A 576,716-nucleotide genomic window follows, 5' to 3' on the forward strand; every position below is an offset into this window, starting at 1 on the left:
GGTGGGATGAGATTAGTAAGTAGGAAATGGAGGTGCGGCTTGGGGTGGGAGGAAAGGATGGGTGAGACGAAGAACAGGTTAGGGAAGCAGAGACAGGCTGGGCTGGTTTTGGGTTGCAGTAGGGGGAGGGAAAGAGCTGGGCTGGTTTTGTGATGCAGTGGGGGGAGGGGAAGAACTGGGCTGGTTTTGGGATGCTGTGGGGGAAGGGGAGATTTTGAAGCTGGTGAAGTCCACATTGATACCATTGGGCTGCAGGGTTCCCAAGCAGAATATGAGTTGCTGTTCCTGCAACCTTCGGGTGGCATCATTGTGGCACTGCAGGAGGCCCATGATGGACATGTCATCTGAGGAATGGGAGAGGGAGTTGAAATGGTTCACGACTGGGAGGTGCAGTTGTTTGTTGCGAACCAAGCGGAGGCATTCCGCAAAGCGGTCCCCAAGCCTCCGCCTGGTTTCCGCAAGAGGAAGCCACAACAGGTACAGTGGATGCAGTATACCAAATTAGCAGATGTGCAGGTGAACATCCTGGGACCTGGGATCGGGGTGAGGGGGGAGGTGTAGGGGCAAGTGTGGCACTTCCTGCGGTTGCAGGGAAAAGTGCCGAGTGAGGTGGGGCTGGAGGGGAGTGTGGAGCGAACAAGGGAGTCCTGGAGAGAATGGTCCCTCCGGTAGGCAGATAAGGGTGGGGAGGGAAAAATGTCTTTGGTGGTGGGGTCGGATTGTAGATGGCGGAAGTGTCAGAGGATGATGCGTGGACCTGGAGGTTGGTGGGGTGGTACATGAGGACAAGGGGGATTCTTTTTTGGTTGTTATTGCGGGGACGGGGTGTGAGGGATGAGATGCGGGAGACATGGTCAAGGGCATTCTTGATCAGTGAGAGGGGGGAGTTGCGGTCCTTGACAAATGAGGACATCTGAGATGAACGGGAGTGGAATGCCTCATCCTGGGAGCAGACGTGGCAGAGGTGAAGGAATTGGGAACAGGGGCTGGCATTTTTGCGGGAGGAGGTGTATTCTCGGTAGCTGTGGGAGTCGGTGGGCTTGAAATGGATTTCAGTTTCTAGGTGGTTAAGGTTTGCACTTAGCTTGAAGTGTTGAAGAACTCAATCTAGTTCAGCCTGAATGGCCCTACTAAGAGGAAGATGTAGTTAGTAACAAGGATGCAGATTTTATGACAAATAATAAAACAATAGCTTCAGTGTTCCTCTGATAATCTTAGAAAATTTTGTCTTATCACTTGCGGTATAATACCAGACAAGTGGTTGACCAGACTAGAGATGGACCCATGTCATGTGAAGCAGAGTTAACGATGTTTTTGTCAGCATAATAGCAACTTGCACTCATATAGTTTTTAATAAAAAGAAATTCTAATGAAATTCAAAAAAACTAAAAATTGAAATGGAAGAGATTGAGTAGATTGGCGTTGGCATGGTTTTTAAAAGTTGAGAGAGAGAGACTCAAAAGAAAAACAGGGTAATGATGGGTTAAAGACCTGAAAGCTGAAGTTTGCATGAATTTATAGGAACAATGTCTTAGAATTTAAAACATTATGACAAGAGCTAGAGTAGGTCAGTTCAAACAAGTGTAATGGGCCATAAGACCATAAGGTATAACAGCAGTAGTTGGCCATTCAGCCCATTGAAATCATAGTTGATCTGATTATCCTGAACTCCAATTTCCAGCCTTTTCCCATAACACTTGAATTCCTTATTGAATAACTATCTGTCTGTCTCAGCCTTGAATAAAATGACTCAGCGGTGACAGCCCTTTGTGGTAAGGATTGCCACAGATTCATTACCTTCTGAGAGAAGAAATTCTTCTGCTTTTCTGTCTTAAAGTATGATCTTTTATTCTGAAATATGCCCTCAGGCCCTAGATTTTCCCACAAATCATTAAGATGTCAAGCCTCCTAATTATACTGTAGATTTCAATAAGTTCACCCCTCATTCTTCTAAATTCGAAAAATACAAGCCCAAACTACTCAACCCCTGACCTATTTTTGCTGCTGAATTCCTTTCAGCTTGTTTTGCCTTCATTCCTTTGTAATTATTCTTATTTAAGCTTAACACAATGGTTTGTGACCCATGTTTCTCCCAGTCAATGTGAAAGCAAAATTCTGCCATGTTATGGTCACTGTTTCTAAGGAGTCCTTTTACTTTGACATCATATAATCTCACCTGTTGTTCGATTCACACATATTTTTCCAGGTAACTTTTCTAAATTTTTCCTCATGCCTCCAATGCCAATCTGACTATTCCAATGTACATCAAGATTAAAGTCACCCATTGTTAATGTACTGTCTTTGTTACATGCCCTTACTATTTGCAGATTTATTCCCTGTCCCAACTATAAAGCTACTGTTAGGGGGCTTATACACTCCTCTTACCAATGTCTTTCCTTTTTTTAATTTCTTGCCACCACCATTTCTTGATATCATACTTATTCTACCCTATACCAACAATACTACCCTAGCACCCTTTGCTACCTGCCTGCCCTTTGAAAAGTCACATTTTCCTAAATGTTTAGCTCCCAGCTTAGATCTCATTGTAACCATGTCTCTGTTGTGGAGATAAGATCACGCCCATTAACCTGTATTTGTACCATTAATTCATTTATTTTGTTTTAAATACTACCCGTATTCTCATAATGAGCCATTCATTTTCTGTTTTACTATTATCCCAACTTCTGACAGTATTTACTGCTGTGTTTCTATGTTTGTACACAGTCCTTTACTGTCCCATTTCTATACTATTGGGGCCATCAGGAATTAGCATGAGATACGATACCTGCAGCAGAAATTGAATAAGTTTCTATTTTATGCACAGTGAAGGATTAAATGTGAATAAGGCAGGATTAAAAGTGTGCAATTTTGTGAAGGTGGAAGTGAAAGGTATTATCACTGAATAGGATAGGATATAGGGTTTAAAGCCCATCCCAGGGTCACAACAGACCTCAAGATTACAATGATTTTCTTTAGTTTTAGAGAGGGCTAATGTTAATGGTAAAGAAATGCAGTTTATAGCATATGCAAAAATCAATGATCTTCCACATTTTGAGCTGGAAGAAGTTTTCCCCCTGACCAATAATGCATAAGCAATTTAAGTTAAAGGAGTTTATCTTTGAATGGTAACCCCGATATGATCTGCCTATGATTGTTTAGGTAAGAGTGAAACCAAACAAAGGGAGGAAGTAGATGTCATCAACAAGATGCACTTACACAAAGCACAAGGTGCAATAAGAGAGAAACCAGAGAAGACGCTGGTTTCACAGCTACGATAATTAATGACTACATATAGTTTACAGCACACAGTTTGACAGCCTTTGCAGATGATTGTGAGAATTTTACCATTGTACAAGCTTATATCAAAACAAATGCAGAGGTGGACCCAAGTCACGCAAAACTTTTTATACATTCCTTTATATGCATGATACTTAAAATTATTGCAATATTAGGGTAAAGTGTTTAAAAATAACAATTCAAGAAAAAAATCATGTGGGTTGGAGAATATGTCATTTAGAGGAAATATATGCAATTCATGAAATGGATAAAATGAGTGTTGCCAAAATGATGTTTGGTTCTCGATGTTATATAAACATTAAGGCCCATTCCTGAATACTAATGTCTGCCCAATCCCTGGGGATCAATTGGAATAAATTGATCAATAAAATTACTTAGAATAAATGCCCAAAAGTGGTATAATATATTCATAATTCTGCAGGAAGAATACTGGCCGGGAAGTGTGACAAAGTATGCAAAAATATGTGGAAAGCGTCATGAAATTCAAACAATACTCATTTGTTGCAAACGAAAGTCTAACATAGAAACCAAAGTTCATTCCACTGCCCAGATCTAAACCTAACCTAAAATTAATTCATAACAAAGTGCTCAAGCAAGAAGAGCAACTCCAGTATTGGCTGAAAAGCAGGACGCATAAAATCTAGGATTGATCCCAACAATATTATATTTCATGAAATAATACATATTCCAAATAAATTAAAGTAAAAATTGGTCATACTTTAATGAGACGTTATGTTATTAGCAACAGTGACAATGGTTGCAGAATAAATATACATGTAGAAAAAATTTGATAAAGATCAAGTTTCATTTTTGATTCTTTTGTAGGCTATATAATTTAATAAAAAAATTTCCCTCTCTTCTTTCAGTTTTAATTTCTTACCTCTGTGATGTGAGTTGTCGTGTGTTGTGAATAGATTCTGGGAAAGAGACTGTTTGGTTCTGGAAACTCATCACCGATGTTTAATTTTTTAAAAAAAACAAGCAGTGGATATGCTCCAAATGCCTGTACCTTCCTGCTGATGGGTGAATAGCAGAGAGAAAAAAATGGATCCATCACAGCAAGTCTATCATAAAGTTATTGTGCATGTACTGTTGGATAAGCTTTGTAAGTATTACCAATTCTCTTATCGAATTAGGTTATTAAGCATCTACTGGAAAGAGATAATTCACATGTCTGTGAAAAATAGGAAACACTTGAACACATTGTTAAAATTCTTTTATATCTAAATTCTCATAAAATATATCAGTAATAATTACAAGTTATTTTTGATGCCATTATATAATGATTAATGGTGAATGGATAAAGTTATCATTTTGAGTCTTATAAACTGACAATGGTTTATGTTGCAATATTTTTTCATAAAGGTATTAATAATTTTTTCCTTTAATACAGTTGATATTCAATTTCTTGGTTAAAGAAATGATGATTAAATACACAAAAGTAAACTCATGTGCTTTCAGTTAAGTTCATAACAGCAAAGACATTTAGGTCGAATTTTACCACAGATGGTGTAACAGTGCAGGGCAAATCCTGAGGCCACACTTGTCAACAATGGGATGTCTCAACAACTTTGCTGCGGACAAGTTTCTAATTGTCTGCCTGCAAACCCCCTGTCCAATTATGGTTGGCAGGTAGGGTCCTAATGCTGCAAGCCCAAACAAAAGAATGGCAGCCTGGAAACTTCAGCATTGATACTGGGAGAGTGGTCACTGCTGAGCCAGGCAGGAGACTTTAGGAAAACACTGGGACAGGCTACATTAAGAGTCGGAGTCCCCTTCACTGAGATCAATGCAACTTCTGGGACTGTTTTCCCTGTCCACAGCTCTGCTTTTTGGCCAGGACCATGGACTATCATAACGTGGCTATCTTCATGTAGCTGATAGATTTCCCTCTAGTGGAGAAAGATGAGGAATTCACCCTGCTACAGCCACTGGCCTCTGTTAAATAGCTCCAAATTGGATCTTTAGCTTTGTAATTGGTTGCCTACTGCACAGGGGCAAGCAGGTTCTCCTCAGCTCATCCCACTGCTATATAATCCCCGGGGGAGGTCCATGTTGAAGATGGCTCCGCACTATTTTACTGACCTGCCCCTAAAACCTCTTGAAATTTCAAGAATAATCAGACAATGTGACCTACTCCTACATCCCCGTTCCAACTAGCATCAGCCTCAGTTTTCTGCTCCATTGCTAACAGGGCTCCATAATCTAAACATAAGTGACAACAGAAAGGGATGGCTCATATTCTTGCCTGACTTTCTTGTCTTGTAAAGATTATATCTTTTTACTTTTTGATTATGGACTAAAATGGGAAAAGGACCATTTTAAAAGCCAAGGACTGTGGAAGGGATTGCTGCAATTTTTTAAAAACAAACTGCCAGGACTTATTGTAATTGCTGTTAACAATGTTCTATGTTCCCAGATGCAGATGTGGAGCAATGACAAGTTGCTGATGACAAGGCCTTCTGCCTGTCAACAATTATGTGTTCGGCTCCAAGGTAACTGAGCAGTTTGTGGGTGTGAGCAAGATAGTCAAATACCTTTGGACCTTTAGAACTGAAATTGCTGCCTTTCGCTCTGCAGTAAATAAACCCAAAGCCTGAAGAAAGGCCATTAATTTTCCTCACTAATTGCATTAATTTGTTGTTTTAATCAATAAGTTGGAGACTATACATGAACTAGTCACGCTGCATCTCCTGCAGGAAAGGGAAAGTACCTGAAGAAAAGAGAGATCATTGAACTTTAGGTTCTGGAAAACCAAAACAATCATTTTAGTTAACCATGTGGACAGGGACCATTGAATTGTCTTCTCAGTTTTACCTTACACCCATAACCTCAATGTTTTTTTGTCTGTCTGCATGTGTGTGTGTGTTTGGGAAGTTCATAAGGTGATTGGGGGGGTGGGGGTTAGAGTTTTAACTGGTAGAATTATATTTGATTGATTTGATTTATTGTTGTCACATGTACCAAGATACAGTGATAATGGTTGTTTGGTATGCTCTACAAGCAGATTGTACCATACAGAATGCATCAGGTATACAAAACAGAGTGCAGAATACAGTGTTAGAGCCATAGAGAAGGAGCAGAGAGAGATCAGTATGAAAATTTGAAAGGTGCATTCAAAAGTCTGATAACAGCAGGGAAGAAGCTGATCTTGAATCTGTATCTATGTGTATTCAAACTTTTATATCTTCTGCCTGATGGAAGAGAGTGGAAGAGAGTATAATCAGGTGGGATGGGTCGTTGATTATGTTGCTTTTATTATGTTATTATGATTTCCTGCAGCAGTGGAAAGTATAGATGGATGCCTGACCAAAGAGCTATATATCGACAGTTCACCTGAAAAGCTAGAATCTATTTAATTATAATAAACAGTACTTATGGTTAAGTACAGAAACCTTGTCCATGTGTTGTTATTAACTTGGTTCTATTGACAGAGTAAATTAATGAATTTTGTATAGTTTTGTATGGACAAACACTTTAAAAGTTTTTTGATGACTCCAGAAATAACAAGACTCAATTTCCATGCAGTACCCAGTTAGTCATGACATCTTCCATTGCGATTGCTACTCCCCACTCCAGAATGACTGAAAAGTACAGTGTAGACAAGTGGAGCTAAGTAATGTTAGTCTTATTTGTTTCTGTCTGAAATGAATTTTGTTATATGTACCAATATCAAGCTAATGTGCAGATGTACCTCACTATCTACACATAATTTGAATAAACACTTTGAAATATTTTCTCTGCCACAGTCATGGGAAAATCAAGTGTTTAAAAATTCGACATAATTTAACAAGGTTCAATGGATGATAATGTTAGATGAAATCAAATAAAAAGAACATTAACAATGCATTTTTTCAGAAACCTTTTATAATCTTACAGTCATAATCTTCATGCTTTCTTCATGCTTAAAATTAAAGATTACATCCCTTGACCACTAATCACTGTCACTGGAATGAATCCCAAGCTAGTAGTGTGAAACATTAATTACAGTGGGTATAAATATGTACAGTTATAAATAACTGCAGAACAAGTAAATCATAACCTGGGAAAGAACTGCTGTATTTTCTTGTAACATTGCAAGTCAGGATTCCTTTCTCCCATCCATATTATGATGTCACACCTCTCTAAAACATGCTATAACATAAATGTAATGTAATTTCTGTCTAGATTTGCTGACACTATTGTCATTGGTGAAACAGAAATTAAATTAATTGAAAAACAAGCCTCCATTTTACTAAATAATTACATTGAAAAATCATGTTTTACATCAGTTCTAACTGCATCAGTACAGCTCAACATTTTTTAAAAGCTAAAAATATTCCTGCACATTCAGTTGTAAAAGTAATTCCAAATTAAAATGAGCTATTCTGCATTTACGAAATATCATAGCTTTCTCCAGCTTATGTACAGTTTATTTGTTAAGGCACTATTACATGCTCGGTTATTGCAAGACATTAATGATTCCCTCATTTTCAAATTAGAGGTGCTATTTCCACTGAAGTGTACAGTCCACTTTCTCCTGCTGCCGAGTGTTTCTTCTCTGTTCCAAAAATAGCAGTGAGCTAGTTAATGGTGGGAGACTTTGTCTTGGGCCTGGTATTGTCCAAAGGCTTGATACTATTTTGATGTCAGCAGGGTCTATTGACCCCATACAGTTCATCCAGCAGCTGATCCCAGAGGAGCTGTGGTAGTAAAAGCTCACTGAAACTCTCTGATGACCCCTGTGGTCTTTCTGTCTCTGTGGCTCATTCACAGTTTCTCTCACCACCATTGGTCTGCTCCTCAGGCTAATGCACCATCCTGGAACCAATGGATCACTTATAAACTCTGCAGTCCTGCCACATCTAGTGATAAATGGTGGGAGACCAAATTTTAATTATATTGGTTGGGTGTTAACAAGGCATGAATCCTTGTCAATTGGCATTTTGCCACTGTGTAGAATCTTGACGTGTCATTTGTGAAAAACATTTAGGACACAGTGAGATGAGCTTGATGTGGAGTTAGGCCTCTCTGCACTTGACACCTGATCTGCTATATATTTAGCCATAGCCCACTTCACTCAAACACCTGTAAGATTCTGCTCAATGTTTTGGACTTGATGAAGGGTCATTGAGCAGAAAAACATAAGCTATAGGAGCAGAGTTAGGACATTCAGCCACTGTCTTCATCTTTCTTTTGTTCTTATTCCAGATTTCCAGTGGCTTTAGTGTTTACCTCTCATTATACATTATATGTGCTCTCAGACTCTCTTCAACTGACAAATCCCTCAGTTCAATAATAGCTATCATTACAAACATAATTCTCTTTCTGCAGATCTTTATTTCTCAATTGAGAGCTCTGAGAAGCATCTTAAGGGGAACATAAAGCAGGACATCAGTGGCCCCTGTCCCTGATATTTCATTCTTCAAAATAAATAGATAGAATGTCTTTGGTCTCCAGTTTCCTGGCCTGAATTCTCTGTGAGGATTATGCTTTCCTGGCTGTACCTGGTAACTGAATGAACCTTTACATTCATTAACAGTTCCTAATTCGCAGATAGCCCCTTTGCTACATATGAGGAGTTTTTACGACCAACGTGGGGAGTTGGTATTTGGGGCACATTTTTCACCTGTTGCACTCTGGAGCAATAGAGGGTGTCTTGAGAGTTCCAAAATTATGCTGGAAAAGAGTTCTAAAAGGGCTTTGGCAGAATTTACAACAACTGAGAGCTGATGTGAATATCCGTGAAAGTAGTGCTGAAGGAAGCCATTTGGGCCATTCTGTCTGCACCAGCTTTCTGACCATTTTGACTTTGTACCAATATCCTTATATTGCTCATTTTGATTAGAAAATTTTAAACTGGTGTGTAGATTCCAAAGAAACGTAAACCTTTGTCGTTTCTTTAACATTCAATTCAGGTTGACCCTTGGAGTTCCACTTTCAATCTGGCAGACACTGGGACAGGCAGCATTGAAGTCCCATTTCAGATGTGTGCAATGCACCTTCCTAACCTTGTTCGTGGCCTGTATTCTGAGACAGGATTTAGAACGGATGTGGATTTTATGCACTTGCATCAGCCAAGTGTGCCTGAGAGTTTTTGGAATCATAGACTCCCTACAGTGCTGAAAGAGGCCATTCAGCCCATTGAGCCTGCACTGACCCTCCCATCCAGACAAAGCCCCCTACCTTATCTCTGTAATCCTGCATTTCCCATTGCTAATCCACCTGGTCTGCACATCCCTGGACACTATGGGCAATTTAGCATGGCCAATCCACCCGACCTCTGCATCTTTGGATTGTGGGAGGAAACTGGAGCAGCCAGAGGAAACCCACAAAGACATGGGGATAATGATCAAACTCCATACAGAGTCATGGTTGAATTCAAACCTGCTTCCCCAGCGCTGAGGGTAGCGGTGCTAACTACTGAGCCACCATGCAGAGTTTGGTGTACCAAAAGAGGAACGTGGTTACTTAAGTAAGGAAATGTGATCATAGTCAATGAAGAATTTGTTCAACAAAACGGAATAGATCGTGTTTTCATGTGTGGTTTTGATCATAAAATGAGATTGGAATATGTTACAATTTACAACAATGGATGAAAATCACATGTCTGATCTGTTTCTGATGTGTGCACTGATGGAAGGGGACAACATTTCTGTTTGGAAAAAAGTCCACACCTGCATATGCACAGAGTTATTTTTGAACAAAATCTTGCATATGGAAAAAGCAAATAACTGCAGATGCTGGAATTTGTATGGAAAACAACAAATGCTGGAAATCACAGGGGTCAGGCAGCTCTGAAGAAGAATCATCTGGACTTGAAATGTTACCTTGCTCTCTCTCTCTCTCCATAGATGCTGCCTGACCCACTGAACTTTCCAGCATTTTTTTGTTTTCTTGTATTTGGAAGCTAGTTTCCAAAATACCTAACTGTTTCAGCATACTTCAATGAAATTTTCCATGTCCCAACAATATGATGTACCTACACTGCCAGCTTCTTTGTGCACATAAACAGAAAAAAAACACTCAAAATATTTTGATAAACATTAGTGTGAGAGTTTATTCTTGTCATTTTAGATGTGATCTACGTCATATGTTAAGAGCACAGTTTTACAGACTACATCCTGGAAGCCACTGTTCAATATACCAAGGTGCAGCTTATAAATTGACCACTACTGGTAATCACACTGCAAACTACACTTGAAATTGTACTGGTTTTCCACAGACAAATTATGGCTCAAGTTGCCATTCAAATTCATTTGCTTAATCACAAGCATAAATCATTTAATGAAACTGCTTGATCAGACATTTCAGAATAACCATATTAACAGCCAAATCAGGGAATTCATATTCCATGAGGTGCACCTGGCTGACGTCATTACAATCACTACACTGGGGAGTAGATGGGATTTTGTTTTAGCACATGTTTTGAAATCTTTCTTACTGTACGGTTATCTTTCGATAGCTTGGTTTATTTTATCTTTATCCCTTTGTGCAGCAACACTCTGTTTTAATGTTAAAATCAAACCTGCAACCTGTGTGATTATTTTCAGTGAAAGATTGTCACGTTAAATTAGAAACAAAGTACATTTTATCAACCAAGATTTCCTTCTATTATATGACTTACCAATGGTAATATCATCTTGGATCAAAACAACAGGACAATAATCTCATCCACAAATCAATGTGAACCATCCCTGCACCATCTCCCAAGGCTAGTATACCAGTTTTTGGATAATGAGACCAAAACTGTAGCAATCTAACTATGATCACACCAAAGTCCTGTTTAATTGTAGCAAGATTTCCTTTATTGTCTAAATTATTTTCAATAAATGTTTACATGCTATTTGCTTACATAATTATTTGCCGTATCTCATGCTAACTTCATTTTTCTTTTCATTTTGGAATATAAATTTCTTTGAACATCAGCATTTAAAAAATTCACAATTCGTGTTCCCAACACAGGAAATGGGTACTGCTGTTAAAATAGACACTTTGACACATCTGCAGATGTGCAGTTGCACCTGTGACTTCAAGTCCTTTGCAAAAGAAAACCAAAGAACTGTGTTCGAGAATTATTTGTGAGTTGGAAGTCTTCAGGAACACCTTCCAACATTTAATTCACACATAGTATTGCTCTGCATAGCATATATTTAATAAAGCTTTCAATTCAGAACTATTTCTCTCATTTGTTTTTTTAAGTAAGGAGAGGAATGGAGGTGGTTAGAAGATTTAAGTGTCACCATTAAGCCGTGGAAGTAATATGAAAGTGTTATTAATGTCTTAGGCAGTTTTTTTTCCAATTTTGTGACTGAAGTGGGGTTTATGCATCATTCCATCTAGTAGTAGCATTGGCTACAAACAACAGCCTTGAAAATACCTCACCAGTTTTTAAAAATGTAAGGTGCTTTATGGTAGAGGTACAGATGGGGCAAATGCTGTACTTATCAGAAGAAAACCATGATCAACAAACAAAGTAAGGGACAACTTGAAGAAAATGCATACAGAAATACGAAATACTGTATGGCACAAATTTTGGAGACTGAGAGGGACATGACAACAAAAGTTGATAGAACAAATATTAACAGCTACGAAAAGGGAATATGAAAAGAAATTTGCAAAGGCTATCAAAATCAACGCGTAAATGAAACCAAAGTACTTTGGAACCTGGAGATTTTCTCCAACAAAGCCCATGTAATTGTTTTTCAAGATAATCAGAGAGAAGCAATTTAGATTTGCAAAGGTAGGTCATGCTGAATAAATCTGATTGTTTTTATGAAGGTGTGACTAAAATATTGAGAAGAGAATATCAATAGATATTATATGGTCCTGGATTGTGCGTTCAACAGTGAAGTAATAGCATTTGCCACGACATTCATGTAATGATCTTTGTGGTGTGGATTACCATTTTCCAATGTCAGTTCGGATCTGGTGCCAAGTCAAGGGAACCTCCAGGCATCCAGCAATAGTGATGTAAACAAGCAGGCTCTGATGGCAATCACATACATGGGGTAAGGAAATGTCTGTGGGTATTTCAAATTGGCCTTCAATTGAAACAAAAGGAGCATAAAGGAGGCCATTTCCTGCAGAGGCAGTGTTAATTGCTGGGTTCCAGCCTGTCACAATCTCACCAATACAGGGAGCGGTGGGAACCTCCCCTTACATGGCTCTGGGATCTTTTTCTGCCTGAGTAAGAAGATTTATTATTCACCCAAAAGACAGAACATTCAACAATATAGCACAAACTCCCCGCATGCCTCCCACCACTCCAGCAAGCAAAGAACATTAAAAATTGTTTGTAATTTATGCATCAAATATCACCACCAATATTGTCAATTTGTGCTCCTGAGATGCTGCTGGGCCTGCTGTGTTCATCCAGCCTCACATTTCATTATCTTACATTCTAATGTTTTTGTGATGGCACCAGTAAAATATTTCTTCAAGAACATATTTGTACAAAGAAAATTAATTGCTGAAATTTGCAGAGTGAATTGGACATTTGCAATAAGTTGCCTGTGCACCAAAAGTACATAAAACACACATTTTGCACAAACTAAGTTTAGTTTTGGTGCAATAGAACCAATACTGACAGCCTCATACATATGACATAAATATATCCCTATTCATCTAATTGAATCATGCATCCATCTTATCACTAAATTTAAATCATTGTAAGGTCATAAATAACATTTATATTACATCTTTCACAATCTGAACATCTCAGAGAACATTACCATCAATTTGAAACTCCCAGGAAAGAGGGCTAATACTTACGCTGACAATGAATTCCTAAGCTCACACGTGCATTGATCTCCGCAGCTACTGTTTTGATGGAGTGTGCACCTTTGTATTCATTGTATCTGTTCTCTGAAGTGCAGCTTGTACAATACCTGAAAGGATCATCTTCCCCTTCTTAACAGGTTGTGAATGGCTTATCCTGTTCTCTAAATGAGAAAAGGGGCCAAAAGAGAGGGATTTCATATCTACAAAATATGTGTCATGTGCTGTTGCATTATAGGGCCCACATTTTTGCTAATGTTTTTGAAATTACCGTCTGAGCCAGCTCACTAACAAATAACATATACAGCACAATGTGTTTGCTTCTTAGAGAGATAAAATAATTACTCGGTGAATTACCCTTGGTCACTCTGGTACAGCTCCTGTGGTTTTATAAAATGTGCCAGTGGTGGATAAGGCACTGAACAGGGATACTTAATGAAGGAAGAGCATTTAACCTTAGAACTGGGAAAAGAACTATAAGAACATTTGTAACATTTGGTGTATAACAGGATCTAGACAAAAACAAGATTATTATGTATCTGAGATACTTAACTATATGCTGTTTGACTGCAATTTTAACATTAGCATTTTCTTAAATTTTCTCCAGCATTTCCCATTATCGTGCACCTAATCTCCAGGCAAGTGTAGTTAAGAAGACTTGTATTAATCTTCATTGAAGTTAATACTGAAGCAGGAGTAGATAGACTAACAGAAGTGGACAGGCTACTTCCTCAGTAGTCACTTAATGCTGCATGGGGCTCTGTTTTGTTTAACGACAAGAAAAAGACTTACTAAATGATCTATAATCAACCAAACAATGCTTTCCACAGGAAAAACAAAACAGAACTACAAAACACTAAAAACTGGTAAAAATAAAATTTAATTTCTTCAGTATCTAAACATAAGAGCCTGATTATAATTTTAATAATCCCAAGAATCTGAGCTCAAAATGGTTTGTAGTTGAATGTTACTATCAATGTTACTAGCCTTCCTCTATCAATAAGAAACTGAATACCGTATCTAACCTGGAGAGGTGATTGTCTGTCTGGAGTTTGCATGTGCTCTCTGGGTCTGAGTGGGTTTCTGCCAGGTGTTCTGGTTTCCAAACATATCCCAAAGATGTGTAAGTTAGGTGAATTGGCCATGTCAAATTAACCATAGTGTTTAGGCTTGTGTAGGTTGGTTGAATTAGCCATGGGGAAAGGCAGGGTTAGTGTTAGGGTAGGGGAATGGATCTGGTTGGGATGTTCTTCAGAGGCTTGATGTGGATTCATTAGGCTAAATGACCTGTTTCTACAGTGTAGGTATTCTATAAATAAACCAACAGCATGGGTATTCCAGTAGGCTATAAAATGTTAGCAAGACAATATTTTCATATTACTGTATATTGAAGGCTTTAAGTTGTGAGACAACACTTTTAATTATTTATTAATAATCAAACAGGATGATTAGGCAAAACCATTACTTTATTGTCAATGCTTATCCCACTTAAGCAATATGTACTTATAGGGTATTTGCAACATTTAGTTCTACCAGATAATGGTATAAAAACAAGGCATTAGTTTATTTTCAATTATTGCAATTTTGGATTCACTGCTGACAATGCAAACAGTAAATTGTCAACATCTCAATTAGAAAGCTGTTTTCCTTGGTTATTCACAGGTGGCTTTCTTGCTCTTTGTGAGTCAGAATCCTTTGACATCCCAGAGTTATATGATAATTATTAAAAAGGAAAACAAAATTATAATGTAGTTCCTTTTTTTTAGTCATTGATGGGTTATGCTTACCTTTACTGAAGGCATATATTATTCCTGCTCTTGTGCTATAACTTATGGTAAGTATGTCAGTACACCTTTAAGAAACATGTTCATCACTATAATACCATGATGATGGGACAGTGTAGGGGGAGGGGCTTAGATTAGTTTACAGGTCGGCGCAACATCGAGGACCAAAGGGTCTGTTCTATGTTCTATACTGTATGTAAGCTTACCTCAGATCACTTGAAGCGTGACGCTCTGCTGGGAGCAAGATGTTCTTATGTATATTAGCCCAGATACAAGTATTTGTACAAAACAGTCAGAGATAAAGAGTTTCTGTTGGATTCTTCAATACCACAATATCCATACTCAATTTTTTATGTTATACAATATAATATGAACATTAACCGCAGGAAAGCAGCCTGCTGGAGATGGAACTCACCAGTTCTCACTTACTTGCAAACGTCCAGGTTGCCAGCATTGGCTGCAGACACAATTAGATTTGCATCAAAACTTTAAAGTTTCCAGTGCACATAATTGCAAAAGTTGGTAACATTATTTGAGCATTAGCCTCAATCATACATGTCGGACAGAATTTAATGCCCAACATCATGGTCAGCAAATAATCAGAAAGGAGAGTGGCAGCAGGGGTCCCTGCCATATTCTGGTCTTCACACTGCTTATATTGGAACTCCCAGTATACACCCTTTACTCTGCTGTCAATTGAGGACCTAGAGTGGGCAATTCTGCTGTCACTTTAAGTTCATATCTTCTATTCTCTTTTAAGTAAGGAATTTGGTTTTCTGAGAGAATTTATAACCATAATTCAGCACTACTTTCTCTCCCAAATACCATTTATATTCCATTCAGTCATTTGTCTCTTCATCATCAAGTACGAGGATACCCTTCCATGAAATTTGAAAACTAAACAGTTTGTGCAGATTTTTAATGGTTTTTTCCTGCTATATAGAGATGAATTTTAGCTTTGAAAATATTGTTGATCACATTTGCAGATGAACATTTAATGCATTTATTTGTCTCATTTTAACAGAGACAAGAATACTTGTGACTGGGAGAAACATGGATTTCTGGGGCATGAGCACACGATGCTTGAAAAGCAGTAATAATCAACAACCAGTTTTATTTTACTTATGATTTAATTAATAGTACCTTTTAAATTGGCAATGAAGCATATTTAATTGTTTACTGAAAAATTTACATTTAATACTAAAACAATTAAATATTCATAATAAATGGAATAATCCAACTTCTATTTTCTTATGTAACAAGCAAATAAACTAAGCATGATGGCTTTCCTCAAGTTAATATCAAACTATATTAAATGGATTATCTCAAATAATGACTGAGTTATGAAGGACGAGGCTAGCACACTGACATGTGTTTCATATATTTAACAATTTCTTCTTGTCAATAATAGGAATACAGTGAGATACTGTAGGTGCTTCTGTTCCTTTAAAATAAATATTATTTGGATATATTACAAAAAAGCTTGAAGTCTTCTTTACAGTCTGTCATAGAATGTAGGAATTGTCAGTCCAGCATTTGTTGCCCACCCCTAACTGGCCTTGTGAAGGTGGTGGGAAACAGCCTTCCTGAATTTTTGTAGTCCATGGAATATCGATCCATCCACAGTGCTCTTCAGGAGTGGGCTCTGGAAATTTTACTCAGCGACAGTAAAAGAATGGTGATTTAGTTCTAAGTCAGGATGGGGAATGGCTCAGAGAGGAACCTGAAGTTGGGGGAGTTAAGACTTTGACCTGATGGCATGGGACTTCAAGGGCTCCAGAGACAAGGTTGAGAACTCTCGGGGCAACAGTATAGCACAAATGCTGCCACCTTTGGTGGGTCAGTTTTGTTAGTGGAATAAGACATGCTTCAGGATTGTGATGGTGGTCTCCTTAAGGTACAATTCAGTAAGTAACGACTAGGTCAGAAAATTGCTTGATTATATGGTGCATGTATGCCAGATCAGGTAGGGACGGAGCATTTCAACTCCTGAAGGACATTAGTAAACCACTGTCCAAAAAAGAGAAGTACATCAAAGTGATTTATGTCAACATTGGATAAATAATTAGTTAATTACAAAGTGGCACAAAACTACCTCAATAAAACATATAATTCCTAAGTGTCTTCAAACATTCAAGTGATATTTGATTCTACATATAGATTGTTTGAAATTTTTTACAACTGACAAAGGACAGCTCTGAAATCACATCTTCAGTGTGGTGTAACAAGGTAAGGAAATAAATTCTCTTTTCCCAGGACACACATGTAGATATCCTACACAAAATTGGTATCATTTTTTCAGTAAGTTTTTAAAGCATGACATATTTAATGTTATGCATTACATAATGATGCACTAACTCAAAAGTTTCTGTGCATTCAAACATGAGAAGATTTAGGAAGTAGCCATTCAGCTTTTTTAAATTATGTAGTTCTAATGCACTCAACTCCCATCAATGGTAAGAATATAAAAATAAATCTAGGTAAATTATATTGTCAATTTATAACCAGAAAACAACTACACATGGGAAAACAGTTGCACAGAACGCAAACTCAGAGACTAGTCTACATATCTTAGTGGTACTCCATCTCTCTAATTAGTCACAAATGTCATTGATGTTCAAATATTTAAAATGCAGGTAGTATCTTTAATACTGAATGTAAACCATATTTTAAAGTGGGAGTCTCAGCAGGTGGAGATTAGCAATGAATACTTAGGTATTTGACCTTGTCGGAAAATAGAATTGCAAATAATCTATTCTTACAATCAAATACCACTTGGACATTTGAGGACACTCAGAAATTATATGTTTTATCAAGGTAGTTTTGTGCCACTTTGTAATTACCTAATTATTTATTTAATGTAGGCATAAATCCCTTTAATGATATATCTCTTTCTTCTGATTTTGTCAATAAAGAATTCCCATTATGTAGCATTAACAGCAACATAATCATTGGCTGGTACCTGAGGTTTGAATATTTATTCTCTCAAATAATAAATAACTTAAGCTCAGTACATTTTTATTGAATTGCATTCCATCAACAAATTGCTGATGTGCTGCATAGAGGATATTCTCAAGATCTGTATTGTATAGAAGATAAAGCCAAGGCTGCAATTATTCTGAAGAATCTGGGAGACATCCTATGTTAAAGGAGTAACGTTGAAGGGGTGAATTATTATTAGATCTTCAGACAGTGATTGAGATGAGTGGAACACCTTGGAATAATCCAGAAAGGCACTCTAGGCCTTAAACAATGAGTTCTGATTTGTGAAAGATTCACTGGGTGACTCCTGAACCCTACCACTTGTGCGTTCAAAATACAAGGGGAAACTTATCAGAATATAAAATAATATCATTTCAACACAGGGATATTTTGACATTGTTGATTGAAAAAGAAGTTTAAACGAAGGAACCTTCAATTCGTTTTTTCAATATATTAGTGAATTTTCTATCCATTATACAATATCCATCTCTTGTAGAGGAGGATCACTGAACAATCATGGATGAAGAATGATATTCAGTTTATGTTAGTCCCTTGGAGGAGTATGTAATTCCAAAGTGATATTAATTTTTATATTAAAAATGTAAATTTATGAAGAACCACATTTGACATTTCTAAAAGCAAGATTGCTGCAGTTCCGAGATATAAACTGAAAAAAAACTGTGGATGGTGTAAATCAGGAACAAAAACGAAATTATAGGAAAAGCTCAGCAGGTCTGGCAGCATCTGTGAAGGAAACAGAGTTAATGTTACAGGTCAGTGACACTTCTTCTGAACTGATGGTAGCTGGGAAAACGTCAGTTTATACACAGAGAAAAGGGAGAGGGGAGATGGGGTAGGGAATAAACGATAGGATAACAGCTTAAAGAGAGAGAAAAGCAGTTGGACAGACGAAGTATTGATAATGGTCAGGTAAAGAGAATGAATAGTTGTTAATGGGGACTGTTAATGATTAACAACAGGTGGTGTGTAATGACAGGCCATGTGGTGACAAGGCCTGGTGTATGGTGTAGGGGACTGGGACACGAGAAAGTTTAGGCCCTAAAATTATTGAACTCAGCATTGAGTCTGGAGGGCTGCAGGTTCTCCAAGTGGAAAATGAAGTGTTGTTCTTCTAGCTTGTGTTGACCTTTGCTAGAACACTGCAGCAAGCCAGAGACAGACATGTTGGTCAGGGAGCAGGGTGGTGCTTCAAAGTGGCAGGCAACAAAAAACTCGGTCTTTTTTTGTGAGCAGAACGTAGATGCTCTGCAAAACGGTCACCCAGTCTATGCTTCATTTCCCCAATGTCGAGGAGACCACATTGTGAGCAGTGAATGTAGTAGACTAGATTCTCTGAAGTGCATGCAGAATTGAGGTGCTGTCACCCAAATGTTGGAGGAACAGCATCTCATATTCCAGTTGGGAACCCTGCAGCCCAATGGTCTCAATGTGGACTGCACCAGCTTCAAAATCTCCCTACCCCGACCTTATCCCAAGACCAGCCCAACTCATCCCCACCTGCTTGACCTGTCCGCCTTTGCTCCCACTTATCTGCTCCCCCCACCTCACTGACCAACCCCCACCCCCCTGGCTACTAGCCTCATCCCTGCCTCCTTGACCTGTCTGTCTTCCCTCCCATCTATGTGCCCCTTCCTCCTTATTGACCAATCACCATCCCAACTCCTTACCTACACTACACTTTACTGGCTTCATCCCCGCCACCTTAACCTATTGGTCTTCTCTCCACCTACCTGCTCTTCTATCCATCTTCCATCATTGCCTCAACCTCTCTCTATTTCTTTCATAGTCCCCTTGCCCTACTCATTTCAGAAGAAGGGTTCAGACCTGAAACATCTGCTTTCCTGCTCCTCTGATGCTGCCTGACCTACTGTGTTCATCCAAGTCTACATCCTTTTCCAATTGCCTTTCTTTCTTGTTATTAAATATCCTTCAATATTTAGGTCACAATCTCGGTTTATAAAATGGCAATAAAATCATATGTATTGCCCACTATTTCTGTTTTTCTATCATCTATCTTGTGAGTATTGCATGCATGCAGTTAGTTCCTTTAGCTGTGTCGTTTTAATATTATTAGCGGGTTTCTTATAGAAACCCATAAGATTCTAATCGGATTACACAGGGTAAATGCAGGGAAGCTGCTCCCAATGACAAGGAACGTAGAACCTGGGGGTCAAAGCCTAAGGATACATGGTAGGCAATTTAGGACTGAGATGGGGAGAAACATCTTCACCCAGACAGTAGTGAGCTTGTGAAATTTTTTGCCACAGAAAGCAGTTCAGGCCAAACATGGAATGTTTTCAAGAAGTTGGGCTAGAGATAGTTCTTAGGGATAAAGGAATCTGAAGGTATGGGGAGAAAGCAGAAACAGGGTCACTTGTGTTCATACTGAAGGGGGAAGCAAGCTCAAAGGCCAAATGTCACCATCCTGCTGTTATTTTCTATTTTTCTTTATTCTCATGTTCTAACTTAGTTGATGCTTGTCTTACTTCACATCCACTTTTTTTCAGTTGACTATCACCTTGATTTCCTTCCAATTTGAGAATGCCTCCGATTCCCACTCACCGACAAGCTAGTTTAAAACATCTCCAACAGTTCAAGCAAATCTCCCTGTGAAGGTTTCTATCCCAGTCCTGTTTACGTGTAAACTGTTCCATTTGTATAGGTCCCAACTGCCCCAGAATTTGTCCCAATGCCTCAGAAGTCTATGTCCTCCCTCGCACACCAATTCTCCAGCCACAAGTTCAATCGATCAGGCCTCCTAGTCCTGTGCTCATTGCGATGAGGTAGTGGGGGTAATCCAGAGATCACAGTTCTTGAAGTCCTGGTTTATTTAAAAAAAAATTTCCTTCCTAAATCCCCAAAATCTGCTTTTTGGACCTCATCCCTTCTTCTATCTAAACCTTTACTTTCGCCCTCCCCAAAAGGATGTTCTGCAACATCCTTGACCCTGGCATCAAAGAGACAGCTCACCAACCTGAAATCACATTTATTGCTGCAGAAACACTGATCCTCTGACTATGGATATCCCATCACTAATTCTCTTCCACTCTAGCCGAGTCACAGGTAGTACCACAACCTTTGCCGTCTGCATTCTGCCAAGAAATTATCACTCTCATCAGTTTCCAAACTTGAAACCTGATTAGCAAGCAAGGTAGACTCAGTGAAATCATGCCTGGTTCTTTTCAACTAGTCGGTGGTACCAAGGTCATAACTACTTCTGGTAAAACTCACTGGCCCTGCAGAACTAGCCCTATACTTGTGCAGTATCAAATTTCTCATTTATAGGGTTATAGGGTCATTTATGGCACCAAAGGCATTAATTTGACTCATTCAGACCAAGCTGTCTCCCCATAAAACAATACAACCAGTCACATTGTCCCTCTTAGCTCCCACAGTCCTGTCAGTTTAAGTCCCTCAAGTATCCATCCAATTTCCTTTTGAAATGAAGGAGATTTTGAAAGTGAGTTCATCTTCATGAGCAGCAATATCCTGATCAATACAACTCAATGCATAAAGTTGTTCTCCTTAACATTTTCTTCCCCATGTCCTTTAGATAAAATCTTAAATTTGTGCCCCATAGACCTATCATTGATAGAAGTAAAAATACTTCCTCCTAGCTATGTCTATGACTGTCAAATTCTCTATATTTTTATCAAATCCTCTCTCAATTCCCCTTGCTAAAAACTTGCCTTCTGTGGGAACTTGAGATTTGTTTTTTTTTTCCCCCCCTATGGGAGGAGCAGGGGGATGAAGGAAGCCCTTCATCGAAAAGCTTTCTCATCCCAACAAAGGTTTCAAGGAACAGGATTTGTTTGTCTACAGCAGCCATTACTAAGGTTACTGCTTGTTCTAAGGAAGAGAATTAGTCCCAGAATTGCTCACTACAGCATACGGACCGAAGATAATAGAGGAGTCAAAGACTTAGCATCATTGAGGGATCGAGGTCTTTGCTCTGAGGGGTAACAAGAGGAAGCTTGTAGAAGGGCCATCTCTCTTTACATCATCGTCTCTCACTCTTGAAAAGGTATTGCAGAGGGACCCCCTGGCTGCACCAGGCTCTGACCCTAATGTCCTCAGTCTGCAAAATGCAGTAGGAGTGGTGATTCTGATTATTAGTCACCATTAGTCAAGAGAGCACGGGTCTCTTGAAAAATACACTGGTTTGCACCCATCTAGATGCAGCCCTCTGCAGCATCTTAATGCAGGAATAACTATGTTTGTGGCGATCCCGTGCAAAAGCCACATTTCCTTGCCACTGGTTCTGAATCATTCATGGTCACCGCACTTCCGCTATAGATTGTTTCCTTGGTGGCCCACATACCTCTTGTCTAGTGTCTTGGTGCCTACATTCAGTCTTGTGTATGCTACTGCTAATTTACCCCAAATTCTGTTAGCGCGTTAAACGTTTCCATTGGGAGTCTTCCTAATGTTCAGAATCAAATTGGCATTGCTTATTGCTCCAACACCCAGGTGAGGTCAGGAGGGGGTTAGGCTCCTTAACTCTGGCTCTCCCTCATCTGAAATTGACCATCCCAAGCTTACATTCTTAAAAAAAGCCAAAAAAGACAACTTTCTGCCTCCATAGTTACTGAGATGACAAAATATAAAGAAAAGGTACGCTTATGACAGGTGTAAGGCAGGAGCAAAACAAAAAAAAAACAGGAATACCAACAATCAAGGGAAAGATGATAAAACAAATAAAAAAGCAGAGGGGAAATGCAGAAAACATTAGCAGGTAAGAACATGGAAAATCCAGAGTCTTCTACAGGCATTAAAAAAAACCAAGTGCTTAAGAGTATAGCAGACATGACATGCACACGACATAGCCAAGGTGTTAAGTGAAAAGGAGAGAGAACCCAAAGGAGACATGAGGACAGGTCTTAAAAAAACAAAAAGCAAGCAATCTGGAACACACTGCCAGGGTGGTGGAGGCGGAGGCAGAGGCAGAGACATCAGGGTATTTAAGGGACTTTTAGATAAGCACATGAATACATAAGGAGTGGAAGGATATGGACCAAGGGCAGTTTAATTTGGTGTCATGGTTGGCTCAATATTGTGGGCCAAACAGTGCATTCCTGTGCTATACCACCTTACGTTCTATCTTTACAAAAAGAGAGGAGGATGCTACAGTGACCAGGAAGCTATTGTGAGAAGGGTTCAAAAACTGCTAAGCAATTCGGAGTACTGGCATGACCTTGACAAGAAACTAACACTGGATGGAGGTTTACCTATGGATTTTGAAGGAAGTGAGGATAGAGATAGATTATATCCAGTGCTCCAGCACTTTCAATCAAAAGGCAGATTGGAGTATTACTCTTACAAACTGTAGTGATTGGAAGAAGGTTGGCTGGGTGAATCTTGGAGTACAAGTTCCTTGATTGGGGGTTGTTAAACTGGCCCAACTAGGGAGTCCTGGTAAACATTAACAGGAGATTCTGCAGGTTACCTCACTCTAGGAACTGGCTCAGAACTAGCTGGACAGAGACCATGTACTGTGTGTAAATAAAGGACAACAGGGTAACAGCATGGAGGTATTTTATGAACATCATTTCTTGAAAAAGGGAAGGTTGCAAGGATAATACCAGCCAATATAGGCAAGTTACTTTAACTTCAATGGTGGGAAACTTCTAGAAACAATTGCTTGCAATAGAAGTAGTAACCATATGGAATTTGATGTGATAAGGAAGAGTCACAGATTTCTAATGGGGAGATTTTGTTCAACTGTGAACTTTTTTCTCCTTTTGAAAGGCAACAGAAAGATTGAAGGCAATTTTGGAAAGGCACATATGGTCTTCCTAAACACATTTGACAGCCACACAACAGACAAGAGGAAAGTGATGGAATTTTAAAAAGGAATAGTAACAAAGTAGTACAAAACTGCTTGAGTAATAGGGAACTGTAATGATCAATGGTTTTTTTCAACCCAGGAGGTTTGGAGTTCTAAGGATCAGTATCAAGACCTCTACTTTTCTAAATATCTATTAGTGAGCCAGGTCCTTGTGTGCAGGGGATAGTACTGAACTCCCAAAAGTTCATTGACAAGTTGGTGGAATGAGTTGATACGTGGCAGATGAGGTTCAATGAAAAGACATTGAGACAATTAAAAAAGAGACAATATAAAATGGTGAGTGCAATCCTAAAAAGGGGCTGCAGGAAAAGAGGCTCCCTAGATGTACATACACAGATCACTGAAGATAACAGGACAAGTTCAGCAGTAAAAAGCAGTGTTCTGATTTATTAGACGTGGCCTAGAGTAAGAGGTAGAGTAGTGCTGTACTTAACTTGTACTAGTTCTTGACCTCAGCAAAAACATTACAGGAAAGTGCCAAAAACAAACTTACAAGAATGATGCTGGGACAAATTTCAGTTTTGAGGATAGATTGAAGTAGTTCACCCTGGAAAAGCAAGATCTGAGGAGAGGTAGATCTCTCAAAATCATGATTAGGTTGAAAATAGTAAGTAGGAAACTGACCCCACTTGTTTCAGGATGACTGCATTGATTTAAAGTGATGTGCAAATTAAAAATAAAGTGTGGTAATATGGGGAGGTGCACAGAAACTAGCAATTTAGCAAAAGTATTGAATACAGAAGACATGTCCATTCTGGAGGGTCCAAGATAATAAAATGTGAGGCTGGATGAACACAGCAGGCCAAGCAGCATCTCAGGAGCACAAAAGCTGACGTTTCGGGCCTAGACCCTTCATCAGAGAGGGGGATGGGGAGAGGGAACTGGAATAAATAGGGAGAGAGGGGGAGGCGGACCGAAGATGGAGAGTAAAGAAGATAGGTGGAGAGAGTGTAGGTGGGGAGATAGGGAGGGGATAGGTCAGTCCAGGGAAGACGGACAGGTCAAGGAGGTGGGATGAGGTTAGTAGGTAGCGGGGGGTGCGGCTTGGGGTGGGAGGAAGGGATGGGTGAGAGGAAGAACCGGTTAGGGAGGCAGAGACAGGTTGGACTGGTTTTGGGATGCAGTGGGTGGGTGGGGGGGGGGGGGGGGGGGGTGGGTGGGGAAGAAGAGCTGGGCTGGTTGTGTGGTGCAGTGGGGGGAGGGGATGAACTGGGCTGGTTTAGGGATGCAGTAGGGGAAGGGGAGATTTTGAAACTGGTGAAGTCCACATTGATACCATATGGCTGCAGGGTTCCCAGGCGGAATATGAGTTGCTGTTCCTGCAACCTTCCGGTGGCATCATTGTGGCAGTGCAGGAGGCCCATGATGGACATGTCATCAAGAGAATGGGAGGGGGAGTGGAAATGGTTTGCGACTGGGAGGTGCAGTTGTTTGTTGCGAACTGAGCGGAGGTGTTCTGCAAAGCGGTCCCCAAGCCTGCGCTTGGTTTCCCCAATGTAGAGGAAGCCGCACCGGGTACAGTGGATGCAGTATACCACATTGGCAGATGTGCAGGTGAACCTCTGCTTAATGTGGAATGTCATCTTGGGGCCTGGGATGGGGGTGAGGGAGGAGGTGTGGGGACAAGTGTGGCATTTCCTGCGGTTGCAGGGGAAGGTGCCGGGTGTGGTGGGGTTGGAGGGCAGTGTGGAGCGAACAAGGGAGTCACGGAGAGAGTGGTCTCTCCGGAAAGCACACAGGGGAGGGGATGGAAAAATGTCTTGGGTGGTGGGGTCGGATTGTAAATGGCGGAAGTGTCGGAGGATAATGCGTTGTATCCGGAGGTTGGTAGGGATCCTCTTGGGGCAGTTGTGGCGGGGGCAGGGTGTGAGGGATGTGTCACGGGAAATGCGGGAGACGCGGTCAAGGGCGTTCTCGATCACCGTGGGGGGAAAGTTGCGGTCCTTAAAGAACTTGGACATCTGGGATGTGCGGGAGTGGAATGTCTTATCGTGGGAGCAGATGCGGCGGAGGAATTGGGAATAGGGGATGGAATTTTTGCAGGAGGGTGGGAGGGAGGAGGTGTATTCTAGGTAGCTGTGGGAGTCGGTGGGCTTGAAATGGACATCAGTTACAAGCTGGTTGCCTGAGATGGAGACTGAGAGGTCCAGGAAGGTGAGGGATGTGCTGGAGATGGCCCAGGTGAACTGAAGGTTGGGGTGGAAGGTGTTGGTGAACTGGATGAACTGTTCGAGCTCCTCTGGGGAGCAAGAGGCGGCGCCGATACAGTCATCAATGTACCGGAGGAAGAGGTGGGGTTTGGGGCCTGTGTAGGTGCGGAAGAGGGACTGTTCCACGTAACCTACAAAGAGGCAGGCATAGCTGGGGCCCATGCGGGTGCCCATGGCCACCCCCTTAGTCTGTAGGAAGTGGGAGGAGTCAAAAGAGAAGTTGTTGAGTGTGAGGACGAGTTCAGCTAGGCGGATGAAAGTGTCGGTGGAGGGGGCCTGCGGGACAGGAAGAAGCGGAGGGCCTTGAGGCCATCTCCATGCGGAATGCAGGTGTACAGGGACTGGACGTCCACGGTGACTATGAGGTGTTGGGGGCCAGGGAATTGGAAGTCCTGGAGGAGGTGGAGGGCGTGGGTGGTGTCACGGATGTAGGTGGGGAGTTCCTGGACCAAAGGGGAGAAAATGGAGTCCAGATAGGTGGAGATGAGTTCGGTGGGGCAGGAGCAGGCTGAGACGATGGGTCGACCAGGGCAGGCAGGTTTGTGGATTTTGGGAAGGAGATAGAAACGGGCCGTGCGGGGTTGGGGAACAATGAGGTTGGAGGCTGTGGGTGGGAGGTCCCCTGAGGTGATGAGGTCGTGAATGGTGTTGGATCCTCTTGGGGCGGTTGTGGCAGGGGCGGGGTGTGAGGGATGTGTCGCGGGAAATGCGGGAGACGCGGTCTACCAACCTCCGGATACAACGCATTATCCTCCGACACTTGCGCCATTTACAATCCGACCCCACCACCCAAGACATTTTTCCATCCCCTCCCTTGTCTGCTTTCCGGAGAGACCACTCTCTCCGTGACTCCCTTGTTCGCTCCACACTGCCCTCCAACCCCACCACACCCGGCACCTTCCCCTGCAACCGCAGGAAATGCTACACTTGTCCCCACACCTCCTCCCTCACCCCCAAGATGACATTCCACATTAAGCAGAGGTTCACCTGCACATCTGCCAACGTGGTATACTGCATCCACTGTACCCGGTGCGGCTTCCTCTACATTGGGGAAACCAAGCGCAGTCTTGGGGACCGCTTTGGAGAACACCTCCGCTCAGTTCGCAACAAACAACTGCACCTCCCAGTCGCAAACCATTTCCACTCCCCCTCCCATTCTCTTGATGACATGTCCATCATGTGCCTCCTGCATTGCCACAATGTTGCCACCCAAAGGTTGCAGGGACAGCAACTCATATTCCGTCTGGGAACCCTGCAGCCATATGGTATCAATGCGGACTTCACCAGTTTCAAAATCTCCCCTTCCCCTACTGCATCCCTAAACCAGCCCAGTTCATCCCCTCCCCCCACTGCACCACACAACCAGCCCAGCTCTTCTTCCCCCACCCCCCCCCCCCCCACCCACTGCATCCCAAAACCAGTCCAACCTGTCTCTGCCTCCCTAACCGGTTCTTCCTCTCACCCATCCCTTCCTCCCACCCCAAGCCGCACCCCCAGCTACCTACTAACCTCATCCCACCTCCTTGACCTGTCCGTCTTCCCTGGACTGACCTATCCCCTCCCTATCTCCCCACCTACACTTTCTCCACCTATCTTTACTCTCCATCTTCGTTCCGCCTCCCCCTCTCTCCCTATTTATTCCAGTTCCCTCTCCCCATCCCCCTCTCTGATGAAGGGTCTAGGCCCGAAACGTCAGCTTTTGTGCTCCTGAGATGCTGCTTGGTCTGCTGTGTTCATCCAGCCTCACATTTTATTATCTTGGAATCTCCAGCATCTGCAGAAACATTATCTCCATTCTGGAGGGAACTGGATATTTTGGATACAAGTGGTGCTCAAGAGTATAGAAAGGAGGCAGGAGATTGTATCTGTACTAATTCTTAGTGAATGACTTCACTATCAGCTTGCTGGCAATCACAATTGCAGGTCCAAGGTAAGCATTGCCTCATCAACCCTGCAAATTCTTTCACATCACTATTTGGTAGCTGTCTCACTTAAGGGAGCAGCCTGATAATCATTGCCAGTCTTCAGGTTTTTTCTCAAACACTGATCAACATCCCTGGCCATGTCCTATGCCACTCCAGAGATGACATCACAGAAGGGAAGCAAAAGACCTTATGTCAACAACCCTATGAAGTTGCATGACATCAGGTCAAACATGGGTGAAGAAATCACCATTACCCATTCTGCCTCAAGTGATGTAAGAATCCTTCTCCACTTGAGCACCACTTAGAAGCACTAACAGAGGTACCATACACTCTGCATTTAGTAGGGAAACCATTATCTGCTCTGTTGGCTTTGTCCTGAAGGAGACATCCTCCACAGGGCCTACCACTGGTGCTGAGAACCAGGGAAACTGAAAACCTGTTTGATCAATTTTAAAAAGGGAACCACATCTACTTTACTCATTTGCAGGACACCAGGAAACTTGGCTCTCAAATTTAAAAACAGATTATTTCCCCTTCTTGATGCTACTGCTGGAAATCTGGAGATCCTTTTACTTCAGGGCAAGTGACTTTAGGTTAGACCTCTGGAATGAGTTCTCTTGGTGCAATGGCAAGCACTAAGAGGAACCAAAAAACCTGAATGGAATAGTTTTGTAGCTGCTTCCTCCATTGAAGATGACCCTCTGAAAGTGAATTTTTAAACTTCTTGGCCAAACAAAGCCTGCAAGGAATCATTAATTCTATAGGCTAGATGTTTTGCAGCATTGGTCACAGGTATGATTCTTTGATAGGACATTGACAAGGTGGAAATTGACTGATTTAAGTATTTGTAACTACAATTAACATTAGAAAATGACAACTGGCAAATTTGGGATCAAATATTTAATGTCCAATCACATGAACAAGATTGAAATGGAGACAAATAATCTGCTAAATCCACTGCTTTACAGTTATGAAACATGGAATAACCACATTGCAAGTGCAAATAGAGACCAATGAACTATAGCCAAAGCATGAGCTCAGTCAGGCAAAGTTATAAACTCGAGTCCACCAAATCCCACTGTTAGCTGACACAAATGTTTGGCTCTAAGATACCAGGGAATGCAAGTTTGGAAGGGGAGGAAAATTTGGCTGAATCAATTGCTCCAGGACAGCTAGTGTATGAAGACAGCCACTTGATCAACCTAGTTCATGAGTTATCACAGCTCCATTAACAAGCTGCTGTATACACCATTTCTGGTAATTCTTACATCCTGAAATTTATTTGATTGAAATAAAATGTCAGCAAGTCACTAGGGTAGTTTAACTTGTTTAAAATCAATTAAATTTAAGTACCTATGAAATTTACTGTTGCCAATTAGTAAATTCAGATAGTTTACTTTCTAAATCCCTTAGATTAGAATATTTCAACTACTATAGTTATCATTGGCTACCTGTTCTTTGACCTTACCTCAAAATTGTGTAATTAGAACTTCTATTTCACTTCCTATAATCCAAATCAGTGAAGATAGCAAAAAAGGTACTAAAAAAGACCATTATAACACCAAAAGGCAAGTCTTACATAACTACACAGAAGAACAGCCCCCATTACAATATAATTGTCAACAGAAGCAATGAGTTCACAAGCAATGAGAAAGTGCACACTTTATTGCCCTTGGGGACTTTAATCAGTTGTTCAATTATCTAAGTGGGGCAATTAGAAAACTGATATCTGGACTCAAGAAGCCAGCCTACTTTGGGTTATGTGTTTAATGGTTAAGTGACATCACCAAATAGTCTAAAACAAACTGCAACTGGCAAATTAGATGAACTGTTCTGACTGACTGGCCTATTTAAAAAAGGTGAACTTAAGTGAGGTATTATACTTGAGTGACAAAAGTCAAAAGCAGTGAATAACCGTTGCATTATTCAGAATGAGAAGTCAATATCACTATACATTCCTATTAAAAATTTTAAAAGTTGTGGAATAAAGTGGACTAGTAGTTGGTTGTACCTGAGGTGATAGCATACTGCAGTACCAATACCAAAGGGTCACTTAAGAAGCCTAGTAGGAAGTGCATCAAGGGTCAATTACAAAAACAGTAATATAGATGAGAGAAACTAAGTTTGCTGCCATCTATATCTGCAAATAAGGATAACCTAAATGTTTGATACAAGCTTCCTATGAAGTTAGAAAATGTGACCGAATATTCATTATGAACAAACCTGAAATGGATTAGTGATAATGTTTGGCTGTGACCAAAAAAATAGACAAGTGTTGGGATTCTGTTGGGTTCACTGGCCCATCCCTGGTCAGTGATCAAACAATACTTATTTTAGGAAAAAAATCATTTGAATACCTGCAAAAGGAAAAAAACAAAGAACACACTAATTTGGCATCTTGAATATAATGCACAAATAGCTTCTGAAACAGAAACTTAGCATTTGCCATAAATTAGTGTCAATTTTTCCAGTGATTGTAACTAAACTGCAGTTTACTGTTTGTGATGTTACCAGGCAAGCAAGTGCTCAGAATTAACCCTCAATTTTGTGTTGCAACATGCATCTTTTAGGGCACCAAACAATATTCTGGGAACCATTAACATTATCAATCCGACATGATATATTTCTAAACCTGGTTTCGTTGACTGAAGTGTTCAACCATCTTTCTTCTCCTGCTTTGGAGGTCAAAATTACCCATAAAGTTATATTACATTTGTTCCAAGCACAGACAATACCGAGTGGTTAATTCAGCAGAACCAGTTAATTTATAGCACTAACTGGCCTTGACTCAAATAGGCTAAGTTGAATTCAGTAGGAAGAGGGAATCTGTGAAAACCCAATAAAGTTAGCATGGTTGCAATTTTTCCCATGGCAATGACAGTATAGTGACAATGCGATGAAAAGAAGGTGGTTTGACAGTCCCTTTTATTCTCACTAGTTGAATGGATCAATGATTTCAAAATTGAAAAATTGAACAGTGCAGTGTTACAGGATGGTAGAGAATGCCAAAATTTGGATACATGGTTAAAACCTTTAGGTTGTTAAAAATTCAATGCAACATTAATGATACCAGAGGTTGCTCAATCAGGAGTCAAATCTAAGTTGATCAATAAATAAGGCATCAGGTTCTGATAGTTGTTATTTGGCTGTTGCAGATTTCAGATAAGCTATCAAGTCTTCACGCTCACTCTTCTTCTTGAGACCTGCGAAGATCATTTTTGTTCCTGGAATATATTTCTTTGGATTTTCCAAGTAGACCATCAGTGTCTCCTCATTCCAGATAATACCTGGGAAAAAAAAGCACCATCTTCAAGTGGAAGACAAAGTATCTTCTTCCTGAAAAGAGCCGACTAAGCCAAGCTGTCTTTGTTGCTCAAATCTAAGCAAACGAGCCTTATAGATCCAAGTCTTAGGAGGGAATGGGTGTATGGTTTTGAAAGTGTGTTCCTAGCCTGGGTGGCTATGGTCAAAAGTAGCTATACTTGATTACCATTCAGAAACTGCTGCATGTGCTCTAATGAAACATGGGCAAAGTTACTTAAATTCACAATCAACGTTCAAACATAGCTACATCCTGCAAATGGAATCAAAGTGAATCAAGGAAAAAAAAGGTGTTCAAAAAGATGAATCCAGTTTCATGCAATTAGCACACATGGAAGCTAACCCTGTCTGCAGATGACATTAAGTTTTTGGAGGAGATTTGTAACTCAGGTTGTAGACTTACTTGCCCAGCTGGTGTTTAATTGCAGACATTTTGTTAACCTGCTAGGTCACATCAATGCAACTCCAGTGAAGACAGAGACAAGACTATTCAGACCCCTAGGTATCACAGTAGCCTACAGACCACCTTGTGCCAACTGACAAATGTAAAGGATCCTATACCCACAACCAATAAGCCAATGTGATATAAAAATACCATGCAAGGATTGAGGAACATCACATTGGCCAAACTGGAAGAAAGCTGCCAATATGGATATATGAACACCAACTAGCCACCGAAAAGGGACACCAGTTCTCACTGGTCACAATACACACAAGGACATGAATTTGACTGGGACAACACAGCCGTAATAGCACAAGCCAAAGAGACATGCCAGGGAATTCTGACATTCCAACCAGAACCCCAATACTGAACTGGGCCTGATATACAAAAATCACCTAACAGAACTAGAATGATGCCAGCCACCCTAGCAAAACAGAAGCTTTAAAACAACAAGTGGGACAGAACATCTTTTCACCAGAAACTGACTATTACCTAGCAGGGCGATGAAACATCTGCAATCAAATGCACTGACTCAGCAAACAGGTTTACAACAACATGATGACATTCTACCACACAAAGTTAAGGACAGTACCACAAATCTTGGAAGAACTGTAGTTAGACAAAATAAAACAACAACAGCAGAATATCTAATAGCAAGGACAGAACCAATGAGTTGGTCTACAGACTTCAGGTTGAAGAAACAACAGGTGCTATATTTTGTTCTTGAGAACTCCAGCCCATTGTTGAGGTCTTTCATGCTTAGCTCAACCATCTTTTATACAATTGTTATAAAGACATCAATGCTACTTTAGCAAAAAAGATTAGATTTTTGCAATTAAAGTTCACTGGTCTACAGTTACTGGTCCCTCCTGCCCACCACTTATTCCTTTAACATCATGGCCTATGTAGAACTAATTTCTTCACCATTCAAGCCCTTTCCACCTGTGAGAGATTAATAAGTTTAACTGGGTCAGACCCAAGTGCTTCATTAATTCACTGTCTTAGAGTGAAAGAAAAAACATACATACTTGGAGGAGTTGAGATTCTTGCACTATTGGGCTGTATTGCAACCTTTGAGACAGCAGAAACCAATTCAAGTTTCAGCTGCCTCAGTTACAATACATCTAAAACAATGATTGAAAACATCCAAAAAACTGAACGCCACAAATTGATCCCCCATGTGATAGTAATTAGTACAACAATGCTGGCCAAGGTATTTTTAAAAAAAATCAGTTCACAATTTTAGAGGGAACTACACAATCTTGAAATTTGTTTTTGATATATTACTTGCCTGGACTTGGAGGCACAGGGTACAATTTCAAAGTTAATGTATGAATTTTAAAGCGTGCACAGGGGGTTGGGGAGGAGTGTTTAGGAGGATTGCTGATGAGCTGAATGCCCCTATAATCTTATTCTGCTCACTTTAAAGTGTGATGCATAGCAGCATTTTGACATTAATTGCTCCAGTTTAACTCACATCTTCCAGAAGTAAGTTCTTCACCACCTAGACAATCTTTTATCTTCAAGGACTTCTAAAAAAGGGATCTAGTTGTCTAACTCAACTTCTCACCCCACTTACACAAGTGGACCTGGATGCAGTCACTTCAAGGCTGATACTTGCTTCTTGGCCTATTCTGTTTAGGATAGAATGCTCGTGATCTAACTAAATAACTGTATAACTAAAACCTTGCACCAAGACAAACAGTACTCTATTCACTTACTAGGTTTTTGTAACTGTCCAGTAGCTTAGTGACTTTTATATGGAAATGAACCCTGTTGTCCTTTAGTAAAAATCGTAGTGCAAAGATAGGTCAGAACTTCCCTCAGCATTTTAGGATGCTAAATGTAGGATTGCAATACAAGTCACCAACTTAAATTTCATTGTGCAAAGCAAGTTATTTCTCTAGAGCTAATTTGTCAGTACTTAAAATTTGTGCAATTTCAATAAACACAAGCAGTTATACAACCAGGCTTTAACTTCACACAATTTTATGCAACTTCCGCTGTCTTAAACTAGACCCAAATTCTACGTCTTAATGCTTCAAGAATCAAATAAAAATCAAACTACTGCAGCAACATATCTAATCTTAAAAGTCAGATCATCTTCCTCTTTAGGTTGAGAAAAAAAAGTGGATTGCCTTGGGCAATCCAGTCTCAGATTGACAGCTGTTTCATCCATACAACCTGCTCATTTGTTACAATGGCACTTTGAATCTTGCCAAACTTCAGACAGGGACAGGATTGAAAATGATTCTGACCACCAAGGTGGACTAGGCTACTCAACAGTTGCAGCTATTAAGTAACTGACAACATTTTACTAACAGTTATCAATGAAAGGCAAGCAATGATTGCGACAAAGTAATCTAGTTATCTAGATGAATAAGCATCTGCCTTTCAAGTTGCAGCCAAATGAAAAATATGCTACATTTAGAGTTTGGAATCACATGAGAAAGCAAGTTGGCCAAATCTAGACACAGTTAGGCATAGAAAGTGTATGATTAATTGGAGCAAGCCAACAGGTCTGCCTAGAGATCAGAGCGGAAACAACCATCAGGTTGAAATTTCAGGTGGGCAAAGTTAGCTTGTATGTTTTGTACGCTACATTCTTTAAACATTTGCTCAAACCAAGCTTAAATGCCTTTTTGAAGGACACTAAGCTTAGTTTCTCAAATTTATTCACTCAATTAACATTGTTGAAAAATACTTCAACTAGCTACTCATCATGTAGTTTGTCTGAATTTACTGAACTGTTTTGCAAATTAAACCATACAAAATTAATGCAATAATCCAATGAAGTATTCAACTTAACAGTTCCAAATCCAATTGGGATGTGAAACTCACTTGGAAGCTATTAAAACACTGCCAAACCATGTTAGCTTTTTATACAACTACAGATTCAATTTTCACAATTTGAAATTAGCTATCCCAGGTATCACACAAAGAGTTACATACCTTTGTTTTTATTTGCATCAGTGTAAGAAAATCCTTCAGCTTGTCCAGTTTTGCGTCCAAATAAGCCACACAGGTTTGGCCCAGTCTTATGCTTGCCTCCACACTCAACTGTGTGACACTGCGCACACTTCTGGATAAAGACTTTCTTGCCTTTCTCTACATCACCCATTTTGCTCTATAAATTGCTTGGAGGGAAGAGAAAAAAGGTAAAGGAAGCATTAGTCATAATCACTACTACTAATTTAAAAAAGTTTCACAAAAATCCAGGAGCCATGCCTTCAATTACAAACATTTAGTTACTAAAGCACAGCATATAAACATGTTGCTATCTAAATTCAGTCTTGATATCCTCAGCACATGAAACTATCCACAACAATTATGGACCTAAATGTTCTGAAGTAGTCCGTTTACAGCTTAAAAGTGTAGTAATGACAAAACATGAACTGTTGACACAAGCCTCAACGTAGACTGAAAGCATAAACAAAATTAAAGCAAAGCAGAATGAGAGATCATAGAAGAGCTGGTAGAACTTTAAAAAAAGTAGAGGGCTTCACCATATTAGACCAAGAGTTAGTGCACACCAACATCTGTAAGAAAAGATAAGGGAAAAGGATTTAATGTACATTTGGCCCACAGCAGCCACATTTTAGAGATATTCCTCATGGAGGATGGGAAATAGGAGGCTGTCCACATGAGTTTTGAAACAACTAAATCCTGGTAATCAACAATGCCTCAGCAAGCAGGCTGAGCAAGGTCAGAAACTCAAACAGACAAGAAATGTAAAAGTGATGTGAATTAAACTGGACTTTATCCCAAGGTCAAACAGAATGGCAAGTCTGAAATTCAACTTTAACTGCCAGAGTATGAGTTGTGGCATGGTCAGTGGCAATATCTATTAATCTACTAGTGAGGGTAAAATCAGATCCTGATTAATTCCACAAGTAATAGCAGAAGCAGGAAGTAAAGCATATGGTCAAAGTATAGTTCAGAGGTGTCATGTGACTGAGGCCCATTCAGCATTATCAGCATTTCCAAAAGACATTTCCTTCTTTCCCAACTTGAAATTTCTCCCATTAGCTTAGTCATTCAAGCAACATTTACAGCTCATTCTTAGTCATAATTTCATCATGTGTGCTTGCTTCACAGTTCAGAATAGGTGGAGCAAAGTGAGTCAAGGACAAACCAAAGATCATGCTAAACCTTGAGACAAAACTAGTGAGTTTATTTCAAGTGTCTTTAAACACTTGAAAAGAAATCCCTCAAAACAGGAGAATGAAGGAAGGTACAGAAACAAGATATTGCTTGCCTTCTGTGCAAGGTGTTCAATGACAGGCAGACCTACCATTTCTAGGAACTCCAGTGAGGCAACAAGACTGCAAGACCCATTTCTGAAGGAGGGTCTAGGCCTAAAACGTCAGCCTTCCTGCTCCTCTGATACTGCTTGGCCTGTGTTCATCCAGCTCTACACCTTGTTGTCTCAGGTTCTCCAGCATCTGCAGTTCCCACTATCTCTGAAACAATTTTAATCCCACTGCAAAGACTCTAAGATTGCCTACTCTGAAGAAGTTACCCTCCTCCTTACGGAGGAAAAAAACCTGAGGATCTTTCTCCCACTGCAACTCTCTCGCATTTCCGAAACGTCAGCCTTCTTGCTCCTCTGATGCTGCTTGGCCTGCCGTGTTCATCCGGCTCTACACCTTATTACCCAAGACTGCAATCGATACCAGAGGCAGAGAGGGGATGACACACGCCACGGTCAAACAGTTGTATTAAAAGAAACTACGCGAGTTAAAGGTGAATTAAAGTTTGAAAGTCTTGCAGGTACAACCCTGCGATCAGAACTAAGTTGTTAAACTCCTTGCAGAAGATGTTCAATGACATTGGGCCCGCTTCCGCCCTCCCCAAGGCTCAGGGACAGAGAGCAGCCACGTTGCCGGACTGGAGCTAAAGACCAGGCCACTGTGTATCCTCTCGGGGAGAGGGGGGGGGTTCCAGTTCCTTCTGAGGACATTCGCGGGCAGCAGCAGCAAAACGCCAAGGAACTAGAAACCTGACGCCGACCCAGCGGGAGAGAGACAGCGTGAATGTGCGTGAGTGCCCGGGGACGGCCGCCGGGAGAAGGGAAGGTCAAACCCCGTGAACAGCCGACGGGAGAGCTCACCGGCAACCACCCGCCAGGGGGAAAGCAGGAGAGCTGACACACGGCAGCTCCCGATAAACACCCCTCAAGCCGGGCCCTCACCTTCCTCCGAACCGCCACTTCCCGCACTCAAGGTCGTCTCCTCCACCCCCAACGCCAGCCACGCTCCTGATTATATCAGCGGTAGCAGCGAGTGTATGTGAGAGCGCACAGGACGTCCCACCTCCTCTGCATGCTCATTGCGTGTAGTTCCCCACCTTGGCCATGGCAGAGCCGCTGATTGGGTCGCAGCGCCGTCAGTCAGTATGACGCGCTCCGCCCCTTGCCTATCAGGCTTGCATAACTCGCCCGGACCATAATGCATCGCATGTACTGACGTTCCCGTGCGTAAGCACGACGTTGGAGAGAAATGTGAGAGTTGACTTTGGATTTTTATTGAGCGCGCGATATGCATGTACTATGTTCTCTGCACTATTCAAGGGCAGTTTCCATCGATGTGCACTATGCACTGTTCAAGGGCAATCTCCATCGGTGTGTACTATACACTGTTAAAGGACAATCTGCACATAAATATACACTATATACTGATATAGAGGAAGCTGTGTCTACATACATTTTGCACTGATACAGGACTACCTCCATCGATGTACACTGTAAAACAATTCAGAGGAATTACCACCTCTATCCAATGCACACTGATGCAGGGTGCAGGGTAACTACTATATATATGCTGCTGCATTACTAAAATAACTATTCAGTACACACACTTCTGTCTAGCTATTCAGACATATCGTAACTAAGTTCAGCCATACAATGCTATTCGTGGCCTATGGGCAGCAGCTCCATGGCAATTCATGAGGTTGTTCCAGAATTGTAATGCTCTTACAAAACAGGATTTTAGCTACACAAGAACAGTGCAGTGTTCCCTTCGATCAGCACCTTCAAGGACATTTATGCCAATAGATTAATAAAGGTGTGATTGAGTAGGCTCTATCTTTATACTGGCTCTTATATCTAAGGCAGCCTCAATGTGACACATTTGGTGGCGTCACTGCGTGATTCTTAGTAATGGACATTGAGGATGCCTCCCACCCTCCACCACCCAAAGTATATTCTGATTTCTTGCTCGCTACTTCTTCCAAATGTTGTTCAACATTGAGTGTTATTAATTCATCAGCTGAGGGAGTGTGGGAGGGGTAATCAAGAGGAGGTTTGACTTTATTACACAATAGGTCAGGGGTTTGGACGTAATGTTGTGGCCTCACAGACCCAGTCCCTCATAATAGTATGCCTCAAGTGATTTGTCCTGCTAGTAGGACATATGGCAAATTTACCTTCCTAAAAGACTTTAGTGAAGCAAGTGAGTTCTGTGATGACCATTGCCACAACCATTTTTTAGTTCCAGAATTATTTAATTGTATTTAACTTACCCACCTGTTGCGATGAGATTTGAGCTCCTATCACCACAGCATTAGTTTCAACTTCTGGATTACTTGTCTTGTGATGTAACTGTTATGCTTCGGTTACCAACTCTCCAAGACAGCCAACATATTGAGCAATTGAGTTTCTACAGCAATTTCTGTTTTTATTTCAAATATTTAGCAGCTGCAGTATTTTGATTTTATATTCACAGCTATTTGTTGCTTCTAACAAATGACATCAATTGCAAATTTTGTATAACTTTACTTCATGATGCTGAATTTTGTTTTGAAATGTATCTTATCATTCATGGGAAAATTTCTCTTTCCAACACCAGCATTTGGTTATTTTGTATGTACAGTCTCACGACCAGCTTACTGGAGCTGAAATGACTCAACAGAGATTGGTATCACAACACAAAGTCATCCTTTATTTACACATAGAGAGTCCTTGACCCTGATATGCTTCCTGAGAGCTAGCTGTCAGAGCGAACAGAACCTCTGATATTCCTGTTTACATCTGTTAGCCAGGACTTCCTGATTGGACCAGGTTAACAACCCCAATCAGGGAACTCATATTCTATGAGGTCAACTTCGCTGACCTTGTTACAATCACTACACTTCTTCCCTCTGAGTCTGAGGATATGCACTTTTTTTTCTATTTGTAGATGCATCTCCCTCAAGCAGTAAGAACAAACAGATTAAATCTAAACACACAACAAACCTCAAGCTAGCCTGCTGGAATGTACGCACAATGCAAGACTCGCCAGCAAACGAACGCCCACAAAGACGATTGGCCCTCGTCGCACGTGAACTGTCCCGGCTGAACATCGACATCGCTGCTCTAAGTGAAGTCTGTTTCACAGACCAAGGTTCGTTGGTAGAACATGATGCAGGCTACACTCTGTACTCGTCCGGCAGAAGCAACACTGACAACAGACTCTCAGGAGTAGGTTTCATGATCAAGAAGACAATCGCCGACAAGCTCCAAAGCCGACCAATTGGCCAGTCGGAAACTCTCATGACCCTGCGCCTCCCACTACAAGCCAACCAGTTTGCCATTCTTGTGGACATCTACGCCCCCACACTGCAAACTGAGCCCGCAGTCAGAGAAGCCTTCTACGACCAGCTCAAGTCTCTCCTCCTCAAAGTCAGTACGAAAGACAAACCCATTGTCCTAGGCGACTTCAATGCGAAGGTGGGCAACGACTCAGAGGCATGGCCCGGAGTCCTGGGTCGGCATGGCATTGGAAGCTGCAAGAACAACGGGAGGCTGCTTCTGGAGCTCTGCACAGAACTCGGACTGGTGGTAACAAACACATTGTTCCAACAGAAAGCAAGATTCAAGATGACTTGGAAGCATCCCCGATCCAAACATTGGCACCTCCTGGACTACGTCCTAGTGCACCAAAGGGATAGATCGGACATCCTACAGACCAGGGCGATGCCGAGTGCGGACTGCTACACGGACCATAGGCTGGTACGGACAAAAGTAAGACTAGTAGTCAAGCCAGTGACAAAGAAGAGGGGACCATGTTCCAAGAAAATCCACATAAGCAAGCTCCGCTGTCATTGTGATGAATTCCAGTCCAAGCTAGAGGAGAGACTGAAACCCAAGGACTCATTGGACACAGATGGCAACACAGGAAAGACATGGGATCACCTGAAGTCTGCAATGCGAGATACGGCTGTTCAGGTGGCTGGATACACCTCTAGGAGGAACAGAGACTGGTTTGACGAAAATGACACTGAGATACAGACTCTCCGCCAGAAGAAACACTCTGCACATCAGACCATGCTCTCCAGATCTGATGACAAAACAGCCAAAGCAGAATACAGAGCTGCATGCAGTACCCTGCAAGCCAACCTCAGAATGATGCAAAATGACTGGTGGTCAAAACTGGCAGAACAAACACAGCAGTATGCAGTATACTGCATCCATTGTACCCGGTGTGGCTACCTCTACGTTGGGGAAACCAAGCGGAGGCTTGGGGACCACTTTGCAGAACACCTCCGCTCGGTTCGCAATAAACAACTGCACCTCCCAGTCGCAAACCATTTCCACTCCCCCTCCCATTCTTTAGATGGCATGTCCATCATGGGCCTCCTGCAGTGCCACAATGATGCCACCCAAGGTTGCAGGAAGAGCAACTCATATTCCACTTGGGAACCCTGCAGCCCAATGGTATCAATGTGACTTCACCAGCTTCAAAATCTCCCCTTCCCCCACTGCATCCCAAAACCAGCCCAGTTCGTCCCCTCCCCCCACTGCACCACACAACCAGCCCAGCTCCTCCCCTCCACCCACTGCATCCCAAAACCAGTCCAACCTGTCTCTGCTTCCCTAAACTGTTCTTCCTCCCACCCCAAGCCGCACCTCCATCTCCTACCTACTAACCTCATCCCACCTCCTTGACCTGTCCGTCTTCCCTGGACTGACCTATCCCCTCCCTACCTCCCCACCTATACTCTCCTCTCCACCTATCTTCTTTTCTTTCCATCTTTGGTCCACCTCCCCCTCTCTCCCTATTTATTCCAGAACCCTCACCCCATCCCCCTCTCTGATAAAGGGTCTAGGCCCGAAACGTCAGCTTTTGTGCTCCTGAGGTGCTGCTTGGCCTGCTGTGTTCATCCAGCCTCACATTTTGTTATCTTGGATTCTCCAGCATCTGCAGTTCCCATTATCACAGCAGTATGCAGACACTGGCAACACCAGAGCTTTTTATGAGTCTCTGCGCACGATGTATGGACCGACACGCCAACATCAGTCCCCTTTGCACTCTGCTGATGGTGCCAGTTTGATTACTGACAAAGAAGCCATTATGGAGCGATGGACAGAACACTACGAGAACCTCTTTGCAGACAATCGCCAAGTACAAACAGCGTCCATCGAGAGAATCCCGCAGCAGGACATCAGATCCGAACTCGACCGTCCACCGACGCTGGATGAGGTGCAATCCGCCATCTCTAAGCTGAAACTCCACAATGCCCCCAAAATTGACGGAATCCCTGCAGAAGTATACAAATTAAGAGGAGCTTCACTCCTGAACGAACTCACCAACCTATTTGCACTCTGTTGGGAACAAGGTGAGGTGCCAGCTGATCTATGTGACACTGTGATAGTCTCCCTGTATAAGAACAAGGGTGAGAAATTGGTCTGTTCGAACTACAGAGGTGTCACTCTGCTGTCTATGGCCGGGAAGATTCTCTCCAGAATCCTCTTGGACAGACTGAATTCCACCATTGCGGAGGACAACCTGACAGAAAGTCAATGTGGTTTTAGAGCGAACAGAGGCACATCCGACATGATCTTCGCACTACGCCAACTTCAGGAGAAATGCCGTGAGCAGAACGTTGGACTGTACGTGGCATTCATTGACCTCACCAAAGCCTTTGATACTGTCAGCCGCAACGGTCTATGGAAAATCCTGGGGAAGCTCGGATGCCCTCCTAAGTTCTTAACCATCCTACAGCAACTTCATGAAGGTCAGAGCAGCAAGGTGAAATATAACGGTGACCTATCACACCCGTTCCCCATCAGCAACGGCGTGAAGCAGGGCTGCGTCTTGGCACCAACACTCTTCGCCATCTTCTTCACCATGATGCTGCAGGAAGTGAAGGAGGGCATCACGAACAGCATCTACATTCGCTTCCGCCCGGACGGCAATATCTTCAATCTGCGCCGCTTCCTCGCTCGCACAAAGACAACACGGGAGCCCATCATGGAGCTGCTGTATGCGGCAACTGCGTCATACTCACACACACAGAAGATGCGCTACAGACTGCAGTGACACACTTCTCCGAAGCTGCAAAGGCTTTCGGGCTAACGATCAGTCTGAAGAAGACGGAGATCCTGTACCAGAAGCCACCATGCAGTGCATACAACCCACCTCGAATCTCAATCGACGGCCACCCCCTCAACACGTTCGAGCGCTTCACGTACTTAGGAAGCATAATCTCCAATGATGCTACAGTTACAGGAAACATCGACAATCGCCTTGCGAAAGCAAGTAGCGCCTCCGGGTGACTGCGGAAGCGTGTATGGGGAAACCACTTGATAAGTATGTCGACTAAAATCCAGGTTTACAAGGCCGCGGTCATCACCTCACTGCTCTACGGCTCCGAGGCCTGGGTTCTGTATCGGAAACATGCGGCTGCTGGAACGATTTCACCAACGTTGCCTGCGCTCTGTATTGGGCATCACCTAGCAGGACCGCGTCTCTAACAACGAAGTGCTGGAAAAAGCCCGGCTCCCCAGCATTGAAGCGACCCTTCTCCTGAAGCAACTTCGATGTCGGGTCACGTATCGTGGATGGACAACACCAGAATACCCAAGACAGTGTTCTTCGGGGAACTCTGCGATGGCAAAAGAAACCCCGGTGCCCCGCGCAAGCGCTACAAGGACCAACTGAAGCAACAGCTGTCTCAGGCTGGCATCGCCTCAATGGAATGGCAAAAGTTGGCCTCTGACAGGGACGCGTGGCGGAAGAAAACTACGACGGCGATGGAGCAGTTCGAATGTTCGAGGAGAGCAGCTGCAGAGGACAGACGGAAACGCAGGAAGAAGCCCTCATCTCAAGCCCTGCTGTCCGGAGCATTCCCCTGCCCACACTGCCCCAGGATCTGCAGGTCCAGGATAGGATTCTACAGCCACAACTGTCGTGCCAATGAAATCGCTGACGAATCTCTTCCCAACTGATCTTCGCAAGCGAAGAATCTGCCATCATAGTGATCTGATCTCTCTGGGTCGAAAAAGGTTTCAGTTCTAGTTAGGACGGCTCTTTGGTCTCCCCCATCACCACCAGCTCTGTCAGTTTTGCCAAGACCAGATGTTTCTGTGTCTGAACTCTAGTTTTGTTAGCTGTGACTGGAAATGTGTTCAGAAAATTTAAAACCATTACAGAATGATTCAGTGGCAGTATCACCGGTGGTGTGTCTGCCAGTGGGAGGCAGCTCAGTGCATCCACATTCGCTACCTGGCTTCCCGGACAGTGTTCCAACTTGTAATTATATGCACCTAGTATGAGAGACCACCACTGAATTCGACCTGAAGCTATGGGTGGAACTGCCTAGTCCTCTTTAAGTCGACTTGTCAGGGGTTTGTGGTCCATTATTATGGCAACTTTACATCTGTAAAGGTTTTGGTGGAATTTCCTGATTCCAAATATGACTGCCAACCTTTCATTCTTTACCTGGTCGTAAATTACGCTCTGTGTTAGCCAAAGCCCTGGATGCATATGTTTTTGGGCGGCCCTCTCCTTTGGGCCACCCATGAACTGATGCTACCTCAATGCAATACGGAGTGGCATTGCATGTCAGTGCTAGGTCATGTGTGGGATCCTAGTGTGCCAACATCTTAGAGGATGATAGCTGTTTCGTCACTTCCCTGAAAGCTATGCTTGACCATTTCAAAGGCTGACCTTTTCTAAGAGATTCTTGCAAAGATGCCAGGATGGAGGCCAGGTTATGTATGAACTTTCTGTAATAATTCACCAGCCCAAAGTAAGACCTACTCTCCAGTATAGACATGGTAGCTGGGGCACCCTTGATCACCCTCACTTTATCTTGCAACAGAAATAAATTGATCTTGTTGATTCTGTAACCCAAGTAGATCAATTGGGGGTGCTTGGAACATATATTTTCCCCCTCTAAGGCTTATGCCCATTTGGGAGAAATGTATAAGCACCATGTCCAAGTTCTCTAAGTGCTTCTTATTGATTTTCACAGTTATTAGCATATCATCTAGATCAATGGTGACCTGGGGTAGACCTTGTAAAATGTTCTCCATCGTCCGCTGAGAAATTGTGCAGGCTGATGATACCCCAAATTTCAGAATTGTAAGTTGGCACAAACTCTGAAGGGTATCAATTATAACAAACTTCTGGAAATCCTCATCTAATCACAACTGCAAGTACTCATGGCTCATGTCCAGCTTAGTGAAAGACAGCCTCCCTGACAGCTTTGCATATAAATCCTCTATATGACAGTTTAGACATTTATCCAGCTGCAAAAATCAGTTTGCCATTTGTTTAAAATTCCCACAAATGCAAACCGACCCATCAGGCTTTGTAGTTGGTATGACCAATGCTGCCCACTCTCCGTGAACTGGACTGGTTTAATGATTCCTTCGCTTTCCAGCCTCCTGATTTTATAGAATCATGGAATCCCTACAGTGTGGAAACAAGTCCACATGGACCCTCAGAGCATCTCACTCAGACAGATCCCCCTATAACCCAACCAATCTATATATCCCTGAACACTACAGGCAATTTAGCATATCCAATCCACCTAGCCTGCACATCTTTGGATTGTGGGAGGAAACTGGAGCCCCCGAAGGAAACCTGCACATGTACAGGGAGAACATGCAAACTCCACAGATGCAGTTGCCTGAGGGTGAAAGTGAACCCGGGTTTCTGGGACTGTGAGTGCAAACCACTGAGCCACTGTGCTACCCCTTGAAAGGTTTTAGTTTTTGATGCCTCATGGAAAGTTAGGCTCTTAATAATTAAAAATGCTGTGGGATCAGAAGCTGTCAGAAAAATTAACCATTGCTTTTCATCTGTCTCAATGCCATTTTCCCAGAAAAAAAAGCAATTTTTCCACATACTGGGCCCAGTCTTCGATGATAGCATTGAATAAGTCAAACTTCCCAAATAACGGCATGATGCTAAAAATGTTTACCACTACTCAAAGACGACTGTTGCAAGTGAATTTTTTTCAGCAGTGTGCTTTTCTCTCTTTGCCACTAACATAACTCCACAGAAACCGGTATCCAGTCACCAAGTCACCCTTTATATACACCAGGAGAGGCCTTGACACTGATCTAGCTCTTTCAGAGCCAGCTATCAGAGTCAGCAGGATGTCTGACACTTCTGTTTACATCTGTCAGACCGGAATCCATGATTGGGCCAGATTAACATCCCCAATCAGGGAACTCATAATCTATGAGGTTCACCTGGCTGATTTTGATACAATCACTGTATTCAGGAGCAACTGGAGAGAACTCTTGTGACTACCTGTCATTAAAATGCCTGGATTCAAGACCCACTTGCTCCAGAGGTACATCTCTGAACAGATTGCTTAGAAAATAACTACAGTGATAATGCGGTGAATAAAAAATAGCCAGGTTGTAGAAATCTCAGAAGCCACTGGAGAAGATGGGGAGTAAGAAGAGGAGCCTGATGAAGGAGATCAAGGGGACCATGTGACATTTCCAATTAGATGGCTGCACTTGGAAGAGACATTTGACACAATCTAATTGAAGAACACTTTAGAGGATGTTCTTCTTTAGGGGACTCCATAGCACTGTTAACACATGCTAAACCTTGTGTGACTAAGAATCTGTTGCAAAAATCTATAATCTGTGATGATACTGTGACTTTAAGAGAAGTAATGCCACTCTCTCAACACTTTAACAAGAAAAGCTCAATGTAAACAAGCACAATTCCACTAATATCCAGTTAGCATAATCTTTTGACAGCTTGAAGAGAAACAAGAAAATGCAATTAACACTACAAAAAAATTAATATCCTGGTCTTAGCCTATCAGTGTTGTTGCCATTTTTGTACTTCTGAGCAGTGATAGCAGACAGTGAGGTGAATGGCTGTGGAGAATCTGAAGAGAGTAATGAAAAAATGTTTCTGCAATTTCCTTCAGCCTATGGACTGTGATGGCTCCACATCAGACTATAATAGTTTTCATTCTTTCATGGAGTGTGACATCACTGTCAAAGTCAGCATTTTTTGTCCAAGCCTAGTTGCCTTTGAAAAGGTGGTTGTGAGAATTCTGGGGCCACATTTAAAATACAGTAGTGCAAGTATCGACCTGGAATGGGAAGATAAGAAGAGCTTCCTTGCTTCTTCGGACCTGCACTGAAAGAAGTGAGTTACTCTGTAGCATGTTGCTTCTTGCTCCTCCGCATTTCTCCCTTAATACTTCCTCTTTCTTCTTTTGCCGAAAGGCAGGTCTGACCCACAATGCAATGATCTCCAGCATTGCTATGGCAATGGAGGATAGTCAGAAATCCACTCCAGGTGGAATGACAATGGTAAGGATAAAATCACCAGAGTCCTACTGGATCAGAGGAGAAAAACGACAGGTGGAAGTTTAACCTGAGGGTCTTCTTGCCTCATTGCAAGGGGAAGAGGCTGAGAAAGAGAGTCCTTCATGGTAACATCAGTCAATGTGGGATCTCCACCCATGCTGTTAGCGTTATTTTGCATTGCAAACCAGCTGTCCACTTAACTGAGCTACCAGCTCCCAACTAGACTGAGTTGCTGTTGTTTCTATGCATGTTTTAGCCTGAGGCAATGGATAATGATGGTGGAGATTCTATTTTCTTTCCATCACACAGCAGACCAGGAATCTCCCACTTCTACTGATTGCCATTGGTGTATATAGGAAGGATTAACAAATTGGTACTCAGTCTAGTCTGTGTTATGAGTTCATTTCCTTGGCCATTTAAGGTTTGGAATTGAACTTGAACCCAGAGAATCTGGCTCAGAGACAGTAATACTACTCATTGTACTGTAGGACCTCCTCAAAGCCCCACTAACTCATTCTTTTTAAATTGTCCATGGATTATGTGCATCTTTCTCAACCTTGATCTACATTTTATAGGACACTAATCATTGGTGTTGCTGTCTCAGCTGGGTAGAATGCTTGACGGTACGATAGTGTCAGTTATAGCGATTGCTACGTCCTAATTATCTTTGGAAGAAATTATAGGAAGGAGTCAGGACGGCTGCCAATGGTCAAGGCAAGGAAAGTCAAGATCCTAAAACATACCACACATTTTCTGAGCAAAGTTAGTCCATGCCGTAAGGATTAGCAAATAAGCCAGTCTAGGAAGGACACTATTAAATCAAGGAGATCTCTCGAGTGACTGCCAATGATGATGATGATGATGTGGATCAGCAGCATGTGACTCTGCTTAACCTTATATGACAATGAAATGCATCATGGGATTTCACGGAGCTACATTGCAGGATCTTTCAACTTTCATCCTCCAATGTTGAACATGCTCATATCTCAGTTTGTTGAATTCTTATCAAAATATCTGGTGTCATCAATAAAAAAATCTTAAAAGAGATTTATTGTGGGAGGAGAGGAAGGAAAAAATTAAACAGTTGTGTTTAACATTAACTTTGTTTTAATTTGTAATATTTTAGAACATGAACAATTTCATTTGGCTAAATGTAATTTAGTATTTTTGTATCTTTTTATTAGTTAACCTGAAACAACATGTGTTTGGGTTTGTAACTCTATGGTACTTTAGACTTCTATCACACAAGATTATTTAGTAACTAAATAAACAAGGATATTTCACTACCACACCTTTTCTGCACTGTTTACTATGAACTTTTATTATATATACACTCTGTATAACAGAAAGACAACCCCCTTTGTAATGTTTTGTGTTAGCATTCTGTGATCTTCCATATTAGCTCCATATAGTTTTAAGTTTATAAGCAATGTTTCCACTATGTCCTATTTTATAAGTGAAGAAACTGGTTCCAGGCATCCACAACCATCTCACCTCACAGAAATGCAGGAATAAGGGAGTGGGTCTGGGTGTGATGTTCTTTGCTGGGGCAATGTGGACTTGATGAGGCAAAAGGCTTGCTTCCACACTTTGGGGATTCTATCAACAAATAGGCAAGGAAAATATTATAATTACCCTCTTAGAAAAATAAAGAAGTGATAATTAATACCTTATCGAAAAAGTCAGGAGATAGTGGGAGGTGAGACCCATCAATATCCATCACCTTCAAAAGTCAACCACAGATTGATCATGCCTCTTTTAAATAGATTAGAAATGAGCATTGCCTCAATGAGGCCCAGCAGAATTAAAGATGTTGTACATTTTGCTATGGCTAAGAAAGAATTAATAAGCAGATTTCATGGGTCATGGCTCACATATCAAGCTTGAAATGGAAATAAGAGAGTCTTCTCTCCAGCTGGAAGCAGAACATACCAGAGCTGTTGGAGAGAGACCAGAGATTGAGTGTTGACTGCATGTTCTAAACCAAACCAGAAAGCAGCAACCATAATTAAATCTGCAAAGTCATCATCCTGTTTGATATGTCTGTACTTATGTAATGTTATCTGAGTCATCTCACTACACCTCCCAGAGATAATGGGAACTGCAGATGCTGGAGATTCCAAGATAATAAAATGTGAGGCTGGATGAACACAGCAGGCCAAGCAGCATCTCAGGAGCACAAAAGCTGACGTTTCGGGCCTAGACCCTTCATCAGAGAGGGGGATGGGGGGAGGGAACTGGAATAAATAGGGAGAGAGGGGGAGGCGGACCGAAGATGGAGAGTAAAGAAGACAGGTGGAGAGAGTGTAGGTGGGGAGGTAGGGAGGGGATAGGTCAGTCCAGGGAAGACGGACAGGTCAAGGAGGTGGGATGAGGTTAGTAGGTAGCGGGGGGTGCGGCTTGGGGTGGGAGGAAGGGATGGGTGAGAGGAAGAACCGGTTAGGGAGGCAGAGACAGGTTGGACTGGTTTTGGGATGCAGTGGGTGGGGGGGAAGAGCTGGGCTGGTTGTGTGGTGCAGTGGGGGGAGGGGACGAACTAGGCTGGTTGAGGGATCCCTCAACCAGCCCAGTTCGTCCCCTCCCCCCACTGCACCACACAACCAGCCCAGCTCTGCCCCCCCACCCACTGCATCCCAAAACCAGTCCAACCTGTCTCTGCCTCCCTAACCGGTTCTTCCTCTCACCCATCCCTTCCTCCCACCCCAAGCCGCACCCCCCGCTACCTACTAACCTCATCCCACCTCCTTGACCTGTCCGTCTTCCCTGGACTGACCTATCCCCTCCCTACCTCCCCACCTACACACTCTCCACCTATCTTCTTGACTCTCCATCTTCGGTCCGCCTCCCCCTCTCTCCCTATTTATTCCAGTTCCCTCCCCCCATCCCCCTCTCTGATGAAGGGTCTAGGCCCGAAACGTCAGCTTTTGTGCTCCTGAGATGCTGCTTGGCCTGCTGTGTTCATCCAGCCTCACATTTTATTATCACTACACCTCCCATTGCCTTAATGGATAAATTTCCAAAGAAACAATCAGATGTTTCGTTTTGAGATTAAATTGTGATTTAAATCTTATAACTGTGACAAAGTCTCAGATTATGTCAGAAGGATAGCCAATGGAAAAAAACTGAATGTCTGGTGGCAAGGGGTGAAGTGATGATTGTGTATAACAATTTATTCCTTTACCCATATAAATACAACAATTTGAATGAATTCTTATTCCTCTTTAATCACTATTTTTCTATAACCAATACACACAAAATATAAGTGATATTCACCTATTTTCATACATGAAATCAAGACAATGTATACAATATTACACAAATGTAGTAATTTGCATTGAAGGAAAAAGTCCACATGGCAGTTATGTTATTCTGAGGCTGTAGAGTTAGTGACAGTACATCAGGAGAAATTATTTTCATTGTAACATAACAAAACATTGCTTTTCTATGATGCCAGAAGGCTTCATTTCTTGACAGAGACAGAATTTGATTGAAAATGGACATAGATGGAACAGGACATTTGAGAGAGAATGGTGAAATGAGTGAGTTTTTCAGGAGGATCTCAAGGAAGGAAATGGGAGAAGGTTACTTGGAACGGTCTAGTTGGAGAGGGTGGCACCGCGATGGCTAAAACATAAGCTAAAGCAATGGTGGGTTGAAGCGAACGAGCGATACACAAATGGCCAAATAAATGGAGAGTTTGGTGTTGGTTGGCTCCAGCAGGATAAAGGCAGATACAAGACTATGAAGCGGTTTAAACATGAGGATGAGACATTGATCTGAAACAACTAACTATGCGAGGTGGCTCTATGGACATTCTCTTCTTCATTGATCAGCCTGAGAGCAAAAGATAAAGCTGAAGCATTTGTGCGTATCTTCAGCCAGAAGTGTTGAATTAATACCCCGTCTCGGGCTCCTCCTGAGGATCCCAACATCACATATGCCATTATTCAGCCTGACTTACTACATGTGATACCAAGAAAAGGCTAAATGCACTGGATACAAAAAAAAAGCTACAGGCTGTGACAATACCCATATGTAACACTGAGGACTTGGGTGCCAGAGCTAGGGTTGTCTCTAGCCAACTTCTAGATCAGTTAATTTTAAATCTGAGATCAATAAATTTTTGTTCAGCAAAGTATTGGGGGATAATGTGCCAAAGACAGGTATGTGGAGTTATGCCACAGATCAGCCATGATCTTATTGAATGGTGAAACAGGATCGAGGGACTAATGGCCTACTCCTGTTCCCAGGTTCCTAGATGTTCCAGTACAGCTACAACACTGACATCTACCCAACAAGGTGGAAAATTTCCTTTCATTGTATTTTCTGTCTTCAAAAATGGGTCAAAACCAATCCAACCAATTAGCATGTAATAGTCTACTCTCAATCAGGATGAAAGTGGTGGAAAGTATTTTCATCAGCACCATTAAGCAACATTTATACGCCAATAGCCTGTTCATTAATGCTCAGTTTGGTTCCACCATAGCCACTCAGATTTAGAACTCAGTATTGCCCTTGGCCAAATATGTGTAATCAAGCTGAATTCCAAAGATGCGATGAGAGTGACTGCCCTTGACATTAAGACAGCATTTGACTCAGGATGGGATCACGGAACCCCACAAAATTAAAATAAATATGAACGATGGGAAACGCTCCACTGACTGGAGACATTCCTGGCACAAAGGAAAATGATTCTCATTATGAGAACCAGTTACTTGAGTCACAAGATACTGCTTTCATTAGTTTCTCCAGACGACGTCCTCTGTCCCACCAACTGGTTCATCAGTGACCTTCCCTCCGTTATAACTAACGATTGCATGGTATTTGGTTCAATTTGACAGTACAGTAGGAGGTGTGCCATACGGTCAAGATTAGTACAAAGAAACTATCAGGAAGGGGAAGATGTTGAGAAATGTGGATTTAGAATGGGAGCAGGAGGGTGGCTGATAGGGAGCAATTATCTTCGGGGGAAGGCAGAACAGTAAAACAGCAGAGACAGCCGAATAGATGGCCTCACTCTTTGATAAAGTAGTTCACACCCTCCTCCTGGTTATTGTTGGCTGTGGCAGAGCAGGGGACAGGAGATATCAAGATAAACAGTCAGGCATTAGCGAAGAAAGAATTATCTTTGCAGGACATGATGATTCTGGAATACCGAATGGCCTTACCAAAGGAAAAAGGCTAAAATGTGCAAAAACAAAATCATATGTTTTCTCCACTCAAATCTCTACCTCTCGAAGCTCATGGAATGAACATGAAAGACAGTAAAATTAATAGGGACAACATTATCCAAGGTGGGATGGACAGGGAGATAACCAATCCCAGGAAGAATAATGGCATATGCAGTGCTAAACTGCAAGTTGTTTTTTAGAAAATTCAGTTGCAAGTTATTTCAGGATAGGCACAGAAGGAAATGGTATTGTGAAGATGTGGATCTACAGGGATACAAGGAAATTCATTGTAAGTGGTCTTGATTTTGACAAAGACCAAGGCAGCAGAAAGGCCACTGGAAAGTGCAAGGTTTTGGCTATATGGAGATAATCAGGGGAGAATAAATAGAGGTGGTAGGAACTGCAGATGCTGGAGAAGGGTCTAGGCCTGAAACGTCAGCTCTCCTGCTCCTCTGATGCTGCTTGGCCTGCTGTGTTTATCCAGCTGTACACCTTGTTATCTCAGAATAAATAGAGAAACTGGTTTCAGGATTAAAGGAGGCCAGTGAATTCAAGGGAGGGAAAGTAAAGTGTGATTGAAAGTAGATTGAAACCACTGAGAATGAAGAGTTAGTGTGGAATCATTAAGTGAAGATTAATTTTCTGTTATGATCTGATGCAATTTGAGTACCAAAATTCTAGTACAGTTCAGACATTAAAGTACAATAACTTAAAAGGCAAATCATTATTACCTTTAATGTTATTAGAGATTCAGAAAAGCCATGGGTAATTAAAAAGTTCCATTATGGAAATAAGAAGAATTTAACCCAAAGAAAATGTGCCTCTTCCCTGAATAGATGTTATCTCGATAATCCATTGTTTTTTCAGGAGCTTCTTCAAGTAATCGCTTATGTCGTTCTGTCTTATTGAATGCATAGGGAAATTTTAGTTTTGAGACCTGAAGCCTAGGATCATCACAGATCAACATATTGCTCCTTTCCACCTGTGGTTGTTGGATTGGATCAAACATTTCCTTATTCTCTGAAGCATATGATGTAGGTATGGGTTGTGTATCGCCAGACGCAAAATTGAATTCTTTACCACATTCTGGATCTTTAGTCTCAACCCTATTTGGTGAAGGTGGTTTGCTCAGAGATATCTGGTCCTGTTTTGTTGTAAAACCAGCTAACTTACTCTGTGGCAAATCTACATAGCTGATGTCATGTTGCACTGACTTTCGTCTCTTCCAAAGGGGCTGAACATTCTCAGAATCTGTTAATTTGCAAGCTTGGTCCACATTGATAACTGGAGTTGCCCAACAATCCATTATCCTTTCTTTCTGGTGTTGGTTAAATGCAGAGGGTTTTTCAGAATTCTTCATTTGCTGAACTTTGTACCTTAACAAACGGACGTCATACTCAGGGCAGAAAGCACTCGAATAAGCTGTTTGGCATCGCCTATTTTGCCAAGAAATCAGTTTATCTTCTCTACATATTTCTACCTCATCATTTGGTTTTGATTCAGATTCACAAACGGGCAATGGTGACTTGGCTTCGTGCACTTGTACACTTGGAGTCTGAATACCAATGGCATCATCGGTGGAAACCTTACTGATTTCTTTTTTCTTCAAAGGCCGCAATGGTGGATTCGGCAAAAAAGCCGGATGAGACTGTTCTTTCTGTTGGAAAATTTGAAATAAAGTAAGTCCGCAAAATAAAATACCCAACACATAGGCTGCTAGAAGCTAGTTCTTAATATCCGTATCTATGATTTAAATTACATCTCCTGCTCATTTTAAACAGTCTGAAAGTTAGGCTTGACATACCTGGATATCAAAAATTAGTGGCTGGTTAAAGTAAAGTAATACATGCTAAATCAATCATGTATTCAGCTCTATGTGTGTGATGAACTCTAAAACTGATTAATTTACTCAATGGATATCAATAAGGGACAAGTAAACCGCAGAAAACAATGCAATTAAACATCAATTCGTTTGTTTATGTTGGGAAACCATTAATTTCAAACCAGTAATCTGCAGGAAATCCCAAATTGGGAACTGTGGAGGTGAATATGTAGGTGAATCTCTGAGATATCCTTTGGTGTCACTGTGACTTCTGCGGTCCTGTGATAGGAGTCTGTCAGAAGGTTCAGACTAGAATAGCATGGACATCTGCAACTTTGCTTTCATGTGCATATTGTCAGCATTATTATCTAAAAGATTCTTGTCAGAAGTCTGCACCAGGCTTGAATGAAAACCCCAAAAAACCCACATTAAAACTGTAATCAACCTGAAATTTACTGAAAAAAAAAAATTGCAACGTTTTAGGGAGAGTGAGATTGTTTAGAGATAATTTATTAAGTCAAAGAGTTGGTCATAGGCTTGGCAGACTAGATTGGCCTTTTACTATCAGAGATAATGGGAACTGCAGATGCTGCAGAATCCAAGCTAATTTTTTTTCTGATGAAGGGTCTAGGCCCGAAACGTCAGCTTTTGTGCTCCTGAGATGCTGCTTGGCTTGCTGTGTTCATCCAGCCCCACACTTTGTTAGCTTGGCCTTTTACTATGCTTTTTTCATCTTCTAGCTCCTGAGTGAATAAACGTACATCAATAACTACTGCTTACTAAATCCCCTGCCTCTTTACTAACTCTACTACATTCCTTCATAATTTTAAAAGTTTAGTTGCAGTTTCCTTTGACTTCCTCTATTCCAAGTACAACATACCAACTTTCTTTAGCCTCTTGAATTAACTGAAGTCCCTTTTTCCTGGTATTAATAAATCTTCTCTGCATTGTCCCCAAAGCCTCAATTGTTTGCCCAGTATTGAATCCAATATTCCAGATGGGGCCTACCAGTGTTTTACAAAGGCTTATCATTATCTCCTTGCTTTTGCACTGCCTCTGTTTATAAATCCCAGGAAACCATATGACTTTATAACAACCTTCTCAACATTGATTTGTTTTTTTATTCATGCAAGGACGGGGGCTTTGCTGGAATAAGCCAGCTTTTATAGTCTATTTCTACTTGAGAGAAAGTGGTGGTGAGCTGTCTACTTGAACTGCTGTGGTCCAACAGATATAGGTGACAAACAGTGATGTTTGGAATTCCAGGACTTTGACCCAATGTCAGATAAGGAATGGTGATATAGTTCCAAGTTAGAACAGTATGTGACATGAAAGGAACTTGCTTCTATGTATCTGCTGCCTTTGCCCTTCTAGTTGGTAGTTGTTGGGGTTTGGAAGACACTATCAAAGAAAGCCTCGGTGAGTTGTTACAGTGTATGTTGTGGATTGTATGTACTACTGCCACTCTGTGTCATTGCTGAAAGGACTGAATGTTGAAGGTGGTGGACAGATGCCAGTCAAGTAGATGCTTTGTACTGGATGGAGTCAAGCTTCTTGAGTGTTGTTGGAGCTGCACCCATTCATGGAATTGGAGAGTATTTTATCACATTCTTAAATTGTGCCTTGTGGATAGTGGATAGGCTTTGGCAAAACAAGAGATGAATCACTTGTTGTCGAGTTCACAGTCTCTGGACCTCATCCAAGTCATTTGTGTAAACCATGAACAATAGTTTATATGCCCAAGCACTCATCTTTGCAGTACCCCACTGCCTGCAACTCAGAGAAAGACCCATTTATTCCCATATTATTTCCTGTCTGTTAGCAGATTATCAATCTAAGCTAATATATAACCCCATCCCATGTGCTTTAACATTGCCCACAAACCTTTGACGTGAGACCTTATGAAAAGCTTCTCCTAAAGCTCTGAATACATCACATCCACTGGTTCTCCTTTATCAAGTCTACTAGATTCAACCTTAAAAATTTTCAGTAGATTTATTAAACCTTCGACAAAACCATGCTGACTCTGTTCAATCCAGTTAATTCTTTCCAAATGTTCTGCTTTTTAACTTTTTGTCAGCCCACTCATCCCGGATGTCAATCTAGTCAGCATCCGAATTGTCTTCAATGCATCGCCATCCCTCCTGGAATATATAAAAAAAACCTGAAACTGCACACAGGAAAGGTGGAGGATGCCTCTTCATCTAATGGCTAATGTGCTGCATTGGTGCCAATTAAGGGCCTTGTCTCATTGTCAGTGCCATTCTAACCAGCAGCAGACAGCGCATCAACTTAATAGATGGCCAAATGATGAACCACAACGGCCTCCCTGCAGTCGGCTGCGGGGTTGGGGTGGGGAGAGGCGCCATGGAGAAGATGAGGGCTTTTTAATTCAGGCTTCCTACGGCCGATGAAGGGGGTCTGTCAGCAGCGACGTCAGTCCAGCAATATCCTTACTGCCTTGACTCATTGCACCTACTCCTCACTGGGTTTGGCAAATGCAGACTCCACACACCAGGGGTTTCTTCCCCCACTACCCCCAAGCCACTGCTCAGAACATGTAGCTAATGGTTCCACACCGCTGAGATGTACTCTCCCTAGTATTTCAAGCAACTGCACGATCCCCAGTGCTAGTGTAAAGTTCAACCAGGTGAAAGGAGGCAATGTTCTCGAGTGGCAGCCAAGATCATGTAGGTGAAGAGAAGTAGGTCTGCTTCGATTTAGGGAAAATAAACCTTGGAGACTGCATGAACAGAGATGCGACAAGGCCTGGTGTTCTAAAGAAACTACAAGCTGTTTTGTCTTAAATTGGCTACAAGGGATTTCACATGATGGAACACCACTTAAAGAAATCTAAAAAAAATGACAACTTCCTTGGCAGGTTCAAACCTTGCAATTTAAACAAATAGCTCAGCGTATGATTCAGCATTGTACTTTTAAGAGAAACTTCAGGTCAATACAGTAATCCAGGGTTGGTCCCTTGAAAAGGTTACTAAAGAGACAGTACACTGCATTTAGGAGTGGAGATCCCAACTGATCTTCTGAAGGAGAATCTCTGGCTGCTTCAGATGATTGTACGACTAAACTCACTGAAACATACTTAAACATTCTATGATGTCAGATATCACTGAAGTATGTATTTGTTGCAAGGAAAATACTAAAGCAGTTTCATATTTTAACGTTTTGTTTTTGGTTTTCTTCCTCTGGTAAATCTGCAATAATTTTGAGTAATATTTTAAAGCCATTTTCATTTTTAACTTTACAAAAATGAGGAAAATAAACTAAGGCATTAAAATATAAGAGCATTTTGAATGAGCCACTAATTTATTCTCTTGTAATTCAACATCAAAATTATAAACCAGAGCGCGTGTTGCAAAATGTAAAGGCTTAAACCTTATGAAAATTTAAATCTCCTTCCACCACTTTTCAGGAGCGTATTTCAAATTCACTAGATATAAAACTTTCATGTGACCCCAGATGTTTTACCATTATCTTAAATCTGTGTCCTTTGGGTATTGACCACCTGGCAATGAAAACAGTGCCAACCTATTTACTTTATTAAACTGCTCAGAAGTTTGAATATTTCTACAAATCACCCTTTATCATTCTAGGAGAACAATACCAACCTCTCTGGTCTCTCCACATCCTGGGTATCAAAATCATTAATCTGCTATGCACCATCCTCAATGCTTTGATATTCTTCCTAAAGTATGCTACTCATATTCCAGAGTTTAACATTTGGTTTTAAGGAGATTTGTTGCCATTGTGAAGGCCCATAGTTTAAAATTTGTGGCACGTCTCACGTACCAGTTCAAAAGCCAGAGTCAATGCCAAAATATGTTGGAGTTCTTCAGAGGGTTATAGCATTGGAGACGATATGGTGACTTATAAGAGACTTTGTTGGGAATGTGGAGAGATGAAGTCCAGGTATCAGAGGAAGCACACAAATCTCCAAATAACTCAGCTATTCAACCTTTGAACATCTTTCCCATACGTGCATTACCCTTGTTACATTAGACTGGCTCTAATGTAACAAGGGATATGCCAAGTTCCAGGGGGATTCTGTAGTCAAAGGCACAGACAGATGTTTCTATGGCCGATGATACGATATCAAAATAGTGTGGTGCCTCCCTGGTGCCACAAACAAGGATGTCTCGGAGAGAGTGCAGAATATTCTTAAAGGGGAGGGGGACCAGCAGGAGGTCATTGTACACATTGGAACTAATGACATTGGAACAGAAATGGACAGGAATCTGAGGAGAGAATATCGGACATTAGACAGGAATTTAAAAAGAAGGTCTTTGAGGGTTGCAATATCCAGATTACTCCTGGTACCACGAGCTAGTGAGAGTAGGAGTAGTAGGATAAGGCAGATGAATGCCTGGCTGAGGAGCTGGTGCAGGGGATAAGGATTCACATTTTTGGACCATTAGAAACTTTTCTTGAGTAGAAGTGACCAATATAAGGAGGATGGATTGCACCTGAACTGTAAGGAGACTAATGTACTGGGGGGGGGAGATTTGCTAGAGCTGCTTGGGAGAGCCTAAACTAGTTGTGAGTGTGGGGTTGGACCCAGGGAGATAATGAGAAAAGAGATCAGTCTGAGAGTGGTGTAGTTGGAAAAACGTTCAAGTCAAACAGTCAGAGCAGGCAGGAACAAAGCAGAGAACGAGGTAGAGAGATAACAAGACGTGAAGCTGGATGAACACAACAGGACAAGCAGCATCAGAGGAGCTGGAAGGCTGCCGTTTCAGGCCTAGACCTTTCTTCAGAAATGGGGGAGGGACAGAGTGCTCTGAAATAAATAGGGAGGGAGGGAGAGGTGGATTGAAGATGGATAGAGGAGAAGATCTGTGGAGAGGAGACAGACACGTTAAAGAGGTGGGGATGGAGCCAGTAAAGGTGAGTGTAGGTGGGGAGGTAGGGAGCAGATAGGTCAGTCCAGGGAGGATGGACGGGTCAAGGGGGTGGGATGAAGTTAGTAGGTGAGAAATGTGGGTGTGGCTTGAGGTCAGAGGAGGGGATAGGTGAGAGAAAGAACAGGTTAGGGAGGCGGGAACGAGGTGGGCTGGTTTTGGGATGCGGTAGGGGGAGGGGAGATTTTGAAGCTTGTAAAATCCACATCGATACCATTGGGCTGCAGGGTTCCCAAGCGGAATATGAGTTGCTGTTCTTGCAACATTCGGGTGGTATCGTTGTGGCACTGCAGGAGGCCTAGAATGGACATGTTGTCTGTGGAATGGGAGGGGGAGTTGAAATGGTTCGCGAATGGGAGATACAGCTGTTTATTGCAAACCAAGCGTAGGTGTTCTGCAAAGCGGACTGATAAATTAAACTGCATTTATTTTGAAACAAGAGGCCTAACAGGTAAGGCAGAAGAAATCGGGGCATGGTGGGGAACATGGGACTGTGATGTCGTAGCATTACAGAGACATGGCTCAAGGATGGACAGCTCTGGCAGCTTAATGTTCCAGGGTATAGATGGATTGAAAGGGGGTCAAGAGAGGATGGGGAATGGCATTTTCGATTAGGGATAACATTACAGTTGTACTTCGGGAGGATATTCCTGGGAATGCATCCAGGGAAGTTATTTCGATGGAACTGAGAAAGAAAGCAGTGATCACCTTATTGTGATTGTACTACAGACACCACCCCCTCACTGCGCCCCCCCCCATACAAGGGCTTGAATGGAGAGAAAATTGTTAAGTGTCTGTATAAGAAAACTTCCTGACTCAATATGTGGATGTATCTACTAGAGAAGGTGCAAAACGTGACCTACTCTTGGAAAATAAGGCAGGGCAGGTGACTGAGGTGTCAATGGGGAAGTACTTTAGAGCCAGTGATCATAATTCTATTAGTTTTAAAATAGTGATGGAAAAGGATAGACAGGGTCTAAAGGTTAAAGTCCTAAATTGGAGAAAGGCCAATTTTTATGCTATAAGGCAAGAACTTTAAAAAGTTGATTGGGGCAGATGTTTGCAGATAAAGGGACAGCTGGAAAGCAGGAAAGCATTCAAATATGAGATAATGAGAGGCCAAAGACAATATGTTACTGTTAGGGTGCAGGGCAGGGCTGCTATGTATTGGGAATGCTGAATGACGAGAGAAATTGAGGTTTGGTCAAGAAAAAAAAGAAAACATATGTCACGTATAGACGTAGTGATCGAGTGAATCCCTAGAAGAGTATAAGGGCAGTAGGAGAATACTTGAGAGGGAAATCAGAAGGGCAAAAAGGGGACATAAGACAGCTTTGGCAAACAGGGTTACGGAGAATCTAGAGAGATCCTACAAATAAATTAGGGACAGAAGGATAACAAGGGAGAGAATCAGATCTCGCAAAGATCAGTAAGGTTACCTATGTGTGGAACTGCAATGAACTGGGGGAGATATTAAACTGGTATTTTGCATCAGAGTTTCCTGAGAAGGATATGGAAGATAGAGACATTAGGGGAAAATAAATAGTTATATCTTGAAAAACGTCCATATTACAGAGGAGGTGGTGCTGGATGCCTTGAAATGTATAAAGGTGAATAAATCTCTGGGGCCTAATCAAATGTACCCTGCAACTCTGTGGGAAGCTGGGGAAGTGATTGCTAGGCCCCTTGCTGAGATATTTATATCATTGATAGATATAGGTGAGGTGCCAGAAGACTCGAGGTTGGTGAACGTGATGCCACTATTTAAGAAAGGTGGTAAGGAAAGCCAGGCAACTTCACGTGCAAGTTGTTGGAGGGAATCGTGAGGGACAGGATTTACATGAATTTGGAAAGGCAAGGATTGACTAGGGATAATCAACGTGTGTGGGAAATCGTGTCTTACCAACTTAAGTGAGTTTTTTTGAAGAAGTCATCAAGAGGATTGATGAGGGTAGAGTGGTTAATGTGATCTGTATGGACTTCTGTATGGTGTTCAATAAGGCTCCACATGGTAGACTGATTAGCAACGTTAGACCACATGGAATACAGGGAAAACTAGCCATTTGGATACAGAACAGGCTCGAAGGTAGAAGATAAAGGGTGATGGTGGACGGTTGCTTTTCAGACTGGAAGCCTGTGATCAGCGGTGCCACAAGGATCGGTGCTGGGTCCACCACTTTTTGTCATTTATGTGAATGATTTGGCACCAAAATTGGAGGTGTAGTGGGAAGTGAAGAAGGTTACCTCAGAGTAAGTGGGATCTTGATCAGATAGGCCAATGGGCCAAGGAGTGGCAGATGGATTTTAATTTAGATAAATGTGAGGTGCTGCATGTTTGAAAGGCAAATCAGGGCAGGACTTACACACTTAATGGTAAGGTCCTGGGGAGTGATACTGAACAAAGAGACCTTGGCGTGCAGGTTCATAGTTCCATGAAAGTAGTGTCACAGGTAGACAGGATAGTGAAGAAGGCATTTGATATGTTTACTTTTATTGCTCAGTGCATCGAATAGTGGTTCGGTCACTTTTGGAATATTGTGTGCGATTCTGGTCTCCTTGTTATAGGAAGGATATTGCAAAACTTGAAAGGGTTCCAAAAGATTTACAAAGATATTGCCAGTGCTGGAGGTTTGAGCTATAGGGAGAGGCTGAATAGGCTGGGGCTATTTTCCCTGGAGCATCAGAGGGAGAGGGATGACCTTACAGAGGTTTATAAAATCATGAGGGGCATGGATAGGGTAAATAGATAAGGTCTTTTTCTCAAGGTGGGAGAGACCAAAACTAGAGACCTTAGGTTTAAGGTGAGAGGAGAAAAATTTAAGAGGGACCCAAGGGGCAATATTTTCATGCAGAGAGTGGTGATGTATGGAATGAGCTGCTAGAGGAAGTGGTGGAGGCTGGTACAATTACAACATTTAAAAGGCACTGGGATGGTACATGAATAAAAAGAGTTTAGAGGGATATGGGCCAAATGCTGGCAAATGGGACTAGATTAATTTAGGATATCTGGTCAGCATAGATAAGTTGGACCAAAGGGTCTGATCCCATGCTGTTCATCTCTATGACTCTATGACAATGTAGACATCTGCAGTTTGCACATTAAATAGACTATCAACCATCTCAGTGTCCACCATATCAAAGTGGAACAAGTTATTGTCAATCCCAGGGGACTGCCTAAGAAGAACGGCATTCTTGTTTTAGGAGCATCAGCTATTTGTCCGTGGTGATAAAATGTTAAGGGAATTAGGTTTATTACATTGGGCTTCTCAAAGGGTCGAATACACCGTGGATAAAACAAATTGGCAGTGTCATCTATATTCTCCAACCATGCTTCTGGAAATCAGTAATGACGATGTGGTGCTCTTAGGAGGGCAGTTGGAAGTTGTGGGGCTATTCAAGGAACAAGCTCCTTTCTGACATCTCTGAAACAAATTCATTTTTCTCCTGAAGGCCTAACTTCCCTTCAAATTTAGCAAAAACTCAGATGCTGGAATCAGAGATAACAAAGTGTGGAGTTGGAGGAAGCAGGAAAGTTGATGTTTTGGGAAGGAAGAGTCCTGAGCCGAAACGTCAACTTCCCTGCTCCTATGATGCTGCCTGGCCTGCTGTGTTCCTCCAGCTCCACACTGTGCTATCTCTTCAGTTCGAATTTGTTCACTTTTTAAATTTCTTTATCTCCACGCACCAATCTAAATTAATGCAGCTCTTTGTATTCAAATTAATAACCAAAGTCGATTTATTTTATGGCTCTGGACTTGAAGGAAACAAATTTGCAGAATATTCGTTTTTTAAAAGCTAAGCATTACACATCATCTAGGGAGATAGAAAAAAGCAAAACTGAGAAGTGAGGATTACATTCCCCATTATGGAATATTCAAGGTCTTCCACATTGCATTCCATGCAGGTAATGGACAATAATGTCCAAGTATGAAAGATGAAAATTTATTATTATCAAAGAGAAACAAACCTGAATGCGAATTTTCCTGAGATTGTGGATAAGGCTGACATCTAATGGCCATAATGAAACATTGCAGCTCTTTGCATATTTATTGGGTGTTGCTCTCTCAGCACAAGTAGATTATTTAGGCACGCATTAAATGTCCAATTCTGATTCATTTTCTATGTCTGTACTGTTTACATTATGCAGTATACAGTGAGATGTTGTCTCTAGCATACTGTTCATTTCAAGAGCTAAATTGCAAGTCAGTTGAAGCAGGGTTACTTGTAAATATGACTTATCTAAGATTAGAAAAATAAAGCTTTCATTAAAAACTGTCCAGTAGCGCATAAAACCAAACTTGGGTCTCAGATATTTTTGTCATTCATAGAATGAAATCTTAACATTCAGTCAGTAGCATTCGTCACAGTGTTTAATAGAGCAGGTACCTAACCTTAAAGTGGTTAGTTTTAATATTCTGATTTGGGTAAAATAGAAGATAGCAAGGTCCTGGCTTGCCCTGAGTTTAGTAACAAACTTTATACACAATTACAGGAGAACTAATACTGTAACAATACCATTGCATCCAAAGGCACTTTAGAGATGCTTTTTTTCCGACAAATTTGATGTTTGGCTACATAAAGAGATAGTAGGACAGGTAATTAAAAACACAGTCAAAGAAACGGGCTTTACGAAATGATTTAAAGAAGGACACTCCTCAGATACCGAAGTGGGTTTACATCTAAATGCAGCAAGACCAGGACAATATCCAAATCTGGTCTGACAAATGGCAAGCAACATATGCACCACACATGTAGCAGGAAATGGCCATCTGCAAAAAGAGAAACTTCAAACATTGTTCTTTAATATTCAATGGCATTACCATCACTGAAACCCAATTATCAACATTCTGGGGGCTACCTTTGACCAGAAACTGAACAGGCCCAACCATTTGACTTACAAAAGAAATTAGGGATAGCTATAAATCCAAACAGGAGACATATAAAATTGCGAGAAAATAACGGCAAGGCTTGAGGATTGGGAGCATTTTAAATTCAGCATACAAGGCCAAAAGGTTTGATCAAGAAGTAGAAATTGCAGTACGAAAGTAAAATTGACAAGAACATAAAAAACTGATCGTAAAAACTACCAAAAATATGTGAAGAGTGAAAGATTAGTAAAAACAAATGTAAGTCCCTTACAGTCAGAACCTGGGAAAATTACAATGGTGAACAAAGATATGGCAGAAGAATTAAACACATACTTTGGCTCTGCTTTCATAGGATAGGTCACAAATAACCTCAGAAATGTTAGGGAACCTAGAGTGTAGAAGTGCGTAGAAGTTTACGAGAGATTTCACAGATGAAAGCTTTAAGACACAAAATATTATAGCAATTAAAAGGAGGAAACTAGAATTGGAGACTGCAGCTATGTCTGAGGTTTTTAAGAACAGAGATAATTGCAAAGATAATGAAAGTTATTGCAAGACATGAATCCAATGTAGGTCAATGAGAAGGTGGACAATGGATGAATGGGGACTTGGTCCGTGTCAGGGTACAGGCAGTACCGTTTAGATTTACCGAGTTTGGAAGATGGGGCGCACTCTCATCTCTGAGTCAGAACATTCTGACTTCCAATCACAATCGAGAATTTTAAACACAAAAATGTAGTTTGATGGCTGGATGTGGTACTGAAGGAACACTGCAATCTCATAGGGGCAATATTTCAGATGAAATGTCCACTTTCACTTCCAAAATATTACCCATCTCCATTCCAATCTGACTCCCAATGCTTCAAACTCTTACTGGCCTCTTTAAACATGACGTTCTGCTGTTCTCACCTACTTTTTGAACCTGGAGCTGTGATGCACGTTGAGAGGTATATTATATTGCAGGCACTACATAAATGTTCATTATGTTAATTCTGCAAACAATTATTCTCACATAAAGGCAAAACAAAGAAACAATGCACTAAGCAGAATGTCACCATATGCCCCACACCTCAGGAAGGACATACTAGCCCTGGAGCGTGTCCAGCGGAGATTCACATGGATGATCCCTGGAATGGTAGGTTTAACATATGATGAACGGCTAAGGATCCTGGGATTGTACTCATTAGAGTTTAGAAGGTTGAGGGGAGATCTAATAGAAACTTTCAAGATAATGTATGGCTTAGAAGGGATGCTCACTAAGAAGTTGTTTCCGTTAGGCAGGGAGACTAGAGCCCATGGGCACAGCCTTAGAATTAGAGGGGGTAAATTTAAAACTGAAACGAGACGACATTTCTTCAGCCAGAGAGTGGTGGGCTTGTGGAATTCATTGGCAGGGAGCGCAGTGGAGGCCGGGACGTTGGATGCCTTCGAGGCAGAGATCGACAAATTCTTGATCTCACAAGGAATCAAGGGCTACGGGGAGGGGGCAGGGAAGTGGAGTTGAAATGCCCATCAGCCATGATTTAAATGGTGGAGTGGACTTGATGGGCCGAATGGCCTTACTTCCACTCCTACGTCTTATGGTCTTAACTGTTCAGGTAAATTGATCGTGGGTAGATTTTTTTTTGGGTCAGGACCCTAATACTGAGACCATTACTGTGTTCTACACTGGTGCTGTGTTGGGAGCTGAAGTAAATCTGTCACCTGGATCTGTACTTGCCATTGGAGTAAGAATGGAGGTAGGTTCTGGATGCTGACAGGACCTCCAGGGTGCCCTCTAACCCTGAGAGATCGGGAGACGCATCAGCAGATGTGGGAGCTGCCACCGTAAGTGGGAAAGAGAAGACTCCTCACTCGGCAGACGTTTCTTGAGACTTGGTAATAAAGATTAAATTCTGCTGAACAAAAAGGTCAGACTTTTCTTTGAAGGAAAAATTCCCACACACGGCTGCCTCAGTCACAGCTGTGGTCACTTGAAGGATGTGCCTACAGTATGGGACGAGAGATAATCTGGAGGCGCTGGTGAGATGAGTTAGCAATATTATATAGACCACTGGCTATACCACTGACACCTCTATGCATTGGCTGGGGTTTGACAGACATAAGTCCCAACTGGAGACTGGAGATTTCCAGTTGGTGCCTCCACAAAGTATTTAGTAAGCCACTTAAGCACCTCTGTTTATCTATGGGAGTGTAATCATCACTCAATACCACCGCCCTTCCCTTGACCCATCCCCAATCATTCAGTTTAAAAACTGTCCAGAGGAGGGATTGTGTCAGAAATTGGCTATGCCACTCTCTGGGACAAACTTCCCTGCCTTCAATACCTCTGTCTGCTCCCAGCTCGGATACAAATCAAATGTTTCTCTCGACATGCCTGCACAGGACTCGGACATTAGGCTGCGATGTCTGTTTTTTTTTGACTGATGTTAGTCCAAGGCTTGCATAGTTTTGGCCAGTGACAGCAAGAACTTGAAGTAGGATGGGCTCTGCTCAATCCTCACCAACAGCTGGGTGCTGCTATTTCCTGTGAATGGTTAGGAAAAGACATTGCACTGATGGAATGATGTTTGATGGTCTAAATCCTTTCCAACTTTCCAATGTAAATTTCAATGCAGCAGAGTAAGGGGTATGTCAGGTTTAAATCCTGGCAGAAGTGGGGCACAGCAGCACTTTGAGAGCTGATTCCTCTTGAACTGCTGTAAAGAAAACGGAAAATCCAAATATTGTTCTTGAAGTCTCTCATTTTTTCATTGTGGCCAGTTTAATTACCTTTACGTTAGTGGAGCAAATGATTTCAATTATATTTGTTCTACACTCCCAAAATGCTGGAAAAGATGGTACATCTGCTTGAATTGTCTAAATTTACTGCTTTTGGATTTGTGGCTCTGTCAGTACTAAGCCTGGTTGCCTGGTGAATCCTGCCCTGATGTGCTTTAGTAACTCATCGTTCTTACAATTTTTTTTTCCTCAGCATATTCTTCAATCATTTTCTTAGCAGAAATGCATCTTTTTTTTCTACCCCCACTTAAAGTCCTTTTTATTGGTCTTTTCCAATTTTTGATGTGGATGGTTTAGTTAATAGACATTTTTGTGAAAAACATGTAACTGGTTTAGTTAGTTGACATTTTTAATAATAATTTGTATTTGTGTACATGGTGTGACATTTGATGATATTACTCAGGCACTCATGCATGTGCATAACTGTGTGTTTCTGTTTCTGACTCAGTTCATCTGCTGTTGAAACTCTCATCATTTTTTTGCTAACATCTGTCCTGATTGTGACAATGTCCTCAGTGCCAATATCCTATCTTCCACCTTCAAAAAACTTGAACTCATCCAACACTCTGTTGCAATGTCCTAAGATACACCAAATCTGTCTCATCCAATCTCCGTGCGTGTACTGACCTCAGTTACCTCCTGGTCTCCAAATATCTCAATTTGACATTCTCATTCTCCTGTGGAAATCACCCCTCATCTCTATCACTTCCTCCAGTCCACAAATACTTTGTGAACTCTTGGCTCCAGCAAACTTGGTCTCTTGTCCATCTTCATTTTCTTCACTCCACTACTGGTAGTCACGCTTTCAGCTGCCTATACCATAACATCAGGAATTCCTTCCCTCAATGTTCTCCACCTCTTCAATTCTCTCACATCATTTAAAAACCTAGCTCCATGACTGATCTTTTGACTACCTTTTTTTCTTTTCCTGTTGTGAATTTTTGTCAGATAATGTGCTTTGGTATTTTGTGATGTTGTACAATGTTAAAGGTATTTAAAAGCTAGCTGTTGTTGTGTACATCTTCATTAAATTTCATCTGATCATCTCAATGGCTATTGCCCGAAATTAACAGGTTACTTACCAGCTCTGAGAAATAGGTGTACTTTCCTGTCATTTTTGCTATTGTTTTCTCATGGTAATCATCTAACTGAAGAGGATTCATCGGTCCACTTCCTAATGATAAAATACACGATACAGTGAAGGCCCAGTTTTTAGATGTCTTGTAGTTTGTAGTTAATAAATCATTTGTTGAGTGGAATAAAGACAAAAGACTGTTGGTACTGGAAATAAGATATGGCTCAGCTAACAGCTGTAAAAATGAAATGAATCATTATCATGTTCCAGATGACATTTCCTCAAAATCAATAGTTGATATTTGTTTATGGTCCATGAGGTGGGTCACCAAATATAGTAATAATTAAAATTTATTTGTTGCAGTACAGAACGCAATGAAATGATCTTTCAGTTTGTGTTATTTCCTACCTGTGAAGTCCCTCTTGTAGGAGGATAGCCAGTGTGATTTCTCAATATTTTTCAAGATATTAGCAGTTCTCTCTGAAACAGCATGCTCTAAGATAGACTCTGTCTTGTTGGGGGCAATAAGCTTCGGTGGTGTTGGATAGATTGCTTGTTTACGATCTTTTTCTGATTTAGGATACTACAATGAAAGAGAAAGGCTACCAAGTTGTATTTAAAATAAACAATGAAATGAAGCATCCTGATTTTGAAGTTCCCCTACTAGGGCTTATTAGCTTTTACAGGTTTCAGATACAACAAGATACTACACTAATTCGCTTCAAAATACCCACTGAGTTCATTTGTATCCATTACAGTAAATGACACAATTCTCACAAATAAAAGTTTACATTAATTTTGTTAACATTTATTGTTGAAAATACAGACATGTAGCTGAAGATTGCACTCAGCAGTCCGAATGCAAGAAAGCCAAACTTCAAACGATCACAATAATTCATATGAAAATGAGAAATGGGTGCTGAATGATTGGCAAGTCAACTCTGACTGGCTGAGGGGTTGCCAGTGGAGAACACAATGGGCAAATATAGGGTTCCCAAGCTCCCAGGTAGATGAAAAAAGTGCAATGCCTTTTTTCTGTCACAGGGAAGGTGACAGAATTGATCATGGACAAGGTTATAGCTGCACACTTAGGAAAATTCAGAATATTTGAAAAGATTCAGCATGGGTTTGTAGAAGGGAAATATGTTCAACAAACTTATTAGAGTTCTTTAAAGAAGTACCATCTTCTGAGGATAAAGGAAGCCTATAGATGTTTTGTACTTGGATTTTCAGAATGCAATTGACAGGGGGCCAGATAAAAGATTACTGCACAAAATAGGGATAATAAGGAGGGGATAATACATAAAGATAGATAGAAGATCGGCTGGTGTGTAGAAAACAAAGTAGGCCAATTGACAGTAAGTGACAAGTGGAGTTCTGCAGATGTTTTACAATTTGCAGTAAACTTTTTATTAACCGGCACCCACGGGACCAGGAGTGTACCAGCTGATTAAATATCCAGGACAATCAAGAGGTCCACACACTTGATACAAAAACACACACTAAGTAAAAGAAATGCACGGGGTATACACATTATTGTCACACTTTACTTACAGCATAAATCACTTAAATAATAATAGAACTTTGCTTTAAATAAAACTTACCGAGAGAGATCCTTCTCACTCACACCCTCAACTGACTACTCAAGAGATCACAGTTGATCCTGGTATTTGAGGATAAATTGACTCAAAATTGAAATGTTGATATTTCATGTGGCCGTTCAATTAAACAACAGGTATATTTACATTGAGGTAAATAAATTAAAAACAAAATAATTTGGATAAAACAATACAGTAAACTTCACGGTGTTTGAGGTATATCATTTTTGCTGGAGCTAAAACAAAGTTTGCTGTACATCAATTACTTGAATGAGAGGAGTAAAGGCATAGTATCTAATTCTGTAGATGATGCAAAGTTAACTGAGAATATATGTTATGAAGTGGACCTCAGAGAATGCAAATGATATAAATAGGTTGAATGAGAAAAAAAATCTGGCATTGCTCATTGCTCAGTCCTTTGAGTACAGAATTTGGGAATTCATATTCAGGTTATACGGGACATTGGTGAGGCCTCTTCTGGAATACTACATCATGTTTTCGTCACCCCGTTGTAGGAAGGGTATTATTAAGCTGGAGAAGGTTCAGAAGAGATTTACCAGCATGTTGCTGTGTGTGGAAGGTTTGAGTTATAAAGAAAAGCTGGATAGGCTGGGACATTTTCACTGGAGCATAGGAGGTTAAGAGACAACCTGAAAGAAGTTTACAAAATAATGAGAGGTATACATAATGGTAGTTTTCTTTTCCCTAGGATGGGTGAATTTCAAGATTAGGGGCACATTTTTAAGGTGAGAGGAGAGAGATTTTTAAAAAAACACGAGACAAATTTTGTTACACAGAGGATGGTTCGTGTGTGGAATGAACTTCCTGAGGAAGTGGTGGATGTGGGTACAGTTACAAAGTTTAAACGACATTTGGATAAGTACATAAATAGGAAATGTTTGGAGGGATATGGGCTGGGAGCAGGCAGGTGGGAATGCTTTAGTTTGGGATCATATTCAGCATGGACTAGTTGGACCGAAGAGTCTGTTTCTGTGCTGTATGACTCTGTGACTGTGACTGTTACTTCAACAGAGAATAATGGCAGAATTCAGAGATGCAGTGGGATGAATTGGTTTCAATGTATAAGTCAGAAAAATGCTTTCTTTTGAATAGCAATATATTTGGACATATGTTGTCATACCTTCGGGCCAGGATGGATTTCAACCCAAACTTTCTGGCCCAAAATTAGAGACAATATTACTGTGTCAAAAGTGTCCCTGAGTCACAACAGAAAAAAAAAATCAGTATCGTGGTACAGCAAGTCATAAAGAAAGCTAATGGGATGTTATCCTGTAATATAGGAGGAATTGAGTATAAGCATACAGACTCCATTTAATCAGACAATGACAGAATGCAGGCTTCATGGGAAACGTCAATAGACTCACATTTTTATTCATTCATGAGACATGGGCTTTGCTGGTTGGCCAGCATTTATTATCATCCCAAGTTGTCCTTGAGAAGGTGGTGGTGAGCTTCTTTCTTGAACTGCTGCAGTTCACGTAATGTAGATAGACCCACAATGCACTTAAGGAGGGGATTTTAACCTAGCAATAGTGAAGTAATGATGAAATATTTCCAAGTCAGGATGGTGAGTAGCTTGGAAGGGAAACTTACAGGTGGTGGTCTTCCCATTTAGCTGCTGCCCTTGTCATTCTGGATGTGAGTGGTCATGTGTTTGGAAGATACTCTCAAAGGATCCTTGGAGAATTTCTGCAGTGCACTGTACAGATATACACACTGTTGCTACTAAGCATTGGTGGTGGAGTGAGTGTATGCGTGTGGACATGGTGCCAGTTAAGTGGGCTGCTTTGTCCTGGATAGTGTCAAGCTTCATGTGTTGCTGCAGCTGCACTAATCCAGGCAAGTGGGGAGTATTCCATCACACTCCTGACTTGTGCCTTGCAGCTGGTGGCCAGGCTTTGGGAACTCAGCAGATGAGTTACTCGCTGCAGCATTGCTAGCTTCTGACCTGCTCTTTTAGCCAACTCTTGTAACTGGTGAGCCCAACTGAGTTTCTAGTCAACAGTAACCCAAAGATTTGAAAGTGGGGCATTAATGAATCTAACAGAAATCCTCCCACTGTTGGCTAGGAATCCTGCAGCAGCCCTGTTTGCCCGTTCTCTGACTTAATTCGGGAGCTTGGGGGGGGAGGAGGTGGAGGGGGTGGGGAGTGGTTTGCTGTTGGTGGGAGTCCGACACACAGCCTTTCCCCGAATAAGTTTCCCATAATGCCAAGTTGCATTAAATCTAGCCCAAGTTGTAACCTTGAGAGAAGGCCTGCTTAAAAATTCTTATAGTTGTGGTTAGCTAATTTATGTATTCACTAAATATCATATTTCAATCTGGCACAACACTCAAATTGAAAACAGTAACAAGATATTTAAAGGTAAATGCAAATTATTACATATTGGAAGAGAAAGTGCATTGAATAGCTAAATGTGAAGTTGAAAAAAGAACTGGGGTGTTATTAGACTCAGGGCTTACATGCGCAGATAATGAAGGGCATTAATTAAGAAAGTAAAACAGAATGCCAAAGTAACCATGAGAAAAAGAGTGCCATCATATCATTAAACAGATCAGACAGTGGATGGGGGGCAAGTTAGGGAGACAAAGCCTAGGTTAGGCCTTAAGTCAGGAATTTCCTCTTCAAAGTTATTGATTCATTGACTGGACGTTAAGCTGGAGTAATGGAGGAAAACATTTATGTTTATTAAAGTAAAGGATAGGATAACTATATGTTTATCTGAATAGATGATCTAAATGCTCTTATGATTCATTTCAATCCCATTATATTATTGAAACATGAGCAAAATTGACAATTTCCTTTGGGTGCTCCTTGAATACTGGTTAGATTAATACATTTAAAGCTGGATAATATTATAGTATTGGCCAATTATTTGGAATACCTTGTTGCAAATAAGATTTTTACATAAAAAAGCAAGAGATACTAGTTCAAATATATTGCAATTTAACTGGTATATAATCTAAACCTACTAAATGTGAGCAACTGAAAGGCAGAAAATATCATCTTTGAGCAGAGGTGCTTACATGAGTAAAACCTTCTTGTCCTGGCCAAGCCAAACCTTTTGGTACAATGGGTACTTCCTGGCTTTCAATTCTGTACGGAGATCCTGTGATTTAGTAGTAAAGCGTTTGGAATTAATATCCACAGTTAAAGCCAAACTTTTTATTAAGGCAGCCCTGCATTCAGGACTTTTGACAATCATTTGTTAAAAGTTCTTTTCTTGTGTAGCTAACAGGAATGATTGACACAAGTAAATGAAAATACACAAATTTATGCAGCTGCTGTTCATTCTAGTATCAACTGATATTAACTCAATTTTGTTAACAGGGTTCAGTAATTTATCCAAAATCAATGACATTTTTGTTACTCAACATTAAAAACAATACTCTACAATATTTACATGCTCGTCATGAGAAATGTGCAAGTTTTAGGAATGAAATATTTATCTATTTTGTAGCGTAGCATGGCCAGGTAATGTGCATTCTGGTTGACAATTTGACTTTTAACAACTGCCATTTTAAAGCATCTTATGCTGCAACAATTTCCTCTCCATCCTTGTGGCTTCTCTGGGGTGAGACTGCTACAAATCAAGATGTTCCCTTTCGCCAAAAGGCTATGCACCAGCCTTGTTATGCTCTGGGGACCCCAGTGAAGGTCTTGGTACCAGTTTAATTAGAACATATATGGTAGATCCCCAGTGAGGTTCATTGTCTGTACTTTATAGAATTCTAGGCAGGTGGTGGGGTTAAGTAGAAAATCGCTGCTGTCTCTATTTCAGATTGCTACAGAGGATGTTTACTGAATTGATACCTGGAATGAGCAGGTTGTTATATGAAGACAGATTGGAGACACTGGGCTTGTTTCCACTGGAGTTTAGAAGAATGAGGGTAATTTAGTAGCAATGCATAAGATTCTAAATGATCTCAATAAGGTGAACATGGAAAGGATGTTTCCTCTTGTGGATCAGTTCAGAATTAGTTTTAAAACTTTTTACCTCAAAAAGTGACTTTGGAACGCTCTGCCTCAGAAAGCAAAGCAGGCAGAATCATTGAATATTTTTAAGATAGCGGTAGATAGACTCTTGTTAGACAAGGGAATCAAAGATTCACAGGCTAGAATGGGAATGCAGAACTCAAAACACAAACATGTTGTATTGAATGGTGAAGCAGACTAGAGGGGTCCAGTGGCCTCCATCTGCTCCTATTTCATTAGTTGGTATGTTGTAGGTACATGGGGTCTTGTAGCTGGAGACTGGCAGGCTCTTGGAAGAACAAAGATTGTGTTCACTGAGCATGAACAAAATCTGTCAGTTGTAGGATTAGTGTATCAATCATTTTACTGCTAATAATACCCATTGTGCAGCGCTACTTACATTTTAAATAATCTTTATTGCTCAGAGTAACGATACCATTCACAAAATGTTAGTGTCAAAGTTACTAAGTCAATGATATGAGAAACCACGATGCCTTAAATCACTTATCATTGTTGTTTGATTGGATATATATTTCTGGGCACTAATACAGAGTAACCTTCAGCAGCATCTCCAATCAAACACATGGATAGTTTTGCCTGCAGTACTAAATTAGGGACAATCTTGTGTTGTTGACCCAGGAATGGGAACTGATTTAAGATGATATAACATTCAGTTCAAAAATGTACTTTTACAGCAAGTTGACTTTCATCCTTACAACGCAAATGGGATTGGGAATCCAGAGTTAGAATGACCGGACTGAACCAATACACAACCTGCTCTAACTTTTTATTCTTAGGCATTACATTTAATTTAAATATAACAGAAGAATTTAACTTGTTGTTGGAATTAATACTTGATTTGTCACCACCTCCCCCTTTGTTCTGAGTCACTCAACTTTTTCATTCTAGGCTGGGTGAAGACTGTATTTTATTGGAAGGGAGGGATAGTTGACATAGGATCCACAGCTGGTCAGTGGAAGCACAAGAGGCTGGTGGGAGAGAAAATGGGCATTGGCAACAGTGTCCTGCAGGTGTATGAAACCTCACCAATAAGGGCAGGTGACAGTGGTATGTGGGTCAAAGGCTTCACAGATTAAGGTAACTTTATGGAGAGAAATGCTTTTCCCACCTGTCCATATATAGAAGTAAAGCACCAACCTAAAATCCTGGGATGGGCAGCTGGCTGGGAATGGTGCAGGATCGTCCTCTTTAAAGTCTTGATATGTCAAAACAATTTTTTTTTCATTTGCGTAACAAGATGGAATACAGTACAAGGAAACCAGCCTGAATTAGAAGAGACCCACAAACTTTTTTTATCAAAGAGGCCATTCTTGCCCTCAGGAGCATTATGGGGTCAGTGACAAAATGTGGCAGAATAGTAGCACCAATGTACTCTTTCTATATATCATCCTCCTTCTCCTTTTTCAAATATAGAGCTGTATTTTATGGTCCAAACTACCCCCGCCAACACACCCACATCCCCACTGACAGTCCCCCATCCTCCTCACCAATATACACATTTAAAGATGGTGGTGGTGGTGAGTGGATTGTAAAGTGCAGTGTGTAGCTTTCATATTGTCTTACTATCCACTGCTGACCTGTCTCTCATTTTATGGTTGGCAGGAGAGGCTTCAGGCAGTCTGTCCATCACCCTTGGACCTACTGAGGTCTTCAAGTAGCAAATAAATGGTCATTTAAAGGCTTCAAGCCCACTCTGCTGCTCTTTCTCCCATGGAAAGGATGCCCATGCCATCCAAGTAGCCTGGCAGCTTTCACTGTGGGGGCTGATGTTGGATAAGAGCTGAGGGATGGTGTGTTCCTTTGGGAATCCCCTGAAGGTACACTCCCACAAGGTTGCACTCCCTTCCTTTAACCATCCCCACCAGACTCACAAACCTGGTCCCTCACTCCTGTCGCTGGGGCACAGTCAGCCATTCTCAAACTGATACCTCGGTCTTAGCTGGAAATCCAGTTTCCACAATCTCTTCTTCTTCTTCTGCCTGTAGTCCCAAAAGCGGCTGCTACTCTAACCTTGTGCAGCAGGGATGACAGAGCTGCAGCTAATCAGATCTGCAGATCTTTAAAGTAGTGCTTTCACACTAAATTGGGTCAGAAGTCTCACCACTTAAAGCAAGAAACAGCCTACTGAGTGGCTATAGCTAGCTGGATTTTTGGTGGACAGCTCTACGGCCAACTTTTCAGTCAAGGGGGGAATCCACAAAATACACCCCATAAAATTCAGCCATTAATGTGAAAAATAACACCTCTTGACATTTTTCTGCACCTTTGATTGTGGACTGAACTGTTTTGAAACTAAGGAAGGATTGTTGAAGGATTATTCAATGTTTACACATCTGCCTGTAAAAGGTTTACAAATGAGCTGATAACGAAAGTGTGTACAATTGAAGTTATGGCTGACAACAGTAGCTGATTGCTCAGTGAACTACTAACCGGCTATTGATTGCAAAGGTCTTCTCCCTGCCAACAACTGTTTGTGATTGGCTTTGGGGTAGCTGAACAGTTTGGAGGGTATTAACTTCTAACCCAAATGTTATAGGACATCTGGAGGAGAAGGAGCTGCATTTGTTCTGCAGTAAAAAAAAACTCAAGCCTGAAGAAAGCCAGTTTATTTCCTCTTCCCTCTTAGACAACTTGGCACTCACTACGCTGGACTGAAGACTTGAATTCCAGCAGCCATTTTGAAGATTCCCTACATTTGAAGGATCTCCTTCTCTGCTGAACTTTTGTAAATAACTTATTTACAGTCATCCTTCTGGTGATCTTACAGACAGTAGTTTAGCTTTTTAACATCATAAAGTGGCCAGTAGTCTCCTGAGGTTTGAACAACTGCTTTTTGTGAATTCTTACTTTGACTCGAGTTCCTTTAGGATGTGAACCCTTCTCTATCATTGCTCCCCCTACCAGCTTGCTGTCCATCTGCCACATCCCATCACAGCTTTCTCTTAACCAAAATCCTGTAATAAAAGCTACATTAACAAAAAAATCTTCATGACACCTACAAACATGAAAAGAAAAACACTTCTGCACTTCAAGCCTGTCATATGTTTGCCTTTGCCTGGCCTAGTACTCTAATGTAGTGCCACCCACATGCCTGATGAAAGACTGCTGACTCTCATCGGGGGGAATTCAAATGGCCTTGGAGGATACCTTTAAGACACTCTGGACTTTCAGGAGCTTGCTTTGGATTGGACCATTTCAGTGTGGGTTTTTTGGACTGGCTGCTGCATAATAGCAACATGGGAAGTGGTGCTGTGACAATGGTTGAAATGTAAATGCTGTCACCCTGAAACAAGACAGCAGGCTCATGATCCTAGGTGCTACTCCAGCAGCATAGGCATGGCACATCAGAAATCCCGTAATCTATTGGAGAACAATTGCTGGACAGCTGTAAAGGGAGCAGTTTGAAACTGTTTAGGAACGAGAAATGACCTCAATCGGAGCTTCCACTGCAGCAGTGAGGCATTGAGAGCTTTCCATCTGAATTGTAATGGAAACTGAAACACTGCATAATGGGCTGTGTGTGCTGTTGTTACCTTGGAGTTGGCCACCATTTCTACGGTGGAAAGGACAGGCTCCAAGCCCTCAGCAGTGCATGCACCATGCTCCCTAACACTACCAGGAAATTTGGTAGCTGTCCTGCCAATGCACCAAGTCAGTATACTGCTGGCTTCCCCAGTGACATTCTCATTTGAGTTCCGTGCAGGTCACGTGTACAACCAGTCCACCAGAGAAGTGAAACACAAATTATTCCTTCTCTGTTGTCCGAGTGCAGCTGACTTGTATCCAGTTACTCACCGTATACAGATTCCAACTTGCATCGGAATTTTGCACAATGCCAGAGCCTAAGGTGATGAAAGTTAGTGCCGGAACAAGTGATAGTTCTACTTCTCCAATGGTGTGGCATTGTTTTCACCCTTCCTCCAGAAACTTTTCTGGTTAGGCAGGCAGCAGTTCTATGGTATCTGAAAGCATGAAATCAGAAGGGGAATGTTGGATTGAGGCAAGGGGCGTTGTGATGGAAAGCAGTAAGTTCATTTCCATGCCATTTACAGCTTGCTCTTCAAACCTGAAAGAAGGATGAAGGTGAGGTAGGGTTTGAGAGTGACCATGTGGGAAGAACATAGCATTGACCTCAAATGTTCTTGATACAACTGGTTCCATTGTAACCAGCCCCATGATGCAGAGAACGATTTCCCCCATGGGCTCAGTGATACAGGCATACTTGGCCTGTCAGTTTTGCTGTGTTCCTATGATAATATGTGACATTAACCTGCAGAGAGGGAGAGAAGAATGTCAGTGATTACCTTGCACAATGGTTGGTGATGGGCCTGCCATTGCTGAACCAATCCTCTTTCCAATCTCTGCCAAGGCTTTCAGCATTGCATCCACAAATCACAGAGCACTCTGCTTTCCACAGTGACCCATTTCCTTACATTTCTCTTATAAGCACATGCCCAAGAAGCAGCTTGTAGCAGCTCAGTCTAATGAGTGTAGCTCCCTTTTAAGAGGTCTGCTTTTAAGAGGAATAGGCTGGGTGAAACACATGCACACTCTGAGGTCTCTGTTAAGCCTTCGACCATCTGGTAGTGAGAGTGTCATTCCATTTAATCCCACATTCATTGGAACGAGGAGCCAGCACAATGTTTGCTTGTTTCCTGCCTCAATAGGATGAGGAGGAGATTACACTGAAACCACAATTCCTGTTTCTGAAAATAGGCTTTCAAATTTCTACTCAGAAGCATCTTAACGCAAGCAACTATTGAGGCAGAATCAGCAATATAATTTGAGAGGAAATCCAGCCAATACTAAAATGGCAATACAAAAGAACATGGGAATAGCTAGGCCTTGGGAAATCCAAACATCGACACTGACATTCTGCGCCAAATAGCCTCAGTTCATTCTATATAATCATGGGATAATACACCATAAAGGAGACAATTTGGCACATTCTCCTGGTGCTGTCTCTTTAAAACAGGTACCTAATTATATTCCACATCATGTATGTTTTCAATAGCTCTGCAGATCTTTCCTTTTCCAATAGCTTGTTGGCCCTTGAAAGTTGACCCATGAAGAAACCTTCAGTAAACTTACAAACTGTTGCACAATCCATGGCTGAGGTTCTGCTAACTGAGGAATCTGTTAACACAAGACATATCTGATCCCAAGGCATCCATGAACATCGTTAAAGTTTGCCATCCTGAAACACCCCAGAAAGCTTGTACATTGCAAATCTATCACTATAATTCAGATCATTAAGCACAATTTGAGGCTCTGCTACCATTTCAGTGGCACACTGGCTCAATGTTTAGCTTGGGTGACAGTCTGTGTGGAATTGTCACATTCTCCTGTGTCTGTGTGGGTGTGGTCCAGGTGCTCCGGTTTCCTCTCACAGTACAAAGATGTGCAGGTTAGGTGGATTGGTCATGCTGAATTGCCCATTGTGTCCAGGGATGTGCAGACTATGTGGATTAGCCATGGGAAGTGTAGGGTTACAGGGATAAGGTCAGGGCTGGGGGGAGGTGCTCTTTGGAGAGGCAATGGGTACTCGATGGGCCAAACAACCTACTTCGACTCTGTAGGGATTAATTGATAAATTGATTTCAGCCATGGAAGAACAGCACAAGCATTGGGCCAGACAAATTCACTTGTAAAACACCAAGATGTGAAATCAGCTTCTGAATAACTCTAATTAAATCAGGTATTTCTCATAAGTCATCTAAATGTTTACAGAAAACATTCTAGCCCATTATGTGCAAAAGAAAAAGAGCTCTTCTGCTCTCATTTGAGATTAAAGTTGTATTTCATTCTTCCAAGGTCAATATTATCCCCATTCTTCTCACCCCGACACCCAAAGCAGTAAGTCCAAAAACCCTGCATCTTCAAGCTAACGAATTAGGTCGTAAATGCTTTCACGTTTGCTGTTGTGCAGAGGTTTACCCATGAAATCAACATTATACTATGTGATAGGGCTAATTGGCAAAAACCTGTTGGTTTTATCTTAGTCCACTAGAAAGAGGGCACTTGCACCCTAAGTTGGCACATCGTACCAAAATACTCCGTAGGCTTCTGTGCAGTTAGATTTACCACAGCTTTCAGTCAGCAGCTTGGTGTGTTCATGCGTTCCCACTGGATGTTCACCCTCTGGACAAAATTTCTCCCTGGTCTTCCTCTTCTAAGATTATCAGCATTCCTGCACTCCTTTTTCCTCATGTAATGATCTTATATTCCCTGTCATGTGTGTATATTATTTACTTCGACTCCTTTTAGTAGAAAAGCAATATTCTAGAAAAATCTTTGGAAGAAGAAGCTTCTCCTGAGTTCTTGGATTAGTAGGGGCTACCTTATATCTAAGAACTCCAGTTTCAAACTTGTCCACAGGTGGAAATATCTGGCCTCATTTTATTGACGATTGTTAGGTGCTACCTCCAGGGCTGAAAGTGATACACTAACCTGCATTGAAAGGCAGTGTCGCCCAGTGTCCCAGTTGTGGGGGTGGTGGGGGGCGGGGGGGAAGGGCAGGAGAGAAGGAGGGCGGTGGTGGTGGTGGTGGCTGGCCTGGCACCACAAACCATTTCTGTCCCTTCAACAGTGTAAGTGGCAGTGACCACAAAAGCACCTCCTGCAGAACTCACTGGGAGGTTGCAGGGGGTTAATCGTGCTCTTTCCAGTTTGTAATGGGCCGTGCTAATGTGAGCAATTTAGGAGTGGCCCTTAATTAGCACCTAAGTTACTCAATTGGTCATGCAGCTTTTAGCCAAGCTGCCATCTTTCCCGCCATTAGCACTATGGCTTAGCATCAGTAAGCTACTGGGTCGCACTCCTGTTACCTTCTCACACTTTACTGAAGGCAATTCACCTCCCAGCCTATCAGCAAAGGGCTGAGAAAATTCTTCATACATTAAACCTGGCCCAGGCAATTCTTCAGCCTTGACTTTCCCACAGAAAACCTCCAGACTGTTCAGTCTTCCCTGATTAATTACAATCACTCAAGATGGTCCTATGACTCTCTTTTTTGCATATTCTGTGATTGCTCTGCAAGTCTTTTAGAAATACGGTGAATAGAACCATGCAGAGTACTCCAAGCACATTTCATACAGATAGTCACTAAAAAAAAGGAAACAAGCAGAATAAAACCAAATGTGTATCAAGAAATGTGCTGTAGACAGATGGTGCAATATTACCAATTGACCTGTTTTTCCTATTTTTTGGAAGGGAGCAGCTTCCATGTAACAGTTGGGTAAGCTGAAGTAACCAACAAAGAAAACTTTTGTCATGTGTGAACTGCAGTGAAAAGTGTGATAAATTTTGATGATCTACAACATTTTAAGTTTCCTCCCCTTAAATGAACCATGTCAGGAATGCCTTTGAAATTTTATTGATGTTTAGAAGCCTGCAGCATTTACTTCCTGGCTTCCTGAAACAAATTTAAAGGAATTTCAATTGTTTCGACTTATATGTTTCTAGGATGACCAAGTATTTATAGTCAGGTATCACACAGAAGAATGCTATCGGCAGCTCTGAGGACTAGATCTTCAATTGAGGGCCAACGTTGAATACCAGTATGTAAAAATGTCCTCATGTTTAATGTGGATTTTCCAACAGTCAGAATTATTTAGAAAATTGCCCAGGTTGCAATTTAAAAGGTTTCATGTAATCAAAAAACTGAAAACCAAACATGAAAAATAAAATTAATTTGTCCTTACCTGAAATGACTTCTACTTATAGGAAGTCTCAAATTTAAATCCTTAAGTACAACACTGCCTCAAACAGTAATTTCTGCTTGAGTAACACTATGTTTAGGACATTGTTTGGCTGGTGGTGAGAGGGGCTGTGCCAGTAAGATCATTTATGTACGCTTGGGATCTCTGTGCCACTGCATGCTGCCCTCGAGGTGGCTACGGGGGGACGAGACTGTCAATCACCTCCTTCCGGAGTGTGCCTATGTGCAGGAGGTCTGGAGGGGGATGCAGTGGTATTTGTCAAGGTTTGTCCCAAGCAGCTCCACGACACGGGACTCCGTGCTCTACGGGCTGTTTCCCGGGACGCACACCGAGACCAACATCAATTGCGCCTGGAGGACCATCAATGCAGTGAAAAACGCTCTTTGGTCTGCCCACAATTTGCTGGTCTTCCAGCTGAAAGAACTGACCCCGACCGAGTGTTGCAGACTGGCGCACTCCAAGGTCCAGGACTATATGCTGAGGGATGTGCTAAAGCTTGGGGCAGTCACCGCCAAGGCGCGGTGGGAAAAGACCACCGTATGAAACCCCTTGTCCAGAATAGAAAAAAGGGGCCCTATCTGGTAACTGGGCCCAGCTGGTGCCTTCCCCAACTGGTCACAGGGCCAAAGGGGACTGTGCGGGGAGACAACCGCAGGGGTTTTTCTTTGTTTTGTTTTTGCTTTTTCCTTTAGTTGGTGTACGTACCGCCAGGGTAACCCGGAGTGGTTAGCGTGACGGAGTAGGTGTATAAATATGTTTATTTTTTGTATATTCTACAAATAAAGTTTTTTTTTAAATTAAAAAAATTGCTTGGCTGGTGGTAAGAGGGGCTCTACCAGCGAGATCATTTATGTACGCCCAGGAACTCTGTGCCACGGCACGCTGCCCTCGAGATGGCTACGGAGGTGGGGGGAACGAGACTGTCTATCACCTCCTTCTGGACTGTGCCTATGCGCAGGAGGTCTGGAAGGGAATGCAGTGGTATTTGTCGAGGTTCGTCCCGAGCAGCTCCGTGACACGGGACTCCGTGCTCTATGGGCTGTTTCCCGGGATGCACACCAAGACCAACATCAACTGCGCCTGGAAGACCAGCAATGCGGTGAAAGACGCTCTTTGGTCTGCCCACAACTTGCTGGTCTTCGAGCTGAAAGAACTGACTCCAACTGAGTGTTGCAGACTGGCGCACTCCAAGGTCCAGGACTACGTGCTGAGGGACGCGCTAAAGCTTGGGGCAGCCACCGCCAAGGCACGGTGGGGAAAGACCACCGTATGAGACCCCTCGGCCAGAATGTAACAGGAGCCCCACTCGATAACTGGGCCCAGCTGGCGCCTTCCCCAACTGGTCAGGGGGCCAACAGGGACTGTGTGGGGAGACGACCGCCGGGGTTTTATTTTGTTTTTTGCTTTTTCCTTTACTTGGTGTACGTACCCCCAGGGTAACCCGGAACAGCCAGGATGACTGGGTTGGTGTGTAAATATGTTTATTTTTTGTATGTTCTACGAATAGAGAACACTTTTTTAAATTAAAAAAACACTATCTTTAGGAACAATTTCTTGCAGTAGAGTTTGACCTTTCAGACTTCCACAAGAGGTTACACCAGGAATTAACGAAAATGCTTGCTGATATTGTCATCAGCTTCCTTGGAAAAATAGTCTTGAACACTACCAGAATTGATAAGTTTGATAATTTCTTAACAATACAGTCAAGACGAGAAGCACTGTTTGACGATAGGGACAATAACAGACAGTCTTACACGGTAGAGAAGGAGAACCTTGCGTGTAATTGCCTTAAAGAAATCTCAACAAAGTTATTCAACAGTCCTTACAATTAGTGATCTGAAGCTATTCCAATGGCTGCTAAAAGTGGAGTTGCGCTAGAATGATTTCTGTGGCTGTTATAACTATATTTATTTAAGATAACTAAAATATAATTGATATTAGTATATTCTCTGAACTACTGTCATGAATATATATATTACCTTTAATTTTCTTAGCCACAGTAACATCATAACTTTTTGCAGGCATATCAGGATTAATGGGCAGCAGCTGTCCAGCTCGTGTCCCAGTATGTGGATCGCTCGCTGAGATGAAATCTGGGAATACTGCAAACTTGGAAATGTGGGAAAAGTATGGGTGTTCAGCTGGAAATGGCAGCCGTATCTGCTTCTGACTAAAAGCAAAAAGATATAACACATCCTATGAAGTAATTAAAATAAAATACAGGAAAGTCTAAGCAATTGTAGAAATGTTGCAAATGCTGAAGGTTGGGATAATTTCTGCAGGAGTAAGAGCATCCTGTAGAGTTTGTTGAAGTTCCCATCTGAAGATTTAACATCTCTTTCTCTTCCAGATTCTGACCAATGTGTTGTGTACTTTTAATATTTTCTGCAGTTATTTTATTTACATTCATAAACTTGGTATTTTCTCTAGGATTGGCACTGTATTCCACAGCTGAAAAAGGTCAGTTCATTCTTTAGCTACCAAAAGGTTTCATTCTGTTTCTGAACTGTGACTAATCGTTCCAAAAGAATGGATTTCTATTGCTTTCAAAGGCATTTATTATTGTCAAAGCTTGCTCACAAACACTACAGAAGCACTTCAAAACAACTCCATTATTTAATGTTTTACGCAATAGACATGAACTACTACATGGTTGATGTAACTCACAGAATGCACAGGACTGTATTTCGGGAGTTCACAGCAATGATTCCGCAGATAAATTACTGAACAGAACAGTTGCAGAACATTAAAAGAGCAGAAAATATCTTGATTTGTATCATAATGAAGTAATGGAGAAGAACTGAAAGCAAATTAATTAACAAACTCTGGGGTGTGATTTGTTACTGACAAGGGAGTAAGAAAGAAGTCCACAAATTGCTTCAGAATGTGACGTTTGGAAGGTTCGGGGTTCAATCTTGGGTGCTTTCTGTGTGAGTCGATCTGAACCAAGAGTTCCAAGAATGAGGAAGCTGACTCAATGCCTTTGTAGTACAATGGGATAAACTGCAACAGGCTTGTGACTCTGGCTAAAAGTTGGCTTGTGTGGCTATCAGAATCAGCTGTGGTTGCATTGGGTGGGTGACTGGAGACTTACTGTTGCCAATGAAAGTGTTTCCCTGCAACCTGTCAGTGTGTTTGGGTCAAATTCCTCTGCCATTGAAATTGTCATCAGTAATGCCCCGAAAAAAGTGATAATGTATTTGCCACTAGTCCAACAAAGAAGTAAATTGATTCCTAGGTGGGAATTTAATTCTCCATCAGAAAAATTTAAAACAATGTAGGGACCATCGCAATCATCTACTTAGCGTCTTAACAAGTTTTATAATTGTTATAAGATTGGCAATGGCTGCTAATTCACTTGGTTTTGGAAAATCCGTACATTATCTACTTATCTGAGTGACAGCCTTTCTCAACTTATTATGGTATGGCTTGTCAGGCTGCTCAAAATGGCAGACTTATGAAAACTGGATAATAAATAAAGCATGCTGGGAAATTGAGCCAAACATTGGCCAAAAATATCTGTGTTAAAAAGAAACAAGCTGCAGACCCAGACACGCTGCTGCTGCAGACAGCACAATATACAACTGACCCAGTCCATCTCCAGGACACTAGGGAAACATTGAGTTGTTTTCCAGAACAAAGAGGCAACTCATACACTTATTTGGGAAAGGCTACCTGACCTACATGCCCCTAACACCTTCAGGAGTGGAGGTCCAAGGACTACCCCACCATCAACATATCAATGTCTGATCAGTTCCAATCAATCAGGGAGATCAAGTCATGACTGATCCATTAGTATAAATCGAAGATCCTCCCAAGTGGGCACGAAAGCTTCCAGGTATAAGAATCGTCCTTGGGAGTGATAACTTGAGATCAACAAACATGAAGAAGAGACAACCCTGGGACACCAGGGGAAGAAGACCAGGTGATCTTCGCCACATGGATCAAGGCCAAGATCTGGTATGGTGGTGTTTGATCATTCAAAGTTAAGTTAAGGTATAAGATAGTTAATTGGATTCATAGCATTAATTGTTAGTTTGGAGAGTATTTTGTTACTATCGTATTAATTGTGTTGAAGTAGATAAAAGTAATTTCTTATTACTATTAAGAGTCCACTCGCAGTTTCTGTTAAAACACACTGTATAGCAGGTGCAACAGTGGCACATCTCAACTTAAGGGAGAGCAAATGAATATGCTATTGAATCTATTCACCATGGGAAAATCTTCTTGCTTGCATATTTGCTTGTATGGAACAGTTGTGGTGTCAGTTTTCTTTAATTTATTAGTATCATTTATTTTAGAGTTTAGATTTGAGCAAATGGCATATAGGTTTAGGACTGTGTATCTGAATAATTAACTTAAGTATTCTGCAGCCATGACAATTTCTTTCAAAAAAAAAGTATGCAAGAGATTGGAGCCTAATAGGAATTTGTTTTCATTGGAAGTCTTTCTTGTTTAGAAGATTTGGGAAATGGTTTATTTTAGAAAGCTTGAAAAAGCTTTTGGGTTTTACTTTGGCAGTTTTACGTAGATTTTTGTTGCAATTAGGTGTGTAAAACAGTTGTTCCTAAAGAAGAGAAAAGGTTTTGCACTGTTAATAAGTCACAGACCTCAATGTAAGGCGTTTAGTTTTAAAGTTCCAGCCAGAAATGTTTGGTTGAAAACAATAAGAGGTTATCTGAAGCTGAGAAAGTCTATGCTCAGTTTTATGAATGCTCAAGGAAGAGGATATCGGATTCTCAGACCAGTTAAATTTTGGCACATGTACCATACATGTCAAATACAGGAAGAATTTCAACCCTCAATTAGACCTGCACATTTAATTCTGATACCAGTCTTTGAAGATGCATTAAGCAGAGCCTTCACAGGTTGTGTAGGATCAGGATTGGGGTCCAAGATTTTTTGTCAATTATGAATATTTCCAAGGGTTTTCTGTAGCAGTGTCTTTAGGGAAAATTGCTACAAAATGGTAGTTGAAAAACTAGATTTTTTTTGAAGATATAGATTACTCAAATAAATACACAATCTAACAAGGTTCAAATTTTAGTAGCAAATATGTAAAAAAAATGATAATTTGGAAGTAAAACAATTTTTATCTTCTGTTTATCACCTGGAATCTCAAGGTGCATCGGAAAGATGCCATCAAAATTTGAAGACCACATTTAGAGATTATTAGGAAGCATGCTGTAATGATTGGGATAAGGGTATTCATTTTTTACTATGTGCTATTAGGTAAGCTCATAATGAGTCCACAGGTTTTAGTCCTTTAAAACTAATAGGTTGGCATGGTGGCTCAGTGATTAGCACTGCTGCCTCACAGTGCCAGGAACCCGGGTTTGATTCCAGCCTCAGGTGACTGTGTGTGTGGAGTTTGCACATTCTCCCCGTGTCTGCGTGGGTTTCCTCCATGTGTTTCAAGTCCAAAGGTGTGCAGGCTAGGTTGATTGGCAATGCTAAATTGCACAGAGTGCCCAGGGGTGTTTGGGTAAGGTGGGTTAGATGGAGGATATTAGGGGAATGGGTGTGGGTGGAATGCTTTACAGAGAGGCAGTGCAGACTTGTTGGGGTGAATGGCCAGCTTCCACATTGTAGGGATTCTATGATTAATTTACAGACATGAGATGAGAGGACCATTCAGAACAATTAAAGAAAATTAATAATAAGCTCAAGCTCAGAAACAATGCTTCCAATTTATGGTTGCATTTTCAGAAAGAAACTGATCAGGATATACGAGTTGGCTAAACGTATGGAAAGATGCTCAAAAAACAATGAAAACCAAAGCAGATGAAACGGCCAAAGTTCAAGATTCTTTTTGCTGATATCAAGGTTATTAGCTGTCTCTGGGAAACCACTGAACGCAAGGACCACTGGAATATTATCAAAATCAAAAAAATATTCAATTATGTGAATAAATAATGAGTACAGACAGGAGAAAGATTCAACAAGTATGTTAATCTAACACATTGAAAAGATATTATAACAGGGATGATAGGAGAAAATTATACTTTCAATGTTGGACGAAGTTGGGAGTGAAATAGAAGGATAAGAACAATTGGAGAAAGTGAATTGAAACTGGAAGCTGACCCTCTGACAATCGATTGGAAACTTGGGAGTACCTAAAAAGATTAGAAAGTATCACGTTTTATTTAACAGAACACTACTGCATTGACTTATGAAAGCTGTTACAGAAACATAAATCAATTTACACAATCAATTGGCTGTTGATGATATTAATGTGTGGAAAATTAGCTCAAGTCAGAGAAGAGATTCAGTTCATGATTGACAATGACACTATTTAATTGGACCACGGTAGCTGGAGCTCACCTATCATCATTGGTGCCAAAACTGGATGGCTCACGAAGATTCTATATCCATTACTGCAAAGTCAACATGGTCATGAAAATGAACTCAGATCCTATTCCAAGATTAGAAAACTAATTACTGCTTGATCCTGGGGCCGCTCTCATTACTGGGGGTGATAAAGTTCAGTATCTGATACATTTTTATTCAGTATTAATGAACACAGCACAAAAATGGTTGAATAGATTTGAGGTAATTTATATATGGGTCGAAAAGGATTAGTACAGAGGAATGTAATAACAACCACTCACTATGGTAATGGCATATGGACTTGTGGATTCTTAGGACTTGAGCTTTTGAAGGAGTCAGATATAATGTATAATCCTTCTCAAAGTTTGTGACAATGTCCATCATATAAAAGTAACCTGTAACATCACTAACATGCTGCAATAACTATTAGCTACAAGAGACTCTTCTAGTTAGACCAAGAAGTGGTTTCTCTCCATCACACTAGGCCTTGAAGTTTTCTACACTTAATAAAGTGAGAGTAACCTTCATTGTAAGCAGCAGCTCATGTTGTATAGTGAGCTGGCACACTCATTTAACCAGGCACAGATCAGCTTGTGTATCAGAACACTAAATGGATTCCCACAAAGGAGAAACAGAAGAGCATACAAAGCCAGTTCTCCCTGAATGATGAAAGATTAACAGATTAAAATGAAACAGTGAAAAGACACCAATGTTAGATGTTCAGAATTCAACTGAAAACATAAATCTGCGTACAAAACTGATAGAAGAAAATTAATAAAGGAATCTGAGAATCAATCATGGTCACAGTAAAGGGAACATAATACTCCTTCAGAAACATGTAAAGTAAGAGCAGGACATAATCGGAATCACAAAGGAGATCTTTTGGAGCTAGAGAGCCTAGTTATTATGCTAAATTAAAATTTTGTACCTATCTTTGAACTGAAGAAAAGAATGCTGTCAATATCACAGTAAAGGTGGAGGCAGCAGAGAAATTGGATGAAATTGAACTGGTGCATAAAAAGATGATCACAATCAAAATAGAAAAGCCACCTGATCTGGGGTTGATACATCCTAGTTTCTTAATAGAAGTAAGGATGGACAAGATTATTTGCAAATGAAAAAATGTTCACATATAAAGTAACTCCAACAAAGACCTCCTTAGGCAAATTGTATAATAAATTAAAACAAAACAAATAACTGTGGGTGCTGTAGATCTGAAACAGAAACAGAAACTGCTAGACAAACTCAGCATCTGTGGGGAGAACACAGAGATAATATTCCGAATCTGGAGACTCTTCGTCAATACATGCAAAAAGGCAAACTGTGTTTGAGTATCTGGATTGAGGTTTTCTTAATGTAATGGATATAGTTGATGCTGGCACTACATATGATATTGAACATATAGACTTTTGAAAGGAATCTGAGTATGACTTCTTAGAAAGATCAAAACTCTGGGGATCAAAAGCTGGTAGCTGTACAGATACAAAATTAGCTAATAGACAGGAAGTGAGAATATTTGTGTATGGATGTTTCCTGTTGGTCAACATAAGGGGAGCACTGCTCTTTTTGATGTGTATTGATGATATAGAATTGAGTGTATAGGATGTTCAGATCACAGAAAATCTGTAAATGTTGTAAACTGTTCATGAGGATATGGACACACTGGTGAAATAAGCAGAAACACAATGGATATAGTTCAATTTAATTCAAAAATGGGTGTAGGTGCAGAGTCTTTTGTGAAATTGATATAGAAGTCTTTGTAGGTGGCAGGACAATTTCAGAAGACTTTAAAACATAAATCAGGAGACTTTGCTTTATTTATGAAGGAACAGGAAATAGAGGCAAGGAGTTTCTGTCAAAATTTTCTTCAATACTTTGAGCACAGTTGGCTCTAGTCTGATCCTTACTGGCCAACCAAGTCAACCAGTCCTCCGAGGAGACCAAATTGTGTGATAACTTACGCTTGTCCTTGCATGTTATAGCCTGGTGCAATAGAGGCTAGGCTCATAACATGGTAAACCAGATTGAATAGCAACATTTAATCCTTCCAGCACAGGACAGTGGCATATGATCTAAGTAGGAGAGATTCCTGGTCAGCCACAGAATGGAAATAAGATTGCAGCCTCTATTGTCACTTTCTATTGCACCAGGTTATAACATGCAAGCACAAATGCAAGCTATCACAGCAGTGTGGGCTCCTTGGGGACTGGTTGACTTGATTGGCCAGTAGGGATCAGACTGGTGCCAACTGCACTGTTCTAGTTTGGGTAGTATCAAGACCTGCTTCCCTTGCCCTAGCAGGATGACTCATTGCAAGTCAGATCTGACTTTTTGGGCAGAGAACACGAAGAAGGAAACAGAAGCTTTATTTGAATGGTGTAGAGGTAAGGAGATTAAAGATTTTATTTACATCAAGTAATTAAGAAAACTGAGGCTGTCTGAGAACATAAATGATCAAAGGGAGATTTGATAAAGATGTATAAATTACAAACAGTGGTAACATGTGGAAAATGAATTTTACACAATGAATTGATATGATATGGAATATGCCATCTTAAAAAATTTAAATACTAACTTTTAAAAAGAAATTAATTAAATACTTGAAGATTTAAAAGTTACTGAGTTGTATGGAAAGAACAGAGAAGTTTAGCCCTTTTGAAGCATTGATGCATGCACGATAAGGTGAATGGTCGACTTCTGTCTTTTCATCATTCTATGATTCTGCTAAAGCACATGATCGGTATGTTTTTCCACTCGTCATGTTTAATCTGCTTGACTCAAATTATGTGATCTATTTCCTCTCATTGTAAAAAATACCACAGTGTGGAAATTCATTGTATAAATGATTGGACAGTTCAAACAGTTCTCATACATAAAAATTATTCAGTACATAATGAAATATTAAGTGCACAAATTGGCAATTCCTAAAATTAAATTTAAACAATACATGGAAACAGCCATTGGCTAGATTGAACTTGGACCAGTTCAGTTTACTTACGCTAGTGCTAGCTCTGCAGAAGATGGAATTCTGAAATAGAAACATATGGAAACATAAATTTAGATCTCAGATCTGCAAGAAAAGCATGCATGTTTAGTGTAAATGCAACCATTGCCATGCTGGGATCTTAAGAGCTTGTATTTCCACGTAAAGTGTAGAGATCAGCAATGTTTTAATGGATGCAAAAAAACAGTAGTGCCAGCCGATTTCTACGCCATGATTCCTGACATGTCTAAATTTACCTAGAATAAGATTAAAACTTTCAACTTGACTGACATCTTGTGCCAAGACAAAACAAAACAAAATTTGCATTAAGTTGACACTGGGCTGAACATGAAAACAGGCAATCAACTCATGACCAGGTTAATGTTACTTGCTTTGTGGGTTCTTTAAAATTACATTTTAAAAGTTAAAGACATTTTAATCATTATTTTTAATTGTACAGAAATGGCTGCATTTCTAACAGTGTTGAATGCGGCCATTTGATGTTTGAATAAGGAGTACATTTCCGTCATAGTGTAGAATACTGCAAATTGTTTATGTTTAAAAGAAACACGCCCATGCTCCACTTTTTGTACATTAATACTACTAATGACTGAACAAACTGTTTGTTCCACAGGTCAGAGTGTTGGAGGGGGTAATGGAGAATGACCATAAAGTAAGTGATCCCACCAATTGACGCAGGAAACATGTTGATCTCAATATGTCAACATGTTGTGTATTCCATGCTCCTAAAGGGCAGCATGGTGGCTCTGTGGTTAACACTTCTGCATCATAGCACCAGGGACCTGAGGTCCATTCCAGCGTCAGGCTACTTGTGTGGAGTTTCCACGCTCTCAGCGTGTCTGTATGGATTTCTTCGGGTGTTCCGGTTTCCTTCCACAGTCCAAAGATGTGCAGGTTAGGCAGATAGGCCATGATTGTTTGCCCATAATTTCCAGGGATGTGCAGTCTAGGTGGTTCATGCATGGAAAATGCAGAGTTACAGGGATAGGGTAGGGAAGTGGGTCTGGGTGGGATGCTCTTCAGAGGTTCAGTGTGGACTCCATGGGCCAAATGGCCTGCTTCCACACTGTAGAGATTCTACTAAAGTCATGAAAGAACTCTATGGTCATTTAGGAAAGCATCATTGCTGAATCTTTATTTATTATTTTAAGAGTATACAGAAAGATGTTTAAAAGAGCACAGGATCATTTGAAAAAGCAATGATTCTACTGAACCATGGAGTTTTTCTCTTCATCTGCAAGATGTAGATGTCACTATTGGGTCAGAATTTATTAACAATCATCAGCTGCCCTTGAGAAGGTGGTGGTGAGCTGCATTTCTTGAACTGCTGCAGTCCATTCCTTATAGGTACGCCAACAATGTTGTTAGTATGAGAATTCTGGGGCTTTGAACCAGCTGTATAATTTTTGCATTTTGGTTTATAAATGTAAGGGACTTATGGTCAGATGGCTAGCTGGACTGTAGTGTATCACCTAGTCTTCCACTATAATGTGGAATAAATTTGCCCTTTATCTGATTTCTCTCAAGGTTTCTCCAGTCTTCTAGCCCCTACAATTTGAGGCTGGGAGTACAAAAGCCTCAGGATTTGGTATCATTTTTATCTTCACTACTTTAAATAAAAACTATGTTTAAAGTACCAGTGAAGATACACATGAACATCTGTTTTTTTTTATGCTGCCCAAGTCACAGCAGTATACATGGTAATAAAATGTGAGGCTGGATGAACACAGCAGGCCAAGCAGCATCTCAGAAGCACAAAAGCTGACGTTTCGGGCCTAGACCCTTCATCAGAGAGGGGGATGGGGGGAGGGAACTGGAATAAATAGGGAGAGAGGGGGAGGCGGACCGAAGATGGAGAGTAAAGAAGATAGAGAGTAAAGAAGATAGGTGGAGAGAGTGTAGGTGGGGAGGTAGGGAGGGGATAGGTCAGTCCAGGGAAGACGGACAGGTCAAGGAGGTGGGATGAGGTTAGTAGGGAGCGGGGGGTGCGGCTTGGGGTGGGAGGAAGGGATGGGTGAGAGGAAGAACCCGTTAGGGAGGCAGAGACAGGTTGGACTGGTTTTGGGATGCAGTGGGTGGGGGGGGAAGAGCTGGGCTGGTTGTGTGGTGCAGTGGGGGGAGGGGATGAACTGGGCTGGTTTGGGGATGCAGTAGGGGAAGGGGAGATTTTGAAACTGGTGAAGTCCACATTGATACCATATGGCTGCAGGGTTCCCAGGCGGAATATGAGTTGCTGTTCCTGCAACCTTCGGGTGGCATCATTGTGGCAGTGCAGGAGGCCCATGATGGACATGTCATCAAGAGAATGGGAGGGGGAGTGGAAATGGTTTGCGACTGGGAGGTGCAGTTGTTTGTTGCGAACTGAGCGGAGGTGTTCTGCAAAGCGGTCCCCAAGCCTGCGCTTGGTTTCCCCAATGTAGACGAAGCCGCACCGGGTACAGTGGATGCAGTATACCACATTGGCAGATGTGCAGGTGAACCTCTGCTTGATGTGGAATGTCATCTTGGGGCCTGGGATGGGGGTGAGGGAGGAGGTGTGGGGACAAGTGTAGCATTTCCTGCGGTTGCAGGGGAAGGTGCCGGGTGTGGTGGGGTTGGAGGGCAGTGTGGAGCGAACAAGGGAGTCACGGAGAGAGTGGTCTCTCCGGAAAGCAGACAGGGGAGGGGATGGAAAAATGTCTTGGGTGGTGGGGTCGGATTGTAAATGGCGGAAGTGTCAGAGGATGATGCGTTGTATCCAGAGGTTGGTAGGGTGGTGTGTGAGAACGAGGGGGATCCTCTTGGGGCGGTTGTGGCGGGGGCGGGGTGTGAGGGATGTGTCGCGGGAAATGCGGGAGACGCGGTCAAGGGCGTTCTCGATCACCGTGGGGGGAAAGTTGCGGTCCTTAAAGAACTTGGACATCTGGGATGTGCGGGAGTGGAATGTCTTATCGTGGGAGCAGATGCGGCGGAGGCGGAGGAATTGGGAATAGGGGGTGGAATTTTTGCAGGAGGGTGGGTGGGAGGAGGTGTATTCTAGGTAGCTGTGGGAGTCGGTGGGCTTGAAATGGACATCAGTTACAAGCTGGTTGCCTGAGATGGAGACTGAGAGGTCCAGGAAGGTGAGGGATGTGCTGGAGATGGCCCAGGTGAACTGAAGGTTGGGGTGGAAGGTGTTGGTGAAGTGGATGAACTGTTCGAGCTCCTCTGGGGAGCAAGAGGCGGCGCCGATACAGTCATCAATGTACCGGAGGAAGAGGTGGGGTTTGGGGCCTGTGTAGGTGCGGAAGAGGGACTGTTCCACCCTGTGTAGGTGCGGAAGAGGGACAGCAGTATACATATAGGTTTTGTTTATATGAAACATACAAACAAGGAGTAGAAGTAGGTCATTTGGCCCCTCAGGCCTGCTCTGCCATTTAATACGATCATGGATGATTAAATTCCTGCATATACCTGATAGCCTTTTGCCACCTTTTCAAGAGAATATTTCAAAGGCTCACAATCCTCAAAGAAAACTTGTTTCATTCCTGTTTTAAAATCGGTAACAACTTATTTTTAAACAGTGGTCCCTACTTCTAGATTATTCCATAAAAAGAAACACCCCCTCCACATCCACCCTGTCAAGATACCCCAAGGCCTTATTTGTTACCATCAAGTTGCCTGTTTCTCTTCTAAACTCTAGCGTACCCAAGCCTAGCTGCCCAAGCTTTCCTCAGAAGGCAGCCTGCCTATTTCACATATTACACTTCATGTATTAGCCTTTGAACTGCCTTAACACCTTTACACCCCCTCTTAAACAAGGTGACCAGTACTGTACCCAGTCCTCCAGATGTGGTCTCACCACTGCCCTGTATAACTGAAGCATAAGCTCCTCCTTAAGAATTCAATTGCTTTCATATTCAACAACCTAGCTACATGTTGATGTATTTCCTTATATCTCTTCACAACATACTTGCTTACCTATCTTTGTGTCATAGCATATTTGGCATACAGACTCTTGCTCCTTCATCCAAGTCATTTATATAAATTGGAAGTAGTTGAGGTCTCAGCTCTGATCCCTGCGGCATACCACTCATCATATCTTACCAACCAGAGTCTCATTTATGCCGACTCTCTGCTTGCTGCTAGCCAACTACATGCTTTTTCCTACACCATGAGCTTTCATTTTCTACGATAACATTAGCTGCCCACTCTTGCTCTATCAGGAATTGAAATCCATAATCCAGCACAGGCATCCAATTATTATGACTTGAAAATTGAGAGGTACAGATCAAAATTCTTGAAATGCAGTTCCAATGGGCAAAATGGAATCAAAAATTTGCCCATCATTAATAATGTAGTGTAAAGATGGTACAACACTGACTTTTCTGAAACAAGGAATGGACAAACTATATAGTAGATGATACTATTGTAATCTTGTATTACAGTAGAGGAAACAGTCTTTTCAATGAACTTCAATGTAAGTTACCTAGAAATGCTTCATGCTGACCTAAACACTGAAAGCTGTTTAATTACTCAGTGTAAGAGCCCCTCCACTTGTTACAAAGAAAAATATTTTATATTCAGTGTAACAGCATTTCACACAAAATCAGTGAAACTTACAGCTGATCAGTGGCACGAAGCTGACTCTTCTTCAGTTGGGTGAGATCATAATATTGATCAATTAGAACATCACTACACAGAAAACACAGTTAAACACATAATTAGCAGAGGCTTCCAACAGGTCCCCATGAATTTGATTGCGATCTACTGGTCACTACCATGGTACATTCTTCAGTTCTGGCAAACATGGGAAAACAACACTACTAAGTTGTCAGTAATTTTCTTCTAATAGTAACCAAATACACATGTTTATATATAAAATATATATTAAGAATGTATTCAAGTGTATGAAATAGAAATTTGTCCAATGCTACACCAGTAAACAATATTTTTAGAAGGAATAAATAAGGCTGCCACCAAGCTAACAGGCAACAGGTTTATTACCTTTCAAAATGGAATTTTAAAACTCCTCAAATCTGATCTCATACTTTCATAAAAATGCCAGACTGTTGTTAGAAGGTAGCAGCTATCAACTGAACATTATATTTATATTTAAATATATGATCTACAGAGGAACTGGGGAGGCAGACATGTAGATTCAGACATGATAAGCTAATATGTGGGTCAGAGTTGGAGAAGCTGACAGAGGTCATACCAGCAAACTGCACAGTGTGGTAAATCAGTTTGGTTGAGCTGCAGGCACGGATTACCATGACGGAATATGCTGTTATGCAATAATGGAGACAATGGGGTCAAGGACATAATACTGGGGTCAAGGACATGATCTATTTGATTAGCGCTTAGAAATAATAGATATTATTACACTACTCAGTGCATTCTACAGACGATCAACAAATGGCAAAGAAACAAAGTAATGGGCATTATGAGGAACTATAATTATCCTAAAATACAATGGGATAATAATAATAATGTACAGGCCAGTGAGGGGAAGAATTCTTATCCACTAAGAATGGAGACATTGTTGAATTTGGTGAGTCAAGTGCATTGTTTCAGGAGGAGCCAGTAAGGTGTATTAAAAGGTTTAGCTAAACTATAGAGCAGGACAAGGAGTATTCTAGCATAAAAATAATTAATTGAGAAGGGCCAATTTCAATAGGTCAGAGTGTGTAAGTTGGAATCCAGGATTGGACAGAAAATCTGTTGAGAGACAATGGGTTGACTTTAAAGGTGGAAGCTTGAAGAGCCATTGGGTTATTTGCTTCTAGGTTCTGTGTTCATATGTTCTGATACAATTCAGGTACATTCTCAAGAAGGGGAACGATTGGACAAGCAAAGATGGAGCTCCCCAGATTATGAAAGAAGTAGAGATTAATCTGATACAGAAAAATGTGCAAATAATAGATGTAAATTGGTCAAGTTAGGAAACTGAGAATCAGACTAAATAACAAAAGTTCAGAAGAGAATGGATGAGGGAAGAACCACAAATAGAGAGTATCAGAAAAGACTGGCAGGCAACATAATGGGATAACAAGCAAGATTATCATTTATTGTGAAGTGAATTGAACACAAAAGTAGGAAGCAATGCACAAGTTATACCACATCTGGAGCACTGCACATAGTATTGGTCTCTGTTTGAGGAAGGATGTAAATACATATGATATAATTCATTGAAAGTTTATTCCACTAATATCGGATTTGGGCAAATTATCTCATATGGAAATGTTGGACAAGTGAAGCTTGTAACTGTTGAAGTTTAGAAAAGTAAGAGGTGACTTGATTAAAACATCGTGAAGAGTCTTGACAGGTTGGATGTGGAAAAGATTTTTCTTCTTGTGGGAGAATCAAGAACTGGTGGTTATTATTTAAAAATATGGGGTTATCCATTTAGAACAGATGTAGGAAGAAACATTTTTTTCTTACAGTGCGTTGAGTGTCTTTGGAATTGTCTTCCTCAAAAGATGGTGGAAACAAAGTCTTTGATTATTTTTAAGGCACACATGGATCATCTTTTATTAAGCAAGTGGGTGAAAGCTTATCCAGTGCAGGCAAAAATGTGGAGTTGTCTTTATAATCAGATCAGTCATGATTTTTTTCAATGGCGAGGCAGCTTGAGGGGCTAAATGACCTATTCCTGCTCCTAACTTAAATGTTTGCTTCCAAGAAATTCAAATGTCTTTAGTAGGCATAAAAATAGTAAAACAGAAGTAACAGTAGGAGTAGGCTAATTAGACACCAAAAGAAGAGATTCTTATGCAAAGGCACAGGGCATGGCTGTAAGTGTGAAACAGTATTTTACATTCCACCCACAAAGAATGAACGTAGTGTCAAAATCACCATAAAAGCACAGGTAATTGAAACAGCTCCCAGTACGTCAGTAAGTAAAAGATCCCCCTTAAGGCAAGCAAAGAGTCATTATAAACCCATGAAAAAGCAATTTATTATGTGCCAAGGTAAAAGAGTCAGAACTGAATTAAATTTGGAAAATTAGCTGGGCACATTTTGGCTTTACAGATCAAATTGGTGCTCATTGTTCTTGAAATGTACATTGTAGAAAAATAAAACATAAAATAGAGCAGAATAAAACAACAACATTGCTGGGTTTTAACTATAAGACAAAGAATCACAGTAGGAAATGTCTTGTGATAATTATGTTGTGTCAATTTTTTTAGGCATAACCAGCATTCAGCACTAAGACAGTCAGTGCCAAATCTATGTTGGGAATGTTTTAAACTAATTCTGCTTAAATCAAGAGTTAAACATTCTTTCAACTACTACCTCCACCTCTATATTCTTTGTGAATTTTAGTTATTTTGTAGTTTTCACCAGATTAGAGTTGTAACTAGTTTACAAAAGAATAATTAAACATTTCTTTTAACTATAACAAGTTAAATAAGCAACAAACCCAGGAAGAAGGTATCCACCAAAGCCAAAATGTCTGTGTCCCTTTCTCATTAAAAGGGGAGGCTCAGTCTTTGTTTTGAGATTATCAGGTAGATCCATGACGCCGGTACCTCCATATTCTCTCTCAATGCCCCAAGGAGTGCGAGGAGCCTTTGGAGCAGTTTCCAAATATTGATCATATCTGTGACAGAGAGAAGGTATATTCTGTTAAGTGCATTAGAATGATAAAACATCTCATTTACTTAACCTAAAAGGATCAACTGTAAACTGAAGTTTCCACAAGAAGGTGCAATTTACTAATGTATTTACTGGTAGGTAGAAAATGCATGTATGTGTACACATGTAAAGGGATGTTACATGGCCATATACACGATTGAGATTAAGCAGGTATCTTATTAATAAAGAAGCCACAATTCTGATGAATGGCAGAGCAGATTCAATGAGCTGAATGACCTACTCTGCTCCTATGTCTTTGGTCTAAGCATCAACAAAAACTGTTAACTTGTCTTACATGTAGTAATCCTCTTAAGTATGATTATATTTTCTCACAGTATTGACGGTTTTGCCTAATGAAACTAAGACTATTTTTGCATTTTGCCATTTTCTGTATTCTTGTAAATGACTACAGTAGTCTGCCTTTTGGCTAGTAATTTAAACTTTGCTTGCTCGATTCAAAATGAAAGAAAACATTCACTCAGTGATTGAGAGTTCCATCAAAAGTTTGACACTGCAGCCCCCGATATGTCAGCACCACCACCTAGTGGGCACTATAGGTTACACATTATCTATTTTATACTGATGATGTGTTTTACCTTGCTCATTACCCACTGAACAGATTCCAAACATTGGTGGGTGCTCATGAGAATAATTCTTAACATTTATTTCATTTTCTATTTGTATAATGAAGCAGGAATGCTTATTTGCTTTGTAGTTTTGAACACTGCAGATTTTGCAAGAAATTGTTGTCAAAAAACATGAAAACTGAAGTATTGCCGAACGAAAACCTACTTTAAAACTCGTTTTAAAAAAAGATAACAAGTACTCTATTTATTTCAAATAAAGTTCACATGGCACACAACTCCAATGCAGAACAAGATTTATTTTCAAAATTGCAAAAGGGCCATTATTTTCCACTGTTCCAAAACATGGTGAACGAGCAGCTCTTCCGATAAATGAAATAAGCCCTGCAACATAATTGGAACAATATTCTACTGGATACCTTGTCACGTACTTACTAAAATGCAAAGACAGTATAATCTTAAAACTACTGACCAAATTATTCTGGGGTGCTAATTTGCCTTAAATTTTTGTCTTCGCACCAACGACAAGGAACTCAAGATGTTTACACTGTAGGAACATGCCATTCGGCTCACTGTGTCTGTGTTGGTTAACCAAGATCTGACTACATTATAACCCCATTTTGTCAGCTCTTAGCCCTTAGACCCGGACGCTACTGCAATGCAAGTTCTAAATTTAGCTTAATTATTGCAAGGGTTTCTGACTCAACTACAGGGAGTTCTAGACTCTTGCCACTCTCTGGGCGAAAGAGGTTCCTCATCTTTCCTCTTAGCCTTCTACCTTCTACCTTAAGTCTATGTGCCCAGATTGTTGACTACTCCACTAATGGGAAAAAAAAGGTTACCTATCCACTCTAACTATGCCCCTCATTATCTTGAATACCTCTGTCAGGCCCTCTCTCAACTTTTGTTGTTCCAAAGAAAACAATACCAGTCCACCAATCTTTCTTCTTAGATCAGACCCTCCAGCCCAGGAAGCCTCCTGATAATTCTCTCCACACCCTTTGTAATTCAATCACATCCTTCCAGTTATGTGATGATCAGAACATGCAGCAGTACTCTACTTGCGACCTAACCTGCATATTGTACAGTTCCAACATAACCTCCCTGCTTTTGTATTCTGTGCCTCAGTTAATAAAGGCAAGTATCACATATGATTTCTTAATTATCTTACCTAGCTGCCCTCCCACATTCAGAGATCCGTGGATACGCACTGCCCACCTCTTTTCTGGATTGAATTCCATTTGCATTGCTCAGCCCATCCAACCAGTTTGTTGATATTCTCCTACAGTTTACAGCAGTTCTCCTCACTATTTACCACCTGAATAATTTTGGTGGCCTCCACAAATGTTTTGATCACACCGCTACATTTAAATCAAAATCATTAAAGAAGACCACAACCAGAAAGGGTCCCAGCACTGAGCCTTATGGTACTCCCCTGGAAACAGACTTCTAGCGATAGTAAGAACTGCTGATGGAGTGTGGAGCTGGAGGAACACAGTAGGCCAGGCCTAAAGAACGGTCCTGACCCAAAACATCAGCTTTCCTGCTGTACTGATGCTGCCTGGCCTGCTGTGTTCCTCCAGCTCCACACTGTGTTATTCCTAATTTATGACTGAGTTTATGATTGGGAGAGAGTGGGTTTTGCTTGGAGATTGTTTGGTTTTTAATTCAGGCAAAGCCTGTTGACAAAAACACCGCTAGGGCAAGTATTTGCTAGTGTAGTTGGGGTGGATTTAAACCGGAATAGCAGAAGTGTGGGAAGCTGTGCTGAATGACAAGGGATGGACAAAGCAAGTCAGCAATACAAAAAGGAGCAGTGAAGTGCAAAAACAATAGGATAAATAAGGCAAATGGGGCCACAGTCCAAAAAAATGTTAGAATGATTAAAACTGGCAAAAAGGCAAGCCTAAAGGCTTTGAATCTTAATGCACAATGTATTTGAAATAAGGCAAAAAAAGTGACAGCAGAAATCAAGGTAAATGAATACGATCTCATTGCACTTATGGAGACATGGTTACAAGGATATCAGATCTTAGAACTTAACATTCATGGATATTTTTTCTTTCATGAAAACAGGATAGTTGGAAAGGATGGTGGGGTAGCACTGCTAACAAGAGATGAAATGAGGACAGTTGAAAGAGATGATCTAAGCTCAGATGATATGAAAGTCCATTTGGATGTAGGTAAATAAAAGCAAGGGAAAGAATTAATTGGTAAAAATATTATACTGATTCCCAAACAGTAGTCATTCTGTAGGAAAAGGTATAAATAATCAAATAAAGGAGCATATAAAAAGAATCGAGTAATAATTAAGGTTGACTATAATCTTCGCGTTGACTAGGTCAATCAAGTTGGAAAAAGGTAACTATGACAATTAACACATAGAATGCATTAGAGATAATTTTATTGAGCAGTATGCCAGGGAACCAACCATTTGGTAATGAACAATGAGGCAGGCTTAATAATTGATTAATAGTAAAAGATTTGCTAAAAAGTGATAATAGAACGTAATATTCAGTTTGAGTATGAGAAATTTGGGTCAGAAACAACTGTGTTTAATTTAAATAAAGGGAATTACAATGAAGTGAGGATAGAGTTAGCTAAATTGGACTGATCAGATACATTAGCAGAAAGGCTGTAAGCAGTGGCAGGCATTCAAGGAAGTAATGCATAATTCTCAGCAAAAATATATCCCAGTGAAGAAGAAAGATGCTAAGAGAAGGATAAACCAACCATGGTTAACTAAGGAAGTTGAAAAATATACGTTGAAAGAAAAAGCACATAAGGAGGCAAAAGTCAATGATATCCTGAAGACTGGGATAAATTCAGAATCCAGCAAAGGACAATGAAAAAGGTAACAAAAGAGAGAAAATAAACTATGAGGCTAACTGGTGAGGAGTGTAAAAACAGGCAATAAGAGCTTCTTTAAAAATATAAAGAGGAATAGAGAGGTCAAAGTGAACATAGGCCCGTTAAGAAATTAATGCAGGAGTCGGTCGTAGGGAACAAGGAAATGGCAGAGGAGTTAAACAGATATTTTGAATCAGCCTTTACAGTGGAAGATACTTTAAACATTCCAGTAACATTAAAGAATAGAGGGGAGGAATTAAGTACCATCACTAGAGAAGTTATATTAGGCAAACTAATGGAGCAAAAGGCAGATAAATCCCCTGGCCTGAATTGTTTGCATCATAGGAACATAAAAGAAGTAGCTACCGAGATGGTGGATGCATTGGTTATAATTTTATAAAAGCCTTAGATTCTCAAGAAGTACTGGGGAATGAAAAAACTGTCAGTGACGCCCCCACTCAAAAAGGGAGGAAGGCAAAAAGCAGATAACTATATGCCAATTTGCCCAAGATCAGTTGTTGGATAAATGCTGGAGTCAATTATGAAGGGAGTAATAGCAGCACATTTGGAAAATCATAGTCTATTCCAGCAGACTCAGCATGGCTTCATGAAAAGGAAATCAGATCAGACTATATGAGTTTTTCAAGGAAGTCTCAGCCCAAATGGATAGAGGAGAACCAGGAAACGTGTTACATTTAGCACAGTGGCTCAGTGGCTAGCACTGCTGCCTCACAGTGCCAGGGACGCAGGTTCAATTCCACCCTCGGGTGACTATCTGTGTGTAGTTTGCATATTCTCCCAGTGTCTGTGTGGGTTTCCTCTGGTTTCCTCCCACAATCCAAAGATATGCAGGCTAGGTGGATTGGCCATGCTAAGTTGCCTGTAGTGTTTAGGGATATGTAGATTGGGTGGGTTATGGGGGATGGGTCTGAGTGGGATGCTGTAAGGGTTGATGTGGACTTGTTGGGCCGAAGGGCCTGTTTCCACACTGTAGGGATTCTTTGATTCTTTGATATATTCACAGAAATATCCCTCCACCATCAGTCTCCGCTTCCTGCCTCTCAGCTAACTTTGAATCCAATGTACCCATTAGCCTTGAATCCCATGGGCTCTTACTTTCTTGACCATTCTGCCATCTTATCTCAGGTCTGTGTAGACCACATTGAATGCTTTACTCTTTTACCAACTCTCCTGGTTATCTCCTCAAAATGTTCGACAAAATTTGTCAAACACAATATTCCGTGAACAAATCTATCCTGAATGTCCCTCTTAATCCATGACTCTCCAAATAAGGATACGTTCTGTCCCTCAGAAATCTTTCTAACACCTTCTCCAGCACTGAAGTTAGACTGGCAGGTCTGTAATTTTCTGGTCTATCCCTTCCTCCTTCTTTCAATAAATGGGACAATATTACCAGTCATCTAGAACAGAAGATCCTGGAGCAGGAGTTCTTTTTTAATTCATTCATGCAATGACAGCATTGCTGGTTAGGCAGCATTCATTGCCCATCCCTAATTGGCCAGAGGGCAGTTCAGAGTCAACCATATTGCTGTGGATCTGGAGTCACATGTAGGCCAGACCAGGTAAGGATGGCAGTTTCTTTCCCTAAAGGACATTAGTGAACCAGATGGGTTTTTCTTGACAATTGACAATGGCTTCATGGTCATCACTAGATTCTTAATTCCAGATATTTTATTGAATTCAAATTCCACCATCTCCTGTGGTGGGATTTGAAACTGGGTGACCAGAACATATCTGGGTCTCTGGATTAACAGTCTAGCGACAATATCACTAGGCCATTGCCTTCCTGGAGGAGTAGGTCATCCAGCCCTTTCAGCCTGCTCTGCCATTCAATAAGGCCATGGTTGATCTTTTCATGGCCTCAGTTCAACTTACCCACCCTCTCTCCATAACCCTTAATTCTTTTACTATTCTAAAAAATGTCTATCTTAGCTATAAAAACGTTCAATGAGGAAGCCCCAACTACTTCACTGGACAGGGAATTCCACAGATTCACAACCTTTTGGTGAAGAAGGCCCTCCTTAATTCAGTCTTAAATCTGCTCCCCCTAATCTTGAGGCTATGCTCTCTTTTTCCAGTTTCACCTGCCAGTGGAAACAAGTCCCTGCTTCCATCTTATCTATTCCCTTCATAATTTTATATGTTTCTATACAATCCCTCCCTTATTCTTCTAAATTCAAGAGGTGAAGTGAGAGTGACAGTCCTTAATATCAAGGCTACAATTGATCAAGTGTAGCATCAAGGAGCCCTTGCAAAACTGAAATCAATGGGTATCTGGGGAAAACTCTCAGGTGGTTGGAGTCACACCTGACACATAGGAAGATGGTAGTGGTTGTGGGAGGTCAATCATCTCAGCTCCAGGACATCTCTGCAGGGGTTCCTCAGGGTAGTGTCTTCAGCCCAACTATCTTCAGCTGCTTCATCAATGACCTTCCATCTATCATAAGGTCAGAATTGGGGATGTTCACCAATAATTGCACAATGTTCAGCATCATTTGTGACTCCTCAGATACTGAAGCAGACCATGTTCAAATACAACATGGTATGGATAATATCTAGGCTTGGGCTGACAAGTGGCAAGTGAAATTTGCGCAACACAAATGCAAGGCTTTGACCATCACCAGTAAGAAACAATCTAACCACAGCCCCATGACATTCAATGGTGTTACCATCACTGAATTCCCCACTATCAACATCCTGGGTGTTATCATTGACCAGAAATTCAGCACGACTCACCACATTAACACAGCGGCTACAGAAGCTAGGAATACTGCGGCGAGTAATTCACCGCGTAACTCCTCAAACACTGTCCGCCATCTACAAGGTACAAGTCAGGATTGTGATGGAATAGTCCCCACTTGCCTGGATGAGTCCAGCGCCAACAGCGCTCAAGAAGCTTGTCAACATCCAGGATAAAGCAGCCCACTCAATTGACACTACATCCACAAGCATTCACTCCCTCCACCACTGATGCTCAGTAGCAGAAATATGTACTATCTACAAGATACACTGCAAAAATCCTCAGACAGCACCTTCCAAACCCACAACCATTTCCATCTAGAAGGAGAAGGGCTTCAGATATCTGGAAACACCACCACCTTCAAGTTCCCCTCCAAGTCACCCACTATCCTGACTTGGATATATATCTCCGTTCCTTCTCTGTCGCTGAGTCAAAATCCTGGAAGTGTCTCCCTAATAGCATTGTGGGTCAACCTAGAACAGGAGGACTGAAGCCGTTCAAGAAGGCAGCTCACCATCACCTTCTCAAGGGCAACTAGGGTTTGGCAAGAAATGCTGGCCAGCCAGCGACAAGCACATCCCACAAATGAATAGAAAAAAAAAGCAGGACTAGGGTACTGAGTGGAATATCAGCCATGAACATATTGAAATGGTGAAGCAGGCTCAAAGGGTTGAATGGCCTACTTGTGTTCCTATATTTTAATGTTTCTATGTAACAAGAGACAGCCCAGCCAATGCTGCACATGTCCCACCAGTGAACAAAAAAAATTCTCACTGCCAACAGGTTGACACTGTTCATAGAAAAAGGCCAAATTCTGGAACACTTTAATGACAACTTCAAATCTATCTTCATCCATCAATGAAGAAGAAATATCCAGGTTGCCCAACCCCATTTTGCCAACAATTGTTCTCTCAATGTCATTCCCACACTGTTAGAAACAATGAAAGCAATCAAAGCATCTTCTCCACATCCACTCAACCCAGGCCTCTCATTATTCTGTAAGTTTCAATGAGGTCCCCTCTAATCCCTCTCAACTCCATCAAGCACATACCTGGGAACCTTCTGAACCACTCAGAGTAGGATCTTGATTAGCATCTGCTGCCAAAGATTCAAAACTGTTTCTGAAAAGACTGAGGAGCCACTGAGGTGAGGTTTACGGTCAGACAGCTCGAGGAGAATGCCAGGAACAGAACATGGATTTGTACACCACACTGAATGACCTGGCAAAGGCATTGGCACAGTCAGCGTGAAGGCCTTTAGAGGGCGATGAAGAAATTTTGCTGTCATGAGAAATTCCACACAACGCCAGCATGATAACACATGCCCTTGCTGATGGTGAGACTGCTGAAACAGAGCCTATCATCAATGCATTGCTCTGTGACAGTACTGAACCCCTTCAGCACTTTTTCTCCACCGTGCTCATCAAATATATTCCACAATGGTGATCCTGGGTTCACTGCATGATGGGAAGCTGTTTAATCTATGCTGACTTGCAGAAAAGACCAAGGTTGCCAAGGACATACATGGAGAATTTCTAAGTAAGAACTGAAAGAACTGCGGGTGCTGGAAATCAGGAACAAAAACAGAAATAGCTGGAAAACCTCAGCAAGTCTGACAGAATGTGTGGAGTGAAATCTGAGTTAGCTTTTTGGGTCCAGTGGCCCTCACAACTTCCTCAGACCCTTCCATAGTTCTGAGGAAGGATCACTGGACCCAAAACATTAACTCTGATTTCTCTCCACAGATGCTGCCAGACCTGCTGAGCTTTTCCAGCAACTTCGGTTTTTGTCTCCTTAAGATTTTCTGTTTCCTTATGACTCTATACTGGCTGCTAGTTCAGAGTTGGACATGTACTGTAATGTGGAGTGCTCCCAATGCATGTGATATCTTTGTCCAAATGATAAGCATGAAGAAAACTGAAATAATGGACCAGCCTGGTCCTGAAAAGCCCAATCTCAAGTCTACAGTATCAATCCATGTTCAGAACATACTAGAATGGAAACAATGTACTTATCCTAACTTATCCACTCTCTTTGGCACTGTCTGCATTAAAATACATGCAAGAATTTCCAAGGGAATGAAGCATTGCAAGTCTGTCAAACAAATTGAAGTGGTACAGAGCAATAGTCCTACCAACTCTGCTTAATGGTCACAAAAGTTGGACCATGTACCAATGTCATGCCAAGAAGCTCACTTAACTTCATTTGAGCTCACTTTGGAAATTCCTGAATATCAAATGACAGGGTAAAATGAAAGAACAAAATACCAGAGACTGAGGTGCTCACTCAGACTGGCAAACCAAACATCGATGTCATAGTGAGACTGTCAGAATGGAGTCAAGCTGGTCAAATCGCCAGAATGCTTGATGCTCAATTATTCAAGGCAAATCTTTTATGAACAGCTTGAGCTTGAAGTGCACTCTTAAGGCTGCCAAAAAAAGTTCTACAAGGACACTCCACAGATTTTGCCTGGGAGCTCTGATAACAGCTCCACGTCCTGGAAGGTACACTCTGTGGATTGCTGCAGGTGGTGTAACCAAATATTTAAAAAAGTAAAGCTTGGCCTCCTCTGAAAGTAAGTGCATATTGGAGAAATCACTTTTAGCAATCAAAAAACATGCAAGTTCCAAAAGATATTGACTACTCAAATTTCATGTTAGCAATGTGTGTCCTTGGCAAAGCACTCGCTTTTGCTGTTTCTTTTTATTTATGACAACTCACTTTATTGCAACTACTTTTCTCTTTTTCTGAATCTAATTGCACACTCGCAAACCAAGAAACTGAAGGTGAATGACCTTCACTTTTTCAAATACTCTAAATTTATACTGAAGGGTTTCAGACTGATTTAACCATGTTCAAGATTGCCATTTTTCACTTGCAAACAACAAGTTGTAATTTGCTGGGCCTTCTGTCATTTTGTTTGCAACAATGCAGACTCCAAACAAAAGGTATAAGTATGATTATGAAGGAGACTAATAATATGCAAATAGAACATGGACTTAGAGTTGGGAAGGAAATGAAGGAAAATGCTGCAAGAGGAAATCCTGGGCTAGCAACTTGTCTAAAACTCAATCACCTGAGGTACCCAGTCTTTACTGTATCAGAATGTTGAGGATGCAGACTGACCTCAGCAGTCACCCACGTTTCTATCAGAACTTTATCAAACAGTCCAAATGATGAACATGGTCACCTTCACTTCAAAGGATACACACAGCAACCAGGTGGCAGTCAACTGCTTTTGAACTGGAATTCTACATAAATGTAAATCAATTCTTAACAGCACTAATGGGCAGTCCATGTTCAAAACTCACAGAGCAAAGATATATACTCGACATAACAAAGTGTGAAACTGGATGAATACAGTAGGCCAAGCGGCATCTCAGGAGCACAAAAGCTGACGTTTCGGGCCAAGACCCTTCATCAGAGAGGGGGACGGGTAGAGGGTTCTGAAATAAATAAGGAAAGACAGGGAGGCGGACTGATGATGGATAGAAGAGAAGATAGGTGGAGAGGAGTGTACAGGTGCGGATGTGGGGAGGGGATAGGTCTGTCCGGGAGACGATACTAGTCACGTTTGTACATAGAGCAGTTTTTCCGCTGCCTTCGCCTCCACGCTTACTTCTTTAACCGGGAGCCTAACCCTCCCTCCACTGATCCCTTCTCCCACCTCCAACACAAGTCCTCCTCCTGGACACCACCCCCAGGCCTCCTACCCTCCCTCGACCTCTTCATCTCCAACTGCCGTCGAGACAATAACCGCCTCAACCTCTCCATCCCTCTCACCCACTCCAACCTCTCTGCCGCAGAACGGGCAGCCCTCCACTCTCTCCGCTCCAACCCCAACCTCACTCTCAAACCTGCTGATAAGAGTGGCGCAGTGGTAGTATGGCGCACTGACCTCTACATCGCCGAAGCCAAACGCCAACTCTCCGACACCACCTCCTACAGCCCCCTTGATCATGACCCCACCCCCGAGCATCAAACCAGCATCTCCAATACCATCCATGACCTCATCATCTCAGCCAACCCATCCACAGCCTCCAACCTTATTGTGCCCCAACCCCGCACCGCCCATTTCTATCTCCTTCCCAAAATCCACAAACCCGCCTGCCCTGGCCAGCCTATTGTCTCCGCCTGCTCCTGCCCCACCGAACTCATCTCTACCTAACTGAACTCCATTTTCTCCCCTTGGTCCAAGAACTCCCCACCTACGTCCGTGACACCACCCACGCCCTCCAGAACTTCCAATTCCCTGGCCCCCAACACCTCATTTTCACCAAGGACATCCAGTCCCTATACACCTGCATTCCTCATGCAGATGGCCTCAAGGCCCTCCGCTTCTTCCTGTCCCGCAGGCCCGACCAATCCCCCTCCACCGACACCCTCATCCGCTTAGCCGAACTCGTCCTCACCCTCAACAACTTCTCTTTCCATTCCTTCCACTTCCTACAGACAAAAGGGGTGGCCAAGGGTACCCGCATGGGACCAAGCTATGCCTGCCTCTTTGTAGGTTACATGGAACAGTCCCTCTTCCGCATCTACACAGGCCCCAAACCCCACCTCTTCCTCTGTTACATTGATGACTGTATCGGCGCCGCCTCTTGCTCCCAAGAGGAGCTCGAACAGTTCATCCACTTCACCAACACCTTCTACCCCAACCTCAAGTTCACCTGGGCCATCTCCAACACATCCCTCACTTTCCTGGACCCCTCTGTCTTTATTTCAGGCAACCAGCTAGAAACTGATATCCATTTCAAGCCCATTGACTCCCACAGCTACCTAGGATACACCTCCTCCCACCCACCCTCCTACAAAAATTCCATCCCCATTCCCAATTCCTTCGCTTCCGCCGCATCTGCTCCCAGGATGAGGCATTCCACTCCCGCACATCCCAGATGGCCGCATTCTTCAAGGACCACAGCCTCCCCCCCACACAGTGGTCAAGAATGCCCTTGACCGTGTCTCCCACATTTCCCGCAACTCATCCCTTACATCCTGCCCCCACAATAACTGCCCCCGGAGGATCCCCCTCGTCCTCACATACCACTCCACCAACCTCTGGATACAATGCATCATCCTCCAACACTTGCGCCATATACAATCCGACCCCACCACCCAAGACATTTTTCCAACCCCACCCTTGTCTGTCTTCCGGAGATACCACTCTCTCCATGAGTCCCTTGTCCCCTCCACACTCTCCTCCAACCCAACCACACCCAGCACCTTCCCCTGCAACCGCAGGAAGTGCTACACTAGCCCCCACACCTCCTCTCTCACCCACATCCCAGGCCCCAAGATGACTTTCCTATTAAGCAGATGTTCACCTGCACATGTGCCAATGTGGTATACTGTATCCACTGTACCAGTTGTGGCTTCCTCTACATTGGGGAAACCAAGCGGAGGCTTGGGGACTGCTTTGCAGAACACCTCCGCTCGATTCGCAATAAACAACTACACCTCCCAGTTGCGAACCATTTTAACTCCCCCTCCCATTCCTTAGACGACATGTCCATCATGGGCCTCCTGCAGTGCCATAATGATGCCACCCGGAGGTCGCAGGAACAGGAACTCATATTCCGCTTGGGAACTCTACAGCCCAATGGTATCAATGTGGACTTCACAAGCTTCAAAATCTCCACTTCCCCCACTGCATCCCAAAACCAGGCCAGCTCGTCCTCGCCTCCCTAACCTGTTCTTCCTCTCACCTACCACCTCCTCCCACCTCACGCCGCACCTCCATTTCCCACCTACTGACCTCATCCCGCCTCCGTGACCAGTCCGTCCTCCCTGGACTGACCTATCCCCTCCCCACCTATACTCTCCTCTCACCCTATCTCCTCCTCTATCCATCTTTGGTCCGCCTCCCCCTCTCTCCCTATTTATTTCAGAACCCTCTCCCCATCCTCCTCTCTGATGAAGGGTCTAGGCCCGAAACATCAGCTTTTGTGCTCCTGAGATGCTGCTTGGCCTACTGTGTTCATCCAGCTCCACACTTTGTTATCTTGGATTCTCCAGCATCTGCAGTTCCCATTATCTCTGATCACAATATATATTCTACATAACCTTCTTTCCCAATTACCACTTTGCAATATAGGTATTTAAATTTTTATGCTAATTGTTGTGTATGTAAATAACATAACTAAAAACTTTAACTCTTGAGCTGGTGGAATAAATTATATCCAAATTCCCAGATTATATGATAAACCTGTTATGTTACGGTTGAGAGTGTCTGTTTTGCTTAACACTTCATTATTTTTTCCTGGTTTTTAATCTGAAACCTAAGTGGAGCTCCACGGTGTTCTAATCTTCAGTTGGTTCAGCAAATTGGCTTTGGAGCTGATTTACAGCCAAGAATCGATATTTAAAGATGCAAATGTCAGATTTTAAATAAAGGGTGTGTTTTGGGAATTGGAAGAAAGAACAAGCCTGCTTATACATATTGCCTCATTATGTCACCAGGCCATTTGCAAAGTTTTTAACATCAAATCAATTACTTCTTACAAGCTATTGTGTAGGCAAGCATGCACAGGAGAAATTCCAAAATACAAACTGAATGAATAAGCAGTCAAACTACATATCTGAAAATCACTCAACTGGATTGGGTTTTTCTAAAGCCAATATCATGGCCCTTTGAACCTCAAAATCCAAAACATAGAAAATTGTTGAAACTTCACTCACATTGCTCCATCCTGTGGTTGGGAGGCGGGGATGGGGAAGTGGAAAATATGGTGGAATGGTAAATGCTCATCATCTTTGACCAATTCAGGCTGTTCTGTTGCCACTGCAGTGTCTCTTCCTGTCACCGTTGGTGTTTTACATGGCAGCCTCTAAGACAGTTTTGTGGTGTGGTTCCTCCTGTGGACCCACTCTCCAACCTTGCAGCAACCACCACCACCCTAGGAATGCTCCCTCTGTCTCCATGATCTACACTCTCCCCAAGGCCTATCATCACACCCGCTCCCCACTTGCAAGCTTTGCCTAATTATCTTCAATGATCCCTGACCCCACTTATCTTTACTTGTCACTGGCCTGGGAACTACTGCAGTCCCAGGAGTACAACTGCTCCCATTGGTCCTGCGGAGACCTAAGACAAGCCAGCTCTCTGATTGGTTAGCAGCTGCTGCATGTGCAACATTCTTAGTCAGGAGAACTGAAGAGACAACCTCTGGTAACTCCTTGATAATAAAGTGTGAAGCTGGACGAACACAGTAGGCCAAGCAGCATCTCAAAAGCACATGAGATGATGCTTGGCCTACTGTGTTCATCCAGCTTCACACTTTATTATACTCGGATTCTCCAGCATCTGCAGTTCCCATTATCTCTGGTAACGCCTTGCCTGAATATAAAGTTCACAAGGCTCCCAGCTGGTAAATAGAGTCAACTGTTCCATGTGAAATCCAGTCCACCGTTTCTACATTCATGGAAGAGCAAAACAACAAATCACCAATGTAAGGTAGTTAGCAATGCAAATCAACGAGGGGATTTGGAAGAAACCTCTTTACCGTACTCCTTTCTATAACAAGGAGTGATTAAAATGAATGGCATGGATGCTAAAGAAGCCTGGTGAAAAAAAAAGTAGAGGTTATGCTGAAAGAGTTTGAGGAGGAAGTCAGAACAAGCCTTCAATGGAGGATTAATACAAACATGGACAGGCTGAGACAGGAGGCCTGTTTCTGTGCAGTACATTCTATACAATCTATGTAAAAACGCCACCTTCCCACACAATGTCATGTTCGTTCTTGACTGGCCCTCCCAAAGGCTTGCATTTAAAAAAAGCAGATTCTCATCTACAAAATACTCAGGACCGCAAGTGACTATAACTTGGTTTCCTTACATCAAATAAATAATTGGGATGTGGTGGGGGGAAGCAGGCAGCATTTTCAAATGGCAACCTACAACTAATGGACTGCCACAGTGATCAAAGCTGGGCCATTATGAATTACATTATATATTAAGAGGTGGGAAGGCAAGGGGGAAGGATGACACAGCAAGAGTCTACAGAGGATTAAGTAAGTGGGAAAAACTTTGGCAGATGGAATTTAATGTGGGAAAATATCAGGTCATGTATTTTGGCAGGAAGCATGGAAGAGCTGAATATTATTTTGATGAAGAAACACTGCAGAAAGCTACAGCACCAAAAGATTTGGGAATTCTTGTGCATAAATCACAGAAAAAACTAATACACAACTTCAGCAGCTATTTTTGCAGGCACCTGGAATGGTGGCCTTGGTTTCAATGGAAACAGAGTACAAAAGGAACCAGGTAGTCTTTCTCGAAACCTAGTTCTGAAGGAAATCTCGTATTTGACTGAAAATTTAACCAAGACTCTACATGCCAACCTCATATTGCTGAGCCTTCAACAATGTTAAGAATGATTCTACAAATCCTGCCTTGGCAAACTAAACCTGCTGGAATTTGAGCTCCTACAGAAAATAACCTTCACTATACCCTAACTTTCTGAATGGACAACTACTAAACTTAATAGCCAGGTGTCCTTTTCTTAAGTTATTCTTAATTTTTTTTTCCCTTGAAGCTTTTATGTGTTGTGATAATCATCTTCCGTGGTTTTGAATATAAAATTAAACTATATGCTTGCTTTACCCTAAAGAGAATGTGTGGTGAATCATTATAGAAATTGCACTTCACAAAATAAAGATTTGGGGAAGCTTTTCATAGCCTGTTATAAAATAGAGAAAAAAAAGTAACTACCGGGTTACTTTCCTTAGAGCATTGAGGCTGAAGCGTAACCTTATACTCAGATTCTCCAGCATCTGCAGTTCCCATTATCTCTGGTAACTCCTTGCCTGAATGTAAAAGTCACTTATGATTTCCAGGTTTATAAAGGGTCATGGATAGGGTAAGTAGGCAAGGTCTTTTCCACAGGGTGGGGGAGCCCAAAACTAGAGCGCATGCGTTTAAGGTGAGAGGGCAAAGATATGAAAGGGACCTAAGGGCTGCTTTTTCATTCTGAGGGTGGTATGTGTATGGAATGAGCTGCCAGAGGAAGTGGTGGAGGCTGGTATGATTACAACATTTAAACACCAGGATCCTGGGACAGGCCAAGCAGAGACAAGCACAGGAATCTTAGAGGCCTGGTTCTCCACTAAGGCGGCCATCAACAAACACATAGAACTAGACCTTCTAACTCTACTGCGAAGGAAAACCGGCAGTGAGGTAACCCAGCTCAATGGACTCCAGAGTTTAAAGAACAGGCGGGAAAACACAACAGTGCTGCATTGGATAACAAAGTGTGAAGCTGGATGAACACAGCAGGCCAAGCAGCATCTCATGTGCTCCTGAGATGCTGCTTGGCTTGCTGTGTTCATCCAGCTTCACACTTTGTTATCTTGGATTCTCCAGCATCTGCAGTTCCCATTATCAGTGCTGCATTGGAGACTGATAAATGTTACCCAGCAGGGTAATGAAACATCTGGGGAACAAAGAACCAGCTTGGGGAGCCAACCAACCACAACATCCACAACCTGAGATACAAATCTACTCAAAAACTTCAGAAACATTTAAAAGGCATCTGGATGAATACATAAATAGAAAGGGCTTAGAGGGATATGGATCAAGTACTGGCAAGTTGGACTAGATTTATGTGGGATATCTGGTTGGCATGGATGAGTCGGACTGACTGGTCTGTTTCCATGCTATATGATTCTATGATTCTGCTTTCTGCAGGTGGGCAGGGCAATAAAATAGTTGAATTTTTTTCTCTGTCCTGTCTGTAACAATTACCCCTAGACCTCTGACTCTTCTCCTTTCAGCGGGGCATCTTTCATTTACCTATGACATACATTCCAAACCTTTTTGTTCCTCTCCATCTCTGTTGCACTTTTAAAAACACACCTTTTCCATCAAGCATTGGGGTCATTCTCTGCCCGTCCAGAATAGGGTTTACTCTCACAGTCCGAACTTTGAAGCGCCCTAGCACGTGTTCCTCTTGTGAGGAAGGTACTACACAAACGCAGATTTTTATTTATACAGCTGTCATTTCTAGACATAAGCATTACGAAATTAACGATTAGGTTGAGGGAAAGTCCGTTTCAATGCACGAGTTTTGTGCCCCCCACTTCACCCTCTGATTTAAAGCGTCCACTATACAGACCCATTTCTCTCACCTGCCAGCAGATACAGTGGGGCGGTCGAACTGCGTGGGAGTTATCTGCATATTGGACTGGAAGGTCGGGCGCAGGATGTTGTGCCCTTCCGTTTGGCGATAGTAATAGAAAGGATCGCCAGCGGACAGTTGATCGACCTCCATGGCTTAAATCGGGGGGGGAATAGAGTGGGTGGGGGGAGGAGAATAAGTCTTCTATAAATTAAAAGGTGCAATGGAGCAGGGCCGAGGCAAATGAGGAAACGACGCGGCCTCTGGTTCCCTGTATCAAGGGGACAGGACACATCCAGGTTTGATAGTATTGGCCAATGCGGGGGTATGACGGCAAATCCATGACAATGAGTCTGATTCACAGCCTCAATAATCAGCAGCGGCGGCAGGAGGAGGAGCCGCATCTTCTGGCAGCGGCTGCTACCTGGGGAAGGTTTAGCATCAACCCTTCAGTGGTTCCCGCCCCAGCCTGCCTTCCCAAAGAGCTCAGTCCAGTCACAACTTCCGACAGCGAGGGAAGGCGTTCGGCCCGCCTTTTGTTTTCAGAGCAACGCTCCGCGCTGTTTACGGACTCTCGCTGTTTGGGAGCCATCTTGTGATATCAGACCTCTTAAAACAAAAACACATAATGCTTTCCGCTTGCAACTTAATTTTCTTAATGGACCTCATTTCCTGCCTTGTACATCTTTCCACGAGATGCCTCTTGACCGGTTAGAAGTTTAGGTCGATTATTGACCAAACGGATTGCGAAGGGATTTGAAAGGTTTCAAGAACCAGGACGAAGCATGTCAACTGGATCTTCACGTGGATGAGTGTGAGGTAAAGAGCTTTGGTGCAGAAATAGGAGCAGAGTAGTTCCAAATCGTCCCTACTCCTTATCATCCATTAAGGCCATGGTTAAGTTTTTAGGATTGATTCAGTTTTCCTACCAAATCTCCAAATCCTTTGATTCTCTTAGTATCCAGAGTCTATCAGTCACGGTGTTGACCATACTTATGACAGGCACAGCCCTTTGCGTTTAGAGAATTACAGATTCACAACACTCTCAGAGAAGAAATTTCTAATCTTCTGCTGGTCACACCTGTGTTCTGAATCTCTGATCCCTATTTCCTGACACTAAACAAGGGAAGCAGCCTGATAGCATTAACTGTCTCAAGCTGTCTAAATCCTTTTAGGGCCCATATCTCCCAATGATAGTGAATGCTAAAAGGTTTGCTGCTATTGAGTGTTGCAGATTTGCACTAGAACCCCAAACTTCTGTCTTGGGGGAAAGTTTCCATAGGAGAACTTGTAGACAGTTCTCCAGGACCTGAAACTTTTGCCTGTACTTTCTAGTTTCATGAAAGGATTTGTTAGCATTTGAAAGCTGGCTTGGAATGCAGCTGTTTAAATTAGGAGTATCAAAGGACACGAGACCCCTCCTACATTCATCCCTGCCCTGCACTGCTTACGTGTCTCGACACTCCTTCACTACTGGAGGGGATTAAGCAATGTCACGAGTAGCTTGAGCAGCATCAGGGCTACAGAAGGAGGATTGACAGTCTCAAGGTGGGGGAGCAATTGAAGCAATGAGAGGAGACCAATAACGGGTGACCAGTGATAGGAATTGAGTGAGCAGTTTTGAGGATGACAGAGTGGGGAATTAGAATTAAAATCTATGAAAAAACCCATTTAAAAACAGTAAAATTTCCTTAACAGAATGCATAGCTCAAGGGATCTGTCCTCAACTCCTGATATGCGAGTGAATGTCGACATGATGTTATTGGAATTGCGCATCGCCTCAGCCTCACAGATCGATGACTTAAGACAGCAGCTTCAAAAGCTAAGAACACACTTTCATCCTAGGAATGAGTGAAAAACATAGAATGCATATATTGTGAATTTGCAAAAACACCACTGCATACTGATACATTCCAGACTGTCTCCCAATGAAGGAACACCACGAAAAACCAGGGAGGGTTACAGACAGAAAATTGCTTTATAGGAAAAATTAGTGAAAGTCAAAATAAAGGTATAATAATACAATGATTAAAAGAAGCAACCAGTTGAGACATAAACCACTGTAGCCTATATTTCTAGTTATAATGCCATTTTGAACAGAGTAACTTGAAACAGGCTGGCTTGTCGCCCAATGTGATGTTCATGACCAAATATCAGCTGTGTTGGTTCTTTTACCACAAATTTAAGATGTAGAATCAGAAGCATGCCATTCCAATGACATCAAGGATGAACTGATTATCCTAATTTCTACTGTCCTGCTATTTCCCCATTACCCTTGTTACCCTTACTGATTAAAAATTTGCCTACCTCAGCCTTGAATATACTCAATGACACAGCCTCAACAGGGGTCTGTGGTAAAGAATTCCACAAATTCACTACTTCTGAGAGAAGAAATTCCTCCTTGTGTCTGTCTTAAAAAGGTGACTTGTTCTGAGATTATGTCCTCTGGTCTTGCACTCTTCCATAAGGGGAAACAACCTTTCCACATTTACCTGTCAAGGCACCTAAGAACCTTGTATGTTTCAAAGAGGTCACCTTTCATTCTTCTAAATTAGAATGACTACAGGCCCAACCTATTCAACGTCTTCTTATAGGACATTCCCTTTATACGTGGGATTGGCCTAGTGAGCCGTCTTTGGACTGCCTCCCCTTATACAGGGCCTAAACACGGGGAGGTGATGGCCTAGTGGTATTATCATCAGGCTATTAATCCAGAAACTCTGGTAATGCCCTGGGTACACATGTTTGAATCCTGCAGATGGTAGAATTTGAATTCAGTGAAAAAAAATCTAGAATTAAGAGCCTAATGATGACCACAAATCCATTGTTAATTGTTTGAAAAACCCATCTGGTTCACTAATGTCCTTCAGGGAAGAAGGACATTAGTGAACCAGATGGGTTTTACTGGTCCTTACCTGGTCTATGACTCCAGGTCCATTGCAATGTGGTTAACTCTTAACAATTGGGGTTGGGTATTAAATGCTGTCCCTGACAACAACACCCATATCTCAGGAATGAATAAATAAAACAAAAAATGTTCATAATAATTCATCTGTGTTCTGATCAGGGCCTTGTACAGTTTTAGCAAGACTTTCCAATTTTAGATTTCATTCCCTTTGAAGTAAAGGCAAATATTCCACTTACCTTCCCTGTTACCTGCTGAACTTGGATGCTCGGTGTTTGAGATTTATGCGAAGATTCCTAATTCCTTCTGTGCTGTAGCTTTCTGCAGTCTTTCTCCATTTAAATAATATTCAGCTTCTGTACTCTTCCTGCCAAAATGCATAACCTCACACTGTGCTGGATGCTGAGGAACTTGGAAAATGGAGGAAGTCTCCTGAGAAAGAACAGAACAATGTTGGGGAAAAGGAAGATGTCCTTGACCATGACAAAACTCAGCTGTGTCAGGTGCTACAAACCAACCAGAGGCTCATTGACATCTACTTCCAATGGATGTGAGCAGAATATTTGTGAAATGTAAAATATTAATTGGTTATGATGTAGAAGTCTGCTTGGTATTGTTTGGACAAATTTTAATCTTCATGTGGTCTGTCTATATTCACATTTGCTTCTGCAAATAAAAGTTTGACCTTGGATTTTTCTGATTTCTTCCAGTGTGTAATGTTCCCGTATTGGATGTTTACAAGCTGCAGGTATACAGTGGATATTGATGACAGGGTAGCACTGATTTACAGGGTGTTCAGATGGTATATAGCTATGGAAAGTTAAAGCGGTAATTGAAGCCCGAGGACTGATCCTTGTGGCACATGATGAGTTACATCTTTCCAACCTGAAAATGACCCATCACGTCAACTCTTTTTGTTCTCTATACTTATCAACCCTCAATCCACACTAATACATTACCTCCAATACTGTGAGCTCATACCTTTTATGTGGCGCCCTATTGCATAAGTTATAAAAATCCAAATACACTCCATCTGCTGATTCCCCTTTATCAACTCTGCTTCTTAAGTATCAAATAACAAGCAAATTTGTCAAACATAGTCTCTCTTTCTTAAATCTATGTTGACTGCCTGTCTAAATGTCCCCATTTCTTGTAGTGTGATGTGACTGTACCTCTAGATGGCATGCAGGAGTAGAGGATATCGTAATATTCTAGGTTATAATTCAGCACTGGGTTGCAGCAGCCAAGGAGCAGATCATGGTGGCAGTAGATTGAAAGTTGTTCAGGTGCCTGAATGTATATGCACTTAATTGCAGGCTGAAACTAAAGTTGATGTTATTGAGCAGGAAGCTCAAGAATGTACTCGTATAGCAAGAGAAACAGTGCATTGAAAATGAATGTACTGGTTGGGCTGAAGACATCATTCCAGCATCTATAGTAGAAGTGGAAGTCAGCAGTATAACTGGTATGACTTTAGTTATACAGCCATAGCAGCTTCTGTTATCTCAGAATGAGTTGAAGAAATCCTTAATTCATATTCCCTTATGCAAAACAAAAACTAATGTGAAGCGAATTATTTATTCCAGTATTAAGTCAGTCAGTTATGGTGGAATATCATGCTGCACCCTATTACTTGTTATTAGTAGTTGCAGGGATCAAGGTCTCCCTGACACTAAAAAAAGTGGCTTAACATATGGTTAAACTGGGCTGTACTGTTTACAGATCAGGATGAGTACCTCTGACATTGAAAAGGTGCTGAGTTCATAAAGTCGTCTTTAAGCAAGAAGGATCAGTTATAAAATTAGACTTCACAAAGGAAAGGTCAAGATAAAAAAAAACACGTACAATCAATAATTTGTAAGGCTAGGCTAATGCCTTATTCACAGTTAAAAATAGTAAGCAAACAGCTGATAGATTGGAACAATCTGGAACAATTGAAACAGGAGCAGTTAACTAACAAAGAACAATGAGTGGGCAATACCATTTTGGTTGTTCAAAAATCAGTTAGGTCATTTCAGATTTGTGAAATGGTCATTAAAATGACTGAGAATGATACCCATTGCTTACCAGTAAAGTCGTGTTTTAAGGTTTAGCAAATAGAAAGGCGTTCAGTAGGATAGAAATGTTTTATACATACTTGCAATTAAAGTTAACTGACAAGAGCAAGGAACTGCTTACCAATCATATACATCAAATATCGTACCACATTTGAAATGTTGCCTTATGGCATATGTTATGTTCTGACCCTGTTCTGGAACATCATGGATTGGGCGCTATGTGGGATGAAAGGAGTGGGCTACTTTTTAGATGAAACTCTAACTCTTAGGGAGACGAAGAAAGAGCACATTGTAAGGTTGAACAAAGTTCTAGATTGATGTCAGAACTGTGACATCAAGGCTAAAAAACACAGACGATACTTCATGGTGTCAATGGGCACTGATTTTGAAAAATAAATGGAAGAAGAAACCCAGACAAAAAGAGAAATGAGCCAAATAGGTTAGCTGAAATGTGTATTGGAAAGAAAGAAAAGTTATTTTCATTATTTCGTGTGAAATTATTTGTTTCATAAAACAAATACAAGTGTTAAGGAAAATAATTCTTTTATGTATAAATTATTCTGGTTATATTGAGTGCATATGCTTTGACTGTGATTACAGTAACCCAACCAATTACGTTGAAAGTGTTGTTGATGTCATAGTCATATTGTAATCTGGGAAATGCATATACCATTTTATATTTTAATGTAGGTATTTTCTAATCAAAAAAATACAACTGTAGATGCTGCAAATCTGAAACAAAAACAGAAATAGCTGGAGAAACTCAGTAGTTCTCCAGCATCTGTAGAAGTGCCCCTGGACCCGGAACATTGACACTTCTTTCTGTCCACAGATGCAGCTTGACTAGTGAGTTTCTCCAGCTATTTCTGTTTTTATTTTCTAATCAGCCTGTCATACATGTTATAATAGGCTCTGGAGCGCTTGAACTCGGGTTTTCTGACTCAGAGGTAAGGCCAGTACTGTAAGAGTTCCATTACAGCTTAATGTATAAGTTTTTTTTAAAGTAAGGAATGGGCATAATTCACCATAGAGTTGACTCTCTATTACCCTCTCTGCTTCGTGGGTGAGGTGTCAAATAAAATTTGTACAATGTGGCTACTTACCATGGACCTACATGGCTAATGTTTTCTCTATCCTGTGCACAACGGTGAGGTAATTCAATTATGTGGAAAAATTGAAGATACTGAGATTGGCCTGCTTAGTGTGAAGCAATTTAATTGGAGACTTGACAAAAGATATTCAAAATAATTAAGTTTTTCTAGAGCAAGTAGAGACAGCCTGTGACCTCTGGCAACAGGTTGATAACAGCATTCATAAATTTAACTGACAAAAGAAGTAGAAGACAAATTAGCAGATTTTTTTCAAAGGGTTGCTATCTAGAAAGCTTTATCAAAAGGCAGTTAGACATGTACACTAAAATGACTAATTTTCAGGATTCTGGGAAATTGCTGAGATGTGGATTTAAAGAAGACATCTCTTTGAAGCGACAGCACAACATGACAGGAGAAATGGCCTTCTGTGCTGGAAGATTCTATGAACCTAAATGTCATGAAAATTTGTTCTAACCAATAATGTGAAAATTTACTGCTATTCCTATACATGTTACTAGGTGTCATGAGATGAAAAAACAACAAATTAGTACCCCTTTCCAAAATTTTTTAAAGACAATTTTCCTGAACATCCTTTGGTATCTCAGGGCCCAAAACACCAATGTTTCAACCTCAAACTGCAACGATATGGGTCTCATCCTGTAATGTCTACTAACGAAGTTTCTCTCTTTGACATGTATTATAACCTTTTAAGTGTTTTCAACATTTCAAGCATACTAAATGCTCAAAATTAGAATATCACTCTCTTGCATTAATAACACCTTTAAAGAAGTGACAGGAGTATTCATGTATATTTAGTGTAAACGTTACATTGTTGTTTATATTGAAAATAGATGCAAAGTTTTATGTGAAAAATAGACATACTAATGCTAGCTTTGTGATCAGAGATAATGGGAACTGCAGATGCTGGAGAATCCAAGATATCAAAGTGTGAATCTGGATGAACACAGCAGGCCAAGCAGCATCTCAGGAGCACAAAAGCTGATGTTTCGGGCCTATTTTCCAGCTTCACACTTTGTTATACTAATCCTAGCTGTTGGGAACTAACAAATTAATATTTAAACAGAGTATTAATAGAATGGTGGAAGCAGAAAATGTTGAAAATGCTTAAAAGGTTATAATACATATCAAAGAGAGAAACTTCGTTAGCTGGATTTTCTGAGGAGCAGCAATTATAGTCAGATTGCCACTCCATTTCTATTTTTCTCCAATAACACATTTCTGACAGAAGACTGCAATCACAGCTCCTTCAGAAATACAAAGCATTCATTTAATACAATAGGTCCCTTGTAGTGCAGGATAGCTGGCAAAGTCAAACAATGCACCCTTTCTCATAGCAGCAGTCTACCATATTCCGTGATTTAAATGTCCAATAGAAAAGCCAGACACTTTGACAGTTCCTGTGAAAAGTATGGACAGTAAGTGTGGGGAAATAGTGTAAGGGTTGGTAGGGCGCCAAGTGGATGTGATGTCATGGTACCAGATGAATAATGTGCTAGGTTCCCAGGTGGGCACAGTGCCAGATAAGTGATGCAGTGTTTTGGGAGGTTGGGGTATTGGGATTAGTGGGAGAGGGGTGTCAGGGCTGGCAAGGTCGGGGGTGGGGTTGCGGAATTGGTTATGAAGGGCAGATATTTAATTCAGGGTGTCAAGTCTTGTGGGGATAATGAGGTGTAGGTCACTGGGGTAGGGGGTAGGTGTCAGGTCTGGAGGCAGGTTAAGAAATGGGTGCCAGGTCCCAAGGGAAGAGGTATTGTCAGGGTATGGGTGGGTTGTATCCCAGGGCAGTAAGAATGTCAGGTCAGGGTCAGTGGTATAAGGCATCTGGGGATGGTGTATTTGGGAAATTAATGGTGATTTTGATGAGGGGTGGTGTTGGTCAGTTGAACAGAAGTTAGCTTAGGTTTCTAATCTAACTTTTCTGCAGTTAACTGCAGTGGAACACTCTGGAGTCACTGATTCCCTTTCAAAGTATACTTCCAGAGGACTTCATGTTCAAGGGAATTGCCCACTGGAATCTTCAATTTCCTGGGAAGTTCCCCTCAGAGTCTACAATATTGGGGATTCTGTAGGTTCCTGATGCATAACTCCTATCTACTAATCGAAATGACTCTCTAGCTATCAGAAAATCTCAGCCAACATTTCGGGATGTTGAGCAGCCAGACTTTAGTTTGCTTTTGAGTAATATATTGCTGATGATTATGCACACTTCTGTATTATTTTTGCTGACATTAATTTATTGCAGCTAATTGCACATTGTGCTCAGGGTTGATGGTTAGCGTTTTGACGCATGTCAAATGTTTGTTTTTCAAGGTGACAGCCAGCATTCACTGATTGAAATCATCACCTGTCACAGCTTAAATCAAAACCACCTCAGAATTCTTGGCGTTTATTCGTAAAAGCAACATAAACTTGCTTTATTGAGAAACAAGTTGAAAATAAAATCATTGGAAATGGGAACAAGTTATTTAGCCATTACAGTCTAATCTAGCATTTGACTAGATCATGACTGATCTTCTAACTCAATCCCATTTCCCACATCATGCGCATACCCCTTGCTACCTTCAATGTCTAGAAATATCTTCATCCCTGTTTTGAAAATGCTCTATGAACGAGCTTCCACAGCCATCTGGGACTAAAAAAGTCCAAAGAAGTGCCACACCCTTTGTGAAGCAACTCCTCCTCGGTGTAGTCCTAAATGGTCTATCTCTTAACCTGAGACTGATTTCTCCTATTCTGGACCCCACAACCAAGAGAAACATCTTTCCTGCATCTACCCTGATTATCCCTGTAAGAATTTGGTATGCTTCAATTAAATCACGTCATCATTAGGAACTATAAAGAGCTCAATGACTTATCAGAGGACAATTTTGTCATCCCAGGAAGCAGTTTGGTAAATCTTTGCTATATCTCCTGTTTGGCATATGTATCTTCCTTAGGTAAGAGGATCAGAATTGCACAACAGTACTCCAGATGCATTCTCACGTTGGCTTGGAATAAATGCAGCAAGATTTTCCTACTCTTGTGCTAAAAGATTTCTGCAGTAAAGGCCAAATTATCATTTGCCTTCCTAAACGCTTACTGCACCTGCCTGCTGGCTTTCAGTAACTTACAATCATGAGTACTGCATCATGGACATTAGCACTTTAGTGTGACTGCAAGGGTGATATTCTGGTTGCACTGCTAAATTATTGATTTATTAATTACTTGTGTATGCTTCCAGGAGAAAGATGCTGACCAGAACTGTGAACACACATGTCAGTAGGCATCCATCATTTTGAAGTATATATGTGAAGAAATGGCTTGTAGCATTTTTGGTCTGGAATCTGTAGGAGGATTAGAGTATGGAAAGTTTGGAAGTTAACTCTGACTTTGAAGCTTATGGTACAAAGTCTTCTTTTCTCTTTTGAATAATAATGCATTTTGCCATTGGAATGTATCATGGCATATATGAGAAATGACAACAGGCTCTTGTGATCAAATAAATTGATTTGAACTGAAATGCTACTGGGCTTTACTTCGCTGTCAAGTAAAGGAATAGCATATTGTATAATACAGTATAATGAATATTTCATATAATATTTTAATTTAATATTAGCCTTCTTGATGTTGCTCCCCTCTAGTGGTAGCACTGTGCAAAGCATTCCAGTGATCAAATATTTATGAACACACCAGATGCATAGAAATTCTTGTATCAATGAATTATTTAGCTTGTAACTTACTTCATGCTTTATTCAACATTTGCAAAAGCTGTAGGCCAAGTAGACCTAGTTTAATAGCACTATTTAAATTTAAACAACTTCACAATTATCCATGGGGCCAATAATGCTTTGTGTCATCAGGTTCCAGTGGCTCATGTTACCGAGAACTGAGGTTTGTTTAGCATCTGTTAAACAGTGCATTTTCTAGGATGGTTTCCCTTTCACAGTAGCACTGAAACACATAAAAATGCTAAAGTAAATTATGCTATATAGGAGGAGGACCTGAACAAGGCTTTAGATTTTTCATGGCCATCTAAAATGAGCCGAGATAGCAAGATGATACTACTATCTTAAGTACTTTCCCTCAAATTTCATGCCATTTTTCACATTGTGCCAGTGTCTACTTTGTTCATTTCCACTGGTTTTATAGGAATAGAGGAACATTAGAAGGCCATTTAGCCTCTTGCTGTTATTCACTTTCAAAAAGATCATGGATGATCAATGGTCGAACTCTATGAACCCTATCCCTCACCCTCCATGACTTATCCTTTATTATTTTTAGTTAACAAATGTCTTTCAAGCTTGGATTTAAAATTCACAGTTGTCCTGGAATCAACTGGCATTTGCAGAAGATACACTGGTTCCAAACCTGTGCCATTCTTTGCATGCAAAAGTGTTTTGCTGCAAGGACTGGCTCTAATTTTAAGGCCATATATTCTACCTGAGGAACGAGCTACTTTTTAACTATTTTATCAATGTCCCTTGATATCTTGTAAAAAATATCTCTTGACCTCCTCCAATAGTTGGATTTTATGTGTCATCTGTCCCTTTTCCACCACCACCACCAAAAGCTTGTTGTTGGATTATAGATATTCTCTATTTGTAGGCTTTGGGTGAGGATTAAATGAGCCTTACAAAACAGAATTGTTACAGCATAGAGATCTATTCTGCTCTAGCCTTGGTGAACCATAAAGAAACCATGCCTGGATGTGATCAAAGAGAAACCATTAAGTTATTCAGTGTTCCACAGAGAAACTGACCATTTCAACGCCCTGCATTAGACCCAGAAACAATACCCATGACAGAAATCACTGACAAGGTAATTGTTTATGCCAAAGGGTGATAGCGGGGGATTTGTAACATATCTCTCAAAATAGATTCCCATATATATCCTGGCAGACATTATTACAGTTAATGTCCAGCATGAATGAGTCTTTCGCCTTTATCATAGTGTGTACTATCTCTAAGATGCAGAGCAGAAATTCACTAAAGATCCTTAGACTACCACTTCCATCTAAAAGGTAATTTAGGATATCTGGTTGGCATGGACATCCCTATGACTGTTTATTTCTGATGAAGGGTCTAGGCCCGAAACATCAGCTTTTCAGCTCCTGAGATGCTGCTTGGCCTGCTGTGTTCATCCAGCTCTACACTTTGTTATCTCGGATTCTCCAGCACCTGCAGTTCCTATTACCTCTGATACAATTTTAACCTCACTGTGAAGCCTCTTCTAGGGATGCCTAACCTGAAGAAGTTACCGTCCTCCCTCCGGACATTTCTGATGAAGGGTCTAGGCCCGAAATGTCAGCTTTTCTGCTCCTAAGATGCTGCTTGGCCTGCTGTGTTCATCCAGCTCTACACTTTGTTACATCATCATATCAGCTCTCTGACCAACTCAGTCACCACTTCAGGCCTTAAGTACTTTGGAGCTCAGACAAACTTGTGGCCCACATTCTTCTGCCAGGTCACTTTGTGTAAGTATATATACACTGATTTATAGGCTGACAGTTAAGGTCTGGGATCTAGATCCTAGGCCCGAAACATCAGCCTTCCTGCTCCTCTGATGCTGCTTGGCCTGCTTTGCTCATCCAGCTCTATACCTTGTTATCTCAGATTCTCCAGCATCTGCAGTTCGTACTATCTCTGAAACAGTGAAAAGTGTAATATGTCTCCATGCTCCGGTGCCATTTTAGTTATAGTAGGCATTAAAATATAACTAAAAACGGAATTCTTCCTCCTTTCTTGCATTCCGCTCACCATCAGGCATTGGTGGGAAGTCTCCACAACGGACTCCGGGCCCACCAATGCCTCCAATATCACAGTCCATTCCAGAGGTCCCGCTCCAGGGTCAGTATCGCCACTACTACGCTGCCACCAGGAGCAGGATCTGGGCCTACCATACCAATGCCGCTCCCGTTTATCCAGCAGGAGTACCAATTCGGGCCTACCCCATCCCTGCATCTGAAGCCAAATGCCCCAATTCCAACATTGATCGCAGGTACTGCCTTATCTGCCGACTGCAGAAGCCACCCTGCCAATACTGCCATCTTGAAAACCAGTGCCGCTATCATTGCCTTGAGTCCTACCCTGTCCCCATCTACTAATTTGCCACGCTGGGCCCACACTGGCTGCCATTGCCAAGGCCACCAGTTACACTGCAGTCGAACTTTCCAAGGGCAAAAGGTAAGAGAAAATTGAAGAGAAAAGAAATGTAGAAAGCAAAGAAGGAAAAAAGAGAAATGGATGAAGAAAGCAGCGGAGGAGCAGGAATCTGAAAGGTGTTTCTCTGCTGTTGCTATCTTGCTGACAGGATCTTTAGTGCTCAGGCACAGGCTGCCATGCTCTATGGTTTGCACTGCCCATTAGTGGAATGGGAAAGGTAAATCTCACTGTCTTCATACTCAAAATGTACAAAGCAAAATGCAAGTCAATTCACAGAGCTACCATCTACTGTGTAGCAATGCCTTCAAGCCTCAAGTCTTTGTGGGTGGGCAGTAGAAATAAGATTGCAATTATCTTCAAATAGCTAATCTTACTTCAAGCACTCAGAAGAAACCTCCCAGGCTACAAATAACACGTACCAGCAATAGGCAATGGAACCAAAGTCTATGCCTTACAACTGAAGACGAACATTTTAAGGTCTCCAAACCTGCTTCTTCTCAAGCCCATGAACACAAAAGAAATGACCCCTTAGTAATAATACTTCGAGCAGCTAATAATGTAATTTACGAAAAGCGCTTCAAATAGAACAGTCATCACAGGAACAGGCCCTTTGACTCACCATGTCTGTGCCAACCATGGTACTATTTTGAACTAATCCCAACTGCCTGCACAAGGTCTGTATCCCTCTATTCTTTGTTTGTTTATGTGTCTAAATGCTTGTTAAACTTTGCCACTGTACCTGCTTCTACCATCTCCTCTGGCAGTATGTTCCAGGCACCTACCAACCTCTGTATAAAAAACTCGCCTTGCACATCTCCCTGTAAATTTCTCCTTTCATCTTAAAATTATAACCCCAGTTTTTGACATTTTCACCCTCGTAAAGAGACTTCAACTATCCACTCTATCCGTGCCTCTCATAATTTTACATATTTCTTCAAAGAAATCCTGCAATATGTGATACACAATTTTGCTCATCAAATTTACTTAACTATACTTCAAGTAAGGTAAAGAACTCCTTTCTCATCAGGATCATATCACCTGCTTCTTCTCCAAGGTGAGATAAATCATATGATTTAAGGACTGATCCCTTGTTTAAAACTGGTAACATTCACTATCCTATATTATTGTACTTTTCCTCAAGTGCACGAGCGGTGATTGCGTGCTGGATTTCAGGGTGAGTGTGTGAATAAATAATTCTTTTCATTGAACCCATGAAATACTCACTGCTGGTTACTCATTTTGACCATGTGATTATTGCACATTGTTGTGACATCCAGCGCCATTGAAGTGGTCTGACTAGTACCTTGGATAATTTTAGCAAGAGTTACCTATCTTTCTACTCCATTCCCTTTGAAATAAAAGTTAACATTCTACTCATCTTCCCTATTAACTGCTGAATTTAGATGCTCACCTCTTGTGATTCATTTACAAGGACCTATCAATTACCCCTGTATTGTAGCTTTCTGCAGCCTTTCCACATTTAAATAATAGTGACTATTCTTCTAGCCAAAGTTCATAACCTCATGTCTCCTACATTATGTTCCAGCTACCAAATTTTGCATACTTATTTAACTTGTTTATATCCATCTTGGAGACCTTTTGTGACATTCTCACCACTTTCCTTGCCACCTATTTTCACGCCATCCACAAAACTTGGTGATAATACATTCACTTGCCTCATCTGATTCATAGTGACTGTAGCATTTATCCCTGTGGAATGCCACCAATTATAGGTTGCCATCTTGAGAATGCTCCGCTCTAATCCCAGTTCACTGTCATCTATTTGTTAGCCAATTCTCTATCCACACTTACATACTGTGATATAAGCTGTGTGATTCATATATATTTTAAAATCATCTATTTTAGAGTTAGAATTAGGTTTTATTGTTGCATGTACTCAAGTACAAAAGTACAGGAGTACAGTGAAAAGTGTACAAAGTCACCACACAGCGCCATCTTAGATACAAAGTACTGGTTTAGAGTTTAGTTTGGAGTTTGTGGAATGTGAGCTTTATTCTGTGTCTGACTAACTTGTCAGGCTTTCCGTAACCATGGGTGTTTCTTTTAAAAACAATATGGGAGAGAAATTCCTGGTGTGTGTTAGTTTTTTTTTCTTCATTGGAAAAGTTTAAGAGCAAACAAAGTAAACGGTGGGGTACTTTAGACTTTCTGTTTAAAATATAAGGGTTTTTTTTCCTTATTTGATGAGGGAAAACACCTACAAATTGGAAAAAATCTTTTGGTTTCAGTTTGGCAGGTCTGCAGGGGTGTTTACTGAAGGCTATGAATAAAATAGTTGCTCCTGTGAAATGAAGATAGTCTAGAATTGTTAGGAAATAGATTACTTCAGTGTGGGCAGTTTTTGTTTTAACTTAATTAGAGTTGTTTGGTTACAACTTTGAAGGAGTTGTTGGACGTTGAGAAAGATAAATTGCTTGAAGATGCCAGAATGAGGCTATCAGATGGAGAATTGAAACCACAGTTAGGTCAAACCTTACCAATATGATCAAAAAGTGAATTCTTTCTGGAGTGAGTGCTGTAAAGGAGTGTTCTGGAATTGTATTTTCCCAGATGGTTATATCTTTGGACTTATGTTTAAATGTTCGGTTTATTCTACGATATCTTAATCTCTTTGGCATAACAAACTTAGTACCGGTCCATGTCTTTCCTGCTATTTCCCGAAAGTTATCAGAACCAATTGCCTTCATACAATCCAATACCTTCAGATCTTTCTAGATATGACATGGCATATACCAACTTAGCTGAAGACTGGGATCTGTGATGTTGGGGATCTCAGGAGAGGTTATATTAATGTTAACAATTAAAACAAAATATAAATAATAAATAAATAATAATTAATAATGACAATTAAACAGGAAATTGCACCTAATTGAGCAAGATTTGTTAGTTAGTAAATTTCAAGTCATAATAATGGGGCAAGACATTCAATGTTTTTGTTAATTTCAGTGACAGCTGAAACAACAGCTTTGATAATGTTATACTGAAGGCTATATTTTCTGAAGTAGATTCCAATAGAACATCTTAAGTGCATGATTTCTTACTGTCCAAAGGTTCATAATTTGGCATTGGTTTCCAAAGGTAAACAGCATAAATGAAAAACCATGACTCTGTTGAAGGGTTCTCATATGTATTTATTTATTTATGTGTGTGTTTTTTTTTAAATTTAGGAATGGTTAGTAAGTTTGTGGATGACACCAAAGTTGGTGGTATAGCGAACAGTGAAGAGGGTTATCTCTGTGGTCAGCACTGCTCTTTATTGGAATGGGAGAGATACGAGATCTTGATCACTTGGGTCAATGGTCTGAGGAGTAACAGATGGAGTTTAATTTGGATAAATATCAAATTTACACTTTGGTAATACAAACAAGGACAGGACATATACAATTAATGGTAGAACCCTGGGTAGTGTTATAGCACAGAGAGACCTAAAAGTTTAGGTACGTAATTCTTTGAAATTTGCTTCACAGGTAAACAGGGTGTTTAAGAAGGAATTTAGCATGCTTGTCTTCATTGCTTAGACTTCTGAGTATAGGCGTTGGACTGTCATGTTGAGGTTGTACAGGACACTGGTGAGGCCTCTCCTGGAAAACTGTGTGCAGTTCTGGTCACCTTGATATAGGAAGGATATTATTAAACTAGAGAAAGTTCAGAAAAGATTTACCAGAATGTTGTCAGGAATGGAAGGTTTGATGCATAGAAATAGACTGGAGAGGTTGGGATTTTTTCACTGGAACGTAGGAGGTTGAGGTTAAACCTTTTTGAGGTTTATAAAATCACAAGGGGCATAGATAAGTTAATTGATGTGTCCCTTTTCCTTACGATGGCAGATTTCAAAACTAGGGGGAGTATTTTAAGGTGAGAGGAAAGAGATTTTAAAAAGACTTGAAGGGCAATTGTTTTACACAGAGAGTGGTTCTTGTGTGGAATGAACTGCCAGAGAAAGAGATGGATGCATGTATAGCTACAACATGTAAAAGATATTTGTATATTTTGTTGAATAGGGAAGGTGTGGAAGGATAAGGGCCAAGCACAGGCAGGTGGGACTAGTTTAGTTTCAGAACATGATTGGCGTGGACTGTTTGGACTGAAGGGTATGGTTCCACGCTGTATTATTCTGTCACCCAATAGCTGATTCAATCATTGAATCAGTTTTTGATTATGGATTTGATTAGTTGTTGGGTTTTCACACAGCAAATAATTTTGCAGCTTCAGAACAATGCCTGCGCATCATACAGTGTCACCAACCTCAGTTAAGATCTGGAAAGCAGCCTTGATTTGTGAGTTCTATGTTAGGACTTGCTTGGGGCAATTGCAGCCTGTGTGAAAACTTGGGGGAGAGACCGCAACCTTAAAGTGTTTCCACATGAACTTGAAATTGTTTCCCAGTGTGAGAACTTGGAACTAATTCTATCAAGAAGGCAACAAAGCACAAACCTCCAGAATCCTGCTTCAAGCAGAAAAAATGAGAATTGTCATAAAAATGATGATAGATTTGAAGTTGAAGAAGAATGATCTAAGCAATAACAACACATTTGGTTATATTTTTAACACAGTAACAGTTCTCAGAGTGCTTTGTGGGAGCATTGTCAGACAAAGATTAACGCTGAGGCAAGAAAACTGGTGACCAAAGGTTTGGTCTCAGAACTAGGTTTTATTGAGAATCTTTGAAAAATTTTGCATGAGGGACTAGATAGTTGAAGGCATCGCTGACAATGGAGGATTGAAGAACATTGGAGGTGAATTGAGTTCCCAAGGAGTTGTGGGTCTGATGGATGTTACAAATGTATGATTTTCAGCTGATGTCCTTCCTGGAGAAGTCAGAGCCCAGACTAAAATCTGGCTTGGTCGATCCTATTTTGTTGTGTTTGGTTTTAAAAGCATGGTTTTTCACTGAAACACAAACACACAATTCTATACATTCAGTTTAAACAATAGCCCAAAGTTTATTAAACAAAGGAAATAAAGGTAAAATAGAATAAACTAAATGTTTCCACATAACACACATGTAAAGGCGTCAAAATACATTGTAAAAATATAATCCCATTAATCACAAAAGACTGCTTTACAAATCCAAAACTACCTCTTTACAGTACTCACACCAGAAAGCTTCTGTATCACCTCCACAGGCTAAAGTGGACTGTGTTTCAGCATCCAGCCTGAAAAAACATGCACCTAAACCTAAACTTTCCCAGCTCTAAACAATCCCATCAGAGTTTTGCCCAAAGGATTCTGGCTGGGAACTATTATTAAACTCCTTTTTCTGAGATTTTTCTTAACAAATCCAAACTATCATCTTCTTTCCTTGGGACAAACTGCTTTATACATCCATCCTCAGCCACGAACCCTGCAGAACTATCCCAAAAAGAAACTGAAAGATTTCTCTCCAAACAATAGATATTTCCAAGTATCCTTAAACAAAAAGTCCAGAATCTTCTTTAGAAAGCCAAACGTACCACAGTGTGTACTTTGTTTACTTGTAAACTCGCCCAATGTTAAAAAAATTAAGGGGTGGTTCTTGGATGCTCTCTCTTTCTCAAACTGTTTTAGAAGAAATCACCATACCTTCATAAATACTTACACGTTTAACATTACAACCCTCCAGAAACACGAAAAATGTGTCATTTGTTCAAAATTCAAAATCCAAGCCCAAAAGTAAATAACATTAAAATATATATAAATAACACAACATACGTCATACAATATAAGGAATGGCAGATCATGGGGAGATTTAGACATGTGGACAAGAATTTTATGCCTGATGTGGTTTTTGTTACTTCCCAACTCACCATTCTCATGGCAGCCTCTCACTTTCACCTCTGCATAAATTTAAGCTCACCCAAAGCTCTGCTCACCATTTTTCCGCTTTCATCAAATTCATTCACTCACCATCCCAACACTCACTGACTTACACTGGCTCCAATATCATCCAGCCAAGTGAGACTCCTGTGCTGTTTAGCCTATGATTTCAGCAACAATAATCAGTGTATTCTGAAGAAAAACTCCAACTGGGCTCAGGCACTTTGATTCTGTGCAGTTGTTGTACATTCTGTTGTAGCCTGTGGTTCTCTCAAGTAATTGTACACCATTGTACAGATCCATGGCTTCTTTGCAATCACCACTAAGTTTTTATGGTAAACTTTACATATTCTCAAGTATGTATCTGTATGAAGCATTTCTGCTTGGAGTACAATCTGTTTACACTGATTCTTACAATGCATTTCCTTTCTTGCTTCCAGCTTAATTTTAATAATTTAAGTGTTGAAAATTGACTAATTGTGGGTATTAAAGTATTTTTGATATTATTATGCTGCTGAAGAATATTTGTACAATCTGCTGAGGTAAGGAAACTTTAACTTTATTTCAGAAACCTCTTATCTGTAACGTACCATGAATCTGCAAGAGAAAGCAAGATCATGAGACATTTTATTATTTCCTGTGATGATGTGTACTGTCTCATAATCATATCACACAGTCAGACTTAACTGCTTATAGTATATCTACCTCAAAGTCTCTGATTTCACCCATTATATTCCAGCTCACCTCAGGTTTCTAACCTCAATTCCCAACTGTTGTACTGCTTTAAGTAGTCTACCTTGACATGTTCTCAACTTCTTTGGAAGAGATTCAGTACCACTCCAAAATGCTTTAGCTCCATGAGAACTCTTCATGGAAAAGATGGCTGGTAACTCAACTTCCTACTCTTCCATAAATGCCCATGCCAAGTGTGCAAGACAATGACTTGGAAAAGGTAAGGAAGGAAGTAGAGTAACATTCCAGTCAGATTTGGGACTATGATAAATGCCACAATCTGTGAGCAAACACTGTGTCCACTCAAACCAAAAATACAACAGAACAACAATGTAGATGACAGATAGTAGGAACTGCTGATGCTGGAGAATCTGAGATAATACAGTGTGAAGCTGGATGAACACAGCAGGCCATGCAGCATCAGAGGAGCAGGAAAGTTTGACGTTTCGGGTCGGGACCCTTCTTCAGAAATGGGGGAGGGGAAGGGGATTCTGAAATAAATACGAAGACAGGGGAGGTGGATAGAAGATGGATAAAGGAGAAGATAGGGTGAGAGGAGACAGACAGGTCAAAGAGTCAGGATTAGACTCAGTGAAGGTGAATGTAGATGGGGAGTTAGGGAGGGAATAGGTCTGTCCAGGGAGGACAGACAGGTTAAGGAGGCGGGATGAGGTTAGTGGGTAGGAGATGGGGATGGGGCTTGTGGTGGGAGGAATGGTTAGGGAGATGGGGACTAGCCGGGCTGGTTTTGGGATGTGGTCGGGAGAGGGAAAATTTTGAAGCTTGTGAAGTCCACATTGATACCCTTGGGCTGCAGGATTCCCAAGCGACATATGAGATGCTGTTCCTGCATCTTTTGCGATGCATCATTGTGGCAATGCAGGAGGCCCAGGATGGACATGTCATCCGAGGAGCTGGGGTGGTGGAGGGGCGTTGAAATGATTCGCGACTGGGAGGTTGTTTGTTGTGAACTGAGTATAGGTATTGCACAAAGCAGTCCCCAAGCCTCAGCTTGGTTTCCCCAACATACAGGAGGCCACAACGGGAAGAGCACATACAGTATTTCACATTAACAGATGTGCAGGTCAACATCTGTTTGATGTGATAAGTCTTCTTAGGGCCTGGGATTGGGTGAGAGGGGAGATATAGGGGCAGGTGTAGCACTAGCTTTGGTTGCAGGGAAAAGTACTGGGGGTGGTGCAGCTGGAGGGGAATGTGGAGCGGACAAGGCAGTCTTGGAGAGAGTGGTCCCTCTGGAAAGCACATAAGAGTGGGGAGGGAAAAATGTCTTTGGTAGTGGGGTCAGATTGCAGATGGCAGAAATGTCGAAGGATGATGCATTGGATTTGGAGGTTGGTGAGGTGGTACGTGAGGATGAGGGGGATTCTGTTTTGGTTATTGTTGTGGATAGGGGGTGTGAGGGATGAGTTGTGGGAAATACAGGATACTTGATCGAGGGCATTTTCAATCACTGTGGAGGGGAAGTTGCAGTTCTTGAAAAAAGAGGACATCTGGGGTGTTTGGGACTGGAATGCCTCATTTCAGAAGCAGATGCAGCAGAGGCGAAGGAATTGGGAATAGGGGATGGCCTTTTCACAGGAAGGTGGGTGAGAGGAGGAGTATTCTAGGTAGTTGTGGGAGTTGGTAGGCTTAAAATGGATGTCAGTTTCCAGGTGGATGCCAGATATGGAGACAGAGAGGTCCAGGAAAGAGAGAGAGGTGTCAGAGATATGTCAGAACTGCTTTGTACTTCCTCCGACATAGTAACAAATGTGTTACACCATTGGACAAGACATTAATGCAGTCAAATGGACTAGAGATGGTCAAACAGTCTAGCAAAGCTGTTCTCATTGAGGGACCCAGATTGCTGAGCTGGAATCATCTTTCAATGCTCCTTCTGCTCAGCAAAATCTGGCACATGTAAAGGAGGAACTGAATTCCAGATCTCATCCAAAAGTGTGGAGAACATGTTGAGGCAGGCAAGTTAAACTGCCACAGTTGTTCACATACAGCTAAATGCTCAGAAGTACATGTTAGAGTTCTTTTTCTCAGCAATTCTTTTACTGCACACACTCCTATTCCAGCTTCACGGTTTGCCCAAGGAGATTTTGATGAGCTGTTAGTCTGCACAAATCTACAGACTGCTATTGACTCTTTCATATATTCACTGGGATTACATTATCTGGGTTTCCAAGTGTTGCCGAAATCTTCTCAATTCACTCAAGAATCTACTCAAGAACCTTAGATCTCCTTCACCAATGCTTTGGATGTGTGATCCTGCAGTTAGTTGATTTCTAGTCATCTGGGTTACCAATTTACTACTACCAAGAACATAATCCTTCCCAACATGTTGCTGTGGTCTTGATAGAAATAAGGTGACATCAATAGTTCTCTTGTCTCTTGAAAATGAATAACACAATTCTGTTTGAAATCATCTCTTCCAATGATTTTGAGATATATAGCCACAAAACAGAATATCTTGCTGTGGCTCAACATTTTGTGATATCCAGATGTTGTTGGTGCAATTGGTGCAGTGCATTGAGTCTCAGGAGTTCCAGAATGATCAATTCACCATCATCAATGCGTAAGTAGTCAACTAAACTGTGGTGTCCTCTCTGTTCGTAGTCCTGATTCTGTCTGCGGATGGGGTTGTGTGGATTTTTGATTGGGCATCTTTTGATGTAATATTGTTTCACCTGAGCACATTCTTCAGATTACTTTGCATCTGTGATTTAATTATGTTGCTGAGTTATTGCTAGTTGATATCAATATAATTTTTATTGAGATTGAAGATTTCAATAAGAAGACACAGAATTGAGGTGTACAGTAGCATGGGGATGCACAGAGAAAAGGAAAGATCAAGCAGTCTGGTTGGCAAGATATGTATTGTCAGGTTAAAGTGGAAGTCAGCGTTGCAAAGCTGAATGGCATTGCTGTTGGTAAATACATGGGAACATGATTTAATATCACTATTATTAAGACATGCTTAGAGAGGGACAGGACAGTAGCTCAGTGTTCTGGGGTGTTGAATCTTCAGATGAGACAGGGTGGAGTGATGAAAAAGAGGAAGTAGGATTGAAATATTGATCAGGGGTTCAATTATGTAATATGAGGAGGTGATATCTTATGACCTTCATTTTATGACATATATGCAAGAACATCCAAATCCCTCTGTTCCACATCATTCCGCAGTCTCCCTTGATTTAATAATATTCTGCCACGAAAGTGGGCAGACTCATATTTTTCTGTATTTGTAGATTCTTCTTATTTCTCTATTTTCTATTTTATTTCTGAGGTCTGCAATGCTGAACTTTTTCTTCCTTTATTTTTCTAATTATTTTCCCTAAGAACTTGTACTAAAGAATATTTACCTAGGTAACCTGTAACTCAGATGGCACTCTAAGTGGCGACTTGTAAACTTTTGGCTGTCTCATTTTGAGTACATGTGACAATAAAGCTAATTCAATTCAAGTTCTGACCTAGGGATAGAGGACAAAGCATCTGCAGTATTCTAACATAGTAGGAACTGCCAATATTGGAGAATCTGAGATAACAAGGTGTAGAGCTGGATGAACACAGCAGGCCAGCAGCATCAGAGGAGCAGGAAAGCTGACATTTCGTGTCTGGACCCTTCATCAGAAATGGGGGAGGGGAAGGGGATTCTGAAATAAATACAGGAAGAGGGGGAGGCAGACGGAAGATGGATAAAGGAGCAGATAGGAGGAGATGGACAGGTCAGGGAGGTGGGGATGGAGCCAGTAAAGGTGCGTGTAGGTGGGGAGTTAGAGTGGGGGTTGGTCAGTAGGTGTTCCACAAAACGATCTCTTGTGGAACTCCTACACTCGGTTCCCGACAAACAACTGCACATACCAGTTGCAAAACACTTTAACTCCCCCTCCCACTCCTTGGACAACATCTCCATCCTGGGCCTCCTCCAGTGCCACAACGATGCCACCCGAAGGTTGCAGGAACGGCACGTTATACTTCACTTGGGAACCCTGCAGCCCAGTGGTATCAATGTGGACTTCACAAGCTTCAAAATCTCCCCGCCTCCAACCGCATCCCAAAACCAGCCCAGCTCATCCCTGCATCCCAAACTTGAAGGTCCTTTCTCCCACCTATCCACTCGTCCCACCTCAACACCCACCCCCACCTCTTACGTACCAGCCTCATCCCCGCCTCCTTGACCTGTCTGTCTTCTCTGAACTGACCAACCCCCACCCTAACTCCTCACCTACACATCACCTTTACTGGCTACATCCCCACCTCCTTGACCTGGCCATCTCCTCTCCACCTATCTGCTCCTTTATAAATCTTCCATGCACCTCCCCCACTTCTCTTTATTTGTTTCAGAATCCCCTTCCCCTCCCCCATTTCTGAAGAAGGGTCCAGACACGAAACGTCAGCTTTCCTGCTCCCCTGATGCTGCTTGGCCTCCTGTGTTCATCCAACTCTACACCTTGTTATCTGCAGTATTCTGTTGGTTTTCTAGATTGCACTCTGTCTCTATTGCATCAAATCTTTTTAGACTCAGTCTGAATTGTTGACCTCATGGAGGCAGTTTTGCTAACTCTTTAGATCTTAATAGTTGCGACCAAGGGTTTGTGATCTGTTTTTAACTTGAAGATCAAGAACATAGCCTGCAACATTTTTATAAACTCACATAGCAGGTAATACTTATTTCTCCGTTATTGCATAGCTCAATAATTAAATCAGATGTTTAGTAAATTGGTTTATTTGTTCTATCCGTTTGTATCTGAAAGGGTACAGCTCTCAGTCTTGTAGAAATGTGGCTGCAACAATGGTAGTGCGTAGCTCTGTGGAAAAAAGTGAGCTAAAATATCAGGTGATACCAGTGATAATGTCTGGTTAATCACATTGTGAAGTTCTTTAATGTTTCTATTTAAAGTTAAGAAGTAACAAATGGTGACTATGAATTATTTGAGCACATAAATACACAGAACACCTGTAATACTAGGGGTTGAAAGGAGCTGTAAGACTACAATGTCATTAAGTTCTTTCCACAAAGGAAGGTATGTTTCTTTCCTGTCTCACTAACCGGCCTGGATCTGGATTCACATTCATAGCAGAGGATGGTTGCCTAAATTTGAAGAATGGAAACTAACTTCCATGTGTTTTGGCTAAGTGCAAGTTGATTGAGCTTTTTTGAAGTGTTTCTTGTTGTGAGGCCTAGCTGATTCCATTCAGCAGATATCTGCCAACTAACAGGTATTCCTTGTGCTAGTGCCATCCCTAAAATGCAGCTGTGCACCCAGATAGGCATTGGCAATGTGGCATTGCACCTCATCGCTAGTATAATGCTATAACAGCCATAAAGCCACACTGCTTATGGCTCAAAGCTGGCATGGTTGACACACTCTTGCACATATGAACTCATTTCTTCACCCCAGTCACTGTATAACCACCAGGCTACACAGTTGGCCTCTACATAGCTCCATCCTTTGTAAACATCCTCGCTAGATAACCATTACTTTTTGCCCTGTGCCCACGGTAACCCACATCATGTCATTATCCAACATGGAGCCACCACATACAGACATGCATTTGGATAATTCCAACCTTGAGCTTATATTTGCAGCCACCAAATTCAAACACAAACAAAAGGAATGGAGGCTTGAAAGCAAATACTATCATCATAACCAATGACTATTGAACAGTCCATGATGGTCTGGTGTGCCCAGCTCTGCTTTACTGGAACTGGGTGTCAGTCATGTCATAAGACCATAAGATATAGGAGCAGAATTACACCATTTAGCCCATCGAATTTGCTCTGCCATGCAATCATGGCTAATATGTTTCTCAACCACATTCTTCTGCTGTGTCTTCATAACATTTGATCCTGTTACCAATCAAGAACCTTCAATCTCTACTTTAAATACACTCATTAACTTGGCCTCCATTTTCTTCTGTGGCAATGAGTTCCACAGATTAATCACCCAATGGCTGAAGAAATTCCTCCTCCTCTCAGTTCTAAAGGGTTATCCCTTCACTATGAAGCTGTGTCCTCAGGTCCCAGTCTCTCCTTCAAGTGGAAACATCTTCTCCACATCCAGTCTACGCAGGCCCCTCAGTATTTTGTAAGTTTCAATGAGAATCTCCCCATATCCTTCTAAACTACATTGAGTATAGGAGTTGTTGGATGGTTTGCCGAGCTGGTTGGTTTTCATGCAACGTTTTATTTCTCTTCTAGCTGACATCATCAGTGCTGTGTAGACTGCGATTGAAGCACAGCACTGACAATGTCACCTAGAAGGGAAATGAAATGTTTGCATAAAAACCAGTCAGCTTCTGAAGCAACCAACAAATCCAATCATAACCTGAGCTACAGAGCCTCATTAAAACTTTATACAAAGAGAATAGACCACAAGTCCTCAACCGCTCCTTGTATGTCAAGGCCTTCATCCCCAGGATCATTCTTGTAAACCTGCTCTGGATCTCCTCTCAGGCTTCCCTTAGAAAGGGGTCCCAAAAGGGCTCACAATATTCTAAATGTGGTCTGACCAGGCTTAAACAGCCCCAGCAATACATCCCTGCTGTTGTGTTCTAGCCCTTTCAAAATGAATGCTAACATTGCATTTGACTTCCTAACTGACAACTGAACTACATATTACCTTTGAAAGAATTGTGAACTAAGACTCCTTTGTGCTTCAGATTTCTGAAGCCTTTCCCCATTTAGAAGGTAGTCTACACGTACATTTTTCCGAACAAAGTAGATAACTCACACTTCCCCACAATTTATTCCATCTGCCTCCTCTCTGCCCACTGTCCTAGCCTGTACAAGTCCTTCTGCAGCCTTCCTGCTTCTTCAACACTACCTGCCCCTCCATCCACCTTTGAGTCATCTGCACAAATAGCAATAGTGCCCTCAGTTCCCTTATCCAGTTTGTTAATGTTTAACGTGAATAGTTGCAAATCCAACACTGACCCCTGTGGAACTCTACTAGTTATCTCTATTCTCTGCCTTTGGTCAGTCGGCCAATCCTCTATTCATGCCAGTACCTTGCCTGTAACAACATGGGCCCTTTTCTTTTTTTGGCAGCCTACTGTGTGGTACCTTGTCAAAGGCCTTCTGCTGATCGAAATAGATCACACACACTGGATCTCTTTTGTCTAACTTGCAACCTCTAAGAATTCTAACAAGATTTGTCAAGCATGACCTCCCCTCAATGAAGCTGTGCTGACCCATCCCTATTTTACCATGCATTTTCAAATACTCCACAATCTTATCCTTAAGAATGGACTGTCAAATCTTACCAATGACCAAGGTGAGGCTGACCAGCTTCCAATGCAGCTGATCTCTGATATGCACAACAAATGCTTCTCCCTCCCCAATGTCTTCACCCTCCTCCTTGGAAGACTGCTCCCAGTCCCCCAGTTCCTCGGCATCCAGCACAGTGCCTCATTGCCTGCTTCAATTGCACAGAGCACAGAACACCAGCATGATGTGGCACACTCCATCCAGGCTATCCTGGAGGACCTCCCCCCGCTCCCAACAGACTGGTCCTCGCAGCAGAACTGTACTTTCAGCAGCTCTAAACTCCACTCCACCCCAGTCCTGGTCAAGAAATGAGCAACATTATGTCTGAACTGTGCATCAGTCAGTGGATTCTGCAATGGCCACAGTTGCATTGGATAGCCCTTGTCCCTCATTAGCCAGTCTGACAAACTACCTGGACCCTCAAATGCACTAGTACAGGACAGTGCTCGAGGAGTCATAGCAGCTGCCATTGTAGCAGGCGCACATCTCCAGTATGTGGTAACAGGGTTCACAGGTCAACTGAATATTAAGGTAAAGACGCCCTTGCTGTCGATGAGTCCCGCAGTGTCGTGATACGACCCTTTCAGCATCATGTGTGTGTAGTCGACGGCACCCGGCACCTAGGGGGTGACCCAGCTATGTTTCTGAATCCTTATGCTTGACCTCATCATGGGGGATTGAAATGAACTGGTGTGAATTTACATGGTTGGCATCCGTCACTGTCCTGATGCATTTGTGGCAGCATGACTCATCGAGATCCCACACAAGTTTTTTTTTATTCATTCACTGGATGAGGATGTCACTAGCCAGGCAGCATTTATTGCCCATCCCTAATTGCCCAGATGGTAGTTAAGAGCCAACCAGGTTGTTTGTGGGTCAGGAGTCACTCGTAAGCCAGATGAGGTAAGGATGGCAGTTTCCTTCCCTAAAGGGCATTAGTGAACCAAATGGGCTTTTCCCTGACTATCAACACTGAATTCATGGTCATCATTAGAGTCTTAATTCCAGAAAAGTATTGAATTCAAATTCCACCATCTGCTGAGGGGGGGATTTGAACCTGGGTCCGCAAACATTGTTTGGGTCTCTGGGTTAACAGTCCAGTGACAATACCACTAAACTATCAACTTCCCTTGCTCCCTGGAAGGAGTCAGTCACATTGGAATTCAAAGTGGCTGTTGCTATCACAGCCGTTGGGAGAGAACGACCTCCCACGGTCACAAGATTCAGATCCTGCTCCAGCATTCTGTATGGTTTCATCACAGTGTCCCAGGACATCCAGAGCCTGTGCCAGCACTGCACCTCACTCATTTCTCGAAAAAAGATTCAGAGTTGAAAATCTCTGGTCCTCTGCAGGACGTAGACATCCTGAACATCCCTGCAACAGCAACCTCTCCTGAGCTGGGTGCTCCTCGTCCTCCGATGGAGACCTGCTCTTGAGTCATTGGCGACTTTCCTTGCAGATGAGGGTCAAACACATTTCTCCACACTTTAAGAGATGCTGCAACCTGATTGAGGGCACTATCTCCAGCATTCATTCAGTTTCACTTGGTGAAGATGTTGCACCAGCTGAGTGAATTACATTTTATATCAAAAGGGAGTTCATGCACTCTGATCCCCTTCCCATTCCAGACACACATCAACTTCTCATTACGTTCAATACAGACCATCGTTACACTTACATGACAGGTGTTGTAACTTAGAAACACAGAAGATAGGAGCAGGAGTAGGCCATTCAACTCTTCAAGCCTCCTCTGCTCTTCAATTCGATGGTGACTGATCATTAAGCTCAATATCCTAATCCTTCTTTATTCCTTGATCCCTTTAGCCACAAACACTATATCTACCTGCTCGTTGAAAACACACAATGTTTTGGCTTCAACCACTTTCTGTGGTAGTGAATTCCACAGGCTCACCGGTCTCTGGGTGAAGAATTTTCTCCTCATCCCAGTCCTAAAAGGTTTATCCGTTATCCTTAAACAGTGACCCCAGTTTTGAATTCACCAATCGGGAACATTCCTTCGACATTTAACTTGTCTAGTCTTGTTAGAATTTTATCAGTTTCTATGAGATCCCCTGTCATTATTCTAAACTCCTGTAAATATAATCCTAACCAACTCAATCTTGCCTCAGACTTCAGTCCTGCCATCCCAGGAATCAATTTGACAAACCTTCATTGCACTCACACTATAGCAAGAATTTCCTTCCTCAGATAAGGAGATCAAAACTGCACACAGGTGTGATGTCACCAATGCCCTGTACAATTACAGCAAGACACTCTTGATCCTGTACTTGAATCCCCTCACTACAAAGGCCAACATTCGATTTGTCTTGGAAGCTGCATGAGTAGCAGGTCATCTTTCACCAGTGTAAGCCTCATTTTAAGTCATTGGTGCTAGGCTCAGCATCATTAAGATAGCAAATGAAATTGTCTAATGATTAATTGTAGTTGGATTTTTACAAATGCCTGCATTATGTATTTGCCCCTTAAATGTCCTAGTGCCCAGCAGAAGGGAATCCCGCATTTTCATTTGCCAAAACAGTCACTGACTTTTCCCAGTGTTGTTCCAGCATTTTCTTGTTGCAGTTCACATCCAGAGAGCACCATGTGATGGTAGTGAATGGAGCTCACTGTGAACACCATCAGTGTCAGGATCCGCCTGGTCTGCAGGTATTTCCTCACCTGAAAACCTTCACCTTGCATCACCCGAGACTCATTTCCATCAACTCCTCTATGTGGAGACTCAGTGCATTGAATTTCTCCACGAACTGTCCTCCCTGCCCCCACGTGCTGATAATGCACCTTACTTAAACCTACCCTGGAACTCTACACTACCCCTGTGGAGGCCATGATAGTAGTCACTGTCCATAACCTGCCTCCCATGTCCTCTGATGTACCCCCAAGAAACTTAAACTCCCCCCATTACTGTCCTCATCCCTATCTGTACAAATGTTTCTGGTTCCCTCCCCATTTAGCCTTGGCTTCCTTACCTACTGTGGCAATGATTCCACCCTCACCACCAAAACTGCTGCCCCTACAGGGCCACTTGTAGCTTATTTAATGATGAATGGACTGACCCGCAGGACTGTATTTGCTTTAGACCTTTGACTGACTTGTTTGAGCAGCTGATAGGATCAGACCCCTGACCACTGCCTTTGTGGTTTTGTGGATGATACATGATTCCTCTGACTGTTGCTGCCTCTGGGCCTACAGGAATGATCGCTGCCTACTCTTGGACCATGGTTGGACTTATCCACCAGCAATGCAATTGGCTGAATGACTGTGGCAATGCTGCTGGACTGTATGCATTCTGTGCCCAGGACCCCCAACGGACAGTGGCACTGCCCTTGACTTTATTAGGAAGTAGAATGGATTTTCTATAGAAGAATAGGTAATAATATTTAACAAATGGAAGACCACAAAGATTCTACCTGGATGTTCCTAACTTAGTGTTTGACTTTAAATTGTTGAACTGTGCTCAGGTGTCAAACATGACTAGGCTCCCAGTATTAACTGGAGTTATATTTTCTGAAAGAAACACTTTGGAACAAATGTCACGAGCTTGAAAAACATTTAGGAAAACAATCATTCACAGTGACCTTCGTTACTCAATTGTGAAATTCAAAAGTCAAGCATCAGTATGAAAGGAGAAGCTCAACAAACATATGTGAGGATAGGGATACGTCTAGTGAAGATAACAGGGGCATAAGTAAGGGATGTTAGTGCTGAAGTGATATTGTCACTAGATTAATAATCCAGAGAATCAAGCAAATGCTCTGGGCACATGGGTTTGAATCACTCCATGGAAAATGGTGAAATTTGAATTCAATGAGTATCTGGAACTAAAAGCTGGTCTAATGGTGACCATGTAACCACTGCTCATTGTCATAAAAACCTATCAGTTTCACTAATGTCCTTGAGGGAGAGACATTCATTGTCCCTACCTAGTCTGGTCCACATGTGATAGCTGAACTACAGTAATGTAGTTGACTCTTAACTGCCCTCTGAAATGGCCCTATCCAAACCAGTCAATTCAAGCAGCAGTTAGGGATGGGCAATACGTGACAATAAAATAACTAAAGGCTGTATTCCGTTATCATATAAAAAATGTAGGGAATGAATGTCTGGGGATTGTTCCACAGATTTTTTTAGCAATTCATTGTATTTATATTTATGAAAATACAGTAATATGTGTGTAAATCACCATCATTCGGTGCCATTTTAATTACAGAAATTATAAAAATAAATAATTGAAGTAAAGTTAAGACAAAGTCCATCTTTTGTTCTCTCCACAGCTCCTGGGCTTCTGAAGTGGAAATGGACACCACTGCTGAAGTTATCCCTGAGGCCGTCAAAGCAAGGATTTCTGGACCGGACCCACTATGCTGCCTTGCTGAAGCTTCCACTGACACTGCAGCCACTGCATCGCCATCATAGCCCGGAGGAACAGACCAGGCTCACCAAGTTGCCAGCACTGAAGCCATCAGACAAGCCGATGCTATTTCAGTTGCTGCTGAAGCCACCGTAGCTACAGGGAATGAGCTGGAACTGCTATGCCTCCACTGCTAGAGCCCACTGAAACCGTCATACTACTGCCAGGCAGAATGGACCAGAACCGCTGAATCAGCAATGCTGGAGACTTTGCTCAAGTCATGGCCACTAGGAACGGGCATCCAGATCCACAACGCTGCCGCTGCTGCAGCAGGTTCTTGCAACCACCTTCCTCCAGTGTAGCCGTAGAAAATAAAGATGAATTTTGATGCAAACGAGAAATGAGGAAAAAAAAAAATGCGGCCAGCCAAATGAGCAGGAATGTATGGGCTCAGGAGCCCGAACACTTCCTACCCTGCTGCCACCTCCATCTTGCTTAGATATGACTAGAAATACCATTATGCAGTTAATTGTCCTGAGTGGAATAACAAGATTTTTGAAATTGTGCATACTGTGGAAGGATCAAAAGGAGAAGTTGGTGTTGCTGATCAGGCAAAAGGTAATTGAACTAATTACAAGAAGGTTCAGCATAGTATTGAATGCTAGTTGCAGTGTCATTCAATTATGTTACGTTGGACCATGTTCAAACTAGGTGAAGTGGTGGATTGTTTAAAATGTTACCTAGATTGTTTAAAAAAAAGGTCCAAAGTAAGGTTGAGAAATTTAAGAGAAACTTGAAGCGAAGTTCTACTTTCTTCAGGGTTGAGGATGACAACATGTTGAAATTACTAGGAAGAGTGGTAATTCCCCATGTCGTATCTGGGTTAAATCATATTTTCAGGATAGATCTAGTGTCAAGTGAAAGACCCTTACTGTTGAACAGGCCATCTGTCATAAAGTGTCAAATGAAACTGCGTATGGTATATACATGACCATTATTCTTGGGAAGTCAGTGAATTTACAATTTACACAATCTGAATATTGTTGTGTTCCCTTAACAAGCTCTAACTTCTTGAACAAAAATATTAAGCTGGTGGTCTTGGTATCAAGAGAGAGGAGTTTAAAGGGAAAATGGCAAATTATCTTGAAATGGTATCAGAAGTTTTCCCATCAATCTTCTCAAAGGTTAAAGATCCTCCTAAAGGATACAAGACAAGAGTTGAGTACTCTAGGTTTACAGAAGCAATCATCGATAAAGCGTTATATGTAAGAAGTATAGGAGTAGATCATCACAGCGCATTTTTAGTCTCTCATTAGCAAAAGACTAACAAAATTGTAGCAGTGGACTTGAATAAAGAGAAAGGGAAAAAAAACCAATTTATTTACATGTCAATTAATTAGATTCAGTCATTCTATAAAAATATATAGTAAAAAGAAGAGTATTAGTCATCAAGTTGACGGAGAAATGAATTGCAACTAGGCTGCAGTCATAGACTGAATTGTGGGGGGAAAGGGTGAAAAATTTGCTAATGATTAGGAGTATGTATAAAAAGATGAACATTGTGGTAATGAATACAGGACCAGGCAGTTGTTTTAACACTGGAGTGTGTGAAAGAAATCATGTGTTCATAGGTGAAATGCTTCAAAATATTCTAGTGAAAGAACCAAATTATAAATTAATACCTGGTCTGACATGGACTGTCCATGAAAATAACTCACTGCAAATGGGTAAGGTCTACAGTCCAATCGGTTTATGGGAAAATTTGACATATTCCTTCAGTAATGAGAGATCAATTATGGTTTGGGAAAGATCTCCATGAAGACATAGGGTTTTTAACTAAAGCTCAGTTTCATAGAAAACTCAGCAAGCTTTACAGCATTGCAGGAAACCAATCAGAAATTAATCCAAGGAATACAATATATCTAAACAAGTCACAGAAAATGATAAGTGATAATGGGAACTGCAGATGCTGAAGAATCCAAGATAACAAAGTGTGAAGCTGGATGAACACAGCAGCCCAAGCAGCATCTCAGGAGAACAAAAGCTTTTGTGCTCCCAAGATGCTGCTTGGCCTGCTGTGTTCATCCAGCTTCACACTTTGTTATCACAGAAAATGATAAGACACTATGTATTTGCATACATGCAAGTTGACAATTCTGAGGATCATTTACTCACTGCTGCCCTTAATATTCTTAGTCTTGGTAGTACAGAACTTGAGTATTACTGAAACTTTAAACTGACTGGAGTGGAGAGTGCTGATTCATTGGTAAGTGGACTGTGATTGGTAGAAGGGTTGAAATGGAGAATGTGTTAAATAATAATGATTGCCAGTTAACTGACAGCATGTGCTTACGTTTTAAAACAGGTAAGTTGCCAACCAATCAGTTTTACTCTCTCATTCAGCATAAATGTTGGTTGACTCTTGAATTGGTATTCTTACAAATTGCCCTCATGAGTGTAAGCTGAAAGTTTTGATAAAATGTATCTTCACTGTCTGTCTCATGGTGCTGTTAAAGATTGTCTACAGAATTTCTAAACCAAGGAAATCATTAATTTTATTTAAGCACAATCTACTGTGGATTTCACTTTCCCTAAGACTTCAAGGGAAGTATGGAGTCATACAGTGTGGAAACAGACCTCTCCGTCCAACTTGTCCATGTCGACCAGCTTTCCTCAACTAAACCAAACTAGTCGCATTTGCCCTCATTTGGCCTATATACCTGTAAACATTTCCTATTCATGTATCTGTCCAAAATGTCTTTTAAATGTTATAATTGTACTCGCCTCTACCACTTCCTCTGGCAGCTTGTTCCATATAAGCACCACCCTCTGTGAGAAAATGATGCCCTAAAGTTTTCTTTTAAATATTTCCCCCATCAACTTAAACCAATGCCCTGTAGTTTTGGAGTCCCTTACCCTGGGGAAGAAATCTTGGCTGTTCACCTTATCTATGGCCCTCATGATTTTACAAACCTCTATAAGGTCAACCCTCATCCTCCTATGCTCCAGGGCAAAAAAATCCCAGCCTATCCAGCCTCTCCTTATAACTCAAACCTTCCAGTCTTGGTAACATCCTTGTAAATCTTCATTGCTCCCTTTCCAGTTTAATAACATCTTTCCTATAGCGTGGTGACCAGAATTACATGTGGTACTCCAAATGTGGCTTTACCAATGCCTTGTATAGCCATACTAAAATGTCTCAAATCCAGTACTCAGTTTTCAGACCAATGAAGGCAAATATGTCAAATGCCTTCATCACCATCCTGTCTACTTGTGATGCCACTTTCAAGGAACTGTGCACTTGGCACTCTCCATAGAATCCTTACAGTGTGGAAGCAGGCCATTCAGCCTGTCAAATCCACACCAACCCTCTGAAGAGCATCCCATCAGACCCTCACCCTCTACCCTATCCCTGTAACCCTGCATTTCCAATGGCTAACCCACTTGGCCTGCACATCCCTGGACACAATGGACAATTTAGCATGGCCAATCCACCTAACTTGCACATTTTTGGACACAAAGGGAAGAAACCAGAGCACAATGAGGAAACCTACGGAGACACAGGGAGAATGTGAAAACTCCACACAGTCAGTTATGGTGGAATTGAACCCAGGTCACTGGCACTGAGAGGCAGCAGTGCTAAACACTGAGCCACTGTGCTGCCCCTAGACACCCAATGGGCCCCTAGACCCCCAGTGGACCCCTAGATCTTTGTTTTTGACACCACTCCCCAGGGCCCTACTATAACTGTGCAGGTCCTGCCCTGGTTTATCTTGCCAAAATGCAACACCTCACATTTATCTAAATTAAACTCCTTTGCCACTCCTCGCCCAGTTGATTTCATCCCATTGTACTCTTAGATAACTTTCTTCACTGTCGACTCTACCACCAATTTTGGTGTCATCCACAAACTTACTAACAACACTATGTATATTCTCATCCAAATCATTTACATAAATGATGAACAACAGTGGATCCAGCACCGAACCTTGCGGTGCACCACTGTTCACAGGCCTCCAGTCTGAACAACTCTCCAAGGCCAAGGTCCTACCGTACAGCCAATTTTGTATCCAATTGACTAGGTCTCCATGGATCTCATGTGATCTAATCTTACTAATTAGTCTACCGAGCAAATCATTGTGAAAGGCCTTGCTGAAGTCCATGTAGACAAATAGGTTTATGTGACATTGTATCAAATGCTGTGCTGATATATTATCTAACTCTATTGCACATTAGGTAAATTTAAACCCTTATGCTGAGAATTAATTTGGTTTAACCCATCCTCTATCACTAGTTGTCTTGCTGAGAAAATGCTAATGCATCAACTTCTACGATCTCACTTAAAAAAACTATTAAAATTCAAATAAGCATTTTGGTACTGGAATTAAATATTGGTAAATTAAGTGGGAATGGCAAATTCCCTTCATTGAAGGGCATCAATGGAAAGATTGTTGTTGCTGACACTCCAACTGCAGAAGGCGCCACCACAGATGTATTCATTCCCAGGTAGCTGCCTGCGTCAAAGAATATGCTGAAACCTAATACTGAGTAGCATTAAGTACTTTAATAAGTGCAACACCAAAAAAGAAATGTTTTTCAAAATGTTTCTCTAGTGCAAAGATTAAAATGACTTTCATTCTGACAATGTAGTACCAAAGCTGTACTTTTCACACTGAGATCACGAATGCAATTTGACCTTGGCTCGGGGAGGAGCAGTAAATAGGACAAACAAAGTAGCAAGTGAAGCTTGTGGGGCTGTGAACGGTCGTAAAAGGATCAGTGAGCAATATGACCAAGGTTTGAGAGTGGCAGGGGGTGGGTAGCATTCAGTGGGAGCACAGTAAGGACATCAGTGGTGCATGACACATGCATGGGTGCATGGCGTGTGCGCTGATTTCCGGCTTGTGTTCAGTCTCAGGAGATAGACCTGCGTGTAAAATTGGTGTTCATCATAGTAAAATCCTTCAGATTGCCAGATTTACTGAATTCAATTTCAAATCCTGATTTTAATTCACAACCTCCAGGCAAAAGCAAAATATTTAACAGCAACATTAAATATTTTATAATTTGTGCTGTTCTAAAGACATAACAAACTGGATATTATGACAAACAGAGGATTTTGGAAGGAGACCAACCTACGTACGAAGTAGGAATTACTCTAGAGAGCTATTTTCAGATCTGTTACATGTGAACTGTTCATGAACTGACCAATTTTGAAAGCAATCTAAAAGCAATAATGAACTGGAGAACCACAGCTATTAAATAAGTCATATATTACTAAAGTTACATTTGAAATTAAAGTAACAATTCTGACATCAAATATTTTGTCTTAAAATATGTGTAAAAATTTACTTAATGATTTTGGTTAGTTATAGAGCCATAAAGTCAGTCATAGTTGTAGAGGTATACAGCATGGAATAGACCCTTCAGCCCAACTCTTCCATGCCGTCCAGGTTTTTCCAAAATGAGCTAGTCCCATATTCTTGTAGTTAGCTCATATCCCTGAAAATCTTTCATATCCATGTACTGTCCAAATGTCTTTTAATTATTGTAATTGTACCCACCTCTACCACTTTCTCTGGCAGCTTCTTCCATATATGCATGACGTTCTGTGTGAAAAAGTCAACCCTTAGGTGCCTTTTAAATTGTTCCCTCTCACCTTAAACCTATGCCCTCTAGTTGTGGACTCCCCTAGCCTGGGGAAATGATCTTGGCTAATCACCTTGTCTATGCCCCTCATGATTTTATAAACTTTATAAGGTCACCCCTCAACCTCCTATGCTCTGGGGAAAAAAAGAATCCCAGCCTATCCAGTCTCTCCTTATAACTCAAACCTTTCAGTCATGGTAATCTCCTTATAAATCTTTTTGCACCTTTTCCAGTTTAATATCATCCTTCCTAATGCAGGGTGACCATAATTGTATATGCAGCACTCCAAATATGGCCTTACTAATGTCTGATATGGCTGTAACATGATGTACCAACTCCTGCACTCAATGTAGAAAAACTTTAGAAATAAAATTAAAGGTCAGTCATCTTCTGCCTGCTACATCTATTTTCTATGTTTGTAATGAATCTATTCTCTAAGTTTCTGGAAATTGAGTTGTAGTTCTTTGTAATATTCAGTTAAATATTAATGACCAGTTCACTATATTATGTTATATTATAAAGGGCATCCTGTGGGAAGAAACTTTTTTTGGTTCTCTGGTTGTATGATTTTACCATTCAAATAGAGTTCGTATTAAGGATATTTGCATTCATGCAATCAACATGACAAAGACGCTCATTGAGAATGACATGGGATCAACAACTTAGTTATTCTAACAGCATTCTCTTGTCTGGAAAAATAGGGTCCTGAAAATCTTAGTTTGTAAACAGGCCTTGCTTAATGCTAACTAAATGTGAGTGCTCGCACACAGTAGACCTGCTGTCAAGCCTTGAATAGTGCATAATAGAATCAAACCTCTCACATAATTTTCTACATGAAGGACTGAATTATCCTTTTGTATCTCTTGATTAGCCTACTCCCCTTCACTTTGTGGCTCAGTAAGTAACTCTCTTAGGTATAATTTTCAGCCCTATCTAGGAAATAAGGACAAAAATCATGGCTGATACTTCAATGAAGTATCGAAGAACTGTTGCATTGTTGGAGGAGCAGCCTTTTGAATGAGAAGTTAAACGTAGAACCCACCTCTTGCTTTGGTGGATGTAGAAGAACCTGTGACTTTATTTTGAAGAAGAGCAATGGAGTCATCCCTCATGGCCCCATCACATGTTTTTAGCTCAATCGGCAGCATGCAAAACACATGCTTTGGTCGATATCACATTGCTATCAGTTGGGAGTTTGCTGTTTATTTTCTTATTTTTCCACAGGACGTCAGCATCACTGGCTAGACCTGCTGTTCCCTAATTGCCCTTTATAAGGCTTCCTGAATCACTGTCATTCATGTAGTGTAGGGACACCCGTAATGCTGGCAGATAGGCAGTTCAGGATTTCAACCCATGCGATTCAACAGCAATATCATCCCAAAAATTAGGACAGTGTGTAACTCGAAAGTTAACTTGCAGGCGACGTTCTTGTGGTTTGTCCTTCCTGGTGGTGGAGATCATTGGTTTGGAAGGTTCTATCAAATAAATTGTGGCAGTGCATCGTGTGCAACTGTGGAGGATCGGCCGAGACAGCAAATGTTTTAAGGTGGTGGATGGAATGTTAATTTTGTCCTGACATTGACCAACTTATTGACTATTGTTGAAACTGCACTCATCCAGGCACTTGAAGCGTATTCAGTCTCATTTTTGACTTGTCCCTCAACATTGGCGGCTGCTTTTTTTTCCCCTCTTGCGTTACAATAGTTACTACACTTCAAGCCTACTTAGTTGACTGCAAAGCATTTTGAGACATCCAAAGGTTTTGAAAATCACTAGACAAATGCCGGTCTTTATTTATAATTAGAATGCAAAAACACTAAACGGAATCAACGGCAGGCAACGACTCACTAAATTTATTTAACATTGGAACGTGACCACGAGAATAGACCGACCCGCACTCCGTTCCCTGAATTTTCTCGGGATACATGACTTCTTTTGTGATCACGTAAGGCACGATTTATTTGTGTATAGAATAACCAATCTGCATAGCATAAACCAGTTTTGCATTAACATCAACATTTTCGGTGTACTTGTCAGGATAAGATCTGCAGGTCATGTCACTTGTGACCTCTGTGTGTACCTGGTGCCATACTGTAATGCAATAAAAAGAGTCGATTGTTTGACCTTGTGAATCAAATGGGGGGAGAGGGGTTAAAGGTATTGCTGCCTTAACAGATTCAATTTTAATTAGTTTTAATTAGCCATTCAGAAAGAAATTAAAGAGGTCATTAGAGAGAAGAATAGGAAGCCTGAAGTCCTGGGAGAAAGGGAAGGGATTTATTCAAATATTTGGTGGGTAGAATTTAACAGCAGTCAATACATCTCAGGGGAGTCCGCCTGACGTATAAACAATGGGAGAAAATCAATAGTAATTAAACAGAGTCCAGATCCGCTTCAAAGATCCTGAAGTGGTTGAATTTCAAGCTTACAGAGGGGAAAGATCTCTGGCGATTTACTTTCCCAGCGCCACCGGCATCTCCTCAATCTCCATTGACGCTACGGCGTATTTTAAATTGCTCTGTCCTCAATGATGTGCGTCAGGTCCAATAACTCCTTCCCCCAGGAAATGGGGCCAGTCTATTCGAATGAGGTGCTGGGTCTGTAACTTTGCTGAGGCCAGGTAGAAGCTGTTTTCCTGACCCACAATATAAGTCCTGACGTCAAAGTCACTGTATCTAATAGCAACCTGGGTGTTGCCTATTAATAACAGACAGTCCGACTCTGGGCCAGGAGCAGCGGTGTTGCTCGGCACCCAACTGTCCAAACGGTCATCAGTCCTTACTATAATGTATGACAAATTGCAACGGTTCAATAGACATCAATGGCGCCGTTTATTCCTATTTTTGAAGTCACTTTTTGGTTTCATTGTTAAACTTGTTGCTATAGAGGAACTGAGTGACCGAGTCCCGTTTTCCCCTTGTGAATTCTAGTTTTGACAACGTCAATACTTAAAGTAATTACTAAAAGTTAGTATTTTACTTTGTTAAAGATCTAAGTAATCAGTCCACTAGTTAGACAAGTCCTGTAATTAAATTATTAAATGAATGTTTATATGCACACGATGCGCTTTAATAACAGGTTCTCGTTTCGCGATGAACAAGTAACTCCGAAGTTGTCAACGACCCTCCCTGTCCTTTATCCTATAAATACCCCACTCAGCTGTTTGATTACATGGGCAACACTTTAAATACAATTCACATCGCCAGCTGAACGGGCTGCTTGAGATTCTTAACGGTGTTGGAATCGCCCTCTCTATAAACTTGCCTGTCATGATTTAGTTAGGTAACGATTTGTGAGTCTCACAGCAGTCACATTGCGGTCAGAGCTCGGGTGTGATTCTGCTGGTTTGGTCGTACAGCCTGGGACGATTAATGACGATTCTTGTTCCCCCGTTCTCGTTTGGTCTGACTGGGTGATAAATGACACAAATCGCTACATCTCTGGCTGGGTTAAGTCGGAGGCAGCGGATTGGCCCCTAGCTGGGGTAGAACTAGCTCCTGATAAATCGTCTGCTGCTTTTGGATAAATTTACAGTACGGAATTGGCACAACTGCGATATGTTTATTGCGTGAAACGGCGATGCCACATCCTGGGAGTACCAGCTAATACATAGAGAGTGTCCCACACCGGTGCCCGATCTCCCTCCTTGTTTGAGGTACGTTTGCACTGAAGATGCTGTAAGTTTGCTTACTCTGTCAGCTAGTCTGTGTGTGCGCGCGCTCGTTGGGTCAGTTCAGGGTCGATCAGATAAGGCGAGTAACTTTCCCGCTCAAGGTTGGAGGCGCCATGGCCACCCTAGACTTCTCGGATGTGGAAGCTTTCCTGGACCGCCACCCCGAGCTCTTCGAGGATTACCTCCTGAGAAAGGGCAAACGCGAGTCGGTGAGCAAGTGGTTGAAGGAGCACAAAGTTCGCTGCTCGGCGGGAGACGAGCAGCAGGGCCTGGCCAGGGAGACGGGCTGCAGCCCCCGAGCCGAGGGCGTGCTCCGGCGCTCGACCCAGAAGGAGCTGAGGAGGAGTTTCGCCAGGTCTAGAGCCATGACATCCCACCGAACCTGCGATGAACATGTGTTTCTGCGAGGCCCGGACTCTCCCTCCAGCAGCAGCGGCAGGAGGGCCCTCCTAAGAAAAGCCAGCTCCCTGCCCCCGACCACTGCCCACATTTTGAGTGCCCTCCTGGAATCCAGGGTGAACATCCCACAATACGCCTCCGCCGCCATCGACTACAAATACAAACTCAAGGACTCCAACGAGCGCGAGTTCTTCCTAGAGCTTGTCAAGGACATCTCGAACGACTTAGATCTCACCAGCCTGAGCTACAAGATCCTCATCAATGTGTGCATCATGGTGGGTGCGGACCGATGCTCACTTTTTCTGGTGGAGGGGCCGCCCCACAAAAAAAAATTGGTCTCAAAGTTCTTCGATGTTCATGCGGGGACCACAGTGGTGCCTTCGTCCAGCATGGAGAACTCCAACGAGGTGCAAGTACCCTGGGGGAAAGGAATCATTGGGTACGTGGCTGAACATGGAGAGACGGTCAACATGCCTGACGCCTATGAGGTAAATGTTTCCTTTGCCTTACTGAAAAATTGCCACTTTGTTTTCCCTGGAGGGCCCAGGGGTAGGTCGTTTCTGTCAACTCTTTACTGCCCTAGTTTACATACCACCTACTGTAACATTGAGCCAAAATTTTGTTCACCTACTGGCTGGGATGGCTCTAAAATACGCTGCCAAAAATCTCTAGATGGTTTGGGTCTGGTGGGATGTATATATCTAAGGTTTTGGAGTATATATTTTCTGATGTAAAATTCCAATCCAGAGCGATCCATGCCTGTTTCTAAAAGGAGATAGAAGCCATGCAATCAGTGTCTCTGTTCAGGGAGAAAGGGAGGCAGTTGGAATATTTTAGTATAACTATGTGCCTTAAATTTGATTGCTGTTTTATAAGTATGGCTAGCCAGCTAATTTTCACAGGATTTGGGAAACCTGACAGCTAGAGACAGAGGTACAGGAATGCTGAAAGAAAGAGGCAATTAGTTTTTTTTGGCACTGCTTTTAAGGCCAGGAGGAGCACTGGCACTCTCCCACTCGATAGTTGGATAACCCTTATAACTGGACGCAACATGATCAAGTACACTCCACAGTATTGGTACTACAGTACCTTGTCACTGCACCCTTTCCCTGTAATTGGATTCTTAGATCAATTCTCCAATTTGTTTGTCCCACCCATCACACCCTAACGACTCATGATTAGCCCCGACTCTACAAACAACTGTGTATGCTCTAACTTCAAATTTGCTGCAGCCTTCTTGCTCAACACGGAACTGAGCTTGTCAGTCAGGCTGACCTCCTGGAGCAGATGCTGGTTAAAATGAAAAAAAATCTCTTGGGCTTCAGGAAAAAGTGGACTTTCTTGCTCCATGAGCAAGGAAATGCTATCTAAGTAAATACCCAGGCTGTTGAGTCAGGAAGGAAGTAATTATTAAGTCATGCTGAATAATGCTCACAGCAACAAAATTATTTGCCCATTCTCTGGAGACACTGCATCTTCTCTGTGTGAGATTGTTAGCAGATCTGAACTTGGGTTGGAAATCCTCCAGAATTGTCCAAGATGTTGCAAAATCTGGAATTACTCTTTAAGGTCACTGCAGGAAGCAACATGAGAGATAAATGATAGGAACAATGATGAGTGCTGTTTCGATTTTCTTGGAACACTTGCTTATCAGTTATTATACAACAAATTAGTGGATAAAATACACTGGAGAACTGAGAATTGAGTCATGACAAGCCAGTTCCTTTCCAGTTTGTGTGGGAAGATGGTATGTCAAGAGGATGGATGTGTTGAAAACTGAACAGCAGAAGTATGGCAGTGGGGTTGTTGGAGACAAAAGACATAAAATGATACTTCCATGAAAGCATCCATTTAGAGTTAGCAACCTTATCCTGAACATTCTTAGTTTTAGAGGCAAACACAGGTTGGTAGTGTCATTAGGATGCCATTGAAAATTCAGCCCCTTTACTATTTTTGATGCTTTCTGTTATGTTGTTTAAGGGCAAGGTGTTTAATTTTTCCCTTTTCAAGTAAGTTGCAAGCCAGGAATAGAGTTGTAGTGATGGGGCAGGGGTGTTGGATTTTCACTGGTACCCAAATGATGTTAACGTGCCACCCTTACCCCTTCAACACAACTGGGAAGAATATGAACAAAAACAGAAGTTCTGGAAAAGGTCAGCAGGGCCAGCAGCATCTGAAGAAAAATCAGAGTTAACATTTCAGGTCTGGGAACCCTTCCTCAGAACATAGGAAAGTCATTCCATTTGTGGGAGACAGCATCTGTGAGACACTACTCCTCCAATCATAGTTATTGTCTACTGATGTTCCACCAATCTGAAGTTTCTGCTCTCCCACTCTTGCTGCTCTTCCAGAAACAGAATCTGTGATTTGTGCAGCAGTAAACATGAGAAAGAAGAAACCTATGACTGGACAAGCAGGGGTGGGGTTACTGTGGCCACTATGCACCTGAATTATAGAAGGACTCATCTGAGGAAGGGTCACCAGACTTGAAACATTAACTCTGATTTTTCTTCACAGATGCTGCCAGACCTGTTGAGCTTTTCCAGCAGCTTGTTTTTGTTCCTGATTTCCAGCATCCACGGTTCTTTTGGTTTTTATTTAGGAAAAATATGATTTGTAAATAGTTTACTAATGGTCTTTGTAAAACATGAATGTGTATTGACTGTCATTTAAGTAAACAATCTGTAGATAATTTTTCATTTTGGCATTCTGTTCCTTGAAACATAAAACTATTTAAAGTCACAACAACCCTGATGTCCTCTCATTTACAGAATTTTGAGTGGTGTGGATAAAATTACATAATACAAAAGGGCAGAGGTATCTGCCCAAGCATTATTGAAACAATTGGGTCTGGTGTTCTGCTCCCCTAACAACCAAATTTCAAGTTCTCTTCTTCCACTACCCAGCCCTCCCATATGATAGTCAGGTTCTGAATTCCCCCTCACCCAAACAGTCTGGTTCTGTGCTTCAACCCTCTCCCTCCCACCCAAATTTGACTGTTGGGCTGTGTCTTCCACCTCCATCCCTCAGACATGTGGGCTGTGTCTCCTCCCCCACCCTGACACTTGAGCTCAGTGACTCGAAGGCCCAGAGTCAATGGGCATTGACTTTCTGAACAACTGACTGTTCCAGCCTTTTGTAACTCGGGTGCATAGTGGCCAGAGTAACCCTCACCCTCAGCTTCGCCAGTCATAGGTTTCTTCTTTCTCATGTTTGTTGTTGCACAAATCACAGATTCTTTTTCTGGGAGACCAGGAACTTGAGATTGGTGGAACTGGAGCAACTTTTTCAGGGAAAGTTCAACTGCTGCATTGATTGGGAAATGGTGACAGTGAGGTGACTGTGCAACCATTCACCTCAAGGGCAGCAACATGTTAGATTTTGACAAGTGTGTCCATGGGATATACGGATTGCAGCAACCAACCACTTTAAAATAGTACCTAATTTTACATCTGCATTTCTTGGTTATTAATCTCCCTGCCAGTGGAAACAGTTTCATTATGCAGTAATTACAATCAAAACACTTAATTTTTGACACCTCCATGAAATCTCCAATTCACCCCGATTTTAAACATAATACCAGTTCTGTAGCCTTTTCATATAACTCCCCTCACAATTGATCTTCTTGTCAATCTCCCTTCCTCCTTCTCTGAGATGCTACTTAAACAATGGTAGCCACGATAGTAAAATACTCTGCTGAGGCCTAATCAGTGACTTATTTTTAAAGTGGTGCCATAACTGTTCAGTTTGAGGTGACAGAACTATGACAACAGCTAATTTGTCAATGTCTTATGAAATGGCACCAGCCCATGTCAAAGTTTCTGTGCAATGTTTAAAGGAACTTACATTTCATAGGATGCAGTTGATTTTACAGCATCTGACTTGTGATCATTAATTAAATATGCTGAAACTGCAGCTAGCCAGCAGTTTAAAATTTCATATGTTACAGAGAGTTTTGAGAGCTTAAAGTCAGTCATAATAATTCAAAGTGGGAAAATTTCTCAGTTTTCCAAAACATAGTGATTATATAAATGACGAAATAAACTACTTTACTTTGTCATTGCACAATGACCAGAGAAATTCTTCTCATGAAATGATAAAACTATTTATGCAATTTATTTTGAAAGGAAGTTTTTGTGCAGTCTTAAGATATTTTCTTCTGAATACTTGATAGCCAAAGATATTTTGATAGAGAGATTAAAACATGTCTAGATTTAATGAAAAAAATGAAGGTTATAACAAATGGATTTGAAGGATAAAATGAGGGGAAAAAAAATTTTACATTTAAGTAGGAACATCTTGAGAATAAGAGCTGGCCAATATCTGTAAGACACAGCAATTGGAATTCTCTTCATATGCTGAAGGCAACATTGAAAGCAATCATTTTCTATTTTCCAGTACAAAAACTAGAATGCTTACGTTCATTTTAAGACCAGCTAGCACATGGGAATGCGTAGTTTTGCAATGTATTCATAAGCTTACAGTTTTTTTGGAAACAAAAACAGCCAGTTTCAATGCACCCATAAGTGACAAATGATTATCGCTTCCCGAGCAATGAAATGAGGCACATGACTTATACAAAAGGACACGCCCTAAGTAGATAAAAATGGCAATAAATAAGACACTATGTCACTGAGAAAATTAATATAATCTAAAGACTTGGAGTTGGCAGTCTGGAAGAAGTTATATGGCATAAAATAGTGCACAGACAAGGTATTACTATAGTGCAAGGCTAGGTAGAGAAAATAGATTGGCTCCATTACAAATAGTTAGGTCAAGAACAGAGGTGAGATCAGGAATTGAAGTTTCAAGTAAGAGGACTGTGTAAGGAAGCATATGAAATTGCAATGGGTAATTTCTGTTGAATAATAATTTGAGATTGAAACCACAGAATACTGCAAAAATTAGATAAGAGTCCAACAACAAAGATCAAAAATCAGCTGGCATTTTGAGATTCATTTGTTTACTTTTCATCAGCATTTAAGAAAAACACATGTACCTAGGACAGAAATTTTGTAAAAACTACCATAACCAATTTCAGAGTTCCTGCTATCTCTGAAGTAATTTAATGTGTGCATTTTATTAATCTTCACAATATATTTGTGCCATCCTGAGGGGCTTTGTAAAGCTAAAATTCATATCTAAAATATGGAATAGGTGTACAGCTATTAATATGAGCTCTTCAATTTCTTTCATTGTGCTTTGACAGGAAAAGGTTTATCACATCTATATCATGTAAATAGATATTAATACTCATTGTATTAGCCCCCTTAGTAAATAACTAATGTTATCCCTCCATAAACCTATGTTAATTCTGTTATAAACTTAAAAAACAGAATAGAGCCACCCCTGAATTCAGTGGTGTCAGTAATTATAAACATTTGGAAAACTGTAATCTTAGTTGCTATAATTGTATAGCGATATTACATTAACTTCTCTAGTGGAGCTGGAGGAACACAGCAGGTCAGACAGCATTAGAGGACCAGGAAAGTTGACATTTTGGGTTTACACCCTTCATCAGGATCAGTCCTGATAACTTTTTCTTCAAAGCGCATCACCTGACTGGTTTTTAGTCAAATGGGTCTGCCTAATATTAACAAGATTATTGCAGAGAATGAAATAGGTTTGCTCTAGAAAGGCCCTAATCTTAAATCCCTCACCCCCCCCCCCACGCCATTTTTGATTTGATTTATTATTGACACGTACTGAGATACAGTGAAAAGCTTCAATTGATTGCTGATGTTAATGAACGGAAAGGTCTCCCTCTTAATTATTCTTCTGCTGCTCAGAGGACCTGGATCTGTGGATGCCCAGAACTATTTTCAGGCCTGAGGTTCCCTGGGAGAAGACATAAACAATTCTATAACTGTAGGTTAAGAGTGCCTTAGCACTGATGGCATTATGAGAGCAGGACAGGAAAACACTATGAAGCTTACGAGGCACGGTGGCTCAGTGGTTAGCACTGCAGTCTCCCAGCACCAGGGACCTGGGTTCGATTCCCGCCTCGGGCGACTGTCTGTGTGGAGTTTGCACATTCTCCCCGTGTGTCTGCGTGGGTTTCCTCCGGGTGCTCCGGTTTCCTCCCACAGTCCAAAGATGTGCAGATTAGGTGGATTGGCCATGCTAAATTGCCCATAGTGTTCAGGGGTGTGTGGGTTATAGGGGGATGGGTCTGGGTGGGATGCTTCAAGGGGCGGTGTGGACTTGTTGGGCAGAAAGGCCTGTTCCCACACTGTAGGGAATCTAATCTAATCTTACTGGGTTGATTGCCCATTGAAGTCTTCCGTGACTGGTCGTTCATTTCTCTAGCCAAATCTGGGACATCTCCCTCATATGGTGTGAGGAATTTCATATCCACGAATCACCAGGTATGTGGGAGAGATTTCCCTGCCATGTGACAAGCGGAGGGTGTGAGTATGAAGACAAGTTGGTGGTGGTACAGGAGCAGGAATGCTGCTGGTTTGTTCCCAGTGAGTGAGTCAGAAGTGCAGAGGGCAGCCAGAGTTAGTAGTTTAGGAGGCTGAGGTGGATGAGAGCTGTTAAGTGGACATGCTGCAGTATGGTGAGAGAGTTGTCCATGAAACTTGATGAGAGATGTGTGCAGTAGCAGAATTAGTGAGTGAGTGCCCCTGTGAGTGTGAGATAGCAGAGTGATGATAGTGGCACTTAACCGTGTGAACACAGAACATCATTCAGTTTCTTTCTGCAGACCTGTGCACTGTACTTTATCTCGGTTACTTCACTGATCCAGCCTTCTACGCAGGCTGGCTGTTTCTGGTGGCAAGTTTCCAGTCAGCATTATGGCACTGCTCACTTTTTCACCACCCGATTCACCAGAACATCCAGGCCCATGTCAGTGAATTGACTTCTCTTTCTGGGCCATTTCCTGAATGTGGGACTTTGTGTACTGTAGCGTGAAAGACAGCTTCTGGCTTTGACCATCAGAAGTGCCGTACATCCGGGCTCTAAATGTGGCACCAGCTGGGTAAATACCTAGAAGGTGCTGACAGTGTGAGCATCTCTGCTCTCATGCTGTGTAATTCCATCAGATGGGTATCCTAGAGCTCAGAGGCATAATTAATGTGGTGAAGAGCAGAAGATGATGGAGTGGGCATAAGGAATCTCACTAAATGCAAATGGAAAAATTCAACCCATAGTCAATGATGTATATTTGTGTTCTTGCAGTTGTAATGTAGAAAAATAAACACAGTAAGATTCCATAAATTGGGGGCAAAAAAGAGAAATAATTCTTACTTAGTGTTAATCATAATATCTCAATGTTTTTACTTTATCTCTGGTTTTTTAAAAAATTAAAATAACTTTTTTTGTCATTATATTTGTCCTCTGCATATTTTCCCCCAGGTCCTTCCTTTCTCCTCGAACAAAACTTGTAACACACTTGTGCACCTTTTAAAGATTCTACCTGGTCTTCCTTTCTCTGTGCAGTATTCATAGATTCTATTCTTTACATTTCTCATTTGTTGTTGTCTTTATTAATGCATTCAGGCTTACATTAATTTAGTCCTGAGCTTGTGATTTTAGGAACGAAGAGCTTTATTTCTTATGCACATATTTATTCTATACAGTTCACATTATATCTTCAGATGTGACCTGCGTGGCCCCTATTGATATTGGGCTGGATTTAATAGACTGTCATGACTAAAAAGATTCGTGAGGAGACTTGCAAACAATTCTTTGAACCATCTTACTGCCGTTTAGCTCTATATTGAGTTGGGGTGGGACATCCGCCCCTTTTCGTTGGCAAATTGACTCAGAACTGCTGACCACTCAGAGGCCAGAGGTGATAGTGGGCATGATGGCCACTGCCAGAGCTGCAGTGAGGCCCATAAAGTTGCCTTCATTGTTGGAGCTAGTATTACAATTGAGCCTGGGATCTTATAAGGGCGCCGGTAGTGAGCCCTGGTAAATTAGGTAAGGGGTATGTGGTTTCCAGCGTAGAAATTTTACTGGATAGGTTGGGAAGTAGTATTTTAAACCTTGTGGAAGTGCTGCCGTGGGCTGAAGGAACCTGCTATTGACTCAATTCCCTCAAGCACAGAGTTGTTCAAACTTACTGCTGAGTTCAAACTGACCCCATGGGGTGTTAAATAACCCCACTCCAACCCCCCCCCCCCCCCCCCCCCCCCATGTGGGTATTACACACTTTATGGAGGAAGTGTAAATGTTGATGTCGAGTGGACAAGTGTTTTAAATTGTTAAATTTATTCCAAACCTCCTGCTCTTTACAAAAAAATGTGGAACAGCTTACCTTGGCAGTGAGAGTTGAAAGACTGATCAGTTCACCGAGTTGCAATGGCATTTTGTTAGACTACCTTGAGAACTGCTATTATTATTATTACATCTTTAATAATAGTTGGCTACTTTCCATTACATACAGTTGTCTCAGGGGGCTGAGAGGAGAGGGTGAATGTAAGATCACAATTTGATTGACAGCTCATGTAGTTTAGTTGCCACTGATGTGGGGGTTATGAGTGCAAGTCCATTTGTTTTGTTAGATTTAAGTACTTGAGGGGATTTTGAAGTTTCTAAAATTTCATTAATAGAATTACTTAATTATAGTAAAGAGTACAATACATCATTACATCTTTATTTCATGTCGTTATGTCTCTCAAGGTGGAAACTAGATGAGTTTGACGTGGATGGTCTAAGGACAGAGGAAGTGGCTGAAGAGGCATAATTGAGATGACTTCGAGTTAAATTGGCATAGGGGCTATAATGTGCCATGGGAGTGGGTGGGGGTATGAGTTTTACATTGACATTGAGACCAGAAGGGGCTGGTAGGGAAATATGAGTTGGCATGTAGGCATTAAAGAGCCACAGCAGGCATGTGGAGTCAAAGCTATAAAAGGCCATCATGGTGAATGTCGGGAGTAATGGGTGTTGGAGAGTGAGGACGAGATGGCGTAATATTAAACAAAAAGTCTAGGATAAATTCCGAGAAAACCAAAATGGGCCTTGGTACTCAGCAGATTCTGTAGCTCCTTTTGCGATATACTTGATGTCCTGGGCTGTATGCACTGAGCTAGGAAATTTTCTGACATTGGTTACCCATCTTGGGAATGAAAATCTAGCTCTTTCCCCCTCGGAAAGGTGTCAAGGGGTTGGAATGCAAAAGGACATCAGATTTCCTCAAAACAAAATTAAGTCTGGCCTTCTTGCAATGAAACCTGTGTCTGTACTCGAATATAAATAATGTTGATACATTTCATGACTTTGCCTCTCCCACAAGATTACTTTAATTCGCATCTTCTGGATTTCTTGTCATGTCACTGAAATTGCCCTTTGAAAATCCATGATTTTAATCATAGTCACAGAATAATGCAGCATGGAAACAGACCCTTCATTCCAACCAATCCATGCCAAGCATAATCCCAAACCAAACTAATCCCTGCCTGCGCTGCTCCTGGCCTATATCCCTCCAAACCTTTCCTAGTCTTGTACTCACCCAAATGCCTTTTAAATGTTGTAATTGCACCCATATCCACCACTTCCTCAGGAAGTTCCTTTCATTCCATTCGCAAGCCACCTTCTGTGTTTTTTAAAAAAAAATACCCCCATTTCTTCTTTTAAATCTCTCTCCTCTTGCCTTAAAAAATATCTGTCCCCTAGTCTTGAAATCCCTCATCCTAGGGAAAAGACTACTAGCATTAACTCTATCTATGCCCTTTATTATTTTATAAACTTGTATAAATCAAATTTTAATAATCAAACATTGTACTTTCAGGAAGGTGGCATTCCTGTGCCTCAGTGTCTGCCTATTTGTGGCCTCCAATTCAAGTATATCAGGCTCAGCCCTAGAATGGATATCCCTGTTGTCTAAGTTCTGTCCACCTACTAGAAATCTTGTTTGCTCCCTCTCCCCTATCTTCTAATTTAAATAATTCAAACTATATGAGACAATTTGGAAAGATTTTATAATTAATAGCAAACAGGTTCACTTTTTTTCCAGAAAATAGCCTTTATAGACCCTCAGTCCCACTGAAATATCATTCCTACTTCCACTCTAAAATTTCTTACTCAACTTAAGACGTTGTGAGTGAAATAACTCCACAGAGGCTGGTATCCCATCACTGAGTCACCATTTGTTTACACCTGCATAGTTCTTGACTTCCTCTGGTTTGACTTCCTCAGACCCAGCTCTGAGTGAGCAGGATGTCTGACACTCCTGTTTACATTTATCAGCCAGGGCTCCCTGATTGGGGCTGTTAACCTGGTCCAATCAGAAAACTCACTCAGGTCCACTTGGCTGATCTCTTTACAATCACTACAGTAAAGTTTTCTGCTGATTCACCAGATGTAATTGTTTCCATAACTCTCTCTCTTTAAGACATACAGACACTGGCTAACTCATTGATTGTTCTTGAATTCTAAGAAAAAGACTCCGGGGATTTTTCCAGCTACCTCGACAACGTTTAGATTGCAAAACCGCATATCTGCTGGAATGGAAATTTCCGTTCGAACCAAATCTGCTTCTGCACACTTTGTCTGGGTCATAAGAGCTCTACACAGTTAACTCTTCTATTATCTCAGGAGGTTGCATGTTTATTATTAAGTTTAAGTACCATGATTTCTTGTAAATGCAGTTTTGACCCACTGCTAAAATAATTTCTGAACTTTTAAAAACACATCCCCTTCGCAGAAGAAAACTCAGAATCCCATTTACCTTTCCTTTTGAACCCATGTTCCCAAACAATGGTAACAATAATAATAAATTTTAAACCTTCATCATAGTTATTTTCATTAGATCTTGGACTGATGGTAGTTTTTTTTTAGGATTTTCTCTGAAAATTTTTGCAACAGTATTACTAATGTGCTCTGAAATATCCTCAGTCTACCCATGGTTGCACATGTGGACGTCCATGCCCAGACAAATTTTTAAAATTGCTGTAAACTACAATTCCTCATGCCATGTTCATGTTTCATTCAATCTATTCCCCCAGTTGCCTTTTCTTCTGAGATACTGGAGGCGGGGCAAAGCAAAACTCAACTTCCATGAGAGTCAAATGGAGAGACTGGATTGACCACATCCTTAGGATGCATGAGCTCTGACTGCCAAAGTAAATCTTCTTCGCCCAGCTCAAGGAAGGCATATGAATGAGGGGAGGACAAAGGGAAGTGTTTCAAATACTCCCTAACAGCTTTCCTCAAGGAATGAAACACAGATATTGAGGAATGGGGCACCTTCATTCAGAGGGAACAGACTTGGAGGAATCTACTGTATGAAGGGACAGAATTGTTTGATAACATCCAGTGGCAATAGGGCCTAGAGAAAGGAATGCCAGTGATTTTAAGGCCAAGGACCAGTTCCACCTCCTGGAAACACCTGCCAAATGAGTGACTAGAAGTGTGGCTGTAAGACCAGACTCATCACCCCAACAAGGACCCACAGAACCCAGGGCCAGTAACATGAAATTTCCTAGGTATACAATTGTTGCTGACTGGATCAACTATACACAATACACACAAATCAGATTTTAAACTAACACATGGTGCCCATTGTGTAGATTGTTACTCACTGATTTGTTAATAGGTTTTCTAACCAATCATTTCCCATTGCCTTTCTACCATCTGCATTTATTCTGATAGCTTGCTCCAGTCTCAAATATGTCAGACTTGGCTTTTTTTTAGTTTTGACATTTTATGTAACAATGGGAACGCGCTTGTCAAGTTTGTATTGTCCATTTGTCTCGGTTATCCCTTCGATAACATCTGCACTTTTTAAATTCATGTACATTCCCAAGAAAGCCATAACCCCCTTTTTGAAAAACTATATTTAACAATAATCAAAATTTGTGCTTTCAGGAAGGTGAAGGACTAGGGGTGTTGTCATTGGCCTAGAAATCCACTGAGCAAGGTAATGTTTTGGGGACTTGGATTTGAACCCCAATATAGCAGATAGTGAAATTTTAACTCCAACATCTGGAATTAAAAATGACAATGTAATCTTTGTCATTGGGAGTTTTTAATGTCCTTCAGGGAAGGAAAACTGCTGTCCTTAACTCTTCTGGCTCACATTGACTCCAGGCCTGTGGTGTGGTTGACTGTAAGATGTTGTAGCAAGCCATTGAGTTGTATCAACCACTAAACACCTTGCACCAGAAATGACAACGGCAAACTCAAACTTGTTTACCATGCACAGTCTTCCTTACACAGACCAAGATTTGGAGAGCTGTCTAGCAAGATAGTCAAGCAACAGCCTGATATTGAATGTGAGGTATGATTCTGTGAGTATGACTCTGCCCCAGATAACGCTATCATCATCCCTGGGTATGGCAGAATCTACCAGCAGGACAAGGCCAGCAGAAATGGTGGCACAATGCTAAGCAGAGTTGCCCTGGAAGTATTCAGCATCAACTTGGGACTTTTTTGAAGTGTTATGGCATCAGATCAAATATGGGCAAAGAAACACCCTGATTACTATGACTTAGTGCCTTCCCTCAGCTGATGAATTACTACTCCTCGATGTTGAATACCACATCAAATAGTACTGAGGTGGACATGGTGCAGAACATAGACAAGTAGGGGCCCTCCAATTCCATCAAGTGGCACAACAGTACTATTGCTAACTGTGTGAGCTGGTTGAGTGCTAAAGGATGTAGCTGTTAGATTGAGTTTGTGGCAGGTGGTGAGGGAACCAACAAGAGGAACAACTTTTTAATCTCATCCTCAACAATTTTATGGACAGATGCATCTCTGACAATGACAATATCAGTAAGAATGACCACAGCACAATCTTTGTGGAGATGAAGGTGTGTCTCCATATTGACAATGCATCCATGTTTGTTCGTAGCCTTTGAACGTAACAAGGCAAGATTAGCCATCCAAGAGGTGCTGTGGGCCATTAGCAGCAGAATTGTCCAAACACAATCTACAACCTTATGGCCTATTATATCCTCCACTCGTACATTACCATCAAGCTAGGGGATCAATCCTGGGTCAATGAGGATTGAAGAAGGGTATGCCAGGAAAATCACTGGGCATACCTAAAAATGAGGTGTCAAGCTGTTAAAATTATGTAACTGGACTACTTCCATGCCAATGGATGGATACAGAGAAGACGTTGCCTGGCTTAGGAGCATTTTAGTTTTAAAATGGAGGCTGGATAGGCTTGGGCTATTTAAAGTGGAGAAGGCTGAGGGGAGATTGAGGAGCATGCTCACGGAGGAAAGGAAACAGCTGTTCCCCTTAGTTCAAGGGTCACTTGTAAGGGAACATAGTTGTAAGATGAAGGGCCGGAGGTTTAATGGGGTTTTGATGAAAAGGTTTTTTCCATCCAGAGGCTGGATAGCATCTGGAGTACACTGCCTGGTGAGAACACTCAGGACCTTTAAAAGGGTACATGGGTGAGCACTTGAATTGTGATTAAAAATTCTAGACCATGGACCAAGTAGTGGAAATTGGGATTAGTGTAGATAGGTCAGTATGGATTCAATGGGCTGAATGACTTCATTGCTTAATGTTTCTGACTCTGCAGTCTTACTGCATCCAGTTGTGAGTGATGATGGACAATTAAACACCTCAATAGAGGAGGAGGCCTCACAAGTACCTGCAGCCTCAAAGATAAGAAAACTAAGTATATCAATGCAGAAGATGAAGATGAAGCATTCACAACAATCTTCAGTCAAATGGACAATCCATCCCGGCATCCTCCACAGGCCCCCGACGTTACAAATGCCAGTCTTCAGTCAATTTGATTCACTTCACATGTTATCAAGAAATGTGTGGAAGCACTGAATACTGGGGTAGGGGCCCTGACAGCAATCTGACAATAGTACTGAAGACACATGCTCCGGCACTTATTGCATTCTTCACCAGGTTGTCTCAAAAAAGCTGCCCAATAATGTAGAAAATTGCTCATGTATGTTCTGGACATAAAAGCTGGACAAATTCAACTCTGCCAATACTGCCCCACCTGTATTCTCTCGATCATAAGTGATAGAAGATGTCATCAACTATGGGCTATTAGCAGCACTTGCTAAGCAATATCTGCTCACTGATAGTGAGTTTGGGTTCTATCATGGCTGCTCAGCTCCTGGTCTCATTAGAGCCTTTGTTCACACTGGACAAAAGAGCTGAATTCCAGAAGTGAGGTGAGCGAGACCTCCCTTGAGCTCAACGTTAGATTTGACCGAGTGTGACAACAAGGAGTTCTAACAAAACTAAAGCCAATGGGATTTAGAGGGAGAAGCTCTGTGCTGTTTGGAGCCAAAATTGGCATATGGGAAGATGGTTATGGTTGTTGGAAGTCAGTCATCTCAGCTCCAAGTCATTTCTGCATGAGTTCCTTGGACTAGAGTCCTAGTCCCAACCATTCTTCATCTGCTACATTAATGACTTTTCCTCCATCATAAGGTCAAAAGTGGGGATGTTTGCTGATGACTTTACAATGTTCAGAACCATTTGTGACTTGTTAGATACTCAAGTAGTCCGTGTCAATATGCAGCAAGACCTGGGCAATGCACAGGTTTGGGCTGATAAATTGATGACTCATATTTGTGCTACACAAATGCCCAGCAATAACTGTCTTCAACAAGAGAAAATCTAATCATTACCCCTTGACATTAATGTCATTCCCATAGCTGAATGAATCATTGTTGATATCTTGGAACTTTGACCAGAACCTGAACTGGACTAGCCACGTAAATATAGGATTACAAGAGCAGGTCAGAGGCTAGGAATCCTGCAGCAATTAATTCACCTCCCGACCACACCACCACCTCCACCATTCCCCCCCCCCAACCCCAAGAAAAAGGGCTGTCCACCATCTACAAGGCACAATTAGGCAGTGTGATGAATTCTACTCAATTGTCTGGATGAGTGCAAGTTCACCGAAGTACGCAAAGCTTCACACAGTCCAAGACAAAGTAACCTGCTTGATTGGCGCCACATCTCCAAACATTTACTCGTTCTACTGCCAAGCCAGCAACATCCATATTCGGTGAATGAATGTGAAGAAAAGCACCCTGCAGCAAACACACTTTTTTTCTTATCCTCTTTTACTATCTTCTAATATCTCCTATTTTCAATTGTTAGCCTTTTTGATTACATTTTCCATAGATTTTCTTCGTGATATTCCTTTGCCTTAAATGTCAGGTTCCTTGTCAAGTTGAATCATCACAGGGAATTCCATTTTGATTCATTTTTCTTCTGCTGTTTCCCATTCATCTTGATTTCTTTGAAGTGATTTGTTTGTAAAACATGAGCACAGCACTGTCTTTATAGTTCTTCCTTCTCAGTTCAGTTTCTCGTGATTGAACTGAAACTTCTTGTAGCTTCGGATCATTTAGAGATTAGTGCTTTCCCAATGGCCAAGCAGTTGCCTAATCATAGATCCAGGTTCAATAACTCCCAGAGGCCATCAAAGTTTTATCAAAGCGATTCATTCTCTATGTCTGCCTTAGTGCAATGTTGGTTGATTGCTCTGATTTCTTCTGATCAAGGTAAAGTATTTACATTGTTAGAAGGATGAGAGGGATGGATGTAAAGAAGCTATTTTGTCTGATGGATAAAACTAGAATGAGGATACACAGAATCTTAGAATCACACAGTGTGGAAGTAGGCCATTTGGCCCATTGAGTCCACACTGACCCACCATTGACATTAACAATATTGAGCACTGGAGAATCTTGCATATTCCTTGAGCATATAAAGCCTTGTGCGTATTTCCTAAATCAATTGTGCGTGAAAACTGACTTGCCACAGAAGTGACCCAAATATTTTAAGCATTTTGAAGAGTTATCTCAACAACATTGTGATCAATATTCTCCTATCCCTATTTGCAATTTGCTCTAGTGCCAATACAATCAAAAGAGAACCAGCATCTTGTGAGAAAGTGAATGTTTTCCCTGTGTAGGTCTGATCCCATATAAGCCCCAAGAAACTTCAGCTTTATAAGGAACAAGAAACTTAAGCTTCCTGTTTTTTTTGAACAGGACAGATTTCCCTCAAACATGCAGCTGTAGTTTATTATCTGGCTTTGAGGACCTGGTGTAATTTGGGGCTAACAGTCGTCCAAAGTGAAATCTGCAGATGGAAATCAAATATTCTCTTACTATGCTTTTGATGAACTCTATATAGCAAGCATAGAGACGTAGACCAAGGTATTGAGGCAAGGATGAATTAAATTGATGTTGCAAATCAAGCTGCACAAAAATCTACATAAGTAGAATGAAGAGATATTAAGACCTCACAGTAATGAGACATAAAAGTCATCTGCAAGTTTTAAGATATCAATGACCTTTTTGAAACTTCTGATGAAAAAGCTTTTGTCTGTGACATTACAGAAAATCTTTTTCGTTTTATCATAGCAATGAATAACTTCCTGGGACTTCTGATAACAACAATTTTTAAATATGGTTGACAGTAACACTGAGATCAGCCAACCGTGGTATTACTTTCTGGAAAACATTCACAACTGACGTTGACAGGCCCTTTGACACAGGGGTAAATAGCTTTTGCGCTTAGTGAATTGTGTAATGCCAAATGCAACAGCTGATAAGAGGGTCAAAATTTAAGTATGCTTCAAAAAAAATCTCCTTCCTCCAAAAGAAAACACTTTCCAGATAACCATTAGCTATTTTTAACACATGGATTCAATTGTAGAACATTCTTATGACTCCAGGGATAGAATCATTAACCCAATGACATTATTTAAAAAAACAGCAGCTGGCACCTGGCCATGGATCCACAATTAACATTTCAAAATAATGAAAGGCCTTCTTTCTAGAAAGGAGTTTTAATCAAGTTACAATTGGCCAGCAGTGAACTTAAAGAAATGGTACATAAATTGACTTTACTTTATCTGAAAACTAAAGCATGTTTTAATAAAGCTTTCAGATTTCCTCTCGCATTTGTTTCAAAATCTAGATTCCTAAATTATAAAACTGTTCAAATGTTCGCTAATTTTCCACCTATTTAACTCATCTTAATTTGCCTTTTTAATTCTCTGCATTTTCTCATATCTTTATCATTCTTTCCTCTCTTTCTTGTTTTCCTTTAATGCAGTCCATGTATAAAGATATTCTTTAAATCATTGAAAGTTTGATCATCTGCAGAAACTTCTGTATTCTTTTACAAGCTCTGTTTATAATCAGTTATCTTCCATCTAAATGCTTTTCTTGATCATTCTTTTTCTTTTTAAGTTCTTTACTACTTTGTTTTATCCTATATCTGTTCTTTCTGGTTGCAAGTTTTTGACTCTGATCATTCCGTCTCAGTTACATTTTTTTTTCAGTTTATTTGCCTAATGCTTCATCTATAAAAATTTATTATACTGCATTTTTATGTTTCTTTTGTTGGCCTCAAGATGTCAACCCTTTTAACATTAGTGCTGCCTGACTTTTCCTTTTTTTTTAAAAGGTCTCGGTTTCCCAATTGCCCTGTGCTTGGAAGTATTATTCTACATTCCCACAGAAGTACACCCATTCATAAATTGGTTAAACATCCACAGACTTTAATATCTTCACTGCCTGCTTCTATCGCAGCTTGAATTTTCCCTGTGTCTTGGAAAACATCTGTGATTGACTTCTCTTCTCAAGAATGACACTACTATCTCTTGTGATAGTCAGTTCAGTGACAGCTGTCAGATCCTGAAGCTTCAAACTAATCTGGATATTCCTTGGTTATGAAAAATAATTCATGGCACAAAGCTTATTCATTCTAACAGACCAGGCACAATTTGCATCATCTAGATTCTTTTCTTCTGCCTAACTAAGTAAAGCAAATAATTGCAGCCATAAATTTTATTAAGATCAAAGATTAAAAACATAATGGGAAGTTTGTAAGTGATTATATTTGACTGTAATTGATAGATGACTCTCTATTATGGGTTTAATTGATGGTGGTAGGTGTAATTGAGGGTAGTGATTTTAATTGATGGTGGGTGGTTATAATTGTTTGAAATTGATGGGCCATTGTAACTGATGGTGAATGGCTATAATTGATAGCTGCAATTGGTGGTGAATGGTCATAATTAGTGAATGGTTGTATTTGATGAATAGTTGCAATTGGAAATGGCTGTAATTGATGGATGATTGTAATTGATGGTAGATGGGTGCAATTGATTGTTGGTTTTAAATAATGGGTGTAGTTGAAGACTGTTACAAATTTTGGGATCACATGCTAGATGATTATTAAGGCTCCACATTACTGGTTACTCTAGCAAGTAATCTGCATATTCCCCTGTGATCTACTGGGCACCTTTTTAGCTCTGATATTTAATTGAATGATCATTTGATTATGAAGTTACAATAATCAACTGATGTACCTTATTTTGATGATACCATTGTGAAGTGTCTTTCTATACTACAGACATTGTATAAATGCTAGTTGTTGTTTCTGCCCCACATTGCCTCAATGATCTTTTTTCTGCTTTTAAGGAAAATGTGTTATGGTGAAATGAGACTCACTTGTAAACCATCTATTTGGTTTATGCATCTCATGCAAAATAATCCAATACCGTACTCAGCAAACTTCCTTAATTCCCTCATACTGTAAGTACCATTAAAATAGTGAAATGTCACAAATGGAAAAGCTTGAACTGACCTTCAAGTTAGTTCATCCAGAGATGCTACAGCGAACTGGACATTTTAAAGGAATATCACTGTTTAGTCTTGTTATGCATTTTTTTATGATGAGGTTATAAAAATGTTATAGCTGTTTAAAATTGTAAATTTAACTGCAACGTGATGTAGGTCACAATATTTTTGAAGAGCTCATCAGTGTCTGGATAAGTGAAATTAGTACAAATAAGATAATGTAGGAATTCTGTTGTAACTGCTGAACCTGAGTGTAGACCTGTCGTTGTTTAGAGATGCAAGTTAAAATGTTAATGAGAAGAAAATAATATATTGTCTCAAAGATAGCTAATGCTCAGTGGTGCTATTTGCAGGGACACCTGACTGTTAGCTCTATAGGGGGGCCAGCTACTGAAGCAAGTGCAATAATCTTTGCGTAAAATCTAGAAACAAGAGGCAACTGTTGTATAAAAATGATCAGCAATGTCAGAGAGAGAGAGAGAGGATTGACTTGGAGTTTTGGTGGATTCTCCACAAAAGAAAAATGCTTTGATTGGCAGCAATCTCAGGACAGACTTAATCATGTATTCTATTGGTTAAAGTGCGTGATGTTCCATTGAGCATGTTGATATCCTCCTTTTGTGCAGGAGAAGGTCAACTGCAAGATCATGGCAGTTGTTATTTCATTTTTTTGGACTGGCCTTCTAGAAGAGGAATGACTCTACAGGGTAAGCTTCACCGTCTGAAATTATCTTGTCTGGCAGCAGTGATTTTCCATCATAGGATAAAATAGCACCTCCTGCAAGATATCAGTGTGCTACCATCATCATGCTCCTACACTTGAGGCAACAGAAAAAGACAAGGAAAGATTCTAAACTGACTTGAGTAGTCTCTAACCTGAGTTGCAGCAGTTGACAAAATGGCACTGAAAAATCTGATGACAGATCAGAAAGGTTGAGAGTTTCTGGAGGAATGTAATACTCAAGGAAGGAATGAGAAAAGCAAACTTCAAGAGTCCTCCTCTTGATGAAGCATCTGGAATGAGACTTTTTCATAACCAATACCTGTTCTGTCAGTGAAGTAAGTTCAACAGTGTATGGCAACACTCACCACCCAACATTGACAGCTGTTCGACTGTGCCATCATTTAAACAAGTTTTCACTCGAAGATGAAGGGTGAGCTGATAGATGTATATAGAATTGAGAGGCATGGATAGATTGATAGAATGAGTCATTTTTGTGGTGGAAATATCAAATACTAGGGCCATACATTGAAGGTGAGAGGGGAAAAGTTTTTAAGGGTGATGTGTGAAGGAAGTGTTTATTTTTTACTCAGAAGGTGGTAGGTGCCAGGAGTAGGTAGCTGGGTGCTTGGTAGAAGCAGGTACAAATAGTCATGTTTGAGAGCTATTTAGACAGGCAGGGAATAGAGAGATATGAACCATGTAGATGGGATTAGTTTAGAATGGTACATAGAATCCCTACAGTGAGAAACAGGTCCTTCAGCCCAATAAGTCCACACCAACCCAGCTATAACCCCTCTATAATGTACAAATCCCTGAAAAGTATGGGCAATTTAACATGGCCAATCCAGCTAGCCTGCACATCTTTGGATTGTGGCAGGAATCCTCTGGAGCACCCAGAGGAAATCCACACAGTCATGGAGAGTGTGCAAACTCTACTCAGACAGTTGCCCGAGGGTAGAATTGAACCTGGGTCCCTGGCACTGTGAGGCAACAGTGCTAACCACTGTGCCACCGTGCCGCCAAGGTATGGTGGGCCAAATGGCCTGTTCATGTGTAGTACTGCTCTATGTTCTAATCGTAGAGGTATCCACACCACCCAGGCCACAACAGTAATGATAACTACTTTAACCTTCCTAACAACTCCGTCAGCCTGGCTTCAGGGTTAGATAGGGTCGATAGGGAGAGCCTTTTTCCGAGGATGGTGACGGCGAGCATGAGGGGGCATAGCTTTAAATTGAGGGTGAAACATATAGGACAGATGTCAGAGGTAGTTTCTTTACTCAGAGTAGTAAGGATATGGAATGCTTTGCCTGCAACGGTCGTAGATTCGCCAACTTTAAGTACATTTAAGTCATCATTGGACAAGCATATGGACGTACATGGAATAGTGTAGGTTAGATGGGCTTCAGATTGGTATGGCAGGTCGGCACAACATTGAGGGCCGAAGAGCCTGTACTGTGCTGTAATGCTCTATGTTCTATAACAGAAGCAATGTCACGCAAATAAAGGGTCAAATGTCTCGAAGGTCCCATCCACCAGGTGACCCTTCTCAAGCAGTGTTTCACTGCCAGAATCTCAACCTCAGGTTGTCAGGAGCTGCATTGTACCTATAATGTCTCTGCAACCATAAACTCAACCAGAACATGCCACTGCAACAAGTTTATTGGCCTCTATACCAGCAAACATTGTGACTGATTTCATGAAAACGACTGAGAGACACAGGATTGAGCATAAGTGCAAAGCTTTCATAGAAACACAAACCTCACTATGCTTCTGAACAAAAGTAGCAGTCCTGCAGGTGGCTGAAGGCAATGGTACAGCACAAAATCCAAAATACAAAGAACAAATGATGGTTAGAAAGAGCTTAGGAGGTCCAAAATTCATGGATACCAATGACAACACTGTCAAGGCAATCTATGACCTAGGTGCTCCAGAGTCCACCCCACTGCGAATCAAGCATGAAGGAAGCTCATCAAGTTATGGAGGTAGCTAGAGCTTGTTGGAGAGAATATTTTGGAAAAAGTTCTCAGCTGGACTTAAAGTTTGACTTCAGTTCCTAAATATCTAGGGTAGAAGGGTCTAGGCCCGAAACGTCAGCTTTTGTGCTCCTGAGATGCTGCTTGGCCTGCTGTGTTCATCCAGCTCCACACTTTGTTAGCTTGGATTCTCCAGCATCTGCAGTTCCCATTATCACTCCTAACTATCCCATTTGCTTTGGTCTCAGTGTGAGCACAGTCTGGATGGATAACGAAAATAGCCACCTACACCTGAGAAACAAGAGCTTCAGGAGCAGATGAATTCCTGCAGAACATCTGAAACACAGCAAGCATACACTCCTGGCAAGATGGCATGCTGTCAGAATCTTCATGTGGGAAGAGGAGCACACAGTCGTGATCACAGCGTCCCTGATAGCCATGTAATAGTCAAGAAAGAAGATGAGCCAGTCGCAGTACTTGTAGAGGCCTCTCTCTCTCTCCTTTCTGCTACATTTGTAAGGGTCTTTCTCGTCATTCCTTCCCAGTAGTCAAGTAACTGCTTCCATGGTCTCAGTGGGACTTTGCCTCAAAGGCACCGTAGATATAAATTTCACTGGATAGCAAATAAATGAACAGAACAACACCAACCACTGTACACAGCTTTTTTCAATTTTGTAGTAGCCTTTGACTTTATGAAGCACCCTCCAATAATTTGAGTTCAGGAGTTTGTCACCATTCTCTGTCTACTTCACAATGACAGCCAAGCTGTGATCCTCAACAGTGGAGCCACCATGTCACACTGAGGTATGGTTCATTATATAGAAGCTGATCTCCAATTTCCTAATGGCAACACTGCATCTCGAATTATTCACAAATATGAAGATATTCAACAGAATAGACAGAAAATTATTCAAGGTAGCAGGAACTGCAGATGCTGGAGAATCTGAGATAATAAGGTGTAGAGCTGGATGAACACAGCAGGCCAAGCAGCATCAGAGGAGCAGGAAGGCTGATGTTTTGGGCCTCAACCCTCCTCCAGAAGAAGGGTCTAGGCCCGAAACGTCAGCTTTCCTGCTGCTTGGCCTGTTGTGTTCATCCAGCTCTACACCTTGTTGTCTTAGATTCTCCAGCACCTGCAGTTCCTACTATCTCAGATACAAAACTGGTTTACTAGTAAGTTTAATTATAAAGAACATGTACATATTTATTTGGCCAACACTTGAGGTGTAATTGCAACATATACCTACACCTTACCAACACCTTACCACATAAGATACCCATACAGCATTTATGCATAAAAGATTATTTTCTAAAGTTGTATCACAGACTTAGATAATAAATTCTTAAAAGCCCAATATTGCTCCATTTGGTCAAGAAGATTGCACGCCTGAAAAGATTAATTTATCCTTCTTTTGGAGCAATGGAGATGAAAAGTCTCTTGTAAATTATCACAAGGTTCCTTCAACAGTGTGAATTTCTAGCTTTTCAACTCAAATCTGTGCTTGAACAGATCGAAAATATAATTTCTTGCAGGTATAAGAAAAGACTACATCTCTCCCTGAGTTGACATTTTGAGGCAGATTTTTCCTTTTGCATGAGATCACTTCCTCAGTGGCGTTTGTCCCAGAATGGTTTGCCTTGTCCTGCCTCTGTAGATTAATAACCTGTTGCCCATTGCAGGCCAGTTTTAGGCATGTGACTATAGAATCTATTCTTCCTTTATCCATACAAGTGATCTTGTAGCGAATGTACTTGTCACACAATAGAAAATAAATGATAGCCATTGTCATATTCTTGTGAAAAATAATTCCTTTACACCTCTGTGTTAGATTTCAAGTTTGCAGACAGCGAGGAACAATATTATGGTCATTTGGAGGTGTTTCTAAAAATTGCCGACATGGGAAATTGGGGGGGCTGCCCCCCATCTATGTAGGCTCAGAATATTGGAGGTGTTACCGTCCCTACTAGGCTGTCAAATCGAGACCCTTCAAAGCATAATTAAATGGCAATTAAAGCATCAATCCACTTCCACTGCCAATAACCTGTGGGATAGTGGCAAGTGGGCGAGAGTGTAAAGGCAGTCCAAAACTTGCACACCCAAGCCCCTTCAGCCCTTCTTTATGGTGCCTGAACCAATCCTGACTTAAAAGCCTGGGACCTAACTCACTCTGATTGCTATTGCTGTTCTTTGTGGAGATGTTCACAATGCCAGATGTGTCCAATAATGATTTCTGATGCTGCTAGAGCTGGATATTTCATCTTAACTTTCTTGAATAGATTTGTAGCTCGGGTTTGGATGCTGTAGTTAGTTCACTCGCCAAGCTGGTTCGTTAGTTTGTCGATATTTCATTACCCTGCTGGGTAACATCATTGGTGCAGCCTCCATTGAAGTGCTGTTATGTTTTCCTGCCAGGTATAATCAAATCAAAAATAGATTTGATTACCTCATTTCCAGTTTTCCTTTGCAGTGGTGTATTTGTAGGGTCTAGCTCTGTGATTGTTGATGGCCTTCTTGATGGGAATGGAGAGGAGTGAGTACTGGCTGTGTCTTTTTGTTGCTAGTTGGTGTCTTGTGGCCATTGGTCTTCAGCATGGCTTCTAGTGTGGCTAGAAATTCTGTCTTGTTAGTGTCTCTGGTTGTAGTTGAGTCCATGTATTAGTACAGCTTCCTCTGTGTCTGTTAGTTTCCTGTCTGAAAGGTTTCATTTCCAAGAGTCTGACCTACAGTTGTCCTTTTTGGTGGGTTAGTTTGGCTAGTTTTTCTTGTACGATCTGTCTTGGTTCTTGTGATCTGTTGGCTGATGTTAATGGCTTGTTCTAAGTCGGTAGCATCTAGGAATAGGATTTTTTGTTACATAATTTCTCTGTCATATCTATGGAGCTGGTTGTGTGCGTCGATTGCTGGCATTATGTTCTGCTGTCCTATGTGCATGTGGTTTGTTGATGGGGATTGTATTTCACACTGCGTGGTAATACTTGGTTCTGCAGGCATCCATGTAGGAAGTAGAGTTGCTCGTGGATAGTGTTCTGTCGTTTGGAATAGTTTTCCCATTTCCCTCATTTAGGAAGAGTGCAACGATAATTAAATCACAATTTTCTATAAGCCATCAGAGATGTACTGTTACTCGTTTAACCTATGTGTAATGTCAGGTTGCCTAACTTATCCAGGACCAATGTAATCTACTCCAGGCTTTTTCATTAACTGGAAAATAACTATTTATTATAAGCAAACTTTTATTCTTACAAACAAATAGCAAACAAAATAGGTTAGTCTTCATTAGGACACAATTTCAGCTATACCCCTTTAAAACCCCAAGACACCATTCATTCATGAATGACTCAAGCAAACATGGTTTTCTACAAATATTATGATGAAAGATATGAACAGGGATAAACAATTCTGTCTTGGAAACATAGACAATTGGTGCAGGATTAAGCCAATTGGGCTTTCGAGCCAACACCACCGTTCAATATGATCATGAAGTGCCAGTATCCCATTCCCACTTTCTTTTCATATCCATTGATCCCTTTAGCCACAAGGGCCGTGCCCAGCTCCCTCCTGAATATATCAAATGAACTGGGCCCAACAGCTTACTGTGGTAGAGAGACTATTCAAGTGTCCAATCTATTATGATGGGATGAGTTGTTTCTCAATGTTCTTTTGATTTTTGCTTTAGTAATAGCTCAGCAGGGTGGAGATCAGCCTTTGATTTAGTAGCTCATTGGGTGGACTGAGGTCTTTTCTTTTATTAGAACTGTTGTCTTTTCAGTGTCTTCAGGTTTTGAATTTTTCACACTGGAGAGATGTGAGAGAAGCTTCTTCTTTCTCAGATGTGTCATAGGTGTGTGCCAGACTACGCATTGTACCAATCTGAAGGCTGTCTCTAACTTGTTGTCCCATAATTTATACATGTCTGGTGCCTCTCTGTCCTAAAATAACCACCTCTCCTCCAAAGAGTAAAAGAATCTTATGCAGCTAAAATGATTCCATGCAACACCACAGTCCTGTTACTTTTACCTGTATGGCTATCCAACTTCCACTTCTCCAAAAAGGGGAAAAAAAAAATCTGGTCCCATAACACCACGCACTTGCAGGTTCCTGTCCAAACCACACAGCATCCTGATTTGGAACTAAAGAAGTTACAGCAACATGAGGTTAGAGTTAGCAAAAATAAACTAGGCGGAGAGATTGACAGGAATGATAGCAACTAAGCAGTAACAGAATCTAAGAGAGGGATCAATCAATCATGGCTAATCAGGGAAAGTAAGGAGAGTATTAAGTTGAAAGAAAGGCATATAAAGTGGCAAAAGTCAATGATAGCTCTGAAGTGTGGGATAAATTCAGAATCCAGCGAAGGAAGCTAAAAAGCTCATGATGTCAATAGATTTCTTTATTAAATACTTCTGAGTGATCCTGCCTCCACAACTTTCTGGGATAGAGAATTCTAGACATTCGCTATTCTCTGGGGAAAGCAGTTCTTTTGCACCTCAGTTTTAAAGTGAACGTTCTCTTATTCTATGACAATGTCCTGTACTTAGGTATTCCCTTACTTGTAAACATTCTGTCAACATCTACCCGCCAAGCCACCTTTAGAATATTGTACTTTTAGTAAGATTACTTATTCTTTGAAACCCTAATGAATAAATGTCTTGATATGTCAACCCATTTATCCCAGGAATCATCCAGTGAATCCATTTTGAATAGCTTCCTATGCCAGTTTTCTATTGCTTTTAAATCAGGGGACCACAACTGTACACAGCCCTCCAAATATAGCCTCACCAACATACTGTATAGGTGTAACGTGTCTCCCCTGTTTTTAAACTCTTAAAAAGGTCAAATAACAGTCAAAGTTCCAATTACTTTCTTAATACTTGTTGTACCTGCATGCTAACTTGTGTTTCATGCACGAGAATACCCAGATCCCTTGTACTGTATTCTTTTGGAGTCTGTCCATTTAAGTAACTGTCTGCCGTTTGATTCTTCCAACCTGATGCTTTCCTACATTAAACTCTATCTAACTTTCTGCCCGTTAACTCAACCAATTTATCTGTACCTTCCTTTAGATTTCTTCATCACAGCTTATCCTCCCACCTATTTTTGGATCCAGTTTGGATATGCAGCAGTCTGTTCTTTCTCCAAGTCATTAATATAGAAAGTAAAATAATTGAGGCCCTAGGGCTGATCCTTATGGCACTCCACTAGATCCATCTCTCCATTATGAGAAAGACATTATTCCTGACTCTTTCTTTTGTGTGTTAACAATCCTCAGTCCTTTACTGCTAATTCCATGGGCTTCTATCTTGTGTAATATCCTTTTATGTGGCACCTTATCAAGCACCTTCTACTCTGCTGTTTTATTTTATTCTACTATTTTATTTTCATGCCAGACAGGAATGAACAATTGTTACAGTTCTTCCATGCCCTCTTTAAATGCTTGCCTTTGTTTATCCACTGTCAGCCATTCCAGTATGTTTTAACTGTGTAAATGCTTACAATAGAGTCAGAGGGCAGAGCTTCCTACAGCTTGTGTTGAAACTCTGAAATATTCACAATGGGCTTTTTAAAATTGAAATAAACAGATTTGTATTCACACCTACATGACAAAAATAAACTTGAGCACATAGGTAGAGAGGACTTTAAAAATTTGTCCCTAGCAAGCGGCAAAAATCCACCTATTAGTATATACGTAGAACAAACAAAAATTTTAAATCAACATTCAAATTTTTTAAAAAATTATTTCTTTGCCCAGAACTGTGAAACTGGCACATGCTCTCAATCCAACTGTAAGAAAAAAACCTTAATTCATTTAAAGGCCAGGAATTTTCTAACCAGATGCAATCCTTTTTTCACACAAGGCATTTTAACTTTCTTTAATTTTCTTTATTTCTTCTGGTAGTCATTGATTGCTGCTTTCAGAACTTTATCTCTTTTGGTATTTTCAACTTTTTGCCTAATTTTCATTAAACCTACCTTAGGTAAATTCAGTTAATCTTTTATGAGCTTCTAGTCTCTGCTGTGAATAGCTTGCCTCTAAATCACAGACATGTAAATCCTGTACCTTGTAGCTCCAAATATTTTTGCTGTTTAGTATTGTTAATCTTTTGATCCTCCTGTCTGATGACTTCTTCATCCCCGTAAACACAATAGTATATTCCAAAGGCAAGAAATTTCTTTGTCTTCTTGACCTTTGTCTTTCTTCTGTTCTTTTAATTGTTTTTGGATAAACGTTAAGTATTTCTCCGAAGGGTACACAACACTCTTTCAGTGAGCCAACCTGGCAAAAACTCCTGTATCTCACTATCTAGCTTACCCTGTAAACTGTTTGAATATCTAAATCAGTGTTTTGTCTCTGAGTTTGTTGCATTTTATTTGACACTGGCTGCAGGAATTGCTGAAAATATGTGATATTTTGGTGTCATAGGCTCCGATTCAGATTTCTGTCAGGCTGATTGCCTCAGTTTACAGCTCTCCTGAGATATCTAAAAATGGAGTTATTCACCCATGGCGTGGAATTTGGTTCATGAGTGTCAAAGTGTGCCCAAGTGGCAGTGGGCTTGCACGCTCCATATCTGGGTATTTTAAACCTTCTTGGCATTCTTAAGTTTTAGCCTGGCACTGCAAGGGTCCCAGTTTCCATGTGTTGCCATGAGGAAGTGCAGCTGGAGTTTTACTGATGAAAAGGTTGTATTGACAGGGGCTGACTTCCACATGTGCCTCTTTTGACCATATATTGCTAGCTGGCATGTGGGCTGAAAATGAGAAGCAAGCCAGTACACACAAACAAAAACTTTGCTAACACTCTTCTTCCACACACTTGACCTATCATGTTGACTCAGACATGTAGGCAAATTGCTTTCTATTTCATATACCTCTGAGTGCAATGTAGAAAATGTAAGCCCAAATATGACTAGTATAAATGTAATTTTTTTGGTTAATTTAGATTTCGGTCTTTGGAAGCTGTTTTAAAACACAGTGGTCTTAAAGTTCTGGATCCATGAGAAATGAATGGATTGACACTGTCTACAGGGTCCTTAGTAAAGGATTGAGCCTGAAACTGAAGGTTTCAATTGAAATTGGCTTGGGCCGGATGGGCATGGGAGTTGTAGGTCTGAGAATGCTGCAATTTGTATTGATTCCTGAAGGTTGTGCGGTGCCTCTGGAAAGTATGATGCTCTTTGGTCAACTTATGCTGAGGTTTACTTGAGCACTGCAGCAGGCTTACAAAGGAAATGTTAACGTGAGAACAGACAGCTGGGCATGATACTTAGGGACAGGTTGAAGTTACTCCACAAAGTGGCACCAAATCGGTGTTTGGTCTCGCCAATGTAGCGGAGCCTCCATTGTGAGCAGTCAATACAGATTGAAAGAAATGCAAATGAAATGACGCTTCACTGCAAGTTGTGTTTGGCATTTTTGACCGGGGCGGGAGGAGGAGGTGGAAGGTCTTATGCCATTGGTGATTGCATACCATGGAAAAGGAATGTTTAGAGAGATAGGTATTGGAGAGCGAAAACCCCTGTTGCATGGTGTCAAGGGAGGTGCTGTGAATGGAAGATGTGTTGACTTAATTATGGCATCTTGCTGGAGGTGGCAGAAATGACAGAGGATGATCCTTTTGAATGTCAAGGCTAGTGGGGTGGTAAGATTGGACAAGATCAATCCTATTGTACTGGGAATGAGGGGCAGGGGTGAGGGCAGAAGTGTGGTAGATGATTGGATATGGCTGAGGGTCCTGTCAGTTATGGTTGGGAAAACCTTTTGAGGAAAAATGTGAATATAATAGAAGAACCTGTGGATGTGGCATCATTGAAGCAGATGATAAAGGAAACAGCAGAACTGGAAGAATGGAATGCAGTCCTTTATAGGAAGTAGGGTAGGTGTGAGAAAATTGTTAAGGTGACTGTGAATGTTAGTGGATTTGTCATGGATATTGATTGAAAGCTTGACCTGTTAGGACCAGATGCCAGGGGAGGTTTCCAAATTTGTTATGGTTCCAGCCAGGTTACCTCAAACATGTATGAGGAGAGATGAACCAGCTCCCATCCTTTTATTCATCAAATGGTTTTGAAGCTCCTTTTGTCCTGATTTCTTTTGACCTGATTGTCACAATGCAGAGAGAGGGAGCGAGAGGATCATTCATCTCTCTGGCCGCTAGCCAGCTGAGTTCTTTGAGTCAATCTGTCCAGCACAGAGAGAACTTGGGAACTTTTGGCTGTTAGCTTGACAGCTTGCTGATGATGGAACCCTGGCTGGCTCACACTGGAGGGCTCAGTCTCTCTAATATTCTCCAGTAGAGTGAAAATTTTTTAACCTCTGTCTTTGTATATTCTTGAAAGGGAAAAACAAAAACATGTCTGCAGTTTGGGACATATTTGGCAGTGGGTGGCTTGTTGTTGAGCATGGGTGCATGAAGAGAAAGAGATTGGTAAAGACAGATGTAGGTCACCTACAGACAGAAATGGGGGAATGTATAATAGGAGACAAAGAAATAGCTGAGTAACTGAATACCTTTGGCTCTGTCTTCACAAAAGATGACACAAATCAGATACCAAAAATGTTGGAGAATGCAAGATTTAGTGAGAAGGGAGAATTGAGGGAGATCAATATTAATTGAGAAATGGTGATGGGATTGAAGGTGGATAAATCCCCAGGGCCTGATAATTTACATCCCAGATACTTAAGGAAGTGGCTGTAGAAATAGTGGATGCATTGGTGGTCATCTTCCAGGATTCTATAGACTCTGGAACAGCCCCTGCAGATTTGGGGGTAGCTAATGTCACTCCAATTTTCAAAAAGGGAGGTAGAGAGACAACAGGGAATTATAGACTAGTAAGCCTAACATCAGTGGTTGGGAAAATTCTCAAATGTGTTATCAAGAACTTTATAACGGAGCATTTAGAAAGCAGTGGAAGGATTAAACAGATTCAGCATGGATTTATGAAGGGGAAATCATGCTTAACAAATCTGTTAGATTTCTATGAAGGTGTAACTAGTTGACAAGGGGAAGCCAGTTCATGTGGTTTATTTGGACTTTCAGAAGGTGTTTGACAAAGTCCCACAAGACATTATTGTGCAAGATTAAAGCACATGGGATTGGGGGAAGTGTATTGAGATGAATAGAAAGCTGATTGGCAGAGAGGAAACAGTCAGAATTCATGTGTCATTTTCAAATTGGCAGGCAGTAATTAATGAGTTGCCACAGCGATCGGTGCTGAGATTCCAGCTGTTCACAAGAAATATTAATGATTTGGATAAGGGAACAAAATGTAATATCTCAAAATTTGCCGATTGATACCAAGTTGGGTGGGAGGGTGAACTGCAGAGATCCTACTTTGGATATATGTGAGGTTATTCACTTTCGAAGCAAAAGCAAGATGGTAGATTTACTGGGATAATGGGAACTGCAGATGCTGGAGATTCCAAGATAATAAAATGTGAGGCTGGATGAACACAGCAGGCCAAGCAGCATCTCAGGAGCACAAAAGCTGACGTTTCGGGCCTAGACCCTTCATTTACTACCTGAATGGCTGTAAATTGGAACAGAGGAGTATGCAGTGGGATCTGATATCCTGGGGCTGAAGTTAAGCATGCAGGTGTAGCAGGCGGTAAAGAAGGCAAATGATATGTTGACCTTCATTGCGAGAGGTTTCAAATACAGGAGCAGGCTTATATTGTTGCAGCTATACAGGGCTTTGGTGAGGCCACAGCTCGAATATTGTGTATAGTTTTGGTCTCCTTTTTCTGAGGAAGGATGCTTTTGCTCTCAAGGGGGTACGGCGAAGGTTTACCAGGCTGATTCTGGGGATTCTGGGACTGATATGAGGAGAGATGGACTAGGCTAGGACAGTTTTTGCTGGAGTTTAGACGAATCAGAAAGGATCCCCACTGAGACATGTAAATTCTAACAGGAATGGACAGTGTAGATGCAGGGAGGATGTTCCTGATGGTGGGCATGTCCAGAACTAGGAGGTCACAGTCTGAAGATTCAGGGTAGACCATTTAGCATGGAGATGAGATGTTTCTTTACCTGAAGAGTGGTGATCCTGTGGAATTCATTACCACAGGAATGTGATGCCAAAACATTGAATGTGCTCAAGAGGCAGCTAGATATAACCTTTGATCTTATTCATCAAAATGCTATGGGGAGAAAACAGGATTGGGCTATTGAGTTGGATGAACAGTTATGATGGAGATGAATCGTGGTGCAGGCTCGAAGGGCTGAATGGCTGCCGCCTCCTGTTCCTATCCTCTGTGTTTCTATGGGTTGTTTCTATGGGGTTGTCAATCAGTCATTATTTTAGTAGTCACAGGAGATCACAGTGAAATCTGTTTGGCTTGCCCTGTGCCCCTTTAGAAGAGCTGTTGTTTGAAGTCCCCTTCGCATTTATGGATCCCTGTTTCCCACTTGCCACTTAATTTATATCCTCAACCACTTTTAGTTGTATTAGCCCTCTTCTACAAAACACAGTTTGGATGTTCCATTAAAAATATTCATCATACTTTGGGGTTCTGACTCATACTCATGATCCTTATCCAAATGATGACTGATATGAGATTTAGTCTAATTTCATTACAAAGGTTGATTAAAGAATGAAATATATAAACAAAACACACACATACACATCCCCTCCTTTCCACATACAAATACAAACATGGACAGAGAGCCTTTCTAAAATGAAAACCTTTTGTTTCTACACGGTCTCCCTCCCTCTGTTCCCAGTCTATTCCTGCATCTATCAAGATGCCTTTTATGTTTGCAATTGTATCTGCTTCTACCACCTCCTCTGGGAATGCATTCTAAACACTTTTTACTACCCTCTGTGTTGGGAAAAAAAGACACACTTACCTCTCATCTCCTTTAAACATTTTTCTCTTTACTTTAAACCTGTGTCTGCCAGTAATTGACAAATTTACTCTGAGAAAAAGTCTCCAACTGTCCATTCTGTCCAAGCTTCTCATAATTTTGTAAACTTGTATCAGTTTGCCCCTCAGCGTCTGACATTCGCATGTAAACAAACTAAGTCTGTCCAATCTCTCCTCATTGCTAATACCTGCTGAATTTGGCAACATCTTGGTAAACCTTCTCCGTACCCTCTCCAAAGTGTCCATATCCTTCTTATAGTGTGGCAAATGAAATTGTAGAAAATATTCTAAACATGGTCTACCTAAAGTTCTACATAGCTGCAGTACGACTTAGTAATTTTAAACTCTGTGTCCTGTCCGATGAGGGCGAGCATGCCATATGCCTTCTTGACCACCTTATCCACTTGTGTTGACACTTCCTCCTGTGGACCTGTACGCCTAGATGCCACAGTGTGCTTCAAAAGTGGAGACATTTACTACATATATCTTTCTTGCATTAGATCTTCCAAAATGCATTACCTTTGTTTGTCTGGGTTAAATTCCATCTGCCATTTCTCTGCCCACCAGGTCTTGGGAACTTGTCTACTAAAAATATTTATTATATTGCATGCCTAGGATATCAATATAGTTCTGTCTAGACTCACCATCCATCATGTCCTTTGCAGTTGTAAATACTGATGCAAAGCATTCTTTAAGGATCTCCCCCACTTCTTTTGATGCATACACTCCCGCCTTCTGTCCTTGAGTAGTCCGACCCTTTCCCTAGCTCCTCTCCTGCTCTTAATGTATATATGACGTGTCTTGGGATTTCCTTAATCTTGTTTGCCAAGGACATTTTTTATAGCCCCTTTTTAGCCCTCCTAACTCCTTATTTAAGTACTTTCCTGCTTTCTTTATATTCTTTAAGAGCTCTGTCTATCTTTAGTTTATTAAGCCTTACGTATTTCTCCTCTTTTCTTTTTTGTCTACGTTTATGATTTTTTTTTTGGTCATCCCAGGATCCAAAATTTCCCCGTCCTTATCCTTCATTTGCACTGGAACACATTGGCCTTGAACTCTGATCAACTGGCCTTTAAAAGATTCCACTTGACAGATATGGATTTACCCTCAAACAGCTGCCCCAATCTACATAAAAACCAAAAGAACTGCGGATGCTGTAAATCAAGAACAAAAACAATGTTGCTGGAGAAGCTCAGCAGGTCTGGCAACATCTGTGAAGGAGAAAACAGAGTTAACATTTCGGGACCAGTGACTCTTCCTCAGAACTGATGGTGGCTGGGAAAACGTCAGTTTATATGCAGAAAATAGGGAGGTGGGTGGGGTAAGGAGTAAACAATAGGATAGAGCCCAAAGAGAGAAAGACAAAGGTAATGGGAACTGCAGATGCTGGAGAATCCAAGATAACCAAGTGTGAAGCTGGATGAACACAGGCCAAGCAGCATCTCGGGAGCACAAAAGCTGACGTTTTGGGCCTAGACCCTTCATCAGAGAGGAAGACAGTTGGACAGACAAATTGATATCCTAGGGTGAATAGTTGTTAGTGGGGACCGTCAGTAACTGCTATTCATGCTCCCAGCCTGATCATTAGCAACTCCTTTGTCTGTCCAACTGTCTTTCTCTCTCCTTGGGCTCTATCCTATTGTTTACTCCCTACCCCACCCACCTCTCTATTTTCTGTGTATAAACTGACATTTCCCAGCCACCATCAGTTCTGAGGAAGGGTCACTGGACTGGAAACGTTAACTCTGTTTTCTCCTCTACAGATGTTGCCAGACCTGCTGAGCTTTTCCAGCAACTTTGTTTTTGCCTCCCCAGCCTACGATGCATAGTTCCTGTCTAATATTGTGGTAGTTAGCCTTCCCCCAATTTAGTACTTTCATTCGAGAATTACTATTATCCATGAATAACTTAAAACTTACAGAACTATGGTCACTGTTTCTGAAATGCTCCCCCAGTGAAATGTTGATCACTTAGCTGAGCTCATTCTCCTGAACTAGGTCCAGCTTGGCATCTTCCCTCTTGGACATTTTACATATTGTTTCAGAAAACTCTCCAGGACACACCAAACTAAATTCCTCTCAATCCAAGCCTCTGGCACTAACTTTTTTGCACACCCCCCCCCCCCCCCCCACCATCCCCATCGCCTGAAAACTCACCCCCACCCCCAAGACGCACGTACGCACACAATCTTAGTCTCAGCAAATGTCCTCTTTTCGGTTCTACATGGGTCTCACTATATTGTCGATAAGCATCTGCAATCACATTTATTTTCCTGCCTGTGCATGTGATTTTCAGGTGGTACAATTGGAAGAATAAACTCCAGTGACTGTTTTTCAGAGTAGGGTTTCCAGGTGCCATTACGCTAGGAGTCAAGCCTACGACTTCTTGGTTCCTGAGCCTCTGAAAAATGGGCATTTTGGAGTCCAAATGGCATGACGTAATGCTGATATAACCTGTGGTTATGAAGTTGAAGATTTTCTTCAAGTGGGCACTCAAAGGAACCTTTTATACCCCTTGAGTAAATCTACCGTGATATTGTACATGGCTTTATTTACCCTATGAAGTTTTGCAGCTGGGGTATCAAATAGGAATTGATTCTAGTTAATGCAGAGCTTGATTGTGCCAATGCTTGATGGCTCCATCATGAATGGGGAGTTCCAGCCACTGTTGCTAGGTATATTATGGTTCTTTCTTCTTTATTCATTCACAGATGAGGGTGTCACTGGCTAGGCAGCACTTATTGTCCATCCCTAATTGCCCAGAGGGCATTTCAGAGTCGAGCACATTGTTGTGGGTTTGGAGTCATATGTAGGCGAGACCAGGTAAGAATGGCAGTTTTGTTCCCTAAAGGACATTAGTGAACCAGACGGGTTTTTCCAATAATTGACAATGGATTCATGGTCCTGATTAGACTCTCAATTCCAGATATTTATTGAATTCAAATTCCATCATCTGCCATGGTGGGATTCAAACCTGGGTCCCCAGAACGTTATCCGGGTCTCTGGATTAACAGTCCAGCAACAATAGCACTAGGCCACCACCTACCCTCCAGAATGTGGTCCTTTTAACTTGCAGATGTGGTCCCCAGAAGACCAAGTTTGGGAAATAGGTAGACACATTAATGTTGGTAAAGATATACTTGTGTTCTGCACAGGGGTCCCGTTACAGCGCATTAATATTTTGCAGAATGACTCCCCAACAGCCAGCATGAGAATCATAGGTGCAGGTCTGATTATACCTCCGGGGGTTTTCTAATCTGGCAAGAGTGGCAAGTTCAGCAAAACCTCGCTACATTGTGAAACTGCAGCCTGTAAAAATGTTGGTTAATGTGGGCTTGGATTTTGCAAATACCAGTATTTCTAGACCTACCGAGTTAGTCGCAGTAATTTAACGTAGTACCTTTTGGTGGCACAACTACCTGGTGATTCCTGATTTGCTGCTCTGGGAGGGGGTGCAGATCACCATTTTTTCCTTTATCAGCACCTCCATTTTCCGTGCAATATCTTTCAGGGACTGCTTCTGTCATGAGTAGTCTGAGGTAGATTTTTAACAGTGGATTGAAATGTTGTTTTGCTGCCAAGGAAGTACTATCTATTACTTCCAAGGGTCTCCTAGACTCCAGAACAAGGTTTTGCTAATCAGAGTCTTCTGTTTGTCTCCATTGGCTGAGCACTTTCTGCTGCTGCTGCTGTCTGGTACCCCTGAACTCAGTGAGCAGTTTCAAGCCGACAGAGGATGCTGTATTGTTTGATCCAGCTCATTAGAAAGAGCAGCTTGCTTCCATACACAAGGTACAACTCCCACAGAAACTGGTCCTGACCTGAGTGAACGGGTGCAATAAGTTGAGGGTGACAGGTTAGAGTGGGTAAGGAGAGCAGAAAACCGAAGACGGCCAATGTCTTGGCAACAGTTCCCAATAAAAAGATCACTGGCAGGTCAGAGGCAAGGAGAAGGAAGTCTGGGTTGAGGATCAGTTTTGAAGATGTTTAAAAGGATCCGTGGAGCATAGCGAAGAATCCTGGTTAAAGATAGCCAAGTTATCAGGTTCCATGTTGCTGGGGAAGGGTTTGGTCAAAGCTGCGATGGACCGAGAGGTGCTGATTTAAGAAACAGGTAGTGGGGTGAACTACTTGTGGAGACCTCCAAATGCTGTAATATGCCCACAAAAGAGGCATACCTCTTTTGCTCAGCAAGATCATAGATTATATCATAGAATCCATACTGTGTGGAAACAGGCCCTTCAGCCCAACAAGTCCACACTGATCCTCAGAACATCCCACCCAGACCCGTCCACCCATAACACACCTGATCTACATATCCCTGAACACAACAGATAACTCAGCATGGCCAATCTACCTAACCTGAATATTTTTGGACTGTTGGAGGAAACTAGAACATCTGGAGGAAACCCACACAGACATGGAGAGAATGTGCAAATTCCACACGGGCAGTCGCTCGAGGGTGGAATTGAACTCGGGTCCCTGGCGCTGTGAGGCAGCAGTGCTAACCAGGTGCTGCCAGGTTTGCCAAGCTGCCTAGAAACTTGTCACTAGCACCCCCCAACATGGGGAAATCCAAATAATTGATTACATAAAAATTTCAATGGGCCCATGAATGAGAGGTCACCTGACCTCTGCACACCATGGATATAATACACATAGTGGTGGGCAGAGGCTGTTGGCTAATGGGCACAGCACTGCTGCCATGGCACTCACTTCTATGTTTCTCCCTCTGCCACTTTACTAACTTGAGTGAAAGGTGTGTAAAATTCTGCTTCAAAAGTGCATGAAGCTGAGGTTCGGCTAATATTATTACGCAAGAGTCTGAGATAAATAGCTGGGAGGTAAGAATTGGGTTGTGATGCATTAAGCTGTGTGTGAGGGCAGTGTCACATTTCATGGCATTTGATGATGCATTCACTGACCTTCACTAGTTCAGTGAGTTCATTGGATCTGGATGCTGTGATACAATAAGTTCAGAGAGTTTAACTCCGGCCAACAACTGGCATAGCTACGTGGTTTCGCTGCCTTCTCTGCATTGATCTGGACAGCTTCCTGGTCCCCTACTGATACAAGACCTCTTCTGCTTTGCACCAGTTTCAAGGTCTCAACGGCAAGTTGAAAATGGAGCATGTTCTGCCTCATTTGCTGTGACTCAGTCACTTTACACATTTAAGTGACTTGTACAAGGACCTGGTTTAGTACCTTGTGCATCAGCAGTTGTTCAAACTGCACTGCAACTTCCTGTGTGATGTGTAACCTGGATTTCAGATGAAGCTGTCTGTCTGTCTGTCTGTCTGTCTAGTTTCTGCCACCTCTGAGGCCTTGATCTTGAAATTTGGGCATGCAGTGATCAGCTGCAGATCCAAATTGGTAATGTTTTGAAGTGACCATGATATTGGACCTTAATCCCTGTTTGCATTGAACCGACCATCACGTGAAGTGTGATTGGCGAGCAGGTCACTGCATATATCACCCACAGCCTTTATGCAAATGAAGAGGTTGGAAGTGGTTGCAGTGCTTGATTAAGAGGGCATTGGTAGCAATTAGTGAGAAGTAATTAAACCAAAGTTCTTAAATTGAATGTCAAAACTTGTAACCTTTCCAACCTTTAGTTTGGCTCCAATGTGAAGCATTTATTCCTAATGCATAACATCTTGACATTGAAGTCTATGCTATAATCACAAAACCTCATCCTTTGCTGACTAGTTACATTATCCACATTCTAGAAATCAATTGCTCAGCACCTTTAGGGTCTCAGTAAAGTCTTCTCCAGGCGAACATATCAAGATTCCTTGCCTGATAAATAAAGCTCCAACTGACAGATGCTTCCAATTTAACTGACAATTAAAGGTTCATGTGATAAAAGATGTTCATTTTTTTGACTGATATTCAAAACAACTTCCATCATAAGCTCTCAGTAAGTCCACATGATGGACGTAATAGATGCTTTGTATTCCTTGGTTACCACCTTTCTTTGAGCCAGACATCATTATTCTTCCTTAAAATAGGACAAACTAAGTGTTTAATGCTTTGACAGAAATGAAATTTTCTAGCCAGTTCAGATGGAAAGCATCAAAAACAAAGTTCACTTCACTGTCTGAAATAAATAAAAATTGGTTACTGAAATCTGACTGGTTTATACACCTAATGACCCAGAATTGGAGTTTGGCTAATGTGGTACCATCACTTAAGACAGGTGGTAAGGAAAAGCCTGCGAACCGTAGACCGATGACCCTGATGCAAGCTATTGCAGAGGATTCTGAGGGACAGTATTTACATGCATTTGGAAAGGCAAGGACTGATTGGGGATAGTCAACATGGCCTTATGTGTGGGACATTGTGTCTCACTAATTTGATTAAGTGTTTTGAAGTGATAAAGAAGATTGATGACGGCCGAGCACTTGATATTGTCTGGTAGCAAGGCGTTCAAAAAGGTTCCGCATGGTATACCGATTAGCAAGGATAGATCACACGGAATTCAGGGGAAGCTAGCCAATTAGATACAAAATTGGCTCGAAAGTAAGAGGCAGCATGGTAAGGGACGATTGCTTTTCAGACTGGAGGCTTGTGACCAGCGGTATCATAAGGATCACTGCTTTTCTTGTCATTTATGTAAATATATTGATGTGAACATAGGTGGTATGGTTAGTAAGTTTGCAGATAACACCAAAATTGGTAGTGTAGTTGACAGAGAGGAAGGTTATCCCAGACTACAACAGGACATGGATCAGATGGAGCAATGGGCCAAGGAGTGAGAAATTGAGTTTAATTTAGATGGATATAAGGTGCTGCATTTTGAAAAGGTGAATAAGGGGAGAACTTATACGCTTTAAATACCCTGGGGAGTGTTCGAACAAAGAGACCTAAGGGTGCAGGCGCATACTTCTTTCAGAGTGGTGAAGAAGGTGTTTGACATGCTTGTCTTCATTGGTCAGTGCTTTGAGTGTAGGAGATGGATGCCATGTTGCAGCTATACAACATATTGTTTAGGCTACTTATAGAGTCATAGAGACATACAGCACGGAAACAGATGCTTTGGTCGAACCAGTCCATGCCAAACATAATCCCAAACCAAACTAGTCCCATCTGCCTGATCCTGGCCTATATCTGCCCAAACCTTTCCTATTCATATATCTATCCAAATGCCTTTTAAATATTGTAATTGTACTTGCACCCAACACTTCCTCAGGAAGTTCATTCCACACATGAGCCACTCCTCTACATGAAAATAATTTGCCTCATGTCTTTTCGAAATTTCTCTACTCTCTCCTTTTTAAAAATGTGCTCCCTGGTGTTGAAATCCCCCATCCTAGGGAAAATATAACTACCATTAACTCTACCTATACCTCTCATTTTAGAAACTTCTGTTATGTCACCTCCCTACCTCCTACGTTCCAGTGAAAAATGTCACAGCCTATCCAGCCTTTCTTTATAACTTTCTTCCATACTCAGCAACATCCTGGTAAACGTCTTCTGAACCCTCTCCAGCCTGATAATATCCTTCCTGCAGCTGGGTGACTGGAGCTGGATGCAGTATTCCAGAAGAGACATCATCAATGTCCTGTATATGATATTCCAACTCCTATACTCCAAAGGACTGAGCAATGAAGGCAAGCGTGCCAAATGCCTCTTGAAACAACCTGTCTATATGTGACGCAAACTGCAAATAATTATGTACCTGAACCCCAGGTCCCTCTGTAGTACAATGCTACCCAAGGCCTGACCATTAATTGTATAAGCCCCACCCTTGTTTGTTATACCAAAAATGCAATACCTCGCATTTATCCAGACTGAACTGCATCTGCCTTTTTTCAGTCCATTTGACCAATTTGATCAAGATCCCTTTGTAATCTTAGAAAACCTTCTTCACCATCTATTATTCCAGCAATTTTGGTGTTTTCTGCAAACTTGCTAACTGTACCTGCTGTATTCTCTTCCAAATCATTTATATATATGACAGACAAAAGAGGACCCAGAACCGTTCCCTGAGGAACACTGCTGGTCACAGGCTTTCAGGCCAAAGAGCAACCCTTCACCATTACTCAGAGATAGCAAGAACTGCAGATGCTGGAGTCAGAGACAATACAGTGTGGAGCTAGAGGAACACAGTGGTCCAGGCTGCATCAGAGGAGCAGGAAAGTTGACGTTTCGGGTCAGGACCCTTTTTCACCACCCCACCTACCTTCCCCAGCCTCACCCCTCCTCTTGCTATTTATTTCCCAGCTCCCCTCCTCCTCCCCATTTCTGAAGGGTCATGACCTGAAACATCAACTTTCCTGCTCCTTTGTTACTGTCTGGCCTGATGTGTTCCTCCAGCTCCATACTGTATTGCTTCCACCATTACTGTCTATCTCGTGCCATTATGACAATTACGTTTACAATTGATAAGCTCACCCTGAATTCCATGTGACCTAACTTTACTAATTAGCCTACCGTGCAGAACCTTGTCAAAAGCTTTACTAAAATCGAAATCAACGTTGTCTACTGCTCTGCCATCATCAATTTTTTTTATAACTTTCTCAAACTCATTCAAGTTTGAGAGATACGATTTTCCTTGCACAAAACTATGCTGACTTACTCTCATCAATTTTTTGCCTCTAAATGTCCATAAATCCTGACTTTTGTAATTACCTCCAACAATTTATTCACAACTGAAGTCAGACTCACAGGTCTATTGTTTCCTGATTTCTTCTTACAACCTTTCTTAAACAAAGGTACTTCTGGAATACAGTACTGTGCTTTAGGGAGAGACTGAATAGGCTGGGGCTATTTTCCCTGGAGCATCTGGTGTGGAATGGAGAGCTTAGAGGTTTATAAAATCATGAGGGGCATGAATAGGGTGACTAGCCCAGGTCTTTTTCCCAGGGTGGGGGGTCCAGATCTAGAGGACATAGGTTTATGGTGAGAGGGGGAAGATTTAAAAAGGACCTAAGGGGGAATTTTTTCACTCAAGGTGGTGTGTGTATGTGTAAGGACTGAGCTGCCAGAGAAAGCGGTGGAGGCTGGTACAATTACAACATTTAAGAGGCACCTAGATGGGTAAGTGAATAAGAAGGGTTTGGCAGGACATGGGCCAAATGCTGGTAAATGGGATGAAATCAGTTTAGAATATCTAGTTGCCATGGATGAGTTGGAGTCAAGGGGCTGTTTCCATGCTGTACATTTCTATGACTGTGTCTTCTATTGGGTGGAAAGTTGCAGCAGTTTGGACAGGAGTTATGTATCAAAATCATCTGGATATGTATCTGAGTTTGTGATAGAATTCAAGCAAGAAGCTACTGTGCAGCTGACTGCATGATTTGAGTCAGAGATAGCAAGAGGGTTCTGTGTTGTAACTAGTAAAGGGACTATCTCCTCCTGACTTATCGCTGATTAGCCTCACTCTGACTAAAACTCTTGAACACCCATAGACACCCATACACAGCCCTGTCTCCTGACTACCAGAAGCACACTCCCCAACACTTCCTCCCCCCGCTCCCCCAACACACCCCCCCCCCCCCCCCCCCCCCCACCTCCATCAATTCCCCCACTCAGCGTGGATGCCTGATGTGGCCTGACCCAAACATCCCCCCCCGCTCCATTACTCGTCGTGACAATCCCTGACAGCTGTCAACATATCATAATCCCTCATCCTCTTAGTACCACCCTGGGCACCTGCCCTGTCTCCCCACTCACCAATTTACTCCCCTGCCATCTTGCATGTCTGCCACCCTATCACATATGTCAGCCTAACTGTCTTACCCAATGTTCTCACTTACACCTACTCATTGCCTAGGAATCCTTAATTAACATTGAATCCTTAATTAACTTTTTTCTTAATAATTTTGAGACCGGATATTTAAAGTCCTATTAAGCCAGATAAATAGTCCTAATGAGGCAGCAGCCCTCGGTCTGCCTTTTATTCGTTCTCCTTATTGAGAGATTTCCCTCTATCAACACAACCCGATTTTATATGATTATTGAATGTATTGAAATTATTTATCTAATTTATTTAGCACAGTGGGTTATTATTTGAATTCTATTACAGTGGAAAGATAGGTACGTTGTAAGTACATGTTGAAATTTTTACTTTAGCTTTGTTAAGGTTAGAAAATAATGTGATAACAGTTGTTGTCTAATGTATACTTTCCAGAGTAAAATAAAACGAAACAGATTGAATGGAAACAGCATAAAACTTAATGTGCAATTGGGCTTAATGAAACTCTACGGCAGTTTATGATAGCTGGTGATTGACAGCTCAGTTGGCTTGGATGCCCTGTTTGCAAATGCACAGTGATGTCATCAGAATGGTTGTAATTCCTGCACTGGTTGAAATTACTGTGAAGGACTCTCCTTGTCAACCTCACCACTTATCCGAGATATGGTGACCTACAGGTTAAACACTACAAGTCATCTGTCAAATGAGAAAGCAGCCCCATGGTCTGAGAGGACTGGGGTGACTTCGCCTCTAATATTTTAAGACCATAAGACATAGGAGTGGAACTAAGGCCATTCAGCCCATCAAATCCACTCCTCCATTTAATCATGGCTGATGGACATTTCAACTCCACTTACCCGCACTCTCCCCGTAGCCCTTGATTCCTTGTGAGATCAAGAATTTGTTGATCTCTGCCTCGAAGGCATCCAACGTCCTGGCCTCCACTGCGCTCTGTGGCAATGAATTTCACAGGCCCACCACACTCTGGCTGACGAAATGTCTCCTCTTTTCCATTTTAAATTTACCCCCTCTAATTCTAAGGCTGTGCCCACGGGCCCTAGTCTCTCCGCCTAACAGAAACAACTTCCCAGCATCCACCCTTTCTAAGCCATACATTATCTCGAAAGTTTCTATTAGATCTCCCCTCAACCTTCTAAACTCTAATGAGTACAATCCCAGGATCCTCAGCCGTTCATCATCTGTTAGGCCTACCATTCCAGGGATCATCCGTGTAAATCTCTGCCGGACATGCTCCAGTGCCAGAATGTCCTTCCTGAGGTGTGGGACCCAAAATTGGACTCGGTAGTCTAAATGGGACCCAAGTGGAGCTTTATAAAGTTTCAGAAGCACATCACAGCTTTTATATTCCAACCCTCTTGAGATAAGTGACAACATTACATTCGTTTTCTTAATCACGGACTCATCCTGCAAGTTAACCTTTGGAGAATCCTGGGCTAGCACTCCCTGATCCCTTTGTACTTCGGCTTCATGAATTTTCTCACCATTTAGAAAATAGCCCATGCCTGTATTCTTTTTTCCAAATTTAGAATACAGTGAGCTTGGTCTTTGTCAATTATTGCCCCAGTTTTTTGAAATTCTGTAACTATAAGGCCTCATGCTACTTTTAGGGATGCCTTAACTTTTCACAAGAGTATTTTACAAAGGTAACCTTTTCACCTATGCCACAATATTAAGCATGTACACCACAGCATAGGCCATGAACCATAGGTATACAGTTTGTTTAGCCCACTTTACATGTTTTAAGTGTTCCATTTTAAAAATAACCAATAGCAAAGCTTTTGTTTTAGATAAGATTAAAGGATCATTTATTGTAATCCTATTGTAGAATATGGCTGAGTAAATTACATTGACTGGGCAAAACATGGATTCAAGGATTAAAAGTAGATATCCAGAACCGACACACAAAATTGACCACAATATCAGTCCACAGTCATTGCCTGTTAGTAACTTGAAGATTATGTCGCCTTGAAGTAAGAGATTAAAATATTGAAGGCAGAATTCAGCAGTTGTGGTGACTTTTATACTGGAGGTTTATTCCACAGTTGGGCTGATCAGAATACGTTCAGAACAGTCCAATGGCTCTTTTTTTTCCACTTCTACGTGCCTGCAGGTTGTAGCCCTTAATAACCTAATTTATCACAGTCGTTCTCAGTCTGCATTTTATTCACTCTCCTTGTTGATAAATTTTCTTCTGATACAGCCTCTCAACATCTTGAGTTCTATATTTCCAAGTCAGAATGTTTGGTGCTATGAGAGGAAATGCGCAGATGCAGGTGTTTCTAGGATTTGGAAGTGGGGAATTCCCCAATGATTATGCCAATTAAAGTCAAGGGAGAAGAGTAGATTCTCTTGTTGGAGATTGTCTGACATTTTTGTAATACCAATGTTACTTAGCAGTTTAAGCTTGAATGTAGTGAGGTCTTGGTATGGGGATAATTCCTCAGTATCTGAGGACTTGCAAATGTTACTAAATGTTTTATTGTCGTCAGGGAAAATCTCTCTCTTTTTATAATGGTTAAAGATTGGAGGCGGGGGGGGTGCGATTCTGGGGTTTGGTGGGTGGTTCCTGGCGGTTTTGGGGGTGATGCCGGGTTGCATGGCCAGTTGAGTTTTTGTAGATTCTGGCTAAGCACATGGTCAGTGCAGGAGTACAGAGTCCAGTCAGTCCTGTGGGTGGGGTTCGGGCTGAGTGGGTATGGGAGTGTGTGTGGATAGCTGCCTGCATTGGATAAACATATGAACATATGGATGATAATGGAATAGTGTAGGTTAGATGGGCTTCAGTTTGGTTTCACAGGTCGGTGCAACATCAAGGGTTGAAGGGCCTGTACTGTGCTGTTATGTTCTATGTTTGTCAGAGAATTTACCATTATGGAGGGCCTTAAAGACTGGTTTTTTTTAATGCTAAATAATCCTGATTACGTTGAGAATTATACTGACTATCAATTTAGGATTGTCATTTGAGCTTGCAGTGTGGCACACTTGTGTGTGCTGGAAGTCACATACGCAGGACCCTTTACCCTGTAGACTGAAAGACGTAAACACATTGCACCTGTTCGAACAGAATGAAACACATAACATACACTGGTTCGTGTTTCAGACAATGCCTTGACTAGTTTGAGTCAACCTACCTGATTGAATGTGGCAATTAACAGTCAGACCTTATCCATCTGGTGTACCCTCCATGGCAATGCCTTTATCAATCAGTGTTTAATTACTAACCTGTCAGCTTCCTATTTTCATACAGTAGAAAACGGTTGTTTTCCTTTTTATTTTAGTATTTCATAAGAATTGTCCTGATGAGTACAAGATAAAAATGTCTTTTGTCAGCAGTACTAAAATTCTGCGCCACCAAACGTGAGAAGTTTAAATCTAGAGTACTATTGAGAGAAAAGGGAAATAGAGCCTGTTGCTTCAGACCTCTGCTCTTTACACGGTCATGAGTGGGGCTTTCCCAGGCAGACAATATAAAGCATGGCCAACAAAGCCATTGAAATTATGCCATTTCTACGCTTCCACAGAAGAGACAGATGAAGCTAGTGGCAGGAAATGTACCCAGGGTCCTCTCTCAGATTACCAGCTTTGTGGAGGACAGACAATAGATGACAGAAGTATAAAAAAGTAAGTACTGCTTTTCCTTTCCAGGTCCTCCATGGATTTTTGGGCCTCAGCTCTCAGCCTGCAGCTATGCCAATGATTCCAGACTTATTGTCTGATGAAGAGCTCAACAAGTTTAACAGTTGTGATACTTGGCTACTGCTTTTGACGAAAAGGTAGTCATTTCTGGTCTATGTATCTTGAATACAGGGCAGAACATACAGCACAAATTGTTAATCCCAGAATGTTGTGAATTGTTAGTTTTCTAATTCTAAATTGTTGTAAAATAAATAGCTATTGCTGGGAAGCCTACTGAAATTTGTGATCAAAGAGCTGTATCCACACTAGTGATGCAGGAGCAGTTGCAGAATTATATATATCTAATGCTATGCACAGGATATATTAATATGAGAGCAGGGAGAAACTGGGTATTAGTCATCTAATCATAGAATCATGGTGTGGTTACAGCTCAGAAACAGGCCAACTTACCTGACAAGTCTCTGCTAGCTCTCCTCGCCAGCCCTTCAGTAATTCTCTCTTCAAGTACTTATGTGGTGTTTGTCCATTGTAGCTGAAAATGACCAATTCTTGGAGTTAAATTGTACATGTGAAACATTTCAGCGTGACTAATCAATCTAGCTTGAACATGAAAAGATTTGTTGCATATTGGACACGTGTTGTTTGTTTGGAAAAGGAATTTTCAGCTGTGGACTTTCAAACCTTACATTTTCTGTTGGCCAGTATGACTCTATTTTATATTTAAGAATGAACGGCGTTGATATGAGACTCCACAGATAAAGCAATTTTGTGTGCAGTTCTTCCATATTTCAGGGTGATGTTGAAACTCTTCAATTAAATCTTCTGGGTGTTTCAGAAGTAATTTTTCTAGGCTCCATGTCAACGTTTCCCTTCAATTAGCATTTTTGGCAGATTTTCTCATGCTGACATTTATCTGACCTCTCTTCAACAGTGTGGAAAATCACAATATTCAGTACCTTATTTCACCAGTTGATCTTATCATTGCAAGCAGGTCCTGTGAACCGGTACATGTTCTAAATAAACTGTCTATGCCTCACGGGTTTACAAGATAGTGGAATAGACAACCATTTACCTTTTTGATGAGAGATTAATTCCTGTTTGCAGATACTTTTTCATGACTTGACAAAGATAGTGCTTGTCTTAGCTATGCTGGCATTGATTTTGTATTTAGTGTTAGAAATGCTGCTGAGGTAAGTACTGACTGCCTCAAGCCTTTGATCATGACCACAGTTGTTGGCTTCAGATACTGCTTTTGTAGGACTAGGATCCCGCAACCTTTTGTGACTGCATATTGCGTTCAGTAATTTTAGGGCCTGAGACCTTCTCCCACATTTCTAACCCAGACCCCACAATGGCAGGCCACATCATCACATGTGCTGCTACCACAGCCATCTCTCTGGCTTTTCCTAATCAACCTGTTCAGAAATGTTATTATACACCTCCGGAGCAAGTGGGACTTGTACCAGGGTCTCCTGTCCAGACGTAAGGACTTTAACACCGTGCTGCAAGATCCCAACACCCATAATTTATGTACTTAACTATTTCCCTTGTAGAAACCATCACATCAATCTGCCTGCGCCATTGTTTCAGACAAGGCCATCCTATTTGGGCACTTTCTGATTTTGACCATCTTTATCAAATTTCCTCTTGGTATTTTCTTTATTTAAAAGGAACAAACCTAACTTCTTCAATTTATCTAGGCAAATTAAGTTTCTTGCCACTGCAACCATTCAAGTAAATCTTTTTTGACAAAAGCAAAATACTGTTGATAGTGGCAGTTTGCAAGAGAAACAGAAAATGCTGGATGTAGTCAATAGGTTATGTAGCATCTGGGGAGAGAAACAGAATTTTTGAGGTTTGATGAAGGGACTTTTCAATCTTTTCTGTACCCTGCCTAAGCCTTTCACATACTTAGTGTGCATTCCAGAACTGGATGTAATGGGCTATATCTTGTATTTCTTGGCTAATTGCGAGTTGTCAAGTTTTTAGAGGATTATTCACTGCAAAACCAAACCTGTTTTTACACTGTGTGTCTTACCAAACTCTCCTCAATCACTACCAACTGTGTCCCCGTGACGTCCCTTATGTCCAATTCCTGTCCCATCTTACTGCCCGCTGATCCCAGAGCAACTAGCCACTGCTGGTATGTCCCAAAATTTATTAGCATCCCTTGCATCTTTCTATCTTTAAAAAGCTTGTTGTGCACCTGGACAAGTGCTGTCATTTCCGGAGCAGCCCTATATCCTTACTCATATTTGCCCCACCTGTGGCTGATGAGGGATGATGGCACCCCACTTTGTGGACTGGCACGTAGACTATAAGACATTGGAGCAGAAATTAGGCTATTTGGCGCATTGAGTCTTCTCCACCATTCAGTCATGGCAGATACAGTTTTCAACCCCATTCTCCCGCTTTCTCCCCACATCCCCTTGACAATCAAGAACGTATCTAGTTCTGGAGGTTCTGATGAACCCTGACTTAGTCCTCTTCCATGACCAGCAGTGAAGACCACAATACCAGGCCATATCAGCCTGGTCTGAAGTTGCCACCCAGATTACAGCAGCCTTAGCCATCTGGAGGAATGCCCAGCAGTGCAGGAAGAAAGTCAATGATCTTCTCCATTTCTGTCAGCGTATGTGCCACCATACCTCAAATTCACACTATCTCTGCTACTCACCTCTCAAAGGTCATGCTTTGTCACTTTCACTATTGCTTGCAACATCTTCCATTACTTGCTGTCACCCACTCTAACCCCAGACAGCACGAACCCTGCATGCTTTCTGCACTGTTTACTTTACGTGCTCAGGAAACCTCCCCACTTACACCAAAAATACCAATCAGGCCACCGACTTTCATTCTCTTAATACCTGTGTGTCGCTTAAGCCAGGAGGAAAACAGCCTACAATAGGGCAGAAAGAGTCAAGACAGGTGGTGGATTGCCCAACATTTGGCTCTTCACCACTCACATGGAGAGGATCCTGACATTGCCCCATGGGGCTTTCTGTGTTCAAACCCCTGGACCTACTTGGAGGCTCCCCTTAACTTACTGTGCCAGAATGCTTTGACTAAGGCTATCCTTGACTTGATTTAATGCTTGCTGACAATCTAACTGTATCTGCATTAAATAGCACGGCAAGACTGAAATAATGTGAATAAATGCTATGACAACGCTTGAAGAGCCCAGAGCTGCAGCCTGGTCTAGTCACTGACGTGTGTGCCCCTGTATGCACAGTGTCCTTGCTGTAGTGTTATGATAGTTGCCAGTGCAGCTCAAGGTGCAGTGTTGAAGTGTAGAAGTATCCTGGGTGGATCAGAAATATGTATGAGTGTTCTTAGAAGCTTGCCCATCTCAGATGCCAATGTCCTTGGACGTAAGGTGTGGATGGTTGGAGCATGCGCAATGTTTTGGTGCCAGGTGTCCAATGCAGAGTTTGTTCAGAATACGCAGTGAGCTGGAGCTATCAGTGTCTACACTAACTTCAATATTGAGATTTCTTAATGCCTAATTTACTTAAAGCTTTTGGTAAAATAACTTTCTGAACACTAATGAGGCAAGTTATGCTGTTGACAAGGCTCTTAACAATCAATAACCCCTCGTAACTGGCAACTCGCAATCTCCTTTTAAAGAGCATTATGAAGGAATGATATGTTTTCAATGCCATAGAACATAGAACATTACGGCACAGTACAGGCCCTTCGGCCCTCGCTGTTGTGCCGACCTGCCATACCAATCTGAAGCCCACCTAACCTACGCTATTCCACATACGTCCATATGCTTGTCCAATGATGACTTAAATGTACTTAAAGTTGGCGAATCTACTTCCGTTGCAGGCAAAGCGTTCCATACCCTTACTACTCTGAGTAAAGAAACCACCTCTGACATCTGTCCTATTTCTTTCACCCCTCAAGTTAAAGCTATGCTCCCTCGTGCTCGCCGTCACCATCCGAGGAAAAAGGCTCTCCCTATCTAACCCTCTGATGATTTTATACGTCTCAATTAAATCACCTCTCAACCTTCTTCTCTCTAACAAAAACAGCCTCAAGTCCCTTAGCCTTTCCTTGTAAGACCTTCCCTCCATTCCAGGGAACATCCTAGTAAATCTCCTCTGCACCCTTTCTAAAGCTTCCACATCCTTCTTATAATGCGGTGACCAGAACTGTACGCAATATTCCAAGTGTGGCCGCACCAGAGTTTTGTACAGCTGCAGCATAACCTCTTGGTTCCGGAACACGATCCCTCTATTAATAAAAGCTAAAACACTCTATGCCCTCTTAACAGCCCTGTCAACCTGGGTGGCAACTTTCAAGGATCTGTGTACATGGACACCGAGATCTCTCTGCTCATCTACATTACCAAGAATCTTACCATTAGCCCAGTACTTTGCCTTCCGGTTACTCTGACCAAAGTGCATCACCTCACACTTGTCTGCATTAAACTCCAATTGCCACCTCTCAGCCCAGCTCTGCAGCTTATCTGTGTCTCTCTGTAACCTACAACATCCTTCATCACTATCCACAACTCCACCGACCTTAGTGTCGTCTGCAAATTTACTAACCCATCCCTCTACGCCCTCATCCAGGTCGTTTATAAAAATGACAAATAGCAGTGGACCCAACACCGACCCTTGCGGTACACCACTAGTAACTGGTCTCCAGGATGAACATTTCCCATCAACCACCACCCTTGGTCTTCTTTCAGCAAGCCAATTTCTGATCCCAACTGCTATATCTCCCACAATTCCATTCCTCTGCATTTTGTACAATAGCCTACTGTGGGGAACCTTATCAAACGCCTTACTGAAATCCATATACACCACATCAACTGGTTTACTCTCCTCTACCTGTTTGGTCACCTTCTCCAAGAACTCAATAAGGTTTGTGAGGCACGACCTTCCCTTCACAAAACCGTGCTGACTATCCCTAATCAAGTTATTCTTTTCTAGATGATTATAAATCCTATCCCTTATAACCTTTTCCAACACTTTACCAACAACTGAGGTAAGGCTTACTGGTCTATAACTACCAGAGTTGTCTCTACTCCCCTTCTTGAACAGGGGAACCACATTTGCTATCCTCCAATCTTCTGGCACTATTCCTGTAGACAATGACGAGTTAAAGATCAATGCCAAAGGCTCGGCAATCTCCTCCCTGGCTTCCCACAGGATCCTAGGATAAATCCCATCTGGCCCAGGGGACTTATTTATCTTCGTCCTCTGTAGGATTTCTAATACCTCTTTCTTGTGAACCTCAATCCCACCTAGCCTAGTAGCCTGTATCTCCGTATTCTCCTCGACAACATTGCTGTTTTCTAGAGTGAATACTGTCGAAAAATATTCATTTAGTGCTTCCCCTATTTCCTCTGACTCCACACACAACTTCCCACTACTATCCTTGATTGGGCCTAATCTTACTCTCGTTATTCTTTTATTCCTTAAAATACCCATAGAAAGCCTTAGGGTTTACCCTGATCCTATCCGCCAACAACTTCTCATGTCTCCTCCTGGCTCTTCTGAGCTCTTTCTTTAGGTCTTTCCTGGCTACCTCAGTAGCCCTCAAGCGCCCTAATTGAGCCTTCACATCTCATCCTAACATAAGCCTTCTTCTTTCTCTTGACCAGAGATTCCACTTCCTTCGTAAACCATGGCTCCCGCGCTCTACAGCTTGCTCCCTGATAGATCCGTGATAGATGTTGTTGGATTTCTCACATAATTCTGCCACAAATCTTGCTTTAGGTCCCATAAGATTCCACTGTGTTCCAGTTTTGGTTGAGTCAGTATTTTGTAAAGATACATATTAACTTCCATGAGTTTATACATGTAGAGTATAAAATCCAGGATCCCATATTTCTAAGCCATTCCACAACTTGCCCTTCCACTTTCAATGATTTGTCACATATTTCCATCATCTGTCCGATCTTGCAGCACCATTATTAGAATAGTGTCCTTCAGCTTCTATTGCATCTACTCTTTCTTCCTATCAAAATATATTGATATATCATTTTGCATTAAATTTTATCTGCAATGTGCTCACCTACTCCATCAACCTGTCTGAATCCTATTTTTAAAATTCTCTCATGGGGATATGGGTGTCGTTGGCTAGGCCAGCATTTATTCCCCATATCTAATTGCCCTTGTGAAAATGGTGAACTTCATTCGTGAACAGCTGCAATCCTTGTGGCATACGAATATTCCAGTGTGATAATGGAGAGAAAATTTTGACGAGTAACACTGAAGTAACGGTGATATTGTTCCAAGTCAGGATGGTGCGTGTTTTGGAGGAGAACTTGCAGTTAATGGTGTTCGCATGCATCTTCAGAATCTTATTCTATCAAGGAAAACGTGTCCCAAAATTCTGCAAGCCTCGCTCTTCCTGACTACATTTTTCCTTTACTTTTTTGCCTACACGTTTTATTTCCAGGAAGATTTACACATATGTACTGCAAACTGATTTTAGACCTACTAGCAATTTGTCATCGTCACATTCCACCTTTTACTGCATTATTTAAAGCAACAAAATGTTGAAATGTGGCAGAGAAGCATTGTCAGTCTGAATACTTGACAGTTTCTGCCAGCTAGAACCAATGGAATTTGTCATCTGCAAGGACACATCGATTGCACCTACATGTCTCTGAAGATGTTGCATCTCTGTCTTGAAATTTCAAGTGGTATCACTTCCTCAATGTGTACTGGGTGCATCATGATGGAAAAAGAATCATATGGCCGAATTCCTACTATTCTGTCCGCAGCCATGATGCTTTTCTTCAGCTGGTACTGCCACACCAGCTACCAGAGCCTGGTTACTTGCTGAGTGTTTAATGACATCTCCCTTCCATTTGACCACATGTGGATAAGCATTCCTAAAGTAGGAATCATACTGCTTCTAAGTCTGTTGTGGAGCAAAATTCTGGCATGCAGAACCTTGTTTCTGCTTGAACAATTGAGGGGAGCATCATAATGTGTCTTAGATTCATGATAGCTTGTTGCATCCTGCACAACATAGCTCTCGTGAAAATGCAGTCCATGCTACAGACTTTTGGCAAAGAGCAGGTGGAAGATTTGGGGTTATCCAAGACTTAATTACTATATAACAGATTTTCTGTGAGTAGCTATTCAAACTTTGGTTCCCACAAAATCATCCTCGAACAGCTGCTGCAGCACAGTTTTGTACACTTTCTATCTTTTTGGTTCAAGCCATCAAACTGTCCTCTTATCCAAAATCCTGAATAAGATACATAGTTCTTTGCGGTTTGTGGCACTTATAGACAGGGCGGTTGAAAAGGTGTCTTGCGCACGTGATTTCATTGCTCATTGCTTTGAGTATAAGAATTGGGAAGTCATATTCAGATTGTACAGGATACTGGTGAGGCTCCTTCTAGAATACTGGGTCCAGTTCTGATCGTAAAGGATATTATTAAGCTGCAGCGGGTTCAGAAGAGATTTATCAGGATGTTGTAGGGTATGGGAAGTATGAGTTAGAAAGAAAAGCCTGATAGGCTGGGACTTCTTTCACTGTAGCACAGGAGTTTGAGAGAGAACCTGTTAGAAGTTTACAGAATAATGAGAGGTATTGATAGAATTAATGGTAATTGTCTTTTCCGTAGGACGGGAGCTTTCAAGACAAGATGAGAGAGGAGAAATTTAAAAACAAGACATGAGGCAGTTTTTTTTTTTACACACTGTGGTTTGCATGTGGAATGAACTTCCTGAAGAATTGATGGATGTTAACAACGTTTAAAAGATATGTGGATAAGTACATGAACAGGAAAGATTTGAAGGGATATGGGCTAGGACCAGGCAGGTGGGACTTGTTTCAGTTTGGGATTATGTTCTGCGTGGACTGGTTGGACAGAAGGTCTGTTTCTGTGCTCTGCGATTGTTGGTCTTGAATGTACAGAGAATCCAATTAGGTATAAATATGTATGGAATGTAACAGTCTCAGAATCTGTTCTAATGACCAGAGTATCAAGAGCATTACAAATTGGGTGTGGTGCCTTCACTACTAGATTCTTCTCTATTAGCACTTCCATTCAGTAAGACTTCTCATTTGTGATATATCTATTTTGGAAAAAAAAGTGATGAGAATTATATGTAAATATTATATATTGCATCCAAAAAGTAAAAGTACTTAGTACATTCCTGCATTGTTGTCCTGAGCATGGTTTTCATTTAAGAATATTCTGGATTATTTCAATATACTTATACATGTGTTTATAGTTTGATATTTGACAATGCCAGGACTATTGAATAGATATTTACAAAATCAAGGAAAGATTTGCTAATGTTCCTGACCTTGGTTTTTGTTTTGCATAAAGCATCAAGCGAATTTCTAAGATAATGAAATGTGAGGCTGGATGAACACAGCAGGCCCAGCAGCATCTCAGGAGCACAAAAGCTGACGTTTTGGGCCTAGACCCTTCATCAGAGAGGGGGATGGGGTGAGGGTTCTGGAATAAATAGGGAGAGAAGGGGAGGCGGACCAAAGATGGAGAGAAAAGAAGATAGGTGGAGAGGAGAGTATAGGTAGGGAGGGGATAAGTCAGTCCAGGGAAGACGGACAGTTCAAGGAGGCGGGATGAGGTTAGTAGGTAGGAGATAGAGGTGCGGCTTGGGGTGGGAGGAAGGGATGGGTGAGAGGAAGAACAGGTTAAGGAGGCAGAGACAGGTTGGACTGGTATTGGGATGCAGTGGGGGGAGGGGACGAACTGGGCTGGTTTTGGGATGCGGTGGGGAAAGGGGAGATTTTGAAGCTGGTGAAGTCCACATTGATACCATTGGGCTGCAGGGTTCCCAAGCGGAATATGAGTTGCTGTTCCTGCAACCTTCGGGTGGTATGGCACTGCAGGAGGCCCATGATGGACATGTTATCTAAAGAATGGGAGGGGGAGTGGAAATGGTTTGCGACTGGGAGGTGCAGTTGTTTATTGTGAACCGAGCGGAGGTGTTCTGCAAAGCGGTCCCCAAGCCTCCGCTTGGTTTCTCCAATGTAGAGGAAGCCACACCGGGTACAGTGGATGCAGTATACCACATTGGCAGATGTGCAGGTGAACCTCTGCTTAATGTGGAAAGTCATCTTGGGGCCTGGGATAGGGGTGAGGGAGGAGGTGTGGGGGCAAATGTAGCATTTCCTGCGGTTGCAGGGGAAGGTGCCGGGTGTGGTGGGGTCGGAGGGCAGTGTAGAGCGAACAAGGGAGTCACGGAGAGAGTGATCTCTCCGGAAAACAGACAAGGGTGGGGATGGAAAAATGTCTTGGGTGGTGGGGTCGGATTGTAGATGGCGGAAGTGTCAGTGGATGATGCGTTGTATCCGGAGGTTGGTGGGGTGGTGTGCGAGAACGAGGGGGATCCTCTTTTGGGCGGTTGTGGCGGGGGCGGGGTGTAGGGACGTGTTGTGGGAAATGCGGGAGACGCGGTCAAGGGCGTTCTCGACCACTGTGGGGGGAAAGTTGCAGTCCTTGAAGAACGTGGACATCTGGGATGTGCGGGAGTGGAATGCCTCATCGTGGGAGCAGATGCGGCGGAGGTTGAGGAATTGGGAATAGAGGATGGAATCTTTGCAGGAGGGTGGGTGGGAGGAGGTGTATTCTAGGTAGCTGTGGGAGTCGGTGGGCTTGAATGGACATCAGTTACAAGCTGGTTGCCTGAGATGGAGACAGAGGTCCAGGAAGGTGAGGGATGTGCTGGAGATGGCCCAGGTGAACTGAAGGTTGTGGTGGAAGGTGTTGGTGAAGTGGATGAACTGTTCGAGCTCCTCTGGGGAGCAAGAGGCGGCGCCAATACCGTCATCAATGTAACGGAGGAAGAGGTGGGGTTTGGGGCCTGTGTAGGTGCGGAAGAGGGACTGTTTCACATAACCTACAAAGAGGCAGGCATAGCTGGGGCCCATGCGGGTGCCCATGGCCACCCCCTTGGCCTGTAGGAAGTGGGAAGAATGGAAGGAGAAGTGTTGAGGGTGAGGACGAGTTTGGCTAGGCGGATGAGGGTGTCGGTGGAGGGGGACTGGTCGGGCCTGCAGGACAGGAAGAAGCAGAGGGCCTTGAGGCCATCTGCATGCGGAATACAGGTGTATAGGGTCTGGACGTCCATGGTGAAAATGAGGTGTTGGGGGCCAGGGAATTGGAAGTCCTGGAGGAGGTGGAGGGCGTGGGTGGTGTCACGGACGTAGGTAGGGAGTTCCTGGACCAAAGGGGAGAAAATGGAGTCCAGACCATCTCAGGCATCCAGCTTGTAACTGATGTCCATTTCAAGCCCACCGACTCCCACAGCTACCTAGAATACACCTCCTTCCACCCACCCTCCTGCAAAGATTCCATCCTCTATTCCCAATTCCTCAACCTCCGCCGCATCTGCTCCCACGATGAGGCATTCCACTCCTGCACATCCCAGATGTCCACGTTCTTCAAGGACCGCAACTTTTCCCCCCACAGTGGTCGAGAACGCCCTTGACCGCGTCTCCCGCATTTCCCGCAACACGTCCCTACACCCCGCCCCCGCCACAACCGCCCAAAGAGGATCCCCCTCATTCTCGCACACCACCCCACCAACCTCCGGATACAACGCATCATCCACTGACACTTCCGCCATCTACAATCCGACCCCACCACCCAAGACATTTTTCCATCCCCACCCTTGTCTGCTTTCCAGAGAGACCACTCTCTCCGTGACTCCCTTGTTCGCTCCACACTGCCCTCCAACCCCACCACACCCGGCACCTTCCCCTGCAACCGCAGGAAATGCCACACTTGTCCCCACACCTCCTCCCTCACCCCTATCCCAGGCCCCAAGATGACTTTCCACATTGGCAGATGTGCAGGTGAACCTCTGCTTAATGTGGTATACTGCATCCACTGTACCCGGTGTGGCTTCCTCTACATTGGAGAAACCAAGCGGAGGCTTGGGGACCGCTTTGCAGAACACCTCCGCTCGGTTCACAATAAACAACTGCACCTCCCAGTCGCAAACCATTTCCACTCCCCCTCCCATTCTTTAGATAACATGTCCATCATGGGCCTCCTGCAGTGCCATGCCACCCGAAGGTTGCAGGAACAGCAACTCATATTCCGCTTGGGAACCCTGCAGCCCAATGGTATCAATGTGGACTTCTCCAGCTTCAAAATCTCCCCTTTCCCCACTGCATCCCAAAACCAGCCCAGTTCGTCCCCTCCCCCCACTGCATCCCAACACCAGTCCAACCTGTCTCTGCCTCCCTAACCTGTTCTTCCTCTCTCCCATCCCTTCCTCCCACCCCAAGCCGCACCTCTATCTCCTACCTACTAACCTCATCCCGCCTCCTTGACCTGTCCGTCTTCCCTGGACTGACTTATCCCCTCCCTACCTCCCCACCTATACTCTCCTATCCACCTATCTTCTTTTCTCTCCATCTTTGGTCCGCCTCCCCCTCTCTCCCTATTTATTCCAGAACCCTCACCCCATCCCCCTCTTTGATGAAGGGTCTAGGCCCAAAACGTCAGCTTTTGTGCTCCTGAGATGCTGCTGGGCCTGCTGTGTTCATCCAGCCTCACATTTCATTATCTTGGATTCTCCAGCGTCTGCAGTTCCCATTATCACAAGAGAATTTCTATATTCATTACTGTGGCCCCCAGAGCAAGAGTGTCTACTCGGTGCTGTACAACCATTCTTTAACCAAACTCTTGATGTGTAATGTGCATTGAGAATGCAATGATGTAGCTGTATGCGTTTGCTAAGAAAAGGAAAGTTAACTCGTCATGCTGTGGAGGTCAAAACTTTGAGTCCTGTTTGTCCCACTGAGGCAAAGTTGAATGCTTGCATTGTGATACTGCGTTCATTTTGGTAAAATCAAGGAGGGAAAGAGATTATGGAGAATTCTACTTGTGGGGCACTCGGCTCAGACCTGCACCAAGAGGGAAATTGCTGTTCAAGGTAATGGGTCTGAAAGGGGAATTGGGCTTGACCTTCCAGTGGTGACATGTGTCAATGTCCCCTGACCATTTTGGCAGTTATGTCTAACTAACCAACGTAACTTTTTTTTATTTATTGCTACTATGTAATAAATTACATCTTGCTAAGACAAGTGCTTAGTCTTGTCAAGATTTACCAATGGTGCTGTGCTTCTGCAAACTAATTAGGCCCTTGGACACAATATGGAAAGGAAGATTGGTAACAGTACTACATCCCAATTAGTAGCTGTGGCTGATATCACAAAGCCAAAAACAGCGAGTGGTAACCAAATGATTTAGACCTCCACCACAACAAAAGCTGTCATTAAAATGGGCTGGAGATCCACTAATAAAGAAACAAAGAAACCTACATCACAGAACACGCCCTTCGGCCCTCCAAGCCTGCGCCGATCAAGATCCTCTGTCTAACCTGTCATCTATTTTCTAACGGTCTGTGTCCATTTGCTCCCTGCCCAACCATGTACCTGTCCAAATATATCTTTAAAAGATGCTAACGTGTCTGCATCTACCACCTCCGCTGGCAACGCGTTCCAGGCACCCGTCACCCTCTGTGTAAAGAACTTTCCTCGCATATCTCCCTTTAAACTTTCCTCCTCTCTCTTTGAACTCATGACCCCTAGTAATTGAGTCCCCCACTCTTGGGGGGGGGGGGCGGGGGGAAGCTTTTTGCTGTCCACCCTGTCTATACCCCTCATAATTTTGTAGACCTCAATCAGGTCTCCCCTCAATCTCCGTCTTTCTAATGAAAATAATCCTAATCTCCTCAACCTCTCTTCATAGCTAGCGCCCTCCATACCAGGCAACATCCTGGTGAACCTCCTCTGCACCCTCTCCAAAGCATCCACATCCTTTTGGTAATGTGGCAACCAGAACTGCACACAGTACTCCAAATGTGGCCGAACCAAAGTCCTATACAACTGCAACATGACCTGCCAACTCTTGTACTCAATACCCCGTCCGATGAAGGAAAGCATGCCACATGCCTTTTTGACCACCCTATTGACCTGCATTGTCACCTTCAGGGAACAATGGACCTGAACACCCAGATCTCTCTATTCATCAATTTTCCCTGGGACTTTTCCATTTGCTGTATAGTTCGCCCTTGAATTTGATCATCCAAAATGCATCACCTCGCCCGGATTGAACTCCATCTGCCATTTATCTGCCCAACTCTCCAGTCTATCTATATTCTGCTGTAATCTCTGACAGTCCCCTTCACTATCAGCTACTCCACCAATCTTAGTGTCATCAGCAAACCTGCTGATCAGACCACCTACACCTTCCTCCAGATCATTTACATATATCACAAACAACAGTGGTCCCAGCACAGATCCCTGTGGAACACCAATAGTTTTAAGTTGGCCAGAATGAGTCCACTATGACTGTGTGAATGATAAGGGACATTTTGACTTAACGTAACATCACATGTAGAAAGCATGTTTTATTTCACAGTACTTCACCATGATCAAACATTCTGTATTTTGACCTTGTACGTTGCCCACAGTGCAATGAATAATGACATTGGACTGCTAAACTAGGTGTAGCAGCACGCTGCAAAATTCTGGCTTCAGAGCAAAGATTTTAAAAAATTACCTTTTCTTCCAATTTGTGCCTGCTTCTTTGCAGCCTAAGGCTATGATAGAATCTATGAAAGAATCTGTGTAGATCTATGATAGTTCTACATGCAACATCATGGCAATATGTGTTAGAGAGATCCTGGAATGGAACACCGCTGTAGCAACTTGACTCTTTTCAGAATGATTTGTGAAGAGTCTGCTATAAGTACAAGGTCTTTCAACACATTTTAGTTCCTCAATGCAAAAGAACCTACAACTCCCCTTTTATTCACAGATTAACCTTTCCTTTGCAATTGACTTTCTTTTGGTATAAACTAACCTAATCAATCTATTTGTTTATTCTATTTCCGGACATCAATTTTGACTCGTCTTTTTCTAGGTTGAATTTATATCCTTATTTTTCCTATTTTCATAGATTATTCAGAACATTATTTTGATCAAAACTATTTTTCTGTACCATTTACTGTGCCACATTTGATACCTATCATGTTGACACAGCCTGTGTCATCATTTACTTGGATTGTATTAAACTGTTATTCTGCAACAGAAATTGTCCAGGTTTATTTAAAGGACTTTCCTACCTTGGTATCCCTTTCTTTGCTAAGAAAGGCAAATGACTGTTGAAACTTTCCTATGATGTTTTATGCAAGCTACATATCATTTACCCAGATCAGAAACCAACTCTTCAAGTCTCTAGATCAGGAGTAGATTCATGAATGTAGGAAGATCAGGTTTACCTTTAGGTGAGTGAACAGTAACACGGTTTATTGAACATAACTATTGTCATGACTAAACTACTCACGTCCCCAGGATGGTCCATGAACTATGAATTTGTATAACTTTATTAAGCTGCTGTTTAGTTTTGAGTGTTTTAGGTTTGCAAAAAATGCAGCAAATTTTGTTAAAACAACATAAAATTTTAGTTTGTTGCATAAAATTGTTGTAATTGGAGTCAGCTTCATACAGCGCGGAAATAAATCCTTCAGTCCAACTAGCCTGTGCTGACTAGATGTCCCAATCTCGACCTAGTTCCATTTCCCAAGGAAATATGGTAAAATTACATAAAAATGAAAATACAAAGATTATTAAACAAAAAAAACTTTTGTTGCTAAATACTACATAATTTAAAAACATAGCTCTGTCCTTTGATTAAAAGCTTTTTATCTCAAATCATCCCAACACTTGGTAGCCTAAGTTTACATTCGCTTCAGTCATAAAACCATAAACTAATGATGTTTTTTGACCAGGCCATCTGGCCATTTGTCCTTACAGAAAGTGTTTTACAACAAACCTTAGTTAAACACAATTGAATTCCTCATTTGTTTTAATCAGGTTAAATTATTGAAAAATAACGCTGTAGTCCTTACCTTGCCTTAGAAAAATGCCTGAGGCAATTTTTCACATAATCTAGTAACAACTTATTCAATGTATTCGCCTGATTATATTTGCACACCCTAAAGTTGGAAGTAAAATGTGGGAGAAATCTCAGCTAGAACTATTTACAATCTCTTTTTGGTCTGAAGGCCTATTTTCTTAATTTTCCAGTTCTTCCCTTACTTGTATCCATACAGTAAATATTCCTGAGTGTTTCCTAACCCTTTAATTACCTAACCACTCCTGATTTTTGTTCTATTTCTTCTATTCTTGTAGCAAGTTTTAATGTAACTTTGATCAAAATCAATTTGTCTGGCAGGTATATGTCAATGCCTTAATCTAAAAATTCTTCCATTTTATATCAACCACCATAATCATGTCATGCTATTGTCAAGAAGCTAAATATTTTTGGAACCCACTCTTCAGTGCAATGTATTTTCACAAGTTAGCCAATTTATATGTTTGTGACACACACTTCTCAAACCACAATCTAGATGACTATTCCAGAAAGGATAAAACCTGACCTTCTGTTGGGAAATAAGGCAGGGCAAGTGATTGAAATGTGAGTCGGGGAGCACTTTGGGACAGAGACTAAAATTGTTATGGAAAAGGATAGGCCTAGTCCACAAGTTAAAGTTTTAATTGGGGCAAGGCCAATTTTGATTGTGGGAAAGTGACCAGTTAAGAATGTTAGTACAGTACAACGGGATCTTGAACAATTGGGCCAGTGAGCCAAGGAATGCCATCTGCAATTTAATTCAGATGAAAACAAGGTGCTGCATTTTGGTAAGACAAAGCAGGGCAGGAAAACAGTTAATGGTAGGTCCCTGGGGAGTGTTGATAAACAGTGAGACTTAGATGTGCAAGTACATTAGTTCCTTGCAAGTGGCATCAGAGGTGGACCGGCTGATAGAGAAGCTCTTGACATGCTTGCCTTCATCAGTCAGAGCATTGAGTACAGGGGTTGGAATGCCATGTTACAGCTCTAAGACATTGGTAAAGCCCGTTTGGAGGACTGCATAAGTTCTGGTCGCGACGTTATTGAAAAGATGTTATTAAGCTGAAAAGCATGTATAAAGGATTTTACTGAGACTGAAATGTTTGAGTTATAAGGAGAGCTTAGATGGGTTGAGACTATTTCCATGGAGTGCAGGAGGTTGAGGAGTGACTTGATAGAAGTTTACAAAAGCATAATGGACACAGATTAGGTGAATAGCTAAGGCCTTTTCCCCAGGGTAGGGAAGTCCAAAACTAGAGTGCCTGGGTTTAAGGTGAGACGGGAAGGATTTAAAAGGGACCTAATGGGCACCTTTTTCACACAGAGGGTGCTGCACATATGGAACAAGCTGCCAGAGGAAGTGGTAGAGCCTGGTACAAATATAACACTTGAAAGACATTTGAACAGGTACGTGCATAGGAAAGGTTTCGAGGGATATGAGCCAAATACAGGAAAATGTGATTTGTTCAATTTGGGAACCCTATTCTCACGGATGAGTTGGGCTGAAGGATCGGTTTCCTAGCTGCATGACTGTCTCTACATCAGATCTTCACCAGCTCAAGAGTTAGAATAAACATTTCAAGTTCAATATCACTTTTCTCAAACAGTGATCTCAGAATGTGAGTTTGCTCGCTGAGCTGGAAGGTTTGTTTTCAGATGTTTCGTCACCATACTAGGTAATATAACTAGGTTACCTAAAATGGTGACGAAACATCTGAAAACTAACCTTCCAGCTCAGCGAGCAAACTCACATCCAGAACCTCAACCTGAGCTACAAATCTTCTCAAAACTCGCTAGTGATGTCAGACTCGAAACATTAACTTTGTTTTTTTTCCTCCATGGATTCTGCCAGACCTGGCTGCATTTCTCCAGCATTTTCTATCTTTATTTTGAATGTCTAGCATCTACTGTGTCTTGTTTGAAATATTTTCCAAGAAGCAGGCCAAGACTATTTTAATTACACAGCTTTATCCAGAGACTAGTTTTCTAGCTGAAACCTTGGAGAATCTTCAATAAGGCAGTGGAAAGTTTCGAATATCGAAATGTAACCACATTTTAAAAAAAGTCCAGTAATGGAATAAAATCTTGGAAGTTTGCATCTGTGAAAAGAGAGGGTCCAGAGCATGATAGACCCAATCTTTCCTCAAGATGCCCAGTATATGAATTAGGCTCCTCATGGTGTTACAATTTACAGAACCAAATCTCTCATGGAATTGTAAAATCATATTACATAGAAGAAGCCCTTTGGCCCATTGAATTTGTACAAAAAACTGCTTTAAATCTACACTATTCCCACTTTTTCCAGCATTTGGTCCACAGCCTGGAATGATAGTGCTCGTCCAAGTCCTTTTTAAAAGGTTGAGGTTTTCCACCTCAACTACGTTCCGAAGCAATGTATTCTAGATTCCCACCACCCCCTGGATGATATTGTTTTTCTTCAAACCCACCTTCTGCCTTTCACCTTACAATTATGCTCCCTTCAACTAAGGGGGACAGCTGCGTTCTATGCCCGTCAATCTTTATATGTATCAACCAGGTGCTCTCTCGGCTTTCTCTGCTCCAAATGAAGTGACCTGAGCTAATCCAGCATCTCTTAATAGCTAAAGCATTCCATCCCAGGCATCATCCTGGTGAATCTCTTCTGCATCACCTCCGGTGCAATCACTTACTTCCTATATTGTGGTGACCAGACAGCGCACAGTACTCCAGCTGTGGCCTATCAAAAATTATGTAAAGCTTCAGCATAACCTCCCTGCTTTTATAAGCTGTGCCACAATCGAGAAAGCAAGTGTCCCGTATGCCTTCTGAACTGACCTATTAACCTGTTAGCTGCCTTGAGGAATCTCTGGACAAGCACCCAGAGATCCTTCTGTTCCTCTTAGTTTCATAGTGTCCTACCATTCGCTCACTGCTCCCATGTCTTGTTACATCTTCACCTCACACTTTTCAGCATTAAATTCAATCTGTCAGTGATCTGCCCGTCTGACCAACCTGTGTCTATAGCCAAATGGCCATAAGAAATAACAACAGGAGTAGACTGTTCAGTCCCTTGAGCCTGTTTCACCATTCAATAGAATCATGCTAATCCGATAATCCTCCTGCAACCTAAGACATCCTTCCATCCAATCAACCATGTGGCTAGTCTTTGTGTCATTTGCTAACTTGCTTATGAAGCCCCCCACGTTCTAGCATTCAGCAGTGATCCAGTGTTATACCAGCGGCCACTGACTTCCAGTCACGCAGTCTCTTCGACCATCATCTTCTGTCTTGTACTTTGTAAGCAAATTTTGGATCCAATTTTCCAAGTTAACTTGACACTGTTATAATTTGATCATATCTATTAGTCTCCCACGTCGGCTCTTGTCAAAGGCTACACTGAAATCCATATTAGCTACATCAACTGCACTGCCCTCATTTACACAACTTTATCACTTCCTTGAGAAATTCTATCAAATCTGTTAAGCATGACCTCCTTCTGACAAAGCCAAGCTGACTATTCCTGATCAAACCTTGCATTTCCAAGTGGTGATTAATTCCCTGTTTCACAATTTTCTGTAGTGTCCCTGCCACTGATGACACATTCATTGGTTTGTCATTCTCGGGTTGATGCCTACCATGCTTCTTGAAAGTGGAAGCACATGAGCTATCTTCCAGTCTTCTGGCACCTCCCCTTTGGGCAAAAAAGAATTAAAACTTTGAGTCAGAACTCCTGTAACTACCTCCCTCAAATCCCAGAGCAGCCTGGGAATAGTGTCATTCGGATCTGGGGATTTGTCCACTTTTAAAACCGCCAGTACCTCCAATACCACCTCACTTCCCAGGTCAATCTGATCTTTCTTGACCACGTTTGAATATGGCCCTCTTCCAGCCTGGTTCGACCTGGCCTGAAATGAACGAGGCCTGTAATTAGGCCACAGTAAAATGACAGTCATGTAAATGACAGTAAATGACATTCCTAGGTAATGTTAAATAAAAACTGAAAGAACCACAGATGCTGTAAATCAAGAACAAAAACAAAGTTGCTGGAAACGCACAGCATGTCTGGCAGCATCTGTGAAGGAAAAAAACACAATTAACATTTCTGGGCCAGTTCTGAGGAAGGGTCACCAGACTCCGTGTTAACTCTTTTGTTTTCCTTCACAGATGCTGCCAGACCTGCTGAGCTTTTCTAGCAACTTTATGTTCCTAGATAATGTTATCAGGCTGGTAATGCATTAGCAAAGTAGGAACTCCTGACTTTACACAGGTGAGATTGGAGGGGGTGGGTGGTTTGGGGGAAGAAGATGACTAATGAGAGCGGGGGAAGGGAAAGAAGACCTGGAATGCGGGAATGCATTGACCACTGCTGCCTCGGCCCTCACAGCTCCCTTGGGATCCCAACACCTACTTTGGTGCCTTTTTAAAAAGGCTATTTGGAACAATTTACAACTTCCCATCCAGGTATAAAAAGCTGATTATTATTATAAATAATAGCAATATCTAGAATGTAACACCAGTTTAATACCTGCAGGGGTTGGAAATCTACCGCACCCTAGCCCTACCCACCAAGCACATATTAAATTCTCTGGTCCATAATGTTTACAGACTTCATGATCCACATAAAAGAAATATATTATACTTGCTGTGGAATCAGTGAATTAAGTAATTGATGGAAATAGGCTGGGTGTTTATACACAATCTAGAATAGTGTTGTTTAAAAGTTGTGACTTTAGATTGATTGAACTATATTGTTGTAAAGAATAAAAATGGCTTTTTCTCCTTGTGGATTTTGGGTTGCAAACAAATATTCTGCTGTTTTTCTTTTTGAAGGATCATCGATTTAGTGATGAAATTGACAAGCTGGCGGGTTATAAGACCAAGTCCATCTTGTGCATGCCGATCCAGAACTGTGATGGCGAGATTATTGGGGTGGCACAAGCCATCAACAAAAACCCTGCAGGAGTCCCTTTCACTGATGATGATGAAAAAGTAAGAACTCTACCTGGCACAGGTCCTATTCTTCATTTATAATAAGTGCCTATGTTGTAGATTGTTTGACTTAAACTTGGGGCATTCATGACAATAACACTGAAAAAATGCCCATTTGAATAAAAAGCTATGTTTGGAAAGGAAAAAAACCAAGTTTGCAACTTAATTATAAGTATCTTCATTCTACTGTGCAAATATTAGCTGCATTTTATTTCAAAAGGTATTTAAATGCTAATATTCTTTGATTTATCAGTTGTAACTTTAAGGATGTTAATTGCATGATTTTATATTTGGTTTATAGTGCCAAACTCTTGAGTTACGTGACATGTTTGAATATAATTACAATACGTATTTTTACCACAAGGTTTGCAGGAAGTTTCCATTGATAATTTTATTGATTGTATTGATCTTCTTGCAACAAAATATGCACTTTTCAGTTATTATGATTGGAAGATGTAGGCAACAAAAGATAGAAAAGAAAAAGATATTTAGGCCTTTATTTCTAGGAGTGGAAGTTTTTAAAAAAGGGCTGTTTTGTTATAACTGCACAGGGAATTGCAAAGTTTGCATTTGAGCTACTATGTGTTACTAGTATTGAGCTACTATTTTTCTTCTCACATTTAGAAAGGATAAACTGGCATTGGAGATGGTTCAGAAGAGATGATCTAGGCTGTACCCTGGGATGGAGGGCTTGATTTAGCAAAAGCAGAGATCTTACTGAAATATGCAAAATTCTGAAGGGTCTTGACAGAGTAGATGTTGAGAAGATGTTTCTTGAATGAGCAACATAACCTCAAAATTAGGTGATGCTCTTTTTTTAAACTTGAGATGTGAAGGAATTTCTTTTGAGGGTAGTGAACATCTGGAGTTCTGCACCCCATGGGGTTGTGGAGGCTGTATCACTGGAAGTATTTTAAAAGGACGTAGATTTTGAAATAGAGGAGTTGAGAATTGAGGAGCTGGCTCAAAAAAGGAGTTGAAGCCTGGTGCAGATAAGGCGTGATCTTATAGAATAGCAGTGTTGGTTTGAGGGTTTAAAAGGCCTAATCCTGCTCTTATTTTCATGTTCTTGCATTTTGAGTCTAAGATGGATAGCTCAATAACCTTAAGGATCATAGTGAATATGGTTGACATTAGAAAGGGAGTAAGTTGGCCAAACCTTTTCATTTTTGAGTTAAAGCCTGGTGGCAAGCATTGTAGATTGCATCACATCTACCAATGTCGCACTTACCAGTTGGAGGCTCTGCCTCCAGTACTCAGAGATACCTGCCAAGTGCTGGAAGGTGACACCATATGTTAGAGGACTCACTGAACCGCTGCTTGAGGCAGTCTCTGCCACAAACAAAGGTTCTCTTCTGATTGGTGAAAGAAGCCTTTCAGTTTGGACCTTGGTAGACTGGGGACATTGCACGTGAAGTCAGTGCCTTGTGCAGGGAGAAAAGAAGCATGACCCAATGCAGAATTAGGTAAATAATCTCCTGTGCTTTGCAGGGATGAGTGCCATTATCTTTTTGCTGCACCTCATGCTGGATATCATGCACTAACTTGCATTATCTGACTGTTGTGATAGGATTAGTGTTAGAGTAAGTGATCTGCACACTCGTGGAGTGGAAGTCTTTCCTCCTCTTCAACAGTGCTGATAGGGTGTTCTCATGGTTATGTGAATATAACTGCAACCTGCACCCACAATGGTAAGAAAACCGCTTGTCCTGGCTGCCTGACTTGCAGAATCCAATGGGACATTAATATATTGATGAACCGTAACAAATAGAACATCAGCAACTGACCCAGATACATTTGAGTTGATGCCTGTGAAATTCCACTGAACTTGGCCATGACTCTGAAATGATCTATTAGTATAGAAATTGAGTTGCTATCACCTTGTTGAAAACTAGAATGGGATTCCCTCCTAGCCCAGCAGGTTCTCATCCAGTTACAATTAGCCATTAGTCTGTGCACAGACTGGCTGAGATTGCTGGAATAAATCTTGTAGACATTTGTTTGTTTCAGTCAAGTGTGACCTATGTTGCCGGCAGAGTGAACACTCAGAGCGCCCAGCAGGATGTTTGGCAAGTGTGACTTTGCTTGTCTCTTTCAAAAGTAGTCTGTGCCTCTTAAAGGGGCTTTGTATTCAATATACAGAAGGGACTAGAGGTCTATACTATAGATGCCTGCAACAAGATGCCCCCAAATGGCACACTGACAAGACAGAAGGGTTCCCAGGTCTTCAGAGGATTTGGCAACAGTGCCATGAAGTTCAATAACTTTAGGTGAGAAGTCGGGGTCAGCGAATGTATCTTCACGTAATTGTGCACTACCATAATTTCAGATTGTGCAGTGTACCACACTCCAATCACTCGCTCATCAGCACTCATTTGGAGGTCAGGATTAAGGCTTAATGTCCAGATGTGCCTCCTAACCCTCCTGCCCTATACAAACTCAACAGGTTTACGACCATCATTCAGCATCCTTCTCCACCGGTTACTTTGACTGTCTTTCCCTCTCTTCGGCCAAGCAAGGAATGAGCCAAGCAGAAACAAAGCAGAATAAGTGCATCTAAATCATCTAACCCAGTTGGAGCAGGCTGCTGAGGAAGCAGTTGTATCTGGCATTGCTCAAAACTTTCTTGAACGGAAGTGTACTCCTGCTGTCTCTCCCTTCTTAAAATCGCAACTTCTCCCTCAGGCTGCTATTTGGCATGAAGGATAGTCCTAGCTTCAGATTGCTTCCCACCTCAACCACCTTGACCCTCACCATTTAATCTTTTGCTTTTAGGTGTCCAAGAATTACTACACTGCGTGCAACCCCCCCTGCCCCTGCCCCCCCGCCATTCCAGTCTCATGGGAAAGGGTGAGGTATATGTCATATCTGTGATTAAGTAATACCAGCACTTGATCTGACGCTTGTAACCATCAGTTCACATAGATGCTTACAACTTCAAAAGGAAATAGAGTAAGGAACTGAGCATGGTGAGACATCGGGTGCAACTGGACAGCAGCCAGGCTGAAGGGACAGGGTTAGTTCGTTTGCCAAAAGAAAGAAAGGGATAAATATTGGTTCAGAGTTAACTTGATTGAAACAGTTTTCTGGGGTTGTCTTGACAGGTTTGGTATGGAGAGGATGTTTCCCTCTTCTGGGAGAATCTAAAACTGGACGTCACTGATTAAACATAAGGGGTCACAAATTTTAAACAGTGATGTTGGAAAACGTTCTTTTCGAGGAGGTTGAGTGTCTTTGTTAACTCACTTCCTGAAATACTGTGGTAGGAGGGTACTTAAATTCAAGACAGATGTGAATAGATTCTTGGTAAGCAAGGGTGTGAAATGTTATTGAGCATGTGAGGTAAAGGATTTGAAGTTGTAATCACAGTAGTCATGACCTTATTAAATCGAGCAGTCACAAGGGGGATGAATGCTTTCCTTCTATTCCTTCATTTTTTTTTGGAAGAAGACACTTTGTCAAAAGCTTTTGCCCTTGCATTCATCAGGAAAATTCTTATGAAATACATTATAAAAGGAAAACACTTGAACTGTGAGAGGCAAGTACTAATTGGTTGGCACATGGATTAATTAGTAGTGATTTATTTTTAATTGAGAATGGCCTAGTTTATGATGACTGACGGTTAACTACCTAAATTAAGTCAGAAATTGTTGGTGAAACTAGTGTTCCACAGCATGTGTGTGAACAAAGCAGAGTTAAAGTTGAGCCTTGTGACTCTAAAGTCACAGATGCTGCTAGACCAGCTGAGTTTTGCCAGAAATTTATGTATTTGTTTCAGAACCCCAGCATTTGCAGCTCTTTGGTTTAATTAAGTTAACCTTAGTTTAATTTTTAACCCAAGCACCTTGATTCTGGTCAAGGCATTGTCCTGAGAAATGAAGCAGAAAGTGCTTGTCATCTATTTTGCTGAGTGAGAAAAGGTGTAGTGTATGTACATTTTATGAAGAAGGGTTCCAACCCAAAACATCAACTTCCCTGCTCCTGTGATGCTGCCTGGCTTGCTGTGTTTCTTGAGCTCCGGACTGTTATCTCTGACTCCAGCATCTGTAGTTCTTATTATGCTTTGTGGCTAATATGGTGCCAGCCTTGTACTCTGTGCTCAAATCCTAGATTGAGGATTGATCTCGGTCTTCTGACTCAATATTGCTATGGAGTGGGCCATTGCTGTCAATCCTTTTTTAATGGTAGCCTCCTCAGGCTTTTAAATTAAACTCCATCAAATGCTAAAGTTACAACATTACTCCTAGTTTTTGATTTAATCACCCTGTCCCGACAGTATGTACTTAAGTGCACGTTTGACACACACAATTGAATGGCTCAGCATTATTTCAAGAAGCTGACTTTAGGATTTTTGAAATTAGTGGGCTTGCTTATTGTGAACCAGATGTACTACTGTATTGCACTTCTGAAAGGGCGGCACGGTGCTCAGTGGTTAGCTCTGCCGCCTCACAGCACCAGGGACCCACGTTCGATTCCGCCCTTGGGCAACTGTCTGTGTGGAGTTTGCATGACCTCCACAAGTCTGCATGGGTTTTTGCCGAGTACTCCGGTTTCCTAATACAGTCCAAAGACATGCCAGTTAGGCTGATTGACCATGTTAAATTGCCCAGAGTTTTCAGGCCTGTAGGTGGTTTAGACATAGGAATTGCAGGATGACAGGGATGGGAATCTGTTTGGAGGGTTGGTGTGGACTCATTGGGTTGAATGGCCTCTTTCTGCACTGGAGATTCTATAATTGTCGCCTTAATTCAATTTCCTATCTTGGCTTGCATAGAGCTTTCTTGAAACTGATGCAATTGCTTTCTCTATGTGCGTTTACATCCTTATTAAATTGAAATTAACCCTAAATTCCTTAAATCATCATAAAGAGAACCCTACTTAATATGATTTAAACAAACAATGGCCACATTGATTGCATATACCTGTTTCTCAGCTGCTACTCATGGATAGACATGTATGTGAAAGTTGAATGGTTTCAACGCGGTTTGTCTGACCAATTGATATAATTACTGTTAACAGGAGAGATATCAAAGAAGAGTGGTAACAGTGTGGAAGATAAATAGTGGGGGTGAATAGCATATATACATTAAAGGATAAGCTGGACAAGCAGCGAGTGAGAAAGAAATACAAGGTTGTACCTATGGGGTTAGTTTATGCAGATTGGGAGGAGACTTGTGCAGTATAAATACCAGCGTCAACACGTTGGGCAGACTGTTCTGTTTCAGCACTGTACATGTCACGTGTATCATCTACAAAATGAAATATAGCAATTTGCCTATGCTATTTTTTACACTAGCTTCCAAAATCCTCCACCCATAGCGCATGAGAAAATGTAGAAGACTCATGGAAACCACACGACAAGTTCCCCATTCTCCCAATTCTGCCTTGGAACAACATCAGTTTCAATGGTCAAAATCCTTGTTGGGTTAGCTTACACCATATGGGTTACATTAGTTCAAGAAAGCAGCTAGTCAACATCTTCAGAGCAGGAGCAAATTAGCATAGATGCTGGAATCTGAGCTGAAAACAAAAAAAAAAGGGCTGGAGATCACAGCAGATCAGGCAGCACCCATGAAGAGAAAGCAAGCTAACGTTTTGTGTCTAGGTGATTCTTCAGAGCCGAAGTGAAGCATGGAGAGAGCAGCATTTATGCAGTACTGGGGCAGGGGATTGTTAGGGTGCTGACGGGAGAAAAGATGTTGATAGTTCAGATTAAGTGATCAGAATGTGAGACAAGCCCAACAATGGTGTCTCTTACTGCCAGACTAGAAAGAAGAGATAATCCCACTGGGATGGGGGAAGGGAGGAGAGGGTAACGAGAATTAAACTAGTAAAGCTAAAAGAAAGGGAAGGAAGGGATCCATAATTTGAAGGTTTTGAACTCTGTATTGAGCCAGAAGGTTGCAAACTGTCTTGTTTGAAGACAAAATGTTGTTCCCCAGTTTGTGCTGTGATTCGCTGGAGTATTGTGGCATGCCAAAGACAGACAAGTGGACATGTGAGCAAGATGCCGTATTAAAATAACCAGCTACGGAAAATTTGGAGTCATGGTTGCACATAGACTGGAGTTGTTCTGGGTTACCCAGTCTGCGTTTATTTTCTCCACTGTAGAGTAGGCCACATTGGGTGCAGCAATTACAATCCAGAAAATTGGAGGAGGTACAGGTGAAAGGCTGCTTCACCTGGAAAAACTGTTTAGGCCCTTGGATGGTGAGCAGGGAGGACATGAAGGGGGTAGATGTTGCACTTTGTGTGGGTATATGGGAAGGGGGAATGGTGTTGGTGGTCATGCAATGGACTAGGGTGTCCTGGAGGGGAAGGATCCCTGCAAAATACAGACACAGAGTGAGGGGAAGAAATATTTGGTGATCACATTCTGCTGGAGTTGTCTGAAATGGTGGAGAATGATCCTTTGAATGCAGAGGCTGGTGGGATGAAACATGAGGACAAGGGGAACACTTTTGAGTGTTGGGAAGGGGAAAGGCAGAAGCACAGATGATAGATTGGATGTAGTTGAGGGCCCTATCAACCATACTGAATGGGAAACCACAGTTATGGAAGAAGGGGGCCATGTCAGCATCATCCAAACTGATGCAATGCTGGTGAAGGAACTGGGAGAATGGGATGAATCCTTGCAGGATGTGGGATGGGAAGAGCTGTACTGAAGGTAGCTATTGGAGTCATTGGCTTTGTAGTGGATGGTAGTAGACAAATTCTTTCCCAGAATGGAGAAGATGATGTCAAAGAAAGAAGGCTAAGTGTCAGAGATGGACAGTAAAAGTTAAAGTGGCGGAAATTAGAGGCAAGAATAAACAAATTTTAAGGTCCAGGTGGGTGTTGAAGAGACATTGAAAAAGTAATTGAAGTGTCAAGAAAAGGGCTGTGGGAATGGGCCAGCGTAGGACTGGAACACAGATCATTCCACACACTCCATTAAGAGGCAGGCATAACTGGAACCCATAGCCCCTCCTTTGATTGGCAAAAGTGAGATGAATTTAAAGGAAAAATTGTTCAGTGAGAGAACAAGTTCAACCAAGTAAAGGAGAGTGGTATTGGATGGAAATTGTTCAGGTCTCTGGTCAAGGAAAAAATTGAGAGCTCACAGACCATCCTGGTGCGGAATGGAGATATAGAGGGATTGGACATCCATGGTGAACCCAAGGCAGTTAGGGTGAGGGAACTGGAAACTGTCAATATGGCAGAGGATTGTCGATTGTCAACCTATGAGGAGAATTGTGGTACAGAGTGAGGATAAGTGGACAGAGGATGGCATCAGGATAGGAGGAAAGGAGCTCAGTGGGACAGGAACAGGTTAATACGATGGGCAGTCCAGCTTGTGGATTTTCGGAAGGAGGCAAAAGTGGGCTGTCCATGTTTGGGAGCAACGTTGGAGGCAAGATCTCCAGAGGTAATGAAGTTGGTGACCGTCCTGTCAACAATGACTATGTTTGGATGTAGGGTCATGGTCCAGGGAGAGGTAGGAAGAAGTGTCCAAGAGTTAGTGTTGCGCCTCCATGAGGTAAAGATATTAATGCATCAGATGACAGTGGCACCACCTTTGTTGGAGAGTTTGATAACAAAGTGAGGGTTGGACCTGAGAGTGTGTAGTGCAGCAGTTTCATAAGGGGACAGTTCAGAGTGTGAGGGAGGAGCAGAGAAATTGAGATGGTCAATATCATACTGTCAGTTTTCAATGAAAAGATCGAGGGCAGGTAGGAGGCCAGGGGAAGGGGTCCAAGTGGAGGGTGAATACTGGAGGCGGTTGAAGGGTTCAGTGGAATAGTTAGGGGAGAATTCTACCCGAATTAGTGAGGGCGGAGATGGAGACAGTGGAAAACCAGTTCGTTGTCATGATGAGCTCAATTAATTGAAGATGAGGGCATAGGGATATGAAGTCCTTTTGAGCACAGTATGTTCAGTCTCCAGAGAGAGGAAAAGGTCAGGAGGTATGGTGAAAACACAGCAAGGACTGGGGTTGGTTGAGGGTGGTGGTGGGGAGTTCCCTCTGGTGAACAGAAATGGATGGCATTTGAGGGCTGGGTGCTCAGGGATGGTAAGGATCCTTTCCCATTATTGCATAAATGCTGCCCCCTCCACCCTTCACTTCTGCTCTGAAGAAGTCATTCAGATTCAAAATGTTAGCTTGTGCTCTCCCCGGGAATGCTGCCTGACGTGCTGTGATCTCCTTCTACAGAAGAATAAGGGATGGACCATCATGCTGGTTTTGTCAGTTTTGCACGTATCCCATGAACAAAACATGACGCAAGCCGTGTAATTTTGTTATTCTGTATAAATTGACACAAAATGCTTTTATGTCACTATATTTTAAGTCAGAAGACTGGGAGGTAATGTTGTTTGTCTTGACCATTGACCAAGAATTTTGTTTGATTTGTATCATGTGCTCATGAATCTAATGAAGTGTCACTTTGTCCCAATACTGAAATCACTCCAAGAAATAAATTAACAGTCTTAGTTGTAAAACGTTCAGTTATTTTCCATGGCTCTGTGGTACAAAATTACTAATTATTCTATGACATTTAACCCTGAAAGATGGCAAACATTTTGGCGACAGTGGCATCACAGCTGAAAGTGACAGTTCATTGGATCAACTGTACCAACCCTGAAAAGGTGACCCATGTCTGTTATTACCAGACAAATTAATATTGCCCTTGATGTAACATGTTGAGTATTACCTGTGCATTCAGAATAAAAAGGTACTTGATTAATAATTCTTCCATCTAAGTCAGCTTTGTTGGCATCTGTACCTACTGTCCTACAGTTTGAATTCCCAAATATAGCAAACAGACTGTACTAATTAAGTTGTACCTCTAGAGTGTGTCCACTTTAATCAAGGGTCAGATGGGACTTTCCCCAATGGCACTGTGAATGTGTAATGGTCACTTGCAATTGGTACTGATTGGAGACCACAAAGTGTATAGCTGGATGAACACACAACATCCAGAACACAGAACCTAGACATTTCTGAAGAAGGGTCTAGGCCCGAAACGTCAACCTTCCTGCTTCTCGGATGCTGCTTGGCCTGCTGTGCTCATCCAGCTCTACACCTTGTTATCTCAGATTCTTCAGCATCTGCAGTTCCTACTATCTCTGATCGGAGACCAGATTCATGTGTGGCTCAATGCCTCAAGAGGAGGGGGAATAAAAAATTGGCAGTTTTTAAAAAATGAGTAATGATACTTCATTTGCCTACAAATTAGTCATATTACTTTAGGTATTCAAATAGAAAGAACTCAAACATTCTCAGGTTTTGGAGTAGATCTGTAGCTTGAGTTGTGGGTGTTGAGGTTGGTTGGCTCACCGAGCTGGTTTGTTGTTTCACAGACGTTTTGTTACCGTGCTTGGTAACATCATCAGTGCAGCCTCTGATGAAGCGTCCGTGTGTTTTCCCACCTGGTTTTTAAACTCTGGGGTCTATTGCGATGGATTGCCTCACTTCTGAGTTTCGCCCATAGTGGAATGTATATGGGGTTGAGTTCAATATGATTATTAATAGCCTGCTTCGTGGAGTGCCATGCTTGTCTCTGCCTAGCCTGTCCCAGGATCTTCGTGTTGTTCCAGTCGAAGTCTTGGTTCTCCTTGTCCTTGTGGATTGACAGTGAGATGAGTGACTCGACCAATACTCACTCATCTCGAATTGAACTCAACCCCATATACGTTCCACTACAGAGGAAACCCGGAAGTGAGGCAATCCATCTCAATGGACCCCAGAGTTTAAAAACCAGGTGAGAAAACACCGACACTTCATCAGAGGCTGCACTGAGTATGTTACCAAGCTCGGTAATGAAATGTCTGCGGAGCAACAAACTAGCTCAGCAAGCCAACCAACCTCAAAACCAAACATTTACTATAAAATTTCTAATAACTATTAGCTACCACAGGATGGCAGAAGATACTTTTACATCTGAAGAGTTTGTGTTGCTGCTCTGCATGTTAAGAAGATTTCAAATACTGCCACCGAAGGGAATTCAGTAGAATTACCCTTTTTTCAGTGACGCAACAGATGTGCCGTTGCACTTGTCCTCTTCAGTAATATTAAGTCAAATGTCTGACTCTTTGAAAATCATGCAACCCATGGGTTGCTTAAAATCTGTTGTCATAATAGAGGATTTAGCTCATCTTGAATTTGCTGTTTTGCAAAATGCTAACTTAGTATATTAGTCACACTATGATTGCTTACAAGGTGTTGACCTCCTGCTTGTTTGGTTGCAGTTAACTGCCAGCAGGGGCATTATTGGAGGTGGGAGTGTTATTCATTGAACAGGTAAATCCTTCCTCCCTGCCTTTGTCTGATTAAGTCCATGATCAAATAGCTCGTACATGGGCTTCTTGGATAGATGCAAATTGAGGCCCTTAAATTGGCAATCATTGCCAACTTACAGCTGCACCTGGTTTTTGGTAGCCTCCTACCTGCAATGGGTGGGGTTGCCAGAGAACCTGAAAAACAGGCTTTCAGGATGATTCCTCATTTAAAGCACTGAGTGCCTGCTTGAGGGATCAGCCATCATGTAAAGAGTAATGGGTTCCTGCTGAGAACTCCCAACACTTTCTAAACCCTCCAACAGCCAGAGACCTCCACCTGTGATCCTCATCCCTCACTCTTACATGTGACATGGGCCTCTTGTGATCTTGCGTTTGTAGTGGGCGTATTGCAAATGTTAGCTGTACTGGTATCACTGAAAGGCAATGGCAAAATAGTGGCATCTAAATGAGAATTTCGGCTCCCAAGGAAGCTCCAAAGCTGGGCAGTTGACTGATGGGTGCTTAATTCTGGGGCTTCCACCACCACAAGGTTAAAATTCACCCTTTAGATCATAACTCCAGATCACCAAATGATATCAGTTTTTAAAATTCCAACATCATCTTTCAGAAGAGGACCAGTTTTAACCAGAATGCTTGTGCATGCAATCCATTTGGCAGTTTGGACAGAAACGCTGAAATGTCACAACTGCAGATGCCAAAGAAGCTTCAACTGGAAGAAAATGCACCATCAACAGAATCTCCTGAGAGTTATTTCAGGCTGTGGACATGATGGAGAAAAGACAATAGGCTCATGACACACATGGTTCAAGCCTTCCATTTTCAGAATACATAAGAACATTGTTTGTCAACTAGCTCAGTCAGGTCTGAGTGCGTCACTGTGAGAAGGTGTGTGCGAGCAGTCTGAGGTATTTGTGTGTACTAGCTTGGGATCATGTATTAGCCTAAGGTCACAATCGAAGAACCACCTACTCAGCCCTATGTTTCCGGTGAAAGACTTTCTTGCTGAGGTCTTGAACTCGGCTAATCAGCACCAGTAAGGCAGTCAAAATGAAACAGGACAACATGGACTCTTGCTGAACGCTTCTAGCCAACCACTGTCTAATGGAAACAGGGACAAAAGGTTTGATTTATTCCAAAGTCAAGAATGTTGAAATTGGCACTACTAATATTCCATGATGTACTTTTCACAAATGACCTCCAGAGTCTGATCTAAATATTTAAGTGTTTTTTTATTATTTTCTCATTCCTAATCAGTGTACTGGTGCGTAGTATTGTTATTTCTTAGTTAACTAATAATCTCACTCTGTGTTAACTCAAATATGCCTAAAGAAAGACAGACATCCAATTGAAGTGATTCTTTAAATTAACCTTGTTGCGGTCAACTGAGGGGAGAGTTAGATGAAGAAGGGGAGCCTTCTTCACCCTTCCTCACTGGGAACTTTCATAATTTGGGATGACTCAATTGGAACATAACAACCTGAAGACTGGGGTCTCATTGTAACATTAGTTAGCTTATTTTTGAGAGTCTACAAAAAAATACTGACAGTAACCTAAGGAGTTCCAAATCATTGTGCATCATGAAATTTCTCTCTCCTATGTGAGGGGGACATCGAAAGAGTTTTATTTAACATCAACCTGTTAAGCCATGAAATCCGTGATGCATTTCTGTGGCCAGTGTATCCTGAGGCTGGATTTAAACCCAGATCTCTGGGTCAGAGGTGGAGATGCTACCAATGCATCTCATAGCTCCCTTCAGAAAGGTTTAACTTGCATTTCTTTCAACCAAGTTATTGCCCTCCAGCAAATTCTAAAACTGCAGAAATTGTTATTAGAATTTTTTTAATAGCTGTGGGGAAGGATAGTTTCTGGGTTCTGTATTCGATGAGGGAGAAAAACAGGTTCAGTCCCTGTTTCTCATTGGGCCGTTGGCCAGAATGGGGGTTTTGTGGTCAACCAATAAAGGTAGTTGGGCTCCTGGACCTGGAGGGCCAATTATAGTTTCTGACTTGAAAGAAGCAGCAGGTCAAAATAAAGTAGAAGGAAGGAAGAAGGCACATCAAAAGGGACTCGCTGTCCCCAGGCAACTTTGCAAGTTTTGTGACTTAAATTTTAAAAGTCGAGCCAGCGCTGAGGTGCAGCCCTCTACCTGCTGCGGTTTGAGTCTGCTGTTGCATTCAGCTGGCCTGTGCTTGTATGCCTGCCCGGAGAACTGACTGCCTGCACCCGCCCTGATGTCAATCTGGATGCCACCTAGCCTGTTGTAATTGCAGCCTGCTTGGGCATCTGCTGCATGAGAGCAGGGTGAATCACCCGCTAAAGATAGCAAGAGGATGGGATGGAAAGGCGTTCCATTGGCTCACCAACTGCCAGGCTATTTTCCAGTGAGCCTAAATCTGGTGCAGGTGGGGGCTAAACCTAGTCTGGCTTGTTTAACTTGGTTTTAATGAATGCTCTGTGAAAGTAAATGTTCATTTGTTCCTGGTGTTAAAGTGATCAGTTCTGAAATATTAATTGATTTAATTGCAATCACTGCAGTAAAATAATCAACTCCACTACTGACAACATGTAATGCAACCTTCGTAATGTTATTGGAAAGATCTGATCTTTGTTGCTGTTCTTTGTTCTTTGTGGGCATATACATTTTGTATTCTGGGCAACCAGAGAAAATTTTCATCAACATATATCCATATAGTTTACCATGTAGTAACTGTTGAGGAACTGTGTCACAAACAGAATGAAGTATTTTATGTGAAAAGTGGAAATTTGGCAAAGTAAAAGACATGTAGACATGCAGTATTGAGAGTTTGCAAAAAGCCCTTTGCAAAATAAAGATTGCTCATTGTTAGAGCATTTGTTTAACTACCATGGTCTTTCCTGAGCCCACATTATTTATTACTATTCTGCACTTGTTCAGTAACCTCATTATAGCTTCTGACACTTACGAGCATCTGACACTCCTGTTTTTATCTGGCAGCCAGCACTCCCTGATTGGGATTGTTAATGTGGTACAATCGGGGAACTCATTGTGAGATCCTCTGGCTGACCTCATTACAATCACTACATCCCTTCCTCAGAGTCGGAGGGCATAGGCTAGTTCTCTCTCTTTTTGGCTCCTCCTGGGGCGTATTAGTGCCTGCTCAGGTTCCTTCAGCTGTGCGCTGCCCCTATCAGTGTGCAATGTGTCATGCGAAGTAGCTCGCCTTTTGCGTTCTGAGCATTTTAGAAGAAACTCATTCTCCTCTTAGGTGGCAAAAGGTTTGAGGTGATGGCATCTGCCATGTGTATTTGATTTCGCGATATCTTCAATTCTGGATGGAAAGGCAGAACACATGGGTTTCGAAACAGTCGTAAAGGCCGTCGAGGAGCTCGACATGTTTTACTCCTGCATCATTTGTGAGTTTGCAGCTTTCATACTGTCTTGTGCTTGCTTAGGACCATCACACCTACCTGAAGTTCATATGACAGTGGACCTGACCTCTTGTCGACTATACCTCTACCCATGCAGGGTCATTCCTGTGGTTCCTAAATCAAACTTCATCACCTGAAGTAAACTGTCTCTTGCTTAGCAGAGTTGTGTCCAGCATTGGTGTTGCTGATGCAGTTTCACTCCCCTCAGCCCAGGTCTGGGAAGATCAGATTTAAACTGATGCGGAGTCTTCTCCCCATTAGCAAGTCTGCTGGAGCTCCCCCTGTAGTTGCATGAGGGGTGGTCCTATAATCGAATAGGAACCAGGACAGTTCTGTTTCTTTAATACTTCAAAATTTGTACTGCTCTTTCTGCCTGACAATTGGATGATGGATGTTATGGAGCTGACATTATGTAGAATACCATTCAACTTCAAGAAATAGTCGAAATCCCGATTTGGGAAATGATGGCCTGTTATCTCTGAACACTTCCAGGAGTCTGTGCATTGCAAAAAATGCATGCATTTGTTCTATTGTAATCCCATGTTTTGACAAGTGAACTCTACGCACATTACCCCCTGCCAGTTTTGCATACAAGTCCTCTATGCAAGGGTTTGGGTGAATATCAAGCTCCAAAATAGAAAGGTTTACTGTTTGCTTAAAATCCCCACAAAAGTGAACCAGTCCACTGAGATTCACATTCAGTACAACCAGTGCTGCCCATTCTGCAAACAACTGTTTTGATTATCCCTTTGCTCTCTAGCTCTCTGATTTCTGCCTCTACTTCTGCCCATAGGGCAAATGGCACTGGGCAGGCCTTGCAGAATTATGGAATTACTTCTTAGTCAATGTGCAAGGTGGCCTTGGTTCCTTTAGATAGTCCCCTCCTTGACAAGTGTCTGGGTATTTCATTAGGAATTCACTCAGGCAACCATTTTCTGGATGAAAAATATTGAGCCAAATAAGTTGAATCTTTCTCAACTAATTTTGCCCCATCGAGCTTGGGCCTGAGCCTTTTTACCACAGTCGGTGGTAACTAAACCAGCTGCTTTTCGTAAGAGACCAGAACTGAAGTTGTACCCCTAATCTGTAAAGGTTCCCCGGGATAGGTTCTCAGTCCAGCTGAGGTCTTATGCAAACTTAAGGGCCAGAGTCCAGAGTGAATATTATTGAAGATTGGTTCTGCAAACACTGAAACAGCCATGCCATTGTAGACTTCCATTATAACCCATTGACTGTTTAGCTGGATGTTTATTTGGATGTTACAAAGCAACTTAACTGTTCCAAACCAGACAGGCGGATTTTCCATGGTGTGCGCTCTCCTGGATACTGGACTATGAGTTCTCTTACTCAATTTTAGGTCTGGGGGACTCTTTTTTGTTTTAACTTATTGAGGCCGCATACCAGCAGTAACTATGGTGGCTTTCTGGCCTGCTTTCTGAACAAAATTTTAACAGTTTGGCTGAGGCTTGGTTTTGTTTTAGGGTTTTACTGTGGGCTGACCTACAGTCCCTCTATTCAGGATATGTCCTGAGTGAGGCTGTGCAATTACATTGATTCAAATGGTGTTCCCCAAGCTCAGTCAGATTGGCAAGGGTGTCCACTTCGTTGGAATGTCCTGTAACTCATGCTCCACTTGCTGCATTTTCTAGATATAAAACCAATTGTAGTGCATGTTTGAAGTCCAGCTAGTCGGCACTTTTGCATGGTCACATCAATAATCATACATACTAAATGATCTCTCAGCATCTCAATAAGGGTTAATCCAAAGTCACATGCCTCTGCCAGTTGTGAAACCTAGTCAGAAGTCTTGATTATGGATTCCCCTGTTTCTTGAATTATCAAATAAAACTGATAAGCCTCCTCTAATTCTGAGATGTTGGGGTCATAATATTCTTTCGCTAAATCTGTCAACTCTTGAATAGTTTGTGTCTGGTGCCTCAGGGAGAGTTAGGCTCCTAATAACCAAACAAAGCTGCAGGTTCACAAGCTGTCCAGAGATTTACTCGTTGCTTTTCATCAGCATTTAATGACATTTGCCCAGAAAAAAAAACACATTCTTGGTGAAGGGTCTAGGCCCGAAACGTCAGCTTTTGTGCTCCTGAGATGCTGCTTGGCCTGCTGTGTTCATCCAGCTTCACACTTTGTTATCTTACATTCTTTCCACATACTAGGCCCAATCTTCAACAGCAGAATCAAATGAGTCAAGCTTCCCAAATAATAGCATGATACCAGAAACGCTTATCACAACTCAAAAATGATTATGGCAATTTCATCAGAACTGTGCTTTTCTTTCATCACATCTGAAATAAGTCCACAGAGGCTAGTATCCCACCACCAATCACACTTTTTATTTACACGTGGAAAATCCTTGACACTAATCCAGTTCCTTCAGAGCCAGCTCTCGGAGTCTCTGACACTCCTGTTCGTATCTGTTAACCAGGGCTCCCTGATTGGACAGTTCATTGTGTGCTCCACCTAGTTGACCTTGTTATAATCAGGTGAGTTGCTTTATTTCTTTTGTGGCCAAGGTCTTTAAATTGGTTGGTCAAGTTCAGTTTCTAGTCACTGGTGATCTCCAAGATGTTGAAGTGTTCAGCAATGGTAATAGCATTGAATATGAAGGAAGTTTGTTTGTCCAACTGGAGGAACATATCCGTCAATGTGGTCTATTGTATCCATGGCTCCTCAAGTGGCCCCCTCTACATCAATGAGACCAAACAGAGTCTCAGAGACGGCTTTGTAGAGTGTCTGCGCTCTGTATGCGGCAAACAATACCATCTTTTGAAGATCCAATCGAACTGTACGGTAAAAGGAAACGCCCTGGGGAAAATTGATGCATAGAGAGAACTGGCTGCTCAGGTCCGTTGTACCCTGAAAGTGGCAACGCAGGTGGATTGAGTGGTCAAGAAGGGATACGGCATGCTTTCATTAATCAGACAGGGTATTGAGTACAAGAGTTGGCAGGTCATGTTACAGCTGGATGGGACTTTGGTTCGACCACATTTGGAATACTGCGTACAGTTCTGGTCGCCACATTACCCAAAAGGATGTGGATGCTTTGGAGAGGGTGCAGAGGGGGTTTACCAGGATGTTGCCTGGTATGGAGGGCGCTAGCTATGAAGAGGGGTTGAGTAGATTAGGATTACTTGCATTAGAAAGATGGAGGTTGAGAGGGGGGGACCTGATTGAGGTCTACAAAATCATGAGATGTATAGACCGAGTGGATAGCAAGAAGCTTTTTCCCCAGAGTGGGGGACTCAATTACTAGGGGTCACCATTTCAACGTGAGACGGGAAAGGTTTAAGGGAGATGTGCGTGGAAAGTTCCTCGGGAACGGGTTGCCAGTGGAGGTGGTAGAAGCGGGCACAATAGCATCATTTAAGATGTATCTAGACAGACACATGAATGGGCAGGGAGCAGAGGGATACAGATCCTTGGAAAATAGGTGACAGGTTTAGGTAGAGGGTCTGGATCGGTGTAGGGCTGAAGGGCCTGTTCCTGTCGTGTAATTTTCTTTGTTTTTTGTTCTTTGTTCTACCTTTCTGGTCGCGAACCATTTCAACTCCCCCTCTCACTCCCCGTGCGACATGTCCATCCTGGGCCGCCTCCTGTGCCACAACGATGCCACCCGGGAACTGGAGGAGCAGCACCTCGCTATTGTGGTTTGGGAGCCTACAGCCCAATGGCCTAAATGTGTGCTTTACCAGATTCAAAATCTCCCCATACCTGGCCTCATCCCATGAATAACCCTCCCTCTCGTCCCCACCTCCTTTACCTGATGCAACCTGTCCATCTTCTCTCCCAACAATCCGCTCCTCCCACCTCACTGACCAATCCCCAACACTGCCTACCTGCATTCACCTATCAGCATCCCATCTACCTTCCACAGCCCTACCTCTCCCCTCTATTTATTTGCCAGCTCCCTTCTCCCTGCCCCATTTCTGAAGAAGGGTCCCCACTTGAAATGTCAACATTCCTCCTCTGCTGCTGTCTGGCCCACTGTGTTCCTCCAGCTTCACACTGTGTCATCTTTGACTTAAGCATCAGCAGTTCTTACTACTCCCAGTTTGCCCAGCACTTGTCTTTTGCAGTTGTTTATGTGTAGTACATCAGCTCAGTTTGCCCGAGTCTTGCTGCACCTGGACATGGGCTACATTACTATATGTAGAGGTGGATCTCAAACACTACCCTGAGAATCCTCTGCAGTGATATCCTACAGGTGACGTAACTGGCCATCAAAAACTGTCTCTCTTGAGGTTGATGACTTGCTTGCCGAGCTGGCTTGTTTTTCTTCAAACATTTCAGAAATCTTCACCAATGAACAGATATCCGCACAACTTCATCTGCACGTGCCTACTAAATATATAACAACAGGAGGACACAGTACACCCTAACACCAGCTACACTGCCCTACATCAAGAACATTTCAGAACTGACAACAAGACTGCTATGACCACTAGGAATCACAGTAGCACACAAGCTCACAGTCACTCTACAACAAACACTCACAAGGATTAAAAGCTCTGTTCCCACAACATTAGAGAACCAACGACTGCCTCAAACATTACGATGGACAGATAGGAAGGAAACTAGCCAACAGAATACATGAAGATCAGCTAGTAGCAAAATGGCATGACAAACTTTCTTTAATATCTGTACACTTGGACAGTGAAGTCCATCAATTTAACTGGGGCAAGGTAACTATAGTAGCCCAAGCCAAACCGAGGCATGGTTCTCCACCCATAATGCAATCAACAAACATATAGAATTGGACCCCATATACAAACCCATACAGATCAAAACCGGAAATAACACTGTCCACCACAACGAACAAAACAGTCAAGTGGAGTGGAATAACATCGCTTCATTGGAGACCTCACTGATGTCACCTAGCATAGTGACAAAATGTCTGAATGAGAACAAGCCAGCTCAGCGAGCAAGTCTATGACCTCACCCACACGCTGAGCTACAAATCTTTGCTAAAACTTCAAACTATCTCTCGTGTCAGGTGTGACTTCTATCAAGGGAATATTTTCCCCAAGACTTGCTAGGACTCCTTGATGTCGCATTTAATCAAATGTTGCCTTGATGCCAAGACCAGTCACAATCACCTGTTGAACTCAGCTCTTTTGTTCATGTTTGGAGCAAAGCTGTCTTGAGGCCAGGAGTTGAGTAGCCCTGGCAGAACCCAACTAAGCATTTATAAGCAGGTTGCACCTGAATAAGTGTTGCTTGAAAGCACTGTCATTGACACTTGCAAAGATAGATTATTGAACCATAAAAAGGCTGAAGTGTTTGACCTACAACCAGATGTGCCAAGTAGAAGATCCACCTCAGTCTCCTCTCAACAGCGTTATAGATACCTGCCTTAAAACAATGCGATTAGTACATAAAAGGCCCTTCAGCCAGTCAGTACTGGTCAAAAATAAACATGCGACCAGTGATCAACTCAGTAGTAATAATGAACAGTGAAGCCCACAACCTGTGTACATGCTCTGTACTTACTGCCATCAGTGCTGTTAACCATGTTGAGAACACCTGATTCATCAACTGATGGAGGGTGGTTGTTGGTAATCAGCAGGAAATTTCATTGTTTGTTTGACCTGATGCCACAAATTTGCTAAGAGTAAAAGGGTTGCCAATACACTGACATTTTGGCCTGGTTGACATTAAAATAAAGGTCGTCATTACCTGTATTAAGGTTGAGACATTGTGGGTTCTGCCCTACCCAAAGCCTTTTTTATAAACCTAAATTCTAATTTAAAGAACTAGAGCAAATTAAAGACTAGCTTTCAAGGAGACAGAAATTTAAAGAATAAAGATCTAAAGAAATGTCCTTCATGAAGGCAGTTCCATTTATGGTTCTCAAAATAGTGTGAATAGGTTAGAAAGTAATAGCTTTGTTGGCTACTTGTATAAGAAACAATGTTGACATGATTTGCGTATCATCTGGTCAAAGGCCTGTGCTGGAAGACACACATTTCTAATAGTTCATCGTGCTGGGAATAGCCCAGAGTTTACATCGTATTTAGTCTAACCCACGGCCTTCTGTTTATTGGTTTCTGTGCCAAATATTGCGTGATGTTGAATTAAAGCATGCACGTTATGTTCGGTTCATTGCTCTGGGGGTGTTGAAGATGATTTCAGGATCCTTTGCTAGTCTTTTACTTCGTGTTTCTCTTATTTAATCAGGGCAACCTCAAAAGACAGCTATAGGAGAGAATGAACAAAAACAACTGAGCCATACAATCTCAAAAATGAACTTAAAAATAACCTGTTAGATACCAGACTGTATGAAGTAATGCCATGTATATATCAGAAATGGGATTGTTGGGATATGTTCCCTTGCCCAGTGAATATGTTCCACTAATTCTGGCACCTCACCAAAATATTTAATCCCTTTCAAACAGAAACATCAGTTGTTTAGTTTGTCTAAGCTCAGTCCTAACTAATAGATCACTTCATTTTTAAAAATAATTCCCTAGTTGATTTTTTTTTTCAGAAAGAAGTGTTCTTCTGAGATAGAGAAGGTCTGTTCTACTTGCTTTGCCTTTCTTGTCCAGACCCTGATGGGATGAGGTAATAGGAGTTTCACCATACATAGTTTAATGCTGCTTCTGGTTTAGCTTCAGAATAATAACTTCTTTACTGCACAGTGTAGGATTTTGTCTTGCCATGTCACTGACAACCAAATGATAGATCATTGTACTTGAAAACTGTTAATATTCTCTGTTGATCTGTATTTTGTTGTAGAACATAATTGTATTCATAAACTGACAGTTGCTTCCCTCTATCATAAGTACCAATGTGTGGAAGAGGAAAATTTAAAAAAAAAAGACAAATTGGGAAAATTGACAAAGATGGAACATCTAGTTGTTAAAACTAAAATTACTCTAGTTTATGTGCACAGATACCTGGAAGATGATGATGATCTCTTAGCCAGTAACTCTTCAATTTTAACAGTTATTAAATTGCAACTTGGAAGAACAATCCAAAACTGGCACTGTTCACCATGCAATAAAGTCACATTGTCGTGAACTTGTGTTGGCACAGAGATGGACTGTTTATCCCATCTATTCCATGCTGGTCCTCTGTAGAGCAATGTAGTCAGTTATTTGATGAAAGATAACAAACATTAAATCTGTTTTACTCACAACAGATGCTGTCAGACCTGCTGAGTTTTACTGGCATTTTCAGCTTTTATTCGTTTTTTTTAAAACTAGCCGGTAGTAAGGACCACACAGTTGCTGAAGAATCCCAAATAAGACTGGCTCATCACCTACCTTATTAAATTGAAAATTCATTTTGTAAAACAATCCTTCATTAGGGCTATTACCGGTTTTTATTTCAAGAAGCTGAGTGTCTGCTTGGGATGCTGAAAAAAACAGACCACAGAGGGACAGATAACAAAGTGTGGAGCTGGATGAACACAGCAGGCCAAGCAGCATCTCGGGAGCTAGACCGAAACGTCAGCTTTTGTGCTCCTGAGATGCTGCTTGGCCTGCTGTGTTCATCCAGCTCCACACTTTGTTATCTTGGATTCTCCAGCATCTGCAGTTCCCATTATCACAGAGGGACAGATATTTGGACTGATGAACATAAGCCATCCTCCTGATAAATTGGTATGCTTCACACTCATTTTACTCGAGAAAAATGAAGCAACTTGGTATTTTCGGTAAAAGCCAGTGAAAATATTTGGGAAGAGCGATTGGGCTGTGGAATGAAAATTATATTAAACTGTAATTTGTGTCATATATTAAGCATTTGCTTCAGTAAAGTGATTAAAACTCAGCTATAACAACTACAAACTTTTAATGCTACTATAGGTGACAGCATGCAAATTGTGTCATATCTTTTGAGTCAACCTGAATAACTCTCAATTTTCTTAAGTCAGTTCTGTATTATCTCAAAAGAAGGAGCTGCTTGGTAACTTCATTTTAATTGTCCCAGAATAAAATCGCACAATGAAAATAAAGCAACAATTAATTTGCACCAAAGAATATATCATAAAAACAAAAAGGAAGAAAAGTTCATTTGAAAGCCAATATAATAATTAAAATCATGAAAATGATGAGGTAAATGAATAAAAATTGCCTGGCTGAATTCTCCAATGGGTGCAGTCTTATTTGTGGTATATACAAAGGAAAGGCAAGGGAGAGGAATTACTCAGAAAACAAATCCATCCCTTTTCAAACCTTGTTTTGTCACTTCTGTTGATTTCAGGCAGGTCATTAGAGTTTACTTTATTAATTAGCTTAATCATCAAGTTGTGAAATGAAGACCTTTCAGAATGTAGTTGTAGCAATGATGTTGCTGCTAAGTTGAGCCAGAAGTATTCAGATCAAATTCTGAAAACCCATCTTTCAGTGAGACAAGTTTTATTGTAATTGACACATTTTTAGCTTGCCCTGGCTGAATTGCACTTCATCTCTCCTGGTATCAACTTGAAACTGTCACCTTGTTGTCAGAATTTTCCCAAGGGAATAGTTTCCTGTTTCTACCTGCTGTAATTTAATATGCACTCAGTAATCAAGTGTACCAAATGGATTTACTTTAGAAATAGCAGGCTATTCTATTTCCTGCAATCAACTTAATCTGTATGGATTGGGTTATATAAGATGTACAAAACATGAAGCATGTTTTGCTGTTGAGTTGTGGATGTTGCTAGCAAGGTGAGAATTTATTGTCCCTGCGTAATTTGCCCTTAACAACGTGGTGGTGAGCCATTTTGGATTCATGGTCATATAGCATGGAAACAGAACCTTCAGCCAAACTTGGCCATGCAACCAGGTTTCCTAAACTGAACCAGTCACATGTGGCTGCATTTGGCCCATATCCCTTTTAAGTCATTTTTGTCCATGGAGCTGTTGAGATGTCTTTTAAATGTTATAATTGCTCTCACCACTTCCTGTGAGCAGCTTGTTCCATATAGGCGCCACCCTCTGTGTCAAAACGTTGGCCCTCAAATCCCTTTTCATTTTTTTCTATTCTTGCCTTAAACCTGTCCCCTCTAGTTTTTGACTTCCCTACTCCTGAGAAAAGACTTTGACTGTTCACTTTATCTATACTCATTCTTGTACCGTCATTGCCTATGCGACTTAGGGATGGAACTAGGTAAAGAGTTCCAGAATATAAACCTAGCAATAGCAAAGGACCAGCAGTTTAGTTTCAAGTCACATTTCCTGTATGACTTACAGGGGTATTTGCAGGGTGTAATGCTTCCGTGTGTCTATTGCCCCTCTTCTAGGTGGTAGAGTTTGTTGGTTTAGAAAGAGCTGTTAAAGGTTCCTTGCAAGATTTCAAAATGCGTTTTGTAGATTTGTGCACTCGGCTGACACTGGCCATAGGTAGCAGAAAAAATGAGTGTTTAATGTTGTGGTGAATTGTCAATCAACCTACTGCTATATTCTGGATGGTGGTAAGTTTCGTGAGTGTTGTTAGATCTATATTTAATCAGGCAAGTAGAGAGTATTCCATCATGCTCGTTATTTGTACCTTGCAGATTGTGTGCACAAGATTTAGAAGTCAGGAGATGGGTCAAATACCACAAAATTTCTTGCTTCTCTCCTGCTTTTATGGCCATATATTTGTATCACTGAAATGAAAACAACAAATTCTGGAATGACTCAATAGTCAGGTAAAATCTGTGGAGAAAAATAGTTGCAGTCTGACCTGCGAAGTATTTTTAGGATTTTCCATTTTTATTTCAAACTTCTAACACTGCACTGTTTTGTTTTTGCATTTTGTCTTGTCCATAACTTCTGGTTACTCGAGACTCCAATGACATTAATGTTGAGGAATTCGGTGTTTAATAATATGAATATAAGAAATAGCTGGAACAAACCATATTGTCCTTTTTGAATTTGCCCTCATTTTGAACATAATCATGGCTGATAGTTGCTTCAGCTCCACTGTCGTGACAGTTCACCATATCCCTTGATTCCCTGAGAGGCCAAAAATCAATATTTGCCTTAAATACATTACCACTCTCCATGGAGATCATGGCAGACTTAAAAGAACCAAATTTAGTGAACATTCTCAGTAGAAGTATGTGATTTCACTTTTGTAACCTTTTATTTTAAAATTAAATAACTAATACCAATAGACCAGTATAAATTAATAGCATTCAATATAAAGAGTAAAATACACATAATCATCAATAAAAGGAGGAGTTTATGGAATTATTAGCACAAATGGCACCATTTTCAACTATAAAGTCCTTTCAAACCTCGTCATCCTCACACCTTCCAGATTCTATTTCCATGCAAGCTCGCAGCACTCGACTGTCCTTCAGCAGGGGCTTTAAAATATATGCTGAATCTCACTATATTGGCTAAAATTGTTGGCTTTGCTAATTAGTCCTTTTAAAAATCACTAAAGCAGCAGCAATAACTTCACTTTTCATATCCCTGCTGCTAATACCAGCCTCCGAATTTCTTTTTAGCAGCCTCATCCCTTTTTCTTTGGTTTTAATCAGTTTCTGTTCCCTTAGCAACCTTCGTTGTTTATATTCTCAGAAATCTGATGTCACAGCAATCCAAGGTCACAACCCGTCAATGGACAACAGCTCTTGCACGCTTCCCCGGTGGTGTCTCAAACTGCCGATCTCATCACAACATTCAACAATAGAGGCCACTAAAGCAGAGAATTTCAAAGATTCACACATTTTAGCACTTATCTTGTGACTGTGCCCCAAATGTTCTCAATCCCCAGCCAGTGGAAACAACCTGTGCCATTGAACGTCAAGAAGTGGCGGTTATGTTCCCTTTTGCGGAGATGGTTATTGCCTGGTACTTGTGCAGTACAGATGTTACTCACGGCAGATCATGCCAAATTTGAACCCAGGCCTTGCTGCATGGAGGAATAGACTGCTTTATTATCAGAGGAGTTGTGAGTAGTAATGTGAACAAATACTTTGCAATCACTGAACATCACCTTATCTCCTTGTAATGGGGAGAAGGTCATTGTTGAAACAACTGAAATGTTTTGGGTGTAGGACACTACACTGAAGAACTCTTGCAGTGAGATCCTAGGTTTGAGGTGATTGGCCTCCACTAACAACAACTATTTCCCTTTACATTACATGCAACTCCAACTAATGAAGACTCTTCCCCCTGGTTCTTGCGGATTTCAAATTTGCTGGGGTTCTTTCATGCCATATTTGTCGAAGGTAGTCTTGATATCAATAGCAGTTACTCTTACCTCTTCTGTGTCTGGACCAAGACACTAATAGCATTTGGAACTAAGCATTGATGAGCAGATTATTGCTGAGTAAGTGCTGCTTGATAGCTCTGTTGTTGACTCGTTTCATCATCTTGCTGATGATTGTGAATGGACTGATGGAGTGGGCAATGACTGATCATTGGATTTGTCTCGCTTTTTCTATGCATTACATCATCAAGTCATTCCATGTTGTCTGCAACAGTATTGCAATTGAACTGCAACAAATTTGACAGGAATGCAACTTATTCTAAATGACTGTTCTGCAGCACCATAGCTGCCTGGTATCAGACACCATAAACTCTGATACACTCAGCTTTTTTGATGTTACATAATATCACCATGCTTAAATTCTGTCAGCAGTTTTCTTTCGCCTGCCAGCAACATAATTACTAAATCTCTGCATGGTGCTAGGTGGCATATTGATCTTCAGTCCCTGAGATGGTGCACATGAATTGAATTGTTTGCCCTGCAAGTTCCCAATCAGGTAGTTTTATCCGGGGAAGACTTGCACACAAATGCAACAAAAATTAACTAACAATTTTACAGCAAAGGCCTGAACAAGTCAGCCCTCTGTCCTTTCAGTTACACAACAATGACATGAAACTGTAAATGAGGAAGAATAAATAAGACAATGTTTCACAAAAGTATGAAGAATTAGACTGCTTTATTTTGTAGATGCTTTGTGAGAATATGAGAAATACCAAACGCAAAGAGAGGAATATGTGATACAGCCTGCATCTGCAACAATGCACTGTTAAGGTGGTGGCAGTCATTATTGATTTAATCTCTAAATTGTTTTCAGATATTCTCTGTGCAAATGAATTTGGAGATAATTGAAAGAAAAAACAGTAGCAGGTACACAGGTCCTTTTAACAGGATGACCTGAAGTGCTTCACCATTAAGAAAATGACTTTTTAAATCAATCTCTTAGATGGCCAGGGGAGTGGGTCAGTATTGACCTGACAAGATGCACAAGCAGATTCTGTGGAAAATGCAGTCAGAAGCCTGGTATATTTCACTAGTGGACATAGTTTCAATGGGCCTACACATCTGTAATAGTCTGTCAGAGGCAACCCATTGTGTTTGGTGCAGTGTGAAGTGGCCTAGTTACCAACAAAGGAACCAGATGGGGTTAATAGGATGGGAGGGGCATCTAGTGGGAAGGTTTTGAGGATGTAGAAGTGGACAGGTTTGGACAGCTACTTAAAGTGATAGTTGCTCAAACTATTTTTTCACAGTCCAGTGGAGGGCACAATGGACTGCAAAGTTGTTTAGTTAAAATTCTGCCATTTAAACTGAGAATTCTCATTTACTGATACATTTCTACTAATGTAAAATTATATTCTGTTAGACTGATATTTTTCTTGGTGTATTAAGAGTACCAAAAGTGCAACAAGAAAGAAGTGATCTCATGTGTATTCAGCCTAGGACTAATAATGCTTTTAATACTTCTAAATAAAAATACATTCCTGTACTAATTATTGGTACTGTTCAGATTATGAGAGCATATTTGTAAAATCGGGAACAAAAACAGAAGTTGCTGGAAAAGCTCAGCAGGTCTGGCAGCATCTGTGAAGATAAAATCAGGCTTAACATTTCGGTAGAGTTCTGAGGAAGGGTCGCCAGACCCGAAACATTAACTCTGATTTTTTTCTTCACAGATGCTGCCTGCTGAGCTTTTCCAACAACTTGTGTTTTTGTTCATGATTTACAGCATCTGCAATTCTTTCAGTTTTTATATTAGTAAAATCATTAATTTCTCTTGTAAACCCTGTTTAAGATACATGATGCTACTTCTCCAGGTAGTATTCTTTATTCTGCAGTACCAGTACTTGTAAATGCTGCATTAATAAATCCTTGCCCCGAGCTTCACAGTCCAGTGAAAAAGCCAAACCTGTTGGTAAATGGAAGTGGAACAAAAACTGTAACAGCAAAATGCTTGGCTTAAAATGTGACACTTATCTTATTACTTTGAGGTAAATGTAATTGAAAATTGTTCAATAATCTTATCACTCACTGTGAACAGGAGATCCAGTAAGTGAGAGAATTTTAAAACATTGATAACAGTGGAAATTTTCCTAATGTAAGAACTATAATTATCTGGAGGCAAGTGACTTTTATTTCAAAATGTAGGATTATAATTGATTGCTCTTTATTTTTCATGTGCATTTATTCCGTGGTAAATGTGTGTCCATGTTGAACACGTGATGCCCCTTTATAGGGCTTGAGTTTAAAATTATATTAGTATATAGAAAATTGGTCATTGGGAAATTCCAATTTTAAAATGGGTACCTTCTTCATAAACATGAATTCAGATGAGGTCATGTCGGAGGACAGTGAGTGCAAAGTAGATTAGTCTGTCTGGAACCACAAAAAAGTCACGAATGTCAAGGGCCATGCATGAGTGAAAGGAGGCAAGGAAGTTCAAAGTACCAGCTGTATGCTGTGAACTATGGTTGTTAATGACAATGTGGCCAAAGACTAATTTGTTAAAACAAATTAAACACAGTGCTGACTCACTGAAATTATTTGTAAATCTCAACCATGAGAGATATGAAGAAACAAACAATACAAATTTTGGAAATATGAAATTAAAACAATATAATTGAATGTGCAGTTTGCTATTGAGACCTTTAAAAGATGTTAATTTTTTGTATTAGAGACTTTGTGGCAATGTATAGGTATTGTCAGTCTAAAATCTTTACTTCTGAGTCAAAAACTGTGACTGGAAAATTAAGAGCATCATAGCCAATAACAGAAATACATTTTGTAATACACTATCATGGGCAAATCATAAAATGAACAATCCGCTCCACTTGTGTAGCTAAATATGTAGCATGTTGCGAAATGGGAACTTTGTAGCTGCCCCATTAATGTTCATCTGAAGTAACCCAGGCAAGAAAACTGATATAGGTATGGATAATTTGTGATTGCTATTGACTTAATTAAGTAGGAACAAAAGTAGAGTAAAGTTGGACTAGCACAAAAACTCTTTACACTGTAAACATGGTGGTTCCAATGATGGAAGTTACTAAGAAATTTTCAGTCTAAGTTTATATTCATGTGTTTTCCCAATATGTTTTTATAACTTTCCATTTTTGATAATGAAGTCTTAGACTAGATATGACTGATTAAGTGAGCTGAGGAACGAGACTGGAGGAATAGGCATTCTTTGAAATGCAAGGATCTCACTTTGTGACCTTACTTGCACCTTTCCTGCATGGTTTGTCACTATCCTTAGACCACATGCTTTGCTGCTATATTTTCCTAGCAGCCTCAGTCTGTCCTGTTATCAGATCCAAGCATTGGCTCCCTTGTTGTCCATCTTCTTGCAGTCTCTCCCCAGCATCTATTCCTTGTTATAATAATCCAAATACCTGACTATTATAGCTACTTTAATACATATGTTATAGTTAGACCATTGTTCCATAATGTGTAGTTTTATAAACTATTGTTTACATTATAAACATTAATGATTAATCTCTTCAAATCAGGGTGGTGTAAATAGCTCACTTGAAATGTTTAAGCAATCCACAATATAAATAATAAAATGTGAGGCTGGATGAACACAGCAGGCCAAGCAGCATCTCAGGAGCACAAAAGCTGACGTTTCGGGCCTAGACCCTTCATCATAAATTACCATTTTTAGGAACTACTACGTTTCTTAACGAATGACCATTCAAACCTTAATTCTTGATAATTACTTCTTTTGCACAGATAATGTTTGGAGATAACAAGGGAAAAAAATCTGTCAAACAACTAATTAACATTGTATATTTGAACATACACTCAAAAATTAATGCTAGTCGTGACTATGTATTTATTGTGAGCTTTTAGCACAATGTTCCTTACGTACTGAAAATTGCAATAAACACAGAAATATATTCTTTGAAAATAGTCAGTTTCCTGTGGGAAATTGTACCCTCTGACTGCTAGCAATCATGTGATTTCTTTAACATATCCTTGTCCAATGTAACATTAACTTTCAATGAATGTATTTGCAGAACAGCAACATACCTCCACGCTGGTGGTGCAGAGTAGAATCAGTCAGCCTTTTTGCTTGATATAATCTTCTGTGATAATTCACAGTGGGGCAAACAAAATGGATGGATCATCGAACAATGCTCCAAGTGAAGAAAATTGTTTTAAGTAAAATATTTCATTGTACTGCACTGGATAAATGGAAGGCCAGTAGATTGGAAGGTCGCAAACTGTCAGCAGCATCACTGCTTCCTTTCACACACTGAAAGGAGTTGTTCATGTGTCAGATTTAGGTAGTTTCAAAGATGCAAATGAGGGCACAGGCTGGGATATGTTTGAGATAATGGCAGTATTAACTTATTGTCACTTTAGTTTGACCTAAACACACAAAGTAATTGCTTTTAAAAATTAAATGCTTGTGTAGAACTGTAATTAACCTTGATATGTGTTTGCTTTGTTCTGGACATTTGGAATCATGCTGATTGAAAGAAACATTGTACTTTTGGTGATAATGGGAACTGCAGATGCTGGAGAATCCAAGATAATGAAATGTGAGGCTGGATGAACACAGCAGGCCAAGCAGCATCTCAGGAGCACAAAAGCTGACGTTTTGGGCCTAGCCCCTTCATCAGAGAGGGGCATGGGGAGAGGGAACTGGAATAAATAGGGAGAGAGGGGGAGGTGGACCGAAGATGGAGAGAAAACAAGATAGGTAGAGAGGAGAGTATAGGTGAGGAGGTAGGGAGGGGATAGGTCAGTCCAGGGAAGACGGACAGGTCAAGGAGGCGGGATGAGGTGGTAGGTAGGAAATGGAGGTGCGGCTTGAGGTGGGAGGAAGGGATGGGTGAGATGAAGAACAGGTTAGGGAAGCGGAGACAGGCTGGGCTGGTTTTGGGATGCGGTAGGGGGAGGGGAAGAACTGGTTTGGTTTTGGGATGCAGTGGGGTCTTTTGAAGCTTGTGAAGTCCACATTGATACCATTGGGCTGCAGGGTTCCCAAGTGGAATATGAATTGCTGTCCTTGCAACCTCCGGGTGGCAACATTGTGGCAATGCAGGAGGCCCATGATGGACATGTTGTCTGAGGAACGGGAAGGAGTGTTAAAATGGTTCGCGACTGGGAGGTGCAGTTGTTTGCAAACCGAGCAGAGGTGTTCTGCAAAGCGGTCCCCAAGCCTCCGCTTGGTTTCCCCGATATAGAGGAAGCTGCACCGGGTACAATGGATACAATCTACCACATTGGCAGATGTGCAGGTGAACCTCTGCTTGATATGGAAGGTCATCTTGGGGCCTGGGATAGGGGTGAGGGAGGAGGTGTGGGGGCAAGTGTAGCATTTCCTGCGGTTGCAGGGGAAGGTGCCGGGTGTGGTGTGGTTGGAGGGCAGTGTGGAGTGGACAGGGGAGTCATGGAGAGAGTAGTCTCTCCGGAAGGCAGAAAAGGGTGGGGATGGAAAAATGTCTTGGGTGGTGGGGTCGGATTGTAAATGGCGGAAGTGTCGGAGGATGATGCGTTGTATCCGGAGGTTGGTGGGGTGGTATGTGAGAACGAGGGGGATCCTCTGGGGGCAGTTGTGGCGGGGGCGGGGTGTGAGGGATGTGTTGCGGGAAATGCGGGAGACGCGGTCAAGGGCATTCTTGACCACTGCGGGGTGGGGGGGGGGGTTTGCAGTCCTTGAAGAACGTGGACAGCTGGGATGTGCGGGAGTGGAATGCCTCATCCTGGGAGCAGATGCGGCGGAGGTGGAGGAATTGGGAATAGGGGGTGGAATTTTTGCAGGAGGGTGGGTGGGAGGTGGTGTATTCTAGGCAACTGTGGGAGTCAGTGGGCTGGAAATGGACATTAGTTTCTAGCTGGTTACCTGAGATGGAGACTGAGAGGTCCAGGAAGGTGAGGGATGTGTTGGAGATGGCCCAGGTGAACTGGAGGTTGGGGTGGAAGGTTGGTGAAGCAGATGAACTGTTCGAGCTCCTCTGGGGAGCGAGCAGCGGCGCTGATACAGTCATCAATGTAATGGAGGAAGAGGTGGGGTTTGGGACCTGTGTAGGTGCGGAAGAGGGACTGTTCCACGTAACCGACAAAGAGGCAGGCATAGCTTGGGGCCCATGCAGGTACCCATGACCACCCCCTTTGTCTGTGGGAAGTGGAAGGACTCGAAAGAGAAGTTGTTGAGGGTGAGGACGAGTTCGGCTAGGCAGATGAGGGTGTCGGTGGAGGGGGATTGGTCGAGCCTGCAGGACAGGAAGAAGGGGAGTGCCTTGAGGTCATCTGCGTGACGAATACGGGTATATGGGGACTGGACGTCCTTGATGAAAATGAGGTGTTGGGGACCAGGGAATGGGAAGCCCTGGAGGAGGTGGAGGACGTGGGTGGTATCACGGACGTAGGGAGGGAGTTCCTGGACCAAAGGGGAGAAAATGAAGCCCAGATAGGTGGAGGTGAGTTCGGTGGGGCAGGAACAAGTTGAGACAATGCGTCGACTAGGGCAGGCAGGTTTGTGGATTTTGGGAAGGAGATAGAAACGGGCCGTGCGTGGTTGGGGATCAATGATGTTGGAGGCTGTGGCTGGGAGGTCCCCTGAGGTGATAAGGTCATGGATGGTGTTGGAGATGATGGTTTGGTGCTCGGGGGTGGGGTCATGATCAAGGGGGCGGTAGGAGGTGGTGTTGGAGAGTTGGCATTTGGCCTCGGCGATGTGGAGGTCAGTGCGCCATACTACCACTGCGCCTCCCTTGTCTGCGGGTTTGATCGTGAGGTTGGGGTTGGAGCGGAGGGATACCCGTTCTGCGGGGGAGAGATTGGAGTGGGTGAGAGGGGTGGAGAGGTTGAGGCGGTTGATGTCTCGATGGCAGTTGGAGATGAAGAGGTCGAGGGAGGGTAGGAGGCCTGGGGGTGGTGTCCAGGAGGAGGACTTGGTTTGGAGGTGGGTGAAGGGGTCAGTGGAGGGAGGGTTCGGCTCCCAGTTAAAGAAGTAAGCGTAGAGGCGAAGGCGGCGGAAAAACTGCTCGATGTCCAAACATGACTGGTATTCGTTGAAGTGTGGGTGGAGGGGGACAAGGGTGAGCCCCTTGCTGAGAACTGACCGTTTGTCCTCAGTCAGTGGGGGGGTCTGGGGGGATGGTGAAGATGCGGCAGGGCTCAGTGTGGCTGTCTCCTCTGGGAGTGGAGGCTGTGGACGGGGTTCCGTCGGCGGTGGGAGGAGCGGGGTGAGCAGCAGCAGCGGTGAGGGAGATGTTTGTGGTGTTGGTTCTGGAAGTGGAGGCGGTGACAGCAGCAGCGGTTGCGTTTGCGGTCCTGTTCCCTGGCCCCCAACACTTCATTTTCATCATGGACGTCCAGTCCCTATACACCTGTATTCCTCATGCAGACGGCCTCAAGGCACTCCCCTTCTTCCTGTCCCGCAGGCCCGACCAATCCCCCTCCGCCGACACCCTCATCCGCCTAGCCGAACTTGTCCTCACCCTCAACAACTTCTCTTTCCACTTCCTACAGACAAAGGGGGTGGCCATGGGTACCTGTATGGGCCCAAGCTATGCCTGCCTCTTTGTAGGTTACATGGAACAGTCCCTCTTCCGCACCTACACAGGCCCCAAACCCCACCTCTTCCTCCGTTACATTGATGACTGTATCGGTGCCGCTTCTTGCTCCCCAGAGGAGCTCGAACAGTTCATCTGCTTCACCAACACCTTCCACCCCAACCTCCAGTTCACCTGGGCCATCTCCAACACATCCCTCACCTTCCTGGACCTCTCAGTCTCCATCTCAGGTAACCAGCTAGAAACTAATGTCCATTTCCAGCCCACTGACTCCCACAGTTACCTAGAATACACCTCCTCCCACCCACCCTCCTGCAAAAATTCCATTCCCTATTCCCAATTCCTCCACCTCCGCTGCATCTGCTCCCAGGATGAGGCATTCCACTCCCGCACACTCCACGTTCTTCAAGGACCACAACGTCCCCCCCCGCAGTGGTCGAGAACGCCCTTGACCGTGTCTCCCGCATTTCCCGCAAAACATCCCTCACACCTCGCCCCCACTACAACCGCCCCCAGAGGATCCCCCTCGTTCTCACATACCACCCCACCAACCTCCGGATACAATGTATCATCCTCCGACACTTCCGCCATCTATAATCTGACCCCACCACCCAAGCTATTGTTCCATCCCCACCCTTGTCTGCCTTCCGGAGAGACTACTCTCTCCACGACTCCCCTGTCCACTCCACGCTGCCCTCCAACCCCACCACCACCGGCACCTTCCCCTGCAACCGCAGGAAGTGCTACACTTGCCCCCACACCTCCTCCCTCACCCCTATCCCAGGCCCCAAGATGACCTTCCATATCAAGCAGAGGTTCACCTGCACATCTGTCAGTGTGGTATATTGTACCCGGTGTGGCCTCCTCTACATCGGGGAAACCAAGCGGAGGCTTGGGGACCGCTTTGCAGAACACCTCTGCTTGGTTCGCAACAAACAACTGCACCTCCCAGTCGTGAACCATTTTAATTCCCCCCTCCCATCCTTCAGACGACATGTCCATCATGGGCCTCCTGCAGTGCCACAGTTATGCCACTCAAGGTTGCAAGAACAGCAACTCATATTCCACTTGGGAACCCTGCAGCCCAATGGTATCAATGTGGACTTGACAAGCTTCAAAATCTCCCCTTTCCCCCACTGCATCCCAAAACCAGCCCAGCTCGTCCCCTACCCCCACAGTATCCCAAAACCAGCCCAGCCTGTCTCCGCTTTCCTAACCTGTTCTTCCTCTCACCCATCTCTTCCTCCCACCTCAATCCGCACCTCCATTTCTGGCATACCATCTCATCCCACCTCCTTGACCTGTCAGTCTTCCCTGGACTGACCTATCCCCTCCCTACCTCCCCACCTATACTCTCCTCTCTACCTATCTTGTTTTCTCTCCCTCTTCCATCCGCCTCTCCCTCTCTCCTTATTTATTCCAGTTCCCTCTCCCCATCCCCCTCTCTGAAGGGTCTAGGCTCGAAATGTCAGCTAGTGTGCTCCTGAGATGCTGCTTGGCCTGCTGTGTTCATCCAGCTCCACACTGTTATCTTGTCCTTTTGATTGCTCAGGTATCCAACTGAGCCAGAGGTGTCCTGTTAACTTGAGGTTATGATGCAGTCATGGGCGTGTGGTGCAATGATCTCTCTCAATATGTGTTATTTGCTCAATTATTTGTACACGGATCAATAAATGTTTCGCACATGTTTTTCATGAGTGCAGTGCTCCTTTCAAGGCTAAGTATTTATTATGTTCTCAAGAATAGTAGAGAACGACTGAGTCCAAATGGATTTGAGTATCCATTTGGGCCATAGGACATACGATGTATTTCTCTAAATCTCACTGAAAATTTGTTGCATGCCTACAATGGTCTGAGGACAGTTCCTTACTTTTCAATGCTGACTACCCTTTTAAACTTCTTTGTTGGCTGGATGGCACTTTTTGGCAGCAAGAAGTTCGGAAGGGGTCTCATGTAACGTCACTTTATTTAATTATTTTCTCCGACTTATCGAAAAGTAGAGCTAACAAAGCAGATCGTATTTTCAGGTTTGTACTATATTCTGGTCAGGTAAAAGAAACTCTGTTTATATGTGATTAAATAAAAACAAGCACAATAAATGCATTTAGGAACCTATGAATGGGAATTGGCCATTTACTGTCTTCAGCCTGCCCACAGATTTCTGCTCACCAGCGCTGGCTGCATTTTTAATATCAGCAGGCTGTCGACAGGACTGTTTGGGTCCATCTCTGCTTTAGGAGGAATTTGAGTTTGGTTTAAAGTTAGGCTATAGCTATGTAATGTTGAAGCAATGCTAAACTAGTGCTTCCAGGTGGCCTCAAACTGCGTGCAAAAAAACAGGTGGTTTCAGTGTGGTGTTGTTATCATTGAGCCTTTCCAGTAGTGAACATGTGGACCACAGGGCAAACGAAGGAATATTTTTGTTTTTCAGGAGGCTTTGGGTAATATTTCAAAAAATTTTGGAACATAATGCTTTCAGGATAAGCAGTGAAATAACAAACACAAATTCTAAATTGGGTCTGTTCACATTCTTTGCAAACAACTTGGAGGAGAATACTTCTTTTAAAATCCAGTGGTTTGCAGCTAATCAGTTTTACAGCAGGACTAATGCTGAGGTTACTCCTGCTGAAAAATTGGGCTGTAAATGCACAATTAAGTGAGGAAATCCAGAAGTTTCTGTCTAAGTAGCTCTGCTCCTTCAGTAGTTTCACTCCAATGGTATTTTGCTGAGCAATTCAACATTCAAATATATAGAACTGGATGTTGTGATTTAAAAACATAAAATGCCAACTAAACAGAACAGAAAAGGCTAGGACGTGGCCATTCAAGTCAACGTGAAATTTTAATGGTTTTGGAAAATGCAGTTGAAGGGGCTTCAGTGAGTTGTTGTAGTACATTCTTGGATGCTCTGCTGCTATGCACCAATGGTGAAAAGACTGAATGCTCAGAGTGGTGGTAAACATATTAATGGGCTCCTTTTGTCCTTTGTTTGAGCTTCTTGTGTTTCGGGAGCTGCACCTATCCAGGCAAGTGGAGAGTATTCCATCACACTCCTGGGCAAGCTTTTGGGAGGGTCAGAAGTTGAGTTGCTCACCTCATAGTTCCCAGTTTCTAACCTGCTCTAATATGGTATTTATGAGCATGGACCAGTTAAATTTTAGTCAATGGCAACTCGTGCAATGTTGGTGGTGGAGGATTGAGCAGTGTTAATACTGTTGAATGTCATAAGAAGGTGGTTAGATTCTGTATTGTCAGAGATGGTCATTCTTTGGCACGTCTGTGATGAATGTTAATAACCACTTAAGAGGCCTGAATGTTGTCCATGTTTTGGTGCATGCAGACAATGGTTTGCTTTGGTATTTGAAGAGTTACCAACAGGATTGAACATCAGCATTCCCTTCAATTTTCTTACTGGCTGCATGGGCCTCTGGGAACCAATGCTGCGATTGGCATGCTGATAGCGATTGTCATGTGTGGAACATCAGACAGGATAAAGAGTTGTGGGAGGACGTTGGTTCATTGTGCAGACTGGGGAGAGGTGGTTATAGTCATAAAAACTCACTCTTAAATCAGAGAATTATTTCTAATTGCCCCCACTTTGAGCTTTGCTAGTGAGTGGAAAACCCTAACGGAGTTGGCAAATAACTAATTTCAGTCCTACATTAACTCCGGAGTTATTGTGACATTCTGGCTCTGACAGCCTGTACATGGATTTCCTGTGATAACAAGGTGTAGAGCTGGATGAACATAGCAGGCCAAGCAGCATCAGAGGAGTAGGAAGGCTGACGTATCGGGCCTAGACCCTTCTTCAGAAAAACTTATGGATTTCCTGTGTTGGCTGAAAACTGCCAGAATCAACCAGGTGAGAGCACAATGGGGAAAGCGACTGTAGTATAACAGCTGCAGCCCTGACTAGATGAAAAGCCCCTGCTCCCAGCGCTTCTCAGAGTGTGCTTATGTTGCTGGACCGGTGACTTTGGAAGTAACTTCATAGTTATTTGACTTAGTCAACTTTGATCTGTCTTTCCTGCATCTTCACTGCATCACAAGAACAACTTCTTGTTCCCTTACACAGTTTCAAAGTTCTACTTCCTGTTTGTTTCCTTGCTCTCAATTTGTGTACACTCTTGTCTCATAAGGGGAGAAAGCAGAAAGTTGTAAGAGTGACAAGTGGTTTGTATGGCGGGGAGGGCACAGCAGCATTTACAGAGAATGAGCGTGAGGTACAAAGATATGGTGAGTCAGAATGTTGGCTTTTTAATGGCGATGGAATTGCCTGGAGAGACAGGAATGAGTGGAACTGCAAGATGTGTTGTTCTGGACAATGCTGTGCAGAAAAGCACTGGAAAAGTCATAGTGTGGGATTTGGTATCTGAAAATATTATCCAATAAGCTGTCCTCCCATCTTGAGCTGCTTTAAATTCTTTGAGCACTGTCACCAGTTTGTGCTTCTCAGGCTTTATAAGGCTCTAGTTAGGCCCCATTTAGAATACTGTGTCCAATTTTGGGCCTCACACCTCAGGAAGGACATACTTCCCCTGGAGCGTGTCCAGCGGAGATTCTCACTGATGGTTTAACGTATGATGAACGGCTAAGGATCCTGGGATTGTACTCATTAGAGTTTAGAAGGTTGAGGGGAGATCTAATAGAAACTTACAAGATAATGTATGGTTTAGAAGGGGTGGACACTAGAAAGTTGTTTCCGTTAGGCGGGGAGACTAGGACCCGTGGGCACAGCCTTAGAATTAGAGGGGATAAATTTAAAACTGAAATGAGACGACATTTCTTCAGCCACAGAGTGGTGGGCTTGTGGAATTCATTGCCGCAGAGTGCATTGGAGGCCGGGACGTTGGATGCCTTCAAGGCAGAGATCGACAAATTCTTGGTCTCAGAAGGAATCAAGGGCTATGGGGAGAGTGCAGGGAAGTGGTGTTGAAATGCCCATCAGCCATGATTTAAATGGTGGAGTGGACTTGATGGGCCGAATGGCCTTACTTCCACTCCTATCTTATGGTCTAAGTCACTCGTCACTTTCCTAGCAGTTTTTATCCATGGTTTGAGAGGTTGACTATTTCTTCCCATTCTTGGGAGACATCTCCTATCTTGGTGCTTTAAACCCAACAGTTGAAACCCCAGGATCAGGAACCAGGGCAGGGTGGAGGCGGTCTTTGTTGTGGGCACTGAAGTATTCCAAGTCAATGGTCCCCAATTCTGACCTGTAGCAACTTGTCTTAAATTAGAAATCTTTCCTTTGACAAGATGGAACATTATCCACCTTCTGTGATTGGTCAAGAAACCTGAAATTGAGATGGAATGCTACAGCTCAGTTAAAGTTTGCTTCAATTACAAAATGGGTTCTTAACCAGCCATTCCCCAAATCTAGTGCCAAGCAGTGTTTAGATGAAATTCTCCTGAAAGCGAAGGAAAGCAAGATTGGACTTGAAGACTAGAAGAAAAGGAAATAAAGGAAGCAGGAAAGAAAAATGAATTCAAATATTTTTTTGAAACAATCCACTGTCTGTAAGAATTAGACTCCACACTTTGACCCACAAAGTGAATATGTAGTCTAAAGAGGCCGATTATAAGTCATAACGATAAACATATCAATAAAGAATACTTAACACTATTAACTATTATACACTGACTGTTGTAACCTCAGTGGACAATACATGTGAAAATGCAATAACTTTATGACATTTATAGAATAGTTAAATTTGCACTGTGTTTTTATCAGACTAAATATGGGTTTGCTTAAATCATCCAATAAATAGTGAAGATTTGCAGCTCATTAGGTAACTCTTCCCTGCCTTGAGTTGTTAGCCTGTGTTGCTAATGCTGTTACTTCTCAGCAAATTTCAGCTGAAGTTACTTTCTTTTTACATACTAGAGTTTTCTTTGTCCATCCTTCCTAAGGTGCAACTCCACAGAAAATAGCCAGTCTCAAGCTGTTGGGTTTTAAATGTAACTCTGAAGTAGTTACCCACTGTCAAGCTTTGATAACGTATATCAACAAACTTCTCAACCACATGGTAAAGTTGATCCTAGCCTTACTCAATCCTTCACAGGTACTTTTCAAACAAGGATCACAAGCTATTGAAAGGAGCAGAATTCTCAGAAGGTATCCCTCTCCCAATGCTTGACGTGGATGCTGCAACGAATTGCAAACGTGCAGGCATCAGCCTAGTTGAGATCATAGTACAGATTGGGATTTCTAAAGATCTGGGCATCTTTGTACCTGTACAGTTTGACAAAGTAGCTAGGACCTGAATGCACTCATGAGTGCAGCAGTAAATGGACTAAAATGTCAGTAATTGCAATGCAGTACATATTGGAAACAGCACATTGTGTGTGGCTTGAAAGAAGTTGCTGTTTAAAATAAAACTAGTAAAAGTAGTAATTGGTATCATCACAAATAAAGAGACACCTTGACATTTATCATACCAAGGGCCTGAATGCTGACTAGAATATGTAGTGGGCAAGTGAGTGCATGAAGCAGTTTTTGCTGGCTTTGGATGAAGTTTTATTGATCTTATATATTGAGACTGAACTCGTCACATCCTGTTCATTAGTAGCAAGAAAGGTGAAGTAAATAAAATAACAAATTTGCACATCATTAGTGCTCAGGACTGAGTTAATGGCTTAGTTGCAATTTTGAGGAAACGTCATGCAGGATGGTGCAGTAAAGTTTACGTAAGTCTGGGGAGTAATGTGCTCAATTCAAAGATATCTAACACAACACAAAAATGACCCTAAAATCCATGAATTCATTAAAAATTCAGACTGAACTGCCAGAGTCGGAGGAAAATAAAATATAGGCAATTGTCTCACTAAATGTACCCACGGGTACCCTCTATTGTAAAATAACAAACTGAAATGCATGATATATCCATCAGTAGTATTTTCTCATTGGTGCAAGTATAGTGTAAAATATCATCCATCAATCTTTTAGGACAGTGATCAAGATGCTGAGCATGAGTTGTTGATTTAACAACTCTTTCTACCTCTCATGATGGGGTCTATCTCCACAGGTGCCAGTTGTCCTCTGGTATTTCACCCAAGTAGCTGTTATTTATGCACAAGCTTCACAGTGAGTATAAACAGGTTTTTTGACAGAAGCATCATATCCAAGAGCAGTATTGTCCTTCACCCAATATCTGTACACAGACTTCCAGCAAACATCACCATTAGCATTTGTGGGGCCACAATAACATTTAGACTCCTTTCCACTCACCCATTCATTCATCACCCATTGTCTGACTTCATGGAGGAGCTGCTGCATCCCCAACCTCTACTGCGCCCAATGTTGAACTTTCTGCACGTGTAAAAACTGAACCAAAACATTAGATGAAACCCACCATTAGAATGAAACTCTTGCTGGAATTCTGAGATAGGTGTAACATAAAATCTGCCCATCATCTGCTGATATGTGCTGCTGTTAAAAATCACCCTGAGATCTGTAATCTTGGCCCAGCTTTTGTGTTAGGCATACCAATGAGGCTGCCTGTATCCCATCCTGCAGTCAATGTGTAAATAATTAGCAAGTTCCTGTGATTGCGTATACTCATTTTAAATACAGAAATCAAACAGTTGCTGCACATGTGGATCTGCTGGTCCAGGAACTTTGCTCCTGTGGCATTTCACTGAAACACTTAAATTCAGTTTCATGACAGGCATGAAATTGGTCACCTTTTTGATAAACACACCAGTGTCCGTTTAAGTATAAGTGAATTTTTTATGGTCTGATAAATACTAATGACTCTCAAACAACCTGTGGAGTCCTGAAAATTGCCTGTTACAAGTGTGGCATCACAATCAGAATTTTCAATTATTGGAGGTTATAAAAAAAATTTCTCTTTTGTCTGTCTTAATTTCATCTCTCTTCCTGCTGTTCACTTCCTTTATGTACACAGTATTTATGTACAATAAATTAATAACTTACTAACCACTCCTACTTCAAATTGGCCACTGTTCATTAACAATTACTCCGTCAAGGAGTTAAGGAAATTCAGAACGGCCGGCCTTGTTCGCAGAAGTCCCATGTCACCTGTAGCAGATGCTGTCACAGTTAACTCTAATTATGGCAAGGTTCAGTACACAATTCTAAAGAAATTCTGTGGATACGTAATGAAGAGCTGGTGCCATTCTTCACCATTGGTGCCAAAATCTGTTGTCCTGCTTGCTTAATTTGTTTCTTTTTCAAGGATTTCTTGATCTCTGTTATTTGCACTCAGTTTTAATTCTGCTTCCCAGAATGTATTGACACTTTATTTACTGATTCTTTCTTTCTTCCTTCCTCCCTTCTATTAGAGTCTCTATTGAAGCCAATAACCTGAAGTTAATGAAATTCCCAAAGACCACAGTGAAAGGCATGCATTGACACTATTTCATTATTTTAAATGATTCTGATAATAATTAAACCAAAATACATCATAAAAGTAAACGTATGTAATTAGACAAGTGGCATTTCAATGGAAACAGTGATACCCACTTTCAGTAGAGCACACGGCAAAGGTTTGTCTCATTTGTCCCATTATCATGTACGACATTACATTGTTGCAAATTCCCACAGCTGTCTTTTCCCAGGTAAGTTTCAGATCCTTTTTTTTCAAGCAGGATTGGTTCAGGTTTGTTTTGATCTGCTTTACCATCTGCACTACAGCTTTCCACCTTAATTTCCTTACATCCGGAGTTTCACTGTTCATGTCCTGTTCTCCAAAAGCTGGAAAACCCATTGTTGTACTTAAAGCTTCATTTCACAGTCAGTTCGAACTCGTCTTTTCTGAGAGAACATTCTTGTCGTATACAACAGGAGGCCTGCCCTTGTGTTCTACTGCAGCTCAAAAGGCACAAACATGATAATCCCCAGATGCCTTCTATTTGCCCTTCTCACCAGAAGAAAGTAATCACTGACTCACTTCACACAAATGACCCGGCAGTCAGGAAATCCAAAACTATTTTGGAATTATTTCAGTTTCACTTAGGTGCGAGAAGTTTTCTCAAAAGTGCAAGCTTCTTGTAAAGTGCAAAGTTATGGAGATTTCCTCCCCAAAATTTTCCTATCTTTCTTTCAATGTCCATCACTAAATTTTTTTTAATCTTAGCTTCCATATTTCTGGGGTATCCTTATTGTTCTTACTGGAGCTATCATTATTGTTGCACTGTATTTGTGACTTCAATGCCCAGCATGTTAAGCAGGAGTTCGTTTGTTCCAGTCCCAGCCTAGCTGAAGCTCTGACTCAGGGGACTGTAGGATAAAATCCCATCTCCTCCAGGAATTCACTTCACAATAGATATAGTATTGAGTCAGTGCTGTTTTGTTTGAAATGCTGCATTTTTGATTTGTTAAAAAGTTAAGACCCATTCTGTGATTCAAAGAAAAGCAGGAACCTCTACACAATTTTTTACTTCAAGAATGTAATTTATTCATTAAAAATATCTTCGACACTAAAGCAGTTCCGTTCTGTACAGTAGGATATGAAGAAACAAACATTGGAGTTTGAGTCTATCCAACAAACAAACTAAAGGCATTTATTACTTGTACAAGACTATATTTACACACATTTGAGGCCCTGGGGTTTCTGATGACTGAACAGACCCCGATTTAATTTCAGCAGAAAGACCTTAATGGCGGTCTTCCCCGAGTGTGTACCTTGGCGGCAGCTGTCCCAAACTTTAGTGGGTCCCTCAGCACACTGTCCTCGTGTGGAATGTGCCAGTCTGCAACACTCCGTTCAGGTCAACTCCTTTGTCTAGAAGACCAAAAGGTTTCAGGCAGACCAAAGAGTCTTTCACCAAGGTGATGGTCCTCCAGGTGTACTCGATGTTTGTTTATTTTGGTGTGTGTCTCAGGGAACAGACTGCAGAGCACAGAGTCCTTCATCAACGAATTACTTGGGTTGAACCTCAACGAAAATCACTGCATCTCTTTCCAGACTCCCTGATTTAATAGTTATTCCTCTGCTATCACCAACACATCTGTAGAAAATGCTGGGTAGCTACAACAGGAGTACTGTTTGCAGTTCTGGTCACCACATTATAGGAAGCAGGTGACTGCACTAGAGAGGATGCAGAGTAGACATACTAGGATGATGTCTGTGCTAGAGGGTCTGAGCCCTGGGGAAAAATTGGATAGGCTGAGGTTCCATTCCTTGGCACAGCAACATTTCAGAGGGAATTAGTTGAGGTTTGTAAAATAACAGCATATTGATAGGGTGGACAGGAAGGCACGTCTTCCATTAAATAGCAGGCAGAATCAGGGAGTCTAGATTTGAAAAAAGAGGAAGAAGGGTAAAAAAGAGAGTTGAGAACTTTGGGAGTCTGGATCTCCTCATCTGAAAAGGTGTTAAGAAATTATTGCAACATTTAAGCAGTAATTAGATTTTCCCTTGTGTTGCCATAGCCTCCAGGGCTATGGACTGAAAGTTGGAAAATGGGATTAGTATAGTCTGATCTTTGTTGACTGGCACAGACCTGATGAGCAGAATGGCCTCCTTTTGTGCTATGTGTCTTTGAGTCCATCATTCTGTTAAGACTACGTATTTGTTCATTTGCTCTTTGTGGGATGTTAGTATGTGTGTGTGAATTGGCTACTAAATAATCATGATGGTACTACACACGTAGTTCTTTACAAATGCACTGGGAGGTCTTGAGGACCTGAAAGGTACTATATAATTGAAACTTCTGTTTTTCTTTCAAACTCCATGGTCAATTTGTCTTATACACATGAAATTTGTCAGTAGAATTATAAATCCCCAACTATAGCTCAGGTGACATTTGCAACCCTGGAATTATGCATTTCGCAACTCTTGATTCCTCACCCAAGCAAACGAAGACTGTGAATGAGAAACTACTTTTCAGGCATTTCTGTTGCAGCAATTCCATGGATGATCTAACTAATTTTTGAAACTGTTTACATGCCTGTTGTGTTCCGTTATGTTTAATTGTAAACACAGTTCTGTGAAAAAAGCAATGGTGACAAAAATTGTACAAAAATCTAACTGAGCAATTGGATTGGTTCAGAATATCTTTTATTGATTTGTTTGTGATTTTTCTGGAGTCTGCTTATTGAAGACTGGAAGGTTTGCTGCTGGTCTAGAGCATTTTTTTTTATTACTTTACATTCAGTCAATGGGATACGTGAGCTTACCATGTCCAAAGGTAGAGTTAAAACGAACAAATTGCCTCTCATGCCCATATTTCTCCTAGAATGTGGTTATTTTCTGTTTGTTTCTGTTTCTTCTAGGTGCTGCAGATGTACCTGCCATTCTGTGGAATATCCATTTCTAATGCAAAACTCTTTGCAGCATCACGCAAGGAATATGATAGAAGCAGGGTGTGTGTCAATGAACAATGTTACTTCATAGTCCAATATTTGAACTGAAATGAAGAGGAGTTAATTATGACCGAATGATAATGTGAAGTGTTTATTCAGCTGCCGACTATACATCTTCCATCTTCCATCAGGCAAAATATATAAAAGTTTGAATACATGTACGAATAGATTCAAGAACAGCATCTTCACTGCTGTTGTCAAACTTTTACCTCTCAAATGTGACTTCTGACCCCCCCCTCCCCCCGCTTTTCTCTCCCCCCCCCCTCTTTTCTCTCCCCCCCCCTTTTCTCTCCCCCCCCCTTTTCTCTCCCCCCCCCCTTTTCTCTCCCCCCCCTCTTTTCTCTCCCCCCCCTTTTCTCTCCCCCCCCTCTTTTCTCTCCCCCCCCCTCTTTTCTCTCCCCCCCCTCTTTTCTCTCCCCCCCCTCTTTTCTCTCCCCCCCCTCTTTTCTCCCCCCCTCTTTTCTCTCCCCCCCCCTCTTTTCTCTCCCCCCCCCCTCTTTTCTCTCCCCCCCCCTCTTTTCTCTCCCCCCCCCCTCTTCTCTCCCCCCCCCTCTTCTCTCCCCCCCCCTCTTTTCTCTCCCCCCCCCTTTTCTCTCCCCCCCCCCTTTTCTCTCCCCCCCCCTTTTCTCTCCCCCCCCTCTTTTCTCTCCCCCCCCTCTTTTCTCTCCCCCCCCCTCTTTTCTCTCCCCCCCTCTTTTCTCTCCCCCCCTCTTTTCTCTCCCCCCCCCTTTTCTCTCCCCCCCCCTTTTCTCTCCCCCCCCCTTTTCTCTCCCCCCCCCCTCTTTTCTCTCCCCCCCTCTTTTCTCTCCCCCCCCCTTTTCTCTCCCCCCCCCTTTTCTCTCCCCCCCCCCTTTTCTCTCCCCCCCCCCCTTTTCTCTCTCCCCCCCCTTTTCTCTCTCCCCCCCCTCTTCTCTCTCCCCCCCCTCTTCTCTCTCCCCCCCCTTCTCTCTGCCCCCCCTCTTCTCTCTCCCCCCCCTCTTCTCTCCTCCCCCCCCTCTTCTCTCCTCCCCCCCCCTTCTCTCCTCCCCCCCCCTTCTCTCCTCCCCCCCCTCTTCTCTCCTCCCCCCCCTCTTCTCTCCTCCCCCCCCTCTTCTCTCCTCCCCCCCCTCTTCTCTCCTCCCCCCCCCTCTTCTCCTCCCCCCCCTCTTCTCTCCTCCCCCCCCCTCTTCTCTCCCCCCCCTTCTCCCTCCCCCCGCCCTTCTCTCCACCTCCCCCCACCTCTCTCCTCCTCCTCCTCCTCCTCCTCCTCCTCCTCCTCCTCCTCCTCCCTCCACCGCATCCCAAAACCAGCCCAGCCTGTCTCTCCTTCCCTAACCTGTTCTTCCTCTCACCCATCCCTTCCTCCCACCTCAAGCCGCACTTCCATTTCCTACCCACCACCTCATCCCGCCTCCTTGACCTGTCCATCTTCCCTGGACTGACCTATCCCCTCCCTACCTCCTCACCTATACTCTCCTCTCTACCTATCTTGTTTTCTCTCCATCTTCGGTCCGCCTCTCCCTATTTATTCCAGTTCCCTCTCCCCATCCCCCTCTCTGAAGAAGGGTCTAGGCCCAAAACGTCGGAGGCTGCAGGTGTGATATTTTCCTTATCCAAACAATTCTGTCTCTTAGATGCTGTACTTTAGATTAATGTATATTTTGTTGTCTTTCAAATCAAGCTTCTTTTTAGATATTGCATGTTTTCTACGAGCCTGTTGACCTAATATTTATTGATGCTGTTCAATTAATCCAATTAGTGATGGTTTCAGGCTTTGTTGGAGGTTGTCAATGACTTGTTTGAAGAGCAAACAGAGCTGGAGAAGGTTGTTAGGAAGATCATGCAGAGAGCTCTGACCCTCTTGCAATGCGAACGATGTTCTGTCCTCCTGCTGGAAGATATTGAATCCCCTGTAAGTGTTTTTTTTTTAAATTATCAACCTACAGTAACTAACATATCATGAGATTTAGTGTTCTGTAGATTTCACTGAAATTTCATTTGCATTGATTCAAATTATTTTCTTTCTTTCTAAAGCTTCCATACCTCGTGTGCAGATTCAAATCCTGCTTAGACTGATGCAATTGAAGCTTCTCTTTGTGTAAAGAATTTAATGTCATAGGAGTGTGAACAATTTCAAGTTACTTCTTAAAACATTAGAAATATTCGGAATACTGCAGAGTTAAACATCATGCAGCCTCATCTGTGCTATTAAAATGAATGTTGTTTAGCAATTTTCACTTATGATTTTGACATTTGACGGTGAACACATGAACACAGCACCACAAAATGTTTTGTTCCTCCCTGACTTTATTCTATGCAACCCATTGCAATTCACATTGCAAGTTCTTTTTTGCCTTTTCAATAGTTCTTCATGCAAAATACTTTTATTTTTTCCATATTTGCATCTATTTCAGTAACCATGTAGTGTGATCCATTTTGTACCGCACTGTTGTTTACAAATAATTAAACTCCTTCCCATGAAACAGGCATGTGAATGCTCCAAAATTTGGAATGTTTCTGGCGACTAGAAAATGTTCATCAGATTATAGAATTCCTTGCTTTGCATCAGACAAGGACTCTGTTATGATATTTTTTGTTGTAGCTTGTGGCGAGATTAGACTTTCATATTAAATGCATAGATCAGAGATATGTTTATATAAGGCTTGGTAATGAAATGTGAGGCTGGATGAACACAGCAGGCCCAGCAGCATCTCAGAAGCACAAAAGCTGACGTTTCGGGCCTAGACCCTTCATCAGAGAGGGGGATGGGGTGAGGGTTCTGGAATAAATAGGGAAAGAGGGGGAGGTGGACCAAAGATGGAGAGAAAAGAAGATAGGTGGAGAGGAGAGTATAGGTCGGGAGGTAGGGAGGGGATAGGTCACTCCAGGGAAGACGGACAGGTCAAGGAGGTGGGATGAGGTTAGTAGGTAGGAGATGGAGGTGCGGCTTGAGGTGGGAAGAAGGGATGGGTGAGAGGAAGAACAGGTTAGGGAGGCAGAGACAGGTTGGACTGGTATTGGGATGCAGTGGGGGGAGGGGACGAACTGGGCTGGTTTTGGGATGCGGTGGGGGAAGGGGAGATTTTGAAGCTGGTGAAGTCCACATTGACAGTTCAGGAATCCCTTGTTGGATCAAGATCAAATTCTGACCATTAGGTGGTGGGAAACTTATTTGTGTGTATTTGCATCTCTTTAATTATACTGATCACCATATTAACTTTCTCATTTCCAATTAACACAGTGGTATACTGCATCCACTGTACCCGGTGTGGCATCCTCTACATTGGGGAAACCAAGCGGAGGCTTGGGGACCGCTTTGCAGAACACCTCCGCTCGGTTCACAATAAACAACTGCACCTCCCAGTCGCAAACCATTTCTACTCCCCCTCCCATTCTTTAGATGACATGTCCATCATAGGCCTCCTGCAGTGCCACAATGATGGCACCCGAAGGTTGCAGGAAGAGCAACTCATATTCCGCTTGGGAACCCTGCAGCCCAATGGTATCAATGTGGACTTCACCAGCTTCAAAATCTCCCCTTCCCCCACCGCATCCCAAAACCAGCCCAGTTCGTCCCCTCCCCCCACTGCACCACACAACCAGCCCAGCTCTTCCCCTCCACCCACTGCATCCCAAAACCAGTCCAACCTGTCTCTGCCTCCCTAACCTGCTCTTCCTCTCACCCATCCCTTCCTCCCACCCCAAGCCGCACCTCCATCTCCTACCTACCACCCTCATCCCACCTCCTTGACCTGTCTGTCTTCCCTGGACTGACCTATCCCCTCCCTACCTCCCCATCTATACTCTCCTCTCCACCTATCTTCTTTTCTCTCCATCTTCGGTCCGCCTCCCCCTCTCTCCCTATTTATTCCCAGAACCCTCACCCCATCCCCCTCTCTGATGAAGGGTCTAGGCCCAAAACGTCAGCTTTTGTGCTCCTGAGATGCTGCTTGGCCTGCTGTGTTCATCCAGCCTCACATTTCATTATCCTGGATTCTCCAGCATCTGCAGTTCCCATTATCACTGATACAATTTATGTAAGGCTTGGTTGTTCCCCTTCCAGGGTTGGCAAGAGTAATGGTGAGTGTGATGACTTAGTTGGCTGACAGTCCAGAAACCAGATTCTTACCATGGAGCCAATCTGTGACAGTTCAGGAATCCCTTGTTGGATCAAGATCAAATTCTGACCATTAGGTGGTGGGAAACCTATTTGTGTGTATTTGCACCTCTTTAATTATACTGGTCACCATATTAACTTTCTCATTCCCAATTAACTTTTCTCCCCAATTAGAAACATGGCGCTTCCAAATGCGGCAGTAAAATCCAAGCAGATTCCTTTGCATTGGGTCCTCCATCATAAATCTTAGTGAGCTCATTGCTTTGCCTGCCAGCTTCAATCTCTTCATTTTGGATAGAATCACAACAACTGCCACAGGTGCCTCCATGGTCAGTGAGCCTGATATCTCCCTGGACTCTCCATCCATGAAAGTGGGCACCGGCAACACAGCAGCCTCAAGTTGCTCAGGTAGTGTTTGTTCTCTCACATGTAGCTTTTGCAGTCAGGCTCAGGCAGTAGTCTCTGGATCTGAGGGAGAGCTTTAGCACAGAGGGAAAGGCAACCAGAAACCTCTTGCTGAGAGGTGAACTTTAACACAGGGTAAGTGGCAGCCAGTAGCTTCTGATTGAGAAGTAGAACTTAAGAGCAGAGGGAAAGGCAGGCACCCTGTGGCAGTAGGAAACAGTGAAGAAAACAGATAGTAGTCGGGGATGGAGGAAGCACATATCAGTATATCCCATTGTGCTGCATCAATATATTTGAAGCTCAGCATGAGCTAGCAGCCTTTGTGGTAAAGACTGCATTGGCTTCAGGAGAATAGCAATGTGCCAGAGAAAAATATGGAAGAGTGTTTAATGAGGTGAGGCTGGACCCCAGGCATTCAGGAAATAATGTCACAGACAAGTCAGGGGTTCGGCCATTTCTTGTCCACGTTTTGGCCACAGTCAGTTTGGCATTTGGCTCAATGTGGTTTTCTCTGACTAATTCATGGTATAAGGCCACTGCTGATTGGGCTATCATTTATTGCCTTGTTCCCCTGAGAAGTGGTGGTCAGATGCTTTTTTGAACTGCTGTTGTCCATTTGGTGTCAGTATACGACACAATGCCTTTATGAAGAAATTTCCACCATTTCAACAAGTGACATCAAACAACAACAATATATTTATTTCCAAGTCAGGAGGTGGCTATTGCCTAGACGTCGTGTGGCACAAATGCTGTTTGCTGCTTTTCATTCCGAAATTTTGGATATTTTGCTTCATTGTTTGAGGAGTCACAGATAGGGCTGAACATTTTGAAGTCATCAACAAACATCATTACTTCAGACCTCATCACGGAAGGAATGGCATTGATGAAGCAGCAGAGGATGGTTGGAATGTGTGCTGTTATAGTCTGGGGAATGGATCACAGTTAATCTTTGCAGTCAAGTATTAGAAGTCCAAACCTTGCAGCTCGGTCACTTAGTGCTACTGAAACCTCAGCACAGGTGGGTCAGTCACAATCAGTGGGGGCTGTCTTGTTAAGTCATTCTAGCTGATCAACCATGAGTTCATCCATTTTGTTTTTGATAGCCTGGACATTTACAAAGAGTATGCTGGGGTGGAGGGTCTTGAAACCACGTTATTTCAGTGTCACCTACAGGCCAGCATATCTTCCCCATTTTCCTGTGGGTTTCCTGCATCTGGGTGGTGCCAGGAGCCTGGTCCCAGTCTGCTCCTCTGGGATGTGAGTGAGATGGACCTGGGTGGGCTGGGCCTCCTCCAGGTGGGACGACACGAGGTTGGAAATGGGACCTGGGCTGATCTGGGCCTCTCTGGACGGGACGTGGCTATAGGATTTTCACTCCTGGATGGTCCTGGGTGTTGGTGGTGCAAGGCTTCTGTTTCTGAAGATAAGTGATTCGGCTCTGGTTAGTCTGGGCCCCCCCAGGCTTGAAGAGTTGTGGGATCGGGGATCGGGGATCGGGCCTAGCTGGGTCAGGCATCCTCAGGGTTGTGTTGCTGCCGGCCCACAGTTAGGTCATGGGCTGGTCGGGCCTTCTCGGGGATGAGTCGCTTCATGGGGCCAATTCCGTTCCAGGTTGGGTCAGGTTGCTGCAGGGTCAGGGCACGGTTCTTGATTCCAGGTGACCTTGTGTGTCCTCCGGGAAGCCGGTAGGTTTGCCTTGGATCTGTGAATTCTGTGTCGATAGTATTTGTGATTCAACATCGGTAGGATTCTCAAACCTGTAAGTAGATTTAAAAGAATGTTGTTAGTAATTTTTGCAAACTTAGAATTTAGGTTTAAAAATGTATAACGCTTATAAGAAATGTTAGCGTTAGATCTGCTATAGGGAGCTCACAAGGAGTTGCATTGTTTGATTGGATTTTTCTGCACTCCCAGCAGGGGAGTTCTTTACCTGCGATGCAGGGATAACTGTTGGGTATTTCTCCTATCTGAGATCTTTACAATACACAACTGCTTGAAGCTTGAACACATGAATACCTTAACTCGCTGGCATACATGAGTACTTCAGCTCACTAGCAGACTTCTTCCTCCAGCACGCAATAATTGGAGTGAACTAGTTTATAACTGCAGCTCTGGTTTATCCTTGAAAGTGGAAGACACAAAACTTGTTTCTCACCTCGACTGCTTTCTTTTCTTCCATCATGTCTGAGCCCTGACATTCTTCACAATGAAACAGGATGCTGTGCCCTCACAGGGCAGTGTGTAGCTGAGGAGCAAACCAAATGTAATTCACTGCTTAGGGGTTTAGAGTGATTAATCCTTACCATTTGGAAAGCAGCTAAACAAGTGTCCATGTTCCCTTCGTGTTAAGCAGTTACCAGGAGAAGCTAATTTCCACCCTTTCTCTACACCCATTCTATCATGGTATTCATGAGCTAGCAGGATTCCCGTTGTGTGTGAGGAAATGGCAGGTGTGATGTGTAAAGATTTTGTCCTTTTATTATTGTCTTTTTTAATTGTGGACTAAAATGATAGAATGGTTTTTAAACCATGGATTCAAAGGATTAGAGCACTGTTTGAAAGTAAGTAATTTGATACACTAAAGGATCATGTAGAAGGTTTATTGATTTCAATTTGTATAGACTGGGTAAACTTAATTAGTAGCAGTACTGTGGAAAATGCATTAATAAAATGTATGCAGAGTTATTTTTAGATCAGAATGTTGAGAAACAAGCAAGGATACTGCCTAACTTTAGATCAAATATTGTGCAATGCAAAAGGACTAATTAATAATCTGTTATAAAATAGCCTTTAGGAAAATGTGACTAGAACTAGAAGAGTGACCAGAAACTCGACTAGACTAGCCATGCAAATACAGTAGTTATAAGAGTAGGAATTTTGCTGTGAGTAATTCACCTCCTGACTCCCAAAGCCTGTCCACCATTTACAAGGCACAAGTCCAGAGTATGATGGAATACTTCATAGTTGCCTGGATGTGCGCAGAGATTTGGCAAGTCCACGCTAATATGAGTAATATGATGTTTGATCTCTTTAACTGAGAGAAGATACACTTGTCACAAAGTTTTACAAAACGAATTCTTGAAATATAGGGAACTCCTGACTTGGGGGTTCTAGAACCAGAGGTATTATCTCAGAATAAAGAGTAAGCCATTTAGTACTGGCATGTGAAGGAACTTCTTCACTTAGGTGATGAATTTTGGGAATTCTCTGCTCCAAAGGGATGTGCACAGTCAGCCATTAAGTATGTTCATGATAGATTTCTACGTCTTAAAAACATCAAAGAGTGCAGTGATAGTATAGGTTAAAGGTGTTGAAATAGACGATGGTTGTGATTTCATTGAATGACAGAATGTGCTTGAGGGACTGAATAGCTTGTTCCTGCATCTATTTTTCTGTACTGAAGTGAAATCAATAAGCAGTAGCAAAAGGAAAAGGAAGAAGTTGCAGCCTTGGTTATGTGGTCCATTCCCAACTTCTGTAAGTTAGTCACGGAGGGATTTATTCCAAAGCACCTTTGTTGATATGTTTGTAAAATGAAATTAGACAGGCTTTCTCAGTACTATCACCCTGCATTCATAAAGCACACTATCTGACTTGGAAGAAGTGCGATCAAAGGTACTGAACTTCCCATAATCTTGTTCTTAATGATAAAGGTTGCAGAAATGGGAGGCACTGTTGAAGTGACCGAGATAAATTTCTGCAGTGCATCTGGTAGATCATAACCAATGCAACTGCTGGTCAGGGTCTCAAGTATCTTTGTTCCGTTAAGTTCACTCTCTTTGGGAAAAATTTTATTTTAATTTGAATGTAAAATCTTAATCCATTTAAGATTCCCCTGCCAACATGCCTGATGTCTTCATTGGATTGTTCAGTGCTATCTCACTTCTACTTTTAAACCTATTTTCTAATCAACCCGCTCAGATATTATAACATACCTTTTGGAGCTGGTCTGCTTTCAAGCCCACTGCGTCTCAGATTTTTTTTGACAAATCAATTGATCCTGTTAAAATCTGGAATGCATTGTCCCACACAGTAAAGTGATGAAGAGAGCATGTTTATTTTTTCTGAAAATGTCTGGGAAACATTTATTTTCACTGTTGTTTCATGATTGCTTTAGAACTAGTGGAGCAATTCCTTTGCCTAAATTGACATTGATAACACTGCATGCAGTCAACATGAAGAGAGTATGGTATGTGACTGTCCAACAGTTCCTCGTCCTTGGTATAATGACAGTCTTCTGTTTTAATGCATCACCATAGTCTATTGCTGCCACTAAGTAAAGCTTGAACGCCACAACACTGAAATATCACTGAATTGCCTCAAAAAAATGTAACACAAATATGTTGGCACATATGATTGTAATTATTGCTTGCATCTGTTTTGGATCTGAAATGTGTAAGAAATTACATAAATTTATTCCTGAATCATCATCACATTGGAACATTATTTGTCGGCATTTTCATTGCATTATAAATGACTTAATTCTTTCCAATTGGTTTTCCTCATGTGCCCTCTCACCCACATGCAATTTGTCTTACTCAGCTAACACAAGCGGTGTGCATTTGGCAACGCGTTGACAAATTCTTATAAAATAAAGGAAAGGACATTCCTGCCAGAGGGGAAGTTGTTTGATGGTGACTGTATCAGAGTTGAGGGGTTGCTGATGACAGCAGCAGAGAACGCATTCTGGTGACCATAACTTCCCACATTACTGGTGGCCAGTGGCTACAGGACACGTGCTCACCACAAAATCAGAGGCAAAGACAAGCGAACATGCCTAGGTTCTGTATTGAGCAGGCTGCCCTAAAGTTAAGGGAGAAAAGACATTGCCTAAGAGATCAAATAATCCAAATAATGGACAAGCCTTTAAAATAATTGATATTTGTATTACCTGTTTGGAAGTGGAAAGAATTTTGCCATCACATGTCATATGAAGGCCATGTGCAGCAACAAGCCTCGTTTGCCAGTTGTGCTTTTTGGTCCTCCGTAGGGAGAAATTCAATGCTAGCTCAAATGGCACACCATCTGAATTTATGCATTTCTCTGTATCTTCGCTTCGTATTTAGAAGTGAGTCAACCTAAAAGAGCACTAGCAGAGGTCTTGGGACAAATCACCTTCCGTCTATTTCCAGAGTACAGGAGGTCAGGCACACCCAAGACAAAAATACATAACTGACTTAAATAACCTGAAAACAAGGAAAGATTAACCGTTTTTGGCAGATTCAACTTCTATTTTGCTGTAGAAATTCAATTCATGGAATGAGGTGATGTCAAAACATGTGCTTGTCCCTAAGGTTGGTGTGTTTCAGAGTTGTCTGACCTTTGTGCCGTTTTGCAAAATTACGTTCCAAGCATCGCACGTTTAAATTCCGTCAAGCTTCAAGATGAACTATTGCTGTGGCAAAATTACAATGTCATGTTTCTTTGACCAGGTGGTTAAGTTTTCAAAGACCTTCGAACTGATGTCCCCACTGTGTTGCGTAGACAGTGAAACCAGGTGAGGAACATAATTGTGTTTATACTTGAAATCTATTTAATGATAGCTTCCTCACAAATGTGAGAAATTTGTTAAGACTATGTTGATCTCATCAATGTAAATTGTACAAATTCGAAAACATGCATGCTAGCAGAACACATTTGTGCAATGGAACTGTGTATAATCATGCAGAACATTGTATTAGTTATCATCTAATTGCAAAAGAAACTGAAAAATTATTAAATTAAGTGGAAAATGTTGCCCAAGCACTATTAGTAAACAGTAAAATATAAATACGTTTAGGAAGAAACACTTCATGTTTGTAACTTTGGTAAGCGATGGATGCAACGTTCAGATCAACAGGTAGGCCGGGGTGCACTGATTTCTCGCTGAAGTAAAAATATGAGGCCAGTGCAATCCTACAGAAATTCAGGATCAGCCTACTTTAATCTGAGACACAAGTCCATTTCAGGGTATATATGTGGTTCTAATCAGACAATAGAAGAAAAGCAGATTTAGATGCCTTAATTTTTGGGGACTTCCAATGTGATCTTCAGACAAGCATTCAAATTAATTGCAGCAACACTGTGTAATTTCAAGAAAAAATAACTTTTGGATCTTAAATGCGTCAGAATGATGTGCAGATTTTCCTTCCTATTGATTTTACCACTTTTTTAGTACAGCATCAAGACATCATATAAATAGGACTGCACAGTGGTGTGAAATTAGCAATGGGAGCTTACAGGACTAAACTAGCTTCACTTGAGAAAGTGCATTAATTCTCAGTCCCAGCACTCCCAGGTTTACCATAAATTTTGTGATCCAATCAAAGCGCCCAAACTTCATGATTTACTTTGGGGCAATGAAGTTAACAGAAACCAAGTTTCTGTACTTAACAAGAATTGCTATTTATTATAGATAAATAGCTGCAAACTTTTGCAATTATACGTTATGAGCTATCAACATTTGACTTCACTAATAAAAATTCTAATCCCATTTTAATACTACACACACACACATTAACACAGACAAACAAAAACACATTGGGCTGAATCTTACTTTATTTTTCCCAAGCGCAAGTCATGTAGAGATTTTTGGAGGCCTCCAGCCTTTGTGAATTTTCTCAATATATTTTAACAATTGCACTGTGCTCACTACTTTGTCCACTCCTAAGGCATCTGTCATGTCTAATTCCAGCCTATCTTACTGGATGCCATTCCTGCAACAACTTGCCACTGCCAGGTTATCTCAGAATAAACTGGGATTCCTTGCACCCATGCCATCTTTGAAAGCCCATTGTGCATCAGCACAAGTGCTGTTAAAACAGAGCTGCCTTGCACCATTCCTGCCACTTAGCAAGGACATGATAGACAGGGAGGAGTCGGTACTATGTTTTATGAGCATGGCCCCAGACTTCCGCAGGATGGGATGATGTGCAGGCAGAACTTCTCTTCCCGCAGGACTAGCAGTGGAGGTCAAGATACCAGACCATGCCAGGTCGCTTTGAGGTTGCTATCCAGGTTGAAGTAGTCTCTGCTGTTTTGGAGGAATGTCCTTCTCCACGCAGCCAGCGTAAGTGCCATCAACTTCTCTCTGATACACCACACTCACTCGATCACATCCATTGGACATATCTCTCACCAAAGCTAATGCTTCACCACTCCCAATATTGACTGCAAAATTACTCCTCCCTTACTGTCTCTTGCCTGACAGCACTAACTCAGCATAACCCCTGTGCTGCCTTCTCACTTCCTCTGCATACCTCCCCACTGAGATGGAAAATAACAGCAATACCACCCACTTTAATCTCCTATAGTACCTGCCTCTTTCTCATCGTAGGAGGCAGATATCCCCCAGCCATGCAGAAAGAGTCACGGTGGGTTTTGGGCTGTTCAGTATTTGCCTCCTCTTCATTTACGTGGAGTCCATCTTGATTCTGATGCCCAAGAGGCTGACTGACTATCTAAGCTCCTGCTTTACTTTGCCAGGACACCGTAAGCGAAGCTATCCCTCTTGACCTGACCGAGGCCTGCTGACAGCCTTGACAAGTTTTCCAGTACTGAACAACATGGCAAGGTAGAAGCAATATGAGCCTGATTTCTCTGGCTGAGGGGGTATAGTATAAAAAAAGGCAATGCAATGAAAGGCAGGGATACTGTGAGCATCCAGTTAGGTGTAGTGATATCGAGCACTTTGACAACCATTGAAGAACCCAGAAGTGTAACCAGGTCCAGTCTGAGTTGAATTGTGGTCTCATTTCAGATGCTTTCAAAAGAATTATGAAAGAATTGAAGTAGTGCTAATAAATTGTTCCTTCAAAAACTGTTTGAGTATACTGCAACAGGATTTTATTAGGGCCTAGAATATGAAAGTGCTAAAATGTCCACATTTGATGGAAATGCTTTTGTAAAACAGGTCAAGATAACTGTTCAAAAAGTAGGACACTGTCCTTGGAAGAATTAAAAAGGCAAATAGGTTGTTAGATGTGGAAGTTCATACAAAAGGCAGGAAAACGAAAAATTGAAAAGGGGCGGCAAAGTATCTAGAGATAGGAACTAAGAATACTGAAGAAGATAAAATAAAATTGAAACAGCGGAGTTTGGAATTACAATGCAAAGATAAAGGAAAGAGAAATCCAGGAATGATAAGAGTGTGAACGAGAGACTGGAATAGAAAGGAGAATTCCTGGAAAGGGAAGGTATAGGGAGCCTAAATTGAAACAGTTCGAACTGAAAAGAGAGAATTCCAATTAATGCATTTCTGTGAAGAAATCAGCCCAGCTATGATTTTAGGGCTGTGGTATCCAAGTCCATCCATTTAATTCACAAATTTGAAGAAGGGGAGGTAGATGCTATCTCAGTCTCTTTTCTCTTTTGAGTGGTTTGTGCAGCAAACAGAGAGACCAGTGCAACCTGACATGGTAAGCTCACAAAGTTTATTCATTCTTCAGTTAGAGCCTGAGGGCAGTCTAACTCAGTATGAGGCACCAAAAGGTGCAATTTTAAATTCATACCAGTTATGAAAGAGGCATGCTGACACAATTTCTATTCCCTCAGGGGTGTAGAATAGAATATGTCTGATCAGACATATCCAGAATTTGAATGGCTTAAGCCGTGTGCTTTTGACAAGTTGGAACAAGCATATAACATTAAGGCCAGCTGTGAAAACCTTTTGAGGTAATTCTTCCTGAGGAGTTCAAATACTCGATACCCTTTCTAATTTGGATTCCTGTAGAGGAGCAACAGGTAGTAGGACCAGACAGGTGGTTGTTCTGGATGACAGCTATGGGTTAACAAACAGACCCATAAGCTCAGTCTCTCAAAGCACATGTGATACCATAAACTGAAGATAAACATTTGAATACTAAGAACTCAAAGATATTTCCAATATTGAAGACCGTCATTGATTCAGGGCATCCCTAACCAATCATGGTCTCAGGTTAAAACTCAAAGTTAGGCAGCACGGTGTCTCACAGGTTAGCACTGCCTCTCAGTGTCAGGGCCCCAGGTTCAATACCAGCCTTGGATGACTGCTTGTGATGAGTTTGCGCATATTCCTTGTGTCTGTGTGGGCTTCCTCCCACAGTCCACAGGTGTACAGTTTTTGTGGATGGACCATTCTAAATTGCCCATTGTGTTGAGGGATGTGTAGGTTAGTTGATTAACCATGGGAAATGCAGGATTATGGAGATAGGTTAGGGGGGTGCATCTGAGTGTGATGCTGTTTGGAGGGTCAGTGTAGACTCGATAGGCCAAATGGTCTGCTTCCACATTTTAGGATTCTATGATCTCAGAACCACTCTAAAGACTGAGAATTGCATATTTTTTTTCTTCCTAATGTTTTGGAGTAGATTTGTAGCTCGGGTTGTGGGTGTTGAGGTTGGTTGGCAACAAACCAGCTTGGCGCACCAACTAACCCCAACATTTTTTCTTCCTTCTTAGAACCAACAGTATCCTCTATTTAACTTAGTGTCTGTGTTCCTGTAGATCTTTGTATATATATGATTGATAGTTCATCTAAATTATTTTTCCCTTCACAAGTAGTAAACTTGTTCATCCTTTCTCAGTTGCTCAAGAAAACCAGGTAATTTGCTCCTTATTTGTTTCTGGTGTTTGGAGTAAGGTATATAAGTAACTTAAAAATATTTGTTGGAGCCAAATGAGAAGTTTGGAAAGAGTGCATCTGATTCAACTCTTCTCACCAGATGTGACAACAGATGTTTCATGGTCTTCTTCCAAACTTTATATACTCTTCTTTTCCTCCATTGGTGCTGATTGGCTTGCTTTGTATTTCTGAGGTCTTCTGGTGTTTTGATTAGATTTCGAACTGTTACACTCTTATTTGATTTTCAACATCATTTTACGACTAATCCAAGTAATTGGATGATCTTCCATTTTAGTGCTGTATTTAGATCCAAAACATCACAGCTTAAAAGCGAACTATTTCCAAATATGTTCACCTGGCAAATACAAGTAGAAATTCTTGTGTAATATTTAAGGACAAATAAATATCATGGCTACAAAGCCAATAAAGATGTTAGGCAATGAAATGTTCTTTTATGAAGTTTGAAGGCTTGGAATGTATCTCAAAGTGTTCTCTTGCAGTTATTTTACCAAGTGGTCACCATTTACAGTATATTCTGTCAGTTATAGATTTTCTAAGGCATGGCAGTCTTAATTGTCAAATTGTGGATGTTAAAGTTGCAGATGATTTCAAGAACTAAAGGATTGTAAGTGATGAACTCTTTGATCTAAGTGAAATTCTAATTTTAATATTGATTTAATCCTTGTCGAAGCCAGCATGGAGAAATTATCCTGCTCTGATTGGTTGATAAACAACAGCATTGCAGAGCTTGTAGCATCGACAGGCCTGCCAGTGAATATCAGTGATGCTTATCAGGATCCTCGTTTCGATACAGAGGTAAGGAGCACGTTAACTAGATGCTTGTGTAAACCCTGCTAAATAATTGCACACTTACAGACCCATTCTAATTTCCTTTGATTTCCATTCTTTAGCTCACTGTCTCCAGAAGCAAATTTCAGAACCACACCACAACAACTACATGATATTTTTAAAAAAAAGCAAAATTTCGTTGTGTGCAAAGTGGTTTTGTTACAGTTAGCTAAGAGATAAATATAGGCCATGGTTTTGCTATTCAAGTAGTGCTGCAAGAACTGTAGTGTTTTCCTGAACAAATGCATATGCCTTGTGACAGAGACTCATGTGAAGGCTTCTGTCCTTGACATTGAGCAGTGTTGCAATGTTGAACTACGCTATGCCTCATACCCTCTTCACCTGATATTAGGATTTCTGACTGAGGTATGACTATTATCAATTGAGTCAATCTTTACTTATTTCTCTGTTGCAAGTCATAACACAAACTGATAATTTGGCAAAAATGGAACTTTCTCTGAAAAATTATACCCCATAGCTGCCAGAAATCGAAAGAAATCAGTTTTATGGACTGTGGTTCACCATCGTTTCCTGCAGGGCAATTAAGGATAGGTAATAGACCTAACCAATTTTACCCACATTCCATGAAAGAGTAAGAATAAAATAAAATAAGAGACAATAGAACAAACTGTACAGTGCACTGAAAAAAATTACATTAGATATAACCTTGCATAATTCTCATGTGGTGTATCTCTTTGTGTGTGCCATTTGCCAAAGCTATAATGTTTCAAGGGTAAGAGATAATGGGAACTGCAGATGCTGGAGAATCCAAGATAACAAAGTGTGAAGCTGGATGAACACAGCAGGCCAAGCAGCATCTTAGGAGCACAAAAGCTGAGGTCTAGGCCCGAAACGTCAGCTTTTGTGCTCCTAAGATGCTGCTTGGCCTGCTGTGTTCATCCAGCTTCACACTTTGTTATCTTATAATATTTCAAGATTGAGTACAAAATGTATTAATTCAGCAGTAAATTTAAACAAATGATAGTGTGCAATATCATTGAATTTACAAGATTTAAAACTTTTCCTTTTGTGTAATTTGGATGCAGGGTATCACAGAACAAATATTAATTGTTTGTAATCATCAGTTGTTGAACCCAGACAGCTGGCTAATATGATACCTTTGTACTCCATATTGAATCAAATAAAAAATGAAAAGAAATGGAATATCAAGGCTTAGAGTTTGCAGGGTAAGTGAGGGTAAAATTGATAGTTTCTTTTCTTATCAGTAGCCCTCTGAAGCTGACAGCAACTTTTATAGAATATCGCAGAAAAAAAATCAGAAATTGTTGCCATCTATTAACCACTTTTCCGGTGATTCCACTGTTATACTCCCCACCATCAGACAACAATCCCTAAATTCGTGAATTCATGAACACATCCATTTCTTTGCTGTTGGCCATACTGGAAAAGTTCCACCTTATTGATTGGGGTCAAAGTGTTATTTTAACTGTGTGTTAACTTCATAATTATTGCTAATCACCATCACTGCTTATTAAAATCTGATGCTATACTTGTGAGATATCAGTTTACTCCACTGTGACAAAATATCTGTCTCCTTGTATTTTCAAAGTCTGTTTTTGTTGATACTTTCACATGTATCTAAGTTAAATGTTAATCTAAATATTTAAAATAAATGTGTATCAAATAATTTTAACTTACTGAATTGCTATCTGTGAGAATACTTTAGTGTGATTGACCAATCTTTGCTGACATTACTGGCATTGGAGGCTAGAAATTCCCTTCTCATGGCATCAGATTTAAATTGCTAACAGGAGAGGGGAGATAGAGATCTTCTCAGGCAGTTTTCTTTGAGATTAGCAACAAGCATTGTTGCTCAGCAAATGAAAATATTTTTATATTTCTGCTAAAGGTTTACTCACAGCTGAATTTAACATTTGGTCTGGACGTGTGTTAAATATTAGAAATATGCTACAAAGGTGTGAAGAAAGTAATTTTGAAGCTAATTTTTCCAAATACGGTATATTTATAATCCAAAGACTGCAAGTGAAAACCTGTGTGGATGCACTAACATTGTTCATTCCCAATTGCATTGTACCTTTCAGTATCACAAAGTAGATTAAACATAACAGATATTGGTTAAAACTGTGGGGTAGTAGTCAATTAAGTTAATCAAAGTACCTGCTTACTAGATGCAAACCATCACAGTAACACAAGAGAAAGTCTTGGCTAATTCTCTCACATTCAGTCACTGGGCAATTTTTAAAAAATGCTATTCCTGCCATTCAATGCTACAGATTAGCAGGCTGTTGAAAGAGTACCGTGTTACACTCTGCAAAATTACGGCCTCTAATTAATCTGTATGTTGATGGATGCCATGTTTGTTCATGAGTCTCAAGAGATAATCTAACAATCACTACAAAGCAAGCTGTTCAAGGTAATAGTGCAACTGTGAAATAGTAGACTAGTCACTGTAAATTGTGTTAATTACACAGGCAGAGTTGTCACGATGATGCTGCAGCACAAATGGAGGGCACCATGGTTGAAAGGGATTTCTTAACTATTAGGTTTTATTACAGTCAATGAGAGAATGCCCCCATGATGTTTGTTAATGTTCAATGGTATTGCTAAAAGCTGTTTGCATAATGTTTGGGTGTGAAAATCATGATAATACTTCTGATTGAGGATGGTCTTTAATACAGAATATTAAAAACAATTCATGTATCCCCTCTAGGAGGTACCTATTAAGGCATGGTCTAGTTTCTTGGGAATTTCCAAAAAAGAACAACACTGACACAGTGCAACAATGCACAAAGGTTTTTAATAATGATTCTCATGCTTTGGGTCCAACTTAGGTTTCTTTGGCATCTGGCTGTAAAGCCAGAAATATTTTCAATAGAGGAAGAGTCAGTCAAATTGTCAGATTTTCTAAAAGAACCAATTTCAAATCAAGTGAAGTGCTTTGTAGCTTTTAACTCTTATTTAGAACTAACTTAGGTTGGGAGTGTTTCCCAGATAACCTCTTTCTGCCAAATTCCAGATATTTGATTCCACAAAAGCTTATGCTTGGGTTTGTTAAATTGTATAACTGTTCCAGAGGAGAAGAATATTTTCTCAATATTTTTAATAAGACTTAACTTTCCCACGAACATCCAGATATTCTTTTAAAGATATCTCTCCTCGTTTCAGGAGTTGAAGAAAATATTACCATTTGTTTTAGTTGTAATGGGAAAGCTTAGATAAGTCAAATTAGTTACAACTTTATTATCAAGCAGTGTACTTTAAGTGAATAAGTATACTACAGTAAAACAAAACTATCGAAAAGATTTTGGACCAAATATAATAGAATCCAGTTTGATGCTAATTTTAACTATTTAAGAACATTTAGGAATATTCAAGAATAGCTAGGAATAAACAAGCTAATAGTATCTAATTCGATATCCATCAACATTTAATACATTTTTACATTAACGCCCTGTGCAAGTAAATTAGTTTCTCCTGATTTGACAAGTGTTATATGGGGGTCCATACTACTTCTGAAATTAGGGTAAAAGGGCCTTGCTTTTGTATTATTTGGACCCCTCCTGATTTGCAAATATGAGGGTTAACTCTCTGCATCTATCCCTTGCACTTCATGTGATATTCCCCCTTGCTATTCTCAGTCTTAAATTTAATGATTAATGAAGATTCAGTAAAGAGGGTCCTACTATCTCTTCATTTCTCTATCTTTGTATTTTGTCTTATCTTGATTTTTAATGGAGTAGTAAATTGTAATGCTCCCATTATTCCTCTTATTTAAAATTTTACTTTCCCCACTCAGGTTTGACATTTCCATGTGTCTTTTCAGGTTTTTTTAGTGATTAGACAGTTGTTTCTTTCTCTGTTGTCTGTTCTGAGTTCCAATTTACTTAATAGGCTATGTGTGTCCTAGCTAATTAGTTAAGATTGGTTGAGAACCAAGGTTATATTTCTAACCAGATATCTATGTACAAGAACATGACCTCCCCAAAATGGATACAACCAAAATGACAATAATGAAGGACTGTATTTTACACTGTCAGTTTGAAGGCCTTTGGAGGCCCTTAAGTGACAGCTTAATGGCTACTTAAGGGTATCATCCACCAGCAGCAGGGCTGATCTCCTATGGTGCATCGGTAGTGTCTCTGTCTGTAATTCAGGTTGCCTAAGTTTAAATTATTCCTGCTCCAGGGGTGTGCAGTAACATCTCTGAACAGGTTGATTAGCTAATATCTGAAGCCCACATCATGTTGGAAATCTGGCAGATTTAGCAGTTCTTGAGAAAGAAAATCTCCTATGGGTGCTTTCTGATATCATTCAAGGCACCCTGACCCAGGGGGCCAAGACAGAAATCACAGGCCCCAGCCATGCTCACAGTCCAAGCACAGTCACTTCTGTCCCCAGGTGAGGCACAGTGAACCCCCAGGCCCAGGTTGTTCGACCTTAATGTTTTCATTCTGTCCTGGGCACCCCTCAGACCTCAAGACCATAATTGCCCCTTTACTCTTTTCATTGGCATCTCTGACCCCCTCCCAGTGCTTGCTGGCTTTTACCAGACTTACCTCTGCGTCCTTGCTCCTCTATGTCAGGACCACCTACTGCCCCAGAATTGCTTCTGCCTGGTCCTGCTAGGATGTCAGAGCTGCTGGCCATTTGATTGGCTGTCATCTAACTAGGGCAGGAATTTACAAGCTGAAGACTTAAAGCAATGAATACAGCTGCCAGCTGTCAAGATCATGGGCAGGCTGTCCCTGCCAACTTTTTATCTAGGGGTAGGGGGCATATGCAGAGAATATGGCACTTTGTAAAATCCAGCCGAATGAAAATAATGACTCAAAGAGTAACAAAATACCTGGAACAGATGGTTTCCATCTTAGGAATTTAAAAGAATAAGTGATAACATTGCAGATATCCTAAATAAAAATCTTACCAAATTCTCTTGATTTGGAAACCATTCCTTTAAATTGGAAAATTGCACATTAATCTGCAATTTAAAAGAAGTAGGGAGAGGAATCTCAGGATAAACCAGTTAACGTGACATCTTTTGTCTAGAAATTACCATAGTTTATTATGAATAGAATGATTGAACACATTGATTACTTGCAGCTAATTTAAAAAAAACATTAATTTATAGAGAATAGATCACAATTGATGAATGGGATTAACTTTTTGAAGAGGAGGCAAAAATATTTGTTTGGGACTGTTTATGAATTTTTTTAATATTTTGACTTCCAGAAGGTATTTGATGCAGTACCTCGTTCGGAGACCCTATTAACTAAAGTTGAATAGAAGTTGTTGACCTGGTGCAGGTGACATGTTTTGTGAATGAATGAGTGGGAGATGGTTTTGGAAGTAGTATATTTGCAAGGATAGAGGTTTAGCTAACAAATAATAAACAGGGAGTTGGGATAAGGAAGCATATTCTGGAGACAACCTGTAATTGTTGAAATGCCACAGGGATCAGTGCTGGGGCTACAATTACTTGTAATACATGTTAATGACTTGGATGAGGAAAGCACATGTACAATAGCAAAGAGTGAAGATTACATAAAGTAGGAGAGAAGGCAAGTGTTGATGACAAAAAGAATCTGTAGAGGATAAGGACTGTTTAAGTGAGTGATACAGACTTGGCACATGGAACATAATGTGGGTAACTGTGAGGTTATGCACTTTAGCCAGAGGAGTAGAGGAGCTGAATATTATTTAAATGGAGAAAGACTGCGGAAATCTACAGTACAGAGGGAGTTAGGAGTCTTTGCATAAATCACAAAAAAACTATCATTAAAGTTTAGCAGGTAATAGGGAAGACAAATGGAATGTTGGCCTTTATTTCAAAGGGAATGGAATATACAAGTAGGGAGGTTTTGCTTAAACTTATATAAGTCACCAGTCAGACCACAGCTGGAAAACTGTGAACAGTTTTGAGAAACTTATCTGAGTTTTAATCTGTGTCCTCTGGTTAGAGTCATAGAGTTATTAAGATGTACAGCTTGGAAATTGACCCTTCAATCCAACTTGTCCATACCGACAAGATATTCTACCTTAATCTAATCCCATTTGCCAGCATTTGGCCCATATCCCTCTAAACTCTTCATATTCATAGACCCATCCAGATGCCTTTTAAATGTACTTGTACCAGCCTCCACCACTTCCTCTGGCAGCTGATTTGCTGCATGCACCACCCTCTATGTGAAAACATTGCCCCTCAGGTCCCTTTTAACTCTTTCTCCACTCACCTTAAACTCATGCCGTCTAGTTTTGGACTGTCTTGAGCCTTCCTACATCTGGAACAGTTTCCTCCTGCCTATTTAGTTCAGATCTCTCAAGTTTTTGAGTATATTTGTTGAATCTCAACTTTCCTATCTCTGTCCAAATTCTCTGACGTTTCTTCAAAACTGAAGATAATCATTCCTGGAACTATTATTATATACCCTTTGTCACTTCTTTCTATCCTTCCTAAAGTGTTGTGTCCAGAGGTAGACATAGTTCTTCATTTGTTATAAAGCCAGTGTTTCGCACAGACTGGCATCACTTCCTTGTTTTTTTTTGTTCCATGTCCCTATTCTTGAAGCCCAGGATGCCATTTGCTTTATTAAGCACCTTCTTGACCTATCTTGTTTCTTTCAGTGATCTATGCTTCGCTACACCTAATTGTCTCTCCTTGCCCCTTGAATCCTTTAGTTTATATTGAGTCTCTTTGTTCTTCCTACGAACATTTTTTTTTCATGCTTCACTGCATTCAATTTCATTTGCCACTTGTTTGCCATTGCAGTAAACTCTCTGTTCTTTTCAAATTGTATACCATTGTGCTAATTGTGCAGACAGCATCCAAGTTTCAACTCATCCACTGATTTTGAAATTTAGCCTGATACACCAAAGCTTTGGTCACAAATATATATGTTAGGAAGTGCAGGAGTGCTAACATCCATCCTTAGAGATCTCCACTATAAACCTTCCCCCAGTCCAAAAAAATAACTCTTCACCATATTCTTTGTTTTGTCATTCAGCCAAGGATGTTACTACCAACCTTTTCTGACCACGAGCTGTAACTTTGCTCATGTCCATTGTTCAGTACTTTGTATTCAGAAGTCCATATAGGCCACAGCAATAGCATTGCCCTCATCAAACATCTCTGATACTTAAGTGAAAATCTCAAATAAATTAGTTAAACATTATTGGCCCTTAACAAATCTGTGCCGGCTTTCCTTAATTAAAAGTTGCTGAAGCAACTATTAATTTTGTCCAAAATAAAATTTTTATAATGCCTTACCACTGAGGGTAAAGCGACTAAAACTTTAAAAATAAAACTTAAACCTTGAACTGCTGGGCTGATCTTTACACACTTTTTAAAATGAGGATGTAAAATTTGCAATTCTTCAGTCTGCTGACACCGTCTAAGGAAAACTCAAAAACTGTTGAGTAGCGCTCTGCAATTTCTGTTTTGAATTCCTTCAGGGTTTTTGGATGCACTTCATCTAGTCCTGGTGCCTTGTTAATTTTAAGTGAAGGCAGTCTTAATGCCAATTTTAAGCCCTTCAAATATTTGAGTTGCTCTTCTTTTACCATGATCTCCTTAACTTGCATCATCCCTTTTCAGTTAATACTTCAACCATGTCCTTGACTCACTGTGTAATTCCTGTTTTAGGTCCATAATCAGCCCTACTCCTGCACATGCCACTTTTTTGAACAGCTGTGACCACAGATAGTATCTGATTCCCCTTTGTATTATTGGCCAGTCATTTCATAGTATTCATATAGTGAATATGGGCTTCACTGACTGGGCCAGCATTTATTGCCCACTAATAATTGCTATTGAGAAGATGCTGGCGAGTTACCTTCTTGAACTAGATTGACCCACAATGTCCTTAGCAAGGGAATTCCAGGATTTTGACCTAGTGACAGTGAAGGAACTGGAATATATTTCCAAGTCAGGATGGTATGTAGCTTGGAAGGGAACGTGCAGGTGCTGGTGTTCCCATGCTGCCCTTCTAGATTGAAGTGGTCATGGTTTGGCAGGTACTCTTTCAGGAGCCTTGGTGAATTTCTGCATTGCATCTTGTAGATAGTACACACTGCCTAGACTGAGCATTGATGATGGAGGGAGTACATGCTTGTGGCTGTGCCACTTTTATCCAGGATGATGCCAGGCTTCTTGCTTATTGTTGGAGTTGCATCCATCTTGATGAGTTGGGAGTATTTCCTCACACTTCTGACTTGTGCTTTGAAAGTGGTGGATGGGCTTTGGGAGCCAGGAGGTGAGTTATTTGCCATAATATTCCTAGGCTGTGACCTGCTCTTGTAGCCATTGTACCGATATGGCGAGTCCAGTTGAGTTTCTGGATAGTAGTAATACCCAGAATGTTAATAATGGGTGATTCAGCGATTGGGAACGTGGGTGAATGTCAAGGGACAATGATTAGATGGACTCTTACTGGAGATGGTCAATGCGTGGCATTTGTATGGTGCAAATATTACTTGTCACCTGTCAGCCCAAGCCCGGATATTATCCAGATCTTGCTGCATTTGAGCACGGACTGCTTTAATATCTGAGGAGCCATGAATGGTCCTGAACATTGTGCAATCATCGGCGAAAATCCTGACTTCTGACTTTTGATGGAGGGAAGGGCATTGATGAAGTTGTTGAAGAGGTTGGACAGAGGACCCTACCATGAGAAACTCTTGCAGAAATGTCCTGGAGCTGAGATGTCTGACCCCCAACAACCACAACCATCTTCCTTCATGCCAGATATGATTCCAAACAGCAGAAACTTTGCTCCCTGAAATTCACTGATTCCGGTTTTGCTAGGGCTCCTTAATGTTATTCAGCTGAACATGGCCTTAATGCCAAGGGTTGTCATTCTCAACTCACCTCTGGAATTCAGCTCTTTTATCCATGTTTAAACCAAGGCTGTAATGAGGTCAGGAGCTGAGTGGCCCTGATGGAACCTAAACTGGACGTCAGTGAGCAGGTTATTACTAAACTAGTGCTGCTTAATAGCACTGTTGCTGACATGTTCCATCATTTTACTGATGATCAAGGGTAGACGGATAAGGTGGTAATTGGTTGAGTTGTATATGTCCTACTTCTTATGTAGAGGCCTCACCTGCGCAATTTTCTACATTGGTATTGAGCTGACAATGTTGTAACTGTACGGGAACAGCTAGTCCTGAGGAGTGGCAAGTTCTTGAGCATAAATTTTCAACACTATTGTCGAAATGTTGGCATGGCCCATAGCCTTTGCACTGTCCAGTGCCTCCAACCCATTCTTGATATCATGTGGAGTGAATTGGATTGGCTGAAGATTGCTATCTATGCTGCTGCGCGCCACTGGAGGATGTTGATATGGATCATTTGCTTGACAGTTCTGGCTAAAGATTGCTGCAAACGCTTCATCCTTATTTTTTGCACTGATATTTTAGGCTTTTCCATCATTGGGGGTGGTGATATTTGTGGAACCTGTTCCACTAGGTTGTATAATTATCCACTAACATTCTTGACTGGATGTGGCAGGACTGCAGAGTTTTATCTGATCCATTTGTTGTAGGATTGCTTACCTCCGTCTGCCGTTTTCTGCTTCTGCTGTTTAGAACACAAGTAGTCCTGTTTTGTAGCCTCACCAGGTTCACCCCTCAATGTTAATTATGCCTACTGCTGCGTCTGACATGCACTTTCCATTCAACTAGGGTTGATTGTCTGGCTTGATGGTAATCCTTGAGTGAGGGATATACCTTGCCTTGAGGTTACAGGCTGTGCTGGAGTCTGCTGCTGTCGATGGCCCACAGCACCTCATGGATGCCCTGTCTTGACTTGCTAGATCTGTTCAAATTCTGTCCTATTTACCATGGTGATAATGCCACACAGAATGGAAGTTATTTTCAATGTGAAGGCAGGACTTTGTTTCCACAAGGACTGTGCTCTCTTATCGACGCACCTGCAGTTGGTGGATAGGTAACAATGATGTCAAGTTGTTTTTTAACCCCTTTTTCTTTGGTTCCCTTACCATCAGCCACTGTCCTGTCCTTAATGACCTCACTAGCTTGATCAGTTCAGCTGTTGCCCAAGCCACTGTTAGTGGTGGATATTGAAATCCCCCACTGGAGCACATTTTGCATCACTACTATCCTCATTGCTTCCTCCAAGTGTTGTTCAACATTGAGAAATACTGATTCATCAGTGGAGGCAAGATAGTGGGAGGGAGTTCTTCACATCAAGATGATGGTGAGCTGCCTTCTTGAATTGCTGTGGTACATTTGGTACAGAATCACTCACAATGTTGTTAATGAGGGAGTTTCAGAATTTTGACCCAGCAGCAATGATGGAATTCCTACATATTTATAAGAAAAGATGATGACTATCTTGGAGAGGAACTTGCCAGTGTTGGAGTCCCTGTGTCTACTGCCCTTCCCTTCTCGATGGTAGTGAATGTGCATTTGGAAGATGCCGTCAAAGGAGCCTTGGTCTCTTGAAACTCTTTTTTTTGTAATTTTTTTTCTTACTTGCTTTTCACTTCCACTGAATTTTTTTATGATTGACCTAGTTCTCAATTATAACCGTCTCATGTCTGTCATAAATAGATACTTTCTGCTTTGTGTTTATGTCTTTTCCTTTCATCCTTCAAGTGATCTGGATTTGATTGCCTGACTTTTCCCATTTGTACCTCAACTGTACTTGAACTACCTCTTCTTTAAAGGTATCTCATTGTTCAGTTATAGTTTGATTCCATTTCTTCTGAGCCAGATCAATTCGTACCCTATTGAGTTGACCTCCCCCAGTTAGTTCCTTTTTACTCTGAATTGCTCCTTACCCTTTTCCACAGCCAATCTTAAACTTATAAGTCAATCTTTGGAGTCCTATCACCTTCTGATACTTGAGCCAGTTGGCCCGCTTCACTCTCAAATACCAAGTCCAAGAATGCCTCCTTGCTTTTTTGGACTGAATTTTCTACTGCAATATTTCTGTAATTTCCTTGCAGTTGTTTTCCTCTACATCTTTCCAACTAGTTGCTGGCCAATAGACTAGCAATAATGCAGTTGATCTGTTTATGTTCCTTAGCTCTCATCAAATAGATTGGATCCTGTACCCCACTGGGATGTCCCTTCTCTGTAACTTTGCAATGTTCTCCTTAGAACTGTAGCACCTCCTGCTTTCTTTTCTTCACCGCACACCTTATATTCAGGAGTATAGAATTCCCAATTCTGCCCTTCTTTGACCATGTCTGTTATCACAATGCCATGATTCCATGTGACTGTTTGCAACCTCACTGTTCTCATTTACTATATTTCATGCATTCACATAGAAACACTGAAATCCAAATTTAGACTTTATTCCATTTGCTCTAACCTGCAATTCACACAAGCTCTTTCTAATTCCTTTCAAGTCCTATCTCTCCCAGTATTCTTTGCACACTATTTAGTGTTACTTCCTGGATAATGCTCCTTGAGATTGTCTGCCTTGGAATTTAGAAGTTAATTGGTGATTTGTTTAAAGTTTCCTCATTATTTAAGGAAACAGAATAGTTAGAGGGAAACTGTCTTTGGCTGGGGACTTTAGGATTGAGGGCATTGTCTACAAGTTGGAATTACTTTCAACAGTGAAATTAGCAAACATTGTTTTGTACAATGAATGCTAAAAGTTTGGAATTGTCTGTAGTAGCACCAAGTTAATTGTGAATTTTAAAACAAGGTTAAAAAGATATATTTGCTGACTAGAAGTATAAGGGCTGTGATACATATAACACACATTATTCATGATCTCAAAGATGGATGGAACAGGCTTGTGGGGTTAAATTGTTTTCTCCTGTTCCTGTGTTCTCATATATTCCTAAAAAGCAGAAATGATTTTTATTCCAAGATTCTTTTGCTTCCTGAGCAGTAACTTTGAGTAATTTTAAACATTGATCCTACTCCTTTTGAGGTCCGTTTGTAAAATTTAATTTTACCCACTTGAACTTGATGCACTTCCCAATGCTCATTGAAGTATTGGTATGATTTTCCTCTATTACCTGTAACTGTTAAAGTAAAGTTACCATTGTTCCTGAGGGCTGCTGTCCCATTAGAGATGATGGGAGATGCCAGTGTTGGACTGGTGTGGACAAGTTCAGAAATCACACGACACCAGATTATAATCCAGCAGGTTTATTTGAAAAGACATGCTTTCAGAGCCTCGCTCCTTCTTCAGGTGTTAGTGCGAGAGGTAGTATCAGACACAGAATTTAAAAATAAAAGACCAAAGGGTCTCACAACTGATGAGGACATATTAAACAAACCTAAGATGCTGTTAAATCTTTAATCAGTTAGAAAGTTTAATTGATTAATATGTATGTGTCAATCCCTGAATTCCTTTCAAGTCCTTGTCCTGTGAGAACTAAAGGTTTTATCAGTGTAAAGAAGAGGTGACATTTTAGGTCAGACAGAGACCTTGTTTAGAATCTGTTTGCTGTGTGTGTTTTGCTTTGCAGTCACTGGTTTTATTTCCAAAGCAGAAATTCATAAAACGCCACATTGTCTATAAATTAATAAAATGTGAGGCTGGATGAACACAGCAGGCCAAGCAGCATCTCAGGAGCACAAAAGCTGACGTTTCGGGCCTAGACCCTTCATCAGAGAGGGGGATGGGGGGAGGGAACTGGAATAAATAGGGAGAGAGGGGGAGGCGGACCGAAGATGGAGAGTAAAGAAGATAGGTGGAGAGGGTGTAGGTGGGGAGGTAGGGAGGGGATAGGTCAGTCCAGGGAAGACGGACAGGTCAAGGAGGTGGGATGAGGTTAGTAGGTAGCTGGGGGTGCGGCTTGGGGTGGGAGGAAGGGATGGGTGAGAGGAAGAACCGGTTAGGGAGGCAGAGACAGGTTGGACTGGTTTTGGGATGCAGTGGGTGGGGGGGAAGAGCTGGGCTGGTTGTGTGGTGCAGTGGGGGGAGGGGATGCACTGGGCTGGTTTAGGGATGCAGTAGGGGAAGGGGAGATTTTGAAACTGGTGAAGTCCACATTGATACCATATGGCTGCAGGGTTCCCAGGCGGAATATGAGTTGCTGTTCCTGCAACCTTCGGGTGGCATCATTGTGGCAGTGCAGGAGGCCCATGATGGACATGTCATCAAGAGAATGGGAGGGGGAGTGGAAATGGTTTGCGACTGGGAGGTGCAGTTGTTTGTTGCGAACTGAGCGGAGGTGTTCTGCAAAGCGGTCCCCAAGCCTCCGCTTGGTTTCCCCAATGTAGAGGAAGCCGCACCGGGTACAGTGGATGCAGTATACCACATTGGCAGATGTGCAGGTGAATCTCTGCTTAATGTGGAATGTCATCTTGGGGCCTGGGATGGGGGTGAGGGAGGAGGTGTGGGGACAAGTGTAGCATTTCCTGCGGTTGCAGGGGAAGGTGCCGGGTGTGGTGGGGTTGAAGGGCAGTGTGGAGCGAACAAGGGAGTCACGGAGAGAGTGGTCTCTCCGGAAAGCAGACAGGGGAGGGGATGGAAATGTCTTGGGTGGTGGGGTACCTAGAATACACCTCCTCCCACCCACCCTCCTGCAAAAATTCCATCCCCTATTCCCAATTCCTCCGCCTCCGCCGCATCTGCTCCCACGATAAGACATTCCACTCCCGCACATCCCAGATGTCCAAGTTCTTTAAGGACCGCAACTTTCCCCCCACGGTGATTGAGAACGCCCTTGACCGCGTCTCCCGCATTTCCCGCGACACATCCCTCACACCCCGCCCCCGCCACAACCGCCCCAAGAGGATCCCCCTCGTTCTCACACACCACCCTACCAACCTCCGGATACAACGCATTATCCTCCGACACTTCCGCCATTTACAATCCGACCCCACCACCCAAGACATTTTTCCATCCCCTCCCCTGTCTGCTTTCCGGAGAGACCACTCTCTCCGTGACTCCCTTGTTCGCTCCACACTGCCCTCCAACCCCACCACACCCGGCACCTTCCCCTGCAACCGCAGGAAATGCTACACTTGTCCCCACACCTCCTCCCTCACCCCCATCCCAGGCCCCAAGATGACATTCCACATTAAGCAGAGATTCACCTGCACATCTGCCAATGTGGTATACTGCATCCACTGTACCCGGTGCGGCTTCGTCTACATTGGGGAAACCAAGCGGAGGCTTGGGGACCGCTTTGCAGAACACCTCCGCTCAGTTCGCAACAAACAACTGCACCTCCCAGTCGCAAACCATTTCCACTCCCCCTCCCATTCTCTTGATGACATGTCCATCATGGGCCTCCTGCACTGCCACAATGATGCCACCCGAAGGTTGCAGGAACAGCAACTCATATTCCGCCTGGGAACCCTGCAGCCATATGGTATCAATGTGGACTCCACCAGTTTCAAAATCTCCCCTTCCCCTACTGCATCCCTAAACCAGCCCAGTGCATCCCCTCCCTCCACTGCACCACACAACCAGCCCAGCTCTTCCCCCCCACCCACTGCATCCCAAAACCAGTCCAACCTGTCTCTGCCTCCCTAACCGGTTCTTCCTCTCACCCATCCCTTCCTCCCACCCCAAGCCGCACCCCCAGCTACCTACTAACCTCATCCCACCTCCTTGACCTGTCCGTCTTCCCTGGACTGACCTATCCCCTCCCTACCTCCCCACCTACACCCTCTCCACCTATCTTCTTTACTCTCCATCTTCGGTCCGCCTCCCCCTCTCTCCCTATTTATTCCAGTTCCCTCCCCCCATCCCCCTCTCTGATGAAGGGTCTAGGCCCGAAACGTCAGCTTTTGTGCTCCTGAGATGCTGCTTGGCCTGCTGTGTTCATCCAGCCTCACATTTTATTATCTTGGAATCTCCAGCATCTGCAGTTCCCATTATCTCTTGTCTATAAATTGTCTGTTTTTTTTTGAACAAAACAGAATGTATCTGCAAATACGAATTTACCCCATAGGGGTGTGTGTGCATGTGTGGTGGGGGGGAGGTGGGGGGCAGTCAGTCAATGTGGCGTTTTACAAATTCCTGCTTCGGAAATAAGACCAGTCTAGCTCCAAACCAAAACACAAACAGATTCTAAGCAAGGCTTCGCACATTGTCTTGACCTAAAGTGTAATCTAATCTTTACACTGATAAAACCTTTCGTTCTCACAGGACAGGGAATTGAAAAGAATTTGGGGATTGACATGTAGATATTAATCAATTAAAACCTTCAAATTATTAAGAATTGACAACATCTTGGGTTTGTTTAGTATGTTCTTGTCCATGGTGTGACCCTTTGATCTTTTACTTATCCTGTGTCTTATGCCACCTCTCACTGACATCTGAAGAAGGAGTAAAACACTGAAAGCTTGGGTTTTCAAATCAACCTGTTGGACTATAACCTGGTGTCATGTGATTTCTAACCTGGCATTCGAGAGAGAGAGAGAGAGAGAGAGACAACCAGTGGTGAGTTTATCCTTAGAGTTACCACACATTGGGTGAGGGGCAAGATTGAAAAGGCAGGACCTTTGTGATAAACTGAGCTGATATGGGAATTGAATTCATGCTGTTGGCATCACAAACCACCCATCCACCCAGCTAAATGAGTTAACCGACCCTTATCTGCAACTGTACTTTGCTTGGAATCTATATAGTAACATGTGATCATGGATAAGTTCATGAAAATTTGAAGCTTGTGTCTTTAAAAGGCTACTGAACGCAATAGCTTAGATTTACCCTCTGTGGCAATCTTTTAAGAGAACAGTATTTACATTCTTAACTCACTGACAGTTTGTCAGAATGTTTGTGGGCTTTCTGGTGTAAATTCCTCCCTTAACTGTTTTCTGTTTCAAGAATCAGGCAAGAAACTGTGAAAGTCTTCTTCCAATCAGACTGAAGTGTCCTCACTGAGACAGTGAATCCAAATCAGGAAGTTTAAAGCAGAAAATATAACTTAAATTTAAAGTATGTAGGCAAAGTGAATTAAAGATTGCAAAAACAAGTTTGGGATTCATGAAGAGAGGTAAAAGTCACAGATGGAAAACACAACAGACATGTATGTATTCATAAAAACCCTAAGAACTGCAGATGCTGAAAATCAGAAACAAAAACAGAAGTTACTGCAAAAGTTCAGCAGATCTGGCAGCATCTGTGAAAAGAAGTCAGAGTTAATGTTTCAGGTCCAGTGACCCTTCCTCTGAACTCATTTTTTTAAACTCTCCAATATTATCTTTCAGCTCAGGAAATGACAGTCCACGATTGTGAAACTATTTTTTAGCAGCTGAAAGTTGTTCATCAATTGTTATTATTTATCTTTAAAATCTCATTTAACCCTTAACATTTCCAGCAATGTTGCAGCCAGCTCAGTGTTGAGTCAATTCGCAGTGACTGTTACAGTGTACATCTGCACAGCACCAGGTTTTCTCTGGCAGCATGTTCTGACTTTTTCAGCACAACTACATGCGCAGACTCCAGAAGTCACATTTGCCATGTAGTAGAGTTATTACGGTTAAACGAATTCTGGCTATTCTGTCAGTATATCTGAATAGATTCATTAATTAATAAGTGATATGAGGTATTACAGTAAAAATGACCTTGATAATATGCATTAAATTGTGATTAGTTCTCTTCCTTGGATAAATGGCTTTAACCTTTACATTGGGTCTAATCTTTAATTTGAAGTTAATTAAATTAATTTGTCATTAGATCATTAATTTTAGCTTTCAGTTTTAACCCAATGTAATATTCAGGTCTATTTCTATGAATGTATTCGGGTGTACAGCCTATTGAAAAATGTGCCATTAATTCACATCTGTGCTATTCAGTGTACATCAGTTAATTGTTACTGCTCAAGTAAATACTGAATCTTTCATCGGCACAAAATGAGTTCCTCTCAGTATACTTTTCCTTAACTACATCAGCTGCAAATCAGAGCTGTCCACTCAAATCTCACTTTCTTGTTATTTGTCCTTATTCTTGAAATGTCCTGCAACATATGTTCGTCTGATTCTCTGCTAAATGTCAAAACTGATCTTGTTTTAATAACCACCCAGAAATTTTTTTAACATAAACTATGAAATATGAACAGAAGTGGACCATTTGGCCTGCTCTGTATCCTAATAACCCTTTATGTCACACCATGCTTTCTAGCTTCCCATTTATAATACAAATACAAATCACGTATCTGCTGCAAAGTTTCAGTTTGAGATTTGTACCAGGATGAACTTCACTATTGTTCAATTTTTAAATTCACTAACTTGATTGTAAAGACGGACCTAGAAATGCTCTTTCTACTGCTATATAAAACTTGCAAACTGATGTAAACAAGTAGTCAGAAAAAAACAAAACAATGGCACTTTAAAAAGGAAGAAGAGAGACAAATTAATGACAATGTGGGAAGTGAAACAACCAGAGAAATAAATCTGCACCACTGTCAGACTCAGCAGTGACCATGCGTAAAAACAAAGCTGTTGGAAAAGCTCAGCAGTTCTGGCAGCATCTGTGAAGAAAAAAACAGAATTAACGATTCAAGTCTGTGACTGCACAGCTGTATGACCCAGCAGCAAACCTGCAAAGCTGTCTGCCTCTGTTTGGTTTTAAGAATCTCTGAAGGTCTGAGTTCTTCTAAGAAAAATAAACAAACAGTGAAATTCACAGCTGACCTTGGAGAAACCTGTGTGGGGGTCTCAGTAGGGGAGCAGCTCAGTGGCTATTTTAAAGTGTGACCTTATTGTTTTTATAAGCCCACAACAGTGAGTAGAGTGGATTCTTTTTTGATTGTATGTTTTTATTGAGATCTGTCGCTTGATTAAACTTTAAACTTTAAAAATATAAAATATAGGTACTAAGTTAGCCTAGAGCAGTATTTTAGAACAGTAAGACTGTGCTATTTCTGAATCTGGAGAATAAGATGCAAAGATGGCCTTTAGTAGAGTGATGCGCTCTTCCTGTTTGGATGTGGGAGATTAAGAAGAGCTTACATGTTACTGATGTTTATGTATGCAGGAAATATGTTTGGTTGTGAATTCTGTCGGATCGCATGGATTGGTTGCAGCAGCAGTTAGAAGTAATGAGGGATTTGCAGGAGCTAGAGTGTGCGATGGGCAGCAGTTTCAGGAATATAGAAAAGCCAAAGACACATTCGGAGAGATGGGGTACCTTTTAAGAAAGGTAGGAGAGGGAGGCGGGTAATGCAGCAGTCTCCTGTGGCTATCCTGATCTCAAACAAGTGTGCCGGTTTGAAAAACGTAGAGGTTATAGACTCTGGATCGGGGGTAGAGAATTTACCACTGACTGTTGGTTTCTGGAACTGAGACTAGTTCTAATGTAACGAGGAGCACGCCGGGTTCCAACAAACCAATTGTGCAGGGGACTTTCTAATTAGAGGCACAGTCAGACATTTCTGCAGCCAACAATAAAATGTCAGAATGGTGTGTTGCTCCCCTGGTATCAAGACCAAGGATATTTCTCGGTGCAGGATATTCTGAAAAGGGAGAATGCCAGTAGGAGGTCAATGTATACCTTGGAACCAGCAACATAGGAAGAGAAAAGGACAGGATTGTGAGGAGACAATACAGGATGTTAGACAGGAATTTAAAAATGCCATCTTTAAGGAAAGTAATATCTTGATTACTCCCAGTGATAAAAGCTAGGAATAGGAGGATAGGGCAGATGAATGAGTGGCTGAGGAGCTGGTGAAGGGGAGAGGAATTCACATTTTTGGATCAGTGGAATCTCTTCTGGGATAGAAGTGACCTGGAGAAGAAGGACAGATTGTGCCTGAATTAGAAGAGAACTTTCATACCAAAGGTGAGATTTGCTGGAGCTGCTCAGGAAGAATTAAGCTTGTATGTGTTTGTGTGTGCGTGTATGTGTGCATTTGGTGAGATGGGGGAAACCCCAAGGAGATTGAGGAAAGACATCGATCTGAGACTGGTATGGTTGGGAAAAGGAGGAAGTCAAAAAGACAGGGCAGGCAGGACCAAAGTAGAGAACGAGGTAGGACTGAAAAGTTAAACTGCATTAAATGGTGGCACAGTGGCTCAGTGGCTAGTACTGCTGCCTCACAGCACTAGGGACCCGGGTTTGATTCTAGCTACGAGCAACTGTCTGTGTGGAGTTTGCACGTTCGCCCTGTATCTGCATGGATTTGCTCCGGGTGCTGTGGTTTCCTCCCACAGCCTAAAGATGTACAGGCCAGGTGGATTGGCTATTCTAAATTGCCCATAGTGTCCAGGGATGTTTAGGTTAGGGGGGTTAGACATGGGAAATGCAGGGGTAGGGAAATGGGTCTGGGTGGGATGCTGTTCGGAGGGGCGATGTAGACGTATTGGTCTGAATGGCCTGTTTCCACACTGTAGGGATTCTGATTTATTTCAGTGCAACAGGGCTAACAACAGGTATGGCAGAAGAACTCGGAACATAGTTGGGAACATGGGTCTGGGTTATTATAGTGATTAGCAACATGGCTCAAGGATGGACAGGATTGACAGCTTAATATTCTTGGGGGTAAATGTTATGGGAAGGATAGAAAGGGGGGGACAAGAGAGGAGGGGCAGTTGTGTTCTTGATTAGGGATAACAGTACAGCTGTACTTGGGGAGGATTTCCTGGGAATATGTTCAAGGAAGTTATTTGGGTGGAACTGAGAAATTAGAAAGGGGTGATCTCCTAATTGGGATTGTACTACAGACCCCCCAGTAGTCAGCAGGAAATTGAGAAATAAATTTGTAAGGTGCTCTCAGTTATCTGTAAGAATAAAAAGGTGGTTATAATAAGGGATTTTAACTATCCATTCGTAAACTGGGACTGCCATAATGTTAAGGGATTGGATAGAGACATGTTTAAGTGTGTACAAGAAAAATTCCTGACTCAGTATGTGGATGTACCTACCAGAGAAGGTGCAAAACCTGACCAACTCTTGGGAAATAAGGCATGGCAGGTGGCTGAAATATCAGTGGGGGAGCACTTTGCTGTCAGTGACCATAATTTGATTAGTTCTATAATAGTGATGGAAAAGGATAGACAGGATTTAAAGGTTAAAGTTCTAAATTAGAGGAAGATCAATTTTGATGATATTAGTCAAGAACTTTCAAAAGTTGATAGCGGGTAAATGTTTGCAGGTAAAGGGATGGCTGGAAAATGGAAAACATTCAAAAATGAGGTGACGAGAGTCCAGAGACAGTGTGGTCCAATTCTGGTGAAGGGCAGGGCTGGTATGTGTAGGGAATGCTGGATGACTAGACAAAGTGAGGTTCTGGTCAAGGAAAAGAAGGAAATGTATGTCAGGTATATACAGCTGGGGTCTAGTATCAAGGCAGTAGGAAAATATTTAAGAGAAAAATCAGGAGGGCAAAAAGGGGATATGAGATAGCTTTGGCAAATAGGGCTAAGGAGAATCCTTAGAGATACTACAAATACGTTAAGGCCAGAAGGGTGACTAGGAAGAGAATAGGGCCTCTTAATGATCAGCAAGGCTGCCTATGTGTGGAACTGTCAGAGACTGGGGGGGATTCTAAACGAGTGTTTTGCGTTAGTGTTTGCGGAGAAGGATATGGAAACTAAAGAACTTGGGAAAATAAGCAATGACATCTTGAAGTGTTCATATTACAGATGAGGTGGTGTTAGACATCTTAAAATGCATAAAGGTGGATATATCCCTGGGACCTGATCAGTTGTACCCTCCAACTGCATGGGAAGCTGGAGAAGTGATTGCTGGGCCGCTTGCTAAGGTATTTGTATCATCAGTAGCCACAGGTAAGGTGCCAGAAGACTGGAAGTTGGCTAACGTGATGCCACTATTTAAGAAGGGTGGTAAGGAAAAGCCAGGGAACTGTAGACCAGTAAACCTGACATTGGTGGTGGGCAAGTTGTTGGAGGGAATCCTGAGGGGCAGCGTTTATAGGTATTAGAAAAGGCAAGGACTGGTTAGGGATAGTCAGCATGGTTTTGTGTGTGGGAAATTGTGACTCATGAACTTGATTGAGTATTTTGAAGAAGCGATAAAGAGGATTGATGAGAGAAGAGCAGTGGACATGGTCTGTTCAAACTTGAATAAGGCGTTCGACAAGGTTCCTAATGGTAGACTGGTTAGCAAGGTTAGATCACATGGAATACAGCCATTTGGATACAGAACTGGCTGAATGGTAGGAGATGATAGCGGATAGTGGTGGAGGATTGCTTGTCAGACTAGAGGCCTGTGGCCAGTGGTGTGCCATAAGGATAAGTGCTGGGCCCGCTGCTTTTCGTCATTTATGTAAATGATTGATATGAAATAGGAGGTATCGTTAGTAATTTTACAGATGACACCAAAATTGGAGGTGTGGTGGACAGTGAAGAAGGTTACCTCAAAGTACAACAGGATCTTGATCAGATAGGTCAGTGGGTGGAGGAGTGGCAGATGGAGTTTAATTTAGATAAATGTGATCTGCATTTTGGAAAGGCAAATCGGGGCACGGCTTATGTACTAAATGATAAGGTCTTGGGGAGTTTTGTTAAACAGAGAGACCTTAGTGCAGGTTCATAATTCCCTGAATCGCAGGTAGATAGAATGGTGAAGGTGGTGTTTGGTATGCTTACCTTTATTGGCCAGTGCATTGAGTATAGGATTTGGGAGGTCATCTTGTGGCTTTTGGTTAGATCACTTTTGGAATACTGCATGCAATCTGGTCTCCCTCTGATAGGAAGGATGTTGTGAAACTTGAGAGGGTTCAGAAAAGATTTACAAGGATGTTGCCAGGGATGGCGGGTTTGCGCTATAGGGACTGGCGGTGTAGGCTGGGGCTATTTTCCCTCGAATGTCAGAGGCTGAGGGGTGACCTTGCAGAGGTTTATAAAATCATGAGGAACATGAATGGCCAAGGCCTTTTCCTTGGGGTGGATTAGTCCAAAATTAGAGAGCATAGGTTCAAGGCGAGAGGAGAAAGGTTTAAAACGGACCTAGCGACAACTTTTCATACTGAGGGTGGTGCATGTGTGGAATGAGCTGCCAAAGGAAGTGGTGGAGGCTGGTACAAATACATCACTTAAAAGCCATCTGGATGAGTATATGAATAGGAAGGGTTTAGAGGGATATGGGCTAAATGCTGGCAAATGGGACTAGATTAATTTGGGATATCTGGTCAGCATGGACAAGTTGAACCGAAGGGTCCGTTTCCTTAGTGCACATCTCTGTGACTGTACGATAGATGAATGGATTAAGAAAATGAAGCCTGACAAATTTAGATTTTATGTCTTTAATGCCCTTTAAAGACTAAAGTCACAACATTTGACAGTGCCCAAATAAACCTAGTGATTGCTGCTCGTATGTTTAAATGATTACAGCAAACCGGCAGTTCACAGTGCTGTTAAATGGCTGCACATCTGAACTGTAGGTGCAGAATTGGGAGAGGCTGTGATAAATTTAAGTTACTTGAGCACGACTGAAACAGCAGGTGCATTGTAGTTGAAATGCTGGAAGTTGTCATAACATGTCTGAACAGGTTGATGAAATTAATTTCACTATAAAAGTGAGTTATACCTAGGGGACACACTTGAATGGTACATCACAGCAAAGATTGGCGTGCAAGATATTATTGATGCTGCTTTGAGGACAAATGCAGAGGTCAAGAGTTGTCATCTTTCTGTGGAAAGCCTGGAACCTCCAGACAAACTGTCAGGAGGGAGTGGGACAAGATTGCTTAGTAATGAATGTCAGGAGTCTTTGATGAAATGGTGACAAATTCAGTTAGCTCACTTGAGTTGTCAAAGTCAATGAATGATGTTCAAGTGTAATATCCTGCCAACTGTATACACTGTTCAATATACCACAGCCTTAACATTCACCTGTCCATAGCTTTTATCAGTCACTGCTCATGGCCAACATAAAGCTTCACCTCATCCTCACAACCATCACTCTGCCACAAACCCATGCTTACAACTTGTGCACACACTTCCAGCTTTTCAATCACGACAGACATTTTGCTCAGACATGTTATTCCAATCTAACTGACACACTCTGGCAGGAAAGAGTGACTCATCAGTGGATGTAGTGGCATTGAACTGGTGGGCTGGATGGGGAACAGCTTGGCTTCCTGTCTTTACCCGAATCGGGGAAATGATGCTCGGCATTATTGGATTGGCCATAACTGAGGCAGTGGCCAGCAATGACACTGAAACAGCTGAAGGTGACAGAATCCTCATACCCAGTCCTCTTCCTCATGCTACTTCCTGCTGATCTCATACACTTCTTATTTCCAAAATTCAGTCAGTGTAAGTATACACAACTTTCTGCCCCTCGCCACAACTCTACACTTGTTCCTTCTCCGTTCAGTACCCCAAAACTGCCACCAGGTCAAGCAGTATTGGAATAGAAAAGACTGAAAGAGCAGGGAGACAAATGATAAAGGAACAACATTACGGCCACCAGTTCATATCTGATGAGGTTGTTGAGGTTCGTTGGCTCACTGAGCTGGTTTCTTGTTTCACAGACATTTCATTACCGTGCTTGGTAACATCCTCCGTGCAGTCTCCGATGAAGGGTCCATGTGTTTTCCTGCCTGGTTTTTAACCTCTGATGGCCCATTAAGATGTATTGCCTCACGTCCAGTGTTCCTTCGAAGTGGAATGTATATGGGGTCGAGTTCAATGTGTTTACTAATAGCATGCTTCATGGAGTGCCATGCTTCTATGAATTCTCATGCTTGTCTCTGCCTAGACTGTCCCAGGATCTTGGTATTGTCCATGTCAAAGTGTGGCTCTTCTTGTCCATGTGGATTGAGATGAGTGAGTATTGGTCGTGTCTTTTTGTAGCCAGTTGCTGTTCATGTACTTTTGTTGTTAGTTTCCTTCCTGTTTGTCTGTTTGAACTCGACCCCATATACATTCCACTGCGAAGAAAATCCGGAAGTGAGACAATCCATCTAAATGGACTCCAGAGTTTAAAAACCAGGCAGGAAAACACACTGATGCTTCATCGGAGGCTGCACTGAGGATGTTACCAAGCACAGTAACGAAACTTCTGCAAAACAAGAAACAGCTTGGCGAGCCAACTAACCTCAACACCCACAACCCAAGCTTCAAATCTACTCCAAAACTTTAGAGTTCATATCTGAACAATGTATGTATTTTAAATGGAAACCTAGATGCAGAATCTGCAATAGGTGAGACATCTGTGACTAGAGACACAAAGGTTGGTACAAGTGTTGGCTGTCTGGGTGGTGAGACCTTAGATGAAATCTGCTGAAGGTGAGGAACTCGGTGGAATGGCTGACCGCATTAGTGATGCATGTGCACAGGTATGCTTGGTGCATTTTCTGGCTTGTCACAAAACCTGCAGATGATGTTCAGTAACACAGTCAGTTTGGCAGGAGACTTTGCTCAGAGCTTGGAGCCCATGCTCTCCCAAATGGAAATGTCAAGTGTATTCTTGAAATATAAAGCATTAGTGACCTCCCTTATACAACATCTTCTGATCCACATAAAGACCAATAACTTTTAAAAAAAAATGTTTGAATTTCCAGTGACTGGAAGGCTGACATGACAAGATTTCAACATGGAAGACTTCTGCTGTAACAAATACAGGAGAGATCATAGCATTATGGTAATGCCACTGGATTTGTAATTCACAGCCCAAACGAAAGCTTAGTGGACATGGATTCAAATCTCAAACTGCTGTTGGTGGAATTTAAATTCAATTAATTAAAGTTACAGTTGAAAGATAGTTTCATGGCAGCATTACTGACAGTTTCTTCAATGTTATAAGTATCTATCTGGAGACAGAAAGGACTGGAAGCTAGATTCAAAAAATGTGGAGCTGGAAAAGCAGAGCAAGTCAGATAGCATCCAAGGAACAGGAAAGTCAGTGTTTTGGGTTGGAACTCTTCTTCAGGAACCCTACTTCAGAGTACTGGAGAAGTGTTCTGACCTGAAATGTTGTTTCCCTGCTCCTAAGATGCTGTCTGATCTGTGCTTTTCCAGCTCTACGGTTTTTGACATTTAAATATATTCCTGGTTTACCAATGTCCATTTCTTTTCATTGGGAGAGGAGTGCCCTTACCTGACCTGGTGCACATGTGACTCCAGGTCCACAGCAATGAGGTTGACTCCTATCTGTCCTCTGAAATGGTCCAGCAAGCTAATCAAGCATTTGGGAATGGGTAACAAATGCTGATCTTTCACAGTGTGCTCACATTCCAGGAAAGAACAAGAAAAGCAACACTGACTAAATACTATTTAGCAGTCAAGTAATACAATAAATGTTAGGAAAACATGTCCTCCTTCTGCAATTCTTTAGTGTAATCGAAAACGCCATGCCACAGTTCTAGGTATTTTCCTCATCAATCTAATCGTCAGAAATGTTATTACACACCTCTGGAGCAGGTCGGACTTGAACTCAGGGCCCCTGACTCAGAGGTATGGATAATACCACTGCCTCAGTTTAATACTCACTGAGTAGTTTTTGTGAAATTGCAATTGTTACAGGAATCAGTCGAGCATTGCTCACATTTTCCACTGGGTTTACTTCTCCTCTTCTATTGATCATAACGCCAAGTAACCATCCCTCCGTTTCCAGTGAAGTTGCGAACCTAATCTTGGGAAGGCCCACTCTGGCTGTAGTTCCTCCTCCACCCCCCCCCCCCCCCCCCAAACGAGGGCAAGTCTTCTGAATTCTGTAGCTTGCAAGAAAATGTCAGCAATGACAAGAGACCGCTTTCATTCCAGTCTAGGCAGAGACAAGCATGAGAATTCCTAGAAGCATGGCACGCCACGAAGCATGCTATTAGTAAACACATTGAACTCGACCCCATGTACATTCCACTACGAAGGAAATCTGGAAGTGAGGCAATCCATCTAAACGGACTCCAAAGCTTAAAAACCAGGCAGGAAAACACACTGATGCTTCATCAGAGGCTGCACTGAGGATGTTACCTTCCACCACCTTAACACTATCGCAGGTAGTTGACTTTCTTCCCTGCTAGCCATACAAACTGCAATCTTTCTCAGTGAGAGCTCCCTCTCTGTCCAGTAGCTTGGAGACTGAAGGTCTGTCAACAATCAACAAACTTGCTCTTGCCTTTTTATTTTAGGTGGAATGAATTTGTACTTCATTCTGAGTAAAATTCACTCTGAGCCTTACCGTTCCCCTTGTCACCAAGTGCTTTATTGCTTTGTCTTGTTGTCAGGCAGAATTTGAAGCAAATCACGTGACTTACATTACAGTACCATTTCTCCTGGAGTTAGAGACAGTTTCAAAATGTATTAAGTTGATGAATTTGGATTCATAAAAAACATTGAATGGCAAACTGGGAGATGTTATTTTGTGTGCTGCAGCCTGGAAGGAGCCATTTGCAGAAAAGATCATGGCCAAGTTTATCTTTATGACAACTGGCCATGCTGCTCTTCCTGTGCTCTAAGGTTGTTGTTGTACTTACAGTAGGTGGCAGATTTCAGTGAGGATGTCCTTAGTAAAACAGAGCTTTCACACACCACTGTTCCACACTGAGGTTCAAGTTGGAGAATTGTTTCCTGAACTCCCTGGTTAGATATTACCATATGCTGAAAATTTTTCTCACTCTCCTCCTCCTTATCCCCATCTAGCTACCTGCCATGTGTTGAATTACTTCCTGTCATTCTACATGTCATGCTGCAGATAAAGTGGTGGGATGTGCAATTTGGCACCCATCTCTGGAAGAGCATGGTCTCCACAAAAGCCATCCAGTCAGGACCAAATCCAGGTGCCATATTATTTCCTTCAGATTTCAGCAATTTTTAAGAAAAACATTCTAGAAAACAGCAAGCACTTCTAAAGTCAAATCAAGAAACTGATTTGTAGGTGGTTGATTATCTCTTTCAAGAATAGTGGTAGGCTCCTTCCTGCAGCTAAACATTTGTTCAGTCATATTTGGTTAAAAAAGGGTGGAAACTGGAGCTCTGAAATGGTAGTGCTGGTGTCACACTAATATTGTAATGGGAGTTTGCTCTTGTCTGTTGTAGGTAGGAAGGAAAGGGTACATTGTACCAGCATTCGTAAAACCGGGCATGTTTTCTTCCTCTTCTTCCCTCAAGGGAATATAAAATTTAAGGCCTTGGGAAAATACCTGACATCCTGTTGGAATTCCCAAGATGCAAACCATGGGTGAGGCCTAACCCTTTCCTCTCGGCACATCTTCTGCAGCCTCAATTATTCATTGAATCTTAGACTAGGCTGAGGTGAAAACTAATTCTGCGAAATGCCCAGCCCCATCATTGACTCCACCCTGTTCCCCTGCAGAAAGCTGTGTGCTCTGAAGTTGAGTGGTGAATAAAAATGCTGAATAGTGAGGCCTCCTACTTTATTATGGCTTCCACTGATACAAAGATATCTCAGTCTAACAGTAAATATGCCCGTGTAAGAGCACGCAGAAGAACAAAATGTTTACAGTTTGAAATAATAAGTTCAGATATCATCTTTGCCATCAGGGTCATAGCTCCTCCCCCCACCACCATACGTTAATGAAACCGTGGCCAGAAAAGTAGCAGTACTTGAGGATATGGCACTGTTGGAGCAATATGCATCCTTTCGGACTACAGCGGTGCCATTATTAGGGTCTGATTTCTACAGGCTACTTAATTGGTGACGGCATTGCTACTCTCATGTACCTTCAGCTGTGTGCTGCTTTTAATCGGAGTCATTAGAGTGGTAACCAGGGCCGGAAACATGAGCTGATTTTTTCCACCACCCCCTCCCTTTTTTTTATCTACAGCTCTGAGGCACTGAACTCAATTGTAGGACTTTAACTACTCCAGCTGTGATGAACAAACGCAACACAGAGATTCCTGCTAAGAGCTCTAATTACCTTACAGTTATCGTGAAGCTGCCGTCCGCTTGACAAAGTTACTCTTAGGCTGAATCTTCCTATGTTTTTGCTGTTACATTTTCTTAAAGTATCGTACAGGGGTTCTACCTGTTACCTTATGGACTGGCCTAGAAAATTCTCTGTCACAATTATCTCATACTCACTTAAATAGCAACTTATCACACACTATTGGTGTTCCTCTTGGTCCGTACTAGCCCAGTTCTTCCTTTCATTGAAGTTGTAAGCACTCAGTTCTGTTTGGAAATCCAAGGATTCTTGGCACTGACGCTATTTTTCAGAAAGATGTTGTGCGTCCAGTCAAATGCTGTCAGCCCAGAGGTGGCCTGCATGGTTGTGCTGTTGGCCCAGGACATGGCAGTTGGAGGACAAATTGGCGCCCAAATAGCGTGGCTTTGAGATAGGATGAAGCCCTCCAGCAAATAGTCCACCCCTTTCATTGATGACTGCTGGCAACCATTACAAGCTGCTTGACTTTCTCTCTCTGTTGAACAGCAAGATAAGACGGATGTATTGTGAGCCGTGAATCTACCTGAGGGGACAAAGTCCAAAATTGCAAAGCAAGGCAGTGAACTGTGAACATCCTGGAAGGCGCAAGTTGATTTTGCATGAAGAGAGTGCGCAGGCAGCCTTGTGATGATCCCTGCTCCTGCCTTTGAGTTGTGTGTCTGTTCCTATGTGAAAAGTGTTCTTGCAGCAACATAGCAAAGAAGGGTTACAGTCCAGCCAAAAGTGCAACCGTAAATTTCAGTACAGTAATGTAAGTGGGTCAGAGATGTCTCCTGAAGATGCAGTGGAGCTGGTACACATTGGACACTAACTTCCATGAATGTAGGGTGAGTGTGGCCACTGCGAGTGAAGCATGCCCTGAGATGTTGGTGCCAGGTGTCCATGTTGACTATCCAGAGAAGCAAGTGGCAAACTGAAGTTGCCAACTATCAATCCTGACTTCCACGTGAAGAATTCTCGGTACTTAGTTTCTGTCAGGTGGGTGTGAGAATGGGAGCCGGTATATTAATGAGGCAAGGTTATGAAGTAGTGAGGAAGATAGTGAGTGAGAATCCTTGCGCATTGGCCCCTCGTATCTTGCAAGCAAGAAATTAATTTCAGTGTCAAGTGGATAAAAAGTTAGCACTACTCAAACACCAAAACAAAGTGCTTTCTGGGGAAAAAGAAATACATTGAATTGAAGAAAGGGACTCTCCAAAATCTTCTGATTTTGGAAAAATAATCCTTCAAGTGCAAAAAAAACAACATATTGACCCACAAATTATGTTGAGCATGAAATCCGGTTTCAAAACCACATCAACTTAAAAACTGAAGAAGGATCCAGACCCAAAACGTCAGCTTTCCTGCTCCTCTGATGCTGCTTGGCCTGCTGTGTTCATCCAGCTCCACATCTTGTTATCTTAAAAACTATTCACATGCTTTTCAAGGATGTTTGCTTTGGAGATCCATGAAACTGCTGGATTTGTGGATTCCTGGATAAAGAGGAACATTGTCTGAAATATGCCCATTTTTTTACAACCTTGAGCACCATATTCTGAAATGTAACTGTCTAACAGACACTTTAAAAGCCCCTATGAAGAAGGTTCTTATCTAAGATAAAGAGGTGAGATGGATGAGGGTGTGTTGGGCATTTAGGGAGCAGGTGGTTGAGGGAAGTAGGATGCCAGGTGGGCATCAGGGTGTCACATGTTGGTAGTGCGTTAAGGTGCTAGTAAGTGAATGAGTGCTCAGGATAGTTTGGGGGCATCAGGTTAGCGGTGGGATAGTGTCAGTTCACATTGATTTGGATGTTGAGTTCAGCAGAGTTGGGGTGGGGATCATGAATTGTTATGTATGAAGGTGTCGGTTTCTGGGCATGGGTGGTGTCAGCTGAGATTCCACAGGGCAAGATGGGTGACAGTTCAAGTTCGTGTTAGTGGTTGTGATGTTGTGTCTGGCCACATTGGGTTAGTGGGGAGGATGTGGTGGATCTGATGGGAATTAAATGAGGGTGAGAGATGCAGGGCTAGTTTTGAAGGGTTTGGTGCTTGGGGTAGAAGATTTGAGGTGCAGTGTATCATCCAACGGGTTTAAAGTGGGTTAGAGGGTGCTTTAAAGTTCAGTTGGGGAAGAGAGTTTTCTTTGTGAGGAAAGAATTATTTCCACCTTTATCTTAAATGGGTGATCCTTTCTATTTAAACAATGGCCTGTCTTTCTAGATTCTTGCATTTGAAAGCATCCTTTCCAACCCATTCCACGTCCCCCTTGTCAGGACCCCTCAGTATCTTATATGTTTCATAAAGTTACCTCTTCTAAAGTCGTTGTCGATTAAAATCCTATCCTCGCCACACTTTCCTCAAAGGATAGCCCACTAATTTTAGATATTAGTCCAGTAAACCTCCTTTGAATTGCTTCCAGTGCATTTAGATCCTTCCTTAAATCAGTTCAATACCCTACTCCCGATGTGGTATAAACAATATCCTGTATAACAAAGGCATAGCTTCCTCAATTTTGTTTTTGGACAGGGGATCTGTTGCAGTAAGTTGGGTGATTGTGTTTGAATAAAAGGGTTACAGTTTTCCAATGTAATTGATCCTTCCCCAAACACAAGGAATTTTGGAAAATTAAAACTGAAGGATCAACTATCGTGCCACTGCTCTTAAGAAATGTCATCCATCAGAACATGGGAACTTATCAGCCCACAGCCCCAATGATTTGTAAAATATCTCTGCCCTTGTAATTTTTATTTTCTTGGGTTCCTCTCTCCCTTGCAGTTCCTGATTGATATTTGTACTTGTATTTATATTCCTTGTATCCTCTATTGTGAAGGCCAGTGCAAAATACCTGATCAGTTCATTTACCTTTTTAAACTATCTATAAAAACTCCTGCTACTTTTCTTACTACTTTTATGTAACTTTATTTTGTACTCTCTCTTTTCCCCCCTCCTTACTAACCTTTCAATTATTCTTTGCTTTTTTATATATATATTCTGTTCAATCTTGTCATCTGCTACAGATTTTTGCATGTGATACTGTCTTTAATCTTTCCAGTTAACCACAGATTATGGATCCTTGCCTGACAGGTTCATACCAAATGTAAAATATATCTGTGTAATCCGAAATAGCCCTCCAAAGGGCTGCCATCTCTTAGCTGTCAGTGAACTTAATTTGCCAACTCATTTTAGCCAGCTCTGCTTTCATGCCCTCATAATTGCCTTTTTGTAAGTTTGAAGTAATAGTCATGGACCAACCATGCTGTCACTCAAACTGAAACAAAATTTAAACATATTATAATGAATGCGACTGTACCTAGGAATTCCTTCACTATAAGCTCATTGATTTGCAATGTTTTGGTGTAAAATACCAGGTCTAGTATAGCTTGTTGTCTGGTTGGCTCCAAAGCTGCTGTTGCTGTTTGAAGAGTCAATCATGAAACAATCTTTTGGCTCCTATTTCTCCTAAATGCCACATAATTTTGGTGTGCGAGTTAAATGATGTTTGCCTACTTTACAAAGGCAACTTTCAAAAGTACATAATTTTCTGTAAAGTGTTTTGAGACTTCTTGAAATCATCAGATACATTAAGCCTTTCTTTCTATCCTAATGTACGATACAGCTATTCCTCCTGTAATGTGATAGATGTGTTCTTATGTGACTTCGCACTACAGAAAATTGCCACTATAATTCGCATTATAGGGAAATCACTGCAGAAAATCTTTATACATGCACAGCAGAAAGCTTGCGTTATCCAAGCAATGTCCACCATTCATCAATTGCGTTACAGCTAATTCGTGTTCACAAAACATGCATTACAGTAGAAATACCTGTACGTATTTGTGGATTGTGCAGTTCAGTCATAAATTGATTGATCTACATTTCATTTTTCCAAGTGACTCATCCACATTCAAAAACTTGCCAATAAATGTTACCAGTGTTGGCCTTGTGAATCCCAAATGCCGCTTCATGCCCAGAACATGCAGCTGGAAGACATCTGAAGCTCTGCCATTTGGTTCTGCTGAGCTGATCAAGATCATGTCAAAATCAGTTAACCATACACAATTTAGAATATAAGAATGAATAGACAACATTAACATATTTGTACCTCAGAAAATAATCCACAGAATTCCTTCTTATTGTTTTGTGATCTATTTGTTATGAGCACTCTAAGAAACAGTGAATTATAGAACAGTTACAACACCAGAGATAACTCCAACCATTGTATCTGTCTGCTCTTTGCCAGAACAACTTACCTAGCTTCACTTCCCCGCTTTTCCCCATGGCCTTGCAAATTTCATCTCTTCAGATAATTGTCAATTTCTTTTTGAAAACCATTTTGTAAACTGCCTCCTCCATCTTCAGGAAGTGCATTCCAGATCCTAACCAATTACTGTCAAAAACATATTGTTCCTCGTGTCACCATTGCTTACTTTTGCCAATTGCTATAAACCTGTATTTTCTGGTATTCATTCTATCTGCCACGGGGAAAGTCAAAATTCATCATAGCCCCAGAAGATCATGGATTACTGTTTCATTAGCAAGGATGCTGTGTGGTGAGTTTAACCTGATGATCATCATGCCTCAAGCAAGGTGTGACAATGAGAAGCTAGGGTCTTCGTGTTAACTTCAAGAACCATCTACTTTTTCCAGACTGCTCATGATTCACAACAGTTCAATCAAATTTACTCTTAAGCTTTAAAGAAAACAGTCCAATTTCTTCAGTCTATTGACAAGGGTGTTAAACTTGAAAATGTATTCCAATAATTTTATTTATATCATTTATCTTTTTATATTAGTAATCAGGACTGTGTAATCAGGTTATTTTTTTGTTGATCCCCTTGGGTTTGGTATCACCTACCCATATTGATCGTCAAAGAAAACAAACCTTGATGTGCTTTGGAATGATCAATCAGTATATGAATATGGGTGTTAAGGATGAACCTTCAGTATTAACAATTCAATAAGTGGCTGTTTTAAATATAGCTTGCCCAAAAGAATCAGTCTGCAAGATGGATTTTTTTTAACCTGGTAATAAGCTGTTGAGCCGTTAAAAAATATTAAAATAACAGTATAATAACTTAAGCTGTTTTCTCACTTGTTGCTCCAATTTTGTAGCACCTCAGTGTGTTTGGTTCAGTTAATATTTAACTGCATTCTACATTTCAATCTATATCTTGTCCTTCAAGTTGCTGGAAATGCAAGCTGAGAATTGCAAAACTAGGGCATGGGGTATATCGAGATAATGGGAACTGCAGATGCTGGAGAATTCCAAGATAATAAAATGTGAGGCTGGATGAACACAGCAGGCCAAGCAGCAACTATTTTAACCTCACTGCGAAGCCTCTTCCAGGGATGCCTAACCTGAAGAAGTTACCCTCCTCCCTCCGGACCAACCTCAGGGAATCTCTCTCCCATTGCAACTTCCCTGGACTGACCTATCCCCTCCCTACCTCCCCACCTACACTCTCTCCACCTATCTTCTTTACTCTCCATCTTCGGTCCGCCTCCCCCCCCCTCTCCGTATTTATTCCAGTTCCCTCTCCCCATCCCCCTCTCTGATGAAGGGTCTAGGCCCGAAACGTCAGCTTTTGTGCTCCTGAGATGCTGCTTGGCCTGCTGTGTTCATCCAGCCTCACATTTTATTATCATGAGGTATATCGAAATGAGTTGAGAAATTAATGGAGGAAGTACTAAGCACCGTGCATATGAATATGAACGAATTCAATTTCTAATCTGGCCCATAAAAAAAGAGAATGGATACAAATGATTGGATTAAGTCAAAGAAAGAAGAATCTTTTTTTTCCCAACAATAATTCACACCCTGAAGGATCAGCCTCCTCACTGTTAATTGTTCATTTTCAAGGCCAGAGGTGTTGATTGTAAGTCGCTAGCCATTAATACATTGTTGTAAGTGTACTCATATTACAAGTCATTAGACTTAATATTTTGCGGCAAGTTTAATCAGCAATTCATTTGTAAATGCAGCATTGTCATGAAACCTATACGGAGCTTAGGGTTGAATATACATTTATTGGGAAGGCAACTATGAAGCTGCATAATTTGCTCAGCAACTTGTCGTGATGTGCAAACCAGGAGGTACGTTCTCCTTGCCACACATTGTTGACTGATTAGCACATTAATGCTAATGCATTAATGCTTTTTCAATAAAGTCTAGTCCATTACAAATCCTAATAAAAAAAAAGTGCTGGGGCATTCCTCATGGCAAAAGATTAGGGTGATGAAAAGGAGAGGCCCTCTCCTACTTGACTGTGAAATCATCATTAGAAAGCTCAGTTGGACAGAATAAGCATGACTTGCTACTCATTTACACCAAAATAATAGCAACCAATCAAGAACCACAGAAAATATTCCAAGATGAATGTGATATAAGAACTACAATGCGTCACGCTCTTCTTATATTGCAGTTTAAGTGATTTGTATCTTTTTCTTCTTTTAGTTGCAGCATAAATTTGACCTGATGTTGTGCTAGAGTTAACTTAAGATCTTAGCTGTGTCTCCAAGCAACGAAAGGTGGCAGTGTGATGACACAAAGTCAGCATTCTCTGTGTAGCTGAAGTTCAGATATATGCATCACTGTGAAAATTGCAGAGCCTGAGTCAGTCAGAGTGCCACTGTAAATCTAGAAACTAATAGCTAAAGAATGAATCTCTTCTCATAATGAATCAATGCACACTGAAAGCTTCTTCCAGATGCTCAGCACTGTGATATCGTGCACAAGTAAATGTATTTGACATTTTGTTTTATTATGTGCAGAACAATTTGTACCCGTGAAAAAAAGACAGATCACCATAGTAACAAAGGTTTTTCAGAATCCTGGGTTCAAAGGCTCTCTGTCAGATTTTCACGTTTATTTGGTGCACAGCTGAGCACCTCTTGCTCACTCTGGATGCACTAAGAGTTCACAGGATATAATTTATAGTAATGCCACTTCCATCAGATCACTACTTCCGCAATTGCAAGAGATACAGCAGTGATTACAAAAAGAGATGTCAGTCGCTATGCCCCAATTCCTCCTCCAAATCCTGATGCCAGGTTTTACAACCCTTCTGAGATTTGGCTGCTGCAAATGAAGAAAAATCTATGTAATATTAAAGCAGCTGCTCTGTCTGTGATTAAAGCCATGCGGTCAGCACTAGGAGTTCAGCCATAAAGAAATACTGAACTGCAACTGAGCTATTGCATAAATATCAAATATTAATCCATCTCTTTAATATAGCTTATACAAAACAGAAAACTTTGGACAAGGTATCTCATTAGTATCGTACAAAGCAGAAATCAAACAAACAGAGAATATACAGTCTGCACAAATGGAATTTACAGAGCGTAAACTGACAAGGATGAATTTTTCCAGTGACCCACAGGTGGAAAATCACACCAGTGATTACCAGCATGTTGTGATGATGGGTTAGGTTCCCCTATAATTCAATAAATGTTATACATTTCTCCTTCATCAAAGTAAACGTTGAAAAATGCCTAATTTTCTGCACATTTGCTTATCTTGAAATAAAATTGCAGGCTTCGACAAATATGGGTTCAGTTCTTGGTTAGGTACGTCAGACTGACACTTCTCTGCTGCATTAAAGGAAACTTGTATTGTGAGTGAATGAGAAATCAAACCAGTGCATCCATTATCAGAACCGGTGGATGTCAGAGACCTTGCAGTGTTCCTCCCTTTGACCAACACAATAGATTCACTAATTGTTCATTTCTGTTTGTGGGACATTGTTATGCACAAAAAAAGCTCTGGTGTATTTACCTGCAGAACAGTGCCTGCAGTTCAGTGATTTATTTTGCATGAAATAGTTCGGGGTGTTTTCGAGAGTTGCGATGAGGCATTGCATCTTTGTAATTTTGTTTTCTTTTTTGTGTGACTGGAGTGAGATTATAATGAGCACTGAACATCAGTTTTAACGCTGAACTGTTACCAAATTTGAACTAGTGCCAATTCCAAATAGTCTGTGTATTTAAAGGTAATGGTGATGCAGATATAAAGAACAGTTTTCCAGTTGAGACTTCGTCTGTGCCTACGATAGTATTTTCTACTTTCAGCAAAGGTTTTTCTTAGCATTCGCAGTGGTATCTATCGGGTACAGGCTTTAAGAAAAATAATCATTTTTATTCACATGTTGTGAATTTAACTGGGGTAGGGGGAATGTCAATGTTTAGATTTTGTTATGCTTTAGCAGAGTGAAGAATATCTGTTCAAATCATTCCAATGGAAGAGAGAGATGTGACTTGAGCTCCCTGGTAGTTGCCCAGTTTATTCATTCAATTTTGAATATTCATGTTTTGCGTTTTTAAAAATTCAAATGAAAATGCTACCGAGATTTGAATTGGGCTAATTTATAGTATGATGTCGAACAGTATAATTACTGCATCAAATGATCTGTTGAACTAGTCTGTGGCTGAGGACTTCCCAATACCAGAGGGGATATGCTGTCATGTCCATTAGGTGGTTAGTGAAATGGATGAAAATGTATTCGGGGAAAAGGGGTACAATTTGATCAACAAATAAAAATGAAGAAGTTACTTGCAAAAAGTTAGTGGATTTTAGTTTGAGTTAAACAAATCTGTAGTTTGCAATTTTGGTTCAGATTTAATATCATTCTTTGTGAATTGGAACTGTAACTTAGTCATTCTATTTGATTTTTAATTTTTTAGAAGCAGTATTAGCTAGGCTCAATTTATTATATATAATTTATAATCTAGAATATATAAACATGATTTAAACATGTAACCAAGGCTGGCATCTCATGGTGGATAAACATTGTTGGAAGTACTGTATTTTGGAAAAGACATTAAAACTGAGTTCCATCCTATGAATTGTACATTCTGATGAACATTAGAAATTATGTGTTGCAGTTTGAAGAAAAGTAGGGAACAGTTCTGGATCATGTTTCTATGTTAACCAATGCTACCTAAAACCTCTCTTTCATTATTTTTGTGTATTTGCCTACACAATAGCAGTTACTGCGTTTGAAAAATAATTCATCATGTTTTGAAATGCTTAATGTAGGGCACCATTATCAATACAAGCGTTGTAATTACCTGCTTCTCAGAGGTTATACGTGGCTTTACCTTCATCATAAACTTTGATCCCATTAATTAAGGAAGGAAAAAGACTGTTAAACATCTTTGCCATCCAATCAGTAGTTTGTAATCTGGCAACATTACCACAGAATACATTTTGTCATGAAGATGGTGCAAAATCTTTCATGTTCTGGGAAAAAAAATAAAAATGTTAATGATTCTCATACTTTCACTGCCTGTTTACTTTTCAGGCAGACCAGATGTCTGGTTTTCACATTCGCTCAGTGTTGTGTGTTCCCATCTGGAACAGTAATCATCAGATCATTGGTGAGTGGAGACATAGATATAAATTTAAACATGTTTTCATCAATAATAAAGAAAGGCCTTTTAATGCTGATTTCCTGCTCTGCGTGCACACCCATGAAGGTGGGACAGATTTGAATCTGTATGTGGCTGTTACTTTCCATTAGATTCTACACACAGTGTGAGTCTGCACTTATAGACCACACTTCGAAAACATGATGCAATTTTGTTTCAGACTTCTTGCACAAGAACATTGGTTCCAAACAACATCCAGAAGCAACTGGCTGCACTTTTAATTTGGGTGGTGTCGGCAGATCATGGTGGGGGAATAATGCAATCTGACTGTCCAGGTAGCATTACCAAGTGAGTAGCTCAGCTGTTCAGATGATGAAAATGCCATATTTAGTTGGTGCAGATTTAACTGGTGGAGTCTGAGTGCTGAAGTTGAATTAGCATCTATGAATAAGTTGAAGGCTATGCATGGAATTTATATCATAAATAATATCTTCTAGTTCCATATGCATAGGCAGCTAATTTTTTTATGAAATGTGGGAATGTCATTTAATACAGTGAATTATTTTTCACAGCTTTTCTGCCTAAGTGGAAAGAGACCTTGACACTGATAATCATCTATGAGGATATATATCAAACAGGAGAAATCACACACTCAAAATTGGTAGTCAGTAAAATGTCTACAAATATAACAGGCAGAATAGACTTGACAAATAGTTATTAGGAGCTTCTGCTGTACAAGCTGGGTTTCTTGAAGCTTCAGTGTGAAGTCTGCACTGCTTAAATGTTTTTCTGCTGGTGAGTAGCCAAGTGATTGTAGCCAGTTCTACACACTTTTTCATGATGAGGAACACCATCATTACTAGTCATGTCATAAAGTATTTCACAATGTTAGCATAGTTGTCCGCATTTTCACTCCTGTCCTTGGGAGGATATTGATCTGTTTAAAGAACAACACGATTTTCCTTACCATTGCAGTTCATCTGGTTTGTCACAGTTCTCATCATAATTTGTTCTGGAGTGAAGGTACCTCTACTAGCTCATTTTGAATTCTGGACAATCTGATTAACTCTTCCAAATTGAAGACTATGTGAAAGCAAAGTCAGAAACTGTTTAGATCTGAGATCATTTGGAAGGAGTGTCTATGTGACTAATCAAATAACAAGTTTAGAATTAAACTTTAGATTGTGATTGTCAGATGTAAGAACTTATAAATCAAAATGCAAATTCAAAATAAAATTGTTCCCATTACAGTCATATACTTGTTTCCAGCTGAGCCAGATGAGGAAAAATTGTGTATTATGAAGTAGTCATGGAGACTGAGAACTTTGAAATACTATGCAGAGTTAAAAAAGCTAAAGCTTTGTCCTGTGTTATTACATCATCTTGACTACATTTTCTTGCTGAACTCCAGAAATTGCAATTTTGTTAACTATTGGTTAGTGTGGCTAATAATCTCTTAAAATTTTTTGATGGCGTCTGATATATTTTTGCATAGTAATATTCAAAACACGAATCATTTCACCTAATCGATAATGATTAACCTATAATCTATAATAGGTTAGCGATAATCTCTCCCAGTGTGGTATAATAATGAGCTATACCTGTTGTCAAACAAAATCATAGTGGAAGTTCTTCAGATCCTAGAAACAACACCAGTGGATCATTTAAATTTATTTTCTGCTATAGGTGTTGCGCAAATTCTTAACAGATTGGATAGAAAAACATTTGATGATGCCGATCAAAGGCTGTTTGAGGTGAGCTTGTTACTTTCCCTATACTATATTAGCAAATTAAAATATCGTAACTGTTCAAAAATGCAATGTCTCGCCCATTCTGTGTCATAATGCACGATATTGAAACTTTCCTAATGTAAGACTTAACATAAGACTGTTTAAAAAGGCTTTTGGAGTTTGGATATTATTTGCAAGATGTCCCTTAATGTTAATCTTTTGACATTTGCTGGTTGAATGTATGATTGTTTATATGATGATGCCTATGAAAAGCAAAGTAGTTATAATGATTCCTTGTGCTTAACTATATAAATACCACTTATTTTTAAATCAGACTTCCATGACTTACAGAGAAATACTGATTTTGGTTCACTCATTCATGAATTAAACTATTTAAAGAATGATGATTAACTGAGATAATCCTTCTCTCTCATAGTTTCCAGTGATTTTAATGCATTGTAATTTTTTTATGCTATTAAAGAAAAGGAATGTTATGTCATTAGAGGTGGCTCAGTGATGAGCATTGTTGCTCACAACACCAGGGATTCAGGCTCAGTTCCAGCCTTGGGTGACAGTCTGTGTGGAGTTTGCACATTCTCCCCTTGTCTGTGTGGGTTTCCTCTGGGTGCTCTGGTTTCCCCTCTCAGTCCAAAGATGTGCAAGTTAGCTGGATTGACCATGCTCAATTGCCCCATGGTGTCCACGGTTGTGCAGGTTAGGTGAGTTAGCTATGTTAAATGTGGGGTTACAGGAATAAGATGGAATGCTCCTTGGAGGGTTGGTGAGACTTGATGGGCCGAGTGGCCTATATTTACACTGCAGGTATTCAATGAGCAATGACCAAACAACTAAACTGCAAAAGAGGCGTAGAATGATTGTTACTAGAATCAGAGCTGAACGGGAATCTTTTTTGGGGCTTTGGTGGCCACACTATATCACTGTTCAATATGTAGCAATATCACCCTAAAGATGGTGCTTTTATACGTCAATAATAAGTAATTATGGGGGAAGATTCTCTCTGTGTGCCATGTGTAAAAATTGTAATAGTTATGTAGAACCAGGTTTCTAATTTTGTTTTAATTTAAATACTAAGGGACGATTCTTCATCAGCGTGCTTTTACTGTGCTTTGTATTGGCGCAGCAAAATTCTGTTACGATGAAAAAGTCTCAAAAGCCACAAGACTGACTGAGGTCCGTTGTTCACATGGGTCGCAGAAATTATTTATATCCCATCCAAAGGTAGATCAGTATTGATGATTTTGATGTGGGGTACAATGCTACCTTTCAATTCCTTAAAAAACAAAGAAGTAATTTTGCAAACATGTGATAAAGCAAGTCCTCAGGTCAAAGGGTTCAAATATAGTGTTTGGAAAAGTATAACATCTGAAGACAGAGCCCCTTTTAATGCTTGATAGGGAGTATGAAGCACAGTTCCTTAAGAACAGAATATATTTCATCTGTGCAGTAACTTGTTTAGTAATTTGCAGAATTATGTAGGGTATTGTTTGAATATATGAACTAGACATGATAGATAAAAGGAATTATGCGGACAAGATGTTAGGTATGAAGTGAAATAAAGTAAACCATGCTTATTGAGATCAGGAACACTGACTTTGGGGAACTGACTTTTTAAAAATCTTTTTGGAAGCAGTGTCATTAAACTTTCTTGATTAGCTGCAGCTTTGGCAGAGATAATTAAATAACCACAGATGTTTAATCTTAGTTTTGTAAGCGGTCATTGTTAGGCAGTGTTCCCTTTGATGAAGAAAAACAATGGCCATTCATTATGTGCGTTCATGTGCTTATTTATTGTATCACAATCAAAACTTCATCATGTTCCGTAGGTTTGCCTAGTCTCCACCATGCCTTCTGATGAAATTCTGCACAGACTGTGTTTATACTGTTTTGTTAGCATTTTCAAGAAACACCACTCAAAGTTGTTAGTTTGGGAGAATCGTAGAGCCATAGAGCATGGAGACCGATCCTTTGGCCCAAATTGGTCTGTGCTGACCAAACTGTCCATCCACGCTAAACCCTGCACTTGGCTCATATCCTTCTAATTTTCCGATCCATGTATTTGATCTTTATGGAATTTCCAGGTATATATGTTGCATACTATTTCCTGTGTTGATTTTCAGAGTGATTGTATTTTCCTATGAAAAATGACCATGAGAAATGAATTAAAATATTGTTGATACACAGGGAAACTCAAAATTTAAGGACTGGTAAAAGTAGTTGTAATTGCTTGACAGTGTTTTAAAAGGGAACTTAATCTTGAAATTCTTTTTCTAAGTGAAAGAAATAAATTGTACTCCACTTGCATTAGAAGCAATTTATCCATACTGAAACAATTTACCTAAACCAACACACTAAAATTAATGCACGTTTCATATGTTGCAGTGTGCTGGAATAGCAATTTGTCTGTGTATTTTCTTCAATTGATGACAGTTGCAGATAATGTCAGTACATTAGTCACAATCTGACAAGATCTGGATTCACTGTGCTCTCTATGGTACCAGTGAAATAGTATGTGTTGCCTACTTCTGGAATATGACTTCTTAATCAGAATCTGTGCAAGCAAGCTGTGGTTTATTCACTCATGCAATCTGTGATGAAATATTTAATATGAAATTATCCATCTAACCAAATAAAATGATGAGGATCTCCCTAAATAAAAGTTGTGAGATGAATTCACATATTTAAATTGGTGTTCATGAGACATATTTAAATGACTCATGTCGTTGAAAATCTATCACCCAGTTGTTACAATCAATTTGTTTGCAATTTCTTATTAAGTATTCTTGTATTTTCTTTTGTGGGTTCTAGGCCTTTGTCATTTTCTGTGGTCTTGGCATCAACAATACAATAATGTACAACCAAGTGAAGAAATCCTGGGCAAAACAGTCGGTGGCTCTTGATGTGAGTCTGGTTCTTTAAAAAGTATTTTGCAAAGGTTTGATGAAATATGGAAAATGTTGAGTTCAGTGAATAATTAAATGTTATGATTTTTTCATACATTGTATGTACAGTACATTTTGAAAACTATGGATATATATTCAGAGAGAAACTATACCGAGAGATGAATGTAGTAATGTCCAACATTCTAATCTGCTCACTCCTTGGATGTCAAGGGGGAAAATTTGTGGAGCATCACCACACAGACAACGTCAGTTCTCCAGGGTCAGATAATACTGCCAGCCAGCATGAGTGCGTCCTTCATTGCTATCAATGACAAACTGTATGCATGCCCAGCAGCTAGAGGCTTGTGGTGCAGCATTCTCGCAGAGAATCTATGGATGTTTGCCTAATGTCATTCAAAGCGGTACAATGCAAACAAATTTCTCCCTATAACTCTGACAGTCTCTGATGGCAGGCTGCCAATTATCCCCACCCCACTGTGCCGCCTTACTTACAGCATTCACTGCTGAGCCCTTGAGCTACGTTGTCGCAGCTTTTTTATGGATCATAATTATGGGCCTCAGGATCATTAAAAATTATAAAATGGAGCTGAACTTATTGTGGGTATAAATAATTCAGGGCACACAATGTCTTGACAGTGTAATTGTGGTATAGTCTTTTGAGGTAAGGAAGGATCACAGCTCCTTTACTTTTTTAACCTTCTCATGTTCACACGCAATTATTTTGTGTTTTCCCATTTTAGTACATTTCAGAATTCAACTAAACTTGGTTAACGAGGGTTTCTTGAGTGAAAGAGAGTGGAGTTTTATTAACAAATACTTCCCAAAACAATAAACATCCAACCACCAAACATACAAATACAAATAGTAAACTTATAAAGAATGTGTGCCTGGCTCAGGCAGAAAGGTAAAGGCAAATGCAGTTATAGATTTTAACAGTCCTTGAGAATTAACAGGCCTGAGTCCAACAGCTTAGTTGTTCCCCTGTTCTTTAGCAGAGGTAAAATTTGCATATATTGACTTCACAATGAATACTCATTTCTACAAACAAAAACCAAAGGAACTGAGGATACTGGATGTCTGAAACAAAAACAGAAATTGCTGGAAAATCTCAGCAGGTCAGCCAGCCTCTATGAAGAGATATCAGAGTTAACATTTCAGGTTCATTGACCCTCCTTCAGAACTGATGATAGCGAGGAAAATGATTTTTTATGCAGAAGTTAGGGTGAGTGGTGTAGTGACTAGAACGAGGTCGGTCAGATGGACCTCATAGAATATGATTTCCTTGACTGGTGCTGTTAACCTGGCCCAGTCAGGGAGTCCTGGCTGATATATATCAACAGGAGTGTCTAGGGTTCTGCTGACATGAGGAGCCAGCTGTGAGCCACTTGGACAATGTCATATACCATGCATGTGTAAAGAAAGGGTGCCTTGGTGATAGGAAACCAGCCTTCACGGAATTATTTCATTGGGAGGGGGTAAGGCTAAGGGATAGGTACAGATAGAGCCCAAAGAGAGAGAAGAAGAGTTGAACAGACAAAGGAGTTGTTAACGGTCAGCCTAGGAGAATGAATAATTGTGAATGGGAACTATTAGTGGCTAATGATGGGTTAAGTGTTAGCGAGTTTTGAGAAGATTTGTAGCTCAGGTTGAGGTTCTGGATGTAAGTTTGCTCGCTGAGCTGGAACGTTCGTTTTCAGACGTTTCGTCACCATTCTAGGTAACATCATCAGTGAGCCTCCGGTGAAGCGCTGGTGTTATGTCCCGCTTTCTATTTGTGTTTAGGTTTCCTTGGGTTGGTGATGTCATTTCCTGTTCTTTTTCTCAGAGGGTGGTAGATGGGCTCCAAATCAATGTGTTTGTTGATGGAGTTCTGGTTGGAATGCCATGCTTCTAGGAATTCTCGTGCGTGTCTCTGTTTGGCTTGGCCTAGGATGGATGTGTTGTCCCAATCAAAGTGGTGTCCTTCCTCATCCGTGTGTAAGGATACTAGTGATAGTGGGTCATGTCTTTTTGTGGCTAGTTGATGTTCATGTATCCTGGTGGCTAGCTTCCTGCCTGTTTGTGCATGGACACCACTTTGATTGGGACAACACATCCATCTGCCACCTGGGTTAAGTGTAATAGCAGACCATGTGATATTAATGCCTGGTGTCTAAGGTTTTTGAGTAGATTTGGAGCTCGGGTTGTGGTTGGTTGGCTTGCCAAGCTGGTCCGTTGTTCCACCAATGTTTCGTTACCCTGCTGGGTAACATCATCAGTACAGCCTCGAAAGAAGTGTGGTTGTCATTTTCCACTTGTTATTTAAACTCTGGTGTCTGTCGAGTTACTTTACTTCCGGTTTTCCTTCACAGTGGAGTGTATATAGGGTCTAACGCTGTGTTTGTTGTTGGCCTTCTTAGTCGAGAACCAGACCTCTAGGAATTCACATGCTTGTCTCTGCTTGGCCTGTCCCAGGATCCTGGTGTTGTTCCAATCAAACTGGTGTCTGTGTGTATGGAGACAAGTGAGTATTGGTCATGTCTTTTTGTTGCTATTTGGTGTTCATTTATTCTTGTAACCAGTTTCCTTCCTGCCTGTCTAATGTAATGTTTGTCGCGGTCCTTGCATGGAATCTCATATATTATGTTGGTTCTGTCCCATCGTGACTAAGAGGTCTTTGGTTCTTGTTAGCAGTTGGTGTGGCATTGATGATGGTTTGTGTGCTACTCCTGGTGCCCAGTGGCCGTAGGAGTCTTGTTGTCAGTTCAGATATGTTCTTGACATATGGTATCGTGACAAGGGTAACACAGTGTGGAGCTAGAGGAGCGCAGCAGGCCAGACAGCATCTGAGGAGCAGGAAATTTCACATTTCGGATCGGGACCATTCTGTGTTTCTTCAGCTCCACACTGTGTTATATCTGATTCTAATGTCTGCAGTTCTTGCTATTTCAATGCGACGAGGGTGTTGGGTCGTACTGTACCTTCCTGTTGTTTGTACGATAGGCATGGTCGGACCCAGCTGTTCAGTTATCCATTATCCATTGTCTCTGCATACTTGGAGGTATTCTTCTTCATTTTGGTGTAGTTCTGGGTTGCTGCAGTGTGTTCTAGCTCATTTGAGCAGTATTTTTACGCAACCCCATTTGTGGGTGTAGGGGTGGTAACTGTGGAAATTTAGGACTTGATCAGTGTGTGTAGCCTTTCAGTATACTTTGGTCAGAAATTCGAGGTTGGCCCTGCATTCTTCCATCACATCGCAGCAAGCCTGAGACACAGATGTTGGCCAGGAAACAGCCTGGTATGTTAAGGTGGCAGGCAACTGGAAGCTCAGGGTCATTTTGGTGGGCAGAACGTAGGTGTTCTGCAAAGCGGTCGGTCAGTCTACGTTCTGTTTCCCCAGTGTAGAGGAGACTACATTGTGAGCAGCGAATACTGTAGACTAGATTGAGGAAAGTGCATGTAAAGTGCTGCTTCACCTGGGAAGATATGTTTGGGCCTTTGGATACTGGGGAGTTTAAATGGGCAGGTGCTTCACTTTGTGATTGCAGGAGAAGATGCCATCGGGCTGTGAGAGGATTTTGGAAGTCAAGGAAGAGAGTACCAAGGTGTCCCTGAGGTGGACAATGGAGAGGAATAGGCATCTGTTGTTCCCCTCCCCTCCCTTGTCCGCCTTCCGCAGGGACCTTTCCCTAATATAAGTACACTGGGACAATGAAGGTCATCAGTTTAACTGGCACAACGTAACCATAGTAGCCCAAGCCAAACATAGACATGCAGGGGAATTCTAAAGGCATGGTTCTCCACCCATAATACCATCAACAAACCTAGAGAATAGGACCCCATATACAAACCCATAAAGAACAGAACTGGAAACGACACAGATCACCATAACGGACTGGACAGTATAAATTCCAAGTGAAGTAGAACAATATTGCTTAATTGGAGGCCTCACTGATGATATTACCTAACATGGTGATGTAACGTCTGGAAAAAAAACAAGCCAGCTCAGCAAGCAAATCAAAACCTCAGCCGCAACCAGAGCTGCAAATCTTTGATAAAAATCTTTCAGTTTTTATTAGACAATTAGCTGAGCTGCCTTCAAGCACCTTTCTTGCCGAATACAGTGATTGGTATTTTTTATCTAATATACTGTTAAACATTGCTGAAACTCTCATCCATGACATTGTCATCCCCGGACTTAACTATTCCAATGTTGCCTTGGCTGGCCTGCTTCATGTCCTCCATGACCAGTGAACTTCAGCTCATCAAGAATTGTGTTAGAGCCAAAGAAACTGAAGATTTTGGAATCCAAAGTAAACAGACAAAAGGCTGGAAGAATACGGCTAGCCAGGCAGCATCTGGAGGAAAGGAGAAGTCAGTGTTTCGGGTATTACCCTTCTTCAGGACCTTTTTCAGAAATGTGTTTGTCTCTGCCCCTTCCCCACCCTACCATCGTCCAGCTATGCAACTCCTCATAACCTTCCATTTTTTTCATTCCAACCGCACATCCATTTTGCCTACCTATTGCGAGACAATTGTATGTTCTACCTTCAGCTATCTAAAGTCCACAATCTTGAATTTCCTTTCTAAGTACCTCCACCTTTCACCATTCTATCGTGCTTCACAATGTGAGAGAAATACAAGTTTTTCCCAATCTCTCTTCATAGGACAAGCAGTGACCCTGGAAACAAGTCTCATGAGCCTTCATTGCACTCCCCCAAAGCAATAATATCCTTATAAGGCAAGGGAACCAAGATGACACACAATATTCTGGATACAGTCAAAAAATTTTGTTAAGACTTCACTATTCCTTTTGCCTTTTCTTTCGTGATGCAGACTGACATACCACTCACCTTCCTAATTGTCTTGTGCACCTACATGTTAGCCTTCAACTTACTGCCAAGGACTCCTAGGTCCATTTGTATATCTCCTTTTCTTTTAATGACTTGCCACTTAAGATGTACTCTGCACACGTCTTATTCCTACCAAAGTAGATAATCTCACATGCTTTAATTTTGATGACCAACCTACCATTGGGGACTATCAAAAGCCTTCTGAAATCTAAGTGCACTACTTCTACCAACTCCTCTCTATCAATTCCGCTAGTAACATCCTGAAAAATACCAGTCAGTTCATCAGATGTGATTTCTCATTCATAAATCCATACTAGCTATGCCCAATCAGATCACTATTATAGAACAGGAATGGGCCATTCAGCCTTTTTGAGCCGGCTCCACCACTCGTTGTGCTCATGGCTGATGATCTGCCTAATGCCACATTCCAGCTGTCTCCCCATACACCTTGATGCCTTTGATAATTTTTTCAGATTTTAATTTCTTTCTTGAATATATTCAGTGACTTGGCCTCCAAAACCACCTTTTGTGTGAAGAAAATTCTTCTCATCGTAGTTGTAAATTCACTGCTGAGACTAAGTCTCTAGCCGTATCTCCCCAACCAGGGAAAACATCCTCCCTACATCTAGTTTGTCCGGATCTGTTGGAATGCTATACCATACAATCAGATTCCCTCTCTTCCTTTTGAATGCTAAGAAATACCAGTCCAGCCGAATCAATTTCTCATCATAGGACAGTCCTGCGACTCCTGGTAGCAGCCTACTGTACCTCCACTGCAATCCCTCTATGGTAAGTGAATTCAAAACCTCACTCAGTACTCCAGATGTGAAATCATCAAGACCCTGCGTAACTGCAATCAGCCTCTCTTACTTCTGAACTCAAATCCTTTTGCCAGTCTTCCATTGGCTTGCTGCAGCTGCCTCTCTACTTCCATTGACTGGTATACGAAGACACCCAGATCCGACTGTACATTCACATATCCCAATATATCGCCATTTAACTAAAACTCTTCCTTCGGCTTGTATGCTATCAGACAGATAGTTGCCCGAACACCTAAGCAGAAGGAGTGAAGGGAATACATTCAACGCACCAGAGAGGAAAGCCCTCCAAGGACTCTAGAGACAGGAACATTATAATCCTGCTGGCAGTCAAAGGGCACATAACTGTCATACTGAATAGAATGCAGTATATCGAGAAAGCAAACACTTAACTGGTAGATACCGACACCTACTAACAGATGGTGACATACCCAACACCATAACTGGGAAATCATATTTTAACCACCCTGAGGAATCTACTCAAAACGGGCAAAACTGGCAAATTTGATTACCAGAGAATGAAACCAGAAGGATCAAACACATCCCACTTCTATGGTCTCCCCAGGATACACCGACGTACAGGTTAACAAAAGTACAAAGGAGACTGAAACACCTAGTAGACAGCTCAAACCACTCCATCCAGTCTGCCCATTAATTCCTCAACATCATGAAGGACACCAGAATAAATGAGGACGAGATCATCGTATCCTTTGACATGACTGCATTACTTACCTCCATAAACTTCACCCTAGCTAAGGAAACTCTAGCCTCGCTACTAGACAGACCAGGGATACAGATACCCAAAAACACCAACATCATCAGCGAAGACGGCACCCTGACAGTACTGGATCTGTCCCTCACAACCCACTTCACCTTCAACAGCAAGTTATATGGACAAATCAATGGAAACCCATGGGATCACTGCTATCAGGATTAATAGCAGATGCCATAATGCAAAGACTGAAATGGAAAGACCTTCCCATCATCCAACCAAAAGTATGGATCTGCTGTGTGGTTGACACTTCCATCATTATCAAATGTTCTAAACTGGAGAAAATCCATCCACTTATAAACAACATCCTCACTGGCATACAATTCACCAAGGAAGAGGAGAAGAACAACAGCCTTCCATTCCTGGACATAATGGTTGAAAATAAGGCCAACGGTGAGCTCCAGACCAGCATATTTGGGAAGGCCACCCATACTTCCTTTTTTCATTCATTTACAGAATGAGGGCATTGATGACCAGGCAGCATTCATTGCCTGTCCCCAATTACCCAGAGGGCAGCTTAGAATCAACCACATTGCTGTAGATCTGGAGTCACATGTAGGCTAAGCCAGGCAAGGACGGCAGTTTCCTTCCCTAAAGGACATTCGTGAACCAGATGGGTTTTACCGACAATCGCCAGTGGGTTCATGATCATCATTAGGTTCTTAATTCTAGATATTTCTAGTGAATTCAAATTCTACCATCTGCCATGGTGGGCTTTGAATTTGGGTCCCCAGATAGTTATCTGGGTTTCTGGATTCACAGTCCAGCAATAGTATCACTAGGCCATTACCTCCCCCTATATGGATCAGGTAACTCGACTACAATAGCAATCATCCCAATACCCACTAATGGAGCTGCATCAAAATATCATTCAAGTGAGTCGCACTGCAGCACCCCGGACCTCTGCAAAGCTGAGGAAGAATACCTGTACAGGATCTTTAGAAACAACAGTTATCTACTCAATAGAGCACAACAGGAAGACACAACATGTCCAGAGACACTAGTCACCCTATTGTACATTAAGGGCATATCTGAAATGACTGCCATATTACTCCACCCCCTAGGAATCATGGTGCTCATGACAAACTGACAGCTACACTTGACAACTACTGATGAGAATAAGGGATCCAACAACTACAACTAAACAGAAGCAATGTTATTTACAAGAAACCTTGCAAAGATGTTACATAGGGAAAAGTGGAAGGAAACTAGTCATCAGGATTCACGAACACCAACTAGATACCAAGAGACATGACCAACTGTCTCACACTTCAGTACGCATGGACAAAGAGAGACACCAATTCAACCTGGACAACGTAGCCTTCCTAGGACAAGGTAACCAAAGACACGCACAAGAATTCCTGGAGGCCTGGACCTCCATATACCAACCACTAAGAAACCAATCCAGAAGTAATGGCACTCACCCCGACAAACCAAGACACAAATAGCAAGTGGGACAGAACACTGATGCTTCTCCAGCAGGGTAATGAAATGTCTGTGAACTAATGAACCAGCTTGGTGAGCGAACCAACCAAAAAAATGAATTAAACACCGAGTAGTGTCATAAAGCTGTTAATCATTCACGCTTAATACTAAAAAGAGACTCGTAATCATGAAACCTATTCAATGATTTTAAATCCCATCATGAAGCATGTTCAACGATTTTAAATCCCCTCACATGTTCACTCTCTTAGAAGAATAGACAAACTTTTATTTGGTAACTACATTAAAAACAGATAATCCTTTAATAACACCTCTAAATGCCAACCAAAATGGGAAATGTTTATGTAACTTTTGAAACCCCGGTAAGGATTCTTTATGACCTCAGCTGAATAACAGCATTTGGAAAATGTCAAAATTAACTGAATTGAAATGATAGGAACAGATAGTAATTTTGTTTTTAAACCTACACTCGGTGGCTTGTGAATCATAGCAGCCCAGTAGAGTTTTTTCCTTTTAATTCTAAACTGTGATTTACAGTTTTTTTTTTCATGTTTAAAGGGATTGGGGATTTTAAAAAAAACCTTTACATCATGACACTTAAACAGATCTTACCTGCTCTGAAGTGTATGTAAGTCTATTCCATAAATTCATAGCTGCATTCTGAAGTTTCAAGCTTTTGTTCAGCAAAAACTAGGTTTGATTGAACTCTGCATTAAAGTCAGATGCTAAGCTGGGATTCCTCACAGTGACTTACACACAGTTTTCTTCCCCTGCAGGAAAAATGGGACAGGTTGGAATTGCGGTTAGGAATTCTGTATTCAGTACTGCCTGTCATTTTTAAAGGTTTATGGATTCAGGCCAACTCTGCAAAAATCCAGCCTGACTTTATAAATATCGCCAATTAGTAAACATTCCATCATAAGTTGGCTTTCATGTTCCTTAGCTTGAAATCGGTCATTGCCATTGACCACGTAGCTATCCCGCTAACATTGCGAGTGAATTTACCATTTGAGGGAGACCGTAGAATGGTGTTCCCATTTATTTTCCTCAGCTATCTAGGAAGCTACAACTTGGAGGAAGGAAGTGAATGTAGGGTAGTCAAATATTCAGACAACACAAAAATAAGTAGAAAGGTTGAGAGGAGTGAAGGCCATTTGCAAGGAGAAATATTGATAGATTAACAAAATGGGCAAAAATGTTGATGAATGGAGTGTTATGTGGGAAAATGAGTTCAATTTGGAAGGGAGAACAAAAAAACAGTATTATTTAAAAGGAGAAAAACTACAGAAAGTTGCAACATGTAGGGACTTGGGAGTACTAGTACATGCAGCACAGAAATTTAGTACACAGGTGCAGCAGGTAATCAGGAAGGTCAATGGAATGTTGAGCGTTATTTCAAGGAGGTTGGAGTCTAAGAGTAAGGAGTCCGTACTGCTGTAGGGCCTCCTGTACAAGGTGCTGGTGAGACTGCATCTGGAGTGCTGTGAGCAATTTGGTCCCCTTAGTTAAGGAAATATATTATTTCATGGGAGGCAGCTCAAAGAAAGCTCACTAAGATGGTCCCTGGTAAGTAGGGATTTTTTTTATTGGTTTAAAGAGTTTGGGATGCTGCTTACTGGAATTGAGAAGAATGAGAAAAGAATGAAGTGATTAATTTTGGAAGGTTGAATTTGAATGCAGAATACAGGGTTAACGGCAGGATTCTTGGCATTGTAGAGGAACGGCGGGATCTTGGGGTCCATGTCCATAGATCCCTCAAAGTTGCTGACCAAGTTGATAAGGTTGTAAAGAAGGCGTATGGTGTGTTGTCTTTCATTGGCAGGGGAATTGAGTTTAAGAGCCGTGAGGTTATGCTGCGGCTCTATAAAACTTTGGTTAGACCGCACTTGGAATATTGTGATCAGTTCTGGCCACCTTCTTAGCTTTAGAGAGGGTGCAGAGAATTACTGCAATGCTGTCTGGACTGGAGGGCAGGTCTTATGAGGAAAGGCTGAAGGAGGCTCTTCATACAGAGTGTGGTGGGCGTGTGGAATGTGCTGCTGGCAGTGGCAGCGGAATCAGATATATTAGGGACATCTAAGTGACTCTTGGATAGGCACATGGAGGATAGTAAAATGTAGAATATGCAGGGTAGATTGATCTTAGTGGCACAACATTGTGGGCCAAAAGGCCTGTACTGTCTATGTTCTATGAGAGATGATTTAATTAAAACATGTAGGATTTGTAAGGGGCTTTACAGGCTAAATGCTGACAGGTCTCCCTGGGAGAATCTAGGACCAGAGGGAATAGTCTCAGGGGCACCAAATTAAGACAGATGGGGAGAAACTTCCTCTCTGAGGGTTAAGGATCTTTTTAAAACTTCTTTCCTCAAAACTTAAGGGGCTGACTCCTTGTGTATATTTAAGCCTGAGATAGATGGATTCTTATCAAAAGGTGAATCAAGGGCTATGGGCAAGAGCAGGAAAGTTGACTTCGAGAATGTCAGATAAGCCATGATTCTGTTGAATGGTGGAGCAGGCTTGAGGGGCTGAAATACCTGTTCCTAATCTATTTCTTGTGGTCTTAGGTACTTACGTCAATCAACATCAGACGTGACAACCTCACAGTTTGGAAGCATTACTTTTTGAAAGATCAAGGACGTCGAGTCTCTGCCTATAAGTCGGGTTTCATGAGCTAGTGTCTCTTGTGAGCTTGTGCCTCTGTTGCTTTCCTGTCTGCTGACCTCTTACTGGTTTCTTCAAAGCAGATGGTTGCTGCTCCTGGTGACCATCTTGCTGCCTATCTGATTTAGGTCAACCATAGCACCACTTGATGTTGCGTCTTAATATCTGTAAAGTTCACAAAATAGCCTCTTAACATAAATGTGCTGAATTATGCAATTTTTTTAGTAGCAGAGAAGAAAAGAGCAGCAAGCACTGTATATTTATTTTGTTTGTATTAGTGACTTTACTTTGGTCCTGTAATTTGTTTTCTGTCTTCTTGACATTCTCTCAATTATGACTTTGAGCCAATGATGTAAGTGTAAATACAAACCCAAATCTTGTTAAAATTGTCCAATTTAAGTATCACGATCAGCAACATGTGCTGTATGTGGGGTTCACCACAAACATCAAAATCACCTAAAGGTTAGCATATTGGATCCAGCTCCTGGTTGTGACTTCATTTCGAGCAAATTTAGCAATCCTTCTAAAGTCCAAAGTTCATAATTTTAACTACTAAAATGCTGCCCATAGTCTCATAGATGTTTGTTATAAGGTTGTGCTGTGGTGTGAACTTTGCCCTACTGTTTTTTCAGCATCGTGTCTTGAAGAAGAAACTTCCCAGCTCCCTTTCCCCCTCCCAGTTACCAGAGATAATCTCCTCTGCCGAGAAACTCTTCAACCACATACTTACACCGATCACCATCCCACCTACCTTCCCCAGCCCCACCTCTCCTCTCTATTTATTTTCCAGCTCCCTTACTTCACCCCATTTTTGACGAAGGGTCCTGACCTGAAACATCAACTTTCCTGCTCCTCTGATGCTGCCTCGCCTGATGTGTTCCTCCAGCCCCACACAATATTGTGTCTGAGAATCTTACCTGGCTCTTTCAAACACAAAATAGGCCAAGTGTCAATTGCTTGATTATTTAAATACATTGACCTGAATATCCCTGCATTCTCTCAATCTCCTGGTGGAACCTTTGCTAGAGATCACCAAAATTCCTGTTTAGTTATTGGCATTAGCCTTTTGAAAAATCCTACAATATAAAATTACCATTTTATTCTATACTATAGTTTGAAGTGCTCTGATCTTGATCCATAAATCAATGTATTCATAGAACTCAGTTGCACTCAGAAGAGTGTGTAAGTCAACAGTGTCAAAGAGGAGTGGTCAGCCATGTCTAGGAACTTACTCCTCCCTCTCTCGTGAGACAACATTAATTGAGATGTGATTAAAATAAGTTGAGTGGAACCATTTTTAGTTTTTAAAGATTCAAGTTAATTAAAGGTAATATATAGTTGACTATTTGCAACACTTTGATGCGTTGAGATACAAAATTTTATCACCATCGTTGGAATGTATATTTCAAAATTGTTTTTTTGCATTGTTATGCTGACAGGATGAATTTCTCACTGACGGTTTTGTGTGCGAAGAATACCACAAAGATTTAAATTTAAAATTGGATGCAGTTTTAAATGTATACTTTCTACTGTTTTCATAGTTGGAGCAAATTACATGATTTTAAAAAAAGAAGAGAAAAGAATCAACTGATATGTGAAGTTATGTTGCCTTCATTTTTAAAATGTTCCTTAAAATCTATCCCTTTGAACAAGGTTTTGGTGACCTGTCTTCATATCTTCTTATAAAACGTAGTGTTATATTTTGTCTGAAAATTGTGCTTTTGTGAAACACCTTTGAACATTCCACTGTATTAAAGATGGAATATAAATTCAAATTGTTTTTGAGCGTGGAGTAATCTCTGCATGTGTTCGGATGTCTGCTAAATTTTTCAGATGTTCTGCTTGGCCATCTGAAGCAGGTTTCAAGTTCTATGTCTATCTTTATAAGGGGCTAGATGCAGTCTTTTAAGACCTCTCGGGAAATTACTATGTGATGAATGGAGCAAGAGCTGTCCTGGTTTGCTCAGGATTCCACAGTTATGGAAACAGATAAAAGCAGGAGTGCTTGCTTTAACTCTGTAGTCCTCAGAATTACACTCTTAACCAATTTCTACTCCAGCTGTGTACTCTCCATACCTCCTAACATCCCCAACCATTGTCGGCAGCTGCTGGGACTGGCTTTCAAGTTGTGTTCGGCATTCTTTGCCTTTATGTTTCCCACCTGTGTTTGGAGGTTGGAGGACCAACAACATGCAATAATGTCGATAAGACATTCAATTTTGGGCTGTTAACTGTTGGGGTGAGTGCATCAATGTGCCAGAGATAATGTGCGCACGAATGGACAATAATCAGTTCCCACCATTATGTGACTCATAATGATGAACATGAAAATAATACAAGTTTATATTTCACCTTAGGCAAAATTTCAGTATTTACTTGTTTCTTTTTATTGTTTCAGCTGCTGTCATACCATGCAACATGCTCAAAAGTAGAGGTCGATCGACTGAAGGTAAACATCTCCAATATGATTCCAACAAAATACATTTAGCACAGTTCCAGTTGTACTATCATTTGGCAGACACCACTAATAACATTCTCCATTATATCCTGGAAAACACATAGCTCTAAAATAAAACCTTTCTTTATAGAGATACTAAATCAACACATGTGAGCAAGCTATTGGTGTTTTTTTTAACTCAATTGTGCTGATCTCTTCTTTAATAATAGATTGTCTTGGGAATTTCATTCACAAGATGTTTTATATATCAACATGCGTGACTGGGTTTATAAATTAGTAAACAGGTTGTTGATTATAAATCTAGAAGCGAGTGATTAAATGTAATGCATTCGCCTGCTGACTCTCTGCTGCCACATGAAGAATACTGAATACAAAAGAGTGGTCAGTGCAGATTATTTATTAAAGTAATAAAATCTGCTCACAGTGAAAAAAGCAAATGGATGAATTTAAGGCCTGCTCTCCCCTATTACACAAAGAATTACTGCATATTACCTTCTTTGTGCATGCTGTTGCTGTAATGTCTATTTTATGTTGTATAGTAAAATGTTAAGAATTGTGGGAAATAAATTATGGTAATTACAAAACTGATAAGTTATTGCAATTATTTTATCTATAGATATTTCCCATAAACAAGTTATATATATTAGGTGCAAATGTTTAGTTATTGGCAGTGTCATCTGTGTGGAATATCCAAGTGCAAGAGTCGAATGATGTATTTTAACGATACTATCAATAATGTTGGTAGTGTTATGGGTGCCATATTATGCGCTGCTTTTGTGGCAACAATTACCCCTCAACCTAGACACTTTTAAAACACTATCTAGAGATAATTTTAGTGGTGCCTGATGTAACTAACATGGGTAGTTTCATGTGAATTTCTCTTTGTTATTTCAGCCATGTTCAAATATAAATATGTGATCTTCCAATTGTGTACTTCTATCTGGGTACCTTCTCTTTGAGGAACAGGAATCTTGTGCATATTGATGTTGGTGTTTTTAATATGTGCTTCCAATGGACAAATGCTTCCTGTCAGGAGAACAAATCAAAAATGTATCCATGATTGCACTTCCCATTTCACTTAGATATACACTTAGACATTGATTAAAATGTTCTCCCACTTGTCCCAGCTGTATACTTCGCTTCTATGATTAGGTGACTTGGTCAGAGCTTAGAATGAGCCAGTCATATAGTTGCTGTTCATAGTCAAATACTGGAAAAGGCTGTTGAGTGACATTACTCATTCTGTTTGTTCTGTGTTTTTTCTTTTATGGATATTTAAGCTGATATTAGATTTAGGTGTTAATATCAGACATGTAATAGATTGCCAGTGTAATATGAGACAGCCAGATCCTGTTACATGATCTGTTGGGTTTTTTTTCCTACATATTGTGAATATCATGGTCTACAAGGTGAAGGAAATTTGTACTATGAGTTTCTACTTTCTCGGAATTGTGATCAAAAGCAGCACAGATTGATAAGCGTGGAGGTAATTTTTGACTTTGTATCAAAGTGAAAGTAGATGATATTTTTTACAGAATCAACTGTATTGTTTACAACTGCTTTTCACTTTATTCACTTCAGTTGAATCCAACCCTGGGAGAGATGTCTAAGTGGGCAGGAGAATGTCAGGGGCTGGGTCATGGGGAGCAATGAGGTAAATTTCAAAAGTGGTAACATTCTTAGCCCGTTGCAGTGTTAACAAGTTCTTGATCACTTGCCTGCAAGTCCGATCTCTTTGCGTTCTCACAACCTCTTTTTTTCTCCTGTGAGTTATTTTTCCACATCTCTTCCTCAATCATCACCTTTCATCCTCAAGATGTATTGCTCCATGATCTCTTTTCCACTGTGAACTCTTTCTCCAGTGACCTCTTTGCACCATCAATATTTTCGCCCTTGACTTCTTTGTCCCTGTAATCACTTACCCCCATGCTTGTCAAATCTTTCCCCGTGACCCCCATTCCGATGCAAACCATTTTTCCCGTGACCCCTTTGTCTTTTATCCCCTCCGCAAGCCAAATTCTTGACAACAATAAGCCTCCTTTTCTCCCCAGTGTAATTTCTTAAATACTCTCGTGGGATGTGGGCATCGCTGACTGGCTAGCGTTTATTGCCCATTGATAGAGGCCCTTGAGCTGAATGGCTTGCTAGGCCATTTCGGAGGGCATTTGAGATTCTGTGTGGGTTTGGAGTTACATCTGGGTCAGAGCAGATGAAGATGGCAGATTTCCTTCACTGAAGGACATTAAGTGAGCCAAAGGTTTCTTTTTCTAACAATTCACAATTATTTCATGGTCATCAGAAGATTAGATTCTTAATTCCAAATTTTTTTAATTTATTGAATTCACACTCTTGTATCTGCGTGGCGGAATTCAAACCCATGTCCCTAGAAGACTAGCTGAGTTTCTGGATTAAGAGTCTAGTAGTAATAGCACCATCATCACCCTGTCTGAATACTGAGCCCATCTTACCATCTGAAGCTGCCATGCTTCTTCCCTGCCTGCTTGTAAATATCAAGACCAGGGTGCCCAGATCTGCTGTAGGCTCCTATTTTTTGTTTGATCAAAGTACATCAGTCCCATCCTCTGTAGAGCAGCACTTTGTGTATAGTTTGGCATTTTACAGTTCCATTATACACAGTTCCATTATACACATCCTATGTAATTGCCAAGTGAGATTTTCAATTCTGACTTGATCTGAACACAGCTTCTTGGAATGAGAGGCTTATTTGAAGGCTGGCACACTCCTTATAAAATAAATACTTGCATTGTCAAATTAAATATGTTCTCCCATTCTGTTTAGCCATTGCTATAGTCAGTAAGTAAGTGAAGAGGTTAACCCTCTTGCATGCCGTTTATAATCATATTGCCTTTGTAAAACATTAAACTTAATACACATTAGCAATCCATTATTATTCATCCGTTGATTAAACTCGTGCAGGAACTATACTAAATAGATAAAAATACCATCATAATTTATGAACAATCAATCAAAATTTCCATCTGGTTCTTTGTGATAAAATAAACAAATATTAATGCAACAACAGTGTTTGATTGGTGATAATGGGAACTGCAGATGCTGGAGAATCCAAGATAATGAAATGTGAGGCTGGATGAACACAGCAGGCCCAGCAGCATCTCAGGAGCACAAAAGCTGACGTTTCGGGCCTAGACCCTTCATCAGAGAGGGGGATGGGGTGAGGGTTCTGGAATAAATAGGGAGAGAGGGGGAGGCGGACCGAAGATGGAGAGAAAAGAAGACCGGTGGAGAGGAGAGTATAGGTGGGGAGGTAGGGAGGGGATAGGTCAGTCCAGGGAAGACGGACAGGTCAAGGAGGTGGGATGAGGTTAGTAGGATCTGCCAATGTGGTATACTGCATCCACTGTACCCGGTGTGGCTCCCTCTACATTGGGGAAACCAAGCGGAGGCTTGGGGACCACTTTGCAGAACACCTCCGCTTGGTTCGCAATAAACAACTGCACCTCCCAGTCACAAACCATTTCCACTCCCCCCTCCCATTCTTTAGATGACATGTCCATCATGGGCCTCCTGCAGTGCCACAATGATGCCACCCGAAGGTTGTAGGAACAGCAACTCATATTCCGCTTGGGAACCCTGCAGCCCAATGGTATCAATGTGGACTTCACCAGCTTCAAAATCTCCCCTTCCCCCACCGCATCCCAAAACCATCCCAGTTCATCCCCTCCCCCCACTGCACCACACAACCAGCCCAGCTCTTCCCCTCCACCCACTGCATCCCAAAACCAGTCCAACCTGTCTCTGCCTCCCTAACCTGTTCTTCCTCTCACCCATCCCTTCCTCCCACCCCAAGCCGCACCTCTATCTCCTACTTACTAACCTCATCCCACCTCCTTGACCTGTCCGTCTTCCCTGGACTGACCTATCCCCTCCCTACCTCCCCACCTATACTCTCCTTTCCACCTATCTTCTTTTCTCTCCATCTTTGGTCCGCCTCCCCATCTCTCCCTATTTATTCCAGAACCCTCACCCCATCCCCCTCTTTGATGAAGGGTCTAGGCCCGAAACGTCAGCTTTTGTGCTCCTGAGATGCTGCTTGGCCTGCTGTGTTCATCCAGCCTCACATTTCATCAACAGTGTTTGATCAACTGCTAAACCCTTACTGTAACTCTGTGGAGCCTTGGGCAGTGTGGTATCTGATATATAAGAAGTTCAAAAGTAAGATCCACATGTCTATTTTAATCCAGACACCTCATGATTATTTTGTTTCTGGAATTGGTGACAATTTTGTGGCACAGTGTAAGGCAGCTCTCGTGACACAGTTTCATTTCGAGTTTTTAAAAGATCAGTACAATGATGGAATTTAGGGAAGATGTAATTTGGGAGAACGTTGGCAATAAATTCAGGACAGTTAAAGGATGTGCCATTGCTGACTGGCTCCCTTGTACTGCTGGAGCCAAGTAGGAACCCCAGAGGGATAATCTACCACAGCAACAGTAGCAAAAAATAACCTACTGGTGACTTAAATAAGGCACTGCAGAAGATAGCCTGGGAGGTTGGCAGTGGGGGTGTTTTTCTACGCTCATGGCTTTAATACAGGAAACACTTTACAATCTAATCCAGTTGAGAAATGTGAATAAAGTTGCACATTCACCTACATTGTGCGTTGAGAGTTTGTTAAACTCTACCTGGTCATATCTGTTCCGTTATGCAATTTCTGATAGCCAGTTAGCTTGCAAGCACCCACAACCTTCTGTTTCAGTTAACTTCCTCACGGCCCCATCTCTCCATTTACCACTGAGACCCACACTCATCCTTTATGGCATCTGATTAATCTCCCTGAAAGTCAGTTTCACCAAACATATAGCATCCATCGAGTTAACACATGTCATTCCACTCATTCAACAGTCTGTTTCCTCCCCATTGCAGTTGAAGTGTTTGTAAACTACTCAAAGAAGCAGTGAGTCTCCGCACATAACATATTTGGCAATAAAGAGGAGTTAGTATTGCAGAATTGTGGCATCTTGGTGTCCCTAGCCGTCAGAGATGGTGATGTGAGACCCCACAGCTACCTGGATATAGAATAAAATATAGCGCACCGCACATCAAACTGCACTCAGTCATCATGATTCTTGCAGTGAGTCCCATTCCATCACCTTTACAATAATAATTTGCAATGATCCTACTTTACTGGCTGTAATTTAAATCTGTTTTTTTACACCAGAGCAGCCTTGGTCACAATCAATGGTCCTCACAGATGACAGATACTCAGAAGAGTTGATTTCTTCTGAGGGTTCACAGAATTCTTAAAGACACTAAGGTTCTTGAATAGATTTGTAGCTTGGGTTGTGGATGCTGTGGTTAGTTTGCTCACCAAGCTGGTTCATTAGTTTGCAAAGGTTTCATTAACCTGCTGGGTAACATCATCACTGCAGCCTCCAATGAAGCACTGTTGTGTTTTCCCACCTGTTATTTAAACCCTGGGATCCAATGGAGTTGATTACCTCATTTCCACTTTTTCTTTGCTGTCGTGTGTATATAAGATCTAATTCCATGTATTTATTGATAGCCTTCTTGGAAGAGTACCAGGCCACTAGAAATTCCCGTGCATGTCTTTGTTTGGCTTCTCCTAGGACCTTGGCGTTGTACCAGGCAATCTGGTGGTTCTCCTTGTCTGTATGTATGAAATTGAGTCAGTATTAGTTGTGTCTCTGTTGCTAGTTGGTGTTCATGTATTCTCGTAACCAGTTTCCTTCCTGTCTATCTAATGTAATGTTTCTCACTGTCTTTGCATGGAATCTTGTATATTTATGTTGGTTCTGCCCATAATGGGTAAGCAGTCTTTGGTTCTTGTTAGCAGTTGGTGTGGGGTTGATGAAGGTTTATGTGCTATTCTGATGCTCAGTGGCCGTAGGAGTCTTGTGGTCAGTTCAGATACGTTATTGATGTATGGTAACATGACAAGGGTGTTGGGGTGTACTGTACCTTCCTGTTGTTGTTGTTGTTTGTGCGACTGGCATGGTCAGACCCAGCTGTTCAGTTATCCATTGTCTCTACATACTTGGTGGAGGTATTCTTCATTTTGTTGTAATTCTGGGTTGCTGCAGTGTGTTCTGGCTCATTTGAATAGTGTTTTTACGCAACTCCATTTGTGGGTGTTGGTGTGGTAACTGGAAATTTCGGACTTGGTCAGTGTGTGTAGCCTTTCTGTATACTTTGGTCAGAAATTCGAGGTTGGCCCTGCATTCTTCCATCACATCCAGGAATGGGAGCTGTTTGTTCTTTTCTGGTGAATTCGATTCCGGTGAAAATGTTGCTCGTAAGTTGGTGTGTTTCTACTAGTTTAGTCTGTTTGAAAAAAGTGTGATCCATGTATCAGATCCATTTTGTGAGTTTGATCTGCTTTCGAGTCTCTGCATCACTGCTTCTACTATTAGCCCAGAGGTGGGTGTCTGTGGAGATGGTGTTACTCATGTCTGGTTCTTTCAGTAGTTTTCAGAGAATTCATAGAACTTCTACAGTATGGAAACAGGCCCTTCAGCCCAACAAGTCCACACCAACCCTTCGAGCATCCCACCCAGGCTCATCCCCCTAATCTACACATCCCTGGACACTGGGGGCAATTTAGCATGGCCAATTCACCTAGCCTGCACATCTTTGGACTGTCGGAGGAAACTGGAGCACCCAGAGGAAACCCACACAGACACGGGGAGAATGTGCAAACTCCACACAGACAGTCACCCGAGGCTGGAATTGAACCCAGGTTCTTGCTGCTGCGAGGCTGCAGTGCTAACCACCCAGCCAGTGGTATATTAATCGATGTTAAAGCCCTATTTACATCAAAGACGCCATGGTCTAGTCCTTATCTATTCTTGCATCTTTGAGGGTTTTGAGTAACTCCTGGGCTGAGTGAATTGAATGTGTTGAGTTGATTTTGAGGTGCTTTAGCCTTTGTTGTAATTCGTTGGCTAACCTGTATGTTGGTGTACTTGAGAGAGAGATTATGGGTCTGAGGAGTACTTCGGATTTGTGTACCTTTTGGGAGGCCATAGAATCAGAGGCATGTTTGTCCCTTAAGATTTCACTTTTAGGGAATCTGCTTTGTTGATTTGTCTGATCTGCTTGAGCCTCTTTAGTGTGTGGATGATTTTATTTCCTAGTTGCGGTGTTGTGTCTGTTTCCATTTGTCGATTATGAATTTGTCTGCCAGCAGCATCTGTGCTTTAGTGATTGTAGTCTCGTTGGTTGAGAATTACTGTCATGAGCCATTTGTCCACTGGTATGATTATAATGGCTTTGTCTTTTTTTTAATCCTTCTAGGACCTTCCTTTCTGATGTGTTGAGAGTGTTAATTTGTTCCTTTTGGTCAGTGTCGGGACCACTGTCAGTCTAATGGGTTGTCTTTCCTTTATTGATGCCAGTGGTGTTCAATATGGATTCCAATGTGGCTAGGAATTCTGTCTTGTTTGTGTCTGTGTGATTGTAATTGAGTCCATATATTAGTGCAGCTTTCTTTTATGTCTGTTAGTTTTCTGTTAGATAGATTTCTTATCCAAGTGTCTGATTTTTGGCGAGATAATGTGAACTGCAGGTGCTGGAGAATCCAAGATAACAAAGTGTGAAGTTGGATGAACACAGCAGGTCAAGCAGCATCTCAGGAACACAAAGGCTGACGTTTCGGGCCTAGACCCTTTATCAGAGGGGTGCTGTCTGATGAAGGGTCTAGGCCCGAAACGTCAGCTTTTGTGCTCCTGAGATGCTGCTTCACCTGCTGTGTTCATCCAGCTTCACACTTTTTGTTATCTTATGTCTGATCTTTGGCTGTCATTTTGGTGGCTTGTTCTAAGTCAACACTACTGAAAGAACAAAAAGACATGCCCAATACTCACTTGGCTCCATATACAAGACAAGGAGAACTGTCAGTTCGATTGGGACAATGTCAGGATCCTAGGAAAGGCCAAACAGAGACAAGCACAGGAATTTCTAGGGGCCCGGATCACCACCAAGAAGGCCATCAGTAAACATGTAGAATTAGACCCTACATACACATGACTGCAAAGAAAAACTGGAAATGAGGTAATCAACAATAGATCGCCAAGTTTAAATAACAAGTGAGAAAACACAACAATGTTTCATCGGAGGCTGCACTGATGTTACCCAACAAGGTAATGAAACCTCTGCAAACTAACGAACCAGTTCGGTGAACAAACGAACTACCACATCTTACAGGATCTGGTGAGCCAGAGTTGTGTTTTCGCCTAGTGTCTGGAGCTTCAGGAATGAGCACAGATTTAAGGTAAGGGACAGAAGGTTTAGAGGACGTACGAGGAAAAACAGTTTCAACCTAGAGGATGGTCACTGCCTGTAAGAGTGATGGAGGCAGAAGCACTCATAACTTTTGATAAGTGTTTAGAAACGTACTCGCAAAGCCAACGTATACAAGGTGATGGGCGAAGTGCTGGAAAATGGGAATAGAATGGTTAGGAGGTTGTTTCTGACTGTTGTAGGCAAAGTTGACAGTGGGCCTAAGGGCCTTTTTCTGTGCTGTAGATCAGTGTGACTTAATGATTATATGAACACACAACCACAATGAGAAAATGAAGGAGTGCACTTCAAATATGATAGATTGATCAGGACACAATCCCAAGTGTAACATGGCCTGCTGCATGTGACGTAATTTAAGGTAATCAAATGACTTCATCTTCAATTAACTGTGGCAGCTTGGTACCAAAATTATTGGTGCCTAGAACAAATTAATATAATTCAGCCATGATTTTTCAGTGCCAAATTTCCTCCCAATAGCTCTAGGGATAACTGAAGCTATTGTCTTTGGCTTCCATCACAGATGCCATTCCCTGATTTATTGTTTCCATCTCCGACAACTGTCTGAAACAAAACCAAATCATTTGTAACCTTTGACTCCAAGATGGGCTTTCAATCACACATCTGCTGTATCCATAAGATTGCATGCACCACCTCCATACTACCACCTTTTTTGGTCCTGTCTCAACTCGTCTGCTGATGCCGAGACTCTCATCCGCGATTCTGTAACCTGAAAAATTGACAAACTGCCATCTGTCATTCTACAATACTTGTGCTTAACCCTCACTCCAAAGTTAACAACCCACACTCCACAATTAACTCACTTCAAGTCATGTTTACCCATCGCCTGGTGCTTGGTGACCTTCAGTGGCTCGCAATCTCACTTCAGTTTACCTCCTCCCCACCATTGTCACTTTTTTCCCATTATACAAATCTCCCACTGCTTGTGATCTCTGGTTCTGGCCTCTCTTATGTCCATGATTTTGTTAACTACTGATTTCTGTACTTTCAAATGCCCTTTCCCAAAGATTTGGAATTCTCTTTTCAAGCTTGCTCCCCCTCCTTACTTCTGTATTCTTATTTAGGATTCTCCTTAAAGCCAATGTCTTTGGTTAAGTTTTAGTTATCTGTGGTGATGCCTTCTCCTGTGACTTGGTGTCATAGAACATAGAACATTACAGCACAGTACAGGCTCTTGGGCCCTCGATGTTGTGCCGACCTGCCATACCAATCTGAAACCCATCTAACCTACACTATTCCATGAAAGTCCATATGCTTGTCCAATGACGACTTAAATGTACCTAAAGTTAGAGTATAGAAAAGGTTGAGTAAGGAGGTCCGAAAAAGTTTCAGGGACGCAAGGTGGCACCGGCAAGCAAGAAGTTGGTTTGAAGTGTGTCTACTTCAATGCCAGGAGCATCCGAAATAAGGTGGATGAACTAGCAGCATGGGTTGGTACCTGGGACTTCGATGTTGTGGCCGTTTCGGAGATACGGATAGAGCAGGGACAGGAATAGTTGTTGCAGGTTCTGGGATTTAGATGTTTCGCTAAGAACAGAGAAGATGGTAAAAGAGGGGGAGGTGTGGTATTGTTGGTCAAGGACAGTATTACAGTTGCAGATGGGATGTTTGGGGACTAGTCGACTGAGGTAGTATGGGCTGAGGTTAGAAACAGGAAAGGAGAGGTCACCCTGTTGGTAGTTTTCTATAGGCCTCCGAATAGTTCCAGATATGTAGAGGAAAGGATAGCAAAGATGATTCTCGATAGGAGTGAGAGAGACAGGGTAGAAGTCATGGGGGACTTCAACTTTCCAAATATTGACTGGGAGCACTATAGTTCGAGTACTATAGATGGGTCAGTTTTTGTCCAGTGTGTGCAGGAGGGCTTCCTGACACAGTATGTAGACAGACGGACAAGGGGTGAAGCCACATTAGATTTGGTACTGGGTAATGAGCCTGGCCAGGTGTTAGATTTGGAAGTAGGTGAGACTTTGGTGATAGCGATCTGTTATGTTTACGTTAGTGATGGAAAGGGATAGGTGTATACCACTGGGCAAGAGTTATAGCTGGGGGAAAGGCAATTACAATGAGATTAGGCAAGATTTAGGGAGCATAGGATGGGGAACGAAACTGCAGGGCATGGGCACATTAGAAATGTGGAGCTTAATTCAAGGAAAAGCTCCTGTGTGTCCTAGGTAAGTATGTACCTGTCAGTCAGGGAGGAAGCTGTAGAGCGCGGGAGCTGTGGTTTACGAAGGAGGTGGAATCTCTGGTCAGGAGGAAGAAGAAGGCTTATGTTAGGATGATAATAAAATGTGAGGCTGGATGAACACAGCAGGCCAAGCAGCATCTCAGGAGCACAAAAGCTGACGTTTCGGGCCTAGACCCTTCATCAGAGAGGAGCTGCTAACTACTGTGCCACTGTGCTGCCCATTACTCAGACTTGTAAGAAATACTTTGGACTTTATTCTGCTTTATCCACTACTTTAATCATCTGAAGGATCCAAATTAGATCACCTCCTTAATTTTCTGTGCATGAGGGACACAAGCTTTAGCAATCTCTTGTCATTATTTAACCTATCTAACTCTGGTCAGGTAAATCAGGTGTAGCACAGTTAAACCTTTGTCTTGGGCCCTTATGGTAATGTCCCTACTTATTGACCGAGAGGCCCAGGTTCAAGAGCCACTTGCTCCAAACATGTGTAATGTCACATCTGAACAGATAAATTAAAAATATCTGCAAAGTAAACTCACTTTGCTCTGTGCAAACAAACAGCTTTGTAGCTCAGAGACCTCAAATAACACCAGCATCACATCTCATGTTGCCCTATTAGGCCTTGTTTTGTGAGATTAGTGAATTCTGGAAAGTTCTATGCTGCGCAGATTGGCCGCTTTGTCTCTATGGGCAATTCCAAAGCACTGTACTTTCAGTGGCCATATTTTTCCTGTGAGATTCCTAAAGGGTCTAGGCCCGAAACATCAGCTTTTGTGCTCCTGAGATGCTGCTTGGCCTGCTGTGTTCATCCAGCCTCACATTTTATTATCTTGGAATTCTCCAGCATCTGCAGTTCCCATTATCGCTTATGTTAGGATGAGATGTGAAGGCTTAATTAGGGTGCTTAAGGGTTACAAGGTAGCCAGGAAAGACCTAAAGAGGGAGCTCAGAAGAGCCAGGAGGAGACATGAGAAGTTGTTGGCGGCTAGGATCAGGGTAAACCCTAAGGCTTTCTATAGGTATATAAGGAATAAAAGAATGACGAGAGTAAGATTAGGCCCAATCGAGGATCGTAGTGGGAAGTTGTGTGTGGAGTCAGAGGAGATAGGGGAGGCACTAAATGAATATTTTTTTCGACAGTATTCACTCTAGAAAACGTGTCAAAATATTTTTATTGGTGTCAGTCTGGCAAAATGCCTTGAGATATTTTGCTACATTAAATGCATTATATAAATGTATGTAACAAAGATTGTTCTAGTTGAGTGCTTAGCATCTGTTGATATGCAACCTGGCTGTTCTAAGGAGACTGGCCAAATTCCTTGGAGCAGAATGTGCAAGTTGGTGGGTTGCTTCCTGAAACAGTTACATTTTTACCAGCATTAACACTCCACCCACATTCACTATGTACTTATTCAGATAAAATCCACACACCAGCCTCCACTCCTCACCTCACCTCCTCCATCCCCTTGCCCACTTCACATCTCCACCACTACCTTCAGGAACACCTAGATGATAACTGTAATATACTCCACTGGTTGGAATTGTACCTGGCACATAGGAAGATGGTTGTGGCTGCTGGAGGTCAGTCATCTTGGCTCCGCAGCATCTCTTCAGGAGTTCCTCAGGTTAGCCTTCTAGGCCCAACCGTCTTCAGCTGCTTCGGAAATGACCTTCCCACCATTCATAAGAAGTGAGGATGTTTTCTGATGATTGCATAAAGTTCAGTACTGTTCACCCTTCCTTAGATATCTAAGCAGTCCATGTCCAAATGCATCAAGCACTGACAGTGTCCAGGCTTGGGCTGAAAAGTGGCAAGTAAATTCATACAATACAATACAGTACAGAACAGGAACATACCCTTTTGCCCACCAGCCTGCACCAATTCTTAGTCCTTATTTTGACCTGCTGTTTATTGCCCATGTGGGGTTTCTATCCTTCTGTTCGCGTGCTTTAAATGTTACTGACTAAATGTTACATTCCAGGAACCCACCACCCTCTGTGTGAAATATTTTCTCTGCACTTCTCCCCTAAACTTTCTCCCTCTCACCTTGAACCTGTGCCCTGTTATAATTGACCTGTCCACCCTGGGAAAAAGCCTCTGATTATCCATCCTCTCTATGCCTTTCATAATTTTGTAGACTTCTATGAGGTTGTCCCTCAGCGTCTGTCTTTCCAGTGAAACAATCTGTTTTATGCAACCTCTCCTCATTACGTAAAACCCTCCAGACTAGGGAACATCCTGGTAAATGTAATCTGCACTTTTCCAAAGCAGCCATATCCTTCGGTAATGTGGTTACTAGAACTGCACACAATATTCCAAATGTGGCCTAACTAAAGTTTTTTTGTACAGCTGTAACACAACTGGCCAACTTTTATATTTGATGCCTCTGCCAAGAAGGCCAATGGAGTATGGCTCCTTGACCGCCTTGTTCACCTGTGTTACCAATTTCATGGATCTGTGGACCTGTAGATCATAGATCATAGATCATAGAATCCCTACCGTGTGAAAACAGGCCTTTCAACCCAACAAGTCCACACCAACCCTTTGAGAATCCCACCCAGGCCCATCCCCCTATATCCCACCTTAGCTACACATCCCTGAACACTATCGGCAATCTAGCATGGCCAATCTGTCTAACCTGTACATCTGTGGACTGTGGGGGGGGGGAAAAAAAACAGAGTACCCAGAGGAAACCCGTGCAGGCACAAGGAGAATGTGCAAACTCCACACACAGTCACCCGAGGCTAGAATCGAACCCAGGTCCCTGCTGTTCTGAGGCAGCAGTGCCGACCATTGAGCCACTGTGTATCTCAATGCTTCTAGGGGTTCTGCCATTCATTGTATAATTCACACCTGAGTTTGAGCTTCCAAAATGCATCACCTTGCATTTGTCCAAATTAAACTCCATCTGCCATTTCTTTGCCTAAATCTTCAATCTGTCTATATCCTGCTGTATCCTTTGGCAGTAATCATCACTATCTGGGACTGTGCAAATTTTGGCGTCATTTGCAAACTTACTAATCAGACCATCTACATTTTCCTGCAGACCATTCATATATATTACAGAAGAAAATGCCACTAGTTCCTGGTCTCCATTCCAAAAAGCACCCTGCCCCCTTCTGTCTCTCTCCCACAATGAAGCCAGTTTTGTATCCACTTAGCCAGCTCACCATGTGTCTCATGAAACTCTATCTTCTGTACCAATCTGCTAAGAGATACTTTATGAAAAGACTTACTGAAATCCATGGAGACAGCATTCACTGCTGTTCCCTTCTGTCATTGATTATTCTTGTCACCTCCACAAAGAACTGAAATGAAGTTGGTGAGACATGACCTTTCCCTCACAAACCCTTGCTGTCTAACACTACCAAGTCCATTTGCTTCCAAATGTGAATAAATCCTGTCTCCATTTATCTTCTCTAACAGCTTTCCCACCATTGACATCAGGCTTTCTGGCCTGTAGTGAACTGGATTATCTCTGTTTCCCTTCTTGAGGAAGGTAACAACATTGGCCATTCATTCATGCCACACAAGAGCCTGATAATGAGCATATCTAATAAGAGGCAACCTAACCCCAACCCCTTGACATTCAGTGGTGTTACTATCAACTTCCTGGGGGGTAACTATTGACTCAAAACTCAATTGGATTCATCATATAAATGGAGTAGACACAAGAGCAGTCAGAAGCCAGGAACACTGCAGTGCGTAACTTACCTCCTGATTCCCCAAAACCGACCACCGTCTACAAGGCAAAAATCAGGAAAGTGATGAAATACTCCCAATTTGCCTGGATGAGTGCAGCTTGAACAATGCTGAAAAGCTTGACACTATCCAGGTCAAAGCAGCCCTTGTGATTAACAGTAGCATCCACAAATACCCACTCCCTCCACCAATGACGCTCAGTAACAGCAGTGTGTACTATCTACAAAATGCACTGCAGAAACTCACCAAAGATCTTTAGACAGCACCTTCCAAACTCTCAACCACTTCCATCTAGAGGGACAAGGGCAGTCGATATATGGGAACACCAACAGCTGCAAATTCCCCTCCAAACCACACATCATCCTGAATTAGAAATATATCATTGTTCCTTTACTGTCACTGGGCCCAAATCCTGAAATTTCATCCCTGTGGGTCTTCCTACAAGCACATGGATTGCAGCGGTTCAGTAAGGCAGCAGAGCATCAACTTCTCAAGGGCAATAAATGCTGCACCAGCCAGCAATGCTCAAGTCCCACAAGTGAATAGAAACAAACTAGATAAAAAAGAATGGTTATTCTTCCTATGGTTATGCCATGACTAGATGGCTTGACCAGAATAAAGAAACTTTGCAAAACTTTCATGAAATCTAAACTTTAAGAACATTGAAGTTCTCACTCTGAGTAAAGAGTTTCCATATTTTTAATTTAGCTTATGAAATACAAAATCACTTTCTTCTTATATTGCCTTCATTTATGCTTTTCCAATTCTTTCCTGTGTTTCACAGCCTTCACCAATTAGCTTGTGCCCAAATATGATTGTAAGTGTGGGTCTTTCATGCTTTTTAAAACATTTTTAAACCTTCCTTTGTCCTCTACCTGCTGTGTGTTTTGTGTTTTAGGTTTTTAAAATGAATATTCTGGATCAGAATTAACTTCACCATATTCATTGCTACAGTGATGTAATCAGCCAGGTGGAGATAGAAGTTAGGATTTGGCATATGCAATCTGCAAAATGACAGGCAAATAGTGTTTGTCCCACTAGGCTGTGTAAAGCCAAACATAAAACTCCCTTTATCCATTACTACAGGAAGCATTAGCAAATAAAGGGCATCTGATTTGCTCTCAGTTATCTTGCCCTGAGATAGCAAGTGCCTTTGCTGATTACACTTGAGAAAACCAATCGCTTACTATTTGTTAATCATCTGCAAACCACCAGCTGCATCACACCATGTTCACCTCCAACCTCCTCTTCCACCATCCTCCTTTGCAGTTCTCAAGATCACTGACTCAGGCCCTGAACCCAATGGATGATCTCCCAAAACACTCATTTCCGCCCAACACACACTATCCTCCAAAACCCTAATATTCACCAGAAGCCCGCAATCCTTCTGGTGCCCTCACTTACATTTAAGCCTCTGAGAGACCTATAAACTTCTGACATTTTGACCTGATGTCTATTATCCTGAGATCTCATTCTTCCCCTCTCCTTACCCTCCGAAGACCCTTGCCGTCCCATGAGATCTTTGATACCACCCTAGATCCTCACTTGTGTCCAAAACCCTACTGCTGCCTCTCTCAATTCTTTGATAACCACTGTCGCATTCAAGGAAATTATATTGCGTTCAAGGGGACTATGTTTTACCAGTTGTACTCAAATATATGCTGCACTACTTGCCAACAGGAGCAGGATAAAATAGAATTGTGTCAGTAGATACAGGATCATAAAGTAAAGCCTTAAATTTGTCCTTTTTTTTATGTGTGCGTTAACTGTCCTGTATTTCCATCCAGGCTGCAAAACTTCCTGCGGTGAGTGAGCTGGGAATTGATAGTTTTCACTTCAGTGATTTTTCTCTTGATAATGATGGAATGATCACAGCATCATTAAGGATGTTCTTGGAACTAGGGATGGTGCAGAAATTCAAAGTAGATTATGAGGTAAGAAAGGAATATTTCGAAGATATTCATTCTGTGCTGCAGTTTAACATTTTATAGAATATAACTGGATTCGTCAAACACTCAACATTGACTTGTTTCTTGAACCTTAAAATATACTTTCTTGTTTTTCGCTTAAGAAATGGCATAGCTGTTGTTTGTGCTTTTCTCCTTAAATTATCAAAAACAAGAACCTAATAGGAAATCCCAAAACAAGGATCAACAATGCAGTCTAATACATTATTCACTGAGCCAATTCCCGAAAGCAGCAGATAAGTAGCAAAATAACATGTAGCTACATGATTTGAGAGCATTGCAGGTAGTTGGAGACTTTTTTGTCTCTCTGTATAGAGCAGTTTTTCCTTTGTTTGCAGAGTGCCTTGCTGAATTTAAAAAAGATTTGGGGCATGTCACTTGTGAAATATTGGCCACAAAATTTGTTTGTATAAGCACTGGTAGTTTGCCATAATCTCTGTCAGTGAGGAATACTTTGTGACTGCAGTTTGTACCATCAGCTTTCCCTCTCAGCAATCAACCAGCTGCCAAGCATGAAACAGGGTACAAAAATGATAACAGGTTCCTGCTGATAAATTACTGGATTTCCAGTTTTCTTCTGTTCCATCTGCCTTACTGTTAATAACTTAGCCATTATTTTCTCACGGCTGGAAGGAACCCATGTGAAATGAAGTCCAACATCATTAACTGATCTCTTTCTGCATTAAAGCTGAGAGAGACCTAGTTAACATTAATTTGTATTAAATTGATTAGGAGTGTTTTCTTAAGTTGTAGTTTAAATGTTTGTCCACATAGAGCAGAAGGAGCAGATTAGTGAGTGCCCATCCATGTTTTCAATTGTAAAACAAGGTGAGATTCTGCACTGTCCTATCAATTAAGCATAGAATCTGTTTCAAAACTCCTAATTAGGTTTTTCCTTTCCTTTCCTTTCATTTTATTTCTGTCCAGTGTTTCTTTCCTTCTTTACCCTGTTCCTGAGTTTTGTAAATGCTGAGGAAAAATTTCAGATGTATATAATGAACTTTTGCAGAGTAAGGAAAAAATATCCATATGTGCAACCATTTATTGAGGAAGTGTGCATATTCTTTTAAATTTGAGTTCTAATAACACATCGCAAATGACCCTCTAAACAAGTTCCTGAGTCAAGACCAAAGCTGAGCTGGAAGCGTGCACTAACAGTTCAAGTTAATTATCCAAATAATCTGACGAAGCAAAATTACAGAGTGAATTTGCTGTATTACAGACTAGCTTTAAACTGATGATATCTCTGTACAGACATTACAAGAAATACTTAAATAGGTCTTATGTAGAATCAAAAAAGAAATATTTGACATTCTATTTATTGTGCTGTTCTATAAAATGCAATTTCTGCAATGTTACTGCAAATTGTAATCTTGAAACCAAAATTAACGATTATCTGTGTAGTATTTTTATAACCATGTCTCCTAGCTGTTTAATTCTAACAGAATTCCATTTTGGGTATCTCCTACAGAAGCACCATTGCTTATCAATCACAATGTAGATCTGAAGTGTCAAACTGCATTTTGTGATGTGAAAGTTTCTGTTAATTACCCATAAATTCTGCAATAGTTTGCTGCTGAGTTCAATTCCCATAAAATTGCTGTGAAGTTAGTGGGCAAATGATAAGAAGGTGAGCGATGCTATCAGCTCCTTCGTTCTTCATTTCCTAGGGTGATATTTCTTCTGTAACTTGTACCAGACAGAAATCAGGTCACAAAAAGGTACTGGCAGAATAAGTAGACAATCCTAAACCTCAGTAATGAGTTCAAGACGGACTTTTAAGTCCAGTGCTGTCAGAACTCATTCTCTTCCTGTATTTAATGTAGACATAATCCCATCCCTGACTTAACATTGTATATGGTGCACTTCAGGTACCTGTGAGAAGGCATAACTGTTACTGCAAAGCTGTCTTTGAGCCTTCATATATCTCATGTTTCTGCAACACTTGGCTCATGAGCATTAGTTCTGATGTCTGATTCTCTAGGATAGTGGAACAGTAAAGCAGGTCTACCATGACCTTTACCAAGTAGCTAACTGTCTCACATGAACAAACCAGACACATGCCAATCTTTGTCATTATCACAACATTGATATGGCTTCATATTCCAAGACAGTGATACCACATACAAATTCAGTCTCACTAAATGCATTAGGTACATGACCTTATTTTCATGTGCCATCCTTGTGGCTGAGATCATTCCTTTAGCTATGTCCAATATTCTGCCATTTTCTTTGTAGGGCAGAATCTTACTTGGGTCTGAGTGAAGCGGGCAATAGGGCAATGAGTAGTAGAATCTGGCAAGACAGTCATCATACATTGAGATCATCTTGTTGTAATTTGCCTGCTTTGCTCAAGCAGTATACTGAGATTCTTGTCAGGGAGCAGGAGTTGCCTGTAGATGTGCTCATTATTGTTTGTTAAACACCTTGTGAACAGTCCAACTGGATCCTATCAAACTCACCATACGAATAAGGCATCAGGAAAACTTGACTTGAAAACCCAAGCAGGTTATTGGCTGATTTGATTTGTCCCTTGCTCCAAAAGGCCTCCATGTTGGACACCAGGCACCCACACTTGAGCATACTTCATGCCCACTGGCCACATGTAGCCCACGTCCATGGGGATTGGTGTGTAACATGCGCCAGCCTCTCTAAACCCTTGTGGCACATCGCCAGTCCAGGAAGTTTCTGTTTTTCAGCGCTGGACATTGGGCTGCACCAACAACTACCATTGTCATGCTGTAGCAAAGCCACTGTGTACTCTGGGATAGACCTAGTTTGTGGACTGAACCAAGCTGCATCTCTGGGCTCTGCTCACTAACATAGTACTCACTCATTCAAAAAGGCTCAGTGCTGGGACCAATTATTTGTAAAACATGTAAATGATTTGAATGAAAATGTAGGTGGTCAGATTAGCGCGTTTGCAGACGATACAAAAATTGGTGAAATTGTAGATAGTCAGGAAGGTTGTCAAAAGATACATTAGGATTTAGACAATTTGGAAAGTTGGATGGAGAAATGGCATGGAGTTTAACTTGGTCAAATGTGTGTTGATGTAAGGTCAAATACAAAAGGAAAGTATACAGCACATGGCAGGACCCTTAGGAAGATTGTTATACAGAGGGATCTTAGTGTGTAAGGCCATAGCTCCATGAAAGTGGCAAAACAAGTGGAAAAGGTAATAAAGAAGGTGCATGCATGCTTGCCTTCATCAGTTGGGGGATTGTTTATAAAAGTTGACAAGTCATGTTGTAGCTGTATAAGACTTTAGTTAGGCTGCTTTTAGGGTATGTATACAGTTCTGGTTGCCGTACTGTAGGAACAATGTGGAGGTTTTGGAGAGGGTGCAGAAGAGGTTTACCAGGATGTTGCCTGGATTGGAGTGTATTAGGTGCAAGATGAGGTTGTTCAAACTTGGATTATTTTCACGAGAGCATCAAAGGCTGAGAGACAACCTGATAAAAGTATATAAAATTATGAGCAGATAGGGTGGATAGTCAAAATGTCAAGTACTAGAAGCTGTAGGTATAAGGTGAGAGGGGAAAAGATAAAGGGAGATGTGTGAGGAGTGCATTTTACACTGAGAGTCGTAGGTGCCTGGACCATATTGCCAAGGAAGGTGGTAGAAGCAGATATGAAAGCAATGCTTAGGAGGCATTTAGACAGACACATGAATAAGCAGGGAATAGAGGAATATGAACCATGTGCAGGCAGATGGGATTAGATTAGACTAACATCATGGTCAGCACAGACATGGTGAGCCAAAGGGTCTGTTCCTGTGTTGTACTGTTCTGTGTAATGCACCAGGTAGCATCCCTGCCTTGCCTTGTGTTTTTGCACACTTCCACCTCAGCCTGATGATACTACTATCTTACTTTGCCATTCAGTGCAGACATAAAGCCAAGAAATGTAGGGCAGTCAGAGTTAGAATCATTTCTTCATCTGGGATGATCAGCCGATTGATAGGCAGCATGGTACTTGTCATCACTCTTCCTGTCCTAGTGTATGCTGTTTTCCTCGTGAATTGAAAAGGAAGTGGGTGTAATAGAAGAGGAACGTGGGTGGGATGGTCATAATGGATCACTTCCATTGACTGTCATTACCTCAGAATTCAAATGGACTTGTTAGCCATGACCTCCCCTTAATGAAGCTGTGCTGATTCAGCCCTATTTTACCATGAAATTCCAAATACTCTGAAATGTTGTCCTTTATAGCCTCTAAAGTCTTATCAAAGACTGCGATCAGATTAACTGGCTTATAATTTCCTGTCTTCTGCCTTCTCCTTCGTTAAATGGGTGTTTCATTAGCCATTTTCCAGTCCTCTCTGAGAGATCACTGAAGTCCAGGAAAGTTGAAAATCACCACCAATGCCACTACAATCTCCTTGGCTGTTGCTGTTGTGTTACCATGGTCTTACCAGATCATAACGCTGCCGTCTCATAAGGGAGAGACAGACAGAGAGAGAGAGAGATGTCTGATGTATGATTTAACCTGAGGGCCACCATACCTAGTGTGAGGGGAGAGGTTCAGAAAGTGAGTCTTTCATGGGTGTAGGGGATGTAGTCCAGTGGTAGAGCGCAGGCTTTGCAATGTATGAGGCCCTGGGTTCAATCCTTGGCATTCTCATGAGTGGGCAGCATGGTGACTAAGTGGTTAGCACTGCTGCCTCACAGTGCCAGGGACCCATAGAACATAGAACATAGAACATTACATTACAACACAACATTACAGCATGTACGTCCATATGCTTATCCAAAGACGACTTAAATGTACCTAAAGTTGGCGAATCTACAACCGTTGCAGGCAAAGCGTTCCATTCCATTACTACTCTCTGAGTAAAGAAACTATCTCTAACATCTGTCCTGTATCTTTCACCCCTCAATTTAAAGCTATGCCCCCTCGTGCTCGCCATCACCATCCTAGGAAAAAGGCTCTCCCTATCCACCCTATCTATAAGACTATAAGACCATAAGACACAGGAGTGGAAGTAAGGCCATTTGGCCCATCAAGTCCACTCCGCCATTTAAATCATGGCTGATGGGCATTTCAACACCACTTCCCTGCACTCCCCCCATAGCCCTTGATTCCTTTTGAGACCAAGAATTTGTCGATCTCTGCCTTGAAGGCATCCAACGTCCCGGCCTCCACTGCACTCTGCAGCAATGAATTCCACAGGCCCACCACTCTGTGGCTGAAGAAATGTCGTCTCATTTCAGTTTTAAATTTACCCCCTCTAATTTTAAGGCTGTGCCCACGGGTCCTAGACTCCCCGCCTAACGGAAACAACTTCCTAGCGTCCACCCCTTCTAAACCATACATTATCTTGTAAGTTTCTATTAGATCTCCCCTTCACCTTCTAAACTCTAATGAGTACAATCCCAGGATCCTTAGCCGTTCATCATACGTTAAACCTACCATTCCAGGGATCATCGGTGTGAATCTCCACTGGACACGCTCCAGGACTAGTATGTCCTTCCTGAGGTGCGGGGCCCAAAATTGGGCACAGTATTCTAAATGGGGCCTAACTAGAGCCTTATAAAGCCTCAGAAGCACATTGTGGCTTTTATATTCCAACCCTCTTGAGATAAACAGCAAAACCCTCTGATATTTTATGTTTCAATTAAGTCACCTCTCAACCTTCTCTCTAATGAAAACAGCCTCAAGTCCCTCAGCCTTTCCTCGTAAGACCTTCCCTCCATACCAGGCAACATCCTAGTAAATCTCCTCTGCACCCTTTCCAAAGCTTCCACATCCTTCTTATACTGCAGTGACCAGAACTGTACGCAATACTCCAAGTGCGGCCGCACCAGAGTTTTGTCCAGCTGCAGCATGACCTCTTGGTTCCGGAACTCGATCCCTCTATTAATAAAAGCTAAAACACTGTATGCCTTCTTAACAGCCCAGTCAACCTGGGTAGCAACTTTCAAGGATCTGTGTACGTGGACACCGAGATCTGTCTGCTCATCGACACTACTAAGAATCTTACCATTAGCCCTGTACTTTGCCTTCTGGTTACTCCTACCAAAGTGCATCACCTCACACTTGTCCACATTAAACTCCATTTGCCACCTCTCAGCCCAGCTCTGCAGCTTATCAATGTCTCTTTGCAACCTACAACATCCTTCATCACTATCCACAACTCCACCGACCTTAGTGTCGTCAGCAAATTTACTAACCCATCCTTCTACGCGCTCATCCAGGTCGTTTATAAAAATGACAAACAGCAGTGGACCCAACACCGACCCTTGCGGTACACCACTAGTAACTGGACTCCAGGATGAACATTTCCCATCAACTACCACCCTCTGTCTTCTTTCAGCAAGCCAATTTCCAATCCAAACTGCTATATTTCCCACAATTCCATTCCTCTGCATGTTGTACAATAGCCTACTGTGGGGAACCTTATCAAACGCCTTGCTGAAATCCATATACACCACATCAACTGGTTTACTCTCATCTACCTGTTTGGTCACCTTCTCAAAGAACTCAATAAGGTTTGTGAGGCACGACCTTCCCTTCACAAAACCATGCTGACTATCCCTAATCAAGTTATTCTTTTCTAGATGATTATAAATCCTATCCCTTATAACCTTTTCCAACACTTTACCAACAACTGAGGTAAGGCTCACTGGTCTGTAATTATCAGGGTTGTCTCTACTCCCCTTCTTGAACAGGGGAACCACATTTGCTATCCTCCAGTCGTCTGGCACTATTCCTGTAGGCAATGACAAGCTAAAGATCAATGCCAAAGGCTCCGCAGTCTCCTCCCTGGCTTCCCAGAGGATCCTAGGATAAATCTCATCGAAATCCTGGAACCTGCAACAACTATTCCTGTCCCTGCTCTATCCATGTCTCCGAAATGGCCACAACATCGAAGTCCCAGGTACTAAACCATGCTGCAAGTTCACCCACCTTATTCCGGACGCTCCTGGCATTGAAGTAGACACACTTCAAACCAACTTCTTGCTTGCTGGTGCCATCTTGCGTCCCTGAAACTTTATTTCGGACCACCCTACTCTCAACCTTTTCTATACTCGAACTACAATTTTGGTTCCCATCCCCCTGCTGAATTAGTTTAAACCCATCCGAATAGCCTTAGCAAATTTCCCCCCCAGGATATCGGTACCCCTCTGGTTCAGGTGAAGACCATCTTGCTTGTAGAGGTCCCACCTACCCCAGAAAGAGCCCCAATTATCCAAGAATCCAAAACCCTCCCTCCTGCACCATCACTGTAGCCACGTGTTCAACTCCTCTCTCTCCCTATTCCTCGCCTCATTAGCACGTGGCACGGACAACAAACCAGAGACGACAACTCTGTTCGTCCTAGCTCTCAGCTTCCATCCTGGCTCCCTGAATTTCTGCCTTAAATCCCCATCTCTCATCCTACCTATGTTGTTGGTGCCAATGTGGACCACGACTTGGGGCTGCTCCCCCTCCCCCTTAAGGATCCCAAAAACACGATCAGAGACATCACGCACCCTGGCACCTGGGAGGCAACACACCAACCGTGAGTCTCTCTCGTCCCCACAGAACCTCCTATCTGTCCCCCTAACTATGGAGTCCCCAATGACTACTGCTCTGCTCCTCTTCCCCCTTCCCTTCTGAGCAGCAGGGACAGACTCTGTGCCAGAGACCTGTGCCCCACTGCTTTCCCCTGTTAAGTCGTCCCCCCAACAGTATCCAAAATGGTATACTTATTGTTGAGGGGAATGGCCACAGTTGATCCCTGCACTGCCTGCCGGTTCCCTTTCTGTCCCCTGACTGTAACGCATCTGCCTTTTTCTTGTACCTGAGGAGTGACTACCTCTCTGTAAGTCCTCTCAATAACCCCCTCTGCCTCCCGAATGATCCGAAGTTCATCCAGCTCCAGTTCCCTAACACAGTTTTCAAGGAGCTGGAGTTGGGTGCACTTCCTGCAGATGTAGTCAGCAGGGACACCAGTGGTGACCCGTACTTCCCACATTCTGCAGGAGGAACATTCGACTGCCCTGACCTGCGTTCCCATTATTCTCATTCCCAAGACTGTTAAAAAATAAAGAATAAAAAATAAACTTGTTACCTTACCAATCGGGCACACAGAAACTTTTTTTTTGGTTAGAGGAGGAGGATGGGTGGGAGACACTACCCGAGTAGTGTTTCGGGTAACGCAACCACACAAATATATTACCTCACTTATTCACCAGTCCCATGTTGGCTCCTGCTCAGCGTACCTCTGCCTGTTCACGAGGTAAGCTTTTTATAGATTCAATAAGAGTGACTCACCAGCTTCCCGACAGGCTGCTGCTCCAAGCTCCTGCTCGCGTTGCTGCTCAACCAGAGTGTGTGTACCATGAGTAAAGGGGAAGGGAAGATGTCTGTTGCTAGACCAGCAGTGCTAAACAGAGGTCTCACTCCACAATTATACCACACCCCCCCCCCCACCCCAGGTTAAAGGGTATTAACATTGTAGCAGTTAGGTGCAACTGAGTGGTTTAGCAAACCAGTCAGAGGTTTTTACTAATCAACTCCTATAGAACTGGAGTTGCACGTATGCCAAGCTACATTCTTTACTTTGCATAAATGAGCAACTTGAACTTTTACATCAATCCACAATGATTTCATTCAACCATCATTAGGCTAATCTTTTTAAAATTCCTGAGTTTTATTTATTGAAGTCAAATTCCACCATCTGCTTTCAAAGTATTCCCTGGTCCTGTAATATTACCAGTATATTCTCACCACTGTCCCCTCCCGATGAGGCAGGCCATGCTTTCATTCTCTCGAATTGCAAACTTATTGCTCAGAGATAGTAAGAACTGCCGATGCTGGAGTCAGAGATAACACAGTGTGGACCTGGAGGAGCACAGCAGCCCAGGCAGCATCAGAGGAGCGGGAAAGCTGAAAAAGGGTCCCAACCTGAAACATCAGCTTGTGTTTAACTTATTGCTCACTGCTGTTATTGCACGGTGGACTTCACATAAAATCAGGCCTCTGTTCTTTGTTTTCTCTTTGTCCTGTAATGCTTGTCTACTTACATATAGTGGGTAAAACTTGTGCCATGTAATATTAGCATTTGAAAGTACTGTTCACAGACTCTTTGCATTCAAGTTCATCAAATATTTTAACTTGACAGTTTTACTTTGAGTACTCTGGAATCTGAAATATGTTTCCAAACATTTGAAAGTTATTATCTATCTTGTGAACATACTTATGGTCAGAGAAGGAATTCCAAATTTTATTTGCTAAAAACAAATCCAAACAGTTCATGAAATAAATATTCTTACTTCACCTGTAAACAGGTTTAAAGGTTGCACTTAAGACTGTGTGCTGTACTCTAAATAAAAAAAACACAAAAGAACTATGGACACTGGAAATCAGAAACAAAAACAGAAATTTCTGGGAAAACTCAGCAGGTCTGACAGCATCTGTGGAGAGAAATCAGAGTTAATGCTTCGGTCCGGTGACCCTTCTTCAGAACAACCTGGATTTGAAACATTAATTCTGATTTCTCTCCACAGATGCTGCCAGATCTGCTGTGATTTTCCAGCACTGTCTGTTTTTGTTGCTGGACTCTAAACTTGTTTTTAAAGCAGAAAGCAAACTTGTTATGGTTATAACTTAACTTTAAAAAATTAATCCATACACACAAATTTCTGTGATCTTGCAGGTCCTGTGTCGCTGGCTGCTAACTGTGAGAAAAAATTACCGTGCAGTTCCATACCATAATTGGCGTCATGCATTTAATGTCGCTCAATGCATGTTTGTGATGATTACGGTAAGTCAGAAGATCTGTTTGATAGGTCCTGTTAAAACAGACATTAATTAAGGTTGTGTGTAAATCACAACATAAAGCAGGTGACACCAGTTAATGAAGAAATGATTAAGAGGGAAATTCCTTTATTTTCTCAGGCTCCATTTGATTCCAGTCTGTTTAAATAAGTAATGACGGGTTTTGTATAAAAGGGACAATTTGATAAATGGGATGTTTTTTTTTCCATAAAAATCTCTTAATTGACTGGTTGAATTATAACTGGTAACTGCTTTCATAATCAGGAAATTTGAATTTCAGTGATAACATCACCAACAGTCTCTAATAACATGGTATGTAAATAGATCACTGTTATGGTGATATAACAATTTAGATAATCAGACTCAGCAAACGTCACACATTAAACTTCAAGTACTAAAATACAATTGATAGAATTTGGAAAATTTCTAAAGTATGAGATTCAGTTCATCACTTACAACTGACATAATTTATTTTCCTTCTGTAACCAGTCCATCTTGTTTTTTCCATCTATCTCTGATGTCTCTGATGCAATATTATGTTGCATATGTTATTCTGATGGTTTCTGATCCACATGGCTCAACAGTTTTAATTAAAATTCAACTTGCTCCTAATTTCTAAATCTCTGGTTCTCTAACTTTATAATTTGTATTTATGTGCAGTATTCTGCACTAACTTGGGGTAAAACCTACTTGCCTGGCAAATGCTATCATATTCTAATTAAATCCAACCTCCCATATTGCTTTAACTCCATATCTCTGTTTGCACCTTTTTGATATTTCAAAATGTATATGTATCAACATGTCAAATAAACACCATGGACAAAATATCTCCTAAAAGAGAGAAACAATAAGATTTCGAGAATGTCAGGAATTGAATGAGCTCTGTTTATCGTCAGATAGCTACAAGCACTGAGAACATGCCTGGGTTTGATGGCGGGACTGGCAGAACAAACAATGGCTACTGTACAAAATAAATCCCTCATTGAAATTTCAGTATGTCAGCATTTTTCCTAATATCTATTATTCTACATTTGTTTTATGTAATAGATTATTGTGCCACAAAGGAACCAATCAAGACGTGAAAGGTGCATTTTCTTGTCCTGTTCTGTAAATTTCTGAGCTTTGAACTGTATAGTATACTCTTCGAGTATTATTTAATGACATTGCACCTGAAAGTTTGATAGTTGTTAACAATGAGATCTAGTTTGAGAAACCACCTACAATATTAGAGGCTTAAGCTCTCTGTGTTTGAAAAGGCTAGTGAGTGGGTCAGGGGTTTGGATCAATTAATGTTACTCATTGCAAAGTACTTTCTTCCATGTTCTAAGTTAGTCCCAAAGGGTCGATGCTACAGGGATCTCTGTGATGTTCGTGTCATGGAGCTTAGCAAGCAAGAAGTTAGGCCTCTTTGTGTTGAAGTTAGGCATTGCCTATCACTTACTTGATCCAAATTAGGGTAATATTCAACTGAGAATGCTATTGTGAAGTGCTAGAAGACCTAAGTTTGAGTAACCCTGGACACAAGAACACATTTGATATTGTCAGGAGACAGTTACCACAGCCCAATATCAATACTCCAGATTCAACCCAAACACCTTTGGTTCCACAATCAAGGAGTTTGCCGGTCATAACACTTAGATGAGTGCTGACTATTCCAATGTTCAGCTCATTTCATAACTCCTTTCAAAATAAAAGTCTGTTTCAGCCTACATTGGAAAAGGGGCACACAATTATTGTGGCTCCTTGTAGGAGCCTGTTTTTGTAGATAATTGGTGGACAGGTCCCATCATTGGATTTGCTGTTTGAATATCCAAGTTGGTGTGACTCTGAACAAAATCTTTGGAGCAGTGAAAAGAAAGAGAATTTCTTTCTTAGATTGCAAATGACCTTATCTCCACAAATTATAACTGTCTATTACTATCCTGTTGAACAAATCACAGGAATTATGCTGGTGAACAAAAAATTAAATATTTTGTCAAATATTTCCTCAGACTGCTAGTTTTCGGGAAATTCTATCTGATATCGAAATCCTTGCTTTGATGGTGGGTTGTCTATGTCACGACCTTGATCATCGAGGAACAAACAATGCTTTCCAGGAAAAGTGAGTGAAAGATATCATCTATGCTTCGGTACTATATTAAAACAAAGCAAATAAGCACATTATATCTTTACTTTGCCATTTAGCATACTTTTAAAAAGAAGTTCTAATTATAGTATTATACATTTCATATGATTCTGCTGCAATTTGTGCTTCACCAGAGTAGGATAATGAGGTAATTGTAACAATATATATGGAGGCCAGGACAATTTAATGGAAGGTGAGTCAGTCCCATTTAATTTAAATACATTTTTTCTGACACAAGTTACATGTAAAATACGGAAGGTCTTTTGCATTTATAAACTTTCTTTCAGCATTTTTATTATTTGTTGTATATCGAAATTGGTGACTGTGGTCCTGAAATGCAAAAAGGCATTGTATCAGTAGATTTTACTGCAAAAATTACAGCCCCATAATCTTCTGTCAAAGTAATGCTGATACCAAAGGTATCAGGATTTGATACCAAATCCCACCTGCTCCAGAAGTATGTAATAACATCTCTGAACAGGTTGATTGGGGGAAAAAACCAGGAGTGTTTGACTGTCCTAGTTCATCTACATTTTGCTATCCTGATATTTGCAGCTTGGTTGTTGGAAGGTTGCTGACTTTAAGTGAGGGAGCCTTTTGATAACCTTGCAGAACGACCTCCAATACCTTTTGGGCCGAAGGACCAGTTTTCAGACTGCAACTTCTTTGCATATCTGGGCTCGAAGGCTGGCAGGCAACAGTAACCACCCGGTGGAGTGGCATGTTGGAAGGGTGAATGCTGTCATCATGAAAGGGATTGGTAGTTTTGTTTGCCACTGAACCACTGCCATTTTCCCAGATTGTCACCTCAGTTATCTCAGTAATCTTGAAGAAAAGATTGTTGGATTACCAAGAGATCTTGAGAAAGCTCAGTTGACCATTGAAATCCTGTTGGCGGAACGGTGCAGTTTAGGCCTGCATTACAGCAGTCTGAGCCTCAGTCAGAGTTTCCACTCCATTGCTCAGATGTTGCCTGCCTTTAGCTTGTGTTGCAGTAGATGTAGAGTAAGCACTGCAGCATACTTGGGTTTGTGTATGTCTGTTCTTATGGAGTTGGCCACAACTTCTACACTGGAAAGGTTGAATTTCAAATTCTGCATACAACTGTGTCAAAGGCTGTTGCTGCACTCCTTTATTCTCTTTGGCAGTGACATTAGGATTTCTGTTTACACACCCATCAAGGCTTTCTGCACATTGCCCCTTGAAATTCTGATCTGAGTCCTTTGCAGCAGAAAATGTAATGCCTGTAATGAACATGAACATGAAAATAAAATGTAATGAACAAGCAAAATGTAATTACACATTGTGATCACTGTGCCTGGTATCAAACCTGATCCAATTACCACCTCCCCACCCTCATTAGTTTCACTGCCTAGCAAGTGAATGGATAGTGAGGCCATTTAGGATTTGTTAAACAGAAATGTACATTCTTCTGTAATTAGTTTTATTCGTGCTCACATTTTGTACGTGAACTTGAAGTGTCTTTACCCGCCGGGGCATTTGTCATTGATCTATTGCAAACAATGATCTGTTGTTCAATTTACACTTGTAAATAATTTACTTAACTGACATGTAAATCACACTTAAAAGGACTTGAGCGAATGTGAAAGCTGTTGGCAAGAGTGATGCAGATTCTAACGGTTTCTAGTAAAAATTGGACTATGAACTCCTTTTCTTCCCTGGTTAAGCAATTATGAGAAGTTGAAAAATAATAATGGTTCAGGAAGTTAGAACCAATAGATCCATTGTCCTGTAAAAATTTTAGAATTCAATAGAAACTTTGCTATTCTTTATGTACACATTTTATTGGAGTTTGTTACAGCCAGAATATTCTGAAAGGCAATAGCTTAAGTTGATGTACCTCATTCCTCCAGTGACAAATTTAGGCCAGAGTTTGCTGGTGGAACTGTTTAGATTAGACCTCAGAGAATACTACAGTTAGTTATAAACTGTGCTGTCCAATACAGATCCAGCCAGGTGCTGTGATCAGACAGAGTAAAATGGCCTATTTAATGTGTTCCATAAAAATAAGGGAGCTAACAATTCATTCAGGTTTCCTATTTTTCTATTTTAAAAATTGATTGGTATAAACAGAGTCATAGTATTTTTATTTTGTTATTAATCTCTTGTTGCTCATCATTGTGCCAGTTAAAATGGACATGAGAATGCTAAAACCAAGACTGCTGCATTGTTGTTGCAAATCCTGGTGGCTGGTTAATTTCACTCTTGACCATTTGTCTTGTTAGAGGTAGCTAGTATTTTTTTTAACAAAGTTATTGCATTAAGTCAAAACTTGTTTGAAAGAGAAGTGCTAAAATTATTATCTCCTTGTATACACAACCAGTATCCTGTATGAAATATTTCCAGCTTTATTTTTTTTTTCCACCATATTACACCAGCTATTTCACTCCTATTCTACTTGGGTAAGGTTATTATGTTGACCTGTACCAGGTTATAGATTCATAGAACATGGAAACAGGCCCTTTGGCCCAAATTGTCCATGCCAACCAGGTTTCCTGAACGAATTTATTCCTATTTGTCTATGTTTGATCCAGATCCTCCTTAACCTTTGTATCCATGTACCTGTGCAAATGTCTTTTAAATATTGTAACTGTACCTGCCTCAACCAATTCCTCTGGTAGCTCGTTCCATATACAAACCACCCTCTGTGTGAAGAATTTGCCTCTCAGGTCCCTTTTAAATGTTGCCCTACTCATCTTAAACTTATGCCGTCTTGTTTTGGACTTTCCTACCCTCAAAAAAGACCTTGGCTGTTTGCTTTATCGTGTCCCTCACAATTTTATAAACCTATCACCCCTCAGTCTCCTTTGCTGAATTTGAAAGAAAGTCCCAGCCTATCCAGTCCCTCCTTGTAACTCAAATCTTCCAGTCCTGATAATATCCTTGTATATCTTACTGCACCCTTTATAGTTGAATAACATTCTTCCTATAACAGGCCAACCAAAATTGTGCACCACACTCCACCCAACCAAATGTTGTGCATGCAATTATTTATGAAATGCATTTCCAGCAAGTTACTTAGAATATTTTCTTTCTTGATAAAGGATAGGCTAGTGTGAAAAAACAATTTGTCTAATTCACCAAGGGCTGATGTCAGGAATTCTTCACATCTCTCTTTAGAAAGCATACATTTTAAAGTAAATCAGTCCAATTAGATCACGTGCCAATAAATGCTTTACAGTATGAATTCCTTTCAACATTGATTAATTCTTCCCTGAGGGGGAGTCAGAAGCGAAGGGAGCTGTAGGATTGAACCAGAAGGGTAGAGATACTGTTAACTTCCTGATTCTCTCTGATTAAATGTAAAGCAGGAAGGTTTAAGAACAGTCTTCTGCCCTGAGTGCCGATTAAGATGCTTACTTTGCTGCTAGTTATATTGAACAGCAGCTCACAGAGATTGCACAAATGGTTAGGGAGATCCCTGCTTGCTGTGGACTTTGGTTCATTGGAGCACCCAAAGGTGGGAATGAACGGATCTTGAGAGAGAGCCACTCTGCACTTTCATCTAGTGGAAACTTATAGTATGAAATTTAAAATACTTAGCAGAAAATGTACTCTATTTTTGAATACTTGGCAGCATGTGACATTATTAAATCTCTGAATGCTTCTATAATAAATTGAATGAGTTGAATAAATCAGTTCTTCTTCTCTGAACTAGCTTCTTAGTAAGTGTGTAATTGTTAGAGATTTGAACATTGTACTGATGGGCATGTGCCTAAGAACAATTGTTCTGATCTCATAACATGGAAATGAGCCACTGTATTTATAAACATAATGCCCAGGTTGGGTTTGAATTAACTTGACAGCTGTGTACTGAAACAGGGATCTGAACAGCAGCTGATCTGAAGGCATTTCGAACTGTTTGCAGTCATGTCCAGCCAACAAGCTGAATTACAATTAGTATAAAATTTTATTGGTTGGGGAAAATCCACATTATGCTTGGCTGTCGAATGATTTGTTTTATTATTTAATTGAGGTTCAGGATTTCAATGAAAATACTAGATTAAGCCAGTAAAAATGATACCCTTGATAATTCCTTTAAATTAAACATATTAAACTTCTAGATTAGTGATCAAGATAGCAATACAGCCTATATTTACCTTTTTGATATAGGTAATTTTGACCACTCCAGCATAGTTTTGAGCCAGCTTACATGGCAGTGGCCATTAAAGAATCAATATCCTCGTACATGCAGGATCACCCTTGATACCGGTGATGTGGAGCAATTAGAATTTTTTCAGTTCGGATCTTGGTGGAGTGGCACTGAAGTATCAGGAAATTATGGCATGGCATAAGTAATTCTGGAATTTCCATGCTATAAGAAAAGTGTAGCTGCCACATTATTATTACACAGAAGTTATCAGGAAATGCCAAGCCAAATGTATACAATGATACTAGCCCTCCACACTTCACCTGGGATTTAAAAGAGAGAATTTTTTTTCTTTAATATGCAGCAAAATGTAGGGTGTTAAACCTGTAAGAGAACAAAATGTAGGTTCTGCGTTATCATAGCTGATTTTATTTGATTCTGTATGTCCATCCAAGGTTAAGGTTGACTTAATATATTCCCTTGTGTGTCTAGATTGCATTTTATGAAGGTTTGTTTTCTTCACTGTTGCAATATATTTGGATGATCATAAAAAATGATCTTGCTTAACTGTAACTTGATTAAGAAGGCTGTGGAAAAGATGACTGCCATTAGATCTGTGATTTCTGTCCTGGAGGTTTGTGAAGGCATTTACACAATTTTGGGTACATTTTGTGACAAATGAATCAGTCAATTCATCACAAAAATAACATCTTTTGATCAAATTCTGAAACATTCCAAGATAACCTTAAACTGATTTGCTTGAACACTGTTAACACTAGATGTCCCCATACTTGGTGTGAGCACACTGACATGATGCATTTCTCCAGTATTATTTTTGGGTTAAAAACAGATAAGAACTATTGGTTTTGCCAACATCATTAAAGAGGAAAACAAGTTGATGTTGCTGAGTATTTCTAGTATTTTCTGTTTTTATTTCGAGCATCCACACTATTTAGCTTGTATTTTTGGTCTATGATTAAATCTCACCTATAGTTGGAAATATTAGTTATTAGTTAATAGCATAGAAACTGAATGTTTGGTAGGGCACGTAACCAATTTTCCAATGTTTTTTCCATTTGCCCCATTACCTGTAGAACCTGTTTGTGGGCTGCCTGCAGTCTTGTACTTCCAGGTCAGTTGTTGAGTCTTGCCAGTACCTTTGCCTGTAATTTTCACTGTGACCCCCACCCCTAAGCCCCTTTTTCTGGCATCATCCCTCACCCCAATGCCTCCCATTCAAGTATTCATCCACTTCCCTTTTGAAGGGGAGCTGCTTTCACCATCCTTTCAGGAAACACATTCAGATCATCATAACTTACCACATAAATGTAACTACCCTCTTGTTCTTTTCTGGCTCTTTTGTGTGTTCTGCGTTCCCTACTTACTAACCCTGTTGCTGCTGGAAATAATTTATTCTTCTTTATTTTGTTGGCACAGACAGATTTTGGGAATTCCTTTATAGTGCCCATAGTCAGTATGTTTATATGAAATGAATGTGTGTTTTCTTACCAACAGAGTGATGATCCCAATTAAATAATTCCATCAGCCAGTTTTTTTTGAGTAAATAAAAAGGCTATTTACTCTCACACTCTTAACTCAGATGTTTGAAGTGCAATGTGCCTCATGCTTTCACAGTGATTAAATGCAAATGATTGTAACGCAATACGAAGACAAATTGATTTTCCTCAGCCAGTGCTGTCACAGGCTTATAGTGTCATAAATGTCTTGATGCTTTAGTTAAAGTGAAAAACTTGTAAAACAGGGAATTCTTAGTGAGGTGCAAAGCTTCTTATTGTCAGATTTCCATGGGGTTGGTACTCCAGTGAATGCCAAATTGAAACAAGTTGTGGGGAGTCCTTCTCCGGCTTTCAAGTTATTAATGTTTATTCCCTTGACTGATTAGATGACTTGCAGCTGAATTAATGGCTTTCTGAAGAATAGCTTCTTGCTACTTTAAAAGTTGTCCCTTTCCCAACTAACATGGGTGGTTATAATGATTTAGACATCCTGTGTTTATGATTTTGTACCTTCAGAGTTTGAGACAGCTACTTTGTTTGTATTTGAAAGACCCATTCAGTTGATATTGCTCAGAGGACACAGTTTAAAAATAAGGGGTAGGCCATTTAGAACAGAGTTGAGGAGAAACTTCTTCACCCACAGAGTGGTGGATATATGGAATGCTGTGCCCCAGAAGGCAGTGGAAGCCAACTCTCTGGATACTTTCAAGAAAGAGATGGAAAGAGCTCTTAAAGATAGTGGAATCAAGGGTTATGGGGATGAGGCAGGAACAGGATACTGATTGATTGTGGATGATCAGCCATGAGCATAATGAATGGTGGTGCTGGCTCGAAGGGCTGAATGGCCTATTCCAGCACCTATTGACTATTGTCTATTTAAAAATATATGAACAAGGACAAGAGTAGGCCACTTGGCTCTTGGAACCAGTCCACTGCGTTCAATAAAGTCGCAGCCAATCCAACCTCAACCTCAACTGTGCATTCCTGCATATCTCCAATAATCTCGTAATCCTTTGAATACAGGCCTAGTCCATCTAGCCTTTGCTTCAGCAATCTACTCAGTCAGATATTAGTCCAGTAAGCCTTCTATGAACTGCTATTAACACATTTGACAGGTACTTCGCACAGTACTCCTGATGTGGTCTCATTAATACCCTGTATAACTGAAGCATAACCTCCCTACTGTTGCATTCAATTAGAGTCAAAGAATCATGTAGCACAGAAACATCCTGAGGCCCAACTTGTCCACGCCACCCATGTCTCCCAAACTGAATTAGTCCCATGTGCCTGTATTTGGCCCATATCCCTCTAAGCCTTTTCTATCCACGTACCTATCCAAATGTAATTTAAATGTTGTAATTTTACCTGCCTCTACTACTACTTCTGGCAGCTTGTTCCACATAAGCACCACCCTCTGTGTGGAAAAAGTAGACAATTACATTCTGAGATAGTAGGAACTGCCGATGCTGGCGTCTGAGATAACAAAGTGTAGAGCTGGATAAACACAGCAGCATCAGAGGAGCAGGAGAGCTGAAGTTTCTAGTCTGGACCCTTCAGAAATGGGGGAGGGAACAGGGACTCTGAAGTAAATAGAGAGAGGGAGAGACAATGATGGAAGGTGAATAGATGAGTAAATAGGTGAAGAGAAGACGGACAGGCCAAGGAGGCAGGGATGGAGCCAGGAAAGGTGAGTGTAGATAGGGAATTGAGATGGCGGTTGATTAGTTGGCAGGAAGGGGCAGGTAGGTGTGAGGAACGATCGACAGGTCAAGGAAGTGGGGATGAGGCTAGTAAGTAGGTGGTGGGAGCGGGGGTTGGTCAGTAAGGTGGCAGGAATGGATAGATGGGAGAAAAGAGGGACAGGACAAGGAGGAAGAGATGACCTGGGTTGGCCTTTGGATGAAGTTGGGGGTAGGAGATTTTGAAGCTTCTGAAGCCCACATTCAGACCTTTGGACTGCAGGGTTCTCAAGTGAAATTTGAGATGCTGTTCCTGCAGCCTTCGGGTGGCATTGTTCTGACACTGGAGGAGGCCTAGGATGGACATGTCGTTCAAGGAATGGAAGTGGGAGTTGAAGTGGTTTGCGACTGGGAGGTGCAGTCATTTGTCACGAACTGAGCTTGGGTGCTCTACAGAGTGGCCTTCAAGTACCCGCTTGGTTTCCCCAAATTACATTCTGTTGGTTTTCCTGATTATTTGCTCAACCAGTATACTAGCCTTTTATGATTCATCCACTAGGACACCTAGATCCGTCATAGAACTCTGCAACCTCTCACTATTTAGATGGCATGCTTTTTTTTTATTCTTTCTGGCCAAATGGACAATTTCACATTTTCTCACATTATGCTCCATTTGCCAGATCTTTGCCCACTCATTGAACCTGTCTGTCTGTATCTATTTGTAGATTCCTTACATCCTCTTAACAAATTATTATCCTTTTGTGCCATCAGCATATATAACTACTATATCTTTGGTCCTTTCATCCAAATTAATTATATAAATTGTAGAATTGAGGCCCTTGTACTGACCCCTGTGGCATGACATCCTGCCAACCTGAAAAAGACCCATCTATTCCTACTCAGATAGCAACAGTTGCAGATGCTGGAGTCAGAGATAACACAGTTTGGAGCTAGAAGAACACAGCAGGCCAGGCAGCATCAGAGGAGTAGGAAAGTTGACGTTTTGGGTTGAGACCCTTCTTCAGAAGTGGGCGATGGGGAAGGGAGCTGGGAAGTAAATAGAGAGAGGAGGGGTGGGACTGGCAAAGGTAGGTGGGATGGTGGTAGGTGAATGAAGGTGGGGAGTGGTCGGGATGGATGGGGCACATTGGGGGAGAAGATGGATTGTTTGTGTCAGGTCACGGAGGTGGGGATGAGAGGGAGTGTTGGTCATAGGATGAGGCCAGGGAGGTGGGGAGATTTTGAAACTTGTAAAATCCATGTTTAGGCCATCGGACTGTAGACTTCCGAGGTGGAATATGAGGTGTTGAGGCTGGTGTCATTGTGACACTGGAGAAGGCTCAGGGTGGACATGTCATCATCCAGTAAGTGGGCAGGGGAGTTAAAATGGTTAGTGACTGGAAGGTGATATTGTTTGTTGCGTGTAGAGAACAGGTGCTGTATGAAACCATGTCCGAGACTACGCCTTGTTCCTACTCTCTGCTATACTCTGTTAGCAAATCTATCTTCTGTCCATGCCAATATGTTACCATCAACAAAAAAGGGGTTTTATTTCTGCAGTTACCTTTGATATGGCACCTTTTATCAAATGCCTTCTGAAAATGTACATAGAATAATTCCACTGGTTTTCCCTTGTTCATAGCACAAATTATTGCTTTAAGAACTCTAATAAATTAGTTTAGCAAGAGTTCTGTTTCATATAGCCATGTTGGCACTGCTTGATTACCTTGAACTTATCCAAGTGCCCTGTAATAAAGTGTTTACTAATAGCTTCTGACACTTTTCCTATGACAAATGTTAAGCTAACTGCCTGTCTTTTTGAATAAAGGAGTTTTAATAGCTATTTCCAATCTAAAGAAACTTCCCTGAATCCAGTGAGTTTTGGAAAATTAGAAACAATACATTAATCAACTTAGTAACTAATTCTTTTAAGACCCTAGGATGAAATCCACCATGACCTGGGGACTTGTCGATTTGCAATTTTAGCAGTATACTCCAATGACTTCCCTTGTAACTGTACCAAGACTTACTTTGTTGACTCTATTCTTTTTAAATACCTGAAGAAATTTGTTTTCGGCTAACTTTCTTATACTCCTGATATTTCCCTCCTGATTAATCTTTTAGTATTTATATGCTTTTTTTCGTATTCTGTGTAATCGTTTGACCTGCCACTAATCTTTGTATTTTATTTGAATGTGGTACCATCTTTAGAACTTCTTGTGTTTGTTGGAATGTATCTATTTTGTGCTCTCTGGAATATCCCCTTAAATGTTTTCCATTGTACCTTTATTATGTTATGCGTTTATCTGAATTTCCAGTTCATTTTATCTAGCTCTGGTTCCACAGCCTCATAATTGCCATTATTTAAATTTAAGATAGTAGTCATGGACCCACACTTCTCTCCCGAAAACAGCATGTAAGATTCAATCATTTGCCTGTTTTGCTATCTTCTGTAATAAGTCTCAGATAACTGCCCCCAGCCATTGAACTGAAGGTTACCTTTCCTTGAAACATTTGACAAAGTCACTGCAAATAGAGAGTAGAATCAATGATCTTTCATTAAATGAGCAAAATCATTACACCAAATACAACAGTAGGAATGGAATGTAACTTTTCATTGGGAATGCAAGTCACAGAAAGCTATCATAGTACTCTGCTTAATCTAAAAAAATCATTTTATTCGAGTCCATGGCTATTTGGATATTAGTATACAGTTATGTCAGGGTGTTCCCAATTTAGAGAATTTTGATTTTCACTATCAGTGATTATATTAGAATTATGAAGTATAGAACAGCAAAATTGGTCATTCAGACCAATTGGTCTCTATGAGTGATTATGTTGTGCACAACCTTAATCTGTGTGACCCATTGAATTGATTTTATGACCATTTGACGTTCTAGAAGTGCAATGGCATTCAACAGCATTATGATACCCTACACTGTAGTGTCCAACAGTTCCTTTTTCCTGAATAATTTAGCAAACTGCTGTAAACATTTAGCTTACTTTCAATTTTAAATTGATAGTGTGAATGAGAAATTTAACACCAATGAATTCTTCTTTTATGTGCATTCAGATTGCACCATTCACCACAGCTACTGATTTAAAATTTATGATTTAATGAACCAGGAGATACATGTATTAACATGAATGTAATTTGTTTAACACTTTAGTTACAGTTCCCCGCACAGTTTTTATCATTTGCTTCTTTTCCAGGAGCGGATCAGCTTTAGCACAGTTGTATGGGACGTCAGCTACTCTGGAGCACCATCATTTCAACCATGCTGTAATGATACTGCAGAGTGAGGTAAGCACAGCAGTAGCACTGACTGTAGGCAAAAATGAAGGAAAAAAGGCCACTATTTGCAAATGCGGTATGAAGTGCAGAAAGAGTATCAGTTTTTAATAAACATGGTTGCTGAACTGCAAAATATCACGGTTTGTAAATTATAGATTTATGCATTTATAGCATGAGAATTTATAGTTTGGTAATTATTAAGCCTAACTTTAATATCAAATAGATATGCATGACTGCCTACTCTATGCAAAACCCTAGGAAGGCTTGAGTTTTATTACAAATGAAAGTTTATGCTTACGAGGATTCTTTAACAGGAATCAAGTTGATTAGTGCCACACAATTGGTTTGTTATCCAATAATTTATGCCATCACATTTTTTAGGAAAGCACAGTGTCAGATGAATTGCTTTCCCCATATACCAGTAATCTTTATTCATGTATGAAACAGTGATACAAGTTCTAAGCCATTACTTCTTACAAGTAGTGATTTAAACAGATATCTTTATTATTGAAATCTATGTGCAAATTTAGCTGGTAAGAAGAGCATTCATTCTCACAGAACTTTACTTCCATCATTGCAGTGATGGCCAATTTCCATCCTTGCTGGAATTTTCAAGAAAGACTGATTAAACAATTTTTAAAAACCTATTATTTGGGATCAGCTCGGTGCTCCCCAAAAACCCAAGCATGGCGAGATCTTTAAATTAAAATTGTGGAATGGCTGATCATTTTCAACAGTTTATTGAATTTATGTAATGAGCATGTCAGCACCTAACAAATTAGAAATTTGCAGTGTCATCAAGTAATGTGGATGTGAATTCCTCTTCATTTATTAGCTATGTGTAACTGGAACTGCAATACTTTATTCCCAATCTTATTGATCATGTGCAAATTTACCTAGTGGCACAATCTTCACAGCACCCCCCCGCCCCCCGCTTCCCCAACCACCACCACCACCACCATCCCCAAACAATGTAAACATTGGGAAGAATATTGGGAGTATCATATTACATCAGAACTGAGGAGCTTTCTGCTGTCGCGAAGCAAAATATCCCATTATATTATGAACATTAAACAAGATAGTAGTATATATTTTTCAGAAAATAAAGCACATGGAAGTAGTAAGGGATAGCAGAATGATGCCACAGGTAATAATAGAGCAGCAGCAGAAGTAGTCAGTAATTATTTAGGATAATAAAATGTGAGGCTGGATGGACACAGCAGGCCCAGCAGCATCTCGGGAGCACAAAAGCTGACGTTTCGGGCCTAGACCCTTCATCAGAGAGGGGGATGGGGTGAGGATTCTGGAATAAATAGGGAGAGAGGGGGAGGCGGACTGAAGATGGAGAGAAAAGAAGCTGAAGAGATTACAAGAGAGGTTTTGGTTTCTGATTGGGGAGATAGAACAAGTAAACTTGGCATTGAATGTTGAGATGATCAATGAAGTAAATCCATTTAAAATAAAAGTGAAGATGTATTTAATATACAACAGATTCAAAGAGGATAAATCTCCGAGTCTGAATTGATTAACTCCTCATATTTTAGAAGAATCTAGGCAAGAGATAGCAGAACAGTTGCTGCACATATTAATAACTTGCTAGAAAATGTTGTAAGGTCATTACTGGATAGCTAATGGCAGTTGCTGTATGTGAGAAGGGGACAAGATACGACTCAAGAAATACAAAATCATCAGTTTAACATTGGTGATAGAAGTAACAATGGAATCATTATTAAAGGAGAAAATAAAGAACACCTCAAGACAAGAAATACAATAATCAACAGTCAGCCTGGTTTTCCAAAAGGAAAATCTTGCAAGACTATTTTTTTGAATTTTTGAGGAGTACCAATGAGAGTGGACAATGATAATGCAGCAAATGTAATTGATAGATTTCAAAATATTGTTGATAAGGTGACCAAAAACGAACCACAAATAATATTAGAATGTTAAGCCAGTAGACAAGAGAGTGAATGGATTGAGTGATAGCAAGAACTGCCGATGCTGGAGTTAGAGACAACACAGTGTGAAGCTAGAGGAACATAGCAGGCCAGGCAGCATCTGAGGACCCTGACCCGAAACATCCACTTTCCTGCTCCTGTGATGCTGCCTGGCCTGTTGTGTTCCTCGAGCTCCACACTGCATTCTGTGAATGGATTGCCAGCTTCAAGACAGAAAATAGATCTAGGATAAATCAGGGTGGCAGATGGCAGGAAGTGGGGTTCCCCTGGACCAGTACTGGGACCATTGCTGTTTACTATTTACACTGACAACTTGTACTTTGGAGTTAAATTTGTAAGTACCTTAAGTTGAGAGTTATGAGATGAAGGAAGTGGAGAGGAGGTGATGCATAAACAACAGGGAAAATGACTACAAGAAATTATAGGAGAACATTTATCAACTTGCAGAAGGGACAAATAACTGCAAAACTAATTTTAACACAATCAATATGAGGTATTCTGGTAGAAAAAATAGAGCAGTCACTTCTAACTTGGAATGGGGAAGCATTCAATGAAGGAAATAAGGGATCTCAGTAAATCAAACAATAAATGTTGCACTGCAGCTCTTATTGTTGATATGCAACAACATTCAGGTTCAGGCTGATAAGTGGGGAAAAAATATTCCTGTCACAGAAGTGCATAAAATGACCACCTCCAACAAGAGAGAACCTAACTGAGTGACACTGAATTGCATTACTACTGCTGACTCCCCCACTATCAACATCCTGGAAGTTGTCATTGATCAGAAGCTAAACTTTACCAGCCAAAGAAATATAGTGGTTACCAGGGCAGGTCAGATGCTAGGAGTTTTGCGATAAGTAGCTCAAATCCTGACTCCTCATAGCGTATCTGCCATTGAGAGTTTGATAGGATATTCTGCACTTGCTACATACGTGCAACTTCAATAATACTAAATTTGCTGAACATCGTTCAGACAAAGCAGTCTGCTTGATTGGCAACTCATCCATCATCTTCAACATACACTGTCTCCATCATCAATGTTCAGTGAAAGCAGTCTGTACCATCTTCTCTGTAGATCCTCAATAGTACCCTCAAAATCTTTAATCTCTACCACTTGGAGATGAACAGCAGTAGATGTATGAGAAGTACACCACCTGCAAGTTCCCATCCAAACCATACACTATCTTAACTTGGAACTGCATCATTATTTTTTCACTGTCACTGTGTCCAGATCCTGGAAATCCCTCCCTAAAAGCATTGTGGGTGTACCAACACAACAAGGTTTGCAGTGGTCCAAGAACCAGCTCACCACCAAATTCTCAGGTTCAGTTAGGGATGGACTATAAATGCTGGCCGAGCCAGTGATCCCCACATTAAGTGAACAAATAAACAGAAGTTTAGCAAGATCATGAAAAAGCAAACAAAGCATTGGGCTTTATTTCTGGAGATATAGAATTGCAAAGTAAGGAACAAAAACATAAATTGCTGTAGAAACTCACCAGGTCTAGCAGCATCTGTGAGAAGAAAGCAGAGTTAACGTTAGCACCAACTCTGCTTTCGCTGCACAGCCGCTGCCAGACCGGTTGAATTCCTTCTGCAATTTCTGTTTTTGTTTCAGGTCTTCAGCATCCGTAGTTCTTTTATATTATTTAATGCAAGATAGGGAAGTTATGCTTCACCTGTATCGAACCTTGCTTAGCGCACACTTTTGAGTACTGTATGCAGTTCTGAATGCCATATTATAAAAAGGATATAGAGCCACTGGAGGGCATATAGATAAGATTTATCAGAAATATGTAACTATACATATCAGAAAAGGATTAACAGTCTCAGCCTCCACTTTTCCTTCTCATATATCCTATGTAATCCTGTATCGCCTCTCTCACTGTGTTTACTCAGTTTAGTTTTGTGCGATTCAAAAGGATGACAATTCAAGAGACTTCCAACTATTACAGCTCTTTCCCATGGTATGGACTGTTCTGTCCTTATAAAAATAATGCAGAGTGACATTTGTCTTTAGTTAACATAATGTGGTAAAAATCCACAGTGTCAGCAAAAGAGATTTGATGAGAAGTGCATGCACCAAGCAATTTGATTCCATCTGAGGCTTTTAATGAAGTGAATGCAGTAGGATGTAAGTGAAAGTTAATTATCATTGAAGGCCGGTAGTGTAAAGGACATTGCTTTGCTTCTGCACATTGATGGTAAGCAATTCAAACACTTAACACTATTTGAGTGAGGTCACAATTGCTGGCAGACATTCTTAGCACAGTACATTCTTGGCCCATTTTGCATTGCTTGACCTGATAAGGTCATTAAACATTTTCAGCCATGGCTTGTGGCATTAGAATTAACACATTCTCCTTTTTATTACTTTGATGTGAATTAATTTTACTGAAAATCTAACCCTTCAAGGTTCTATATATAAATTGGGAAAAACTGTGGCAATTGGATCCCCCTGCAAGCCAGCATGAAATCAAGGATATTGGACAAAAAAATACAGATCCAAGTATTACTTAAATAGTGAAAATCCAGGAGTAATTGGAAATTGGAATTTGGCAACACAGTCGTAGGTATACAGGGAATACAGTAGAGGACTGAGGACGCATCTTTGGGGGGCTCCAGTGTTAAGTCTTAATGTGGAGAAGGTGCAGTTACCTATTTTCATTGATTACGGTGAGTTTACATAAAATAGAATGGCATTTGCCAGAGCAGATGGTTGGGTGACAATTTGATTTTGATTTTTAGCATTTTTGAAAGCTATCAATATGCTCAATGAATGGAATTATTTTCTACCGGTAGATTATCTGCGACAAAGGAATATATCTTTAAATCAGAACTGGGTCATGCAGCAAGAAATTGGGGAATGTTTCTTCATTCAATTTTCTCTTTTGTCCCAGAAAGCTAATTTCGCCCACTTTTTATAGTTATCTACAGAATTACATACTACAAGCATATACCTCCCAACTGATCAACCAAAGTATGAAGCTGTTTATTTGTAGGGTCTCAAATGAAAGCACAGCTAATACCCATTACCAGAAAACAATTTAAATACAATTAAAGTACAATGAACACTGTATGGAACAAAAATATTGTTCGATATCCCTATTTAGAAATCAGGGAATTGCCATTTAGAGCGGAGATGCCTCAACATTTCTCTCAGAGGATTGTGAATATTTGAAACTCTTCATGAAAAGATGGTGGAAGCAGGGACATAGAGCTGTACAGCACGGAAGGAGACTGTTTGGTCCAACTTGTCCATGCTGATCATAGATAAACTCTCATTCCCTGACCGGGAATCAAACCTGGGCCACAGCAGTGAGAGTGCCAAATCCTAACCACTAGACCACCAGGGAAAGTAGTAAATCATGATTCCCCAGCCAGAAAACTTGCATGTTTTTAAGAATGACATAGATAAATTTTCATTGTAGTAGGAAATGAAATATAGTATCGCGGGTTAGTGAGGTTATAGATTTGAGGTTAGTATCTTATTAAAATGATTGTATTAAAAGTCAGAACAGGCTCAAGGGGCTGGATGGTCTAGACCTGCATCTAAAGCATACGTTTCCATGCTTTCCTGGTGCACATTTATACCTTTTTCCGGTAGTAAAGGGTCACTCACAAGCTTTACTAAGTTAAAAAAGTGCAAATTTATTACTTGCTAACCCTGAGAAAAATAATAAACATGCAGCATCACATTGCGTGCTTTTGTGCCTCTGACATAGGACTTCATCCACAGATACATAGTTAAAAGCGCTGGTGTCTTGTACAAATGGAAGATAAAAGAATATAACATTGAAGGTCCTTTGGGTGTCCTTAATGTATAGGTGTTTAACCTGAGAGCACTCTTGGTTAGTTGAGTTCTAGTCAATAGCAAATATTCATTCCACCTTGTTTGAATTCAGAGGTGCCAAGTCCATCTCCTCTGCTTCTGCTATGGAGAGAGCACCTTCAAATAGTTTGTGTATTCGATTTGCCATATTTGTGTCCAGGCTCAGTACCTGTAGAATTTATTTCATCTCTATCATGTGGTGATTTTCTGTGTTTCAATGATATCCATGATGATGCAAATCAGGTAGGAAGTGAAGACATTTTCCTGCTTCCTAGTTTGGAGTTGACTGGCTTCATTGCCTTTGGATAAAATGTTAATCTCAGTTCAGGTCTGTCCTTTGTGTGATCTGTCTTGGTATCATGAATCCAGACCAAATTGTGTGGATCAGATGAATCCAGTATCCAAGTTAAGTCTGTGTTTTGGCCCTCTATTAAAACTATTTCAGTCTGTGAATATTCCTGATATTAAATCAGATAATAGAATTCATAAATCAGTCTTCCGTGTTTTATATCCTTGTGACAGGGCTTGCTTGGCCTAATCTTGTTCTGTCACTCCTAGTTTGTTAAATCCTGCAGCAATACATTATTTTCTGCTCCCATGGATTAATTACAGTTGAACAACAACTTGATTTATATAGCGCCTTTGATGTAAAAAAAATTATAAGACTCTTCAGAGGCACGATCAAAAATATGGAAAACTAGTTGAAAAACAAATAATTAGTACCCCAAAGCCTTGCAAAGATGCCCCTTTCCATTATGGCGGCCTATAATAGCTATGATAACATGTTAAATTTATGCAACTGCATTTCAGGTTGAAAGTATTTTAATAAAGTGAATCTTTTAAGAATGCATTTGAAGAAACTCTGATACCAGTGCAAAGTTGCCATGGGCCATGTGTAGTCATATGGCAAAATATTGCAAGTGTCACTCAAAATTAAACATCGTCCATGAAGAACCGTAGACCTCCCTCACTATTAGCAAGAGAGATTTGGTTATATAGCTCGAGTGGCATCTCTCAACGAATAGAGTGAGCTAAGGAAGGAGTTTTCCACAAACTACTGGAGATGATTCAGGGATTGAACTTGTTTTTGGTGTTATTCAGCTCTGCGTTTTGGCTATTCGGTTAACTGAACTAATCCACCCAATTGCAACAAACAGTATGAGAAACAATACACTGTACAATCAATTACAAGTCTGTTGGATGATGAGGTCAGTTTAGTTCTTCCTGACTGGTTTCCAGATTTTCTGAGTATCTGCCACAACCATTCAACCCCAGCTGAACATTGTTTTTTAGTCTATTCTTCCAGCAAGATGACCTAGCAGGATCTTACAGCAGCATTATGCCTTGACCACTAGGCCCAAGCTCTGAGTACACAATTGACAGTGAAGTCAAGGTTGACTTGTTTACAGACAACGATAAACTACAACTACAGCAGGTTACCATGCTGATTGTGTTCTCTCAAAAAAAACACAAATAGAAATGAATATAGTATTGTGACCTTTGATTATATTAGTCAATATATTTCAATTGTTTGTACCAATCCTGTAAATGCTAATGTCTTATTTACATGAGTACGTTTGGGACCAAGGAGAGAGAATGCAATGGCTCACATCTTGTCTTTGTTCCCTAAAATGCAAATGTGTTCAGTCAACGACTGCTTTACATTCACATAAAAGAGAAAAAAAATTATCCAGAATAATTAATGAACCCTGAGGCAATTGAACATTTCCAAACACAGGCCCAATAGAAAGCAGTTTTCATCATTCGTGTATTGTAAGCTATTCAGTGAAAGAAGATTAAAATATAAATCAGCTTCAATCTTCCATATCCATAGGGAACAACATGAAACAGATCTGTGAGGAATTTTTAATAAATAATAATCCTCAAACTCAATTTTTTCATACTAGCAATTTAATGTCCAAATACCCGGCCCAGAGACACTGTTAGTGTTTTTTGCTTTTTAATATTTTGAATTCTTAGAAAAATAACATACAAGAGTCTTGTAAAGTTTTGCAGTTTATTAAACAAAATGAAGATGGTAAAAGAAAAGTGACAAGGGCATTCTGGCAAATGAATTTGTACCACATTGTGGGACAAAATGATCAGCCAAATTCAGATGTACTCCTGGAGACATTAGTGAGAATTCCAGTATATTGGGTGGGCACCTTACTTAACTGGAACAAGCAAATATAGATGCTTATTAGTTATCAATTGGACTTGGGAGTGTTTTTTTATTCTGCCAAGCAACCTGTGGGTTAGTTTGGGTTGCAGAGCTGTGGACAGTCTGGTGGGCAGTCTGAACTGGCAACAGCAACATGCTTGTTATTTCTGTGTCCACAGAAATGAAATGTTTAAACATGATTTTTCTGATTGGCTGTTTTCACTTGCGGGACTTGAGCATTGCTGTTCATTTGACACCCATCCCTAGTTGCCCTCAAGTAGGTGATTGTGAGCTGCCTTTATGAATCACTGCAACCTGTGTGTTGTAGCTCCACCCAATGCCATTAGGGAAGGAGTTTCAGGATTTTGACCCAATGACACTGAAGAAACGGAGATACATTTCCAAGTCTGGATGGTGAGTGGCTTGGCTGGGCGCATGAAGGTGGTAGTGTTCCAGTGCATCTGCTGTCATTGGCCTTCTAGTTAGAAATGAATCATGGGTTCAGAAGGTGATGTCTAGAGATCTTTGGTGAATTTCTGCACTGCATCTTGGAAGCAGTAGCAGCAATGTGTACTGAGTGTCAGTGGTGGAGAGAGTGGATGTTTGAGAATGTGGTGCCAGTCAAGCCATGTCTTGGATGGTGTCAAATTCTTGAGTGTTGTTGGATTTGCACTCATCCAGGCAAGTAGGGAGTATTCCATCTAACTGCTGACCTGTGCCTTGCAGATGATGGACAGGCTTTGGGGAGTCAGGACGTGAATTACTCAGTGCGGTATTTCTAGCCTCTGACCTGCTGTTGTAACAGTTGTATTTATATGTCAAGTCCAGTTGAGTTTCTGGCTAATGGTGACTCCCTAGATTGTTAATAGTGGCGGAAGTCAGTGGTAGAAACACCATTTGAATGCCAAGACGTAGTGTTTAGAAGGCTACTGCAAAGATACTGGGATAGGAACTCATCTCACAGATGAGGGCTCCTTGCTTGCTCTAAATAGGTGCTTACTGCATTCTGGCTGAACCTTGCCTTTTTGTGCATTGAGCCCACAGCCAAATCTTAAAGACTTAGAATGCTTCTGTGTTGTCTTGCTGTTCAGCACAGAAGCAAAGCCGGGCCCTTTCTTGTGGTTATCAGCACTCATCAGTCAAGGGTGTTGACAGCACAGTCGCCTCAGACCTACAGCATGTGCTGATAACTACATGACAAACTGCAAGTGCATGAACCATATGTTTCAGTCAAGGTGACTGTTGTCAGTCAGAAGGTTCTGGAACACTCACTAAAGGGCAACAACTGCTCACAGTCCAGGGACTTGAACATGGCCAGTCATCCTCTTTAGACAGCTATTGTCAGGCACTCTATCTCATGAAGTCCAGGGAGTGGGCCGTGATCAGCCTGGCAGATCCAGTGCGAACATTCAGAGAATTCATGGATCATCAGCTGGGAATCTGTATGAACAACATTCCAGGAGAACAGACTCAATGGAAAAGGAGGTTCTGTCCTATTATGTGCCAGGGGTACCTAAGAGTCAAAGAAGTTGATCCTGTGGCCAAGGCTAAGTACGAGCATTTCTAATAGGACAAAATCTAAGATTTCTCTAGGGATATGACGCAGACTACCATGTCTGCATATAAAGGAGAGTATTTTTTTCTCGAATGGGATGGAAAGGGTATGTGAGAATGGAATAGTTATTTTAATAGGAGATTCCAATGAGCAAAATGTATTCTGGAGGAAAATCTAGTTTAGAACAAGAGAGGATAGGGATGGGCAAAGAACTGGCCATCCACTATAAACCCATCTGCTTCTCATTCTTCATAGATTTCAAAGAAAATCAAACAAAGCCTCCAGTGAGAGCTATTGCTGCTACTTTGCCATGATCAACACCAGTTCATGTAATGCACAACTGCTTCCTGACAATACGTCAAGCATCCTGGGGCACAGCAAGCACTCTGGGAAACATGAATACTCAAAACCAGAAATTGGGTTTATAATATTATAACAATCAATGCAAACCAAATGAATTTAGAGTTGCTTCACAACACTTGAGTAGAAAGTTAAATGAAACACACTTAAGGATATGCTGAACACTGAGCATACATGCACTACTAAAACAATTTACTCTGATACATTGAACATAAATAGGTTTCTAAACAATTAGGTATCAACTAAGCGGGAAAGTTAGTGTCTCTAAAACTTGCAAGGAGAAGAGAAAGGAGATCATTGAAATATAGGAAAATGTAGAAATATGATAATAGATTGAGCAGAGAGGGTAAAAGAGGTACAATTGCAGAATTTAACCGTCACAGTAAAAAGAAATCCTTGAACTTCAAAAACAAGAGGAAAGTTACAGATAAATCAAAAACTTCAGATGAGGACAAAGGAATAATGGTAAATATTCTGAAGGATGCCTTGCTGTCCCAAGTATTTGCAAAGAAAACACAAGTAAAATCAATGAGTGTGATGTAAATGAGATCAAATCTCAGGCAGATTAAAAGACCTCAAGTCAAGTGACAGCTCAAAGGCAGCTTTCAGTTAAAACCAAAAGAATTGCGGATGCTGTAAATCAGGAATAAAAACAAAGTTGCTGAAAAAGCTCAGCAGGTCTGACGGTATCTATGGAGGAGAAAACAGAGTTAACATTTCGGGACCAGTGGCCCTTCCTCAGAACTGATGGTGGCTGGGAAAACATCAGTTTATTTGCAAAAAAAGGGAGGGGGGGTGGGGTAGGGAGTAAACGAAATGATATGGCCCAAGGAGAGAGAAAGACAGTTGGACAGACAAATGAGTTGCTAATGATCAGGCTGGGAGGGTGAATAGTTGTCAATGGGGAGTGTTAGTGAGTAACAACAAGGGGTGCAGTGTGTAGTGGCAGGCTATGTGGTAACATGGCCTGGTGTGTGGGGTGGGGGGCTGGGACATGGGAGAGTTTAGGCTCTAAAATCATTGAACTCAGTATTGAGCCTGGAGGGCTATAGGGTCTATTTTACAATAGACCAACATGCTTCAAAAGTTGGCCCAAATAGACATGGGTAAACAATAAAGATCATTCATCTTGTATCAATTTTATTAGGGTGCACAGAATAGATGATCAGTTTTAACAATGTCTTGCATTTATGTAAGCACTTCTAATGTAGAAAAATGCCCCAGACCACTTTGAACAGGTATAAGAGAGAAAGCCACACTGAGTAAATAAGAGAAATATTAGGAACAGTGGTCAAAAATTTGTGATAAATTGTGGGTCTTAATGGTTGCAAAGGAGAAGGAGCTGGGGACACAGTAAAGTTTAGGGAGAGTATTCAGAAATGTGAAACATGACCATCAAAGACAAAGTGAATGAGAGAGATGCACAAGAAGCCAGCGCCAGACAGCAAGAAGTTCAGTGGAGGGAGCTGTTTGACTGGAAGAGGTTACATATATTAGTATGGAGGATAAGGTCAAAAAAATGATTGAAATTCAAGGCTGTAAATGTTAGATTTGATGAGCATTTCAGAGGCAAGCAATGTTACAGCATTGGAAATGAGTTGTTTGTTACAACAGAGATTATGTGGAATGAGAAACTCAATTTAACGTTAGGTAGGAGTGATTTGAGATGATTGGTACAATAATAATTCAATCTGCAGCAGTCAGCATGGATTCACAAGGCAAGATGTCTTGGCAAACAGTAATGGCAGAATTTTATAAAGAGCAGAGTGATGTGGGCTGCTGTGAGATGTGTGACTCATAAAGCAACAAGTGGCAAAGCTCATTTCAACATCATCATCATCTCACTCATTTTTTTTTAATGCTTTTCACAAGCAGCAGGGCTAAATTCTCACCAAGCAGCAGCAGGACTCTAGTTGACACTAATGATTGTTTGTTGAATACATTGTTAATAACATAACGTGCCTCATTCATATTCACACTCCCATCTTGCCAAACTCAACAAGATGGACGCTAGAAAAACTAGACAAGAAAACCAAAGTGTGTACCTGAAGGATTCAGCTCACCCCTCTGGCTGCACCCGAACCACAGCCCTGGGCACAATACATGGGCCCCACCCACGTTCATACCATCTCCATGGACATGGACATATGTCACCCCATCATGATCATCATCTTCTCATTTCTCATATACACTGACAATGCATTCTTGAAACACAGACTTGCGTTGGAGGGCACACCGACAGCTTCCATTGAAAGGCCTCAGTGGGGACACTTTGCATACTAGAAGAGGTAAGCAGCATATAAGGGATGTTCACTTGTCCTTTTAGTATTTTCTCCCTAACAGCCTATTTGCTTGCGCACAGCAACCCCACATTGCTGTGCCAATTAGCATAGGCACAAAAACAAACAACCTGTCTTGCTGCTAAGCAATCCTCAGTTTTAGGAATGTACATCTTGTTTTTGGCAGTATGCCACATCAGTCTGTGGCCTGTTCCATGTGCCAGGAGTTTATGCGGCAAACACACTACATGTAGGCAGCTAGCCATGTATCCAGCTGTAAGGGTTATAATCCTCAGTGATCCTCACCGTAATCATCCTCGGTGTCAGGGGTCCCAACATTGGGCCTTGGTCTGTGCTTTTGCAGTCCAGGGACTGAATCCATTGGCTCTGTAGCAGTAAGTCGGTGGTTGAGGGCTCGTGCAGTTGGGGAGACATGTAGGGAGCAGCCAGGGTTCTGGGTATATGTTGCCTCGGCTGGCTGGTCATGTTGGTTGAGGGGAGTGGTCCAGAGTAAATCCATCAGGTTCACCCTCAGAAATTGTGTGCAAGTGGTGTGGAATGACTGAGAATGATAAGGGTGTTAAGGAGAGAGTTGCAGTGGAATGAAGAGTGGTTCTTGGTCATTTGGTGGGACATGCATCCCACAGGAGTGATCACAGTCTTCTCCTGTGAGAGGTGGGCTGAGGAACCTTGTATCAGGCACACCTTCATCTCCCTGCCCTTATATGGGCAGTCATTTCCTCTAGTGAGAAAAAGTGGCAGAGATTGAGTGAGATTCTGCCTGTTAGTGCTGGAGCATGTGGGGAATAGATAGTGAGATGCTTCGAGAGATTGAGGGTCATAGATTGGAGGGTATGATGAGAGAGTGTGAACTTGGTGAGAGAGTGATGCCAGATGTTGCAGACAATAATGATAGCTATGTAGCAAGGGTCTTGATGGGAGTTGGGTGTAATAACAGAGAGACAGTACGTGTGAAGTGGCAGAGAGATGAGTGTGGTACTTACGCTGTTGAAGCAGAAAAGGTTATTGACCTTCTTTCCTTGCCCATGGCTGTTCCTTGTGCTGTGAAGTCTGCAATGACAAAGGTGGGGACCTCAGACCAGGCTGGCAAAGCCTTCCCTGCCTATCCTCTGGGAAAAGGACAGCACTCCTTTGTGCCACCCTATCCTGCAGGATCTCCTGCTCCCTGTCACAGCATCTCAGTACCATCTTCTACAACACCTTCTGACTCTGTTTGTGACTGAGTTCATTTGGAAAGCCTGTACTTAGAATCATATAGAATCTCTATGGTGCAAAACAGGCTATTAAGCCCATCAAGTCCTCACTGACCCTCTGAAGAGCATCCCACCTAGACACACCCCATACTTCCCATGGCTATCCCACCTAGCCTGTACATCCTTGGACATTATGAGCAATTTAGCATGGCCAATGCACCTACCCTGCACACCTTTGAACCATGGTAAGAAACCCACGCAGACATGGGGAGAATATGCAGATTCCACACAGACTGTCACCCGAGGGTGGAATCGAACCCTGGTCCCTCTCATTCTGAGGCAGCAGTGCTAACCACTGAGCCGCTGTGCCACACTTGTCCAAGTGCACAGTGGCATGTTTAAAGATGGTGCAGGCACAAAGAAAGCCAGTGTTTCAGCAGGTATCGCTGAGCAGCATATTGTTGTGCAAACCAGACATTAGAGCCACCATAGAGGCAGGATAAGAAAGTTAGGAGACTGGTTTTATATAACTGTGAGAGAACGTGATCGATCCAGTGATGGGAAACTCAGACTTAGCCAAAAAAGACCTAAGATTCATAGGTCTTTAACTTTTTCAAGCAAGTAACATTTCAAGCCGACTGTAGAAAATGTCATAATAAGTTGAATTAAATTTATGAGGCATTTGACAAAGTTCTGCATACTAGGCTTTAATATTAAATTCAAAATGTTAATTATTACAGCAAATCCTAAGGAAAAACAAAACAAAGAGAAAGGATAGAAAATAATAAGGGTGAGATTTTAATGGAGGTGGTGGGAAGGATATGTGGGAAACTTCCTGACTCAACAGACCTATCTCCTTTAGAAAAATGCCAGGTCTCCTCCATACTTTAATTTTGGGGATGAGCAGGAGGATGGGATTCAGGCTTGCTATCACTGTTGGATGTTCAGAGATGGCCACAGAAGAAGGCATATGTCCTAACTCTGATTAGAAGGCCATAAGAAATAGGTAGAAAAATAGACCTTTAGCCCTGCAAGCCTGCTTCACCATTCAGTAGGATCATGGCTGATCCAGTATTCCTCACATCCACTTCCTGCCCTTTCCCCATTATCCTAGATTTCCCTACTGATCAAGAATCTATCTGTTTCAGCCTTAAATGCACACAAGGACTATGGCCACTTAGCTGTCTATGGCAAAGTCTAACCCTCGAGAGAAGAAATTCCTATTCATGTCAGTCTTGAATTGGTACCCTTTGGTTCTGAGACTTTGTCCTCTGGCCCTGGACTCTCCCATAATGGGAAACGTTTGCTCATCATTCACCCTGTCAAGTCCCTTAAGAATCCTATGTGTTTCAAAGAGATCACCTCATTGTTCTAAACCCCAGTGGTAGAATCACAATCTGTTTAGTCTTTGCTCCAAAGACAATCCATACATTGTGGGGATCATCCCGATGAATGAATGTTTTGTGAACTGCTTCTATTGAAATGATATTTTTCCTTAAATGAGGGGAGCCAAACTGCTCACAAAACGTCAGAATAAAAACCAAACGTTTGCCCTGGTAGTTTATTTTCTGTCTTTAATACCTTTTTTAGACCTCATTTGCTATATTCTGAATTTATCCCAGACTTAGGGGTGATCACTCTGTTTTTTTTTCTCCTATGTGCTTTTTCTTTAAACTTTATCCTCTCCTTAACTTCCTTGGTTGGCATTGGATTCTCATGCTCTTAGAATCTTTCCTCCTTCCTGGGATGTATTTTTCCTATAACCGTGAATTGCCTCCTAAAATGTCTGCTACTGCTTGCTTACAGTCATTCCCACCAATCTCTGCGCCCAGTTAATTCTAGTCAATTGTATCCTTATTTCATTGTAATTTCTTTTACTTGTGTTAAATGTGGCTGTTTCTGATCCAGGTTTCTCACTGTCAGACTGAACATTAAATTCCATCATGGTGTTATGATCACTGCTCTACAGGGGATTTTTTAGTCTGGGCTTCTATGTATCCTGTTAATAAATTCCTTATAAACGATGAAATAAAAAGAAACAAGCAAAAAGCATCTCTTCCCTTCTGTACTGAATTCCTGCACTGCTCTAAAATCCTGGATCTATACGCTCACTGTGTCTCACACTGGATGTGACCTCTCCCTATGAGCCTTCCCTCTCATAAATAGAGCTGAAGTGAGCTGAGATGACTGACATTAGTTAAACTTCAAAAATAATTAACACCGATTGAAGACCTGTTCAGGCTTCAGGTGATTGACTGATAACTGTACCTCAGTCAGCTACCTTTTTAATCTTTTAAACAAAGACTAGTGAATTTTAAAAATGGAAAAGGAAAAGAAAGATTTACCTGTTCTATTCCCATGCTGCTCCTAAATACCTGAACTACATACTCTTTTAGACTGTGCCTCATTCCAGATGTGATCTCTCCTTCCTGACATGTGAGACTGCCTGTAGTTCTCTGAATCATTAGTCTAGTTATAATATAGACTATTAGGTCCTCCAATCTTAATCCTTCAATTCTGCACTCGCCCTCTGTGTCATTTTCATGAACCCTTGAATTCCCCATGCCTCTTCATTACCACCTTCTAAGCATCGAGGGGACCAGACCACTGGAGCCATCTAATGACGAAAAAAAATCAAACTTCTAACAATCTAAGTGAGCTCTCGCTCCTTACACTTGAAATTTGAAAGAAAAATCTCATTCACTGAGCCCAAACAGCAAAACTAAATTTCCCTAAATAATCATTATATTGTAAAAGCAGAAACTTTTGTTCACTAACCAGGTCAAAGGTATAATTTAATATCCTCTTTAGAACTGACAAACATAATATGAACACGGCTCCCTGTTGAGATAAGTGGCTTTGGAGTTTTTGAAACTCAGCTAAGCATATGCCATAGGAATAATTGTAATAAGGATTCTTGAGAAATATCAATACTGAAACCTATTAAAACTGTAGGAAAAGATGGCTAATGTTATTTCTAAGCTACACTCAATGATCTGTCAATCAGTATACTCTGGCAGTGGGTGCCTGCTTTTTCACTTTAATTGAAAGCTGCAATCTGTTCTGTTCTTAGATTTTTAAAGGCCTGTGGGTTTAAATCATTTTCGGTCCCATCATTCCAACAAATGTTAGGAATACACTAGACAAGCATTTGTGCCTCCTCCATAAAATCTCAGCCCTCGTACTGTACTTTAGTCCCTTGGAACAGCCCAAAATGAAACTGTTAGGACCCAGTGCCAATTTCACATGGCCTAGAATATGTGGTTTTCTCACCCGTCCAATTCATTCCCATCCTCCTCCTACCTTCTAGCATAAATATGAATCACCCATAGTAAATATCTGTTTTAAACATTCTTACAAGGGTTGTATAAGACTCGTGAATATATTGAATGAGGTCCTGAGGCGTAGTGATAATGGGAACTGCAGATGCTGGAGAATCCGAGATAACAAAGTGTGAAGCTGGATGAACACAGCAGGTCAAGCAGCATCTTAACACTGTTATACTGAGGCTTAGTGTTGGGATCATAACAACTTCTAACTTGTGCAAGAAGCTGAATTCAGAAACTCAATTCAAATTGGCCAAATTGGTACACCCTGACAAACAATGGAGTGCTGTGGGATTGAGGGAAGCAGTTTAGAAGTCACAGAATCAATTGAATGCAAACTGGAGGTACCAGGGCAGATGACATTTAATGCAGGCAGTTGTAAAGTACATGTATCACTTTGCCTTTTATTCTTACCCGTGTAAAAGATTTTGGAATTTCCAAAGATCAATGTGAAAATGATCTTGTTTTAAAGGCTGAATATGTATAACCATTAACGTGTTACAGAAATCAATAAAACCAACAGAATGTTAAACTAAAATAAAACAAAGAACTGCAGATCTGAAACAAAAGTAGAAATTGCTGGAGAAATTCAGCAGATCTGGCAGCATCTATGGAGAGAAAGCTGACTTATCGTTTTGAGTACAGTGACCCATTTTCAGTTGTTTTGAAGTATATGGGCAAACGGCTCCGTTGCCACACCACATCTGGATTGCTTTATCTGACCCTGGTTCCCAAGGGCGAAGGAACACAGGCATGCATTTGCAACAGTCAAGAGGATGCTGATCTTTGCTGTAAAGGGAAAACTTATAGAAATGTGCACATTTCAGCCTGGAAATTATATTCGAAGGGAGAAGGAGAAGGCGATTAAACTGACTGATTCATGTGGAAGGAAACTTGATAGTATTTCTTTGTTGCTGCAACATTCTATACTTCTATACAAGTGTCCGGTTCAGAGGTGCACCATTGTGTGTGTGATATGTTGTGCTTTCACATTCAATTTAAAGATCTTGGATTACATAATCAACTGCTATATTAAAACAACACTGTGTGATTTATTTTTGCCAAGATTTAGACTCAATGGATTGACACATAGCCCTGTTTATTTATGAAAAGCATGTTTATAAGTAGTCAGTGAATAAAGAAATCCCTGCTAGCTGTTGTGTTCAGTATTAGTGTTAATGGAAAAGGCAATGATATTTTCATCCACTTTGCAGTTCTAAGCATCTTTCATTCAGAACATTTCTGCTTAGTCCAAAAATGTCTTATGCAGTTAGAAGCAAGTAATATCACAGGGGCCTTGTAGAGTGCTTCAGGGTTCATTGTCAGCATCTTCCAACTGCTGTGCACCTCCTGTTGCCTGACTGATTTAAGTAAGTTGAGTTCTTGATTGCATTTTTGATAGTATATATTGTGATTTTATTTTGCCTGCTCACTGCCCATGTTTAATGCTGGTATTTGTCATTAAAAGTGGCATGTGAGCATTGTTTCCACTATTGCAGCCCTCATTATGAGGTTAATTGGCTATTAGTCATTCCGTAAACATTAGCAACACTCATTAGCGCTCAGTGGAAACTCTGTGCAAGTGATAAATATACCACTTATGTACATACAAAATCTCGGTATTAAATCAGGCCAAACTGTATGTAGGGAAATTCAGGCTAAACCATCTAGATGAATATAGTTACTTTGTTTTCACTGTTATTTAGTCCATAATATTTCTTTCCTAATAATTTATAACAATCGTTGTTGCTGAGTTCTTGAGTGCATTGCTAACTGCAGTAGTGAACTACAGTGGCCAATTTGATTCCTGAATTTACTGATATCTGATGTAACCATAATAGGGAGGCTACAGTGCGACCCAACACACCCTGATAAAGGGAGGTGGGTAAATCAGCTTGGGTTCCTGCTTCAAATTACTCTCCAGCAAGCCCTCCCAAAAATAAGCATATGAGAGTGTCAAATAGAGGAAAACATTTCCTCTCATGATTTTTTTTCAGTTGAATAACCTGCAAATACTCATTGTCAGAGCTTGCTTAAGCAGAATGGTAACATTGTCTAAACACCAGAGGTCAGCACAGACCCACAGAACATATGAACTAGGATTAGATGTAGGCCACTCAGCCCCTCTGCCTGCACTGCTGTTCAATTAGTTCATGATTGATCTGATGACTCCACATTCTTGGGAACGATTCACCTCCTCACTTAACAAGAAATCATCTACCACTACCTTAAAAATATTCAAAGCCTCTGCTTCCACTTCCTTTTTGAGGAAGAAAGTTCCAAATACTCATGACCCTTAGTGAGAAATAAAATCTCCCCATCTCTGTCTTAAAAGAGTGACCCCTTATTTTTAAAGAGTGACCACTAGATTCTTCCAAAAGGGGAAACATCCCCTCCACATCCATCTTGTCAAATCCTATAAGACCTTATGTTTCAATCAAATTGTCCTTTGTGCTGCTAAGGCCTGGGAGATACAGGCCTAACCTGTCCAACCCTTCCCCATCAGGCACCCTGCCCATTTGAGTGACTTCTCTGAACTGTTTCCAGTACACTTATGTTCTTCCTTCACCAAGAAGACCAATACTGTAAACAGTACTCCAGATGTCCTCTCATGAATGTCCTGCATAAATGAAGAATAACTTGCCCATGTTAAGTGATCAATTCCCCTCAAATTAAATAATTCTATTAGCTTTCCTTACTACTTGCTATCCCTGCATACGAGCCATTTGTGATTCATGCATTCAGATATCTTTCTGCATCTCAGAGCTCTGTAATCTGTCGCCATTTAGATAATGGAACAAAAACAGTTGTTGGAAAAGCTCAGCAGGCCTGGCAGCATAGTGGAGGAGAAAACAGAGTTAACGTTTCGGGCCTGGTGACCCTGCTTCACCGGACCCAAAATGTTAACTCTGTTTTCTCCTTCACAGTGCTGCCAGACCTGTTGAGCCTTTACAGCAGCTCTGTTTTTGTTCCTGATTTACAGCATCCGCAGTTCTCTTGGTTTTTACCATTTAGATAATATACTTTTTTTTACTCTTCCAAGCAAAATGACGAAGTTCACCTTTTACTACATACTCCATTTGCCAAATCTTTGCTGGCTCACTTAATCTGACTGTATCTCTATAGATTCCTAATGACCTTTCAGTAACCTGCTGTACCCTCTATCTTTGTATTATCAAGTTTAGCAATCATACCTTCAGTCCCTTCAACCAAGTCATTTACATGAATTTTAAAATGTTGGGATCCCAGCACTGATTCTTGTGACACACCATTCATTACATTTTACCTACCAGAAGACCAAATTTATGCCTACTTTCTGCTTCCTGTTAGCTCCATAATCTTCTATTTGTGTCAGTTTAATACCCCATATGATGTTTCTATTTTCCACAACAGTACCCCATATAGTTGAGTATATTTAAGTGTTATAATTCAACTAATAGATTTGCATGTAGGCATTTCCTTTGCCTGTCTTTAGTTAAGACTGGTATAAAGTTTATATTTTTGTCTCATCCTGTCTCTGGTATTGCCTCATGGATCAAACCTGACAGCAACTTTGCCCAAATCAACTACAAAGTCAAGGAGTTCAGAATTCCACAAATCAGAGGACTTCTTATAAGATATGTGTCTGCCTGCCATAGCTGTTAATGTTCTTGTTCATTGGTCAGGTTTATGTTAAGCGTACTCTCATATTCTGTGTTTATATTTCATTGCCAATCTGAGGGAGTTTAGCTTTGCTGAAATTGTCAAATATTTCATGATGTTCTAAGCTAGAGTTTGAGGTTCCTGCTTTGCTGCGATACTCCCCTTCAGGATGAATTTCTGACACACCTTTCCGTTCTCTTTGATTCTACACCAATTGCAACCCATTTCCCTGGTTTTGTGATCATTCTCTATTCAGGCCTGGTCTCCTGGTGGGATGGAGCCTCCTACCAAATTTTATGTTGCTCCCATTTCCTGAGCTCCCAATGATCTGGATTTAGGAACGCTAGCAGTACTCGGGTCAGTGATGAGTAATTGTGTCCACAGGGATATCTAAGACTTGTCCTTGGCCTGGAATAAACAAGAGTTTGACAAACGCATGAACTGACACAGATTTTCAAAGTTGGCTGTTTTCAGTTGGTCTCTGCAGTTTCTCTCCTGAGCACTTTTTCAGCATCACATCTGGAATTACTGAAGTTAAGTGACCCATCCCTGACCCTGATTGCTTTCATAGTCGAGAGCAAGGTCACTACACACTGGGATTGTGGCTCCACTGTGTTGACTGCAACAGTCAGATTGGGACATCTTAGCTCTACTTTTCATATTCCTCATTTTCAATTGTTACCAAAATCCCATATATTAAAAAATGATGTATAAGTAGTTCTTATTTATTTAATTTGATGACCATTGGGAAATAGCAAAGTCATATGACTGTGATTTGCTTCTGTGCTTTTCTTTCAGTTTCACATGAAATAATATCAGATATGAAATGATGGTTGTATTTTTTCTCAGTTCCAATCTTGAACAGGGGAAAGATTGTCTCGGACAAAAATGACAAAATAGTTCCAAATAAGAAAATTACTTTAAAAATAAAGGAACTTAACAAAATAAATATGCAAATATTTTTACTGAGTTCTTATAACACCAAATTTGCTACTCGAATTTCACCTTTGAAAATGTAACACACATTTTTCCAGTGGCATTCATTTCAATATGATTATCTTTCTCTTAACTTTAGGGACACAACATTTTTGCCAACCTTTCATCCAAAGACTACAGTGATTTGATGCAGCTGCTAAAACAAGCTATCCTATCCACTGACCTCATGCTTTATTTTGAGTAAGTTTTTCCATTACAAATTAAATGCAACACAAATATTCCACACAGGCTAATTATAGTTCATGTTATTAATGCACTACAATTTAATGATTGTACCATTTTGCCAACTTGATAGCTAGCTGTAAAGTTAGTAGCACTCTTGCCTGTCATTTAGATAGTTCAAGTCTTATTTCAGCACATAATCTGGGCTAGTACTTCAACAAAATACATCTTGCAGTATTTGAAATGCAATCTTTTGGATAGGATCTTAAACTGCGACTCTATTCATGGGGCCATGAATAGTCTCCTGATACCATCCTTTAATATCATTTGAGCATTCAATCCATTATTACCCCCTCTGCATATAATAATAGTGACTGAACTTCAAAAATCATCCATTGGTTTTAGAATAATTTGCAATGTGACAAGGTATGGTATTAGCTCAGGTTTTTTCTTCTTTCTATTTGTTTTGTGACTTATAAATTTGCACACCTACAAAGTCTGTAGAAAAGTGAGAACTGCTGGAATCACTCAATGCCCTACCAGTACCCATAACCATGCACAAACCCCCAAAGAGAATTTGTGTCAAGGTGATTTGCTCTGAAGTGTTTCCTCCTCAATATTTTAACAGTTATTTAAAAGCTTAGAATTTATTGAATTAAAGGTACTGAGGAGATTAACAAGTTATTTGACCAGGTTTATTGCTGTACTATGCATGAACTTTATCAGATGTACTAATTATAATAGGCTGGTTCAATTTGATCTGTATTACTGGTCATTTGTATTTTTAGTATGTTAAAGTAAGCATTTTAAAACTGGTTTCATTTAATCAAATAATTAGCAGATTGCTCATATATCAGCATTTATTGCTGACTGAAGCTAATTAGATGCCAGCAGTTATATGGCATACTCAGTTGTTGGTTTGTTGGAATGTGCTAATTTCCCCAAGTGTAGTATATCAACCGTATGTAGAATTGTAATGCTACATTGCTACCCAATATAGATACAGTAAAACATTTCCTCTTTCTCATTTAAATGCAGGCAGCGCGCAAAGTTCTTTGAGTATGTAATGTCTGGGGAACATAACTGGTGTCTTGAGAAGCACAGAGAAATGTTGAGGTAACCCAGGATTCTCAATTTGTTTCGACTTTTGTTCATGCGCTATGTGTTTGTAATACTTTAATAAATTCTAAGCAATATGTCAATGGTAAACAAAATCTTGTTTAATTTCTTGCATGAAAGGCAGTATATAAATGCAAGTTGTATGTGTTGGTTTCGCATCAGATGGTGCATTTGCTGGCAGGCTGACATGGGGAGACAGAATCCCATTACCCAGATTCTGTAGGAATTTGATCAGTTATAGTTGTGGATAGGATGGACATTAGACCCAGTCTGACAACTTACAATTTAAAGTTCATTTACAAATGCCTCAAATATTGGTTATTTGGAATTTGAAGAGACACATCCCTTTGTAGTAATTATTACAACACATTTGCTCAGCCAAGTCATGAATCAAGTGCAGTACGCGAGTATTTTGAATTTGGCCTATGTATCTCATGGACACCTCCATCTTGATGGCCCTTATGGTCAACTTATTGAGTGCTTGCCTAGTTGAATAAGGGTTGTTGGTGACACTGCTAAGTTAACTGGTGAGTAGGAGGCAATAGCTACCAGCATTGCTGACTTTTGGTTCCAGGGATTTATGTTGCTTTAGTGGATTCTTAATGAGAATAGAAAGCAAGCATCCATCAATAGTTCTCAAATGATTCAGTTTCAGAGTTCTGTTGACATCAATAAATGATTTGCGTTTCAAGCTAAGGGTAGGGGATAACATTGGAACCATTCAATTACTTTAATGGTGATTTTCCCAGCTATGATCTTGTATGTCCTCTATGGAAAACTGCAGGCTTTTTAAAAATAATGAAATTCTGGATGAAAGTCAAAATTGCTGACAAATGAGATTAAGAATTATTTGCGTCCGTAATGTCTTATTACATGAATTGGGGAAAATGACTTGTGCAACCTGGTATAAAGTTTTTTTCTGGTGCCTTATTCCTTGGATTCATCAGCCAGCCATTCTGTGTATCCAAGAGACAGCTAACCATAGGAACAGTAAAATAACAGGGTTCAGTAATAGTGCTTCTGTTGAACAGAAAATGTAATGAAAAAATCCAGAGGAGAGGGAAAAAAGTACATTGTTCAAACAGAAAAGAGCAAATAAATTATAATAAAGCGTTTCCAATGTTATTGTAATGATCAAGCTCAAATCATTCCAGCATTTCTTACAGGCACATTCAATTTCATTTGTCATGAATAGCCATGAGATGACTACTGCATTTTATTTTGACAACATCAGATCTATGCTGATGACAGCGTGTGATTTAGGCGCAGTTACAAAACCTTGGCATATCTCACGGCAGGTGAGTACTAGAAGCCTATATCCATTATAATGTGGCATAAGAAGTGCTCTAATGCTGTACTACTAACAGACTTAAAGTCATACATTTATTTTTCAGTTTTCCTTTTATATTCTTAAGCTCCCTTACTGCTTAAAAGTAGCTTCAGAATATAAAAGTAGAAATTGCTGGAGAAATGCAACAAGTCTGGCAGCACCCATGGGGAGAAAGCAGGGTTACCATTTCAGAACTGGTTCTGAAGAAGGGTCACTGGATCCGAAACGTTAACTTTTCCTTCTCTCCGCAGGTGCTGCCAGAACTTCTGAGTTTCTCCAGCAATTTCTGTTTTGTTTCCAATTTCCAGCATCTGCAGTTCTTTGGCTTTTTTTTTAAGCTTCAGAATATCATTATTTTCAGTCATTAATTATTGAACAACATTGGCCACTAAGTGCCAAGAAAAGTGACGTGCATAAATTATGGAAGGAAAACATTATATTTGAGTAGGAGTTTAACAATAATTTAGTTTAGCCCCCAATGTATACTGTTTGCAAGATTGATCATTTATCATCACCTAATGTGCTATAAGTATATTTTGCTCCTGTTAGAAAAGCTAATGTTCAATATGGGTTTTTATACTGGTATAGTTACAAATGTTCTTTTATTAAAATGTCTCTCTTCAAATGTGGTGTTGTCACTGTTTCAATGCAAATTTGTATTTTTATTTGTGCCACTAATGTTAGTTAACACTGCTTCACTGCTTTAACAAAACAATACCAAACTTCCCCTTTTCTTCCTATGATTTGACCATGCTTACAATAATGCTGACATCCACAACATGAAGGGATAACGTGCCCAGAAAGAGACTGTTGTCCTCAATAAAGCAAATCGGCAGGAGTCCATGATGTTGCTCTGTTTTGGAACGTGTACATTTATCATGTTATAAAAAGTATCCAAGGAACAAGATGAATGACCCAGACAAAGATGAACTTTAAAACTTATATTTCAAGACTATTAATTTCAAACAAAGTATGAAAGTAACAAATGCAAATTAAAATTTGAATGTTAAGTTGGACCGTGATGAAAGTGCAATATTTTACTCGGTGACAAAAAGTTTGCACTTATTACTACAATAACACATACATTAACCGCTTTGGAACATCATCTTCTCTTCTCAGACTGCCAAAGATTGTATATACATTCTGAGCTCTTCCAGGAACCATCCCTATTGCGTTTTGATATTTCAAGACTTTCATAGTGCCCTCGGCATGAGCAATAAGCATCCACTCAATATCATGATGTGGACATCAAGTACAGAAAATGTCCTAAGTTAATTACTGCACCTTGCAAATTAGATAAAGAAAAGTAATTGCTCTTTGAGATATTGCACCTAATCTCATTCAGGATGACAGAAAAATGATTTATTCTTTTTGTGCATTAAGAAGCAATCTGTTTAACTCTACCAGAATCTATTTACATATACAACATTGCATTTCTGTTTACACAACAAGTGATTTCTGTGCAATAAGGTATCGATTTTCAAATGTTGCTCTTTATTAAAGGGGAATTATTATTATCACAAGAGGCATAAAGATCATCACCACAATTTCATCACGAGCAACAAGATGGCATTTTTCGAAGAGTTCAACATAATCACAACCCTTCGCTGTATGTTTGACAAACATGCATGACTATTTTGAGAAAACTGAGAGATTGGTCATACTTCCTTGTGTCTGCCAAAGTGATTATGAGGACTGTGTGCTCTGTGCACTGTTTCTGTAAAATAGTCCTACTTCATCACTAAACACATCATGATGATAGGTAACTCTTAAAGCAATTGAAGCTCAAGTTTCAATGCTGCATCTGTTCCAAATATAGAAAAATTGTAATTGTAGTAGAATCCACAAATGACTGGACAAAACAAAAGTCACTACTAATCTTATTTTTCCTGGCCAGAAAGGCAGGTAACATAGCACAGAGTGAGATACTGTGTATGAATTTGGCTTGTCATTTTAGAACTGTGACTGTTATGTAGTCTAGTCAATCTGAAATCAGGCCAGATAAGTTTCTAAAGCATTTGCATTTATGTATTGTAGGTGGCTGAATTGGTAACCAGTGAATTCTTTGAACAAGGGGACAGAGAGAGGGTTGAACTGAAGCTAACACCAGCTGTAAGTATTAACGTTAAAATTTAGATTTTTTTTTAAAATGCCATGACTTTATTTTTCTGTTATCTCCAATCACTCATTCTGCAGACTTGCATCATTGATTTTTTTTAAAAAAAATTAAAGATGGGTTATGTAATAATGACCCGAAGTCTGATCTTCATTTAGATATTCAATAAATGCTTCAGTTATTCTCCATGGAATGTTTAGTGCTGAATTTGATCAAAAATTGGTTGTGTCAATTTCAGGGAGATTCATGGAAGGCTTTTTTGTGTGAGCTCTTGCAATTTACCTCACATAATTTTCCGCTGCTCACCTCATTTATGTATGCGCCTACACCTCAATGGTGCCACACTTGCACTATCCTACACTTGCCAGTGGATAAGTACTCACACTGCCAGAACCATGTGGAATTTGTGCTGCTGAGCCACGTTTAAACAAGTGCAACCCCGTGGTGCAGGTCATTAAAGTGCAGAAGCAGACAGAAGAATAGCAGACAATTCGTCAGTAGCATTCAGGAAACTAATTTGAAGGCTGTGCAGCAACATTATCTGCAGCATGCTGCCTGAGATGTGCGATCATCTGGTCGCCTCTGGAGAGGCTGAACGCTGCTACGAAGATCCAGATCAAACACGCACTGTCTGGTGGGTACATGCACAGATCTACAGTCAACAGAGGAGGAAGCACATATGAGACCCCTAGAAGTCTCAGGACTGTCCAGGGGAACCTGGCCTTTCCAACCCTGCCTAAATCCCAATAAACTTTACTGTAAATAAGTTATCGCATTTGTCAATAAATGTTTATTTATCATCGTGTGTTCTGTGAGCAACTGTCATTGTAGATACTGCTAGAAGAATGAAGATAAAGATGCTAGCCATTCTTCATGACGATGCAATGTTCTAACCTGCCTGAACAACAGCTATCCTTTCCATAGTGACTATACGAACATGAAATTTCATGATGATTGAATGAGAAAGCATCAGATGTTGTGAAGGCTTCCATCAGTGTGTAACCTTAACTTTTGTTAAACATAACATCAAACTGGTGCACTGCATTTGCAATTTTGATTACACAGAGAATGGTCTCTGCAAATTCCAGAAATTTACAGTCAGAGAAAGAAGTTGAATGAAACTCACCGTGAAATGCTGCCTGTGATGCATAGGCTGATGCTGTTGTGCTGCGGGACCCTGAAGGGGTTGTTCATCTCAAGAACATTTCTCATTGGCTTAATCAATACAATGCTGCAGTTCTCCGAAATCCTTGTTGACAATTTCATCGCTTTGTGATTCCTTCAGTTGTTTGGAGCACAGAATCCAAGATTTATGTGGTGTGGCTCATCTGAATGGTACAGCGGTGAAACCCCAGAAATGATCTGCATGAGAAGCTGATGTGGAACAAGCCTCTTAGAGCCCTTGTCAGCTCCAGTGGAAGGAAGCTTGGAATTGCTGATACTCTACATATCATAACATGGCATTGTAATTGCTCCTGTAAACAGAGCATTGCCACAGTGCCATTCCCTGTATTTCAGCTGCATGGCATTCTATGAAAGATGAGTGACTATGCAAATGCGGAATGGTCATGAGGACAGCAGAGGCTGGAAACTCCATACTGGGACATTGCTCCAAATGTGCTGGAGGTTGTTGATGGTCCTGACCACATTGTGTAGGCCATGAAAGTTTGGAAGGTGGTTGCAATTGTTGAAACTATGGTGAATATTTACAGCTTGCCTGATATTACTTGCGCTTCATAGCGACTGGTAAGATTAATTTGTAATGTAGAATGATATTGCCAAGATTCCTTGCGGTCAGTATTTTTAGTCAACAGAGTAATTTGATGGATGAGGTCCAAATACAAGAGCTGTATGCAAACAGATTTCTTGAACATGAATTGTATGAGTGTCTCTTTAATGCGATTGCCTCTTGTAGGGCCTCATATCACACAAAACTAGAATTTACTTCCTCCAGAGAGAGTATAAAAAAAGTACTCTTCCCATTCCAAATTTTATGGCAGCCATTTTCCATTTTGATTGAGTACTGGGGTTTTGGATGAGGATGGAACGCAACAAAGATAGCATTACACAGTGTATCATCGGCTCAGCCTCTCCGTCTTGGTGTCCTCTCAAAACCTCATGTTCTTTTCAGCATTGCCATCCTGTTCAACCTCTTTGACTTTGATCTTCCTGATGTTCCCACCCAACTCTTCTATTGAACTGCCATCTCCCCATTTAATCCCTTGGGTCCCGGGCATACAACTCAGTATGCCAAACATTGTTATGCACTGTCCCCCATTGAAGTCAAGGAGGCGTTGATAACCATCGATAACCAAATACACACCCAGCAGCACCCCTTATCATGTCATGCTCTTATCATCTCCCCCCTTTATATGTTGAGCTGCCCTAGGAATGTATTCTGAAATGCTGGGGGACAGCTAACCAAGATAGAAGCCAAAGGATCAACTAGCTAGCTGGAAATATCAGGTACACACCCTGACTTTCACACTGGGAATTGTCGCCATCTAGAGTGGAGTCTTATTAGTTTCTGAGCATTGTGGACGATAGCGAGATGAAGGGTAGAATTGGACAAGATGTTGAATGAGGTCCATCTTGATGTCAAGATCAACTCAAGCACCTTGTGTGATTTTTCTCAAACAGCATAGAGCCACGCAGCAGTAAGTTTACACTTGACGCTAGTTATTATTTGTTGAACATCTTGTTAGCAGTCATACTTACCACAGTTTGTTGTGGAACCAGAAACCAGAGCTAGAGCTGGTGGGTTCAACCCATGTTAGCTTGCTGCAAAAAAACACCCTCCATTTTGGAGACCAAGCACCAACATTTTGGACATACTCCATTAACACCAGCTGCATACATCCCACATCCATGGACACTGGCATGCAATGTGTCCCCAGCCTCTTATGAACCTGTGACAGGATCAATGATAGACCTTGGCTGCACAGATGACTTTCATTAAAAAGCTGCAGCAAGGGCATTCTGTGCTCAGGGACATGCACCCAGCTCATGAACTGGACCTGTCTGCATCTCTGGGCGCTTTACTCTCTCTCACTCACCATCATAGTGCTCTCTCACTCAGAGCCCAACTGGATGTGAGCAGCTACTGGACTTGCATTGGCTTACCATGCCTTTTTGTGCATTGCCCCCTCACCCAGAGATACCAGGCTTACATTACTTATATTACTGTCTCGCTGTGCCATTTGGAGTGGATCAAAGCTAGGAAGCAAACTTGACAACTGTCAGCAAGCCTCAACCCAGTCAAGGGGCCCTGCTTAGGACAGTTACAGTCAGGGCCATTTGCTGAAAAGTGTGAGGAGCCAATTGGAAGGCACTTGTCCATCTATCTCAACTGTGTCTGCTCTACTGTCAAGTATTCTCACTTATTACCACAGATGAAAGTGGATGTACACTGTTACTGCTGGTGCAGGTAGGCGGTTTCGTGATTGGATGAGTAAGCCACACACTTGGTGTATTATTGATTAGTGGGATCACAGATTGTACTGGGTGGGCGCAAGCGGGGAAGATGTTTCATGGATTATTGAGAAGGATAGAGCACAAGCCTGGGTCGGAGCCGGGTCCGGTATCAGAGAGATTTTTCTACCTAAGGTTTGAATAACAAGATGAAAAGCTCACTGGAAAGCAGTGAGAGATGCAGTTGCATGTATGTACATCTCATTATTACCTGTCCGCCTTGTTTCTGTGCCATTGGTATTCTCCCTACAGCTGAAAGAAACTAGGGGCTGAATCGTATGGTTTTTAGGCTATGTGTAAGTGTTTTCAATTCTGGTGGAGTGATTCTTGCTGTGAGATTGTGTGGGTTTTATTTCTGTATCTTAAAAAAGCTCACTGCATTAGGAGGAGTTTCTGTCCTTATGGAGACTATCACATCTGATTTCTGTCCCATCTTACCACACACCGTTCCTAGAACAACTCAGTGGAGATTTCAGAATTGACCAGCATCCCTGGTGCTGGTGCCATATTTAACTGGCCATTGTGGACCTGAATAAGCAGTAGCGGCCTGGAGCTGCCCTGCACAGTTCCTGTTTTTAGCCCTGGGCATGGCAGACAGGAGAAATCGCAGATCAGAGATAATGGGAACTGCAGATGCTGGAGAACCCGAGATAACAAAGCGTGGAGCTGGATGAACACAGCAGGCCAAGCAGCATCTTGGGAGCATAAAAGCTGATGTTTCGGGCCTAGACACTTCATCAGAAAAGGGGGTTGGGGAGAGGGTTCTGAAATAAATAGAGAGAGAGGGGGAGGCGGACCTCCCCATCCCCCTTTTCTGATGAAGGGTCTAGGCCCGAAACGTCAGCTTTTGAGCTCCTAAGGAGAAATCGCACCTCGCTTTGTGTGTGCAACGTTGGAGCTCCTACTGAACTGGATGGCCACAGTCAGGACTTCCTCTTCCCCTGTTACCAGCAGTAGTGATCATAATACTAGGTGGTGCCAGCTTGGTCTGAGGTTGGCAACCAGGCAAGAGCAGTCTCAACCATCTGGAGGATTGCTCAGCATGGGAAGTAGGTAAATGTCCATAACCGTTCTGCCTCCCGAACCTTTGGTGGAAAGTTGAAAAGAAAAATTCTTGACATTGAGAATTTCATTTCTCTGATTTCACCATATTTTTCTAATTGACTATTTCAGAGTCACCCAGAGGCTCGGAAAATTCTGCCCATAGGGTCACAGTTTCTACTCAAAATTCAAATATGCATTGTTTTTAAAAGTTAGTTAATTGGCATATATTTTTATTACTTTATCAAGGAATACATTACCTAAGCGATGGAACATTTATTTTAGTTCATCAATCAATTTGAACTGAAAGTAATTCAGAGTTATTCAAAGATAGTAAGAACTGCCGATGCTGGAGTCTAAGATGACAAGATGTGGAGCTGAAGCATCAGAGCGGTAGGAGAGCTGTGTTTTGGGTCAGGACCTTTTTAGAAATGGGGGAGGGAGAAGGGGGCTCTCAAATAAATAGAGGGGGGAGGTGGGGCTGGGGAAGATAGGTGGGATGGTGATAGGTGAGTGCAGGTAGGCAGCGTAAGGGATTGGTCAGTGAGGTGGAAGAGAAGACAGGCAGGTCAAGGAGGTGGGGATGAGAGGGAGGGTTGGTCATGGGACGAGGCCAGGATGGAGAGATTTTGAAGCTCGTAAAGTCTACATTGAGACCACTGGGTTGTAGTCTCCCAAGGCTGAACATTTTCTGGGTGGTGTCATTGTGACACTGGAGGACGCCCCGGATGGACATATCGCCCAGGGAGTGGGAGTGGGAGGGGGAGTTGAAGTGGTTCACGACCGGAAGGTGTTGTTGTTTGTCGCGAACTGAGCGCAGGTGTTCCACAAAGTGGTCTCCGAGCCTCCGCTTGGTCTCACCAATGTAGAGGAGGCCACATTGGGAACTTGCATTCCCCGTGCGAGTCACCTAAAAACCCTCTGCTTCTTCCCCTCCCATAGGCCCAACCAGTCCCCCACCATCAACACCCTCATCCGCTTAATTGAGCTTGTCCATGCCCTTAACAACTTCTTCTTCAACTCTTCCCACTTCCTATAGATTAAGGGGGTGGCCATGTCAACCCGCATGGGCCCAAGCTATCCCTGCCTCTTCGTAGGATACGTGGAACAGAGCCTCTTCTGTAGCTACACCGGCAGCATCCCCCACCACTTACTGAGTTACATTGATGACTGTATCAGCACTGTCTTGTGCTCCCACGAGGGACTTGAACAGTTCATCAACTTTACTAACAGTTTCACCCCAACCTCAAGTTTCATCCAGTACAATTTAACCTGGACCATCTCTGACGCCTCTCTGTCCTTCCTGGACCTCTCTGTCTCCATCTCTGGTGACCACCTTGAAATTAATATCTATTTCAAGCCCACCGACTTCCACAGCTACCTAAACTACACATTCTCTCACCCATCTTCCTGCAAGAATGCAACCCCCTGCTCCCAAGATGAGGCATTCTACTCCTGAACATCCCAGATGTCCTTGTATTTAAAGGTTACTGAGGGAAGTGAGAGTAGAAGTAGCTGGGGTCTAAACAGATAGCTTTGCATCTTTGCAGCATGCTTGAGCACGGATGAGGTCCCGGAGGACTTGGAGAATTGTTAATGTTGTCCCCTTGTTTAAGAAGGGTCGCAAGGATAATCCATGTAATTATAGACTGGTGAGCCTGACATCAGTGGTGGGGAAGCTGCTGGAGAAGATACTGAGGGATAGGATCTATTTACATTTGGAAGAAAATGGGCTTATTAGTGTTAGGCAGCATGGTTTTGTGCAGGGAAGTTCATGTCTTACCAACTTGATAAAATTTTTTGTGGAAGTGAGAAAGTTGATAAATGAGGGAAGGGCTCAATACCAAAAGAATGTGGATGCTTTGGAGAGGGTGCAGAGGAGGTTTACTAGGATGTTGCCTGGTATGGGTCAAGACAGACTGAGTAGATTAGTATTATTTACATTAGAAAGATGGAGGTTGAGGGTGGACCTGAATGAGGTCTACAAAATAACGAGAGCAATAGACAGGGTGGATAGCAAGAAGATTTTTCCCCAGAGTGGGGGACTCAATTACTAGGGGTCACGATTTCAAGGTGAGAGGGAAAAAGTTTAAGGGAGATATGCGTGGAAAGTTCTTTACACAGAGGGTGGTGGTTGCCTGGAACGCGCTACCAGCAGACATGGTAGAGGCAGGCATGATAGTGTCATTTAAGATGTATCTAGACAGATACATGAATGGGCAGGGAGCAGAGGGATACAGATCTTTAGAAAATAGGTGACAGGTTTAGATAGAGGATCTGGATCAGCAGAGGGCTTGGAGGCCTGAAGGGCCTGTTCCTGTGCTGTAATTTTCATTGATCTTTGTTTTTTGTTGACCTCAACTTATCCCTTTCAGTGGTCTAAAACGCTCTTGACGGCATCTCTTGTGTTTCCCGCAACTCTGCCCTCACAACCCCCACCCCCCTCCTCGCAAGAAAAACAAAGACAGAATCCCCCTTGCCCTCACTTATCACCCCACTAATCTCTGGTTTTAACACATCATTCTGTGCCACTTCTGCCACCTGCAATCTGACCCCACTATGAAGGATATATTTCCCTCCCCATCCCTATCTGCCTTCTGGAGGGATCGCTCTCTCCACAACTGTCTCGTCTGCTCCATAGTCCCCACTAGCCCCACCACCTCTAGCATATTTCCCTGCAACCACAGCAAGTGCTACACCTGCCCCTACACCTCCCCCCTCACCTCCATTTCAGGCCCCAAAAAACCCTTCCACATCAAGCAGATGTTCACCTGCACATCCGCTAATGTGGTATATTGCATCTGCTGTTCCCGAAGTGGTCTTCTCTACATCGGTGAGACCAAGCGGAGGCTCAGAGACTGCTTTGTGGAACACCTGTGCTCAGTTCACAACAAACAACAACACCTCCCAATCACCAACACCTCCCACTCTCTGGATGACATGTCCAACCTGGGCCTCGTCCAGTGTCACAACAATGTCCCCCGGAAAATGGAGCACCTCCTATTCCGCCTTGGGAGCCTGCAAACCAATGCTCTCAATGTATACTTTACGAGCTTCAAAATCTCCCGACCCCGGCTTCATCCCAAGACCCACGCCCCCCCCTCATCCCCACCTCCTTGACCTGTGTCTTCTCACCAACCTATCTGCTCCTCCCGCTTCACTGACCAATCCCCACCACTGTCTATCTGCACTCACCTATCGCTATCCCACCCAACTAACCCAGCCCCACCCCAACCCCCCAATTTATTTCAGAGCTCCCTTCCACCTCCCCCATTTCTAAAGAAGGGCCCTGATCAAAAGCGTCAGCTTTCCTGCTCCTCTAATGCTGCCTGGCCTGCTGTGTTCGTCCAGTTCCACAGTGTTGTCTTAGAACTGTTCAGTCTTGCTGACTCAATTAGAGCACAACATTGAGACACTGTGAGTTTGTTGAATTGCTCACCAATCTGGCTAGTTATAGTTCAGAAATTTTGTCACCGTGCTAGGTAACATCACAAGTGTGGCCTCTGATGAAACAACATTGTCTACTCCACTTAGTATTTAAATAGTATTGTCTGTTGAGGTGTTTTGTGTCATCGCTAGTTCTTTTTTGCAAGGGTTTATATAATGGTAGAGAGGACTCAAGAAAGTGAGGAACCTTAAAATCCTACCAGTGGATAAATGGCGCAAGACTGTCATTATGAATAAACCAGACTACATTGAGAAAGCACAGGCACTGCTTGGAGGTACAGACACTATGCAACAGGTGGAGATAGACCCAACTCTGCAGGTAAGGAATAGGGTCACCCAGACACTGAAGAGACTAAAGAATGCTGGACAAATAACCAAGACAGACTATATAAAAATGAAACTAGAAGACTCAAACACCTCCCACTTCTACTCCCCAAAGTACACAAACCAGGCATCCACCTCAGACCCGTTGTCTCCTTACCGCGCGCTCCCAACATACAAACTGGCCAAGGACCTACAACAGAGATTGAAACACCTGGTCAACGGATCACCCCACTCCACCCACTCAACCCAGGAATTCCTTAATAACCTCAGGAACATCAAAATCAATGATGATGAGATTATGGTATCCTTTAACATCACAGCACTATGCGCGTCCACTGATGTTCCACTAGCTAAAGAAACACTGGCCACATGACCAGAGGAAACAGGAACGCTGACCGACAGCTCCATCTGCAAGGATAGCATACTCAGACAACTGGACCTATGCCTCACCACACACTTCACCTTTAATGGTCAAGTATAGAAACAAATTAATGGCACACCTTTTGGACATATTGCAGAAGCTGTCCCTCGTATACAGCTGAAACTGTGGATACGATACATGGACCAGGACCAAATTCACAAGTGAAGAGGAAAACAACAATCAACTTATGTTCCTTGACATCAGGGTAGAACAAATGATGAACGGGGAATTCCAAACCACAGTGTACAGGAAGACAACCAGCACTGACCAAATCCTCAATTTCCACAGCAATCACCCCAAAGTCCACAAACAAAGCTGTGCTAGGACACTATTCAAATGGGCCACTGCCCACTGCAACATACCTGAACTTTGCAAGAAGGAGGAAGAGCACCTGTACAAAGTCTTTGCTCAGATACCCCACCAACTTCATCTGCAGATGCCTACTAGATAGACAAAACTGACACAAACTCTCTTATGACCACTAAGAGTCAGGATAGCACACAAATCCACAGCGACACTATGACAAACACTCACAAGGACCAAAGACTCCATATCCATGACAGACAGGACCAACGTAATGTACATAATACCGTTCAAGGACTTCCACGAACATTACATTGGCCAGACAGGAAGGAAACTAGCCATCGTGATACACAAACACCAGTTAGTAGCAAAACAACATGATGAACTTTCTGTCATTTCAGTGCATTCTGACATTGAAGGCCATCAATTTAACTGGGACGACATGACCATCCTAGCTTAAGCCAACCTTAAATATGCACGGGAATTCCTAGAGGCCTGGTTCTGCACCCATAATGCTTTCAATAAACATGTGAAATTAGACCCCATATACAAACTCTTGCAGAAAAGAACCAGAAATGTCACAAAACACCTCAACAGCCAAGATAATATAAATACTAAGCGGAGTAGAGCACCATTGCTTCATCGGAGCCCGCACTGATGGTGTTACCTAGCATGGTGATGTATGTACTGTAACCAGCCAGCTCAGTGAGCAAGTCAACAACCTTACCCACAACCCAAGCTACAAATCTTCTCAGGAATCTTGAGACACTCGAGTAGAATGCTAACATTAAGACACATGTTATTTTAAAATAAAGAACTGGTGATGCTGGAATTCTGAAACAAAAGCAAAAATGACTGGAGAAATTCAACAGGCCTGGCAGCATGCTTGAAGAGAAAACAAAGTTAATACTTTGAAGAAGGGTCACTAGATTGGAAACATTATCTCTAGCTCTCCATAGTCACCACCGGAGCTTCTCTAGCAATTTCTGCTTTTCTTTCAATGTTTGTTTAGTCCTAATATCCAAGGAAGTTAGGTTTCACAGCTGGGAAACTCTTTTTGAAGATTAATGCCTGTATTGTGTACCTCAAAGCTGGCAGGTCTATTGTGCCATGATATCAAGCAAATGAAGCACTTTTTCTCACATTGCAGTTACCTGTTGTTAGTCACGATCCAGCTCATTATTGGCTAACCCAAGCAATCCATATCACACGGAGCTAAATAGTTACATCTTTAATCTGAAAATTACCAATCCAATCCCTCTGTATCTAACAGCATAATGATTGGAGAGAAATATATAATGAATAATTTTTCCTTGTACTCCATTTGTTGAAGCTGCAAAACTTGCTAAAGAGGTAACACTAACCTATGGCTAGAAATCACAATGTGCACCTCATTCCAACCATAAGGGAGGAGAGCAGTATCTGATATCCCACCAAATTCTTATGTGAAATGCATTTCACCTGATTAGATTTGACCTGAGTAAACAGTAAATCAACAAACTCTTATTTGACTCGTAAAGCCAATGTAAACTTCAGCCAGAGGAAGATTGATTCCACGGCTCCAGTTTGCCCAGTTGAGTGAGAAAAATCTTTCCTGGATATTCATTCATCAAGTGCTTGGCATGATTGGACTTGAAGCAGCTCCAATCTTAGCTGATGTGTCCTAACCTGGGTGCCAGCAGGTTACTTTAGTTTTTAATAATTTCTATTTTACTTTCTCCTTTTGGACATACAGGAGAGTTATCTGACATCTCAGTTCTGTGTTTAGGCCCAGTGTGAAGAAGGTTTTCAGAAACATTCTTTCCATTGATAATAGTACAGAACATTATTAGATCTGATATGGTCCTGCTCAGCGTGACACGGAGGAAGCTTGCCAAGTGTGTTCATAAAACTTATATTAATTCACAACAATCCCATATTGTGTCAAAATATTTAAAGAAGCTTTACCATCAGTGCTTATTTAAAAATCAAACAGGTAAAGGGAATTAGGATGAAAATTGACATTCGTATGCTTTCCTTTGTCTACTTCTGTAATATTCTTAAATGTTTTCATTTACTGCTGAGTGCCAATGACATCACGTAGGAGCCAGGCTAGAAATTATTGCAGTGCTGAATTAATATCAGTGACAGCAATTATTAACCTAGGATATTTCAGTGAAAGTGTCATGACTACTGGGTATATGCATTCAGGCTGCTCACCCTGTCATGTGTTGTAAATCTTTCAACCTGGTCCCTTTATGTTTTTCACTTGCACTTAAAGCAAAAACACATCTTTATAGTACAGAACAATAGTGCATCACAGTGGAGCTCAAAGACGTTGTGGTGCAGTGATGGTCATGACCTATGATTTTCCATAGTCAAAAGGGAACGACAATTTATTTACTTGTTATGTGTAATAATTTCATCTATAAACTTGAAGAGAACCTATCTTAAAGACCTAGAGTTGTGTCTTTACCATCTGTCAGGAGACTAAGCATTGCCTGAGATCAAAAAGGAAAATCTGAGAGGGAGGATTGTACATAGTACAGGAGGAGAAATCAGTTGGATTCTATGTGTGGTGGCCAGGACGGCCTAAGTGATGAATAATATAATGCAGCATCTTCACTTGCAGCAAATAATGGGTTAGTTGGTTATCACTTTGACTCAGTTGGCAGCACTGTTACATCTCTTTAGAATACATGGGCCTCAGGATTTGAATACAACTGTCATATTGAGTGAGCGGAACATTGTTGAAGGCATTAAACCAAGGGCCATTTAGCTGTTCAGATTAGATCATGCAGTATCAAGTTTTGAGGAGTCAGTGCAAGTTGTTACATTTAAACTTTGAACTGTCATCAAGTTCCTGCAGGATGATTGGAGGTGCCAGCAGAGTAGCGTTCCATGGTGCTCCAACAACATTACACCACTGGTTCAGGTGGACATAAAAGGTCCTATGACACCAACAAGTATAGTCAATTCTTTTGGTGTGCTGACAATGTTAATCTTATCATAAAGCAGTGTATTTATTATTCAATTAATTGAAGTATTATTCATATATTGCTTATGTGCAGGGTCTTCTAAGCACAGATTGGTTGTCACGTTTAGTTATGTGACAAGAAGACCACCTTTCAAATGTACATTATTGACAGTGAAGCATGGAACCATGATATCCCTACAGTGTGAAAGCAAGCTGTTTGGTCCATCTGAAGACCCTCTGAAGAGCGTTGCACCCAGACCCACCCCTCTACCCTAAATCTGTACCCCTGCATTTCCTATGGCGAATTCCCTCCACCTAGTCATCCCTGGACACAATTGCAATTTAGCATGGCCAATCCACCAAGCATTTTTAACAACCTGAAGACTCAAGCCACTATTCAAGTGTAAATGATTTATTTCCTATAAAACTGGTCTCTACTTGTCCTTTTTATAGGCTTAATTTAGTAAGTTGATGGATAACAGAAATCTGAAATCCTTGCCTGTATATCTGATGTTGCAAATAATCTACAAACATAGCATGGGTGGACGTTTTAAGCTCTTAGTTTCATATTTTTGTGCTTGCGTGCACTTTACATTTCCTTGGAGACCGCCAGTCTCTATGACTGATTTTGCTTTTTGGTGCAGAGGAAGAGGCAGCCGATGCCACAGTTGGTCACACTGAACGGTCAATGGGGGGTTAACATGTTGCTATACGACATGTAAATATCCAGATGATGCAGCAAACACACTGTCATTTTCAATCAGATGGCCACCTGTGAAATCATGAGGGACTAGAACTTAGTAGGGTGAGGTGGACTGTGGGGTATTGACACACTCAGTCAAGGGACTCTTCCTGTCCTAGTCCAGTTGGTTCGCCAAGGTCAGTCAGTCACTTAGTCTTATAAGAATCCAGGGTTCCATTTCTTCGCAGTCCAGGGATTCGGCCAGTTAATCCTGCAGGTCAGTAGTGACCTACTTGAGGTGTGGAGGAGATATTGATCCGAGGGTGGCCCATTTTCCTAAAATGGGTGGCACAGTGGCTATCACAGCGCCGGGTGCCTGGGTTTGATTCCTTCCTTGGGTGATTGCCTGTGTGGAATTTGCATGTTTTCCCTATGTCTGCATGTGTTTCCTCTGGGCTGTCTGATTTCTCTCTCAGTCTCAGGTTGTGCAAGTTTAGTAGATTAGTCACACTAAATGCAGTGTCATGGGGATAGGGTGTGGCAGGGGAACATCTGGGTGGGATGCTTTTCAGAGGTTGGTACAGACTTGATGAATTGACTTGATATTTCTTTCATTTTGTGAGATGAAGGAAAGACTAAATATGATGAAAGAACAATGAGTGGTGAGGTGTCCCTGTCAGTGAGTAGGAAGTGCAGGGTTTGAGAAGGATCGATAGTTTGAGAGGATGAGGTGGGTGAGAGCCCTTGAGTGGAATTGTGCAATATATTGGGAGTTGTAGCCTGTGAGCCCTGGTGAGAAGCATGTGCAAATAAGGCAAAGTTAGACTGAGTAATGACAATACAGTGTGGAGCTGGAGGGACACAGCAGGCCAGGCAGCATCAGAGCAGCAGGGAAGTTGATGCTTTGAGTTGGGACCCTTCTTGAGAAGTGGGAGGAGGGGGAAGGGAGTTGGGAAATAAGTAGAGAGAGGAGGGGCGGGGAGTGGTGGAGAATGGTCGGTGAGGTGGGAAGAGCGGATAGGTGGGAGAGAAGATGGACAGGTTATATCAGGTCAAAGAGGCAGAGTTGAGATGGAGGATTGGACATGGGATGAGGCCAGGGGTGGGGAGATTTTGAAACTGGTAAAGACCACATTTAGGCCATTGGGCTGTAGGCTCCTGAGGTGCTGTTCCTTCAGTTTGCGGGCAATGCCATTGTGACACTAGAGGAGGCCCAGCATGGACATGTCACCCAGGGAGTGGGAGGGCATGTTAAAATGTTTCACGATCGGAAGGTGTGGTTGTTTGTCATGTGCAGAGCACAGATTCTTTACAAAATGGTCACCAAGTCTATGCTTGGCCTCACCAATGTAGAGGAGGCCACATTGGGAGCAGCGGATACAGTAGACTCAGATGGCAGATGTACAAGTGAACTCCTGTCATATATGAAAGGTTTGCTTTGGCCTTGAATGGAGCTGAGGGGGAATAGTGTCGGGACAGGTGTAGCACTTCCTGTGGTTGCAGGGAAAAGTGCTGGAGATGGTGGGGTTAGTGGGGAATGTGGAGTGGACATGGGAGTTGCAGAGTGAGTGGTTCCTACCAAAGGCAGATACTGGTGGGGAGGGAAATATCTCTTTGGTCATAGGGTTGGATTGTAGGTGGCGGAAGTGGCGGACAATGATACGCTGGATGTGAAATTTGGTGGGGTGATATGTGAGGACAAGGGGGATTCTGTCTTTGATTTTGTTGGGGGGGGGCAGAGGTTTGGGGGCAGAAGTGCAGAAAAAGCAAGAGATGCGGTTGAGGGCATTTTTGATCACCAGAGGAGTAAGTTGCGGTTCTTGAAATTGGAGGACATCTGGGAGATCCGGGAGTGGAACACTCCATCTTGGGAGTAGATGCAGTGGAGGTGGAGGAATTGGGAATGAGGGATTGGATGAGAGGAGGTGTAGTCCAGGTAGCAATGGGAGTCAGTGGGCTTGAAATAGATGTCTGTGTTGAGGCATTTACCAGAGATGGAGACAGAGGTGTCCAGGAAGGGGAGGGAGGTATTGGAGATAGTCCAGGTGAATTTGAGGTTGAGGTGAAAGGTGTTAATAAAGTTGATGAACTGTTCAAGCTCTTCATGGGAGCTCTCCGATACCTCCATCCCCTTTCTGGGCCTCTCTGCCTCCATCTCTGGTAAACATCTCAACACTGACATCTATTTCAAGTCCACTGACTCCCATAGCTACCTGGACTACAGCTCATCTCTCCCACCTTCCTGCACGAATTAGATCCCTCACTCCCAATTCCACCGCTTCTGCTGTGTCGGCTCCCAAGATGGGGCATTCCACTCCCAACATATCCCAGATGTCCTCCTATTTCAAAGCCCAAAACAAACCTTCCATTGTCAGACAGGGGGTTCACCTGTACATTCCCCAACTTGATCTACTGGATCTATTGCCCACGATGTGACTGCCTGTACATCAGTGAGACCAAACATAGATCGGAGACCGTTTTTTAGAGCATCTGCCCAACAAGCAACAACATCTTCCGGTTGCTAACCATTTTAACTGCTCCTTCCACTCCTTGGGTGACATGTCCATCCTGGGCCTCCTCCAGTGTCACAACGACACCACCCGGAAACTGAAGGAACACTAGCTCATATTCCATCTCAGGAGCCTACAGCCTGATGGCCTGAACATAGAATTCACCAGTATTAAAATCTCCCCACCCCTGCCCTCATCCCATGACCAACCCTCCCTCTCATCCCCGCCTCCTTTACCTGACATAACCTGTCCACCTTCTCTCCCACCTATCTGCTCCTCCCACCTCACTGACCAATCCCCACCACTGCCTACTTGCACTCACCTATCACCATTTGACCTACCTTTTCCAGCCCCATCCCTCCTCTATTTATTTCTGAGCTCCCTTCCCCCTCCCCACTTCTGAAGGAGGGTCTCGACCTGAAACATTAACGTTTCTGCTCCTCTGACACTGCCTGGCGTGCTGTGTTCCTCCAGCCCCACACTGTATTGTCTCTGACACCAACATCTGCAGTTCTTCCTATATCTTAGAGTGAGTAGCGGCCTTGTGAGTGCAAGGCAGTGAAAAGAATATAGTGGTTCTTCCCCTTGTGAAGCAAAGAAGACCTTCTTCCTAAGATGGTGGGCTTCCCAATTATCTTGGTACACTGCACTGATCTGTATTGCAGTGCAGATCCCGGTTGACTTGGCCTGGTGATATGGCCTCCTGTGACTGCCCTGAGTCTTCCTTTCCTCTGGGCTGTATGTTCGGTAGTGATTGAGAGCACATTGCCACCGCCAGTGTCTAAGGTAGTGGCAGCACTGGGAAAGCCTGAAGGCTGAGCTCTGAACCTCTCTGATCATGCAGCTCCTCAAGAAACTTACCCAAATGCCCAGTTGCACAAATTAATGCAGTGAAGAGTGGAAGATTGTGTGGGGAAAAATCACGCTGGTTCTCACTAGATTTGAACTGCAAATAGGAAAATTCCACCCCATGTGTTTGTTTGCTTTAGGGCATATGGAAGGAAATTACCATCTGAAGGTGCCAGAGAATAACTTTCATTAGAAATCTAAAGTTATAAATAGAATAAAATTTGCTTTAAAAAAAATGATAATGCAATGTTGTATAAAAGACCCAAATGCATAGTGAAACTTTTATATGAAATATTTTTTCCCAAATAAAGCCCTCAGGTTTTTTTTGGTATAGATAGGTATACAAGTTTCATAATTAGATATACCTTTTTAAAAATGTAATTTCTATATAATTGGATAGGAAGCTTTCTGAATCTTATACCCTGGATAAAGATTTTATAGAATAGATATATTTGATCATTCTTTGGCTTGAGATAATCCAGTCAGAACTCTTAAATCAGGTGTGACAATGCTGGGTGGTCCATATATTACAATAAAATTGCATATCAAGCTAATTCTCAGAAGACCATCTTCAACATTTTGGTACATCTAGTTTATTCCATACACTGATTTCTGGATCAGCTGTTACAATTTATGACTGAGGAACTGGTCTCACGCTAGTGCTAAATCCTTCACAGTTTTTTTTGCTATGATCCCACGTGTTCACTGGGGACAAGGCTAAGACGGCCAATTAAAGTGAGTTCTAATGTGACCTTTAACAGCTGTCATGGAGATTATTGTGCCAGCTATTTATATAGGCCTACTTTTAAACTTGCTGCATTTTTGATGTTCACATTTCCACAAGAGTATAATTTTAAACAAGTCTTCAGTCGAAAGTAAACAAACTAGGAATTTGTCATTTTGCTGTTCTCCTCATGCAGGTTTTTCCTTTAAAAAAAACCTTTGCAAATTTAAATATAGTGGTCTGAGGCAACCAGCCTGCCTACAGTAATGTCACTGTTGACACCGAGTGAAATACATTGATGTGTAGGCAAATGCATCCTGCTGAACTGCACTCATAATTTGATTATAAATTGCACACAAGGGATGGATGATTTATAGGTTGTCAACACCTTATTTGACTTGTGCTATAATTTCCCTTCATTAGGAGTCTTTCATTATTTTGTTTGCTTTTAACAAAATTAATGCATCTTCCTGCTCAAAAATCATACATGCATGCAGTGAGCAATGAATTAATCTTTTGACCTTGATGGTGAACATGCAAAATGTAGGTAAAAATTCATGAAAAACTCTGAGTTATTACTGCTATTAGCAATCCGTGAATGTCAGGTCCTGCAGTAACTGCACTCTTGGACGTGTGCTGAAACACAATTCTATCTTTGCAAATATTCTACAGGCTATCTTTGACCGAAATAGGAAGGATGAGTTGCCGGGGCTACAACTGGAATGGATTGATGGGATCTGCAAGCCATTGTTTGAGGTACTTTTGAAGTATGAAACACACTGTGCTTCTTTGTATTGTGCTTAGTTACTCCATCAGAGCCAGTTTTCTTGAAATGATTTTTAAAATGTGAATGGAATTTTAAAATTGTTAAAATGTTGTGGAATATATCATTTAAAGAAAACACACATTTTTCGATGTCCATTAGAATCTTTTAGTTATATGCATAGAGTTTTAATTATATGACATTCTGACCCAGTTTGTCACATGACACGTGATCCTGTGATATCTGATCCCATGACTTCTTCCAAATGTAATTGCATTTACCTGATAATATTTGGAGTGATTAGTTTGTGCCCAGTTTTGTGGCAGTGCATGTTATGCAACAAGTTCCAGGGGAACTCCAGTCAGCAGGCAAAGGTGGGAAGCTGAAGGTAGAGACTAATTCACTGAGGAGAACCAGAGACGGGGGATACTTTGATTTGAACAATAGCTAATGGTAACTCATTGAGATTACCCTGATAACGAATAATAAAATGGTAATACTCAAGATGCCACTCATAGCCAATAATAATATATGTATAAAATCATTAATAGGTTTCATGGGACTGGTAGTAATAGTTGTAATTTTCTGATAACCTATCTGTAACTAGTAATAATCCTGTCTCCTGCCATGAAACCACAGAGTCTCTGTGCATTCCACTATTTGCAGTCAGCTGTGCCTGCCCACACAGTTTGTGAAAGTGACAACTCTGAACTGGAACACTTGGTAATAAATAACCTTTCTTTGGACTGGGTTATCAAAGCTGGGTTATACAGACCAACTGAACCAAACTAAAGGATTGTATCGTGGGGCCTGATGTTTCCAACCCTTCTTACAGGGTCACATCCTAAACTTAACTTGGCGCTAAGTATTTTAAACAACCAGTATTATTAAAGGACAGTTTTCAAAGAAGTGTAGATATTACAGCATAAGAGGATTTCCTACAACCTGACACATGAAGACTCTCCTGTAACTCTGATTCCTTAACCTCAAGATCATCTTATATATTCCTCTGATCCAAATGTTTATCTTATTCTCTTTGAAGTTGTGTTTTAGACAGAATTCACCATGGTAAAATATCCCAAGGCCTATTTACATAATTAAGAACTTTCTTCCTTCCCTTCTGCTTGTTTCTGACAGTTAAAGTCCTGGATATCAAGGATTCTGCCACTGGTGGGCAAGCAAGAATCAAAGAACTTTTGCTGTTTACTCACACTAAGATCTTCAGGTTACAATCATCCCTTAATGAACTGCTTCTCTGTATCATTCTCTGTATTGTTGCTGCTTTAGTACTGCAGGCATTGCACAATCCCAGTTTTTATTTTTCCCCTCACATAAGCACCAATACCTAGCCCTTTTACTGCCTCCAAACTCACATCTTCTAACGCTTCATTCTTAGTCTGTCTGAACTCCTAACTGCCCAACCTGTAGTCCCTCTCCCTATCTTTCAATGCCTCCCTGGTTCGTCCATTGTGATCTCTGCTCCCGCAAGCCCCCATTTTTTAGTCTCCCGCTCTTTTCTCTCCAGCTTTGAAATCTCTGATTTCATAAAGTTCCTAATCCAGCTCATTCATTCAGACCTCTTGCTCACAATTGCTAAGATTCCCTGCCAAAGAGCTGACAGCTGAGATTTCGGAGTTATCCCAATTCCTAGCTTGCCAGCCTCCTGACGAATAAGTTTGTGTGGATGTTTCCCCAGCGATAGCTCGCAATGTCACGTTGGGACAGAGTGGGAGGACTGGAGTGGCTGGCACATTGCAGCTGGATATTTCACTTGTTGACTTGCCAAGTGCCTGTAGGTAGTGCTTATCGGAGGAACCACTGCCTCACAAGAAATTTTGTTATTCTGACAGCTTTGGGAATCCTAATGTGTAGTAATACATAACAATATTGAGTGCTGCAGGATAAGTCGACAATCTGCAGTGAAATATGAGCTTGCCTGGCATAAGTCTATATTAAAAACAACCTGGAATTTTGTTCAATTCACCCTCAGAGCTGAGATAGTAAGAACTGCAGATGCTGGAGTCAGAGATAACACAGTGTGGAACTTGAGAAACACAGCAGGCAAGGCAGCATCAGAGGAGCAAGAAAGCTGACATTGTAGGCCAGACCTTTCTTCAGAGATGGGGAGGGGGAAGGGAGCTCTGAAATAAATAGAGAGAGGAGGGGTAGGGCAGGGGAAGGTAGGTGGGATGGTGATAGGTGAGTGCAGGTAGCCAGTAGTGTGGATTGGTCAGTGAAGTTGGAGGGGCAGATAGGTGGAGAGAAGATGGACAGGCAGTGTCAGTTCAAGGAGGTGGGATGAGAGGGAGGGTTGGTCATTGAATGAAGCTGGTTTTGGGGAGATTTTGAAACTGGTAAAATCCACAGTTAGGCCATTGGGCTGTTGACTCCCAAGGAGGAATATGTGATGCTGTTCCTCTAGTTTGCTGATGGTGTCATTAGATTAGATTAGATTCCCTACAGAGTGGAAACAGGCCCTTCAGCCCAACTAGCCCACACAACCTTGGAGCATCCCACCCAGACCCATCCACCCCGCCCCCCCCCAATAACCCACACACCCCTGAACACTACGGGCAATTTAGCATGGCCGATCCACCTAACCTGCACATCTTTGGATTGTGGGAGGAAACCGGAGCACCCAAGGCTGGAATTGAACCCAGGTCCCTGGTGCTGTGAGGCTGCAATGCTAACCACTGAGCCACCGTGCCACCGCAATTCTCATTGTGACACTGGAGGAGCCCCAGGATGACATGCCACCCAAGAAGTGGGAAGGGGACTTGAAATGGTTCATGACTGGAAGGTGTTGTCGTTAGTCACGTGTAGAGTGAAGATGCTCAAAAAAGCAGTCTCTGAGCCTCTGCCTGGTCTCACCGATGTAGAGAAGGCCACATTGGAAGCAACGGATGCATAGACCAACTTGATGGATATGCAGGTGACCCCATCTCTGATGTCGAAGGTTTCTTTTTTGCATTGAATGGAGGTGAGGCGGGGAGGTGTAGGGGCAGGTTTAGCACTTCCTGCAGTTGCAGGGAAAGATGCCAGGAGTGGTGGAGTTATTGCAGAGTGTGGACCAGATGAGGGAGTCATGGAGAGCGCGAGCCCTACGAAAGGCAGATAGGGGTGGGGAGGGAAATATATCTTTAGTTGTGGGAGACTCAGAGCGTTTTGTACAGCATCTGTGTTCTGTATGTGACAAACAACACCACCTTCCAGTCACGAAACCTTTTAACTGGGTGACATGTCCATCCTGGGCCGCCTCCAGTGTCATACAGATACCACACACAAACTGGAGGAGCTGCATTCCTGTTCCACCTTGGGAATCTACAGCCTGATGGCCTAAAAGTGGATTTTACCAGTTTCAAAATTTACCAGCCCCCAAACCCCCAGCTTCATCCCATGCCTGATCTTCCCTCTCATCCCTGCCTCCTTGACCTGAGAATTTTCTCTCCCACTTACCTGCCCCTCGCAACTCACTGACCAATCCGCACCACTCCCTACCTGCACTCACCTATCACCATCCCACCTACCTTTCCTAGCCCCACCCCCTCTCTCTATTTATTTTCCAGCCCCCTTCCCCCTCCCCCATTTCTGAAGAAGGATCCTGACCTGAAACACAAACTTTCCTGCTCCTCTGATGCTGCCTGGCCTGCTGCGTTCCTCTAGCTCCAAACCATTTTATCAGCTTCAGAGCTTCTATTGCTCAGTGTATTTGTAGAATAGCAACATGGGCATATCGACCGAAATGATTCATTGGTCTGGATTTAGTTGTGTTCACGAGAGTAGACACATTAGTGCATGAGGAGGCAACTCAGACAATTAGGTATGAGTAACGGTATTGAATTCCCAACATCAGGAGAATATTTCCCAATTCATTTGGGGTGGGAGGGGCTCAATACAGGAATCCTGCCTCCTGTGTAGGAAAAGCAATTGCATTCATGAATGAAGGTCTGAAAAGTTGATTATCTGTCAGTTCAGCAGAATTCTGTGCTATCTCAGGGATTTAACTGAACTTAAAATGCTCCCCTGCACCTCCTGAAGGTTAAGAGTGACTTATCTCTAGGCACCCAGTGTTTGATTGAGGATCCAAACACTGGGCAGAGAAGATAACAAAGTGTGGAGCTGGATGAACACAGCAGGCCAAGCAGCATCTCAGGAGCACAAAAGCTGACGTTTCGGGCCTAGACCTTTCATCAGAGAGGGGGATGGGGAGAGGGTTCTGGAATAAATAGGGAGAGAGGGGGAGGCGGACCGAAGATGGAGAGAAAAGAAGATAGGTGGAGAGGAGAGTTAGATGGGGAGGTAGGGAGGGGATAGGTCAGTCCAGGGAAGACGGACAGGTAAGAGATTGCAAGAGAGTTGCAGTGGGAGAGAGATTCCCTGAGGTTGGTCCGGAGGGAGGAAGGTAACTTCTTCAGGTTAGGCATCCCTGGAAGAGGCTTCGTAGTGGGGTTGAAATTTTATCAGTGATAATGGGAACTGCAGATGCTGGAGAATCCAAGATAACAAAGTGTGGAGCTGGATGAACACAGCAGGCCAAGCAGCATCTCAGGAGCACAAAAGCTGACGTTTCAGGCCTAGGCCCTTCATCAGAGAGGGGGATGTGGAGAGGGTTCTGGAATAACTACCTCCCTACCTCCCCACCTATGCTCTCCTCTCCACCTATCTTCTTTTCTCTCCATCTTCGGTCCGCCTCCCCCTCTCTCCCTATTTATTCCAGAACCCTCTCCCCATCCCCCTCTCTGATGAAGGGTCTAGGCCCGAAACGTCAGCTTTTGTACTCCTGAGATGCTGCTTGGCCTGCTGTGTTCATCCAGCTCCACACTTTGTTATCTTGGATTCTCCAGCATCTGCAGTTCCCATTATCACTGGGGAGAGAAGGGTGACTGAAAGCCACATCACTGGCTTGCATTTGATACCCCTCCACCCGTCCATCAAATTTCTTGGCTTATTTCATACCCCATCTTCATTCACTATGTTCTTGGGTTCATGGCTGAGCCAGGGCTGAGCCCCAGAGTATTTCTGGCAGCTGCCATTCCTCCTGATGGCACTGTTGGTGTTGGATAACTACCAGACTTTAATTTGCACGTAACTCACGAGTGGATTTTCCACTCCACTGGGGGCTTAATCATGCGGAATGCCTAACAGTAACCAGTTAAATCCTTGATGGGCATTTAGCTGTGTCGGCTATCTGCTCGGAAGCAACATGAAGTTTTGGTCTGTTCTCTGATTAACTCCCCTTACTCAAATTTTTGTTGAAGACTGAAGTCAATGTGCCAAATTACTCCATCCTGTGGAAGGGGATGGAATGGCACGTCTAGGGAATGCAACAAAAAACATTTTCAACTGAATCAACAATGAAACATGGACCAGAAGTGTTTAATTTATATAAACACACATGCAGAAAAAAGTAAAAGTTTATTGCATTTTGCTCTATCACTCTATAAATAGCTCTTATTCTATTCCTAGCAAATTTCTAATCTGCATAGAAGTGCAGTACGAGCAGTTAACAGAGCAAAGAACAGCTCACAAAGGAAATCTTCGAGCATGATGAGATGCTAGTCAGTTGTTCCTACTGCAGCCCTCGATAAACCTAACACACGTTCTTTAATCGATTATCACGTTTCACTGTGAATTACTATAAAGGAATGATAGATAAATGATAGCATCAACATTTCTCCCTTGTAAAAGGTTGCTGTGAAATATTCAGGGTCTGCTTTATCATTGCAGACATTCAAAACGTTCTTACTTTGCCGAGGAGAAGTTTTTTTGGAAAAGCTGATTACTGAGCTTTGAGGTGAAGATACTGAAAATAATGTTGTTATTACAGTAATATTTAGCCAGGTTTTTCTGTTCTGGTAATTGGCTGTTTGGGAGCAGCTTGGTGTCAGATGTGAAGGATCATAAGGCACAGAGGGTCACGTCGACTGTAGAGCACATGATTTTTTTTGATTAAATATGTCTGTGGTTTACTCCATTCAATGTTTTTCAGTACACTTTTTGTCTAGATACAAATCAACTCTACAGATTTCTTGCCCTTTATTTTCCTTTTTTGAATGGATTGTGACTAACTACTGTGTTTAACTGAGATGGGTTAACTTAGCACGGGTCCAGATTCAGACCTGAACCATAAACGGTCTGTCTGGCTGAGTGCAGGGGGAGTGAATTTCTCATTATGACATACCATTTTAAATCATTGATTTTATAACAAAATTACTTCCATCATGAAATAGTAAAGAAATCCAAATTAATATGAAGATACTTCAGTTGATTAAAAATATGAATTGAGTAAAAGTAAATTTAGTATCAGCACTAGTTTGAGGGAAATGCTTTTAAATGAGATCTCTCTGCACTGCTTCATGGTGGCTTTTAATGGATATTTTTCTGATATAAATAAAACTTATACCTTCACTCACAGCCAGAGAGACAAGCAATCGCAAGCTGAGTTTTACTTATTAATTCATTTTTTTGTAAATCTCATGCAATAAAGAGTGAAATTGCAATGGATAGTGCTGTGCTTTATATTTTAGCACAGTGCAGTCATGATATGACAATTCTGCTGTAATAAGTGTGATTGATAATGATTAAATTTCTGAACTCAGGAAGCTGTATAATGAAGCTACAGTTCAGGAAAAAAAAGACGTTGTTCTCAATTTTAGTAATTCTCATTCGAATCACTAGATATGCAAATAATGCATTTTTTATAAAGCAATGGCTGTTGGGACCATTGGTTTACTACACTTTTTTTATCCTTTTCTAATGGCATTTTAGAAATCATGGTTTTTTTTTATAATCTCACATTTCTGGATCAGAAGCAGCAAAACAGTGTAGTAATTTATGAAGAGAGCAAATGACAGAATGTGGAATGTTTGTTTTGATTTTTGCTTCAACTGTGACAATGTACGGTTGCAGCAGAAATGATTTAACTGAATTGCATTTGAATTTATCCCATTGGAAATTTTACAAATAGTAAAGAAATCTGAATTAATATGAAGATACTCCAGTTGATAAAAATATGAATTGAATAAAAGAAAATTTAGTATCGTCACTAGTTTGAGGGAAGTGTTTTTGCAAATCTACCTAAAATAGATGTGCAAATTAATTCAGTGATCTCAAACTCTGACATTATTTATCTGAAGATTCTTATGAAGATATATATACATAATGTAGCACCTGATGTTGTGATAATTTGTTACTTCTTAAATATTATCCAGTCTTTAAATCCTTTCAAATAGAGAAGAGCTTGTCTGTGAAGGTTATTGGTGAATGCATACTTGCAGTGAACCAAATGTATGCAGAAGGAATAAATTCTGTATGTTTATTTATACATACCCCTCAGTCATATGACATGGGGATATTCATTTGAAAATGAATGTTTAATGAAGTATGTGTAAAGTGACTTGTCTAGTGCTGTGTGAGAGGTAAAGAGAAAGAAACATAAAGGATGGAGAGGGAGCAAAAAATAAACAAACAAGGAAATAAATTGAAGAACAAAAAACATAAGAATTCTGCAAAAGAATGTAGGAATATAAGTAAAACAACGGTATGCCTGAATACAAAAGTGACAAAAGACTTAAAACAAAGAAACTGAAATCCCTCTAAGTTTTATATTATCTTTGTTTCTCCTTCACTATGTTTATTGTTTAGTCTGTAATGTACCTTTGTTCGTCTATCTATGGACGCTTATTTGTCTGAATTTATATCCTCACTATCCACCTCATTTATTTATTTCCTGATCTTGTTACCCATCTCTCCAGCTCCACTTCGATCAATAAACATTTGTTTGTCTTGAGTCTTGGCAAATCATAACTGTTTTACAATTTAATTATAAGAACACCTGAACCTTACACATTTCTGATCATGATCTTCATGCAGCGTGCATTTGTGCATCTCCTTTGTGACTGTTCCTTTAAGGAGGGGGATGGTGATATTAGTATAGCATCTGAGGCAGAGCAGACTTTAATCTCATCGGTCAAAGTTCCCCTTGGGGGCGAGGGCATTGTTTGTGGTGAATCATACGTGGAACATCACTCCAAAATTATTATTTCTATATCCTATTCTTTGAAATTTTTTATAAAAATTGTTTTATATTTTTATGCTATATTTGAAACAATAGCCACAACTTTCTTTCATGTGTGATTCCTTGTGTAAATCCCTTCCTTGGAGCTCTTTCCTGGTGGGTTCTGAGGGTATTGAGATTGAAACAAAAGAGAAAAATAGAAATAATCATTGACAGTAGCAAGGAAAAATGGTTTAGGGAAAGGCTATAAGAGAAACGACTGAAGGACTAAGATGGTCACAGAACCAGAGGACTGGAGATGGGCAGTAATCTGGACTCAGACAACCAAAGTGTTGAAGTGACACTGAAGAAGATTTCTGAAGTAGAATGACGGATTTGAAAAGAACAATGAAGCCTTTTGAAGTCAAATTACTAGGGCATGAGAACTTAGTAATGCTGGAAGTGTGGGGTAATGGTGTGCAGGATTTTGTACAAGAAAGATCTCAGATCATTAAGTTTTGGCTTCACTTATGATTATGGCTAGCAAATGTGAAAATATCAGTGTGGGAGAAAACAAAGATTTGATTCTAGAAGTGTCAAAGGCACAGCTTGACAGTATTGGCTCTCCTACAGCCTAAAGTAATCTTAACAGTGTTGAATGTAGCAGCTTAAACTATAAGCCTTGAGTAAAGCTCCACTTCTTTATTTCCAGGAGAGAGACCTTGCAAAATTATGACCTATGACAATTAACTAGACTAGAAATAATGTAATTGTCAACTTTAATATTAAAAGAATTAGAGGTGACTGCCAACTTTTAAGACACGAGCTGTTGTTTTCCAATTTCATGTCAGCAATGAGGACTGTTAACATTAGGGTGCAAATTATTACCTTTCCAATTAGAGGGTGAAAATATGTCTGCAAAGCATCTGTTATCTGCATATATTTCTATTAGGTATAAATACTCCTTCGTCCATGAGCATAATCTATAAATTATCCCAGGAGATATTGAGGCTTTGACCAGAAAAAGGAGGAGGCATGGCTCAAGAACAGGCAGCTGGGATCAAGGGAATCCGTGCAGATATATAGGAGATACAGGAGTAGGAGGAGGAAATCAGGAGGGTGAAGAGGGAGTACGAGATAGCTCTGGCTGAGAAGATTAGGGTGAATCCAAAGAGATTCCTTAAGTATATGAAAGGACAACAAATAACTAGAGAGAGAATAAGACCCCTCAAAGTGGACATGTATGTGTGGAACCACAGGAGATGGGTGAGGTCCTCAATGAATACTTCTGTGTTTACGATGGAGAAAGACATGAAGACTTGGGAAGTTTGGGAAATTAGTGGCAATATCTTGGGGATAGTCCGTATCGCTGTAGAGGAGGTGTTGGAAATATTAAAATTTGTGAAGGTGGAAAAATCTCCTGGTCCTGATCAGATATATCCATGAACCCTGCAAGAGGCTAAAGAAGAAATTGTGGGGGCCCTGGCTGATGTACTTGCATCGTTATTAGCCATGGCTGAGGTCCTGGAACACTGGAGGGTGGTAAATGTTGTCCCCTTATTCAAGAAGTGCTGCAAAGAAAAATCTGGGAACTGTAGACCAGTAAGCTTAACATCTGTGGTAGGTAAGTTCCTTGAGAAGATTCTGAGGGATGATATACGTGCATTTTGAAAGACAGGGTTTGATTAGGAATAGTCAGCATGACTTCGTGTGTGAGGTCATGCCTCACAAATTTGTTAGAGTTCTTTGCTGAAGTGACTAAGAAGGTTGATGACGGCGGGTGATAGTTTTTATGGATTTTAAGTAAAAACTTTGATAAAGTTCCACATGGTAGGCTGCCGTGGAAGGTTAGATTGCATGCAATCTAGGGAAAGCTGGCAAATTGGATACCCGATTTGACTTGATGGTAGGTTGCAAAGATTGATAGTGGAAGGATGCTGTTGGATTGGGAGCCTGTGACTAGTGGTGTGCCTTAGATGTCAGTGCTGAGCCCTTGCTGTTTGTCATCTGTATCAATGATTTGGATGAGAATGTACAAGACATGGTTAGTAAGTTTGCAGATGACACTAAAATAGTTGGTATTGTGGACAGCGAGGAAGGTTATCAGAAATTGCAGCAGGATCTTGATCAGCTAGGGAACTGGGCGAGGAATGGCAAACAGAGTTTCATATAGATAAGTGTGAAGTGTTTCATTTTGGAAAGTCAAACCTAGGTTGGAGTTTCATGGTAAATGGTAGGGCCTTAAGGAGTGTAGTGGAGCAGAGGGACCTTGGAGTTTAGGCGCACGGATCTCTGAAAGTGGAACCATACGTAGACAGGGCAGTGAGGACGGCTCTTGGCATACTGGCCTTCACCAGCCAGGGCATCGAGTATAGAAGTTGGGAAGTTATGATACAGTTGTACAGGACATTGGTAAGGCCGCACTTGGAGTATTGTGAGAAATCAAGGTGTAGAGCTGCATGAACATAGTAGGCCAAGCAGCATCAGAAGAGCGGGAAGGCTGATGTTTTGGGCCTAGACCCTTCTTCAGAAATGTAGTATTATGTTCAGTTTTTGTCACCTTGCTTAAGGAAGGATGTAATTAAATTGGAAAGAATGCAGAAGATATTTACAAGTATGTTGGCAGGACTCAAGGGACTGAGTTATGGGGAGAGTTTGGATAAGCTAGGACATTTTTCTTAAGAGATAATGGGAACTGCAGATACTGGAGAATCCAAGATAACAAAGTGTGGGGCTGGATGAACACAGCAGGCCAAGCAGCATCTTAAGAGCACAAAAGCTGACGTTTCGGGCCTAGACCCTTCATCAGAAAAGCATAACAACATTTAAAAGACATTTGGACAAATACATAGACCTGTGAGTTGAAAGGCTCCTTGGAAGGGCTGAGAAAAGCTGCTCATTCTGGTTCATAAGGCTTACATTAAATTTACTTAATCTTTAAATAAAGATGGAAGGAAAATTCGAAACAAAAGTCTTGTGTACCTTCAAATTAGCTTCAAAATAAAACTTCTCAATTTACCATTATTGCATTTGCTCACTTGTGGGCCACTGTTTAAAATGTATTTATTTTATTTAACAAACAAGGAAACTTCATCTGACCTAGTTAGTGTGTGTCATAAAAACCCTGTTGCTGGCAAATGGTGCAAATGGAAATGGTCTTGACAAGTAATCTTATAGAAAATTCATCGACTATGCTGCAGAATGAGGTGTTCAAAGACCTTGCAGAAAGATTTAACAGATTATCATAGCGGTTACAATCCTGTGTCTCATGATAAACCTGTCATTCATGCACTTACAAGGCGTCTGATGATGTCTCTGGTGAAAGCAATGACAGGAAATTATAGCTAGCATTCCAATTCCCATCTCAGTAATCTTAAACAACACTTCTGTGCATCACAAGAACACCTGCTCAGTATTCACACAGGCAGTTGTTTCATTGACAGCCCTGGATAAATTGTGAAGATGAAGCAAGTATGCATAGCCTTTACCTAAAAAAAAACTCCATAAAGTGGAAAGGACACCTGTGAGTTTTACAAGACTACTAGAAAGCCAGCTGGTCAGCTTTATTGCTTAACATATAAAGTTTAATAGTTTTTCTATAGTTCAATAATTTGCCCTGCTCACTGTTTGAGTTGTGTCCAGGCTTAAATTGTGATATTTATTTTCCATTTTCAATATTTGGTTAACCTCAGTAGAATTTTCAGCTCTGCATTACAGATTAAACAGGGATGAGCTCTGGGTGGGTTGTTGATGAGCTTGAACTCAGCCATAGACATCGTCTCGGCTCACTCAATTTACTTGGGGGAATAAAAAAACGCCGCAAAACTGGTCAGTTATATGGAACCTCAAGGTTCAAGAGCTTCTGGAAGCAAAGAGAAGTGTCAGGATAACGGTCAGACTAGGATGCACCATGAGATTTTATCTAGGCATTGTGGAATTTTACTTTTTAGATCTATTTCTCAGGTGCATAGAACAACTTTGTATGATTCTTTCTCTAAGAGATTAAGTTATTTGAAAGAAATCCATGGTAGAGTGAATGATACACAGCTTGAGGAGGTAGGCTATGAGAAAATAGTTTTTTTCTCATTTTGTCCCATGCAGTAACCCAGCAGCACAGATTGCTGGGTTATTCACTGCAATGAGCAAAGTGAGCTGGTTCTATAGAGGATGGGGGATGTGTTGCCCAGGATGACTTTCCAGTATATTTTGAATACGCAAAGTTGGGAAAGTTGCCTGCTTTAAATAATATGGTGGTGGGAAGGAGGAGATATCAACTTTGTGTCAAGTTTGCTGACTGACTTTAGGGGCAGATATTCTGTCTAACCCAAACAGGACAATTGATGGATGGGTTTCAGTGAACCTGAATGCTCCTATCTTGCACCTTCACTGGAGTTCAGTGAAGATATAGCTAGCGAGGACAGCACAGTTCATCCACAGAAAGGAAATACCCATCAACTGGGCATTCATGCAGGGAATGAGACTTGCACTCCTGAACAAAGCAGTGTCATTACAAGTTGTTAGAAGGGGTATCTGCAAATGTCTTCTGGAGTGTGCTAATCACACACATCTATCTTTCTCGTGTAACCACAGAAAAAAAAGAGAAGAGGGAACAAACACTGCATAAAAAAGAACAAATAAATTATAAGGGGTAAACAAGGTGTGGAGCTGGATGAACACAGCAGGCCAAGTAGCATCTTAGGAGCAGGGAAGCTGACGTTTCGGGCCTAGACCCTTCATCAGAAATGGGGGAGGGGAAGAGGGTTCTGAAATAAATAGGGAGAGAGGGGGAAGTGGATCGATGATGGATAGAGGAGAAGATAGGTGGAGAGGAGACAGACAAGTCAAAGAGGCGGGGATGGAGCCAGTAAAGGTGAGTGTAGGTGGGGAGGTAGGGAGGAGATAGGTCAGCCCAGGGACAACAGACAGGTCAAGGGGGGGATGAGGTTAGTAGGTAGGAAATGGGGGATGTCCTTGTTTTTCAAGGACCACAACTCCGCCCCCGCTGCTTCACTGGTAGAGAACGCCCTTGACTGTGTCTCCCGCATTTCTCACAACCCATCCGTGACACCCCATCCCCGCAATGACAACAAAAAGAGAATCCCCTTCGTCCTCACATACCACCCCACCAACCTCCGGATCCAACGCATCATCCTCCGACACTTTCACCATCTGCAATCCGACCCCACCACAAAAGACATTTTTTCTCTCCCCACCCTTGTCTGCTTGCTGGAGGGACCACTGTCTCTGTGACTCCGTTGTCCGTTCCACACTCCCCTCCGGCACCCCCACACTAGACACTTCTCCCTGCAACCGCAGGAAGTGCTACACCTGCTCCTGCACCGCCCCCCTCACCCCCATCCCAGGCCCCAAGAAGGCTCTCCACATCAAGCAGAGGTTCACTTGCACATCTGATAATGTGGTATACTGCATCTGCTGTACCCGTTGTGGCCTCTGCTACATCGGGGAAACCAAGCGGAAGCTTGGGGACTGCTTTGCAGAACACCTACGCTTGGTTCGCAGTAAACAGCTGCACCTCCCAGTCGCGGATCATTTCAGCTCCCCCTCCCAATTCCTCAGACAACGTTGTCCATCCTGGGCCTCCTGCAGTGCCACAACAATGCCACCGAAAGGTTGCAGGAACAGCAATTCATATTCCACTTGGGAACCCTGCAGCCGAATGGTATCAATGTGGATTTCACAAGCTTCAAAATCTCCCCTCCCGCCACCGCATCCCAAAACCAACCCAGCTCGTCTCCACCTCCCTAACCTGTCCTTCCTCCCACCTATCCCCTCCTCCCACCTCAAACACAACCCGATCTCCTACCTACTAACCTCATCCCGCCCCCTTGACCTGTCCGTCCTCCCTGGACTGACCTATCTCCTCCCTACCTCCCCACCTAACTCACCCTTACTGGCTCCATCCCTGCCTCTTTGTCGTGTCTGTCTCCTCTCCACCTATCTTTTCCTTTATCTATCTTTAATCCGCCTCCCCCTCTCTCTCTATTTATTTCAGAACCCTCTTCCCCTCCCCTATTTCTGATGAAGGGTCAAGGCCCGAACCGTCAGCTTTCCTGCTCCTAAGACGCTGCTTGGCCTGTGTTCATCCAGCTCCACACCTTGTTATCTTGGATTCTCCAGCATCTGCAGTTCCTATTATCTCTGATACAAATTATAAGGGGTTTATATTTTCAACTTCATTGCCCATGCAGATTGCTAGCCCATTGAAATGACTGGAATGAAAAGCCAGGCCAGTCCAAATGGATGATGTGCAGCTCCAAGGCTACAGCCCAGGCAACAAAGCTGAAAACGGTCTCCAATGAGACAGAAAACTAAAACAAGCCGGAAAGTTGGCCATAAGAGGAAAGAAAAACAGATGCAGGCTCGGATCGTGCATATTTCCTGTGGCTGACACATCTACTCTCTATGACTTAACTCATCATATTTTTTGGATGTTAATCCTGGTGTTATATAACTTGCTCACTTTAAAACAGATGGCAATTCATAGAAGCATCTTTGAAAGTTTACACCTCAGAATGCATTTTACTTAATCTACTTCACTTAAAGGGACTTTAAACAAAGCTTCATCTTACCGTAACAACTAGACATAGCTTTGTTCAAGTTTCCAAACAACTGGTGAGCAATGCCATGGAAGATCAGTTAGTAAATATTGTGATGAAATCATTGCAGAGGAGAAAATGATTACTGCGAAATATTGGAGAAACGCAACATGTCTGGTAGTATCTGTGGAGGGAGAAACAGAGTTAACATTGAGTTTGGTATGGCTCAAGGACAAAGACTGGGTAAAGAAAAACTAATTCTCAGAACTTCTGAATTTACCAATGTCATTCAATGGAATAGATTTGTGGTCATTCTGCTTAAAACAAGATGATCGTTCAATGTGGGACATGTTCTCCCAGTGTTCCACCATAACTTTAGGAAAACTCCTAGAAAAAAGCCAGACAAGAGAAAAGATGCCAGATCTTGAAGAGTTCAGTAGCAATTTATGGGAGGTGATAGAATATACCTTGATGGCATTTCATTTGAAGTATTGATTGGGAGCTTAGTACACATGATAAAAGAATTTTTTTCTGCAGGCCACCATTTCGTAAAATAGGAAAAGCAATTGCTAATGCTCTGAATTTCCTGGGGGTTTTGCGTGGTCTCCTATCAATCCCGGGGGAAACATCAAGGGCTGATTTTACAGGGCTGTGGTGTTTCCCGCAGTTCCCATGTAGCCTTCTTATAAAAGCTTCACTCATCCCTTACACAGCAACTGAAATCAGAAGTATAACCCTGGAAGCAGTAATCCACAAAATTAGGATTTCCTGTTCCACTCGCTGGGGATCTAGAGTTAGACTGGAGAATGTTTTGATGAGACTGATTCTAGGCACCAGATAGATACAAATGAAACTCAACCAGGGAGCGTTCAAGGTAATTATTTACCTGAAATCCCAAAGATTGAAGGATTCAATTTCCTTGCACAGGACCCAAGGAAGAGGATTCTTCCTGATTTCAGAGTGCCATGGAAATGTGACTCATAGACAGCCCAGGAGTCTGTTTTCTAGCTATATGGGGTAAGATGTGAGGCGCTTTTAGTTTTGTTTGTTCTCATCAGCCTGTTACGGATTTATGCATGAGGTGTTCCTGTGGTACTGGCAAGTTCAACACTGGAGAATGCTGATCAATGTGATTCCATTATAGCTGCTAGGGTCAGCCCCAGAGCTTAACAGGATCTCAACTTTTTAAAGTAATGCCTGAACAGTCCTGGGCTTGAGAATCTGGATCCCTTGCAGCTTTCTTCTAACTTGATGTAAGCACACATTTTGGTGGGGTCAGGTAGAGGTAACCACTAAGCCAAACCCAACACCAGTACCAGAACTGGTGAGCCATGGACTTTCTGGGTCCCTGTTTCTTATTTGGTCAGTTGCTTCCATTTAATAATACACTGCAGCTTTCCCATCTATTCTACATCAAACAAACTGCTTGACTGCAGCATTGGATTCAATAAACCTCTGCACTCTTGCACACCACAAGGCAAAGGGAAAGGACAATCAAAAAAGATCTTGTTCTCACCCTGCACCTCCCTGTATATTCCCTAGAGCTTTCCAGGTAGTATCCCAAGGGAGCAGATTCATCCACTTGGATTGTAAAGAGGTCCACTTGCTGCCTGAAAACTCTTGTGCTCTATTTATCTTTCATGTCACTGGGCTGTCCATTTCCAAAGTACAACCAAAGTAGCTGGCCTAAGAGCTGAGATGGGTGCCACTTTGCTCAAAGGGCAGCACGCTAAATTTCAACAATTGAAGCCCTTAACGTGCTGTCATTACCATCACTGGCAACTGAGGCTCACATTATTAGTTTCTTTATTGCCTCAGACTCAATTCACAAAACTCTGCAAAAGTGAACTCTGGTTAACTCACACCCAGTCTGTGGGGAGGGACAGGACCAATTAAATTCCATCATCCTTTTCTTACTTTATAAATGAAAATCCTTCAGAATTGTTTTAATTAGATCCCTGAATTAAAATTTTAAAGAAGTTGGGGCCTTTTTACATAGGTTGAATGCATTTGGAAAGTCAGATATCAAGGGATGGGGATCAAATAATTCGAGCTATATGTTTTTTACAGATGGGCCAACCTAATTCAGTTTACAGGAGGTAGCGTAGTTGGGTATCTGGTTTAAAGTGTATGGATTTAGTTTCCTGCAAATTATTTACCAGCTTATTTTAAATGTTGCTCCATGTAATGGTGTTTAACTCAAATGTTACAGAAACAGATCCATTCACTTGATGAGTCGTGTTATAAGCAACCTTCTGAACCACTTACCATTTTTGTCTTGCTCTTGCATTTCAGGCATTGGCTAAACTGAATGGAAGGGTTCAACCCTTGGTGAATGGAATCAATGCAAACAGGGCTAAGTGGGAGGAGCTTTACACAATGTACCGTCAGTCTCATGGTGCTGCAGATGTTGCTAATTGCACACTGAAGATTGAAGCGATCAACTAGTGTAATTCAGATCTTAACATGTTCCTGGCCTGACCTTACACTACATTAGATGGCTTGGTCGTTTGGCAGATGGAATGTTAATGACAATGATGAAAACACTGAGAGTCATCAATATTACTTTGGTCACAGAATGAAGCTTCGGTGTCATTACCATAAGTCCCATCTGCACAGACACTGAAAAAAAGGTGTAAAATCGTTTTGCCCTCTGTTTGGATCTTGATGATTGAATGGAAATCAGCACTGCAACTATTCAAAACAAAAATTCACAAACACCAGATATGGACCATTTCACATGTATCCCGTCATGCAGTGCTGTGTTTGATACCTAAGAGCATCCAGTAATTACAGCATTGATTAAAATCATCATCTGCCATCTGCCGTGGCAACATTCTTTCGGTACCTTGAAAAAACTTATTGCCTAGACAGCTTTATTAAAGTGAATTCTAGTTAAATCTGTTGGCAGCAGGGTACACTGTCAGACTGACAATAGCTTACAAATATTCAAGGCAAGGTGCTAACCCAACAGGAAACTGCTGTCAAAACTGTGCATTGTGGGATAAATCCGAGGGGTTCCATATGAAATATCACCCTTGAGACACTTCTGAATATTAACTGAAGCATCAATTTTCATCAGTTTTCTCAGTCTTTGATCATGTGTATAAATTAATAGAGTAGACGTTTAATGGGATAGTTCAAACTGCATGCATAAACTTACTTTTCAGGGGAATTTGATGCTTATCACTATTAGCTACTGCCTGTGCTAGGGGCTCATTGTCAAGTTGTCGCATGATCCCCAATCAGTCCATTCATTCCCCATTGTTAAGGCAGTGCTTTGTACATCATCAAAAGCTATTTTTTAAGCTTGCTTGTGGTAACTGTGGATGTCTGACCACAAAATTGATTATTTTAATAAAAGTAGAATGAAAAGCTATCAGTCGGTGAGGCATAATTGGCATAATTTAAAGATCAATCGATGTTCCAAGGCAACAGTATCTGATATTTTTAAAACAAAGCAACTTCTGCTCCTGAATTTATCAGTGAGTGAAGACAGCGCTGTGTTTGGAAGTGAGCTATTGAGGACCGGAGGAGTTAATGTGACCTAAACTGGGCCGACATTGGTCGCACACCAACTGACTTCAGTTTGTGTGGCCTAGAGAAGGGAAGGAAGAACAGCAAGTGATCTTGCCTATAATCACTTCAATTCATTCAGGTTTCCATGACAATTTATTTTCATGTGATTGCTACTGCAAAGCAGGATATGAACCTGAGGTGTATACAGTATGAAACTCACTTCTTTATTACAGTGAGTAGGTTGCTTCTACTTGCATTTTAAGATTGTATTATCAGTGAAATAATGGAAATGTGCACAGAAAGATGCCTCAGCATGAATCCGTAATACCTGGGAGAATATCAAACTGAAGGAAGCAAACATATAATTGTCAGTGCTTTGTTCTCGGTGAGACACACAAATCTATGAAGTGTATTTTATCTTTGAAAACTTTATTCCTTTCAGTAAAATTGTGCACACATTCAATAGAGCACTTATAAAATTGATCTGATTTTTGATCTTTTACTGAAGCTGTAATCCTCCTCAGCTGTGTTCAAAAGAAAGAGCAACACTCACTTGGATTCCACTGTTTTATCCCAAGTCTAAACCTACTACAGAACCAGCTTGACATTTTGTCCAGGGGGCAAGTAATTGCTTGTGAGGAGAAGAACAGGAGTGAGGAGGGGAGGTAATGATACTGGTGACTGCTTTAAGGGTTGGGTTGTGACCTTTGTGGCAATCGGGAGGATATTGGACACATTGGCAGAGAAAGGGATATTGAGGGGGTTGGATATTGGGGTGGGGTGGGATAGTGCATTCATTACATTTAATATTTGTGAGTCCTCAATGGCTGCCTTCACCTACACAACAAGAGTGATTGGAACACAAAATTAATTGAATTGTTATTAAGTGCCATGTGCATGCTAAGACACTATATCAATGCGGTATCATCATCCTGCACAAAAACGTACAAGGCAGCTCCCTCTAATTTGTAGATTTAATAGTTGGAACCTTCTTAGACAAGCACAGTGAATACCAGTTTTATCTACATAGTTCAGAATTTTGTAAGCAGCTCTTCTTGATGGGTTATGTGTTGATAGGATTAAGTTTTCAATATATCTGTGAATCATAAATAATAGTCAATTGGTCATAAATTCACAACAAAAGCCTCAAAGAATGATGCTTAGAAATACTGAAATAATAATGTTTGCCGATGTTATAGCTTTCGTATTTAAGCTTGAGAAAAAACAGTTCACAGTCAAATTCACAGATGTTGCTGCAAGAGAATTAAATGATACACGAGCTCATTGACAATATTACATAGCACTGAAAGCCAAAAGCAGCTTTCAAATCCTATAAATGATACATTATTGGTAGTGATTAAAACAGAAGAAAATATCAGAGGATTCAAGATGTAAAATAAAAGGAAAAGCCTTTTTAAAAATAGCGCTCAAGCTTTTTTTTGTGGCATTTTTGAGGTGCAGTATGAGTTCCATGGGAAAAAGGCTGATTAACCAGATCAAAGGTGGTACATGTAAACCACCAGTGAGATGCATAGTGTGACCAGTCAGCTTCAAAGTCAACAGACATCACTTTTGGTTAACAAGATAGCCACAGCCAACTTTAGATTTGTTATGTCAAATAAACCAGTGTAATTACTGTAAATCCTAGAATAAATATTCTAAAGTACTGTGCGAACAAATGCCACACCTGCTATGATTGATATAATTGACCACTGAAGTGCATTGGGGAAAGCATGCAATCACTATTATGCACATCATTGTGGAACCCAGCTGTTAACTGGAAGAAGAGAAGAGCTGTAACAGAAAAGCATTACTGTGTAATAAACTGTTGGAAGGGCTGCTTTTAAGAGCATAAGTGAAAGTCTGGAAGTCTGTGATGAATGAATATTGACAGTTTTGAAACCATTTATTTCAAAGAAGTCAATTTGAGACAGTAAAATGTTTTCTTATCCCATTTTATCTGAGTAAAGAATGTTTATAGTTTTAGGTTGTTATGTATCATTGTGCATTTCTTAGACCTTTTAAAAATCTTGACTGGACACTTTATACTCTTTGCAGTTGCACAATAATTTAAAATATCGCCTGCATTGTATTAACTCTGCAGTGAGAAATTGGCCGCAGCTATGTTTTAGAATATGTTTATGCAGACATTTTTAATTTGAACAAAACAGTCATAACTACTGTTTCTTTTTATGTAACTATTGAATTAACACTTAATGAGACAATGATTAATTTATAGCATCTCACATATGGCTTTTGCTTCACAGGACAGTTGTTCCCTCTTCATGTATATTTACATTTACCGAATTCCTGAGTATTCTAGTGTTCAGAAACTTAGCATCACAACATGATGTGTTTTATTCTTAATTGTGTACACCCAAGTATCATGAAATCAGAATACAATTTCAGGTCAAAAATGGTATAGAAATGAAGGCCTATCTCATTTTAGTGGATGCCATTTGAATTATTCACAGATCAGAGTGAAAATCTTGTATCTTGCAAGTGGATAATAAATGCCAACTGAATGAACCAACTCAGCTATGGGTCTGACAACGTCGTGGTCTTACAGTTAAAGGCTTGTGTTCCAGTGCAGCTCTTACTGTCCAGCTACAACACAAGCGTCCACTTCAGACATGAACAATTGCCCAGGCATATCCTATCCACAAAAGATAGGACAAATCTAATCCAGGCAATTGCCATCCAATCAGACAATGATTGTCAGTAAAGTGATAGAAAGGAAAAGACAATGGATATCAGAGAAATTCTTTTCACTGGCTAGAATCATACCTTACATGAAGGAAGATGGTTCTGGAAACCCATCCCATTTCCAGGGACACCATTCAAGAGTTCCTCAGAGTAGTGTCCTCTGCCCAACCATCGTTATCACCCTCAGCCTTGACCATCCTTGCATCGAGGTCAAAAGAGGAGATGCACCCTGATAATTGCACAATGCTTTGTTCTATTTGGAACTCATCAAATAATGAAGCTGTTTTTAACTGAATTAAGGAAGATCTGGATGACATTCAGGCTTATGCTGATATGTGGCATGTAATAATCACCCCATAGAAGTACTATACAATGTGTAAAACAAGAGTAAGTCTAATCATCACACCTTGATAATCAATGGTGTGACGACACCTAATCATTAACCACCAACACTGGAAGGTTTGCCATTGATCAGAAACTTAATTGTACCAGCTGTATACTTCTAAATTCTATGGCTTTTATTAAAATCATTCATGGGATGTGGGTGTCATTGGCTGGAAAGTTCTATATGGCAGTTAAGGATTGGCAATAAATGTTGACTTCGTCTGTGACACTCACCATGAATTAAAACTAAAATCTTACCAACAAGTTATACTGTTATAAATTATAAATACATAGTGAAAATTATAAATATAACATACTATAAATTACAGATAGTAATTATAAATATTATAACTGTGTCTTATAAAACAGTATAGATTAATAGATGAAATACTTAGTTATAAGACCATTAGTCATATGTGGGAATTAAGCATCCAGATTTGTGCTTTTTAAATGAGCAAATATAAAGTATAATTTACACTGTTAATGGGCCCGTGATCTAAGCATGCAAATTCATATGACCTAGGTTTTTGTTGACTTGTTGGTCAAATAGTATATGCAAAAGCAGATTTTGAAAGTTGCTTTGAATTCCTGTACAAGCTTTATTTCCTTGGTTGCTATTGAATATTTATTAATATGGTGCTCAGCTGGGTAAAATCTTCAGCAATATGGAAATCCCATGAAGACTGGGAGCAGCCATCATGATTAACACAGCCTATTGGTTAACTGCTGCAGAGCTGCTCAAGACAGCAAGGCTAACCGATAATGAGTACAGTAACTTCAACATGCACATCTTGGCAACATGCCAGTAACATCAACCACGTTCTCAATGGAGAGTAGGGACATATCCACTGCAACCATGTGAGTCAATGTTCTCAGAGCTCACTGGTACTGCTCACTACTGCTGGGCAGACGTCTGGGTTAAGATGTGCTGTGCCCAATAGATTTATGACAGAATTCTGAACAAATTCTGAACAGAATTAGTAAACAAAGAAGGCTGCAAAGTTTCACACTGATTGCTGAGAGGAATTTGCCGTGTATGTATGCACAAAGACTATTTATGCTTGCATTCAATAGTGTTGTGATTTTATTGGACAACATTATCCTGTTGGAACCTCACTGAAAGTCTTTTCTAATGCCCAAAATAAGAAACTCTTTGAGTTCTGATTTAATTGTGGTAAATGTAATACAGTAAAATTAAATGCAAATCAGTATGTAAAAATGAAGGAACGTTAGGAAACACTTCTAGAATGCCAGCCAGCTCACGCAGAACTCAGAACCAGAAGCTGTCTGGCAGGGAGGAGAGAAGGCGAGCAGTTCTTTTGGAAGAGTCTAACTCAGCAGCTGTGGGGGTGCAGTGTGGAGTTAAACAGTATAGTAAGATAGGTCACCAGCAGTTAAGATTATGGGACCACATGGAGGATTGAAATTGTAACTCAAAGAATTGTTGGTTAGATCAATCATGTACAGTATCAGGAGCAGGAAAGTGTGTGGTTGGTTTGCTGGTCATTTGCACACAAAAATATTGTCAAGTTCTTACAATTAAAACGGGACTGGTTTAAGGGTAAAAAGTGTGGCCTTTGCCTATTAGGGGTGAGGTCTACCCACTATTAGGCCCACTCAGAAACTGATTTGTGTGATCGTTGGTGGCAAATGGGTGGGGAAATTTTTTTCTCTTAATTCTCTGCTTACTTTTTCTTCCCCAAAAATATACTTTATGTATATTATTTGTACAAGTACATCATATAATAATTTAAATGTGACAATTAAATAGAGTTCAATATCAATAAATTTCTTGCTGTTACAGGTTATGTTTACAATCTGCTTTTACATTTCATGTCAAACATACATACACTGACTAGTGCATATGATCTAATTCTTACTATGGATGGTGGAGTAGGCATATGATGAATCAAACCCATTCAGTCTGAGACAGTCACAGCTAGTGTATCATTTCAAATCTGATGATGTTACAATGCTATATTTGCTTATTGTCGTTCTCCTTTTAAAGTCACAGAGGATATTCTGCATTAGAGATGTTATATAAATGCAAATTGTTATTCTTGAAATTGCTATGGTACAGAGGTTACTTTCTCAATCATGACCGTGTTTTAACATAGAACAGTACAGCACAGAACAGGCCCTTCAGCCCACAATGTTGTGCCGACCATTGATCCTCATGTATGCACCCTCAAATTTCTGTGACCATATACATGTCCAGCAGTCTCTTAAATGACCCCAATGACCTTGCTTCCACAACTGCTGCTGGCAACGCATTCCATGCTCTCACAACTCTCTGCGTAAAGAACCTGCCTCTGACATCCCCTCTATACTTTCCACCGACCAGCTTAAAACTATGACCCCTCGTGCTAGCCATTTCTGCCCTGGGAAATAGTCTCTGGCTATCAACTCTATCTATGCCTCTCATTATCTTGTATACCTCAATTAGGTCCCCTCTCCTCCTCCTTTTCTCCAATGAAAAGAGACCGAGCTCAGTCAACCTCTCTTCATAAGATAAGCCCTCCAGTCCAGGCAGCATCCTGGTAAACCTCCTCTGAACCCTCTCCAAAGCATCCACATCTTTCCTATAATAGGGCGCCCAGAACTGGACGCAGTATTCCAAGTGCGGTCTAACCAAAGTTTTATAGAGCTGCAACAAGATCTCACGACTCTTAAACTCAATCCCCCTGTTAATGAAAGCCAAAACACCATATGCTCTCTTAACAACCCTGTCCACTTGGGTGGCCATTTTAAGGGATCTGTGTATCTGCACACCAAGATCCCTCTGTTCCTCCACGCTGCCAAGAATCCTATCCTTAATCCTGTACTCAGCTTTCAAATTCGACCTTCCAAAATGCATCACCTCGCATTTATCCAGGTTGAACTCCATCTGCCACCTCTCAGCCCATCTCTGCATCCTGTCAATGTCCCGCTGCAGCCTACAACAGCCCTCTACACTGTCAATGACACCTCCGACCTTTGTGTCGTCTGCAAACTTGCTGACCCATCCTTTATACAGAGCTAATATGGATTTGGCCATCTCCAAGATAACCTCCACAATTAAATATATTCTCTTGCAACATTCTGTTTCATACTTCACATGCATGTCAGAAATATACTAACATTTATAATAACAGTTGTGAAATGTTTTTAAAATAAAATGTTTAAACATCTAAATATGACACATGTAAGTATTAAACATAATGTTATAAATTGACAGTGTTTAAAGATAAACAAGTTCAGATTTTGAGTGATAAACATTTTAATGAATTTATTTAACTTTAACTCCAATTTGCAAAAACAAAACTCCAAAATCTATGAATTTTCAACTGTACAAACACAAGTTATACATTCAGCAACATATGAAACATATGTTTTTACAAGTTCATTTGCTTATTGGAATTAAGTGGTACTGCAGAATGATGTACTAAATTATTTTGGAATCTTTAAGATGTAAGTCTAATATCTCTTTGTTTTTCAAGAAATAATGTGCTGATCAAAGTAAATGAGTTAGTTCTGGCAAAGACTGTTGTTTTCTTTAGATTCCTGGTGTCAGATTCGTGGACCTCTAGGGCAGATGTAGGTAGGTAGAAAAATGCTCCCTCTACTTAGCCTCAGCAATTTGCCTAAACCAGAGAATAACAATAATTGATCAAAATGTTATTACCTATGTTTCAGAATAATTATCCTGTGAATATTTTGAATGTAATTGTAATTTGAGTGAATAAAGCTATTTGAAATTTTCTGATGTAGCCAATGCCCAGATACTCTATACCTGATTTTAGCAGTGAAAAGCCATTGCACACACACTTTTCCCACTCTGCCTCCCCATAGTCAGTTCTAAACCTTACCCTGGCCATCTGCTAAACATCCTAAAAAATGCTTCACCAAGAAGGAAATATTCAGATAAAGTGAACCCACAAAGCAGTTGAAAGAAGTGTAATCTGATTGAGGAAAATTCACACCTTCTTTCTCATATAATTAATGAAACCCCTGGAATAAGTAGAAACATCTTCATAGACAATTTATATAAGCTTTCGACATTTAACTCAGGTTAAATTTTACATTTATACTAACTATGTTTTGCATTAGTCCTTAAAAATGAACACTATAATTGATGACAATGTGAAGATTACTCAGGGTTCAGAGATCACTGAATTATAAAACTTACTTTGCTGCTTCTGCTGAAGCAAGCTACTTGTTAAAATTACAAATCATAGTTAAGAGAATGCTAAAAAGCCCCAGAATGGTTTAATGCTTTTTCAGTCTGATAAATGTAATCTTGGAAATCATGAGTATCTGGAATGAGTACCTTGAATAAGGGTCCACACCAGGACCACAGCCCCACAAACCCCACTGTAATTGGAAGAAAATGTCAGACAATTAGATGACTTTCAGATGAAACATTAAACCCAAGACAAATCTTCCTTCTCAACTGGATATGAAAAATTCCAGACCACTGTTGCAGGAAGGGCAAAAATACCCTTTAAGTGCCTGGTCAATATTTATCTTTCAACAAATATCTTCAAAAACAAATTGTCAGATAAAATATCTGATTGCTTTACGTGTCACCTTGGTCCGCACAAATTAACTGCCATGTTTCCATATATTGCAACAGTGGCAACAACTTTCAGCGTTTTATGGAGCAACTTGGAATGTCTTGATATGAGAAAACTTCTGTATGAATGCAAGTTTAATACCAATTGAGTAAATGACAACATGATGCCTCAGTACACCAGAAATATCACTATACGTTGATTCAAGGACTTAAATTGTTCCTTGTATCAGTAACTGCTCATTGAAATTATTTGTTGTATTGATTGCAACAATTGATAATATTTTCAATATTATTTCATGGACATGATTTATTTCTTGTAAAGATCCACTGTAAATAGAAAGCTAATATATAGTGCACACGTTACAAGGCTATAAAGAGGTCAGATTATCATGTAAAGTAAGGTGTTGAATCCTAAGAAATTTGTAAGCATGATTTTGGCCTAAGCTGAAATTGATATATATTTTCAAAGTTCTACATAACAAATTAATTCTGTTTCACCACTATTTTTGCTGTAAGTGATTTCACGGTTGTTGATAACCAGGAATCCTGTAGGAAGTTGATACATGATAACATCAACCCTGAAGCATTATAAAATTGTCAAGGTAAACATTGATTGATAATCCTTGGTTAATTCCTTTTCAGTACTTCTACAATTACATTTCCTTTTTAAAAAGGAAAGGATATTAGCAGTGTTAAAGTGCCTCAGAGCAATGTTTAAACAGAGGTTTGTGTTTCATTTGTTAACACAATAAATTGAAATGCATCTTTGTGGATATTTACACAACTTGAAGAGAAATGCTTCAACCTTACTAAGAATGTCTCTGTGATATACAAGGAAGCAGCTGTGATCACAGCGAAAGAACATTGCTATGTAGTGCTGTGTGCCACATACTAATTCAAAACATAATTCTAACTTTATGACTACAGCAATGCAATATAAGCTTTATAGGGATTCTTGTTTTGTGGTATTGTCATTCCACTAGTTTGCACCATACTAAGTAGGAGAAATCAAAATATATTGGCCAAACTTGATACCTGACCCATTTTGTATCCTAACCACAGTCCAAACTTGGCAAGAAAAATATCAGTAAAAACATATAAATGTTCACAGTTCTGTTCTAGAAATAATCCATTTCTGCAATTTTAATAATGTGATCTTTAATCTCAGTTTGGTTCAATGTTAAAAAAATGTTTTCATTAACACCAAGCACTTATGTTTGAAAATGAAATAAAATATAAGGACTGAAGGAATCGAAAACCCTGATTAGGAAGAAATAATTTCTCCTAATCCAGAAAACACTAGTTGGACTCATGAGATACTGTCATATTTATTGTACAATAACTTACTTAATGTATCAACAGAGGGATCATCCTATCTGCAGCTGTTCAGACTATCTCGCTCCATGGTAAATGCAGAGTAATTCTGAACAGATACCAACCAACCATTAAAATGCCAATTCTTGCTTTTTTGCATGTTAATTTACAGCTAATGGTAATGAAAGCCATCCACTGGAACATTAAGCAACTCAATAATGCAGAAATGACCTGCTTGACCTTTCCTAAAATGTGTCTTTTTTTGAGCTGCATTCAATAGCAACTAAACCTGTGCTGTCTGCAATCTTAATTTAAACACGAACCATCAGTACAAAATGCCTGTTTGAGTGATGTAAGTCATCCCAATTAAAATGTTTGTATAAATTTATATAAAATCAATTTTGTCACAGAAGGTAAATGTAAAATTGCAAAAAAATTTTGAATAAATATCATCCCAAAAATGTAAGCCTTCACAAATAAGATGGGACAGATTGGGACACTGGTACGAGCAGGCACAACACCAGGAAACCCATCAACAAAAAAATGGATGAAACATTTACCACAGCATAAATATTGAGCGCAGCCACATGTCCCTTCTGACTTAAATTATATAAAGAACTGCAGATGCTGGAAATCTGAAAAAAAATCAAAGTGCTGGAGAAATTCAGCAGGTCTGGCAGCGCCTGTAGAGCGAAAAACAGAGTTAACAGTTCGAGTCCGTGGTGATCCTTTGTCAGGACATTCTGGTTCCATCCTTTATCTCCACATGTTAGCAACAGCTTGAATATTCAGCTTCCCTCCCCAGCAACTCCTTAACATGAATCCCAAAGGTATCTCAAGTCAGGAGGACACACCCAATGCATCCAACATGAACCTTTCTCCACTCAGTCCCTGGCATAAGAGGTCATCATGCCAGGCATGGCCTTACACTGTCCTACTTTTGAAGCCTGGGTAGCCCCAACTGTGGGCGCATCGAGGTTGGGTATCATGCTGGCATAAGTCCATTTGGAGTTTCAGAAGATCCAACACACAAATGTTGAGACAAAGCAGTGATCGCATACACATGTAAAACTTCATGTACAGTCACTCAACTTGGCCCACCTCCTTAAACAACCAATTTGATGAGGCCTAAACAAGAAGTGTGCAGATCTCCATCTGGTGCCATGCATCTCCCTGAATACATTGGCTCTTCTCCCCTGGACTGGCTGCCTTGGAGATACGATACCAACCATAACCTATCCCAGACTACAGAGGCATGGACACCCTGACCAAAAACACTCAACTGAACTCTTGACTGTGTGACTGTGCTAATTGGCAAGGCATGAATGCTGAAGTAAGTGTTCAGTGAACAAGCACTAAGAGAGTAAGTGAGCAGCTCTGATGTAAGCCAATCCGCACTGTGAACTGGTGGGTTTTGGGGACCACAAAATGTCCTTGAAGCAGCCTTTCAATGTTTGTTGCTGGTGGGCTCTGCAATGTAGATCTATTCTTCCAGAACATCCTGCAACTTGAACAGGGAAGTGCCATCATAGTCTTCAGGGATTGTCAAATGTTCGGTGCCAATGTCTGTGATCAAAGGATGCATGCAGCTGGTGCCTGAGCAACATGGTCACTGTTCACATCCCATGGTGAACTGAAGCCACTAGGTACCCACTGACTTCCATATTGACCTTTTTCAGTGCCTTTGATACTCTGCTTCTATTTTATCAATGAGGTAAGTTGCAACATTAACAAGGTGTTTAACAAGCAATAATACCCTTAACCGTAAGCGCTCAGTAAACAAATAAAGGATGCAGCAAGGTGCATTGAGATGGGATTTTCCATCTGATTCCATCCAGATCTCACCACAACCCACATCACTCAGACCCTGTCAGATTCTGTTCTTGTCTGTGTTCACAATAAAAGACAAAGGTTAAATACCAGAAATAAGGGCCACCTAGTGATAATAAGAGTGAAACAAACTAAATTAATTAATAACAACAGAGAAAAAAGTAGTGGAGAAACCCTAGGGACTAAATCTGATAAACCCCCTCATTGCTTACATTTAAAGATTCAAAACAAGATAATGGCAGAGATACTGAAATCACTGACTATAATTATCTAAAATTCTCTAGCTTCTCAGAAAGTCCCAGCAGATCGGAAGAATGCATTCTGAAGAGTCCTTCACACAGACATGCTGAGTTCCTTTAGCACTTTCTGTTTTTCTTAAACAGTAGGCCAATTCTTATGTCAAGAGGGTTGTCCAGTGGGGACAGGGTAAGTAACTTGGGTTGACATTATCTGGACTTTAGAAGAATGAGAGGTGATCTCATTGAAACATTCAAGACTATAAAGTGGATAGATAGTGAGATGCTGTTTTCTGACTGTGCAATCTAGGACAAAAGGGCACAGTTTCTGAATAAAGGGTTGTTCATTTTGGACTGAGGTGAGGTGAAATTTGTTCACTCAATTAAATGTGATTCTTTCTTTGTCTGTATCGCAGAGGACTGTGGATGCATTATCTTTGAATATATTTAACACTGAATTGGATAAATGGTTTGTCCCAGTGAATCAAGAGATATGGAGAGAGGGTATGAAGGTGGATTTAGGGCCCAAGATCATCATGATCTTTTTGAATGGTAAAGCAGACTCATTGACTGATATAACATGGTGTGAAGCTGGATGAACACAGCAGGCCAAGCAGCATCAGAGAAGCAGGAAAGTTTGACGTTTTGGGTCGGGACCCTTCTTCAAATGGGGGAAGCATTATGGCTGATGTGGTTTACTCTTGCTCCAATTCTTTTTATGTTCTTGTATTATAAACTAATGATAGAAGAAAGCCAAGATTAATCCTGGATGTGGATGAGAAATTGGAATAACAAAGAATTAGGGCACCTTGCTCAGACTGTGTCAAGATGGGAAATTTACTGTTGAAACTCCTGCTGTTCCAAATGCAGTTTGATTCAATTCAATCAGTCCCATTTACAGTATACTTAGTTGAGAAGGATGAAGAACTTAAAACAGAGAAAACAATCAAAGACCTAAAAAAGTGAAAGCTAAAGCATTTAAATCTAGGCAGAGCAACAGCAGAAGAAGTTAAAAATGGACAAACAGTAGAAATGATAAGGTCGTAACAGCACTATGTCTGGTGGTGAAATAGGTCAAATTGAAGCAGAAAGGAATATGGGGACAAAAGTAGATTTGGTACTTAGCATGTCAAATTACTGTGAAGCAGCAATAAACAGCATTGAATTATACGGCTGGCTCAACAGTGTTTAACTCATGAAATACAAGTTAAAACCACATAGTTGAAACAAAACAGCTTAGGGAAGAACTCAAAATATGAAGATATTAAATAGAATAGATAACAGAAACACATTACTGTACAATAGACAAAGGGAGCAAAACAAAAATAAAATCAATGAGAGAGCAATTCACATTAGTTTACAGGAAAACCCTCTTTATGCAAATAATAATTAAAACGTTCTCCAGTTAACCCAGTGGTAATAGTTTCATTCAAAATGTAGTTGGGTCATGCATTGAGGGACCTATAATGTTTTCATTTTTGATGTATAAGCTAAAACAAACTGACTAGTTTCCCATATCTGCATTTAACATGTGAGATAAAAGGCAGTTCTGCACAACCCAAAAGGGAGTGCTGACTGTAGGAGCAGCATCATTGGAAAACATGGGCACAGCCTATGAAGGTTCACCCATTAAAATAAAATGGAAGAACATAAGCTACGGTGTGCAGTTTCTGAAATGTGCTGCATGCCAAGGAAAGTGGACATGTGAAATTAACTATATGTTTTAGGCTCAGTTTTATATGCATACCATGTATAATTACACAATAAAAACCAAAAGAACTGCGGATGCTGTAAATCAGGAACTGAAAAAAGTTGCTGGAAAACTCAGCAGGTCTGGCAGCATCTGTGAAGGAGAAAACAGGGTTAACGTTTTGGATCCGGTGACCTTCCTCAGAACTGACGCTGGGTAGGAAAACATCAGCTTATATGCAGAAAATAAGAAAGGTGGGTGGGGTAGGGAGTAAACGATAGGGTAGAGCCCATAGAGAGAGAAAGTCAGTTGGACAGACACAGGAGTTGCTAACAATCAGGCTGGGAGGGTGAATAGTTGTTAGTGGGGGCTGTTAATGACTAGCAAGGGGTGTGTAGTGGCAGGCTACATGGTAACAAAGCCTGATGTGTGGGGTGGGGGGCTGGGCCATGGGAGAGTTTAGGCTCTAAAATCATTGAACTCAATCTTGAGTCTGGAGGGCTGTAGGGTCCCCAAGTGGAAAATGAGGTGTTGTTCCTCCAGCTTATGCTGGGCTTCACTGGAACACTGTAGCAAGCCCGAGACAGATATTTTGGCCAGGGCGCAAGGTGGTGCATTGAAGTGGCAAGCAACAGGTAGTTCAGGGTCCTTTTTGTGAGCAGAATGTAGATGTTCTGCGAAGTGGTCGCTAAGTCTATGCTTCGTTTCCCCAATGTACAGGAGACCACATTGTCAGCAGCAAATGCAGTAGACTAGATTCTCGGAAGTACAGGTGAAGTGTTGCTTCACCTGGAAGGTATGTTTTGGGCCCGTGGATACTGGGGAGGGAGGAAGGAAATTGGCAGGTGTTGCACCTTCACCGGGGAAGGTGCCGTGGGGGGGTGGGGAAGTGTTGAGGTAAAGCAAATATGGACCAGGGAGGGGAGGGGAATGTGTGTCTGGTGGTGGCATCTAGCTGGAGGTGGCAGAAATGGTGTCTGATGATCTTGTGGATGTGGATGCTGGTGGGATGGTAGGTGAGGATAAGGGGAACCCTATCGCTGTTGCGGAAGGGAAGAGAAGGGGTGAGGGCAGAAGCGCGGGAGATGGGTCAGACTCTATTGAGGGTCTTGTTGACAATGGAGCTGGGGAATCCTTGGTTGAGGAAGAATGTGGACATTTCGGAGGCTCCCTTGTCAAAGTTGACCTCATCTGAACATATGCGATGGAGTTGGAGGAGCTGAGAGAATGGGATGGAGTCTTTACAGGAGGTGGGGTGTGAGGATGTATACTCCACGTAGCTGTGGGAGTCAGTGGGTTTGTACTGGATATCAGTAGCCAGTCTATTCCCAGAAATAGAAGCTGAAATATCAAGGAAGGGAAGGGAGGAGGTTGTGTGTGTGAATCGTAATTACATAGTACTTAACTATAACTCAGGTCTTGCTGCAGTAGCAATGGCAAGGCTATTGATCACAGTTGCTGGATAACATGCAGTTAATTTTGGCTGTAACTGAAAGCGATCTCTGGTGTCCACACATGCACTGTTAAATGTGGAAATCTGGAAGTACCTGTTATTGGTACCTTGCTCCTCCACAGGCTGTGTTGTTGCAATCTACACTGATGGATTCAGCATAGAAATCATTGCAAACACATACTGGCTGATTATCCATTTTCATTGCACAAAAGACTGACAAAAAGTATCAACCTGATTCAATCGGGAGTAATTGAACTTTTCAATGACAACGATAAGTTACTCAGGATAAAATCCCTGATCGTCAGTACGTGATTTTAGACATTTGAAGTCTCAGAAGGAAACAATCATTGCAGATTCCAAAAAGAAACATTTTCAATGACTGTTTTATTTTCATTCAGTTTTCTCCCTTAATCCCATGTGAATATACCAACCTCAATTTCATTTTCTGTGCAATTATTTAAATATAAATTTTATTCCCTCCTTTTTACTTACTGTGAAAGTACTTCAGTGTGATTAGTTGTTCAGTTTTCTTGCTGCTTCCCTGATCACTAGTCTGATTTGGAATAGAATCAGTATCAATTCACTGTCACTGAGTAAAAGCAGATCCCACGAAGACATAGGCAGATTTCTTGGTGGCAAACAACATGTTCCGTACCTCCGCTGCTGGCTGCAAACCTGGACAAGTATATATTGGCCACTTTAACCAACGTGTTCTAACATTCTCATTATTGAAGGTATGATTGTATTGAAGGGTGGAACGGGCTTGAGGGGTTGAATGGCCTACTTAAGTGCCTTGATTCTATGTCTTAAAAAATGTATTATTAGGCCTCTTGTGTGAAATGGCACACACAGGGAGCGTTACTTGTTTTATCAAAGGTCTATAGGCTGACTTTATGTTCATTTAAATTACTTGGAAGCAATTTCTCAACAAACATTAACTGCGGTGTAGATGCCTGGAGTATTAGATTGGGATCAGCAATTATATAATCTATAATCAAAATAGTTCCTTCCTCAGAAAATATGTTCATAAATCCAAATTCTTCTGACTGCGGTACATAGTTTCTCAATCAAAATAACTAGTTCTAAAGAAGAATCAAAGTTTTGTGCGTGTAAGGGAATAAGGATTAATAACAGTGAGAAGGAGAGCATCAGCAGTGATATAGAATGTCATCCAATATCTAAGGAGATATACTGCACTGAAGTAGAATGAGAAGACCTCACGAATAACATTTTACTTGGAGGATATTTCATAGACCACAGCAAAAGAGTTTTCCTTCATTAAACCTAGAATATGTACAGGAAAATATCAATCAGGTCAATTTCCCCGCTTCCACACTTGATCTTGAGGCAGCAAGAGATAAGCGATCATCCTGTATTCTGACTAAGTCATTTTTATTCAGCTTGGATCTGAAGTAGTTACAGCTCAATGTAGACGAGACTCTTGAGTGGTCATTAAGGACCACTAAGTGCTTCACTTGGTAACAAAGCAGGAAGGCAGAGCTAGGCCTGCCTAGGTTTGATGGAAATTCACTCAAGTTGTGAGTTGAAAATTAGATCCTACAAATCTCAAACCTCACATCCCTTCCCAACCCTGTATCTCAACTCTTTATGAATTGGATATGAACATTACTGGCTGGGCCAGCACCTATTGCCTATTCCTTATTGCCATTTTAACTGACTGACTTGCTGGGGTCATTTTAGAGAGCAATAAGACTTGACCACATATTTGTGAGTCTGGACTCATATGTAGGCCTGACCAGGTAAGGATGACAGATTTTCTTCCCAATCGATGTTAGTGAACAAAATAGGTTTCCATGACAATTTTCCTCCATGCCAATTCATGCTCCTCTATATGCCCTAATGTCCTGACATATCCTTCAGGCCAGTCCATTGACCTTTCCCTACCCCAGCCGTGGTGTTTCATTCCATTCATTAAAGAATATTCTCCTTTAACCAAGATTAGTTATCCCTCATTCCCACAATGTCTGCTGATATTGTTGTATCTACACCCTTTGTCTTTAAATCCTCTTATGCTAACTCACCCAGTATTTCCTATGGGCATACCTCACAACCCGTGCTGAAATAACAAAAAGAAGCTCGTTGATTAAAAAAAACACATTTTAAATCCCCTCCATTATTGAATCCAAAAAAACCCCATTGTGTTTAAATTACCACATCAAAGATAGGCTGAACGCTTAATAACTTCCTGGAACTGTCAATCATGCAGTGAACTTACAGCCTCTCATTGTGATAATAATAATCAGTTGTATTGTTATGATAAACCTCAGTTAATGCCAATAAATACCTATTAAAATTGCAATCAGTGACTTTTTTTTTCAAAAACAAGTTTCTTTCCTTTAGAATTTAAAGGGCAGTAGATTTTAATAAATTGACACTGATAGTTCCAGAGACCTTTGCTCTTTTAACAACCATTAATATGTACTCCTAAAACTCATAAGGAACTCAATGCAGAAAATTAACTTCAATCCAACAAAAATGGTACTGCTTGAACTCAGGACTAATACAGATAACTCCATTTGGTTTGGGTTTTGCCTATGTGTGAAGTCTAACCTGTCCTTACTCCACTACTGTCATCTAGCACATTGCCTCATTGTCTGTTCCCATTGTGCAGAACTCAGCTTGCTGGGATGATGTGGCACACTCTGTCTGGAATATATTGGAGGAACCTCTCCTTCAGTCCCAACTGGTCCAGCAGAGGAACTACATCTTCTCTATTATCTGTTCCACCATGGTCCTAATCAGTGTGATCTTACATTTATGGCATCGTTCACTGTCCTGATGCAATTGTAGGAGCACAACAAGAGATCCCACACAGGTCACCCCTTGCTCTCTGGAAGGAACCACTCTCACAGAATTTTAATAGCAGCTGTCATCCTTAGTGGCACCAGGAGAAGATGTTCCCCACTCCTGCAGCCCTTAAGTACCACTCCAGCATCTGCACAATTTTATCACAGTGCCCTATAATGTAAACAGCTTGCATTGACACTGCGCCTCACTGATCCCAAGAAAATAGATTCAGAATTGAAAGATTCTCACAGGGATCTGGATTTTCCAGTGATACTGTCAGCTGCAATCACACACTTTCCGGACATCTCATTGGTCATGGCCATCATCTTATCAGTAATATTTTTCTTGCCATGTGATTATATGCAGCAGATACTTTAGCTTCTCTCCTCTGAGGTTAACCAAGGCTCTTGATATAGGTAAAACTCTAACAATCTATTGTTTCCCAGAGTGATCCCTATGAGACTCTCAATTCCAGGGGTGTTCAAGTTATAATCATGTGCATAGTCTTTCCAGAAGCACCAAAGAACAGGCTGTCTGAGGAACCTTGTCCGATTCAGGATAGTGGACAGGCTGCACATTGAAGCTGAAGACAGCTGGCAAGCCATGTAGGTGCTGCTCTGTAGCTGGGGACTTTAGGGCATTGCAAGATCGAGGAATATCCTGAAAACCTTCACGTTTCTTAAAAGGGATTGTGGCCACAACTGCCAGGCTGTCAGTTCACTAATGTCCTTCAGGGATGGAAATCTGTTGTCCTTATCTGATCTGGCCTACATGTGACTCCAGACTCCACAGTATGGTCTACAGCCAAGGCTGCAGTATTCAATTTAAAGGAGAACTCACAGCATATCTGTCACTGGGAAAATTCCACTAACACAACTAATTTGCCCCAATGGGCCCTTATTTGACCTTAATAAGCCTCATGCCACCACGACTCCATCTGAGGCAAGATTAGATCAGTGGCTGAAACATACTGGGAAATTGCCCAAAGGACAGATATCTCACAGGACTAGAAAAGGTTAGTTAACAGATTTCAGAAAGAAGCATGATATAGTTTAGACTTCTAACTGTGAGGAATACGATAAGAAATCAATATAATTGTTACTAAGCATTGTATTATTAGATGACTGATAATTAGTCAAGCTAACTGATTAAAACAAAGCTAACATTCCTGCATAACTGTGTCAAGTTTAGTGATAACAAGGCCCAAAGATTCCTTTATGCCACATCCATTTCAAAGATGTATGTAGCTTATGGCTATCATATTAGTAAAGGTTCTCCTGTCAGAAACAGGCGTTAACCTCTTTGTATATCATTATTTGGCACCCACTGTTTGACATCTGTTTCCAAGCTGGCACAGACCTGAACACAACTGGTATCAGCTCTAGTACATTCAGGGTAACTATGTCAGTGTGTGGCCTGACCAGCTCACCATCAGGGGATTGCTAGAGGCAGCCATCAAGATTTTGTTTTCGGAAAAGAACTTGAGTGTGAAGTGGGTGGACTAAATTTTCCTTCTGACATCACAGGGGACCCAAGATGATTGTCAGCCTGCACTCAGCACTGCCCAGATTGTTTACCTCTCTGATTGTTCTGAATGTGCTCATTAATTGGACAATGCAATAGTTTCCCTCACACTTGTAATTGAAATGGAACCTAATTGCGTTGGAAATGCATTGCACCATAATAACCAGATTTGTGTTTGACTTGTTCATGGAATATTACCTTCAATATTCTTATAGATCCTAACTGGATGAAGAGCAAAATACTGCAGATGCTGGAAATCCAAAATAAAGACAGAAAATGCTGGAAGCGCTCAGCATAGAGTCACAGAGTCATACAGCAGCAAAACAGACCCTTCAGTCCAACTCATCCATGCTGATCTGATTAAACTGGAGATTGTTTTCTTGAATTCTTTACAAGAAAACTTAACAAGATCATGCAACAATTAAATGTGAGAGCTGGCAGCGAAAGCGTATCTCTTCCTTTCACACCACTCAACTGAACTAAACAACTAATTTGTTGGCTGTTACCTGCTGGAATGCTATCTTCAAACTCATATCACTGTTAAATGTTGCACAAGTGTGCCATTATAAATGAAACTTGGGAGCAGTAGTTCACAATAACATCATAATTATAGAGAAGTACATCACCCATTCTTCCCCAGCTGCTGCCCTCCAGATTAATATAACTGGCATGGACTGAAATACATGTACAGATGTCAGACTTTTTTTAATGTACCCAAATGACTAATAAAAATAGCACAGAGTTACATTTTTATGATCTATAATACTTTTATTGTTCAGCACTAGCCTTACTTGGCTGCATTAGATTGTTTGGGATTCAGTTGGAATTTAGTTTCTGAAGCTTTCCCATTGTCCAAAGTAAAATGCATTTAATTTTATTTGAAGCTGTGAGGAGGTTGGCGAAGTTGAAGTAAACATGTTCATTATCCTCTCATTTTAAGATAAAATCTTCAGGAAATCTGTAGCAATTGAAAACATAACAGCATAATGCAGGCCACATTATCCATCAGACCAATCTGGCTGTAGACTCAATTCTAACTACAATACTAAAATGACTGGCTGTCTAGTTATTCATTTGTAGTTAAAAAGCATAGCCCATTGCTTACGTTGTTCCATTGACAACCTATTACAATATCCTACAAATTGTTATAATTCTAAATAGGCTCAAGATATGCAAAATTCTAAAATGAGCCATTATTGAAGAATACCATGTATATGTTAAATAAAGAATTGTGATTTGAAATTAATTTCAACACTTTTGTTAAAAAATATAACATCATATAAAATGGTACAGAAATATATATCAAACCAAAACTTGGCTTTGTCTGTGCAGCTATGTTTATCACTTACTGTGTTCACCAATTAAGCCTGATTTCAAAGCAATCAGCAAAATAAGAATTCTGTGTCAGAAGAAAATTTTTGGATTTCAAATTGTTGCAGCATTCACTTATATATTAGATTCTACTATACTATCAATATTCCTCATTATTTAAGAAAAATGTTAGCCTCACAGAAGTCTATGAAGGTGATGTCACACAAGTTCAAAGGAGGTCTAATTATCAAAGGGTTAGCTGTTAAGTGAGCTGTATGCTGAATGGAAATGTGCTCCAGTTTTGTTTATATAATTTGACACAAAGTACAGCATGGTTAAATTCAAATACTGTACATCCAGGTAATAAATCTCTTGTTGTGAATCTCCAATTGCCAATTTTCTTGCCCACAAGGAAAATTGTAATTAAATAAAGAAACTTACAGTCAGACCTTGTTTATTTAATTACCACAAGACATTATTAGATTAATGGAAACTGCTTATGACTTGTTATATATAATTTTGAAGAAACATATTGTACCATCTTACATGTAGATAGAGTTGCAGCTCCCAGATGTGCAGATTTTTCTTTCACCACTGATCATCTCTGAATTTCTTGTGGGTAATAAAATCATGAACACATTTCAGTAAGACCTCATGAAGCAGTATCAAATACAGAAATTTGATTGCACTGCTCCTGTTTAAATCATGTAAATAGAATGCCAAATGGGCCAACAGCAGATGGTGTACGTGCGCCTGTTTTTCACCAGATGTGTGCCACTTGACATTCAGGACCAGGCTCCTTCATAAGCATTCAGGGTGATGCCAGGCAGAATTAAAAACATAGGTGATGTTTATTTAAGAGCCCAATACTCGTTGTTTGTCTATTTTGTGATGTTAATCAGGTCTAATGCCTGAATTGAGGAGATGATAGTGCAAATAATAATAAGGAATCCCAGAAATATTACATGCAGCACTTTTCTCCTACGTATATGTTAATTGTTATTTTGTTTTGTAGGCTGCTGGTAACTTTCAGTGTCTTTTTTCTCTTCCCATTTTTTGATCTTACAGCTGCATTGTGTTATTAGCTGAAACATTTTGCTTGTGCCAGATGTTGCCTAAGAAAGTTAAAGTAATAGCTATCATTGTGAGTTGAACTCTGTGCATCAGGATATAAAGAACTGTTTCCAGGAGGAGCTAACCAGTGTGTTCAGTGGCTGTTGTTCTAGTGCCAAGTCAGTGCAATTAAGAATGATGTGCACTTACTCTTAAGTTGAGCCTGATGTCTCACTAGAGACAATCATGTATCTCAAATGTAATGTATCTAGACATTTAGTAACATATAATAAATCAAAAACAAGCACAGAAAATGCTGGAGCAATTTGGCAGGTCTGACATTATTTTTGGAGAAAGAAACAGAGTTAATATTTTGAGTCTGATGTGACTCTCTTGAAATGTTAATTGTTTCTGTGTTCACAGTTGCTGCCTTTCTTGCTAGGTTTCTTTAGCATTTTCTATGTTTATTTCAGGTTTCCAGCATCGGAAGTATCTTGCTTTTATATAACAAGCCTATGTATTGTTCATTAACATTCTATATAGTTCAGAGACTTGGACAACTGCAACAGATACCTCAAAGCTTTGGAGAAATACTACTACTGGTGCTTTCACAATATGTCTCCAAAGCTGGCAGCTGGAAAGGCAGTCTTACACCTGCCTTCTCACACAAGCCAATTTAGTCAGTATCACAGCGCAAATCACTCCAAACCAGATCTGCTGGATGGGACATGTTGCTCGTAGGCCTAACGCTGGATTCTCAAAGGAACTGCTTTACATGGAACGTAGTCATGGCAAGAGACTTCCAGGAAGACAAAGGAAATGCTTAAACGTTCATGAAGATACCTAACATCCCCACAATCCATGGTTGTCCCTGGCTTTGACCTACCGAAATAGAGAAGTTGCATTTGGACAGGACCAACATAAATGGAGAGAATCTGTTGGAAACTAGAGATGAAGTTGAGTTTTCGAAGGAAGCTCGTAAACATCCCAACAATTCATATAGCCAGCCTTCAAGCACCATCACTGCTCCGTATTTGGCAGAGTCTGAAAATCATATATTCAACTTATCAACTAATTGAGCTACGAGGGAAGCAACTTATCCTCAATCAAGTGGGGCTGCCAAAGAACAAGAAGAAGAAGCCAAAGCAGAAGAAAATGCAGAAACAGTGGATGTGCCTCTAGGGATGGTGAAGGAGGCTGAAAAGTGCAAAGGAAGACCGGAGAAAGCAGGAGAAGTAGGAAGCAGAGAGAGAGAGAGGAGGAAAATGTTACACAGAAGACTGCTCCAACAACAAGTCTTCAGGGGCCACATTTCCTGCTAAAGGCACAACTCTATCAGTAATGGAGTAACTACAGTCAGGATGGCCAGGTATCCAGATATAGAATGGTGCAGGTGGTTGTGAACTAGAGGAAATGAAGGAGAGAGGAAACCATGGATGAATTATAGAGCAAGCCTGAGAATCTTAGAAGTGAGACATAATTGAACCAGGAGCTAATGTGGTCACAGGGAGATGGGAAAATGGGAACTGGCACAAGTAAGAATGAAATTTTGTAGTGCGCTAAGCCTAACACAGGCTTCACTGCAGGCAGCCATTTTTGAATAACTTTATTTACTCATTCCCTGCAGAGAAGAGGCAGCATTGCAATATATCATAGAATCCCTACAGTGTGCAAACAGGCCAGGCGGCCCAACAGGTCTACACCACCCCTCTGAACAGCATCTCATCCAGACCCCTTCCCCTACTCTTTCCTTGTAACCCTGCATTTCCCATATCTAATCCACCAAAAATGCACACCACTGAACACTAATGACAGTCCACCTAACTGGCACATCTTTGGACTGTGGGAGGAAACTGGAGCACCCAGAGGAAATGCATGCAGGCATGGGAACAACGTGCAAACTCCACACATAGTCACCCAAGGGTGGAATTGAACCCGGGTCCCCGGTGCTGTGAGGCAGCAATGCTAACCACTGAGTTGTCCCACAACAAAATATCCTGCCTCTATGATGTAAAACCGATGAAGGGAGAAGAATTTTGGATAATCCTAAATTTATAGGTCTATTTACAGGGCAGCATTTAACATCTCTCCTATCATGTGAATTCCAGAACTGCATACAATACCACATCCGTGGCCTAACCAACTGTGGCATAACCTCCCCGTTCATAAACTCTGTGCCTTAACTTATAAAGGCAAGTTTCCCAAATGCCTTCTTCATCACTTTATCCACCTGTTCCTCTATCTTCAGGGACTGGTGGATATGCACAGCAATATCCCTGTAATTTTACCAGAGTTCCTTGAAGCCACCAATTGTTCAAATATGGCCTTGATATCAAGTGAAGTTGCTTTCACCTCATCTCTGGAATTCAGCTCTACTGTCCATGTTTGAACCAAGGCTGTAATGAGGTCAGGAGCTGACTGGCCCTGGCGGAACCCAAACGGCGCGTCACTGAGCAGTGCTGCTTTATAGTACTGTTGCTGACATCTTCCATCACTGCTAATCAAAAGTAACCTGATGGATTGGATTAGTCCTGCTTTTTGTATACAGAACATACCTGGGCAATTTTCCACATTGCCAGGCAGGCGTCAGTGTTGTAATTGTATTGGACCTGCTTGGCTAGGGGTTTGGCAAGTTCCAGAGCATACATCTTTAGTCCTGTTTGTGGAATATTGTCAAAACCCGTAGCCTTTGTAGTATCCAGTGCTTTCAAATAATTCTTGATATCACATTGTGACCCTGTGGAGCTCTGCAAGCTCGATCATCATTATCACTCAGCATTTGCAGCTGAAGATTGTTGTGGATGCCTCAACCTTACCTTTTACATTGATGGTGGGGCTCCCCCGTAATTGAGAATGGGAATATTTGTGGATCTTCCTCCTCCAGTGAGTTGTTTAATTGTCCACTACCAATTCATGACTAGAAATGGCTGAACTGCAGAGCTTAAATCTGATCCAGTAGTTGTGGAATTGCTTAGTTAGTTATGTCACTTGCTGCTTATGCTGTTTGGCATACAAGTAATCCTATTTTATAGCTTCACTAAGTTGGCACCTCACTTTTAAGTATGCCTAGTTCTGCTGCTGGCAAGCCTTCCTGCACTCTTCATAGGACCAAGATTGATCCCTGGCTTGATGATAGAGTTGGGGAATATGCCCTGAGGCTTGAGACCGTGTTGGAGTATGATCTTGCTGCTGCTAATTAATAGCCTACAGCACTTTATGAATGCCCAATCTTGAATTGCAAGATCTGTTCAAAAATCACAACAGAACATTCTCAATGCGAAGACATGACTTTGTCTCTATTGTCTCCACAAAGACTATGTGGTGGTCACTGTAGCCACTACTGTCATGGATAGCTGTATCTGCAGCAGGCAGATTAACGAGGATGAAGTCAAATATGTTTTTACCTGCCACAGACCAAATCTAGCAGTTATGCCCTTTAGGCCATGTGTGACCAGTATGGTCAATATTAGTGCTGCTGAGGCACTGTTTGTGATGGCCATTGATAGCCCCCAGGCAGAGTACATTCTGCACCATTGGCAGCTTCACTGCTTCCTCCAAGTTGTGTTCTATAAAGAGCACTGATCCTGAGTACTGTGAGGGGATGGTATGTGGTAATCAGCAGTTTTCCTTGCTCATATTTAACTTGACACCATAGAGCTTTTGTGTTCTAGAATCAATGATGAAGAATCCAGGAGGAATTCCATCTGACTGTATACCGCTTTGCCACAGCCTGTGGTGGGACAGGACATATGCAGGGATTATCATGGCAATGTGTGGGCCATGGTCTGTAAGGTATGATTCCATGAATGGAACTATGCCAGGCTGTTACTTAAATAGTCTACATAACTATTCAATTTCAGTCTTAATCATTCAGGGAATGTGGCCTTTGCTGTCTTGACCCAAGAGTAAGTGTGTCTGGATTACCGACCCAGCAGTGCTACCACTACGCTGCCACCTTGCCAATACTGTAGCACAGTCAACCCAAATATGTTGTTTTGTAAAAGAATGCTTTGCTAATTCTTTATGTATCAGACAGTAAGGAGCTCCTACAAATAGACTCTTTGCCCTTGGTTCCAATCCATTGCAAGGACAAATTGGAATTGCTGAACAAGGGCGGGACCTGCGTGCTCGAGGCCAGATACTAGTTGAGCCATTTTGCTGGATTACTCTTCGTGTTTTTACTGGAGTTCAGCAAAATGACAAACAGAGTGTTGTCTCGAGAATTTGTGACTGATTATATGGTGTAAATGTTTTCTCAGCCCGCTGTGAATGCCTGTTCGTTTCAAGAGAACAAATTACACAGCAGTGGGGCATGTACTTTGAAACGTTCCAGGGAAAACTTCTGAAAAATGCAGTTTCTATTCCAAATTAGTCCCACCTTGGTTCCAGCATTGTAGATGCAAAGGCACGTTTGACTAATGTTAATGCTGAATGCTCCAGCATATAATAAATCTTTTATACTGACCGTCAGAAAATACTTCGGCTGATTTGAATTGTCATCCTATCTCTGGAGTTGGCAGTTAGTCAGGAGGGAGATAGGGAGATAAGGTCATCACAAGGTTATATGATTCAATGGCAATAGGGATCTGCAATTTGATTTTTGACTGGCTGTTTTTGCCATTATCAGTGAGACTGAAACTAGTCACCTGCTGTGCTTCGTCCCTGACACAACCACTGTATTCTAACTAGCCTGAATATTGACTTATATATTGCTGGAGTCATGCTATTAGTAGCACAGCACTCCAGACATTTGTTGCTGCATATTCTGTAAAAAAAATGACAACCTATCACTTTAACAGCCAACAAGTATAGTTGCCACAATGCATCAAATCCACTAGGTATTTCTTTTTACCACATGAAGAGAAACTCATTAAATCATATCGTATTGAGTTTCCCACTAGTGTCCCTTCCAGTAAACCCCTTCCTGCCAATCACTGCGGTAATCTAACTTATATTTTGAAGCTAACATTTCATCTGCCTTCAGCATATTAGAAGATCACACCTTACATTTTACATTACTGGTTTAAGTGATCTATCTGTGACTAGAAAGTTACACAGTAAAGTTTTGCTGTGTTACTTATATTTCAGATATTAGGATATATGTTAAACTGAAGACGTCAGAAAGTTAAAATAATCTTTCACTTAATGTTTAGGATTTAAGTAGGTTTAACAATTCAGGACTGTTACAACAAAATCTATCTAGTTACCATAAAATGATGACAAGAGATGATCAATTTGAGATCTCATATTACAAAGTTACATAAAGGTTCATTTAATTTGGACAACTGAGTTGTGATTAAGATGTATGATAAATTTTGTCAACATTTTACAACTGAAGGACCTATTAAATATAATTGGCATCTAGTCAATACAGTATCTGTAGCATTTAAACCATTGCTGAATCAAAGTGGGAAAGAACGTGATGAATAATAAAACAATATTATAGGACAAAATGATGAATGATTGGACATGATGAGTTCATGTTTTTGTTTGTTTGAAACATCATTAAGTTACTTACAAAAAACATGAAGTAACTCTTTGAATGTCTCCAAGGATCTGGAAGATGAAGTCGTTTTTAGTCAGCTTACAATGCTGGAGACACATAAGTTAACAAAACCCATGGGAACGTGTTTGACAAAGTGTGAAGAAAACAGTTATTTCTTTGCAAATGCAGCCAAATGTCACAAAAAATGAGGAGTAGGCTGAATTCTATCCACCGATGTGACAGCTGAATCTCTAAGATACCACAAAGCTTCCTCTAATGCAATCAAATATGCCCTTCTGAAAACAAGGAGAAAGAGAGTAACATTTGTAGAAGGCCAACAGAGAAGAACTAACGTGAAATGTCATTTCAGAGGATTGTTCAGAGTGTCTGATTACATAGTCAGTGCACTAAGCTTCTCGCCATGCTCCAGATAAATCAAGATGTTGCCATAGGAATCGGGTAATGTGATGTTTGTTTATGAGGAACGAAGAAATGACAGTGTCAGTGAATGACATTTCTATTCTGAGTGAAGATTTGTTCCTGTAAATGAATCTGGCAGCTTCATCTGTTTCCCCTCAAACATGGTGCCTCAGTGAGAAACACACTGCCAGGTACTTGACACATTGAGTGTTTTTTACACATAAAATGTCATAAAACTACTGTGGAAAATGAAAAAGGTACACATTAAATACAGAGTATATTGGGATGCAGACGATATAGAATTTCTTTACACTGAAATCTTGTTTGACGAGACAACGGTGTCATTACATCTGGATTTCTCTATGTTAGAAGAAGTTTGATTGAAATCTGCTTAAGCAGTTAATTCTCACTCTACTCTGTGTCTATAAGTTTCAAAGACATAACTAATTCTTCCTCAGAATTTTTTGGAAAAAATTTAAGGCTGTTTTGTCTGTGTGCTTCATTCCATTTTGGAACATAATATTTCCAGTTTTGCTTTGTTATTGCTTCCTCTTTAATATAAATCTGTCTGCTTTTATTACAACACCACTTCAATTTAGGAATCATACAGAAACCTTTCTGTGTAAAGGGACCGATAACTTTCATTTATAATTGCACTCAATCGATACTTGATCTCATGATCTGTATGGCCATGCCTGTTTGTCTGTCTAGATGCCTCCCTGTCAATTTTTATTCCCATGGAGATAGGAAAAAGTATTCGTTGTCAATTCATGCTGAAGTCTGATGGTAAAATAGGAAACCAGATGCTAATCCTTTATTTGTTATTAAATTAAATTGCCCTGGTAAGCCCTATGCACAAAAAGCTGGGCGTATCCAATCTGACAAATTATTGCTCCTTCAGTTTATTTTTGATCATTAGCAAAGTGATGGAAGAGGTTAAAAACCACACTAAATTATGGCTCTTGCTCCACAATAACCTGCTGATTAAACCTGACCTTGGGTTCCGCCAGTGCCACTCAACTCCTGAAGCCAGAGCCTTGGACTAAACCTGGACAAAAGAGCTAAACTCCATTGGTGAGGTGGAAGTGACTGCTCTTGACAAAAGGGCAATATTTGGTTAATCTTGGCATTACACAGCAAAACTAGAGTTAGTGGGAAACATCTCCGCTGGTTGGAGACATACCTCTCAGAGGCAATTGTTGTTGCTGGACATCAATCATCTCAGTCTCAGGAGATCACTGGGTTTTTCAGGATAATGTCCTAGGTCCAGTCATCTGAGTTTCTTCATCAACAGCCTAACTTGTAACAGATGAATAGAAGTGGGTGGCATGGTGGCTCAGTGGTTAGCACTGCTGCCTCACAGTGCCAGGGACCTGGGTTCGATTCCACTCTCAAGTGACTGTCTGTGTGGAGTTTGCACATTCTCCCCGTGTCTGTATGGGTTTCTTCCAGGCACTCTGGTTTTCTCCCACAGTCCAAAGATGTGCAGGCTAGGTGAATTGGCCATGCTAAATTGTCCCATAGTGTCCAGTGATGTGTAGGTTTGGTGAGTCGTAGGGGATGGGTCTGGGTGGGTGCTCTGAGAGTCAGTGTGGACTCTATGGGCCAAAGGGCCCGTTTCCACACTCTAGGGATTCCATGGATATTAGGTCATTGCAGACTAATAATCATAATGGTGACATTTTCAAGTCTAATAGAAGAAGACATAGAATAAATGCATCTTATTAAAAGAGAATAATTTTAAATCCTCTGTCTATACTAATATTTTGTCATGACGCTACAGTGTTATGTTTGAGACCTGCTGATTAGAAACATCATGGGACCAGCTTTGTTATTTGGAGCTCTGCTCAGAATTTTCTGTCACAGCAAGGTTCAAAAGGCATAGAGTACGGTTGCAGGTGGAATAAAATTACAGGATCAATTCACCAAGTCAAACGTATGAACCCTTATTGAGAAGCTAATTAATTTTCCGGTTCATTGTGTAACCTAAGGGCACAATGCATAAAACATTTGATAATTTTTATCCGCAATTAGTAAGAGCAAAGCTATTACAAATCCCTGTAGTAAACCTGCTTGTCGAATAAAATCATATAATGAAAAGAGAATGTAGTTGTGTAATTGGCAGTTGTGAATGGTTTTGATGATAAGTGGAAGAATTTTTAATTTAGAGGCAATGAGGGTTTATTTTTAATCAAAGACCATAAAAAGCTGAAAAATCGATTTGAACAACATTGTGTTTGTGAAGCAACCAATGAATTATAAGGCAAAGCAATGTAACCGGCTTGAAGAAAAGAATGCAATTTCATTGTCAAGACCACTCCAGTTGTGTCCTCGGTGAGACGTGAACCATAAATTTTTATACAGTAGCTTGTTTGTAGCTCCCTTTTGGTTTTAGAGTGTTTCAGCTTAAATAGATAACCAGCTGCAAAGTTTTGTGTTTTAAATAGGATGAAAGGTTTGTTCATTGATATGATAGGACACCTTGACATGAATTGGTGACATGTATTGATGATATGCTATTATCAGACTGTGATATTTTTGTTAGCTCCCATAACGTAAAGAGGAGACATAGGTCACAGCACTGAAGAATTCAATGAACTTTTATCACAGCCCCTAGTATCTACATGTGTACGCAACAGTCACTGGCATTTACATGTCTGGGCTCAAATTAAGCAAATCAGATGTACTGCAGCACACATCCTTTGGTTCTTAAAGAGAACACAGCTCAGTAAGTCAAAGATTGTGTGCTTTATACTATTAGACCACGTACCATGGTAAGGTGATGATATCATGAGCATGTCCCTTTAAGGTACATCAAATATCTGAGAAACAGCACAACATCATTGCTAAATTACTATTTTAATTATCTAAGTAATGATGTTCATAGGTAATAAAATACAGTGATTAAAAACACGTAAAGATTAAAAATACTATTAAATGTGAAACTAAACTCTAAAATTGTTGCAGAGATGTTACTTGCTTGGAGATCCTGTTTCTAATGTGAAAGCTTCAAGTCTGAATTCAGCAGCTACAACTGACTCTAAAGGGTTTGTTTGTATAGGCAGCTGCAACAATTCTGCAGGATTAGGGGTAAGAGGCAAGAGAGAGAGTCATCACATGAATCTTTCAGATGTCATTACCAAGTATGAAATATGCATCGACAGAACGAGTGTTACAATTAGATGTGTTAAAGCTTCTTCTGTACATCCCACTGAATTTTACAATGATATCAACCTGCCAGCCTGGCCTGAGGTTGCCACCTAGGGTAGAGTAGTTTCTGCTATCTCGAAGAATGAACAGTAAAATTGGAAGAAGGTCCATGACCACCCATGTTCTACCGCTGTCACTGTTGCCTGCAACATTTTTCCCTCTTGTCTTCACCCTCTCTAATCCATGACACCACTAACTCTGCACACTCTCTGTGCTGCCTACTGACTTTGTGACAGCTCTTCACCGGCATCAAAGTAACAGTAGTGCCACTCTGAAGAGCTTCCTGGCTCTCATTCCAGGAGTTAAACAGCCCCCAATAGGGCAGAAAGAGGCAAGGAAGATCTTCCTGACATTCAGCTCCTCACCCTCCCTTTGTGGAGTGCGTCCTAACTCAGACAGTACTGAGTGGCTGACTGATAATGTCCAAGCCCCTGGACTGATATTGGAGGCTGCCCTTGACTAGTTAAGCCAGGATTCTCTAACCAAAGGCGTGACTTGACTAAGGTCTGCTGATACCCATACAGGCTTCCTGGATTCGTGCCTGCGTTAAACAGCAAGACAAGACAGAAGTAATATGAGCCTGGTGCCTCTGGCAGCGGGGGCAAAGTAAAAAGCAAAATCAGTACAAAACAGTCCAAGGCAGGGATGCTGTGAGCATCCATGTTGGCTCAAAGTGAGTGAGTACTTTTACAGCGAGTGGAGTGCCCTGTGATGCAGCAGGTCTAGCCCATGTGCTGGGCCTGTGTCCCTGAGGGTCCTGTGGCCATGCTGCAGTGCTACAATGAAAGTTGCTGGTACAGCCCAAGGTGCAACAATATAGTGCAAAGATGTCTTTTACATAGATCCGGGACATGTTATGATGGTACTTAGAGGCTGGCACATGAGAGATGCTAGTGTCCATGGATGTGGGGTGCATATGTCCAGTGCCCATGGCATAAGTCCTGAGATATTGGATAGCAAACATTGGCACTTTGGAACAAGCAATGAGCTGAATTTGCCTGGTACCCATTCTGGCTTCCATGTCACATTTTCTTTAACGTCTAGCTTATTTGGCTAATTTAGGAATCTAGGAAGTTGAATGACCATAAGGTGAGGTTGTGCCTGTATATATGTGTACACAGCTGCTTTAGCCATGGTTGCTCAGCAACAGTGGCATGGATGTTGCAAAGATGTATAGAGTAATTGTGAATTAGAAGGCAGGAACTTAGAATTCATTTGTAAAAATGATAAGGGTAAAGAGTGCATAGTCCCTTTAATAGGTGATGTGTTTTTCTAAGCTTGGGGATTTCAATGAAAATGTGTTATTAAGCAGCTGAATAGGTTTATACAGTTCTGAAATTGAAACATATATCAGTTGGCTATGTGATTGGGAACCTTAGGTTTGTTTTGATGTTTTGGTAACTAGCTTGAAGATCAGCAAATTAATTTAAACCAAGCACTTAGAGATGAAAACCAATTGAATTTAAATCTGATGTCTTGACAACCTCAGACAAATCCTACTGTAAGAAAATTGACAGGTCATCGGGGTATATAAAAAGGGGATTTTTGAAAATTGGTGTGAGAGTGAACAGCCATCTGAAGAGTAAACATCTGGCTCTCACAGAAATCTCTAAGCTCTCTGAGAAAGCACCATCTATTCATAAAAGGACTGTGGCATTTCTACGCAAAAGTCCTCACGGAATAATTCACAGAGAAAACATCCCTGACAGAAGGATCAGTGGAAGAAAGACACTTATGACTGGAGAGACAGTGGTGAAGGCGCACCCTGGATGGACTTTGAGAGTCTAAATTTTAATTTAGTTTTCTTATTACTTGCGTTTATATAAGTGTGACTTATGTTTATTGGAACAGCGTACCAGTAGATTTTTGTTCAGTTAGGGAATAGTTAGTAGTTTTGGGGGATTTGTTCCTATTTGTTAGTACTTCTGTTAATTTGTTCACTGTTAGGGTTAAATAAATAAATGTTTCTTTTTGCTTATAAAGGGAATATCAGGGATTTTAGGCGAGGTGAGGTGAGCTTTTCTGGGCATTTCGGGTTTAGTTATTTGAAGAGGACCTCTACTCTGGCCAGAACAGACTGGGGGCTTGTATTTCCATTTTAATTATCAGAGGGGTTCGACCTCCCCTTCTTAACAATGGTGAGAGGAGGACGAAGGACCTCAAGCTCACTTCCAGTGCCTTTTGTTCTGAGGGAGATAGTGCTGCCAATAGACATTGCTAAAGTAGAAACATCACATACAAGATCCCCCGAAGTTTCCTCTCTGGAAGCCCACAGGTGCCTGGCTCCTTCGTCTCTCCCTGCCTGTGATTCCCAACTGCTGCAGCAGTACACACTGACAGAAATGAGTCTGGATCTGGGCAGACACTTCCAGAAGGCATGTGCCCTCTAGTTCCAAAGGCACCGAGGAAGCTACCCAAGGCTTACGTGTCAACAAAGCCAAGAACAGCATAGGAGCCCACCACCAGTTGTGGAAATCAAGCCTGCATTTGGATATAGTGGGAGGTAGAGGATGAAGAAAAGTTATCAAGGACACAAAGGTGGCATGGGTGACACATAACTGTAAATATCCTATCAACTTTGTTCATAACTTGCCACTTGAATTGTTAAAATATCTGCTAATTTTCACTTTCAAATTAAATCATACTGAGGTGAAAGATGAGAAGTATCTTCAGATATCTGAATGATGAAGGAAGTTATTATGTCGAAGAAGGGTGAGGCAGTGGCTCACTGGTTAGCACTGCTACCTCAGAACACCAGGGACCCAGTTTTGATTCCATCCGTGGGGGACTGTCTGTGTGGAGTTTGCACATTGATCCCATGTCTGCGTAGGTTACCTCCAGGTGCTCTGGGTTTCCTCCCACTGTCCAAAGATGCGTAGTTTAGATGGATTGGCCATGCTAAATTACACCATAATGCCTAGGAATGTGCAGGCTAAGTGCATTAGCCACGGGGAAAATGTGGGGTTACAGGGATGGGGAGGATGCTCTTCAGAGAATTGATGGGCTGAATAGCCTGCTTCCACACTGTGGAGAATCTAGAATATTGCTCATCCCTCTTAACAGCAGACTCCTTGACTAGAATCAGACTTTGGGAATCCTGTATAATGATGTTCAGGACTGCAGCCAAGGTATTGCACTTTAACCTGTACAATCCTGAGGCTAAATGTACAAGGGCCTGGCCTGAACACAGCATTCTACACAAACACCCACCATTTGAGTGAGAGAACAGAATAATTAATGTTCCACACATCTCTACAGTGAAAGGTTCATTCTATGCATCAGCTTTTCAAGGGATTGCTATTTAAGGCTGAGAGAGGTACAATGGGTAGTTTGTGTGTCCTGTCTCCCTCATAGTGTCATGGTCTTCCTAGAAAAGGTGCACAAAATGCTGCTTCTTGCAAACTGAACAAAGTCCTGCAGGACGCTCAATCATTCAGAGCAACCTAACAGTCAATATGCACACTAAATCATTGAAGGGTTACAATGATGGATGGGTCAAAAGGAGATTCCTCAGGATTTCTCTTAACCTGCTAGCTATCAGGATGCAACACTGAGATATTACATCCTATTGCTACCTATCCTTAGCAACATATAATGTTACACACCCTCTCATTGATCACTACATTTTCCCTAATAGTAATGCAGGGCAATTTATGTTTGATTATTTGATGTGGGATCGCTAATGAAAACATATACACAATCACTCGTAATAATATTCAGCAACACAAAAAAGGATTGCAGAAATAACAAGGTCCACAAAAATAACACAATCCACAAGTCCCTTGCACTAAGCATGGATTACTTATTAGACCAGCAACACAACCATAAACAACTAAACGAAGATCAAACCCACCTCATTCATCTTGGAACCAGACTGCAATAAGATTCTTTCTAGTCCCTCTAATGCATTGCTGTCATATTGTTTTGGATGGTCTTCTTTTTGAATGGTCCACAATCTCATCTCCATTCTCAGAAGATTACTGTCAATCCCCCATTTTATCCATATCCAGGAAAATCCCTCTTTTTCAGTCAGTTGTGAATGGCACAGTGTGACCAATGGTGTGAGACACCATTTCTGGGCTAGAATTCAAGACACTGCCAGAGCAGTCAAAACATTAAAACCCCATCTGAAGGCCCATAATCTGCTCCACAATGGCTCTTGCTGAAGCATGGATCCTGTGGTATTTCATTCTCCTTCAATCTGAAGGTTTCGTAAATATGCTGTGAGCCATGTTTGTTTGGGGATACCATTTGCCTTCCAGTGGCCATTGCTGTCTGGACAAAACAATTCAGAAGGATGCAGGAGTCTAGGAGTTTTCTAGTACATAAGGGCCATGGCAGCTTCATAGTATCTGGTGCAGATCTCTCAAATCTGGCATCAATGGTCACAGATAATTTGAACATCTATGGAGGGGAAGCCTCATTTATTGACAAACTCTGCAGAATGGTGGTAGGGTGCTCTCAAAGTAATGTGAGTGCAGTTGATTATACTTGGGTGGGTGGGGGTGCTGTGGGGGTGAAGGGGGTTTGCACACTGGTGGTAGAGAACACCAGTGCCGAAGCTGCTTGTCTCTCTTCATCACAGGGGAAATATGCTGTGGAGAAAATGGCAATAACAATATTATGTCATCTCTGACTCCAGCATCTGCAGTTCTGACTATCCCAGGAGTAATATTCTGGATGTATTTATGCACCAACAGTTGAAAGATGCCCACAGGAATTAGCATTTGCTCCCTGAAACAAGCGACTGGTATAAAACTTCACTGAAGCTGTGACTGATTGCGACTGAGATGAGATTACGTCCAGCCCTTCCCCCAGCAGATGGCACAATTCAGGGACGATAGGGCAGGACATCAAAGCCTGCATTGTCTCTCAGACAACTGAAGAAATTGGCCTCTCTCTCCGAAGGCTGTATGGCAGCGGATGGAGGTTGCAGTTCTTGCTGATGATATTCTAATCTCTGGCTCTTTCTGTGCTGTCTTCGATTTGCACCAAGGCCATAATCACTCCAGCTGCTACAATCTCCACATGAGCAGATAGTGTGTGGGCCAGATACAAAGTTTTATCCAAACACCTCCTGAGTTTCACACCCATAAACATGAAGCCTAATGCTATTGCCCGCGCACAGTGTGACATGGGGACTACCTAAAGAGGTAATAGCTGTTAAAATAAAACAAAAAATGCAGATTCTGGATATTTGAAATAAAAAAAATTCTACAGAAGTTCCGCATGTCTGGCAGCATCTGTGGAGACAAATGGAGTTAACATTTCAAATCCAGTGACCTTTCTGCTGAGTTTCTGCAGCAATCCCTGTTGTTGAGTTGGTGGCCAGGTTGGATAAAGAGTTCTGGGGTATGAGCACTTATTCTACTGTATGCTTCAAATTTTGCAGAGTTACATTAGGTCTAGAATTCTGCCAGCAGGTCACCAGGAAAGCCCCCAACTTTCCCCACTTCCAAAACAAAAGGGTACCTCCATCTCCAGGATTATGTGCTTGCACACATACAGTTTTATGCAAGAAACTGGCAGCTGTGAAGTACTGTCTTCTAGAACTTGCAATGGAATGTGGTTGGCAGATGAGAACTTGACTTTTAAGTTCTTGTTCTCAAGAAACTTGTTTAGCTGTCACGACAAGGAGGCAATCAATGCACACAATGTAATACTTGCTCAAGGAAATAACCTTTATTCTGTATGCTAGGAAAATGAGTGACTCACTAATGGTTTGAAAATTCAAGTCAGATCGTTGGCTTTATACAACCAGTGAAAACATGAATACTCAGTTGTCCATTTGAGGGCCTCAAATCAAAGATTTCACTCTGCTCACCAAAGACAAAAACAGCAACTTATTTTCCCATTTTACATGCTGTCATGGCCATGTTATGTAGTTATTGCACAGCAGACGTTCAATCCAACATGGGAAGGTTCCATCGTTGTTTTGGTGCGAGTGACTTGCAGGATCTATCCGTGAACTACAAATTTAGCAAGAGGGGGGCACCACTGAGGTGTGATACGTCTAAAAAAGATGAGCTGTAGAGAACAGCTTGACAGAACCTCGCTAGACATTACTAAGAAAAATCCTCGATGAAAGTCTCTGAAATTGATAACAGTCAGTCTAATATCTTGAGCTACTTTGGGAGTCTCTTTACTTCATAGAATTGATACTGGTATCTATGTGATGCACTTTATTTCTCCTTCAATATCCAAGTAACTGTTTCCAGATTTTGTCTACTACTTTCCTTCTCTCCAGAATGGTGCTGACTGTTAATGAGAATGGTTTTGTAGAAATGTTACAAGTGCTTATCTTACATAAGTCCTAGTTCCTTGTGTGTTGAGTCTAAATCTTACACCATGGAGGCAGGGCATTGTAATCAACTGTAATCTGTCCCACTAATGCTCAGAATGTATAAGAGAGCTGGGTCAAAGTCAGCATTGAAGCTGACTGGGACTTGTGAGACTCTAACTAACCTCGTAGTAATGTCTATTTGGTGTAGAACACTACTTTCGTACAAAATGTGACCATGTTGGGTTCATGTTGAACTTTTAACCCATACTAACTGAAAGATGAAACATGTTAGCGATATGGACTGTGTGATCTGTTGAAATTTGTTTTTCTTCTTGTCTCTGAGGTTATTTGTAGTTCCTTCTGGCTGGGATGACCTGTTCCACTATTGGATCCAGCTAAAAGCATTGATTCACTTTTGCCAAGGGCAACTTTGAATATCTGAGAAGGGAACAAATAGAAATGATAGTCAAGGTGTGGCCCAATGTAAGTTGATTAAGGCACTGGACAGAATGTCATAGCCAAAAAGCCAAATCCATTAATTCTGTGTAGCTATGAGAAAGGTCTAGTTACTCTGTGAAACATGTAGCAATGGTCAAACAATGGTCCAGCAGAGAAACATCTCAAAACTCTGCAAAGCTATCACCCTTTTACTTTGTATACAATATTGTGTGGACATCAATACTAGAAACAGACTGGCTAATTGTGAATAAATGGCCAATAAGCTGTATCAGAAGTGTAAAACTCAAATAAAGTTTTATTATTGCTTAAAGTTGTGCTGATCTGGAAAACTGAATGAAATTCTGCTCACCTAACCGCAGGCAAAATATTACTGCTTTTGGCAGGACACAGAGGAAAACAGCAAAGATGATTCTGGAGATGAAGAATTTGAAGTATGAGAAATATTCAAAAAAATAGAAATTTTCTTTGGAAAAGTAGAGATATCACGATGATTGAATTGATATTTTCAACATAATTCACTAAATTGATGCAGCATAATTATCCGTTGCGGTGGTGCAGTTGAAGTAAACTGCACGGATTACAAATGAGAACAAATTAGTCAGTTAGTAAAAAAGAGAGAAGTCTGGCAGAAATGTTTTCATTTGAAGGAAAAAGGTAAGTTCGCAAACAGTACAATTTTGGGGTGGATAGTATAAATGTATCAAAACAAACAGGGATTACATTTCTGGAAATTAAAGAAATATGTGTTGGCAAAGACATGAGGTATCAATCTTCTCTTGATAGTTGAAAGGTCAAAGTTGTTGTTCTGCTTTGCTGTGAGAAAGGTGTAATATCATATGTAACACATTTAAAATAAACAAGGCAATTATGATGAAGTTACAGTGTAAAGAAATGCTGAAAAGGTGAGTAGGATCTTCTGAAAATGGAATTGGCTTGTCATAATTAAAATGAAAATCTTATGTTTTTGGACCTGCCTCATTTTTGTTTTTGAAAGTAGAAGCAAACAGAAGGAGCATATTTCCTCTGTGTGCACTGCCTGGCGAAATAATGGATGTTCAAATTTACTACTTCACTCTATCACCAAGGGACACCTTCCTTGGAGACAGCAGAAAACTGAAATCAGCCAGAAACTGTTATGAAGAGAGATAGAGAGGCATCCAAAAGTGCACAGTTTTAGTTGCACAGCTAAGTTTCCCCTTTTGTTTCTTACATTGGATTGCTGGCATGTAATGTTTAAAACAGAAATATTTCAAAAAGTAGTGACCACTAATTTAAATGAAGTTCAAAACTGTTTTCTTTAAAACAGAAGGAGTCCGTATATCACAGATACTTAAATACTAGATTGTATAGACATTTAACAGTCGTTTAGAATGATTTTCCATAGGGAGTGGTTGAGACAGAGACCATTCACCTTTAAAGGGAAATTGGCTAAATTCATGAAGCAGAAGATACTCAGCAGTTGGGTGGATTTAGTTGTCAAATTCTAGAGGGAAACGTAGGTATAGAGAGGATGAGCTGAAATATGTACTTTTATACTGAAAATTTCTATGGTTGTACTCACTATTCTAAATACCTATCATGAAGGGTATTTTTCTGATTAAACTTAATGTATTCATAAGTATTAACTGTAATACAAACGAAACTATTAAAAGGTGATTTAGCAAAATCAAAGTACATTTAAACCTACTGAAGAAAAAATTGTCACTGACATATTTTAGTAACTTCAAGACCTCTTAGCTTTATGTGAAAATAATTTGCTTCAATGATGCTCATGTTTCAAATGAATGTGTGTTCATTTTTTGGGCTTAAATAGGAGTAATAGAATATTCAGTGCACAATTTGCACAAGCACTGAGCCCATAGTTAAATTAGTCAGGATAGGGAAAGGGCTGGATTTTTAAGTATGTGGAGCAGTCTAGATGAGGCACTTTAATAGACTTAACATTTACAATAGCTATCCAAAAAGCTCACTTTTTTATCATTCCAAGTAAGTGACCATTCTCAGAACCCTGTTGCGATTAATGATTTATAAACCTCTCAAATGCAGATATTACATTCTCAGTAGGTTAAATCATAACTTCCATAACCTTAATTTATTAAATCAAATATCATCAGTTGGGAAATTTGCATCTCCTAAAATATAAGTATATTAAATCTTTATTAGACCACTCTTTATTTATTGTACAATGTTATGAAGGTTTTATTTAATTGTGGACATCCTTACAACATGACAGCAATGAAGAATTTAATACAGTCCATTTAGGGCAGTAGTGCAAATCGAAGTGAATCTTACCACATGCCATTAACTATTTGCATCAGTCTTTGTAGTATTCATAGTTACCTTTCTGAGCTGTGGAAAAAGATAGTAAATTCATCAGAAGAAAATGTTGGTGAGTCGTGTATGAATATTATAAACAATTTTAATCCATTACTGGACAATAATATTTGAATTAACATTTATCAAAGGGTCCAAAGGGGATATACTAAAGAATCTGAGACTAAGTAAGGATTTAATTAATCAAATGTTATTATTTAAGCGTTCATTGCTGTCTTTTTATGAATACAGTTTTATTCTCGTAACAAATTAAATTCTTATTTGCTCTTAATTGCTTTATGGTGCTGTATTTATTGTATGAAACTGAGAAATACAATCGCAATGAAATATAACCTTTTCTGAATGCTGGATCACAATCACAGTGATAATTTTAGAATCAAGTCACAATCCACACAGCTATAGAGTTTGCAAGTTAACTTATTTCAATCAAAGCAGCATTTTCAATGAAACATTATAACCATTCTTTAAAATATGTGATATAAACAGAATGGATGGGGAAGCACTGTGGATGGGTTGGATATGCCACTCCTGGACAACCTATAATTCATCTGTGACTTGGCTTCTTTGCAAGAAATAAATCCTGTCCAATTGTGATTTATAAATTACAAGGTTCCAAATCAACTGCCCCCCTTCCAGATCTGGCATACGTCTGCCAGACGTGCAACCCGGATTCTGGAAATAGGCCTATCTCGATAGGCCAGGAGCGAGTCTATGGCTGGCTGCTTAGTGCCACAGTACACACTCAACTATCCTGGCTGTAGTCCTTAGTGATATGGGTACACAAGCCCAAAATCCAAATGAGGCTACCTTCTTCTGATCTCAGCTACTTCAACAGATCAGGACTGGGTGACTGGAATGAGCATTCGCTGTACATATGGTTATACATATTTCCAAGGTCTGTGCCCTTCTACTTCTGTTATATATTCAGCACTTACATGATTAAAGCCCAATTCTGGCTGGAACATTTCATATAAATTGATGCCACCTTCCAGAGAAATTTGTCTCTTTTTTCTATGGCACTAATGTTGATGTTATTCTCTTTTCAGTCCGGTGCTGAGGTTCGGTGTCTCACATATATCATTATATCACAGAAGATATCGTTTTGTGCTTCGTTCACATTCAAAATAGCATATTAGGTAGCATTTTGATCAACATCATAAAAGAATTGAAACAAAAATGATTTTGTTGAAATGACAGAAAAAATATTTTTCAGAGATAATGGGAACTGCAGATGCTGGAGAATCCAAGATAATAAAATGTGAGGCTGGATGAACACAGCAGGCCGAGCAGCATCTCAGGAGCACAAAAGCTGACGTTTCGGGCCTAGACCCTTCATCAGAGAGGGGGATGGGGTGAGGGCTCTGGAATAAATAGGGAGGGGGGGAGGCGGACCGAAGATGGAGAGAAAAGAAGATAGGTGGAGAGAGTATAGGTGGGGAGGTAGGGAGGGGATAGGTCAGTCCAGGGAAGACGGACAGGTCAAGGAGGTGGGATGAGGTTAGTAGGTAGATGGGGGTGCGGCTTGGGGTGGGAGGAAGGGATGGGTGAGAGGAAGAACAGGTTAGGGAGGCAGAGACAGGTTGGACTGGTTTTGGGATGCAGTGGGTGGAGGGGAAGAGCTGGGCTGGTTGTGTGGTGCAGTGGGGGGAGGGGACGAACTGGGCTGGTTTAGGGATGCAGTTGGGGAAGGGGAGATTTTGAAACTGGTGAAGTCCACATTGATACCATTAGGCTGCAGGGTTCCCAGGCGGAATATGAGTTGCTGTTCCTGCAACCTACGGGTGGCATCATTGTGGCACTGCAGGAGGCCCATGATGGACATGTCATCTAAAGAATGGGAGGGGGAGTGGAAATGGTTTGCGACTGGGAGATGCAGTTGTTTGTTGCGAACTGAGCGGAGGTGTTCTGCAAAGCGGTCTCCAAGCCTCCGCTTGGTTTCCCCAATGTAGAGGAAATATATTTTTCATCAGTTTTGGCTCTACCAATTAAAGTTTACCAATATGAATTATGCTATAGGTTTTTTTAGCAAAGAGTAATGAGACCTTGGGGGAGAAAAGGGTGCTCATGCGCATTGATCTTTGAAGGTCATGGGACACATTGGAAGAGGGGTTAGCAAAACATGTGGCATTTTGGGCCTCTTAAATAAAAGATTTGAGTTCAAGAGCAACGTAGTAATGTTAAACCTTTTGTACAGCTTTGGTTAGGGCACAGGAGTACTGTGCGGTTCTGGTTGCCATGTTTTTGAACAGATGTTAGGGTCTTTGTGAGAAAGCAGAGGAAATTTACTGGAATAGTTCCAGGTATGAGCAAATACCAAGTTAGGTCGAAAACGGTTGGTTGTTTTCTTTGACACAAATAAAGTAGAGGTGTGATTTGATAGAACAAAGTGTGAGATTTTGGCAGCTATACATGAGGTAGACAAAGAAAAACTCATTCCATCAACTGATGAACGAGGGAATATATATTTATGGTATTGGGAAAAAGGTGCAGGGGTTAGAATAAGAGATAATTGGAACTGCAGATGCTGGAGAATCCGAGATAACAAAGTGTGGAGCTGGATGAACACAGCAGGACAAGCAGCATTGTGCCCTTAAGATGTTGCTTGGCCTGCTATGTTCATCCAGTCCCACACTTTGTTATCAGGGGTTAGAATAAGCTTTTTACACTGTAAGCGGAATGACGTAGAACTCCTTGCCTATGTGGATGATAGAAGTAAAGATAATCAATAATTTTAATAGAAAATTGGATGGAAGTCTTCTTTAAAAGGGCTATTTTCATTCTGCCCCTGCTCCCACAACTGTTGCGGTCAGGTTTTGCAATTCAACTAAATGAAGACTGAAAGAACTGCGGATGCTGTAAATCAGAAACAAAAACAGGAGTTGCTGGAAAAGTTCAGTAGATCTGGCAGCATCTGTGAAGAGAAATCAGAGTTAACGTTTTGTGCTCTGAGGAAACATCATCAAACCTGAGACATTATCTCTGATTTCTCTTTGAAATTTCTGGTTTTGTTTGCAATTTAGCTGCTACCTGTTTGTGTCTTTTTAAAGCAGTCATTTTCATTGCTGTTCATCATGTTGTATCTTTTAGTTACTGACTATTGATCTCTTGTAGTTGGGATGGTTCACTGCCAACAATCTTCTAAAGGCCAGCCTGAGCACTATCAGAGTATAGGTCATTATAGAGTTTTAACAAGGAGAGGCACTTGTTTAGCCTAACAAGTGAGAGTTTGTTGAACATTAGCAATGGGTACAATGAGCGAGAGCAACCTATTCATAATTACAACTATCAAGAGCAGGTAAGTCACATCTGTATCCAGTAGGACCACATACAAGATTGTTCGATTCTCCACTGGAAGATGTGACTTCAAGAGATTGGCTGGAGCTTTTGCTATGTCAGCATTAATTCTTTCAGCATCGTTACCATTTACAACAAACATTTCAGCCAACAAGAATGTGTATTTGGGTATCTAACAGAAGTTACTGCCAGAAAAAGAGTGTTTGGACATGGGCACCAAGCCAGGTGACCAGCTGCTTGTTCTGCACGAGGAATGGGAGGAGGCGGTGATGTCAATCAGAGCACTACCACCAACTCTTGGCAGAGAAGATGGTGAGGAGGGAGAGAAGACTGTCAGGAAGAGGCCTTGACTACATAGGGCCTTCAGCGAACACTGTTTTATACTCACACAATCCGGGACATTTCTTTGTGCTCAACCAAAGAATTTGTTATTGAAAGGTCTGACCTTACGGAACAAATTAGGATTAAATGTTGCAGTACACCCTGGATTACATGGCTTGTGGTGGTCAAGGCAACTTCTGTGCAGTTCTGCATGGGGGAGCTCACTGAGGTTCAAGATGCATTGAGAAATGCCGATGTATAATTCTTCAAGGTAGAAATCTGTAGGATTCAACAGCAATGCATGATTCCCAGTTGCCCAGGGACCAGCTTGGCATTTTGCCACAGATGGCCTCCTAGTTGGCACCTTGTCAACCAGTCATCCAAACGCTGCTGCCCCAAGGCTGAAACCTCAGTAGTCCCACTAGGAAAGGTGGGTGCTGCTCATGCATTGTGGCAACTACGGATCAATCATTTTAAAATAAAAGATTCCAGGATTGGACATCATTGGGGCCACACGCACTGTCTTACCTGCTCAGGGCCCTCTCTTGGAGTTATGAAGCCTAGGCCCATTAACCCTTCAGGCTACCATGTGATAGTCATTTCTGTTAAACTATTCACTTCCCCATGCCTTGGGTGCACCTGTCTTTCCACCGGCAAAATGCCAGTGGCTCCCCAAAGTGGGCATTAATGGAGCCTTTGAGTAGTAGAAACTGTTACCTGTTTTATCGGAAAGTCCTCTTGCCTGCCTAGCAGCCCATTGTTGGGAAACCACCTAGTGGCAGGATAGTTTTAGAGAGCCATCTCAATCTGCCTGTCCACTATGTTACTGCCCCTACCACCCCTGTTACTGCCCTCCAATCCGCCATCCATCCATCCCCCCAAGGAAACGAATGAAACTTTGCTGTTAAAGAGTAATTATTTGTCTTTTAATGCCTCACACGTTCTTGTTATTGAGAAACCCTCCCTCCGAATGTCAATTTACCATAAGTTTCCTTCTTTTCAGAGAAGCTGAGAACACATTTCCAGCAACACTAAGTCCAAGAATTTATGGACAGCAGAGTTACGGAAATTATAACAAGAATGGAAATCATGGTCAGGAACACATTGAAGAATGTAAATAAAATGATGTAGAGGTGCCAGTGTTGGACTGGGGTGGATAAAGTCAGAAGTCAGTTCACCTGACGAAGGAGCCAGTCTCCGAAAGCTTATGATTTCAAATAAACCTGTTGGACTATAACTTGGTGTTGTGTGACTTCTGAAAACGTAAATATATTCAGATAGTGAAATTTTCTCTGTCTTATTTAAAGCTTTCCCAATTCAAGCATATAGAAGTAATTGCTTTGTTACAGCATACTCGGCTGCTGTTATTATGGCTCACAGAGGGGTAATGATCCAGGCGGTACACTTTGTCCCCACCAAGGCAGCTCATTACTTTCAAATCCTCCTTAAGAGGTCAGGGAGAATTGAATCCAACAACATGATGGAGGTAAATGACTGTATCACACAGATGCCAGGCTCTCCTGCCAAACTGAATGAGCTCCTCATTCTCCTAAGAATGGTATTATTGGTCTGACAGATGTGTATGCCTAGGTGACACCTGGATGATATCGCACAGAGCCCCTGTAACTAGCTGTTTGAAATGATTCTGTGTTATAAAAGCTGAGTGCCAGGATAACTTTTACTGCCACAGTCACAGATGTCGGTACTGATGATCTTGGCTGTAGGTTTTCTATTACCTCTTTGGTTATTTGTATTCTTCTTACATGGAGCTCCACATTAAAGTCTTCATAAGATTTATATGGCTTATATATTCTTTGAGGGAAGGCTTTCACCTTGTAGGGCACATCTGCCTCAAAAGCTGCTCACTGTCTTGCCTATGTTAGAGATGCTGCTAACCTTCTTAAAATACACTAAGCACCGAAATCCACATTGGGAACCCCATAAATGTAACTCCAGTTACTTCACAGGCTCTCATGCCACCAGAAGCAAAGTTAGTTCTGCAAAATACTCTGTTCCAAAACTCACAAGGTAGACAGTCACTGTCAAAAACTTCTTGGGCTCCAGATTCAAAGTAAAACACCTCTGTTAGGTAAAGTCGCATAGCTCTACTCCCTCATTAGAGAGAAATGGCTGGTAGTGGTGATTTAACCTGAGGGTCACCCTACCTCAGGTGAAGATTGGGGGTGGGGGGAGGTGCAAGTTGGAGAAGGGGCACCCTCCATTGTAAACTCAGCCTGTGCAGCCATGCTATTGACAACATTCTGTGTTGAAGATGAGCCACTTAGATATCCGAGCCCCATTGCTTTGAGTACCAGCTCACGCAAAACTTTTTGATCTCATTTTCAATTTCCCTTGGCTCAGCGCAGCTGGGCAGTTTTACACAGCAGTTCATCTATACACATGAATAAATATACCAGAAACATTGGTGTATCCACTGTCAAAGCTTTATGTATAACCTGTAAAAGTAGCACAGTCATTTTGGGCAAGGGACTCAGCAGAAGTGTAAAACAGTGAGTGTTTGACTGAGAGGTAAACTTAGAAGTGATAGTTTTTACGCAATATTGGTTCTCTTTTGTTTCTAGTTAGTAGAAATGACAGGGTTAGATGCAGTAAAAGTAATTTTACTTGTTGACGGGATGTGGGCGTTGCTGGCTTAGCCCATTTCTAATCGCCCAGAGGACATTCATGAGACAGTCACATTGTTTTGTGGTCTAGAGTCACGTGTAGGCCAGACCAGATAAGGATGGCTGATTTCCTTCCCTGAAGAAAATTAGCAAATCAGATAGGTTTTTACAACAATGCTTACATGGTCGCCATTGGGCTACCATTTTAATTCAAATTTTTGCAGAATTCAAATTTCATCATCTGCCATGGGGGGATTTGAACACATGTCCAGAGCATGAGCCTGAGTTCTGAATTACTAAACTAATGGCTGTCTGTACTGCACCCTGTGGGTACTGTGTACTGCAACCACAGTGCATCTGTGGTGGAGAGTTAGCTATTGACTCCTGTGACCGGAACAAACTACTGTGACATGGATAGTGATTGGCATTATGAATTATATTGTAGTTTCACTCAACAGAGCAAATTTATTGTGGAGAGTCTCTGAAGGGTGAGAAATTAAACTACTCATTGCAAAGTACCTGGTCCTGGCCTGCTTCCTGAAACAATTGTATTATGTCTGTGTTGACCCGAGAGGAATGACCCACTGATTAACAGGAGATTTTGTTTTGGTGCAGAAGCAGATTTGTCCTCAGGAAGACTGTGTGGACAGATGTGTTAATGTATATAATGCCTGTGACAAGTATACTGGGAGGACTAAGTGATTACTTCCTTGTATTGGTTCCCTTTTCATCTGGTACTGGCCCAGACTGACTAACTATGTATCTTTGGATTCCACCAGAATCGTCAGTGATTGTACTGTGGTGTAACTCTTCATAGCGGATCATGGAATCCCCTAATGCAGCGCACTCACTGCTCTTGCCTCTGCCAAATCTTCATCCAGTGATAGACTGGAACTTAATAATTGAATCATGATTTTGTTGGGATGATTTATAAAGGCTGCAGCCCATGAAATTTATTTAAAGATCCGTGTAGACACAAGTGCTTGGTGTTTTAAAGCGTTCAGGCAGGAAATTATGCCTGACTCCCACTACCAAAGAATTCCTTAAATGCCCATGCTCAAGGCCTCCTGGGGTCATGGCCCAGATTTTCACCATAACTGAGAGCATCAACATTGCAGCCACAAAGCTGGATGAATTTAGGAATCCCAAGTCACAATCCAAACCCAGCATTTTCTGTGTCTGTGAGGATGGGTTTGGAGGCAATCCTTGGTTTTGCAGCATGCAATTCCCAGAGATCGATGTCCCAAAGGATAATCTGAGGTGAAGCACCCTTTGAGATTGTGAGAAGCGAGGGGAAAGATCAATTTCTTATGGTCCCCATTGGTAGAAAATATATAGGCAGAAAGAGGAAAAAGGTTTTTTGTGGGAATATGAGCATCTCGGAGCTAAATTAAAAAACAGAACCTGTTTGTAAATACATTTGATCATGGTTGTGGATATTGCGGGCCAGACCATTGTTTAGTACCTATCATTAATTGCCTTAGAGAGGGTGATGGTGAGATAGCATATTGAATTGCTGTACTCCTTTGGGTGTAGGTACACCTACAGAGTGGAGAAAGGATTTTTGGATCAGTGACAGTGAAGAAATGCTGATATATTTTCAAATCAAGATGGTATATGGTTTGTAGAGGAACTTGCAGTTGGTGGTTGTATTCCCGAGCATCTCCTGTCCTCGTCATTCAAGGTGGGAGAGATCAGAGGTTTGAAAGATGCTATTATAGGGACCTGTACATTGATGTTAAAGGAAGTGAATACTGAAGGTAGGGCATGTGATTTCAATCAAGCTGGCTGCTTGTGTTAATCCTCTTGAGTGTCGTTGGAATGGCACCCATCCAAGCAAGTGGGGAGTATTCCATCACACTCCTACTTGAGACTTGACAGTGGTGGTCAGGCATTTAGGAGACAGGAGGTGAGTTAGTCCCTGCATGATTCCTAGCCTCTGACCTGTTCATATGGCCCAGCCTCTTCTGCCCATCTCTGTACTTTCAATGGGGTGTATATCCATTTGAAATTTAGTTTATTGTTCTGATACTCCTGCAGCCATGTCTCCATGATACACACAACATCGTACCTGCGGATTTCAAACCATGCTCCAAGCTTAATTACAGAAAACATTTTATTATCTGGCACCTCTGGGACCAGGAGTGTACTGTTGATCAAATATTCTTGTTGATCAAACAGTCCACCTAATTCATGTAAAAACACACACCAAGTCATCAAAACATAATGCTGGGGATATATGCATCACTGTTATACTTCACTTAAATAATAATGCAACTTTGCCAGGAGAAAATCTTCTCACTTGTCTCAACTGGTGATTGTGATGATACAGTGAACTTCCTGTATTTCAGGTGTATAATTTATGTCGGTTTAATGCGAATTCTGGTTTATAAGGTGCCAGTTAAAACAAAGTTTGCTAATCTTGTACATGCATTGACTGTTCCCTTCATCTTAGTCATCCCCTTATCAGCGGTGCCTGAAGTTAAATTCCTGAACTTTTCTACACTCTCTGTCCTATTACTTATTGTGGGAACTTTAATAACCTCTGCTCAGCCCTCTTCCACTTTAAATTTTTCCATAATTTTCCATGCAACTGATCCCACCCCCCTGCTCTTTAGTTTATAGCCCTATCCACTGCACTAGTTATGCAATTTGCCAGAACTCTGGCCCCACAATGATTCAGGTGGCGCCCATACCATTGGAACAGTTCCCTCTGTCCCTGGTCCAGGTGCCAATGTCCCATGAATTCGAATCCTTTTCTCCCACAAAAATCTTTCAGCCATATGTTTACCTCTTTAATCCTGTTGACCCTGTAACAATTTGTTCATGGATCAGGTAGTAATCCAGAGATTATTACCTTTCTGGTTCTGCTCCGAGGTGCTCATATTCCCACAGAAAAACCCTTTCCTCTTTCTGCCTATACCTTTGCCACCAATGGGGACCATAAGAACTTGATCTTCCCCCTCCCAATCCAAGTTCTTCTGCAGCCCAGATGAGATATCCTGAACCCGTGCACCAAGCAGACAACACTGCCTGCAGGACTCCCAACCCTGGACACTGTAGAACAGCGTCTTTTCCCCTGATTGCACTATCAGTGATTATGACTGCATTTCTCTTTCCTCCCTTCTCTTGTGCAGTTTGCTCATCCTCCCTACAGCCCCACTCTCGCCCATACAGGGAATAAGAATCTCCAACCTGGTAGACTAGCTCAAGGGCTGCCCCTATAATGGAGGGAAGGTCATTGAAAAAGCAGTTGAAGTTTGTTGGGCCTTGGTTACTGCCCTCAGACTCCTGATTGATATCTATAGATTGAGATAATTGACATCCAACAATCACAACTCCCTTCTTTTGTGCAAGTACGGACAAAGGATGTTTCATGATGGTAACAGAGCTGGTGTGTTACAGAGCTGTGATTTAAATATGTTTAAATCATGCAATTATTTTTGGAAACGAGAGATGAAACCTAGTCTATTGAACTTAAAAATGCGTTTGTGTCAATATACAATAGTTTTCTTTCTGGTTTCACATTCCTGAAGACAGGGTGTGATCCATATTCAGATAAAGGACAGCAAGATCTGGGCACATTGACAGCTACCTGTGGTTACAGAATGAACTGATTTTGGGTCAGACGGCATCAACAACATTCCAGGAAGAAATATGTATTTGATCCAAAATCACTCAAACTCAGGCACTGAGCTCAGAGGTGGTCCAGGCTATGCAGTCACAGCACATAAGTATCAGGGACTCGACAAGTCAGGAAAATGGTTTAAGGCAAGGGGGAGTTTAAAATGAAAGTAGATGTGGAATGAAGTATGATTACTGAAGTGCTAATCCATCCCAGATCACAGAGGCTTAAAAAGTATATGTTAGAATTTCAAAGAAAAATAGCAAAATGTACTCTTTCTGCAGTAGTCTTGATGCAAATAAATTCCAAAACAATTTTTCAAGTAGTTATGGGAACATAAGCATAGTTGTCTGTCACCAGACCCTGCACTACTAACTATCACTTCATCCCTTATGTGGACATAATGCTGAAAGCTAGCTGCAATTCTGAACCGTTTTACTTTACATCTGTCTACACTCATAGTTACCTTGTTCCAGTTCTTAGTTCATGTAAAAGCAAAGGAGCAACATTTGTCTAAAAACACAATCAGGCAAATAATTGACTCTGCAAGGACATTTAGTGATGAAAGGCTTCTTCAAATGTCAGAGTTATCGCTCTAAGCCTACGACCAAGATTTGAATCATTCTGCGGGTCTAGGAGACTTCAATTGCTGGAATTCAGACTTCAGACCCAGTGATAGGACAATTCCCTAAGCCTGGTGGAGTAGTGATTTTTAAAATAATTTAATAAACCTATTGCCTGTCTGTTTGTGAAACATATTTTTCAACAAAACACTGCAAACACCATGTGCCAGTTTTGCCATCAGTTAAGGGGACAGGCAAATTAAATGCAAATAATCCATCTGTGCTTGGCAAAGTGGCGTTGCCAGTGGGCATAATGATGTCATCGCTGAACTGCAATATCACTGTGATAATGTTCATCCATACCCCGAGCATATTTATCAGCCAGTAAACTATTATTTCAAAACTAACTAAGAAATACAGCACTGGATGTTAAGGGTGATCTTGGTATTGTGCACATGCATAAAATGTCTTGTTGTCTAATTGAGACCTGAAAATCTTTCTGATAAGATGGAAGCATTTGTTCCAATCCGCTGCCTTTAAATCATGCAGCTTCAAGTTTACTTGTGGATTTTGGATTTTTCCATGATTGCCCTGTGGAGTCTGAACTAGTCTCATTAATATTTTTGGAAACTGGGAGCAAATTGCTCTGCATCCCTGAGTTTCATTCTTTCACAGTGAAAGAAAGCAAGACATGCCTTTCTGTATTGTCTTCCTTAACCACTGAGCGTATCAAGACAAATTTCAGCCAGTGAAGTATATTTTGAATTCTGGTCACTGTTGTGATGTAGTAAACATCATTTTATAGCAAGGCTGCACATGACAACAATCCAGTCTAGAGTTTGGAGAGTTTTTGTACTGATTTTTAAAACTACAATACTCTTTTCACCACGCATTCTTTGTCTTTATGAATACACTTGTACTTTGTTTTATTTACCTGCAGGGTCATACCTCCAACAGACTTCCAAAACCCTTTATTTACGCAGACAGCTTTTCAGGGCAGGCATTTCATACATACCTTGTGGATATACCCTTGCATACCATGATCATGCAGAAAGAAGAGCAACACAAGATGGAGCAAGGAAATGTTATGCAGCATTTAATGAGGAAGCAACTTTCTATATATTATTCTCTTCTCCTTTGGTAGGGAGATGGCACAGTTTACGTGAAAACCTTATTGAGAAACTGTGCACAATGGATTTGCTGGCTTTCCTGGGGCTCAGATCACAACCAATGACATCCATTTTGTTTTGCGGGCTCCCACACACAATTCCTCAAATACTTCAACACAAAAGACTTTCCTTCCCTCAATGCGCAACAACATGGAGAACTTCTCTATAATCAAATCCAAATGCTGGAAATTGTCACAACATCTTCATCTCCTGAAACTTGGTAATCCCTGATCACTGTACTGAAGAAAATCATATCTACAAATGTCCTCTGAGGACAAAGCTACCCTCTGCACCTAATTATAAGTGAGCTTCATTATAAGTAGCCTGAACGCCAGCAATAGACAACTACAACAATTGGACACTTGCCTTTTCTAGACATTGAGAGGACCATCAGGATCTTAGAGGACCATCATGACTGTTTAATAGGCCAGGATGGGTTTTGAAGAATATTTCATATTGCCTTATATAACCTGCATATATAGCAGTAGGTCTGTTGTATCTTTTCAATTCTGCTTCACTTTAAAAAAAAGGACTGGTATTTGACATTGCTGGCAAGGAGGCCTTGACATTCATTGCAGTTAGAATGCCAGTGTGGGGATCTCCACAAGTAACTCTCTGTCAGAGAACTCCATTGATTGTTACGCGGGGAATCAGAATTCATCTTACCACTGAAGTCTTGTGTGTGTTACATAGTCTACCTTTGAGACCACCAGTTATCTTCTTCTTTCCAACATCCCCAGCTCAGTACTCAATTCACTAGATATCCTGTAGAATAAGTACGTCAGCCTTTTTTGTTGTGTCAATAATCATCTGAATGAATGGTTGAGCACCAAATATGTAGTTCCTTTCCTGGATGACTCTAACCTCAATAAATAATTTAGTGCGGTGTCAATACACATTCTAATTCAGTATGGTACAGCCCCAAAGTGTACATAAGGCAAATGACTCCTTATTATCTCAGAGACAGTAAGAACTGCCGATTCTGCAGTGAAGGGTCCTGATCCGAAATGTCAACTTTTCTGCTCCTCTGATGTTGCCCGGCCTGCTGTGTTCCTCCAGCTCCACGCTGTGTTTTCTCTGATTCTTTACTATCACTGTGATTCCAAGTTCCCCTGGTGCTAAGATGTGGCTATTTTTATCACTTGTGGGTCCAATACAGGTAGAGTCAGGAGAATTTATAATGGGAATAGATAAATGCCAGAGAAGCTAAATGATTACTTTGTGCCTGTTTTCATGGAGGATAATAAAAAAAATCTCTCAGAATTAGAGATCCAAGTGGCTAGGGAGAACAGAGAGTAAGAAAATTAGTAAGAAAATTGTAATTGAAAGATTAATGGGGCTGGAAGTTGGTAAGTCCTTGGGATCTGATATTCTATATCCCAGACTATTGAAGGAAATGACGTTGGAGATAATCAATACTTTGGTGATCACCTTCCAAAATTCAATTGATTCTAGAAGGATTATTGCAGATTGGAAGCTAGGAAATGCCACTCCACTGCTTAAGCAGTAAGGAAGAAAGAAAATAGGGAGCAGTGATCTATAAGCCTTACATCAGCCGTAAGGAAAATATTAGACTCTGTTACAATGGATGTGATAAATGGACACTTGGACAATAATGATCTGTTCGGACATAGTCAGCGTGGATTTGTGAATTACAAGTCATGTTTGACAAGTTGTTGGAGTCTTTTTTAAGGATGTTACTACAAAATTGACAAAGAGGAGTTGATGGGTATAGTACACTTGGATTTTCAGAAAGCTTTTAATAAGCTCCCCTACATGAGGCTGGTTAGCCATATTAAAGCACATGGAATAGAAGGTAATGTACTGGCATGGATGAAGGATTGACTAAAAGGCAAAAAACAGAGACAGGAATAAACACATCATTCTCACTTTGGCAGATTGTGACAAGTGGGATATCACAAAGATCAGTACTTGGACTCCATTTGTTCACAGTCTTTTTAATGATTTGGATTTGGGGACCAAATGTACTCCACTTTGGCAAGAGGATAAGATGTGCAGAATATAGTGTAAATTTTCAGATGCTGGCAAGTGTAAATGTAGAAAGGGACCTAGGTCTCCTTGTCAATAAGTCACTGTGAAGAGGTGATCTCATTCAAACATACAGGATTCTTAAGGAGCTATGAGGATGTTTCGCTCATGGGAGAGTCCAGGACCAGAGGACACAGTCTCAGAATAAAGGGCCACCAATTTAAGACTGAGATGAGGAGGTATTTCTTTTCTCAGAGGGTTGTGAGCCTTTGAAACTCATTGCCACAGAGAGCTGTGGGGCAGAGTCCTGGTAAATATGTAAATCTGAGAAAGATAGATTCTTGATCAGTAGGGGAATCCTATTGAATAGTGGAACGGTATGAGGGGATGAATGGTCTATTCCTATTTCTTATGGTCTTAAATATACTAATGTACAGGTTCAGAAAGCTACTAAGAAGGGTAATGAAATTTTCGCCTTTATCACAAGAGGATTTAAGTACAAGAGTAGCAAGGTCTTGCTTCACTTGTCTAGAAGCTTGATTTGACCACACCTGGAATACTGTGTGCAGTTTGGTCTCCTTGTCTCATGAAAGATATTATCGTACAGAGAGCACGATAAATGTTCACCAGACTTGTTTCCAGATAATGAGACTGCCTTGTGAAGAGATTTTGGGAAAAATGGGCCTGTATTTCCTAGAGTTTCAAAGAATAACAGATGATCTCATTGAAACTTACAAAATACTTAAAAGGAATAGACAGAATCAATGCCGTTAAAATTTTCCTCTGGACGGTGAGTCTAGAACCTGGGGGCACAATTTAAAAATAAGGAAGATGCCATTTAGGACTGTGATGAGGAGAAAGTTTTTTATTCAGAGCGTTGTGAATCTCTGGAATTGTTTACCCCATTTGGCTGTGGAAGCTCAGTCTTTGAGAATGTTGAAATGAAAGATTGATAGTTTTCTGATTACCAACAGGGTAAATGTTACCCCATTGTTACCAATGGGACAAAGCGTGGGTAAGAAGTATTGAAATATTGAATAAGCGATGATGATATTAAATTGCAGAGCAAGTTCAATAGGCTGACTGGCCCTATATCCTACATTCCTATGCCCTTTGTTCCTATCCCAGTGCTATTCTCAACACAGACTAAATCGAGTACAAACCTGGCAGTTGCCTGTCTGTGTTCAATGAAAGGGTAACAAGTTTGAGGTGTCCTGCATCTCATAGCATCTGGGTTTGTCTAAAACGACTTTTGAAAGTCCGTATACCAGTAAATCTCAGCACAATCATATATGATCTTTGCCAATCACAATTCCAATAGATGTGCAAATGAACTGACCCATTAAAGCATTAAGCAAATTCTTCTCCTGATCACTGACAGTGCAATTATATTTTCATGGATGTCGTGGTTATAGTTCCAACCCCTGGAGGATCTTAACGGCAAATTAGCTTCTATGGTTCAACTACAGCTTTATAACTGTCATCTATGATTCTACAGGAATTTTCCCAACCTTTTGCTGTACTGTACGAAGGAAATTTGATTCACTGCGCTGTGATATCAAGAAACTGCTGAAGGCACTGAATACTGCAAAGGCTGTGAGCCCTGACAATATTCTTGGGACAAGACCGAATACTTGTGTTCCAGACTTGTTACACCCCCTGATCAAGATGTTCCTTTTAAACTGTTAGAGTGACATCTACCCAGCAATGTGGAAAATTGCACAGGAATGTCCTCTGCAGAAAAAAAAAGGACAAATCCAATGCAGCCATTTACTACCCCATTAGTCTTCTCTCAATCATCAGTAAAGTGATGGAAGGTGTCATCAACAGTGCTATCAAGCAGCTCCTACTCAGCAATAACCTGCTCAGTGACGCCCAGTTTGGTTTCTGCCAGGGCCACTCAGCTCCTGATCTCATTACAGCTTTGGTTTAAATATGGACAAAAAGCCAATTTCCAAGAGGAGATGAGAGTGACTCGTCTTGACATCAAGGCCACATTTACCTGAATATGGTGTCAAGAAACTCCAGCAAAAACAGAGCCAATGAGAATCAAGGGAGAAACTCTCCACTGGATGATGTCATACCTGCCACAAAGGAAGATTGTTTTGGAGATTGGAGGTCAGCCATCTTAGTTACAGAGCTTCTCGATAAGAGTAGAAGGCCAACCACCTTCAGACATTTCCTCAATAACCTTCCCTCGCTTATACATTGAGAAATGGGCTGATGACTGCACAAGTCGTACTGTCTAAAGCAAGACTTGGACATTATCCAAAATTTGGGCTGAAAGTGGCAAGTACTAATTACACCAGTCAAGAGCCAGGAAATGACCATCCTCTTTCAACAAGAGATAACTTAACCATCAAATTTGGACATTCAATAGAATTATCATCACCGAAGCTCTCATTATCAAGTCTTGGGGGTTACACTTGACCAGGAACGGAACTGGACGATCATATGCATACTGCACTATTATATGGCTACAAGAGCAGGTCAGAGGCTTGGAGTCCTGCAGCGAATAAGCCACCTCCTGACTCCACAAAGATTGTTCACCATGCAGAAGGCACAAATCAAGAGTATGATGGAATACTCCACACTTGCCTGGATGAGTGCAGTTTTACCAACACAAAAGACGCTCAACAGCACCTTAGACAAAGCTACTTAATTGATTGGCATCAGATCCTGAAACATCTACTTCCTTTACCACCGACACTCAGTAGCAACATTGTGTAACATCCGAAAGATGCACTGAAGATATTTACCATGACCCCTGAGATAGCCCTTCCCAACCCACAATCATTGCCATCTATAAAGGCAAGTGAAGCAGATAGATGTGATATTACCACTTGCAATTTCTCTACCAGATGCCTCACAACACTGACTAGGAACGAAAACATTCAATGAAAATTCTAGGAACTCATCTAATGGCTTTCTAACTTACACCAATTGGACTGCAGCAGTTGAAGAAATCTGCTCACCATCGCCTTCTCAAGGGCCAGTGAAGCCAGCACCTCTGAATGAATAACAAAATCCCTGCAGAGATGGTGAAAATGGCTCTCTTTATTCAGATTTCCTGATAGCAAAGGGATTAAAATAGGACCAGGTGGGGTTGACAGGCTCCCCTCTGTTTTATCCCCACTTTTAAAAAATTCATTCATGGGATGTGAATGTCGCTGGCTGGCCAGTATTTCTTGTCCATCTCTAGTTACCCTTGAGAAGGTGGTGGTGCTGAGCTGTTTCCCTGAACCACTGCAGACCACCAGCTGTGGGTTGACCCACAATGCCATTAGGGCAGGAATTCCAGGATTTTGACACACAGGCAGTGAAGGAATGGTGATATATTTCCAATTCAGGTTGGTGAGTGGCTTGGGTGGGGACTTGAAGGTGGTGGTATTCCCATGTAATTGTTGCCCTTGTCCTTCTAGATGGAAGTGGTTATGCATTTGGAAGATGCTGTCTAAGGTGAATTTCTGCAGTGCATTTTGTAGATAGTGCATAGTGCTGCTACTGAGTCAGTGGTGGAGGGACTGGGTGCTTGTAGGTGTGGTGCCAATCACGCAGACTGCTTTATTCTGGATGATGTCAAGCCTCTTGAGTGCTGTTGGTGCTGCACCCATCCAGGCAAGTGGGGAGCATTCTAGCACACGCCTGACTTGTGCCTTGTACATCGGGCAACAGGATTTGGGGAGTCAGGAGGTGAGTTATTTGTTGAAGTTTTCATAACCTCTGACCTGATCTCGTAGCTATTGTGTTTATGTGGTGTAACCAGCTGAGTTTCTGGTCAATGGCAACTCCTTGGATATTGACAGTGGGTGATTCAGTGATGGTAACACCATTAAATGTCGAGGGTCAGTGGTTACATTGTTTCTTTTTGGTGATGGCCATAACCAGGCATTTGTGTGGTCTGAATGTTATTTGCCACTTGTCAGTTCAAGCCTGGATATTGTCCAAATCTAGTTGCATTTGGTCAGCTGCAAAAAATGTTTTTGTTTCTTATTTAGCACACAGCTATCACACGTCAATTATCATACAGAAGGAGCCACATTGCAAGGTTTCCTTGAGTGAAAGAAAAAGGATATTTACACCTACTTGCTCCACCCTACACAAAATTAAAAACAAAACATCAAATACACCCAAAAAACACAGACAATAAATTTAAAAAGGAGAAAGTGTCTGTCTTTCAGAGATAATGGGAACTGCAGATGCTGGAGAATCCGAGATAACAAAGTGTGAAGCTGGATGAACACAGCAGGCCAAGCAGCATCTTAGGAGCACAAAAGCTGACATTTCGGGCCTAGACCCTTCATCAGAGAGTGATTCCCTGAGGTTGGTCCGGAGGGAGGAGGGTAACTTCTTCAGGTTAGGCATCCCTGGAAGAGGCTTCGCAGTGAGGTTAAAATTGTCATCAGAGATAACGGGAACTGCAGATGCTGGAGAATCCGAGATAACAAAGTGTGAAACTGGATGAACACAGTGGGCCAAGCAGCATCTTAGGAGCACAAAAGCTGATGTTTTGGGGCCTGAAACGTGAGCTTTTGTGCTCCTAAGATGCTGCTTGGCCCGCTGTGTTCATCCAGCTTCACACATTGTTATCTAAGTGTCTGTCTCTTTTGAGTTTTTGAGATTTCAAACTTTAAAGCTGCATGGTTGTTTAAATGTATTTCTCCAGAACTGATAAAATTTGTAGATCTTGAGTTTTTAGTGAATGTTTATTGTCCCAAGATGAACTTCCATCGGACACTGACTTTAAGATTGAGAGAGAAATGAAGAGAAGGCCTCTCTGCTTTTCTGCTAAAATAGCTGTTCACATAGGTCTGTTAGTATGCCTGAATCTGCTCCTCTGTCCTTTCAAACTAAATACTCTGCAAGTAACAATTCACCTCCCCATTTCATGCAAATTTCTTGACATTAGTTGTCCAGTTTCATTGTCTTTAGATAAAATGCTAACTTCAGTGCTGACGGTTTAGTATACTCCATATGGATTTCCTGGACTTGTCTCAATCTGTGGTCAGGCCATCACAGCAGTCATTTTTAATCAATAATTGTCCTTTTAAAAAAATAACTTCTGTCCATGAATGTCTTAGGTATCAAAAATCAGACAATAGATGTTGCAGTCCATTTTTACTGTCATCATTGTACAGTGAAAACTGGAATAGCTGTCTCGTCTGTAGGAAATGGACAAAACAGAGGAAACAGTAAACATCTTTTTTAAATGACTATCTTCTCCATTGATTTTCACAGAGGATTAGGTAGGCTTTGACAGAACCCAGTGAAAATAATTACGCAAGTTTGAACATACAAACACTTAAGTTAGGAGCAGGAGTAAGCTACGATCCCCTTGAACCTGCTCCATAAATCAGTAAGATCATATTTGACCTGATCACTTTGTATTCCTGGCCATCCCCACATTTATCAGGAATCTATCTACTTCTGCCTTAAAAACATTTAAAGACTCTGTATTCTCAGCATTTTGTGGAAGAGATTTCCAAATGACCCACGGTGAGAAGAAAAATCTTAAACTGGTGACTCCTTATTTTTAAGCATTCACCCCAGCTATAAATTCTTGCACAAGAAGACAAATCTTTTCCATGCCCATCTTGTCAAAGCTCTTCAGGATCTTATATGTTTCAATTTCAATCAAGTTTCACTTTACTCTTCTAAATTCTAGTGGATATAAGCTTAGCCTGTCTGAATATTCCCAACACAACAACCAACCCATTCCAGATATTATTTAATAAACTTTCTCTGAAATGCTTCTGATGCATTCACAATCTTCATTAAATAAAAAGATCAGTACTTTACACAATACTCCAGATATGGGTCTCAACCATGTCTGATAAAACTGGAGCAAAGCCTCTCTACTTTTATATTCAATTCCTTTTGTAATAAATGATAACATTCTATAACTTTCCTAACTACATGCTAACCTTTTTGTATTCCATACTCTGGGACACCCAGATCCTTCTGCATCTGGGTTCTGCAATTTCTCTATTAGATAATAGTTTTTTTTATTAGCTGCCTACAACAATGCATTATTTCTCATTTTCAATACATTAGTTGCTACTTACAAGATCACTGTCCATTTTCTTACCTTATCTATGTCCTTTTGTAACCTCCATGTGTCCTCTTCACAACTTAATTTCCTACCTATCTTTGCGTCATCAGAAAATTTGGTGACCATGGAGACCATGGTCTCTTTATTCAAGTCATTTATAAAAATTGCTAGAAGTCAATGCACCAGCACAGTCCCCTATGGTACACCAGTCAATTTATATTGCCAACTGGAAAGTGACCCGTTTATGCTGACTTACTCTCCCTTTCTTGTTATCTCGTCAATCTTCTATGCATGCCAATATGTTCCCATTCCATCATGGCATCTTATTTTGCATAATATCCCTGATGCGACACTATATCATATGCCTTCTTTAAACCCAGTTATAGTAAAACTACCAGTGCTCCTTTATCCACAGTGCACATTGATGGTTCAAACTCCAAAAACTTTATTAAATATGATTTCCCGTTCAGAAAATTCTGTTGCCTGATTACCTTTATTATTTTTGTAATGTGCTACATAGTTTCTTTAATAATAACCTCTACCATCTTCCTTATTACGGCTGTTAATCTCCTACTTTCTGTATCCCTCCTTTTTGAGTGAATTTCGTCTGATTATTGGAAGGTGTTGATTTCCTCAATTCCTTGATCAGTAAAAGAGACAATAGTGATTACCTAGCTTTCTTTCTCTGTTAATAGAACTATTATTTTTTGAAGAGTGAAGAATGCCTATTTGCTGTTCCTAAAATGTAACATTTGGAGTAGGCAATTTGTTACAGTTAGATATTTTCTGAAAATGCTTTATGTAACATGAAACTGCAAAGGCATGTGATTCCACAAGAGAAAGTTTATGAATTGCTTTGGTTTTCCTGTAGATTTAAAATGGACAAAAGGAAATACCCATTTTTGATTAATGAGATTAATCAATGTGGAAGGACATAGAGAGGCTAGCATTGTATTTCAACTAAAAATCAAATCGTGTAGTTATTTTAAAACAAAGTGGAGTAGGATTGCCTTCTTTGGTTTGCATTTGACACTTTATAGAAGCTAACAATGCAACATGTTTCCCTTTCCTGTTAATGGCAAAGCAAGGAGAGGTATTTTACCCCTATCTCTTTGCTCAAGCCTGCCTTATCAAAAAATAAAAAAAATCCAATTGTTTACATAAACAAAACAACCTTGCATTTCTATAACTTTTATCACATTGTCAAAATGTCTCCAGGCATCTTGCTAAATTAGTCACTGACTTTTGTTATGTAGCAGATGTCACAGCCATTCTGTACTGGCAAGGTACTGTAAACAGCAATGAGATGAATGACTGGGCAGCTTGTTTTTGCTCGCGGTTTTTGGAGGGGACAATGTTTGCCAGGGCAAAGGAAGAACCATCTGCTCTTTTTTCAAACAGTGCCTTGGGATAATTACTGTTCTCCTGAACAAGCAGATGGTTTCATGTCCCTTCAGTAGGAGGGATTTTACGATTTCAGAAAGTTAAACTGCAGCTTACGTCAGTTGAGTTAAGTACGACTGTAGAGCAAACAATGTCGCATGCATTTCTTGCTTCGGTGAAATTTGATGCAGAGGCTCTTGGTGTGGAGTGCACATAGATGTAAGCTGGTTTTAGGAAACCATGCTGTTAGCTCATGAAACATTAAAATGAAAGTCAATGCTTTGATCCTGCCTTATTCTTTTCATCAGCATTTAGGAATTCTGTTAGGGGAATTGACACCTTACCCCATTTTCTACATTCCAGTTCTATGCAGAACTCCTACATTGTGTACGGACCCCATTAGCTACCTTGGTTTGCTTTTGCATCTGAGATCGCTGTGTGACTAACTTGCGCCTACTTGCCTTGTGTCTATTTTTGTTTTTCTTTCTCACTCAACTTGGAGGTATCAAGTAGGAAATCAGTTGGTAAGAAGCTCTTTGTCAGTCCTTGTCTGTATCATGGGAACTGACTGCAGGAATCCTCAGATTTATCCTCAGATCATTGTCAGTTTCTATTTTTCTGAGCTCAAATAGTGCAGATACATAGAACATTACCGCACAGTACAAGCCCTTCGGCCCTCATTGTTGAGCTGACCTGTCATACCAATCTCAAGCCCATCTAACCTACACTATTCCATGTACGTCCATATGCTTATCCAATGAAGACTTAAAAATACCTAAAGTTGGCGAATCTACTACCGTTGCAGGCAAAGCGTTCCATTCCCTTACTACTCTCTGAATAAAGAAACTACCTCTGACATCTGCCCTATATCTTTCACCCCTCAATTTAAAACTATGCCCCCTCGTGCTCACCGTCACCATCCTAGGAAAAAAGGCTCTCCCTATCCACCCTATCTAACCCTCTGATTATTTTATATGTTTCAATTAAGTCACCTCTCAACCTTCTTCTCTCTAATGAAAACAACCTCAAGTCCCTCAGCCTTTCCTCGTAAGACCTTCCCTCCATACCAGGCAACATCCTAGTAAATCTCCTCTGCACCCTTTCCAAAGCTTCCACATCCTTCTTATAATGCAGTGACCAGAACTGTACACAATACTCCAAGTGTGGTTTACAAAAGGCAGCTGAGCAGTTCATTTGATTTGTTGACTATATATTTCAATGGTCACTAATCATTTCTAAGAATCAAAGAGGCATCAGTGCCACTGGCCAGGTGGTTGTTGGAACAGACCAGACTTAAGTTTCGCTTAGGACCATATAAAAACTTTGATGCCACTGACTCTGTGGGAAAAGGTTGGGCCATGTAATTTTCCAGTGGATTATTTCCTTGTGTCTAGAATTCTATGAAAGAATCCATTAAAGTCAGCAAACATTACAGGGACTTGAACCACAGGGAATATGGGGGGGATCTGATGGAATTAGGTCTTTTTTGATGTAGGCACCAATCCATTGCATTTTGTAAGCAGGTTCTGGAACTGGAGATGAGGTTTGTGCTAGGCAGTGGCAGGTTGCCTAATAACGGGATTATTGTTTATTAATAAGCTTATTAACTGCACAACTCACCTCATTTCTATTCAGCTTTTTATCCTACCATTCACCACAAGCAAAGTAAATGCAGAGAATTCTGAACATGGAAGTGAGGGGCAGTGTCTGGCAACTCCAGCTTGATGCTTGTTCAAAGGATCTCTACGTTGGACACCAGGTGCCAACATATTAGGGGACACTCCATGGGCACAGTCACATGTGCCTTATATCCACAGATGTTGGCACTCAATATTTGCCAGCATCTGAGCACCTTTATGGCACACCTCCAATTCACTTACAGTTTGTTTCTGTACTTCAGTGCTCCACTTCACTGGCAATTATCATTGCAATGGTGCTGCAAGGACACTTTGTATTCAAGGATATGATCTAGCTCATGAACTGGACTAGAATGCACCTCCAGGCTGATCCCTTGTAGTCTTACTTATCACTCACTTTGAGCTTATCTGATGTTCACAGCATCCCTGCCTTATCTTGCCATTTCTTGACAGGACCAGTCTGATGAGCATCTGCTACACTGACTCTGTGGAAAGTATCTCGTTCCTAAGACAAGGGAACCAAAAGTGCATACAGTGCTCCAGATGTGTTCTCATCATAGTTCCAAACAAATGAAGCAAGCATTTTTACTCTTGGATTCAAATCCTCTTGCAATAAGGGCCAACATATAATTTGCCTTTTTTGTTAATTTGCTTGTTGCATCTACCTATTAGTCTTCAGTGACTTATGACTAAGGACACTCTTTGGACATCAACATTTCCTAATCACTCATCATTTAAGAAATAGTTTGTGCCTTCTTTCCACTCACCAAAGTGAATAACCTCACACTTTTTCCACAATCTGTTGCATCTGCGATGTTGTTTTCCATTCAGTTAGCCTGTTCAAAACCTCCAAATTATCTTTGTGTTATCCTCACAACACATATTCCCACCAAATTTTATGTTGTGCATAAACTCGGAAATGTTACAATTACCCCCCACATCCAAATCGTTGATTTAGGTTGGGACTGCTGTTGCCCAAGCATTGATCGACAAGCCATAGCTGTGATCCTGAGAATGACCAATTTATCCCTTATCTTTGTTTTCTTTCTGCTAACCAATCCTCAATCCAAGCAATTAAAACAATCTCTTACACTAATTTTGTTTACTAACATCTTGTGGTCCTCTTTATCAAAAGTTATCAGGAAACACAAGTACATCACACCCAACGGTTTGTCTATATCTACTCTGTTAGTAGCATTGTTAAAAGCCCCAATGTTTGTCATACATGTTTCTAGTTTCATAAATCCATTTTGACTCTGCCCAATCAGATCATTGTTTTCCAAATCAAAAACAAAGTTGCTGGAAAAGTTCAACAGGCCTGGCAGCATCTGTGAAGGAAAAAACAGAGTTAACGTTTTGGGCCCAGTGACCCTTCATCAGAACCTCCTGACGCAAAACATTAACTCTGTTTTTTTCTTCACAGATACTGCCAGACCTGCTGAGATTTTCCAGCAAATTTGTTTTTGATCCTGATTTACAGCATCCGCAGTTCTTTCAGTTTTTACTACTGTTTTCCATATGCCCAGTTATCACACACTTTATCATATTCCAGTATTTCTTCTATTACTGATATCAGGCTAACAGGTCTGTAGTTCCCCATTACACACCTCATCTTAAATGGTGCAGGGGTGGGTTGCATTTACAACTTTTCACTCCACACGTACCATTTCAGAATCTATAGAATTTTGAAAATTATCAAAATTTGGAAATTTAATTTGGAAATTAATCACCAATTTACCCATTCTCCCTCTAGCCATCTCTTCCAATATTCTAGGATGTAGCTCACCAGGTCAATAATTTCACTAATTTCTCCATATACTGTATTTTTTATAAGTACTAATATCTTTCAGTTCCTCAATCTCACTACACCCTGGGAACGCTACCATTTTGGCAAGATTTGAAGAAAATGGTCAAAAATTATTTTGCTTCTTTGCCATTTCCCTTTTATATATTCTCCTGTCTTCCTAAAATAGATCCATTTGTTTTTGTTACTATTTTCCATTTGACTATCTGTAGAAGCTCTCACTGTTCATGTTAATGCTTCTTCATAGTTTATATTCATATTCTATAATCCCTTGCTTTCTCAGTTTCTAGGGATCCTGTGCTGAATTCTAAAATACTCTGAATATTTGAGCTTACTAAATTTTAGCCAACTTTATAAGCCTCATTTTATTATTTAATAAAAGTCTTTTGTTATGAGCCCAGCTGATGATAATATTGGACAAATCGTGTCTCAGAGTGAATCCTGACTTGATAAACCATACTTTTCATTTTCTTTTTGTTTACTGCTGAAGTTCATCACTGAACAATATTCACAAGAGGCTGCCAGCCTCCTTTTGTCGAAAGAACTAAAGTTTTATTAAACAAAAAGAAAACAGGTATAGCATTACAATATACAGGAACCAATTAAACAATCTCATTACAAATGACCACATAACAAAAAGACTGATTCAAACCTCTTAACCCAACAACAACCTTACCTTTCTCTCTCTCTCTGTCTTCTTTCCCTGGTTGTAAAGCTAAAGTTAGCTACCACTCTGAAAGTTAACTCCCCAAGTAGCTTGCTTGTCTTTTAGTTGAAATTACATCACTTCTTATAAATATTCTTTGAAGTCAGCGTTCAAAGTGGCTTTCTGAGATTTTTCCAGATCTGTAAAACTGAAATCTGTTCTTCTTCCACCTATGAAATCAAAGACTCAAATAATAAACTATTATGAACTTTTGTAACAATACACCGTAAAGTAGTTTTTTAAGAATGGAGAAGCATCCCTAGTTTCTTGGCTGATATATATCCCTCAGTCAACACCACAAAACTGATTTTCTTGTTTTTATAGCATTGCTGCACATGTGAGCTTGTTCTATTGCTGAGTTTGCTACACTATAACGGTGAATACACTACAAATTTACTTCACTGATTGTAAAGAAATTTAGGACATTTGACAGCCATGAAAGGTGTGGAAGAGGTGTAAATCTTTATTTTATTCTTATCAATGTTTACAGCACAGGACACAGCCTTGGATCACTTTCTTGACCAGTCTGCCATGATGGACCTTATCAATAACATCCTCACCACAGAGGTTAGCTTGACTGGCCTGTAATTTCCAGATCAATTCTTTCCTCCTTTTTTAATAATGGGATGGTATATCTGGCCTTCAGACCTTTGGCACCTCACCTGTGGCCAGAGAAGATTTAGAAATTACTGACAGGACCATGATGTCTCCTCCATTTCTCACACATCAGCCTAAGATGTATTTATCTACTTTTAAAGCTGCTAAATCTGCTAGTTCCTCCTCTTTCTCTATGTTCATTTCTTCCAATATTTCATAGTTGTCCACCCTGATATCTGTACTTGTGATGATCATGTTTTCCGATTCATTAGACGCAAGTAGGATACAGCAAGGCCAGGATAGTGCAGGTACCAGCATCAAAAAGATAATGTCCGATACAAATTCTGCGGCAGAGAACTCCGATTAGGACTTTGATGAGGTGGTGTACAGCAGAAGGCTCATCAGTAGCACACAGAAATGCCTGGTCATTAATAGAAAACCAAAAGAGTTCTGAGGAAGGGTCACTGGACCCAAAACGTTAACTCTGTTTTGTCCTCCATAGATGCTGCCAGACCTGCTGAGCTTTTCCAGAAACTTTGTTTTTGTGTTGGTTATTAACAGATCTGCCCTAACGCTGCATATCACCATGAAGGGGGAATGATGGTGTCTGGATTGGCTTTGCATGAAGCGTATAGTTAACTCCCTGAGACCAGATTTCCAGCAACCACAATATTTTGCTTTTATATGATACTGTGATAGCCAGTCAGAGAGGGACATTAAAGTGTGTGACTATTGCACAATATGGCTCTGGGGTTGTATTGAAAAGACCCAGAAAGAAGTGCTCATATTGTTCATGTCTGAACAATAGATATGCTACCTTACTCCATCCTTACACCTCTTCCCCTACACCTCATCCTCCTGGCCTCTGGTAATCTCCGAATCCTTGGCACTGGACAGCTATTTCCCCTTATTGATGCATGATTGGGGAGGATGCACCACAAATTGGGCACTCACTGAAGGGCTCTTTCAGAGTGGTTGGAACCCTGAAATCACTACTTTGGCACCTCAGTCATATTCCCAATCATGTTTCATTTGGCAGCCTGGCTGCCATTATACCTGTAGTTGGGTTCCACAGGGAAGGCATCAGCTGGGTGTTGCCCAGCAACCACCCTCCACTTTGAAATTGTGGCTGAAAGATTGAGGGAACCACACAGAATTAATACCTTATGACCTTTCCTGCCTGTCCACTATTTTTCTGTCATTTTGCAAGGCTAATGAGTGTTCACCAGCTTTGTCAGCTGAATGTGGCAGCACCCTAATGACATGCTGAGTGATTGGTAAACTTTGTGGTTGCAGCACACATTAGAATAGAGATGCAGTGCCCACAAAGCCACGTGTGGATAGTTGTTGGCATCCAACATCATGGAAGAACCGACTATCCTGGCATGGCGTGCTCTGTCTGTTTCCCGCTAATCATTGAGAGGACAAGTAACTCTCCTCTTCTGACATAAGAACCTTTGCCAACACCCAGCAATGGACGGCAAACAGGGAGAGGAGGCTGCATGTTTTTGCCTGTGTCAGATTGGACCAGAAGATTCAGGGCCATGGTCGTGTTCACAGCCTCATACAAGGAGGCATTGACTTCTTGGCATGTTTTTGAGGCTCAGGTCTGTTTGAAAGAGATGGAAACATTCAATGAAAGCCTGCTTTGTCAGTGGCGGAGGTGCCACACACAGCTCCTGACTTAGAAAAAGGTGACACTGCTACTGGAGGATTCTAGACAGAAAAAAGCCACTGCTGAGACCGTCTGTCTCCCACCTCCTTTGTCTGAAAGTTACCTTTTCCTGCCTGTACACCATTTTTTTCTCATGTTGCAGCCCAGGGAATTGAGAACATGCTATCCAGGACTCAGAGTAATTGATGTGCCCAGAGCTCCAGGCAGATATAGCAAATATTGTTTCCTGCTGCAGAATTCTGTATCCTCTCCAAGATGGTGTCCATTATTGGCTGTGCCAGAAGTGATGAACACTGTTGTGTAAGACAGTTAGTGCCTGACATCACAAGATAAGCTTCATCCATCAGGACATAAAGGACCATTCCTGGAAGGAGGTAACCAGTTCTGTGTTTATAATCAATTCTTTATGAGAATGTTATCATATCAGCAAGTGAAAATACTCTTAAGTTGAGCCACATATCTCATAAGAGACCATTATGTATCTCAAAAGTAATGTAACTAGTTATTAAGTAATACCTAATGTTGAAACTGTTCACCAAAACTGAGCTTATGTTCTGCATGAGAATTAAAGTACACATGATATCAATAGCTTAGGCCTAAAGCAACAAGAAAGATTGATGATAGCTAAGCTAACCAAAGCTTCTTATTATGAAAATGTACATGTGGTGGATGACTGAAGAATTAATTTTGCTGCCCATTATAATATTGTAGAGGCTGTGTGTACAAGCTAGAGAAGCTTTCTGTTCTACAAAGACCACAGCCATCAGAGGATGAGGAAGAAGAAAACAAATCCATTTATAAATCTGAGTGTATTTTTGAATATTTAGCAGCTTAAAAGCACACAGTGAAAGTCAGCTTTTGTAAATGCAGCAGCCAGTAATTAAAAGAATAGTAGCACTGATGACAGTTCTAAACTTGCCTGTAAAATTTAAAAGCAGCTAAAATAATGAAAAGGAGTAGAAAGACTAAAAAAAGCCACGATGAATGTTACCAGAGATATAATTGAAAATAAATTCTCAATCATAAACCTGAGATGGAGCAGTTAAACTTGATTTGAAAAGTCCGAGAAACTAAAGGAGAGCTCAAATTGCAATATGAAGCAAAGTGTCATTGGTATAATTGTTTGAACTTATTTGGGAAGATGTGAGAATTTTTTGGTAAATGGGACATTCTTGAAGAAACTGGGCAAAACATCTGTATTAATAAGTGTGGAAAAATTGTAGGCAGAAGAGAATTTTCTAAAAACAGTGTTTTGAAGGAAAAACATTTTACTTTATTCACCTGAAAATATTTATTTCAAAAATCATTTACAGCGTGATGCCATTTTTTCCAATGTAAAACAGCAGAAAAAGTTGAGAAAAGATACCAAAAGGACACATATTGCCCATAGCCTTTAAAAGAGAGTGAAAATCATGAGGAAAGATGAGAAAATGATGCAAAATAAAGGTCTTTCATCCAACTTGGGAAAAAAGACATATTACTTCATTTTAGAGCATTTCTCTGATATTCAAATGCTTAAAAACTATGAGTTTAGCAAAAATGGAAGGATAATTCTGAAATATTTAGAAGTTTTTCAATTCTAGTTATCAAAAATTAAGAAAAATTTCCATAAAGGAAAACAATAAGACTGAAGTTAAAAAAAATCTTCACAAAACACCGACGTTCTTGGGCATAAAACTTTATTAAGTATTCATCCTCATTATCCTGTAATTAAAGAAAATTATTACAGTCTTTGGAAAATGTGCTGAAGGAATTTAGCATTTAATACAATTGAAGTGATTACACAATTTAAAACTATTAAATCATATACAGAAAAATGTAAAATTCTTTAATAGCTTCAAGCCAATCGATTAAAAGAAGCAACACTTAATTAAAATGCAGTTGGAAAAAAAATGCCTCACAGCAGATTTAAAATCACAAACTATTCAGCAAGTGTTGGATTGCGTGGAAGAGACTATTCATGCAATAAAAAATTGCTTCAGGATTACTGAAGATACCCAGAGAATGAGAGCTGCAGGTGTTTCTTTACTCTGTTTCTCTGCTTGTAGATCATGTTTTAAAATGCATTCGCAAGTAAAGAGGCAAATGCCTTTGAAAATAATGTAAGATCATTTGGCAATTGCTTTATTTCAAATACCAATTATAAAATGGTAAAAAAACATGATTTAACAGAAGATTCCAGCTTCTATGCGAACCTGTTGATAATTTTATTAATAATCTTTGCATGCTGTCAGAATTTTGTAATTATGGTGATTTACAATTAGAACTAATTTGAGGTGCAATTGTTGTCAAAATTTATGATATATCTCTTTCAGATCAGTGTGGACTCGAACACACAGCTTCGGTGTGGATTCGACTCCCAGCCTTGAGGTACAGCCTGGCATGGTCTGGGATGGAAGGATTGTTATGCTGAATTTTTATTTCTCTACTTATCTAATTTGCAGTTGAACTCCTTGTTTCTTTACTTTTCTATTTTTTTTCCCCGAAGAATTTGTACTTAAGAATCTGTACCTTGGTATCTTGGAACCTAAGATGGCACCATAAGTGGTAACTTGTAAACTTTCAAAATACTCATGTGAGTACATGTGACTATAAAGCTAATTTGAATATTTGCAATCACAAGAGGATCTCACATTGGAAAGAGCGATCCAGATTGTGACAGAAATTAAAATCCAAAACAGCACAAGAGAATGATGGTAACATAACTCCAACTGAATTCAAGAATCTCGTCAGACTTTGTCAACATCTAAGTTACAAAATCAGCAAAGCTCCACATAATAGGCCCACACAAAATATCTTTAAATCTTTTGATGCCAGACTTACTGCTCCAAATGTCAAGTTTAAAACACAGAAATAGGAACAATGTCCCAGTTTTCATGCCAATGAAACTTTTGTAAGCAAGTGTGGCATTTTTAGAGGAAATGCAGGGGTCCAAAATAGCCATTCAATTACAGAACTAGTGAAACTTATGTGCAGAAATAGGTCAACACTTTAGAGCAAGTGTCTTTGGAAGAAAACCCAATATACCAAGACCTGCCTTCATTAAGATATCATATAATGATATGCCACTATTGGAAGATGTTAATTACTTTTTTCTTCAATGTAACAGGTGATTTATCTGAATGAGATATGATACGGATCTTACAGATTAATACTTATTCAACTAATTGCAAACTTGACACTGGGTATCTGTTTCAGTATTTGGTGAAAAAATATGTTTGTTGTAGAGATTGAAACAGCAGCTGAGAAAGAACTGCAGCGAGCTGGCCGAGCACCAGTCAAAATCAAAGGACTGTTCAGAATACTCTTACAATATAGGGTCCAACACTGTGTGATACATGAGTAAAGTCGCCACAGTCTCACTGTCTCAGTGCAGCGAAAGAAAACTGGTCGTGTTTTAACCTGCAGATCACCATGCCTTAGGTGAGGGCAGAGGCAGAGTATTACCCATGGTTACAACAGCTGGTGTGGGAATTGAACCCCTGCTGTTGATGTTACTCCACATTACAGACTAACAACTGAGCTGACCAGCCTCTAGTACGGGAGAACATCGTCAGGAACCACTTTTGAGTAGAAATTCATGCTTTACTTTTAAAATTCTAATTTAGAGACTAAATACCAATGATCAATGAGACTTTACATGACAAGTGGTTGACTTCACTGGTCTCATTAGAATGTTTGCTGAACCTAGGTGAAAAAAAATGCTGCTTGAGATAATTTATGTTGCACTGACAACTCTTCATGACTGCGTGATCATTAGCCACTACAGGTTTTTCTAGTGTCTAAGAATTATTTAATTGTCTTCCAACTGTAAATAAATCTTCAAGGTAATTTTGTCAAGAGTTTCAACACATTCAAGTTGTCAGTCTCTTATATAATCATTGACTTGTTAGTTGGGGGGGGGTGTGGTTCACTTGGTGAGGTGATGTTGTGGCAAACCTAATTTACTTGTTTGAAACAATTGTATAAAGAGTTTAATGCAGGTATTTCTCCTGTAACTCAATAGTTGCATTCTTGTGTGACTTGGCACTACAGAAAGTCGTGTTATAGAAAATTGCCAAAGAAAATTGCATTATAGGAAACTGCCATAGAAAATTGCTATACTCTACAGTAGAAAGTTTGCATTATCCAAACAGCGTCCACTATTCATCAATCATGTTACAGCCAATTTGTATTCATGAAACATGTGTTATAGCAGAAATACCTGCAGCCAGAGAAAACGTATTGAGGGAGATGCTTAAGACAGTACCTGAAAGGGTTAACTGATATCACAAGATAAGGTCCATCCAACAGCATATAGAGGACTGTCCCTGGGAGGAGCTAACCAGTATGCTGTTTGATGCAGTTGCAGTGTGAGAATGTTTCAGTCACAGTAATGTTCACTTATTCTTATGTTGAACCTGCTGTCCCAAAAGAGACCATCATGTATTCTGATAATGCTGCAACTTTAAGAGTTCATTTTCTCCTGGTTTCTTCTAAGAGGGGGATCGAATGTGATGTACCAAGGTGGCTACTGAAGATCACTAGAGTAAACAGCTTGGGAGGCCTTGGGCTTTTCATAGTCTAGCCTCAATAGGTATGACCAGCTCTCACAGATCAGGATTTCTGGTTACTATCACTATCGGAGTCTCAACAGAGGCACGAGGTTCAGTGAATTTCTTTGGGTTGCTACTCTCTCTGAATTTTCTCTTGATGTTATTTTCCCTCCTGAACTGGAGAACTGCATGTGAGAATCTGAAATTTCTTTTCTTGCCAAGGGGTGTGTTTGTGGGATGTTACTACATTGGAACAGTTAATTAGTAATAGTAACTGGGTCTGTTATTCTGTTAAATTTTACAATAAAGTTAAATTATTCTAAATTCCTCTTTCTTTGCTTGTATTTTGTGGTTCGCTTAACTTCAAGTAGTTTGACAAGTTGCATTGCATCTGGAACAGACACTTTGCATTTGTCTTTAAAATAAGGAAAAGTTAAGCCGAGGCTACCTTCTTAACATATTTTGAGGGGATCTGGTCTGGTCCGTAACAGTACTTAGGTATAATCTAACTAGCTATTATTTAATATGTAATTAATGCCTTTACTATTCCTCTAAAATCGAGCCTTTCTTCTTCAGAAGACTTTGTACGGCATGATTCCCTGCATGGAATCAGTAGCTTAGGCTAATACCAGCAACACTGGTAGCATTGAAGCTATCTACAGCTTCTCAGCATCACCATTATGTAGATGCCATTTTAGTATTTGGCACCCAGAACCTGAATGCATCAATTCTTCACAGGGGAATTTTATGACCAAACTGTTTAAAAATGCAATGCCGCAACTTTATTAAAAGTTTCAGAAAGTTTACATCATAAATAAAGTTGTAATTTTGTACGCGCCCTCTGAATGAAGGCAGCTGCTTGACTCATTGTCTGTTGATGCTTCAACTTAGCACTCAGGGACAGGCTGACGAGGCAGGACTCAGCTGCAATAGGAATCAAACTGAAGCAACTGGCAGCATTAGCACATGCTAGCTATTTAGCTAACTGATCTAACCAGCCCCCAAAGTTGGAATCACATGGTAAGTCCTATCTTCACAGTTTTATGATTGTACAACAACTAGAACCACAAAACACATCTTCCTTATAGTCAGAAACATCTGTTTTTAAAGTTTAGAAATGAACAGATAATTACCACTTAGACATTATATAACCAGCAGGTTGTGCAAATGTAGTAAACTGAAAATCTCCTGTGAGGATATGGAGGCTCTGGCGCATAATGTTTATTTCAAGACTTATCTTGAACGTCTCAGCACTCTGTATATCAGTAAAATGCTGGTATTAGTCCCCATTGTTTTACTGGCAGCTGCTTTGTTTCTTTATAACTTTGCAAAAATCCTTTGTGTCAAGCTTTACTTGTTATCTGAAGAAAGACCAACGAGGTTAAGAAAGCGTGGATATATCTAAACACAGCTCAGTAATACACATGTAAGATAACTGTAACCAGAACTTGAGTGATTGCTAATTTAGTAGACCATTAAAACTCACATCCAGCTTGTTAACTCTGGTGTGTAACCCTGAATTGTGCTGCTGTTCTGATACTTGGCAGCAGATAGGCAATGGCATGTTGTAAAATATGCCAGAATCCTGCAGAGTTATGCATTAATTACAAGCTACTGTAAGAAACTTCCAGAAAATTGATTTCTCTGAGCTTCACTGGTATTTTGTCAGCCAGATATGACAAGGCTGCAATCTTTCATTGTCCAGTAAATATTTCAAACTATTGACCTCACTTAACCTTATCTTCTTCAAACTGTTCTTCTACTTAAAGCCGACATGACTGATTATTTTTGCAAACTACAGGAAATGTGTGGACTGATGTACATGGTATCAAATATTTATTGATTGTAATTCAAATAAATAAATATCTTTCTTGAATTAGTCGTATGTCTTTTCAGACCTTACAAATAAGCAAAACATCAAACTGAAATCTTAAAGTTTTACTGAATACTTTCCTGAGTGCATCAGATTTTCAGAGGGAAACCCTAATGATGAAGGAATTCTTTCACAGAGGTAATAACACTAGCGTCACTATTATTCCCTCACTATTGTGTATGTGAAGCTGTGGTAAAAATGCCTCATCTCAATTTTTTAAAAAATGTGAACATGAAGCTCAAAAATCTTTTGGAACCAATCCCTGAAAATGTAAAACAAATTATTATCAATGCTATGCCCATCATTTACCAGTTTTTTGTTAACAAAAAATCCCAGTGACGAACCAAATTATACTCACTTTGTGTATATTGTGAGCAAATTGGAACAAAAAATTTGTGTATATGTAAAATCATTGAAATTTCTCAGATGAACAGCAAATTTTAAAAGATCAGATTTTGCTAGAAGGTAGTTTCTCACACCTGGCCTATTACGTAATCTTTAATGGGCACATTTCCAAAGCTTTAATCGCAAAGTTCTTGGAGGTGGAAGTTAACATGACATGGCAAAGGGTAAAGCTCATCTGGGTACTCGGTGCATGATGAGGCAAAAAGTATAACTGCTTCACCAATAGGTTGGGATTTAAATTCTGGAGAACAGAAGGGAAAATGTATTTGAGTGGGTGAATTCAACTTCGTATCAAGTACAGAAAGGGAAATAAAGGACTGAGTTTTACCCTGGTGGCAGAAGTGAGAGTGCCAGCAATTTTGTGCAAGTGGATGGCACACACATTGCCCAAACTTTGTGCAGTTTTACTGAAAACAGATATTTGAGGACAATGATTCACCCACCAATAAGGGTGGGCAGGAATGGTGTGTGGCGAGGAGATAGCCTAATGGTGTTATTGTTGTATTGCTTATCCAGGAAACTCAGGTAATGTTCTGGAGCTCCAGGTTCAAGTCCTGCCACAGCAGATGGTGGAGTTTGAATTTGATTAAAAAATCTAGAAATAAGAATCTGATGATGACCATGAAAACCATTGCTGGGGAAAATGCATATGGTTCACTACTGTCCTGTAGGGAAGGAAACTGCCATCCTTACATGGCCTGGTCCATATGTGATCCCAGACCCACTGCCATGCAGTTGACTCTTAATGGGGATAGGCAGCATTGATCTCAGCCAATGAATGATTTTTAAAAAAAATTGAAATGAGGCATTTTTACCACAGCTTTACAATTGTGTTAGGAATGAGTACCACTGTATCAGCACCCCATCCAGTGGTCGCGCAATGGGAAGCCATTGACTAAATCAGTAACCAGTCAATCTTTTTAATAAAAGCAGAATAAAGTGAAGAAGAGCCTTACATTGCCACTGAGCTGCCATATGAGAATCAGAGTCCTTGGATGGTGACTACCAGTAGTGAGGGAGAACTGGGGGAGGGCATGTCATTTGAAAAAAGGGGTCAGTCTATGCCACTGACAAATGACAAAGACAGTTTGCGTTTGAAATCAGTGATAATGGGAACTGCAGATGCTGGAGAATCCAAGATAATAAAATGTGAGGCTGGATGAACACAGCAGGCCCAGCAGCATCTCAGGAGCACAAAAGCTGACGTTTCGGGCCTAGACCCTTCATCAGAGAGGGGGATGGGGTGAGGGTTCTGGAATAAATAGGGAGAGAGGGGGAGGATACAATTTTAACCTGCAGTTCCCATTATCACTGATACAATTTTAACCTCACTGCGAAGCCTCTTCCAGGGATGCCTAACCTGAAGAAGTTACCCTCCTCCCTCCGGACCAACCTCAGGGAATCTCTCTCCCATTGTCAGTCCCCGCCTCCCCCTCTCTCCCAATTTATTCCAGAACCCTCACCCCATCCCCCTCTCTGATGAAGGGTCTAGGCCCGAAACGTCAGCTTTTGTGCTCCTGAGATGCTGCTGGGCCTGCTGTGTTCATCCAGCCTCACATTTTATTATCTTGCGTTTGAAATCATTGGTTATGGAAATGAAGCTGCCCACGTCAGGCTTAGTTTTTGGATGTGCCTCCATCTCCAACTGAACAGACATCGTGGACCAATAATGAGTCACTGCCCACTAAATGGTGAATGCCATGCCATAGCCTAAAGGAGAGTCAGGACATCAGGCTCCTGATGCTATTTGTAAAATTCAGCCCAAAGAGAGAGAGAGAGAGAGAGAGAGAGCTGAAAAAGATGCTGGAATTAGACAAAGAGAGAAAAAAGAAATAAAGGGAGAAAGAGAAAACAAGAGAGACAAATTGATGGATGAAATAGCTTCCCTTTCACAGAAACTTTCAAAGCTAAAAAAACTTTGCAAACTGTCAGCTGAGACAAACTTGCATCCACAATTAATGAATGATGCCCATTAAAAGTAGATACTGTTGACAGAGTGCTTAAAAAAAGCTGGGAACTATTAAGGATGAAGATCACCTGCAGGAGGAAGATGATAATTTGAAAAAAGTAGCTTGAAAAGACATGAGGAAGTTTCCCAACTGGCCATCCATCTTGCAGAGCACTGTGCAACACTGAAACTAATGTTGATTCTGATCCAGAAGATCTCATAAATAATGATGCACTTCTACCTCCCGACAGAGTTGCAGAAATGTTTTTGTCTACAAAGGAGTCACCTTCCAACTCTCCAAAGACAATGACAAAATATCTTATGCATCCCACATATCCTTTCAGACAATGTTGTTATACTGTTGGAGATTAATGCCTACATTCAAAAAAGACAGTCATGGTTTGGGAGATCCAATAAAACGTTACATGTCAACAGTTAAAAGTTAAAGATAAAATGGGATGCAGTGATTGTAACAAGGTCAGCCAGGTAGACCTCATGGAATATGAGTTCCCTGATTGGGGCTGTTAATCTGGTCCAATCAGGGAGCCCTGGCTTACAGATATGAACAGGAATGGCAGAGAGCTGGCTCTAAGGGAGTTGGATTAGTATCAAGGACTTTCCATGTGTAAATAAAGGGTGACTTGGTGACGGGACACTGACCTCTGTGGAGTTATTTCAATGGCAATGAGAGAAAAGCACGGACTTGAAGAAATTCATGCATAATGGTTATCTTTGAGTGGGGGAAAGCATTTCTGGCATCATGCCATTATTTCTGAAGCTTGACTTATTTGATCTGGCCATCAAAGACTGGGTCCAGTATGTGGAAACAACGCATCAAGTTTTTTGGGTAAATGACATTGTGGCAGATGAAAATCAATGAGTGATTATAACTGATAGTTTGTGGGCTTGTTGCTCTTTTTAGTTATTAGGACTCTAACTTTCCCTGAGGCACCAGAGATTAAAACGTTTCAAGAGTAGATGGATTTAATTAAAGAATATTATACTCCCAAGCCTCCTCTAATTCTGACACACTATCCGTTTTACTCAGCAATTTGAGAATCATTCGGGAAGTCATATCGGGATTTTTAATTAGTTTAAGATGACTGGCAGAGGTATGTGACTTTGGTTTAACCCTGCATAAGATGCTGAGAGACCATTTGGTATGTGGGATTAATGATGTAACCATGCAAAAGCACGTTCTAGCAGAAGCCGAACTGGACTTCATACAGGAGCTACAACTGCCTTTATCATTGGAAAATGTGGCCAGTGGAACATAAGAGTTGCAGGGTATTCCAATGGAAGTGGACACCCTCGCCAGTCTGACTGAGCTTGGGGAACACCACTTGAGTGAAGGCAATTGCGTAGCCTCACTCAGGCCATATCTTGACCAGAGGGACTCTAGGTCATCCCACAGCAAAAATTCAAAACCAACGCCAAGCCTTGGCCAAATGGTTAACATTTTCTTCAGAGTCTAGGTGGCAAGTTATAGTAATTGCTGCTGGAATGTGGACTCAACAGCAAGAGTCCTACTGGACCTAAATTGAGTAAGACACTCATAGGCTGATATCCAGGAGAGTGTACACCCTGGAAAGTCCACCTACATCTAGTTTGGAGCAATTAAGTTGCTCAGCAACATCCAAATCAGAACCACTCAAAATGAATCAGAGATAATGGGAACTGCAGATGCTGGAGATTCCAAGATAATAAAATGTGAGGCTGGATGAACACAGCAGGCCAAGCAGCATCTCAGGAGCACAAAAGCTGACGTTTCGGGCCTAGACCCTTCATCAGAGAGGGGGATGGGGTGAGGATTCTGGAATAAATAGGGAGAGGGGGGAGGCGGACCGAAGATGGAGAGTAAAGAAGGTAGGTGGAGAGAGTGTAGGTGGGGAGGTAGGGAGGGGATAGGTCAGTCCAGGGAAGACGGACAGGTCAAGGAGGTGGGATGAGGTTAGTAGGTAGTGGGGGGTGCGGCTAGGGGTGGGAGGAAGGGATGGGTGAGAGGAAGAACCGGTTAGGGAGGCAGAGACAGGTTGGACTGGTTTTGGGATGCAGTGGGTGGGGGGGGAAGAGCTGGGCTGGTTGTGTGGTGCAGTGGGGGGAGGGGACGAACTGGGCTGGTTGAGGGATGCAGTAGGGGAAGGGGAGATTTTGAAACTGGTGAAGTCCACATTGATACCATATGGCTGCAGGGTTCCCAGGCGGAATATGAGTTGCTGTTCCTGCAACCTTCGGGTGGCATCATTGTGGCAGTGCAGGAGGCCCATGATGGACATGTCATCAAGAGAATGGGAGGGGGAGTGGAAATGGTTTGCGACTGGGAGGTGCAGTTGTTTTTTGCGAACTGAGCGGAGGTGTTCTGCAAAGCGGTCCCCAAGCCTCCGCTTGGTTTCCCCAAAATGAATGTCTGGTTAAATGTTAAGCTATTTCCAACAGAAGTCAATACTGCATGTCTGTTTCAGTTATCACAGAGCCAGTCTTTAGCAAAATTTGCTCTGCACTCCAACCCTAAAGTTTGCACAAGACCTGAGCTAGACTGAGAACCTATACCAGGGAACCTTTATGGATTAAGAGTACAACATTGGTTCCAGTCTCTTATGAGAAGCAGTTGGTTCTGTTGCCATTGATTGTAACAAGAATCTCAGGCTCAAACTGGAAGGGGTGAAATTGGTTGAGAAACATTCACCAAGACTGGCTCAACAATTTTCGATTAGTAAGTGGCTGTCTGAGTGAACTCCTAATTAAATGCCCAGAAGGTTTTTAGGAAGGCCAGCCGACTATCAAAGGCGCCAAGGCCAACTTGCATGTTGACAAGAAGCAATTCCACGACACTGCAAGGCCCATCCAATGCCATATGGATTGTGGGCAACAGTAGTGGCAGAAATCAGGAAGCTGAAAAATGAAGGAATCATCAAACCAGTACAGTTTGTAGAATGGGCAGCCACAGTCACACCAAATGTGATATGCAACTGGTCAGTTTACCTTTGTGGGGATATTAACCAAACAGAAAACCACTTCTTGCAGCTGGATAAATACCCAATTCCTCAAGTAAAGGATTTATATGCAAATATGGCAGCCGGTCTGACCTTCACAAAGCTGAACATGAGCCATGGGTACCTGCAATTGTTGTTAGATGAGAATTCCCAAAAGTATGCTGCAATTAATACCCATAAGGGTTAGTACCAATATACGAGACTTCCATTTGGGGTATTGTCAGCCTGTGCCATTTTTCAGCAGAAAATGGAGAATATTTTACAATGTCTACCTCAGGTCATCACTTATCTAGATGATGTACTAATAACAAGAATACCAATATGAAGCAATTAGAAAACTTGGACACAGTCCTTGGATGGTTCTTCCAGGCATTTGTGCACTTTGGAAGGGAGCAATGTGTGTTCCAGTACCCCCAAGTGACAGACTTGTGCTACAAGAGCGGGCTACATGCTTTGGAAGATAAAGTGAGGGCAATCAAAATTCACCCAGCTCCCAGATTTGTACTGGAGCAAAAATCTTTCAATGGGCTGGTAAATTATTGCAGAAAGTTCATACATAGCCTGGCCTCCAGCCTGGCACCTCTTTAAAATGGATCAGCTGTGGAAATAGTCTTGTAGCCAAGCCATAGCTTTCAGACAAGTGAAGAAACAGCACATTATGATCTCAAGTGAGACCTGGTATTGACATGCGATGCCTCCCCAAAGGGCATCGGGGTAGTTTTAGCTCATAGGTAGCCCAATGGAGAGGAATGCCCAATAGCACATGTATCCAGGACTTTGGCTATTGCAGAGTGTAAATGCACCCGGATAGGGAAGGAAGATTTGGCTGCCACATTGGGAGTCAGGAGATTCCATCAATAACTTTACAGATGTAAATTTGGAATAATAATGGACCACAAAACCCCACTAGATCCAATTAAAGAAGACAAGCCAGTGTCAAGCATAGCTTCAGGCCAAATTCAGCAGTGTGTCCTCATATAAAGTGTGTATAATTATAAGTTGGAACACCTTCTGGGAGGACAGGTAGCAAATGTGGGTGCATTGAGCTGCATCCCAGTAGGAAATACAACCATTGGATCATTCCGTAATGGTTTTAAATTTTCTGAACACATTTCTAGTCACAGCCAGACTTTGGACACAAAAAGATCCAGCCCTGGAAAAACTGAAACAGCTGGTAGTGATGGGGGAAACCAAAGGGATGCCACTATCAGAACTGAAATCCTTTTGGACCCGGAGAGACCAGATTACAGTAGAGGATGGCATGTTATTATGCGGAGCAAGAGTGATTGTCCCGAGCAAAGGTCACCACCAGATACTAGCTGAACTCCACCGAGTTAATCCAGAGCTTTCCAAAATAATGGTCTTGGTGAGAAGTAATGTCAGCATGTGTTGATGGGGCAGTGCCCCGAGTGCCATCGAGGACAAAAATTACCATTGGCAGTTCCCTATATTCATGGGAATGGCCGGGTAGATCCCGGACTCAGTTACATTTTGACAATGTTGGTCCTTTCACGGGTTCAATTCTCCTAATCATTGTGGATGGCTACTCAAAGTTGCTGGATATGCATTGAGTTCATTAGTCAAAACATGAGAACAATGCTAGAAAATCTGTGCCCATCTTTTGCAGTACATGGACTCCCAGAAATGTTGATCACAGATAATGGGCCATTTACCAGCAGGGAATTTGAGTATTTCCTAAAGTTGAATGGTATTCATCATGTAAAGACAGCTCCACACCAACCATTATCCAATGGCCTAGCAGAAAGAGCAGTCTAAATTTTGAAGGCAGCTTTAAAGAAATAGCCTGCAGCTTTACTGGTTACCAAACTGTCTTTTGTTTGATTATAGGACCACACATCATGCAACTACAGGGATAGCTCCAGCAGAGTGGCTAATGGGGAGAAAACTCTGCACCAGGTTAAATGTGATCTTCCCAGGCCTGGGGGGCAGGATGAAATGGCACCAGGAATGACATTGCCGGGCATGAGGCTTTGCTAGGTGAGAGAGATAGTTTACTTCAGGGGATGAGGTTTTGAGTAGGATCCACAGGAATGGCCCTGCATGCATAAGAGGCATGGTTGACATGAAGTTAGGTCCAGTGATGTATAAACTTCGGGTAGGTGTGATGGTCCTCAACAAGCACGTGGACCATATGAAAGGGGCAAAACTGCAATCATTGTAGAAGCAAAACATGCCCATCTCCTCTCCTGCCTTTCCAACTGTTGCAGGACCCGTGGCTTCCCCCTCTTCATCAAGCATTGAAGAAACCTCAGAATCTGAGATGGACACAGCAGACGAGGCTGCCTGAAGAGGAGAATCAATTTCTTCTGAGACATTCTGGGCTCAAGAGGTGAGCTACTATGCTTTATACCCCTCCTGTTTCAGATGCAGAGTTGGAAGAACCTGATCCAGTGCTGAAATGCCCCAGGAAGAGCTCTAAGCCTATGTCCTCAGACTAAGAAGAGGACAGATGTAGTGACTGTAACAAGAATAGAATATGAGTTCCCTGCTTGGGGTTGTTACTCTGGTCCAATCAGTGATCCCTGGCTGACAGATATAAACAGGAGTGTCAGAGGTTCTATTCACTCTGACAGCTGGTTCTGACGGAGCTGGATGAGTATCAAGGACTCTCTATGTGTAAATAAAGGGTGGCGTGGTGATGGGATACTGGCCTTTGTGCAGTTATTTCAGTGGTGACGAGAGAGAACAGGACATGAGTGCAAACATAGAACATAGAACATTACAGCACAGTACAGGCCCTTCGGCCCTCGATGTTGTGCCGACCTGTCATACCGATCTCAAGCCCAGCTAACCTACACTATTCCATGTACGTCCATATGCTTATCCAATGACGACTTAAATGTCCCTAAACATTGGCTTGCTACAGCCATCTTGGAGTTGGAGTAAGCATCATATTTGGGAAGCATGTTCATTTGATCCTGCAGTTGAAGACTTTGTCCAGTATGTGAAAAGAATGTGATATTTTTTCTGGGCAAATGTCAATGGGGCAGATGAAAAACAATGAATAATCTTTCTGACTGCTGGCAGACTCCCAGCACTCTTGGTTATACGGGGCTTAACTTTCCCAGAGACACCAGATACTAAAAACCTCCAAGAGTTGATGGAGTTGATTAAGGAATATTATGACCCAAAAACTCCTCTAATCCTGAGTTGCGGTCGGTTTTATTCCGATGTTAGAGAACCAGGAATCCATATTGTGATTTTTGACAAGTTGAGACAACTGGCAGAGGCATGTGATTTTTGGGTTAACATCAAATGAGACGCTGAGGGACCGTTTGGTCTGTGGGATTAATGACGTAACCGTGCAGAAGTGCCTACCAGCTGAAGCCCAACTGGATGTCAAACAGGCATTACAAGTGGTGTTGTAATTAGAAAATGCAGCAAGTGGAGCATGGAAGTTACAGGTCATCCCAATGGAAGTGAACTACCTCAAATGTCTGACTGAACTTGGGGAATGCCACTTGAGTGTATGCAATCACAGAGCCAAATGCAGGACACACCCTGATCAGAGGGACTCCAGCACAGTAGTAGGACGCCACAAAAAAAGCCTAGCCTCAGCCAAGTGGCTGAAATGTTCTTCAGAATCTGGGTAGACAAGCCATTGTAGTCGCTGTTGGTATGCAGGCTCCAGGCAGCAAAGGATTCCACCAAGACCGGACTTCAGTAACAAAACTCATAGGCTGGTACCTATGAGAGTGCACACCCTGGAAAGCCCCCCAAAATGCGGGTTCGCACAGTTCAGCTGCTTAGTGACACCCAAATCGGAACCGGTTAAAATGAATGTTTGGTTAAATGGTCGCCCAGTTCCTATGGAGGTCGATACCAGTGCAGCTATATCTGTGGTTGCTGAATCAGTCTTTAACAAGATTCGCTCAGGGCTTCAATGAGTAATTTTGCATGAGACCTCAGCCAGACTCAGACTATTCACTGGGGAACAGTTGTAGGTTAAGGATATGACATCAATTCTGGTCTCCTACGAGAAGCAGTTGGTGCAGTTACTGATGGTAGTAAATGGCTTGGGCACCAGCTTATTGTGGTTGAATTGATTGAGAAAGATTCACTTGGATTGGCTTAACATTTTTCGATTAGAAAATGGCTGCATCAGTGAAGTCCTAGTGAAATACCCAGGAGTATTTCCTGGAGGGCTTGCCACTATCAAAGGGGCTAAAGCGTTGACCAGGAAGCAATTGTGAGATCTTGCAATGCCTGCCTGGTGCCGTTGCCTTGTGGGAAAAATTAGAAGCAGAAAACTGGGGAGGACGGAGAGGGAAGGGATCATCAAACCGGCGCAGTTTGCAGAATGGGCCGCACCTGTCCTACCAATTGTGAAGCCTGATGGCTCAGTTTGTGTTTGTGGGGATTTTAAGCATTTGGTAAACTGCTTCTCACAACTGGATAAATACCTGATTCCTCGCATAGAGGACTGTATGTGAATTGGTGGGGTTTGTCCTTTACAGAGCTGGACATGAGCCAAGCCTACCTGCAACTGCGATTGGATGAGGAGTCTTAGAAGCACACTACTGATAATACAGTTCAGGGTTTATAGCAATATACAAGGCTGCCATTTGGGGTATCATCATCCTGCGCCCTTTCCAGTGGACAATGGAGAAGATTTTACAAGGGTGCCATTTATCTAGATGAAGCACTAATAACAGGGAAGACCAATAAAGAGCACTTGGAGAACTTAGCCATAGTGCTGAAATGTTTCTCCCAGCAGAATGTATACCTTAGAAGGGAAAAATGTGTGTTCCATGCACCCCAAGTGACCTAGTTGGGTTCCAGAGTCGACAAAACTGGGTTACACCTGTTGGAGGAGAAAGTTAGTACCGTCCAAGGAGACCCAGCTTCTGCCTCAGTACCGGAGCTTCGGTCTTTCCTTGGGTTAGAGAAGTATCACAGAAAATTCACACGTAACATGGCCTCCATTTTGGTACACTTACAGCAGCTATTGAAAAAGGGTCAGCCTTGGAAATGGTCGTGTAGCCAAGAAGTATCACTTTGGGAAGTGAAAAAGCAGCTATCGTCATCGAAGGTGTTGGCCCACTATTATCCAAAGCAAGAGGTGCTGCTGACATGCAATGCCTCCCCACACAGTATCAGGGCAGTGTTGGCTCTCTAGTGGCCCAATGGAGAGGAATGCATGAAAGTGCATCCTTCCTGGACTTTGGCTGATGCCGAATGCAAAAATGCCCAGACGGAGAAGGAAGGTTTGGCGGTTATATTTGGTGTGATGGAGTTCAATCAGTACTTTAACAGATGGGAATTTGTCATAGTAACAGATCATGAACACCTCCTAGGGCTACAGAAGGAAGACAAGGCAGTGCCACCCATAGCTCCTGGTTGAATTCAACGTTGGGTCTGTATTCTCAGTGTGTACAAGTACTAGTTAGAACACCATCTAGGTAGCCAAGTGGCTAATGTGGATGCCTTGAGCCACCTCCCCCTGGTAGATACTCCCCACACAGTATCAGGGCAGTGTTGGCTCTCTAGTGGCCCAATGGAGAGGAATGCATGAACTGGAATGCATACCTGGTAGATCTCCCCTAAAAGAGCCCTCTTTGGTTTTGAACTTCCTGGACGTCCTTCCAGTCACTGCTGACAATTTCTGACTGTGGGAACAAAAGGATTTTGTCCTAGTGAAACTAAAACAGCTGGTGGTAATGGGGGATACAGAAGGGTCATCACAACTGGGACTGAAACCTTTCTGGGCCCAGCGAGACCAGATCACTGGAGAGAATGGCTAATTACAGTGGGCTGCAAGTGTGATTGTCCCAAGTAAAAGTCGCCTCCAGATGCTAGATGAACTCCAACAGGGTCATCCAAGGGCTTCCAAGCCGTGGATGGTAGCAGCAAGCTATGTCTAGTGGTTGGAGATGGATGCCAACATAGCTATGTTGGTGGGACGATGCTCAGAGTGCCAACAAGGACAAAAATTGCCACCAGCAATGCCACCACATTTGTGGAAATGACCAGGTAAACCTTAGACTCAGTTGCATGTTGACTACGCCAGTCCTTCCATGGACTTAATGTTCCTGGTCATTGCAGATGCCCTTCAAAGTGGTTGAATGTGCATAAAGCTCATTCAGCTAACTCAGGGATGACAATTAAGAAGCTGTGAGCATCATTCGCGATACAGGCACCCCTGGAAATATTGGTCACGGACAATAGGACTTCATTTACCAGCAGAGAATTTGAATATTTCTTAAAGTCAAATGGCATTTGGCACACAAGGACAGCTCCATACCATCCATTGTCCCATGGTCTAGCAGAAAGAGTGCTCCAAACGTTGAAGGCAGGCTTAAAGAAACAGCCTGCAGCATCAATTGAAACCAAACTGTCCTGGTTCCTGTTTGATTATAGGATCATCCCACATGCAACAACAGGGGTAGCAGAGATGCTGACCGCACCAAGTTAAACCTGATATTCCCAGACTTGGACGGGGGTGGGTGCGGTGAAACGGCAGCAGGAAGGCCAAGACTAGCCACATGCTGTCTCTAAGCGAGAGAGACAATTTAATTCAGGGAGCAAAATTTGGTGCTGGAACCATGGGAATGGCCCTGTATGGGTACCAGACAAAATTGATGTGAAGTCAAGCCCTGTCATTTACAAAGTTTGGGTAGGTGATACAGTCCTGAACAAATGCATGGATTAACTGAAAGCTGTTACCTCACAAACAGTGCAGGAGTAAAACATGCCTGGCCCCTCAGGAGAGCCAGAAGGTCTGTCACAAATCATAGGTTCTCTTCCTCTGTCTAGAGTCAAGCAAATCTCAGAGTCCAAGATGAACACAGCCTTGAGACCATTACTGCCAGACGAAAAGAAGGAAATGCTCCCAAGACACTCCAAACGCAAGGGGTGGGCTATAGTCTGGTATGCACTGCCTGTGCCAGAGTCTGAATCAGAGGAACTGGACTTGGGGCAAAAATGTCACAGGAAATGCAATAAGCTAAAGACCAGACAATGTGCCTGGACTTAGTGAAGGAGGGATATAGTGATTGGACACAAGTTGACCTTGTTGATTATGATGTCATTGATGGGGCCATTAACCTTGACCAATCAGGAAATATAACCAGTAGAGAGAGAGTGAGAGATGAGTATCACCTCAGTTTAGAGATAATGGGAACTGCAGATGCTGGAGATTCCAAGATAATAAAATGTGAGGCTGGATGAACACAGCAGGCCAAGCAGCATCTCAGGAGCACAAAAGCTGACGTTTCGGGCCTAGACCCTTCATCAGAGAGGGGGATGGGGGGAGGGAACTGGAATAAATAGGGAGAGAGGGGGAGGCGGACCGAAGATGGAGAGTAAAGAAGATAGGTGGAGAGGGTGTAGGTGGGGAGGTAGGGAGGGGATAGGTCAGTCCGGGGAAGACGGACAGGTCAAGGAGGTGGGATGAGGTTAGTAGGTAGCTGGGGGTGCGGCTTGGGGTGGGAGGAAGGGATGGGTGAGAGGAAGAACCGGTTAGGGAGGCAGAGACAGGTTGGACTGGTTTTGGGATGCAGTGGGTGGGGGGGAAGAGCTGGGCTGGTTGTGTGGTGCAGTGGGGGGAGGGGATGAACTGGGCTGGTTTAGGGATGCAGTGGGGGAAGGGGAGATTTTGAAACTGGTGAAGTCCACATTGATACCATATGGCTGCAGGGTTCCCAGGCGGAATATGAGTTGCTGTTCCTGCAACCTTCGGGTGGCATCATTGTGGCAGTGCAGGAGGCCCATGATGGACATGTCATCAAGAGAATGGGAGGGGGAGTGGAAATGGTTTGCGACTGGGAGGTGCAGTTGTTTGTTGCGAACTGAGCGGAGGTGTTCTGCAAAGCGGTCCCCAAGCCTCCGCTTGGTTTCCCCAATGTAGAGAAAGCCGCACCGGGTACAGTGGATGCAGTATACCACATTGGCAGATGTGCAGGTGAACCTCTGCTTAATGTGGAATGTCATCTTGGGGCCTGGGATGGGGGTGAGGGAGGAGGTGTGGGGACAAGTGTAGCATTTCCTGCGGTTGCAGGGGAAGGTGCCGGGTGTGGTGGGGTTGGAGGGCAGTGTGGAACGAACAAGGGAGTCACGGAGAGAGTGGTCTCTCCGGAAAGCAGACAGGGGTGGGGATGGAAAAATGTCTTGGGTGGTGGGGTCGGATTGTAAATGGCGGAAGTGTCGGAGGATAATGCGTTGTATCCGGAGGTTGGTAGGGTGGTGTGTGAGAACGAGGGGGATCCTCTTGGGGCGGTTGTGGCGGGGGCGGGGTGTGAGGGATGTGTCGCGGGAAATGCGGGAGACGCGGTCAAGGGCGTTCTCAATCACCGTGGGGGGGAAGTTGCGGTCCTTAAAGAACTTGGACATCTGGGATGTGCGGGAGTGGAATGTCTTATCGTGGGAGCAGATGCGGCGGAGGCGGAGGAATTGGGAATAGGGGATGGAATTTTTGCAGGAGGGTGGGTGGGAGGAGGTGTATTCTAGGTAGCTGTGGGAGTCGGTGGGCTTGAAATGGACATCAGTTACAAGCTGGTTGCCTGAGATGGAGACTGAGAGGTCCAGGAAGGTGAGGGATGTGCTGGAGATGGCCCAGGTGAACTGAAGGTTGGGGTGGAAGGTGTGGGTGAAGTGGATGAACTGTTCGAGCTCCTCTGGGGAGCAAGAGGCGGTGCCGATACAGTCATCAATGTACCGGAGGAAGAGGTGGGGTTTGGGGCCTGTGTAGGTGCGGAAGATGGACTGTTCCACGTAACCTACAAAGAGGCAGGCATAGCTGGGGCCCATGCGGGTGCCCATGGCCACCCCCTTAGTCTGTAGGAAGTGGGAGGAGTCAAAAGAGAAGTTGTTGAGTGTGAGGACGAGTTCCGCTAGGCGGATGAGAGTGTCGGTGGAGGGGGCCTGGTCGGGCCTGCGGGACAGGAAGAAGCGGAGGGCCTTGAGGCCATCTCCATGCGGAATGCAGGTGTACAGGGACTGGACGTCCATGGTGAATATGAGGTGTTGGGGGCCAGGGAATTGGAAGTCCTGGAGGAGGTGGAGGGCGTGGGTGGTGTCACGGACATAGGTGGGGAGTTCCTGGACCAAAGGGGAGAAAATGGAGTCCAGATAGGTGGAGATGAGTTCGGTGGGGCAGGAGCAGGCTGAGACGATGGGTCGACCAGGGCAGGCAGGTTTGTGGATTTTGGGAAGGAGATAGAAACGGGCCGTGCGGGGTTGGGGAACAATGAGGTTGGAGGCTGTGGGTGGGAGGTCCCCCCCACCCACTGCATCCCAAAACCAGTCCAACCTGTCTCTGCCTCCCTAACCGGTTCTTCCTCTCACCCATCCCTTCCTCCCACCCCAAGCCGCACCCCCAGCTACCTACTAACCTCATCCCACCTCCTTGACCTGTCCGTCTTCCCCGGACTGACCTATCCCCTCCCTACCTCCCCACCTACACCCTCTCCACCTATCTTCTTTACTCTCCATCTTCGGTCCGCCTCCCCCTCTCTCCCTATTTATTCCAGTTCCCTCCCCCCATCCCCCTCTCTGATGAAGGGTCTAGGCCCGAAACGTCAGCTTTTGTGCTCCTGAGATGCTGCTTGGCCTGCTGTGTTCATCCAGCCTCACATTTTATTATCACCTCAGTTTAGGTGGCTGACTCTAAGCTGGCTTGGCTACAGCCAGTGTACTGTGCACAAGGGTACCATGGTGATGGGATACCAGCCTCTGTGCAGTTATTTCAGGAGGAGATGGAGTCAGTTGTTGAATTGTATCTTTATTTCAAGACTTACTGGTAGTGTGTGTAAAAGGGGCTAGCTCACAGTGACATCAGATCACAAGAAAACAGAGTCTGTGCTGGCAAGACTGTAGCAATTTGTAAATGTTGACATCAATAAAGCTTCCTGCACTGGTGAATGTCATGGAACAAATGCAGCAATTTTGTGAAACTCACTGGAAGGTTAAAGATAAAATGTCATCTTAGTATTGTTAATTGTGGAGTGGTGTTTATCATCCAGCTACTTATAACAGTCTGCAACTCACAAGGTATCTCTTTCATCCAATGTTGCTGGCCAATTTGCATATTAATAAAACAACCACTGTTCAGAAGTTATGTCTGTAGTAAATCTATGCCTTTGATACATAGTTATGGAGGCAAATATGGCAGTCATTGGGTACATGCATAATCAGAACCAAAGTAAATAATCAACATGACAAAGAGTGGTGCTGGATGAACACAGCAGGCCACAGAAACATCAGCTTTTGTGCTCCTGAGATGCTGCTTGGCCTGCTGTGTTCATCCGGCCCCACATTTTGTTATCTTGGATTCTCCAGCATCTGCAGATCCCATTATCTCTAAATAATCAACATATCTCTTTTAATTTAATGGCATTTGCTGGGGGAAGAAAGTTGGTCAGAGTAACTAGAGGTCTTCCAAGCTTCAAACAATGCTCTTGACAGAAAAAAAATCAAAGTGAATCACAAGAAGAGCCTGTTCAGAATTTTTGTTAACATCTCATCTGAAGACAACTTTTCTGATAACCAGGAATGTAGGAACAGGAGTCAGCCAGAAATCTCTCTGATAGACCAGCACTTGGCAATGCACTATCAGTGAACTCCATGCTGTTTCAGTACTGCATTACAGTGTCAGTCTTGAATAGCGGCTTAAACATTGCTAGTGGACTCAAACTCATGACCATCTGCTTCAGGTACAACTGAACTGCCAACGAGCTGAGCTAACATAATTATTTTATAATATTGGTAAAACTCTGCAATGTTTTTTCCAGAGATAATGGTAACTGCAGATACTGGAGAATCCAAAATAACAAAGTATGAAGCTGGATGAACACAGCAGGCCCAGCAGCATCTCAGGAGCACAAAAGCTGACATTTCAGGCCTAGACCCTTCATCAGAGAGGGGGATGGGGAGATGGTTTTGAGATTAATAGGGAGAGAGGGGGAAGTGGACCGAAGATGGATAGAGGAGAAGATAGGTGGAAAGGAGTGTATCGGTGGGGAGGTGGGGAGGGGATAGGTCAGTCCGAGGAGGACGGACAGGTCAAGGAGGCAGGATGAGGTTAGTAGGTCGGAAATGGAGGTGCGGCTTGAGGTGGGAGGAGGGGATAGGTGAGAGGAAGAACAGGTTAGGGAGGTGGGGATGAGATGGGTCGGTTTTGGGATGCAATGGGGGGAGGGGATGAGCTGAGCTGGTTTTGGGATGCAGTGGGGGAGGGGGAGATTTCGAAGCTTGTGAAGTCCACATTGATACTATTGGGCTGCAGGATTCCCAAGCAGAATATGAGTTGCTGTTCCTGCAACCTTCGGGTGGCATCATTCTGGCACTGCAGGAGGCCCATGATGGACATATCATCTGCGGAATGGGAGGGGGAGTTGAATGGTTTATGACTGGGAGGTGCAGTTGTTTATTGCGAACCGAGCTGAAGTGTTCTGCAAAGCGGTCCCCAAGCCTCCGCTTGATTTCCCCAATGTAGAGGAGGCCACACCGGGTACAGTGGAAATGTTGTTTCCAAATTGATAATACAATGAGATATTGTAATATTCTAGCCAGAATGCTTTATGATACATTGTGAATGATTAGTTGGTGCAAACAATCCAGACAAAGTCATCATCATATTGCAGTTGGGACAGTTGGGTAGTATGTATAATCTGTGTAAATATCAGAGCGCAAAATGAAAAGTTTTAGAATTTAGCCTGACGGCCCTGAAGCATTTGGTTGAAGGATAAGTAAAATGGAAGTTAATGGCAGTCATCACCATTTTACCACAAATAACATTGAAACCTACTTTGTAATCTAAAGTAAAGATGTAAATATAAAACCACAATTTTCTGATTTTGAATGTATTTTCTTGTTTCCTGTGTGATCTAAGTTTGTAGCAACAGCATACGTGGTAATTTGGAAAGTACCTTAGTTGTTGATGTTTGAAAATTGCATTCCGTAAATAAAAAACAAAATGTATAGAACCATTTTCACAGATCAAAGATAATGAATGGAAAAGAATGCTGACCCACCACAACAATTCACAAGTTAGAACCTTGAAAGGGCCCCAGAAAATGAATTAAAAAGTATTAAAAAGTAACATGAAATGCTGCAGAACTGTACACTGCTTGGAAAAGACATAAAGTATATAAGCCATGTGGCATTTTGTGCCATTTTTTTCCAGACAAATTATTTTCTGGTTTATAAAGCTTTATTCATCATCTCCTTTTAATAATTTGTCATCTAATCTCTGTATCTTGCATCATTATTGAAAGCTTCTGCTTGCTCTCTTTTGTACTTAAACTCTAAGGAAGCACGGAGATGTTATTTGACTGACTCATTCTGAATTTATCTCCATTGTTTCCTCACTGTGGAGAAATGGTTTCTACTTCACTCAATAGAGGTGATTTTCCTTCTTTGGGAGTTTCCTTACCAAGAGTGTATGGTGAAAATTCGGGGATGAATTGGCACAGTGTTCTGAAAGGGTTGCACCACAACAGGCATTGTGTAAAAAAAAAGTGGTGAGCATTCTCCTTGGTGGAACCTGGGCTGCACCTAATGTCAGAAACAGTCTGGTGTTGCGAACATTGCACTGAAGAACCCAGTATAATATTACCCCAATATATTGAAATACCTGCAGAAAATGACTCCAGACCTGCTTTGTGCTTTCCAGCTGTGTAGCTAGCTGTGTTGTTTCCTAGCAATGGTTGGTGTCTGCATTCACATGCTCCCATACATCTTTTCAAAGGTTAAACAATCAGGGAGAATGCGAATTGGTACAATAATAGCACAAGGAAATCAAAGTGAATGTGAACCTTTTCCAAATTATTAGAGAGAATTGTGGTAGGACTGGTGGGCGGCTTCATTCACTTTCTGTCAATGTCAGGGTCTCATCTGTGTGAAAAGTGAAATGCCATCCTATTACCCATCATTAGGAAGAGTGACAGCATCATTTGTCAGAAGCTAGACAACATTGCAGCTGCTGTGCTTTTCCCATTTTCTGAGAACAAAATTGGCTCATTATAGCCCCAGGCAGCAACAGTGCTCTTTCAAGCAAATCTGTCCCTGTGCAGAATGGCTATTATCTCTCTAGTTTTTTTTGAAAAATAAAGGAGAAAAACCTTGCAAAAGTCAGCAACTCTTCTGCTGAATAAGTGATAGAAATGCACTGGAAAAAGTAAGAGATTTCTAATAATAGGATTTGTTTTATAAGACACCAGATGTCACGTAAAGGCAGATAACGCCAGATATCAGTTGACCCTAATGCTCATAGTTGTGACCTGTGGCCTAGGTATAATTGCTGCAGATGCATTGCTTTTATTGTTCGTATGTTCCTTCGTGGCCTACTGTTCAGAAGAACAGATGGGTCATCAGTAACCATTCGCTATTCTCTCATTCTATGCTCCACAAAGCTCACTTTTGGCTACCTAATAGTTAAGATTTAACCAGCTAATCAGCTTCCTTCTGCCAGCTCAGAGCTGCATTTTTTTTACTTCATGTTGTAAGTAGATTTGATTTGGATGATGCATAGAAAATAAAATTTGCAAATTTCCTTGTATTTGGAGACAAGACATTTGAAATGATTGAGCTGCTTGATTTTGATTGATTAAGTTCCACAGACTAAGCAGTAATCTTAATGCATTAAATTGTATTGTATTTGCAAATGTATTTCAATAATAATTTCAAATAACGAAATATTGATTACATTGCTATCATAGTTACTTAAACAATTCTCAGCATGAGGTAACGTACAAGCGGACAAATGCTTGGTTAAAATGCAACAGATCAATCAATTGTGAGTTCACGATGGCAAGGCTAGTTTTATGTCACACTATTTTTAATGGAGTTGTCACTATGATAATAGTGTGTGGTGAAGGTGCTTATTTTCTGGTGTACCCAGAACAATTGCTTTGCTGTAACCTATCCTTCTGACCATCCAATATCACTCACTCCACGTTTCCTTGCAACTGTAGTCTTTCATCCTTTTAATTCAGATTCAGCATCTTAACAACACAGGGATGCAAACAAAGTAAGTGAACAATTACAGACTCTGCGGTCGACCTGATAGTTTAGCAAGTTTATACAGTACACAGCTATACACACAGCTTTCAATTCTCAGCCTGTGCGAAATCAGCCAATGTCAGTTGGGGCTTGTAGCTAGGGAGCTTCCATTGGTTACTACATCCCGGAATAGGATACAAGAGGAAGATATTTTTGCATCACTTGTCCACATCACTTCAATGAAACAGGTCTTTTGTCTATTTCAATTTGTCTTTGTGTCCTTGACTTGTGACACAGTTGGGCTAATTATTTTAGTATATTGCTGTCACTATATCTGTGATGTGGAGGTGCTGGTGTTAAACAGGGATGGACAGAAGTCAGAAGTTGCACAACACCAGGTTATAGTCCAGCTGATTTATTTGAAAAAAGAGCCTTCAAAGCATAGTTCCTTCATCAGGTGAAATGAGAGAGAGAACACGCAGATGCAGAATTTATGGACAGAGAAATCAAGGCCTGAGATGTCAAATAATCATACAAATGGTGCAAGTACAGTGTTGAACATTAAGTCTCTGCAGGCAATTGAAAGTGCCAGATGGTATGAGTAAATTGTTAACAACTGAAGGGATAATCTATAAACCAATTAAATGAAGCAGAGAGGTAATTGCAAAAAGTTAAAGATCAGGTGGTGCTGGAGACAAACCAAATGACCAGAATAACGTCTTAGGTATCAAAGTCGCATGCAGAGTGTCTAACCAAAGTAACGAATAATCCAAAACTGTATACTGCGCAACAATCACCAGACAGGACTGTACCCTCCCAGTCAGGGAATATTTCAGCGATCTTGGACATTCAGCCTCCAATCTTCAAGCAAGTATCCTCCAAGGCATACTCCAAGATATACAACAATGCCGAATTACCAAGCAGAAACTAATAGCCAAGTTTCATATCCATGAAGTTGGCCGCAACCATGATCATGGGTTCATGTCGCGTTACATGTGACCCCACTTCACTGTTCTGTATCTATAAAATCTTTCTTACTGCCCTGTTTTGATACCATCACCTGACTGACACTTTTGATCACCTGCAGAAACCTATTATTCGACATTCCACTCACACTGTGTATATAATCTTTTGATCGCTCTGCCCTTGATCTCTCTGCCAATAAATTCTGTGTCTGTGTGCTCACTTCACCTTATGAAGGGACTACGCTCTGAAAGCTTGTGATTTCAAATAACCATGAATGTGCAAAGAATTAAGCTGACAACTAATTTAAGTTTATCATCAATTCTTACAATGAATGTCAGAGCAAATATCTGGCAACTGCTGGACTATAACCTGGTGTCGTGTGACTTCTGACTTTATGTTTTATCTGAACAGAGGAAAGTCTATTCAAAACCAAAAATCAATTTAATAAGTAAGATATTGGGTTAAATTTTACCAGAAATTGGCTGTGTCAGTTTTGTTGGATTTTGTGAAGGATCTCTTTCCATGAAGCCTAGTGAGACTTCTAACACCATGTTCTGAAATTTGCCTTATTACTCATGCACCATGCTCCTATTGAGCTTCACTTGTATATTTCTTGTTGCCACAAGGTGGAAGTGCTTGCCACTGCCTGGATCTTCTGGCAATCCCAGCACCAGCACCATATCTAAACCACAGTAATGCACCAGGTCAGGTACTGTCAGACTAGAGCTGCTCTGCAAGGTTCCTGTATGTGAAGAATTGCCGCACAGGTGACTGAGAAAGGGAAGTTAGCTCGATGGGACTGCGCTGAATCAGTTAGTGCAGAGGAGGGCTGTCCTCTTTGCTCAGGACTGCTCGAAGTGACCCTGCCAGCCTGGACTAAGGTTGCCAGATTTCTAGAGAAATGCCAGTTACAGGCATTCTACGTTCCGGGAAGTACCACCATCTACTCTCTGCCACCTTGCCCTCACTACAACTTTGCCACTGCACCCAGCTCCCACCAAGGCTTATACTACACCACTTTCACTGTTGTATGCAACAACTTCCGCACTCACTGTGGCATACCCTAACTCCTGCACCTACCTTCCATATTCCAAGCCTCCAAATTGATAGGTTTATTTCATTTTATCTTCCTTTCTTGTGGTAATAAACTTTGCTTTATTGTTAAAGCAACATTGTGTTCTATGTTTCAGAGAGAAAGATCACTTTGTACAAACCAAAACTAAACAAAATATGACCTATCAAAACCAGGTTTCAGTTTAGGATATGACTTGTCCAATAATGACACCATTTGGGATCAGGGCACAAATGCAATTTTTTTGCCTGTACTTGTTCTACGGGTGCCCTGAAGGGACTCAAATGAACCTCATATTACTGAGGACATTTCAGATGGTAATTTGCAAAACTGGTGTTAGAGTGTTCTCAACCTCACATCACCTCAGTTGTAGACCAGCCCATGTCTCCCTGGGAAGTGGCTGTGATGTGCTGCACAATATGACACTGCAGCTAAGCTTCACAGGGCTAAGGTATTTTTGAACTATTCCAACTGAGGTGATCTGACATTGAGGACACTCTGGCAGACTGGGGATAGTATAAATATTACTGAAATTTTGGTGACTTCTGACTAATGGGTGGCCTGGTGGCTCAGTGGTTAGCACTGCAGCCTTTCAGTGCCAGGGACCTGGGTTTGATTCCACTCTTGGGTAACTGTCTTTGTGGAGTTTGCACATTCTCCCCGTGTCTGCATGGATTTCCTTCAGGTGCTCTGGCTTCTCCCCACATTCCAAAGATGTCCAGGTTAGGTGAAATGGCCATGGTGAATTGCCCATAGTATCTAGGGATGTGCAGGCTAGGTGGATTAGCCATGAGAAATGCAGGGTTACAGGGATAGGGTAAGGGAGTGGGTCTGGGTAGGACAATCTTTGGAGGGTTCATGTGGACTTGATGGACTGAATGGCCTGCTTCCACACTGTAAGGATTCTATGACTCTGATAAGATGTAGGAGGAAGCAGTCTGCTGGAGTAGCCAGATTTCTGCTCTGACTTTCATTCTAAGAATTGACGACAGCCCTAAATTGGTTGTCAGCTTAATCCTTTGCACATTCACGGTTATAGAGCAAATGTCCAATTGTAAAATTACATTTAATGTTGGAAATTCTGAAGTTTTGCAAGCATGTGCTAGCTGTTTTATGCTGCTACTAGACAGTAGCAATGGAACTGGTATTCACCAATAACACGATGCTGCTCTCGAGCCAAAAGTACATTCTGTCTTTCACACAAATGAGCAAATAGTATGTGCTGGTGTAATGCACATAGGCTGTACATCCCAAACACTGGCTGACAATATCAAACAACACATCCCTTCAGCAAATAATGTACTCAACAAACCCAACCAGCGCTCATTTGGAAAACTCACAATACACTGTCCAACATTAGAAGAACTTTTGCAATTGGATAACTCTTGCCAAATAATTCTGAGTGTGCAAAGAATTTTGCTGACAACCAGACTTGACCATCAGCTGGGCATAGATTACTGTCCGGTGGAGCTCCAGGAGCACTGGTGGGAGACTTAGATGATTGGTTTCCAGCAACCACAAGTACCACAATCACTAAATTTGGTCTAAAGCTACTCTGATACCTAGGGCAGTCACTGTCACCTCATATATTGAGTTCAGATGCTACATTCATGTTTGGAACTGAGAAACTCGGCAGAACCCAAGCTAAGGGCCCATGAATAAGTTACTGATGAGTAAGTGGCACTTGATAACTTTGCTCAGGGATCCTGTTTGACCGTGTTAATGATTGAGAGGCGGGGGCAGTAATTGGCTAGGTTGTATATGTCCTGCTTTTTATGAACAGGGCATGCAAGGGTAATTTTTCATGTTATTGGCTAAATGCGGGCATTCTAGCTGTACCACTACATCTTAGCTATGGATGTGACTAGTTCAGAAAAACAAATCTTTACCACTATTGCTGGAATATTGTCAGAACCAATATCTGTGCAGCATCTGGTGTCTTCAACCATTCAAAATCATACAACCACAAGATATAAGAACAAACGTAGGCTATTTAACCCTTTGGGTCTGTTCCACTATTCGATGGAATCATGGCTGATCTGACAATCTTCTATTTCATTTTCCCGCCTTATCCTCATAAATCTTGATTCTGTTCCTGATAAAAATCTGTATATCTCAGCTTTGAAAGTACTTAATGAGCTAACATTCACAGTTCTCTGTGCTAAAGAATTCCACATATTGACTACCCTCTGAGAGAAAAGAAAAATTCCTGCTCATTTATCTTAATTTAAAGACATCTAACTGAGATGATGCCCTCTAGCCTTAGCCTCTCTTTAGACCTCGCCTCATTTACCCTCTAAAGCCTCCTAAAAGCTTTACATACTTCAATGAGACCTTATCTCACTCTTTATATTCTAATGATTACAAGCTCAACCTACTCAACTTCTTCATAAGACAATCCCTCAATACCTAGAATCAGTCTTGTGAAATCTTTTCAGGATTGCCTCCATTGCTAGCGTACTTTCCTTTAGATAAGGCACCCAAACTGTTCACAGTATTCCAGCTGCAGTCAGATTAGAGTCTTGTATAGTTTAATATTCCATTCCCTTTGACTAACATTCCATTTTCCTTCCCTATTATCCATTGAACTTGGATGCTGACTTCTTATGATTCATTCACGAGGCCACCCAAATCTGATTCTGCTGTGGATATCTGCAGTCTTTTTGCATTTAAATAATAGGCAGCTGTTCTATTCTTTCTGCTAAAGTGCACAACTTTACTATTTCCTACATTCTATTTCATAGTTCTAGTTCTTTTTCACTGACATAGCTTGTCTACATCCCTGTGTAGACTCAGGAAAGAAGGTGGTCATACAACCCCTCAATTTTGTCCTGCCAATTAATGAGATGTGGCTCATCTCTGGTCTAACTCCATATAGCTACCTTTGGCTCATATCTCTTAATAAATTTACGTAACAAAAATGTATCTGTCTCAGATTTAAAAATAACAATTGATCTAGCATTAACTGCCATTTGTGGAAGAGACTTCCAAACATTTAACACCCTTTGTACGTAGAAGTAGTTCCTAACATTTCTCCTGAATGGTCTGGCCCTAATTTTTAAACAACGTCCCCTGGTTCTAAAATACCAAACAAGTGGGGATAATTTAACTTTATCAACCATGTTAATATTTTGAAGGCTTTGATCAAATCACTTCTTGTGTCATCCTCAAAACTTACCTTACCAGTTATTTGTGTGTGATTGTACATTCATAATATGTCGCTTATTGTGAGGGTAATTAAATACAAAACTGGGGAAATTTTGCATCAGGACAACAGTGGGATAGTATCAGAAGTGGTGTGTACCATATTGCTCTCCTTATTTAAGGATGCATGTAAGTATGTTGGAAGCTGTTCATGGAAGTTTTGGTAAATTAATAGCTGGAAATGGAAAATTTTCTTGCTCAGCAAATTTTGATCAGACTAGTCTTGTATCCACTGTAGTTTAGAAGAGCAAGAGACAACCTCATTTAATCATATCAAGCCCTGAGTGATCTTGGCAGTATACGTGGAAAGAACATTTCATCTGGTGGAAGAAGCCAGAACGAGGGATCACCATTCAAAAATAAGAAATCAACAATTTACAGCAGAGATGATAAACATTTTCCTCACAGAAGACTGCAAATCCCTTATATCCCCATTCTCAATGATGGAAGAGCCCAGCACATCAATGCAACAAGTAAGGCTGAAGCATTTGCAGCAATCTTCAGCCAGAAGTACCAAGTCAATGATCCAACTCAATCTCCTCCAGAGGTTCCCAGCATTACAGATAGCAGTCTTCAGCCAATTCGATTCACTCCACGTGACATTGAGAATAGTTGGGAGCACTGGATACTGCAAAGGCAAAGGATGGACAACAATCTGGCAATGGTACTGAAGACATGTGCTCCCAAACTTGCTGCAAAACTGGGCGAAATGTTCCATTACAGACAATGTGCAAAATTGCCCAGGTATGTCCTGTGCAGGCCAATTCCAACCCGGCTAATTACCTCCCTGTCAGTTCTCTCCATCATCAGTACAGTGATGGCAGGTGTTATCAACAGTGCTGTCAAGTACCACCTGCTGAGAAATAACACGCGCAGTGACACCCAGTTTGGGTCCTTCCAGGGCCACTCAGCTCCTGACCTCATTGCAGCCTTGGTTCAAACATGGATAAAAGAGCAAAATTCCAGAGGTGAGGTGAGAGTGACAGCCCTCACTATCAATGCTGCATTTGACTGGGTGTGGCATCAAAGACCCTTAGCAAAACTGGAATCAATAAGCATCAGTGAAAGCCCTCTGCTGGTTGGAGTGATACCTGGCAAATGGGAAGATGGCTATTTTGTTGGAAGTCAGTCATCTTGGATCCAGGATTCCTCTACAGAGTTCCACAGCATAGTGTTACACAAATGACAAACAATGACCAGCTCCAATAAGAGACAATCTAACCACATCCCTTGACATTCAATGGCATCACCATCACGGAGTTTGCCACTAGCGACATTCTGAAGGTTCCTATCGCCTAGAAACTGAACTGGGCCATCTGCAGCACATGAACTACAGCTGTTCAAGAAATCAGCTCACCACCACCTTCTCAAGGGCAACTAGGGGTGAGCAATAAATGCTGGTCAGACAGTGACACCCATATCCCATGTGTGAATAAAAAAAAATGACATGGAAGGCACAGAATCCTGCTTCAATAGACAATAGACAATAGACAATAGGTACTGGGGTAGGCCATTCGGCCCTTCGAGCCAGCACCACCATTCATTATGATCATGGCTGATCATCCACAATCAGTATCCTGTTCTGCCTTATCCCCATAATCCTTGATTCCACTATCTTTAAGAGCTCTGCCTATCTCTTTCTTGAAAGCATCCAGAGAGTTGGCCTGCACTGCCTTCTGGGGCAGAGCATTCCATATTTCATCAGCCACTGTGGGTTAAAATAAATTTGTCGTGACTCGCCAAACAACTTGCAAAATTTACAACAAAACTGAATGACTAGATAAAGATCAGCAGATCTGTTGCAGTGCTAATGAAGCTGAAGACCTCTCAGGAAAAATACCGCTGCAATCTGTGGACAAGTCAATTGTGAAATGACCTTTAGCAATGTCTAAAGGCTGGGTTCCAAAGGTGGAAAACTCGCTATTTGGACTCATCAAACAATAATCTGAATTACTCATCACAGAAAAGCATATATTTTAGACAAAAGGTTCCCCTGTTTGCCAGGAATAATGGCTGGATTACTTTTCCCAAAAATGTAGCTTTCATCAGGAAAAGGTTTCTGCACTTTTAAAAAGATAGATTTTTCATGCAATCATCCCTTCCATTAGTTATCTGATTGCCAATCACAATTCTTCATAGCACGTGCTATAGGCTATAGAGCATTACTTTGAGCCATCGATTGTGAGGCCAATGAGATCAGTCTACTGTTGGTGCTACTATTCCTAGCACCCTGTTGGTTCACAAGCTTGGTGCTTCGTGCTAATCTTCCTTCCAACTATTTGGGAAGACCCATCAGAGTAATTTATCAGGTTTATGTGGCCCGAAGAATCTTCAATGCTTAGTCCAAATTGTATGATGCCAAAAGGCACTACATTTAAAAAAAACCCAATGAGTCCTCTGTTGACTTTTGTCCACTGTACAATCTTAACTGATGAGCTAGTGCTGCGCAATGTTGAAGACATTTGAAAGATACATTGGAGAAAGAAACGGCACTGATTAGGAGACTTCAGTGCCCAGTAGCAGGAGAAGCTCAGGGTAGTACCACCAGTAATTAAGATGATTAAGTGCTGAGCATAAAGGTGCAGGTGGGACAAGTGCCAGCTGGTAAAAGAACTAATATGGAAGAAGTTGAAAGGTCTGTGGACGGTCACTTACCATCCTACCAGCATCCGCATCCAGAAGATCATCAGATGCCATTTCCGCCATGTCCAGTAAGATGCCACCACCCGATCTATATTCCTCTCTCCTACTTTGTCTGCCTTCCACAGGGACCTTTCCCTCCGGGACACCCTGGTCCACAGTTCTTCCACCCCCAACAGTCCTATGACACCTTCTGTAACCGGTGAAGGTGCAACACCTGCCCATTTACATCCTCCCTTCCCAGTATCCAAGGGTCCAAACATAACCTCCAGGAGAAGCAACAATTTACCACCTCTTCCCAGAATCTAGTCTACTGCATTTGCTACTCACAATATGGTCTCCTCTCCATTGGGGAAATGAAGCGTAGACTTGGCGACTGCATTGCAGAACATCTACATTCTGCTCGCAGAAAAGACCCTGAACTACCTGTTGCCTGCCTCTTTAATGCACCACCCCGTTCCCTGGCCAACATTTCTGTCTCAGGCTTGCTACAATGTTCCAATGAAGCCCAGCACAAGCTGGAGGAACAACACCACATTTTCTGCTTGGGGACCCAGCAGCCCTCGAGACTCAATATCGAGTTCAATAATTTTAGGGCCTAAACTCTCCCATATCCCAGCCCCCCACCGAACACACCAGGCCATGATACCACCTAGCCTGCCATTACACACCTCCTGTTGTTAGTCACTAATAGCCCCCATTAACAATTATTCACTCTCCCAGCCTGATCATTATCAATTGCTTTATCTGTCCAACTGTCTTTCTCTCTCTTTGGGCTCTATCCTATGGTTTACTCCTTATCTCAAGCACCTCCCTATTTTCTGCATATAAACTGACATTTTCGCAACCACCATCAGTTTCAGAGGAAGGGTCACTGGATCTGAAACGTTAACTCTGTTTTTTCCTTCACAGATGCTGCCAGACTTGCTGGGCTTTTCCAGCAATTTTGCTTTTGTTCCTAATATGGGAGAAAGATTTCCTAATCATAGACACATTTGCCCCATCACTAGGGGTGACAGTGACTCACCTTTCCAATGAATGCATTCTCCATTCCACCTCTATATTAAGGGAAAATCAAGAAGAGCAACAGAGCAACATTAGAAACCCATGTGCCACTGTGGACCATGAATGGCAGTACAATAGTTGTAAACCAACTAAGTTTGTACTCTCATGACTTGTCCTAATGATATAAATAAGGATTATTCACTTTTAAAATATCATTAACTGGCTTAAAAGCCACTGACGTTGGGATTGAGAGAAAATTTGTTAAAATTAGCTAGAATCTTTTAAATGGCCATCAACATCACCAGATCTGATATTAGTGAAACTCATCTGAATATGTAAATAAACATCTACTGGCTGGGACTAATTCCCACACCCAGAAAAACACTTTCTGAGGGAAAATAAACTACACATTAGAATTTGTCTTTTGGAATTTACAGCTTACAATAAGATCATCAAATATCTCTGCATGGGGACAAGACTCCTAGACTACAGGTAATGCTGGAATAAAAGGCTACGGGGAGAAAGCAGGAGAATGGGGTTGAAAAACAAATGAGCCATTATCAAATGGCAAAACAGACTCAATGGGCCAAATGGCCCAATTCTGCTCCTGTGTCTTATGGTCTTATGGAGCAAAGATTTAATTCCACAGTTCATCATGCAGAGAGAAGGATTTAACTCCCCCATCTAAATGGAAGGATAATCCTGGCAATGGGCAATCCAAATTCATTGCAAAAATAGAATATCTCTATTACGGGCCAACAACTAGATTTTTACCCATCAAAATTTATCATAGTCTTACGATAGCATTAACAAAAATAAAGATTTGGACATTGGCACAAAGGCTTTCACAGACAGACTCACCCAAAGAGCCATCTGGACTCACATGCTGGTGCTAATATTTCAGGGGAGGTTCCAAGACCATTTTTAACAAATTTTCTCTATTTTCTCTCTTTGAAAAGGTTGGTAACTGGTGCCCCAAAAAACAGCTGTGGAGAAAACATCATCAAGGAATCAAGAGAATTCAATAATTGCACCATTTTCTGACTGCATACAAGAAACCAACTAACCAATGTCAACCTCCGGAGAGAGAGAGAGAGAGAGAGAGTGTGTGTGTGTGTGTGTGTGTGTGTGTGTGTGTGTGTGTGTGTGTGTGTGTGTGTGTGTGTCTGTGAGAGAGAGAGAGAGGTGTACAAGTGCTATATAGTTGACTTTTTAAAATTATTTTCCTCCTTGACTCTAAAATCCTTGATGACTGAACCTATATTGCTCACAGTAAAAGTGGCAACTAGAGAGGTGTAACCTTGTGCAAATAAAATTAAAGTTTTTTTTGTAACCAACTGAGGAGGTTGAACAGAGCAGAGCCAGTTTACACTCCTTTTTACTAGTCTTAATAGACTTTACATCGCTATTTCCTTCAGATCCACTATGCCAGAAGAATAATCCTGGTTCAATAGGCAGTGTGAAAGGGAATTCTAGTCACAATGCTCTGTATAATTTAGCATGGCAATTTTGTGAACCAATAGGCTACAAGGAAAAGTAGCACAATTATAGATAGAGTTAATTGGCCTCACAATCAATGTTCAAAGCAAAGCTCTGTACCCTGTAGCACATGCAATGAAGAATTGTGATCAGCATTCAGATAACTAATGGAAGGGATGACTGCATGAACAATCTATCTTTTAAAAAATGCAGAAAACTTTTCCCGATGAAAGCTACTTTTTTGAGAAAAGTAATTTAGTCATTTTTCCTGGCAAACAAGGAATCAGCAACATAATGAATGAAGCAATGCATTCCAGATTGTCCATTTACTTGAGGCAGTTTGAAAGAACATTTCATCACAAGATCTACTACTGTAGTAACTTTCACAGGCATGCATAGTCCTGAGTGATGACATCTGCAGGGTATTGAAGGCAAAAAACTCAGACTACAGCCCTGGAAATCCATACGAATTTGACAGTTTCCTGCCATAACTTTGGGAGACCAGGAGAATTTTTATAGGAAATAGATCAAAGAGATGAGTTCAAGCCACTTGTGCTGTTTTTCTTGGGCCTCCACCTGTTACCTGCTGGTCTTATAGCAGAACACTGACAGATTGAAGGGTATTGAAGGCAAAAAACTCAGACTACAGCCCTGGAAATCCATACGAATTTGACAGTTTCCTGCCATAACTTTGGGAGACCAGGAGAATTTTTACAGGAAATAGATCAAAGAGATGAGTTCAAGCCACTTGTGCTGTTTTTCTTGGGCCTCCACCTGTTACCTGCTGGTCTTATAGCAGAACACTGACAGATTGCCCACTGAATTCCAGGTCTCCTTCCCTGATGGATATGATCAGTGCAAAGCAAACCTTTAACTTTGATGTCTTTGAAAATCTCCATGAAATTCTGCACGCAATCTCTTTTGAGTAAGTGTGAACGGAGAGAGACTCAAATGTTGACCTTTCATATTCCTCTGGAAATTCTGCCCATCCTCCAGCTCCTTGAAGGCCAGAGAACTGGAGGTCATACGAATGTTAGCTGCTAAATTAAAATCCTCTTGAAAAGCAGGGAAAAATTAAGATGAATAACATAAGAACGAGTCATCTAATGTGGATGATAGGAATAAAATGCATCGGATGAAATCTAACAAATGGAAGAGAGCCAGACTTCTAAACAGATCAATGTAACACCTTCACAACTATATTATGCACCACAGCTCTTTGAAACAGTGACGTACTTTTGAAATGTCTGTACGGTTGTAATTGAAGGAAATGTGACAGATAATTTGTGCGCTGTAAACTCATAAAGTTTAGTTTTGTAGTGAAATGCAATATGTCCTTTTAGGAAACTGATTTCAAAGTGATGAAGCATTGTTGTGTTTCATTTAAACAATTAATTAAATAAACAGCTTTGATTTTTGTACTTGGAACGATTTCAAATATGAAAGATTTGCATTATCTTGTATTTTCCATGACCTTCCAATAATTTCAATATGTTTTAGAGCTAGTAAAGTATTTTGAAGTGTAATCATTTTTTGAATTATAGAAACACGGTAGCCAATATATGCTCAGCAAACTCTTATAAACAGCAATGTGATAATGACCAGGTAAATCTGAGTTTGTGAGGTTGGTTGAAGAATAAATATTGGCCTGTTTAAAGGGTATGGCAACACACCTGTTCTAATTTAAAATAATGTCATTTGGCTTTTAGGTCCCCATGAGGGGACAGAATGGGGCCTCATATAAAAGACAACATCTCTTCCACCCTAGGTTTTTATGCTTAAACACTTAAATAAGGCTTGAATCCAGAATCAAAAGACACCATGCCTGACTTCATAGGCAAGTGCTAGCCCAAAATTAATTTTCTTTTCAGCCTCCTAATATTGTTGATGAGTGAATTTCAACAGAAATCGATATCACTCAATGATGCAATTTATCAAATAGAGTCAATAGGCCATCTCCAATACCTCCCTCCGCTTCCTGGACCTCTCTGCCTCCATCTCTGGTAATTGTCTCTGCATCGACATCTGTTTCAAACCCACCGACTCCCTTAGCTACCTTGACTACATTTCCTCTCACCCACCTTCCTGCAAGAATGCGATCCCTTACTCCCAACTCCTCCACCACATCTGCTCATATGAAGAAGCATTCCATTCCCTGACATCTGAGATGTCCTCCTACTTCAAGGACTGAAACTCGCTCCCCCCCCAGCTCTGTTGATCACAAATGCCCTCAACCGCATCTCATGCATTTCCCACACTTCTGCCCTCAAACCCCTCTCCTCACTTATCATACAACCAACCTCCACATCCAGCGCATCGTCCTTCGCCACCTACTATCCAATCTCACCATCAAAGATATGTTTCCCTCCCCACCCCTATCTCTCTTTTATAGGGACTGCTCACACTGAGACTCCCTCATCCACTCCACGCACCCCACCAACCCCACCATCCCCCACGCCTTTCTCTGCAACTACACATACTCCTACACCTCCCTTCTCACCTCCATTCTCACCATCCTCCAACTTGGTCTACTGTATCCATTGCTCCCGATGTGGCCTCCCCTACATCAGTGAGACTAAGCGCAAACTCAGTGATTTGCAGAGCATCTGTTCTCCATGCGCTATAATCAACACCACCTTCAAGTTGCTAACTGTTTTAATTCCCCCTACCATTCCCTAGGTGCCATGTCCATCCTGCGCCTGCTCCAGTGCCATGAGACACCACATACAAACTGGAGGAACAACATCTCATATTCCAGCTCAGGAGCAGACAGCCCAATGGCCTGAACATAGAATTCACTAGTTTCAAAGTCTGCCCAACCCCAGCCTCTTCCCATGACCAACCCTCCCTCTCATCCCCGCCTCCTTGACCTGACACAACCAGTCCACCTACTTCCCCACCTATCCACCCCATCCTTCCCTCTGACCAGTTCCCACTACCACTACGTGTATCCACTTATCAACATCCGACCTCCCTTCCTGTAGCCCCTTCCCTCCTCTGTCTATTTATTTCCCAGCTCCCTTTCCCCTCCCCAGTCCTGATGAAGGCTCCAAACCTGAAACATCAATTCTCCTGCTCCTCTGATGCTGCCTGACCTACTGTGTTCCTCCAGCACCACACAGTATTGTCTCAAAATAAGACAAACTGGTAGAATGTACCTGCTCTGTATTTTAAGAGAAATTGCAGGGGCACCTTGTAAGAAGTGAAACAGTTTTTTGCAAAAGCTTACAGTTAATGGCTTTTAACTTGTTAACTTTTTCTCTGTTTAAGCTTAGAGTAATGTTAGTTATCCCATTGCTACTGTTCATCTTTCAGACTTATATTTGCATGTTACTTATCCTACTTTGACTCTCTGAATGAATATATTAGTTAAAAATTCAATTATTTTGTATCAGTGTAAATTTGTGTTTCATGTTATGAGCCTGCTCTGTGTCTCTGTGTTTGTAATTTAATGTTATGATCCTGCTCCTGTTCCTCTGCATAAGTTTGTATTTTTAATGTTATGTACCTGCTCCTGTTCCTCTGTTGTTTGTTTCTGTTTTAATGTGACCAATACTGGCTCAATGAGCAGTGATTAGAACAGCTCGGTTTGAGGCTGTGGGCATGGTGACATTGAAAAGTTTTGTTTTCTTTTTCAATTTTTCTTCCAAGTTTTTATTTGGTTCTGAAATCTATTGACACTTCTGTCAACATAGAGCATATTTCTTACTGTCGTTTAAACTTACAGTCTATGTTTTACCCATGACAGTACCGTAGGCTTGTGTGTTTCCAGAAGGTATAATCTAAAATCAAGTTAGTTCTAGATTCTCAAATAAGATGGCCAATACTGCCTTGCAGTTGTAACATGATAAGTTCTACATTTTAGTTTAACGTAGGTGTGCTATAATTTCTCTTCAATGTAATTGATGTATTTTATTTCCCTCTGTTATATTTCCTAACTGGTGCAAAAGAAGACAATGTGGGTATATCAGACAATATCTTAATATACTGACGATTGAAAGAAAAGGTTCACTTCGGTATTTTGTTTATTTCTTACAATCATGTTTAATTGGAAATTTGAGTGGTTATTACTATCTTTGACTTGAAGAATAATCGTAACAGGCACAGTAATATAAGTGTGTTCTCTCAGCAGTAGCTTACAATATTTTATGCTACTTTCTCCTATAAACCTGCAGCGATTGCATCAAAAATTTTTAATCCTCATGAATGAATGTTGTCAAATATCAAGGCAATATATAACATCAACATTCTATAACTATGTTGATAGTTCTTGATCAATATTTAAAATAATGACTTAAAAAAGAAAAATAAATATCTGACAAAATTCAAAATAACATATATCTTTAAGAATAACAAATACCTTAGAGACTATAGAGGACAGTCTCAAATAATTTGAATCTTACTCCTTTAATTTCTAATATCAATTTGTAGTTTTTGTTTATACTGTAGTTGGTACTTAGGCCTAGGTATCCATTTTGCCTCTGTATCTTCAGAAAAGCATTGCAGTAAATATGTATGAACAGAACTATGAGATCTGCTTAGCCAAACATTGTTGTTAATAACACACAGGGATTGGAAAGTTAGTTTTTGTTTTGCAGGGATTCGTCCAACATTGAAGACACCTCCTTCCTCAGACGAGCAAAGATAAAGTTTATCAGAACAAAAGATTTGTTTCTGAAGCATTTGTTGTAGGGGTTTGGCAACATTTATATTCTTGTATAAATCTATATGAATGCATGTATATTTAGACTGTTTCAGTGAAGGCATCTTATTTTCAAGTTACCCTTGTCTACATTCAGTTACATTAAACTGTTGTAATGAATGAATTACTGAATGAAAACTGGTAGTTGATATCATCTGCCCTTTATTCACATAGAGCAGTGGTTTAATGTAGAATGAAGTACACCTGCGATGTGACTGAGTTTGTGCAATCTATTTGAAATGATCAATAGTGGCTTTGCCTAAATACTTAGTCTATTAAGGCACATCAATCAATAGCCTGCTTCTTGATAGATATATGCTCCTTAGAGTCTCTTGTTGTAAATCCAATTCCTTATCACATGCTAGGCACTCAGCAAAGATGTTGTGATATTTCTTAATTTGGTAGACAAGGAGAACTCCAAGCTATAAGCATCTTTGCAATAAATTAATCTGCTATCTTATTAAACATACCTGTTTAAAGTAGAGGACTTATTGGTTTGACTGTTAAGACTTTAATGAAGCTGGGAATTGGCTGCCAGAGAAAACGAAAGGCACAGACATGTAGTTACATTAATCTAAACAGCAGAAGCATTTGTGTATTACCAAGTTTAAAGAAAAAAAACATTTTAATTTATTCCTGGTAAAGAACTTAAATTTAGAGCTGCTCTAAGGCTTTGTATTTCCACTACAAAACAATGATAAATGACCACTGTGTAAACACATCTTTTAAAATTATTACCCCAATCATCGCAAGGCATGCACACCTTAAGTCATATGTTACTTCACATACTGGTAACAAATGAATGGGTGCATCATTAAATGTGAATTCAACATTCTTTAAACATTGTTTATGCTGATGATATTCATGTTTTAGTGCCTTTCTTACCCAAAATTCAGTGCTCTATAATTTCCATTCTCACTTGGCCTGTCATGAAGTTATGAAGTAAATGTTTCAACCTCTCAGAAAGGGAAAATGAAGATTTAGAGAGTAAAAACAGTTAGACTTTGCACATCAAGAAGTCATAGAACAGGAGATGATGGAGAGAATTACCAAACTACTCCTTGAGTCAAAGAATGGATCTGTGCACATCCACTATTGATCATTTCAAATAGATTGCACAAAGTCAGTCACATCGTGGTGTACTTCATTCTACATTGAACCACTGCTCTATGTGAATAAAAGGCAGATGATATCAGCCATCAGTTTTCATTCAATAATTCATTCACTGCAACAGTTTAGTGTAACTGGCCATACCCTCAGCAAGTGTACCAACTAATATTTCTAAGGATAACCTACCCTACACATTTAAAAATTTTCCTGGGCTTAAAACAAATGGGTCACGGTTACAGCCTATACATGAAGATATCTAATGAAACAGTGTTCTGTCTGGCTAGGAAACTTACTCATCTCTACTTCCTGCCATATTGGAAGGGTTGATAATCAATACATTTAGCTACATCATGACACACCTTTTATGACACAAGAACGGAGCTGGGATGTGATCCCAGAATCTCAGAGATAGAGTTAGTGAGAGCGCCACAAGACCTCTGATGATAATTGTACGCTAGCAATTCAAATGGGTGGTGGAAGAGGAAGTTGAATAGCTCTAAAGAGACATTACTTGCTGATAGGTGGAAGTGCTTTTTGATTGGTTGAAAGCGACACTGAACTAAGGCAAATGATGGAACATTCACTCCTTTTTTTAATTTCTGGATTCTATCTTGGAAGTTCTTCTGCAAATGGTGCAATAATGGCCAATTGCCATTCTGCCTACATTCAGAGAACTAAAACACCTAGTCAGGACTTGTTAGCAAATGCAGAAAATATTCTCTGCCATGTGGTGGGCTAAAATAAGTGTAACCATTTTTGCACTGATTTTTTTCTAATCATTATTACTGAGATGAGTGAATTACAGGGTGGGCATGAGGGACTTTATGCTCTACTGTTTCTTAAGTTCTTAAATGGTCCTCATGTGGGTAATAGCTAATGGTTTACCAGAAACTTTGGAAAAATGCTTGAGAATGGGTGAAGTTGAAGCCCACAGTCTCATTACCATATTTAAACTCCAACACACCTCCTTGGAGAGGCGAGTTAGTCAACTGCTCACCTCATGCCTCAGTTAAAGCCTGAAATGGGGAAACTGGAAGTGAGTTTGGATTAAGAATCTGATTCATAAGAACTTATCCTCCCAGATAACAGATAAATAGAAAGTGGGACATAAAACCAGCGCTTCACCGGAGGCTCACTGATGATGTTACCTAGAATGGTGACGAAACCTCTGGAAACGAACCTTCCAGCTCAGCGAGCAAACTCACATCCAAAACCTCAACCTGAGCTACAAATCTTCTCAAAACTTGCTATTTATCCTCCTTTATGACTTGGCACAAACATGCTTAGTTTTCCTCTTGGTTTAACTTACTCAAAACATGGGCTTAGTAGATAAAGGGCAGCCACATGCACTTTGATACTTTTGTGGTTAGACACCACCTGAGACTTAACTGAATGGTAATCATTCCTGTTTATCTGGGATGTGGGATTGATGTGTGGAGCCCTGAGTTAACTCTGATGCCCCAAACTATTCTGCCCACGCAACATTTTATGTAGAAGCCTGTTGTCTTGTGAACATTGCTACCCCTACTAAAATTGCACATCATATCCACTTGATGTTTCCTTTCCATGACTCAAAGCACAAATATGAACCCAAAATCTGCCACTCATTTCATACATCTGAGGACTGTAGACAGACTGACCATACCAGATCTCTGTTGTAGAAGCTCGGAAGCACAATAACATGGATTATAGTTAGATTCTGTGGTAAACTTCACATCTGCAATGGATCTTCTCTAGTTTGTCCGGGTAGAGACTATGGCCCTAGCAAAGAAGGTTTGTAGACTACCAATGGGCAAAAATAGAATACCTCAGTTACTGATTTCCCTCTGTGATCTCATTTTCTTTCCAAGGCTAATGCAGCATGCTTAGAACACACAAAACAATCTCTATTCTTGGCATTTGATATGTTCTCAACTGTGCTGAAACTAATTGAACCAATAGCAGGAATATCTGTGCCACAACAACAAAAAGGAGAACACACACATACAAATACTAATTGAAAAGTGAGGCAGTTAGAAACAGAAATTTACAATAATATTTTGTACTTGTAATCTGTCTTTAAGAATTAATTTCTCCAAAGCCTGACCAATTTATTTATCAAGTAGCTTTTTTATTGTATTGAGGTGCAAGATGGAAATGAAGCTAACCAGTGGAATGGGAATGCTGGTACAACATTAAAAATAAAAGAAAGAAAAGTCAGGAAATGCTGCAACATTTGTAGAGAGAGAAAAACATTGTGTTATTACACATTGTGTGAGCCTCAATGGATGGGCGTTCAATATGGGCAGCCTGGATGATTCTGTCTGTTCCCCAACCTATTCTCCTCCACTTCTACTATCCTCAACACCAAACTATAGTAATGCGGTACCCATATTACTGTTCATACTGAAATTTGTTAACGTAGATCAAGAATTGAACTTGTTTCAGTGAGTGCTAGCCTGGACGATACAATTGTTTTCGGAATGCTTGACAAGCATGCAGGTACAGCAGGCAGTGAAGAAAGCTAATAGCATGCTGGCCTTCATAACAAGAGGAATTGAGTATAGGAGCAAAGGGGTCCTTCTGCAGCTGTACAGGGCCAGGTGAGACCGTACCTGGAGTATTGTGTGCAGTTTTGGTCTCCAAATTTGAGGAAGGACATTCTTGCTATTGAGGGAGTGCAGCGTAGGTACACGAGGTCAATTCCCAGAATGGCAGGACTATCATATGTTGAAAGATTGGAGCGACTGGGCTTGTATACACTTGAGTTTAGGAGGATGAGGGGGGATCTGATTGAGACATTTAAGATTATTATGGCATTGTACACTCTGGAGGCAGGAAGCATGTTTCCACTGATGGGTGAGCCCAGAACCAGAGGACACAGTTTAAAAATAAGGGGTAGGCCATTTAGAACAGAGTTGAGGAAAAACCTCTTCACCCAGAGAGTGGTGGATATATGGAATGCTCTGCCCCAGAAGGCAGTGGAGGCCAACTCTCTGGACACTTTCAAGAAAGAGATGGATAGAGCTCTTAAAGATAGTGGTATCAAGGGTTATGGGGATAAGGCAGGAACAGGATGCTGATTGTGGATGATCAGCCATGATCATAATGAATGGTGGTGCTGGCTCGAAGGGCCGAATGGCCTACTCCAGCCTCTATTGTCTATTGTCTATTGCCTCCCTAAGGGCAGTATTTTAAAAGCATTTTACTGATCATTGTCAAATATGCATCACTTAAGTGATTTACAATTTGACAAATTATTCCAATGCCCATTGAAGACAGTAACAATCAATCAAGACATGGTGAGGATTGGATGGCAAAGATTGAAGCATATTGTCACTCTGGTGAAAATATAGACGCATCTACTTCTAGTTGCTGTGCAAGTTACTATATGAGGAATTTGAGAGATTGAAGAATGAAGACAAGCGAGAATGACTGAGTAAAGAAAAGCAAGTAAATGGGAAGGTAAATCCAAGAAGTCAACGGGTGAGAAAACAAATGTAACGTAATGTGATCTATGTAAAGAAAAGAAAGCCAGAATGGATATTGGGAAAATAAGCAGCTGACAGTGGTTATGGAGGAAATAAGATATTTAAATAAAGCATTTTGTGCAATCATAGAAAGTAAAGATTTTGGTGATTTCCATGACAAAGATTATGTTCTACGCACATTGCTTGGGAGGTTATAAGTTCAGCTCTCATGTGGGATGTAATTGATTTTATCATCAATAATGCTCCAGAAGCTGCAGATTATAGTTCAAGAATCTAATAATAGAAGATAGTGATATCAAATTGAGATTGCACACTATTTAGGTGTTTTATTTTGGCATTCAGTTTGCTCTAGGTCATTAAAGAGTTAAGAAAAACCATTTTTAACTACAACTCCAATCCATTCAATTATGATACAAAGAGCGCTAGTGCATCAGAGAAACAGCAAAATAATTTTGTTTTATTTATTGCACGCTGCTTTTATACTTTCCAAAGGTAAACAACTTTTTCTTCCAGTTTTATTCCCATTTCTACCTCCCCACTGTAAGACATATTAATGCATGCTGAGTGGAAACAGTCACTACACTCCTGCCAGGCCACAGGGCTGCTTTCTCTTTACAGAGAGTGGTGGTTTAGCCTGAGGGCCAGCTCACCTCAAGTGAGGGGAGCAGCTGAGAAGGAGAATCCTTCATGGTAGACTCAGCCAGTGCTAGCATTGAAACCACGCTGTTGCATCACTCTACATTTGCAAGCCAGCCATCTAGACAGTGCATAAAGTTGGATTTGGAATTTTGTATGTTGAATACTTGCTAAGATTCAGACTAGTGAAGCATCATAGGTTAATGAGTGACTGGGTCTTTCCAGAAGTTGCTGGCATCCCTCTGATGTTCTCCCCCCAAGTGGCCATAAAGCACTTGCCGATTGATTATGCAAGTGTCATGCCTGGTTAAGCTCCAGGTGATCATGAAAGTTAAGCATACAATGAAAGTACTCAAAGTTCCTAATTTAACTGTTTCATGGAATCAGGCTAACAGGAAACACTGACCAGGTTTCAATACCTAACAAGAACTGTTTATTACAAATAAGTAAATTCTAACCACAGGTAAACAACACCATATAACTCGGCTGGTTAAAACTCTAACTCCGCCTTTAAAATCCCCACATATATATAGACTCAGATGGAGAAAAAAATTGGTATTATAGGTTGAAAAACACTGGGGAAGCACTTCAATTTGCCAGTATACAGGCTTCGATAAGGTTTTCCATTCACTTCACAACACCTTCTGTTTCCAAAGTCCTTCGAGATTCTCATTGCTTTGACAAAGGCTCAGAGTATTTACACATTAATTGTTCAGTTTGACTGTCTCTGGTTGACAGAACAACTTAGAGCAAATTGTGGGAGAAAATAACTGACTGTCATCAGACTTGACTTACCTTGCCGCAGAAAATATAGAGACAAGTGCTGCTTCTTCCAGTTTGGGAAAACCTTCTGTGACGACGTAGTTCATACGTACAGTCTGCCTAGCTTGTCAGGCTGATGAACCTTGCCACCCAAACTGGTCACAAGTATACAAACCAATCAGCTACCTGTTACCAGGCAAATCTCACTGTGCACTTACAAACCCTGAATATTATCTCATCTCTCCCACTGCTTGCAAGGCAACAGTGTAAGCACACCTCACAATTAATGCCGATGACTCCTTTCTAAAATTGTAGCAATTGCTTCCTTTTTTTCAATTTTAGTCTCCAATCAAAGGTGCAGATAAATTTTTTAAAAAGCACAGTTTTTACACTATATTTTTGTGTTTAAATTCTGTTTCTTTTAAAAGTAGATAACCTTGCTGGACTCCAGCTGGCTGATGCTGATGACACAATGACCTTTCCAGAGGTTTCTGAATCCCGTTCATCGTACAGACATTCTAGCTAAAATTGGCATGAAGGGTTTAGAGGTGAACTTTCTGATTCTAGCCAATTTTGGATAAATGAAAACATTAAAACCCATTGCGCTACTAATGGGTGCTAATCCTTTTGCATTTACTCTGTCACTTCACAATGGAAACACTGATAAAGGAGGTGAAACTACACCGTGAGCTTAACAAGCTTCTAATTAGCCCACTGAGTTGAACCATCAACATCTGAAATGCCTGTTCTTGTCACATGACTGAAATCTGAGTTTGTTGAATCGCTTATGTATATGATTCTGCATAAGTTTCTTGAGTAGATGTGATTTTGCAATTCTAAGTCTGTTTCTGTTTGACCTTCAGAGGAATGACTCCAGGCTGAGTTGGCAAACTGCCTCAGATCCTCCATTAATATTCCAAAGTTGGTGGAAAGCAGCCTACATTTTGCCTGTAAGAAGGAAAACTTGTCGACCCAATTCACCAAAGTCACTGTTAATAGACACTGACCTCTGGGAAGTTACAATTCGTGTGAATTGATTATTAACTCTTGTGGCTTTATGAAAACCTATAGTTTATACACTCCTTAAATTCCTTACTTTACTGAATGCTTGTGTTTGATTGATGAGCTGAATCAATTACCTTACATTTTGAATGTTATGTTAATAAATAAAGCCCCATCCTTGATTTCATCTGAAGGCTTTTGCAGTTTAAAATTGGAATCTGAAAGTGTGGGTTTGGGAAACATCAATTAGCCTTCCTGTAAGGGACAGGAATGAAAAGGGAAAGGAGTAAATCAAATAAAATCTCTCTGTCTTGGTGGGGCTTAAAACAGAATAGCTATCATAATTAAATTCACCCTCATTCCACCTTTGTTGATAACAATAGATATCTGTAAAAACTCTACCATAAGTGTTGCTTCAAAATTATCTTTAATTGGAATGGTGTAGCCTCCTAGACTCTGAATCTTGATTAAACAAAACCAGGAGATGCTGAAAATGCTCAGCAGATCTGCCTACATCTGCGAAGAAATAAATCAGAGTTAATGTTTTGGGTCCGGCGATCCTTCCTCAGAACTGAATGTCGATTTTTGATTGTTGAAGGTTTACAGTATGAGGCCACTCTAAAGTTTCAAGAATCGTGGTTTTTGCTACACCTCAATCAAAAAATGTATTTAGCCTCAAATTTCTTGACTTTCAATATCATTGGCCAATGCTGGCATCTGATTATCTTCCATTTACCATCATTTAGCAACATCTGCTTAACCAAAGTAACTATACATAATGTTTCCTGCTTCTTGTTAGATTTGCTGAAGTCCCCTTTGATCTGAAAGTAATCTGTATGATTTTAATTTTAAAATGATGTCCTGTTGTTACTGAAGGTAGCCAAATCAACTCCAATGAAAGCGTTCAATGCCCTCTACTGGCCAATCATTTTGCCTGTGATGTTTTCTACTCCACAATGCAAGCACTTCAAAATGGTGATTTCCACCTTCTTCTCACTTTTGGTAAAATCCGGTATACTATATATATTGTCAATGGGGTCTACAAAGCTTCTGGGAGCTCAGGGTTGACCAATTACAGAAATTGCCTAAATGTCAAGCTTGATGAATTTCATGCTCTCTGGTGAGCTTTCTCACTGTATTCTCCGTAACTCACCTTGTTACCAATACCTCGATGGATCCTGCTCGTTCTATTTTCCTTCTCCCTAGCGGAGGAAGTAACTACCACTGTCAGGACCACTTAAGTTTCCTGGTGCTCCTGCCATATTTAACAGACAGCTGTGTATCAGCTCAAGTGCTGGCATTTTGGACCTGCCGTGCACAGTTCATGTTTCTCAGGAATTGCATCGCAGATGGCAGACACAGGCAAGTTAGCTCCACACTAACATGGTCTTGGAGGTCCCCAGTGGACAGAGTGGTGCTCAGAATTTCATCTTCTTTTCTCAGGACCACTCCAAGAAACTACAGCACTAGACCCTGTCAAGTCTAGTCCAAGGTTGCCACCGGGGTCAATGTGATGTCAATGATCTTGAGAGACACCAAGTAATGCTGCAAGAAGTGTTAGCGCCATGATCTTTTGCTATTACATCCAATTCACTCTCTCTCTCTCCTATTGTACCCAGAGTCCACCAAGCCTCACAGTCATGATCTACTGCAGTCACAGTTGCACGCAACATCTTCCCTCACTCACTCTCACCCACCTGTTACCTCCCACGCTATAACCCATTGTATGCCCTCTGTGCTTCCTGTTCTTTCACTTAGACACCTCACCACCTTTCTCTCATCTGCACCAGCACTAACACCTGAGTGACAACCAGTTTCATTTCACTCAGTTCCTCTTTTGTTTATTTCATGGAGAAAACAGCCCATAATAGGTTTGAACAAACCAAGAAGGATGGTGGTGTGACCAATATTTGCCTCCTCATCCCCGTGAGGAAACCTTCTCCTGTTGGAATTCTTTGAGGAGATAGTGAGCAAGTTAGGCAAAAGGGAGCCAATGGAAGTGATCTATTTGGATTTCTAGAAGACTTTTGACAATGGGCCACACAGGAGGCTGCTAAATAGGAGCCTATGGTCTTAGGGGCAGCTTCTGGCCTGGATAGAGGTTTGCCTGACAGGCAGAAGGCAGATACTGGGGATAAAGGAGTCTTTTTCTGGATGGCAGCCAGTGACCAGTGGAGTTCTGCAGGGCTCTTTATTAGGACTACCTTTATTCATGTCATACATTAACGATATGAGCGAAGGAACTGAGGGCATTGTTGCTCAGTTTGCAGATGATGCAAAGACAGTTGGAGGAACAGATAGTGTTAACAAAGAGGGGAGGCTGCAGAAAGACTTGAATAGGCTAGGAGACTGGGCAGAGAAGTGGCAGATGGAACGCTATGTGGGGAAATGGTTGTGCACTTTCATTAGAAAAATAGAGGTATAGACCATTCCATAAAGCAGAAAGGCTTCAGAAATCTGAAGCACAAAGTTATATGGGAATCATAGTTCAGGATTTTCTTAAGGTTAACACTGAAGTTCAGTTGGCAGTTAGGAAGGCAAATTCAATATTAGCATTCATTTCAAGAGGGCGAGAGCATAAGAGCAGGGATGTACTACTGAGGCTGCATAAAGCTTCGGCCAGACCATATATAGAATACTGTGAGAAATTTAAGTATGGAAGGATGTGCTGGAATTGCAGTGGGCCCAGAGGAGGCTTACAAGAATGATCCTGGTGGGGATAAAGGACTTATCATATGAGGAGCAGTTGAAGACTCTGGGTCTGCACTTGATGGAGTTTAAAAGGATGAGTGGAGATTTGATTGAAACTTACAACTTGAGAGGCCTGGATAGCATGGAATGCAGAAGATGGTTCCTCTAATAGGAGAGACTAGGAGCCAAGGGCAAAGGCTCAAAGTGAAGGGAATGACCCTTTTGAACTGAGGTGATGAAGAATTTTTTCAGCCAGGGAGTGGTTAATCTGCAGAACTCATTGCTGCAGAGGGCTAAATAGGCCAAGTCATTGGGTGCATTTAAGACATAGATAGATAGGTTCTTTATTAATAAGGGGATCAAGGGTTACAGAGAATGGGGTTGAGAAACATGATTGAATAGTGGAGCAGACTCAATGGGATGAATGGCCTAATTCTGCCCCTATACCTTATGGTCTTAAGATCATTGCCTTAGCTGAAGTCTGGACTTATTGAAACATCCAAAGCTCACATTCAGAGTAAGAATCATGGCCCATTGCTGTGTACTCATTATTCTGCTGTGAATGGACTTGTAACATCTGACCTTATAGTGTGATGCATTCACTCTTTTCTTTCCTGCAGACACCAGAGGAATCTGCACAGTCTCCGCCGTAAGGACGGCAATGCAACAAGACATCTCTTCCCTAACTCTGAGGAAAAAGCCACAGATCCTTCAGAGGATTCAGCAGCAAAGCTGCCTCCTGTACCCTCCCTCATTTCAGATACTGACACCTCTGTGGGGATTTTGGTAGATTAGAGTCGTGCCAGTGAACCCTTTACTGTCATGCCTCTGCAGCTGCTCAAGAAACAAATGAACCCCATTCACAGGCAGTGGAAGGATTGGCAATGATCAGGCACCTACTCAGCACCAGGTAGGAGAGGCCCATGCTGTCAACCATTCATAACTTCATTGAAATATATAGGCAGACACAGGAGCCACAGACAGATCTGTCGGAGGCATTAGGCAAAATGACTTGAAAGTTGGAGTATTCACAAACACTGTTTGCACCATGCTACCTTTGGGATGTATGTGTCTGGCTGCCCCCAGTTTGGCAGTTGTGATGGAAAGCCAGGTGTAGCAGTCTGACAGCCTGCCGGATGTATGCACAGACCCGCACTCTAACACTCTAGGCATTGGTGCTCATCACCAATGGGGACTTGGGACCCTGACTTCACTCCAGGTAACTTTCCTCACAAGAAGACAGGGCAATGCCAGTAAGCACCCAGACAGAGGAGGAACCTCACACAGGCTGATCAGAAGTGTCCTCTCAGGGCGCTCTAGAGGTAGTTGGACCTTTCACCTCCTGCTTGGATGTCACCCTCAGTCCTGTGGGAGTTTAAGCCAAGATGAATAAACTTTCTCTGGGCAGGAGACAACCAGCATGACTGGGCCCACCAGACACAACTGCACCCTCCACCCTCAGTCACATGACCAAAAATTTAGGCCAAGGTGCTGTACTCCAAGGCAAGCTCCCTGCAACCCAGCTGTGGAGCTCAGGACTGCACTGAGATGGAAGGGAAAAATAGATGAAGACTTTTATAAGGCAGATAGGTGGCAAGGGTGACCCTTCATTGTAAGTACATTCTCACAGCTGTAAATATATGTTCACTTTACACCATCAGCTGGGTAAGTGAATGTCATCTTCACTGCAACGACAGGGATGAAGGTACAGACGTGATCCGCTCTTCACTCTGCATGATGTTCTACCCCTCTCTGAGTGATAGCTATCCAGTCCTGAGCACACATACAGGCACGAACCTTTGTCAGTATTGAATGAGGATAGATCAGATGTTGCAAAGGCTTTCATCCAGTTGTAACACTAACTTCTATTAAACAGCACGAACAGAGGAGAAGGGTCAAAATTGGAGGTTGAAATGGTTCCTGAGCTTGCAGACCCATGTGTTCCCCACCCTTCCATGGTGCAGCGGCCATAGGGACAACCACAGCTCTGTGCCTGGTTCCACTCAGTTCCAATGATCCTACATGAAACCAAGTAGCTCCTCAGTAATGTGATCATTTAGCAGTCACAGCACACACAAATAACATTGGAGCAGCACCTTGCAAACACTGCGACATAGAGGACCCCAAAAAGAAGGCCAGTGGAATGCCTGTACCTGACCATTGCATGTTGCTGCCCTGATTCAGACATCCAATACCCAAATCTTTCAGTGCACACACAGAAAGTAGATTGTATGTCTGGCAAATACAATTAGGACATGTACCCCCGTGCAACACCAATAACCCAGGCCCACTTCAGACAATGCAGTGATAGCAAGGATAATGTTGTGGATCATTGTTGGTGTGAAGTGAGCAGCTCTTTAGGCTGTGGGAGCTTCAAAATGTTTGCTACCTTTGCAAGAATGTGAATCTTTATGGACTATAAATGATTGCTGGTGTCTGATAGCAATTAGCAATTGCCCAGCAAAGTTGTAAGATGTGGTGAAGAGTGATTGGGACCAGAACTTCTTTCCCACATGGTAGGTCAATGTGTAAGGATCAATTGCAGCATTTTGTGCATACAGTTGTCTTCCACCTGGACTATGTGGGTGCTTGCTTAATACTATTGCTATTTAAAGAGCCTTATATCACCTAAAAGTGGAGCTCCCTCCCTCGCAGAATGAAACACTTACCCTTCTGAGTCCAGGCGTGGCAGCAGCCATGCTCACCTCCATTGAGCACCTGTTATTTGGCTAACAATGGCAGGTCAAGATTCACAGAATGGGTCTTATAACTAGCCTCTCAATCTTGGAGATCTCTCCAAATCTTCATATTCCCTTCTTGGTTGCCCTTCCTGCTGATCTCATCAGCTGTGATGTTCCCCACGTTCCCTGTTTATTTAACCGTTCACCTCCCACTTTAGCTCCATGGCCCAGGCTCTCTGTATTGCCACGTCAACCACACAGTAGCGTTCTGTCCCCATCTGGAATCAGGAGAGAGCGGACTGTTGATGAACTTTGAAAGTTTCATGTATTGCCCCTTTTCCTCCTGGGCCCCATGGTCATCCCCTTATATGTTGAGATTTCCCTCATCACCATTATTATTTCTCCTGCACCTCAGACTGTGTTCGCTAATTCTTAGAATTGAGTTCACCAGCTTCCTTACCACAGCCATGACCCCTATTCATCCAGTCCCGACTTTCAATGTATAGAAGCTCAGGACTGCCATTATCCACAGCCCTGACTGATTTGCAGTTAGCCTTCACTGATGGGTGGCCAGACTTTTGACTAATCCGTGTGACAGAAAGTTAAGGAACAAAAGTGGAAGGCAGAAAAAAACAAGGGTGCAAACATTACCTGAGCATCCCAAGCACTCCCTTCAGCAAGCCACACTGCCCAGTTGGGTTACAGACTGTGTGGATTTACTATTTGAGTGTTCACTCACCCCAGAGCCCATAACACCAGAGTACAAGAAAGTCATTCTCAACCTCAGGGAATTTCCTCAAAAGAAAAACCATTAACCATCTGCCAAGTGGGGCAATAAGGTGGCTCAGCAGTTTGCACTGCTGCTTCACAGCACCAGGAACCTGGATTTGATTCCAGCCTCGGGCAACTCTCTGTGTGGAGTTTGCACATTCTCCCCGTGTCTGTACAAATTTGCTCCGGGTGCTCCAGTTTCCTTCCATGGTCCAAAAATGTGCAGTTTAGGTGGATTGGCCATGCTAAATTGCCCACAATTTCCAGGGATATGCGGGCTAGGTGGGTTAGCCATAGGAAATGGGGGGTTACAGGGATAGCGTAGGGGAGTAAGACTGGGTGGAATGGCCTTCAAAGGGAACCATTGGGCTGAATGGCCCATTACCACACTATAGTTATTCTATTATTCTAGGTGCACTGAGAGGATGGGCTCCATCATTACTCATTCATTCTGATGATGGGATCAATGCTATGACAATTGGCCTTTCTTCTACAGCTCTGATTCCTTCCAGGCTTGGAGTCCCACTCTTGGTCTTGGGTAATGTTTAGGCTCATCAAAGAGAGGAATTCAAAGATTTCTGCAAGATGTCCCAACTGTCTCACCCTCGATGTTATTTCTTGACATGTGTTTCCTTCACTTGGACCACGGGCACATGTTCCTACAGCACTGTGAAATGCCATTACATTATATCCACCTAAGACCAGCTGTATTGCACACTGAAAAGCCAGGCTGTATGTCTAAGGGTGTGCGTGAGAGGAACATTCATGTCTGTGTGTGGCATAGCAGTGAAGGGTCTGCCTGGCAATGCTATGGTGGCATAAGCTAAACATTGCAAATAATAGAGAAACAACTCATGTCCCAGGTCACAAATGCAATAAGGCCCCAAGGGCATTCAAGGAATATTTATAGCCTGCTTTTCTGAGTTTCTAGATGGGCCTGAGAGTGCTCAGTGTGTTATGTCCTCGGAATGGGGAGTGCATTGAGATGGATGTTGTGGTTGTGAGAGAGCCTGAGTTCGGGTGAGTGGTACATCATATGAACAGTCCTGCAGTGGTGACTTGTAGAGATATGTGAGCTACTTCATGATGTTTCTCTGGAAGAGGGATTAACAGTGAAAGTCTGAGGGAGCAGGATTCTCAAAGAGTCGAGTGGCAACATTGGCTACGAACAGTGAACACATCAACATATGTTGGTTTACATAACCATATGCAGCCAGTAAGGAATGTTTTACTCAACATCAAACTACACATTACGAAAAGGCCAACAGTAGCAGGTCACTCTCAGGGGTATAGCACTGCTGTCTCTGGGCAGATTGCTGAATTTGGCTAAATTTACTGACCTTTTCATTAGGTACAACAAGCATTCAATCTCTTCTAACCCCAAATGTAAGCATGGACCCAACTGTGCCTCACAAGCTGTACATGGAGCCTGCCCATTGCTTGAAAACATATAAATCCTGCACAAAGTCAGTTCTGAGTCAAGTATGTATCTTGGAACCTTCACAATATGTCAGATATTCACATTTTGTGAGCACAGGAGATCTGGGCCCAATGTAATCTTTATTTGGATAACCAAAAATGTATGCCAGCTTTGTAAAATTCAATGATAATAAGTTGAAATTAAAAGCATTTCTTTGTCATTGACTAGATTCCCTTAGCTGTGTGTTAGCACAGATCAACATCATTTCAAGCACGAGTCCACTTTCACAAGTGATGATGTCTCTGAGCCATCTAACTATCTGTCTGACATCAACCATGAATAAGGCACAATTTTCTTCAGTTGAACAGAAAGAAAACCAAAATTATTCTTCTGTGAGTCATCACAAATTCTGCTTCCTCCTCGTTGTCTCCCTCTGCACATTTGTTCCAGCTACAGTAAACATGGAAAAGATATTGCCTTTTGTCTGACATCAAAGTGAACTTTAACCCCCACATTTTAATTGTCATAAATCCAAATAGGTCCATTCCTGACATGTTGTCCTATCTTCCCTCAATGTGGGCATCAATGGTTGGGCAATCATTTATTTTTCATCTGCTGATTGACTTGTTTGGCCAGTTCAGTGGACAGTTAAGAGTCTGTGGGTCTGGAGTCACGCGTGTTCCAAACCAGGTAAGGGTGGCAGATTTCCTTCTCTAAAGATATTTGTGAACCAGGACGGTATTTTCATCAATTGTTACCTGGTCATCATTAAAGTTCAGCTTGCAGCGCTCTTCCATAAGTGACAGTTGATACTAGATCCACTATTAATTTCAAATTTGGCGTGGATTGTTTTTTGTTAAGCAGAGGTATTAAGGGATATGGGCTAAAGGCAGGTATTTACAGCTAGACCACAGATCAGTCATGATCTCATTTAGTGGTGAAACAGACATAAGGGGCTGAACAGCCTACTCCTGTTCCTACGTTTCTATGTTGCCAGAACATGAAAAACAATGTAAGTTGTGGATTCAATTCTAAAGGGCTAGAGGAGCAGAGGAATCCCGGGTGTAAAAATGCGCAGATCATTGAAGGTGGTGGGACAAGTGGAGAGCAGTTTATGGCTTTTTTAAATGGGCATAGAACACAACAGCGAGGAGGTGATATTGATTGTGTACATGGCACTTGTTAGACCTTAGTTAGAATATTAGATACAAGTCTGGATGCTACATTGTGGGAATGATGTGAACACATTGGAGGTTGTGTAGAGCAATTTACAAGAATAGTTCCAGGCAATTTACAAGAATAGTTCCAGGATAGATTGAAGAATTTGGGACTATCCACCCTAGAGAGAAGAAGGGTGAAAGGAGATTTGATTTGAGGTTTTCAAAATCATGAGAGGGCTGGACAGAGTAGACAGGATGAAGCTGATTCTGCTTGTAAAAAAACAAGAAAGTGAGGCATAAATTTCATGTAAGTAAAGCAAGAGTGATGTGAGATAAAACATTTTCACATAGTGAGCTGTTAGGTTATGGAATACATAGTCTGGAACTGTGCAGGAGGCAAGTTCGATTGAGGAATTAGATGAGTTTTTTGATAGAAGAAGTGTGCAGGGATATGGGGAAAAGGCAGGAGGTTGGTGCAAGATAATAGAGCCAGTGCAGGCACAATGGGCCAAATGGCCTTCTTCTGCACTGTAGCAATGTGGTAATTAGGCTAGTTTTAAATTCCAAACATTTTTTATTGCATTCAAATTCAATCATCTGTCATGGTGGGATTATGAACTCCATATCCGCATTTGTAACTCAGGATTACTGGTTAAGTGACATGACCACTACACCACAGCCATTACTCTTATCCACAAGGCTGTCAACACTTGACTTAGATACTTCAATACTTACTTCACTGACTTTTCATCACCAACACTGTATAAACGTTAACTTCTCCAAATCAAAATATGCTGTCTCAGAGCAAACCTCACTGGTCCAATCTGAACAAAGGAACAACAGTAAGCTATTCAGATCCTTAAGGGTAACCCACCTCTCAATTTGATCATTGTTGAGAAGTACTGCAGTCTTTATGAATCTGCACTTTATTTTTCTGAGCTTACTTAAATCTTGATAAGTGCCACGGAATTATTTTTCCTCCCTCACCATTCGTTCTGTTCACTCTAGCCATAAAACTCTCTAACACTCGATTGTTCTCGTATCCTTAGGAAGCTCTTCAAATGTTTTTCTCTCAGAAAAAAACTTTGATGCATCTCAGAGGTTCTGCTCATCTGGTGTTTTGTTGCCCTGACTATTTCTTAGTAAAGTGTCCTAGAATATTGCTGGAGGAGCTTTTCGTCAATGCATTCACCAGTCTGCAATTGCCTTGCCCTTTGTTCTGATTTGTTTCAATGTGACGCTTTAATGAAATATGAGGTCTTGAGATTAGACTTTTCACCCCTAGGTTTGAGATATATTCATTTGGACAACGCACAAGGAACTGTGGTGTGGAGAACTGCAGGGCATGGGAGGGTTTGTGCACCAGCACGCATGAGTTCCTGACATATGCTCCTGATATGCAGCTATATCAATCTGTGCATAATGTACATGATCCAAGTGAAGGAACATGAGGCAGCAGTTCTGCTGCTTTCCTGCCAGAGTTTTGTCAGGCAGTTAACAGAACATCTGTGAAGTTTCAGCACCATTTTATGTTAACAAATGCAGTATCATCAACAGAAAGATGTATTGTAAAGATCATTTATATAACAGATGATAGCCAAATATTTCATGTGATGAACTGTTATCTTCCCATGCATGTACTTTACTGAATTCATTCATTCTGCATGACTGAACAACTTGACAAGAAGGACTTTCCCCAGAGCAACCAGATGTTAAAGTATACAGCTGGATGCTGGCACTGGATGTCTCCATAACAACTTACATGCCATAACTGCCACTGGAATTTTTAAGGAAGCAATAAATAAATATAATAAAATATTGATCTGCTTAGTGAGACATTCAATGGAATGTCATACAAACACACTAATGTACATAAGGTGATTTCACCCAAAATATTACTTTTGTGATTACAAAGCCTCTATTCACTTTGTGTGCTGCACCATTTTAAATGAAATATACCTAGGGTTACCTAATTTAAAGGATACCAATGCGAGAAAGAACCTTTTGCACGTTGATTGCTACAGCTAGACCCTGGGCAAGGCTCCCCAAATTATTACTGTTTTGGATGGGATAAGCCAAATTGTCAAGCCCCCAAGTGAGAGGGGATAAACTGGCTCTCCATCTTTGTTGACTGCTCCCCTCACTTATTGCAACAATGTGAATCTACAATGGATCTCCTCCTTTGTGGGTATATTGTAAACTAACCCTATTTAACCAGGCTTTCCTAGGTTAAAAAGGGCTGTGTTTATTAATTACTAAATGCATGAAGAAATAATAGTGACACACATATGTTCACAGATCAGAAATGAAGAATAATTTCAAAAATATATTAAAAACCACTTGAAAATCAGGTACGTTCATGAAAAATAGATGATGCAACAAAAGTAGTTAAACAGTTGATTTTGGGATTCTGGATTTTGCAAGTTATTTGAAATACTTTTCTCCTGTTTCCTTTTTCTTAGCTTACTGACTAGCTGGATTCTAGCATGCAGAGCTGTACAGGGGCAACTAGTGAGTGGTTTTTCGCCAGTGACCTCTTCACAATACTTTAATGCTCGAATTCAAACTAGTACATGGACAATTACCTCACCCTACTACCACACAGAGGCACTTCAGGTCACTAACACACTTTCTACTACTAACACACACAGACTAGGTTTGAACTGGTTCTTAAACCCAATTCTTACACATTCTTGGCAGAGGAAGACACAAAGCATGTTTCATGACCAGAGATAATGGGAACTGCAGATGCTGGAGAATCCAAGATAACAAAGTGTGGAGCTGGATGAACACAGCAGGCGCACAAGGGTCTAGGCCCGAAACATCAGCTTTCGTGCACCTGAGATGCTGCTTGGCCTGCTGTGTTCATCCAGCTTCACACTTTGTTACGTTTCATGACCATACTGTTACCATTTCTCCCATCAGGTTCACAGTCTGAGATAACTCAAAGGAGATTATGGTTCAGTTTCCAGTGCATTTCTCTCTTTCAAATTCATCCCTCTGATGTTTCCATGACTCTTGTCAGACTTGACACTTCAATCACTCTCTCTCTCCAGGCAGCCACCCAATTTACATTTACAGTCAGCTTTTGATTGTAGTAGTCCTCTTTTAAAAAGCAAATGTTGGAAATAGTTTGATATGTTCTTGATGGATCTGGGGTCATGTGATGATGCATTTGTTCTTATTCTGTAAGGATGTTGAACTGGATATAATAGAACACATTAGCTGATGAGAGTCAATGAGCTACAACTCAAATCAAAAATACCCCATGATATCTTCGAACATTGTGCAGCAAAGCACAGGAAAAGAATTTCAAAGTGTGGATCATTTGTTATGAAACATTTTAAAATATAATAATGTGGAAAACATATTTATTAATGTGAAAATCCTTGTATTATCTTTAGATGCATTTTGACTATTTCCAATTGTCTTCATCATCTACACTATTGGAGTAGTAGATTATTAATAGATTAATAGATTAATAGATAATACAGTACTGCTTGCAACTCAGTCCCAATTCGGTGCATGTTGTCCAAAGGAGGTGGGGAGAGGGGCTCCCACCAGCTCCCAAGACAGACCCCTATAAAGTCCCCATCACTTCTAATAGCTATTACTCATTAGACATTAAGATGTTGAGTGAGCTGAAATAAACCATTGACACTTTGACACTGCTCTGCCATTCTCACACCAAAAGTTACCTGTGGCCAAGAGGCATAATCATTAGGCTATTAATGCTGAGACCTATATAATGTTAAAGGGTTCCAGTCCCACCATGACAGCTAATAGAATATGAATTCATTAAAAATCTGATCATGACAATCATAGCTTGGGAAAAATCTGCCTGGTTCATTAACATGGTTGGTCTGGCCTACATGTCACTCCAGATTCATAGCAATATGGTTAATAATTAGGGACTGGTGATAAATTCTAGCCTAGCTAGTGATACCCACATCCTGTGAAGAAAAAAAATGGAAGTGTTGCTGGAACATGTAGGATCCATATTTGCCAGATTCCTAATTCATCAGTTCCAGCAAAGAGCTCTTTTTATCCAATTTGAAACCAGGAAATCTGGAAGTAACTTCAAAGTTATTTGATTTCTGTTATGTGAATTTCCAATGTTGACATTACAAAGCTATACCTGTAGCTAACTGGGTGACTTGGTTATAAGCTTGAGATGCTCTCAATGCAGTTTCGTTACAAAAGTGTTACCACCTACCCTCACCTTTCTGTCAGTAATATACATCTCACAAGCTGTAATTTTGCTCCAGAGAATATATCTGGTAAAGTGTTTTTCTTTGATTTATTAACTGTCATTTTGAATCAAATATATTGCAATGTGGCTCCCATAAGAAGTTTGTTCTTAATTGTGTCTGTCATCAACACCTTTTTTCATTTGGTGTAATAGAGAAGTAAATGTTTAGAAAAGAAACTTGGATTTTTTTTTCAGATGAAATGCAGTTTCGGGTTATCAAAACACTTAGGCCCTAATATGAACTGATTCAGCAACCCTTTGTTCTTTCACAAATAAATGTTCCAAAAGGCTAAAGGAGGCCCGATGAGAATGTTGTGCTTTTCTTAAAAATAGCCAGCAAGATTGCAGTATGTTGAACCTCCATGATTGCCGTTGAGAAGGTTATAGAGAGCTGCCTCATGAGCAACAGTGACCCATCTGGGTGCAGGGACAGTGACAGATTTGACCCATTTTTCACATTATTTATTAAGACTTGGATAATGGCATGGAACATAATATACTATATTTACTGATAACACAAAGTTAGCTGGCATTGTAGACAGTCTAGATGAAAACATTAAATTATGAAGGGGTATTTATAGACTGCGTGCATGGGCAAAATTGTGTCTAGATGGATTTTCATGTGAGCAAAACTGTGATGTTATCCATTTCGGACTGATGAAAGATAGAGCATGGCACTTTCTAGATGGTATGCTGTTGAATACAGTGGATGTCCAAAGAGACTTGGGGATTCAGGCGCATAGATCTTTAAAATGCCACAAACAGGTGCAGAAAGTAATCAGGGCAGCTGATGGAATGCTTGGTCTTTCTATCTACAGGACTGGAATATAAGGACAGAGAATTTGACTGGAGGATTAGCATTCAAGTTCCATTAACTCCAGTATTCCTTTGGTTCCTTGTTGCCATTTTCAGTCAGATCTTGTCTTGATATCAAGGACAATTACTCCTGACTCACCACAGAACTTCAGGTTTTTTGTCCATGGTTAGACAAACCTTTAGTGAGATCAGCAGCTGAGTGGACAAGAAAAGCACACATTAAGAGTCATTGTGCAGGCTATTGCTGAGAAGGTTCTGCTTAATTTCACTGTCAATGACCCGTTCCATTAATTGGCTTATTTTCGTCTTGCATTTTTACAAATTGATCAGTTAAACTGATAAAATTGTGACAATACTTTACAAATCAATCATCTTCCTAAATTTAGTTTGGCTCATGTTAAGGTATGAATTACATTTGGAACTTGTTCTTGTGATTGATAGCAGTCATTCATAGCGATTGATGCAGTGAAACAATTTGCCTGCAAATAAGATGTTTATTTTGGAATGTGATCCAAGCAAACTCCAGCCTATTGCACATATACCTGGATTTACGATATTTGGGAAACCCAGAATATCTGAGTTACATGGTTCCATGAAAGCATAGATTAATATATTCTGCAGAACAGCCAAAATTGCCAATCTAGGTTGATATCATACAACTTGATTATAGATAAGTACATTTACAAATATTTTTGGGAGGGTGTTGTTGTCTGTACTTTGGATACATCAACCAGTTTCTACATAAACTTGTTTTACTTGGGTACTATACTTGTGAAATGAACAAAAGGGTCAGCGTTGATTTGCAATTCAATACAATTTTATTTGCAAAATATACTAATGACGCAAAAGATGCTGTATGGCCAAGCATTATCTAAAACCCTGTTCTTTCATGATAAAACCCCCAATTCTTACATTAATTACTTTGCCAATTGTAACATTAAGCCTTTGTCACAAACCTTACCTAAACTACTACTGGCTAGGTACTACTCGTGCAATTAAATGTGGCCAGGCTGTCTAGTCCGCTCTGCTCAACTTGGCAAAGGTTGCTGTTCCATGTGGTCATCCTCTGTCTCTCTCTCTCTCCAGGTGATCAGAACTCTGCTGTTGGGCCAAGTCAAATCTTTGCTGAGGGAATGGCTGCCAAATCAAGTCTTTGCTAAGGGATTGGCTACCAAGTATCCTTCAAATATCTCCATTTGCGTTCTTCCAGAATGTTCTCTGGCTCTCAACTAATTGACCTTCCAGGTCAAGGCCACAACACCCAATGGAATCCCTGATGCCATGCATGGAAGACTCGGGGGCTGCCTTGGCATCAGTCCTATGACATGTCAAAGGCACATCTTACCATTTACATGTGACAATATGGCTAATTTAATTCAATTCAATTCACAGGCAGTGAATGTATTTTTGTAGTTATGTTATGACCAGGGAAAAGACATAATTCAAAACCTTAATTCCGAATGTTGGGTCTAAGAAGAAGCATATTTATTTTTAAAAATGGAAGTGCAGTTTTGTGTATAATTACAGCATTCATATCTTAATTCTGCCATTTCTATTACATTTGAACGCCATGACCGCACACAAATAGGTTTTACCACAAGGCAAGCATTTTCAATTATTCTAGTCTCCTTCCTTTGGTCTCTTGTAAGCCGTATGTGTCACAGAGAAAGGGTAGGTATTATATTAACCCATGGCCCAGGTCCTGTTAAAGTGATTTTAATAGTTTAAAGACTCCAATGTGTTCTGGGGAACAGTTAGTTCACTGTCTTTTCAACTTGCAGAACTAGCTTCAAATCTAATCCAAACCAATCTCACTTTAGTACCATTCCAATGTGAAATGAATGTCAACCAACCTTCAACTGGGTTTAAGTCTGCAGCACAAAAGCACATTATTCAGAGCAAACTGACACTCTGTAATCTGACTCAGATGTAATAGCAAGACTGTTGCAGGAACAAAACTTGAAAATGGTGCAACAGCAGGGGAGTTCTCATGAGGTTTAGCTAAGGCACACATTTTATTTGTCTGCTAAAACTCTGATGGACAGAAACCTATCATCGGCATCAAATTCTCCAAGTCAATCTGCAGTCTCCAAGTCAATTCATGCAGGTCAAGTTTTTGTGGAACTGCAAACACTTGATATGGAGAGACGGCCCACTTATCTGAGTCCAGGGAGTTTATACCTCAGCTGCCAGATATCAGGGCTTGGAGACAACAATTGTGCATGAGGTGTTTCTGAGGTGTAAAATGTACATATTTATAAATATTAATATGAAGCGTTAGTTACAGGTTTATTCGATACAAAATTTATTTGATAGACTTGAGTGCACATAAAACCTTTTGAGCCACTAGCAGTTGGAAATCAATTCAAGCTGGTGCCTCTTTGCATGAAATTCTGACAAATGTGATCTAGAAATTTAGCAATAAGGGGAAAGAAAATAAACTATACATTCTAAAACCCCCAACATTAAATGGAATAGCCCTGTACAGAAAATATTATATCAAGTACAATATGTAAAATAAAACATGCCAGAGGACAATGTTTGTTCCATGTGTGAAAGGGCGCATTATAACTCATGACTGACTTTCCAAACTATCTGAACTTTGTTGTTTAAAACAACTCATTATTGTGGGATAGCAAAAGGTGTTTCACACTGCATTGGGCTTGTGACCACTGATGCCATTTCTATTGGACAACTCCAGCAATAGTGGCACTTGACTTCAAGCATCTTTATTGAATAAAATGAACTTCGGAAATTGCCAGCCAACTATTGACCTGCATGCCTAATTAATTGGTCTGGATGTGCTGAGATCCATCAACTGGCTCTCACATGCTTAGAACTACATGAGCAAAAACATTTTGGTCTGAGAATGGGTGGGTGAGATGGCGAGATCTGAGAATCACATTCATACCAGCTAGAATTCCAAAGACATAAAGCATGTTCTGCTGGATTGACAAAGCCAGTTCAAACTAGCAGCCTAATTAACTGTACAGCTAACGCTAACAGGTAGCTTCTTTCCAACAAATTAAAACTGCACGTAATTACAAGTCAATATTGGAGGTTGATTTTCCACTCATTAGAACAACGAAAGCTGAGACTAATGGTTTCAGTGATAGCAGGAACTGTAGATGCTGGAGAATCTGAGATAACAAGGTGTAGAGCTAGACGAACATAACAGGCCAAGCGGTATCAGAGGAGCATGAAAGCTGACGTTTTGGGCCTAGACCCTTCTTCAGAAAACAAAATTCTGAAGAAGGGTGCAGGCCCGAAACATCAGCTTTCCTGGTCCTCTGATGCTGCTTGGCCTGCTGTGTTCATCCAGCTCTACACCTTGTTATCTGAGACCAATGGTGTCATGTCCACTGTCATACACCTGGTGAAAGGGTGTATTGCCAGTGAACAGTTAATATTACCTTGGACAGTTATTGGCTCTGAACTAGCTCAGAGCTGATTTGTTGCAAAGTTAACCTGCTCAACTGAATAGGTTGCAAGCACACCACACAAAAATCAGCGGGGTCATTTTTCATGTTGCATTTTGGGCCTTGTTGGTATCATCAGAAATGCATCTGCACTTCTTGCTTGGCGTTGGAACAGGAAATGGTCATGAGTTCTGAAGCTAAACTAGTATGGATGTTGATCAGGACCAGAGGCATTCAAAAAGCTGAGTTTTAATGTTTTCCTTAATTTCCTAATTGGGACTGGAGGAGCTAAATTGAAATGATAGGAAACTCAGTGAGCAGGCTCTATTGGAGGAACGGGAGAGTTTCAAACTCACATTATTGGTCACTCAGTTAAAACCTGTCCCCAGACAAAAATGTAGGCCTATATACATGACCTAGAAACACAGTTACTAAAACAGCTTGAATTCAAGTCCGGAATATTTTTATTCTGAACTGATTACATTGCATAATTAGCCTGGCAAACAATTAGACAGATGCTTAGAAGGCCAGGATGTCTTTTAGGTTTTTTAATTTTGTTTGGATGCCACTGAAGACAGGCACATCAATCTGTTACACTATCTATGGTACATTAGGTGGCCTTTCAATTCCATCTGGGTATCAGGCTGCTCCAGTATTTGGAAAGACACATTGCAGAAGCAAACATCAGGAGACAGGCAAATTCTGAAGTTTACAACAGAAGTAATTTAATATTAATCAAGAGTACAGATACATTAAATCAAACTGAGAGATTTGTAAATATAAATGCTGGAAAAAGAAACTGGATGCTTTGTGAAAATAAAGAAACAAGGTTCTATGGCAAAGCACTCCGACATGGCCGTGACAGGAATTGTTGATACATCATGCCTTATGCACAGGCCCTGAAAGGTTCAATCATCGGTTGCTGACAGAGAAAAATGATGGTGAGTACTGTGGTTTACCAAAAAATAAACCACTGGGTAACATTAGACTGCACAATTCACAAGAGATTTGATTCTCAATGAGCAGCCAAGGCTGCCTAAGGTGTCTGGCTTCTACCACCCACACATAGGTGTCCCTCAACATTAAAGGTTTATCTAAGGAAAGAAAATTCGCTTGAAGCAAGGACATTTGTTGTGGTGGACATTCTGCAGTTGGTACACGAGTAATTTCGTGTTGTCCAAGATATGTGATGTTTAGTGACATGTGACACAAATACGAAAACTGACATTTAAAGAGCAAATGTATCTTTTGGACTAATCAACAATTAACTCACTAATCAGACCAGAGATTCCAACTTAACTGGTTCCAAGTGACTTTATCTTGATAAAATGTTTAGGACACAGGTTTAAAAGAACATAACAGAGATTAGGTTCCATAACATAATCACTTTAAGCTTCTTGATTTCACTTTTATTTTGAATGTTTTGATATTATAAACATGTTAAAGCACACATATCTGTTGTTCTGTTAGTCTTCTCATTAAAGCTCCTTTCTGCCATTGAGCTGGGGAACAATGTATCATTATCCCACATGCTACTTCCTTGTTGTTTTGCCTGTGTTGGGCACCCCCTAAATATGCACATATATCAAGGTAGGATAGAAAGTGTTCTTGAAAGACTGGGAAAAAAAAGAAAGGACAAGGATTGACAGTATCAATTAGGCAAACTTTTGTAGCTCTGGAGAAAGTATACCCTACAGAGGTCAGGAAAAGAATGTAGTTGATTTAGAATTAAGAAACATTAGAAGTGACATTACACAACCAGTAGTGAAACTGTAGAGAAGTAAATTTTTAGGAAAACTATAGGAAAGTGCAAAAACTTTAGAAGTGTTAAATTAAGGGATTATTGAGAACAGAGGACATGTTATGGTAGAATTCACTGTAGAAATGAGTATTCAGTACAGTTCATACTTCACAGCAAAGATATATCCCAGTGAGAAAGAAACGTTCATTTTTGTTTGATAATATTAATGACCTGCACTAAGGTTAAAGGGCATTTTTTCAAAATCTATAGTGTTTGTAAAATTTTGAACTGGGAGGAAGTTAGTAATTGACTTCAAGCAGACATGGCAGGCTGGTTGAATAGGCAGACATGGGCAGATGAACATATGAACATACAAAGTAGAAGGAGGAGCAGACCACTTGTCCCCTCTGTCTTGTTCTACTTGAGAATAAGATTGAGGCTGATCTGCTTGTATTTCAGATTCCCTACTCTCATTACCCTTGATTCCCTTGTCTAACAAGAATCTAACCATTTGTGTAAAATATTCAATGACCTCACCTCCACCACCTTCTGTGGTAGGTAGTTCCAAAGTTGCATAGCCCTATGAGAGAAAAATAAATCTCCTTTTCTTACTCTTGAAAGGGTGATCCCCAATTTTAAGACAGTGCCCCTCATTCTGGATTGACCATAAAAGAAAATATCCTTTACACATCCACCTTGTCAAGACCATTCAGGATCTTATTTATTTCAATTAAGTTATCGCTCAGCCTTCTAACCTTTGATGGAAACAAGCCCAGTATTTTCAACATTGTTGGATAGGACAACCTGCTCATTCCAGGTCTCAATCAAGTAAGCCTTCTCCGAACTATCTCCAATGCATTTGCATACTACCTTAAAAATCGAGGCCAAACTGCACACAATATTCAAGATGTAATCACACCAATACCCTATATGACAGAGGCATAAAATATTTGCTTTTATGCTCAATTTCCATTACAATTGAAGGGTAGCATCCCATTAACCTTCTCGATTACATATTGTCCCTGTATATTAACTTTTAGTGACTCATGCACCAGGGCATCTAAACCCTCTGTACGTTGGAATTCTGCAGTTGATCTCCATTTAAGTAATACTCTACTTACTCATTCTTCTGATAAAGTGAAGAACTTTGCATCTTACATAAGAGTTAGATACTTTGGAGGTTTCTGACATACTGACCATAATAACTAGCTAGAAATGGTTAGAATTAGAGTAGAATGGTTAATGCTTAAAGCCATCTCAAATGACTGGCTAACAATAAAACTTAACCCCCACCCAACTCACTATTAACTTTCCCCACAGATGTGCCATAGATACTGAAAGCTGACACTGCCTCCTCCACAAACCTTATTGCACCATTCCCAATGGATACCCAAACCCACTCCCTGAACTCACGGGCCCCCCAACTGCCCTGAATCCACTGTCCCCCCCAACTCACTATTGTCCTGACCTCGAACCCCTGCCGATCTCCTTGGCTCAACACAGTGCCCTTCAATTCTCCCCAAAACATGGTTTGATATGACTCGCGTCCTCTTTGAAATGATCTTATCTATTAACAAAATAAGCACGATGATAAAACATTTAATTGTACTCAGTTGAAACAAGTAACATATATATTTATCTTAGAATTACTATTTAATTAATATGAAAAATATTTGGTCAATATTCATTGAAGCAGAACACAAGAACTTTCAACCAAAAGGGTAAAAAATAATAAATGGAAATCAAACAAGAAAATGGTGAAAACGCCAGACACGTTGGGAGAATGTGCAAACTCTACACAGACAGGTGCCTGAGTGGGGAATTGAATCTGGGTCCCTGGCACTGTGAGATAGCGGCGCTAACCATTGAGCCACCGTGCCACTTTTCAGATACTGATGAGGCTTACTGCATACTTCCAAAGATTTGTGGTTCTGATTCTTTAATCAAAACAAGGGCAATATATGTAGAGGAGATAATGGGAACTGCAGATGCTGGAGATTCCAAGATAATAAAATGTGAGGCTGGATGAACACAGCAGGCCAAGCAGCATCTCAGGAGCACAAAAGCTGGGTCTAGGCCCGAAACGTCAGCTTTTGTGCTCCTGAGATGCTGCTTGGCCTGCTGTGTTCATCCAGCCTCACATTTTATTATCTTGCAATATATGTAGACTCTGCTTTCTTTGCATGGATACTGCCAGGTCTGCTGAGGTTTGCCAGCAATTTTGTTTTTGTTTCAGATCTCCAGCATCCCCAGGGCTCTTTGCTTTATTCTTCTTATTTATGTATAAAATCTTGATGGCTTCAAAAAATGGAGGAAAGAAAGAATTTGTATTTACATAGCTTGTTTCACAGCCTCAGAATGTTCATGAGTGTGAAACAAACAATTAATAACTTCTATCAAATGACTGCCATGAAGTATCTCATTGAGTGTAATGCACTCTTGTGCAATTCTAAGCGCTGCATTGTTAGATGGGGTGCTAACTCAAGACTGAGTCTGACCTTGGCCGGTTGGACCATTGAGTTATATAGCACTTTGGTCCAATAAATCCATGCTAACGAAGTTTCCTAAGTTAAACTAGTCCCAATTGCCTGCATTTAGCTCATACCCTTCTAAACATTTCAAAGGATCCCTACAATGTGGAAGCAATCCATTCAGCCCGAGTCAACACTGACCCTCCGAACAGCATCCCATCCAAATCTATTCCCCTACCCAATCACCCTGCATTTACCATGGCTAATCCACCTAGCCTGCGCATCTTTGGACTGTGGGAGGAAACCGGAGCACCTGGAGGAAACCCATGCAGGCATGGGGAGAGTGAACAAATTCCACACAGACAGTCACACGAAGGTGAAATTGAACCTAGATCCTGGTGCTGTGAGGCAGTAGTGCTAACCATTAAGCCACCACGTAATCCTAATCATGTACCCATCCAAATGTATTGTCAATGTTGTAACTCTACTTGCATCTATCAGTTCCTCTGGCAGTCCATTCCACACATGAACCACCATCTGCATGAAAAGGTTGCCCCTCAGGGGCAACTTTTAAGTTTTTCTCCTCCCGCCCTAAAAATATGCCCTCTAGTTCTGAAAATACCCACCATAGGGAGAAGACCTTGGCTATTCCTCTTGTCTATGCCCCTCATGATTTTAAAAACTTTTATAAATCACCCCGCAATCACCTTTGCTCCAGTGAATAAAGTCCCAGCCTATCCAGCCTTTCCTTATAACCCAAAACTTCAGGCCCAGCAACATTCTGGTAAATTTTACTGAACCCTCCCCATTTTACTAATATTCTTCCTACAGCAGAGTGACCTAAATTTAACACAGTACTCCAAAAGTGGCCTTACCAACTTTTGATGTCCCAACTCCTATACTCAATAGTCTGAGCAATGAAGGCACGTGTGCTAAACACTTTCTTAATCACCCTAAGTGTCATGCAACTTCCAAAAAACTATGTACCTGAACCCCTGGATCTCTTTGTTCAAAAACACTACCCAGGGCCCTACCATTAACTGTATAAGTCCTGCCCTTGATTATTTTACCAAAATGCAATACCTTGCATTTATCCAAATTAAACTTCATCTGCCACTACTCAGCCCATTGTCCCAATTGACCGAGATTTCTTTGTGCTCTTAGTCAACGTTCTTCACTGTAAGCTATACCACCAAATATGGTGTCATCTGCAAACTTTCTAGCTGTGCCTCGTAAATTCTCATCCAAATCATTTATATACATTACCAGCAAAAGTGAGCCCAGCACTGATCCCCGTGGAACACCACTGGTCGCAGGCCTCTAGTCTAAAAAACAGCTCATGTCCACACCGATATTTAAAGAGGAGGAAGGCTTTCTCCTGGGAAGCTTAGCTAATAGTTATCCTTCAGACACAATCATCAACAGTAGATTTTCTGGTTATTATCTCTTTCCTTTTGCAGAACCTTGCTACGCAGAAATTGGCTGCAAATTTTCACGCATTATAGCAGTAAGGAAGCTGCACCCACAATGCAACAGATTCATAGTGTTGCAACCTTACAAAGCCTCTAGAGTGAAGTTTGAATGCATAATCTAATAACGCACACGTAAGAGTGTTAGCACTCAATTCAACTAGTTAATTTTCACATAGCTAAGGTTTAACTTTGATTCAGAAAATCATGCACATGAAACTCAGGCCTCAATGTTGCTTTAATCCAGTTTGGTAAATGCGTTTAATGCACAGTTCTACTTTTATCTAGAGTGCTATGCATTAGAAGAATGTGTGAAATCAAGTTACAGTTGACAAAAAATATTATCCAGCTTGGCTCGTTCAAGTAAAGCTTTTTATCAAGGTGGTCATGGAGAACTTGGTAATTATTTTCTCAGCATTTCCAGCTACAAGAAAAACATGATACACACTGAACCGGACGGAGAAATTTTGAGGAAAAATTATTTCATAAGTAAAGTGCTTTGATCGTTTCATCTACTAGCCTTTCACCATCAGGTACAAATCAAAACCTTTCCATCAACCAGAAACTGAAGGTGATGAATTTTTACTGAGCATTTTGGAACGATAGACTGTTAACAAGCTTCTACTTATCTGAAAGGCTTGGAGGTGCCTAAATCTAAAACCTATTTACTCATCACTTCACAGTCTAATACACTTCACCTCCTTGATGAGCGATTGCAGATTAAATCTTGCTCACACACAATACATTTTAAGATCTGCCAAGATATTTACTTTTCTTCAGATACTGTGGCAGCCCTTTCTCAAATGTATTAATTGCTCTGTCAAAACTCTGAGTGGTTTTTAGTCTGAAACTGCCAAAATTTTGAGAAACATGGGTAGACAGTGAACTAAGTTACCAAGTCGGTTTCCAAACATTCAAATTAATCCAAAGATGTTCCCTTTTTTTGTTAACATCAATGTTAGTTTTTGGTTGCTATTGTTATAAATGAGAAGTCAGCACTTCTCCAACAATTAAAACTGAAACACTAAGAGAAGCTGGCCTTGCTTTGTAATCTGTTAAGGGAAATGTGAAAAGTAGTATAACCTACCTCTCACCCCCTAGTCTGTTATAAAAGAGTGGTTAAATTCCTGATACTCACTTTATAAGAAACAAATGACAATTTATTTATCGAACTCTGACAGTGAACAAATTAACAGAACTACTAACAAACTGAACAATTCCCCACTCAACTACTAACAACTCCCAAATAAATCAAAATACTAATGATATGCTGTTCCAAAACTACAAGTCCCACTCATATAAACCAAAGTTATAAGGAAAAAATAAATTAAAATTGAGTCTCTCAAAATTATAGCTGGGATTACTTTTCTGGAATGTTTTTTGCCTCCTTCACTGTTTTCCATTCAGAAACACTTTTCTCCATTGAATTTTTGTACTAGGAATATTAGCTAAGGAGGCTATTGTACCTTTATTTAGATGATGCTTACTCCGGGAGCTTAGAGATTTCTGTGAAAGTCAGTGGGTTTCTCTTCAGATGGCAGTTCGCTCACACCCATGATTTTCAAGTAACCTCTTCTTTTATTCCCTTGTTGACCTATCAATTTCTTACAACAGGACTGGTCCTAAGTTGTCAAAAATATTAGATTAGAAAACAAGGTGTAGAGCTGGATGAACACAGCAGGCCAAGCAGCATCAGGGAACCAGGAATGCTGACCTTTTGGGTCGAGACACTTCCTACTATCTCTGTAACAGATTTAAATTTAATTGATTTTCAATCTCTAAGTGCCTGGTTTAAATTAATTGACTGATATTCAAATTGGTCATCCCGCTAACAAAACACACTGTGTCTTGTTTTTTTCTAATCATATAGCCTTTGATACAAATGTTTCAATTTTGAGAACTCTCTGTGCATCTGCAGAGATTTTTAAAAATCTCCAAGCCTCAAAAAGCACATAATCTTTTAAAGGGATCATGCACTCTTTCCCCTATCATTTTACAAACAAATTCTAATGTGCTGCCTTCTAATCCACAAGTACTCCAACCAACTTCGCAATACTTAAGTGAAAAATATTGGGATCTTGTGTCCTGTGGTTTTGTGCCTCTGGTTTTAGTTTCCGACTATCATTGTATTTAATGGAAAGGTGGAATAACCCAATTAAAATGATGTAAAAATTTTTTCTTGATACTGTGGGTTGCTTCTCAAGACCAGAAAAGGCCTTTAAAGACCAATGGCCAAAAAAGCATTTCAGTCATCACTTTGCACAGTAACATCCACAATTCAGCCATGGGAAGCAGAAATCCAACATCAAGTCACTGGAAGCAGACTTTCAATCAAAAAGAGCATTTCTAAAACTGGATGGTCTGATCATTAAAACCTTGCTATTACTGGCAGATTACCCTGAACAAAACTGACCATCATGCTTTTTACAGTACAACATGGACTACACTTCATATGTTTTTCATTGGTTTTAAAGTATTTTAAACATCTTATGGTTGCACAAAGGTGCTGTGTAAATTCAAATCTATTTTAAAACCACAAATCTTTCTTTTGGGTTCCAAAGATAGCATTACAATATTATTTGATGTACAACTGCTACATACAGTGTGGACTATAGCGACTTGAAATTGCGCCACTAAGTCGAAAATAGTGTCATATGGAAGCCTGCACACATGTACAGATGGAAATGAATCACCCATCACATACAATGAAGTGACTACTACAAAAGAACATTTAGAAACTTTCAAGTGGGATATTATTTATACAAATTTGAAATGTCAGCTTTTTACAAGTTTTGAAAGCCTCCTGATATTTAGGACGTGGAAAGCCTTAGATAAAGCTTGTTGCTGTGCAAATCCTTCAATTACTTCACAGTATTCTCCAAGGGAAGTGTGTGAAGATTCAGAAACTGCATCATAGAGATTACTTTGCTGTATAAGTTGATGCTGATGCCACTTTCATGAAGATGGCAACTAATCACGATAATGTTTCTTGTTAGTCAATAAAATTCATAGAAAAGAGCAACCTGTGAATGGAACATTCATAAGTTAGTCAAAATTTGGTACTAGTAGTCAGAATAGTAAGCTATTCCAGTCAAATTGTGATAGACAGCAATGAGTTTTCACATATTCAGAAGTCAATAATCAGTAGTGGATTGCTATCGAACCCAGGTTCAGAACTCATAATGAGAGCTCCTCATAAGCATAAAGATGTTTTGAGAGCTTCTGCAGAACTCAATAACCTAGACTGAGAATTCCTACAGGGGCAAAACTCAGTGAAAGGGGTTGGGGGGAGGTGAATGATGACACAAATGTAAGGACCTTGCCAAAGTTAATTTGCTTTGGGAGATTAACTACAAATTTTGAACTACATGAAACACAATTAGCAAAGGAATGGTTTGTCAGCCTCTTTGACAAACATAGAGTAAGTTCACTTCTCATTGGCCCTCAGGTTATCTTCAAAACCAGAGTTCCAAACACCCAGCTATTACAGATAGATGATCCGGCATAAAGGTCACTTCAGGGGTCAGGGCACCCTGCACAGTCATGACTGATCATTGTGTAACTCTGACCTGACCATTGAACTTTGAACTCAGTGACAGTGACAAGAGGCCTCAGCAAAGCCTCTTTCCAACAAAAGCTTAAAGAAAAAGTTTCTTAATACTCAATAATGACTATTCTATTCCACATTATCAAGCCAAAAATAAATAAATAAATGTATATTTATTGTACTGAACAGTACTTGAGCCAGTAACAGTTAAGGCTATAGATCATTAATGGTGTAGTGAGAGAGAAACAACAGAAATTGGCAACAAGACTTTGTTAAAAATTCTACCTCTCTTTTACAATTTTGTAATCGTGATTTGAGTAACAGGAGTGGGAGACAGACAGGGCTGCAAACTATTAACAAAGAAAACACAAAGCAGACAGATCCTCCTCCCTTATTCAGCTGAAATTCCAAATGGCGCTACCACCTTCTTGAGTGCTATTCAACTTCAAAAGGAGTCTATTAGCTACGCAGCATACCAAGACATTTGGTGAGGTTCTCCAAAACTCCTCTTAAGTTGTTTTGATTTTGTAATGTTAGTAAGGACAGACTGAAAAGACCTCCCCTTGATGTTCTTTTCTCACAAGTGAAAGTATTAAAGTGGGTCAGAAGTCAGGCTAAAGACTACGACGTCATTCACCATCTCTGATCTGCCCAAATGCATTTACATGGTAGTGACAGTTACATTTTATGAATCTAAAGACTGAATGGTGTAACTGAGAGTATAAAGGTCACTTGGGACAAGTTAATTAGCCGATCTGTGTCGGTATAACCAGATTACATTTTACACTGGGATTGTGCTGGAGCACATTTCCTCAGGGGTTCCAGATTGTGAGGCTGGCTACATCTTGATTAAAGAATCTACTTTTGAGACATTTTATGAAAACAAAGTAATTAATTGGTTTGTACTGTGGTTGAAATAGGTTCAAATTCCAAATAATTACTGTGGCTGTAGCCTCCAGCTTTTATTAATATTAAAATAGAATCTAAACTTTGGTTACTGTCAAGGCATTCAAAATTGATGTGCCTTAAAAATATTTGTTGATCTGTCTTTATAACAATTTGCTTTGTTGGAATATAGTTTTTGTTTTACGTTTGAAACTAACTTAAAAATGGCCATTTAACCATTTTCAAAAAGATCACTTAGCTTGCTGACCACCAATACTTGCTAGTGTACAGCCTCTTCTGGATAGAAAATCATTCTGAGGGACTTCACAATGGTGAACTTAGACAAAAATAGCTCAATCAAGATCAACTTACAAGATCCAAATGTAGGTCCTGTCATCCCAGGGGCTTTAGCACTATGGAAACTCAGAGGGCTAAAAATTGTCACAAATTCACCTCTGGCCACTTTTAATACAACTCATGACAATTATTTTGCTTGGGGCAATAATGAAGGTGTGCTACATGTGCTCTGCATGCTGCAAGTGCCAAAGCAGGCACATCTTGGCATCAGTCAGTATCTTAAAGCTGGTTGGCACCTGATCTCCCAATTTGGACTTTGTGGATGCTTTTAACACCTCTTAAACATCAATAGCTGATCATGTGCCCAACCAACTGAGGATCCACCACTGGTACCATTCAAGTGAGTTTTAATTGCTGCAATGTTACTGGAAGTGCTGTGGTTTGAGATGTATGAGAAACTCTCGAGCTGTTGGAGTTGGAAAGAAGTGGTGTTGGATCTCAGGAGCTGAGTGAGGCTTGAAGGCTGTTGTCACAAAGCTATACCGGCTAAGTTAGCAACCTGTAGTGGCAGAGGAATAGGAAGGATGACATTGCCAGTAGCTGTCAAAGTCTCCATCAGCTTGGATGGCAATGAGCTGAGCTGGCAGGCAGGTTGTGGCAGGTATCACTGAAAGAGTGACCATGGTGGTTGTACAAATCTGACCGGCTGAGAATAGACAACAGGTTCATGCTCCATTGAGCCATGTCCAATCTCTAGCCACTAGGAATTTCTCAAGCACAGATTGCTGGACAGCAGTGCAAACACTAGCAACTGTAACTATGATGGCAGCAGCTTGAACCTGCAGAGCACTAAGTTGAGTTTGCACGGCAACATGCACAGAGCTCATGAGCTCAGGCTTCAAAGGCAACATTCAGATGTCAGCTAAGTTGTGCCGGTGCTGCCACTGAGTTTCAGGATTCAGCCACTATGCAGCACTTTGCAGCCGAGTCCCTAAATGTTGTAATGGAGTTGCCACTGTTTCCACATTGGAGAGAATGGACTCCAGGCTCACAGCAAAGGCTTGTGCCTTGTGAGCTATGGACTCTTCCACGTATCCTGACCATGAGAACAGGGTCTGCAGCAGACCTGGCAATGCAATATGTAGATCCATGTGCCTTCCCTTTTGCTACATGCTGCCCTGCCCAATTCTTCATCTGAAAATCTTCTGCAGCAGAACCTGTTTATGGCTTTACTGTTTGGGAAGTTGATGAATTGCTATACTTTGTCTATAACCAAGCTTAAACCAATTAAACACGGTGACTTCTGCTGTGATGTTCCCGTCTCTATTGCCCCTTTAAAATTGGCATAGTGCAAATACCTGAATCCTAATTTCCTGTTGTTAAACACTTGCATCATCAAACTATGCTGACTGGCCGGGAGGCAGTTCTTTAGCATTTGACAGTAGAAAAGTACAAGATACAATTAATGATAGTTTCATGGTTGCTGTCACAGAGGCAAGATTCCAATTCCAACTTTATTCGTTGAATTCAGATTCTTCCACATCCCATATCGGGAACTGATCCAGTCTCCCCAGAGCGTTAATCTGAGCCTCAGGATTACTAGTCCAGTGACTTTACAGAGTCACAGAGTTCTTATTGTGCTGAAAGAGACAGTTCAGCCCATTGTGTCTGCATTAGCTTTCCAAACAAACATCTTGATTTAGCTTTAGTCTCTTGCTTTTTGCCCATACCCCTGTATGTTGTTTATATTCAACTAATCATTCAATACCATCTTGAATGCCTCATTTGAGCCTGCCACCATTACATTTCCAGACAGTGCATCCAGATCCTAACTTTTCAGTGTGTGAAAAAGAAAAGCATTTGTTTCTTTTGCACATCATGTTAAATCTGCGCACTGTCATTCTTGATGAATTTACTAGCAGAAATCTACTCTATTAAATCTCCTTGTAATTTTGAAAACCTCTAATGGATCTACCCTTAGCCTTGTTCTCTCCAAGGAGAACTGTCTCTACCTCTCCAATTTTTCCTCATAACTGAAGTGTCTCATCTCTGGTTCAATGCTTGTAAATCTCTTGTGTGCTCTTTCTAATGCATTTGCATCTTTCTTATATTATGCCATATTGCACTGGACAATATTTTAACTCAGGTGTAGCAAGTATTTTATACAAGTTCAACAGCACCTCCTTGCTGTTGTGCTCTTTGCCCTTAGTAATAAAGCTCTGGCTTGTGTTACATTGTCTGCCCATATTTTTCCTGAAGTATATCATGTCATACTTTTCCACATTGAACTTCATTTTCCACCTCTGCACCAATTTGTCTATGTCTTTT

At 41.3% G+C, this 576,716-nt stretch overlaps 3 protein-coding genes, 1 long non-coding RNA gene and 1 other non-coding gene across 9 annotated transcripts; 2 read left to right on the forward strand and 3 right to left on the reverse strand.

The window, feature by feature from the left end:
• Positions 1–30,734: 30,734 nt before the first annotated feature.
• LOC125465821 (cytochrome c, testis-specific) lies at positions 30,735–36,898 on the reverse strand. Of its 2 annotated transcripts, none has more exons than XM_048559711.2 (3): positions 36,784–36,898; positions 34,542–34,726; positions 30,735–31,113 (listed from the first exon to the last, which is right to left on the reverse strand). In XM_048559711.2, exons 2-3 carry the CDS (start codon positions 34,708–34,710, stop codon positions 30,965–30,967), a joined length of 318 nt encoding a protein of 105 aa, XP_048415668.1. In that variant the 5' UTR covers positions 34,711–34,726; positions 36,784–36,898; the 3' UTR covers positions 30,735–30,964. The 2 variants fall into 2 exon arrangements, with proteins under 2 accessions (XP_048415668.1, XP_048415676.1); XM_048559719.2 differs by having other exon boundaries at positions 36,703–36,826.
• A 12,567-nt stretch (positions 36,899–49,465) lies between these two features.
• On the reverse strand, positions 49,466–113,886 carry LOC125447749 (uncharacterized protein C7orf31). Its single transcript, XM_048522430.2, has 9 exons — positions 113,365–113,886; positions 96,832–97,011; positions 94,029–94,100; positions 89,442–89,471; positions 82,093–82,283; positions 71,423–71,505; positions 67,185–67,359; positions 66,784–66,875; positions 49,466–52,971 (listed from the first exon to the last, which is right to left on the reverse strand). Exons 1-9 carry the CDS (start codon positions 113,505–113,507, stop codon positions 52,084–52,086), a joined length of 1,854 nt encoding a protein of 617 aa, XP_048378387.1. The 5' UTR covers positions 113,508–113,886; the 3' UTR covers positions 49,466–52,083.
• LOC132210905 (uncharacterized) lies at positions 113,720–116,950 on the forward strand. The gene is made up of 2 exons (XR_009447138.1): positions 113,720–114,173; positions 115,053–116,950. It is a non-coding gene; the product is annotated as an uncharacterized LOC132210905 (long non-coding RNA).
• A 35,826-nt stretch (positions 116,951–152,776) lies between these two features.
• pde11al (phosphodiesterase 11a, like) lies at positions 152,777–435,491 on the forward strand. Of its 4 annotated transcripts, XM_059654047.1 has the most exons (20): positions 152,777–153,975; positions 218,658–218,816; positions 262,485–262,574; positions 264,325–264,465; positions 272,508–272,572; positions 277,351–277,471; positions 314,519–314,594; positions 316,272–316,339; positions 319,142–319,234; positions 332,163–332,213; positions 348,226–348,372; positions 358,052–358,159; positions 360,165–360,274; positions 370,819–370,909; positions 392,300–392,400; positions 393,421–393,498; positions 394,736–394,799; positions 396,869–396,943; positions 414,348–414,431; positions 431,287–435,491. In XM_059654047.1, exons 1-20 carry the CDS (start codon positions 153,202–153,204, stop codon positions 431,437–431,439), a joined length of 2,649 nt encoding a protein of 882 aa, XP_059510030.1. In that variant the 5' UTR covers positions 152,777–153,201; the 3' UTR covers positions 431,440–435,491. The 4 variants fall into 4 exon arrangements, 3 of the variants coding, with proteins under 3 accessions (XP_059510030.1, XP_059510033.1, XP_059510037.1); XR_009447140.1 differs by lacking the exons at positions 394,736–394,799; positions 431,287–435,491; XM_059654050.1 differs by lacking the exons at positions 392,300–392,400; positions 393,421–393,498; positions 394,736–394,799.
• trnae-cuc (transfer RNA glutamic acid (anticodon CUC)) lies at positions 376,140–376,211 on the reverse strand. Its single transcript has one exon. It is a non-coding gene; the product is annotated as a tRNA-Glu (tRNA).
• Positions 435,492–576,716: the final 141,225 nt, after the last annotated feature.

Source organism: Stegostoma tigrinum, chromosome 2 (assembly GCF_030684315.1).
Source record: "Stegostoma tigrinum isolate sSteTig4 chromosome 2, sSteTig4.hap1, whole genome shotgun sequence".
Classification (NCBI taxonomy): domain Eukaryota; kingdom Metazoa; phylum Chordata; class Chondrichthyes; order Orectolobiformes; family Stegostomatidae; genus Stegostoma; species Stegostoma tigrinum.

What these genes read in the sequence shown, in the direction of transcription:
- LOC125465821 (XM_048559711.2), bottom strand. Translation starts at nt 34,710, where the DNA reads ATGGGTGATGTAGAGAAAGGCAAGAAAGTCTTTATCCAGAAGTGTGCG. An exon ending in TGATGCAAATAAAAACAAAG is followed by an intron (nt 31,114 to 34,541) that starts GTATGTAACTCT and finishes TTTTTTTCCCAG; the next exon opens with GTATTATCTGGAATGAGGAG.
- pde11al (XM_059654047.1), top strand. Translation starts at nt 153,202, where the DNA reads ATGGCCACCCTAGACTTCTCGGATGTGGAAGCTTTCCTGGACCGCCAC. An exon ending in TGCGTAGACAGTGAAACCAG is followed by an intron (nt 272,573 to 277,350) that starts GTGAGGAACATA and finishes TGTCGAAGCCAG; the next exon opens with CATGGAGAAATTATCCTGCT. An exon ending in TAATGATACTGCAGAGTGAG is followed by an intron (nt 370,910 to 392,299) that starts GTAAGCACAGCA and finishes TCTTAACTTTAG; the next exon opens with GGACACAACATTTTTGCCAA.
- LOC125447749 (XM_048522430.2), bottom strand. Translation starts at nt 113,507, where the DNA reads ATGGAGGTCGATCAACTGTCCGCTGGCGATCCTTTCTATTACTATCGC. An exon ending in GGTGGATACCTTCTTCCTGG is followed by an intron (nt 94,101 to 96,831) that starts GTTTGTTGCTTA and finishes TTTTCTGTGTAG; the next exon opens with TGATGTTCTAATTGATCAAT. An exon ending in ACACCTATTTCTCAGAGCTG is followed by an intron (nt 52,972 to 66,783) that starts GTAAGTAACCTG and finishes ATTTTCCAACAG; the next exon opens with AAAGAACAGTCTCATCCGGC.